This window comes from Mus caroli, unplaced genomic scaffold, assembly GCF_978045245.1.
Source record: "Mus caroli unplaced genomic scaffold, Mus_caroli_1 scaffold_16, whole genome shotgun sequence".
Taxonomy (NCBI): Eukaryota; Metazoa; Chordata; class Mammalia; order Rodentia; family Muridae; genus Mus; species Mus caroli.
In genome coordinates, this window is record NW_028227271.1 from 37,114,442 (window position 1) to 37,591,844 (window position 477,403).

Consider the following 477,403-nt stretch of genomic DNA (forward strand, 5'->3'; position numbering starts at 1 on the left):
ATCCTCCTGTTATAGCCTCCCGAGGGCTGGAAATAGGGGTGGAGTTACAGTGGTCCGACTCGTCCAGCAGTGGAGAATTCAGTGCTTCTGGTTACCTAGAAGGTCTGGCTTCCCGAACATAGACCCAGATCCCATAAGCAACATACTCGGGGCTTCAGCTGCAGATCTGAGCTGTTCTACAGGCCCTGTCCTGAAGAAAGACTTCCTCACACTTCTCCTGGCAAAGAAGCCCCTTCCCCCAAGCCCCCCACTCTCCCCAGTCCATACTGAGGCTACATTTGTTGGGAAAGTTGGCAATTCTGACACACTCTTTGACAAGTAGTAAACCATAGGTACTCAATAAATGTTTGTTGGAAGACAAAACAGGGAAGATTCTGGGAAAATGGTTATTAATGGGGTAACAGACTGCTTAGTCTGTGTTGTTAAGCAAAAACAGGATGACTTGCAAACATGCCAGTACTCACTCTCATGGTCCTAGAGTCCAGCTGTTATTGAACATAGTAGGTGCTCAGGACTACTATAGATCTGGTAAGCTCAGCTTAGCGATCTTGTATAGATGTCTTGGGAAACAGAAATCTTGGGGCTCCATTTTGCTATGTCCCCCAAAGAAAGAGCTTTCCCTTTTTTTACTTCCTTCTTCCCCAGCTCCTTAGCATAGACCAGGCTCTTAAAGTGGCTCCCTAGATATCCATAGAGCAAGAGAATGAGGGTCAGGTTATCTAGAGGCACACTGCAAGGTAAAGGTACTGAGCCTTGAAGTTTAGTAGGAGGGGGGAGGGGAAGGCCACTTGAGTCATAAGGGTTGAGCAGGTGGCGTTGAAACAATGACTGGACTGGGCCTTAGTGTGACTCAATCTCTCTATAACATGATGTTTTCTTGGTGCTGGGTGCTGAGATTCTCAATGTGGTTTCACATCTGAGCCAATCCGGGCAATATTTATTTATTTAGTGGGGATGGGGAGTGAGGGTCTGAGGAAAATGTATGGCACTGTGTTCTTTCTTTCCACTTTGTGGTTTCCGGGCATCGAATTTAGGTCCCCGGGGTTTTGCAGGCCACATGTCTTTACCAGGTGTGCCATCTTGCTGCACCCTTTGAGGAGATTTTTTCAAAGCCCCAGTGTTGGGGCACACTCCCAGATTCTAACTAAGCTGCTCTGGGGTGTAACCAGGGTATCCACTTGCTTAAGAAAAGCTCCCTGGAGAGGCTCAGGTGTAGGTCAAGGCTGAGAGGTAACAGGCAAGCAGGCCAAGGTTTTAGAATATCATGACAGAAGGAAGATCCAAGGTTGGAAAGCAAATTCTATGCACGTTCTGGGGACCACAAACTGCAGTCTGTAGAGTGCTTATAGCTGACACAGCGGGCTGGAGCAGCGGGGAAACAGCAGCTCAGAGTAGGAAGGGAGTTGTGGGGCGCCAAGATCAGCAAGAATAAAGGGAGCTAAGCAATGTGAAAGGAGCCTGGAGAGAAAGTCTGCCGTCTAGGCTGTAAATGGGGCTTGGGAGTGACTGCGTGGAGACCCGGAGGAAGTTGGGGGTGCCGCCCAGAAGGGCGTGGCGCGGGCAGAGGCTTAGGAAACTCAAAGGCTATAGGGGGGCCAAGTGGTCGCGCAGAGAGACACAAGGGAGTCCGTATGCACGCGCGCACGAGCGCGCACGGGCACACCACGCTACCACTCGGTGGGCACACGTTCGCTGCACACGCCGCGATCCCGAGAGGGGATCACAGGGAGGAGCCGCAGGCAGGGCCGGGCAGTCTCTCCGGTCGCGCCCCTGCAAAGGCTTGCGCAACAGGCGGCAGCTCCAGCCCGCCCCGCCCCGCCCAGCCCAGGCAGGGTGCAACGCGAGGCGGGCGGGAGAAAGGGGTGTGTCCCCGTCCCCTGCTGCGCTGGGAGTAGAGGGTCTGGGAGGGGCGAGGCCCTGGGGGCGGGGCCCCGGCGCCTATAAATTCGCCCTACGCACGCACGGACATAAACAAACCTTGCCAGGCGACCCTCTCGCGTTGCAGGCAGATTGCTCACCCATCTTCGTCTCTCTCTACACCTCCCGCGGGGCGCTGCACCTCCAACCTTGTGGTTGGCTCCTTTCCGTGCTTGCTTGCTCATTAGGTAAGCCCTCCGGACGCCTTCTTCCTCTGGAGCAAGACAAGGACCCCCAGGAAAGCTTGCCCTTCGGGGTGCTACTGAACACCCCGCCCGTCTTTTGTGGCCCTTGTGAAGACCACAACTGGTGGTCTTCGGTGGAACCGGCGCTGGAGGGATAGCTGGCATCACTGGAGCGGGTTTCGATTACTATAAGGCACAAAAAGACATGTTGGGTCTCGCTTTCTCTCTAACTGGGGAAGTGGGATTAAGGGGTCGAAGTTGGGGCGGAGAGCCTGGGAATACCTGGGTCGCACTTCCTGGCGTCAAACCCTGAGCCACAGCTGACTCCTCTGTCCACTGGGCTCAAGGGGACACTTTGTGTGTGCTCTCGCGTGTGAAGGGGTGTGAATGGGTGATGGGGTGACTAGGAAAAGAGCGACTGTAGCGCATGTATCCGGGGGATGAGTAAGGGTGGGCAGACTTGGCGGGGAGTGTGGAGACGGGGGCGAGGGTGTGTCTACTCTGGAGCCTGGTCCCGAACCAGTGTGATCTGAACCTAGGTTCCCATCCAGTCGCAGAGCCCGGTGCTCTTTCCAAGCTGTGCGTGTGAGAGAACGTGTGTGTGCTGGGGGAGAGTCCGGGGTGTGTCCCGGCGCGTGCTGCACGCGCCACCGCGAGTGTCAGCGGCGAGAGGAGCCCAGGCAAGGGTGCGGCCCTCTAGGTAGCACCGTGTTGGCTCTGTGGCTGCGCGGGAGAGGTGGTTTGTGCCTCCAGGGTCGCGCGGGCATCTGGCAGCCCCAGAGTTGGCTGGAGCTCTGAGTGTCGTCATTTTCGCCTCCGCCTCCCCCCCCCCTTTCTTTCTCCCAGGCGGTCCTCCCTGCTGTTTCAGCCCGGAGAGCAGCTGGAACCGCTCGTCCTTTCCCGGGAGACCCGTCGCGGTCTCTGATTCAGCCTGAAGGGTAGATTCGGGAGGGGCGTGCCGAATGCTGCAGGCTCCGGGGAAACATGCTGTCACCACCGCCTCTGTCAAATTAGTAGCTGAAGCTAAGATTTGTGGATGGCTTCCTTACTCTGCCACCTTCGGTCTTCCCTTGTCTGTCGCCTTTGCTGGCAGTCATCACGGGCCCCCATGCACTGTCCCTTGGGCTTTAATGTGGGAGGACAGGTGGGGGAGGGAAGTCCAGTGGTCCGTGTCCTAGAACAGCCTTCAGCTCTCCCTTACAGACTTCCTGGGCAGGTCAGCTTATTTGAGTCTTTGAAACTCCTGAAGAAGATGGGAAATTCAGGACAGCCAATGTTCCCTCCCCCCACCCCTTACCCCCTTCAGTGTTCTCCTACACCACCTAAAGTGAACGGCGCTATGGATTTCAAGGCAAATCTTTCAGGTTGCTTCTTACTGTTAGAGATCCTAGCAATTTGTCTATTTCACATGTGTGAAGTGAATGAGAGGAAGCTAGGAGCAGAGGAAACCCCCCCCCCCCCAAAACCATCTTCAAGGGACTTGCCAACTTCTGGACAGTGGCAGGGAGGGGCCACTGTTTTATGGGTGTGGCGCAACCAGCCCCAGGCCAGAAGGGTACCAAGTCGGAGCTGAAAGGTGTGAGGGAGGCTTTACAGGAAGGGCTGGAAAAGCTCCAAGAGGTGAGACTCTACAGTAGATGCTGTCAGGGAGCTAATCCCACCTGGGCCTTCTTAGCTTGGTGGTGCTTGGTCTCCCCTTGACCATTACCAGGAACCTGGGGAAGGAGGACTTTTTCAGCCACACCAAGGACAGTAGCTTGGCCCATAGGAAGAGCTCTGACATTATTAAAAATCATTGGGACAGCTCTGCTTTCTGCCCTGACCCGGGTAGGCATCTGATACCATCCTATGACTGGAGGAGGTATCGCTTAGTTCCTGGGTCCATTGTAGAGTCTCCTCTCCTCGTAAGCTTTCTCTTGGTGAAAGCAAACCAGAAATTGCTAACTACTGGTTGGGCTATTTGAAAAGGAAATCCCAACTCATACACATCCTTTCCTGTCTTTTGCCACTTTAGAGATGAGAACTGAGATCAGAGATGGAGAGGGCTGTGGTTGAGGTCAGCCAGAGTCAGAGCTCTGTTCAGAGTCCCTTCTCAGAAGTCTCTTGGTTAGGACTGAACTTGAGTTTTGCCTGAATGCTACAGAATGTGACTAGGAGCTCACCTTCTTACTAAGTTTCGGGTGAGGCCAGTAGGAGGGAGAGGCAGAGTTTACGTGTTCGTTTGTTTTTTATTGTTTGTTTGTTTTGAAAGTGTTTAAATCATGTGTTGAAGTGGAAGCAAAGTCAGTTCAGTGAGAAAGAGACAAGGGTAACAGTCCCTCTACCTGGTATTTTTTTGAGTTAGTTACCTCCCCCCTGCCCAACAGTGCTGGGGTCCCTGGGTGCATTGACCCCTGGTGGCTTGAACTAACCCCAGCAGGGGACAGAAAGAAGGCAATGTGTTTTTCTGATGTCCCAAAGCTGCAGTACTTCCCTTATGACCTAGATCCAGAGGAGTCATCTAAGGCGTGCCTCAAAGGTCCTGTATCTTCTGAGGCAAGCCAACGTAATGACTAGCACTGGGGGTGTAGCCAGAGCAGAGCGAGTATAGGATAGGAAGAGAATCTGGGACAGGAGTGAGAGAGCATCCAGAGGATCCTTTTGCCACCTTCCATCTCCACAGGAATGCTGCCTGGGCTGTATCATCTCTATTGAGGTGGATGAGAAAACCAAAAGCTTATGTGAAACTATAAGTGGGAGAACCAGACAGACAGAACCTTTTGAGTCAGCCGTCAAAACTTTTGTGTTCTAGCATAACAATATATCCAGGTGTTTGAAGAAAGCAGGGAAGCAGAATGAAACATGCAGCGATAGTCGTGGGCTTTGGACCTTAGTTTCCCTCTTCTATAAAGGTAGAATAACACAAACAATCTCATCTGGGTGTGTAGAGCTTGCTTTGGCTAATCCACATGAAGTGAGGCTAGTGGTCAGCGCATGAGGAGCACTGTGTGGAAGCTTCACATAACAACTAGAGAGGAGGAGGGCATACCTGCTATGCCTCCTTCACCCACTAGGTCTAGAAGTTTATAGCTGCTTAGTACATAGCTCTTGCCTACTCAGATCGCTACGCAGTCTATCATATTGCCTCATACAATGGAGGTAGGAGACGGTCTTAATTCTCAGGCTAGAAAAACAGGCGGGGCACCAGTCTAGAATCAGGTTAATGGATCTGGACCAAATGGCTTCACCCTTAGCCACTTCTAACCCTAACCTTGCCGCTTCCGGACCCAGCTTTGGGATGGGTGGTCAATCTGGTGGACTCACTGCAGGCTGTGGACCTTCTTGGTCACATCTGACCCTAGGCTAGCCCTTCTCACTTGCTTTTTCTCTCCATGGGAGATGGAGCTGCTAAACGTGGCCTCTAGTTGTTTTGTTGGAAGGGGAGTTGTACAAGAGCAGGATGTGACACCGTGGCCAGCAGGAAGCTGACTGCAGAGGTGGAGGGTCACGTTTGGATGTTGGCATGGAGCTGAATTCTCTAAGGTGGGTGTTGTAGAGGAGAGTTCAGGCACTTAAGGAGAATGCGAGGAAGTCCGCCTTGGCACCTCAGAATAAGAACATGCTTACAAAATCAGGCCCACAAACAGGCTCTTTGAACCAAGAGTTTCTTACTGTCCTCTCTATTTAGTAGATCTCCATGCCCGCTGGCTACCTCTGCTTTCTCAAGCTCTGCCTCTCGAACTATAGGTCTAACTAGCTCTTCCCTACCCAAGGAGGTAGAAAGAAAGGCGTATGAACCTGGAGGCTTGCAGTTCATCTAGTATAGCTTCTCCCTTTCCTTCTATCTGAAGAAACCTTTAAATCTTCACTTTGTAGTCTTCTGCCTAGAGAGGCAGGGTGCAGTCCAGCCTCCATCATCACTGGTTTCCATCCTCAACAGACCTCTCCAAATACTGATCTGATAGGGCTTCTCAAGAGACAGATGACTGAACCTTTCTCAGCTAGCCAGCCTCGGCCCTTCTAGACTCTTCCATGGCTTCTCCGTGGCTGGTAGCTGGGCTGAGTGCCTTCCCATTCTCATTTGTCCTGTGAGATCATGCTGTCCTGTCATCTGTCTGCTTTCCCATGCCCCCTCCCGGGGCCTGGCACTTAGTGAGTGCTCTATCCTTGTCTGCCCAAAGGACACTAATGAGGGCGACAAACCAGCCCATCTGTACAGGAATGACTGGAGAGGCTGTTCTGAAGTGTGGAGGAGACAGAGCCATTTTGGGGGAAGGATTTGATTAGGGTGGCCAGCATGCAGTCTGATCTTGGGGACAAAGGACTCTGTATGAAGATCCATTTCCGTCCTAGGCTAAAACTGTTTCTATGATGTCAATAAATTGTCTCAGCCTCGCCAGCGTAGCTCAAACCCATCCCACGGATTCACAGAATAATTCCTCTAGTGCGACCAATGTCCTTCTTTGGATTTCCAGTTACTGGCTTATCCTTCAGACAGTGCCAAACCACTAACTGCCAGACCTCTGGTGCCAAAACACCAACGAGCACTACGGGAAGATCAGTCAGTGTAGGCATATTCCTGGCACTTCCGCTTCCTGCTGTTACATTCTAGGCAGCCCTCTACTCTGCCTACCTCACTGCTCAGAGCTCAGGGGACTCTGATTAAATACACAAATTCCCCTTTCAGCAGGGGCAGGTAGTGCAGCCCTGTAGTCTCAGCTGCTTGAGATGTCGAGGCAGGAGGATGGCAAGTTCAAGGCCAGCCTGAGCAAACTGAGACTGTTTCAGAAGAAAAAATATAGAAAGATGGTGGGGAACATAGTTCAGTGATAGAGTCCTATATGCCCACACACACACACACACACACACATGGCTCAATCTAAAACCCAAAAGCTCAGTCCCCACAGATGCTGGGGGTGACAATGCAGCTTTAGTTACCTGATGTCAGGTGGCTTTCTCCTTGTGACCTTTGTCCCATTTTTCCATTGTGGAGCAAAATCAATGCTGAGTATTCTATGGAGTCCCGAGGCTCCTGGAGGAACCCCTATTTGGAAATCTCTAAGGAGGATGATTGTACTGCCTTTTGGTCTTTTAATATCTCTGAGATTTTACATCCCACTCTACACTCCCCCTAAGTGTAGAGTTTTCTCGGATCCAGCCTGTCCGCAGGGCTCTTTGTGAGATGCATTACATAAGAAAATCAGCCCAGGGCCTTGCCCTTCCCAGAATCTTCACTTTCAAAAGTTCAGAAAACACCAAGGGAGCTGGATAAGTGCTTCACAGAGTGACTTCAGAGTCTTTTTGAACTGACTTAGGAATGTCCCCACAGGCATGTAGGGGAACCTGGGCTTGTCCCAAGGTAGTTTTCCTGGGTTCACACAGAAGTGATACTGCTCTCCAGACCTCCCTGGGGTTGCAATTTTAAAGGGTTGCTATGCTACCACTGGTAGCACACATTGACCCTCAGTGCACTGTAAGGGACAAGCTACTAAAAATGCCCATGCTTCTGTGACTACTACCTGGAGGGCAGAATCTGGGCCAGCTGCTGACATAACAGTCAGTGCTGAGCCAGCTGTGGTCCTCTCTGGTTTTCCTTTCTCTGTTTCTCTAAAGGACTCCTGGAACCTGTTGTTTGCCTCCATCAATGGAGTGAGGTGGCTGGCCATCTTTCTCTAGGCCAGAGGATGGAGACAAGGAACCTTTGGGAAGTCATGTAAGGGATATTTACTGGGCTCCCTATCCCTTCCTATGAAGTTGGCAATGCCTCTGCCTAGGACTTCTTTGAGCACAGAAATCAGTGTGGGGTCATGGAAGTGACTTACGGCATTTACTGTGGTGTCCAGTCCCCATGGATGCTCTTCCTGGGACACCGGGTCCTGGAAGTCCCAGAGCAGTTCATGAATGCATCTTTGCTGGATTTCTCTTTTGTTTCACCGCACGGGAATTCTAGGGGCCCAGGAGAGCTTGGCTAAGAGGGCAAGCAAAGGGGTAGGTTCCACAGAGCAGCTTCAGCTCTGGGGAATGACAGAACTAGGGAGCCCAGGGTAAGCACAGAGGAGTCTGAGACTCAAGAGGAAGGAAGTGAAGCGGGGTCATTGGGCCAGAGCTGAGCACTATGCATAGGGCACTTTGGTCTCAGAGCTGTGCCTTCCTACCTGGGTCCCCATGTCTACCTAGTTTGTCGGGAATCCGAAGGACAAACACACATTCTTTGCAAGTGAACACAGGGAGGCTCATAGGGGTTATGACTTCGAGTCATGAGGCAAGAAAGTGACCTGATTCCCATGCTGCGAACTCCCAAGCCAGGTTCAATCACCTTTCTGAGGCTTCTTGAGATTTCCAGATTCTGTCCTCACTACCCTCACAGACTGGCTAATGATTCTCACATGGCCTTAGGTTGCTGTGGGACACTCAACCTATTGCCCTTTGAGGCCCAGGGCTACATTTCTCCCTGTTCCCAGCACATGTTAACTTGACTTGGCCAGGGGCCCTTGAATTCTTGTTCCTTGATGACCAAGATGTGCTTGCCTAGGCTTCCTGACCCTTGTCACTCACAATCCAGCATCACTGGTGTTAGAGGGACCTCATGGTGCCACACTGTGGGCTGGAGGACTGTTCAGCATTTGCTGAGCAGTTTTTACACATCCTCTTCCCCACTGGGCCACTCTGGGACTCAGGGACGAGCAATGTGTAAAGCACAGGCTGTGTCCTCACAGTGCCCCAGGGACTCCCCAGCACCACAGGAAGGAAGGGACACTGGTTCATTAAATAGCTGTTTGCAGGTCCTTTGAGTTGTTCAGTTTAACCTTCGGCTTGCTGGGAGCCTGGGCACCAAGCACACACAGATGCGCACACGGAGGTGGAGCTGAAGCTGACGGTAATACTAGAATCTGCTCATAGCACCAGGTGGCCTTCACTCCTCTTTGAATTTTCTTTGAATTCCTGGAGCAGGCAGGTGGGACAGGAAGAAGCCATAGCAGCCAGGCTGCCAGCTGGTGGTATGACCTGGGGCTCCACCTTTGTGGGAGACTTTCACTGGGAGGAGATCTGCCCTCCTGTAATCCCTGCAGCTGGCCATGTGAGCGGAAGCCATTAGACTTGGGGCAAGAGTGTGTGGATGTGAATGTGTACTGGATGAAAGAATTGTTATTTAACAGACATTTTCTGGATGCTTTTTTCATACTAGGGACCGCTAAGCTCAAGCAGTCTCAGACAGGTTTCATTTTGCATCCCGGGGACATTTGGCAGTGTCAGCGGGCATTTGTAGTTGTCACAGCTTGAGGGTGTGGTTGTCCAGGGCCGGGGATATTTCCTAGCATCATAGAATGTGTAAGGGCCTGAATGTCAGTACTGAAGCACACTGGTAAGTCAGGTTTTTCTTTCTTTCTTTCTTTCTTTCTTTCTTTCTTTCTTTCTTTCTTTCTTTCTTTCTTTCTTTCTTTCTTTCTTTCTTTCTTTCTCTCTCTCTCTCTCTCTCTCTCTCTCTCTCTCTCTCTCTCTCTCTTTCTTTCTTTCTTTCTCTCTTTCTTTTTTACATGCTCCTGGAGGTCCTGTTAGGGGGAGCCTGAGAGCCACACACAAGCCTTGAGACTGAGGTCCTGGATGCAGTCATGGCTTTACCCCCAGACCCATTACATAGTAAATTCTTCTCAACGCTCCAGTTGCTTTTGTTACTGATCTTGCATGAGATGCTTAATATTGTCCCTTCAGGAAGAAATCAAGATGACATCATGGATCTTGGGCACTGCCCCTGGTACCTTTGCTCCTGGCTTTGGAGGTGCAAAGCAGAATGGGTTTTGTATGGTGGGAGGAAGACAAGGATCCTTAGAGTGGCCATACCTGTAGCTCTGACTGTATCCAAGATATGCCTGGCTTTGCTACTTTATCTGTTTTTCTACACTGAATGTCCCAATACGATTATCTTTGTACAAAAGCACATGGAAAAAAACTAAGCATATGAAAGGTGCCTTTGCTGGGCTGCCAAAGCCAATTAGGGACTGGCCCCCAGTTGATCCTGTCAGGAGAGTATATGTAGAAGGGTGATGCTCTGGGTCCCCCAGCAGCTGGTGAAAACACAGAGCAGAGGTGGCTGGTTATAGCCCAGGTATCTGTAGTCCTGGGTAATACAAAGTGTTTGTTACTGAGAAACAGTGACCTAGATCGAACAGATGCACCCTCAGAATACCCCACAGTCTGCTGGGAGATGTGGTCTCCCCTCACCAGCTTCTGAGTCCTCACCCAGACAAGGGTGTCTCAGCTTCCACACCGTTATCAGAGTGGGTCTGGAGGTCATTGCTGTGGGGCTGTCCTGTGCACTGTAGTGTCCTAGGCCTCTCTACTTATCATGATGTACCCTGGTAGTACTCCATTCATGACAATCAAAATGGTCTAGAAATACCGCAGAATGGCATCTGGGAATCAACCATAGTGGAGATTATAGCCCGTGCCATTTACCTTTGGTCTTCCATCAGGCTGTGAGTTGGCTGGAGGCCTGTCAGAAGAGGACCCCTTTGCCTCCAACGAGCAGATTGGCAGGTGCTTGAAGTGTCAGGAGACCGTATCATCTTTCAGCCTTTCTCATCCTGTGACTGGGGGGAGAGAGACATGGTGGAAGGTGGATAATTCAGTGAGGGAATTGAGGTGGGGGCTGGCATCATGTTCCAATGAAGTGTTGGTTCCTAGAAGCTGAGGAGAACTGACCAAACTTAGCTGGTCTACAATGTGTTATGTGTTTTTGTAAAAGCACGAGAGTTTTGCAGGGCATTTGCTCTGTGAGTTAGTGACCATGCTAGAGGTAGAAATTGTAGAGGCACAAGGCAAGGGGACTACCTGAAGGGGATGGCTCACAGGCAAGGGTTGAAGAGGGCTTGCCCGAACCCACACTGTGGGAAAGTTGAAGACCTCTACTTTACCCGGGGTTCTTGGCTGGGCAGAGTTTGTTCAGCATCCCTGTGAAATGTGAAGTTCTCCACTCTCAGCATGAGAGGTGGTGGTGCCAGAGGCCAGGGCTTCTGGAAGGTCTCTCTAGGCTGCGTAGGCGAGGTGTCCCACGGCTAAGGTCTCGGGACTATCAACATGCTGAATTAGCAAGACTCTTGGAGCATAGCTTTTCATGCCTGCTGCCTCCGAGCTGGCGGCAGCCCAGGAATGTTCACAGATATAAAACTGACTTTGTTTTTCAAATGTTCTGGATCTCAGACCCGAAAGGCTACATAAAGACATTCTTGTGAGATGGTCATCTACTGGGGAGAGTCATGCTGGGGCCCCAGACCAGCACACCCTGTCTACCCACTGCATGCCGTATATTGGCATGAATATGTGTATTTCAGAGACCTGCTCTTGCAGGCTGACCTGCAGATGAGGGTCACAGGGCTCCTGTGAGTTTGGGCAACTGGCTTTCAGGAAGTCTTGAGACTTTAGCTCCCATTGTTGCAGTATCTATAAAGCCTTGAATACCTGGAGTTATAACTCATATTTTCCTTGTAGGTAGTCAGAGGCTATATCCTGGGCCCATCTCTTGGCATTCTCCACCCACTCTGACCTCTGTGTGCCACCTGTGACACTTCTGTTCTCTGGCATTCCTTAGGCCCCACTCTTATCTATGGGCATTTACTTTTTCAGCTGGACTATGGATCCGGAAGAATGTGTGTTTATCTCCCAGATCTATAGGCATTGCCTCCTGCCCTCTCCTTTCCCTGGGAGCCCTTTAGGCCACAATTCCCAGCTCTTCCGAGCTCTGCACCTGTTCATTTCTGTAGCCCTTATCTATTGGCCTTATGGGGTATGTGTCCTAGTGCCAACTAAAGAGATCCCTGTTGCCACCCTTGCTTGCCCTTTTGGGGTTTGGCTCAGAAAGTACCATTTGCTAGAGGGTCATTTTCCCACATCCTGCTGAATGTTCCATGTCTGTCAAACCTTTAGCATTGGTTTGTTCCTGTCCTGTTCTCTCCACTGTGGTCAGGCAGCTCAGAGTCTTGCTCAGAGGTACATATTGCACCTGTACATGGTGGCACCCAGGGGCCTTTTGGTCCCTTTGATTGTTAATCTGGGGACATCTGGCATCAGCAGAGGGATCTCCTTCTAGAGTGCACCAAGAAGCATCCGAGTGGGCTTGGTGGGTCTGGACTAGGTGTGAACCTGCTTTTGGGTCTCCATCCATCTGCTTTGTTGTAGCTGTAACCGTGAACCAGTTTCAGGGGAACGAGGGCTTCCTTGTAGTCCACGAATGGCCGTGGGTGTGGGTGGGAAAAGCTGGGGACAGAGGAGAGGCCTGGCCTTCTTATTTGTTTCATTTCTGTATTAGCTTTTTTTCCAGGAAAGTTATCTCACTGGGAAGTGCTAACCTCCTGGCCTTTTTCCCCTGGTAGGTGTGTGATAGCACGGAAATGTCCCGAGAGCTACATGACGTGGACCTCGCTGAGGTGAAGCCTTTGGTGGAAAAAGGGGAGGTAAGTAGAGCTGCTTTAGGTGACACTATCATATGCTCCTAGTGGGCACACTTGGTCACATATTGGCATGGACACTCTTGAGCATGCCTTCATTTGTATATAGCATGCATGCATGTGAACAAGAGCATAGCATATAAGCTATGTATGAAGTGCACACACACACACACACACAGACACAGACACAGACACACACATACACACACACACACAGACACACACAGAGAGAGAGAGAGAGAGAGAGAGAGAGAGAGAGAGAGAGAGAGAGAGAGCACGTATTGGTCCCCTCTATTTCTATCTGCACTTAGTGACTCTTGCTCTTCTTGTCTATTGCCCGTCACAACCCCTGTAACGGGCCATCTGTTAGGATTGGTTTACAGCGTTCCAGTCCCTGTGTTTCTCTGTACCCTTCTTTGTTTTCCTGGCCTCTTGGGCATTTGGCACTGCTGATCCATCCTCTGTGCTGGAGGCTCTGGCTGGGGCCCAGCTTTCTATTGGATTCAGTCTCTGAGTTGGGCAGAAAACAGATGCTGACTAGAAGAGTGAAGGTCCAGGTCCTCCCTGAATCACACTACCCTGGCTTCCTTGGAGTCAAGGCACCCTTTCCTGCCTTCCTGGACCTTTTGCTTGTCCCAGAAAATTGTTAAAGATGAAAACTGTTTGGGCTGATGTAGCTTGAGGAAAAGGCATTGAGGTTTCCATTGCCCTCTTCTCTCCACAAAAGACTGGATTTTAATCCAGAATGCAAGCATTAGCAGCCACGAGAAAATTACAAGAGCAGAAGAGACACAGTTCCATTAGAGTCAGGAGTAGCACACACGCATGGTATATGGACTACCTAGCCACCTCCAGAACTCTGTCACCCAAGCTTGTGCCCTGCTTCTGTCTTCAGATCTCTTTTGGCCAAGTGTCCTTGGAAAAGAATCTAGCAGATAGACCAATTTTCTACTGGGCTGCTGTTCCCTGAGATAAAACAGACAGTCTCTCTTTGCAAGGACAAAGGGACACCCACTGAGCAGAGTTTAGATTCAGGCAATGGTAAAGACCATGAGTATTGATTGATGTTTGTCTCTAACCAAAGATAGTAACCGTGTAACCATGGCTTTCATCTCTCCACAGAGCATCACTGGTCTCCTGCAAGAGTTCGATGTTCAGGCAAGTAGAAAATGTGATCTCCTTTTTATCCTCCAGTCTACCTTTTCCCTTCCTTTCTTCTTTCCACTGGCATGAAGTAGATGGCTTTTATAAATGTGGAGTCAGCAGAGATCAGGGAGTGGCCTCAGCCTATACTGACACTTTGCAGCTTCTCCTGGAAGAAGCTACTTTGAGTTCTACCCAGGGAGTCAAGAATTGACCAGCCCCCAACAGGGCAGACAGACAGATTGCCATGTGGCCCTGGAGAGCTGGGATGTGTATGGGAAATAACAGATGTCCAGTGGATCTGGGGATCCTGTGATGTGGACACATAGTAATCTTGGCGTGTCAGGAAATCTGAAACTGGGGTTCTAGGCATAAGGTTGGAGTATCCAGCCCCCTCAGAGCCAGATGGAGGACCAGCCAGGATGTGTTTCCCAGCTTTGTCTAAGAGCCAGTTATAAAGAGTGGAGAAACCCTGCACTCTCCAGTGTCCTGTGCCTTCATCCCCAAGCCTGAGTACTCTGGAGGGCTGCAGGCATGCTCACTTAGACCTCCATGAGTTCCCAGTCACACATCTTGATTTCAGCCTGTTCTCTGCAGACAGAGGAATCACCTACCTCTGTTTTTTCCAGGGGCTCCTGCTTTGATGCACACTCATCCTTCCACATAGAGGTGGGGTTCTGCCCTTGACTCTGGAAGGTAAAGGAAAACAATTAGAACAAGGGTTAGAAGTTGGCTTGGTTCCATCACAGGTCTAAAGGCATAAAGTAGGCCTTTGAGGGTCTGACACCAGTATGATTGTTGGCTACTCTGACCTTAGGGCTCCAGAAACTCCCAGCATGGGTCTGAGGCCAGAGCTTCTGTCTGTTCTCCTTTGGGGCCTGCTTATCCTGTTAGCTGGCAACAGAAATGAAGTATTAAGCCATTGCTGTATATCAGCCCTTGGAGTCCACTAAGAGAGGTAGCACCTTCACAGCACAGAGATATCTCTGTGAACCCCAAGAACCCTATAAAGCAGGGGACTTGTCCTTAGGTTCAAAGCAGAGGTAGGTGGTCTAGCCCACACTTGTGCAGGAGACCCTGTGGGGTTTAACAATACAAGCATACACTCATCTTGGCCCTTGACAGGGATCCCTGAGGCAGGGGCCAGTATCAATCTAAAGGCTATTCAGAGATGACCGTTGCTTCCATTGGAGGGTCGAGCCCCATGGCCTCATAAGCCTGCACCCCCCAGCACAGTGAGGATTCCCGGAGGAGGAGGTTGTGGTTTCTACCCCAGGGCTCCTGTTAAGACAGCGGCTCAGCCTAGTCTCCTAGAGGAGTCTCCTTGACACACAGCCCAGTTTTCACTGTCCTCGGATGTCCTCAACTTGTCTCTGTAGTTGATAACTTTCCAGTAGGGATAGCATCCCTGCATTCTGTGGGGATACTGAGGCACCCAAACAGAGACTTACCTGAAGTTATATCATAGTTCAGACCTCTGTATCCTGAAGAAACTGATCCTCTTAAGAGTCTGCAATGCTGTTAGTTCTCACTAACCTGACAAGCTGTGTGCCTTTGGCAAGTTACTTCACCACCTTGCTGAGTAAGCTTCATCCAATGACCATAACTAAGTTCCAGTACTTAACAGTCTACTAGGCACTGTTACAAGGATGCTGAGTCCAGTTAAATTCAATGCTTTAATTTAACTGTGAGATGTACTCCTTCACTCTGCACAAGAGGCCTGCTTACAGACTTCTCATCCCCGCTTCATCTCAAGTCAGAAGACCAAGTAGCGATGGGTTCTGTGGTCATCTCTTAATGGGAGCTTCCAGGTTGTCTAGGTGGTGACTGGTGATGCTAGGACACTGGCCTGGGGTTACTGTGTATATGCTGCGGTGCCTCCCATCTGTAACAGCCTCCTGTGAGTAGAATTTCCAGTAGTGGCTCAAAGCAAAGGCTATGGTCTGCAAGGAAGCATGGCAGAAGCACAAGTGGGCAGAAGTGGCCTTTAAAGTTCAGGGACTTGACTTCTTAGCCACCAGCTTCTTAGTCTACATGCTCCTATCTACATGAGGTCAAGGTAGAGACATGCTTCCAAGGATCATGGGTGAGAATATCAGGAGAAGCCCCCCCCCCCCCGCCCCCAGATTAGTAGGGTAGTCTGCATCCACCCTGGAACCCACCAGATATGGAAGACAAATAAGCAGACAGGCTCCCTAGCCCCATGTGGAAAAGCAGAATAGGGACCATTGATGGGGTGAAGGCAGCTCCTTGGGTGGAGAGTATCTAAGGAGGGGTTTAGAGGATTACCAGTCCACTGAGGACTGCTTGTCACTTCATCCCTTCTCTTGCCTGACTAGGTATGTTCTGTTTGACTCCCTGTGACCTGGTCCACTGTCTATCAGAGGGCTGGGGATGTAGGAGAATCATTTTAGTAGCAAGGAGAGCTGGGTTGGTGGTGCTTCCAGAACCATTCACATCCTTGTTGAAAAAAGGGAGAGACAGCTCTGGAGAGTGGCTTGCCAGAGGCCACCCTGTATTTGGTAGAGGAGGCAATGTCCCAGTCTGTACCTCTCTCAGACCCACAGATGCCTGGGTGGTGGTGATAAAGTCACTGCCTGTTCCCATATACAAGGTACCATACTAAGGGCTTCCCAGACAGTACTGCATTTCACACTTCAATAAGCATCTGTCCACAGGCACACGTGGTTGTGCTGGTGTGTGTGGGGGGGTCACAGCAGGTCTAGTTTTGCCTTCATTAGAGGAAATGCATGGTTTTGGCTCACTGTTTCCAGGTCCTGAGTCTGTGGGTTTGCTCTCCTTGCTTCCTATGCAATGGCCAGAACTCTACACCATCCATCTCACTGTCTAGGACTCAGGGATGCATGTGTGCTGTGGTGAGCTGGAAGCCAATGAAATGTCCTGAGGGCTTTGGTTTATCTTGTTCAGTCCTGATCTGCCCTATTGGAGATGTGGAGGGACAGAGGAAGAGCAGACATTGTACATCAGTGGTGGCTAAGGTTGTGACACCCCATGTTGCTCCTAATCACTGTGCCCTCTTGTCCCACGGTAATGAGAGCCATGCAACTGTCCCCTGAGGCCTTGGTTATTCAGTTGGCTGTGTGGGCTGAGCAGAGAGCTGTAACTGACATCCCTGGGGCCCCCTGTGCAGTGAGGGCTGAGCCCCACAAGTCTCTCGCTGATTAGGGCCTGGTGACTTGCCTTCTTTTCTCCCTATGCCTCCCTGCTCAGTATATGATTGGTAAAGGAATTATCTCTTCTCAGAGTTGAGACTGTCCCAGAGAGAGTGGGAGGCTAATACCACCTGCCCCTTTCTGGTTATCAACTCAGTCCCTCCAGCCTCAGTTTCCTATTTAAGTGACTTTGTATTTTAGAGAGGATAATGTTGGAGCTATAACATCACAGAACATATTCCACCCTCTATTGTGTCTTTCCTCTGATTTTTATTGTGGGAAAACACACAAAATAGTTGACACAGTCACCATTTTTAAGTGTGCAGTTTGGTGGCCATAAATGCATGGATTTTAAAAGTCCACGTTCCCTCTCCCCAAGGCCCTCGCCCCACCATGTCACCGTCTCTGAAGGAGTTTCTTGTTTTCAAGCACCTTGTATAAAGGGGGGCCTACACAGCAGCTGCATTTTGGTGACTGGCTAATTTCATATGGCATTGTAATCTCAAGTTCAATGTGTGGTAAAATGGTGTGATTTGTCGGCTATGAGGTCCATGGGCAAGCCAGGCAGGTGCCCTGGGATTTCTCTGTCCTCTTGGTGAGTCTTTGGGAACCTGTGCTATCAGCTCATTGTCTCTCCTGATGGATGGTGAGACCATAACCGAATCTGTAAGGTGGGCCAATTGGTCCAAGCCTGACTGGGACTCTCCCCTGAAGACCTTTCCAGACTTATAGTTCCTCGCCCCCCCCCCCTCCGCGTCCATAAGACTGAACTGTGGCTCACCTCTGCCATACCTCTTTGGTCTGTCTGGTCAACCACATGGTTTGTACTATTCCACTGATCTTTTGTTTGGTCTTCGGAGGGGAGGAGGTGATGTGAGGCTTGAAATGTCTGTTCCTTCTTGATGGCCACTCAGTATCTTCATCCACTTCCTAGTCTTCGCATCTCATGGGGGATGGCTTGAGGAACCCAGATGCTTTGCCGTGCCCACCTGAAGGCAGTCTGCAATGCTACATGGGGGACAGCTCCTACTTTGGCATTTTCAATGAACCTAGATGACTCTTCCTTTTTCCATAGTCTTAGGGGTGTAAGTTTTTACACATTTCTTTTAAAGCAGTAGAAACGTGTGCCTCAATGTTCAGTGCTAACCAGAAAAGACTCTCCCACCCATAGCTGGGTTGCCCAAGCAAGTATTATGGGCCTTGCCTCTCCCTGCCTGTGTCACCGTGGGGTTTCTTCTTGTCTGAGGTGGGCACTGTTCTAGCTCATAGCAATGCATCTCCCTTTGCTAAAGGGCTTCTGGATCCTTAGGATTTCAGCTTGTGGCTGCTAGCCTGTGGTGCTTCAGGAAGGATAGAAGATCAGTTTGATCTGGTCCTGGTGGGGCAACTATCCTTAAAGGGTAATGTCTCTGTCTCTAAGTTTGATGAGCGGGCGTTGTGGGAGCATTTGAGATTTGAGCTTTTTTTTTTTTTTTTTTTTTTTTCCTTTAACTACAATTCTGGAATTTGTGATTGATAAAACTGCCAGATGCCTTTGAGATGGTCCAGTCCTGCCCTTCTGCTCCAGATGTCTAAAGCACTGGAAGCACATCTATTCCAGGCCCTCCTTACTAGGTCACACACAGTGGAACCTATCTTTGCAGAGAGATCTGTTTGAAGATGCCCAGAGGTGCTATTGAGCATAGAATGTCTTCTGGAAACTGCTCTGTGCTCTCCCCAAATACCCATATATGAGTCTCCTGCCAGCCTGATAAGGGCAATGCCCTGCCCTCCTTGTGGTAACATCTAAGATATAACTCTAGGGAAATCACATGGTGATGAAATGGATGTTGAAGCTGACTCAGCTCCTACATCCAGAGATAGAGTTTCCTCTGAAGGTAGTTTCGGGAGGGCACTTCTGGCTCCAGGCTAGTTGGCTTCCATTTATTGTTAGGTCTTCAGTGTCTAATTTAGTGGTTCTCAACTTTCCTAAGACTGAGACACTTTTATACAGTTTCTCATGTTGTGGTGTCTCCCAACCATAAAATTATTTTTGTTGCTACCTCATATCTGTAATTTTGCTACTGTTATGAGTCGTAATGTAAATATTTGATATGTAATGCCAAAGTGGTTCCAACCGACCCACAGGTTCGGAAACACTTGTCTAATGCCTTCTCCCTAGGCTCTGCTTGTTGAAATGGCTTCATCTGATTTATTTGGTTTCCATGGGAATATGTTAGTGTACAAGGGACACTCTGGAAAATGAACAGATGTTCCCTTTGGGGCCTCCTAGAGGGTAGAGAGCCAGACAGGGTGGCTGACCTCAGTAACTCCTGAGCTTGGTCCCTACTCCTTGTACCTCCCTGGAGCAAGCTAGGCTTGAGGCTGTTTCTTTGCCCTTCTGTTGGCAAGCCCGTCTACTCATGGGAAATGCAAACAAGTGGCCATCTTGGGCTAAGTTCTGTCCCTGCACCTTTGTTTTCTGTTTTCATTCGCCAGTTAATTCCTTCTAGAGTGGGCAGAATTCCCACAGAACGTTATGAGTTCTTAGTTCCCCCATTTCCTGTCCTTTCCCTTCTCTGGTCCCACTTTCCAAGCAAGCTCCTGGGATTCAGAAACTCCACTGGCAGATGGCATGGATGCACATCTGGGGTATGTGACATGCCAGCTGCCTGCTCTGGGGTTTCCTAGCAACATCCCCTGGAACAGTAAAGGAAAGCTATCTAGGCTGAGGCTTGGAGTTGGGGTAGACGTATCTGTCAGGCTCTCCCAGGTAGACCTTCATCTGGCAACAGAAAAATTTGCATGCTTTTCTTTCTCAAGGCTTAGTTCTAATCTGTGAAACATATGCAGGGGGGCCAGGGAGTATCACTACCATGAAGGCCATGGCCAGCCTTCCATCCATTTATCTTGACCTTATGCACAGACCACGGTGTTTCTCCACTGGATTTGGGGTAGATTGGTCACTCCTTTTTTCTTTTCCTCGTCTGAGGAACATTCTTCCCTTGTCTGGCTTCCTTGGAGACTTCTTGGAGAATATGACCCTAGGTGTTTTTTATGACCAGGGCTGACACAAAGCCACAACAACGGGCTGTGACCTGTAGCTTCTCTTCTCTGTTTTGGTGGGATGGTAACACAAAGGGTGGTGGTCTCTTAGGACATTGTAGTCTCATCTCTCAGTATCTCCTGTGGTGTGACTTGCTGGCCTGGGAAAGGGGTGGTCCATGCCACTAGCTGCCCTAGAGTCTTGGAGAGTAACATCCTCTAGCATCTATCTGCCCAGGGCCTCCAGGGAAGGGTGAGATTATGGTGGGTGTAGCAGCTGGTCTCTAGAGCCCTAGATTATCCAGCCAGGGACTTAAGCCATTCTGTCTCCACGGTAATCACCTCTCCAACAGTTGCCATAACAACCAACAGGGAGAGAGGTAGTTGTATAAAAGGCGCTTCTAGGTCTTAGCTGTGGTAGCAGCCTGAGGAGAGGCAAGCTTGCCTTTATTCCTGTTCTGGTTGGCACTGTCAACCTGCCACGACTCAGAATTATCTGGGTAGAGTATGTCATTGCCTGGATCATATTGCCCTATGAGCATGTCTTTGGGGAATTTGTCATAATTATTAATTGATGTAAGAGAGTCCAGAGCACAGTGGGTGGCACTATTCCCTAGGCAGATTGGGGAACTGTCTAAGAAAGCTAGCGAAGTGCAAACCTGCCTGCCAGCAGGCAAGCAGCATCCTCTGGGTTTCCCACCATACTTTGACTGTGAGCTAAGTTCCTTAGCTGAGGATAGCCTTGTGAGGAATAGCAGAAAGGGCCTGCCTTCACGTTTCTGCATTGACTTCCTTCAATGATGGACTGTAATATGGAATCGTAGGCTGAAATAAACCTATCCCTCCCTAAACTCCTTTTGTCAGAGATTTTGTCACAGCAGAAAAGTCAGCTGGTTATGCATCTTCCCTCCCCTCCCCCAAAAGCTGGTCTGAGTGCTAAGTGGGTACTAAGGGTTCCTTCAGTATGATTGTATTTTCACTCTTTTCGCCATCACTGCTAATCAGGCTCCTAGGTTGGAGATATGCTCTCCCTTTTTAGAGGTGACCCCAGATGGCGTATGCAGTAGGACAAGGATTTGAAGGGTAGTATCCACAGGGAGGCTGGCCTGGCCTATTTTTAGATGGAGCCATGTGGGTTAGCCCCAAGACAATGAAGAATGTAGCCCCACAATAGACCATTGTTCCCATGGTGGCTTCAGGGACAGCAGATGACCCGCGTCCCACGGGGCTGGGCTATTGCTCCTGCCTTATGGATTTTTCCAGTGCTTGCTCTGTGTTGGAAAGAGGTGCCAAGCCTGAAGGGAAGGGGTGGGGCAAGGAAGACAGGGCTGGGCTTTGTCCCAGGGGACTTATTTTGAGGACCAATAAGGCATATGGCTCAGGAGACCCCCTGTACTGGGGGTTCAAGAAGCTGGGTATTCGTGCCTGTGCTTGCCAGTGCCTACCTACAATTGACTGTGTCCTCTGGTGTCTGTCTGTGCCTGCCTGCGCCCATGCCAATGGACCTATGAATGCTGTATCATCACTACCTCATGGACACTGCCACAGGTTCAAATCCATATTCCAGAGAGTGAGGAGGGCTCTGGGCTTGCTTGCTTCAGAAGTCTTCAGGGATAGGACCACCTGCACCTCTCTGTCCTGGTGGGAACAGAGCCAGGTCATGAGTTTATGCGCTCACATGTGTTTGAGACAGTATGTATGTAGCCCAGGCTGTCCTCAAACTCTCCATCTTGCTGCTGTCTTACCTTCCTCGGTGCTGGGATTGTAAATGTGCAAAACCACAAACACCTAGGGTGAGGTCTTGGTGAGATGCCACACTGGGGACTAGGCATGTAGCACAGTGGTAGAGCATTTGTCTAGTTAGTAGGTGTGAGGCCCTGGGTTCCAACCCCAGTATATGCACACAGCAGAAAAGAAAATATAGCATTCAGAGACTATACTTTAGAGGTGGGACCTTGGAAGGAGGGTTCATCCCTTGTGTTTTGTACTAGTGAATCCATGTGCATTCTTTTATCCGGGTGTGCTATACTAGTACATCCATGTGCACTTCTGTGCACATACAGACATTTGTGTGTACTGTTGACTAGGACATGAGTGTGTACTGTTCTTTTTAAGACTACTATATCCATGTCCATGTGCATGCAGTGTTGTGGTATTATATTTACGTGTATCATGTTACCAGTATTATCTATGAGCACTGCTATTCCAGGAGATCTGTGTGTACCACATTATTCGTACATCCATGTTTACTGCTGTGCTTGTACATCCATGTGCATTGCTGTAATAATTCCCACCTGCTCTACTGCTACAAACATGTGTTCTGCCATTTTTGTTACACGCATGAGGACTGGTATGCAAGTACACCCATGTGCAATGTTGTATGTGCACAAATGTCTGTCTATGCTGCAGTTGTGCCCCAGTTGGGGAATCCCTGTCCTCATGGGCTTTACAGCCTTATTCTGACCACCCCAAGTCTTGTAGGATGGAGGCTGTTCATGTGACAGGTTAGGGTGACTTTTCCAGAACACAGCTCCTGAGTGGATGGCCCTCCCTATCTATTCTCTCACATTAGACTATGGGTGCTGCCCTTGTCTTTTTGTCTCCTACCTCATGAGACACGTGGGTCCTAGATTCTGGCAGGATGTTTTTGGCACCTGAAATTTTCTGTGCCTCTGTGTCACCTGCATGACTCTGACCACCAGTTGTAGCTTGGAGGTGTCACACAGCCCTTTAGGGCTTTTGCAAGAGATGAAGGATCTGGAGAGAAATGGCCCAGCTACACGGAAGTCCTCAGTGTCCCCAGCAGACCTCGGGAGGGCAGCCAAGAGCCAACCACAGCAGAGGAGGAAGCTGTTGCTTTCCGACGAGGAAATTGCTCCTGGGACATGCCTCCTCAGAAGCCTAGAGTGACAGCAAAGAGGACAGGCACCAAGGGCCAAAGGCAGGGTCACAGAGGGTCATAGATGTTCACAACAGGCTTCATGGGAGGTTCACTTGACATCGGGCAGGGTAAATCAACCTGCTGGGAGCTGAGGACTCAGAACTAAGGTGAAACCTGTCATTTTGAGGGTAGAAGAAAGAGACATATTCCTTGTTCTCTCAAGTGAGCATGGGGGGTGTGGGGGTACTGTGGATTGCTAAGAACTGGCTTCAGAGTAGAGCAGGAGAGAGAAGGAATTTAGGGGGACCGTTGCAGGTTCTCTGCTCAATCCAGAGTGGGAAGCTGTTGGCCCATTACACTGACAGTCCCAGGAAGTAGAGGCCATGCTGAGACTAATGCCTCCTTTCTGCCTTTATCAACCCCGGCATGATGGTTTAATGCAGGCAAATATTTGCCTATTGGTAATATGATGGCTCCTAGTTAAACATTGCTAGGTCAAGCCCAGCCCCACTTCCACAGTGAGTCAGGTTAGCTCCACTTGGTATCACCTAACAGTGCCTGGCATTTGAGAGGTGCAATGTGAGAATTGGCCTCAGTCTGTGAAACAGAGTGTGTCTAGGGAGCTGGTGTTTGTGTATGTATATATGTATGTATGTATGTATGTATGTATGTATGTATGTATGTATGTATATATGTCTTAGTAGCTCTTCTATTGTTGTGAAGAGACACCATTACCAAGGTAACTATTTAGAAAAAAAAACACATGTAATTGCAGCTTGTTAAAAATTTCAGTTATATCCTGGCAAGGAGTATGGCAGCACAAATGGTGGTGGAACAGTAGCTGAGATCTATATCTTGACCCATGGCTGAGGTGGGGGAGGAGAAGGAAAGGTGAACACTGGGCCATGTATGGGCTTCTGAAAACCTCAAAGCCCACCCACAGTGATGTACTTCTTCCAACAATCCTAATTCTAATCCTATCAGAGCTCCCTTCTCTGCTGACTAAGCATTCAAATATATGAGCCTGTGGGGGCCATTTTTATTCAAGCCACCCACCGCATTGTGCTTTGCCACAGGAAACTGAGGCTGTTCTTTGAAATGGGGAGTGAGTTCTAGGAAGCCTCAAAGAGCAAATACCCATTACCCATGGGATAAGTGAGACAGAGGAACAAGAAGTCAAGGAAGCTCAAGTCAGATGCAGACAACAGAGTACTTTTCAGGCAATGTGACTGGGGCCACCTGTCTCTGGACTGTAGCGCATAACCTGCCAGGGTCCTGTCTTCTACCTCCTGATACAGCTTTACTCTCCTTACCTTTTCATTTTCCCTTCCCCTCCTCTCTCCTTCTTCTTCCCTTCTCCCTTCCTGTTCCTCTTTCTCCCCTCTTCTCCTCCCCTCCCACTTCACATTTCCCTTCCCTCCCCTCCCCTTTCCTCCCTTTCCTTCTCTTCTCTCTCTTTCCCTTTCTCTTCTGATCTCAGACATCTGCTGTTGCCAGTGCAGAGCTCTAGAGACCATAGGAGGTGTGTACTTGGGATATCCTCAGAACACAGTTGGGAACATGGCATGTGTCCATAGTCAGTGGGTCAGCCACACTAACACTGTGAATCCCATGTGATGGGCCTCTGTCTGTGGTCTCTCCTCAGGAGCAGGATATTGAGACCCTACATGGCTCCCTGCATGTCACCCTGTGTGGGACCCCCAAGGGCAACCGTCCTGTCATCCTCACGTATCACGACATTGGCATGAACCGTGAGTTTGGGAAACTGGAATGCTTGGGGAGGGCTGGCGGAAGTCAGCTGCTCTTACTGCCTTTGGGACTTCTTGTTTCCAGCCTCAGCCTGGGAAAACCTGAAACATGCTCTGCTGTTAGTACTGGATGCTCTAGGGACAGGAAACGAGCCCCACTGCTGCCTAACAAGTGTTACAATGACTTAAAGATTAATATATGCAATGGCCTTTGATACTGTAGTCATTCTGAAAAGAAGCCTTGTTTCCGTTCTCCACTGCCCTGATCTTCCATACTCCCCAGCCCTGCCGAAAACACCTTGTCTCCTCTATGTCTCTAGAATGTCATACAAGCACAGTCCTACAGTGTGTAATCCCTCATGACTAGCTTAGTCCATGTTTTCAAGACTGATATATATATATATATATATATATATATATATATATATATATATATATATTGTAGCTTTGTCAATACTTTACTTTCTTGATGGTGAATAAGACCCTACTGAATGGAAACCACACTTGGTCTTCCATTTTTTTCCTCTAACACATAGCATTATCAGACCTGTCACAGTAATACCTCACTTCTAGTACCAATTTCTGTCTTAGTCACTGTTCTACTGCTGGGAAGAGACACCATGACCAGGGCAACTCTTACCAAAGAAAGCATTTAATTAGGGGCATGCTTATAGTTTTAGAGGTTTGGTCCATGATCACGACAAAAAGCATAAAGCAGGCAGGTGCTGGAGAAGTACCTGAGAGCTACATCCTGATCTGTAAGCAAAGAGAGAGAGAGAGAGAGAGAGAGAGAGAGAGAGAGAGAGAGAGAGAGAGAGAGAGAGAGAGAGAGAGAGAGAGAGAGAGAGAGACTGGGCCTGGCATGGGCTTTTGAAACCTAAAACTCTGCACCTCAGTGACACAATTCTTCCAACAAAGCCATACTCAATCCTTCTAATCTTTTCAAATAGTGCCACTCCCTGATAACTAAGTCTTCAAATACATGAGCCTATGGGGGTGGGGCATTCTTATTCAAACCACCACACTGGAGGATGGATACTCAGGGTCTCTGCACTAACCTGTATTATAAACAGTGTTGCAGTGAATTTTCACCCAGTGGATTTTTAAGTTGAAAGGAAGTAAGCCAGGCTTGATGGCTTATGCTTATCCTCTTAGCACTTGGGAAGCCAAGTCAAGGGGATTTCTGTGAGTTGGAAACCAACCTAGCCTACATAAGTTACAGGTCAGCCAGACTACAGAAAACAAACAAACAAACAAACGTCAAGTGTGGTAGTAGTGTTACATTCCTCTCCAATCTCAGCAGTCATGGGTAAGGAGATCAGGAGTTCAAGGACAGCATCAACTATATAGCTAGAGGTCTTTGCCTCAGCTCCTTAACAAATGGGAGACTTATCCTAGGAGACACAGGTAGATACCTCTTGCTTTACCTAACATACTTTTTGTTTGAAAATTATGTGTGCCTTGAAAGGTGTCCCAGATCTTAATGCCTGAGAGACCCAGAGAAGTTCAGGAGTGGATACATCTTGTACTATCCCCATGGCAACCTTGCCAGAGAGGAGACAGTGCCAGACCCTCAGCCACTTCTGGCACTGGCTGCAAATTGAGGATTCAAGAAGCTTAGGGGCCAGTTCTACACTGCGCCAGACATTAGTTCTATGACTCTTCCTTCCTCTATCACCAGAGGGAGGTCTGGTCGGAAGGGGTGAAGACTTACACTATTTCTTTTTAAGATAGAGTCTCATTATACAGTGAAACATGTCTAGAACTCCATGGGTATAGATCAGGCTGGCCTCGAACTCACAGAGATGCACACTTTCTTGGGAGCCCCTCTGCTGCTGCTACGTGAAGCAAAAAAAAAAAAAAAAAAAGTGAGTGTATACCTAACATCTTTCTCATTTGCCCCTTGGTGTGTCCTGCAGACAAGACCTGCTACAACCCCCTCTTCAACTCTGAGGACATGCAGGAGATCACACAACATTTTGCTGTCTGCCATGTGGATGCCCCTGGCCAACAGGATGGTGCCCCTTCCTTCCCAGTGGGGTAAGAGCAGAGACCTTCAACCCACAAGCAGATGAGGTGCATGTAGAGGAAGAAATGCCAGCCTGGGTAAAACAAAATTACCTATGGTAAAAGACTAGATTTGCCATCTCTAAGCAGGGCACAGGGATGCATGCCTGGACCCCAGCACTTGAGAAGCTTGAGGTTAGCTTCAAGTCATAGTAAAATCATATTAAATTTTTTTTAAAAGGAAAAGGAAAGAAAGAAAAAAAGAAGCCAAGACAATATATGTGAATGTATCATAACATTTACTTTTAAACTAGTTTCTTTTCTATTTGTGTGTGTGTGTGTGTGTGTGTGTGAGAGAGAGAGAGAGAGAGAGAGAGAGAGAGAGAGAGAGAGAGAGAGAGACAGTGACAGAGAGACAGAGGGAAAGAGAGAGTGTGCATGCATGCATGTGAATATTTATACTGTGCATCTCACATAGTCTGTGCAGCTATGGGGGCTGGGCTCGCTGACTCTCATAATATCTCATGCAGGAGGTCTCCTCCAACACTCGATGATGCCAGATAGAACATGTAGGAATAGCCCTTTCCCTGGGTTTACGGGCTTTCTGTGGTGTCCCCAGGACCATTTACAGACAGATACACTCTTTTATTACTGATCTCAGTTCTTAATTATTAACTTTTATCATCAAAGAAGAGAAGGGACATCTGGCTCCTCAGGGACAGGTCCAGGTGTAAAGAGCTTGTTCACCAGTGGGGTACAGTTAACCGTTAACCAGCTGACAAAACCAAAACCAGGGCTCTCTAAGTCACCCTGAGACTCCACTTAGTCTGAGACATGGGGGGGGGGGGGAGATGCAGAGGCTCTTACTCACATGTTCCTAAACCTTGTGCCCCTCCCCCCCGAGAGATATGTGAAATGTATTTGTAGATTAAGATATGAGGTGTGTGCCCCCAAGTTTACCTGATGACTTCAGGGTGCCTAACGTAGAACACTGTTGGAACAGAATGTGGCTTCTCCCTGCCCTCTCGGGTAGGGTCTGTGTGACACCCCTTGTCTTGGGGCTATCAAAGCAGGATTCGGGATCAATGGCTGTCTTCTCCTCTTTGGAGTCTTCTTCCTGCTTAGGAATCAGCCACTCTCTCTCTTTTTTTTTTTTTTTTTTTTTTTTTTAAATACCCATCTCCAGGAAGCTAACAGGAAACTGAAGCCTTCATAGTTAGGTGACTTTTTCATTATTGTACCTGGGAGGCTCTGACTCCAAGCTGAGGTGTGACCACTCCCAAAGGAGTCCCATGTCTTTGCCCCTCTTTTCTCCTAAAGGTGTCTCCAGTTAAGTAAAGTCACACCATCCAGGCTCTTCCCAGCTCTTTCAGGGTCCTCCACGTATCGTCTCTGTCTAGGGTCCATTTATCTATTGGGCTCTGTCTCAGCGTCACTTCCTCTAGGAAACCCTTCCTGAACAGTTGAACAAAGTGGATCCCCTTCCTTCTATGCCCTTCCAGCCTATCACTGTGCCTTCCCAGTTCAGAGCTACAGTGTTAGGGTGGGGTGTGCTTACCCAGTGGATGCTGAGGGGTGGGGTTGTAATGTCTCTGTGTGCAAGGGCCAGCTGGTACCTGAGCTTTCAGAATATCTTGTATGGGCGATTTGTTTCTCCCAGGGTCTGGGTTCTCAAGATCTGCCTCCCCATATACCCTACAGGTACATGTACCCCTCAATGGATCAGTTGGCTGAAATGCTTCCTGGAGTTCTTCACCAGTTTGGGTAAGAGCAAAGGACCCTTTTCCTCAAGGTTGTCAGGAAAGGGCAGCTGCTGGCCTCCTTCTCTACCTTGACCTGACTACTAAAGTGCAGGTTGGAGTTCTCAGTTGGGTCTGGAAAGGAACTTGCTACAGCTTGTACTCACTGTTTCCTCAACTGGACATTGTGCTCTGTGTCCTGTCACTGTGGCCTTGCTTCTTGAGTGACCCCCAACGCACATTCTGTCCCTGCCTCCTGATCCTATGGAACATTCTGGAAGAGTGTTCCCTGGGATCTTGGCTTCTCTTTCCAGACCCTCATTCTGCCCCTGCAGGCTCCCCTTTCTCTCTCACTTCAGCCTCTCCTCGGGTGGAACCCAATGGTTCTGGCCCAATTTGTTCTCATTCCAAGTTTCAGAATCCAGAAAAAAAAGCTTGGAAGTGGGGTGAGGCAACTTCTTAATGGGCCTTCCTGTAAATGCTAGGCGTCTCAGAGCCTGGGCTGGCCACAGTCAGGGGAAAAGGAGCAAGAGGGTCGAGGCTTTCAAGGTCACAGCTATGGACCTGCAGGGCATTCAGGGCAGCCTGCCTCTCATGGCATGGGCAGGCTTGTCAGCATTCTCAAGAATGACATACAAGGGGTGGAGCTTTCAGGAGTAAGTGAGGAAAGTTTATAGGAGTGGGCAGGGGCTCCATCACATCTCCCTTTGGCGACCTGAATCTTCATTTGGTTTCCAGGCTCAAGAGTGTCATTGGCATGGGGACAGGAGCTGGCGCCTACATCCTGACCCGCTTCGCAGTAAGTTCTTGGCAGTTTGTGAAGTGACATTAAAAATGATTTAGGGGCCGGGGAGCTAGCTGAGTGGGCAAGAGTGTGCCGTGCAAGCATGGAGAGTTGAGGACTGGAGTTGGAATCCCCAGAACACATATAAAAGACAGGCATGGCTGCAGGTGCCTGTGACCTCACTATGGCAGTGGGGTGGAGACAGGGGCATCTGGAGAGGTGCATACATGCATCCATACTAACTGCTTTGGTCTTTTTGGTGCTGAAATGCCACACTAGATAGGACTTTTGATTACTGGTCCTGTTCCCTGAACCAGAAATGTGGATGGCTTCTCACTCATAGAGACCTCTGATTTTGTACTGTTTTATCTCTGTTTTGCACTGTTTTGTGACCCAGGTCATCTGGAATTCAGAATTAAGTCTCAATAAGAGTCAGACATGTGCTAGTGTGACAGTGACCACTGCTAGCACTGTCTTTACCAGTTATCTTAAAGAGGTGCATGCCCTTCAGCCCAAGGTATTTTGATGCTTAGTAAGTGTCGCACCTTGATGGTGTCCAGGGGTACCGTCAAAGTACAAATCAACATGGGCATCAGTCTCACCTAGATGCTAGCATAGTCTTGGAGTCCTAAATACCTAGGAATTCCAGGAATCGAGCCACAGGGTATCTCTGTGCCCTTCTCACTTAGTTGTGGCTTGGCTATTGCACACTGGGCATCTGGGGAAGCCAAGGCTCTGTGAGGTGAGGAGACATGCAAGTGCATTCTTTCTTTTTCTATGGCTTCTTCCTCCTGCTCTCTTGAGGGCCTAGTCCAGTTTTGAATGGTACCTCAGTTCTGCACGGACTCTGCAGGGAGCCATTAACATCTGCTCTCAGGTCCCCACAGTTGCTGGCATCGCCCTCAGTATACGTCATGTTGTGTTTCTGATTACAGCTCAACAACCCTGAGATGGTAGAGGGCCTCGTGCTCATGAATGTGAACCCCTGTGCTGAAGGCTGGATGGACTGGGCTGCCTCTAAGGTAAGGGCGGACAGGGCAGATTGGTGAGGTCCCAGCCTCTACTCAGGGTAGCACCTTCTTGCCCATCACCTTCTTTCCTTACTGTTTAAGAGAGCACCCTTCCTCAGCCCTGTTTAGGTTAGCAACCATTTGCTGCTCTTAAAGGTCTTAGAGGTTTGGCCCTGGCTGCTGTCCCAAGGAGTCCTGTTGATCATGGTGATTTTTTTTTTTCCTAAGTGAAGATTGCTTTCTTTTTTTCTGTAAAGTCCCCATTGTCTGCCAAGGATCGGGAGAAATTTCTGATCAAAGCCACACAGGCTAATATGACGAGTCTCTTACTGGGATAGTAGTTTTCTTAGGCGGCTGTTGGGGAAAAGGGCATGGGCTACACCCATCCCTTACTGTCTGCTAGATGCTGTGTTTCTTCTTAATGTCTTGATAGAATTTGGGAGCCCTGTCCATCCCTGTAGGGCAGCCAGGAATGAAGAATCCTGCCTGGCTTTTATTTTATTTTCCAGCTGAGAAAGGGACATTCCATTTGGGTCCACTTGGCTGCTAGTCCACTGAACTAAGCCAAACAAGGAGGGCTGGGGCACTGGCCTCCAGCTGAGAGATAGGCTGTGGTTTTAATGAATTCCCCATGTGAAGTCAAGGCAGCCTGCATATCTAAGGCCATTGGTACCAAAAATGAGTATCAGAGCCTTTGATGCCTGGTGACTTACAGGATCCTTACTATGGCCGGATGACATGGTTCCTAATACCTTCAGTTATAAACAAAAGACCTGAGATCTAGGGCCTTCAGTCCCCACTCCATCTCCAGTGCTCCACAGCTGCAAGTGGCCATTGGGCCAGTCCAGGACCCCAGGTCAAGTGTTCATCTCCCTTGCCCATCTCTACCCAAGCAGAACTACCTGTGCTATCTGCCTTCTATCTATAGAGCACCTAGGCTGTCTGACTCTTCTCTCTGCTGTTGAGTCCTATTTGCTGATTTTTTTCCTTGGTTCATCCTCTACAGATCTCAGGATGGACCCAAGCCCTGCCTGACATGGTGGTGTCCCACCTCTTTGGCAAGGTGAGTGGTGTAGACCTGTGTCCTCACGGAGCAGTTAACCATGTGGCACTCATCACAGAGCCACATGGGCATGTGGTACAAATGAGATGCAGTCAAGGGGTGACCCAGGCTGAAGTCTGTGAATTATTGTGAAGTATTGACTAATAGCCAGCAAGCCATTTATATGATTTTTCTTGTCTCTCCCACACTGAGAATTTTATACATGTGTACAAATTCTTCTGAACAAATGTACCCTGAGTTCTTTCCCTTCAGCTCTTCCTAGACTTCCCTCCTAACTTCATGTGTGTGTTTGTTTTAAATTACAAAACCCTGCTGGTACTGAGTCTGGTATGAGCGAGTGTATAGGGCTATCCACCAGAGCATGAACAACCTACCTGGGGCACATTCCTTGCTGAAAACTGATCTCCCTCCTCCCCTTGAGACACCTTCAATAGCTCCTCACCAGGGGTGGGGTTTCATGATAAACTGTTTTTTTGTTGAAGCACAGTGTGCTGCATATTTGAACAAATCTACCAGTCATCTCAGCAACTGAGATAATGGAAATGTCCTTCACCCTTCTCCTCCATGTCATTGCACTGGGAGCCATCCTCTTCTCGCTCCTCCCAGGCACCCTCTGCTCTGCTTTTTGTCCACCAAGTGACTCCCTTTGCATGATTATTTTAGAATCTACTCATGTTTTTTTGGACACCATAATAGATTCAGTACTGTGTAATATTCCACTGAATAGACATACAATTGGTTTCCTGTTGACCTGTGTTGGGCCTTCATTTGTAACAGTTTGGGGTCATTAGGAGTGAAGTCTGCAGTGTACATGTCTGTGGGATGAGCTCTGTGTCTGTGTGAGGCACTATCACCAGTTCTTTCCAAGGATTAGCTCAGGGAGCCTGTTCAGGAACTCTGTGACCATGAGGTAAACATGACATTCATTCCAGTTCGAGCTGAAGAAATTCAGACCAGAGGTTGAATGGCTTGGGTAAGGTCTCCAGGAGACCAGGAGAAGTATGACTGGGATTTGAACTTGTAAGTGTAACTATAACACACAGTCTCCTAAGTTGCTTCCTTTGCCTGGGTCTTACGTGAACTGAAGACAGAATAGACACCCATGTAGCTATGTTGATGAAAGGCCAACAGCCATGCGTGAGGCTGTCCTTTTGGCTCACATCCAAGTTCAATGCCTGGAAAACCCTTCGGTTGTCCAGATCCAGCGAAGCACTGCTTACTGGATGTAGCAGTCTCTGCTGCTGAGCTAATGAACGTGACAACACTTGAATGCCCTCCTGAGTCTCAGGGCAGCAGAAAATACCCTGCTTTGGTGTAACTCCTTGGCTTGTAGTTGAAATGGCTTAGAGCAACCTGAGGTTATCATCACACAGTCCAGACTGTCCCCAAGTCCCTTGAGGCTTTGATGATGTCCCCAAGTTATTGCTGTTAATTCCACCAGACTCCTCAGACCACTTTCCTCCAGAATGTCTTTGTTATGGCTAAGGCTCCTTACTTTTGATACCCTAAGGGGCAGGTTGCTCTGAGGTCTACCATGAAGCAGGAGTTCCGAGTTTAGCTGAGGCTCCTGAGGGAAAGCTGGTTCTCTGGTACCAGTAGCTATCACTCAGCGGTCCGCACCAGACTCACTCAGTTAGTTACCTCTGCCTCATCTGTGCCTTCCCTTCTTATCTCTGTGGCTGGAGAATGGTGACAAGCCTTCCCCTCTCTTCCCTCTGTAACCACAGGAGGAGATACACAACAACGTGGAGGTAGTGCACACGTACCGACAGCACATCCTCAACGACATGAACCCAAGCAACCTACACCTATTCATCAGCGCCTACAACAGGTGAGAGCCCTGTGCAGGTGCAGAAACTGCCAGGTCACACTAGGGTCCTCATCAGCTTCCTGCAGCAAATCTGGGATGGAAGCAGAGAGCAGGACCGGCCGAGCAGCTGTAGGTTAATAGGGTGGGGCCCAGGGAAGAACAATGGCTGTGTGGGAGCTGCCTGGCCCTTTGCACTGAGTGAGCTCTGCTGGGATCTGAGCTCCCACCCAGACTGTGGGGCCAGATGAGTGGGATGTAGCTGAGTGGTCAGAGTGGAGAGCTGAGGAGTGTGCCCAAGTCTGACTCACAATAAAAGCCCCTGTGAGTGGAGCTGAGCAAAGGATAGAAACATTGTAAGGATTCAGAACCCTAGAGGCTGCTGGGAGGAGAAGCAGCTGAGTGTAAAGGATGAGGTACCTGAGGTTTTCTGGGGGAGGGGACTACACAAGGATATTAGCATCAGTCAGAAGTTCTAGAACCTTCTAGTGAAAGTGTGTGAAGTACCTCTGCCACACTCCCAATACTGGGGCCAGCAGTGAGCCTTGCATACAGATCTGACCTAAGGCAGTACCTAAGACTTAACCTGCTGGAACTGAGTTTGCATTTGTAATGAGCTTAGGTTCTCTGATGGACTCTGGTACCTTTTCCCCAGTACTGTCAGCATCTCACTGCAGAGGCCCCTGGCATTCTCTCTGCTGTCTGAAGATGCAGTTGGGTACCAAGAAGAGGGAGATGGGCTCCTGACTGGACAGTGGGAATCACAGGAGTCCTTACACAGCGGCTAACGGAAAGGGGCTGTTACCAAGGCTATTTCCCAATGAGGGCGCAAATGCACAGAAAGGTTTAGTCTGCTTCCACAAGTCACACAGCTAGGCAGTGGCATGGTGTGGTGACTTAAATCCTGCCACGCTGGCTTCAGTCTCAGAGCTTCGGAGGGTAGAGAGGCCAGGTGTTCACTTGCAGGGATCAGCTCTACACTAGACATCTGCTAGGCAAGTGGAGCATCAGTGTAGGCTTCAGCACACATAGAAGAGCAGGTCTGAGTTTTAGAGATGACATCAGAGCTGCCGAGGGAAGGCTTCAGTTAGCAGTGGAGGGGTGCTAGGAGCCCATTCCTGAGCTCTTAGCAATGATAGGTAGGGGCTCTAGCTAGGGGCACAGGGAGGCAGGGACCTTTAGTGAGGACATGATTGTTTTACTGTAGAAATAATATTAATACTGATATCAAATTTTGGGCAAAATGAGGAGGGTTTTGCTAGAAACAGATGAAAACCTGCTGCTCTTAACTGCTTCTATGGACACCAAGTAGCCATGGGGTCTTGAAAGCTGCATGACCTCATGAAAATGACCTGTGGATGGTTTTCTAGAATGGTCTATGGAGGGTCCTGCAGGGTTGGTGTAGTGGGAATGGCTGCTGGGGTAGGTTTGTTCATAACCATGTGCGAAATATCTGCAGCCGGAGAGACCTGGAGATTGAGCGGCCAATGCCTGGAACCCACACTGTCACCCTGCAGTAAGTGGCTACTTTCTCCTATGTTGTCTTCCTGGCTTTATTCAGGGATACTGGTGGGGGCTTCTGCTGGGTGGGAGAAACTCCACCTTAGGGTGGAACACTACAGTAGAGATGACTATCTATGTGCTATCCCAGGGACCTGACTTGAACTTTCCCCTTTGAGTAGCTGGAGTCAGCATCAGGAGCGGGAGTGTGTGATCATATCTACAGCCCTTGAATTAGGAGGCCGACTGCCTTCATATCCAACACCAATGGCTTCATAAAGCCTATAGATTTAAAAAAAATGCAGGATCTGACATGAGAGAGTCCTGAATGTCTAGTAGGAAAGGTCACAGCTAACATATTCCACTGGCAGTGATGGTGTCTTTCTATGTGTGTCACACTGTTGGGTAGTTAAGAACCTGGCTTTGTCATTTATGCCAGACATCCCCCCCCCCATCTTAATTCCTGGCAGATTCCTTTTTCTCCTTCCTTGGACAGAGGTGCTTTGGAATGAAGTCATTAAGACACTCAATCATTGGGCTGAAATTTTATACTTATGTATAAGTAACTGCCAGCCCATTTTATTCAGAGTTCAAAGCAGAGGATCATACCTTAGAGACAGAGGCACAGAGGGCTCTAGGAAACCTAAAGAGCCTTTTAGAATCCTGCTGTAGCCTGAAGTCTGGCATCTAAGAACCTGGAGATGGACCCTAGGCTGACTCCTCTTCCCCTTTCCCATGCAGGTGCCCTGCTCTGCTGGTAGTTGGAGACAACTCTCCTGCCGTGGATGCTGTGGTACGTATCAGTTCAGCAGGCCACGGGTGCTCACCTGTATGACCCTCCAAATGCAAAGACATTGTTTAAAATGTGACATCACCTCGGGGCAGAGCTCAGACCAGCTTCTCTCTGTGGCCACCGGTTCTCACTACCTGGCCATCCGCTTCCCCTGCCCTCCTGCTTTTCATGGGCTCCTTGTCTACATGGCGGAATCAATGCTAGGATTCATGGCTAGGGATTCTTTCTCAGTCTCAGCTGCAGGTGGACGTTTCTGCTTAGCAGAAGAGCATGGCAGCTGCGGCAGGCAGAGCTTTCTGCCTCAGTCTATCCTTTAGCTCCCACCTGCACTACTAGGGAGGCACACAGAGGATGCCTACTTTCTGCCATTCTCACATATGTGATGTGACATTGTTGGTCAGAGTTATGACTATCTCGCTCTGCTTCTGCAGTGCTCCGTGGAGCTGGTTGTCCCTGAGTGGGCTCCAGGTCACAGAGCCAGTCAGGCCAGGCTCCAAAGCCACATGCATTTAACAACCTAAAGCCTGCCTTCTTTCTTTATGACTAAAGGAACACTGGTGTTTCAGGTGGTAGGACAGGGTGCAGGGGACTCATGACATTGGCTGTGAGTCAAGTACTTACCTGGCCTTTCTTCTTGTTTAGGTGGAATGCAATTCCAAATTGGACCCAACAAAGACCACCCTGCTCAAGGTAATGAACAGGAGTTGGCCTGCAGTTGTAATGGTTTCAAGGACTCACGTATTTTGGGACCTGAGCTATGTTTATTGAAGCATAGAACTGTTTTTGGAGCCATAAAGGCAGAGGCAGTAGGATGTCAGCTACATAGCATGTTCTAGGCTAGCCCAGATCGTATATTAAAACCCTGTCGCTGAAAGACAGGAAGGGAGGGAAACATGAAGAGAGAGAGGTAGGGAAGGAAGGAAGGAAGCTTGGAATCCATCTGAGGCTGCTAAGTGGTCCATCCCAGGGACTGGACTGCAGGGGTCTATACACTTTGCCTGTGTAGGTAAAGGAAGAGAGACTGGGAGCACAGGGCCAAAGTCTCCTTTTCCTAGGATGAGGCAAAGATATTTTTGCACCAGATCCCTCTGGGTAGTGAGAGGTTGTAAGGCCAAGGAAACAGCCTCCAACAAAGTCTCCTGAGTCACAATTACAGTGTGATTGCTACCTTGTGCTTAGAGGTCTACACCCCCCCCCCCCCTCAACAGCATGCAGTCAGGACTGTTTGCACATCCAAAGCCACCTGTGTATGGCAGCTGTGTCTGGGAAGTGCCCCAGGCTCGGGCTCCTTCCCGAGGGTCTCTCCTCACTGGGTATGCTCTGGAGGTTGGGATCTTGAAAGTTCCATAAGCCACTCTGGCTTCCAAAATGGCACAGTTGAGTCTGTATGTATGCTCTTAGGGGTTGATATGGAGTGACCTGTGGTGGATATTGCTCTGTATAAGCTTTGAGCAGTAGTTGCCAAGGAAGATAAGGGGTTACAGTCAACTGCAGCACCCACTCAGAGCAGTGCTGGGTGGGTGATGCTGGGGCCAGTCCCACTGAGCACAGATCGCTGCAGCTTTGCCTTGGGTGTTTGTTGCTAACCAGCCTCCCTCCTTCCTAGATGGCAGACTGTGGAGGCCTTCCTCAGATCTCTCAGGTGAGTGAAATTGTGGCTTTTTCATTTAAAACCTGTTACCTTCCACTGGTGGGATGTATGTGCCTTTGGGGCCCAGAAGCTCACATTTTTCCACTGTCTCTGTGTGCCAAAATGGTAGTTTATAAAGATATTCTACATGAAATGTGCTTTATAAATGTTGTGGAGTCACTCGATCCCTATCAAGCAGCCTTTGGGGACTGGATGACCTTGAGGGCCACAGGCTTAAGAGATTTTCCAGATGGACCTGGCTTGGCTATGGGTTCAAAATCTTGGTTGCCCTGCCCTAGCCTGGGGCCACTGGGAGCTCGAGCTATGAGCAGAGGGAGGGATAGAGAATATATGACATCAAAATATATGTTCATACACCCCCTCCATACACACACATACATGCATATGCACATGAGGGTTGAGCATGTGTGCCTGTGTGTGCACATATGTACATTCATGCGTATCTATGTGCACATGGATCCAGGTGTGTGGGGACCTGCATCTCTGAATCTACACAGCTTCCTTGCTCATCTTCCTCCAGCCCATGTTCTGCTTCCTGTTCTCTTTATTTGCTTGCAGCCAGGACAGACCTAGCCTCGTCCGGACTATTAAACACTATTTAAACACCAGTGGGAACTGACCTTCAAGCCTGATTACCATGTAACCCCTCCCACATCCCTTCCCAGGCTAGGTGTGTTAGCAAAAGACTTTCTCACCTCTGGCCACTTTGTACCTCACCTTCTTAGAGGCTGGAGGTGCTGGCATCTCAGCTCAGCATCATTAGAGGAAACTGAGGCTGCAGCGAAGGATTGTTGCCTATGGTAACAGTTGCCAATGATACCCAGCTGGCCCACTCTTCTCATTCAGAATCAGTCCAACTCCAACACAAAAGACATCCTTTTTCTCTGCAGCCAACTCATGTCACAAAATCCTAGGGGGCAACTTTTGCATAGCCAAATGTCACTTGGGTTCTTTGCCTCCTTGTAGATGAGTGGCAGGATTGTGCAGGAACCACATGGTCTCTGTGAGGAGACTGAGCCACTGGGTGGTGTCTTCCTGAACTGGGATCAAGGGATAACACATATATACCGTTGGAGGCACCTTGTCCCCCAGTTCAGTTAATTGAGTTGTGTAGAGGAGACAGTGGCTCTAAGAGTGGCCTTGGCACTGCCTGATCACTTATCCAAGTATAGCCTGGTTAACCTAGCTAGTGTTATAGCTACCCACCCATAGCTATTTTTCGTTCATCTTTCCTTCTATCCTTTCTTTCTTCCACTTCTTCTCCCACCCATCTTTTTCCTCTTCTTCAACTTAGCTTTTATCTTCTAGTCAGTGCAAAATCTGACCTTCTATACCTTTTCCTTCTTTGACCCTTGTTCCAGTCCTTCCTTCTCTGTTTCTTTCTTTCCCACTGCCCTCCCTCTGTCCTTCCCTCCACCTCCATCCCTTCTTTCTTCCCACCTTCTTCCCTCCTTCCTGCCATCTCTTCATCTCTCCATCCTTCTCTCCCTCTATTCCTCCGTTTCTCCATCCCCCTCCTTTTATAGTCCTTTCTTTTGTTCTTCCATCTCTCTATCCCTCTGTCCTTCCCACCATTTCTCATCTCTCTATCCCTCTGTCCTTCCCACCATTTCTCTATCCCCCACCCCCCATCCCGGCCTGTCTTTCCACTAATATTTTCCAATGACCATCCTTCCTTCTACTCATTCAATCTTTGTATCATTAACCTGACATGAACCACCTCGGGCACAAAGGTTCCTGGCACAGGGGTCTCTGGTTCATCCATACAACCTGCACTTACTAGTTCTGGTCCTTGGGTCCAGGCAGCTGCCACCAATTTTATTCATCTATGCCACCCACATGCACTTGGGAGTACTGGTCCTGGAAGGCTGGTGTCAGGTTTCCTGGAGCTGGTTGTTCAGAGTCCCTAACAGGCCGTGTGGCTCATGGCCTTGGGCTGTGAGCACAGAGTGTGTCTTCACCCTATATGCAGTTGAGGACACTGTCTGGGGGATTTTTGGGATAGCATTTCAAATGTAAATGAAGAAAATACCTAATTAAAAATTAAAAATTAAAAAAAAGAGAAATCTTGGAAGGTATCCATGCCTTTTCAACACTGAGGCAGGTTTAAGCTGTTTGTTTCTGGTCAAAACTGATTCTGGTCCCTACGAGCATCCTGGGTTTTTCTTCCACTTCTATGCTTTTCCTGTTTACATGTGGAGGCTCCATCTTGGGCCAAAGCTCTAGCTTACAGGTACAGGTGACCCAGGATGATCTATATCTTCAGCCGTTGACTTCACTCTCTCTCTCCTACAGCCTGCCAAGCTTGCTGAGGCCTTCAAGTACTTTGTGCAGGGCATGGGATACAGTGAGTATAACACCTTGGGCACAGAAAGGTGTTGGGGTGGTAATGTCATAGTCAGTGGGGGCTGGAGAGGGCTCTGTCATCTTGGCTGGCTTTAGCTCTTAAGCACTAGGCAAGTCTAAGAAAGGAGTATTAACAATCACACATGCCTGAATGAGGAATGGATCAGTACCCAGTTTGGTTTTTGTGCTGCATATGTCACACAGCAGACTAAGATGGTGCTAGCCTATCTCTGTGCAGCGTGTTCTCAGAGGACCTCATTGTGTGTTCAGTCTGGTTATATATATATATATATATATATATATATATATATATATATAAAAGTTGCTTCACATCTGACATTTATTTAGCTTTACATGAGAACCATTTAAAAACCACTTGATGCAAGAATGAGACAATATCATTATTGGCAAGGCTGGTCTTTGAACTCCTAATAGTCCTCCTGCCTCAGTCGCCCAAGTGCTAGGATTACAGACAGGAAGCACTATTCTAGGCTAGGACTATCTCTTTAAACACCACCATTGCCAACAATAACAACGAAAAACCACAAACCCAACAACAACAAAAACAATGGCCAGCAGCTGAATAAGGAATGCCCCTAATTTTGATCACATGCTCACTCAGGAGACCAGCAGTTGTAGCAACAATAGAGATGATAACAGTGATGAAGGATTAATAAGGATTTTTGTCTCCTTTAACCATCATAATAATCCTAGAAGGGAGAGGCTAAGCAGGCCACAAAGAGGTTTGAAGCTGATTGAGCGAGAGCTCTATGTAAGAGGGAGCCCAGAGTGCCTGAGATCGAAGTTAGGGTGCTTCCTTGATAGATCACTTTTTAAAAAAATCTATTTATTTATTATATGTAAGTACACTGTATTTGTCTTCAGACATTCCAGAAGAAGGAGTCAGATCTCACTATGGGTGGTTGTGAGCCACCATGTGGTTGCTGGAATTTGAACTCTGGGGCTTCAAGAAGAGCAGTCAGTGCTCTTTACCACTGAACCATCTCCCCAGCCCTCTTTGCTAGATCATTATATCAAGGAACTGAAGGACTGAGCACCCTGCTGCAAGGACTGGCTGCATCCTGCTTTAAGCTCAGAGTGAGCTTGTCAGTCAGGCAGTCTCTGTTTTCAGAGCTATTGCTCTGACTAAAAGCAGTCCTACTCAGTTTTTCCTGCCTACTGCTTGGCGTTACAGTCCATGCATTCTTCTTAGCTAGGAAATCAAACTTCATGTTTCTTCCCAACCTCACATACTCATTTAGAAATGATGGGCCTATTTGGTGAAGCTATAATCTCCATATGAGCGTTCCCCATGCCTGCTTCCCAGCAGGACAGACTGAAGCAGCCTGTTATGAGTGCCTTAGATAAGGTCCTGTTGCTAGGTATCTCTCTCCACAAAGCACATCTGCCTGTGGATATTCCTCCCTCCGCAGCCTGCTTTCCCTGGCGGTTATGGGAGAGAACTCCTGTGTAGTTGCGTTTCCCTTGCTGAGTGTGGATCACAGCTCATTGACTGCGTATTCAGGGAGGAAAAGAAGCAAAAGCAAGGTCTTACTTGTTCCCAAAACTTGCCTTCCATCTGTCCCCTCCTTTCAGTTTGACAAAGCTTCCCCATAGATCTAGGAGAAAAATAAAAGGGAGAGACACAGACCCAAAGGGCCGGTTGCTGAAAGAGAAGGTTCCAGCTCACAGTCTGCCTGCCTGTGATCCTGGGCTCCTAAGACGAAGTCCACTGTGTGTCTGGTGTCATGGGAAGCTGTCATTTCCTGGTGAGGTCATCAGGACTCAGAGATTTGGGTGGAGAAATAGAGACTCAGGAACAAACATACGGGCCACAGATGTGCGCTGACCCTACTTCTTTCTGAATTAAAAACAGGCTGTTCTGAGATGGTATATACTTCTGTTGTGTCTCAGCATTTGGAATGAAGAAGTGGAAGGATAGTGAATTCAAGGTCTTCCCAGCTACACAGAGTTTAAGGCCAGCCTGGGATAAATGGAGCTTTGCTCAAAACCAAAAACTAATGGATAACAACAACAACCAGGAAGAAAAGGAAAGGAAGGAAAGGGAAGGAAAGGAAAGGAAAGGAAAGGAAAGGAAAGGAAAGGAAAGGAAAGGAAAGGAAAGGAAAGGAAAGGAAAGGAAAGGAAAGGAAAGGAAAGGAAAGGAAAGGAAAGGAAAGGGGGAAAGAAAGAGAGAGGGGGAGAGAGAAAGAAAGGAAGGAAGGAAGGAAGGAAGGAAGGAAGGAAGGAAGGAAGGAAGGAAGGAAGGAAGGGAAGTCAGACAGACAGACAGACAAACCAGGAACAACACTGATTCTTTCTTTAAGGAGTGAATTCCACTGAACAAGGACTAATCCAATTTTGGGTGTCTGATCTAGGGCTGTGCTTCATTGGGGTATGGCATTAGTCACCCCAATGAGTAACCTAAGAGATCCCCACAAATAAAGCTCTTAAGCGTCAAGAATGCATTTTTCCTACAACTTCAGAGGCTGCAAATCTGAGGTCAAGGTTTGGACAGGGCTGGGCTCACTTTTCAAGGCCCTTTCTTGCCTGCTGGATTCTGCTAACTACATCATAGGTCTTCTGTGGCTTCTGGCTGCATTACACCAATCTCTCCATCCATATGGGGTGGCTCTCTCTCTTGTTTTCTCATTAAGGATATTGGGCTTTGGATTAGGGATCATTCTAATCCAGACGGACCTTGTCTTAACTAAATATCTCTAAACTAAGTATTCCAAACAAGGTCATATTCTGAAGTTTCAGGTGAGCATGAATTTGGGGGGAGCACTGCCACCCTAGATAGGAGGAGGATTGTCTTGTATCCCCTTCTGTCAGTCATCTGCTGTGGTATGCGCAGTTTTGGTCATGCTAAGGTTTGAGAGCTAGCAGGCTTTTGGAAGGCAGACAGATGGCTAACATTTCTTTAGGAACCATGTGGTGAGACCTTGGGGGTTATTCTTGGGACGTGCAGGAACTAACCTTGCTGGCTTCCACATTCGACTGCCTACTGACAGTACATTTAGGAGGAGGTTACACGAAAGTCTTCATTTTGCAAACAGTAACGGGAAGGCTTCAAGTGTGATGATCTGGTGGTCACCTAGCTAATAAGCACATAACAAACTGGGGGTCAGACCCAGGTCACAGCTCAGGACTCTTGCCATGTGATTGTTATGTGCCTTCCCCACATATTGGACTTTACTGTCCTCATTGTGAGTGGCACAGAGGGTAGATGGCTCCCAGGATGAAGACAATAGAGAAGTGGTGTTCAGCTGGGCTCTTACGATAGACTGTCATGGCTGGCAGCCAGGGGTAGGACCCACACCTGTAGAGGCTTCCTGTATCCTAACCATATTTGTCTTCTGTGTTCCCAGTGCCTTCTGCCAGCATGACTCGCCTGATGCGGTCCCGCACAGCCTCTGGCTCCAGTGTCACATCCCTGGAGGGCACCCGTAGCCGTTCCCATACCAGCGAGGGCCCCCGAAGCCGCTCGCACACCAGTGAGGGGTCCCGTAGCCGCTCCCATACCAGTGAGGATGCCCGTCTCAACATCACCCCCAACTCGGGCGCCACCGGAAACAATGCCGGGCCCAAGTCCATGGAGGTGTCCTGCTAAACAGTCTGTGCATCAGTCATCCTGGACTGGTGGCCTCTCCCTTAGCCCCCAACCCTTGCCTGCCACCCTACGCTAATGCGGTATTAATCTAAAGCTGCTTTTGTAAGAATGAACTCTGGCGGTGGCAGACCCAGGCTGTTCTGGCTGCCTCCTGGGACCAGGGTGGGTGGTGGTGGACCAAAGGCAAGAAGCAGTTCAGCGTACTGTTCTGCTAACAAGTGGCCTGGTGGACCCTCTCTCTACCCTCAGACACCGAACTGCCAAAACTAAGAAATAGATAGCTGTAACACTGCCTGGCTCCAAGCCCAGGCTGATCCAGCATTCTGGTTCACAGGCGTTTTGCCAGCCTGCCTACTTCCTGTTTCCTCCCCATTAAACTCATTCCTGGAAACAAACTTCTGTTTTGAAAGGAGAGAGAGAGGCAGGAAAGTTGGGCACCTTATTTTAAGTAGGGAAACCAAGAAAGGGAGAGAAAAAAAGGCAGGGTCTAGGGCAGGTAGAGGAAAAACACAAGTCTACTAACTAGGCTCACTTGAAGGAATTGATTTTAAAGTTCTGGATGCTGAAACCCACAACCTGTTTTTCTGGCAACCTTTTAACGTGCAAGAAAAACTGGTAACAAACCCCAGGCTTTATAGAGAAAGTGATCCAGCAAATGTGGGGCATCAGTGATTTAAGACTCTTGCTATGCAGTCTATGCGCCCTACTGTACCCCGCTCCCATTCCACAGTGAATGATACCTCTGTCCCTGGGGAATATGGTTTTGATTTGTTGTTGCATTCTTTGAGGCAGAGGGAGAACCCAGCAGGTGACAGGGGTCCTTGTCTGGGATGAGTCTCTAGGATGGGAAGGGTGGGGATAGAATGGCCCTGGGATTTTGAGGACTCTTGGTAGGGCCAAGTGCTAGAACCTGGTGGGTGTGATTTCATTGATCTGGAATCTTGTGTGACCGAGTCACACCTTGTCTCCCATAACTGATGCCTGGCATTGATTTGAAACTTGATAACTGAATATCTCTTAACTGGCCCATCGCTGGTTCTTCAGAGAGAACCGTGTGTTCTAGTGGGGGAAGGACTGGTTTTGGATTCTGTACATTCCATGGGGACTTGCTTCCCTCTCCTGCCTCTCCTGCTGACTGGGTTTGTAGCATTGGCCTCGCTAAGCAATGCCAGCCTAATGCCCATGCTCCATACTACTGCCTTTTGATTCTTACTGTGGCTAACCTTGGACCTTTCCTATAGGAAATGTGATCAGATCAGAGACACTTGATCATTGGGAGTCAGCCCTCAAAGCCTGGAGACTTCCAGGATCTTGGAGTTACTAGAGAAAGTAGTTAAGCCCTATAGGTGGCATGAGAGACAAGGGATCAGTTTACCTGCCAACACCTACCGTGGAGGAGTGCCACTGACCTTGTGTAGAAAGATCAGGGATCCAGGCCAGGGTGACTGAATGCTGACAAGAAATCACTGTATATGTCTTTCCAGGGCAGTTTCTTAATAAGATGTTTGTATTTATTTCCAGACCAATAAATTTGTAACTTTGCAGTGGCTTGTGTCTTTTCCTCTCCCTATGAGGGTGGGTGTGGCATTGTGGAGCAGGAAGGGGTGGAACTTTATCCTTGACACCAGAGCCCCTGCTGTGTGACCCTTACTTTTGGAATTCTTTGCCACAGAATGACCCTGACCAGTAGAAATGGCACTGTCTGTCATATAGGTTTCTAAACTTTCTGGTAGTGATATTAAAGGAAGAAGAATCAGGCGAAAATAAGTTAGGCATCCCTGTAGCCTAATTTATCTAAACGAACATCATTTCTATGCAAGCAGTCAGGCACATCTTTTTCTGCAGTAAGGAATTCAGTGTGCAGGCAGCCTTGCCACACACCAGGCACCTAGTAGCAGGTCACCATAGTGATGAGAGAACACTTTTCAAGCTGGAAGAAGAGGGAAGCATATAGGTTAAAAATGACTCCTGTTCTCACATCCCATGGGAGATGTTTGCTTTGTATGTTTGGTATATGTGTGTTGCATGCATTGTTGCACTTGTGTGTACATTTGGTGGCCTGAGGTTGGCATTGGGTGTCTCTCTCTGTATTGCTCTCCATTTTACTGTTTTTGAGACAGTCACAGCTGCATGTTTGCATATTTGGTGCTACCCAGGGTTAGTTTGTCTAAAGGTGCCTCTCCATCTGAAGACTCTATTTCCCACGTGGATGATTGTTTATGGGAGGCCACACAGTAACGGTTGGGAGCCTGTAGAGGGTGAGTGTTGTCTGCTAAGAAACTTGCTTCCAAGAAAGTGAGGAGGATAAGGAGAGGAGCTCCTTGGCACCCCAGCATATATGATGATTCTGGCTGGGGACCAAGGTCATCTCACCTCTGAGAACCCCCATGCTGTGATGCGGCCCTTGACAACATGCAACAAAGACACTTGACTTGGAAGATGGCTCAGTTGGTAAAATATTTCCCTTGCAAGTGTGACAACCTGAATTCAATTCCTCATAGCTCACATTAAAAAAAAAAAAAAAAAAAAGCTAGGGTAGCAGGCTCTGTGTGTTTAAGAACATTGGCTGTTGTTCTAGAGCACCCAGTTCAACTTGAAGCACCCACATGGGGCTTATAAGTGTCTGTAACTCCAGTTTCTGGGATCAGTACCCTCTCTACATAGGCACAGAACACACATGTGGTACAGACTTAAATGCAGGTAAAACATCTACACACATAAAATACTTCTGGTGGTACACGCTTGTCATCCCAGTGCTGGAAAGGTAGAGATAGAAAGATCACTGAGGCTACTCTGGCCAGTTAGGTTAGCCCACTTGATGAATTCCAGGCCAAAGAGAGGCTGTGTCTCCAACATAAGTAAGACAGAGCAACAGGCCAGATTATCCTCCAGCTCAAGAACACAAAAATGTACTTGCACAAGAAGGGGCACTTGACTTCTGTGGCTGTCCTCCAGCTAAGGAAAACCTTATACAGATCTCACGTGAGTCTTGGCAATGGAGTTTTATAACAGCAATTAAAAAAAGTAACTAAGATGGGCTCCAAAGAATCAGTGAAGTTGAGTTGATGAGTTAACAGTGACATCATTGATTGACGGACAAGTCCGTTGGTACAGATACCATTGTCATTCATCGTTGCTCTGAGAAGTGATCCCTGAATGGTCTGTGTTCCTAGGAAGCAAGATTTGCAGATACGAAGAGTGCTGATGCATACTGCATACTACCTTATTTTTCTCACTCATAAACTACTGATTATTTTTTTAAGAATGTGTATTACATTTATTGAGTGTATTTGTGTGTGTGCAGGTGTGCATGTGCTTGGAGGCCTGATGTCAATGTCAGACATCTCCCTTCATTGCTCACTATCTTATCCTTTGAGGCAGAGTCTTTTACTGAATCCTGGACTCATAGGTTTGGCTAGACTGGCTGGCCAGTGAGCTCCAGGGGAGTCTTCACTCTCCAGAAAGAGTAGCTTTCAAACTTCAGAGAGACTGAATGGCTTAACGAGCCACTTTCAGTGGATTATTATCTCCCTGCCTATAAATGGCTCACACCCTCCCCTATCAGTGTCTGGGGATGCTGGAATATCAGTGAGCTCCAGGGATCAGCACTGTGGGCCTGAAAGGTTTTCACTGGCCCAAGGTACCTTTGTTCTTCCATTAAATGGCCCTGCTCGGACTTGCAAGATACAATAGCTTTGATGTGGTTTTGTGTTATCCTCTCTTCCCTCTGCGGGCACTTCTTATATTATCAGTGAGCCTGCTTCTAGCAGCTCTTGCTCCTTTTACTGAAATGGATGAAGAAACCCACATTTTTCTTGTATTGTATAAAAGGCAGAATAATGAGGCTTAGAGTGTAGATCCTGAGATATGCTGTGTAGAGTGTACCAAATAGTGAAAAAACTGTGCCAGCATCTCCTTAGAATCCACATGTGATAGAAAGAGACAAGATTCCAGCAGGGCATGGATTTCTAAGTACAAGTGTCACGAAAGTATGAATAGGTAGGTGAATAATAAGAGAGATAGATAGATAGATAAATAGACAAATAGATACATAGATACAGATACATAGATACATAGATGATAGATAAATAATAGATAATTAATAGAAGATGACAGATAGATAGGTAGATAGATGGATAGATAGATAGATAGACAGACAGACAGACATATAAATAAATGGAAAGAAGATAATTGATAGGTAGGTGAAACCTGGAGATATATGAAAGATTTATGATAGACAGATAGATAGACAGTCAGAAAGATGATACATACATACATACATATATACATACATAGATATACTTACTTTTTTTTTTTTTTTGGTTGTGAGCCTAGCCTTTAATGGCTGAGCCATCTCTCCAGCCCACTTTTTACTTTTTGAGAAAGAGGCCTTCCTGCTCTGTTGGCCAGGCTGGCCTCAATACTGTACACCCAGAAAGTTGTTATGCCTTAGCCTATGGAGCAGGATGACAGGATCTCCAACTCTACCTAGAAATCACTATATATGTTTTCACAATTTCCTTCAGGTCTCATTTTCTCCAATTTCAACCAGATAATACTGAGTAATATTGAGTAAAGACCATTCATTCCCCCTGAGTCTGATGCACTCATACGACTCTGGACAAATTTGTTTTAAATCCTACTTTATATTTTGATTACTTCACAAAGCAGGTTTCCTTGTGGCACTTTCTTACATACTTTCTTAGTTGTTTTTCTCCCACACCCCCCTCCCCACAATCTCTTCACCCCCATCCCCCTCATTCTTGTCCACCTGTAGCATTCTGCTTTCTACTTTCATGTTACACATGTCTATCACCCTTCCAAATTCTCTCCCTAAAAGCTTATTTCCCCTTTCAAGCTGTCTTTCTAGTTTCCTGGAATCTATCTATAAAGATTCAATTCCTACATAAATATGTGTACTGGCTAGTTTTGTGTCAACTTGACACAGGCTGGAGTTGTCACAGAGAAAGGAACTTGAGTTGAGGAAATGCCTCTATGAGAACCAGCTGTAGGGCATTTTCTTAATTAGTGATCAAGGTGAGAGGGCCCGTTATGAGTGGTGCCATCCCTGGGCTGGTAGTCTTGGGTTCTACAAGAAAGTAGGCTGAGAAAGGCAGAGGAAGCAAGCCAGTAAATAACATCCCCCCATTGCCTCTGCATCAGCTCCTGCTTCCTGACCTGCTTGAGTTCTATACACAATACACACATGACAATACACACATGAAAACTTAGAAGCTAGACCCATACATGAGAGAAAATGAATGATATTTTTCTATCTGAGCTGCAGTCATTACAATATTTTCCAATTCCATCCATCATTCAGCAAATTCTAGCCTTTTGTTCTGTCTTATGGGTAAGTAAAATTCTATTGTGAGTATGTAACTTTAAGGTTACTTTCATTCCCTGTTTGTTGTGAATGGATTGGCAGTGAATATGGGCATGCAGATATCTGCATGGTGGTAAGATAGAGATTCTTCCTGAGAAGAAGAAAAACTATGATTGAGTATAGAGGCATTAATGGAAACAAGTCATGTGACTAGGTTTGTATTGTGATATTGCTTGCTTGGGGAGGGATGGACTAGAAGCAGTTGAGAGAATCAGTCACCTCATCTGCCAAAGTCATCAGCTCAGCTGCTCGTATGGCTAAGCAATGCCACATTTTGCAGAAAGGACTACCATACCCTTCCTGCCTTAGAAAGGCTGGTCAGTAAATGCAAAGTTACAATTTAAAATAAAAATACACCTGGGAAGATCATTAGGTGATTAAACAGTTTCCCAGTAAAGTGAAAGAGTGTAACTAAATGTTGAGGGCAATTCATGTTTACTTCCTCAAATAATGCCTGCATGAAGTGTATGCATACATTGATTTTAATTCTTTTTTTTTTATCAGATATTTTCTTTATTTACATTTCAAATGTTATCCCCTTTCCTGGTTTCCCCTTTGAAAACCCCCTATCCTATCTCCCCTCTCCCTGCTTACCAACCCACCCACTCTTGCTTCCCCACCCTAGCATTCCCCTACACTGGGGCATCAAGTCTTCACAGGACCAAGAGCCTCTCTTTCCATTGATGTCCAACAAGTCCATCCTCTGCTACATATGCAGCTGTAGCCATGAGTCCCTCCATGTGTACTCTTTGGTTGGTGGTTTAGTCCCTGGGAGCTCTGGGATTAATTCTTACTATAAGCCAGCTGACTACCCCATTTTCTACAAAACAACTCAGCTAGTGTTCATAGGGGTACACATGGCTGCACAGGAGTGTGAGCGCATGGGAGGCCAGAAGTCAACATCAGTTGTCACCCCTCAGTTGCCATGCACCTTGCCCTTTCCAGGCTGTCTTTCATGAGCCTGGGTTTTGCCAATTCAAGTTGGCTGTCTTCCCAGTGAGTCCCAGAGATCCATCTGTATCTGCTTCCCATGCAGTGGTCTTATAAGCACTTGTTACCATGGTCAGATTTTTGTTCTTGTTTTTTTTTTTTTTTGTTGTTGTTTTTTTTTTTTTTTTGGTTTTTCGAGACAGGGTTTCTCTGTATAGCCCTGGCTGTCCTGGAACTCACTTTGTAGACCAGGCTGGCCTCGAACTCAGAAATCCACCTGCCTCTGCCTCCCGAGTGCTGGGATTAAAGGCGTGCGCCACCACGCCCGGCTCAGATTTTTGTTCTTAACGTTGGCTCTACAGGGATCAAACGTAGGTACCTCAGGCTTGAAGTTAGGCCTCTTACCTTTATGCTAGCCCTCTGTTTAAAACTCAAACATGCAAGGTGCGCTCGGCCAAGGATAGGTGTTATCCTTTTGTGAGTTCTCCAGTTGAGGAGAGTGAGTGGAGACATGCCAGGAAGGAGCTCAGAGTTTTAAGACCCAACTGAGTACTAATGGCAGGTCTGTTTCCATGACACCTTGCAGCCTGCTTTCTGCTTCTCTGTGCTCCCTTTGGCACTGAGGACAGTATGTAATAGATACTCTCTGCCCATCCATTTATCTCTCCACCCTCCACCATTGTCTTGACACTGTGCTATGTAATCATGGCCCTGACCTCAAGGTACCCAACATCTAGTTAAGAATGTAGCAAGCTGTTAAATAAATGAGCCAGCATTCGAATGGAGGACTGGATCCTAAAAATCCCCCTTCTATTTATGCTTATCTTTAAGCTTAGGTATATTGGCAACTCTGGGTGTTATGTAACATTTTCTCCAAAGCTCAAAGCTTGTTAAAATCCAAGAAGTTATAAAAGAGACTTTTTAAGCCTCAAAGACAGGCTTGTTCTTAAGACAAAAGAAAAAAAAAATCTAAGAGTCAAGAAGCAAATGACTCAGGATACTCAAAAAGTCCCTAAAACTAACCAGAAACACAAGTCTGCATGCCTAAGCCTATGGAAATAGTAAGAACGACTCAGGAAACAAAGGCCAATTTATCTGCCTAAAACAGACTGATCAGCAGGGTTGCTGAAAAAGACAGATCCACTGAGCTGCCCAAGAGAGATGTTCTAACCTTCAAGTCATAGGAAAAGTTTTACTTCCCTGAGCTGCCACTCATGCTGGGGTGCATTTTCTGTGGTGCAGCAGCCCTAAGTCATACCCACTTCTGTGAACAGCCTCTAATCTAGGCTCTGTAGGTAACTGGTCCACCAAGTCAGGCTTTGGTGCTATCCCTCCTTTGGTCTATGGCCAAATCCCCATCTGGGATGTGTGGATGTTTGCTCAGGTCTGTCCAGGAATAATGTGTCCCAACACCGGTGTCCTCTGGGCTTCAGAATCTGTGCTTCTAGGTTCATCTTCAAATATTTATGCCATTTTTATTCCCTTCTATCCAATATCTGGGACTTCATTTCTCCAACCCACACATTGGTTGAACACATCCATTATTTGATCTTTGCCTCCTAACAGCAGAATGTAGAAGGAAAAAAAAAAAAAAGACCAAAAAAAAAAAAACCCAAAACCAAATCAAAGAAGTCACTGTTGCTGATGATTTATTACTTTAAGGAGAAAAGCTGTAAACAAAGAATTTGAACAATGAAAACTCATCATGGTTGAACAAACACATTCCCTGCTACACAGATCATGAGAAAAATGAGGAATGTGGCAAAATGTGACAGGCCGTCCAAGGGCTAGCTCTCCTCTATGAGGACATTCAAAGGTGTTTCTTTATGTGTAATCACTTACAAAATGGCAGGAGGAATATTTAAATATACAATCACAGTTTGAAAATAGATAAGGACATACAAATACACACACACACACACACATACATGTGCAGGACTCACAGCTAACCATGGCCTTCTGCTTCTCAACCATTCAGAGCTGTCACTGTGGGTCCTTTGAGTAAAAAAACAAGTCTTTATAAAGAAATGACAGAAGTCAACATTATACTCACAGGCTGTGATGTTCTTCCCAATCTCTATGCATATGTAGTTCAAAAATAATTAAGGTGGTTACAAACAATCATATCATTTGAAATTACTTTCTTTGATCAGTCTCTAATCACCCTCGACATTAGAATTTCTGCACTGTCCTGTGAGTTGATTCTGGTGACTCTGGAGCCTTTGGTTTAGGAACAGGAAAATGGGCTGCGTGTCAGGACAGACGGCATGGGCATGTTACATGACACTGGGCTTTGGAGTTTATCTGCAGTGCCTCGGTTGGTTAAGAACTTGAGCAAATCACTTAACTCCTGGAGACTTTGCTTTCTCAGCCCTAAAATGGGCAGTGGTAACGCCCTGACTCTTGGGCTCACTGAAAAGATTAAGTAAGCCATGTCAGTAAAGCACCGAGAAGCAGTCTTGGCTCTCCAAATGCTAATTGTAAGGTTTAGTAAGCTGCAGGTTCACAAACTCAGGTCTCCCTGTCCAATGACTAAGCACACCTAAGACGTTCACTCTTGGTGCAGTAGTGAACCTCTTCACTGAAGGTTAGCTCATCCTCATTGCTTCTTTAGTTTCTAAGCATTTGGGGATAGGGTAGGAGTGGGACTTCTGAAAACTTTCAAATATGAGTTTCCAATAGTAGTCATTTAGGTCCCGTCAAGATCTCTTCCCCCCGATAGAGTGGACTAAACATGCTTCTGAGCCTCAGCTCCTCAGTGCCTTTGAGCTTCAGCGTTTCTATTTATTGAATGGAGAAAGATTGTGTACTGAGCATGGCTCTGCTAAGTGATAGCCCGACAAAATGCACCGTAGGGCTTAGCACCAAATAAGCTATCAATAATGGACTTTTGTTTTTAACTATAATGGATATTCTTAACTTTCCTTGAGCCAGGCCATACAATTAAAGTCTGTTTCTGACTATTAGGAAGAGCTTCTTTATATTACATCCAAGTCTTTTTCCCTTGGTTCAAAGAAGTTTGGTTCCTCTGGTCGTTCTGTATGCCAGGTCTGTTTCTAAATAACGATGGAGCTACCCTGGCCATCCCTTTCTCCTATTCCCAATGATCACCCTAACTCCTTTGGTTGAAGATGCTCAGCTCAGTTTCCCAAATGAGGATGGATACCTGGGAAGACCCTAGTGTATGGCTCCTATGGAAGTTCTTACAGAGTTAGCTGTTAAGGCAGATTTTTCCAATAGAAGAAAATCAAATATGATACCACATAAAATTTACCTAATTAATAACCCACAGTGGTAACTTATATTTACATACAAGCAGTTGTACACATATGAACATATATTTACTCAAAATACTAGACCTCACTTAAGAGAGGATTTCTCACTGTTAATATGAGATCCTGGAAGAATATATATATATACATATATATATATATATATATATATGAAATGTATTTTCTTCCCAAAATACATCTTAAGCACCACTGTTTGCCTTGCATAAGGCCAGGCCTTTGGGAAGTTGCAGAAAGGACAGGAAATCTCAAGTCCCCTTTCCTACTTACAAATCCATTTATGAGTGTGTATATAGTTCTCCCATATGCCCACCATGTATGGTGTGGAGCAAACTGAATCATCTTATCAAAGCATGCTGTAAGCTGGTTCTGATTCCAGGGCAGGAGGAGCCACAGGGGATAATGCACATGCCCTTTTCTGTCCAGTTTAGGTTGGATCCTTAGTACCTAGACACACTCTCCTCTTACGTGAAAGGGGCTAGAGAGCCAATACTAAGAGGGCAAGCTGCTGACTTCTGTATGCTTTCCTGCCCTGACATGTTTACAAGGTCCAGAAGCAAAGGGGAAATATGAAGGCAATCTATCTGGCTCTGAGTCTTCAGATAGGTGACTTTGGTTGAACTTCTCAGCCTCTTTGAATTGATATTTCACAGTGTCAAGAACAGAAATCACTAAGGGAAGTCCTCTGTGTTATCACCAAGTTTCTTTCAATGAGTAAGTGTGTGGCAAATATTGAGAACAGTGGGTAGTATGTAGAACACAATAAAAGAATGAGGACAGAACAGTCTCCCTCTAAAATAGGTAACAACCTCATTATCACTTAGGAAAAATCTCTTTCTTTAGCTTACAAACACTTTAGCATTTACCACTACTAAATAGATCCCCATTTCTAAATGGCTGGTTGACTTCTGTCTTCAGACGAGAAAACTCAGTTAATTTTCTTCATAGACACCGAGGCTGTAAAGTAGGTCACTGAAACAAAAAAGATTTCTCCTGGGTCCAGGGACTACTCACTGGGTGACTGCTAGAGGTCACCCAGGCCATGGGAGGGTGATCCACTTGTTTGTTTGATGTACATATTCTGTTAGGTCTGGCGTAGACTTCAAAAGAATCTTCTAAGGGCCATGAGGACATCTTCCCATCTTACTTTTTGAAACAACAGACAAGTCACTCTACGGTCCTTACCAACTCCCATGAACCCTAGGGAGAGAGAGGCCCAGATTTTGGCTAATTGTCCTAAGAACTTGGCCAGCAGCAGACTCAGAGACCTGCCCAGCTGTGGCTTGAAAGATCGGCTGGCCTTGTCCCATTCCTATGGGATGAATTGGGGGCTACCATCTACCCGCAAAAATAAGACTTCTCAAATTACATTTCTGATCAACAAGAACCCAAGTTTAGTCCTTCATAGAATATGGGGTGAGGGGAGAGAGTGCCCAAGTTAATGAAAATGACTTTCTTTTTTTCTTCTTCTTTTTAAAATGATTTTCAATTGCAAAACAGAATGACACAACTATGGTTCTCACCTGGAAAATGTTTGGTGACTTGTGATATATAGATCTGTGGAATGAGAATAGTTTTGGTATGTTGTAGGCAGAAATACCCTGGATAGTATCATTTGGCAAGGGTAAAATAATAGCTTATTCCTGTGTCCCCAATCCCATCCATCTGTCTGAAAGGATCCCAACATCCCTAGGCTTGGCATCTGAGGAAGGAGTTCATGATACTGGTTCTTCAGCTGATGCTTTTCCTTGGACAATCCCATCACAACTTCTGACAACTTGCCCAGGCTGGAGCCAGACTAGCTGGGCGAGGCTTTGCTTCCATTGTGAACAGTCAGAGATGTGTTTTCCTTGGAATGATGTAGAATGTCCCCAAGGAGGAACCCATTGTCTGAGCCTGAGCAGCACTCTCCTGGGCCATTACGATTGTCAAAACAGGAACAGAAACTGGGAATTCAGAATCGAGTAGGAAGTAGAAGAAATAAGGCTCAATTGTGAAGTCCTGGACCACAAAGGGCTGGCTGCTTTGCAGCATGGAACTTTACCCTGAGCCACACACCCACCTAATTGGCAATCTCTGCGAAGTCAGGGTAAGATTCCAAATCAGCAAAGATATCGTTAGGATTCCTGCAGCTCAGGTTGCAGAAGCAAGCATTAATCCATAGGACCTGCCGGGAGAAACCTGGCCCCTCTGGACACTGGAAATCAACACTGATGGTCTTGGACTTGTAGGGGATGCAACACCTATTGTCAGTACAGACTCCACAGTACTTGGGTCGGTAGGTGCGTGTGCTGACACAGCCTGCGAGAGTGAAGTTTGTGGCCTCCTCTGGCTGGTACACAGCCAGGCATTTCTTCCCTGCCTTCAGGAAGGAAAAGGAGCCTTGGTTAGTACTGGTAATGTATAGCCACCATGCTCCCTCCAAGCGCCAAATCCTCCCTTCCCATCATCGTGCATGGCAGGCGTCATCTTTGCTCCAGATTCACAGACTCTTGAAGCAAGGAAGGGCATCAGCCAACAAAACAAGGCCTTGCCACATAACACAGGTAAACCAAGGATTGCAGAAGGGCATTATCATGCTGAGCTCAGATATCACAGCTAGCAGTCTCCCTTCTCTCCTGATTTTTTTTTTTCCATTTTGGTACCCATGTGTCAGTGTCACCAGCACAAGAAGCCTCTTTTAGCTAACCAAGCTTCCTAGTTAGCAAGCAGCTGAGCTGACATGGAATCCCATGATTAATCAGAGGCACATTTTGCTCTCATCTGTCCCATCTATCCCACCACCTCTCTTTCTCACAAATTCAGAATTGATGTTATTCGAATACAATTGTAGCCTTCTAGGAGGCTGTGGGCTCCTTGATACTCTGGCCTCTTTCTGTATCTCAACCTTGTATATAACCTTGAAGCTGGTCTATAGTAGGCAATTACTAAATGCCCTGTGCTAGTGTTAGATTCTATTATCAGCATCCTAGCAGAGCTGGGCTCAGAACACATCCAGTGCAGGTAGAGCATGCAGATTATCCAAACCTACCTAAGGTAGATGATGGTGGAGATGGGAGAGGAATCGTGAACTTCTAGCGAAGGGCCCAGACTTGTGATAGATTTTTAGAGCCCAGAATAGGGTCTTTGTTCTTATTGCTTCTTATACTGGGTCTTTCACACCCATACTTCCAATGAGGAAACATTCGTAAAGGACCTGCTGGCACCAAAGGTCTGCACAGCAGAGTGTGAAGAGTAGAAAGGAAAGTGTGCATCCATCAAAGATGACAGGGTGCCGCGTTAAGGATAAGGAGCAAGCCCTATGTCTGATGATGATGGTGGGAAACAGGGTTGTCCTGGTAACTGGCAGCCTTTCCTCAGCATCTGAAGAACCTACCCTGCTTCATCCGCAAATAGAGGCAGGGATGAGCCCTGGCAAGTTTTCTTTGCTTGATATGATCATCAGGTAGGTCAAGCACTAAGGTGTGAGTGAAGGGTCCTGAGTTAGACAAGAACGACTCATTTCTTCTGCAGTTTAGTATACATGTTCTTGATGATGTACTTGTATCATCTTAGACTCTCAAAGCTGGGGGATGATTCGGGGATTAATACCAATGTTATATTCACAGGAAAGGAACTGAAGCTTAATGATAGCCGGAGACTGGCCACACCTGTGAACACTAACAGCAGAGAGGCATCTGACACCATGTGTTTCAAGCTCTAGTTCACAGTCCTCACATTGCCCAGGTAGCTGTACTGTGTCGGTGGATGTGGGAAGAAGCCAAGGGGATGAAAGATGGTGTAGGTCCTTCAGAATCACAACACAAAGAACCCAGATGGCTCCTGATATTCCCTTGGAGTGACCTTGCTTCTGATAGGATGGTCAATTACAAAAGCATACATTCAGTAGAATCCATCCTGGACAAGCCTAGCAGCCCCAAGGCCTGCCAAGCCCCTTTTCTTAAATGACTCCCAAGAAGTTTAGTGGTCAGGCTCAAGTCAGCTATACATGCTCACCATGCCTATACCTTCCTAAGGGGCCTACCCCTGCCCTGAACTTACCTTGATGTGTGGTTGGATGTCCACATCACATGGCCGCAGGTTGCAGAGGCGACTTTCCTGCTCTGGCCAGCACCGGGCATTGACGTTAGAGATCCGAGTGGAGATACCTAGGCCACAGGTGGTAGAGCAGGGGCTCCAGGGACTAGTGTAGGCTATGCAGTTCTCATACCGTTGCTCCACGGCGCCCGACGCTGCTGTAGAGGAAAACCACAGAACCTATGAGTCTGTAGCCTCCACGAGCTCCGGCAGCCCTCACCATTACCATGAAAAAAAAAATTTAGAATTCACAAGACTCAGAAAGAGGCAGAGACCAATAGATAGGTGAAGAATTTAGACAAGGACAGAGACAGACAGAAAGAATTGGGCTCTTCCTCCCCACAGGAGGACTAACTACCTTCTACTTAGCAGCCACACCTAGGTAGGGGGATTACATTCTCCTCCTTAACATGTTCTTCTCTGACCAAGAAATGCAACATAAAGTCACAGAAGAATCATTGTCTAATCATCGTTAGTGCTGAGTGGACCCAGGTTTCTATGATGGTTACAATTCCTGTAAATTGGACAGGGTCTAGATCACCTAGGAGACAGAGCTCTGGGGATGTCTGGCAAGGATTTTCTACATTGGGCTAAGTGAACTGAGAAGACTATGCCACCTTAACTATGGGCATAAATTGGGGTTCCAGACTGAATAGAAAGGAGAAAGTGAGCTGAATACCACTAGTCATCTCTCCAGACTGGATGCCACATGACCAGACACCACCTCCTGCCGCTGATACCTTTCCCACTAGGATGGATGGTATCTCTTTTTGTTTTCATTAACGTGAGATTTTATTTTTACATTTAGTTTTACTTATGTGTCTGTGTCTATGTCTATGTCTGTGTATGAATGCCATGTGTGTGCTTGTCCTGGGGTAGACCAGAAGAGGGCATTTGAACCCGTGGAACTGGTATTACAGGCAACTGTGAACCACCAGGTAGTTATATATAAGTGCTGGGAACCAAAGTGGGTTCTTTGGAAGAGAAGCAAGCACTCTTGAAACATGAGCCACTTCTCTAGCCCCTGCATCCCTTCTTAAAATTCGAAGCAAAATAAACCCTTTCTCTTGTAAATTGCTTTCTTCAGGTATTTAGTTACAGCAACCAGAAAAGTAAGAATACAGTGACAAGCTATGGGATCTTCACACAGTACTTACTGGGCCTCAGTCATTAGAAGGATATCTACCTTGTGAGGCTACTGGAAAGGGTGGAGATTTTGACTGAGTTTATGCCATGCACCTACAAGGCACTGAGCAGGATCTGTTTGTTTGGTTTTTTTTGTTTCTTTTTCTTTTTGTTTTTGTTTTTGTTTTTTGTTTTTTGTTTTTTTTTAAAGACACTGTCCATCCTACAGCCCCTCAGAAATGAAGTATATATCTGAAAGTTCAAGGATGAGTCCAGTATCTGACATCCCATCTCAGTAAATCCAGAACGGAGCAGCTGAAGAGACCATAGGCTTCTGTGTCACAATCCCTGGGTTCATCTCTCTGCACTGCACTAGTTTGCAAGTTGTGGGGTCCAGTGAGCTGGCTCTCACCTATAGGCCTCAGTTCCCCTATGTTAAAGAGATCAAGAACAGAGTTCCCAGGTTTGGGGTCTGAGAGGACAGAATCATGCATGTGACAGTGCATCAGATGTCCCTGAATTAGTGAATTGCTCTACATGCCAGTTGGTCCTGTTACTCAACTATGGACAAGTTGTATTATTTGCTCCTTTCTGGTCCTATGAATATACAGAATGTAGCATCTGATCAGTGCATTCTTAGCCAGAGGTAAGCAGGGGAGAATGGTGAGCTATGGAGGGAGACAGGCAATTAGATGGCAGGTGAGGCAGAACAGCCTGTAGAAATGTGGGACAGACAGACAGACATCCTATCTGTGCACTCATAGTAAATGGAAGAAAGGGGTTGGGGAGAGACAGAGACAGGGAGAGGAAACACACACACACACACACACACACACACACATATACAAGAGAGACAGAGACAGACACAGAGATGGGGAGACAAAGAGATAAAGAAAGACAGAAGAGAATGAGAGCAAGGGCAGACAAGGTAATAAAAAAATTGGGGAAGGAAGAGAGGAAAAACACACAAGGCAAACGAGGAATCTATTTCGGGTAACAGCTCTCCATACAGTCCCTGGAGCTTGCAGGTATGCTGCAAACATTGCTGGTGAGTGAATTTGGGAGTGAATTTGAGATAGGGAGGGCACCCACACACAGAAAGGAGACAGCAATGGAGGCATCCAAGGACAGAAGCGGACAGTCTGGGATGAGCTGGCTGGGAGTCTGTAGCAGGCATGGAGGGAGGGATTTGCCAGGGAGGATGAGAGGATAAAGGGCTTTGGTTTCTGGGTCTCCTCCATAAGGCTCCAGGGCCTCCGCCTGGGATGGCTAAGAACTGGGTCACTGGGTCACACACAATGGGCAGGCAGCTTCTGCCTCCCTCCACCACCCAGGGACTATTGTGCTATACTGAAGGCAAGTTTAGTGGGAAGAGTAGTCACGGTCCCCTGAGCTACCAGGGACCAAACCTTCCCTGCTACTGGTTTTCATTTCTACCACATTGTTTCTCCATGTGGGAGATTTTGTCCCCTAAGTCACATTTGTAAAGTTCTGGAGTTGTTTCAGATGGTCACAACTTGGGGATGTGTTGCTGTCATCGAAAAGGGCTGGCTAGAGATGCTGCCAAGCCTGGAATGCCCCTTTCCTCAAAAAAAAAAAACCCCAAAACAAAAAAACAACCCTTCTAATCCTTAGTGCTGCTGGCACCAAGGCCAAGAACACAGCTCTGCACAGGCTCTGAGCAAACCCACACACTTTAAAACACATTTAAAAATCATTAGCACCCCAAATCCCAGTGGTAAGCAGTCTTCTGTCCTTTGGCGTCACCTGACTCATTTTCCTCTAGCAGTGACTGGATTCTGTGGTCACTGTGTCAGATTCTCTTGGATTCTCCTCATTTCCCCAGGCTCTGTTTCTTCATAGTCCCTGGCCTCCTTTTCTCTTGTCTACTCCTCAAAAGTCATGCTCCCTAGACCTCCACTCCTCTGTCTCACTGTGTGTGCTACTCCCAGGACATATTAAAGACCAGCAGCTGCTCTCAGCAGAGCTCTCTTCCTGTGGGACTCCTTCTGTGAGGTTGCCCTGACTGGACATTTCTCCCTCTGAGCACTCCTCAAACTCAGCCTGCTCATACCTGCTCATATCATCTCCCTAAACGTGTTCCTTTGTTGTATTCTCTCCTGGGCATTGGCCAGCCCCAGGAGCCACCCTGATTCTTCCCACCATGCCATACGCAGCACAGATGCCAGGCCTTGAGGTGTCCTCCAGCACTGCTTCTTGCCCTTATCCTCTCTTCCCTGTTGTCCCCTCTGCCCTAGTTCAAAAGCCTAACTATGCATAAGTATCTACCATCATCCAATCAGACACCATCTGTGCATATTTATCCTTTATCTACCCATATGTCACCCATCCATCCATTGTAATTATCTATCATCTATCTATGTATCTATCTATCTATGTATCTATCTATGTATATTTGTATGTATGTAAGTATGTATCTTATTCCACATATCTGTTTTCATCTAGTCTATAACCATTTCATCTCCATGCATGCCTTCATATACCCATTGATTTAGCTACCATCCATCCATCCATCCATTCACCCACCCACTCATTCATCTTATATCCATTTATCCATCTACTTCACTTCCCTTCTCCCACCACTTCTCCTCTAAGCATCTATCCATATATCTATATATTGCTGATGTAGCACACACCCATCATCTATCTGTGATCTATTCACTCATTCATTCATTCATCTATCCAGCCACCTATAGCCAAAAACCTATATGGCTACCTCTGCAAATACCAGCTGGATATTTTCCAAATATCTTGGAGCAAGTGTACCAAGCTCAAGTAGACAATGGTGAATAAATCACATCCCTGTCCTCCCTCACAGGGCTTCTCCTTCTTAGACTTATCTAGATAAATTTTCATCTGCTCACATGACCACAGCAGTAGAACCCTTGAGTTATCTGGAAAGTCCACCTACTCCTTCCAAGGCACTGCCACCTGCTCCTCTTTCTAGGTCCCTACCCACTCCCTGGGATACTTTGATAAGATAATAGAGGACTGAAAATGTCATGCCAGGCTTTTAAGTTAGGAGAAGCCTCTAAGGTAGGCAGGAAAGATGCTGTCATTTGGATTGCATAGATGGAGAATTTGGGTTCCAGACAACATATCCCTAAGGCCATATAACTGGTGAGTTGTGGAGAGAGTAATGGCCAGGGGACTTGATTTATGAAGAGAACATTTGGAATTTAGGAGCTCTGTTATATTCAGGGATTCCACTTGCCCCTGCCCACACTTACCAAAGGCTCTGGTGTCCAACAGTGCAGTCTGGCGTGGTCTCCTTGCATCATCATCACACACCCACTGCTCACAGCACTGGCCAGGGACTCTCACGTGCCGGGGCTGGCGGCACCAGAGGCGTGGGGGCCTGGGGCTCAGGCACAGCGGCGTGCAGCCCACCGTGCCATCAATGCAGGTACAGTTGTACCTGCAGTTGGGTTGGAAGGACTCGCCATTGGTGTAGCGTACGCCATCCAGGACACAGCCCACACCGACCAACTCTGCAAACACAGGTAGCAGACATGTCAGGCCAGGAGGTATGAGCTGTGTGCCAAGCTACTTCTGTGCAGTTTCCCTCTGCCTAAGATGCCATGCCAAGAAATCACTCATGTGAGAAAAGAGGGCCTGGCTCACATATCATCTGGCTGCACCCCAAGGACAAAGAGAGAGCCATGTGAAGAGGTGGGGTGCAACAGGGAGAAAGGGAGAGAGGGTACTGTGAAGGTGCTTAGTGACATCAGGGGACAGCCATTGATGACCATGCTGAATGTTGGGTAGAAGGGTCTAGCACCTTAGCGCTAGAGCTCAGACATCTTTATTCCTACAGTGTTGCCAACACTGGTACTGGTGCATGTCTGTCTGAATGAGGAAGGCATACACAGAAACGAGAACCCAGGAATGAAGTGGCCTGCCTTCCTCAGTACTGACTGTGGAGCTGGAGACCCAGTGCTGAACAGAATAACAGTGGACTGGTCCTTGAAGTTCTCACGATAAAGTAGGAAGATGGTTCAATGGTTGTAGGAGTGATTGCTGACGGTGACAGCCACTGTGATAAGTGTTGGGAGATAAGGGAACAGGGTATTGGGTGTACACGTGGCTATAGACTGAGAGCAAGTGGGTAAGGAAGATCCTATGGACGTGAGAGGGCTTCCTTCAGCAAAGACCAGAATGAGAGGGAGCCAGCCCAGGTGCTGATGACATTCTTCCTGCTAGGGAGGACATCTATTAGAGGTGTAAGAGCCTGATGATGGAGTAAGCTTGGGAGGTTGGGGTGAAAGAGGGACAGGAAGAGAGAAAGAAATGGGTGTGTGTTGGAGAAGACCAGATATAGCTTTCTTCTGTCTTAGAGGAAGTGGAACTGTCAGTTTCTATAATTCTTCCTGGCACAAGTAGGTGCTCAATAAGTAACTTGAATGGATGAGATGAATTATATACTTCACAAGTAAACTTGTGGTACTAAGTACACAATAGGCAGGAGAAGGCTACAGGATGGCACCACAGTGACCCAAGCAGAGGTTGGTGGCTTCTCAAACCAAAGCAATGAGGAAGCTCAGCTTCCAGACACATTGGCAAAGACTCCTAGGAGTCAAGGAAGACTTTCAACACTCTGTCCTCATTCCGAAATAATGAGATCTCTATCATCTCTGGAGGAGCTGAGACTGGGGCCGGTCTTCATTAGACATAAGCTATAACTGTGTAGTTGGTTATGCAAGCTGGCCTTTTGTGGCTTGGCAAACCACTGCATCAGACTCTAACCTTGGTGCTATGTGTTCCTTGGGAATAGCATCTGGAACTGTAGGCAAGGGGTCCGGGACAAGAATGCCCACAGAGGAGGGACAGTTAAGAGTCTGCTGATTGCAGTAACACTGTCCTGTCTCTGGGATTGGTGGGAGTGGTGGCTGGCAGTAAGCATCAGGGTTCCTGGCAGGAGCAATGACTTCTGTGTTTCCTGGCACATTTTGTTCTGTTAGGAAAGACTTTGTTGCTTCCATTGTTATGTCTAACAAGACAGTCTCAGCAAGGTGACATTGGTGCAATCTGGCCAAGAAGCAGCATGCCCAGGGTGTGTACGTCTATCTCTCCATTGCTACCATTCTCTGAATAGCCAGGAAGCAGGTGCTGGCACACACTGACACAGTTTCTGGTCCATGATCTCACTCAGGTCTCCAGGGATGACTTCATCAGGAGAGTTTTGTTTACTTCACAGGGACAGGAGAGGGCTGGGAAAGGAAGGGATTCATTGGCTCAAAGAGCTGGTGAATGACAGAGTGGAAACAGCAAACCCAAGTCCTTCCTTCTACCTGACACCAGAAGAGGAGGGAGATGAGAGGAGAGGAAGGGGGATGATCAGGAAGAGGAAACAGAAAGCAGGATGTGAGGAGCTTGAGTTTTGCCTCCTCAGTCACCCTGCCACTCTCTCAGATGCCAGGAAGGTGTGTATGTGCATATGAGTACATGTGAATGTGCACACACATGTGCATATGCTAGTTTGTATATATATATTTGTTTACAAGACCATGTATGTATATGTTGTGTAAACAGATATGTGCATGACTATATAAATCTCTCTCTCTCTCTCTCTCTCTCTCTCTCTCTCTCTGTCTCTCTCTCTGTGTGTGTGTGTGTGTGTGTGTGTGTGTATTGGTGGTGAGAAGGCTGAAGTTTATGTTTTGCCCTCATGTGTAAAGACACCAGTCCTTACACTGGTGTCAATGACAAAGCAATCCATCTTTTCTTTCGTCAGCTTACAGGAACTCACAGAACAACCTGTAAAAATGCTAATACCCAGGCTACATAACATGAGGCAGGCCTAGATGCTGGGCCACTGCTTTCCTCAGTGTTGGTCTTCTTTAATGCCTTCTAGATGAGTCTAGTGTGCATCCAAAGTAAAGTACTATTGTGCCTAGAAAATGGCATCTCTGTAGACTGGTTAATGGGGACGCACGGGCACCTGATAAAACTGTCCCACATAGACCAAGGGGAGATCAGGGCTGTGATGACCATGCATTATCCATCAGCAGAAGTAGGGCCCCTCTTTGTGCACATATAGCCTTTCCACTTTCCCAGGGGGACTGGTCATGGATGAGGGGAAGCAGCCAGTGCCTCTCTAATCTCTCTTGAAAGTTCAGATGAGATCTGGCTAGGCTTCTTAGAGCTAAAAGATTTGCAGCCACCATGCCCCTTTACTGAGACCTTCATGCCCCTCACCATCTGTGGCCTTGTTGGAGTAGGAATGTGGCTTGGTCCTATACCCTCATCTTCACATTGTTCTGAGTCAGTAGGCAGATGGGTGGATAGAGGCACACACATGCCAGGACCGCTGGCCTCCACTAAGTTCCTACTGTATCTAAGCATGTGACAACCTGAATTCCCACAGGGGTCCCCACTCTTCATCACCTTGTCCTTACTGAGGACTATGAGGTTTAAAAGGATTAGACTCCAATTTGGGATTTTTAATCCCAAGCACCATGCTATATTATCCTTTCCCCCCTTTAGCAACACGCAGGGTACGGAGGTCCTGGAATGAGACCTCCCCACTATGGAGGAGGATAGCAGTGGACAGAGCGGAGATGATCCATGGTGCAAGCAAAAGCCAGTTACCATCCCCCTGCTTACCTCTCCCTGCTCAAGGCTGATTTAGTGAAGATCCTCAGGTGCGTGACCCAAGGCCAGCTGTAGCAAGAAGCGGAACAATGATTGAAACCCCAAGCCCATCAGCCTGTAAACACTATGTTTCCTTTGCCAGACCTTTTTGCCCTGGTACCTGTTCAAGCTCCATTAGGGCAGTGTTTGGGCAACTGAAATAGTGGAACCTTTTGAAGTAGAGGGCACTGTGCCCATCCCTGTGTTTAGGTTGGCCTGGACACCCTTTTAAAAGGTTTCTCTGAATGTAGCTCTAGTATTTACCAATCATACGCAAGCCTAGTTTCCTCCTGATAGCTGAACAGACGACTAGACTCACTGTTCTGCTTGGCTTTGGTGGCCCAGGATGGTGACCATGGACAGCCAAAGCTGACATTTACTGGCTTGCCAGTGGCTCTTCTGAGCTCCGTGGGCCCTGGGTGGCAGCAGCTGATGGCTTGTTTTTCACTTGCTTTGTCTTGGCCTAATTCTCTGTAGACAGGTTTAGCTCATCCTGGGGTCCATCCACTAGCTAAGCCGATCACGTGCTGACAGGCTGTGTGCATGAGACACTCTGTTTTCTTGGGTCTCACAGCTACTCTATAGTTCCATGACTTGCTTTGTTTTTTGTATTTGGGCCTCATGAATTCTGACATTATGACATATTTCTGGGGGAATGCTTAGGGGACTTGAGTGAATTTTGTATATATGTACATATGTTTACATATGATACATATGATACACATACACAAACCCACCCCCCTCATATGTGAGTGTGTGTGTGTGTGTGTGTGTGTATAACACACCTGATGTGTGTCTGTGTGAGTGCTGTGATGAGTCTCATGGGTAAGACTATACCTGGATGAAAGAGTCGAGTGTTAGAGTTAGAGATGAAAATGGCTCTGTGGAGGAATCTTTTGGAACTTAACAATGGGCTGGAACATTTCAAGCCCCTGTAACTCCCGTTTTACTCTATTTATTTCAAGGTCTGTAAACCCACATAGCCAGGGAACTCATGCCAAATGCCTAAACCTACTGAATTCTTCCTGAGATTATTGATATTTTATTTATTTTTCCTAAATAAATGGAAAGGAAAAATTTCCTGGTGGCCGGGAGCTAAGGGACGAGAGTGGTTTGCTGTGAGATCTGCATTTGGAAACTGTGAGGGTGAAGTGGGTATGGGTGGTGAGCAGGAAAGAAAATCTCTGGATCCATGACACAATGTCTATGGCATGTAAGATCCCATTATGGCTTTGGAGATTAGCGTAATCGCAGTGAACTGAGTTACCTCTCAAATGACCTTAAAGTACCTGCTAGCAGAGAGAGGAATTAGGAGCTGGTCTCCTGTGCCTGGTCTTATAAGGGATTCCAGCACAGGGAAGATGGTGACATCTCCCTGGGTTATGGAAGAACGTAGATGACTGCTTATAATGTCAGTCTTAGCACAGCAAGCAGAGATGACCTGTGACTCAGGGGTTTATTTAAACAGGTCTGGGCTAATGCTCAGGAAATACATTTTAATCAGTGCATATGCACAGGTTATGGTGCAAGTCTTCTTAGAACATGTTTTGTGGCATTAACAACAACAACAAAAAATCCAGCAAGAGGAAAAGATCACAGAGAATGGGGGAAGCAGGGGTATTTATTTGAAAAGCCAAAGATGTAAATCTAAATAGATGAAAAAAATAAAAGAAAATGAACAGGAAGGGCCACAAAAGAGCCAGAAGGCTCAGACATGGTTTACTGACTTGGATTTGTGTACACAAATCTCATCAACATGCCCCCCCCCCCACCATGTTGGTGGTGTTGGGTAGGACTGGGGACTGTACTGTATATGAACGGATATTAGGAGAGACATGGACCAAGAATTATGGAGGAGTCTTGATTGAATACTCATGGGGGAGGAGTTTCTGTATTTACAAGATTTGGGGGAATATTTCAGAAGATAGACTGTCATGTCATATGGCAGACCATTGTTCACCGTCATGTTGGCTCATACTACATGGCCAGGCAATGCTGAGAGGATCCAAACTAAATAAATAGAGAGAAGAAGGAGGTAGTGAACTCCCAGAAACATGGTCTCTATGAACAGCCAGGACAGAAGACACAGGATGGAGCCCGTAAAGAATGAACAACAGTCTTCCTCCAAACACAAGGATACTGTACACACCCAAATCAAAGAGAACAAAGGCAGCTAGAAGCACCAGGAAGAGCAGATGGTACTATGAAAAGTGGCAATTCAAACATGGATATTATTCAGGCTCTAGTGAACGTAGTCAGAACATAAAATATATTCATGATTACGGAGCTAAAAATCAGGACAAGGACATTTGGAAGATAACAAAGGTATCAGGGAGCTAATCCTTCAAGTATCCCATAAGAATGGTAATAGGTGACACAAAATTAATATAGCAAGCTATAGTATAGTATAGTACAGCATAGGTAAAATCTCACAGAAGACATTAGACATTACTATGTAGTGATATCTATAGCAATAAAGGGCCAACAAGTTAAAAGTAGTGGTGGTAACTGGAAAAGCAGGGTTGCTGGGAAATGGTGCAGTCTGCTGGTTTTGCTATTTCATGGTCAATGGCTTTCATATATATATATATATATATATATATATATATATATATATGCATTTGAAGTATGGCAGTGGCTTCACATCATTTGATAGGTCATTGGACATCTACTGAAGAGTCTTTTTTTACCAAGAGAATGGAACTAGGCTTGAGTATTTCTTCACATAATCTCCTTTGGGGGAGGGGGATGTCTCTAATAGGAAGAGAGCAAGACATAATATCTTGGGGACAAGAAGAATGCAGTTATTAGTCTTTTCCCAGTATGATCCATCTTGTGGCCTCTAGTTGTGGATTGGTTGGACTATGTTTCCTGACCAGCTAAGCCTGGGCAGCTGAAGGGCTGTGGATATTCATGGGCCAGAGATAAGGTGTGGGGGGCAGGTGGAAGGTATGGAGTCTCTCACTTACGTGCACACACTCCTATTGCGTACCTCGGGCGATCCCCACTGTAATCGCAGTAGAGGCCCCGGTGTGGGTCACAGATGGCAGCCTCTGTGCAGTTGTCCCCAAGCTGCTGGGCACATATCTTACAGCATTCACAGCCATCTGTGATTAGGCTGACGCCCAGTGGGCAGCGAGGTGGGGATTGTGGGCACTCACATGGCCACTTGCAGAATTCGGGGCGTGTAGTCGTTTCCTCTAGTGGTGCTGGGGTGAAGGTCATTGCTGTGGGGGTTGGAGAGAGGGCCTGTGGAGGAAGGGCAGAGGTGAAAAGGGGTTGTTGAGTCCAGAGTTTCCAAGCCCAAAGAGCTGCAATTGCCTTTCCACCTTCAGTGTGTTTAGAGGATTTCACAATTATTGACTTCCACATGATCAACAGACAAATATCGATTTTCTTTCAATAAAGCTAGAAAGATTAAGAAGTTCAAAGTTCAGAGGAATCAGAACAATTCCCAGCCAGTGAAGTACTGGGGCCTAGTATCCACCTTGGTCCATCTTGGCTTCCTTCTTTCCTTGGTATCTCTATGGTCCCAGTAGTACCTGTGGTGGCACTGAGTTATGGAAGAGAGAGAGAGTCCTGAATTTGGGCTATGCAGACTCCAAACTCTTCCTTCACAGAGTCTTCTGTACCTGGTGGAATCAGATAACTCTGTGTGTGTGTGTCAGATAACTCTGTGTGTGTGTGTCAGATAACTCTGTGTGTGTGTGTGTGTGTGTGTGTGTGTGTGTGTCAGATAACTCTGTGTGTGTGTGTGTGTGTGTGTGCGTGTGTGTCTAGGTCAGAAGACATCCTCAGCTGTTTTTTTTTATCAATGCTACAGATCTTGGTTTTTATTTTTGTTTTGTTTTTGTTTTTGTTTTTGAGACAGGGCCTCTCACCTGGATAGCAGGCAGGTGGAAGGACTCTGGTATCTAAGCACAACTCCTCAAAGATGCCTGTATCTCTGTAATCCATGTACATCCCAACCTGGATGACTGCCTTCCTGGTCCCATCTGAGTACCTCACCCTGCACTAGAGGAAACTGAGGTCTGAAGGGGAGAGGGATTCCCCTGCACCCCTATGTTCCTTCTGGGCTGTTTCTATGAACTAATGTTCATAGAGTTAGCATGTAGCCTTCTCTACATGCTAGAGAAGACAAAAATGAGAGGATCCTGTACACGAAGCCTATGCAACATAATAGGAGAGACAAGCATTAGAAGTTATGAATCATAGCATAAGGCTCTGGGTGCCGTGGAAAGTGCAAAGAAGCTCGCTGTAGTTTGGACCAGGAATAGCTCTGGCTAACAAGGAGCAGAGATGAACTACTGCATTAAGCTGACCTGCAGGTGCTGGTCTTGGAACATCACAAGTGCATAGATACTGATGCAAAGAAAAGAAGGCCTAGAAGCTTAGAGTGACTCTGGTCAGCCTGTATTGCCCATAGCCTCTATTTGAGGCCCAGATACATCACTTCCAGGATTAATTTAGGGCTCAGCCTGGTACATCCTTTCCTTGTCTCAAGGCATCGTTTCTATGTCTGAGATAAATGTCCCTACTCTCTATGACCTGTTATGACACTCTGAGTTCTTAGTTACTAGATGCTTGCAGTGTGCATGGAGCGACAGGCTGCCCTGTTGGTGACAGACACAGTGGCTTTTCTGTTAGGGTTTTGTTTCTCTCTCTACCTGAATATAACACACAGTGCACAGTGCACAGTGTAGGGTTCTCTAGGTTTCAACTTGCAGAGGGATAAAAGTGCTGTGGGATTACTTGACATCATATTCTGAGTCAATCTCTTCTCTCAGGGTTAAGCTTGGGAGTCAAGAAGAATACAGAGTCCAAGAGGGTTAGATGGGGGTGTTTCTAAGTGGGTTTAGAAACACATATCAGCCCCTCTGAAGTCTGTAACTGGGTACAAGATGTCACTTTGAGAGCAGTTATGTAGGAACAGGTCTACTCAGTGTGGAAACACAGGGACTTAGCGTATGAAGAACACTTAGAGCATCCCTCCCCAAACCTGTGCTGTTCATTGAACAGCTATAAGCTGGTGTACCAGACTCTATGAGAACATCAGCAGCCTCATCCCTTTATCCCAGGTAAGCAGTCTCAATAGGCAGCCTTCTTTCTTGGTACCTGCCTAGAGGCCCCCAGGGATCTGGGTAAGGAATGTAGAAGGACTCTCAGGCTATCCAGTGACTGGATGGACAAAACCTTCCTTGGACCAAGTCTTAGCTGTTGGTGCCATCTAGTGGTCTCAAGGCTTCCAGTTCACCTAAGAAAGAGCTCCACAGGCTCCTCCAGGCTTTGATGTGCGGCTGCCTGATTCTTGATGTTTTGCCCAGCTTTAATATCCAAGATGTATGACTATAGGCCAGTGATTAGTTCAGACTCCTAGTGATAACCCTTGGTTACATACACATAGCTTTCTTCAGGGAACTTTTGCCCCCGAAGAAAGGCTGTTTGGGCAGAGAAATGCACACCAGCTCTTTGGATAATGAATCTACAGATACTTTCCAAACACCTACTGTGTGCTAGGCTCTGTGATAGGTTGAAGGAAGCAGCATTGCATAGAGTCGCTCCCCTCACTAACATAACCAACGGTGATGTATACATGATAGCTGTAACCAAGGTGATCAGCACTACAGTGATGTCACTTATTCATTTTGTTTACTCAGCACAGCTCTAGCTTTGTCCTGGGTGCTGAGGACACAGTAGAGGGAAGCAAACAGATGCACTCGACTTCAGGAGTAGAAAGAAAGAATGTGGTGGGGGTACAGAGTGGGGCCAACTTCTTCCAGGAGGTGGTAAAGCTGTGGAAACCACGATGGGAGAGCAAGAATGGACCCACAATAAGGAAGGAGGGTAGGGGACCGAAGTACATGGAGCAGCCGGAATGCAAGGCAAAGTTGGTGCCATGCAGTGCCTGGGGTGCAGGAGCATGTGTGCAAATCAGAGTGGGGCTGACGAGGCAGAGGCTGGCTGGCTGCTGATGCTTATAGAGTGCATCGGCCAAGAGTAGACCCGAATGCCTCACTCACTGAGAGATGTTAGCGGGAGATGCTCGGGGAAGATCTGAGCTTGGAGTAAATCACAGTGAGTCCCCTGTGCCAAGCCTTTGTTTATCATCATTCCTGTGGCATGTGAGTTTTCTGTCTGAGGCTTGTCTTTCTCCTCTGCAAGTGGCATTCTTACTACCCCCAAGGGTAAGTTTAGTCTCTAGTTACTCAGTCTGTCTACTGAGGGCTACCAGCCCAAGGACACTTGAGATGAGCCTAGTAAAGATCTCAGACGACCTTATCTTCTGCATGGAGATGGACATATTATTTCATAGATCAGTGAGATGACTAGAGTGCCTATCTGCCTCTGAACATGGATTAGAACTCAGATCTGTTGGATTTAGCATTTTCCCCTAGATGGTCTTTGGAGGGAGAATTCTTGATGGAAGAAACTAGCTAAAAGGTACTCACTCAAGAACCATCTCGGAAGGCAACCAAGAGGTGCCCAGGAGCTGGTGAAATGGCTTAGCCAGTAAAAATCTGATGACCTGAATTCCACCCCTTAGAATCCATGTGTAAAAGACAGCATGCAGTTCTAATCTTATAACTCTTATAATGAGATGGATGGAAGAGAGAGGATCGCTCTGAAGCCATGGACCAGCCAACCCAAGGTGTGTAGTGCAACAGAAATGGCAAGAGACATCTTCCTCAACCAGGCAGAAGGAGCTGGGCACATAGTAGGTGTCAGTAAGCCCCTATCAGCAGAAATGATGAGTTCAATCTATATCCTCAAGTGAACTTTGAACTCTTAAGGGCAGGGTTACCTTCTTGCCACTCCCCTGTTTTATGGTATGAGTAAACTCACAGGTTTTTGAGATCTCTACAGCTAATATTTATGGAGGGTTCCCTGCAGCACATGAATATACACCAGCTCACATATTGTCTAACAAATTACAAAGTGAGCCTGCTGATTTTCCTCAGAATGGTGAGGAACTGGGGCCCTTAGAGAGTCTTAAGTGATCTGCCAATTGGTCTGTAGAAGGTCACCTAGGGAGTCAGGGGATGGGATCAAGTTCTTCTCTGCCCCAAGCTTTAGGACAAATGTTTTATATAATAATAATAATAATAATAATAATAATAACAATTATTAGTGTGTGTATATGTATATATATGTGTGTCAGTGTATCTGTGTGAATGCCATGTGTGTTCATATGCTCATACATACGGAAAGAAGGTATCAGATCCCCTGCAGCTAGAATCATAGAGGGGTCATGATCTGCTGGACACAGATTCTAGGAACCAAACTCTGGTCCTCTGGAAGAGAAGTGAGTGCCCATTACTACAGAGCCACTTTTCCAGCACCTTCTCTAAAGCTTTTAAGCAATTAACTCATTTGCTTTTGAGAAAAACCCACAGGAAGGACTTCTCCTGGGGCCTCTGGTGGCCAAATAGAACAAGACCTGGTGAACCTTGGACTCAGAATACAAATTGTAAATCTATCCACATCCCTGTGGAAGCAACAGGCATGCAGGCAAGCCCAATAGCGGGCAAAGCTTAGCCTCACAAGATCTGGGAGCAGGGCCCTGGGTGCACTGAGAGGATGGGAAGAATCTCCTGGTGACCCAAAGGGAGGAGCAGCCCCGTGTGCACTTTAAGGTGACATAGAATTTCCCAGAAGAACCTTGCTTGGGAGGAACATTGTCTTAGAGCCTTAGGATCCCTTTTTTGCACCCATGCTTTTCTTGGGATTCTGTCCTTTCTGTCCCTACAGGATCCCTGCCCTCTTCTAAGAGAGCCCTGGCTGTCACAACACAAGTAGTCAATGCACCTACCCCAAAGTAGACAGATGTATCTGTGCAGACACAGTACCCCGGGACCCTGTAGTATCCTTAAGAAGGAAGAAAGGAGAAAAATAAACCATCAAGTAAGGAGAAGGCTGACTAGGAAGGACTGTGAAAGGAAAAGAGAAATAACAATAAAAGCTCCTTGGTCCTTCCAAATTGACATGGTTCACATAAAACTCCTTTTACAATGTGCTTCTGGCACTGAATTCTGCAGATGCCACAGTGTTAACAGGATGACAAGAAGAGAGTGGCGTGCCCAAGATGCCTCCCAAACCGCATGCACAGCACACGCTCAGTCAGAGCTGGCCTACCCAGCTCCATGTCTGCAGGCCTGCCTGTCTGTCTCTGCTCAGTCTGAGACCTTCTCCAGTCCCTGCTCAGGAATCGTTAGCAGAAGTACAGCCCAGAAGAACTCCTTGGATTTTCTTCCCCACCAGAATCACCTTGACAGTCATAGTACACTGATGCCCCAGCGTTGTCTCCAGAGAGCCATTCATAGGCTGCTGGAGGGGATACAGGGCATCAAGGCTCTTCTAGATAGTTCTGAAGGCAGCAACCATCAACACAGAGGCGCTGATCACACTTGGACTCTGGATTCTTCTAGACAGGCATGAGTCGGCCTGTAGTGCTTGTGATTCTTAAGAGGGTAGGAACAATGGATTGAGAACACTGGATGGAGGACAGGGTCAGAACAGAGCCTCAGGTCATCTTTCTGCTTTAACATTCTTTATGCCTAGTATGAAGTACCTCAAAGTGTCCTACACAGAGCTACCAGACATGGCTTTGGGGCATATCTTTCTTTCCTCCCTCAGGGCAAAATGCTGTTAACTGATGATTTGAAATTCATCTTAGCCCTTGAGAGTTTGTTAAAGTACCTGAAAACAGAGAAAAAGAAAGGCATGGCTTGCTAGCAATGTCCCTAAGAGTCCCATACTTCTGGACAAAGGGAACAATATGGGTAAGCAGGGTAAAAGTATTTTTTGATCCCTGCAGTCAAACTTACAGGAATGCGAAAGTTGATTGAAATTGAGAAGAAAAGTCTATCACTGTAGGGAAGCCCACAAATGCTTGTACCAGCACTGTGGGAAAGCCTGCATATGCGTTTGTACCAGTGCCATGGGAAAGCCTGCATGTGCTGTTTACAGGTGAGCAGTGGCTAAGGGTGAGACAGTATGGTCCAGCGCTCTAGATGGACCCAGAAACTAAGTGATCCTTGGGGCTTCACACAATAGAATCACTCCATTTTTAAAAAGGTACTCACTAGGAACATGGGATCAAAAAATAGGACCTTGCCTGGGTAGAGAGGACCCTATAGGGCACTGGGTACAGTGATATAGGAGACATGCTAGTCTCTTTTCTCAGGGCATGAGTGTCGAGAGGACACAGGGAAGTGGGGAGATCTCATATGACACCCTTACCAGTGCCAGGGCTGGGCAATGGGGACTGTCGTTCTATCAGAACTCTCATCCTCATTTTAGAATGGGTGGCAGTGGCCCTTCATCAACCTGATGAGTGGCACTAGTGTTATTTCCATACCCAGTGGAAGAAACCAAGACTCAGAGAGCTGAAGCAACATGTTGGTCTAAGTGCACACCAGTCCTGTCTGACTCTGGTGTCCCTCTACAGTGCTTGTCATTGCTAGCTGCACCATACATACCCTCATCCACCCATGTTCATTTATTTATTCTCCCAACTTGCCACCATACCTACACACTACGTCTCTACCAGGTACCTTGTTCCTTAAGAGGCAAAGCATGAGCCACTGCAGGATTGCATCACAACAGGGATGATCCTTAATTCCAAAGGGCCCCGGAAGAGGAGAGAATGGCTGGATCCAGAAGTCCAGAAAGGGGAAATCACCTGAGTGCCCACAGGTGTGAGAACAGACTTGGGCAATGCTCAGGGAACAGTAGTGAGTGGTGTGGGTGGGGAAAACCTGGCTGAAGCCTTTGGGTGACTGTGCTTAGATGCTCCACCAGAGGTCAGTGTCGAGGCAGAAATGGTAGATCACACCCTAACGTCTGGGGATGCTGAGGAGTCTCTGGGCCTAGAAGCAGCTGCTGAAAAGAGAGGCTCTGTGGGAGACAGGAGATAGGGTAGGTCTGGGCCCAGGCAGTGGCTTGCACCACAGGAAAGTAGGGGTCCCACTGTTTTGCTGCCATATTTCTGGTCCAAAGGACCATGCCAGGAAAGGTGCCACCTTTTCAGTGTCTCCTGGGAACTTCTGGACACCAGGACCCCTAGACTACTGTATGGGAGGATCTTAGCTCTCAGCCTTGCAGACCTGGGCCAGGCATGTGTGGGAGACCCTTTCACTTTACAACACAGCATTGGATTCCCGCCTCCCCCAGGCTTTGTTCAAGAGGATTTTCAGGGAGTGAAATTGCCCCGAGTTTTCAATCTAGCTGGCTAGAGGGTAAGAACAAGGGCCTTGGAAGACTGCAGTTTTCTACCCATCAATTTTACTGCATTTGGGGAGTCACTGGCTGGACAAGGCAATTTTGTGTGGAGAGGATAAAAGGGGCAGGAGTTGAGGATCTTTCCAAGCGATAAGCACTAATTTAATCATTCCTCCAATGTACAAAGAGGCAAGACAGGGTAGATAGGACTGTGATCCTAGCTCCTGAGAGGCAGAGACAGAAGGATCACGAGTTCTGGGCTACCAGTACGCCATCTCAAAGGGAAAGGACAGTGTACTTAGAGCCTCTGCTAACCTCCAGGTACAATGGTACATGATCGGTACCAGCTCTAGGCCCTTCCTCCTAAGGAGACGAGAGTGTGAAAAAGACCAAGGGCTGGGGTTATAGCAGCCACAGCCTGGCTACACCCATCTCAGGGTTTCAATGTAGGGTAAAAATGGTTTCAGTACTTTCAGAGAATTTTAATAAAACCACAATGAGGCAGGGTACATGAGTTTAATCTTAGCCCTTGGGAGGCAGAGGCAGGTGGATGTCTGAGATGGAGGCCAGCCTGGGCTACAGAGTGGTACCAGGTCAGCCAGGGCTACACAGAGAAACTCTACTTTGAAAAATCCAAAATAATAATACTAATATTATAATAATCCACTGTCATTCTTCATATTTCTTTCTATGCCTACCTATAATGTACATTACATAACATATAACATATACTATATTATGTATAATTACATATTTTATAATGAATATATATATAACTCATGATATAATTAAATTATATGTGCTTGCATTAACTTATATTGTGCTTACAAGTTTATATATGTAATTTAACATATATAAACTTGAAATATAATGATTGTGAGACAAATATTCAAATGAGAATTTGAATCTCCTAAGGTTGGAACAATGACACTGTCCCCTCCATGACCAGCCTTCATCATCACCTGTACTTTTTTGACCTTGTTACTTTTTTTGTTGTCTAGACACATGTACACAAACACACACACACACACACACACACACACACACGTACACACATGCACACACAGAAATGTAGGAAGTCGTAGGCACCCAATGTTTTCACAGAGATTCTTAATGTGTCTGTGAAATGGGAGAGAGTTCTAGAAACTGCAACCTACATACAATTAGGATGGCAACACAACGAGTTGCTGTTTTATCATTTCTTCATATGAATCCTCAGAGCATGCTCAAATGGCACGGGACACCTTGAAGAGCATTTTAATGGCTTCTTTGAATACTGCCTATAATTTATTTATTTTATATATTTATTTTTTTTGCTTTTCTAAGACAGGGTCTCAAGGTACCCCAGGCTAGCCTCAAACTCACTATGTAGCCAAGAATGATATTAAATACCTGATTCTCAGGCCTCTACCTCCCATGGGCTATTATTACAAGCATGTGCCACCATGCCCTGTTTACAATCTGGCTTTCAATAGACGGTTCTATCTTGGTGATAACCGCAGAGGAAAGGCAGAATGCCAAGTTCTCTCTTATGTCATGAGTGAAATGAACCATAGGAAGTCAGACCTGCTCGAGGCCTCTAGTATGGAGCTGAATCCCAACTCTCAGGCATTGCTCCTTCAGATCATACTCAGGATTCCTCACTCAGTAGCAGAGGGAGTGTGAGGCAAAGTGAAGGGAGAGAGAGGCGAAAGAGCACAAAATGTTTCCGGGAAGAGGAGGGATTTCCACGGCATCTTAAATGGGGAGAATAACTGACCAATCGGTTATTCAATTCAGGGAGGGTGTCTAAGCTGGAGACAATCCTAGATGAGGTGGGGTGAGATTCAGGCAGCCATTGGTGAGAAAAGATAGACCTGGGGTCTAAGGATGTGGTGATGGCAGGCAGGGGCCATGGTCCATGGAGAAGACAAGGTCCCTTCCCTGTAGCAGTCAAGCTATGGTAACTGTAATGGTAGATGTACCTTGGGAAGTGATCACAAATAGAGAAACTGAGATGTTTGAACTGTTGCTCATCTTCCTCTACTTGTACAAAGGTGTGTACGTGTACGTGTGTGTGTGTGTGTGTGTGTAACACATATATATGGATGTAGATTTCAGTGAGAAAGGCAGGAACTGGAAGACTTGATGACTCCAGCTCGCAAATCATACTGTACCCACAACCAAAAGAACCCTCCTCCAATCTACAAGAAACTTGAGCTCTAGTCTCACTCATACCCAGTACAGCTTATATTAAAACAAGGCTCTGTGAAGAGGGCTTCTCCATCCATTGTGGCTAATAAACCATTGCCTGGTCTGTGGATTGGGCTGACTCTTAGCCCTGGGCTGCTTAGCCTCACCTTTTCCTGACAGCTGTCCAATTCAACCTGGTGTACAGGAACAGTGAACCATCATGTCTACTTCCCAGTTAGGGACATCGAGGCTGAGGCTAGCACAGGGCCTGGAAAAGCTGAGTTCCTGACTCTTGATTTGATACCAAGTCTGGAAGTCACTGCTTGTTGTCTGGGCTACCTAGCAACTGCATCAGGCCCTCTTCTAACATTCTCTGGTCCTCTCCATCAGGCATCTCTACTTTAGATAGGTCATTGGTCACTCCTTCCTGTTAATCCTTCACACATACAATCTAACTAGCCATCATCAGCCCTGATCTAGTCTTAGGAGTCACAATAATGCCTGTTCTGAGCACCTACAGTGTTTTAGCACAGTTGTTGACAGACCAGTAGGGGACAGGTCAGATCAAGGAAGAACCTAGCATAAGCCAGGCCAGTCATGTACAAAGGCCTGGGGTTGAAGAGCCCAGGTAGCTTGAGAGTTGAGAGATGAGAGATGTAATGGTTTTGTAGGAGTAAGAGGCATGGGAAAGTGTGACCCCTTCCATCCGACAAGGGTAAGATTTATGGAGACATCTGTAGCCCAGCTTGCGGGATGTGAGGAAGACTTCTTGGAGGTGACCCTTGTAGGTGCCCTGAAATAGACAAGGCTGGCATGGAAGAAGAGACAGCAATTCAAGGAGGCTACAATTTTGCTTAAATGCAAGGTTGAAGTTTAGCTTTTTCTAAATATTCCTCTATCCTGCCAGCCTGCTTAGACCTCTCTAGTCCTGGGGAGGTTCCCAGCCTATTTTCCTTCTCTTTATTCATAGGTCAGAGTCAGTGTCCCTGGAGGAGTCCTCAGAGTCTGGATTCTGCCCTCCCTACCCCCTGTCCCCCAGCAGATTTGCAATGGTGGTAGAAATTTCGCCTGGACTTGCCTCCAGATCTCAGACTGGTGGGCGGGCCAAGATCAAATCACATCCCTGGAGTGCTCGTTATCCTCTTTCAGAGGCCCAGTTTCTCCTTCTTCTGCCTCTCCTCCCCCTCTAGCCTCCCTTTCCTTTCAGTGGGAAGGAGTAGAAGGAAGAGGAGGAAGTGGAGAAGAACGTAGAGAAGGGGGCAGGGAGGGAAGGGGGAGGGGGCTGAGGAATCAGGATGTCAGCGCTAGAGCAGAGAATACCTTATCTCATGCATTGTTTTAAAAACCACCACCATCATCACTATCATCTCTACTCTTTCTATCGTCACCACCATGTGTGTCACAGTCATCATAAATACCATCATCACCACCATTTCTATCATCACCATTCTTTCATTCCCACTACTGTCAGTAGCAACAGCAGCAGCAACAGCAGCAGCAGTAGTACCACCCTCATCATCCTCTCCCTTAACAGTAGCAGCATCACCTCGCCCATCTTCCTTTCTCTTTCACAGTCTCCTAGGATGCTCACCAACCTCCCTCTCAAGGCTGGAGTCCTGGCTAACAGGCTTTAGAAGATACCCTGCACTGAACATAGGCGAGCAGATGCCTCACCGCCGTGCTCTGCACACACATAGTACTGAGTCCAGTTCCCCTAGTGCCTGCACTCCTGGGTTGGAGGCCTGACTGAATCCTGGCCTCCACTAGCTTGGGATCTAGCATTGCTGCTGGGATGGAGAATGGGCTTGCTTCTGCAGGCCTCGTGTGTTCTCTCTCTACCCTTCCCCTCCAGGGGCTCCCCATCCCCAAAATCTCATGTAAATGGTTAAAGGAACACTTGTCCTTTTAAATGGTGCATCAGGGACACTTTCCCCTCAAGATATTTGCCTTGTAAGCCTGGCTCAGAACCCTCCAAAATGCCCTCGTCTTACTGAATCCAATACCTTTGTGTCCATTTGCCAGCCACAGATGGAATTTTCTAGTAGCTATATCAAAAGGAATCAGAAGCAGGTGAAATGGACGTCAATCATATGTCTTGTTAAACCCAAAACATAGTCTAAGCATATCCCGTCAATGGGAGTTAGGGTAGGAATGAAAGAGTCTACTGCCCTGGACTCTCTCCACTGACACCTGTAGTCCAAGGCACCACTCAGTGTGGCCGAGGGATTGGCTGCAGCGCAGAGGCCCAGTGGCCCATGCTGGAAGAAACTGCAATGGGCAATGAGCATCTGGATCACAGCACACTCTTGTCTTCTCAGCAGACAGTGTTCAAATGTGTTGGTCAACATGGAGTGGTAAAGCTGTGTGTTAGAACGGAGTGGGCCTCTTATTCTCCTGCGGCTGCCGAGTGAGGCATCTATGGTTTGCTGACAATAAGAACTCATATGCCAAAGCCTAACGCTAAGACCTCATAGTCACTCCCCCCCCCCTTCCCAACCCTAAGTGACTTCTATGGCTATGGTAGTCTGGCTGTGGCTTTAACTCCTCTGTTCTCAGTGGAGTCACACTGGGGGCATAGCCTTGAAGTCCCTGAGAGATGGTGGGGAGGGGGGCACTACAGCAGCCTTGAGAGTTGATTCCTGCAGTAGGTGGTAGTTCCCCATTCAGCTGGCATAGACAGAACTGTCACTAAACCCTGTGGCGTGTGGTGTGTGGTATGTGGATTCCCCAAAGGACCAGAGGGCTGCCCACAGGTGGAGCTCACGTCGTTCAGGAATAGTATGGGGCAGCCCTCCTATTTGCCTACCCTAGACAAATGCTATGGCGAGTGGGGCAGACTAACTCTCAGCAGCTTTCCTGTAGCATCCTGGTAGGGCTAAGCCAGACAGGGGCTTAAGTCACTGCAGACTCTGATCTGGGGGTGGGGTGGGTAGAGCTGCTGACTCACAGCTGCGAAATGGCTAGGTACATGGAGACTGTCTGTGGGGTCATGCTTGCTTTTTCAATTAAAGGGAGGATTTCATCATGTGTCCAGGACTGGGATTCTGTAAGGGGTTCTTGGAATAGAAAATGAGTTGGCATTCCCTATCCAAACAATGAGTCGCCCTGCCCCCAGCTTTCTCTCCACCCCCTCACATACATACAGTTGTGTGAACAGCTCCCCCTACTCCCCACACACATGGATAGAGAGAGAAGATCCAGCCAGTGGCAGACCCTGCATCCTAGCCTATTTATCCTGGAAGACATTGGCTGGTCCCTCTCTTGTCTCTCATTTTAACACATGGGTGGATGTCTCCAACCTGCAAGTGTTTTTAGGGTCCAGCCTACATGATTCCTGTTTCTATACAAGGATTTAGAGTAGCAGAAAGCTGCCACTTAAGTTCAAATGTCATTAGCTGTGTGGCCTTGGGTAATTTACCTAACCTCTCTGAGCATCAGTGAATGTTGGTTGTTCTCAGGCAAGGATTCTATCTCTGCATAGACATGACACATGGGTGGGTATTACCATGTCCTTGGGATGGCTCACATACTCTCCCCTTTCACTTAGCAGGTGGGCCCTCACCACTTGTCCAAGAAAAAGAAAAGAGATAAAACAAACTGTTCTTCACACAGAGCGTCAACCACAACACTGTCATAGGTACCAGGCTTTGCATCTGAGCCCAGAATCTGCCTCTCTCCCCCACTTTGAACAGCCCCCTCCCCAGCTGGCCTCCTGCTTTTTGCCAACAGCCCATTTAGCTACATGCACACCAGACAGCGTCTCCCCTCCCAGCCTACTTCCTCAAAGTCTTCTTGGCAGTGCTCACTTCCCACATACTTTTCCTTCCGTATGGCCAATGCACGTCATTCTTTCCATGGGGGCCCCCTGCCCCTTGCTGGATTTGAACTCTCTGTCTTTATTAGTTCTGGAGGATGCCATGTGTGGAATTCGGTTACAAAGCCGGGCTCTGACTTCTGGGCACAGCCCAGCTCTGTACCATCAGAGGTACTGTGTCAGTGGATAGGGGGTTTCGAGGGCATCCTGGAAAACAAGATGCTGGGAGACTCCTAAGAGTACAGGGTGGGCAGTCTGGGAGCTTCTGGGGACACACTCCTTACTGATGCTGCTAGGTCCCTCTGGACTCCAGGTCTCTTTACTGAGATCCCCTAAAAAGCCCTGACTCTGTCCCCCACCACCCCTCAGTCCTGGCTGTTCCAGCAGCAGGCTCAAGTGCAAGACTCTGGCTCCAGTGCAAGACTCGCCGTGAATTTCCCCTCTTGTGCCCTCACTCTGATGCTGGCTCCCCTGTCACCAATTCTCCATTTGTACCCTGACCTCCCAGGCCCAGCCACCTGCAGGCTTGTACCCAGTCACAACCAGTCCCAAGGCAGAGGAGGGCCTGCTTGCTTAACTTTCTGGACTTAGGGAACATTGGGAGGGCTGAGTGCTGAAAGTGTGCCACAAGAGATGCCAGTGTGACCCAGGCCACTTGCTCATTCCGACCCTGGGCCAATCATTTGCTTCTGGTCATCCTTTGAGAATAGAGCTGGTAATCTTTCTTGTTGTAGGGTTAGATGCTATCATGAACAAGCATGGTGCACAGGCTGGAGGACTTAGGTACAAATTGCACACGTTCATTGTCTCCACATAACACCTCAAGGTGCCTGTTACCCAGCCCCAGACATATCTAGTTCTGAGCTTCAGTGGAAATGGACTGAGCTCCTGTGCTCACAGGCAGATTGCTGTACCATGACTCCAAGTCTCCTGGAATACGCATGTTAGCACCCCCAAAGAAGTTCTTGGTATAACTCAGTGTCAGTGTCAGCCTTGTGACTCCCACGGTCTTTGGCCCTCATGTGGCAACCTCAGACTCAGCAGCTGCCCAGCAGCTCACCCTGCTGCCGGAAGCTGCCTCCCTTCTGTTCAGCTGCCCACATCACTCACTGCCCCTAGCAACTTGCCCTCTTGCCCAGCCACCCCCGGCTTTGCTCCAGCAGGCTTCCCTGCTTTGCCACGTGTTTCCTTCCCTGTCTCTGGAAGGTGCAAACTGATGTCCCTCTCTCCAGGACCCAGATGCCTTCTGGAAATGGCAGGACAGGAACAGACCATGGAGGGTCACAAGGTGCTCATGGTGGTAAACCCAAACCTTGCTTGCTTGGTGGAGATTTGCTAAAAGTCGGCATGCTCCTTCACATCTTGTCCTGGGGTTTCTCAGCACCTCTCTTTGGGGGAGCTCAGATGCTCTGAGTCCTGGAGTTTTTAAACTCGTAGGCTCTGGATGTTCTTAGCAACCCCTCATTTTATGCTGCTTTGAATGCGTGAGTGACCCACCCAAGATCACAGGGCCAGTCCAGGGTGCAGATCCCCAGGCCCTTATTTTGTTGTGTATTGTCTGTGAATAGAGGAACAGGGTGTCTCTCTCGAAGGATGCGCCTTCTGCCCCACTCTGCCACCTTCTTCCAACTCAAGAATCTCTCTTCTCCCACTGTTCATTATTCCAACCCACCTTGTCTTGACCCCCCAGTCCCTCGGGCCTCAGAACCACGCAGGAAGGGATCAGGTCCCCTCACTGATCCCTTCTAAGCAGGACTCACCGTGGCCAGGATGTTGCCCACCCTCAGGATTGCCACGGCTGCCAGCGTCCAGGGCAGGAGCCACCTCATGCCTGGAAGTCAGCGTCACAGGAGATACGGCTCAGCCCAGAGGATGCGGATGCCTCTCCAGGGAGCTGGGCCAGGACTGGGCTGGCCCATCAGAGCAGCGGAGAGCCTTCCTCAGTCCCCGGGGGCGTTTGTCAAAGCGACATCTGACGTCAGGCCAACAGACTAGCCCTGCATTTTCCTTTAAAAAAACTTTTTCTGCTACTCTCCCCCCCTCTCTTTTTCTTTCCTCTGTCCCCACCTCCAGCCCAGCTTGGCCAGCCTCCTCGCTCTGACAGCTCTTAAAGGGAAAGTCCCAGGACCGACTCCACAGGGAAGGTGAATGAATTCTCACCCAGCATCCTCCACGTTCTAGGAGGGCTCAGGCTCTCGGGGCAGGAGGGAGGAAACAGAAGAGTGTGGGCTGGAGGTAGGGAAGGTGGAGGCATTGTGAGGAGTTTGAGAAGGCTCTGGGGATGGGGGTGGGGTGGGAGGACTTCCATCTCACTTAGCTCTTCCCTGTGCTAGCCTTTCTTCACTGTCTCCCCACCTCTGAGTCAGAGGCAAGCAAAAAAGGTTCTTATTCCAGCCAGAAATGACAAGAATTTATCACTGACACGCCTGGAGGTGCGACCTATCAGCAGGGTCTGCCCTGCTCCTCAAGGCCCTACACACTGGTTCAGTTCCTCTCTCAGCCCGGCTGCTCTGCCAGGGATCCTCAGTCCATTAGCCTGTCTTCAGTGTCTTTGAATATTTTTTATTCTTGGAAGGACAGAGCTCCTGGCCTTGGTTCTTTCCAGACCCTAGTCAAAGAAATCTCAAGTTTGCATAACAAAGAGATGGCGGGGTGGGGGTGTGTGGGGTGTGGGGTTGGGAGTTGGGGGGGATTGGGGGGTGGGGAGGAATCTTTTGAGCAGTCAGATCTACCTCCTATAGCTTCAGCATCTCCTCAGTCTCCTGTCTCAGATTCCCCTGTTCCCTCGCTCTCCTGTTCCTGCATCTCAGAAAAACCAGTGGTTTTCAGCCTGGCATTATGGACAATGAAGGTCATCTCCTAGGTACTGCCAGCCAGTGCCTGCCCTGTGTTCTTCTCTTCCTCTTGCATACCATTCCCATGTCCAGACTCCATGGCACCTGCTCACTGCTGCCTGTCCCCTACCAAGTATGAAGTCTTCTTTCTGTGCACAAAGCACTCCCCACTCACGTTTCCTGGTAGCTCAGTGTTGCTGCTTGTTTGGGGGATGCTGTGTGTTTGGCACTGCAGTGGCTGTACCCACTGAAATCATTTTATTCCCCTCTCAGTCCACCCTCTGACTACTCCACATTCCATACCTCCTTCCTGCCCCCCCGCCCCCCCTCCCCCCCCTCTCCATGAGGATGTCTCCACCCCCTACCCCCACCCCACCAGACCTCTAAATTCCCTGGGGCCTCCAGTCTCTTGAGGGGTTAGTTGCATCTTTTCTGATTAAACCCAGACCCAGCAGTCCTCTGCTGTATATTTGTTGGGGGCCTCATATCAGCTGGTGCATGCTGCCTGGTTGGTGTTCCAGTATCTGAGAAATCTCGGGGATCCATGTTAATTGAGGCTGCTTGGGGACCTCATTTCTTGAGAGAGAGAGAGAGAGAGAGAGAGAGAGAGAGAGAGAGAGATATTCATCTCTCTGGTGTGTAATGTGATGGCTGGAACTGAAGCAGCCATTTTGGTATAAGAACAAACCCCTGAGACTGATGAAAAGATCTGGGTTCCTGGGAGTTTATCTTCTTATTGAACCAAATATGAAATGAATCAGCAACTCCGGATATTTTGTTCTTTGGAGCCAATCCATATTAACTGATGTTTGAGTACCTAAGGGAATTATATATGCAAAATGCAAAACCAGGCAGGGGTGTGGAAGCACGAGACTAACCACCTCGACAGCTTGTCGTTTTTTCTGCTCATTAACTCTTTCAATTGGTTCTGTAGCTGGAACGTGGCAAAGCCAGCGTGCTAGCAGGTAACATTAAAGGAGTTTCCCCAAATACTGGAACCATTTACGGCCATTTACGGCCACATGGCAGAAAGCAGGCATAGACACGTACCCTTCGGCTGGGGTGACTGGCAGGTGCATGTCTCTGGCAACTTCTCAACAGCTGTTCTTTAAAAACAAACCAACACTGAAATGATCTATCTTTGGGGAAATTGAGGCTCAGAGAACAGAAGTCTAACATGCATCTTAAACAGCATAAATTCTGAGTATAAATTCTCATGGTATAAGCGGGGCTTTGACCCATGCTGAGGGCAGGTGCCATAGCCTTCTTTGATCTCTACTCCAGCCACCTCTTCCTAAAATATGGCTCCTGACAGTTGCCTCATGTCTGTCATGTGTGACTTTCAAGTCTTAACTCCATCTTGCTCCTTTAGTGAGAGGCTCCGGAATACCTTCAATTCCCCAAAGCAGACCCAGATAGACTCTTAGCTTTTAGGAGTTACTCAGGATGTGGGACTCAGGACTCATTCTCTAGCTATCACGGTACCTGACATCATTCCCACGTGACTATTACCATGGACCAGGGCTTTCTGAAGAGAACTGGGTTGAATTCCTGCTTCCTGACACTTTCAGCTGGGTGGCCTTGGAGAACTCACATGAGTTCTCTGTGCTCTGGCTTCCTTCTTGTGGCTCCTGGCCCTGAGAAAGTGGAGTGTGTGTGTGTATGTATGTGTGTGTGTGTTACAGTTGTAGGCAAGAGTAACCCAGAGCACATGCTCAGTTGACCCCTTCTCTAACCCCGGCTACAGAATGTTCTCCATCTTTTTGGCCCCTGTCCTGGTAATAGTCCTATGGTGGGAAGCTGACCTAGGGCATTTCTGTGCCCCATACCTCAGCCCTCCACACATATGCAGGTCCCAGAAGGACTGTGTTTGCCTGTCCCCTTGTTTCTTTCAAAGCTCTGCTTTCTACTTTATCTCAGAAAAGGTATCCGTACTGGCTGCAACGGCAGTCAGGCAAGAGGTGTCCTGGCAGATCTCCCGGAGCAGCTGTAAATAATAAATAAATTCCAAAGAGGAGATGGGGGAAGGGCTCATAGACTAGGGTCAGAGAAGAGCATTCCTCCACCAGGCAGCAAGGCTGGGCTGACCAGGGCCAGATGCACATCAGATTCCAGACTCAGTCTCAGGACCAAGTACCCTAAGGCTCCAAGGCTGACATCTGCATCAGATCTGCTCACAGCTTGTTTGCCATTTATTCGTCCCATGAACATGTTGGGAGCCCACACTGTGTGCAGGTGTCAGAGGCCCAGATCTATGCAGGCCCTGGCTGGGCTTTTAAGCATGCACATTGGTGGCGGCACTGCTGTTCTGGGATGTTACCCTGAGTGGTAGTGGGTGGACTGAGCTATTGGGCCCAGACTACACCTCCATTCTTGGGTCCCAAGGGACAATTCACCCTGGACCATACTACTACCGTGTACTCACAGTGCCTCTGTGAATGATGCCGTCCTTTTTGGGAGGGTCTCCTAATCCCTTTAATGGCAGCAGCCAAGGGATGCTGGGCTTGGGTTTTATGGGACCTTGCCCTCTTATGTGTTTTGGGGTCCAGCAGGGTCTCTGCCCAATATTTTATTCTGTGCTTGTGCCCTTGGTTCTAGTCACAGTGGTCTGAGCTGGGCACAAGATGACTGCCATTGGCCACCAGGGATACATTCGTCCTTTTGAATCTCTATGCCTCTGTGGCCTGGCCTTGTCTTGCATGCAGTAGGCATTCAATAGATGTTTATTATAAGAAAAAAGCGGGACTAGATAGATAGCTCAGTTGGTCAAGTATTTGCTATGCAAGCCTGAGGACCTGAGTTCAATCCCCAAAACCAATGTTAAAAAGCCAGTCATGGTAGCATAAGATTTTATTCTCAACATGGGGGAGGTGGGGGAGGTAAGGACTGGTGAAACCCTGGTACTCACTGATCATCCAGTCTAGGTTAAGCTGTGAGCTCCAGGCTCAGAGACTTGTGTTAATTGCCTTTTTCCCCCCTTTCTGTGAGACGTTATTCTATCTTCGAGAAACAACTTGAGGAAGAAAGGGTTTGTTTTGGCTCACAACTAACTACAGAGTACAGCACATCACCAGGAGGAAGCCATTGGGGCCGGAGCCTTAGGGAGCTGGTCATATCAAATATACAGTCAGGAAGCACAAACAAGTGCATGCTGGTGTTCATCTTGCTTGCTCCCTTTCATTCAGTCTGAGACCCCAGCCAATGGAATGGTGCTATCCACAGATACGTGGGCCTTCACTCCTCAATTAGCCAAACCTGGATAATCCTCCCAAGACATGCCCAGAGGCCTGCTCCTCGGTGTTTCTAGATCCTATTGAACTGACAGCACTGATTATCATAGATCCTGTCCCCAAAACAACTCTTGAGGAATGACACCAGAGGTGACCTTTGGCTTCTATGTCTTAGTCAGGGTTTCTATTCCTGGACAAAACATCATGACCAAGAAGCAAGTTGGGGAGGAAAGGGTTTATTCAGCTTACACTTCCATACTGCTGTTCATCACCAAAGGATTTCAGGACTGGAACTCAAGCAGGTCAGGAAGCAGGAGCTGATGCTGAGGTCATGGAGGGATGTTCTTTACTGGCTTGCCTCCCCTGGCTTGCTCAGCCTGTTCTCTTATAGAACCCAAGACTACCAGCCCAGAGATGGCACCACCCACAAGGGGACCTCCCCCCTTGATCACTAATTGAGAAAATGCCTTACAGATGGATCTCATGGAGGCACTTCCTCAACTGAAGCTCCTTTCTCTGTGATAACTCCAGCTGTGTCAAGTTGATACACAAAGCCAGCCAGTACACTTCTACAATTGCACGTGTACAGACAGACAGACACACAAGCACATACACACATACAGGAATGTATACATGTGGTGGGCAAAGTTCTTTCACCTTTTATAGCAGGAAAAAAAAAGATGCCTGTTCTGTCTTTTTCATCTTTCAGTGACGTTAAGCTGAAGGGAGTCTGTGTCTTTCTGTGTCTCAGTTCTGTGTGATGAGAAACAACTATGCTGCTGCTGACTACTGAGGCTGGGCATGACCTCCTCACGGCAAGGCAAGCGTCAATCCCCTCTGTCTCTCACAGAGGCAAATACCAGAAAGGCACTAGGGTCTGGATCTACAAGTGTGCTGGGGCTCCTGAGCTCTGGGCTCTGAAATACTCACAGGAGGAAGCACTTGTGGCTCAGAGGTCCTGCAGACTTGCTGAAAGAGCTGGGCACATGCCGCATCTTGGCTTCTGGCTGGTTTGACTTGGCAGCAGCTAGCAAGTAGGCATTCCAGTTTGAGGAACAGTGAGCAGCTGCTTCACAGCTGCCACGATGGATGGCATGCTGCCTTCCTCCTATGTGCCAAGGGTTCCAGGGAACTCGGGAAAGATGGACAGAGAGGTAGATGAAAGCCAGTTTGTGGTAGAAATAGCTAACACCTGAGCTATGCCAATGGCTCACCATAGTTCTTTGGGGCCCCCAACTGAGACCTCTGACTGCAGGCTAAGGGCTTAGGCCCCTGAACCAACTGCCTCAGAGGTAGTGCAGTGCTAAAGGGGGCATCTCTAAGAGCCTATTCATGAGACTCACTGGAAAATCATACTGCAAACTTAGGTCTGCACGCTGAGCTTCCGTGTCAGCATGTCTCCAAGTAGCCCCTGTCCCCACTGAGTCCCTAGGACGTCCAAGTAGAAAAGCATGTGCAGGTTAGACCTTGAGTCAGTCTCAGGAGGTCAGGGCTTTGTTAAGGGCCTCAAGGGTCACCTCTGTGAGGTAGGATGATAGCTTACTTGTTTCCCTGGCTAATGTAATCCAAGAAACCTCAAAAAATGGATACACTCTGTATTCATTTAGTAGGAAGTAAGTCGTGCAGTATTGCTTATGCTAATGGGACTGAAACAGCCTGAGGAAGAGAAAAATAAAGCTTGGGTGGTGCCAGCCTGAATCCCATTAGGAACTATGAACACTGGGCAAGAGCTCTACCCAGAAAGGATGGAAGGAGGAACATTGGGGACAAGGCTCCACAACCATCACTGTGTGTGTGTGGGAGTCAGAGGCAGACATTTTACAAAGTAGGTACATGGTGTAGGACATGTATTAGAGATGCTGCCTACAGCAGTGAGAAAAGGAGATGGATACCAAGATGGACCTAGAGAGGAGCTTGGCACTGGTAGTAGTCACTGGTGGGCGATGGGAAAAATCCAGGTGACTTTAGTCCTCTGCTCTTCACAGCAATTACACTCACCTCGAAGGAATTGGAAAAGAGAGAAAGGAAGGATTGTATAGAGGAGGAAGGAGAAGAAGAATAGGGAAGTGGTGTGTGTGAGAGGAAATAGTAGGCTAGGAGAGGGTGATGGGATGGGGAGAGGAAACGGCAAGATGGGAGAAGGAAAGTCAGGTTCATGCCAAACCAAGTTGGGGCTTTCCCCAGCTACTTCAGTTCCAACCACTCAGCCAGACCATAACTGGATTGCCCTTCCACAGGCAAGTGCTCAAGCCCGCTGTGACACCCACAGCTCCTGCTCATGAGTGGACACATGATAAATCAAGGATTGGCCACTAAAAGAAGAGGGAGGAGGTTTTTTTGAGGGGAGGGGGAAATAGGTGGCATATTGTTCCAGGCACTGGATGGGAGAGGGAGACAGAGCACATTGGCTTTTCAGGGCATCTGAGGAAAACACTGGGTTTTGTTGGCCCAAACTCCTGAAGTCTATTTTCCAACAGTTGTGGTCTTTGAGTTAATGATCCAGGTGTGATAGAGCCCATCTCTCTCCTTCGTTTGCAGATAATCATCCTTTTACTGTGTCTTCTTAGATCTTCCCTCTGTGAGCGCCCTGGTCTCAAGAGGAACACAGGAGTCAGGTACAGCCTCTATGATGCCATCACTGAAACTATTTACTGATACCATTTTATTGAAACCTGTAAGTACCTGTCCCAGATCATGCTATATCCTGAACTTGTGAGGTACCAGGACTAGGGTTTTTGTTTGTTTTGTTTTTTATGTCAATTTGACAAAAGCTAGAGTCATCTGCAAACCTCAGTTGAGAAGATGCCTCTATCACATTGGCCAATTGGCAAGTTTGTGAGACTTTTTCTTTTTTGGTTAATGATAGCTATGGAAGGGCCCAGCCTATTGTAGACAGTGCCATTCCTGGACAAATAGACCTGGGTTGTATAAGAAAGCAGGCTGAGCAAGCTACGAGAAACAAGCCAGCAAACAGCACTCCTTCATGGGCTCTGCTTGAGTTCCTGCTCTCATTTTCTTTCAGGAAAGATTGTATGCTATAAGGTGAAATGTACCCTTTCCTCCCTAAGTGGCTTGTGGCTCTGATGTTTTATGACAGTGATAGAAACCTAAGTTATGTGGGTGGGACTTCTATCATCAGTGTCTGATGGGTGATACTGTTTAGCCTATATCAGATAGCTGGTTACCCAAGAGGTGGGTTTGAGGCCCATACCTTTTAGCTCCCTCATATCTTTAGTCACCCCAAACTGCCCACTGACATCACCAAGACATTTTGCTGGGTGCACTGTTGGTGCCCACAGTAAGTGGTGTTTGCTCGGGACCTACAGTTGCCTTGTCCCGTTAGAAAAGCCTCAAACCTCAGCTGCAGCATGCCCAGCTATAAATAGCTCATTCTTACCCTCATACTCTTAAAAAATCAGGGTGACTCAAGGGTGTCTGAGCAGCTGGGCTGTTTCCGTGTGTACCCCAGCCAGATTTCCTTAAATCTATCATCAGCTCACATTTCTCCAAGGACAGGAAGTAGATGTGAGGAAGGCTAGGAGGAGCCAGATATGGCTTGGCTCAGTCTGTAAGAGTGCATAGTGGGGTTGGGGGATGTCAGGCAGCTACTGGGTCTCTCACAGAGCACAGGGAGCATGCAGTGTGGACAAAGAGCAGGTCTGTGACAAGTGATACTTCTCTTTGGCATCGATGTAACCAGTTGGATGCAGATATGATTTTTTTTTTTAATTTGGCAAGAGCACTAGGTTTCACACACTCCAGAGGCTGTGAGAGCCAGACAGCCCTTCCCCCAGTACAGAGTCTTCCTGTCAAGACTGTCTGGGAATCTTGGACAGGACCAGGATGGGATTTCTTCTCGTGCCTCTGTGGAGTGTGACATTCTCTGGAGTTGAATCTGTGGGTGCTACATCATTCGAGAGTGCTACCCAGCCTCACATCCAGATTCCAGAGCTGGGGAGAGACAAGGGTGTCACCATGATGAAACCATTTCCCTTTCTCAGTGTCACCATTTCCCTTTCTCCTCTCTTTACAGAGTGACCCAGGTGCTCACCCTTACCTGCCCCTTACTGGCCCTTGGGTCAAATGAGTCCTTTTTGTTCCATAGGTGCCTGGAGGCTCAGCCAGGAACCAGGTCTGAACTGACAAAGAAGGACTCCAAAGGCAAGTGAGGGGACAAGCCACCACAGAAATCACAGTTTCTCTGTGTCAATGAGAAAAAACAACAGACAGTCAAACAAGCACTAATTAGACCATGCAGGACAAACAGGAGTTTGGTCTCTGGGTAAAAGGAGGTGACAGGATTTTACCTGTCTTAGAAGGAGGAGGAGAAATTCAATTGCCCTGTTACTGTAATAGGACCTACTATTTATTGAGCTTGCATTTCATACTATGTGCCACTTAAGGCACCTTGCATGCATTAATTTATTAATCTTCATGACAGAAAAAATGATTTCTGCACACAAACTCCATTTACATATAGCTAAGTGAGATGCAGAGAAATTAAACCATAAACCTCAGATTCTCTGGCTAGCCAATGGTAGAAAACAGTCTGGAACTTGTTCCTTATCTGTCTTGTAGCTCTGAAGTGTTGTGGAGAGAGAGTCTATCCTTGCTCATTAAGCACCTATTGTATTCCAGACACAGAAAGAAGTTTGGATCTCTGTGGTCCAATAACCATAGTCTTGCCCTTTAAGGACATTAACATATGGACAAAAAGTCAAGGTTAATGATGTCTGCAATGGTTGTGGTTGAGACAAGCCCACAGAATTATGGGCATAGAGGGAGGCCTTTCACTAAGCCTGAGTGGAGAAGGTTAGGGTCAGAGGTAGACAGGAGCTAATGGATAGGATTTACTTAGGTAGAGGGAGAGAGCATGACTTTCTATGTGGAAGGAAGATTAGTGGCTCAGGCAGATGGGGCTCTGTATATTTTTGGGATTTTAAAGACCTCAACCTGATGGGGTTACTCTGAGATGCCAGGGTCCCCTAAACACTCATTACCCTGTGAAAGCCTATACTGACCTGAGATAACACTGAAAAGAGGTTAAAGAAAAAGGCACATAGTCAGGAGTTTTAGAGTATTCCCTATAGATGCTGTGGGAGAAGAGACATGACTGAGAGAGCATTGAGAACAGGGAGTCCAGTTGGTGAAGAGGCTGGGTATGACAAGAGGCTGGGTCTCAGAAACACATGAGGGGCAGCCATGAGGAGGCCCGATGCAGAAAGAGAAGGTGTCAGGATGTGAGTGAGTCCAATCTCCAGGCGATTGGAGGGTATGGAGGAGTACTGATCGGTAACAATGAAAGATAAAGAGGCACACACAAGATAAAATGGACAGGTAGGGGAGGCTGGCAGAACTGGGGAGAATAGACAGAAATGGGGAAGAGGGATTTGCCGTATCCATGTTCCTTGGGTGATGGACTCATGACTGCCTGGGGAGGTAGGAGCACTCTGGGGTGGGGGTGGGGGTTGTTGACGAATCAGAATTCAGTATCGGTGGGGAAAGCTCCACCTCCCATCCAAGCCAAGTGGTGAGGACTGCTCTAACTGCCAAGCAGTGTATTTCTCTGGGCCGCAGCAGCAGTGCATGTCCACATGGACTGTAAGAATGGAAGAGTGATTGAGGTCACAGATTTGACATGGGCATTTAAGGCAGAGCTGTAGCCAGGGACCATGCCCCACACTACTGTCCTCTAAATGCTTGGGACTTGCCAGATCCAGGATTTTCTCACTGTAGACACCGCTTGTGTCCCCGGCCAGAGAGCTCACCTTCCCTGCTGTGGATCCTTCGGCTCTTTCCATGAGAATGTAAAAATCTGTCATACATAAAGCCCACATGTTCTTTGTGGGCTGCAACAGCTGCACACATGATCAATTCTATGCTATCTGGGGACTCTTTTCTTTATGTCTTTGAGCTAAGTGTCTGGCCCACATGCAATTATGTATTGAATACAAAGTTAGAAGGAACTGGGAAGGAGACAAGAGAAAGCAAAGAGAAAGGAAGAGTTAAATGAGATGGCTGGCTCAGTGGGTAAGGGAGCTTGCAGCCAAACCTGGGAACCAGAGTTCATTTCCCAGGACCTACGTGGTAGAAAGAGTGAGATGATTCACACATGAGTCTTCTGGTCTCCATATGAGCACAACAGTGCACACAACTCACTTCAAACACAAGAGAGTACGTGTAATAAACATTTTCAAAGGGGAAGAGGAAAAAAGGGAAAATGATTTCAAAAGATGAATTAATGGATTGGTCAAGTTAAAGCCTTGCTGGCTGTCTGGCTGGATGTGGGACAGGTGGGTGGATGTGCGTATATATGGGTTGATGTGAGGATGGTTTGGATAAATGGATAGATGGATGGGCAGATACTGATTGTGTGGGTAAGAAACCGAATAAGGAGGCAGGGACTGGGGATGGCTGAAGCACAACTTTGGAGAGCTTGTGAACCATCAGAATGGCAGAGCAAGCCTGACATTTGTGCTCCTCTGGCTTCAGAGAACTTAGAGAAAGTGGGCAGAACTGGGCCTAAAGCTCTAGAGATCAGAATCTTGGTATACCTGTAAGTGGTGCTATGTGAACAACAGTGGCCTGGTGAGCAATGGCCTGTGCTCCATGTCCACTGCAGCATCTTGTGTTCTACAGCATCCTTGACCCCTTGTCCACTCTGGCATCCCTATGCACCTTGTGCACTACAGCATCCTTGATCCCTTGTCCACTGCAGCATCCCTGACCACCTTGTGCACTACAGCATCCGTGACTCCTTGTCCACTGTGGCATCCTTGTGCTCCCATAAGGATCTGCGGTTTTTCAGTCTCACAATCCTTTCCTGTGTGTCCCTGTGTGTCCTTTCCCTCTCTAGGCCTCCCTTTCCTGTTCTGTAAAATGAAATGTTGGATTCACGCTCAGAGGGACATTCTCCTTCATAAGCTTCCTGCCACCTTGGCCTTCAGCTCCTTCCTCAGTTGAGGGCACTTGGGGACAGCTTCTGGTTTTGGCTGGCTGGCAGTCTCTAGCTGAGGAGGTATCTGATCCCCTTATTTCTGCAGACTCTCTGGCAGGTCTGGCTCTGTGTGGGCAGCCATCCCACACTGTCCTGAGCCTGTGCTAACCGTTGGTCACAATACTGCCTGTCTTTTCTCCTCCAGATCTGGGTTAGATAAGCCTGCCACTTTTCTGTTGTTCTCTCTTCCCTGGGTTTCATCAGTTCCCCATCTGTAATGAAAATTGCTAAAGTTGGACACCAGGAGCTTTTATGAAAAGCATACTAAAACATTTAAAAGTCTGGCCGCAGGCTCTCACATGGAGACAGCGGTTACTTTTAACTCCAATGTATGTGTGTTTGTGTTTACAGCCCTATGTATTTTTGTTTATCTTGTGTGTATATGAGTGTTCTGAGGGTGGTGGGCAGAAGGAAGTGTTGGATTCCATACAGCTGGGGCTATGGGTGGTTGTAAGCTGCCCAACATGGATGTTGGGAGACCAACTCTGGTTGGTCCTCTGAAAGAGTAAAAAGCCTTTACCAACTAAGCAATCTCTCAAATTCCTGTTTGTCAATTTTATTTTTGTACAGTTACGTAGATTAAAACAAGGACATTATACAAAGTCAATAAATTCTCTATACTGAGCCATAGCCCAATTCCTTACTTAAAAAAAAAGAAATCAAAACATACACACAGACATATTTCTACATATATGTATACAGTACATACATATTTAGAAGCTGAGACAATGCTTTTTTGTTGACACTCTTCCCCATAGCAGGTGTTGTCTTATTGACTAACACACCCTCATTAAATTTAATTTTGCGATTGCAGTACATTGAGCTCCATAGAGACAGTGCCGGGGCAAGTGCGAGCCGGACGGGCACTGGGCGACTCTGTGCCTCGCGGAGGAAAATCAACTAAACATGGGCAAAGGAGATCCTAAGAAGCCGAGAGGCAAAATGTCCTCATATGCATTCTTTGTGCAAACTTGCCAGGAGGAGCACAAGAAGAAGCACCCGGATGCTTCTGTCAACTTCTCAGAGTTCTCCAAGAAGTGCTCAGAGAGGTGGGAGACCATGTCTGCTAAAGAAAAGGGGAAATTTGAAGATATGGCAAAGGCTGACAAGGCTCGTTATGAAAGAGAAATGAAAACCTACATCCCCCACAAAGGGGAGACCAAAAAGAAGTTCAAGGACCCCAATGCACCCAAGAGGCCTCCTTCGGCCGCCTTCTTGTTCTGTTCTGAGTACCGCCCCAAAATCAAAGGCGAGCATCCTGGCTTATCCATTGGTGATGTTGCAAAGAAACTAGGAGAGATGTGGAACAACACTGCAGCAGATGACAAGCAGCCCTATGAGAAGAAAGCTGCCAAACTGAAGGAGAAGTACGAGAAGGATATTGCTGCCTACAGAGCTAAAGGAAAACCTGATGCAGCAAAAAAGGGGGTGGTCAAGGCTGAAAAGAGCAAGAAAAAGAAGGAAGAGGAAGATGATGAAGAGGATGAAGAAGATGAGGAAGAGGAGGAAGATGAAGACGAGGAAGATGATGATGATTAATAAGTTGGTTCTAGCGCAGTTTTTTTTCTTGTCTATAAAGCATTTAACCCCCCTGTACACAACTCACTCCTTTTAAAGAAAAAAAATTGAAATGTAAGGCTGTGTAAGATTTGTTTTTAAACTGTACAGTGTCTTTTTTTGTATAGTTAACACACTACCGAATGTGTCTTTAGATTGCCCTGTCCTGGTGGTATTTTCAATAGCTACTAACCTTGCCTGGTACAGTCTGGGGGTTGTAAATTGGCATGGAAATTTAAAGCAGGTTCTTGTTGGTGCACAGCACAAATTAGTTATATATGGGGACAGTAGTTTGGTTTTTTTTTCCTTTGGTTTTATTTTTGGGTTTTATTTTTTTCATCTTCAGTTGTCTCTGATGCAGCTTATACGAAGATAATTGTTGTTCTGTTAACTGAATACCACTCTGTAATTGCAAAAAAAAATTGCGGCTGTTTTGTTGACATTCTGAATGCTTCTAAGTAAATACAATTTTTTTTATTAAAAAGATTTAATTTTGCATTGACTAGGTGTCAGACATTCTATATGTAACTCAAAAGACAAGGGGAGATTTTCATTAATTCTACCAGCTAACAGAAACATTTATCTGTTACACTTTTTTCTTAGAAAATTAATTGATAAAATAAACAAAAAATTCAGTAGCTCGATTTAAGCAAAGTATTATTGGCCCACACAAAGGCATGCATTAGTACTTTCTGTTCTCATATAAATTTGCAAATTAGACAAGATATAGTTGAATATATATATGTATATATATATATTAATTTCTTTACTGTACTTAATGAACATTATAATAGATAAACCTCTCAGGCAATCAAGAATGATATAAAAATGGGGGTGTGTGAGAATTTTCTTCTGATTCATTTTTTTAAATGGACCATAATTGGCTATATATTTTGGTGCCTTCTGTGGGGGACTTGTTTGAAACAGATGTATGTTGCTCCGTGTAGGACAAGCCAGCCCCTCATTGGAAACAGCTTGTTTCCAGCTTACCAGTTCCAGTAGGCTTAGGATCTGGAACCATTTTCATTAGAGTCCAAAGCATGTGACATTTTTATTATTTGCAATGCCTTCCTGTCGGGTAAGACCCTGTAGCCCTCCTGATCTCTCAAGATTTTTTTTTCTTCTTTTGGATACCATCTTTATTCTCCGTTCATTCCCTACAGCTTTTCTGGAATGAAGTTCAGTAGCCAGGCACTACACACAGCTCATTAAAGAGTTTCAGATCCTTGTAGAGTCTGCATTGCCCTCTCTGCTTGGCCCCTGCCGGGAGTGAAGGGGAGAGGGAAGAGAGACTCAGGAAGGCTGGGGCATAGGGAGCCGCTGCATCAAGGTGGGAAGAAGGATGCTCCTTGAGGTGAATCATTTTTCCTCTAGCCTTGGCCCAGAGCTTCAAAGCACAACTTAGAAGCTTTTCTTGCAAGTGTTCCAGGCTGCTGCTGTTTGTGTGGGAGAAGCCAGCACCATGTGTTTCTGGTTCTGTTTACTCCACAGAAGGAAACTGGGAAGCCATAGGCTCTGCACCATGCTGTGTGCTGGGTAAGACCCTTTGCCTGTTGCTTGTGGATGTAGCACTTTGGTGACACCTGGAGTGCCTCGAAAGTGACCTATGGAGATCAGAGCAGCCAACAATTCCCTCTGTCCTCCCTGAAACGCCCCCCCTTCTCAAATTCTCTCCAGCTGCCTGAGCAATGGCTCAAAATAAATCTTGAATGGTCTTTCAGAAAGCCCACAGGCACATGTCCTCTGTTGACTCCTCTGCTCTCATCCTCACTACACTCGGTGCTCCCCCCCACACCCGATGGTCCTGTCTTCTTGTGGGGTAGCCATTTTCTTAACTTGAAACACTCCCTCCTACAGGAAGGAGCAGCAACTTATGCAATTGACTTAAAAAGCTCAGGAGACCCAGAAAGCCACAAGGCCTCTCCCCAGGGTTCTCTGAGCAAGGACAACTGCAGGGAGGGGAGTGTGTCAGGTCCCCAGAGGCCACCTGCAAGCCTGGGGGTTCCAGGAATGCAGCTTCCATGAGTCATCATCATCGAGCCATCATCATCCATGCCAGGGTGGGCTTTTCGGTGATGCAGCTGCTTTTAAGTTCTGTAACTAACCACAATAAACTCATTGGTTTACCAGGCTAGACTTGGGGAAGAATTGCTTCTTTAGTCTTTTATCCCTGTCCTTTCAGGGACATCCTGCCTCTCAGCCTGAAAATGCATCATGGAGATTGTCTTCTATACTGGGTGCATCATGAACCCCCAAAACCTATGCCTGCTCGGGAGCATCTCAACTTGGAAATCTGGATTTTTTTGTTTGTTTGTTTTTGTTTGTTTGTTTTTCGAGACAGGGTTTCTCTGTATAGCCCTGGCTGTCCTGGAACTCACTTTGTAGACCAGGCTGGCCTCGAACTCCCGAGTGCTGGGATTAAAGGCGTGCGCCACCATGCCCGGCAAATCTGGATTTTTAATTGATGTTATTACTTTAGGATTTTAAAAATTATCTTGGATTGAAGTTGGGCTCTAAATCCCACACTGCTCTCCTTAGAAGTTGGGACGAGGGCACAGAGTCACACAAAGAGGAAGTTCTGTGAAGATGGAGATACAAATGAAATGACACAGCTGTGAGCCCAGAGATGTCAAAGGTGACATCTACAGATGCCAGAGAAAGAAGCAGGCTTGTTCTCTCCCATCAGAGACTGCTAAGGAGCCAGCCCTGACAGCAAGAACTGATCAAGCAAGCCTGGCTACTGTCTGAAGACATGATAAAAGGCTGAGGTGCAGAGAGCCTGGGAGTGGTCAGACATTGCATCCCAAATGGAGAAAAGCATCTATTCCCAAAGTCTAGTGCCCAGTTACAGATGCTGCCCTGACCAGTCAAGGAGACTGCAATTTTGTTCTGTGTTCTCCATGTTGTCTAGATGTGGACTCCAAAATTACCTATTTCTCTATGTCTTTGATTCTGTCTCCTTCTATGTATACACACACACACACACACATGCATGCATACACACACCAGAGAGAGAGAGAGAGAGAGAGAGAGAGAGAGAGAGAGAGAGAGAGAGAGAGAGAGAGAGAGAGGAGGAGATGTAGCTTGATACCACTAGAGCCATCTCTCTCCTCTCTAGTCTCTCAGCCTTTGGAGCCTCTCTCTTATAGTTTCTCCACACATCCACCATGAGTCCATCTTTGTTTCTCATTGTTGCTCAAGATTATAACATCACCCTCAATTGAGCAGCAAAACCACTTCCTACACAGCTTTGTTAAGATGCTATCCATGCAGATGGACTTAGTCTGTGTGGCACCAGAAACAGCGGCCTCTCTCTCTACCTCTTTATTCAAATCCATAAGCCTTACCTACAGTTGTACACACTTTATGTAATTACAATTCTTGTTCTCCCTATCTGAGTGTGTACTTCAATAGGGAGGGGCTTCTCTGTTTCCAGTGTTAAGACTGTGCTGTCTCAGGGCAAAGCACATTACAAGAACTCAGTGGAAATCAGATGCTAGAATGAGTGAGTGAATGAATGAATGAATGAATGAATGAATGGGTTGATGGATGGATGGGTGGGTGAATGGATGGATGAATGAATTCTGGTGCCAACTAGATCTTTAACAATTTCATTGTACTACCCAGTAGATGATCAGGACCCCAACTAATTATAGATTCAGTGCTTATATCTGGGTGAAAGACATGTCAGATTAGCAAGATGGGTCCTGACTGAGGAACTCTGGTTTCTATACAAGGCCTTATTCCTATCTGGCATCACTACACTAGCCTGTCCACTCTGCCTTTACCACTGGTGAAGGCCATTACCCTCCTGTCCTGTTGCTGCCTTCTCCAGCCCACCCAGGGCCATGGCTGAGGTCTGCCTAACCCTTCAGACCCCCTCTACCCAGGCTTTTCATTCTCTTATCAAGCCTGAGGCAGCCCTTGCCCATGGCTCACAACGTGCTGATCTTGTGTCCCTCCCATGCCTTACCACCATGAGTTCACTCACAAGCCATGTGTAATTTCAGAGATAATGGAAGATTTATTCCTGCCTGTGAGGAGAAACTTGTGGCTAGTTGGAGACTCCCTAAGTCTACAGAGGGCCTCAGGCTTCCATTCCTCTAGCCCCGTGTTTCTGGGATCCCAGTGATTTTATTTGCCTGCTGCAAGTGATGAACAGACATCTCAGGAATGTGGTACAAACCAGTGTCAGCCTTGTTCATACACGTGGTCCAGAGGTGGAACTCAGGCTCAGATGCACTGCTTAGCGCACTCATTCATCTCACAGATACAAGCCTGAGCTCAAGGAAAGCTTGGGCCAAATTAATGAGGAGGTTCTCCTTCAAGTTTACTTTCATAGTCAATTGGGAACTGAAGGCAAGAGGATAAGGGAGGCCTGAGTGGTATTATTAATGAGTATCAGACAGACGTGGGATCCTGTCCTACTCTGAACCATCAGTTGTTTGTGACTTTCTGGGTGTTAGTCAACTGTTCTGAGATGCAATGTTCCTATCTACAGAGAGCACTCACATCACAGAAGCTGCTGGAAAGCTTACATGAAAAGATCAACAGCATTCAACACAGTTGGCCTTTCAAATCCAATGATCTTTGATACCCAAAGGGAATGCTGTTGTTCTCATTTTACTGAGAAAGGTTAAGTAGGCTGATCAAATCACATAGCAAATGTATGGTAGAACTAGAATCTGAAGTTCCAATCTTATTAACTTATCAGCATCACTGTAACTGTGAATATCCATTCAATAGTGATTTGTTTCTTGAATGCACAAAATTCCTACAAGGTACCAGGCACTTCTCTTCTCATTAAGGACACAGCAGAGCCCAGCAAAAACTGGATCTGCTCTCAGAGAGGAAAATCACATAATAAATAAGCCCATCTCACCAAGCAAGATGATGATGGGTCCGGTTAATGATGCCACAGGGAAAGTCAAGGTAACATAGCCCCAAGGCAGCAAGTTCAAGTTAAAGGAAGGTGGTCCAGAACTGCTGACATTTGTGTTGTTCCTGAGTCCTGAGATGGAAGAGAGATATCATAAGACAAGAAGTTTGGTCAGAGCAGAAATAGGCACAGGCTTGAGAAATGTTATGTCAATTGTTGAAGAACAAACAGGAAGGGAGTAGAGTCCTGAGTAGTGAGAGTGTGTAGCAAGGAGACAGAGAAATTGACAGCAGCCAGGTCCCAGAGCAACAGGTTGGCTGTGCAGATAAGTTAGGTACAGAGAGAATCCAGCATATGTGTTAGTCAGGATTCTCTAGAGGAAACCAATAGCAAGAATGAATATACACTACACAGGGGATTTATTAGCCTGGTTTACATGGTAATGGCTGGGCCTTCCAGTAGCTGCCTATGTGTTAGAACCAGTAGCTGCTCTGTCTATGAGGATGGATGCCTCAGCAATCTCCATCTGATGCTGATGGCTGAAGAATTTTTGAGGGTTAAAGAGGCTGAGTGATGGCAGTCAAGGATGGCAGCTGTAGCAACAGCAGCATAGCACAGATGCTGTGGTGGATTGAATGAAAATGGCCCCCTCACATGTTTTAACACATGGTCTCCTGTTGGTAGAAATGTTTGGGAAATACTAGGAGCTATGGCTTTGTCAGAGGAGGTATATCACAGGGACAGCTTTGAGGCCACAATCAGCTCCTGTCAGTCTCACCAGGCTCTTTCTGACTCCCATCTGTGAGAAGTGAGCTCTCAATGGTTTCTTTGGCTACCTGACATCATACCTTAGCTCCTGCATCATGGACTGTAACCCTCTGAAACTGTAAGGACAATTAAAAGCTTTCTCTTATAAGTTGCCTTGATCATGGTGTCCTATTGAAGCAATAGAAAAGTAACTAAGGTTGAACTTGGTACCAGGACTGAGCTATTCCTATAAAAAATCTGGCCATGTGGTCCTTTGGAGGAATGTGAACGACCCTGGGACTCTGGAAACTGGTTGGATGCTGAAAGCTGGGCTTATTGGTTTGTCTTAGGTTAGCTTGGGAGATAAAGTTGAGAGCTCTGTGAACTGCGGAGGCCCAGCTCAAGAGACTTCAGGGGGAAGCAAGGACCTTAACAACATCTGGGCCAGAGACTGTTCTTGTGATGTTCTTTGACAAAATAAAACTGTGGCTTCCTTCTGTCTACTTCCTAAGAATTTTCTTGAGCCTAAATTGGGAAAGTAATGGACTAATTTTTTTTTTTTTGGAGGAACTTTCAAGACAGCCTAATATTGATTCTGCCATTTTGTTGTTAGTAATCCCTCTTATTCAGGGCTACAATAAAAACAAAGCCACAGGGGGAAATGAACCACAGAATATACAATTTGGAGAGAGAAAGAGCAGCAACAGATTTAATGTGAGAGCCCAGGCTTGAGCTGAAATAGATGAGGAGATTAAGGTGAGGCCCAATCCATTTTGGAACAAAGGGACTGATGCCCTCAGGCCAAGAACCCACCCAGCTAAGCTTCCAGCATGGGAAAGGAGGCACCTAAGGACATTTCTGCTCCTAAAAATCAACAAGTGACAGTTGCTGCAAATGTGATTCACTGGGACCAGGCTCCATCTCAAAAACAAGACTGAACTTGGAAATGTCATCTATGTGGTTCCCGACTTCAGAGTCATGATAGATCACAAGTAATGGGGTCATGGAATATTCCTCAATCATTAAGGAGAGTCACTGAACCCAGGCAATGGGTGGCTGCGAAGTGCCCCCATGAAGGCCCTGAGAAGGCAAGAGGCCCTGAAAAGCCATTGCATGACACGGAGAAAGTGGAGCCTGGATTGCATTAGAGATCCCAAGATGTTCCAGGTGCCAGAGCCACGAGATGTCTGCCAAGGAGAGGGACAGACATGGAGTGGAACTGGCTAAGATCAAAGGGTGGATCTATCTAAGCCCTTTCATATCAGACATGGAGCTACAGGATTGTGTGAGAACCAAAGTTACATTTTAAGTTTTCATCACTGTGCTTAAGACAGCTATGAAACAAAAATGCTCTAACCTGCAAGCCCCTTGGCCATGGACAGATACTTCCTGAGATGGTGGAAGCTATTGTTTATGTAAGATAACAAGCCACATGGTTTTGCTCCCCTACACATGTACATGGGAGGTACATAGGTAGGAAATACATCAAGATGGATGCTTGTCCCTGATTGGATGGAGGTCGGAGGTATGCAAACCAGAGCTATGTCAGTCTATGTGCTTGCCTCTGATTGGTCCTGATGGAGACTATGAAAGCCTTAGAGGTTTGCCTTTTTAATCCCTGGCTAAATGTGACTCTGGACATCAACCTCTAGCCTCTACATGTGTGCTCACATGTACACACAGCTTCTCCCCACCTGGAATAGATAAACTCCTCGCCATTTTCTGGGAAACCAGCAATGAACCTGGCCAGAGTTCATCATCGTGTCAGCATTTTATTAAATGTTGCTTCAAATTTGGCTCAAAATTGTGGTAGGGGTCTTATTTGCTTCTGGGATAGACTAACATTTTCGAGCTTGCTCTTCTGGGTTTCAGTCTTTGATAGCGCTATTTCCTTCATATGCCCCATTCCTCTCTTTTGGGATGGAAATACACATTTTGTGTCATCATATGTTGGAAGAATATGATGTTTAATTTTATTTTATAGGGAGTTGCAATTAAGAGATTACCTCAAGTCTCAGGAAAACACTTTGTACTTTAAAAGTGTTGGAACTCTAAAAGATGGTAAGGACTTCTGAAGTTGGTTTGAATGCATTTTACTTTATGATCCACCCATGAGCCTATGGGAACTAGGGAATGTGATGTGGTAGTGTGAATGAGAATGCCCCCCCATAGGCTCATGTTTAAATACTTAGTCTCAGTTTCTAGGGCATTTTGGAAAGGATTAGGAGGTGTGGTTTTGTTGGAAGAGGTATGTCACAGGGGCAGCCTTTGAGGTTTTAAAAGCCTTCCATTATTTTTAGTTTTATTTTTTTATTAGGTATTTTCTTTATTCACATTTCCAGTGCTATCCCAAAAGTTCCCCATACCACCCCCCCCCCACCCACCTACTCCCACTTCTTGGCCCTGGCGTTCCACTGTACTGAGTCAGATAAAGTTTGCACGACCAATGGGCCTCTCTTTCCACTGATGGCCGACAAGGCCATCTCCTGATACATATGCAGCTAGAGACACAAGTTCTGGGGGTACTGGTTAGTTCATATTGTGGTTCCACCTATAGGGTTGCAGATCCCTTTACCTCCTTGGTTACTTTCTCTAGCTCCTCCATTGGGGGCCCTGTGACCCATCCAATAGCTAACTGTGAGCATCCACTTCTGTGTTTGCTAGGCCCCGGCATAGTCTCACAAGAGACAGCTATATCAGGGTCCTTTCAGCAAAATCTTGCTAGTGTATGCAATGGTGTCAGCGTTTGGAGGCTGATTATGGGATGGATCACCGGATATGGCAGTCTCTAGATGGTCCATCCTTTCGTCTCAGCTCCAAACTTTGTCTCTGTAACTCCTTCCATGGGTGTTTTGTTCCCAATTCTAAGAAGGGGCAAAGTGTCCACACTTTGGTCTTCATTCTTCTTGAGTTTCATGAGTTTCACAAATTGTATCTTATATCTTGGGTATTCTAAGTAACTGGGCTAATATCCAATTATCAGTGAGTAAATATCATGTGAGTTCTCTTGTGATTGGGTTATCTCACTCAGGATAATGCCCTCCAGGTCCATCCATTTGCCTAGGATTTTCAAAAATTCATCCTTTTTAATAGCTGAGTAGTACTCCATTGTGTATATGTACCACATTTTCTGTATCCATTCCTCTGTTGAGGGGCATCTGGGTTCTTTCCAGCTTCTGGCTATTATAAATAAGGCTGCTATGAACATAGTGGAGCATGTGTCCTTCTTGGAACATCTTCTGGATATATGCCTAGGAGAGGTATTTAGGGATCCTCCGGTAGTACTATGTCCAATTTTCTGAGGAACCGCCAGACTGATTTCCAGAGTGGTTGTACAAGCTTGCAATCCCACCAACAATGGAGGAGTGTTCCTCTTTCTTCACATCCTCACCAGCATCTGCTGTCACCTGAATTTTTGATCTTAGCCATTCTGACTGGTGTGAGGTGGAATGTCAGGATTGTTTTGATTTGCATTTCCCTGATGATTAATGATGCTGAACATTTTTTCAGGTGCTTCTTAGCCATTCGGTATTCCTCAGGTGAGAATTATTTGTTAAGCTCTGCACCCCATTTTTTAATGGGGTTATTTGATTTTTTGAAGTCCACCTTTTTGAGTTCTTTGTATATATTGGAAAAATTCCTGAATAGAACAGCAATAGCTTGTGCTGTAAGATCGAGAATCGACAAATGGGACCTCATAAAATTGCAAAGCTTCTGTAAGGCAAAAGACACCGTCAATAAGACAAAAAGGCCACCAACAGATTGGGAAAGGATCTTTACCTATCCTAAATCAGATAGGGGACTAATATCCATTGCTTTTTATATAGGAGCTGATAACGGAAATCCTCACTGTCACATCAGCAGGCAAGAGTAGAGAACAGCAACAGCTAAAGACTGGGTAAAGGCACTATTAAGGTGGGAGGACCCAGAGGCTTGGATTTAGTTAAAAGGACTGTGGTAGTGAGAGGTGTCTATATCAGTATGAGATGAGGAGAATTCAGGTCTCTGCTCACTTTGTTCAATCCCATAGGGATACAGGCTTACAGCCCCAGCATAGGAAAGAAATGAGTGTGTGGAGGTGTGTGTGTGTTGACGGGTAGAGTGGATCTATATACTGGTGTCTCTTTTGCTCTTCTAGACACAACTGGGCAGCTGCTCATATGAACTCACAGTGGTAGTGACAGAATGTACTGGACATACAAAATCTCAAGCCAGACTAAATCCCAACATGCAGAGAAAAGATGAACAGAGGGCTCTTCCCTTAGCTGAGGAGATACTGTCAATTGTAGCTTCTGGAGAGAAAGAGTTAACCTTTCTCAAGAATGTAGGCCCTGGCAAGTTGGCCAAGCACCAGCAGAAGACCACATGCTTCAAAATACAACACAGATTGGACACAAGTGACCCAAAGAGGCCTCTAAATTGGGTGGATAGGGAAGAGGATGATAAGGGTGATAAGGCATCTTCAAGGGCTTTCTTCTGATTCTCTCTCTCTCTCTCTCATTTCAGTCTTTTCAATTTTCAGAACTCTCTCTCTCTCTCTCCTTTTTTAAATTTTTTTTTTTTTTAAGCACAAGGCACATTTTAGCCATGGTTTATTCTGCTCAAGTGTGCACACAGTTAAAGTATAATGTTACTTGGGTTGGGGGCCAACACACTCTCAGACCTCACATCCTACCTGGAATGGCGGCATAAATCAGTCATTTTGGGGGACAGAGGTCAGCTAAGTGCTTATTGTCTTGGAAAGGTTGCCATTCTGGGGTCAGCAGGCTTAGAAGTCAAAAGGTATCAATTCCTGACAGGTACTCCATGACTGGCCTGAAGGTTAATTTTAGGGATGTAAAACACAACAGAACATGATTCATCAAGAAGTTCACAGTCTGTTTTCAAAGATGTAAAACAACAGGGATAATCTGTTGTCCTTGACTTCTGACATCTGGCCTTGAGGTCCTGCCTTATTGTGGTAGTTTGAATGAAAATGGCCCTATGGTGAGTGACTCTATCAGGAGATGGGTCCTTGCTCTAGTAGGTGTGGCCTTGTTGAGGAAGTGGGTTAACGGAGGTGGGCTTTGATGTCTCAGAAGCTCAAGCCTGCCTAGTAATCCACAGTTCACTTCCTGTGGCCTGCCCATCCAGATGTAGAACTCAGCTCCTTCTTCAGCACCATGTCTGCCTACATACTGCCATGCTTCCTGCCATGATAATAAGGGACTAATCTCTGAGCTGTAAGCCAGCACCAATGAAGTGTTTTCATTTATAAGAATTGCCATGGTCATGGTGTCTCTTCACAGCAATAAAAACCCTAAAACAAAAGTTAGTACCAGAGACTGGAGTATTGCTGTAAGAGGCTTGATCATGCTTTTGTTTGGAAGAATGTGGACTTTGGAACTTTGAATTAGAAATGCAGTTGAATGCTTAAAGTGGGTCTTAATGGGATTTACCTGTAGGAACATGAAAGGCAGTAGTGCTGAGGGTGATTTGAACTGTGGGGACCTGTCTCAAGAGGTTTCAGAGAGAAGAATTTTAGCATGTGTCTTGGAGACTATTCTTGTGATATCTGGCAAGGAATCTGGCCACTTTTGACCTTGTTTGAAAAGTCTGCCTGTGGCTAAAGTGAAGAGCTTTGGATTCATTTCATTAGTAGAGGAAATCTCAAGACATCCTAGTGTGGACTCTGTCATGTGGATATTAGTATTCATTCTTATGAAGATTTATAATGAAAGGAGCAAACTAAGCAAGTAAATGAACTAAGTATAGAGATCATGGAGAAAAGGGGCACCAGGAAGTGGGATGGAGATAACTTCCCTGTTCAAGGAGATACACAGATTAAAGAAAAGATGTGAGGTAGGAGGAACCAGCGATAGCAGATTCTGTTGCCATTCTGCAGTAGGGAACAGAGGAAGGCATGTCATTAGAATGAGTGACCACATTTGATGAATGATATTGTCAATAGAAATAAGGAAGATGAAATAAATGGCTTTACATTGTAGAGAAAAAAAAAGATATCAAGAATCTTGTCTGGAGCAAAATGAGTGTGAGAAGCCATGAGATGATGAGTGGACATAGCAAGCTGACATTTGGTGACACATTTGGAGATGAATGGATGGATGTGAGAGACAAGGTAAAGACAAATTGGCTTTCTGCAGACACCATTCACCTGAGAAAGATGTCCACACTAACATGGATTTTCTGGCTTCGTGTCTCATGGAGAGATTCTGCCTGACATTATGACCGCCACCCCTTATCCTGGGTCTGGATTTTCCTAAATGAAATTCATCAGCAACCCACCCGCCACCCCCCCCCCCTCACCCCCGACACTTCTATTCATACCATGCATCTGTGGCTGATAATAGTTAACATTCTAGCACAAGAGAAAGAAAGCCAAGCTTTGTAAGAGCCCTGAGGCTCCTTTCAGAGCTTTAAGACCTAAATGCTGTGGTATACATGCAGAGCCAGCATGAAAGGAGGGAAAAGGGATAGAGTGGGAACACGGGGCCTGGCATGGGACTGTGGGTGGAGGCAAGGTTTCCAGACTGGCTTAATACAAGTCCTGTTAGCTAGACCACAGCCTGAGGCCAGCAATATCCCTCCTGCAGCCAAAGATGACTGTGAAATCCCACACCACAGAGGAAATTCTTCCAAGTCATTTACTTCAAAATCCTCTAGGATCTGGGTATTTTGTTTGGAGTAGCTGAGTTGTTTTTGAGTGTTGTGAGGGTCTCTCTCTGCTTCAGTGACTTCATACATTCCAGTGGCTTCAGTTCCACTACATGGAAGCCAGTCTACATGTGCTCTTCCCACCCAGACTCCTCCAAGCCCCAGATTCACATGTCCTGTGGCCTCTTGTAGACATCCTAGGGACATCATGTCCAAAACTGAGGTCTTGGTAGGACCGGAGAACTCTGTCTCCCCTTGTCTTTCCATGTTGGTTACTAAAGCCAGAAAAAATGGGACCGTGTCTTATAATCTAGCATCTTGGCTTTGTCTCCTAAATGGGTCTTAGTCTTGTTATCGCTCCCCTTCCTATTGCCATTGCTGTGGCCTGAGCCTCCTCTGCTCTGTCAGGAAATCAGAGGTGATTTGTTAACTAGTCACCATTCAGTGCATCCCTCCTGTGCCCTGGGACCAGCAGCTTGAGTGGTGTTTCACCTATAGTACCATTTTCTCCTCCAAACATTAAACTGTACCTCGTAACTCCATCATTTGAACATACCACTGTCTTCATGATGGCCTGATGATAGCGGTCCTTGCTCTTGATAATAACTTGCCCTCTACTTGCCCTTCCTCCTTCCCATCTCCCCTGCCTTACCTCAGGGACCACAGACATCCCACAGGCCCAACTTACATCTGAGATTGCTCCTGCATCACCCTTCTTTACGCTCTTTCCCTTTTGCTGCACTCTTGCCTTCAGATCTCCCCCAAGAGGCTTCCTAATACTGCTGATTGAGGCTCTCCTCCCTGTTGCCCACTTTTTGCATACTACTGGTCACATTGGGCATTAATTAGTCACAGGACAGAATCCACCCATGTTTTGTTCATTATGTTTCAAAAGTCACCCTTGTCAAATTTAAATATTATCAGTTTAGCTGGAGACCTAGTATTCTGTGAAGTACCTTGTAAGTACTAATATTAAAAAAGAAAGCAATGTGTGGGTCTTCTGCATCCTCCAGAGGGCCTGGTAATTAAGGATAAGGCTAATTACAACTTTTGTAGTCCTAGTAGATAGTTTTGTTTTCAAATTGAACTTGTTAATTATTCCTTATCAATTGTATATGGACACACTAAGAGTACTTGACACGCGAGTGTGTTTCATGTTCTGTGTTAGATCATAGAAACCTGGAGATAAATAGAGTATGGATCATAACCTCACACCCTTTACCTTCTCTCTCTCTCTCTCTCTCTCTCTCTCTCTCTCTCTCTCTCTCTCTCTCAGTTTTTCAAGACAGGATTTCTCTGTGTAACCCTGGCTGTCCTGGAACTCACTTTGTAGACAAGGCTGGCCCTGAACTCAGAAATCCACCTGTCTCTGCCTCCCAAGTGCTGGGATTAAAAGTGTGCACTACCACTGCCTGGCCACTCTTCACCTTAGCACACAGCTATGGGATACCTCTTTGCCATCTCTTCCCTCTGAAGCCTGCACCATACACAACTCTACCCACCAATGAGGTCACTCCAGCAACCCATAGACACCCCAGGCATCTAGGATCAATTCTATTATTCAAATAAGAAACTATTTTAAAAGATTTACTAAAAATCACAGGTTCATGTGTATGATATGAGACAGCATACAACATAGTTTTTCAAGAAGTCCTTAAATCCACTGAGTCCAGTATTCTCACAAACTGGCTTATGGTTGCTGAGTCTCTCACAGCAGACCATATTTCTTCCCCTTGTATAGATTATGCACATATGTCAGGATGGACCCACAGCAGAAGAGTCTAGCCCTTGTTTACAAAGGTATCAGACTACCAACAAATAGTAGTTGTAGCTCCAACTCCAAAATTTGACATACTTCATAACCCAAGGTGAATTCAGACTGTCCAGTCATAGATGGGATCTGTTGCCTTTATGTATATATTTTAAAATGGTATTTTAAATAAAATTTGATTAAGCCTCAACTAAAAAAGAGGGCAAAGACCCCATATCAAATACTCTGAGGAATGAAACAAAAAGCCAGATATGGTATTGCACACCTGTAATTTTGCAATTGGGAAGCAGAGACAAGAGGATGGTCACTTCAAAACCAGCCTAAGACACAGAGTAAGTTTCAGGTCAGCCTAGGTTACATAATGAGACCGTGTCTCCTCTCATGGCACATCTGGGATTCGATGCCCACTGGCATCAGAGAATCTGTGAGAATGTCGACAATTGAATGATTCAGGGTGTAGCCCTAGATGTTTGGGAAATGAAATAATCCAGGCATTTGAAAAAGCTGATTAATTAATATTGTAAGGTTTACCATCTGTTGGCTGCTACTTCACACACAGAAAAGGCCAAGAAACAAAACAAAGCAGTGGAGAAATACTCAAAGCTTGATGGAATTATGGGTGAGTTTTTTCCTTCTGGTTTGTATTTCAATAAGTTTTCTGTAGCAAACCTTTATTTCTATAATCACAAAAATAAAATAAGCTTTGTTTAGTTTCTTCAGATGAGCACTCGTATATCTTAGAACATTCAATATTCCAAGCATTTAACCAGATGACTAAATTCTGAGTCTCATCGCTCTTGGCCATGGGCCATGTGATGAGGGTTAGGAAAGGGCTGCGCCCAGATCATTAAGTCAAACCTGCTATTAGCATCCTTCTGGAAGGCGCCTGACCTCGTTGCTGCTGTGCTGAGGTGAATGTGAGTCCTTTACCTATGCAGTTGCTCCCTTTCCCTTCAGTTCTTTTGGAAGCAGCTGGCTCTGCAGAAGCACACCCTGTAGGTCAACCACCAGGATGTCTGCACACTACCTTTTAGACCAAACGAGGGCAGATGCACAGGATCAAATGGGCTCCTCACTTCCCAAGGATGCAGGAATAGCAGAGACCAGACTTGACCCTGAATGAGTCTGGTAAAGTTTGTTCTTTCAGATGCCTCTTCTGGCTCCTGACATCACCTGCGGTTTACTGAGGTTTCATGGGTGGGAGGCAATGTGCCACACCTCCTTTTACCAAAGCCAGAGTCCCATCCTCAGAGCATTAAATGCCTTAGCCATGGACTGAACCCAGGTGGGTGGCAAGCCCACACTTTCCATTATATTACCCAACTGAGAATTGTTGGTCTGTACTCCCATCCATGATGTCAAGTTTTGAAAAAAGATGACACGAATGGGACAATGAGTGACCCAGCATTTTCCAGTGAATTTCCTGCTGTTCACATGCTGGGGTGGAGATGGGGACTGCTGCTTTTCCTGGAAGTTCCAGAGCCTCCCTCTCAGCACCACAGTGCATCTTCCATTCAGACCTTCTGGGGTTCAGGATGAGAGGGGAGTCAGGAAGAAGAGAGAGATCCTGAAATCCACAGAGCAAAAAGAGATTCCTCTTCCCCCTTCCACTCTCACCAGCAATCCAGTGGGGAAGGGGGCAGGATTTCAGAAACTCCTCAAGTGACTGGAAGCAAAGGACAGCAATCTGCTTGCCCAGTGTTTCCACAAGGAGCTGCTTACTTTTTCCTTTCTGGTTTTAAATTGTTGAGCTGCCTCTCAGACATGAGTTCCCACCAGGATGTGAGCCTGGGACCACATGTGCCACACATACTGACCCAGGCACGTGCTCCCCAAAGACCACAGGCTGTGTGAAGTTCCACTGGGTACATCTATCCTCCACCTCATCCCGAGTGACACATAAGTTGTCCATGTCTGAGTTTTTCCACGTGAAACCGTGGGGTAAGATGCACATTTTGGGGATGTGTGGGGAAACCACGCGGACATCCCACATCGGGGATTAGATTAATCTGGATGGTGAGTGTGATTGTGGACTTGATGAGATTTGTAATCATAGTGGAAAGAAATCTCTGGGCATGTGAGCAGTTATCTAGATTAAGTTAACTGAGCGTGAAAACTCACCCTAAATGTAATCCATACCATGAGCTGAATAGTAGGAGAAAGGAGCTGAGGACAAGCATTCGCTACTCTCTGTTTCCTGACTGTGAGCACAGTGGGACTAAGCTACTTCACTCTCCTGATGCTGTGCCTTCTACACCATGATAGAACGTATCCTCAGAAACCAAAAACCTTGAACCAAATATACCTTCCCTTCCTTAAACTGCTTTTGTCTGATTTTTTTTTTTTTTTTTTTTTTTTTTTTTTGCAGGAGTGAGACAGTAACTTGTATTAGGGGATCTGCTTTTGTCTGATTTTTTTTTTTTCAGGAATGAGACAGTAACTTGTATTGGGGATCTGGGAAAACCCTCCAGGGTTATCCAAGAATGTTGTCAACTCAAGAGGCAACCACAGGTATCTGAGACCTTTCCCCCTGGGAGATCTGGGAGAAGGCACAGACCATGACTCAGAATCATAGCACGTGGGCCAGGGAGAAGATGGGGACTCTGACCAGCAGGCTCAATACTTTGTCCTGGTGGAGGACTGCTTCATCAGTGCCATTGTTAAACCATATGTAGTATCCATGTTGGTTTCTGTAATGATCGGGGCCACGAAATACCAGAACAAGACTTTCATACTAGTATGAACTTTTCTCTCTCTTCAATTGGCCTCATCTATAAAATTGGAAGTCAGAAGATGCTTGTCTCAAATCTCAAGTCTTTCCTTTTCCCATCTCTCCAGCTTACTCTGCCCCAGCCATTTGGTTGTTTCTGAGTTCTCAGACACAACAAGTACCCTCCTGCCCTGGGGACTTTGTTTGTGCTGTGTTCTGCATTGTGTTAGTCAGACTTATATCTCTATGATGAAAGCCTGACATGAAAATGTCAAGGAGCTGATCTGGGCTCATGATTTCAGGGTTGTAGTTTATGGTTGGCTGGATCAACCATTGTGGGCCTGTGATGAGACAAACACCGTGGTGGTGGGGCCTTAACTCATGGCAGCCAGCAAAGAGAGACAGGCAGAAAGAAGGCAGGGATGATATACTCTGTCCTAGGTAGGATTTCTATTGCTGCAATGAAATACCATGACCAAAAGAAACTCAGGGAGGTTTATTTGGCTTACACTTTCAGATCTTAGTCCCTCATTGGGGAAGTCAGGACAGGAACTCAAGCAGCGTTGGAACTGGAATTAGGAGTGGATGCAGAGGCCCTGAAGAGGTGCTGCTTACTGGCTTGCTTCTCATGGCTTGCTTAGCCTGCTTTCTTATAGAACCCAGGATCACCAGCCCAGGATGGCCCCACGTACAGTGGCTGGGCCCTCTCCCATGTATCACTACTTTTTTAAAAATGCCCTTCACCAGGCATGGTGGTGCACGCCTTTAATCCCAGCACTTGGGAGGCAGAGGCAGGTGGATTTCTGAGTTCGAGGCCAGCCTGGTCTACAAAGTGAGTTCCAGGACAGCCAGGGCTACATAAATAAACCCTGTCTCAAAAACCAAAAAAAGCCCTTCAAGCTTGCTTACAGACGATCTTATGAACCCATTTTCTCAATTGAGGTTCCTTCCTTTCAAAGGACTCTAGCTTGTGTCAAGTTGACACACAAAAAAAAAAACCTATCCAGCACATTCCCAGCCATATTATCAGGAAACTACTTCCTCTAACTAAACTACACGTCCACTAGCTCCCCACAATGGGTCTATTCCTGGATTAAGCCGTGGATGAAGTCCGAGCTTTTGTGACCCAATGAATAACAGGACCTACTACAGGAGTCTGAGGGTGGGGTGCTTCCTATCCATACACCATCTATATAAATACATGCATGGCCCACACCCTCAGTACCCTCCAGCCATTAGTCTTTATCACTGGTCCTCCAAGGCACTTCCCTGCTGGTTGATAGCCCATTTCCACTTCCTGTTTTTGTTTTTGTTTTAATTCTTCACAGTACTTGGAACCACTTATAGTAAGCTTTCTGTCCTTCTCTTATAAATTTCTGTATTCACTTATTAACTTTGCCCCATCAACTCCAAGTAGAGAACACTGTGAGAATGTTTCATTTGCCTGTTGGTATACTCTAATGTCTGGCAATAACATTTGTGTGTGTGTGTGTTATCCTTTGTGTGAGTTTATGTATGTACAAGAGTCCACAGCAGCCAGAAGGGGGCATTGGATCTCCTGAACGAGAGCTTGAGGTGGATGTAAGCCATCCTGTAAGTGCAGGGAATGAAACCTACCTCGTTCTCTGCAACAGCGGTAACTGCTGAATGTCTTTCCGACTCAAACAGTTCCAGTTTTATTTCAACAATTTACACTATCTATCCAAACATTTGTTTCCTGATTTGGAAAATAAGAGGAGAAGTAGAGCATCCTTCTTCTGAGAGAGAAGGGATAAAATATATTGATCACTCAGTGCCTTGTGCACAATGTGTCTTTTGAGAAAAAAAATACACTTTTAAAAAAGTTTCAGTTTCAACTTCATTGGTGGCTTCATTGACGTCTTAGTAGAAAATCGAAACAGCCCATGGAAACAGATGTAAGAAAACAAACAAAGAGAGGATGTAAAGGGTATGTAAAGAATTAGCGAAGTTTCATAAACGTACATACACCCACACAAGGAGACAAAAGGCCAGGAGAACATATGTTACAATATTTACAGTGCTTATTTGACAGCAGTCTGGTGGGGCTATATTTTATATTCATACTCCCTTTATACTTAACACTTCCCATACGGAACTATCTGACTTTTACAGTTCAAGAAAAGCAATGAACATGTTTGAAGAAAACATAAGACCCTTCAATAATATATGGTTATGATACTGTTGTCCTCAAGCTGGCCTTGAAGGCTTATGGGTCACATCTCAACTTTCCTGAGTCCAAGAATCTACTGTTTCTAACATGCCCAGACTACCTCCTCCAGGGCTCCCACTCCTACCCAATGGTTAGTAGCCACTACTCACACGGAGGAAAAGCCTTCTTCCTCAGCAACTTCCCACAATCCCCCAGAATCCCACTGGGGAGTGCAGTATATAGAACATAAAAACCTCTTGGGTATACTCCAAATTGAGCAAGCTCTAACTCATTTTCTTTTTTCTTTCTTTTTTTTTTTTTAAGATTTATTTATTTTTTACATGTAATATACTGTAGCTGTCTTCAGACGCACCAGAAGAGGGCATCAGATCTCATTACGGGTGGTTGTGAACCATCATGTGGTTGCTGGGATTTGAACTTCGGACCTTCAGAAGAGCAGTCGGGTGTTCTTACCCACTGAGCCATCTCACCAGCCTTCTAACTCATTTTCTTATAACATCCCAGAGAAGAATGGTGGTTCAGGATAGAGAGCTGGCTTACAGCCCATCTCTTCCTTTGCCCACCCTGAGAGAGTCCAGCACACGTGGTCCTCTCTCGCTATCCCAACACATGAAGGTCAGTTCCTAGAAGACATGATGCCACCAGGTTCTGTCACTGGTGAAGGATGGGGAATAGGGACATAAGGCATTCATGGGCTTTACACCTGTGACCCTGACAGGATCTAGAATCATCTAGAAGACAGACATGTGGCAGGCCTGTACAACAGAGGTTCTCAGCCTGAAGGCCTATATCCCTTTGGGGGTCAAAATCCCTTTTACAAGGGTCACATATCAGATATCCTGCTTATTAGATACTTATATCATGATTCATAATAGTAGTAAAATCACAGTTATCAATTAGCAATGAAGTAATATTTTAGTGGTGGGTCACTACAACATGAGGAGCTGTATTAAAGGGTCGCAGCATTAGGAAAGTTGAGAACCACTGCTAGAGAGGATTATCTTGGCAATGTTAATTAATATAAGACCTGCTTTAATGGTGGGTGGGACCATTCCCTGCTTGGGATTTGGGACAGTGTAAATGGTGAGGAGCAGGTAAGGAGCAGTGTGTGTTCACTTTTGACAACATGACATGATGCTCCAAGCTTCTGCCTCGACTTCCCTAACCTGGTGGACCTTGAGCTGTGAGCCAGAATAAACTCGCTCCCCTTTGAACAGATTCCTTTGCGTATTTTATTCCAGCAAGAGGAAAAGAAACTAAGGTCCTATTTGTATCCTGTGACCTTAGAATTAAGAAGGCGGGGAGATCCTGCTTCAGAGGCTCTATATGTACCTGCGGTGACTCCAGCTGTCACCAAATGTATGCAAGCCATTACCTGGCAAGATGGAAAGGGGGTGTAAGACAGACTTCACATTCAATCTCTGCTCATTGGCTGACTGCATAATTCATGATCCAGTGTGTTAATGATGCATCTGAAATTTCTTCTGGGACTTATGAGCAGCAGCTGAAAAGGAGGTCACCCCTGTCACACAGGGCCCAACTTTATCCTGCAGTGGCATCTTGCAGGGCTGTGTGGGAGGTGAGCATCATCATTTGTCCTAAGTCTTCCACACCGCACTGCTAGAACCCAGCAGGAAACTTGTTTCTTGCTGTCGCAGGGACAAATGTGGGTGGGAGACCAGGGTCCAGGAAGAACAGATAGATGAGAGGGGACACTCACAGTGACAGAAAACAGCAGCAGGTTTATCTTTGCATATGCTTACAGTCTGGTAAATTCTAGAAGAGGGGTGATAGGTAGAAATGGCCATTTACTCTGCTTAGAAGAAACTGTAGTAATGGGAGGAAACCTCTTCCTGTGGGCGTCTCAGGGCAGTGGATTGGGAATTCAATGGTGAGTGTGTATAGTGTCTATGCGGGTGTGCAGGAGGAGATGGGAGGATTCCCCTCACAGAGAGCAGCAACTACAAGTAGAAGCAACATACAGTCGGGAGGTGCTAGCCCATCACCTTTCCTGCCAGCTATAAATATGGCAGCGGCTGGCCCACATTTCAGTAGGATATCAGTGCCCATAATTCTAACTCTCACAGAATCTGTGCCCTGTGAATGCAAGCCCCAGATCCCTGGACACAATTTTGAAGGTAAGATACATACTCAGCATGTCAAGGGTCACCAACACTAGGCCAAACCTATGTGGAGGGAGTCATTTTATAGTCTCCATAAGATGCAGTGAGATGGAAGACAAGGAGACAGATAGGTTGATTATCAGTGAGACAGTCAACCTACCCACCTGCAAATGGAGAATCACACTGATGAATGCTTCCAAGCCTTGGGAATCTTCTTCCATGCCCACCCTCCCCCATGGGTGGAAGATCAGATGTAGAAGCACTTGAGGTGTAGGCATTGAATGGTTCCTTTATAAAATAAAAATATTTTACAACCTTGAAGTACTGACACGGGTTAATAACTCATGTAGACCCTTAGCCTGGAAGCAGAGAAAGTGTGCCCGCTCCTTTCCCCACTCATTCACTGTGCCGTATCACAGGAAATACTCCCACAGCATGGAAACAGTGGGGAAACTCCCCTGGAGGGGGCTCTCCCGCACTGCCGTCAGTTGAGGAAGGGAATGAACAGCTTACATGCTGAGGCCCACGAAGGAAGAACTCTCCTCGTGAAAGTGTACACTGCATCTCCAAATTTTACCTGGAATTGAACATTCTTTCAGTTTCATTGATAGAATCTTGGCATCAGGCCACGGGTTCATTTCCAGTATCAATACCCACTTCCACAAAGATTTTATTTATTTATTTATTTATTCATTCATTCATTCATTCATTTTAGTTTGCCTCCAGAGGTGATATTGCCATTTCTATAGGGCTTTAAAGTGATGTGTCACCCAAGGCTAGGCAAGTAGAATGGGAAGCAGGGGAGATAAAGAAGAAAGAGAGCAGAGAGATCCAAAGGACTTGTGGGATGTTAAAGATACATTCTATGGGCCCCTAGGACTAGTTAAGGAGTTTGTAGTTGTGAGATTTTTGACTACAGAGTAGGTACATAGAAGAGACCAGGCAGGAGAGAGGGAGTCAAGGTGAGATGTGTACTCCGGGGTCTCCATATTCCTTTCCAAGCTTTCCAAGAGGAATATGGATCCTCAAAGGAACAGTCTGGAGGCAGGGCTGATCAGATTTGAGTGTGGGACACACAGTAGTAAGCAGCAGCCTGCAGGCTTTCGGAATGAGTCAGGGACTGGCTGCCTGCAGTGGTATTTTCCACCCCAGGCCATATGGGCTGAGTCTGAGCTTCAGAGGAAACCACTTGGCAAGAGACAGGCTGAGAAATCTTAAACCATACACAAATTTCTCTCTCTCCCACACTCCACAGGACCTCTAGCTCTGGCCTGCATAAACACTCCACATACCACCTTAACCTCAGCACATGTAAGCTCCCACATGCACACATATCCCCACCAGCACAAGGACTATATCCACAAACACGTGCACACACACAGACGCACATGCACACAAGCATGCATACACACAAACACCACAACACATACACTCATCACATGCACATACACATACATAAACACATCACAACACACACATGCAATCATGGACACACATTCACATCAACACACACACATATGCATGCACACACACACACACAAACACACACACACACACACACAGAGAGAGAGAGAGAGAGAGAGAGAGAGAGAGAGAGAGAGAGAGAGAGAGAGAGAGAAAGGGATCGCCATACTTGAATTCTTTAAAAGCAATGTATTGGCTCCCTCACACTCTCCTCTATATTGTTCTATCAGTGTGTAGTCACACTCTATGGAAACTCCCCATGTACGTGGGCCTCCCACATTATCAACATCACAGTGGGAGAGGACCAGGAAACGAGCATAGGAATTTACCGAAGCACACTGAGGAATTGCTATCATCTCAAACCCTCTGAAACTTCCTGGTGGAACTAGGTGGAAATTATATAGTTGTTTCTCGAGAAAAACATCTTAATTGGCCTTTGAGGTTGGAAAAGCAAACTTCCAAACATCTCTGGCTTGCCCTACTCAGGTCACAAGAATACACTAGCTGTGTTATCTGATGAGTTAGAAGAATTTCATATTTTCTTTTTCCTAATGGGCTGAAAAAAAAAAAAAAAGAAAGAAAGGCCAGATTCAGGACCTGGACGGAGAGAGAATACAGATTAGTTCTCTCTAGGTTTCACAAGCCAATGGGACCCTGAGGCCGGAACAGGAGAGGATGGCCAAGAAATCAGAATGATCTAGTTAGTATACATTCAGTGGTTTCCTGATGTTCTGTGGTCTGTGTTCATGACCTCGGCCTTTAGTAATTCTACATAAGCTGCAAGTCTGAGCAGATGGTGAGGGAAGAAACCAGTGAGTGCGAGGCCTTCCAGAAAGAAGGCAGCAGATGCAGGGGCTGATGTTGACTGAGCAGGCTCAGTTCAAAACAGCAAATGCTGGGGGAGAGAGAACATGAGCAACACTTACATGGGGAGCTTCATGGGACACCTTAGGACTACTGCAGGGCACCCCAGGCCCATTGCTTGGCCTTCATGGTGAGGTCTTGGGGTGAATTGCAATACCACAGGCAGGGAGCTGGTTTTCTTGCCAAAGCTGTGTTGGCAATAGTAGAGGTCATCTTCCTGTCACATAGGCATCAGGGTCCTTCCCAGGGGGGTAATCCAGTCTATTCTCCTACGGAATCATGGTGAAAGTGGAATGGCATGGTAGGACTGCATAGGCGATGTGAATTGTGGACAGCTGCCGTGACAGAATCTGGTTGTCCTGCTAGAAAATGAAGTTTCTGATGGTTGCTTGGAGGGTCTAGCCCAATGAGAACACTACTCAGAGCCAGGCCTCTGGCTAGGAAGGGATCTCTGAGCTTCCAGGATGCCAGACATCCTGTCTCATTACTTTCTTCAGAGTTATTGGGAAGGGCGATGAGCTTCTCAAGTCTTGAAAGACAGGAACTGGAGCTGTGAAATGTTAGTAGAAGACAGGGTCACCACAAGAAAGAATGAGAAAGTGGCAGGCAGGGGACTACTTCTATGACTCCAAAGTCATGGGAAGTAACAAAGATGTCTTGCATGCCTCCCAAAGTGCCTGCTTTTGGAGGAGGGAGACTTGGAGCTGATTTCTAGCCAGTACCCAAGTAGGCAATGACAACAAATGACAATTTGACAGTCTTTGGAGAAGTAGAACATTCCTATTTCCCTAGAGGGATCAATGAAGGTGGAAAGGGAGGTTGGAAGAAGGAAGTGCCAGGCAGAAGAGAAGGTGAGTGCTCTCACGTATGTGCATGTGCCTTTCCGCCCACCTCCTACACAAGCCTCAAGGTCATTGTCAGATGTGCTGGCTTTGGGCATTCATCAGTCCAAATACCTTTCCTGCCTTCTCCTGGTTTAATAGTGGATGGTAGTGGGCAAGTTGGAGATATTTCTGTATCTTTGTTTAATTTTGCTTTTGAGACAAGGTCTTTTTGTGTAGTCGTGGCTATCCTGGAATTCACTATGTAGACCAGGATGGCTTTAAGCCTCACAGAGGTCCTCCTGCCTCTGCCTCTCAAGGGTTGGGATGAAAGATATGTACCACCATGCCTAGTTTCAATTTCTGTGTCTTTAATGCTTGAATGATGACTGGCAATGATGTGGGAAATATGCCAGCCAGTGCACAAGAGACTGGCTGTCCTCAGGACAGAGCTCAGCTGAGCAAGTTGTTGATGAAGGTGACTGGGACTAGATAAGTAAGTGACATCAGCCAAGTCCCTGATGCAATCTAGCTGTCGCCTTGCTGTCCATGTTCCAAATGTAAGCGGGCTTCTCAAAGCAAGGCTCCCATTTGAAGTGACACATGTACTCAGTAGTTGAGTATTCTATTTTCATTTCTGTTGCTGTCATAACATGTCCTGTCAAAAGCAACATAAGAGAGGGAAGGGTTGGTTTACCATAGAATTTCAAGCCATAGTCCATCATTTGGGGACATTAAGCTCAGGAACTCAGGCAGGTTTGCGAGAGGAGTTTCCATCACAAGCAGTTTCACATGCCTCAAGCAACTAGTCTCATAACATCCACAATCAAGAGCAGGAAGAAGTAAGTACATTCATGCTGCTTGCTTGCTCGCTTGTCACTTGCTTGCTTTCTTTACTTGTATACTTTTCTTTAGTTTTCTTCACTTTGATACAGCTCAGAGCCCAGCCTAGGGAATGGTGTTGCCCATCATCAGCTGAGGTCTTCTTTTTTTTTTTTTTTGTTAGTGAGCTTTCTTTTTTTTTTTTTTAATATTTTTATTACATATTTTCCTCAATTACATTTCCAATACTATCCCAAAAGTCCCCCATAGTGCCCCCCGCTTCCCTACCCACCCATTCCCATTCTTTTGGCCCTGGCATTCCCCTATATTGGGGCATATAAAGTTTGCAAGTCCAATGGGCCTCTCTTTCCAGTGATGGCCGACTAGGCCATCTTTCGATACATATGCAGCTAGAGACAAGAGCTCCAGGGTTCTGGTTAGTACATCATGTTGTTCCAACAATAGGGTTGCAGATCCCTTTAGCTCCTTGGGTACTTTCTCTAGCTTCTCCATTGGGAGCCCTATGATACATCCAATAGCTGACTGTGAACAGATGTCCCTCAACAGAGGAATGGATACAGAAATTATGGTACATTTACACAATGGAGTACTACTCAGCTATTAAAAAGAATGAATTTATGAAATTCCTAGCCAAATGGATGGACCTGGAGGGCATCATCTTGAGTGAAGTAACACAATCACAAAAGATCTCACACAATATGTATTCATTGATAAGTGGATATTAGCCCAAAACTTAGGATACCCAAGATATAAGATACAATTTGATAAACGCATGAAACTCAAGAAGAATGAAGACCAAAGTGTGGACATTGTGCACCTTCTTAGAATTGGGAACAAAACACCCAGGGAAGGAGTTACAGAGACAAAGTTCGTAGCTGTGATGAAAGGATGGACCATTTAGAGACTGCTGTATCCAGGGATCCGTCCCATAATCAGCTTCTAAACGCTGGCACCATTGCATACACTAGTAAGATCTTGCTGAAAGGACCCAAATACAGCTGTCTCTTGTGAGACGATGCCGGGGCCTAGCTGAGGTCTTCTTATATCAATCAACAATCCAGGCAATCTCCCCAGAAACACCTCCAGACCAACCACATCTACATATTTCCTCACTGAGGCACTTCCTAGGTGATTCTAGATTATGTCAAGTTGACAGTTAAAACTAACCAGCACAATGAACAAAGGTCCCCGAGCCTGTGGTTAGATGTCCTCCTGGCTCATTGGAAAGATCAGCCCCAACTCTGCTTCTGTAGAAGTGATGAGGTTGTTCTAAGCTTACATTAAAAAAAAAAAAACAACAAGATAGAGTCAAATATCCTGGTTGTGGTTTTATGTGCCTCAAAATTAGCACAGGCCATTATTTTTGTGTTCCTTTGGAAGGAGGTCAAAGCTTTAGACCAATGATGGAATAGACAGAGCTGTGTTCAAACTCAATCAGATGGTCCAATAACCGACACAGGGTGGTTAGTTTCCATTACCTCTTCCTTAAAGGGTTTCCTTTGAGGTTGAAGCCCAGGCCATCAGGGAGAAGATAAGACTCAGCTGACCCTAACACAGACCCGTTCTTAATGTCCTCACTTTCTTTTCCACAGAGCAGCTGATGCTGGCGAAGTGGGCAGAGCATTCCAGGATATCCTCAAAGGGAAGATCTCAGAGTCAGGAAAGAACAGGGAGTCAATGGTTAGAGACATCAGTAAACAAAATCCTCTCAGGGCCAAATCATGGCAGATGCTGTTTGACAGACTTCTGCATACAATTGTTCATTGTCTTGTCACATAAATGGCTGAAGGAACATGCATTTCACCTAATTCCAAAAGAGTGAAGACTCCTGCCCAAGGCTACACTGCTGAGAGAAAGATTTGAGCTTGGGCATCTGGTTTTAGAGCTGTAGCCAAACATCTGTGCCAGGCATCTGATGTAGATGTTGTTGTGGTGTAAGGAGGGACAGGGAACAAGCTCTCTTAGGACCGGCTGGCAGGAGCCACACACTTGTATTGGTTGCAGGAGTGGTGCCAAGCTGGGGTTTCTTCCTGGCAATGCAGTAAAGCAAAGGCTAGGCATGAAGGGCTGCTGGGAATCATCAGGGAAGACCTTGAGACACTCCTGTAAATCCCATGGATATAGTAGACCTAGGCTTTATGTCCATTGTGGAGTGTCAGGAGACAAGCAGGAGAGAACACTTGGGAGGGTTGAGGTCCGAGTGCCTGGCCTTGAGTCCTTCCAGCTGCCCAAAAGGCCGCACTGGGGCCTCTCACATGATATTGCTGCCTTCCCAGAGGCTGAGGCTAGATGACACAGTTCTCTGCAGAAGGCACAGGAGGGCTTCTGGAAATTCTGCTCTGCACAGTACTGGCTTGAGCAACCCAACCAGATAGCAGATGAAGTCACAGGTATGAGCCTGCCTACCATGTGACATCATTAGTTTCTATAGCTCTGTCTTCTGTTAGCAATTAGGAGAATGGGAAAGGTCAATGGTGTGGTGTAACCTCTGCGCTTTGCCACCACCACTCTGGAAGAATCCCTCTGAGCACTGGGGACTTAGTACATAGCTTGGGTGGAGATTTCTACAATTAGTCATAGAGACAGAATCTGACAGGACAAAAGGCACAAAAGCCAAAAAGAGAGACACATTGTCACACATGCCTAGTACTCAGAGAGTCCTTTCTGCTATTCCCAAATAAGTCTTGCCAGACTCAAAATTTTGATCTCTTAAGGAAATCTCTTAGGTCTGCCTAAAGTACATGATGCAATGTCAAGAGAGGCATATGGAAGCAAAGTCATTACTAATGAAAACATCTGTTATCTGGCTGCTTTTCTCTTTGGGGAGGGGACAAAAGAAATTCAAATCTCTTTTGGTTCAGCCTTTCCACCTCTAGTCCACACAGATTTGGGATACTCAGAAATTTATTCTCTAGTCACCTAATCATTTCATGTGTGAACAAAAGTGACTGGCATACAACATATTATGCTGTCAATGGCTTTTAAGAATAGAAAATATGGCCATGATCTGTATCACAGTTTTTCTTCTAAATCCTTTTAAATGACAGCGTGTGCCTCTGCATCACTGAGCCAAGTCAGGCTCTGATGTCTTGGATGATAATGCTCTCTTGCCTAAAGTAATCTCAGTAATAGCAGTCATATTCCTCATCCAGGAAAGGTCCATATGGACAGACACATCTTCCAAAGATGTCCTTCACTATTGAGGCCACCTCTAGTCCTTCCCCAGTGTAGGTCATTGCATTTCTTTCTTCAGAATGGGAGGTTGATCACGGCCTTGCGACTCACCCCAGTCTAAGTCTATGATCTTCCTAGGGAAGACACATACAGATTTACTACATGGGACACTGGTGGCTTGCAGTTTTCATTCTGGAGGCTTAGGGTTTTTTAGAAGTCAGGAGACATGAGGGCCCAGTAGACTGTGGTCTCAGAGGTCGATTTAGGTCAAATTTACATGTTCTTGGTGTCCGGGTGCAGTCCTTCCTCTTTTTAATGACTCAGTGTATTTATAGTTTGTTCTTCAAAGGGCAATGAGCTGTAGGCTTCACTTTGCAGACCATAAACTTTCAGAGATCCTGGGATAAATGAAGTCCTTCATGCACATGACTGGAGAAGACAGAGTTAGTGCTGACCTCAACAAACTCCAGTGGGAAATGTTGCATCCTGGGAGAGTCCCCCAATGCAGACCTAAGTTCTCCTCCAGAGCATCTACAGTGTGTTAGCCCCTCCACATACTTCTCTGGGAAAGTTTCTTTCCTTTTCAGATCATTCCTGGTGGGTGGAGATGCATGTCTTTCAAGGACTTCTAGCACGCAGAGTCAGGAGGGTACAATTCTGGATTTAGGGTTAAGGGTACAGTGAGGGAGGTATCCAAAGGATAGGGAGAGAAATTGGCATATTTGGACATTGAGCAGCATTTCAGCATTACTTTATTCTGATATTCTAGGACCTACCTGGTGTAGACATCACATACATGTAGTCATACCTGCTGCCTACTGATGAGCCATATGGCATAGACTTACACAGTCTGCTTGCTCTTGAGACCAGTCTCTTCCTAATTTGATTGATTTTTTTCATTGATATTTGCACACATAGAACAGCATTTCCTCTGGCGGCATCTTGTCAGTCAGAGGTACAGAGGAGTCATATCCTCCAAGAAGAGATACGAGTTCTTTCTTCTCTACTATATCCACATCTGGCCTGGTGACATATGATTATATTCAATGGCTATTAGAATACAAATATGAGAGAACACGGAAGGGAGAACTCTGAGTTCTAGTCAGAGAGATCCAGTGAGATACAAGAAGGCTGCAAAAATCCCAATGGTTATTATGGAAGACCAGCAAAGGGTTTAGAAGAACATCTGACCCCACTCTACTTTGTGAGGGACCCAGCCCAGGCTTAGTGACAATTTTTTAAAAACTAAGAATTGCCACTGCACCCCTGTTTGCTTCTAAGACTCTTCCCATAGTTTCTCTCTACTGACTGTCACTTGCTTTCTTCCCTCTGAAGGCCAGAGCACCAGTTCCCACAGAAACAAGAGAGAGGGGAGTGACTTCCACAGGTGTTCAACCTTGTAACATTTCATCAGGATGTTTTCATCTACGGATGCATTGAGCCACATTCAGAGCTTTCTGGAGATGCATGTCTCCCTTGGACCTCATACTGAACACAACTTTGAGGTTCTACAGTTTTGCCCTGGGTAGGAAGAGATCTGGTTGGGTAGAGCTAGGATCTTAAGGGAAGGAAGAAGAAAAGAGGGAAGTAAGTTATGTTAAATAACATTTACTCTGCCATAACATGGCCGACACAGAAGCTGACTCTAGAATTAAGACATTGGCTATGAGAATGTGATGTGGTACATGATTGCCACATGTTGTTTGGCCTATGGACAATACAAAGTCTTGCTGGAGCCAGTGTGGCTAACTAGTTTTTAGGTGTAGGATCTTATGGGCAGACCCTGGAAGACTTAGCTGGGATTTTTAGGACAAGGTCAAATAGAGTATGGCTAGTCAAAATGAGAGGGTTGCTAGGGACAAGGCAAGGGACGGGAAATAAGTGAGGTGGGGCGGGGCTGTGGTTGAAGGAGTTGAACAACTCATCTTTACACAGGAAACTGTTAGCAAAGCAAGGAGCTAAGAGAATGTACTGTTTAGAGTTATAGAAGCAACCCACAGAAGAATAGGAAATTCTGCTGCTACCCAACTTGTGGAGGCATAAGAGGCAGACTGAACCCTCACCTTTCTTCGAAGGAAACCAGTGAGACAGATGACATGGTTTTTGTGCTATGGAGAGAAATGGGTGACAGGAATCAGGTGTGGTGAAGGAGATCACTGGAAGCTGGATGCATAGCTGTTGAGAGGTCACCTACCCAGAGATGTTATTCATTCAGAACTGGAGATATATGATTCCCATGTAAACTTGTGGTCCTCCTGCCCCAGCTTCCTACAGAGCTGCAACTATAGGTATCACAATGCCCCTTTAGGAATCCTTGTTTCTAATGAGCCATTTAGGCTTAGCCTGGTCTGAGACTGGACTAAGATAGCCTGAGAGGAGCCATCCCTCCCAGATTTGGTGAGGATAAAGGGATCCCCTAGATGCTGGGCATCTACTGCCTCTTTGGGGGCATGGGGAACAGAAGGCACCTACAAGGGATGTCTCTTGATTTCATTAAAAAAGATCACTTGCTTCATGGTACTTCCCTCCGGAAGGAAATGGGCTGTACCTGGCTTCCAGCAAATGTTCACACTTCCCTCCAGCTAAAGTCTGAAGGTCATTGTAGTTCTTCATAGCTGATTCCCCATTCACTTCCTGACCTTTGTGTGAACTTAACCTGGGGTTGTTCTGTGACTTGCCCTCTGACCATTTCAGCTAAAGACCAGGGTTTGAGAGTCCTTCAGCACTCAGCTGACCAGGGGTTGGCTTGGGTATTTCCAGATTCATGGCCTTTTATTTAAGAATGGAATAAATGGACACACAGATTGCAAAGAAGTAAGAAACTGCATAATGGCAAAGCCATGGGACAGGTCCAAAAATACATTATCAAGAGTGACAATGGGTCTCAAATGAAGTTTGAAGTTTCCTTTGAAACTTCAAAGGAAGTTTGAAGAGGAGCAGGGGTTTGGTTGCTGAGAGATGAGATAGTTTGGGTGGCTCTCTGCAGATCAGGTCATGAAGTAATTTCTTTACTGAACATGTCCCTTCCAGAATGCATGCGATTTTAGTAATATATATATCCACTATGCTCCATAATAAGATGGTGAACAGGAGGGTCTCTCTAACCAGTTGAGGACATAGCTTTGCCTTATTGCTTGCGCATACCAGGTCAGTTCCTGGAATATGTTCCAGTATGTGTTCCACTAGTAACAGGGAGGGATTGTGGAGGGGAGTGGATTCTTTCCATGGTTTAGAGCAGGTACCCAGGCAGGTACCTATGCAAATGTGAGACCTGTATTGATGGCAGGTTGCTAGGCACATTGAGAGGGGTGTGCTCATAGCTCAAGTCAAGTGGAGTAACAGTTTGATAAGCCTTTCCCTATATTCACCTGCCTTGCTGAGTATTGTCTTCTTGCTCATAGGGGTGGGTTACACAACTTCTATGGCATCAGTTTCTGAGAAAGTGCAGAATGCAGAGTCTGGAGGTCCTAGCTCTGTAACTGCTCCCACAGGTTGACCAGGTACTGGGTGGTGCGCTGCCTGACTATTGTATACTTGCTGTTCAAGTTTTTCCAGGGCCATCATGGGACAGATATTTGATGGCCTGCCTTTTGAAGTCTCTCTTCTTTACTTTTCACATGGACTGGCACATAGGAGGTACCAAAATCTACTATTAACATCAAGGACCTGGAAACACTGTGTCATGCTTCCCTGGTCCCATGAAATAGTTCCTACAATTAGCAGGACAATCTGCCAAGCAGACATTGTTACTGTAGCAGAATGCTTTCTACCTCAGGTTGTATAGAATGGGAACACAATAGCAGATATCATTCTGCAGTGCCCACTACACACATGCAGGGCTCATTAGCAACGTCAAAGTGGCACCCTTGTGGCCCATCCCTCAGTCCAACCAGGTGGCAGAATTGGAGCCATCCATTTTCCAAGGGCAATGCTATGGAAGGCTTTTTATTAGCAGGAAAACAATGAGCTAACCATGCTTGTGGCTTGGTCAAGGGCAGGAGGAGATATATATTTGAACAGGCCTAATGATGTATAAGCTTTTGATAGCTGCTATAACAATTATTACTAACTTTTGGGTCCATTGGTTTATAATTGTATGGGTGAGAAGCCCAACATGATTATCCAATGGGCTGAAACCCTGTCATCAGGGTGGACTCCATTCTAGAGGCTCTAGTGGAGAATCATCATCCCTTTGCCTTTTCTAGGAGCTGCACACATTTCCTGGTCCACATCTCTCTCCCTACATCTTAAAAACCTAGAGATGCTTAGAGGCAAGTTCTTGCCATGTGCTCTCTCAGATCCTCTCTAGCCTTCTCAGCCTACTTTGAATGACTCTTATGATGACAGTGGATCCACAAAAGTGATTCTGAACTATTTAAAGCTGGCTGATTATCAACTATAACTCTACGTGCTGCCTTAAGTTCCAGGGATCAGGCAGCCACAGCCTCAGAGGGGACACTATAGTCCTTATTGCAAATGGAAAGTAGTGAGGAGATTAAAAGTCCTTCCATTTTATACCTTTGTAAATATTGTTCACCCCATAAGTGTAATTGATGTATCTGCTGGTAGAACTTTCATATTTGCTGTTATAAAGAACACCCATCCTGCACTGGGACCTGTGTTGAGTACTCGAGAAAGTGGAGTCTCATCTCTCTGGGAAAGAAAGCCAGGTAAACAGTTGACAGTGGCACAGAAAAAGTAGGCCTCCATCAAAGGCACAGGCCCCAGAGAGAAAGTTTCCCTTGGGTACTTCATGTTGTAGAAAGGAATTCATATATACATATTATTCATGGCTTAGCAGTTCCCTGTTAAGGGTTTGTTTTAGTTTCCCTCTGAGCCCAGATGCCCCTGAGAGAGAACTAGGCTAATGCCAGCAGAAACCAACTGAACATTTCAAGATGTGTCTGAACCCCCACATGGATATGAATCTCTAATAGGAAGAGAGCATCAAGGGAGACATAGGCATCTGCAGTCTCAGGGATGTGGCTCACCACCTGAAGGAGGGTGACTGAGCTCTAGAGCAATCAGTTACCTTTGTTCCCAGTTCTCCCTTTTCCCTATACAACCTGCTGGATGGAAATGAGAGAAGACCAATTTTTATGACGTTAGTCCACTGTCTCCTCAGTTTGCTGGCTTCTGAATAATACACAGTTCTTAGGATTCAGCTTTTGTTTTTGTTCTTTGACATCTGAAGTGACAAGTATTCTGGTAACTCATTGTGCAGACAAAGAAACCAAAGGCCAGTGAGAGTGAGAGAGTGACACTCCCGGGTACACTGATGTCCCTGAATGTCTGGGCCTACCCCCTAAAAATTATGTAATTCATCCCTGATATGGTCCTGGTATGATGAGGGTACCTGGGATTGCAAAAGTCCTCAGTTAAGTCTAACAAAAGCCAAGGCTAGAAGCCATTTAGCCAAAGGACTTGCCCTAAGCCATTTAAACATGTTGGGCTGTCTGCTTCAGAGTCCCACTTAAGGCAGGGGACTAGTTATACTCCATCTCCCTCCCCTATTCATTTATGAATCCAAACACTCCCCTAGCCTTGCTGAGCCCCATCCAATCTACAAAGCATCACTGAGTTTGATCTCAACTCAAGTGAGATGACGGGTGTAAACACATTTTATGAAGTGCCATGTAAATGACAGAGAGTGCTAACGAATTCCACCTGTTCCAACTTAGCCTGTGGGTGTGTGTGTGTGTGTGTGTGTGTGTGTGTGTGTGTGTGTGTGTGTGTGTGAGAGAGAGAGAGAGAGAGAGAGAGAGAGAGAGAGAGAGAGAGAGAGTGTCTACCATCTTTACTATCACATATAGGCTCAGATCTTGTCTCTTGCTATACTGCTACCCTAGACCTAGTTTTTCTCCTGTTTGCATTGTGGAACTTGCCTTTCCTTAGATGCGACTGTCTGTGGAGTTCGTGCCTTTGATAGAACCTCATTTTCTGTGGCACAGTTTTCTATTCGCCTGACTGTCTCTCTCAGAAACCTAGCTTTCTCGCTGATGACAATCCAGTAACCTGGGATCTAAATGTCAAGAAGATTTACATTGGCACCTGGTGTGGTGTCACCAAGAAATGCTTTGAAGTCACATCACAGAATAATCAGTGCTTTGTTGTATGCACATACTTTATTGAAAGCAAATGGTTGCTGTATATAGTAAAATCACCATGACAGGCAGTTTAGGATGGAATTGGTAGGGAAGGTGGGAGGTCTCAGGGTTGGTCATTTGCTGTAGCTCTTGGGGACAGGCTCCAGTGAGCCTGAGAGGTCTTCTTCTAATCCAGGCCCAACTTCCAAGTCCTCCTCTTCACTCTTGGTTAACTGTGCATTCTTGGCTTCATCTGAAACAGAACGGAGGGCAAGTTGGTCAAGAACTGATCCTTTGGTAAGAGTCAAAGGCCCAAACTCATTCCCTAGCATTTCCCCAGAGATATCAGATTCATTCCCAGGATGCAGGGATATGCTAAGGGTATAGCAATACTTGTGGATGTCAAGGCACTTACTTGGTCTTGATCCTAAAAGTAGAGTTGATAGTCTAAACACTTCAGAGAAAAGTCTCTTCTCTGATATACTGTCTTTCCCTCTCTGCCTGATGAACTGTCATTCTAGACCCTTCCACAAATCATCTCTCCTCTGGGAACCCTTCAGGCCCTTGGGCACAGCCATCCACTCCAGTGACAGGAAGGAGGAAAGACATTCACTGGGTTGCGTCATTTTTTCCCTTATTCTCTTGGAAGTTTCTTTTTTTTTTGATTTTTAATATTTTTATTACATATTTTCCTCAATTACATTTCCAATGCTATCCCAAAAGTCCCCCATAGCGCCCCCCACTTCCCTACCCACCCATTCCCATTCTTTTGGCCCTGGCATTCCCCTATATTGGGGCATATAAAGTTTGCAAGTCCAATGGGCCTCTCTTTCCATTGATGGCCGACTAGGCCATCTTTCGATACATATGCAGCTAGAGACAAGAGCTCCGGGGTTCTGGTTAGTACATCATGTTGTTCCAACAATAGGGTTGCAGATCCCTTTAGCTCCTTGGGTACTTTCTCTAGCTTCTCCATTGGGAGCCCTGTGATACATCCAATAGCTGACTGTGAACATCCACTCCTGTGTTTGCTAGGCCCCGGCATCGTCTCACAAGAGACAGCTATATTTGGGTCCTTTCAGCAAAATCTTGCTAGTGTATGCAATGGTGTCAGCGTTTAGAAGCTGATTATGGGATGGATCCCTGGATACGGCAGTCTCTAAATGGTCCATCCTTTCATCACAGCTACGAACTTTTTCTCTGTAACTCCTTCCCTGGGTGTTTTGTTCCCAATTCTAAGAAGGTGCACAGTGTCCACACTTTGGTCTTCATTCTTCTTGAGTTTCATGCATTTAGCAAATTGTATCTTATATCTTGGGTATCCTAAGTTTTGGGCTAATATCCACTTATCAGTGAATACATATTGTGTGAGTTCTTTTTTGATTGTGTTACTTCACTCAAGATGATGCCCTCCAGGTCCATCCATTTGGCTAGGAATTTCATAAATTCATTCTTTTTAATAGCTGAGTAGTACTCCATTGTGTAAATGTACCATAATTTCTGTATCCATTCCTCTGTTGAGGGACATCTGGGTTCTTTCCAGCTTCTGGCTATTATAAATAGGGCTGCTATGAACATAGTGGAGCATGTGTCCTTTTTACCGGTTGGGACATCTTTTGGATATATGCCCAGGAGAGGTATTGCTGGATCCTCCGGTAGTACTATGTCCAATTTTCTGAGGAACCGCCAGACTGATTTCCAGAGTGGTTGTACAAGCTTGCAATCCCACCAACAATGGAGGAGTGTTCCTCTTTCTCCACATCCTCGCCAGCATCTGCTGTCACCTGAATTTTTGATCTTAGCCATTCTGACTGGTGTGAGGTGGAATCTCAGGGTTGTTTTGATTTGCATTTCCCTGATGATTAAGGATGTTGAACATTTTTTCAGGTGTTTCTCTGCCATTCGGTATTCCTCAGGTGAGAATTCTTTGTTCAGTTCTGAGCCCCATTTTTTAATGGGGTTATTTGACTTTCTGGAGTCCACCTTCTTGAGTTCTTTATATATATTGGATATTAGTCCCTTATCTGATTTAGGATAGGTGAAGATCCTTTCCCAATCTGTTGGTGGTTTTTTTTGTCTCTTGGAAGTTTCTTAAGGATGCCCTATTGTTTTTACATTCTCCATGGCTCACTGTGGCTCATTTTATCCTTTAAGCCCAATATCAGGAGGTGGGAATGCTGGATTGTACCTCACTACTTCCTGTTCTCTGTGATTTTCCATTCAGCCCTGCAAGCGTTTCTCTTTCTGCACCTGTGCTACTGACTAGAAGCTGGCTGACATTCATCACTCAACTTTCACTTGCCCCTCCATCCTGTTCAATGTCCTTTCCTTGAGCCTCACTCTTCCTCCTCATGCATGGCCTCACATCATAACAGTAGGCTTTTGGCAGCAAAAAAGCCTTGGACTATGAAAAGGGGCTATGCCTCCAGTACCCAGTGCCCTGGTGGCCTCCATATACACAGTGTAAGCCAACACAAAGCTAATCAGTAGGTTCTGGATCCAACACCACTCCCAAATTCTTGTCCCCAGGGCACTACTACCTGCATCCTTCAGAGTCTGGATGTACTTGGACCAGAAGGAGCAGTCAGCTTGTTTGAGGCCCTGCCGATTGGGAAGCTGGGCGCTGAGCTCCTTGTAGCTCTCTCCTCCAGCTCCAGGAATAAAGTCTGGCCAAGGTGTGGCAAACTCAGCTGCCTTCCTTGAGAACTCATGTGGGTAGTTAGGATTTCTAGGGAAATGAGAAGAAAAACATCTTTCTTTTAAATACTTATCATGTCATCTGGTCTTCAAGGGCAAATCATCCAACTTTGAGTTCCAGATGGGAACTCATTGGTCCAGCTTCCAGTGGGAAGTTTAGCTGGGTATTATAAAGCACTGGGCCACAAAAACTCTCTGAAATCCCCACTAACAGGTCATATCCAATTCACGACTCACTGGCACTACTCAGAAGCTAATGTGGCCCTATCTTTCTGAATGCTTAGTGCTACCCCCTTTTACTCTGGTATCCTTTGATTTGGGTGACATTCTTAGGTTCTTAAAGGCCCTTGCTTATTCACGCTCTGGATAAGAAGGTGCATCAGAGGCACCTTGCAATTCTTACACTAAGGTCCCATGAAGGAGGTAACATAGCCTCCCAGAGAAATCAGAACAGCAGATTTATCTTCAGGCCATAAGACTCCATGGCAGTTTGTTCTGTCAACAGTCCTTTGGCCTCAGAATCTCAGAGCAGAGTTGAGAATATAAAACATGAATCACTCTCTAATCATGGGGAGAAAACTGCCATTTCCCCTCAAAGCAACCTTCCCATGAAGCTCTCCAGGGAAAAGTGAGTGCCTTCCTTTAGGCTTCATGAACCCAGGTGCAAATATCAGCTAGCAAAGTGGCAGTTTCTCTGCTTCCAATAAGGATGGGAATTCATTATGTCCATTGTTGGCTCACTTTTCCTGAAGTGTCTTAAGGACATTATGCTATCTCTGTATTCCAGATGCCTTCATTATGGTTCATTTTACTCACTAAAGCTGATGCCCCATCCCACTAGCCCTCACCCTCATAGCAAGAGTGCATCCTCACCACCTGCCTTGGCTCAGATTGCCCACTTTCCAGAGTAACTGCTCTTAGCTCATCTGAATGGCCTGACAGTCTGGTATGATTGCTCCTCCCTTAGGAAAACAGTTTTTAAAACACTAACAAGAAGAAATGTCCCTTTCCCTTCAATGTCCACAGCAAACTTCATAAATCTTTATTTGCTCTGCTTTGAAGCACATTTGCTTTTACCGTGGGAGGTTGTTATTAACTTGTAGCTATGTCAGGATGGTTCTCTCTTCCCTGAGGAACTAAAAGAGTTCTAGAAAATACAAAGAGATCAAGGAAGTAGAGAAACTACCACAAGTTGGGGAGAACCTCATATTGGCATATTACGGGACTGGGTCAGAGGCTGTTGGGGAGGAGGTGGGAGCTAGAGGAGTTCCAGAATGCCAAGTTCCAGAACACTACAGCTGACATCCATGAGGCATGGAATGGCTTTACTCCCATTGGTCTCTCCTCCTGGAGACAATGGGCAATACTTGGAGACTTTCTAAAAATATTTTAGTTTTTGAGACTGGGTCTTCCCATATAGATTAGGGTAGCCTGGAAATCCCAGTCCTCCTGCATCAGCCTGTGGGCTGGGATGACAGGTGATACTGTCATGCCTGGCTGCCAGAGACATTTTTGATTTTTATAATTATAACAGGATTAAGTGTTCAGTTTTGAATGATAAAATGTTCCCTACAAGTTCATGTGCTGAATGCTTGGTTCCCAGATGGTGGGAGTGTCATGAAATATTTTGGGTCTTCAGGAGGTGAAGCATCATGGCAGAAGTCGCTCAGTGGGAATGGACTCGGTAAGGATTATGTGGTTTGTACCTCCTGACCCCCCCTTCTCTCTCTTTCCTGTCTCCCGTGAGGTAATGAATCTCTTCTCATACACCTGCTGCCCTGATGTACTACTGTCCATTATGGAAAGCAACCAAGGATAAACCATTTGGAACTAGGACCTCAAATAAGCCTTGCCTTCTATAAGCTGTTTACCAGGTACTTTAGTTTTGTTTGTAAAGTAAACAGCATAGAAACTGTTGGTATTCAGTGGTCAGAGTCCAGCAACACTGTCAGTCGTCCTACAGAATACACACATACACATAACTTAGCTGGCCCCAAGTAACAGTGCAAAGGCTAAAACAAACCTTGGCCTAATGCCACCAGTGTGTCTGAGCAAGGAAAGACCCAAGCGGGAAGCTTTCTTTATGATTTATCTACACATTGTTTGGTTAGAAACAGGGAGGCTAAGACAAGGAAAAGGTAGCAGAGAATGGCAGCTTTTGTGGCCAAGGTGAGGTGACTGGTTAAAAAAAATGTGACCTTTGTATTCAGGGATAGGAATAGGAGGGAACACGTGATAGGGTTCAGGAGAGCAGTGGGCCACATACCCTGATCTGATGAAGTTGGAGAAATACTGCATGACTTTCAGGGACAGGCTCTGCTCCTCCGTTGAGAACTGGCCCTGGTAGGCAGAGTAGAAGGGCAGTCCAAATGCATATTGAACATCTGCCAGCAATTCTAGGCTGAAGAAACAGGGAAAGAGAGGCAAGAGGTATGAGGTGATAACCACAAGCCAAAACCTAACAGTCCTCCAACTAAAGCAGACTCCTCACACTTCATACCATGTGTAGGATTCCTGTTTAGTGTGACATCCCACTTGGCCTATATCTAGGGGACAACCTGGTCTGGGCAGACCTATGGCACATGTGGTGGCTGAGGTCCACCTGTTGATGAGAAATGATGACCTAGAGAAATTTCAGAATGATGCTTTGACCCTATTCCAGCAACAATACCTATATTTCCATTGGATGTTTGTTTGTTATTTAATGAGTAACATCATAAAAAGTGGTGTGCTTCAAGTCTCTCTTGGACACTGGCCCTTTATCTGTAAGTTGTACCATTGTATATCCTCAAGGCTAACTTTTGTCTATGTAGTCCACCCTAGCACCTGACACTTGGTAGATGTTCAATAAATACATGTCACTGAAATGAATCTCTAGTAGGCAATATGCCCATAGGCCTTGGACCCATACTGCAAATGTGCCTTGTTGAGAATCAAAAGGAGCCATTTTCCTATTCTAGAAAAATCCAAAGCATCACAGATGACAGGCTTGCTGGTGTGCATCAGGCTCCTGAGAGTAGATAAGATCTGTGTACAGAATTACAGATCAGGAAAAGCTGGGGAATTTGGGCTGTGTCCAAGCCAAAGAGTCTTTGACCATGGACATGAGCCATGGAAAGAAGCCTGAACTTAGGTAAAGCCACCACACTGCTGTCCAGTAAGGAGAGAAGCCAGCTTTGTTCACTTGAGACCTCTGACTTTACCACTCAGCCCTGTTCAACACAAGCTTTTCCAAGGAGCCAAAGTGTGGTCATACTGAAGGTCTGTCCACTGCTGACTTCAGACATGAGCTCCACTTCCAGGAGCCACAACCCACGCAGCTCAGCAGGAAGCAGTATCAGGGGCTGTCCACAAAGAGCTCCAAACAATGGCTCAGCTGGAAAGTGGCTGAGCTGGGCTCTCATCCAGCCAAGAGGGGAGTGAAGGGGAGATAGTGATGGCATTTCTGACAGTTTGTGTGCTCAAGTCATCATACTTCTGATGACAGGGTAAGGAGGCTAAACAGGGAAGGGCCCACTATACCCTAACCATGTGACAGGCTCAGGGCTGAGTCTATGACCACAGGGATCTTGACGTTCCATCTGTGAGAGAAAGCATGTTGACCTGACACCCATTAAGCATACCCCAGACTATCGACCTTCCTCTGAAGGAAACCAGAGAAAGGAAGGAGTGGAAGTCTTGCTTCCATGGCCTCTTTGCTTCCTTCTGAGACACTTTTCAAGTACTCAGCTCCTGCCAGGGTGTGAGTGCCTCTTTTTGGTCAAGTCTGATCTAAGAAAGCACAGATTCTCCTGCTGAATGGGTCAAGATGTCACCATGGGCCTCACGGACCACATGTGTTCCTGCGCAGCCCAGTAAATCTGAGCTTCCCTTTTACCACACATACTCCAGTCCCATCCATTCCCCAGGGGAAGTCCTTACAGACACGGTGCCCTGTAGGGAACTGTGTCTCAGAAATTACCCACAGTGCAGCAGTGTTTCTGACTTCCCCAGAGCCCAGCAGAACTGATGGTACACTTTTTGGTGGAACAGTCACAGCTTCTAGCTGATTGGCTGGATTAAGCTGGATATCTGGCTCCTTCCATAAAGATTCAATGATACAAAGCAGAACTGTCCAGGCCACACACTTTCTCTGCATTCAGACTAGGTCAGTATCTGCCGAGAGCTACTGTAGAGGGTCATTAAACTTACTGACTATCATGTACACAATCCACTTTCAAGAGACCCAGCTCAGGAATCAAACTGTGGAAGACATGTTACACTTACAGTTTTACAGCAAATTCAGAGGGAGACCTGAAACAGCATTTTCCTACCTAGGTCTCTAACTTTGAGATAGAGCAAGAAGGGATTGTGGTGGTGCATGCCTTTAATCCAGCACTTGGGAAGCAGAGGCAGAGGCAGGCGGATTTCTGAGTTCGAGGCCAGCCTGGGCTACAGAGTGAGTTCCAGGACAGCCAGGACTACACAGAGAAACCCTGTCTCAAAAAAAAAACAAAAAACAAAAAACAAAAAACAAAACAAAAAAAAACAGAGAGAGAGAGAGAGAGAGAGAGAGAGAGAGAGAGAGAGAGAGAGAAGTGAAAACAGGTGCACAGGTTCAAAGTGAAAATATATACCTTAGATCTGAGCTGCTCTGATGGCTTCTCACAAGCTCACCTCATATGGATCTTTTTGATTAACTGACCACAATATGATATTGGACAATGGGAATTTTATTCTATGTTACATTATGTGAGCCATGTTTTCAAGTGTGAACAGAAAGGTCATTCTAGATGACATGTCTTTGAAGAAAAAAACATCAAGTTAGATGATATTTCTGTCACACTGGACAGATGCCTATGAAAATGATAAGACCTGTCTATCTTCCCCATCCATCCATCCATCCATCCATCCATCCATCCATCCATCCATCCATCCATCCAGTATCCTCAACTTCAATACACTGCAGATTCCAGCCTTCTTTATCCATAGACACATAGGTCCTGGCACTTGACAACCATTTTGTGGGGGAGGCAGATTGACTCACTGTTCACTACTATACTAGCATTACTCCCTCTCCATCAGGCCCTCTCCTCTGCTGAGGGCTCTTAGTGCTCTTCCCTCCTGGCACTGCTGAGTTAGTTACCTGAACTCACATACTGCTGGTGGGCATGCTCTGTGTTGTCTGCCCGGTATCAGGCAAGTATCTGTCATGTCAGTGTTGAAAAGGATTGTGGAATGAACAGAACATCATGGGAAGGGATGGGTAATGCCAGGAGTGACTGGCTTTCATCCACCCTCAGAGATAATCTTAATGATCACACAGGATGTGGCTGGGTCTATGGACCAAGTTCAAGAATCCAGCCCTATAATTTTTTCTTTGGTTTGTCAGTTCTTGCAAAGTCACCAACATAGCCAGCTGAAGAGACTGCATTTTGAATCTGGAATGGGCAGGGCCACTGGAATGCACAGAAGTGTCTAGAATGCAGACCAGAAATGTTCAAAACATCTCAAGGATGAGATTTACAGTTCTGTTTCCCACAGCTGGGCAGTGTCTAAAGAGGAATGTGGGTGCCTTCTCAAGTCTTTCTACTTACTTTATTTCCTAGCAGAGTTTTATTTATTCCTTAAAATAAACTAATGCTAATTACCAAACATTAAAGGTCAGCAGGATGCTGGATATTGAACATATATTATCTTTAGTCCTCATACTCCAAAGATAAACTGGAAAAAAAATAACACCTACTTCACAGGTGGGAAGATCAATGCAAGTGAGCTTGCTCAGGTAAAACAGACAAAAAAGAGGAAGAGACAGCATGAAAGCCATGGTGAATATGCCTCAATCTACAGCCTTGGCATTCAAAATCTGCTCTCTCTCTCTCTCTCTCTCTCTCTGTATGCATACCCATTGTCAGAACATATAAAGCCTTAGAACAAATTTTTCATAGGTCCTGTCTCCATTATCCTCTCAGCATCTTTGTGGGACAGGTATTCCCAGGATGCCCAGAAAAGCTAAGTGAGTTGTTCAAGGCTGTACAGCTAGTATAGACTTAGCATAGTATAGACCTATGCATACTAGTTTTGGCTGAAGTGGATGCAGTTGAAAGAGAACAGAAGAGACCTTGAAGATGGGTAAGGGTCCAGGCTGCTGGTTGTGTGACAAGAACTCTTCCAGTCACTTCCCTGGGCTTTTGATTCTGTGCTGGCAAAATAAAGGCCTAAGAGATGTCTTTTGATCTTTGACTCTGGATAGGAGGCATTTTTATCACTCTGAGGGTTTTGAATTCTCTGCCCTTGCCCTAACAGTACAATTCTCCTGCCCTCAGCAGGAAGGACAGCTTATCCATGATGTGGTAGGCATAAGAGTGTCACACTGTCATTTTGTGACATCTGAGCAGTGCTCTATAAGGAAGGGGTGGCATGGTGTCTGCTTAATACACTTGCCAGGAAAGCTTCTGTGTGCTAACTCAACAGAGGCATGAGACAGACGGCAGGGAATGCAACACACACACACACACACACACACACACACACACACACACACACACACACGGGTGTAGATCAAAGCCAGAAATAAAATGAGAAAAGAGACAGCTCCAGGGCAGACAGAGAGGAGGGAAGGAAATGGAGAGAGAGGGGCAAAGATAAAGGGAGGGGTTGAGAGAGAAAGAAGATAGTTCTCTCTCTCTCTCACACACACACACACACACACACACACACACATACACACACACACACACACACACACACAGAGAGAGAGAGAGAGAGAGAGAGAGAGATTTGCAGCAGAAAAAAGAGAAAGAAAGCTTGCCAGTAATATGGTGTCCTTTTGTTGATCTGCTCAGTAACTGTAGTGACTACTCCACTGATGGTTCCACATTGTGACTGTCATGACAGGGGATCATGGAGGTTGTCAAGAATGTGTTCTGATAGCTAAGAACAGTGGGGATCCTGTGGTCTAAAGTTATCCAGGACCTGGTCTATACACACACCTATTACTAAGTGGCCCTGAGAAAGGCTCTGTTCCTGTGTGCCTTGTTCAGATGAAGAAACTGAGTCACCAAGGAGCCCATGTGACTTGTCTCAGGTAGCTGATAAGAGACAAAGGCATGTTTCTAAGTAGAATCTGGAGTCCCTGCCTGTCACTCAGGCACTAAAAGCTTCTGTGGTGTGTAGCCACCTTACCTCAGATGCCTCAGTGTCTTTCCTCTCGAAATGATGGGACAGCATTGAGGATTACAAAGTTCAGACTGTGGGTAGACCAAGAGAGAGCCCACCTAATACTGAACTCACTGGGGTCTGGTACCCAAGTTCCATGGATCCCAGGGTAGGCTGTCCTCCAGACTCACCACTTATTTTCTCCAAACAACAGAACCAGCCTATATACTAGAAATGCAGGCTTGTATCCCTCTTGTCATGAGCAGCAGCTTGGCTTCTGGCTTCAGTCAGTGTTGGGAGCACCTATCAAGTCCTCCCTTGAACACAGAGTCTTAGACTGAGGTATTTAGAGCCATGAGGACCTTTTAGAATCTGGCCAAGCATGGAAGTTCCCATGATCATCACAAGAGACCTGTCTGTAAGTCCTCAGTGAGACAGACAGAGGTCAATCAGCAGAAAGAAGCTATAGCCAACCTGGGATACAGAGGGTGCAGTTGAGTCCTTCCCTGAAGGACTATCCAGTTCAGACCCTTGATACCAGAAGCCTCCAGTACAGAACTCTATGATCTATGGGAAGTCAATGCTCTTGGAGTATCCCTTCCAGCAGAGACATTGCAATTCTCACCTCAGTACTTCAGAATGGGGCCATGTTTCAGGAGAATCTTTCTTTAGACTGAGTTAACCTGAGGTTGTTAGGATGCACTCTGAGCAAACAGGAATGATGTCATTACAAGAAGGGGGATTTGGACACATGGACAAACACACACAGGGTTACTAAGTGATGAGAAACAAAAAGAAGACTGCATTTTGCTGGTAAGCAGTCCCTGAGGCAACCAGGAACTAGAAAGACCAGGCATACCCTTTCCAAACCTGTGGAGGATTTCAGCCCTGCTGACATCTGCACTTGAGCTTTTAGACCTCCCAAACAAGGGACAATACATTTCTGCTGTTCCAAGGCCATGCAGCCTGTGGCCCCTCTGAAACTAACACAGAGTCCACACTCTTGATGCTCTTCTAGAACTGTGTGCACGCTAGTATTTTCCTTTGTTTGCTGCATTGTGTGCCTCATTCTCTCTCTTTGCTGCATTGTGTATCCCCTTCTACCCTCTCTCTGCTACTGTAAATACTAAAGGTACAAGCTTCTTAAGGCTCCTTGGTGTGGGGGCCCACACCCTTCTATTGCCTCTCTACTTCATGAGAAGAAGGCAAATTCTGGTCAGAGAGCCTGAATCCAATGCCTGGCACCGCAAGGCTCAGCCAAAGCTGATTCTAGGGAACATGTTCTGGGACTGGCTTCCAGGGCACAGTGACTACATCTACTATGTCCACGTTCCCAAGTGCCATCAACATTCCTTCCATGTGCCTCCATTAGAGCTACAGTGGGCTACTTAGCCTCCTTCAACCCCAGGCCACTGTTTGTCTCTAAGACTGGGTATGGTGAGACTATAAATAGCTCTAAGAAGACAGACCACGTGGTCTAGTAGAAGCCAATCTCTTGTTTGGGAGGGGCAAACACAGCTACTGCTATGCACTGGCCCAGCTGCTCATCTTGGAAATAGGGGAGAACACATTGAACCCCTTGAAACTCAGAGTCACTGGCAGAGGTGTCTGCAATCTCCCAGGACTCACAAGTTTAAGACTAATCCCAAGTGTGTTGGTCTTAAGAGTTGAGCTTTTAGGGACTAATTTCCATGGTTAGTATGAATAGAATTATCAAGGCCTCAGGAAGCTCATTCACCTTCCTGTGTAAGGTACCTTCTGTGAGGCAGGGGGATCACTTCTCAATAGACAGGGGGGGGTGCTGGTGTCTTAAATCTGGACTTCATCCTCCACAACTGTTGTGCTTTTTTGTAGCAGCCTGATTGGATCGAGATACCCTCTATCTATAAAACAGGGACACTGCTTCAACCTGTTACCCTCACAAGCATTCCATGTGTATCCATGGAGTGCTGTGAAAATCAAGCCACCTGTTTGGGCACACTACTGCTTTGGTCTCACTGGGTGAAGGACCATAAGTCTGTGGGACCCCATTCTCCAAAGACTCTAAGGCTGACACCAGTGTGCCTCACCTTTCAAGGTCATCTTACCCAAGGGATTCTGTGTAAAGTTACTATTCCAATGCCATTTAATGTAGACATCTCATTTCCTGATGGAATGGGCTTTCCACATGTAGAGATGGCAGAAGTAGAGCCTGAGCCACACAGACCTCCATCCAAACCCTTACATCCATGGCCTCATCTTTCCTCCTTGCATCTTTACTGCAGCTGATTGCTTCTTTCCATCAGTTTTTTCCTACTGTGCCTTTCATGTCTTTCTCCTATTTTGATGCTCTTGTTGTGCCTGAGGATTTTATTACCAGGTGCTTAGACCTCTTCTGCAAGTAAGGATGATAGACAAATTGGGCTAAACAGAAACCTTTCAGATGGACTTGACAGCTCATGCCTGCTTCTATCCTAGTACTTGAGAGGCCGAAGCAGGAGTATTGATGAGAATCCAAGGCCAGCCTTGTCTATATAGTGAGTTCTAGGCTAGCCTGAACTACAGAGTTTAAGAAAATATAAAACCAAAATAAACAAACAAATAACAAACATACATTTCCTACTATGGAAAGTAATTTGTTATGTGCTTAGTTCTTAGAGACACAAACATGTAGGATACTAGCAAAGGAAAAGGCTATCTCTATGCCTAGGGTGACAAAGGAGTAACTGAAGTTAGAGCTCCAAATTCTCCATGGTGAACAGACCTTCATATACTTTGTACTTCATTTTCTAGGCAGCGACACCATGGAGTAAAGTACCCATTACTGCTGCCTCATTTGCAGATGATCAAACCAAGGCAAAACATAGTCAAGCCCTAATTCACATCACAGAGAAACAGCTTGTGCCTTGTCCAGCCTTCTTTCTCTTCTTTGTGGATTGCAGTGGTTACAGGGACCCTTGCAAACAGCTTTCTTCGCCTACACTTACCATAGCTACATGATCCCCTTACCTGCCATGGCCATAGCTTTCGGGGACATGGTACATGAAGACATTTCCACGGGTTCTCCTTGCCCAGAGGCTGGCCATGTTGACCATGGGACAGATGATAAAGTAGTCCCTGGGGGAAAGAACAGAGAAGAAAATTTAGTTACATAGCTCTGGGGGGAGGGGTACGCCAGGCAAGGGTTTCCCATAGGCAGTTATCACCCACAAGGCTTTTCACCCCAAAGATCTGCTCATCCCTGCAGGGGAACTCCCTCTCCAGCTCTCCACTGGCCACACTTATAGATGTGTAGCTCTGGTTTATGGCAGTCCACAGTCTGCAACATGACAGTGGTGATATATCTCATATGTCAAGAGTCCCATGTAAGGTTTTAACTTCTTTCCAGAACATCAACATCAAAACAATAAAGGTTTGCCAGCAAAATATGCTAGAAAGCCCAGGGAGATAGAGACAGCAGGATCCCTAGGGCTAGCTAGCTAGCTTGCCTGGCCTAATTGGTGAGCTCTAGACCAGAGAGGATCCTCTTTCAAAGGAGGTGGGTGATATTCCTTAAGATGACACCTAAGGCTGTCATTTGGCCTCCACATGCATATGCATACATGCACATACATGTCCACTCACACATGTACCTGCATACACACATGAACAGTCATTAAAAGGAAACTTGTGTTTGGTTTCAGTGAGTTAATTATCACAGGGAAAGGAGGATGGTGTGTGGCATCCCATTCTTTACAGTGCTATAAGAGGGAGTGCTAGGGACAGAGGAGCCTGAAGGCATAAGTCTTTAACTTTCCTGGGGTGAGATCAAGGAATGCTTCACAAGAAGGAGGAGTGAACAATGAGTGGAGATGAGGGTCGGGCATATCAACAGTTGGCAACAGCACCCCAAGGAAATGGCTCATACAGGCATTGGGAGCCCTGGACTCATCTTGCTCAGGGAAGAAAAACAAAACCTTCTTAGTAGGTCTCCATTCCCACACCCCAGAGTGGACTCTGGTCATATGTGGAGATGAATGCAGAGCTATAGACATGCCTATACTTCTGGGACTTGTCTCACCTCTCTCCCATGTGCTCTGGGAGCTCATCAGGGGATGGCTACTGTGTGATAGATTGAGAAAGGGGTGCTGAGGACACCTGGAACACCAACTCCTGGGGGCCTCCGTGCCTCCTTCAGGATCTGAGCAACCTCTGAAGCCTCACCCACAGCAGGCAGAGGATTTGCATCCTGCATGAACTGGTTTATTGAGTGTCCATGTCTTGCTTGGTGGGCCTGGCTTACCGGGTGGCATTCTCCAGTGCCCGAGAGAAGGAGGCATAGTCATCTGTGGAGTGCTCCAAGGAGTAATACCATACAGCAGCAGCAAGGATGCGGGCATCTGAGTCCTCACCACCAAGTGAATTCTGCAGTGCCTGGTAAAAGGCTGTTTTGCTGTTGGTTCGGCCTTGGCTCTCTTCAAATTGCTTTGAAAGGGGGAGGGAGGGAGGGAGGGAGGGAAGAAGGGAGGGAGGATAAAAAACGACATATAATTTCCCAATTATATCCTGAAAGGTACTCATTGTGCTCGTCAAACATTATTCTAGAATTTTCTTTCTGAGAAGCAGCATAACACAGCATTAAGCACTTATCCTTGTTCCAGCCCCACCTGCATTTTTACTGTGTGACCTTAAGCAAGTGGTTCTACCTACCTGGGCTGTCCCTTTGCCCATTGGGAATGAGAGTGCCTCACATTAGGGTTAGGAGAAGGACATGCAAGAGATCCCACTTAAGTGTGGTCCATCTTAGTCTGAATGGCTGATACTGGGCCACACACCTGTCTTTTTCTGGCTCTATCTGGCTGGGTTTAATTCCTTTAGACATTTCACTTCATCCTATGTACCACCATAGTCTTCAAAGTATGAACAGAAAGTGTTGTCATAAGAACACACTCTTCCTCTGGACCAACTCTGCTTGGCCTGGGAAGCTAGGACCATAAGGTCAAGTTTCCTGTTTGCTGGGCTGTGTTATAGGTGGGTAGAGACAGGGATGTGTAAATGGATGGCCAAAGCCTCTCAGAGCAGGTTTAGAATGGGACTGGAACCAAGTCTTCTTAGAAAAGACAGTCAGAGAAGCTACATTACTGGGCGGAAGGGCTACCTATCTGCCCAATCCCTTCTTCTCCCTCTCAGACTTCCTGCCCTGCCCTTGCCTTAAAGTTGAGTACACTGTGGGATGGGGAGCAACTCAGCTTCAGGTCTTAGTTTCCTCCTTTCTAGCAATAAAGGGCAGAAGATGCAGGTCTGGGAATGTGGCCAAGATGCCTGCTTCCAGGACAGGCTCCGGATGTACATGTTTCCAGGAGCTCCTGTATAGCATGACCCCACTTACTGGCAGACCTTGGTATGTTTACATTGTCCTACAATCTCCTTCAAGTATAGGGATCCAGGGTCAGAGCATGAGGAGCTGGATATTGGGGAGCAAACACGTATGTTCCTTCTTGTGGAACAGCTGACCAGCCCTGCTGATAGGGAAGCCTGGCATGTCCATCTGTGTAAAGACAGATCAAAGACATGTCCCAGTCACAAAACACCAACATCAGGAGACAGTGAGGATGACCAGAGGGGCAGGCATGCAAAAGGGCCACGTTTCTTTAATCTTAACATATGTTTTAGAAAGAAAGAATACCAGCATCAGCTACGCATGGCAAGAGTACATGAGCATCCATGCCATAAACAGCTTCCACATGGTCATGACCAGAGACCAAGGTCACAATAAAAAAGCCTTGTCCATATATCTACATTGTTTCACAGATGCCCAAATAAAACACATGAATAATGTGCACCCACTTTGCTTTTACCTTTGCTATCTGGGGGTTACCATTCATTTAATCTAGCCTAATAATAATGGTTCTCACCTACTCACCTGCTGTCTATCATGATGATTTTCTAAGTTTCCACAGGTCGGGCGCGGAGGGGGGGGGTAACTTAATTGAATGATTCTTATCGCTTCTGGTGCCTGAAATAGCTCATAATAAAATGGCGACTAAACTTGTCACTTACAGCTTGGTGTTAGGTATTTGACAAGTGCCTCACCAAAGTATTCCAGGAGCCCAGGGCTGGGTGTGGCATCATCTTACTTCCTGCTTCAATTCTAGTTTAGGAGAGTCTATGCCTCTAGGGCCATCATAGAGAGGGCCAGCATGGACTGGCATTTATCCCAGGCCTTATCATGCATGGGAGAAGTCGGTTCTTCAGCAGCTCTGACTTTAACTATGACCCAGAGTTACAATGAAAACACAGGACCCCATTGATGCATGGCCCAGAGAAGTGACAACAACACTGAATTGGGAATCAATTGAAGGCTCAAGTGTCTACTGCCAGATAAGAGAGGCCTTGGAAGAATGATTTCACCTCTTCCGATCCTGACATCTTTAAAGTGCAGAGAATGGTGCTGTCCCAGTTCTGCTTTGCTTCTGGGAGGATTAAGGCCCCCGGGTAGTCACCTGGATTATTCATGGCCAAATTGTCTGTCTGTGTGCTGTAGGTTAAGAGCACCTAAGAGGTTCCAGCACAAGGACCTGCTCGGAGCCAGCAACTCAAGCTTGGTTCCCAATCCTTTTCATTTCTTGGTGTCATGACTTTGGCTAGGCCTGTAACCTCATCAATCCGCAGGTTCCTCATGTGCAAACTGGTGTTAACTAGAGTCTAACAAACTATAGACAAACTTGTATTAACTGTCAGTTTTGCTAGCTTCAATGAGAAAACTAAAGGAGAAAACCTAAAGGCCCTAAGCCACAATACTACCAAAGGATACAGAAAAGCCTGGTATGTCTGGCTTCCTGGAGCAAGGCTCCTGTTTTGCATTTATCTTCACTTCTTGTGTGGATACTATTAATCTCTGAAGGGCTGTGAAAGTATTGATGGCTGAACAGGGGCAAATGTCCAATTCCCTAGTCTGTTGGCCCAGATCCCAGCCCTCAGCACAGGTAGTGAGGAGCAGGGATGGAGAAAACCCTGAGAGTCATTCCCTGTGTCTGTGTTTTGCAGTCCCCTGAACTGATGCGGAAATGGTGGTGAGGAAAAGACTTTGTTCTGAGATTCAAGTTGATGTACAACCACAGTGGGACTCCTGGACACTTGGAAGGCTTGGTTTACTTCCACTTCCTAACATGAGGGAGCCCCAGAGAGCTCCAGATACCAGGACCCCTGTGCTCCACCAGCCATGCAGGGAAGTACTGTGCACAATGAAGCAAGTGTCTTTGCCTTGATAATGTACTTGTGAAGACTCTTGCTGAGACACTCAGCCTATCTGTGCTGCAGAGGAGCAGGACCAAATTAGGAAGGTTTAAGTCTACTTCCAGCCCAAGCCTCAGACCTTTTATCCAGATGTCCCCACCTCCTGGAAGCCACCAGCCTTGCAAAACCTATGAGTATCCCATTCATGTCCTTTCTCTGCGTACACTCTTGCTTACTTGGGGGCAGCATCTTCTTGTCATGCTTTCTTCTGAATGTGCTAGACCAGATTCATCCTTTTATGGCTCTATCTGCATCCTCCTGCCTTGAACCCCTCCCAATTGTGTCTAATATGCCAGTTATTCTAGGGCTTATGTGCTTCCTCACTTCTTCAGTTCCTACTCCAATCCAAGGCTGATGCAGCATCCCACACTCTCCTGTTGGGAAGGACTCAGAAAGCACCTAATCTACATCTATTCGTACACTGGCTCCTCACAAGGTTCTGTAGGGCTGTTAGGCCACTGCAGGTCTGAGGAGTAAGAGAGCACAGCAGAGTCCCTACAGGAGAATCTGGAGGGCATCAGAACATGCCTTGGTTCAGGTGCCCACGGTTCTCTAGAGCAGTGGTTCTCAACCTTCCTAATGCAGTGACATTTTAATATAGTTCCTCAGGTTTTGGTGACCCCCAACCATAAAGTTATTTTCATTGCTACTTCATAACTGTAGTTTTGCTACTGCTATAAATCATAATGTGGGATATTTGTGTTTTCTGATGGTCTTAAGCAACTCCTATGAAAGGGTACATCCCTAAGGTGTTGTGACCACTGCTCTAGAGCTTCTAAGGATATTTTGTCTATTGGGAAGACAAAACCTGATGACAGACCTGCCAGAAACTGAAAATTCAAGATAAGCCTGTTGTGAGATCAAGCATGGTTAGGTTGGAGAGACTCACAAATGAGCAAAGTGCTCTAGCAGGTTCCTGCGTCCTGTCCAGGGTGGCTTCAGGAAGCAGAGAGGCATGTCCTCTGTTCAACTTTCCTGTCCTTCATTTAGCTGACTGCCCTCTATCCAGTGGCCCAGGATCCACGCATGGCAAGCACTGTGACTGAGGGCTGACACTATGCAGTTTCACTTCCAGCAGCATTGCCACTTACCCTGCACTTCTTTTGGGGAAGCCCTTTTTCTGGGCCTTTGTGGCATGAAACTTTTCTGGGTTTCTCTTGAACTCACAGCTCAGAGCCCCATATACCAATCAAGCTGTACCAAGATCAGACGATCTCTCAAGGTCTCCCTGAAAGGACAAGGAGCTCCTTGCATGTCCATGGAGGCATAGTCTGGCCTCTTCCTTCCTTATTACCCAACCCCCATTGAGGTCTTGATTGGCTTGTGTTTTTATTTTGTAAGGGGTGTGTTAATACAAGTATTCACTGCATCAATATACACTGGAATCTCCCAGCCAGCACCTCTCTCTCTCTCTCTCTCTCTCTCTCTCTCTCTCTGTCTCTCCTCCTCCCCCTCCTCCTCCTTCTTCCTCTGCTCCCTCTACTACTCTCCAGGTTCCCAGGACATATTCCTCCTCATCTGGCAGACATTCCATTCCTATTCTGGCTTCTATATCTCCTCCTTATTCATAGATGTCCATACTCTATGGTTGTCTCTTTTTCCCATGCAGGTCTCAACCCAAAAGACCCCTCTGTTAGGTTAGGCTGTCATTGTCCACTCCTAAAGTGTGTCTCACTTTCTCCTGCTTCCTTTGCAGCCCTCTGGCTCTGCTTTCCTTAGCGTGCTTCTCAAGACCCGGAGTGCTTAGTGCATCTGCTTATGCATCATTGCTATCTGAGTGAGCTCTATCTGGGTGCTCAGAACTTTCTCCCAAAGCCCAAAAGACTTCAGCAACCTGAGGGTGCATACATAAGTCACACATGAACCACTCTTCATTAATTACTACAGAGATACAAGACCATGGCCAACCTTCTATCACATGAGGCAGAATTAGAGTCAAGTGTGTAACAAAATATTCTCCTATTGTTTCCTTTTAAAAATTGCAAGAGAAAATGTGATTGTGATGCTGTGATGACAATATACTAGTGATTCTAGCTTGACTGGCACTCTGTGTCATCACTCAAAAAATACTTTCTTAATATGTTGAGGGTAGTGAGTTCACCTGTCTTAGCTCTAGGGAGAGCTTCTGAAGCACTAGATGAGGAAACATGGGATGTCAGGCTCTGAGGGTCTGGGTCTCAGTGAGGATGGGGAGGGTCACAGAATGTTAGGTAGGGCATCCTAGAGCTGGAGCCCCACAGAGTCCCTCCCTGGTGGGAGCAGTCACCATTCTTAGATGTGTGGAAGGCAGACAGGGCTCACTGTGCTATCTAGAAGCTATGATATCCTCAGCTCTGACTGGCTAAGCAACTTGTCTTGACCACATGGTCAAAACGAGGAATCAAGACTCATTCTCCCATTCATGTCTTCCTAGGTCAGACCCAGCATGAGAATTTGGAGTAGTAGCACCCCTTTCTAAGAAATCTCTCTCTCTCTCTCTCTCTCTCTCTCTCTCTCTCTCTCTCTCTCTCTCTCTCTCTCTCCCCATCTCTCTGTCTCTTACACACACACACACACACACACACACACACACACCACACACACAGACACACACACACACACACACACACACACACACACACATTAAGGATTCCTGCATCCGCCTCTTACTATGAGCAGCTAGCAAGGATTTGATGCTGCTGCACCAGGGCTCATGCCAGCGACTTAGCTGCCAGGTGCAGCTTTCCAACTCTCAGACATTCCCCCCCCCCAGGCCCCCACTGCACCTGTTCTTGAATGAGGCCAACTCCTAGCCAAGCCCAGGGCACAAGAAAGCTACACTAAGCTTTGGGATTTTCTTGTCTTATTCAGAGATGCTTGGAGTAGAAGCAGAACTGTGAATCTTGGAACAAAACTGCTTTTGATAATGCAAATTTAGTCCTGGTTAATGCAGACAGACTGTCAACTTCAGCAGTCAGGAGAAGGGAGGGGGCTAACTCCTCATCTCAGAGACCAGTGAAGAATTTGAATAGAATGCTTCGACTTCCGAAATAAGATCATTCTAAGCAAGCGGAGGCTTTCTACCTTCCCAGGAATCCATGTAACCCCCATGCTCTGCAGGTATGTCTCTGGGTGTCATGAGGACTCTTTGGGTGGACCATGGTGGCCTGGGTGGCAGGGGTGAGAGTCTCCAGGATTTGATGAAGTCATTCTTACCCACCCTTTTTCATCTAAGGTAATTTGATGGTCTCTGCTGAGGGGGATGGCTGGTCCTGAGGTCTGAACAAGGGTTAGGAGGCACCTATTCCTTCCCTGGATGGTGTGTGTTTGTGGGCTGGCCTCCAGTTGCCATTTCTGCAGCTGCTATGAGGAAGAAACGTGTGTGTCTGTTTCAGTGTCTATGTGCACTTGTGCTGTGATTTGGAAAACTGTCCTGAGGTCAGATGATTCAGTGGCTATAAGTCCTTTGTATTTCTTCTTGGTACCAGAGCCATTAACTATATTACTAATGAGTTAAGTATAAAAATATCTATCATTTATTCAGGTCCACCTCTTTTCTTGACAGTGGAGTATGTTTGTGGTCTCTGGGCATATTTAGCAGGATCTCTGAAAGTTCTCCTGATTTGCAGATAGAGAAACTAAGTCTCAGGTTCTGGGAAATGCAAAGGCTTCGGACTACAGTCAGAAGACACCCAGGGCTTTCCCCTGGTTTTCTAACAGAAGGCCACGGGAGGAGATCTGTTCTATTCCCACTCACTTGTCACCCAGTTGCAGTGCCACTGCGGGTACTGATCCCCACCCTACCTCTTGTCTTCAGGCTGTGATGCTCACCTTTCCACATAACATGCATATATCCATTCCTGCATGCTTGGCTTGTTGATGATCTGTTTTGATCTGGCCATTACCTCTTAGAGGGCAGAAATTCAATTGGTAGACATGTCCACCATAGCCAGCCCTACACCTGGAACACCATAAGTGACTGATCCACTGTCATTAGCAAGTAGGTGCTATTGTATACTCGTGCTGCTGTGTGTCCTGCTCAGCTAGACATGGTGATTCCCTGTGTTTAGGGTCTCAGAAATAACCCCAAATAAAATAAGACCTGTGAAGCTTAAGGAGAGAGAACAGCACATGTTCTAGGAGAGGAAACAGAACATGTTACACCCTTAAGCCTAGCTGAGGAACACCAAATACATGGAATTGGTATGCCCATTCAAGGTGACCAGGGAGGGAATAGAAGGGAGTAAATTCAGATTGCATTAAACAGATCTCTGGGGGCCACTGTCAGGATACAGCTTTGACTCCTGTAGAGAGTACTGGCTAATAGAAGGCTTGTAGATTGAGAGAAAGTGAGGTGAATCCCGATGCCACCATTGCTAAGCCTGAGAATATGCATGCACTGGAAGGATTGTGGTGGTTATGTGAGTTTGAGTGTGGACACGGGTGGCCGCAGCAGTTCCCGATGAACTAAGAATGAGAGCTACAGGCAGCTAAGGGAAGATGCTCAGCAGTCTGTTGGCTCTGGAAGCAGTCTGGGCTGAAGTGTGGGAAAGTCTGAATGGATAGCTAGGCTGGAGGTGTATGCTCCCTCACATCAGGGACTGGTATAGAGAGCAGGGCTCTGGCTTTCTAACAAACACTGCTCCACCATTCCATCTTCTAGGTAAGCAGTGACCAGGTGTGCTCACCAGACACAAGAGTACACAAGAACTCAGCAAGTCAGAAATGGGTGACTAGAAAGACAGAAATGGGTGACCAGTGAGCAATGTACCAAGGCCTAGCTCCCAATGGGTGGGGGCTGGAGAAGCATGAACATGTGTACTGGTTTCTTTGTACTGGTCTTCGGGACATGCAGACCTTCCCAGCAGGGCTGGTTTAGCAGTGAGCCTCCTGCCATATGCCATCATGTTCCTTTATGAGTAAACAAAGGGAATTTTACCTACACCTTGGCTAAGTCAAGGAGAATTGAAATACTGCACTGGGGAAGGATTCTTGTTCCTCTAGTCTGTTGGCTATGACAGAACGTTCCCAAAGCACCACTGGCACGGTGCTAGGGAAGACAAGCCCCCGGCAGCCACACAGTCAAGCAGCCTTCTAATGCTTGGCTAGCATAATTGAGGAATTGGATTTGTGCTGATCTCTGACCCATCATAGCCCATATCAGGAGGCTACCTCTGTCACTGGTGGGGGAACTTTGACTACTCGAGGTGGTATAGGAAGCACCTGCTAGGGCAGCCCTCACCTCCACATGGTCCTTGTCTGAGATGAACCCTAAGCTGAGACTTCCTCCTTTCATGACTGAGAGATAGCATTCAGCACATTTCCAGAGCTAGCATTGTGAGGACAGGGTCTCTTACCTGAAGATCACATGTCCTCTCTCACAGAGAGATATTGCAAGGAAAAGGTTATATTCTGTGTAATTTATCATGTTTGTGGAGAGAGCAGCAACAGAGATTAAGCCGTTCTGTTTTATAACTCCTGAGGCAGTCAGTGTTAACTGCTTGGTGTATCTGTCCACACTATGATCCTTTCATGAAGAAACACAAATATATACATTTGCATACATGCATATACTTGCTTTTTAAACATTAGTGCTAACTCTATTCCATTTTTCTCTACATCTTTGCTTTCTACTTAGCAGCCTATCACAAGCATCCCTCAAGCACACAGAGAGATCAGGCTCATGTTTTTAATAGCTGCATAATATTTAGCAGTTGGAGTGTATCTTAATTTAGTCAGCCAGACATCTGGATTTCTTCCCACTTTTCCCTGCAACAATTAACACTGTGAAAAATATCCTTGCACACATGTTGTGGAAGAGCTGCACTTTTTTGCTTATGGTGAGGTGTCCTTGCGGCTGAAACCTGCTCAGCTTCTACTCCAAGCTTTTCACAGTGATTGATTCACAGCTGCAATTTGTGGGCATATCTATATTAGTCACCTCTTGTAACTGTCCTAGTTCTGACCCCAGCTTCCCCCATGACTATCTTCAGACTCCTATAGCCTTGGTACACAGTCCTCTGTCAGCCACGGAAAGAGTCATTCCTGATCCAGTATTCCAGCAGGAGGCTGCAGAGGCCTTGCCCTGCCTCCCTTTACCTACCTTCACAGCCTTTGCCCTATTGATAAGCCCATCATCCTGGGAACCTCCTATGAGTAGATCCACCTTCACTGGCAGAGGCCTCTTCAACCGTCTGGATGGAAGTTCACGGAGGTACTGGCCATCGACCACAGGGCCCCAGTAGTGGAAAGGGCCACTCACAGCCAGGAGCTGCAGGGTGAGAAAGAAGGCTATTACTTGTATGTGCTTTAGTTTCCTTTAAGAAAACTACAATCTGGGAAGGGGAGGGTAGGGAAGTGGCGGGGAGGGTATGGGGGGACTTTTGGGATAGCATTGGAAATGTAATTGAGGAAAATACATAATAAAAAATTAAAAAAAAAGAAAAAGAAAACTACAATCTTAGCGTTGGCTGTGCAGCTGAAGTTGACAACTGTAGCAAAGCACTAATGGTTCTGACCAGTGACAGGGACTAGGAAGGCCTCTGTGAAAGGAACTCTGCAAGATGAAATCTAGTCCTTCTTTACCTCTGGAGCCCCATAATTCTGCCTCAGAGTGCCTCATAATGTCTTTCTTTTGTAAGACTCTTACATTGGCTTGCTTAGTGGAATCTAAATCATAAATGTTCATGCTCTAACTCCAGCTGGGCCCTAATGGAAAGCAAGGGTCAATGAGCAGGACAGCAGGCAAGCAGGACATCCCGTGACAGTGACAGTGGCTAGGCAACAAATCCTCCTTCAGCAATGCTTAACCCCCAGGAGACCCTCCCAGAGCTCATTGGCTGAAGCAACAAGAGGTTTCCAGGAAGAACGGCAAGAATAGGAAGGGCTTAAAGTTAGTGTCTGTGGCAGGTGACACTAAACAGCATAGCCTATATAGGTGCAGATGAGGACAAGACTTAGTCCATGTCTTAGGGTCCAGATTTGTTATGAGGATCAAGCCTGCTCCTGCATCCTCTACCAATGTCAGAGGCAGCCAACATTGCAAGCTGAGATCAAGGTCTTTTCTGGTAGAAAGGGATGCCCCACTATTGATCTAAGGGTCTATGACCTGACCTTGTGCCTCTATGGTCCTTCTCAAGTTCTATTTCATTTCATCTCTCAACTGTGTCTCCATTATAGGCTCCACTTTGTACATAAGACATCCAAATGACAGAGAAACATATCTTTCAGCAGCAGCCTTGTATGTTCCTTTGTAGCTTGTGGCTCCTGCAAGGACTAGGACTCAGGAGACAAGTTTATCTTTAGTTGGTCATGCACTGGATGTGTAGCTTGGTGGAGACCATCATCACATCTGGTTAGACCTGGGCCTTTCATTTGTAAAGACAAGAGATTGTCCCTCCCCAACCTGTACACCAGCACCTACCTTGGTCTGAGCATCATTCAGAATGTTGGCAGGCTTCTGGCGGAGACATGATACCACTTCCTGGATGGATGAAGTAGGGCATCCAACCTCCTTTGCCAAGGCTGCAGCTTGCTGTTGGGCCCTTTCTCGGCTGATAATTGCAGCCGGGGACAGTGCGGAGCCTCCCTGGAAAAGAAAGAGCAGGGGTTAGGCCGACAGTCTGTACAGCTTTGGCTGCTGCTTAGGACCCTCAGGTCTTAGCAGAGTTCTATAGTTTCTTCCATACGCAGACACATGGGAACCTTTGATATCCTACATGTATGAATGTCAGGGTTGACCTACACAGAACAGCATGCTTGTGTAAACTTGAATAGGTCAGTGAAAACCTTGGTTTCCTTATCTGTGAGGTGAGGGTGCCAGTCTTGCTGTTCAGCTAAAGAAGTGTAATGAGGTCAAGGGTGATATAGCTCTGAATACGGACTGGAAAAGCTTCTGGTAAAGCACTATGCAAAATACAGCCACCTCCTCTGCAGAGAGCTCAAGTAGCAAGGGTTCCTGATTCTAAGTTGTAGTTGAATGTGAACATAGAGGCCCTCTGGAAGACACCATCATTTCAGCTTACAAAGAGGTATATAAGGTACAGAGTAGTTGTTGGTGCCTAGTCAGACATACAGTGAGACATGGAGCGCCTAGAACTCAGCAGTCCTGTCACTGAACCTCTGCAGGTTACTTAGCATGAGTGTGAAGACTGTACACTTGGGAGTATTTCTCTAGTAGAAGCGGCCAACTTCTCTGAGAAGCTGTTGTTAATAAGAGGCACATCAGGGGCCTGAGCACTCAGCCACAGTGAGGCAGACTCTCACACATACCTGGGAGGCTCCTGATGGGAGAGTGTTATACCTATCCCATATTGATGTCTGGTTTTTAGTCTTTAGAGGGACCTGTGACCAGAGCCTGAGGCCAAGCAAGCACTGGGAAGCCCATCGGGGGAACAGGAAAGTACACAGGGGGTGGGCAGGAGGAGGGCTGAAAACTTGGTAGCTATATATAGCCTGATGACCAAAGCCCTTTCCAACATCTCTGAACAGTACAGATAAGGCCAGAGAGCCTGGGCTGCCGACACAAGATAGTGTGAGGTAGCAGACAGTGGTTTTTGTCTTTTACTGTGTTTTATATACTAAATTCAGTATATAATTTAGTGTCTGGTGGTGCCTCCTGCGAGATATACAAAACAGACTTGTGTAAGCATCTGCACTTACAAACAAGAGAGAATCCTCTAGGCTCCTCATGAGAATCAACAGAGGTGCAGGTCAAACTTGCAGCCAGTTGGGGCCTGGAGTGTAGTGACATTGGTAATGAACCATAGTGGGTGACTTGTCGTGAATGTGAGTTTTACACCCTTGATTTATTTCTGTAACACCAAGTGACCACCTGTTTTTTGAAAAAACCACTTGCTATGTTCCTGTAACAGAATGGTACTCACACTCAAGGTCTTCACACTGCAGCACAGCATTCTGTGCTGCTAAGTGCAGGGGGTGGGGTGGTGGTAAGTGGCCCCAGCAGAGATTATCAACTTTCTTAATGCTGCAACTCCTTAATACAGCTCCTCTTGCTGTAGAAACCCCCAGCTATAAAATTATTGTTATTGCTTCTTCATAACTGTAATTCTGCCATTGTTGTGTACTGTAAATACCTGCTATGCAGATATTTTAGGCAACCCCTGTGAGAGGGTCATTTGATTGCTCCCCCACTCCAAAGGTCATGACCCACAGATTGAGAACCAGTAGCCTACAGGAATGCCTGAAAACATGAGGATTTCAGGGTGGGCCTCTGATGTTTTCAATATCTCTGCTAGCTATAAATAGCTGGGCTTCTTGATATGCGGAGGAAGTGGGTAAAGGCGTGGGTTTCACTGACACTGTAAGATAGCTTAGAGAACTTTCCTCTCTCTTTTTGTTGTGATCAGTCTTTCTGAAACCTTGTTCTTTGTGGAAAATCAGCAGTTAAGCAGGCTGTCCTCATTTGGGGGCATTTGTTAGGCCTTACAGCTGCTGGTCCTTGGACAGAGCCTGGGAAAAAAGCCTGAGCTTAGAGGAAAGGGAGCAGACCAGAATTCCAACCCTGTCACTCTGATGGTGTCATTCATAAATTATGACTTCAGTGTGCCCAAGAAGACTCCCTCTCACACCGTTCTTGAAGAAGTTATTATCTGGCAAGGCAACAGAGGTCCATTATGTGTGTGTGCGTGTGCATGTGTGTGTGCATGTGTGTGTGTAACAGTCTTGCTGCCCCAGGTGTGCCCTGATGGCCTTGACTTAAGATCAATGTTCTTATGCAGAAAGAGAGTTCCAAGAGGCCTGCTCTATTTCCTTCCCATGCCTTAGTTCTCCTTTCCTTGCATTCTTGCTGTAATGTATTAACTTCTCAGAGAAGGAAAACCTGGGAAATCCACACCCACCTCCTTACCAGTCAGCACCAGGTTGCATGGGTTGTGGCAGTTTCCGCTCAGAGGGAGACAAAAAGCAGAAGAGTTAGGCAGCACTTCTGTATATCATATCAGAACAGCCCATGAATCCTCAGTCTAGAGGTGTCAGGAAGTTGGAAGCTGTGTACCCCACGTTTCACAGCTGCCAAACATGAGGCACATCTCGGGCAGCCACCTGCAGCACCACACTCTACCCACTATGCACTAGCAGGCTTGTCTGTGGCCTTGGTCCCTGACTGTCTCTGTGAGAAGCAGGGCCAATATCCAGTAGGAAGGCCCTGTCTTAGAAACAGACAGACTGAGGTTTTGGTTCCAGTGCGGTCTGCTATTTTTGTCAGTTCCCATCTTGGCATGGAACCCTGTGATCAACTGCTCCAAAGAAGATACAAGACAACGATGCAAAAAAAAACTTTATACTGTAATCAGCACACAGTGTATGTGAATGCTAATTATCATCAGGAGTGGAATTAGCTATTGGTTTCTTTCCCACAATGCAATGTGCCATCCAGCTTCCTGCTGGGAGGAAGTAGATATATGACTCCACAGCAGTGCAACACCCTGAGGAGCACTGACAGCTCCCACTGAGTTATGGATTCCAGTGAATTCAGCCATCATTTGCTATTCAAGAAGGATCCATCTAAAAGTGTTTTGAGTCTGATTTTATGTAAAGAGTCTTATGTCCTCAAGCTGTGGAAGAGATCCAAGGTTTTTCAAAGTACAGACTGTACACCAGAGTGATAACCCTCTGCTATTGGGACCAGGACAAAGGCTAGAATTCTTATGCACTGAGAACTCCAGGGAGGGGATCCAGGGCTCCTGTATGCCTGGAGAATTCTGCAGAGGGGCAGGAGCTGAGAGGACTTTGAGAAGATGAGCAGAAAGGGGCACTGGCAGGTAAACTACTCCTGGGGAGTGTCAAGGATGGCAGATAGGTTAGGAATGTTGAAGAAAAACCTGGGGTTTAAAGATCCCAGCATCCCTGTAAAAAGCTATATATGTGTTAAAGGAGGGAGCCAACAAACAGAATGGATGGAAACATAAGTAGGCTTTCTAGGAGGAGGAGAGAACTCTGCATAGAAGATGTTGAGAAGTAAGATCAGAAGACAAGTCAATGACAGCCATGTGAGAGGGGGTTGCCATGAGCAAACGAGCCCTAGGGTGCAGGCCAGGCTTCTATAGCTACAGGAAGTCCTCTGGGATTTTGGTCAGACTGAAATGACTTGAGCACACGGCAGACCTTTGAGCAATGACTGAATATGAGTGCCTCAGGGATGTGGGCTACTGAGGGCAGAGCAGTGAAGTGATTTTTCTACCACTGGCTACAGCCGTATGTAAAACAGCCATTGCCTATAGAGAAGTAGGGCAGAAGTGAACTGGGACAAAGAGCAGAATTCTGCTTGATAGCCTTAGTGCTAGAGGAGCTGGAGGAGCTGGAGGAGCTGGAGGAGCTGGAGGAGCTGGAGGAGCTGGAGGAGCTGGAGGAGCTGGAGGAGCTGGAGGAGCTGGAGGAGCTGGAGCAGTTGGAGGAGCTGGAGGAGCTGGAGGAGCTGGAGGGGCTGGAGGGATCATCTGAGGCAGGAACCCAGCCCAGACTCCTGGGTGGTCCAGGGATTCTGAGTAGAGATTAGAGCCAGAGAATGTGTCCACTGCTTCATATCCTTCTTTTCCCGGAAACACACTCAAACCTGAGCCTGCCACTGAATTCCATGGACGTTGGAATTTGAGCATGCTTCTGAGAGGCAAGAAGAACCTGGGACAGACCTAGAAACTGTAGCAAAGAGATTTTCAAAAGTAGTTCCTATCCAATGTTAACATTCTCTTGTATGCCTTTAACCAAGAGGCATCACTTTGCTTGATCCCTGGGACCACGAGTCATACTGAAGTCTGAAGCATTTCAGGCTTGGCAAAAATCTTAACACAAGTACTGACACTAGTTAATGTAACTTCCATCTTGAAACTAGAATCTACAAAGTCATAGACCACTTCTCTTTTCTTCTTCTTTGGAATCAGTGTTCTTGGTTTTACTTAGGCTATGGAACTTGGGTGGGGAGCATCAAGGTGTGGCTTGCTATTGCTCAGTGTCCTTTGCCTGTCAGATGGTATCGATTTACTGTGGTCTTTCTAACAGGAACAGAGTGGAAGCTGATACAAGCCAAAACCAAGGGCACTTTTGTAAGTAGAAACTGAAGGAGACTAAGTGTACATGTACATGTGTGTGTGTACATATGCATATATTCACGTGGAAAGTGAACAACATTCAGCCTTCATAAGGGGCCTCTTAAGCGCTGGGGCATTAATTTATGTACCTTCTTATTCTGTGATCCCTACAACAACCCTCTATATATTAGCAACTCCTACCCACTTTTCAGATTGGGAGAACACAGTCCATAAGGAGGCAAGGTATGTGAGATCTGGAGACTTGTAATAACAGCCCAAATTATAAAGCCTTTAGCTTCCCCCATGATCTACCCACCTCCCACTAACAACAGCCCCATCTTAGCACAGAGCTTCATGAATTCTTATTCTCATTATGAATGGCTGACAGGTGGCAGCCAATAATAAGGAAGAAGCTTACAGGGGTTGTCAGAGAGCAGGGAGATGATATGGGAGCTTCCCCTGTGTCAATCAGGAGTGAATGATGGAGGCCAGACTTACATGGGGCTCTGTAAAGAAGATTCATGTCTGCAGACTGGGAAGGACACAAGGACAGAACACTGTCCTGTGAAGTCTCTTGGCAAACGTTTACAACCTCTCTGTACTCTGCTTAGTTGCATTAGTGACAGAACCTCTTCTAAAGACCCCAGGCCTCCTTAGGACTTTCTGGTCCCAGGAGGAAAAGGAAGATGCAAGGAAGGAGAGGGGTTTTTCTGCCATGCTTTGGAGGAAGAACACAGCAAATATGTGAGGTCTCGAGAGGAGCTGGGACCTGTGGCCACTACTACAGGAGGGCAGCTAGAAATGTTTCACAGGGGCTAGTTGGGACTAGCCACTGAAGTTTAGGGCAGGTGGAGAGATGGAGATAAGAAATTGATAAGGGCAGGCTTTTCCAGGTGAGAGATATCGCACCCAGCAATTGTGCCAAGAAGGTAAATTGTAAAGGAAAAAAAGAAGAACTGTGTGTGTATGTGTGTGTGTGTGTGTGTGTGTGTGTGTATGTGTGTGCATATGTGTGTACAAAATAAAGCAAAAAGCTGAGCTTCAAATATTTTGCAGCAACATCATAGTGCATAGATATTTTATTTCTTCCCCAAGTAATAGTGATTGCTTAATAATTTAATAAAAACTGATCGGTGTTGGTAAATACCACAGAATAAATGTAAAAAGAGGAGAAGAAGAAGAAGAGAAGCAAATACTGCTTATTTTGATGTTCTTCTGTATATGCCACACTTTATCCCTAGAATTTCCATAGATTCAGAAAGAACATTAAAGATGTTTAATAGCTTCTTGGTACCCAGTAGAAGAGACTGAGAGCCAAGTATTCTGATTCCAGTGTGCTTTTCCATGACAACGCAGTGCTCCAATGAATGACAGGATCCAGGTGAGATTCATGGGCAGTCTGTTCCAACTCTTCACCCTATTACCTGCCCACACCCCAAGATTTCATAGATATTTAAACTTTGTCAATTCCTAGAGCTCCCTGCCTCCACCACTTATAAAGGGCCAGTTGTAGAGTTTACCATCTCCTTATAATTTCAACAGTGTCATTGTCTTCATGAACTGTCATTGCAGTTGCAATTAGAGAGGCATTTAGGACATATTTTAAAAGCTGATTCTACCCTATAGTACGACTGATTCTTGCCATAGGACAGCAGTCATTTGCACATGTCACATGAATTAAGCCACAAGTAAGTGGTATGGCTAAGGCCATTGATGGCCACTTCACATGGAAACAAGTAGTGAGATGGAACAAAAGCCCATTGGAGCAGGGTCTGGGTGAGGGGACAGGCTCCAACAAAAATCTCAAGGACCTCAGTGACCCCTCCCTGGACGTTCCTTTTATTTGGAAATAGACATTTTTTTTTTTTTTGCCCCTCTGGAATGGAGATAGGTGGAATTTGCACCTATCTCATTTTCTCCATGTCTCAAAGACTTGACAAAACACCTTTTGGCATCTGTAAATATGTCATGTTTAGTTAAGTCCATTGCTTTCTGACTGTCAGAATCCATTTAAGTGCATGGCAGTTAAAAATTACTAACTTCCCAGACCAAGGTGTCACCCTTGAAAAATGCCACCTTAATGATAGCTGAGGTGGGGTCGGCACCCCATCGTAAAGAGGACTTGCTTGTCCCTATCATTCATTCCTGAGACCAGCCATCCAGTGGTCCCTGAGACTATGTGGAGAAGGGGACAGCTGGGTCCACAGCTGGCAGGGGAGAGGGTAAACTATGGTTCAACACTTCCTGTCACTGTTCAGTTTTTAATACGTTTCTAGGAAGGCCTAGCCTCATGTCACTTATGGGTAGCTTTGTAGAAGACATACATTTTCTTCGTTTTACAGTTGGATCTGAGATCTGCTTGAACACTATGGTTCAAGACGCAAGACCTAGCCTGCCCTAGGAAATATATGTGTAGAGCATGGTCTGATAGGACAATAGGCCTTGGGAATATAGAATAAGCAGCTGTGAACCTGTTAGAACAGTCCACAACTGCAATGGCCTATCCAAGAGACTGGAGGTGATGCTGGACAAAGAGTCAGAAGTTACCTAGAGTGGGTAGAGACAATACATTGCTCTAACTTGGGTCTCTACATGCTACAGGAGACAGAATGAATGATTGAGAGAGACTGTCTTTTCATCTCTGCAGCTGTCTGTTGAGCCACTGAATTGCAGCCTGTGACTCTAGCTTCCAGTTCCTGTTTGAGACATCCTGTTCCCATAGTCTATGTGTTCAGATGGGCTTGGCATTCCCATGGCACAGCTCACTTCCTTATCTCATGGTCTGAGCCCAGCTCCCACCAGGATGAGGGTACCAACAGCTTCTGAGCTCCTCACTCAAGCAGATCCTTACTTCAATTGCTACCCTGGGCAATCCTGCAGTCTCTTGGTAAGGTTATGATGGACTCTACAGGAAGAATATGCATACTTTTGCACCTCTATCTTTGAAGTATATTTCCTATCATGACCTTCAAATCTGTCAGATGAAAGCAAGTATAAATTATTGTTATTTTGAAGAGATATAAGAAGTGTCTTAGTCAGGGTTTCTATTCCTGCACAAACATCATGACCAAGAAGCAAGCTGGGGAGGAAAGGGTTTATTCGGCTTACACTTCTATACTGCTGTTTATCACCAAAGAAGTCAGGACTGGAACTCAAACAGGTCAGGAATCAGGAGCTGATGCAGAGGCCATGGAGGGATGTTCTTTACTGGCTTCCTTGCTCTGGCTTTCTCAGCCTGCTCTCTTATAGAACCCAAGACTACCAGCCCAGAGATGGTTCCACCCACAAGGGGCCTTTCCCCCTTGATCACTAATTGAGAAAATGCCTTACAGTTGTATCTCACGGAGGCATTTCCTCAACTGAAGCTCCTTTCTCTGTGATAACTCCAGGTGTGTCAAGTTGACACAAAACTAGCGAGTACAGGAAGATTATTTGGAAAATGAAATTTCAGGTTGGAAGCTCTTGCAAAATTCTTCTCATAGCACAGCAATTACCTTTTTTCTTTGTTTATTAGTTTCCTCATCTGTTAAATGGGTACATAAGAATGTCACTAGAGAAGCAGTGAAAGCATGGGCTATGAGGCCATCAGCCAAAATCCAAGTCCAATCCTCACTGATAAGCTGCACGACCTTAGAAAAGCTAAACCTAAAGTCCTGAGGCTTCAGGTTTTTGGTTTAAAGTAAGAGTGAGAAAAATACCTTACTTATATATTTGTTAGGAATTTTAAGGCAGCATGAAAGGGCTTCTTATGTGTACCAAGCTTCCTGAAAATAGTACCAGTGTTTTCAGATATCTTAAGGAGTAATTCAGAGAATTCTTGTGAAAATCAAATGAAATCACAGGTATGAAAAGAGGTAATCTATAAAAATTCTTCATATAAATATCTACTATTGATATTCCTATTGATGCTCAAACTATAATTTTTAAATGGTGGACTATTCTCTAGTTAACCTAGGTGATTCTTAACCTATAGGTGATTCTTAACCTATAGGTTGTGATACATTGAGAGTTGAATGATGCTTTCATAGGGCTTACCTAAGACCAAGACTAAGTCTGTGCTAAGACTAAGGACTGATATTTACATTATGATTCATAACAGTAACAAGATTACAGTTATGAGATATCAACAAAAATAATTTTATGGTTGGGGGCCACCACAGCATGAGGAACTGTGTAAAAGGGTCATAAGTGTTAGGTTGAGAACCGCTGCTCTAGACTAACAGATTAGCATTAGAGTTTCATCTCAGCCAGGGCATTTTCCACGGTCTCCCTTTGCTGATGCAATTAGTCATGGATCAGTGCATGCTGAGCTGACCCTGACAGATATTTTTACACCTAACCAGCTGGTTCTGACTGCGTGTCAGTGACTTAAGTAACATCAAAGTCAACTTTAAGCTTGCCTTTCTTCTGACAATAAAATCTTATCATGAGGAAGTGGAGCATCCAGCCATGAGGAGGCATCCTTAGGAAAGCATGAGGTGGGGTTTCAGTGAGTGTGATAACAATCCTGCTATGGATCTCAGCCTCATGTTGTACTGTTTGAAATACCCAGAGGTGGCTCGCCAGTTACTTTGGCATGGGTACTCACAAGATGAGGGTGCTGGGGCAGAATGGTGCCAAGGTCTTCCTGGGACAGTGTCAGGAAGTTGAGCACAGTGGCCTTATCACCAGCCAGCTGTTTCTAGATTCCCAGTATAGGTCTTTGTTGCTGCTGGGAGTTACTCTATTAGAGGGCTAATTCCAGCAACTTCTGCATAAAGATGCCCCAGGGAATCCAAATCAGCAGAACATGATTAAGGCCTTAAGGTGTTTAGAGATCTTGGGGGAAGGGGGCTTCTTTTCTCTCTGTTTGAAACTCATTCCCTCAGTCTTCTCAGCTCCCTCCTCCCTATGAACATCTACTTGTTCTACACAGACACTGCATCACACTGACTGCTTGTTGTCCCCACCTCTTGTAACTGATGGTGTCTGCAAGTTAGGACTGCAGAGCTAAAGACTGGTCTCATTAGACACTCTTAAAAAATGCTGTCTGTGAGCCGGGCATGGTGGCGCATGCCTTTAATCCCAGCACTCGGGAGGCAGAGGCAGGCAGATTTCTGAGTTCGAGGCCAGCCTGGTCTACAAAGTGAGTTCCAGGACAGGCAGAGCTATACAGAGAAACCCTGTCTCAAAAAATTAAAAAAAAAAAAAAAGCTGTCTGTGAGGCACAAAACCCCACAGCATTCCCTTACCATGAACATCATAAGAGATTCTTAAGATTTCAAAACATTTTCAGACTCCTGCTTAGAAACAACCTATTTTCTCTTTGGTATCTGTCAGTAATCATCTCCCAAATGGGATACCCACAGATAGTGCACTGAAGCCCCGCATGAAGGTTCTAGAATATGTGTCTATAGATATTATTTAAGAAATGTCACTCTTTCAGTTTCTGTGAGTTATAGGTACATATTTGCTGTGTTATTTATGGAAACAGTTTATGACTATGAATAATACCCTGAGAATAACTTTTTTTTTCTGTAAGTACATGATCAAGAGTTAGGAAGTGACTAGTCAAACAATAAAGAGACACTGGGTAAAAGATGGAAGCCAGGAAGATACCTTCATCCAGGGGTTCTGCTCTATTGATAGTAGCAGGCATGGCAGCAAACCATTTGACAATAGGTATAGATTACTATGGCAACTGTTGATCTGCAGACAGACACCACCACCATGGAAGCCTACCATCCTTCATCCTTACTGATGCTACATGACATGGCATGATCAACAACACCCTGGTGAGTATCCATGAAGTGCCCAGGACAATAGGGATAGTATCAGAAGGAGGGGACACAGGATTATTTATTAGCCTGTTCGGGTAGATTTGAGAGTGACAGAGAATGAGTCAAAGAGCTAAGATGACTGTCAGTGGCCAGTACTGCCATCACTATCAACTCCAGACAAGACAAAAAATGTAGTCATCCTACAAAAACAGGAATTGAGAAAGAGGTGTGAAGCAAACATTTCATGAGACCCTCAGATGTCTGGCTGTATCAAATTCTGCAACTTTTAAGGATCTCCTAGTCAGTCTTGGTCACCAAAGTCTTGCTAGATGCGTTTTCTGGGGTCCCTGTGCACCAGGGCCCCCACCACATTGTCTTGTCCTGCTTTTCTCTTGTCCCTTCATCCATTCAAGGTTAGCTCAAGAGGGTAGATCAAGTGGCAGCCCTGTCTCCACATATTTCTGCCATGTGCTACCCCACAGAGGCTCCATCACAACTATTTCAACAGGAAAGACGATGGCTTTCAAGCTAGAATATCTGGAAGATAGTAAATTACTCATATGGAGCTGAGACCCACCCAGGCTCTGGAGGCACATTAGTGGGATTAATTAAGCAAGGACTGAATAGGATTCTAGTGAGTCTTGGTACTTCTGCAACCCTCCTGAGCAGAAGGGGTCATGGGGGAAGAGCTTCTACTTTTTTCTTTTGTTGAGGAACTACAGTCCCAGGAGTCTTCCTGCAAAGACAGCGCTTGATGACACACGCCGGTTTGGAAATGGTTTGCAGTGGGTAAACTCAGATCTTCCCACAGGCTACTTCTCTAACTCTAAGCCAATCCCAAAGCAGAACTAGCACTTCTTGAGGAATGGAACTGTCTACTCGTCTCTACATGGGAAAGACAGGCTGAGAGGAAATAAATACAAATGCTCTTATTCCCCAGGCACAGTCTCTTTCTTCATTCATTCAGTGGATCCTTGTGGGTCACCTCTTCAGGTTAGGTTCAGTGGCTATATGTTAGACTCGCTGCTTCCTGTGTCATTTATCAGATTCACTATGGTTTTACCAAGGGTTTACAGAAATGGAGGGTTTGATGGTTTTACAGTACACTAGGAAATGCATGTATATTTCCTCATGAGTCTTCACAAGCAAGAAGTATTATATTATGCTCTGTGAGAGACTTGGAAATCTGTACAAGGCCATATAGCCCTGCCTTTAGCTATCTGGCCTCCATCTTTTGACTTTGACTCCTGTGTTGCAAATACAGCTCCCAAGAGTGTCAAAGAGGGAGTTTTCACTTCTGGTTAGGGGAACTCTGAGATCTACAGAGAATAGGTGAGCTCTGGGTATACATCTGCAGGAGACAGGATGTCCCCACAGGCAGGAAAAGCATCTAAGTGCATTAGAGCTGCCTAACCAAGTACACTAGTACCTGATTCTTCTCACTCAAGGGATGCTACCTGGTTCTTAAGCTTGGATTTCTCATCATCTATTTTTCCCAACATTTATATAGAAAGAAGGAAAATATACCCTGAACTTCCCAGACTTGGGACCTACTGATAGCCTCACATACCTGCCATGAAACACCAAATTGCTTTACAGCATATCTCTCACTGAGCCTAAAGCCTCCAGAACTAAATTCAAAGAAATGAGCTGTGAATTGTTTCAGTTAGGGGGCTGCCAGCTCCAGCTGGGGATTGTGGCAGCTGACCCATGATAGGGGATCTTGTCCCCTTAGCAACGTTAGAAACCACACTGCCCTACTTCATTGAGAGATCCTTGGCTCATTTGTGGCTAACAGCTTGCTGTCTCCCTGTGGCAGTTTATCTGTGTAACTGATAGCTAATTAATTTGCAAAGCCCTCTAGAAATCTGACACAGATGGCTTGAGTGTCTTTGTGGACCTAAATTGTGACCTCTTGAGAGGTAGCTGTCATTTGTTAATACAGTTCAGCCTGGCTGACCACACACTTATCTTGAGACTTCCTGGAAGGCCGACACCTATCTTTAGCTTTTGTACTGACTCCAGGCATTAAGGACCTTGAAGGAATCTACACCGTATGGAAGAAATCCAGCCATATCCTGCTAAACCTCAGTGCACTGTGACGCTGGAGCCCCGGAGTCTTCTGGGTTGTTCTCCAGCTCCCTACCTCCTTACTTCTACTTTTAGTCTACAGATTTGATCAGGTGCCCCTGTCTTCTTTACTAGATTATAACATCTCAAGGACAAAGATGAGTAGAACTATCTATGCCATCTTGCTGTCCACTCTGAATGGACATAAAAGTTTGCAGTCCCACCTAGTGCTTAGCATCAGGGAGTGACCCATTTTGTGCTGGATCTAGGCAATTGGAAAGAACATTTTCCTGGGTGTCCCTTGTGGACAGACAGGGCCTCATGTTGCTGGTACATAGTGCTGAGCACAAACAGTGCCTAGTGCATATCGAGTGCTACAAAAGGCTGGTGAATGAGTGAATGAATCTCAAAACACATGCGTGAATATATGATAGTGTTCTCAATCTCCATGAATTAGGGGAAGATGGTGGATACACTTCTGAAGTACAGGGTGGAAGATGGACCACAGAAAGGTATTCAGAGCACTGCCAGAGCAGAAAAGAGGCCTTTGAGGCAAGTTAACATGATGTTCCTCTGTAGGACCTCTGCCCTTTCACAGGCTTTGACCCTGTAGAGTCTGAGTTCAGGACTGGGATTCTATTCATTGTCTCCCTCTGCCATTGATGTTCCTCAGACTTCCATGGTCACAACAGTAGTTTCTTCTATGTGAACCTCTTACTCCGGCTTGTTGTGAAGCTATCTGACCCCTAAAGTAACAACTCAATGACCCCCACATATACCTTGTCCCCAACCACCACTGCCTGTGGACCTCTGCCCTAGAGCTCACTGTGTCTCCTTTAGAGCAGCACCACAAATGTGGCCTGCCCTCTAGGTCCACCCACTGGCTCTGGTAAGCAAGGCTCAGGCAGGGCAGGACTGTCTCTGGCTTAACATCCTGGCTGATTCCCAGTGACTGGATGGGCAGCCATGTTAAGGGAAGGAATGCCAGTGACAGAAATGAATTCATTCAAGCAGGAGGGGTTCTGCAAAAGGTGCTAAAAAAAGTTGTCCCCCAACTCATGTCTCTCTGAATGTCCCTTCCTCCAGAGCTCTGTCACTCTTCAGTGCATGTGGGGGAAAGCCCCACTTCAGCTGATTCCACTTGCTTGCTCTTCCTCACTGAGGCAACTTCTACAAAGTTCTTACACCATCTGTCTGTAACTTCCCAGCATGCTCTGCACAGAGCTGGCTTTTTACAAGCCAGCTGAATCTGTCTACTACATAGCAAGTACTAAATTTAGCTTCTGCCCCACTGTTTGTATTTCATATTTGCAAAGGACACCCAGCAAGGTTTCTAAATGACTGTTTTGAGTTTTGAGACATAGGCCCCAGACTCTGTCCTGGCTCTGTGAGGACTAACTGTGAACTGTGGGGAAATCACTGAACTCTCTGAGGGGTTTTCAACTTTGGAAATGGGAATGGCAGAGAGCAGTGTGTAGGCACTACTGCCTGCCATTTTTCTCATGAGAAATAGGCTTCTCTCTCACCCAGCAGCATGCTCGTAGCTTTCCCTGCTACAGACAGACACATTATGAAATGATATTTACTGCATATATAACAGTATATTACATGAAGTCACTTGATATTCTAATTTCAAGCCAAGGGAAAATTTGAAAGAGAGCAATGTGTGCACATCCAGTCATCTGAGTCCTCATGGAAGTTGCCTAGCCCCATCCTCTCTCCCCCTTCCTCTTGAGTATATTTGTTTTAGTGAACTGTTGTAGAATGATACACTCCTACATAAATGTCAGCACAAATGTTCCCTGGGAACTAGAGACTTCTTCCACATGGCTGTCATCATCATTGTGTTGTAGGACACTGATAGCCTTGTGACAAACCTCTGTGTCCAGTGTGGGCCTGGGTGTCTTATCCATTTGACAGATTAGAATATGGAGGCCTTCAGTTAAAATGACTTCTTCAGGGCAACCTGGTTGCTTCTAGTTCTTTCTCCTTAAATCAGGGCCCCCTCAAGGATCATGCCTTGCTCTAGCCTGCCATCACTCTTTTTTGTCTGGTAAGCTTTCTTCTAGTAGTACCTCAGTGGAGGCAGGTTTTGTGTTCGGGAACTCTGTTGGGAAGCTCTGTTCTGCATAGGAGTAGCTATCCCCTAGCTTTGGTCCCTGGCAACTGAAACTGGTCTACAGCAGAGCATAGCTCCAGGGACTCCTCTGGGTCCCTTCTGTAGTGACACTAGAGAGCTGCAAAAATGAAGGAACTCTGGCAAAGAAAAGCTGCAGTGAGCTATCCTCAGCCTCCTTGGGATCAGTAAGCTCTGGGGACACAAACGGGCAAATTGTCAGCTTCATCTGCCTTTTAATTAGAAAAAGAGAGGGAAAAAGAGTGTGTTTCTATAAGCTCTGGCCATTTACCATCAAGCTGGCTATATTCTCAAGTGCTTTGTAAAGGAATTAATATGTCCCTTTTCTTCCCCATCGTCCTTGTAGAGAGAAGTCTGTATTACGCCGTTAGAGAAAACAGGAACCTGCCCTCCTACCAGCCCCTTGCCTTTGCCTTCCTTGTTTCAGCAGAGGAAGTGTGAGGCCCTTTAGCAACTACAACTCGGCAGCCTGCTTGATAACATAGGCTTTGCCTGTGCTCCCTCCGGAGCCTGTGTGACCCACTCAGCCTGGAGCAGCAGCAGCTGATGGAGAGCTGGTGACCCTGTACCCATTGACACTCTACTGTCAACTCCCAGGAGAGGCCATGGCCTGCGTCTGAAGGTATTTAGAGAACTATGGCTGGGACAGGGACAAGAGAGACTTTAGGAGCCCTCTGGAGGTACAGCTGTTAGGACTGGGCTTTGGGAAGCTAGAAAAGGACCCCTGAAATTGAGCAGGGTAAAGTCCTGGTGAAGAACTGCCTCAGCACAGTGAATGTTCAGAGGATGCTGAGGAGCTGCATATAAAGGACAGGGTGCTGTGCTAGGTGGGTGGGCAGCCTGTTTTTCTGTCAGGGGAAGTCTGACTCAAGAAACAGCTAGGATGTGATAGCTATGTCACCTTGAGCAAGTCACCTTGAGCAAGTAATTTAAACCACTGTAGACCTCTGTGTTCTCATCTATGGAATAGAAACAGTGCTGCGTAGATGACACAGAGGCTGGTTAGATGAACTGAAGTAGTATATGCACACGCCCAGCGTTGGCCCAGAAACACAGTAGGTGCCCAGTGAGGGCTGTCAGCCAGCCATATGTCTAAAGGTGCAGAGGGCCTTGGGTGACATTAGCAGGGTTATTCGGAGGCTGGTATCTAGAATCTTCCTGGGCAAGGGATACAGTTAACTGACAATTATCTGAGCTTGAAGTAGGCTGCTGGGAGAAGGAGGGCTAAAGAGAAGACCAACATGCAATGCATATAAATCCTGAAATGATGAAATGTTATAAATGAAAGAAATGTTGGAAATTCAAAACTTCATAACTCCATAAATGTGCTATGGTTCCTGTTAAGTGGGCACCTGCTGCATATTGAGAGAAACTGGTATCAGAACAATCTGGGCTGAACCTTCAGAGTGGCCCACCTGGGGACTCTGAATTGGATCTGAACAGATACCTGCTGTGACAGTGTTAAACATACTACTAAGTTACTTTCAGTCAATCTTGAGAACATCCCTGTAAGTCTACAGTTGTTCTTTGCTTTTGACTAGTAAAAAGGGAGGCTGAGAAAGTTTAACTGACTTATTTGAGTCATCTAGCTGGTTGGGAGATATGGGCAGCTTGGAGCGCTAAGGGCCTTCACAGGGGAAGAAAGAGTCTTGGTGAGTACAAAGGACTACAGACAAAGGCCTCCTTGCCTTTTAAGGTTGCTGGAAGATGCTGCGTTGCAAGACTATTTACCTGAGCTGTGTGGCAGTGGGAGGAACGGGACTTCTGGCAACTTCTGTTGGAATATATTTTCCAGCTCCTGGATGATAGTCACGGTACTTAGCATACTGTAGAAGTATAGTGATAATTTGTAGAACAGACACACTGAAATCTACTTGGATAGCCCCTTTTAAAACAGATCTATGATTGGAGTACCTAAGAAGGAATTTCAGGTTTGCCACAAAAGGACTGTGCTACTCTGGGCAAATTCCTTTGCCTCTCTGAAAGTTTGCTTATTTTTCCTTTATCAGAAGGAGCTTAATTTCTGTGATATTTGTAAGAAGTGCACATTATATGCAACATGTAGCTAAGTGGATGTTTTAATCCATTCCTAGCCAGGCAAAGCCTGCCTAGTTACACACACATTTTCAGCAGAAAATTTCTAGTGGTGTTAAATATGGTGAGGTCAAACTACAAAGTCAAGACATGGAACTCCCTCTTTTTTTCTGAAGACAAATTTCTGCTGTTGCTCCAGTGGACAGAAGGAAGCCTCAACAAATGGGTGTCTATCTCAACAAGTGCAACTTGTTCCTAATGGAGAAACCTCCCTGTCTCTCTGGGCTGGAGAAAGGATGACAGAATGTCCTTAAATTCATAGGTTATTCATTTCAGACTACCTTTATCTATCTTCTGCACTCATAGAGATGGTGAGTGGTAATGTTTTGTTTCCTGTTAAGTAGAAAGTTATTTACTGCAGTCCTCCCATGAACTTGGATTGGAAAGTCTAATCAAGAGTCTTCAGAAAACATAGAAGTGGATGCTCAGAGTCAGCTATTGGATGGAACTCAGGGCCCCCAATGGAGGAGCTAGAGAAAGTACCTAAGGAGCTAAAGGGGTCTGAAACCCTATAGGTGGAACAACAATATGAACTAACCAGTACCCCCTGGAGCTCGTGTCTCTAGCTGCATATGTATCAGAAGATGGCCTTGTCAGCCATCAGGAGAAAGAGAGGCCCATTGGTCGTGCAAACTTTGTATGCCTCAGTACAGGGGAATGCCAGGGCCAAGAAGTGGGAGTGGGTGGGTAGGGGAGTCGGGGGAGGGTATGGGGGACTTCTGGGATAGCACTGGAAATGTAAATGAAGAAAATACCTAATTAAAAAAAAAGAGTCTTCAGCAAATCAGACCAAACCATCTGTTAGTCACCTGAGGGGTGGGCATATGAGTACCTCTTGTTATAAGCCTCTGTCTGTTCATCTACCCGTTGTCTACCAACCCACCCACTGACCAACCTATCTTTCCATCCACCCATCCATCTATCCATCCACCCATCCATCCATCTTTCTTTCTTTCTTTTTTCCTTCCTTCCTTCCTTCCTTCCTTCCTTCCTTCCTTCCTTCCTTCCTTCCTTCCTTCCTTCCTTCTTTTTCCTTTTCCTTTTCCTTTTCCTTTTCCTTTTCCTTTTCCTTTCCTTTCCTTTCCTTTCCTTTCCTTTCCTTTCCTTTCCTTTCCTTTCCTTTCCTTTCCTTTCCTTTCCTTTCCTTTCCTTCTTTCTTTTCTTTCTTTCTTTCTTTCTTTCTTTCTTTCTTTCTTTCTTTCTTTCTCTTTCCTTCCTCCCTTTCTTCCTCCCTCCCTCCCTTCTACCCATGCCTCCACCCATCCATTCATTCACCCACTCATATGTCCACCCACCTCCCCTATCATCCAGCCAGCCAGCCACCCATCCTTCCATCTATATATACATCTCTTCCCTCAGTATACACATACTACAGTCATACCATGTGGCTGACTTCCTTCCTCTCTCATCCCAAACTTCTAAAAAGGAATTAAGTACATCATGTCCCAACCACTTCCTCCCATCCCAGAGCCGTTCAGGAAGGAACATTTCTGACTACAGTAACTACAGCTACAGTTATATATGGGGCTTCAAGGGCACAGTATCTTACTTCTGTTGTTAGCCTTGGGGAGTCTCAATTCTCGAAGCAGCAGACAGCCTAGAGCCATGCTAGAGGGTTAGATATATGTGCTGGGCAGATGAAGTGGTGGAATCTCAGAGAATCTCAAAGGAAAGTAGAAATTGTATTCTGGTTGGGGTTCCCTTACCCTAAAAGCAGATATCCTCACACCAGACCAAGAATTCTACATTTCTAGCAGAATTTACATCTTCATTCATCATATCTAATTATTGTGCATGTATTAGGCACCAGACACATGAAGGATCATACTTTTCTTTTTAGTTGAGAACTTGTATCTATTCTCCTTGTATATATTGCCCTGGGGTGGTATTGTTTCATGCCATACTCTGCCATTTCCTAATGCTCAAGGGTATCAGAGGTGGCAGCCAGCTCTGGAGGCAGAGGTCTGGGTTCACCACCTGCTCCAATTTCTGATCAGCCCATTAGTACAGATAAGTTAAGCAATTTCTCTGGTCTCAGTTTTCTTAAAAAATGCCAAAGGTCTGAGTAAAACATCACATGATATCAGAAGTCCTCAGCCTATGTTCATTCTTGCCCATTACCACTCTTGCTGTGAGTTAGGCCTCTGAACCTCAGAAGCATCCGCCTCAGCCTGTGATAAGCACAGGGTGTCCTCCATCTGCTCTGCCTACTTTTATGAAGCAGCAGATGGTCTCTCAAGGAGAGATAGTGGCTTGCCCATCACCCACTCTAGCTGGCCCACTGAGGGTGCTAAAGATGTAATGTGTAGAAAGTAAAATTTAGGGGAAACTAGTCTAACTCGTCTTTATGACAGGATTGCAGTCACCCTTTAAATGACTTCACAATAGAGTCTACAATACTCTTAGTCCAAGAAGCAGATCTCTGGTTAGGCCCTGGGCAGTGCAAATTGGTTTCCAGTAGTTAGAGCCAACAGACCTCTGTACCTTCTGCAGGGTATCTCAAGCCAACCAAGCTTACAAAGCCCCAGCATGCTCCTTTTCTGGGATCAACGTGACTGACAGAGTTAGAGTCAAGAGTGAGAAAAGTATGCCCTAAAAGTTGGCCCCTCCCTGACTTAGGTCCCTCATTTGTCAGGTGAACTCCATGGGCATTGAATAAATCAGGGTATTTTAAGCACAATGGAGGCCTTCCATACTGGCTGCTCATTGAGCTCAGTGTCCCCTTTCCTTTGAAAACTAAGGAGTGCATCTGCAGACAGGAGGGCTTCCATATAGACTGATTGGAGGTAGATTTGTTGATTCATTGTGGGAATGTAAAACTGTTCAGCTGATATGCAAATCAATATGGAACATCCTTAAAAAAAATGTAGAACTACAAAATACCTGAGTGTGGGCCCAAGGACTCCAAGTCAGCAAATAGCATGGATATCTGCATATACATGTTTACTGCAGGACTATACACAATAGTCAAGACAAGGAATGAGCCTAGATATTCATCAAGAGAACAGTGAAGAACATGTCATGTACATCCATCCATTCACGCAGCCTATAGTTTTATTCAGCTATGAATAAATGATGAATGAAATTATGCTATTTTTGGAAAATTGAACTTGAGATCAGTATATTATCAAAATAAGACAGACTCAAAAAGACAAGTATTATGATTTTCCCTTATGTGGAACCTAGATCTCTCTTCTCTCTCTCTCTCTCTCTCTCTCTCTCTCTCTCTCTCTCTCTCCTCTCTTCCCCCCCTCTGTATATGTATGTGTCACACATATATACATGTATACCACACATGGATGTATATATGTACACCCATACATATTTGCATGCCATGAATGTTGAGATGTAGAGGGCATAGTAATTGGAAAAAGGAAAGGAAAGGGTCTAAAGACATTGGAAAGGAACATGAGAAGGTAACAGAAGTAAATATGGTCAAAGTACATGATATACTTCAATGGATGCAGTATGAACCAATCACACTGTATAAGAAATAAATGCTAATGAATTTTTGTCATTTTTTTAGGCTGTTGGTTTCAGCTGCCCAGAGCTAGCTGGTACTACTGGGAGGTTCACTGAGTTTACACATCCAAGGATATCATGGCATGGCCTTTTATATCACAGAAGTTGTCAAACATTTCAAACTAGAGATTTTTTCAGCATGAATTGCTAAAGATGGCCAGGCCACTGCAAGGGGCTCTGGCTGGCTGGCACCCATAGATTTTGCTTTATCAGCTTATGATCTCCTTGTGGAATATGTTCTGGGGCTGAGAGAGGAAGAAACAATGCAGAAATCACTCAGAAACAGGACAGTCATCACCCAACACTCAGCCAACAGCTTAGAGTCAGTGTCCAGTGTGAGGCAGCGCCCAGAGCAGACCCTTAACTGTGATGGTTACCCTGGACTCTTATGGGAGAGCATCTAAGTCCTACTTGACATGAGATCCTAACCAGGATGAGTCACAAGGAAGGGCCCATCATCTGTGCATATTACATTGAGCAGAACTCAGATTTCTATCTTGATGGTAAGTTTGTGAGTAATGTTGGTGAGTCACATGTATGAATGAAAATCAAAAGGAACTTTTGCTGGGAAATGTGATGTAGTGAAGAAATCACAGCCTTACTAGTGTTGGGGTTCAGATTTCTGTGCACATGTTAGCATCTCCCTGAATGTCTCTCTCAGGCTCCTTCTCCTGTAATTGGACCTATATTTCACAGAGCCCCCATGTGAGTTGGGAAGTAAAAAGCAACTTGCCTTGATCTTCTTTGTATACTAAACTCTTGGGAAAACTTCCTTTAAAATAACATGTTCAAAACAATAGGTTTGAACCATATTGGACTAGGCATGTTCAATACTTCACACACTGTAAAGCACTGTGTAAAGCAATGCCCATAATTATGCTCAAAAACCATACTACAATCAAGAAAAAAAGGTTATACTTTAAGTAAGTTTTAACTACTTTCATAGCTGTCTGTGGCCTCCTGCAGCCCATGATATATGGGTTGACATGTCCGGAAGGAGCCCAAGTCATTCTCCCAGCAGTTATTTTATACTCTGGCTGTGAGTTAGGCACACAATGGCTGGATCCCAAGATACCACCATAGCTGTATAGGTTTTAACCTTACTTGGTTTCCTAGGAGACAAATGCATTGGCCCAGCCCTCTCTCTGTGTGCAGGAAACAGAAATGGATAGTGTGACTGAGAAGTGGACAAGGAATGAGAGGTCACAAGGCAGGCTGCCCTGGTAGTCTTGCTACACTCATTTGGGGATAGATACCTGACAATTGAGGCCAGGATATGGTGGGGTGCCCCAGATAATGCTGCCAGGTTCTCAGAGGAGCCTGGCACTAAGCCCCAGTGACAGCTCTTATTTTCCCTGAGGCAAATTGTCAAACCACTAGGCATCACTGAACAAGTGTCAGACAGAGCAGTCATGCCTTGGGGGTGGAGGTGGGGTAGATGAGGCAATGTGACCCAGAAAGGGCAAGTGATTTGCCCAGCTAGCACAGTGAGTTAATGACTTTGTCACACCAAAAGGTCTGCCATTGGCGTATTTTTGGCTACCAATTATCCAACAATTCCTCCTTTATTTATGCATAGCAATTTATTTCCCAAACAACTTTGTGGAACATACTTTTGTATTTTAAATCTGGAGAAAAGAATAGAATGTGGAGGCCCAGAAGAGGAGAAAGAAGTGGCCTGAGGACAAATAGCCAGCAAGTGGGGACCTGAACAAGTGGTACCCTGCTCTGCAGACCCTCCTGTGGGGCTCTCTGAGTCTGGATCAGCTTTGAAGCACAAAACAAATTCATGCACTTAAGGCAAGTGTGGAGACTCCAGAGATGTGTATAACAGAAACTTAGGCATCTGCCTATGATATCACTCATACCCAGAGAGAGCTCTTGGAAACTCCTGAGAAAGTTTCACATGCCATGTTGATATACTCAGTGTATACATAGGCTGGTTTCTTTTTAATGAAGTTGATCACTGTGATAAATGCCCATAATCTCAGGACTCCACAGGCTCAGACAAAGGATCAAATGTTCTAAGCCAGCTTGGGCTATGTTGCAAGACCACATCTACTATTAGGATGGCCACCATTTTCTGTTCTGTTCTGACCTATGGTGCTGCAGTTCTGAGTGCTGGCAAGTCTGGAATTATTTTCATATCTCCCCCCCTAACCTGAGGTAGCATTAAGCCTTCACTGATCTGTCTTCTGTCCTTTCTCCTTCACACAGTGGGTTTCCAGGCCTAGGTTTCTTGTCATGGTCGTGCTGTATCCAACAGGCCCCTTGGACTTCATGCCTCTTGTATGAATAAATGGTTCCCGCAGTATTTATGATTTGGCTGTATGACTGAGGAATTCCTTTGCTGTTGTTTTCTCAGGCTGAGAAGAATAGGAGGCTAGGGCAAGTCTCCAGAGGTAGAAAGAGTGTAGGCTTTGGAGCCAGTAGACCTGCTTTGGCCTCTGCATTACCTCTGCCTAGTCTTGAAGCCTCAGAGCATGTGGCTAGCTTAGACGATGTGATCAGTCAGGCATAGTCATTACAGTACTTATCCCTGTGCAGAACAGAGCAAAACTAATCTGCTTGGTGGCTGCTTCATGTGTCATTGTTGTGGTTAGAGGTGACAGATTGAGTGGACACTGAGGCTCCTGACTAGTGGCCTCTGGCTCCCAAACCTTAGAAGATGGCCACAGGAGTGAATTTATAGCTGTCATGTTATAGAATAGAGAGCGTACTCCACAGGGAACGTTGGGTTCTTAGTTTTACATTTATGCCTGCATATCCAAGGCTCCTCCTTGTGTGACTTCCAGGGTGTACCCCCACTTTGCTCCTGGTTAGAGTTCTTGATGTTCTTTCTCTTGATGTCCTGAAAAGGATACAGATGACTTCTCTATCCACAGACAGACATGGGTGGTAAGTGTACCATGTAGGAAACACACATAATTCTATTGTGGTATACCATCGGAGTAGAAGGCTTGGGAGCTGTCAGATCCCTTGCGCTGATGGAGAACCACAGTAGAAGGGGCTGAAGCTGAGCAGGAAAAAGACCTGCAGAGAAGGACTGCTAGATACATAGATACTTTCCCTATGGCAGCTACACCAAAGACCTGGGATATTTCCCCCTCTAAATCACTCAAACAGTGGGTAGGCATGCACTGTCCGATGCCATTGAGAGGACAGCATGGACACAGCAGAGGGCATGCTGTCTGAAGTCAAGAAAGATAGAGTTTCTACACCGGAACGCAAGGAAGTTGGGCCAGCCCCTGACCACCCCTCTTAGGAGAAAAAAAAGGAAGTGTCTTCTCTCAGAGATGCTGCCGAGAAGGTAGCCTGGCATATGCCACCTACCTTCTCTCCTTTCCAAAGAATATAAGGACAGATTTTGTACTCATTCCAGTGGGATTTTGTAAAAATGATGATGGCTCTTTTCTCTTATTAATAATCTTCCAAAAAGCCACAGAGTCTTGATTGTTAGAATGAAGTGGGTGACAAGGCTCTCTCTTTGGAGATAGTTACTCTCCTATTCATTTCAGTTTTCAGAAGTGGAAACAGAGGCTAAAGGGCACACAGAAAATAGCTTTCATGTAAAAACTAGAGGGAGGTGACTAGCCACTGCAGTCCTTCCACCTGGACCTAGAGGACGAAGCATTCCACAGAGAAAGTAGGGAGGAGAGGCAGAGATGGGCAGAGCCAGTGTTAATTAACTCAGCTCTGTTCTGCCCTTTTCTTATTGTTCCTAGAAGCAATTAGTCTCTTGCACCTCTCTCCACCTCTAGCCACTATAGAAAACTGTCATGGATTAAATCAAATTGTTCGGTTATTTCCTCGGGGAGGCCCCAGCTCTCCTCCTTCTGGGTCTTGTCACTCTTCTCAAATAAAAGCTTGTAATTGGTGACTTAACTCCTTCCTGGAGGCTCTGTGATGTGGTGCAATGCTATGGAGCTGTGGAGGTGACACGAAGCTGGTGGTGGTTCAAGGGGGATCTTCAGCCCTTTTGTCAGGAGAAGGCAGGAGAGGATAACACATCAGAAACGGGGAAGTGAGGTAAGAGCTAGGCCCTAGGCCTGGGGTCAGGCCTCTTACCTTGTGCTCCTCAGCTCATGATTTTGGGTTTGTCTCTGTGTGCACTGTAGTTTTCCTATGTGAAAAAAAATGCACGTTTCCAACTTTCCTTCCTTCCTTCCTTCCTCCTTTTCTTCATCCCTTTCTCCTCTTCTCCTTTCTCCCTCCATCTCTCTCTCCCTCCCTTCTTTACTGTTTCCCTCTCTCTCTGAATTTTAGGAAAACAGTTCCTAAAACTCCTCGCAAACACTTGAGCAGAACTGAGAGGGAATGGGGAAAAGTATGCATGCCAGGCACATGCACTGACTCTCTGCTCGGTATGTCCTGCCTTTCTCAAGCCCTTGGCTCAGGGTCAGCTGTGGGTTAGGGGTGTCCTGCGCTGGCAGGGGAGAGGATACATACATCATTATCCATTCTGTGTTTAAAAACTTTTTTTGTTTTTTGTTTTTTGTTTTTTTAGAGTAAAGCCATACACTCACTATCCATGTAAATATTGAGAACTCTTTTTTTTTCCCCAAAGAGAAAAAAAAAACGTTATGACATTGTAAAATCTTGGAAATTTCACTGTTTTCACTTTGTTATGTGGCATATACATTCTTTTCCAAGTGGGGGAAATATAGGTGCAACAAAATCACATATATCCCTTATTTCAATTAGCAAGTAAAATAGAAGTAAATAATCATTTATGTAAATGTACAAATATATATATATACATACACACACACACACACACACATATATATATATATATATATATATATATATATATATATATATATACAAACTGTTAGGTCCATTTTTGTTTTGGGGATATATGGTCTCAAGGCTGATTCCTTGCCATTGGATGCCATCATTCTCTTTTCTTCCTAATAGATGAGGAATTCCAACTCCTGTTTCCCCTTCTTGAAAATTAGGATGTAGAGCAGACCCCCTCTACCTCCTTTTAGAGGCCTTGCTCTCAGAGCATGGTTCTTTTCAGAATGTGTGCACGTAGGACTTGAAATATGACAGTGGCACAAAAGCCATATGTACTCAGTAGAGGTTGTCCTCTGAATTTTGAATTCTGATTTTTCCCAGTCTCATATCTGTGGTTCAGCCTTTTCTCTTAACGATGCACACCAGCATAGAGCTAAGGTTCCCATAATCTGCCTGGTCACAAGGAGAAATACCTCATATTGTACTGGGTGCTGTGTTGCTGAACTTTTATGGTCTAGGTTTGGTATAAAATACAATTTTGACTTATGATATTCTCAGCATAGGAGGGGCATTTGAGGAGCTAGCCCCATGGCTACAGACTAGCTTCACACACAGAGTATAGAAATGTGATCTGAAGCCAGAGTCTCAAACTCATATGATCTTGTACACTCAGCACAGGTAGACTGTTTCTGTTTGGAGTATGTGCTTCCGTTTAGCCTAGAGATTGGCCAGTTTCTTCAACTTGTTCCTGGAAACATGAAAACCTCTATCCATATTTATGGCCATTTTCTCTGTGCTTCCATTATCCTGGAAGACATAGCGTCTGTAAGACTTTCTTTTCTTTTCAAAGCACTTGTCCAAAGTCCCTGGATTTGAATGTTTGTCAACATGATAATGTCCAGCCAGGCTATGCACTGTGTTTTACCTGCTTTAACTCAGCTTTGTGGCAACTACCCAAAAGCTGTCCAATTAGCTTCCCTTAGCAGGCAAGAAGACATCGAGAGCTTGTCAGGGGATATCAGTTCATGAGGGAGAGCTAGCATAGTAGTCTGTGTGTGGCTCTTGGAGAGGCAGCCCACCATGAAGCAAATGAGATAGCCTCTCCTTTACCTATATGTGTCATGGGACCAGTCGTTTCCTATTTTGGCTTTGTTTTCTTAAGGATGCAGGGGTTTGCAATCATCAGGGCTAGAGTAGAGGTGAATGTGTTTGTCAGCCTGGAAAGCATTGTTCAACCAAGCCAAGGGTTCGGCCATGAAGCTGGCTTTGCAAGCCTTTAACATGGGTGTGAAAATTCGAACAGACAAGAAAGAATCAAGCCAAATGTCCCATCATGGCCTGTTCCCTGTCCCTACCCCTTCAGACCACTATGCGTTTCACCTTCTAAATGTGGTGTGTCCTGAATTCCTGGGCCATGAGAGCTGTTGACTAGAGTCTGTGAGCACAGCTTCTTTGGTGCTACCTAAGATATACTCAATTTCTCCAGCACCCCCTTCTCTGCTCAGCAATAGTGTTGGAGGAATGGAAACTTTTGCCACCAACAGCATTTGCTAGCAACTTCCTTCTCTGTGGTTTTTGTCTGTCATCCCCTTGATAAAAGAATTTGAGCTGTGCCTCTGTCACCAACACTCATGAACTGCATCTTAACATAAAAAACAGCCCCCTTTCAAGAAGCAGGCTGCCTGAGAAATGATGCACCATGTGCTCTGAACTAGGTCACTCTCCACTCAGGGAACTCTGGGTGCGCTTCACTCTGCATGTGTGTCTCTCGTACTGCAGGCTTCGAGTACCTTCCACAGCTGGAGGAGAGAAAGAAATGGGGAATAGCATGAAATCCACATCTCCACCTTCGGAGAGGCCGTTATCCAGCAGTGAGGGTAAGTGTGACTTCTCTAGAGAGATATTTAACTCAGTCCTGCAATAGCCCACTGTGGGTGGTGGCTCGTGTTAAAACTGGGCAGTGGGTACCTGTGTGACATTGTATCAATCCTTCACTTTGTGCTTCAAATAGTTAAGAATGAAGATTTGGAAGGGTTAGATACTTGGCGCTGTAAAAGTGTTGTCATCTTTAGAGGGAACTCTGAGACTGGTAGGCTCCTTTGACAGAGTACATGGTTTTGAGCCACTGTAAAGCTTAAAATCTCAAGTCCTGTGTGCATATGTTCTTGAAAGAGCCATGAACTGAGAGCAAGGCCTCTGAGAGGAGGCAGAGGGAGTTCAGCGCTACTCAGCTCATGACTTCGGGTTTGTCTATCTGTGTACACTGTAGTTTTCCTAAATGAAAAACATAGGCTTCCAACTTTCCTCCCTTCGGCCCTTTCTCTCTCCTCCTTTCTCCCTCCACCTCTCCCTCCCTCCCTTCCTTCCTCTCTCTCTGAATTTTAGGAATACAGTCTGGGGAAGAAGGGCCTTTATGCTTGAACAAGTCTAATGAAAACAAACCCCCAAAACTTGCCCATTTGCTTTTACTTTTAAAATGCTAATTGACAAAGTAAAATTTCTTCTTTTTCCATTATGTGGGCAAGGGACTGCATCTGAAAAGGAGGTTCAGGGGTCTCCCCTCTGACTGCTGGTTTAGAAAAAATTTCTCAGGCCTGTACCAGGGTATACTCCAAATAGTCGCACAATTGCCCCACCCTGAAAAGCTTCCTCTGTTGTCAGGCCTGATTCTACTTCATCTTCACATACATACCTATTTGAATGAGGGAGAAGCTGCCAGGTCACTGCTACTCTAACTGACTCCCATCAGGCATTGCCTGAACTGCTGACGCTTCCTCTGATGGCCTGGGTGACAAAAAGCTCAGGGTAGGAGGTTCTGCCCTATAAATCTCAGGACACAAGAATCCTCTTGGCCTTTAGGAGTGCCTCCTCCAGCCAGGACAGCGAATGCCTGGGCATGGATGTTCTTCATCAGGGTGATTCCCAGGAACTAAGGTCATAAAGAAGTAGTCAATTTGTTGGGAATAGTGTACATTTCAGAGGAAAAAGACCCCTAAGTAGTGTCCTTTAGAAGCTGTGTGATCTTGGGGAAGTACCCCCAGTCTTCTATGGCTTTCCTAAGGGACTTAAGCTTGTGCCACCACAGTAGAGCAAAGAGCAGTGACCTGGTTGTAGAGTGGGGACTCTTTGAGATCCACTTAGGTCTGCTAACCTCAGTAGATTGTATCTACATAACCATCCTTCAAGTGTGAGCTTCCCTCAAGTGTGCACATCCCTCAAGTATGAATGCAGTGGAACTGGCAACCCCAGGAACTTTCTCGCAGAATTGCAAATAGTGAATTTCCCAGTCCACACAAACTTTCAGACACCTCCTCAGGGAGGGCCACATGCATACAGCACAGAATTAATTAAAACCGGGGGCTTCCCAGGATGTTGGGGAAACACATTTCCACCCAACAAAGACAACCTAGTTACTCTGCTGTAATAGTCCCCTCCCCCACTCCTGCCGATTGGTTTCTTCCTTCTGCATTACTGTGACCTACAGTGACACCTCATGTCAGAATTGACCATGCAAACCAGCTGTGCTCAGAACCCATCCCACTGTGCCCGGGTACAAATCACACCCAGTCAACATGCACTTACAGAGTTGATACCCGTGAAAAACAGGGCTGAGCAAGGTAAGGAGAGGAAGGAAGCAAGTAAATCTGAAGGCCCAGCAGAACTGTGATGGCGGGTGGAAAGTGGAGATCAGCGAGCTGTGTTTCTAACCAGGCCCTGGAAGGCCTTAAGCCCCTAAAGCTAGCAGATCCCAGGCCAGTGCTAGTTCTGCTTTCATATTTAACACAATCACGAGCTGACTGGCCAGGTCATCATGGTGTCTCCTCAGTTCTCATTTTTATAACAGTGATAATTGTAGTGTGGCTTGGTGCCCGAGGTGTGCCACACATGGCTCTAAGAGCTTTATGCATGTGATGTGAGCCATTGGATATACATATGCATATCACATAAGAATAGCATCTCACGTGAAAATTCCTTCAAAGCAGCTCCTAATTTTTATAATAGTCCAACCACATTATCACTATCACACTCTTCGATTTGCAGTGGAGGAAACTGAGGCCATGTCATAGGCCATGCCTAATGTCCTCCAGCTCATCAGGGATGTGAGAGGAGAAACAAGCAGATTAACTGAGTGTAGTGGTCAGAGTCCTCCCCTGCTTTAAAGAACAAAAACAAAAACAAAAACACTCCATCATAATCCCAGGGTATACTGTGCTCAGAGAGAGGATATGCCAGAAGTAAGGAATTATGCTCAGTTAACAGATTCAATGACACAAAAACTCTTGGGCCATTGCAAGAACTCATAAATGAAGTACCAGTCAGATCTTAGCTTAGGTCCTCATTTCTATATCACTAACCCATTCCTGGAGCATGGGGTGGCTTTAAGTGGAAGGATATTTGACTTCTGAGTCACTTTACCCTTAAAGAATATAAAATACAAGTAGGTAACCTATCAAATCCATACCTGAAGATGGTAGAACTCACAGACCTGGCTTCCATGCATCAGCAGAACTTGGTAGGCCTTCCTCCAAGCCAGCCTGCAGCTCCATCTGGTTGGCTATGTTCATATGTGTTGCTTTGCTTACTGACAAACTTACTGAAAGTCAGGCCTAATGGTGACCTTTCAGAGGCAATGTGTTTGGATATGAGTCAAAACAGGATGAAAGCAGAAGTTGAAATAATGCAGCCATTTAGCCCTGCACCCACTAGCCACAGGTGTTGCCTGCATGAGCTCTGAATGCTCACTTGGATCTATCTGGTCTTTATCTGTGGGGGATGGAGTGTTGATTGAGGAGAGCCTAGACACAAGGTGCAAAAAGAGATAAATGAAGTGACCATAGGCCTGAAGTCTCATGCTGTTCTGTGGACATGCCATCAACTCTCCAGCTTTGCTCATTCTATCCCCCAAATAAGAATGGGTGACCTAAGGGGCTGGGGAGAATATGAGAAAGAAGGAATGGGTAGTTTCTATTACAGCCACAAATGGGGCTACTGAGCAGGTGCTAACATTAGAAATGAAGCGGTTGTGGCATGCTAAAGAATAAACAGGCCACAAAGGCCTAGCTCTTCTAGCTAGGTAACATGTGGCCAGGAAGCTCTGTCTGGGTTCCTGTCCTAACATGATACATTTGTATATTCACTTCTCCACCCCTACTCATTCCCCAGGTATCAGCAAATATTTGGATTTTCTTTTTCTCCTCTTACCAAGTGGAGTTTGTATTTAGATGGGCCAAAGGTAGTAAGAAAGCCTCACATTGCCTCTCCTTTGTGTCAGTAACACTGAGATGGTCCAGCCAGAGCTGGTCTTGATTGGGAAAGAGTGTGCTTATCCTCTGTGGGAATGTTCCTTTGAGTCATGAAGTCCACATAATCCACCACAAGGCAGATTTTGATATATTCTGTTTTCATATGGGAATGAGCCAAGCTCTAGTTAGCTAAAAAAAAGCCTTGCTTCAATCACAGATCTCTAAAGTGGTGGTATGTGGGTCAGCCCAGCTGATTTCAAATGCTCTGAGTTCCTCGTGGCCAGCACAGATGGACTTTGTGACTCTCATTACTGACCATGCCCCTCCTTCCTTAGCCTCTTTCCTGCCTCGTTCATTATACGGCAGTATCTAAATGTTTAGATTTCTGAAAAAGGAATGAAATTCTACTCTGTATACAAGGTAAAGTCCTAATGGGTTTGTACCATCCTCTTATTTTGCTTCCACATTTCATGCTACATGTATAAGTCTGCCTAAACAGGTAGCTTAAACGTTTGTCAAAATGTCTGCCATACAGTTTGTTAAAAAGTTTAGTCTCTTTTTAAATAAATAAAAAACCACACATGCAATTTTTTTATAAACCCATGGCTCTGAGAGGGCTTGAAGATGTCTCTGAGAAGAAAACCTGAAATCCCACCTCAGACATTTATTTCCCTGTAGAGATCAGAGTTCAGGGAAGACAGTGGGGCCCTAAAGCCAAATTTGCTCACTATGGCCACACTGATGCTCCCTGGAGGTTTAAGCCAGGCTCTGTGTCTTCTATTGGTTTGTCCTTTGCTGTTCTGTCTCTGAGGAGAAGGAGAAGGAACACATTTAATGTTCCTGAAACCCTTAGGCAGAAAACCAAGTACAAGGCTGTCCTGGCGAGAGTTCACTGTCATAACTGTGAAAACATGGCTGTTAAAAAAACTCCATGAGAATCTGCCTCTGCAACTGTGAATCTGTAACCCCCAGAATCCCTCTGTTTTTCCCCTGGAATGCCTGCATGCACAATGGGCTTTTGTGTTTTCTTTATTTCTGTTTCCTTTTGTTTTTACACTATAAACGGTGGCTTTGTAATGTTTCACAGTTTTAACCTTGAGTGTACAATGTGACCACATCAAGCCACGAACACCATGGTGAGCACGGGCTCTAATTAAAGGGTCGATTCTTGTCATAGATATTGTATTTTAGGAGTCATTTTAACAGTTTTTCATATGGGGATACACCAATCAGTTTTTTTCTGCCTGGAATTCTCTGGGGAAAGCACAGAGAACCCTAACATAGAGTCAGCTCCATTTTGTTTCCCACACATATGCCTAGAGTGTCTGGCAAGCTCCAGGCTGTGCCCAGGGCTGCCTGACACTGAATACCCCCGTGATCAGTTTTCTAGGGGCTCACAGCCAGGTAAGGGCATCCTCTGACGGTCATATGGATGTGCCAGGGCAACTTTCAGACACGGCTTCAAAGGAAAACTTCAAGTAAAGGCTAGCAAAGCACAGAGTCTCTTCCAGAGGCTGGAGTTGCTGAGGGTGCAGAGGTGAGGAGAGATCCAGTGTGACCAGGCAGAGGGACAGCTCCTGCTGAGGCTCCTAGGCCTGGGGAAGACCTGTAGCTCTCAGCTGAGGGAGTAAGCGGCTGTTTCATAGTTGGGTACATCAGGCCAGGAACCATGTATTTCTATATCAGGAGCATCCCCTGCCCATCATGGTTACAGAATAGGAAGTTCTTGGTGGGGGTGGGCATGAAAGGCGGCACACCCTCAGGCACCCAGACTCTTGAATGGCAGCCCCAGCAGCTGGGTAGACTTTCAGGGAAGATTTATCTTGGGCTCCTTGATGGCCCGGCCTTTCCTGTTGACCTGTACCTCACTCTGCATTGGTACTTTGACTTATAGGTAACCTCCAAGATTGCTTAAGGTTCCTGCCCCAGAGGCTGGCTCTACCCTTATCAGAACTCACAACTTCTTTCTTCAAACCTAATCCACCTTGAGTGCTGCTTCTCATTTGTGGGGTTGCATCTGGGCCACAAAGAGAAGAGCCTCTTTTTGAAAACTTTTGTTAGGGCAGTGTTAGAATCATTCAGTCACAGGCTCAGGCCAGCAGTCTTACAGAGCTAACCTCTCTGTTCTGACCCAGCTGTTTCTTGGGAACCTGTATTCCTTTCCAATGACTCATTAGGACACTTATTTTTGGTTTCCTCTTGTAAACATTTACATCATTTATTGCCCATGACTCAGTTTCCCAAAATGAACAACACATTTGCGTGTGCTATTCCACTGTGATAACTGATTTCTGCTTCATTCACCAATCGGTACTTAGCTGACTCCTGAAAGCTCTGCTCAGATTACTCAGTCTCACATTTACTCTCTCTCTCTCTCTCTCTCTCTCTCTCTCTCTCTCTCTCTCTCTCCCTCCCTCCCTCTCTCTCTCTCAGCTCAGACTGCACAAAAGATTTAAAAGTTGACCTGTAGGACTTTTAAACTGTGAGAGGTCAGAGCTGGCTTGCTAGGGAGCCAGCCTGCACAGCTAAGTATCAGGGTTCTACTGAACTTTCTGAAGCCAGGGCATAAGCAATGGCTCTTATGATCACAGGACCTAGAATGCTTTAATCCCAGCACTCGGAAGGCAGAGGCAGGCGGATTTCTGAGTTCAAGGCCAGCCTGGTCTACAAAGTGAGTTCCAGGACAGCCAGGACTACACAGAGAAACCCTGTCTCGAAAAACCAAAAAAAAAAAAAAAAAAAAGGAGGAAGAGGTGGGCTTACTCATTGCTGCTGGGCTCAGGGTTGGGCCTCAATGAGGAGTCACTAAATGAGTAAGTATAAGATGTAACCCAGAAGAAGGGGTTCTGATGCCCAGCCAACCGGTACAGTAGTAACTATCTTTGCTGCTTTGTAAGTGTGTTGTTTCCCTCAAATGTACCCTAATACTAATCTGCATCAACACATATGGGTTATGGAAAATCACTAAGGATGGGAGAAAATGTTGCTAGGCATCAGAAAGGAGATTTGTATCTTATCATTGCATCTCTTTAGCCAACTGGACTCACATGAACCGACGAGCACACTTCCCAGTGCAAATGTCGTTAAAATCTCATACATACGTACATAATACATACATACATACATGAGCTCATATTAAGGGGAGGCAGAATGTAGGTCATGTAGAGTGTCAGATGTCAACCTAAAGGATTTAAATTTTAACATACCTACAACAGAAAGTACTCACATTTTATGCACAGTCTCAACCCTGCTAAAACCCCTACTGATTAGAGGTATGATGCAGTGCTCATCCACTCCAAGGAAGAAGGGTGTATGTGTGTGTGTGTGGTTGTTGTTGTTGTTGTTGTTGTTATTGTTTTGTATTTTTAAACACAGAGCCTGAGGAGCCCTGGAGGATCCTCACAATTGATTAGCCTGACACTTTCCTCCAAGTACCACAGATGTGGGACACACAGGGCCTAAAGAGGGCACCTGAAGAAATAGTACTAAGAATTTTTAAAATTATAATTATATATGTGTATGGTGTGTTTTGATCAGATTCACTTTTTTACTCTTCATGTTGGATACCTTCTTTACAACTAGTCTCTCTCCTTATCTTCTGTTTCTCTCTCTCTCTCTCTCTCTCTCTCTCTCTCTCTCTCTCTTTCTCTCTCTCTCTCCTTCTCCCTCTCCCTCTCCCTCTTCCTCTCTCTCTCTCCATCCATCCATCTATCTATCTGACGATTGTTGCTCTCCTAGTTTAACTAAAATTGCTTGTCTGTGCATGGATGGGGAGCAATATTCACACAACTCCTCACTGCCCACACCATTACCTCATTAACTGTCAGTAGCACTCCAAGGAGTAGTAGTGCCCTGGAAATCCCTCTAAGAAGGAGTCTTTTCATAGCCTTCTGGGGTAAGGTCCTTTTATCTGTCATCCCATTTTTAAGATGCTGAGGCTTATAGACACAGGGCAGACCCTGAAATAAAGCTAGATAGTGTGACCCTAGTTTTTAGATCTCGGGACCCCCCTCCTTTTTTTCAGATGGGAACCCTGGGACCAAGGCAGGGTTGTGGTAGAAGCAAGTTCTGTGGCTGAAGATAGCCTGTCTGAAGGCTATCTTCATGGGGAAGAGGCCTGGGACACTGGGCGACTGGGAGTAGAGTTTCACAGACACAAGCTAGGAGGCTCCAGAGCAGTGGTTCTCAACCTTCCTAAAGCTGCAACCCTTTAATACAGTTCCTCATGCGGTGGGGACTAGCATCCACAAAACTACTTTGTTGTTTCTTCTTAACTGTAATTTTGATACTGTAATGAATCATAATGTAAATATCTGACATGCAAGATATCTGATATGTGACTCCCCAAGGGGTCAAGACCCACAGCTGAGAACCACTGTTTCAGAGGCACCCCCTCCCCCCACAGCTTTGTCTCTCTTTATTCCCAATTGCCTCCTGTACCTTGTCAGTGAAAACCCTCCTCTTTGCTTCCTAGGACTTGAAAGTGACTTCCTGGCTGTGCTGACTGACTACCCATCTCCTGACATTAGCCCCCCAATATTCCGGAGAGGAGAGAAACTGCGTGTGATTTCTGAGTGAGTGAGCCTCTCAAAACAAGTGTGATCCTCTAAACATGACTAACCCATCAGAGTTCCAGATCTAGTCAGTTGTCCAGTTCTACACAGGTGCTGGTCCTACTGTGAGGTGAGAAATTTAGTCCCTGCTGTGGCCTGCCCTCCCAGGACCTTACAGCCTCCAGTGGCACCCTTAGAATACACAGGGTGATGTTATGCACTAGGGCATGCTGGGAGGAGAAGCAGAATCCAAAAGCATTGTATATGATAACAGCAGTGCCTGTGTTCCTGCCATTGTCTTTAAGTATAGGTTTGAACTGCCTATAACACATGCTAAGGGCTCTGTGTACTTCAATTAAGAGTCTAATTGATCTAGACAAGCAAATGGATGTTTGGTTATACTTGAGGGAATAAACCAGTACAGGAAGTTTTTGTTTTTGAAACTCTTCAATCATGCATATCAGCTGAGGAAATGAACTGTTGGTCCCCCAGGGGTGGCACTGTCAGCATGTGAACAGGTTCCCCTGTGAGCACGTAACTTGTGACGAGAGATGTCTGCTGGGTATATATATAGGCTTTAAAAGCTAAATTTTGTGGTTGGGAAAATAGTTCTATTGGTAAAATGCTTGCTGAGTAAGCATAAGGACCTGAGGTTAACCCTTGGAGCACCCCCTCCAAAAGTTGGACATGATAGCATATACACCTATAATCTCAGTGTTGAGAAGAAAAAATAAGCCTTACTGCTGGCCAGCCAGTCTAGCCTGCTTAACAACTTCCAAGCTAGTGAGAGGTGCTATCACTAAAACAAATATGGGGCCAGCTACATGGCTCAGCATGTAAAGGTGCTAGGTGCACAAGCATGGTGACCTAAGTTTGATCCTCCAGACCCATGTAAAGATGAAAGGAGAGGAATAACTATATAGAATTGTCCTTTATGCATATTATGGTAAGCATTTGCCCCATCCCGAACATCATTCACATGCAGAAATGTACACACACACACAGATGAATATTTTCAGTGATTTGAAAAATAAAACAAGGTGGACAGTATCCCTAGAAATGACAACCAAGATTCACGTTTGGCATTCACATGCACACATGTGACAATCACAACATACCATCTCTCTCTCTCTCTCTCTCTCTCTCCCTCTCCCTCTCCCTCTCCCTCTCTCTCTCCCTCCCTCTCTCTCTCTCTCTCTCTCACACACACACACACACACACACACACACATACATACATACACACATACACACACACATACACACACACACACACATACACACACACACACACACATACACACACACACACACACAGAGACAGAGGAAATCTAAATTTTTAACTGGAGAAATGCAGGTCTAAGAGGTGATGACAGATCATGAAAGAGGAGTGTCCCAAGGGGCAATGAGTTAGTTTGATGACTACATCTTTGGCTTTACCATTTACACATGCATGTTTCCCTTTCTGCTTTGTCCTGACAGTGAAGGGGGCTGGTGGAAAGCCATTTCTCTCAGCACTGGCCGGGAAAGTTATATTCCAGGGATATGTGTGGCCAGAGTGTACCATGGGTAAGTATACATCTTAAAAGTACCATTCAGTGCCGGGCGTGGTGGCGCACGCCTTTAATCCCAGCACTCGGGAGGCAGAGGCAGGCGGATTTCTGAGTTCGAGGCCAGCCTGGTCTACAAAGTGAGTTCCAGGACAGCCAGAGCTATTCAGAGAAACCCTGTCTCAAAAAACCAAAAAAAAAAAAAAAAAAAAAAAAAGTACCATTCAGCCATGATGTGTATGGGTGACTCGAGTGATAAAAAAAAGCTCTAGCACTGTACAGTGGAAAGAAAGCATTGCTTAAAGGAATGGTTTTACCCCATCCCTGGAGTAATATTTCCCACTTTCTAGGACTTGATTCCCCAGCAGTAAAATGAAGCAAGTTGGAACTTCTTACTCAGACATAGTGCTCCTGCCATACCTGAGCACTCTAGGACCATGTCTAGGAAGCAGCCTAATTCAGGGGCTAAAAGTCAGTCTTTGTGAGTTCAAGTCTAGCTTCTGTCACTTCCAGACCATGAGATAATGGGCAAGCTTCTCAGCCCTGTGTATCCTCAGTTGTTCAGCAGAGATCACAGCGTGGGATGATGGGGGAATGGTACAGACTTACACTGCTGAAGTGGAGGTGGTGCTGGGCAGCACAGGGATCACACTTCTGTAAGCATTGGCTGTGTTCCCTCCATAAAGGCAGCCACTGGCAGAGGAGCAGCCAGCACACTAGGTTCTTTGCTCCTGCAGCCAGGCAGGGGACTCATGGTCTCCTGTGAAGCTTTGACACTACCAAACTAACACCCAGGCTTCCCTTCTGCCATGGAGGGGCCTTGGGAATATGACTTAGCCTTGCCAAGCTGCAGGCTCCTCTTCTGTCAAGATACCAAGGCAAAACCTCAGCTAGGTCATGCACAGCAGAGAGGAAACATGAAGCTAGCAACTGCCACTGTTCAAGTGATAAAGAACCTGACAGACTCCATTAGCTTCCACTGGGAAGAAAACATTCGAGCTCTTGAATTCACTATGGGTAATCTTAATCACTTGTGCTACAATGGGGAAGGTGAACAGAGGTGGTTGCTATGGGAGTCATGTCCAATGAGATTGGAGTTAGAAACTGAAGTTTAAAACCAGAGACTTGCTCGTTCCTCAGCTTCCCATACCAACGTATCCCTTCATACTGAAGGCATAGGGCAATTGTAGGAGCTGAGGTGGTGAGATGCCCAGATGACTAACATAATCCTGGCCCTATCAGTCAGCCCATCAAATAGATGGAAAAAAGAAAGCTAGACACTAGACACCAGAATGTTTAAGGAATCGCATATCCCCTCAGAATGCACAATTTTACCCTCTCAACTGATGATAACTTGGAAAAATTACTTAATCAGTCTGATCCTCGGGCTTCTCTTCTGAGCCTGAGGGGAAGTTTTACCTGTTTAGGATATCTAGGTAAGCATTTGTCTTTACATGCTTAACACACTAGCAATATACTAAGACAATTCACATCCCTACATGGGTCTTGATACTGTTTTATTTTCACAGTTATGAATAGGACTTTTATGAAGGGCTTGGGTGTACAAATATTTTCTATATACATTAAAACTAATACATGTGTATTTTGTTGTACTTGGGAATAATTGGATAATTTGTAAGTAGGGCATATCTTGGTTCTAACAAGGAAAGTGATCATGATGTGGAGGTAAATGGAACCACTTTTATACCTGTGGTGTCCTGGATCCTGGTGCTCAGGAGGGCTCAGCCTGTGTGCTTCAACCTCAGCGTGCATGTGCCTTTATAAATAATGCAGGGAGTGAGATGGAAGTTTTACTGTTCTCCACAGCCTGAGTTAGACCTAGGGATTAACAGCCAATGTCCTTTCTCTAGAATACAGCATCTGTTAACAACACACCTACCCCTTGGCAGGAGGCAGGCAGAGCTCAGTATGCAAAGGAAGCAGAGGCCATAGAGTTTGGACTCAGGTTGCTTTGGTGCTGAGTGTCCTACTATGAGTACCTTGTATGTCACTGTTCTGTGACAGTAGTCCTCCCAGCTGTGTTGGGCCACTGTGTAGCACAGCAGTTATCTTTTCCCATTGCTAGGTGAAAACAGTGAGAAACATACAAACATACAATAACGATTATGCTTAAACACAAAGAGCATCCTCATGAAAGAGTGCCACTTCCCCAGGAGCAGGACCACACTGCACCTCTGTCCTTCCCCATGTCCACTCTGTCATTCCCAAACCTCCACCAAGGACACCCGAGATGCCTTAGATACCATAAGAGAACACAATAGTGCATTGTTTGGAGTGTTGTTGCCTTGGCAGAGTGTACAGGAAAGATCCACATAGTGTACCAACCTGAAGAAATAAGATCAGGTCCTGCTCTAGTCAGTGCCAAGAAACAGGGCAAGAAATACCATATATAGTACATATTCTCAGTCATTCCTTATGCAACACTGGGCACAAATGGGTACTCAGAGCACTTTGAAAGAATGAGTGAATGAGTAAATGAATGAATAAAACAACAGTTGACTTCCCTCATCTGTGTAATTTTGGCAGCCTTCTAGTAACTGGCTTTTGACATTGTGTTTATTTTAGAGTTAGCAAGTCTTGATTTCTTGTGGACACTTAAGGCTGTCCTCTTTACTCTTAGCTGGCTGTTTGAAGGACTGGGCAGGGACAAGGCTGAGGAACTGCTGCAGCTGCCAGATACAAAGATTGGTAGCTTCATGATTCGAGAGAGTGAAACAAAGAAAGGTGAGCCTTGTTTCTTGTTTTTTGGTTTTTGCTTTATTAACATATGGCCACATAGCCCATGTTGCTCTCAACTACCTTGCTATAGATCTATTCCTCTTCTCCCACATGCATGTAGAGACCCTGGCCTGTGGTCAGCTCCCTGGTCATGCCTTCCCTGAGACAGGAAGATAAGGATAGGGCAAGACATAGTTCCCTCAACTGAGAGCATACATGAATAACAGGCCTGGGCAGCATCTTGATATACAGATTGTGGCATTAGGACTGGTATGGCCTGTACTCTGTTTCTGGGCTGATTCTTTTCTTCTCTGAACTCAGTTTGCTTATTTGTGAAGTCATAGTGAGACTCAAGTGGTGTGCACATGGTAGGTATTCTTGTAGTTTTCCTGTGCACAGGCCCTCAACAGCAGTTACTTCTGAGCTGGGGTAAAATGGGGCATCTCAGAGAATAAGGACAAGCAGGTGTGAGCTTGTAAACTCACAGTGATCTTTATCACCATGATTTCCTGTGTCACTAAAAAGAGAAACAACAAAGTCCTTGTCACCCTTCAAGCCTGGGGGTAGTGGCAGGCCTAAATTGCTAGGAGACTGCCTCTCTACGAGCCTGGATCCTTTACCATGTTAGGTAGGGTATTAGTCTGAGAAAGTACTTATCACTTTGCCTGTATGCTCCCAGGTTTTTAAGATACAGGATCCAAACACTTCACAGTACCCTCTCATGCGCAGTACACTCCTTTTTTTCCAACTCAGGGTACTCACTGTAAAGAACTACTTCATAGAAAAAATTATGGGATATAAATGGATAAGAATGACTCATAAAAAGTAACCAGAAGAAAGTCTGTTGTAGAGTTTAGGGATATAATATATATGTATCTTATATATTTTGTATATATACTTATACATAAAACATATATATTATATATAATATATTATAGACTAGATATGGATAACTGAACTGCTTGTTTCTCATTATTATTTTGATATTTTAAAAATTTTTAGGTTTCTTTTTTAGATTATCATGTAATTACATTATTTCTCCTTCCTTTTTTTCCCTCCAAACCCTCACATGCATCATCAACTGGGTCTTTTTCAAATTTATGGTCTCCTTTTCAATAATTGTTGCTATATTTACATATATGTGTGTACACATATATTCCTAAATACCTAAGTACAACCTGCTCACACTGTATCACATTACTTGTATATATGCTTTTAGGGATGACCACTTAGTATTGGATAATTTCGCTGGGGAAGATTCTTTCTCCCATACCTAGCACTCTTTAGTTGCCTGCATTTCTTTGTCTGGGGTTGAAGCCTTTTTAGGGGAAGCATATTCAACTTCTCAGCTTCTTTCTCACTCACAAGACAGAAATCACAGTATTTCTGAGTTTTCCCAGGACCTATTAAGGAACAGAGCCACATGATACTAGGGATTTCACTCTACTCTGGGGAAGCAGGGGCTGTAATATGTAACCATAGAGGTCCCAGAGCAACTTTTCTCACCAAAGCCTGCATAGCTAAGAGCAATACAGAGAAAGAAGCCTTACTTAGGTTCCAAGGTTCTCCATACACAGAGTATTCAAAGGATCCAGGGTTGATATGACCAAGGAGATAGAGGGCCCAGGGTGTCACAGTTCATGCCCAAATCACCTCATATTCAGTCCTGCAGAGGGTAGAACCAGGTAGAAGGCCCCTCCCATTGGCTATGCACAGTTCTGATGAGTTTCTGCTTGCCAATTCAGACCTGTTTGCCACATTTCTAGTTCCTGTCAATGTGACAAGAAGTCACATAATGAGTGATTCCAAAACTAGGACTGAAGAGCAACTAGATACACATGCCTCTCATGGTAGTCAGGAATCTGAAACTGAGGCCTGTACCCAGGGATGCCATCTTCAGTGAGATGACTCTGGACCATCTGAGTGTAGGCATCTGAGCCTCCATGTCTGCCTCTATACAATATTCAAGGACAGTCTCTTCCAGGTCTTAACTGACAGCACAGACTGAGTTCGAGCAGGTCTTACTTTCTACTTGGGGACACCAAGGCTCCAAGAGGTGATGGTACCTGCCAGTGCATTCTAATTTAATGATGATGCTGAAGGAGAAATCATTCTTTCACAAATTTCTCAGTGACTTAGAACACAACCCACCTGCTCCATGTTTCTAAGAAAATCTGGCTTAAACTGAGGAACAGGGAGCATGAAGGGTGAAGAACAATGGGCTCCCTTTCCTAGCACATGGTGTGGTGATACTGGGGATACACAGGCTGGAAGGACAGTAGTTAAAACATCTCAGTGTGCATTTGGAAAGGACTCCAGGGCTACCAACACTGTATCTTTCCTAACCAAATGCACAGAATCTCAGAGTTTACCTCAAAAAGGGCAAGATCCCCTCTGGGCAGGCCAAGTCACATGTAGAAGCTCCATAGTGAACTAACCTAAAAGATGGGTCTGAAGCAGCCTGTTACCCTTATGTGGAACTCTATGGATACCCCTGATCCCTGCTATCTCCTTTGCAGGTTTCTATTCACTGTCTGTAAGACACAGGCAGGTGAAGCATTATCGCATCTTCCGTCTTCCCAACAACTGGTACTACATCTCACCAAGGCTCACCTTCCAATGCCTGGAGGACCTAGTGACTCATTATTCTGGTAAGAGATAGGGAAGGTCAGTGGGGTGAGGCCTGTGTTCTACTGCATGACAGTATTTGGTAAGTGGCACAGGTCCCTGAGAAAAGCCATTGACTTTATCCTACCTGTGTTGTCATCTTCATATGCAAGCTCATTTCCTCAGCTAAACAAGATCACCTGAGCATGCTGCTTGGATAGCAGAATGTCCTCTTTGCATAAAGAAAGCATACCAAGATGTTTTGTGTTCACAACCACAGCCATATACTGTAGACACTTTGCTTCTCTTTAAGGTGTTTGTCTGTACAGGAACACTCTAGAGTGTTGTTCTGATAATACCACTCATTTCCCCTTTGCTGCATTTAAAACCTTTTCAACCTCCAATGTCAATCTCTCCCCACTTCTCTGAGGTAACCATAGCAGTAGAATCAGCAGCCATTTTCCTATTCCCAAAGTACACTGCTGCCTTTCTCTCCTTATCACTTCAGTTAATTGTGGTCTTGTCTGTGTTTGAGAACAAGCTCCCAGAAGAGAATATGTCTCCTAGGCTGACCAAGATGGGGAGAATCACCAAGAAGAATCATATGACTTGTGAGAATAAAGTGCTGTTAGTGGGAGAGGCATTAGACTGAGGAGCCCCAAATACCAGCCTTCTTGTTAGAATTATGGTCCATGGACAAGAGGGATTAGCAGTTAACTAGGCTTTCAAAGATGGACTCTTTGGATGGGATATAGAAACCCTGTTCTATATCTCATGTCTACCGGGTGGCAGATGTGGACCTGGGCCTCTGTGATTCTTTTTGTCTCACTTTCTTCCTGTGCAAAGAAGATGCTAATTGTTCCAACCTTTCAGAGGCGCAGTGAGAATTTGTGGGGCTGGAATGTGGAAAGTGTTGAACCCTCTTGCCTGCCACTTGGCCATGAGCACCTACAGAATGGCAACTGCTTTCCTTCAACCCCTTCCTTCTCAGCTTCACTGCCCAGTTGGAGGGAGGCAAAAATGGCATTATTTTGCTAACATCTCCCTGCCCCTTCAAGGTGCTTGACCGTGTACTGGGAACCTCATTTACAAACTTTAGGATTTGGGGTCTTTAGCTGAAGAAGCAAAGGGCATTTCAAGGAGGGAGGAACCCATAGATGACACCTCTGACCTACAAGAAACAGCACGTATTGAGCAATGGCTGCTGGCATAGGCAGATGTGTGCTCAAACTAGGTGGTGAAGGATATTGGGTAAGGCCTTGACCTCTTGCTCCATAAAGGTGGTAGGTACAGCCTTTTGTGGGGCATTGTATGACTGCTAAACACAATGGTCCTTGTGCCATGTCTAGCATTCTGATGGGTGCAAAATAATTTCAAGTATCACTTCTTAAAGCTAGTAGCTTGTTAAAAATGAAAGAGGAAGGGAGTCCTGGACTTCAACTGCCTATGTTTAAAGTTTGTTTGTGGTACTTGACTCTTAATAACAATCATATGAGGAGTGCACTGACCATAAATTTTGCATAGACAATAGCAAACATAAGGCTGATGTCACTTACTAGAGCTCTCATCATCAGGAAACCACATAATGCTGAGCTAGGCACACCCACTTCCACCTGAGCTTCTGGACTGCAGCTAAGACAGTAAGCTGGTGCAGTGTCTCAAGTGGCATTAAGCTAGTACCTTCCTGAAAGACACTTCTGATGATCTTGTGGATTGAAGGACTATAGTCAGAGGCTCACTGCTGCCAAACTGGAGAGGGCCTAGGAACCCAAATGCTTCCTGTATCTTGTCTCAGATCTCACTGGAAAAATGGGATCAAAACAGAGTTGCTGGGACCAGGGTGAATGAGATGGTGGACAACAGCCAACAGGCAGGACAGGGTTATGCATTTTCTATTCAAAGCCATACACTGCTTTTGGCATGTGTTATTGGTTCCAAGTCAGTGATTCAGGACTCTTGCTACCATTTACTTGGTGTTTTTTGTTCCATGTCCCAAGTATAAAGCTACTAACTACATAAAGTTTAGACAAACACTCGATGAGATAAACTGGGAGAGAGTGCTCAGCCTTTGGGTCATGTTGACTTGGTGGCTTTGTTTACTCTGTGTCATGCAATGTGTGTGTATAGATCTAAAGCCCAGCATTCTCAGGATCCATCTTGCCGTGTAATAGAGCTGAGGTGTCTCCCTGTTTTATGTCAGTGATGTGTCCTCCCTCCCTCTCTGAGAATCCATTGAACATCTAGTCCAACAAGGTACTGTTCCAGATGCTTCCTCAGACAGTTTATTTTTATTATTGGACAATGGCAACTCAGAGATGCACAGAACAAATGAAAGTAGGCAACCAGGAATGATCTCTAAAGTCTGAGGATAGGTGAACCAAGGCAAAGATACCCGTGTCCTGCTGGAGATGCCTCTGTGTCTTCCCAGGACTGAAGACAGGGCTAAGACCTTTGACCTGAGTAAAGTGGCACCACTCCTTAGTCCTGAGGTACCTGGGACAATAGTATCTGTGTTTCTCATGATGCATGGGCCAGAAAAGCTTGAAACTTATGGGAGTCATATCCTGCTGCTCCAAGAGAGATGAAGCCCTATGAGGCCAGTGGTGGAGGTGGTGGTGGTGAAACGCTGGGCTTATCTCATTTTTATTTTGCTCCTACAGAGTATGCAGGGTCAGAGGTTTTTCCTAGTCTTACATTGCCCCCTTTCTCTCTCTTGCCCTTTGGCTTTTGCTTCCTCCTCCCCTTCCTATTTCTTTTATATTGATCCTGCTTTTCACCTGTCTCCTCCTTTATTCCACTCTCTCAACCTTTTCCTCCTTCTCCCTCTCCTTCTTTTGCTCTTGCTTCATTTTTTCCTGCTGTGAACAGTACACATGCTGTGGAGGTGCCTGTGCTATAATCCATGGCTTCATTCTCTGACCCATCCAGGTACAGTTACATGAACGTATTCCTAATATGATATCTCTGCTCTCAAATGGCTCTCTGTCTACTACACTCTTCAGTCTTCACCTTCCCTCCTTTTTGCAACTTGGGAGAACAAGGCTCAGAGATGCTTGATGTAACTCACCATCAGATCAAAGCCATAACACATACCCAAGTTTGGTTAACTCTGATCCCATATCTGTTTTCTGTCCACAAATAAGACTAAAGTTCATATCCTTCAGTAAATAGCAACATTGGTGAACCCCTGTGGCCCTTTAGCATCTTGGCCTCATTTTTCCCATACCAACAACCAGAGGCCTATACTGTTCTGGATCTCTGTTTTGTTCCCCATACTGCCTATAGCATGCCTGGATCCCTGACTATTGTGTACTTCCATTCACAGAAGTGGCTGATGGTCTATGCTGTGTGCTCACCACACCCTGCCTGGCACAGAACATACCTGCTCCAACATCCCACCCATCACCTTGCACCAGCCCTGGTTCACCTGTCACCTTGCGCCAGAAGACCTTTGACTGGAAGAGGGTATCCAGGTATGTGTTTGTGTGTGCATATGTGTATGTGTGTGTGTGCACATGTACCCCTCATAAACATATATGAGCACCAGATTGTGGGTGATCCTGGAACAAGAAAATTTATGAGAAAGTACCAGGCACTACTGTTGCCTCTGTTGGCACCATGAGCAAGGGCAACTTCTGAATTCAGTGAACACAGCTTTGGTGTCACTTAGCATATAGTGTCTATAGTTTTCAGGAGCCTCCAACGTTGCCAAAGTTCGTTTTCAATGGAAACACCCATTTTATTTTTTAACAAGACACATCACCCTGCTCTTTCTGATTATTAGAATCTCAAACAGAAACACATAAATAAATCTAGAATAAATTTAATATTTAGAATCTATTTACAAAGCTTAAACATTCTACTCAAATCTTAAGGTAATTCATTCTCCCTGAGAAAGGGAAAAATACTTCCATTAATTTTTCTATTTACTTCATCAGGAGCTATTGAGTTTCCAGATGTGTATATGTGGGCTGTAATCAGTGGGTATCTCATTAATTGGTCATGGGTCTACATACCTCATCAGTTAATTTAAAGCAAACCAGAGATAAGAATTTCCTGAGACATGAAATAAACAGCCAGTTCTTTAAAATACCATAAAAATATACATTAAGAATATTCCTGGAAAGTTTAAACCACACGAAGAAACAGTGTCTTCAAAAAATCATACAGCCCACCAATGCAAGAAATGAAATTTAAAACAGCTAGCGAAAATCTAACCTCCTCTCCTTCTTCCTCCCCTTCCTCTTCTGTCTTTCCCATCCTTTCATTCCTTGTCTCCACAACCTACTATGTCCAACATCCCTCTCTTCTCCACTTTCTCTGTCTGAATCTTTTGACACACAGATTGCAAGAAGGTTCAGAAGGAGCAGAGAACCCACTCAGAGTGGATGAATCCCTTTTCAGCTATGGTCTTCGGGAAAGCATCGCCTCTTACCTGTCCCTGACAGGGGATGACAGCAGCTCCTTTGACCGGAAGAAGAAGAGTCTCTCCCTAATGTACACTGGCAGCAAACGCAAGAGTTCCTTTTTTTCAGCACCCCAGTACTTTGAAGATTAATGACCTGGCTTGTACACAAAAAAACAAAGGCTTTGACTTGTCACCTGGGGTCTTATGGAGGCCAGCATTCCTCCTTGGTTACCTCAGGTCTTCCAGGAATCAAAGGAAATCACACAGAGACTGCCTTTACACACTGATCAGAGGAACTCCTCCCTGATGTCTGATCAGTATTGTGGCGTCACATCATGTTTAAATCATGATGAAATGGGGCAGCACGTCAAAGAACTGTGTGTGTATGAGTGTGTGTATGTAGAACAGAACACTCTTGCAAGAGTACTTGGAGACTGACTCCAACTCACAATCCAAATGGCCCTTCTCTGAGACCATGTGGAGAGCATCCATCTGAGAAAGAACATGGGGACGATGGCCTTCCTAGATCTTCAGAATGACCTCTACCTGGAGCCAAACTACCTTTATGGTCCAGTGAGACCTTTGGGTTATGTCTCTTCTCTTTCTAAAGGACCAGTGACACTAAACAAATATTCAGAAGAGATTACATCTCTGAGCCGAATGGAATCTTTAGCACTCAGGGGTATTGAAGTCACGTGGGCATTAGATGGCCATGCTAAGCCATAGGAGAGTATAGGGTAGTGAGGGAGAAAACAGGAGAGGGAGGAGGCAGCTCTACTGGAAAACCTCAGATAGACAGTCTTGACTCATCCAGTTGTTGGGGTTCTATGTTTTAGAACCCCCATTCCTCATGCCTATTGGAAGATGCCTGGGTGAAATACTGTGCTGAGGTCAAATGGGAATAAATGAGGTATGAATGGAATTCCTTAATGCTGGGATTCCAGCTGGAGCAGAGAGATAAGGAGAACAACATGATGTAACCCTGAATGTGAAACAGGAGGAACCCTCACAGGTACAATGAACTGAGGAGGAGTGAGGGTTACCCAGGTGTTCTTATTCCCATGGATCTACAAGGGAATACAAGGCTTGTTGGACCAAGTAGATTAGAATGCTTAATGTTTGTTTGTTTGTTGCTGTTTTGTTTTATTCTATAAGGAAGCTGGTTAGCTTTAGAGAATTAATTTATCCTGTATATTTTCCTGTAAGAAGGGCTGGCATCTGCATGAATAAGAATGCCCCTTTCTAGGAAAGGGGAACTGGAGAAGCTGAATGCTGCCATAGATTATTGTGAGAGGTGAGAGAAAACCCACAGGGCACTAAGGAAAGAGAAGCCTTCATTCTCTCTCACACCTATATCCTGCTGGAATGGGAGACAGGATAGTCATGGCTAACTCATCCCCGTCTATCACAAGGATTCTTGGTAAGAGAAATACAGGAAAGATTTGTCATCCATTATGTGCATTCAATATACCTGGGCTCAGCCTGCAGATAGTGCAAGCATATGCCTTGACATGACGTGACATATGGTTGGATCTGGTATTTTTACACCTAGAGGCATGGGTGCTCTCTGAGGTCTTTCAAAAAGGCTATTTCAAAGATACTGGTCAGTGTGTGAGAAACAAATGTCACACAAGGTCAGTGACTTCTGTTATGAGACCATGATCTCTGGCTCCTGATGTGTCTCTGTTCACTATCTTCTGTGCTGTTTTCTGTTGTGGTCAATGTGATTGGAACTTTGAGTAGTATGTGGGGGCACTTCTAAGTGGGAAGCATTACACTTTGCCAAATCATGTATTTATTCCTGATTAAAGTAAAACTAATACTTATTTAACCTTGGATAAGTGACCTATGGGTTGACAATCATGAATATGCCTTTCAGGAGTTTAAAGCTGTTGGTTTTCAATGAAGAGGTCAACTGGAAGGACACACACAAAGGTCAGCAAGAGATACTGCTCTGACTCGGGGTCCCCACCTCACTTCCTGTGAGTAGAGAGAGGAGGGATCAAGAGGGAGCATGGATTTCTTGAGATCATCATGATAACTATCTTCCTATTATTTCTATTATTTGAGCTACTCAGTCTCCTGAGAATCTCTTTCCACAAATGTTATCTGGACACCTGTTCATCTTAACTGCTGAGGCTTGTGGTTGTGGAGGTCTCCAATGTCACAGATGGAGCAGGATGCCATTAACAAAGATCCACTTTCTGAGGAAGAGAGGGGTGCAGAAAATAGGAGCTTTTGTGCAGCTGTGACTCTTTACATGGATGCTGAGGCAGGAACAACAGATAGCTACACAAAGATTTAGGAAGCACAGTCCAGGCCACAGGTCAGCGGGCAGGTCCTCTAGGCCTGAGCAAGTTAGCCTCCAAGAGATCAAAGGGCTGAATGGCTGAGCCTGAGGGTCTACAGCAATAGAAGCATCATCCAGAGGGTGGAGTCTGTAAGCCCTGAAGAGGTGGAGCTAAGCTTGGATATGGGAAAAATGCAGCTTGGGAAGGATGAATGTAGAAGAGTGATAACTGTTTACTAGGTTGTGGATGCTAGGTGGAAGTTGAATGTTGGAAATTCCAGCATCAAATTGAGACATAGTTCTAAGGTTGTATAGCCTAAAACTAAAGGAGGTACCCAAGAAAGGGTACACTCTGTCCAGGCCCAAACCCTCACTCTACTTTGAAGGGAGGCTGTGGAAGGTGTATCCCCGTGTAGAAGAAATTCTGTGGAGGGAGACACAGGTGCATTTATGAGACATTCTCTATCATGGGATTCAGGTGATCTTGATGAATGTGCGGAAATATTTGCACGCAGAGAATTGAATACAAGGGAAATTTTTGCTACATGTTGAAGCAAAAGGAAATGTAAGATGAGAATCAGTTACACAATACTACAGGAAATGCAGTCTAGGGAGAAGGCAGACAGCTTATATCCTGAAAATGATACCTTTTTTTTTTGCACTATTTTAAACAACCATTAAAGGTGCATTGTTGCCACCTTGAAAGAGGTTGAGAAAGAATTCCATGAATCTAAATTCTTAAAGGATTCTTGAGTAAACAGAAACACTGTTCAGAAAATGGAGAGCTTGGAGAGAACAGCACTGTCTACATTCCAAAATGTATGAGGCACTGCCGATAAGACAGCAAGAGGGGATCTTATTGCCTCAGTACAGCATGATGTCTCAGAAACAAAGACAGAGACACAATGAACTCAGCTTGGTGCTGGAGAGCTAAGAGAAGATGAGAGTTCATATCAGGCACAGTAAAGCACAGGGCCAGTGTCAGAAAAGTACTTTTAAATATAGGCATAATGTAGATTTTACAGAGAAATTTAATAGGTAACATGTAATAAAGAAGATGAATATGCAGAGCCTTACCAACTCAATCAAAAAAAATGGAGAAAAAAGGTGAGTCCAGTGAGTCTTGAGGGTGAAAAGAGATCTACTAAGGACCTTTAGCACAAGTTGTGGATCAACAGGGTCCTTCCTTCCTCTCCATCCCTCTGATACCTTCACCCTCCACTACTCAAACTCAGCCCTACTGAAGCGGATTAGTCCATGTTGGGGTGGTAGAGAAGCTTCTATAAGAAACCAGTGCCCTGAGTATAATACAGAAACTGTCCTGTTAAGGTTTCTATTGCTGTGAAAAGATACCATGACCATGGCAACTCTTAAAAATGGAAACATTTAAATGGGGCTGGCTTACAGTTCAGAAATTTGTTGTTTATCATCATAGTGGGACATGGTATTGGAGAGGAACTGAGAATTCTATATCTAGAACCACAGGCAGAAGGAAGAATGAGTGTTGGCTCACTTCTGAAACCTCAAAACCCACCCTCAGTGACACACTTTCTCCAAAAATGCCATATCTTCTCCAGCAAAGCTACACCTCCTAATCCTTTCAAATAATGCTACTTCCAGTGAACTTATAGGAGGAATTTTCATTCAAACTATCACAGACACTCAGCTTCTCATCTTATGAAATGCTCTGTAAATAGAAGGTATTGGCTCTATCCTCTGAGCTGCTTTGGTGCTGGGTCTCTAAGTCACTCCATCTGAGACTGCTCCAGCAGTATAGAACTAAGCTAGTTCATGTACCCAGCAGACAAGACATTCAAATTAATGCTAGAGGTAGGAACCTTTTAGAATCAGCTTGTTTCTGAACACAAGTATCAACCAACTGGAAAACACCATAAAAACTAATATGCCATTCACACAGCAACCAAATTATGGCATGCTAAGGGTCTCAACTCATGATTACAAAGACTTCCATGGAAAAACTATCTAAAACTCTATGAAATGATCCAAAGACATTTGAATATCGTATTCACCATTCTGTTATCAGCTTAATTCATGGGCCAAGACTAGACATTATAATGACGTAGATCTACCCATAAAATCAATAGATTAAAATTCTGTGAAGTTGTACTCAAATTCCAGGAGAGTTATTAGAAAAACATCAATAAAGTCATTATAAAACCTGTACAGAAATATTTGTGCTCAAGACTGGCCAGAGCAGTTTAGAAGGAGACAAGCTAGAGGAAAACACTCCCTCTGTGTTACAGGCATCAATCATAGGCAACAGTCTGTGAGACCGTGTCAGAATTCTCTCACCCTCCACAGTGTTGGCTGTGGACTACAAACCAGAGGCAATGCTGAGTGCTAAGAACCTGATAAGATCATTAAAATCCTGAAAGAATGGATATATTTGGATATGGTAGAATGAGAATCACTCTTGTTAGCAGAATAAGAATGTAAAGTCAGGCAGGAGGCTGGAGAGATGTCTCAGTGGTTAGGAACACTGGGTGCTCTTTCAAAGAACCTGGGATCCATTTTCAACCCTTATGCCCTGGCTCACAGTTATCTGTAACTCTAATTCTAGGTGTTCCAATAGCCTCTCTGACCTCTGCAGGCACCATGCACATAGGCAAAATACCCATATACATAAAATAGTAATTTAAAAAAATCAGGCAGAAATCCTCAAAGCCGATAACTATGTTATCTCGTTGCTAGTGGAAACTACACTGATACCATGACCATGGCAACTACCTACACTGGGAGTGTTGTAAAAGCTGCTTCCAAATGTGTAAAGCAGACGGAGGGGTTACCTACACTGGGAGATGGGCAAGGCTTGGGGCCTTGGGAAAGAGATTTCCAGGGACCTAACATACACTGTCCACTGAGGATAAATATGCCCAGAGGGGTGTCTGATCTTTTGATTAGTCCATGATGTCATCTACAAAGATTCTGGGCCATTTCCATACCTATCCTTGGACATATATAGCCTATAGGCTTGAGATTTGGCACAGCAGGGCACTTTCCAGGATTTGTGATGGCCATGGTCACATGGGAATGGAGCAGGGAAGGAAGGGTACAGATTCAGCTGAATTCCAGAGGCTGCAGCTGACCGGGAGAACAACAGACAGTTCTGGGTTAACAGCCTTGTCTCTCCCTGGAAACCTGGCCTAACTCAGCTCTGTCAGATCTGTTGCTATACCAAGCTAATTTCTTTTTGAACCTGGCCCAGAGCAGGTAAGTTATCCTGGGACTTTTTCAATTGAAGACGTGGATTCCTTTGGAATTGGAGGTAGTAAGAGGCTCAAATTTCTAGAGTAGATAGCACCTCCGAAGCCTTAGCCACATCAGTTTCTTAATGTGTTGGGCAGTAGAATTAAATATACTAATTTTATGCTAAAAAATTCTAGGTGAAGGGTTTTGCCAAAGGATCATTATCCAGGCTTACCTAGTCATAGTTTGACCACTTTTTAAGTACATCTTGTTTGTTTATTTGCTTTTGAGACGTCTTTTTACTGTGTAGCCTGGCTAATCCTGGAACTCACTCTGTAGACCAGGCTGGCCTCAAACTCACAGAGATCCACCTGCCTCTGCCTCCCAAGTGCTGGGGTTAAAGATGTGTACGACCTCATTAAGATGCTGAGAGAACTCTGTCACCAGAAGAGCACCTATATAATGAGGAACAACAGATGACTTGGATTTAGGTCCTGATCCCTCATGAGGTCTCTTCTCTGCTACGTGTACTTTGTTAAGTTGGTGAAATTCTCGAAGCCTCACATTTCTTATCTCAAGCTAGAAAGCAAAATAAAGACCCTGTGCCAGTCAGTGGGAGGCATCTGAGATAAGATAACGAAAATTTTGTCAAGTACAGGACACTAAATATTACCAGCACAGCAGCTTCTCTGGATGATTGTGTCAACAGTCCCCAAACCAGGGTTCACAGAGAGCACTAGATCTTAGGAATAAGCCAGCAGCTTCCACCCTCTCCCCAAACATCAGTTGGTAAAGCACACTGCAAGAGCCATGAATGTATTGAAGCATTTCTATTTGCTCAGTTCCAAATAAGCTCACCCGATCCCAAGGACTTCTGGGAGTGGTTGTAAAAGCTGCTTCCAAATGTGTAAAGCAGACGGAGGGGTTATTTTTAAATGCACTGCCATTTGTTTCTGACATTCCTCAAACACTTAAAACTCCACAAAGAAAAGTCTGCCTTCTGGACCCAGTGAAGGCATTCAAGCATCTCTAGGTCCTAAAAAGGGTCTGGTTGCTGACAGAGGCTGAGAGGAATACCTCCAGGATCAGCCTAGAGCACAAAAGACCGAGTTTAACACTAAGAACTGGAAGACCCTCGTGCTCCAAGCTCTCATCACTTGGATATACATCAGAATGGAACCAAGCTGCAAGAAGCATAAGAAAGCATATGCCAGGAAGAATCTGGCTCACAGGCATCCCTGGGTCCCTGAGAACACCACATTACCTGTTTATTCACTTGCACACTGGCTGCCTGTGTCCATTGCATAGCACTTGCTTACTGCTAGGTGTGCTGAGCCAGGCAGCCGGGGCCTGTGGAGGGCAAGGTACACTAGCCATTCTTCTTCAGATATGGGACATGTAGCAGAGGCTGACTTGGCCCTGAAAATAATCAGTTTCTTGTGGAAATCAGTACAGGTGCTGCACAGGAAATATTTGGGCAACACACACCATAGAAAGAGCTTAGTTCTGAGACAAAAGTCTGGAAGGAATTTTTAAATGATGAATGGGCAGGGGAAAAGGATGGGGGTATTCTTTGTGAATGAAACCATATGCACAGGTATAGAAAAGTCCAAGGAATGGAAAACCCCCTGCAGCTCAAAGAGGGAAACAGAGAAGCAAGTGGCTCTTCTCTCTGTCAGGGACAGTGACAATACCATCAAGCATCAGTTTTGGTCAAGCAGTGACATTCTCCTCCCACATAATCAAAGGTATGGGTCTCAGAAGGGTTAAATGAGGCTAGAGTATATAGATATCTGGTTTAGAATTACTGGCAAAAGCAGTCTAAGCAGGATTAGGCTCAAGGTTTTGGTTTAAATGGTCCTTCATCTTCCCTTGTTTCTGTGTGTGCATGTGCATGTGGATTTACATGTGCATATATGTGTGTAACTGTATGTGTAGGCACAATTGTGTTCGTGCACACGAGGAAGCCAGAGGAGAACATGGCTTTCAGTCCTTAAGCACAAATCATTAGCTGTTGTTGTGTATTGTAATTGTTTGACATAGGGTATTACTCTAGCTTGGTTCTGCCTAATAAGCTAGGCTGGCCAGCGAGCCTCAGGAATGGAATTGTCTTCTCCCCAGTGCTGGGAATACAAGCATATACTACCATATCCAACTTAATTACATGATCCAGATTTTATGGATTTCTAAACACATGTTCTGAAGTTTATTGACTGAGTCCTTTCCCCATATACCTCGTCTTTCCTTAGCTTGGATTACTGGAGGCCTCCTCACTATTTCTATGCCTGTAATACTCATGTCTCAAACTCTCTTCTTATTCAGGTCTAAGGGAATCTTTCCATGATGGGATCTCAAGCCAGTTTCCTGGCTTCTTTAAAAGCCTCAGATGTACCCATTGCTCCTAGAAGTACTGTAGCCAGAAAGAAAATAATGGGTGTCTATCGCAGATGAGTAGATGTATACACACACTGGTCAATCCTTACTATGGAATATTTTTCATATCTAGAGTACATTTATAAAATTAGTATATTCTTGGTGAATCTTAGAGATGATATGCTATGTAAAATACAGAAATAATGAACACCCCATGTTTTTAGCAACATGAAGTCCTAGAGTAGAGAAAATCAGAAGGAAGGAGAAGAGAGACTTGCTGTGGCTTTGTGGATAAGAAAGTACAGGGCTTCCATTCAGTGAATTTTGAGTATCTACATGAGAAGATAAAAATAGTTTTGGCACCAGATAGCAATAATGGTCACCCACACTTCAGAACATGTATTTTAAAAATCTGTAAAATCTGAATCATGTAAAAAAGTTGGATATGCCAGTATATGGTTATACTCCCAGCACTGGGGAGGAGGAGACAGCTCCATCCCCAAGTCTCACTGGTCAGCCTAGCTTACTTGGCAAGACCAAGTTCTGGAATGTCCTTAGTGCCACTGATCAGACTTTTACAAATGGCTAGGTTCATAAGAAGAGACAAGCAAATATCTGGACAAATGCACAAGCAACCCCCCTGCGTAGTTTCCATGCATGCACCAGTCAGGCACTACTGCAAACACTGTCTACACACTGTCATTGTCACCAAGGTTTTACCTATGGTCAATGCTTCCACAGCCTTTAGCAATTCACTCAGATATTCCCTGCAGGGCTGTGACTCTTCACACTGTTACCATCCCTTATCCTTGTCAGGGGCTTCTTTTTAAGTGTCTTATGATCCTTTAAAAATATCTGCCTTATGTATGTTGTGTCTCCTGCCTTGGAACCCACAAGCCTCCTGTGAAGTAAGGTGTGTCTGATTTATCATGGAACTCCAACATCTAACACAGTGCTGCTGACCAGCCAGATGCTCTATACAAGCAGAAGCTAGTCTGTGACAGATTTCTTCCTTCTTGTCACCATCAACATCAGTGAACCATGAGCAATAGCAGCAGCATTCTCACTTCACTGGCATCTCAGCCCACTAGATAAACTCTTGAGTAGTGAGTTTTCTTCACTGACAAGAACATTAACCCAAATAAGAATCCAGGGGATAGAGGAGCCCAGGCATGTAGAATTTTCCACCTGAGAGGAAAGCAGTCAGGAAGCCTTTTAGCCTCCTGCACCACTCATGCCTGGAGTGATAGTTAGAGCAGGAACAATGATAGCATGGGGAATGAGAGAAGACCAACAACAACCACAGCCAGCCAGTCTCCAAAGTCAGGGAGATTGTCGAGTAGTACTGAAAGCAAGTCCTGCCACTTACCATAAGCAGCGCCTTCCTGAAGAGCTGGAGCCTTGTAGGCCTGCTGATGAGAAGGTGTATGCTGGCCACATCAGCCCCACTACGGTCTGCTGCCAGTGTCACACGCTGAGGGTCCCCACCAAATGCTCCAATGTGGGACTGCACCCACGTTAGAGCTGCCACTTGGTCCAGCAGCCCCCAGTTGCCAGCTACTTCATCAGAGCCTGCAAAAAGAGGGACGTCATTAGCTTGAGTGTCCTAACAGCTTTAGATGTTCCAATCACAGTGCTATGTGAGATACAAGGCTCCTTGTGGGGGCTTGGGCTCATGTCCACCCAGGCCAGTACCATAAGCAACAAACACAGGTGGGAACATTGTGAAGAACCTGGGCTTTGGAATCAAACTTAATTTGACTTGTCTTTCAGCTTTGGACTGACTAGTCAGGAGACTGGAAATGTCTCTGCTCTCTGAGCCATGGCAGAGCAGAGGCTATGCATGTTTAGTTCTAGCCCAGGGAAGGTCATGATTCCCACTTGATGGCTTAGATTCCATTACAGGTGGATCCATCAAACAGAGGCTAGACCAGGCCAGGCAAGGAAGAACAATCTTTCTTATGCCTAATCTTCTGTGGCTTTAAAAGTGTGCCACTGAACCCATGTCTCTTTCCTATATCATAGAATTTAATAACCATTTGTTGAAGATGCAGCACCATATTAAATGAAATTACTCACATACATACACACAAAATAACAAAAAGTGTATACATCTCCTTAGCTCTTTTCAAACACTACAGTGTTCTTTGGTTGTTTCATGTTGTAATAACAAAGCCTCCCTGTTGGTTTACTGCACTATTTGGTCTTCCAGTATCAGACTGTGAATACTAGGCTTCACTCTGGTATCATCCTGAGTTCATACACATGTCAGCTTCTCAGAATCTGCCCTTAGAAGCCATCAGATTGGCATGTTCTGGGATCATCTAGTACAGTAGTCTCTGGGTACAACTGTGAGCAAGTGTCTAGGCTGGCTTACTTGAGGGAGGAGGACCAACACTGAATGAGGGAGATATTATCCCATGAGCTGGGCTCCTGAGCTGAGTGAAAAGGAGAAAATGATCAGAGCACCAGTGCTCATGCCTCTCTGCATCCTGAGGGCAGGGACATTGTTATCAGCTACCGTAAGTTCTTGCCATCATGATGGGATATACTCTCAAAATGTGAGAGTGAGCCAGAGGAAACTCCAACTTCCTTAAAGTACTCTTGTTAGATATATTGTTGCAACAAAGAGAAAAGGAAAGAGCATGCACTCTGCAGCTCCCATCACCATCTGCATGCAAATATATACATAGCCCACATCTCCCTCAAGCTTCATTTGTAACTCTTCACGAGATTTCACAGGTATAGCTATGATTGGGGGGATTCCATATAGAACAAGAAAGTATCAGAAAGACCCCATATTCCTAAATAGAAAAGGTAGGAAAATCTTACATTCGGGTTGCCTGACCCAGTATTTGCAAAGCTGAAGAGAACAGCAGCCTGGAGTACATAAATAACACAAACTACTCTTACAGCTGTGGACTTTTCTCTTCTCTTAAAATGCTTTTCATGTTCTGGGTCTGGTGAAGCTATTGGCAAAAGCTGCCCTCGATGTGGCCTTTTCTGGATTGCTCCTGAGTTCCATTTGTCAAGATCAATGTGTTTCTTTCCTCTGGACCTCTGGGAGTCCAGGAGAACAGGGTGTTGAGTGAGTAAGAGCAAAGCTTGTGAGTCTAGGAAGTGACATCCATAGCCTGCATCATCAGGAATAGTGTGAGAGGACTCTTCCTGACGCTTGCTGCCCGTGTAGTCAGCTTCCCTCCTTGTGATGAGGATTAGCATAGTCATTAGGAAGTCTTTAGATTCTTGGGAATAAGAACTGGGGTTCTTCAGTAAGACCTGCATCCATCAAGGATAAATCTGGCTTCCTTCTGTGCCAGGAGCTGTGCCAGGAATTGCTGAAAGCAGAAAGTAGTCCTGGGGCACAGTTCCCAAATTTTCAGTGTTTACCCTTCCCAATGTACAAATTCTTTGGTGTCTATATCTCCCAGGGCATATTCTCCCCAGGCACACTAAGGCAGGGGATAGGCCACTGTGCTGTGAAGGGTCTGGTTCAACCTTGACTTTCACTTGTTTGAAGTATAAAAACTTGTCTAGATGCAAGAAGCAAATGTGAGATTGAGTTGGAACTCAAATCCTAACTCACAATTAGAACTCTTTGTCTTAAAAGTCAATCCAACTCTATAAACACCTCCGAGAATTTTATGACAAGCATTACAGAGTGCAAGTGCTGGTTTCCAGAACCCTCACCCACTCATTGCCACCACATCAAATCTCCTGACTGTAGGCCCTCAAGGCCTGCCTCTTACTCAGTCAGCTCCAGCAGTGCCAAATACTGCTCAGCACATCTGTGATGCTTCCTTGTAGTCCTGTAGGGCCAAGCCCTTGCCCTGAGGATCCTGATCCTTCCTTACGTGTACACGTATACACACACACACACACACACACACACACACACTCCCCAGAATTGGTTCACAGAGGGAGACCAATGTAAGTGGAGATATTCTGGATATCATGCTGTTATTATGTTTGTGCTTCTTTCCCTGTTCCCATACTTCCAGGTGCCCAGCCTTCTGGATAGGACCACCCAATATATATATCTACCTGTCCCTTTATTACATAAATGGCTCTCTTCTGTTTCTTCAACAACTATAGAGTGCCCCAATGGGACCTAGTAGTGTCCATAGACTCCAGTGGAAGTGGAAAGGCATGGGCCTTGACGAAATCCTGGCTCCAATACTTGCCTCACACAGGGGCCCTGGGAAGGCTACTTATTCTCCATGCGTTTTGATTCTCTCCATGTGTAAAGTAAGGGTGGTTGTAGAACAAGCTTCATTCAGTGCTGCTGATGACCAACTTAATGTCTATAAAGGCAATAGGACTACCCTGTAGTAGGTATCAAAGTTATGCTTTTATTCTGAAATACAATTGAACATGTTGACACCTAGAAAGTATCTCACCAGTGCTCTTAGCAGGGCCAGCTTTATCTTCAGAGCAGAAATAGCTGCAGTGAGGGGGTACATATTGTAGGCTATGAGACTATTTTACTGGCAAGAGAAGATACAAGAGCTTCTAACAGGCCCCGTGTACCTGATGACTGAGGCCATGCCAGTGTGTGGTTACTATGGCCGATGGTCTTCCGTCTGGCTCCTGACTCAGAGCATAACCACTCTGTTCCTACACCATGGGCCTGGAGGCCCATTGTCTACCCTGCCTCCCTCTTCCCTGTACTCAGTACTCAAGAGCTCTGGCTGGGTTCTTTACCAGAAGAGAAGGCAATAGGATTCAGAGTGGAGGAAATGGGTTTCCCTTATGGACTTCCAATTCTTCTCTCCCTGAGCAGATCTGCAGGGAAGCAAAGTATAACAGACCCAGAAGCTCTGGAATGAGGGAGGTACCCTGCAACCAGGGGTGAAGTGAACAAAGCACAAGGGTCTGTCTCCCTGGCTAAATGAAAGCACACTAGGAAGCCTGATGGACACGGTGTCCAGAGTATTTTCTAAACATCTGAGAAGCCACATAAGAAGTCAAGGTTTCTCTTTGCTGCCATCTGAGCAGCAGAGAGCCAAGTTAAAGCTCAGTCTGCCACTGTCTGTAGATGAACTGCAACCACCCGACCTCTCTGAGCCTTGATTTTCCTCCTGAAAAAAATGGCATGGCAGACAGACGTTAGTGCTGCCTCAGGACTGAGGGAATCAGTCAGAATGTCTAATAAACACAAGTCCTCTCAAGTGTATGTAACGCTTGCCCTCCAACTGATAGCTTTTTAGTTTTTTTTTTCCTCCAAATGATATAAGTCAGAAAAGACTGGGTGTTCTGGAAGCTTCAGTGACCTTCCCTCAGAGGTCAAAGTGTTTGCTTGTCAAGAAGGATATGAATTCTAAAGAAGATTTCACTCCCTGAAATCCTAATTCCCCCTCATGATAGAGGACATATGGAAAGTCATTCTGCTGTCTAAAGAAGCCTTAAGCCAAAGTTAGCTGTGTCTGGAAAGAGCTCTCTGGGGCCAGCTTCGGTCAGCTCAGCCCTGAATATCACTTAAAGTTCCTAAGAAACAGCTTGTGTTTGCCTAGAGGACAGAAAAGTGAACAGGATTTTTTCCTTTTTAAAAGAGAAAGTTAATAACTACACTGCAGAGAAACTTGCACAACATTCCAGTACCATATACAACCTTCACACCGCACACTACCCAGCATCTGTCCAGATGGAGAATAAAGATTCCATTTATACACATGGCTTCAGCTGAACTCATTGCTCCAAACCTAAGCCTACAGCTTCCTTTCATTAATATCTCCATCAGATATAAGATGCTCTGCACTAACTACTGCCTGCTGTGTAGGCCAGCCTCGCCCTTTTTTAAAACATCACACCAAATGTTCCCCCTAGCTCACCCCTCCGGAGCACCCACATTCTTTCTGATCCTTCTGCCTTTCCCCTGTCTTCCCAGGACTCAAAGGAGATCCTTGGAAATCAGTGATGATGCTCAACCCTCATACTCAAGGACTTTAAAAGCCTTTTGAATGCACTGTATTCCTTAGCTCTGAAAGTAGAGGAAAACCATCCCTACTTAAAGAAGAGGGATCTCACACACTGAGAAAGGGAGGGTGATCTAAGGTCATACTGGCCATGACAGCCAGTACTTCCTCTTTTAAGCAAATGGTCTTAGTTATCTCTATGGTGATGGAATACTGATTTCCCTGGCACCAACACCAACAGTTCACCTGAACTCAGGAAGCCGAAGACCCCCAGTCTGTAGTTAGCAGTGACTACAATGAAGTTGCCAACTGCAGCCAGGATGGAGCCATCAATGGTCAGCTGACCACCACTGCCTTCCATCTCCATGGTATTGTGGAAGAACACCAGAACGGATGCATTGGAGACCTGAAGGGATTATAGAGATAGAAAAGGTTGAAGTTGAGCTTGTGGGAGGGACAACTACCATTCTTGAAAACAGACTCTGAGCCCCCACTAGTCCTCTTGCTGGCTCTGCCTTGATACACATTTAACACTATCCAAGGGGATGATTGTTTTCCTCAATATTCACACACTGATGTCTAATCCCATAGCTCAGAAAGTCATCATACTTTCTTTGGAGACCTGATTGTGGATCTCTGTATAAACTCTGATCTCATAAAAACAGCATCCTTTTAAGGAAAAGGAATTTGTACACAGACATACACAAGGGAGAAGTGTGCCAAGTGCACACTAAGAAGATAAGTAACAGGGGGTGGGTGTATCCCCATGGCCTTTGATCTTGAACTTCAAGAGAGGAAAGCAAGTATGTATGGTGAAGCTGTGAAAGTCTATGATGTCACCTCTAAGTAGTTACTGTTGCCCATTCCATGGGTAGAAGAATGGAGGCTTATTGAAGTAAGGATGCTCTGCAAATGTTTCACAGTGAGCAGGGGTAGGAACCACACTCAATACAGACCTGGGAATCTATTTCCTCCCTGCTTTGATCCTAGTCTATTTCAGAAGACTTCCTGGTCCTTGTGACAAATCCTAAATCTCAGGTCTCATCTTGCCTCCATCATACTCAGAGGCATTTACCTTGGTGAAAATCTATCCCAAGATCCCTACTATGTGAGAGTATGGATTCTCTAGGCAGGCATTTTTTAGACCTCATAGAAGCCTAGCTTTGACACTCAGCCTCATTGTCTCAGGGTCTGTGGAATAGGGCAGAGTAACCCCAGTCCTCCACACCCCAAAGCTACTGATAGCTGTACTGGTAACAGGCCAGGAAGGGATGAGAAAGTTGGCTGTAGTTATCCACTATTGATAACACAAGGGGTCCATTCAGCCACTGTGGCCATTGCAGTTCAAAGTATCCATGGACTAGGGCCTCTTCTCCAGAACATGTCAATTGTGTGCGCAGGTCCCACATTGCTGAGTACAACTTCCCTTCCTGAAGGCCATGATGGGTCTATAACAATGGCTTAAGATAATAAGTCAAATACCCACAGGGTAGGTGGGAGAGGAAGCACTAGATTCAGAGTCAAGAAATAAGTCTTATTCTCCACTCTGTCCAGTAGCCCTCATGTCCTTACATCAGCTAGCTCTCATTTTCTTAAAGAGGGAGAATCCACCTGTGTTTTATCTTCTCATGGTTGAGGTCATAAGTACAAAATGTCCTTATAAGCCACAAACAACTATACTCTAGCCCCAAGCAGCCTACTGTAATTATTCTGCTGAGTGACCTGGGAATGTTCCAGACTGAGCCACCAGTCCTCTCATCTGTGAGACTGATTAAGCTTTCTGAGAGGGGCTAGGAGGCCTGCAGTCACACTGCAGACAGGTCACCACTTCCCCTGATTATCCCTTTTCTACCCCATCTATGCCCACTGGCTATCATTCCTCTTCACTTCCAGTCTGAGTATCTGGTTTCTTCAACTGTGGTCTTACCATGCCAGCTCACCATGCCATTCTACCACCCCAGCTCTACTGCTATTCCCAAGGCCCACTCAGGAGTCACTGTCCCATAAGGTCTCAGACCAACGCTAACCTTTGAAGCTGTAATTCTCACAGGAGCTTGGAGAGCTGATGCCATGCTACTTCTCTTCCTTCCCTCAAAGCTGCTACTTTAGGCTCATAGAACCTGAGTTGCCTTCTCTAAGACACTGAAGGAATGGAAGCTGAAAGGAATGCTATTTCCCAGATTTAATTCAGCATGGTAGGTGTGTAGTATAACTAGCTCTGTACAGAAAAGAACCTTAACACATTCAAGGCTCCAAAATACTGTACTGTGGCCAATGAGAGCATTCATGCCAGTGCCCACTGAGATCAGCAGGCTATGTCTGATCCAAGGTACAGTTTACTCTCACAACCAGTAAGCCAGAGGAAACAGGGCTGGCAGTCACAACAAGTTCCCTGGATGTTGTTACTAGTGTTCCTGCTTCCCTTTCCTCTCATGAGTTATGACCCTCCAATCACTCAGCTCTAAGACAGCAATGGCTCTTTAAGCTGATACAGGAAGTTAGATCATAATCTAACAGTTCATCTTCATACATCTTACATGGGAGTCTTCCTGGAAAGCTCTGAGGGCTGCCCCCACTCACTTTTGGCCCTCACAAAGGGAGCTCAGTGTCCCTAAGGATAATACTGTGGGAGCACAGGTCCCATAGAGCCCAGGGAAGGTGGGAAAAGGATTTTCAAAGAGAGTTATTCACCAGACAACACAGCCTGCTTCTTAACTTACCAGGTTCTCAGGGACAAACACATTGAGATATAAGCAGTCTTCATTGATTTGTGGAGGTGTAGGGGTACGGGTACCTGGCTGCCAGCAGCTGGCCCTGCAGAAATAAGGCACAGGATTTTCAGAGAAATAGTAATGGGGGGGGGGGGTTGCTGCCTTTCCATCTCCTCCAAAACCACTTCTTGTGGCCAGAGTGAAAGGCCTGGTTTTTCTGTAGCTCTGGAGCACTGAGGAAGCTCCAGGTCATAGATACGGTCAGAAAGTAGGAATAGCAGCATGTCTATGGCCTTCTTTGGCCATAGGCCTGTGGAGAAACTTGCCATCCAGAGGTAAACATGCCTGCCAGAGACCAAGGCCAGAGAAGGAGATGGAGAGCTACCAGGACCTTGGTCCTTCCTTGTTGCATTGCACAAACTCTGCCCTCAAAAGAGATGTCAGACCCACCTTCCACATCAGGGAAGAGGATTGTCCCCTTGTCTAAGGGCTCATCTTGGACTTCTCCTAATGATCACATAAGTATCAACTACCCAAGGCCACTGGACTCATCATCTCCCAAGAGTTGCCAATGCTGGACTCTCTAACTACTGTCTCCCCAGCATCTTAGTGACCACCTACCTCTTCTGCCTCTCTATACATCCTAGAATAGAGAGGCTCTCTAATTAGTGCCTCTGGGTTTGAGGTTTCCTAATGGGGACCAACTCAACTCTACCACACTCCCCTTTGCCATTCCACTCAGGTTATCCTCATCATCTTTACCACAAGGCTTCAGGAGTCTTCATCTTATACTTCTAGGAATAGGTGCCTGCTCAGCAGCCAGAGCCATACAGTGGACAGAAAACACTTCTCTTGAGGACAGAGCTATGGGGCCCAAGGAGGAACATAGGTGGCAGAGGCACCTAGTGCCTAAACCCTATAGAACTAAGCCACTTCTCTCACAAAATACTTCAGAATTATTCATCACATGTCAATGTTTAACATGAAAGGATTGATTAAGAGAAATGATAAGTGATGAGTGATGAGCTCAGAAAATGGGAAGGGGAAAGAGAGCTCCTTATACTGTTCTAGTTGGGAGGCCTAATCTTAAATTTATTTTCATTAACTCATTCATCTTCTCCCCCCATGCTGAATTTTCAATTCTATTAAGTTACATGTCTGGCCAGGTAATACATACATAGTCTCAAATACTCAGGAGGCTGAGGTAGGAAGAACTCAAGTTCATGGCCAGCCTGGAACTACATAGTAAGGCCCTATCTTAGAAAGGAAGAAAAAAAAAAAAGAATAGGGGAAGGAAAGAAGGTGAAGAAAAGAAAAGAAAAAAGAGAAAGCACCTTTAGTCCATCAGATGTTGTTAGCTTTGACAACTACAAGACTGGTGTGATGCATGTGGACACTTCAGGCCTGCCCCATATGAACCTAGTCTCCCACAGTCTCGTGTGTCTGCAAAAAAAAAAAATCCCCAAGGAGACTTAAGAGGAGCCATGATGGTAAATGCAGCACCTCCTTGGCCAGAATCACTGCCTGGAACAGAACACCCAAGCTCTTCTTCAAATGGCCTGCCTCTAAGTACAGTAACACTGATCCATTGAAACTGGGCACACGTATTACCCTAATATTATTTAATGGAATGCATTCCCATATTTTGTTTTAACTAGAATATAGGCTATACCATGATAGATTAGGCCAAGATAGGAATTCTTCGAGTATTCACAAAAATGGTGCCACTTGTTACATACCTTGGCTTGGTAGCATCCCAGGAACCTGTCCAATTCAAGACCTCTGGTGCCCGGAAGCGGTTGTCTGCCAAGGGTGGGGCAGCATATGGAACTCCAAGGAACCGGTATACTTGCTTCCAGGCAGTGCCCACCTTGATGACCTGGGACCCACCCTGAAGCTGGCCAAAGGAATCAATGCGTACAGAAGGTGTGGATGTTACATCAGATTGGACCAAAGGGATTCCTGGTGAGAAGGCAAGGGCAGAGGGGTGGACAGACAGTAAGAACTTGCATTCCAGATGACGTTTAGCAAGAAGACAAATATTCCTGTAGCTTGAGAGAGATTTAAAATGTCAGTGGTTCATTCTCATCCAGAGTTAAGAATTGGCAAAGGTTAGCATTCAATGTTAACAGCACCAAGTATGACTAGTAATAGCAGAAGCTGTTCCACGAGGCACAAAGTCCAAGAGTTTTGGGAATAGCCCCTGCTTCAGTTGTTAAGAAACCATGTGAAGACCAAGCTGCACAGCTACCTCATAATCACTTCACTGGGATCTACCCTATTTATTTCCCCTCCTAACTCTCTTTCCTTTCATTAGTTGATTCAGTAAACATTAGTGGGTCCCAGGCTCAATGCCATAGCTTCTTGGGATGGTTCCTCACAAGACTTAGGCCTTGTACAAAGAAAACTATAAATACAAAAATTTGCATGTATGTTTCTAAGAAGTTTTATTATCCTAAGATAGGCTTGCTCTGAGCTTTTTTTTTTTTTTTGACAGAAAACAAAGCCATTCTATTTTTTACACTGCTCACTTTATAAAACTGTGTCTGTGATAGCAATGACAAACAGAAGTGCAAGAGGGAAGGCTGGTAAACAGAAGTGTATTCATGCCTGAAGAACCTTGCTGTAAAGTTTGTTCATAACCAGAGGAAATACTGATCATATCTAGGGACATTTTGAGTTATCACTAGGTTATGGAGAGCTGTGACTAATATCTAGCTGGAGAGTACATATATCCTATAGTAGACAAAACAAAATATTCTACTCAATAAAAAAAAAAGTCCATAGCAGATACATGAGAGGGCTATGAATTTGAGGGAAAAAACTGTTGTGATATCTGTTGGTGACCTGGCCATAAGGCTCAACAGAGTGTGAAGGCAGAACGTGTAATGTTCTGGGAGCACACCTTACCCTCATATGACAGAACAGATGAATATCCCCCAAAGTTTGTGTTGGGTCTGACCCTCAAACTTCCTCGTGTGAAACAAGAATGGTGGCCTTTCTGCCACACAATAGTATCAAAAATGAATGGCAACAGAGGGTGTGTTTTAAACCTAGTGCATGGTCAATGGAAGAAATCCCACATGTGGATAGAGAGACAGAGGAGAGAAAGACAGATAGATGACTGGAAGGATATTTGGGAGGATGGAGGAAGGATGGAGGATGGATTCATGACTAAGCAAGGTGAAGGGATAGGAATGGACAAAGGTGGGGGGGGAGAGAGAGAGAGAGAGAGAGAGAGAGAGAGAGAGAGAGAAGAGGGGAGGGGAGGGGAGGGGAGGGGAGGGGAGGGGAGGGGAGGGAGGGGAGGGGAGGGGAGGGGAGGGGAGGGGAGGGGAGGGGAGGGGAGGGGAGGGGAGGGGAGGGGAGGGGAGGGGAGGGGAGGGGAGGGGAGGGGAGGGGAGGGGAGGAGAAAACAGAAGGATTGAGGACAGGGAAATAAGTGAGCAGGTAAATGAATGGAATAAGCAAGTGATATAGGAAAAGATAAAGAGAAAGAGGAGAATTAAAGAGGAGAATTAAAGAGGAGAATTAAAGGAGGGATAGAGAGAGAAAGGAAAGTTCTTCATTAATAAACCTACTGTAGTATGAGGTAGAGCTCCAGACAGAAACAGGGTAGACAGAGACAGTTGTGTTCTAGTAAGGCCTAGAGCACAATCATGACTGGAGTTATTCCCAGCAACTGTAATCAAGGCTCTTAAGAATTTGCCTAGGACTGTGGCTGCTAATGTGGCCAAGATTTCTTCTGCTTCATGGGAAGCAGCTGTATGTCATGGGCTGGACATATGCTAGGGAAGGAGCAAGAGTGTAAACATCACCTCAGCTGGGCAGCAACCATGCTTCCCGCTGCTGGCTGCCTAGTGCTGCCTGCTCAGGCTGTCTGCATGCATAAACTCAGGAAGCATGCCAGATGGGTAGTGCTCCCTTGCAGACATAGTGAACCCTTACAGACATAGTGGATTTGTCCCAAATGCCACATGTTTACTCATGTGACTACCTTGACCAGTGAGAATACTCTGGGTTTTGCAGGAGCAGATGAATATCCACTTCCTGAAGTAACAGAGAGTAATCTAATTTGTTTCTTAAAACACAACCTTAATTTCTGATTGGAACTCCCACTTAGATTAGCTACACTGTTGACTGAATATCTTGTTAAAACTTTAGCCAGCTCAACTCTATAATATCAATGTCCAGATAGAAGATAAGACCAAGGGCCTACAAAGGCAGTTGAATATATTTAATAACAGCACATAGTTATGAAGCCCATTATATTTTTCATATGACCCTTTCTAGAGAAAATGTGCAATTTTGCTCCAGAATGACAGGTATAGCCAACACCTCAGTAGCCATTCACTTCCCCAGTGTGTTTAGAAGGGCAGGGCTTCTGCATGTTTCTGGCTCATGTTTCCTGGATCTTAGCTCTTTATGGGTTTCCTTGGTGATAGATTTATATGCATCTCTCACTTTGGCTGTGTCATAAATGCTTGTCATACACTGTGAGCGATCTGTGAATAATTTGCTTATATGCAGTGTTTGGGATAGATCCCAGGGCCTTGTGCATGCTAGATAAGCATCCTACTACTAAGCTACAGCTCTAATCCTGGATTATTTTAAACTCAAGTGAGCTGAAGCTAGTTCCCTCTAGCATTTATGATCTACTTCTTAGACAGGATGAGTCTGAGACAGAGGCTGGAAGTGGGAGACAAATCTAACCCTAGATTCCCCCCTTCTGCCATCACTAGCTGTGTGAAGTCAGAGAAGTCACCAACTTCTCTGTACCACAGAGTGTTGATCTCCAGAGGAGAAGATACCAGTTCTGTAGGCAAAATAAGGTATGAAGCAAGAGCTTTCGTAACCACACAGCATTAATAAAATACAACGCATTTAATTATCTTATGAAATTCAAAGAATGTATGTGATCAAAGAATAAAAGTGATACAGAAATGGAAATTTATCCAACTGCCCTTAATTCACCCAGGAGAATGCTACCTAGCTAGCAACCTTTGGCCATGTACCCCCTAAGAGTTTCAAAGCCACTGTCCTCCAAACCACCAAGAAAATATCCTTCCCTGGCATCTCCAGCCCCAAGATATGGCTGCAGAGGTTCAGTCTGACACTCACCAGACTTCCGGTAGATGTAGGTAGTCTCTTCATGGAGCAGAAGCCAGCATGTGTGGCTCCGTAGACTGTGTATGCAGTTCTGTATATCAGGGTAGAACACACACCTCACAACCCCAGGCTTGATCTGCAGGGTAGTGACAAGGCAGTCCTGGTGACGGGAACATTCTAGAGAAGACACAGAGAAAGAGAGTCTTAGACTCAGAGCCATCAACTCTCTCATGCAACCATGTATTGCTACTTTCAAGCATGCACCCATCTATCCATGTACCCAAACATCCATCCTATTAATTCATCCACAAAGTCATCCACCATCCACCCATGCTATCCCACTATCCATCCATCAACTTGTATGTCTATCCTTCCACTATCTACCTACTCTTCCATCCATTATAGAAGATATCATTCATAAATTCTGTACCCTGGGCCAGGGCTGAGAATAAAACAGTGGTTGTAGAAACCAAACCCTCCATCAAGATATTTTACACAAAATCACCAGTTTTTGTTTGTTCACACATCTCATAAATGAGTTCTTCTCATCCACTTTTTAAAAGAAAGTTCCACAGCTTCCCATGGGCTTCATATTTAACATAACTCTCTATGTTCCATTTCCTGGCACCTTCTGCAGATCTGTCACCTATGGCCTCCTCTCATGCTTCCTTAGCCTGTGATGCGCTCATCAGGGTCTGTCTTGAACTATGTCTTTTCTTATACAGCCATATGCTTTTCAACACAGTTTAACCTACTTTGTAACATTCAGTACTGAGAATGGCTCTGGAAATGGGGCAGCTTCACTGAACTGACTGAGTTGTATAAGTTGTGCCCTTTATACAAAGCCTAGTTTATGAATGACACTGTTCAGAGCTGTGTAGCATACAACTTGCACATGGCAGTATAGTCTTCATGATAAATATCCAGTCGTATGGAGAAAGTGATACCTTCTCCATTTTTATATGTCAATAGTATTCAGAACTTGATGTTCAGAAGTCAACTGAACTTAGCCACTCTTAGGGAAAATCTTAGTGGAATATTAGAATTGTATGGTCACCTAGTTATTATTTAGATATTGCCAATGACTAGAAACTCTAAAGAAAGTTGCATCTGGGAATAATTGTGCCAATAGATCACTCTTTAAATTGCTTTAAAAGCATTTCTTATAAGTTATTGTTTAACCATAGATCTTGACTGAGTTCCAGGAGCCTGTCCACTTTCTCACAATGAGAGCCCACCTGCTTTCTAAGGGCATCTACCTGAACCCATGTACCTCTCGATTTCTTTCCCTCACAACAACCCCACTTCTTTTCTGCTGATCTTCTGTACTGGATCAAGGCTGGCTGGCTGTTGCAAACTGACTGTAGAGTGCCCAGTGAGGAGTGGAGAGATTCTTATGTCTTCCCTTCTCTGTTAGTAGTTTCCTGTCAGGTATTCCAAGGCCATATTGAATTTCCTGTCTGTCTTTGGTTGCTGCACAGGGCAGTACTTGGCTAATACTCTCTCTCTCTCTCTCTGAGGGATTCCCTTACCCTGTAAGCAGAAGTCTTGAGCCATGGAGAAGTTACTGGTGGCTGCAGTGCTGATGTGGGCAACATCAAAGTGCTTGATGGATGGATCTACAATCACTGAAGACAGAGCCAGGGTTTGCCAAGAGTCCAAAGCAACTGAGAGACAAAACAGGGGACAACCACATATAGTTAGCACCAGGAATATAATGAAGACTGTGGAAGACTACTGCAAGAGGTACCTCAGTGGTCTCTGTGAGATTTCCATTGTGTGACCCTATGTCTTTGTCTTTTCTATTGTGTGACACTATGCCTTTATACCTCTATTCTGTAAGCACTTAAGTTTTACTATTGGGCAAACTCTGGAATTAAGATCATAGGTTGAAAATTAGGCAAGTAACTGATGGCATGTCCTTGTCTATAAATTAAGACAAAAGTAGAGGAGGAAGTGGAGACAAGGCAACAGTGACATAGTGACACAGTGCAGGTCAGAACACCACAAGACAGCCATAGGGATGCAGTGCCAGGCACTCCCAAAGACATTACACCTATCTGTCTTCATGAGCCTATTGCTTATGATATCACCATGATAGGCTACCTAAGTCCCTACAGAAGTGAAGTTCTCATGTCCACTTAGGATTTGGTGTCCAAACTAAGTCATTCTTCACCATTGATCCTCTGTTTAAAGCTTGTATCTGGAAGCTAATGCATGAGGAGAGACTTGGAGTCTTCCCTGTCCTCAAGAAAAGCTGATCTGACTGTTGCTGCTAGAAAGATAGGTTGGGCCATTGTTTGGCTCTCTGCCATGAGCATCTTCTTCTCAGGCCTGAGCTGTCCTGGCCATTCTCCCTGTGGTGCTAACCCATACAGTACTCCATGAATAAACATAGCCAACAGCACTCTATGTTTAAGGATCAGCTCATGCAAGTGTCTATCTCACAGTCTGTTTCTTGGAAGACGGTCATTACATCTGTTTTTAAACATAAAGAACACGAGACTCAGGGATACTGACACACTTGCCAGTGTGTGGAGACTTTTCACAGCTATGAAGCCCATGTCTGACAATGACTGTCTTCTGATACCTCCAAGTTCTGTACATGGCCTATAATACAAGGAACAGGAACAAAAAGCTAGTGGCCAGATAGAAGGCTTGTGTATGGACAGACAGGCCTGTTAGAGCCTGTCTCATTGGCACCAAAACTGTGGGTAAAGATAGGCCATGGGAGAATAATGACATGCCTGAGCAGTGGGGTGAGGCTGTCTCTCTGATGAAAGGCTGTACCTATAAGTCAGTTTCCAGAAATAACATTAAAGAGGTCAGCACTGCCCAATCCTGGTATGGGCTTCGTGTTCATTCAAGGTTGCCGACTCTAGAAAAGCCCAGCCCAGCAGAGATAGCACTGGAGAGTTAATAAAGAGAGTTGCTCCCTCCTTCCCTGTATCTCTCTTTGCTTTCAAGGATCACAGCAGTTTATTGTTCTTATACTCATGAGTATGGACCTTTGGCTAGCAGAGCTCCCTGACAGTCTTGGGTGTTGTTCTGTATGTATATCTACATTATCAGTTTTTAGCTTCCAGTACCACAAGTGTGGCAAGGTCTAGTGGTCTAATGCTTCCTCATAAACATGGTGTAAAGGTGAATGAGTTCATCAAGAAAAACAAGCCAGAAAATGGACAAGTCATATGAGAATAAGGCTTCTGAGGTCACGGTTCCAAGGTCACTTTACTGAGCTCTGTTCCAAGGTATGCGAGTGTCTTTGCTTTGTTAGCACAGGCTGCAAGCTATAAGGAGAGCCTGTAATTTCTATCTCTAACCTGTCTTTAACACCAGTCCTGGTGGGTGAGATGCCACTAAAGTTAGCATGGTAAATAAAGCCATGAGACAGCCTTACCCCCAAGTGCTCTCTGCTACCCCTCTGTAATACAATTCAGCAGACTGAGCACTTTAAATAGCAACAGTGGTTTCTCTCAACAGTGGTTTTTCTCAGTTCTGTGCACTTAAAGCTTGTAATCTAAGTACCAATGAGGCTGGGTTTTTGATCCCTTTTCCTGGTTCATGAATGGCTGATTTCTTGTCATATACTCAAATGGCAGAGCATAGAACAAGCACGTTCTCCCAATCTCTCTGGGAAAAACACTAATGCCATGAGGAGGGATCCATTGCTCAATCCACCCATCCCCCATGCCCTGCCTTTTAACACCATTCTTGAGACAGAGGAGTCAGGACCTGGGCCCTTCTTTGCTCAGCTGTTACCAGTCAGCCTCTTCTGGGCTTTCATTTTCTTAAGCCTGTTCTTCATACTGTTATTTTCACAGACAACTCAAATAGCATCTTTGTGATGTGGTAAGTCTTCAATGTTCTTAGATGGTGGGAAGCTGAAATTTCAGAGACAAGTGATCATGGGTTTCAGAGCCACAGTGGCCAATTATGGCCCGAAGATGGAAACCTTGTCCATATTCCATGTTTAGGCTCTGTCTCTGTAATTAAAGAGTAAATTCCATCCCCAAGTGAGAGCAAACTCCTGTGTTATGCCCCAGGGTCTGAGACCAAGTTCCTGCCAATACTCCTACCTACACTCTTCTAGGCCTATAGGATGTCTCCTGAGTGAGCCTTTGTGGTCAAGAGAGGCCAGCATCTGGGGGCCATAGACTTCCTGTAGTCATTCTAACAACACGGCTTTTGAGGACACAGAGACATGCTGAAGCAGCAAAGCCGAAGATCCTGGTGGCTTTTCAATTTACTATCAGTCGGGAACTCACAACACCATTGTACTATCACGTATTCAAGAACATAAGAGCTCAATAATACATCATTTTCTGAACCTATTATGCTAACCAATCACATGGTGTTTCGAGCTTGGGTGGAGCCTAATCTCCAAACTCAGGAGTCGAGGTCTAGCCTAGGTGACCTCCTTTCCAGGTAATGAGGATGTAGCAGCCATGTGGGGATTGACAGGTGGGGAGGGGTCCTTCTGCATAGTACATGATGCCTGTTGATTCCCCTATATTTATTTATAATTATGATGCCAGAGCCATTTGAGACAAAATACACTCTCCCACAATGTGGTGTGTGTGTGTGTGTGTTGTGTGTTGTGTGTTGTGTGTTGTAAAGTTAAATACTGTGCATCAGTTACTGCCGTGGCAGGTACCTCTTCTTTGTCAAGTATCTTTTGTTGAATTTTGGGTTTATTTCCACACAACTTAAACCAAGGCCATCTTATTTCACATTTTACCATCTGTTTTAGCAGTCTTTGTACATAATTTTGATTCCTAAAAAACGTTCTTAGTTATTTACTCTGGAATAAATTTGAAGACCCCCTGTCACGTTTCAGGAGTACTCCTTCAGTGATCATGGGTAATGATCTTAAAATTCTGTATTTATTTCCTAGTTTGAATGTTATGAAGATTAATGCATGATGCTGTTAAAAGTAAAATGTGGTTTTCCTTCTATTTTTAAAGTGGCCACTGTTGGCATAAAGCAAAGATGTCCTAACGTTCCTTTCTATCTCACCACAGGCCAGAATTTAGTGAAGCCAAGTGATAACAGGTTGAAATGGTGAGCTGAAATCAATCCTTCCTCTTAAAGGATGGTTTTCCCAGCTACCTTAGTCCCAGTGATGGACAGCTTACCAGCCCAAGCCTCCTTCCATTCCAAACAGACAGTACACTATAGCAAAGTTGTAGCCAGGGCAAATAGATCCAGTAATTCCCAGATGAGGCCTCCCTCTTACCTTTATTTATCAACTCCTATGTCCAATCTACCTTCTAGCCTGCCTGGAGAATGTCCCTCATAGACTTAAGGTGAACCCTCTTGCTGCCAGTCTTGACTATCTGTGGTCATTCTTACACTGTAACCTTTGACTTATAGTTATAAATATAACTATAGCACTCCATGCCAGATATCCTCCATAAAGAAGCCTGTAGCTGGCAAGGAGGGTCCCCTGAGGTTTGCAGATGCATGACTCTCTCCCAAGTCTATGATCTGGGTCTAGGTTTGCAAATTCATGAGTCTCTCCTAAGCCTATGATCTCGGTCTAGGCATCCATACTTGCCTGTTCTACATAAGTCTCAAACAGGAACAAAGGGAAGCTAACAGAATTTCTTTAATTTAAACCAATCCTTCTTATAATATGAGGGACTGAGGACTGGAAAGAACATGGGATATGTAAATGTTATAAAGGTTCCAATCCAAGAGGTAGAGCTTGGCAGAGCTGGCATAGGATTGTGCTCTTTTGGCTCTGCCTCATTATAATCTGGAGCCTCCTCCATGAGCTGGTGACAAACAGAGCAGGTCCCACCTCAACCTAGCAGCATCAGCTTGACAGCAACACTATCCAAACTCAGGATTCAAGCATGCCACTGCCACATGAAGACAGATTTTCCCAAGGCCAAACAGCATTTAGGTGGAAAATATTTGCATCTAGGATATTTCATAGCAGTTTGTCCCTCTAAAGACCATAGAACCTTTCAAGCAATGGACAGAGCAGAAAGCAGGGACTAGTAGAGAGGACAGAGCAAGCTGGGTCTCCCTGGGCTTCCCCAGGCACAGGTAGGTGAGGCACTTGCATGCCTCCCTCAAGTCTCCTTTGACTGTACCTTGGCAATTACAGCCATATATGTTGATGAATCATGTGACATTAGGACATGTGTATAATGTCGAAGAAAGAGGTTCTGCAGAGCTACTGTACAATGTGGTGAGCTTCAAATTGCTAAGAATAAGAATTTCTTCTTGAGCCGGGCATGGTGGCGCATGCCTTTAATCCCAGCACTTGGGAGGCAGAGGCAGGCGGAATTTTGAGTTCAAGGCCAGCCTGGTCTACAAAGTGAGTTCCAGGACAGCCAGGACTATAAAGAGAAACTCTGTCTCAAAAAAAAAAAAAAAAAAAAAAAAAAGAATTTCTTCTTATCATCCTCATCATTCTCTGTACTATGATTTATTGAGAATGGTTCTTACTCTATAGTCTAGACTGACCTAGAAATCCTTGCTCTTTCTTCCTCTGTCTCTCAGGTGCTTGCATTACATGCATGTGCACCATGCCTGGCATAACAGAATAAATTTCAAACATTCTCCTCAAAATCTATTATAAGAGAATGAAGTCATGAATATGCTAATTGTGTTGATTTACTCATTCCTCTTGTCTTTTCTTCCTAATGTTGACTATGCTTTTAAAAAGCTAGACTAGAATACATTTGAAGATGTTCCTTATGTACAGACAGAAGACCATTTTAAACTACCCTAGTTTCCTCATTTCAGGTCAACTCCAAGAAAAAATGGGAGATCACAGAGCTTAGAGCATTTTCAAGCATTAAAATTCTTCCAAATAAAGGTCCTAGTACTGCAGTGCTGTGTCAACACAGCAAAGGCCCTGGCCAGTCTGACTTTTGTCCTAACCCTTACCTTTCTCATGTGAAAGAGCAGCATTGAGTATGCTGGGTGCTCTTCCCAGAAATCACAGGACATTTTTTTTCAATTAAGAGGTCACAAATGCAGAATAGTAGGGTAGCATGTGTGCACCTGAGGTGCTCAGGGTGTGCAGGGGGCCTCATTATTACTCTTGCAATAAGAGCTAGGAGTCCTTTGGCTCCTCAACCTTTCTGAGTTCTCATTCCAACTGTAGAGGAGCTGTAAGGGAGGCTGGGGTGTGTGCCCTATACCCCTCCTGCTGTGTGAGGCAAATGGCAAAGTCATTTGTAATATGGGACTTTAGTACTGCCATTTCACTTCTGTGACACAGGTGGTCTCACATCCACCTCACCCTCCCTCCCTGAAGTCAGATCCACAGGTAAGTACCACTACACCAGCTTAGCAGTCAACCCAAGGCTTCCTGGCAGCCAAAGCCAAGGCCCCATTCTCTATTCTTCATGGAGCAGAACAGATAATGCTGCCTTTGAAGCACTGATGAACCCCAGTGGCCTCTTCAGGGAAGGAAGAATTCAGTGTCAAACATTTTTGTCCTGTCACACAGTGACAGAAGCCACTGCTCAGTGTCTTATTGGTTCTTATATGTGACCTTATGCTATTGAGAATCATGTCACAGGTTTATTATGTGGTTTTCCCACTTAATATCATTTGTGAAAAACCAGATGTTCCTCTAAAAAGCAAGAGGGGAAGAAGGCACCTTCTTATTGTGTGGTCACTGAGAGGTACACCTGAAACCATTGAGATCGTCTTTAGTGTGTCTCCACAGAAACATGCCTTCCATTTGCTGCAGGTGCTCCTGGTGTGAGGATGATTCTTTACCATTGATAACAGAAGAAACTTCCCAGCCATTAGCACTTCCATTAACTCCCCAGATACGTAGTTTTGAATGTTAAGTGCCCAACTGTCAGTCTTCCTACAGGTACACTCCACTCCTCTCCATTTCTATGGTCACTGCCCCATTAAACTGACACTATACACTTTTTGTAAGATATATTTTTTCCACTGGAAAAATCACCATCTTAATTCATGATGGCTTTACTTGGGGTCTGGGTTTCAGGTTTCACTTCCATTTTAATCCGAGGTGGTCCATAATTGAAATGTCAACATTGAACAGAAATAAACACAACTGAGACAGGAAGATAAGAGATAAGAACTCTACAGGGAGCTAGACTTAAGAGTTAACCTCTGTTAACCTGCTCCAGAAATGCAATCAAAGGAAATCCCGTCTACCTCCGGGATAAGCCAGATGGTATGTGCTCATAGTTCAGTCATTAACCCATTAGACCCCCAGTTTCCTCATTTGAAAATGAACCATGTTACCATCTATCTTCCTAGTGGTGATCAAGTGATTTGTAAATACTTGGTATTTCTTTTTCTTCCAGAACAGAAAATACATAAGGATGAGACTCTTAAATGTGCAAGGTACACCACACACACACACACACACACACACACACACACACACACACATCTGAATCAGACAAAAACAATGGCAAGCTAAAACACTGAAGGCAGAATCAGCCCCTGTCTGTGATCCATATTGAAGTACTAATCCCAAACTCTGCATGCTGATGGGGGACTCTTGGCCCACATGGCTTTTGAATCTGTCTCATTGAAGGCACATTTAAAACTACTGTGACATCAACTCTGCCTTGGAAACATCTCAGATCTGTGGACTACGTAGAGCAAGACACTCAGTACTGTATTACTTTCATTGTTTTCTCTTGTGCGTGTGTTAAGTCTCAATAACACAAACAGAACAAGCATTATACACCTCACTATGGTTTGATTTGTACATCCGTAGCTAGATTTGACATCTATTCATCCAACCACTGTTTTTCTACAAATTTTCTATTTTTGATATGATAATATTTAAGAATGATGAGTATGTAATATGAAGAAAAATACTTTAATTCACAGCCAAAAGCTAGGAGCAAGTATTTAAGAACAATTAGGCAATGTGAGCCAAATCTTAAAATATCACTTCTTTTTTCTGGTGTAAATTCCTCTTTGGAGAATCAGCTCTGTAAACAGTTTGGCCTTCAGAAGGAGCTCTGAGTGCTCATTCATCCCAGTGTTTTTATGAGGATGAAGATTCATAAAAACCAAATATGCCAAACCAGAGAGACATTAGCAAACTTGGGGATAATAGGACAACCACCACTGTCAACACAATACTTTCTTCAACTATTTGTCCACCACTAACTGTGACTGTCACAAAAGCTGGCACATGAGAGCAAAGAGTAAGCAGATGACCACACAGAGACTTGCATGACGATGTGTGCTTTAAAGAGCTAAGCAGCAGTGTGGAAATATGCACACACCACAATGTTTATGCAACGAGGATTTGCAACATTATGGTAGAGAAAATAGCAGTATGTCAAGACACACAGAGCAGCATAAAACTAGAATATGCCAGGCAATGTGTCGGCTAGCTCTTGCTTTGCAGGGGGTGGGGTGGGGCTGGGGACGAGAGTGATTCTAAAATGGACAAACTGAGTAGCAAGGGGATCTGTATGTAACTTAAAAATGCAGAGACAAGAGTAACAAGAATTCAAAGTGGTGACCTCCAGCATGAAAAAGGCAAGTAGAACAGAGGTGACATAGGGGTGTGTGTGTGTGTGTGTGTGACCACAAATCTTTGGGACACTTTGACTATCCCAACAATGTTTATATACTACCCTGACACAATTCAGAATAAATTTTGGTTTAGTCATGAATCTTCAGTGAGGATTTGGGTGTCATCAGTTCGAGGTTACACCCTTATAACCTATGACATACCAATAATGACACCTGCCTCATAGTACTTCAGGGAACTGACACATGGTCAAGTGTTTATCAGACACCCAAAAGAGGATGCTGAGAAAAAAAATTCTTTGTGATTTTCAGCAAGATGTTTTGATCATGGGAAGCAGACTGGTGACACAGGTTAACATTTTTAGAATTCAGCCATAGCCTTAGTGTCAAATAACCCCTTCCTAGCACCTCAGATAGGAACATAATGATAGGTATCTCAAACTTCACAGGCATTGTGCCATAGGGCAGGGATTAATGGAATGTGTCCTCTTAGCTGAGTGGCACCTGGGACCTACTATATGCTTCTCCTTTCCTGACAGGGAGAACTAGAAGAAAGAGCAGTGCAGAGGCTTACCCCATATTGGCAAGACTATTTCACCTCACCCTAGAGCACGGAGCATCCCCAGCCCTCACACTCTTGCTTTCCCTGCTACCTTGCAACCAGCTGAAACATGTTGCAGCAGAACATAAGAAGGGTCTGCCTCAGTCTTGGTTGAATTCCTGGGTGTGGGACCATAGCTTCAGTATCTAGTGTACTCTCTGAACAGTAGCTCTAAGCTACAGCTGGCTTGTCCCAATAGACAAACAATTGCCTTTTGACTTTGAGACCACAACACCACCCTCCTGGCCTTGCCTGTGATTGTAGAGTCTAGAGAATATTTGGAAGAGTTATGCAAACTTAAGACAGGACAAGGAGAACATCAGGCTTAAAAGCCACCTGATCTTGTGAGCTGTTATGTGTGCACTCCTGTCATTTATATCTATGGAAAGGGCACGTTGCTGATGTCTAGCATACCTGCAAGTGTGTTTCATCCACAGCATCTGGAATTTATAAATGTAACAGTCTCATGCCTTAAAAGCTAAGTCATTGCACAAAGGAAAAGGAAAAAATAGGAAGTGGAGAGAGATGGTATTTCTCCCAAGAATGATCAGGTAGACAATGAACTTACCCTTCTCTTCAGCGAGGGATTGCAGGGCAGCAGAAGGGCAGAAGCTGGGAGTGTCACTCCATACAGCTGGAAAGAAGAAAAGGCAGTATTTTAGCTACAGAGACAACAGCAGAGGTGCAGAGCAGTGGTGGAGACTAGAGGTCTGTGCAAGTCAGTATGAGCCGGGGTGGAGCTCCATGACGACTTCTTCTCTTATGACCCTGGACTGGGAAGCCTCTGTCCAAAACCATGCTTGAGTTAGCACCACACAGGGTAAAGAGGTTTCAGTATACTTCAATACTGCCTGACAGCTTCCATCCAGGAGTAGCTTGCATTGTTCATTCATATGTCATTAGTCATACCACAAAAGCCTGCTGCTGTAACCACAGAATCTGACTCAGTTTCCACATCTGTATTATGGAGATGACACTACCTATCACCAAGTCACTGAGGAACTATAAGAGGTGACCTAATATATAATGTGTGTCACAGAAACAGAACACAAAAGATCAATAAACGGCAATGATAAATAGCAAGTTACACGAGTGGGGATATCTGGACCTTGGGAAAAGACAGACTTGGCTTTGAACATGATATATCACGAGGAAGAAGTGCACAAGGACAGGTCATCTGGTTTTGGTGCCTGGCCTTGGTATTTGTATAGTGAAGATGATATAAGAACTCAGTGAGGAACTGCATATCCTGTAGATGCCACAGAAATGCTCTAGCCTCTTCCCTTCCTCTCCCTTCACTGAACACATCCAAATCTTCAAAGCCTCCTTATTATTCCTCCTTCCAATGACTTAAAGAAGACCAAGCCCAGAACTCCTTTCCCTCATAGGGGCTGGCATTTGCAGCTTAGGAAATACAGTGAGCAATCAACAAATTCAGGCATTATCCACTCAGAGGATTCCCCCCTCATAATGGCACATTCATGTCATTGTCTCTTGTTCCTCAGATCAGAGTGTGTTTCTATGCTGGTTGCAAAAGTTCTGCATGGCTCCCCCATATTTCCATCTCCTATCTTACTCCCTTTTGACTGGTGTGCAAAACACCATGCTATGACTTGAATGCTTCCTTCAAAACTCTTGTGGAAGTTCATTTGCCTCTATGGCCGTCCATAGGTGGAAGTTTTAAATGGTGGTCAGGGCTGTGGGCTCCCACCTTCATGACTAGATAAATAGCGTGCTGAGGATGAGGGTTTGTGGAGGTCTGTGTAGCCTCTAGATCTGATCCTGGGAAGAGTCCTGTTTGAAAAGCTGCCATCTCCACTGTGTTGCTTTTCCTCTCACCTTGTTCCTTACCATGCATTGCCTCTACCCTGTTACAATTGGAGAAGGCCCTCTCCAGATGCCAGCATGTTGGCATTAATTGGCTTGTCTACTGCCAAAACTGTGAGAGATATTTCCTTATAAGTCACCCTACAACAATATGAACTAACCAGTACCCCCCGGAACTCGTGTCTCTAGCTGCATATGTATCAGAAGATGGCCTAGTCAGCCAACATTGAAAGAGAGGCCCCTTGGTCTTGCAAACTTTATATGCCTCAGTACAGGGGAATGCCAGGGCCAAGAAGTGAGTGTGGGTGGGTAGAGGAGTGGGGGGGGGGAACGGGGGACTTTTGGGATAGCATTTGAAATGTAAACAAAGAAAATACCTAATTAAAAAAAATAAATTAACTCATCCATAAAAATTAAAATAAATTATAACAAAAGTAAAAAAATAAATAAATAAGTCACCCTGCTGTGTGGTAACCACATAAACTGAACTAAGAGCCCGGCCTCTCAAGGCTCCAGAGCTTCAGCCACAGTCTCTTCCCTCCCTTTATTTCACTTTCATGGAGGCACCTCTAGCTATCATTTACAGACATCAACTGCCAAATTTCAGTTGACATTAAATCTGCTTCAGGGGTTGGTAACAACAAGTAATACTGTGCTGAGACCCATCTTCCAAGGGTCCAACTTCAGGGGCCTGAGAGTTGATATTCCCAATAGGTTTCCTGATACCGACATCTGAGCTGAGGTTACACACCCCCATACTGAAAACATCACACAGAATGTCCATAATTGCTAACAACTTCCCCCCCTACACTCCTTTGTAGCAGGCCTGTATCTGAACTCCAGTCACACCCTGTTTTGTTATCCCTTCCCAGAATAGGGAACCCAAGAGTAGAGTCATTAGGGAACAGTCTGGCCATCTGCTGAGGGTGTTTATCTAAATGTGTACTTCCTGTTATCTGGGTACACTGTTCAAGAAATCTATGTTGAAATCCACAGAGAGCTCTGTTTGTATTGTGTGTGGTTCTATTGAAAATCTAGGGACAACTGAAACATGAACTGAGGACAGGTGACTCAGACAAAGCTCCCAGCACCCATTTGTATACACTGCTTCGTAGATCTTCCTGCGGCTGTAATCTAGTGGCATGAAACACACCATGGTCAGTCTGAGGATTGACCTCAGGTGATATAGCAAGCATTTATGACACTGGCATGTAGTAAGATCAGGACCTCATTCTATTTTCTGGGACAGAGCTCCTCAGCTGCTGGGTTTGCAAAGGTCCACAGTTAGTGAGCACATAGCCAAGATAGGCATAGGAACCCTCTACTCCACTTTCCACATTGTCTTCCAAATGGCTATTGAATTGTAAGGATTTGGTTTTTGTTTGCTTGCCTTGGTAGAGATGGAACCCAAGGCTTACATATGCCAGAAAAGCACTCTACTTCTGAGCTACACCCTAGCCCAGCCCCAGTTGAATCTATCCTAGTAAACTATGAATAGTAGCTAATGGTTTCTCTGTATTCCTTGAGTTATTCTGGCAAGCTATTGGACAACCCAAGGAGAAATGGAAATTCTTAACTTACAGTCAGTTGCCTGGAAGGACAGAAGGCCATGAGCTCACAGTTAGCAGGTAGTGGCGAAGCTTGTAAGATTCTACCCTTTGCACAGGTTCTTAGTTCTGACTTAAACTTCAGGTTTTTCGCATCAGAACTGAAAGAATCAGTAAACACCCAACTTATGTCTAGAGAACTGGGATCTTGGTTACAGATGGGACTACACATTTTGTGTCAGAAGTGCTGGAGAAAAAAAGCTCCAATCTCATCTTGTCTGGGCATAAGAAATAGAATAAGCCTTACCTCACTGGCTTGTGAGTAGAAAGAAGGCACCATGGTGAGGGAATGCTGGCTGCTAGCCAATGATAGGAACACGTAGTGCTTGGTAAGTGTAAGAGTGTTGGTATGAGGGGAAGGAGGAGGGAGGATATACTAACTACTCTCTGAATGTGGTACCTTCTGTGTGGATCTCAAGCAAACTAGAAGAAATTGACAATCCCTTACTAATGTCTCTTTTGTGTCTGTAACTTCAACAGGTTTTGAGGGACCTTGCCTAGAAGATAAAAGGACCCAGAGCTGTGATTTTCATTTCAAGAAGACACATTTGACTTAGTGAACAAAGCCAAGTGAGGCCTCATGGAAGCCCATGTGGTGCACATACGAATGTGGTGGGGGAGGCAATCTTCTTTAAGATGCAGGGGCTATCAGGGCCTGTTCCTACCTATGCAGGAAGGCCTGAGTTTATGATATATGGACCTAAGTAACCCCTGTGTCCTGTACACATACACCTGGTCTTCTAGACACCAAGATTTCTTTTCTAGGTACTGCTGATGGGGAGGACTACAAACAACTCATTTCCATTCATAAAGTTGGCCAGGGCTTCTGTATTTCTGTGCTAAGAAACACCAGACATTGCATGAAATTGAGGACAGCAGCATCAGCAAGCCCATTACCACAGGATCTGTGGGAATCTGCTTTGATGCTTCTGTGTTTCCAGTATTTTTTTTTCATGGATATGGGAGAACTCAGCTTTGTTTCATCCTCTGTGAGAACAGTGAGGATAAAGAAGTGAGGATGTAATGGCTGGTGTGCAGCCCTCTTTGCTGAAGCTGTGAGGTATGGAGAAGACTCTCAACTCTCTGATCTTCTGCCTTCTACCTTTTTATCTATCTCAGGCTCACTTTTTGCTGAAGTCTCTTTGGCATGATCCCTGTGAAAGAGCAATTCTTCCTTCCCTTTTATAGTCTGCTACCTCTCCACCCAGAGGACTGGACTTGGCAACACCAGTGACATTGCTGTGATTTAATTCTCTGGTCAGGGAATGTATGTCTTCCATGGGGGACAGGAAAGGAGTTTTTTCCACAGAGACTGTCCTGATACCATATGCACACCCAGAATCGTGTCTGCAGACAGCCAGTGTTTAGGAAGAGCTATTTTTCTTTGTGATTATAGCAGGTCCAGTCCCCTACAGCTTTTACCTATCAGAGTTCCTCAGTGAACGTATGTCTCTTGTTCAAGAACTGACTAAGGGAAGGCAGTTAGGAGAGACCCACCCTTCAAGGTCAAGGCTCAGAGTTGCCCATGTGTGTGGCACCTTCCCTAGCCTTGTACAGATTAGTTAATATAATGACAAAGACTAGAAAAGCGTGGCATTTCTTTCTTTTTTGTCAATACTTCTGGCAATCAGACTTCCTGTAGGCTGTTCCTGCTATGTTGTAGTTATTCACACATGCTCACTCTGGCCTCTCTAGGATATGCCTATGAAAAACAGCAACATTCTGTTCTTCTCCCGTTCCTCAATGACCAGCATTGCAAACACCCAGTGAACTTCAGAAGGGTGCAGCCCAAAGGTGAGAATCCCAGCAACAAGTGTTTATCTCCTCAGCACCTGTTGCTTGCTTTAAGACTGAGAGTTCCTGGAGGTCAGGAAAGCAGGATCATTCTCACTCTGCCATGTGACATAGCAACTTAAGAGGTAAAATTAACTAGGTCCCAGGTCTATCACCCATTTTCTATGCACCCTTGAGCCTCCTGCCTCTCTTGCTTCTACTGACAGGGGAATGAGGATTTAATGAGATGGTGCTTCCTAAGTGCTGGCCTCCAGCATGAAAGCCTCATGAACAGGCTGTCACACCACAGGGTTCTTTACATGGCAGTACTTACTGTTGAGTGACAGTACTGATAAGACTTTTCATTGTCTGCCATGTGGCTTCTGGTCAGGACTCCTGAGTCCCTACCCTGAGGCACAGAATATGTGTTGGAAGACACTAGCACTCCAGGCTGTCAGATGAAAAGGACCCGAGCAGCTGGAACCTGTTGGAACCAGGAGTACCTTGGGTTCTTATCCTTGCCAGCCTGTCAGAATGTTGAAATAGCTTGGCGTGACTTCCATCACATTCTGAACAAATGAATTACTGCTTAAGCTTTTTTCTGTCCAGCTCTTCCATAGTCAAATGAAAATGGAAAGTGGCATTTTCCAGATGCTGGCAGGGTGAAAAGGTGAGAGGATAGATGAGAAGGACCTGAGGTGAGCCTAGCTCTGAAGCAGCTTAAGTCTTGAAGCTGTCCATAGAGTCATATAGAACTAATGTATTAGGCAAGCATGCTCCTCTCCTCCCTTGCCCTCAAGATATCTCTGTATGTCTCTAGCCCTAGAGATTTCTCTGTATGGAAATATAAGTCCAGAGTGGCAGTTTCATTATACAACTCTCTTTTTTTTTCTTCTTAAAACAATTCAAGCTGTTGAAAGAAAATAAAAACCCAACAGAGCAACCTCCAATCATGAAAAATCAAGGGATTAGTCTGGAAATAATCATGTTCATACTAACTGCCACAAAGCTAAAGAACATTTAGGTACATGAGCAAGGCTAAGGGAGCTCTGCCCTAGAAATCCAAACTGGACCCTTGAGTTACAACATGGCTTGGACAAAAAGACCACACCAGGAACAGCTGCTCTGCTATCATGTTAACCTTTTCTAGCTGATAAATCAGTTGCTTGTAAGTTACTCCACTGAGCTCCCATAATGCTAAATGTCAAGGCTCATGTAGACCTAGCATGTTTCTGATACACAACAGGCACAGAAAGAATGTCTGCTTTCTCTCATTGCCCAAACTAGGTAGGGAAATGGTGGTTTGACAGTATGAAGAATATGGAGACCAAAGTTCTACTTCTCTAAGACTTCAGTTACAGCAATAATTACATAACCCTAGTTTCTAGGGAAGTGTCAAGAACGTCCAGTACTCTCCAGATTTGCTCAGAAAATGAATTGAGAAGGAAGTGACCTATGTGTCAGGTTGGAGACACTGATCGATCCTCTGTTCTGCTTCTCGATTACTTCCCGAGACAATACTTTTATCTCTGAGACATCTTCATTAGTTTGCTCCTGAGACACAATCTGATGGCTAGTCTCTTCTAGTTTCCATGCAATCGTCTATACCATAGACACCCAGTATCTAAGTGGATGGGACCAGTGAGCCTCAGTCACTTGTCCTACTGACAGAAGCTAAGGGGTACTATGAGTCTTACAAAGACCAGCCTGTCCTATAGAGGAAAGATTCTGAGTATAGTTTTATCTAAGCACATACAGAAATATCCACTCCTTTCTTCATTGATTTCAGATTGTTCTCCTAAAACAGACCTGGAAATGAGTCTTAGATAATGCAGCCATTTGCCTTCATGACCCATGCAGGCTGTCCTTTCCTGAAATCCTAACTTAAACGCTTAAAAACCTATGCAGGCTGTTCCCTTCCTTCCCTGACAATGCCATATAGAACATCATTCCGGCTGACGGTAAAAATTGGCACAGCGGGGAGACCAAGGGATCAGAGTGGACAACGTTGACTTTGCCGTTTGTCCAGCAACAGGACCTAAGGAGGTTAAGCTTTCTTTCTCCTAATCCTTCTGTATTTTCTGAGGCCTCCACTAATGTTATTGCTTTCTCCCTCCAGCAGTGGGGTATTTCTAGACTATGCTGGGCGATCTGATCCTGAATGAAAGGCTTCTAAAGTATACCATGAGCAGCCCCTCTATAGCAAGTACAAGTAGCAAACTGAAGAAACTGCTATGTACCCTAGCTAACTATACCTGTGAACCTGATATTGTTCCATCTTTCCTGAGATCTAATTGATAATCTTTCCTTTAAGTTAACGAGCAGTCTCCAAGGCAGGTCTTTTCTTCTTAAATGAGATAGAATCCATTTCTACCATTGGTCTCCAGGGAATCCTGAGTAATCTTCTTCCTGATCCTAAGACATCATCCTAATGCAGGCTTGGGATATGGTCAACAGCAGACACCTGTGCCAGCGGCAGGTTACTCACCAGGCTTCTGGTACCACCCAAAGGGATAGGTGTGGACTTCTGTGTCCTCAGAGCCACAATCCAAAATTCGCCAGGTTGCTCCACTCTCCTCACTGCATGTTTGAATCCCCATGCTGTTCAGAGTCAGACAGGTCACCTCTCCTCCTGGAGGGAGAACACAGGAGTCCAGAAAGGTGGGGCAGTGAGAAATATGAACTAAGTGGGAAGAATTCTGTAAGCCATTGCTCAACAGATGCTGGGACTTCTGTACTATATTCCAGGTGGGGACTTGGCCACCCCAACAGCCCCAGATCCACTATTTATAAGCCTATGGGTCCAGAAAAGGAAGTAGCTGCTCCTAACAGAATACCTGTTGATCATGCATAGAAGAGGTGATCTGTATTTGTAAGTATCATTTTACTGGACCTGGTTTACAGGTGAACATGCTAACTAAGGCCTGGTTAGATTATAATTGAATTGTCCAGAATCACACCATTAGTAAGTGACTGAGTGAATGTTCAATATGGATCCTGTGATGTATCTAAAGTTCATCCAACCATGCTGCCTGGACAGCTCTGAAAATACAGTAGAAGACATATAAATAAAGTATCAAAACAAGGAGGAACAGTCCTTGGGATCAGATATACCTGCTGTATATGAAGTGGGCAGATAGACCAGGTCAGCCACAATGTTAATTTCATAATAATGAACCACTTGCTTCCCCAGTCAGTTTCCTTTCTGCATATGAGGCTAACATTCTCCTTGTCATGAGGAGATGCTAAGGTCCATATAGGATCATAAACATGAGTGTTTCTAGACTGAGGTGCATGCCTGGGATTGGGGACTGCCTCCTTCATTAGTCTTACCTTGCAGCTGGGAGACATTTAGAAAACCAAAGCCAGTGCAGCAAGGGTCCCTGTCACAGAGCCGCTCACACTCAAAGAACCTGCAGTGAGAAGGCATAAGTGAAGCTTCCTGTGGGCATCCAGATTCTGCTGTGCAGAAGGAATGGAATCACTCGAACTTAAGGAATCAGATTTCTTCATAAGCACATAAGATGTGGCTAACATTCTAAATTTTCACTCTTTTCTCAGGAACATTATCTTCAGATCCTGTATTAATTTACTCTCTCAGTCAGTCCCTCTCCAGGACCATCCTTGTTCATCCAACTAGTATAGCTGCAAGATCTGGCCTGCAGCTTCATGGCAGAAGGGCTCTAGCACCTCTAGCTATTGTTCTGGTTCCCAGTTCTGAATATTCCCCTACCTTACTCCTATGCCTTGATTTATCAATCACCCCTAACTCCTGAGATCTTGCTTAACCTCTCAGTCCTTTCTGGTATAAAGATCCTACCTCATTAGTGCTCTTCTTTCCTAAATCCAAGTCATATCCCAGTGTTGAACCTTGTGTCTGTTTGGTAATTTTTCCAGTGATTCTCTGCCCAGAAAATGTTAAGTCATCTCCCTGGCTTTCTCTTCCCTAGATCCCTACCCAGTTACCTACCTGCCCACCTATTGCTTCCCCCTTCTTTTAAAAGCCCACTGTTAATCTCCAGCCTGGACTATAGGTTTTTGTAGCTTATCATAAGTTCTGTCCCACCAGTTCCCATCCCAGTACCAAGATCAGCATGGTGATATCCAACAAAACTTATCTGGTTTCTATTCCATCATCTCAGCATGATGACATCTAGCTTCTATACCCTCCCTTAATAAGGTGGAATCCAGCTGGATCTCAAGACAAAGAATCTTGTGCCATCTTTTGAGCTCCATTCTCAGAAATAGCACTTAGTGGCCAGCAACATGATGCAATTCCATAACTCAACAGCACTTCACAGATTAGCAGTTCATGGATCAGTGACTACTAAAATACAAAAGACTCCCTAGGGATTTTCCTTAAAATCTTGATTCATGAGTCTCCTCCCAGAACCTCAAATTTGGGAGGACCAGGGAAAGTCCAGGAATGCAGATAGGCAAGAGCATGCTTGGGGATTCTGAAAAGTGAGGTGGGCAAAGTGTGCTGAGGGGACCTCATTCATCCTCAGTTGTAACAACTAGCAAAAAGCCAATCAAGAAATGCCAGCTTCCAGTAAACAGAGGCTGTAGACGTAATAAGTAAGCAGTCCTATAAGCCACGACTCTGTTAAAAATTGTGCTTGCTTTATAGACGCTGAACACAACACTGAATGGCTCTGAGGACGAAGTTTATGACAATCTTCATCATGTTTATTAACTGACAAGACTGCTCAGGACATCTGCTCCCTCAGCAGACTCCAGGCTCAAAATGTAGTATTTAATGTCATGTGCCTTCATCAAGGCTTTCTGATCTGGTTATCTCCTATTCCCTTAGCTTTGGATTGCGTTGTTGTTATTATTGCTCCACCTTTTTGTGGAACCTAAGGAGTCTTACTAATAAGCTTAGAGGTAGCACTTGGCCACTTACCCATTAGAAATGAGTTTTCCAGACATGGGGATTTTGTCTCTGATGGAAATCCCTGTGAGCTTTCGGAATGGCAGGCGAGTATAAAAGTTCATCACTCTATCATTCAGCACAACTGCACAGAGGGAAAACAAATAAAAATTATTATACTTTTGAAAGTACAGGTATAATTAGTAGACCCCAAACTGAACTTCTAGGAAGATGGCAAATTAAACTCACACATTTGCTCTCCAAATCTTACTAGACGAAGACTCAGGAGATTCCATTTGGTTGGTTAATTTTTGAGATAGGTTGTTGTGTAAGCTAAGCTAGCCTTGAATTTGATATTTAGCCAAGGATATCTTTGATCTTCTGATCTCCCCGCCTCTACCTACTGAGTTCTAGAATTACAGATATGAACCACTACTAGTGCTTGGAATAGGACCCAGGCCTTCATGCTGGGAACTCTTGAAAATGATCTAGCCTATAGGGAATGAGAATCAGAGAGAGATGGAACAGATTATCTCAAAATCTAGGAAGCCTGTGGAGGAATGAACCTTGCTCTCGAGACAAGAAAGCAGCTTCTGCTCCTCTGTATGAAGCAACAAGGATTGTATTTGCCTTTGCACTCCTGCATCTCCAGGGGAAAGGGTAGACTAAGTGTCCTTCCCACAGGGCAAAGATGGAAGATTTATTCTGAGTTTTTCCCTAGACCCAGAAGAGACAGTCTCTTAGAAGCCCTGGATAGTAGATACATAAACCCCACAATGAATTTGAGAGCATGATCTAGGCTTCCCAGAGACCCAATACTCTCCTACCTTGCTAGTGTGTGTACTCAGACCAAGCACTATGAGACTCCTCTGTCAAAGAGCCTAGGAGTATTGATATGGGTAATCCCACCAAAAGTGACTGCACCGGAGTATACTTAAGAGAAACCCATAGTCAAGAAGTTCTCCATCCCATAATCAGCTTCTAAACGCTGACACCATTGCATACACTAGCAAGATTTTGCTGAAAGGACCCAGATATAGCTGTCTCTTGTGAGACGATGCCGGGGCCTAGCAAACACAGGAGTGGATGCTCACAGTCAGCTATTGGATGTATCACAGGGCTCCCAATGGAGAAGCTAGAGAAAGTACCCAAGGAGCTAAAGGGATCTGCAACCCTATTGTTGGAACAACATGATGTACTAACGAGTACCCCGGAGCTCTTGTCTCTAGCTGCATATGTATCGAAAGATGGCCTAGTCGGCCATCACTGGAAAGAGAGGCCCATTGGACTTGCAAACTTTATATGCCCCAATATAGGGGAATGCCAGGGCCAACAGAATGGGAATGGGTGGGTAGGGAAGTGGGGGGCGCTATAGGGGACTTTTGGGATAGCATTGGAAATGTAATTGAGGAAAATATGTAATAAAAATATTAAAAATTTAAAAAAAAGAAGTTCTCATAAAATAATTAGAGCTGCTCCACAGCTTTGTGGCCTCTTGACATTTGAGGAGAAACTGGGGGCCTCCAAACATGAGAAGGGCTCTGGCAAAAAAGATAGAAGAACAAACTGCTGGGACAACAGGGTGAAAGGAATGGCATCACCATCATGATGACAAAATGACATAATCGCTGCCCTTGAAGAGAGGAAAGCAACTGTGATGGTGTAAAAGTCACTGTTTCTGTAATTTCTGTACACACAGTAGCATGAAATTCTGGTGCAAGTAAGATGAGACCCCAGAGCAGAGTAGACCACTCTAAAGTGTCAGCCTGATGCCCTTTTTAATGGCGTCACATCTCTGAAGGACCATGGATAATCTTACTATTATCTATCTATCTATCTATCTATCTATCTATCTATCTATCTATCTATCTATCCCTATATATTTATGAATATATAAATAGTACACACACACATATATATATACATATATATATATTAGTTTTTCAAGATTATAATATCATTATATCATATTCCCCTTCCCTTTCCTCCTTCCAATCAGTCCCATGTATCCCTCTTTGCTGTCTTTAAGACATTCATAGTCACATTTTATTTGTGTGTGTGTATAGAGTATTAATTTAAAGGGAAAAGAAGTGAATCGTACCATTTCTGACCACACAGAGTGATGGCCCATTAACCGCCCAGATTATAAAGACCAGAGTTCCTACCTTTCCTCCGGAAGAGGGCCGTTGGTTGGTGGGGCAGAATCTGACTGCAGTTCTTGGCATTAGATTCCATGACATTGTCACAGACCTGAGCTTCTGGGTATAGGAAGCAGGTGAAATACAAAGATGAGCTTTTTGTTATGTCTGCAAGTTGACAGAAAATGGGCTCCTGGGCACACCCTAAAGGCAAGAGGACAGTTGGTGTTTAGTTCATGAAAAGCCTAGGGTAGATAAAATCATCCAGAGACTCTTTCAAGGGAGAGACATACTGCATTAGTTTACTTTTCTACTGCAGAGATAAACACCATAACTACATGTGACCTGAGAATGAAAGGTTCTATTCCACCTTACAGCTAACTGTCTAACCTGAAGGGACTCAAGGTAGCAACCTATAGGTAAGAGCTGATGCAGAGGCTATGTATGAATGCTGCTTACTGGCTTACTCTCCATACCTTATTCTGCCTGTCTTCATATACAACCCAGAATCATCAACTCAGGGATGGCATTGCTCACAGTGGAATAGGTTCTTTCACATCAATCATTATATGGAAAATGTCTCATAAAACCAATCTGATGGAGGAATTTTCTTAAGCTAGCTGACCCTAGCTTTTTTCAAGTTGGCAAAAATACCAGTACACCCATGATAGCCATGAAAGCCTAAACAAAACACTTGGAATCTTTGAAGTGGGGAAATATGATATGGTTGCTTAAGTGTAGGCATAGCCAAAGTAAGATGAGAAGTCAGACACAAACCTAACAACACAGGAGACAACACAGTGGAAACTTAGTGTCTCTATTTATGGCTTCTCAGATGCACTAACAGTCAGAAGAGCAGCGACCAGGGATTTGTACATGAGCACTCTATTCCCTATCTATGTCAGTCTCACCAAAGATACCTATGAGCTCCTTTATGGAAAAGGCCTGGCTGATTCTGGTTGGGTTCTTATCCACACCGTCAAAGGTAAGTCCTAGGACATAATGCATATTTAACATTGGTTGGATGGATGGATGGATGGATGGATGGATGGATGGATGGATGGATAGATGGATGGATGAAAGGTAGGTTCTGGTTGCTGAGCAGAAATGACCTTCAATGTGAGCTTTCTAAAATCTGGGAGTAAGCCCCACTTTTAGGCTAAGAATGAAGTGATCATTTAGTTATAACAATGCATTTAAAATTCTCTACTTGTTGGTGAAACATGACCTGAAGAAAACCTGTAGGCTAAGGATACTCACGAGAAAGGCACCACAGGGTTGCCTGCTCTGCTGAAAACAGGTGTGTGAAGAGCCAGTACTGCTGGCTGGGTAATGAGTGGCTTGTGTTGACAATGACCTGGGTAATGTCCACAGGGAAAAAAAGTTCTGTTGCTATATCTGCAAAAGAAGGAAAGGGTGAGCTCTATACCTTCCTAGCAAGCATGGAACAGAGAGAAGATACTTGGGGACAGAGCAGAAATAGAGACAAGCATTCTTACATGACCTGAGGCCAGAGCAGGGCTAGAAATGACAGGGTATCAATCTGGTCAGGCAAAGGGGTTCAGAAGGTACTAGAACTTCTTAGAAACCATTCAGTTGTAAGCCCAGATTTTTTGTTTGGATGAAAGCTGAGCCCTCTGGTTCTCCTTTCTACCTCAGACAGGGGATCCCTCTAAGATTTCAGCCCGTTTCTGGGTGGCCTCAGATAACATAGCTCTGCCAACCAAAACGCCATATCAGCAGAGTCCTCTGTTTGAAAGTTTCAGCAAGCCATATTCCTGTTAGCTAAGTCATGTTGGAATCCAGGTTCAGAGGTTAATGCATGGTGGGTAGGTTGCTGCTGTACAGCAGGGTGGGTGATAAACGCAAACCGGCTTCCCTCTTACTCTCTTGAACCCTTTTGATGGCTTCTACTATGTTATTGCATAGCAGAAGGCCCCCACTACATGCAGGCTTTCAATCCCAGATTTGCCAGCCTTCACAGTTAAGAGCCAAACACTTTTCTAGGCCCTATAGGGTTGGCATGAGGGGAGTCCTGGACATGCTCAGTTAAGTTCTGCTCTTTAAGCACCCAATTTCTCCTGCTATATTTATTGTGTTTGTTTCTGTTTCAGCAACAGTCGGAATTGGCAATGAAGCCTCTTTACATTCTGTTCTGACTTCCCACTGCAGAAATCTCTGTGTTTATGAGTGGATAATTAGACTCAAGAGAATTTGATCCTTTGTGAGGTTCCAAGGTTTCAGAATGGATTAATAATAAAAGGCTCATCCATTGATTAGACCTTGGGTACCACCATATTGTCTCTGCAGCCTGGACTCAGCTATATAAACTCTTCCAAGTCAATACCCATACCTCCTGGAAAGTCTGACCTTGGCACCATTCCCCTTTCACATCCCATAGACTCCGGCTGAGACCCCATGTCAGAATCTAGGAAGAAGAAGTAAGATCACTGGTACTATTGAGGCAGCCAAATAAAAACATTCATGTCCTACAACCAGCACTAAATCCAAGGGAAGGATAGATCCAGCCACCCAGATGAGCAGGCTTGGTCCTGTACCAAACATTGGAAAGTCTTTCAGGGCTAGAATTAAGACCAAGGGGCCTCTCTTCCCAATGATGGCCGACTAGGATATCTTCTGCAACATATGCAGCTAGAGACATGAGCTCTGGGGGTACTGCATATTGTTGTTACACCTATGGGGTTGCAGTTCCCTTCAGCTCCTTGGGTACTTTCCCTAGCTCCTCCATTGGGGACCCTGTGTTCCATCCAATAGCTGACTATGAGCACCCACTTCTGTGTTTGCCAGGCACTGGCATAGCCTCACAAGAGACAGCTATATCAGGACTATGTGCGTCCTCTGATGAGCAATAAGAGCCTTTTTCTCCATAAAAAACATGCCCACAGAACATAAGTCTACATCCCACCCCTCCCTCCATGGGGAGCAGAATACCTTGTAGATGGAAACTGATGCTAAACTCAGGAAGTCACTCTACTGTCACCCCTGCTTTCCCACCTTGGAGCTCACCTTTCCAGAGGTAGACCTGCTGGAAGCTGGTAAAGCTGTCTTGAGTTCCCTCCAAGAGTGCCAGACCTGCAGAAGATTGCCATTTGGTGAGCCTGTTTGTGCTTGTTCTCACTGGTCACCAACCTTTACAATTGCCCTATAATCCCCTTAAGATCCTCTTGGCTTGAGAACTCTGCTTTCTATACAGGATCTCTCAAAGTCTCGTGAAGTACCACTCCAACACTTGGGTGCAAAACCAGAGCTGGCTAGACTTCAGGGATCTAACTCAAAGCAAAACAGACTAATATGGGAAGGGTCACAAGCCTATGTCACTGGAAGATAACCAAAACAGTTAACAACAGCAACAAAGACGACGACAACGACAAAAACAAGGTTTTTAAGCGGTCTCATTGTGGGGATTTCCTGGTATCAAACACTGCTGAGATTCTGATATCCTGAATGAAGCTGGGACCAAGAGGATGTAAGTAAGATCACATGCCATCAAAGTTGATGTCCTAAATTTGATCACCAGATCCCACATGTTAGAAAGAGAGAATTGACTTAGTCAAGTTGTCCTCTGACTTCACATGCTCATGGTGGCATGTATGCTCAGGCTACACGCACACACAGACACACACATACACACACATGCACACACACACACACGAGCATGCACATACACATGTACATGCACACACATACACACACACACACACCAAATACATAAATCACTAAATGTAAAAACTAATTGGAGCTGGAAATTAAATGATCGCAATACTTCACAATGTTACCTTCCAGATCCTTCACAGTTGATACATATCCAGTCGTTTGCAGATTTTCTTATTTGACTTATTGCTGATGTTATTAACTGTTCTTTAAAATTTGTATTGACATATAGTCACTATATGTAACGATGGGCTTTATAAAGAAATTTTCATTGACATTTATCATGTACTTTGACCATGATAATGCCTCATATCCTCTCCTTTCCCCCACTACTCTCCCCTCCCACTAAAGCTAGAGGCTTCTCTCTTTTCTGGCAAGTTCTCATCCTCTGGTGCCACACTGGCTAAAATTAGATTTCTTACACCCTCTCCTCTTGGTAGTAAACATTCCTCATTTTTTCTCTGTTCAGTCTCAGACTCAAAGTCTAAACAGAAACCCAGCACTCTCAATGAACACTCTCACGCAGCACACACCCCGGGTAATTTGAGGGGAAAAATATCTGCCATGGGCTCAGATTGTACAAAACCATTTCTTGGTGTTCTGTAGGGTTAGTGGTAGGTGTATTCATTTGATGTGGGCACCAGAAATCAGCCCTGGATGGGGTAAGTGATCGTAGATAAAACTTAGCTAGTTTCTAGAAACTGAGCATAGGAGCCCTACAATCCCTTGACTCTATGAAGGTGACGAAATGCAGGCTTGTTTTGCTTTGGTGATGCCCACATTTATCAGCTAGCTGGGGAACACCTTGGCCTTGGGGATGGAAAGCTTTGCAACTTTTGCACTCAGCACCTGGACTGATGCCTCCCATCTGCCTGGTAGGTTGTGCTTTGTGGTAGAGGACATATCCCAAGGTTGTGGTTATATCACGTGAGGACCAGTACTAAGTCATGGCTGGCCACACCACCCCTCCCTCAACCCTCTGTTCTCTCTCCAGTAGCCTTTTAACATCTCTTCTTTACCATCTCCGAAGTGGAATTTGCTATGAGCTGGCATTCAGATCAAGTCCAGAAGTGAGGAATGCAGTGACATCTGAGGAATGGAATTCCAAAGTGTCAGAGATGCCAAGCAATTTGCTGCAATAACCACAGATGACTTGAAAGCATTTTCTGCTTTCAGGAGTTTGACCTGCATTCCCTGGGTTGTTTGCCTCAGCAGGTGGTCCAAAGGATCATGAAAATAACACTGCAAAGCAGACTTTGGTGTGCTTACTGTTTAAAGGAAGTGGAGTCTACTGAGTTGTAGATTCCTACAACAAGGACCCTACCCACATTAGCTTTCTATATCAGATCTAAGCCTGGATAACCTTGGTCCAGGTCTCTGCTTTATTCAACTGTGACATTAGTAGCTAGCTGATAAACAAAAGAAATCCACCCTACTGAGTATTGCCATGAGACATACATGTGAATGACCAGATAGTTGGAACTTGGGAAAAGAAAATCCCCAGTCTAGAACATACACTCACACACACACACACACACACACACACACACACACACACCAGATATATACATATACACATACTCATATACACCACATATATACATATACAGATACCACACATACTACACATACCACATCACACACACATATACACATGCACACACACACACACACACACACACGTGTGTGTGTGTATGTGTGTGTATGTATATCACAGACTCCACACACATACCCCCAACACCACACATACATACACACACACATCACACACACACACACACAAACATATATTCATGCCTACATACATACATAACACACAAACACTATATATATATGATACCACACACATACCATATACATACACATAGCACACACACAGCAACATACATGTAGCATATATGCATAGCACACACACACACACACACACACACACACACACACACACACACTACTGAATTGAAAACCCAAAGCTTGGGCTGGAGAGATTGTTCAGTTGGTAAACTCTTGCCTCACAAATGTGAGGACCTGAGTTTGTTCCATTAAGCCCATTCAATAAGCTAGGCAAATGCTTGTAATTCCAGCGATGGTGAAATGTAAGGTAGAGATAAGCAGATCCTTGGGAACTTTATTGTCTGGCTATGCTAGCCTCAGTGAAACCCCTGGCCAATGAGAGACCCTGTCACAAACAAAAACTGAAAGGCACTAGGGAATGATACCCAAAAAAGTTGTCTTCTGATAAACACACACACACACAGAGGAACAGATGAGCCAGATGAGCAGATGAAAGGCCTAAATCCTTCAAAGGCCTTTCGCTGTGACTCGGTTGCAGGGAGGCCAAGCCAGGGCACATTCCTTGAACACACACAGCAAGCACATGCTCAGGCGTAAGTAGTTCAGTGACTTACTGCTGCCAACTTATCACATGTCTTTCCTGAAATGCCTGTTTTCACCATGGGTGCCTCTCAGAGTAATGAAGACCATCTGTGAGGCAGTCATCCCATAAATAAGCTGTTTGATTCTGTTTACCACCAAAAGAAGCTACTTCAGCTCCCTGGAATTCTGCCAGATTCTGCAGTGTATTTCCAGGCTTTGGTTGGGTGTGCCACGCAGATTGCCTATGTGTTTTCTACACTGGATTTTAAACTCTCTGTCACTAATCCAAAATTTAGTAAGGCATATATAATTCTTCAAAGAGTAACATGCATACTACATATTGCTCTGAGTATCAGCAAGAGTTTAAAAATAATGATACAATATCATCCAAAATTCTCTCTGCAGATCTGAGAGTACGCGAGTGGCTAAGACTTCCAGAGCCTGGTTTTAGGTCCAGGTGCCTCCTTAGGAGTGACCTAACTCCTGTGTGCCTGTTTCCCATCAGCTGTAAGATGAGAATGATTACAATGACAGTGCATCCCTTGAATCACTGTGTAGGTGCAGGTCTCAGCCTCGGTGCTATCTGACCTAACAGTCCTTAGGAGGTATTTTGTTTCTATGACAACCGATATTGCTATCCTCTCTTCCAACCTAGCAGGCAACTGCTTTAAGAATTATTGGAACTGCTCCTCAGAACACGGATTCCTGGTCCTGTTGGGCATGGTGGCCTGAGACTTAGCATGTCTAACCAGTTGTGGGCGATACTGGCCCCAGTGTGGCTAACCTTGTGAACAGCACTGGCCTGGCCAATGGTACCTTAGGACAGAAAGGAAAGCCTGTCCTCTTTACTGAGCCTGCTAAGAGGGGTAGGCTGGAAAGAGGGCAAAAAGGAGGCCTGACTGTTACAGGGAGGTCAGAGGCCTTGGAAACTCAGTACCCTTCTCTGTGAGCTAAGGGGCAGGCCTGCTATCTCTAACATTATATCTTTCTGAAAAGTCTGAAGAGCTTCAGCAAAATAGGAGATGGGGCACTCTCAGGTTCTGCAGCTCTCTCTGCCTGCTGCACATCACCATCATCTCTAACAGGCCTATCCCTGTCCCCTGTGGCTAGAAGAGGGGGTGCATTAACCCCCCAGGGGGGACAGCCAGGGTCTTTTGCAGTAGTCTCCCCCCCCCTTACTTCTCTGCAGGCATTTTACATGACACTTTGTAATGCCTCCTACTAATGGAACAGTATTTCCCGTCTTTTGGCTTCTGGTTTCCCCATGCGGTTTATCTATGCACCAAAAATGAGGCAGAGATGAGTTGTCTATAGACTTTCAGAAGCCTTGCACTTCTTCCTTATTCTGTCCTGCCTCTGCCACCTGCTGGAAAAGAGTACACTCATTCCCAGTGAGGAGGAAACCAGCCGGAGCAGGACCAGCCCCAGTTAGCCCAAGAATAATGGACCAAGAACTGGACATGTTAGAGTCCTAAGGGACCTTGGACCCAGCTAGCTGAAGCTTTGAAAGCTAAATCAAATAAATCAACTTAATGTTTTGATGATAGACATATTATATATATATATATATATATATATATGCATGCCATTAGCTTCCTGTGCAGCTTCATGGGTGCCGTTTCCTTCTATACTATAAATGGAGCCTGCATAGCCTGGAGGGTGAGGTCAGTGTGAGGAGGATGTATCTGTACCTGGTAATTTTGAAGCTGAATAGGGGTACAAGCTCTCAGGATGTAGACCTGTGTCTAAGAAGTTAACAGAGCCCTCACTGGTGGGAAGAGGAACTTAGAAGCACTGTGAAATGTAGAGGCTTACTTACCCTGCAGGAACTCTTGGCCTCCCAGACTCAAGGCCATCTGGCGACTCCCCTGGTCATATGTCACCCCAGCACATGTAGCATTGGCCTGAGTAGCAGAGGTATCCCTCCAGTCATTGATGTGGCAAAGCAGAATGTCAGGAGAACTGAGCAGTCCACAGATGGTGGGCCCTGCCAAAGGGAATAGGCCAGTGTGAGGGAAACCATGAGGGCCCTGCACAGCCATCCTTTGATCTGAGAGCCTGGGCTGCCTGAGGATGGGACAGGAACACTGGAGCACCGAAGCCTGCTTTCAACCCACTTTCCAAAGATAGCCTTAGCGGTCCTCTTATGTGGCACTAATGTACTACACAGGGAGGATTGTGGACATGTTCAGTTGCTGGCACCAGCTGTGGACTTTGTCATGTTGTCACATGAGGGTTGAGATGCTATTGGGGAGTTAATGTCCACAATGAGCACACAGAAGACTCTGCAGTACAGCCTGGTTCAAGAGTCCAGGCCTCATTAGATATCCTCATATCACAGACTGTGAGACTGAGACACTACAAAAGGAGAAGTGGGTTTTCTAGTGTCTGAGAAATAGTGAAAGGGTGGAGGCAGCAGCCGCTGCATTGAGGAGCAGATTGAGCTGGCTATAGAACCGCAGAGCAGTCTGGGTACAATAAAAATGTGGGAGCTCAAAAGAAGTCTGAGCACCATGGTTTATGTGAGAGAAAAAGTGATCAAGAGAGTAAGGGGGGAAGGAAGAACCAGGGAGGAGGGGAGGGAGAGAAGGAGGGAAGTAGGGAGAGAGGGGGGAATTGTAACATATTTAATTTGGAACTTGGTGCCCTTGACCCTGACTCCCAGGTAAGAAGTCACACATTTTCCTCCACATGTTTCTATGATAGGGACCAGTCACTTGCTAATCACATCCTTTAGCTTCAGTGACACTTATGTAAACCTTAGGGCATGGGAGTTCCCTAGAGTTCCTCTTTCCAGTAGCCTCCAGTATAATGCAGGCTTGGACCCTCAGGAGTTATCACTAACTACTCCTCATTGAAAATATAAGCCATCCATTGGGATTTAGAGGAAGGTAGTCAGAGGAGGCTAGAGGCAGCTGCAGGTTTTGTGAGGGGTGGCTAGGAGGTGTAAGGGAAAGGAGGAATTTTAAAGAAACTAAAGGTTTTAAATGCTGTGGTAAAGGGTGTAACAGGATTTTGTCCCCAGATCTCAGCAAGTCCAGCCAAAGCCCCCTGAATTAAAACTACCCACTGTACCAGATGAGTCGGGAAGGAGAGCCAGATGTTTCTAGCCATGTCACAAGGGCCCAAATTCTGGCACTGCATGTGAGGGTAGGGGTGGGTAAGTGCTGGGCAATTCACTGATGACGAGTTAGACTTGGAAGGAATAGCAAGCAGGCTGCCAACCACAGTGTTGTGGAAAGAAGGGCTTGGAAGGCTCACTGCCCCCATGGAACAAAATGATCCTTCATATATGATCCCAGGGAAAATGAAGTCAGTGTTTCCATGGAAGCATCACATGGTCTGCTGAGGAACACAGCATCTAGAGAAACAGTCGCGCCCGCAGAATATATGTTTAGTTCAAGGAGGCATCCTGTCTCTGAAGACAGACTTTCTAAACTTGGGTATGGAGAAAGACATGTGTTGATGCACAAGCCAGGGACAGTTAATGATTTGCCCATCTAAATACTAACAGGAACCCACACTGTATAATCATACGGCTGAAACCAAAAGGATGATTAAGAATCAAGTTGTTCTAACTATCGTTTAACTAAACAGTCTCATTCTGGGGTTGAGGATGTAGCTTCATTGGTACAGTGCTTGCTTTGCATACATAACGCCCAGGTTCAACCCCTAATACCACATAAACCTGGCATGATGGGACATGTCTATAATAATAGCACTGAAGAGGCAGAAAGAGGAAGGTTACAAGTTTAAAGTCATCCTTGGGTACATAGTAAATTCTAGCAGGATAAGAAAGATAGTGTTTCAATAAAAACAACAACAAAACCCAACCCATTTCCTTTTTACCACTACTGATGCAGTGAGCTCAGCTGGGCATCTTCCAACATTAGTTCCCTTGATCTGTCAGCAGCATGAGGGACTCTCAAGCCCCCTGCACATACTACCCTCCCTCACTTGGTTACTTTAAGCTGCCCTGGGTTTCTTTCTCCTTGCTTAGTGGTTCTACCTTTCTTTCAGGTAGTCACTGGGCTATGACCCACTTATTCCTCACCCTCTAACCCACCACCGATGACCACCCCTCCCCCCGGAATCCTCACTTGCACTCAAACATTCTTTTATTTTAAAACAAATTAAGACAGGGTCTAATGTATGCTAGGCAGCCCTCTGATGTGATGACTTTGAACTTTTTATTCTCTTTTCCTGACCTCCTTAGTTGTAGTTATATAGGTGTGCACCTCCAAACCTGGCTTTCTGTGGTGCTGGAGATGGATCCAAGAGCCATAGGCATAGACAGCAAGCATTCTACCAACTGAGCTGCTTCCTTGGCCCTATCCTACCACTTCTGATGCGACCAAGCACTGAGGCTGCCCCGCTAGTTGCTGTCTTCTCTCCACTTGTCCTCTCTGATGACTCCGGATGCTACTTCCCATCCAGTGCTTTCTGTCTTTCATCCACTCTGTCCCTCCAGACCCTGGAGCTTTTCATCCAAAGTTTCATCCAAACATTTCATCCAAATGTTTTATAAATGTCTCAAAAGTGTTTCAAACTTAGTGTACCCAGATAAGAATCCCCAACTCTCCCTCTGGTGTCATGCAATAGATAACCTGGTGTCTCTGCTATGCATGACTTACCATAGAGCAGACTCCCACCATGTGAGCCAGCCACATGTCTCCTTCTTTCTTAACTACACACATCCAGAGTCCTTTTGAATTTGTCTCTTTTTCCTCATGCCACTGTCACCACACTAGCCCAGGTCACCTGGTCTCCTGCATAACTTCTCACCGTCTTGACCACTCCATACCCAAGTCAGCCTCATCTGCTCCTTTCTACACTCCAGCCAGAGTGCTGACTTCAAATGCAAATGTGACTGTGATCCTGGCCCATACCATTCCAGCACCACAGAAAGCCAGGTTTGGAGGTCCACACCTGTAATCCAACAACTAAGGAGGTGGAGGAAGAAGGATATGAAGTTCAAGCTTATTGAATTAGAGGGTATGCCTAGGATACATTAGATCCTGTCTAAGCCCCCCCCCTTTTTTTTCTTAAACAAAAGAAGGCTCAGGTCATGCTCAAAACTTTCATGGCTTCCAGGTGTTCTCAAGATGAAAATGCTGGTTAATGCTGCTGAAAAAAACCTGATGAAACCTCTCCCTCCTGCTCCTTCCTAAGCTAAGGCCACCCTCTGCTAGTTCTCCTTACCCTGGGGAATCCAGCTAACTCAGTGTTCCTTCTCTTTATCTTGCACTGACTTCCTGTAGTCTTCCTCCTCTGCCCAGGACTACCGTCTCTCTTCATGGCACCACATTAAAGTCTACACTCTGTCTGAGACCCAAGAAAACTTCATTTCTCTCTCTGAATAGGACAAAACACTTACTATAGGTTTCCAAAGTTGTATTTAATGTTCTTTTAGGACATAGTAATTACCAATTATCCTTCTCTCTCTCTCTCAATAATTTCATCAGGGGGTGGGGAAGGACAGTAGGCAGGAAAAAAAAGTGTGAACTATTTTTCAGGAATCCACTCACCATGCTGACAAGCTTGCTTAGACCCAGAGTCTGCTAGTAATCCTCACAACAGATGGGAGTCTCCCAGCCTCTAGCCAAGCAACGCCCACTCTTGCATTGCCCTGGGTTTCTCATCTCATCTAAGTGCTTCTTTACCCCAACAGAGCCTGGATCAGCCTCTGCCTTCCCAGAAAGCCACTGAATCCCAACATCCCCTCCTAACCTAACCTACTAAGTGCCTGGGTCTGCTTCTATAAAATGCAGAGCTATATGCTGCTGAGCAGCCACTGAGAACGACTGAGGGGCAGAGATAGAATAGGCCAGTTATCTTTATAGTTATCAGGAGCAGAGGAGTCAACTAAGGTGATTTGACTGAATGTGACCTTGCCAGGATTCTCAGCTAACAGTAAGATATTGGGAAAAAAAACACCTTGGGTCAAATACCACCATGTCCCATCAGAGGCTGCATAACACTGATAAATGATTTCAATTCTCAGAGCTCCGGTTTTGGTTTGTAATATTGAAGACAGCTCTAATAAGCTAGTTTTATGACATAAAATATGGTACAATCTTAACATGGGAAAGAGACCAGGATTTGCCCCTGCCTTTTTGTGTAAAGTTTATCTTCAATTTGAGCATAGTAATATTATGCTAGCAAATTTCAGTGGCAGGCTCTGTGCTTTCTGAGTCTCCAAATGCCTCATATCCCTAGTTAGGCCCAGCCGTCCTGTTGGCCATACCTCCTTTAACCTGTGTGATGATGAAGCCATCACAGCAGGAGTCATTGTCACAGGCAAGCAGACAGTAGATGTGTGTATCTGTCAGATTGGCTCCTGAGGCTGAGAACACCACAGGGCTATATAACCCAGAGAGCACATTTTGAAAACCCGTTGGTTCGAAGCTCTTCTGACCAGCTGCAGTAGATTCATAGCCTAAGGAAAGAAAGAAGAAAGGCTGAAAAGACCTCAAAACGCTCTGGGATAGGAGCTCCCTGATCTTAATCATGTCTTCTGATTTTGCTCCATGAGTGCTGGGGTAGTAAGGGGGGCCAAGACAAGATTACCTCTGGGCATGAAACCTCTAAACTTGACTGTGCCTGGAGACGATGTGACTACCAGAGATCTGAAACCCATAATACCTTTGGGTATCTAAGCTGAACACCTAGAAAATTGCATGTGCTGTTCTTTTGATTATTCCTATGGGACAACAATGCCCCATCTTCATGGGCATGCACCACACAGCATTGCACTTCATCTTTATTGCTTCATGTATGTAGCATAGATAAGTCTGAACATGCAGCAGACAAGGAAACTAGGATGCCATCATTCAGAAGTCACAATGGATGCTATTTCCCCCATCTTGTTACACCAGATAACAGAAAAGAACTTAGAGTAGACAAGGGAGCTACACAGCTGAGTGGTCCAATCTCTCACTTTCAGCCTGGTTGAGGATCCACCTTTCAAATCATTGCCATATAAACCTTCACTATGTGACCTGTCTTCATCACTCAGCTCCTGCTGACACCTGCTTTCCATGCCATATTCTACACTGTCTACAGCAGCCATTTCTTAGGAACTCAAACCAGCAGGTTTGGCAGGGTAATATTTTCTTTGCTATCCCTCTGGTTAAAAGTGGCTTGCTTTGGGGTTCACCTGTTCTTAATTCTGGTTCCACTTAGAGCATCAATCTACAAACAATATGCTCACATGTAGCCTTATTCTTTTGTTTGTGTTATTCTGAGGAAAGAGCCTTGGTCTGTGATATGACCTGGTCTCCAGTAGGTAGGTAGTAGGGGAGACTCAGAGCCCATGGCTTCCCTGCCCTGACTTACATTAGTTCAGTGGTGATTCAGGCCTGCATGGACTCTCATTCCTATAGACACTGCAAAGCCTCATGGTACAACCTCAGATTCTGAAAACCCCAAGGGCATACCCTGAAGGTTCCCTCCTACACAAGTGCCTGGATCCTCTGGCCCTATGCCTCCTTAACTACTTTCATGCCTGAGAACTATTCTCTTCATGAATGTTGAAAAGAGACAAACTACATGCAAAACAGCTATACAATGATCCCAGCACTAGCTTATGCCCAACTGGTGCTTCAAAACACTACAAAATGACAGCATCTCTTCATTTCAAGCAGGGATGCCTTCAGCCCCACCTGCCCGGATGGGCTTGGAAAGCTGCCACCAACCCTGCAGTAGTGCCCAGTTCCCCTTTGAGGAACTGTCCTAAGTTGTCATAAAATTTGTCACTCTTTCCCTAAATCTCAATCACTTCCTGCTTGGGCCTTTAGAGACGGTCCCATTCCCCCTCCCTCTGTATTTAAGCTCTGTGAGAGAATATCTACACAGCAGCTCCTAAATATGTGCATCAGCAGTCATCAGCCAAATGTCACTATCTGAACAATGATTGCATTGAGTAGAGCTTGACTGCCACAGCCATTTGAGTACATAGTAATACTGTGTGACTGTTGACTGTCATTTATTTTCATTGCATAGGTTCTCAGACTGTAGTTCTATGGGACAGTGCTGCCTGATGCCAAGGCCAGAGTCAAAGCTGACTGGGGTGTCCTTCACATAGCACAAGTGCCACAGAGGACCCTGAAATTGCCATGTGGGAGGATCCTTCCCATCCTTCAAGTATCACTTGTAATACCATCTCTTCTAGGGTTCCTCCTATAATTGCTAAAACAGCTCGGTTTTACTTTTGTTCCATCTCCCCTCTTCATTTTAAATCTGAGCACTTCACACCCTGCAAAACATTTTCAACATCCAACTCATTCTTTTGCCACTCAGTGATTTGTTCTGTTCACAACATTAGCCTCTAGGCCACTAGAGTCCTTATAGTCCTGTGATGCCTAGTGAGGAGTTAAGGACATTCTAAGGCTGTGTGCCCTACATGGCTGTCATGTTCTCAACACTGGCAAAGGTCACAGTGATCATATTTAGAGGAAGTTTCACATGGATGTAGTGGGTAACAGAATGCTTCCCCTTTCCATATCTCATCTTTCAGCTGGGAGCTGAGATCACCCATCCTCACAGAGGAGCTTCCCAACATTGTTTTCTTATGATGCTAAGGAGCACATGCTCCTCTCACAGGTTCTAGGACCATAGACCTCAGCTGGGCAAAGAGAGCAGGTGGTACCAGACATCATAGCAAGCTGGAGGTCTATGTTGCCCCTCCCAATTTCATGGTCCTATCACAAAAGTCGCTTAGGGTGAGGGGTGAAACTGGACATGACTGCCCTTAGTGGGTGAGGGATGTTTAGAAACTATGTTCTTTCCATTTGTAATGTATTATTACCATGTGAGAGAAAGGACTGAAGTTAAAGCAGAGGTGAGAAAAAGTCTGACCATCAATAGAAAAAGAACACAGAAGGCTGAGTACAGCCACCTTTTCCTTCCACTACAGTGGGAACACATCTTGGCTTTAAACATCCAGAAAGCAAAATAAAGCCGCAAGCCAATTTCTGCCCTTGGTTTAGTTTGGCAGCAAGGAGGTTCTCACTTTCCCTTGTAATCCAAATATAAACTTCCAGGAGACAGGAGGAGACACAAGACAACAAACATTTTGATACAATTGTATTCTTAAGTGTGATAAAAGGCTAAATTATAGTTTTTAAGGGACATTTTTGTCTGGTGTCACTTTATTTGTTTTGGCTTTTATTTTAAGAAAACAATCCCTAAGCTTTGCTATGCTTAAAAGTGGATGGTAGAAACAATTGGGCATTGAGGCGGAAGTCATAGCAGCCTTGGCTATAGATCAGAGAAACTTAACACTGGTACCCTACATACACTCTGGCCCATTGGGACGGGGATGTGAGGGAACAAGCTCTGTACTTGTCCCTGCAGAGGTTGAAGGATGTGGCAGGGTCAGCTGAGTCTGTGGCTTGCCCATTAACACTGTTTCTAGCTCAAGGCCGAGGCTGCAGAATCTCAGAATTTGGCTGCATGTGCCTAGAGATGCAGGCCTCAGAAAACACCATTTCACTCCTCTTTACTCCAACCCTAACATCCCAAGTCTTGCCTTCATTAGCTGTCTTCTGTTCCTTGACCAACAGAAAACTTCATAAGAAGATAGCTGTAGAAAGTCTCACTTTCCCAGTACTTACCAAAAGGGGTTTGAGGGGTAACAGGAGCTACCTAATACCACATTCCTGACTCCAAGATTCACACAGGACCACTACTTCACTGGTATGAACATTAAAGTCCACAGTATCTGGGAAGATTCCAGAACTCAAAGAGCTAGCATTGTGGTAGTTCTGGCCACATGGCTGTCTTCAAGGCAGAAATAAGACACAGAAGTCAGAAATCCTGCCTCTCAGAACCACTAAAAAGCCACAGCTCAGGACAGTGGAAGGAGCCACAGGACACAGAACACAGCTTCACATTGTTGTCACCTCACTGCCCCTGCAGGTGATGTGCAAGCAGGAGGCAGGCAAGGCAGGGCACAGGGATATAGGCCACATGACATAAAGACATTTGCTGTTCACGTGCACATACTGCCAGGAAGCCAGATTCTCTCCCTATTATTCCTGTATTATTTTGAGAATGCTGAGGTCCCAGCCCAGTTTTTCAGGAACCAACGGAACCACTATGAAAGGACTGGCAAGATGGCTCAATATGTAAAGTCTCTTGCTGCCAAGGCTGACAACCTGAATTTGATCTCTAGAACTTGCATTGTAGAAGGAGTGGAATTACTTCAAGTTGTTCATTGACTTCCACATGCATGCTCTGGTATATGTGTGCCAACTCATGAATACACATAGATAGATGATAGAAAGTAGATAAATAGATAGATAAATAAATAGGTGATAGATAAGTGGATGGATGATAGGTAGGTAGGTAGATAAATAGATAGATAAATAGATAGATGATAGGTAAGTGGATTGATGATAGGTAGACAGAAAAAATTTTTAAAAAGACACGTGGAGTATTACAAAGAGCCTGTATTTTTAAGGCAAAAGAAAGCAGACATTAAATACTGAGATGAGACAACTCATGTTGTCTCAAACCTTGGAGAGTTATTAAGAACTTTATATCCCCCCTCCTCTCCCATCCAGATCCACTCCCTTTCTGTCTCTCATTAGAAAACAAACAGGCAGCATACAAGGGCTAGACCTAGGCCCTTTGTGCATATGCAGCAGATGTGCAGCTTGTCTTCATGTGGGCCCTCCAACAACTGGAGCAGGGACTTACCCTGACTCTGTTGCCTGCCCATGGATCTTGTACTCCCAACTGAGCTGTCTTGTCTGGCCTCAGTGGGAGAAGATGTACCTAATCCTGCAGTAACCTGAGGTGTCTGGGTGGGTTGGTTTCCTGGGAGGGACCTCCCTCTTCTCAGAGATGAAGGGAAGGGGTGACAGGGGAGGGGTTGTGTGAGGAGGGGACTGGGAGGAAGGAGGGCTGCAAATGGAATGTAAAGTGAGTATAAATAAATTAATGGAAAAAAGGAAAAAGAGAAAAAAAAAGGAGTCTAAGGGATAATAAAATATGTTACATCACATGAGAAGAAAATCTACTTTCAATAAAAGGAAAAACAAAACAACAAAAGAAATACCAGGTCAATTAGCAAACATTAAAAAAAAAGACCTTGATATCTTATCTAACTCATCAACAGCCTCAAAATGTACCATCTCCCAGGTGACAAATATGCATAGTGCCACCAGAGAGGGTCCCATGTGCATAGAGATGGAATAGAAAGCCCTTTAGTCAAGATGGGAGGGGGGGTTGGCAGTGACGTTCAGCAAAAACAGAGAAGATGAAGGAGCTAGAAGGTCTGGGAGGCATGGCTGCAGGAAGCTAAGCCAGGACCTGCTGGAATGCCAGATGTAAGCAGGGTGAAGGCCTTGGTACGCATGCACCTAGGCCAAGCTGGCTGAGTGCATGTCTGCACTCTGTTGCATGCATATAAGCCAAGCTGGCTGGGTGCATGTCTGCATTCTGTCACATGCACATAGGCCAAGCTGGCTGGGTGCCTGTCTGCACTGTGTCTGTGTTACCATTGACTCCTTGGTTCCTGCTGTATGAGACTCACAGCCTCAGCAGACCAGGATAAAAACCAGAACTGATGGCTCAGATGAATGTTACAGAAATCCTTTTGTAGCTGCTGGGAGGCCACTGTCTGTCTGCAGAGGACAGGCGGGTTGAGCCTGCTTCAGGTGGGATCAGGGAGAAGAGGGTCTCATGCATGCAGTGAGGGGAGGGGTCAGTCTCTTCCTCACAGACACATCATTCTGAAACCACTCTAAACAAAATCAAGGGATGCTCCAGCATCGCCAACCTACCTTTCTTTACATACACAGCCAGAGAATCCTTGCCACTATTCCTCACTTTCACCTGGCACCTAAGGCTTCCGAAGCTGGTTGCCTTCAGGCTGCCCAGAGCATCTTGTTCCTGGAAATGGAAAGGGCCCCATTATCATCCAATATTTCCAATAGTTCAAGGCAATTCAACACATACTTACCAAACTCTGACCACAGTTATCGAGTAGATAGATACAAGGAAAATTAGTGAGGACATCTGATTCTAGCTTTCCTAGCCTATTAGAAGGGCACGCATGTGAGCAGTAGACCCCCATCAACAGTGATGGCAGCTGCACATAGTTGTGCAACTGGAGTCTGTTACAGGGGTGACAGTGATTAATTCTATGGAGAAGAACTGAGGAGAGCTTCCCAATAAGACTGAATGTGGATGGGGCTCTAATTGAAGACCAGAATTCTGTCCAGTGAAATAGGAAATGGCCAGAGAGGGGAGGAGGGGGGAGTCAGCTCAGGGAGGCCTTGCAGGTGTTCTGCCCACAGGCGGATTTGAAGCTTAGAAAGCTCAGCTCGACCTGCAGAGCACCTTGCCGTTCTTGGTCACCTTGGCACTCTTCTGATTTGCTCTCAGCAGTTCCATGGGTGAGTAGGTAGGACAAAGCTAGCATACTCATCCCTGCTTATCATACAGTATTTGCCCTTCCTCAGGGTTGCCAGCCATGACATTTCCCATGAGGGCTTTACAGGGGGCAAAGACTAAAATACAGGCTACTTGAAGGCACTGACTCTTCATGCTTTCTTTACTCAAGAGATGGAGGATGGAATGAAGGGCCACAAAAACCATTAAAAGAAGGAGGTGTGAATGCCTGAAAAGGATTGAAATACAAACCCAGAGCAGTGAAAGTTCCTCTCATATCCCTTCTGGTTGCATCCCGATTGGGCTGGAACCATAAGATGCAGGGAGAATTACTAAACTTAGGAGACTGAATTCCTGCACTGCAGCTCCAGAACCTCAAAGGAGTTGGAGCCAAAGAGCCAGGGAGGCTATGAGAACTGTTGGGAATGGGGTCCTAGACTGGAACAAGGTGGACCAATTATAAGTAACCAACATCCAAGCCCCACCCCTGCATTACTGCACTGAGAGCCCAGGGCCTTGGAAGGAACCTTAACAAAGTTCCATGCAAGACTTCCTGTGAAACTTCCTGCTGACCTAGTTAGAGATTGGGGAGGGGACTAGCATTGACACAGGTGATATCTATTATAGTAATATTCATAGCAGAAATTGTCCTGTAATTTTTTTCTGAAGGGGTTCTTCAATCCCCACAATCTCCCCGTGATGTGTTGCTATGTGGGTTATCTGAAGGACCTGGGAGCTAAAGAGCAGGAAGTGAGTGGTAGGCACTGATATTTGTTTGCATCTGTGTCCTGCCAGCATTTCATTTACATCTAATAAGCTGCTAAAACTCTGGGGACGTCCTCTCCATTACATCTTGCAAGGCATGAACACTGTGACACATGTGTTCAGAGAACAGGCATGTGCAGTACCCAGTGTAGGTGATGTCTGAAAACTAGCATGCATCTTAGTGTGGACTGGCTACCACACTAACATGGTACAGATACGCAAAACTCCTGAGGAAGAAAAGATGTATTATGTTAACACACACAAACCTAAAAGAGGCTTCAATACATAGACATTTTTCTAAGAGGACACAGACGAATTTAAATGGACACAGAAGAAAGAAACTTTCAAGATCAGCCATTAGGGACCCCTGGGAACCAGAAACTGATTTTGGCTGGATGGCCTTCTATTCTAATGGAATGGTGGTGGGTTTTTTTTGTTTGTTTTTGGTTTTGGCTTTTTAATGTTCTACAAAGATTTCCTTTTCTTTTAGGGGGGGGGTATTTTATTTATTTACATTTCAAATGTTATCCCCCTTCCTGGTTTCCCCACAACCCCTCTGTCCCATCCCCCCTTTCCCTGATTCTATGAGGGTGCTTTCCCACCAACCCACCCACTCCCTCCTCCACCCTGGCATTCCCCTACACTGGGGCATCAAGCCTGCGCAGGACCAAGGACCTCTCCTCCCATTGGTGCCAGATAAGACCATCCCCTGCTACATATGCTATGTGGCTGCAGCCATGGGCCCCCCATGTGTACTCTTTGGTTGGTGGATTAGTCCCTGGGAGCTCTGGGGGTTCTGGTTTGTTGATATTGTTGTTCTTCCTATGGGGTTGCAAACCCCTACTACACTTGACTTTTACAATGAAAGCAATGCAGGTGCTCAGAACTTAGGAGTCAGATGGTTCTCTGGGCTCTGGAAAATACCCCCTTAGTATGAGGAACCAAGCTGCCTTATGAGGTAAGTAATGACAGAGGACAACGAGGCTACTCCACACTAAGGCACCATCCTGATTATCAGATGCTACACTGACCCTTTGTGGCTCTGGCCCACCACAACTGCCATTCCCAAATTCAAAATCTGCAGGCACAGAGGCCACCAGAATGATTCCACAGGAACAGGAAGATGTTTTGGCTTACCTGATCAGAAGTCACGCAGGCAAAGTTGTCCCTTGTCCAAGAATAAAAGTCACATGAAACCTCTGACTCTGTTGTGGACACTGTAAGGAAGCTGCAGGCCTCGTCATTTGCACAATCTGCAAGTATCAGAGTAGAGCCACCTCTGAGCTCTCAGGTGATGCCGAGGGTAGGGCAAACCCACAGCCTGTCCTTACCCTCATCATGTACATATTCCCGCCATTCACACACACACACACACACACACACACACACACACACACACACACACACTAGTCTCATTAGAACTAAAAACAAAAGATTGCTATTAGTCCAACATGTCCCTAGTCCTAAGAGACTCCTGCTCTTCTACCAAATTAACTTGATTTTCACTGCAAGCAAGACCCTACTTCAGGCTCAGGGACGAGGGCAGTCAAAGCAACAACCATTCTGGATCACTCTCAGAACTATCAGGTTAATTTGTGCTGACCTAGTCCCAGCTCTGCTGCTATGTTCCAAGAACACACTGTCTCAGTGCCCCTTTAACCCACTTCTTCCTTTTCTTCTCCACCCTTCTCTTCTGTTCTCTGTGGCACGTGGCTTTCTTTTCTCTAATCAGTGGTACCCATACTTCTCCCTGGCACAGCCATTTCATGTTCCCTCCTCCTAAATGGCAATGAGACCTTCTACAGCAGCCTCTTGATACTTATTATGGGAATATTTATGCCTCCCATTCCTATGTTCACTCATAACCACCACTACATGAGAATATGAATATAATTTATTTAGAGTTAGCGTCTGTAAAGAGGAAATTAAATAATGTGAAATGAGGCTATAGTCTATGTCCTAATAGAGAGAGGAAACCAGGACAATACACGGGGGATTCTGTGTGAAGACAAAGCAATCAGATGGCCATTGAGACACTGAGGACAGACCAGTGCTATGAACCCCTTGTTTTCAGGACTCCAGTGTCTAAAGTCATGGGAAATAAGTTTCCTGGTTGAAGATATCCAAACTCCACTGATTTATACATCCTGCCTGCCTATGAGTGAGATAGACTGCTCTTATTTCTCTATAAGACTCTATCTTGCTAGACACTTCTGACATGGTATTCTCACTCTAACTTCTGTCTGTTGTTGTCCCCTTGCCTTAGGCACTGAATTTCACCTACTTGAATAAAGTATCTCCTGGTCCCAGCAAAAGGCCTTGTCCTTTCTGCTAGCCTCACTCCGCAATTCTACACCTCCTTTCCATCTCTATCTGCTGCTTGCTTCCCAAAGCAGGCTGTGTTAGGGAGGGTGATGGTGTAAGTGTAATACCCTGGGCACAAAGAAGTCATCCTCATAGGTACACAAGAGTCAGCTGTCCTGGGGCTGTTTCCTCATGTCTGCCCAACTTTCCCCTTGGCACCGTCTACCCAAATACCACACATACCATTTGTTATACAGATAATTTAGTTAAGTCCCTACTTCCTGCCTTGTGTTATGTTTGCAATATAAACAAGAGCATAAGCTTAGCCTAGACAGAGACATTATCCAAAGCAGATCCTTATTCAGTGTGCCATTAAAAGAGGCACATGATCATTCTTGCAGGCTTTGACATCTGCTAGCCTGGGTTTGAATTTAAGACCTGTCACTTGTTAACTCCATGTCAAACATTTCACACTCCCACCACCTTCTTCTCGTGTGTCCCTCGAGATCACAATGGGGTGGTTATGGAATTCCTAGATGATCCCCGTAGAGAGGAGGGCTCAATGAGCATAATTTGCTACTCCCACCTCTCGTTACACAGATTACCCAGATGCATGATAATACATATACAAGTGGCTTGATTTCAATTTCCTAACATTCAGTCCAACACTTGGCAGTTAGTAGATATGAGATAAACTGCAAAGAAGTTAGGAATTGCACAAATATTTCATAAATCAAGTTGCTTATCATGCTCTTGACTAATTAAAATTTTCATCATATTGAAGAGTGGAGCTTGTCCTGTCTCTCCATGTATGCATATCCTCAACTCACTTACCTGCCAAGCACTGCACCAGTGGGGAGTCGGCACTGGGGACACTGGACTTGACTATCACAGGAGAATTAGCATCAAAGATAACCTTCGATTCTGGAGCTTTGTCAAATTTCCGTATCACTGGAATTAAGCAGACCTGTGAGATCAAAGCCTGAAGTGTGTTTAGGACATTTGCATGTGATTATCAGGTCAGGATAGAGAGTTCTGTTATTATCACTGGACCCATCCTCACACTTGGTCACATAAGTATCTCTCAAGGAGCGATTGCCATTGGTGGGAGCTCCAGTCTCCTGCCTCACCTCCAGACTCAGCAGTGTAACTCTCTGCATCTCCTATCCTGTTCTCAGGAAGTAAAGGGGAGATCTAACATTAGATTGGACCTTTCTTCTCAGATCTTCTCATAGTTAGCAATTTTTTTCTATCTAAGCATCTCTTTCCCTATCTTTAAATGCTAATTATGCTGCATAATGATTACATCAAAAATATATTCCCCTAAAACAATCTGAATTCTTTCTGAAGTGAGACAAGCTATTTTCATAAGACAAATCAAACATGTGCATGTGAGTATTTGCAAATTTCGAGATGTGTCACATGGCTCCTGAATTTTTTAGGCTGTATTTAAGTGATAGGTTATCATCTGTTTCTCTAGCTACCGTCAACACACTTGAGGTCCATTTGGTGAGATTCACAGAGCCACCTGCTCATGGAACTAGTTGAGTGAGGAGGGAAAAAATCATGAATTTCCTCAGCTTTATAGCTTGGAACACATTCCTCACAAAGGGTAGAAAAATGAGGGTGACAGTCAGGGAAAGAGACTGTCTTCCAAACCACAAAAGCACCTGTGTGCATATACTGCATGTCTCTACCAAAACACAAAAGTTATTTATAGCCCTTAAGCACAATCAGTCATCATTACAAACCTGAATGTAGGTGTTCGTTATCTTATAGACCCAAGCCATTATAAATGTGTCTTGTATCTACATAGCTCTCTGCACAGGTCAATACATCCATGTTTTAAATTCAGAAGCAGAAAAAATAGAGGATACACTGAGTAGTCTTCTCTCAGCTTTCATGTGTAAAACATAAAACTGTTGAAGTGATACTATAGAAACAACCCGCCTTAAATGTCCTCACGCTTTGCTGGAGAAAGCAGTCTGTGGAACTGTCCTCAAGACAAACAAAAGGAATTAACTGGAAGCGTCAAGGAAGAGAAAAGGGAAAGCAGGAGACAAGGGGTGTCTGCTAGTGAGTAATATACAGTTGCATGAAAACTCTTAAAACTGAAGAGATAAAACATCTTCTGAGTTTATAAAGTGACCCTTCGGGTTGCTGAGGTTGCCAGGTCCCTGGGCTCAGCCCACACTCAGCCTTGCTCCTTATAATCCTGCCTCTCTTTACATTTTCCACTCCTTCTTACTTAGTTTATACTCCAAAAGTGCCAGTCTAGCAAATACCACAGCAGAATCCTTCCAGTGTGACCGAGGTTGGGCTGATATGGACTACATGTTCATGTTCTAGATTAAACTAAGCGTTACACGTCCTTCCATTTCTAGTAAAGTCTACTAAAAGTGTGGTACATTTATCTCTGTTTAGAGACTTTATTCGAAGAATTCCTGATGATGGGGATCTTAACAGTGCTGGGGTCGCTATGAGCAAGTTCACTGCCAGCAGAGCAGAGGGGCAAGTAAAAATTAATTTGGGGATTCAGATGTTCTGCTGGTATACTTTCTATGTATCAATTCAGAGTTTTAGAATGTTGTAGAGGAAGCCTGAGGTTAATGTTAAAACAGCATGTATCTGACAATGGCTCCTGCACAGCAAATCATGGCTCTGCATGTGCCTACTGCCCTCCAGGGTAAGGGAAATGCACCCATCATATCTAAACCCTTGCAATCTGGCACAGTGACAGAGATTCAGAGGTGGGTAGATGAATAGCTGGATGTCTAGCCCTGGGGAATTAGGACAGTGTCAAGATTGTAAAATCTATTTAGATATGTGGTATGGTTCACAGAAGCACAGCATGGGTCAGCAAGGACAGAATTAGGACTGGATCTAAAGCTCAGAGAAGATAAACTTGACTAACTGGCCCCTGATCAGGGTCAGGTGAGTTCTCTGAATAAACCAAGGCAATGTAGGCAGAAGACTGGCCAAGTCTTCACAGAAAAATTAAATCCTCAAGTTTGGCATCTGTAGGCACTAAAGACATAGAGACACTAGGCCACGGGACAAAGCATACTAGCTCTGGAGCCAGACCTCATCTCACATCCTGATGTTACATTTTCTCACTAGGTCTATGACCTCAAGCACACTTATAGTCTCGTAGAACCCCAGTGTCTTGGTTATAAGAATTCAATAAATGTCATGGAAGAACTGACCTATGCATAAAAAGTTTGTCTTCTATGAGGACTCCTAAGTAACAGGGCTTATGAAATTGGCCACAGGAACTCAAGCCATAGGGACCCTCCTTCCTGGCAGACCTGTAGGGCACAGTTTTGTAGAAGTCCAGCTAAGAGGACTTTATCTGTTTTGTCATCACATACATATTGCTCTGGAATGCATCAAGTCAGAGTGATGTCAAAAGGACACACACATTTATGAGGCTGGAACCCAGAGTTTTGGTGCCATTTTGTGCTCCCCTTTTTCCTGAGGGATGTATAGCCACAAAGACTTATGAGACAGTGTGAGGAGAATTCATTCTAAAATAACCATAGTAGAAGCATCAGAGAGAAATCACGGGACTGAACAGGAGGATGAGAGAGAAAGGCATGGCCGACCTGGTGTGTGTGAAGGTAGCATGCAGACCTGAGCAGAGGAAGCGAGGTGAATAGAGAATAAAAGCACCCAAGGAGACACTGAGAAAATGGGGAGGCTGGACTCTAAAGCCTGTGTGTTTTCTGATAGAAAAAAAAATACAACGAGAGACTGCACTTTCCCTCCCAGAAGGAAGCTCTCTGAGCTAAGAAGGGACATACTGCCCAAGGATAACTGTTTGTTAACACAGAAATACCTTGCACCCCCAGAAAATAATCTCACAGCTTTGCCAAAAAAGCTGAAGATGCCCTGAAAACTGTACAGAAGTCAGTGCCTTGGGTACATCCTCTCTAGCTATCACCTGAGCTGTGACACCTGAACACTTCTTATACTGCTGATGAAAGCATCATTTTCCTTCTGAACCTGGGGTAGAACAAGCTGCAAATGCCTCACAAATTGTGTGGTTATTTTCACATTGAACAATGGCAGGGACAAAGAGGTCTCAAAGCAGCTCGGCAATAACCCCCGAGTAGCCAATGAGCAGCAGGGCTGCAGTGCGTGTGGCACCACCTCTGTGGACACTGCAGGGTCCTGGGAAGAAGCCACTTCCTAGTCTCTTAAGGAATCTGCAAGTTCCATTTAACTCCTGTGGTGTTAGCACTGCCCACAAGAAAAGGAACTGAGAAAAAAATGTTTCTGGACTGTGAGATGGTTTATCTGTGTTACCCAATTACCTCATTCAATTCCTGAGCTTACTGGATGGAAGGATGCGAACTGATTTGATTCTCTGACCTATACACAGATGCAGTGGTATGTATGCATGTACACACATTAAATGAAAAATATTAGAGAAAGAAGAGTTCTGTTGGATTTTACAGGGTGTACACATTTCCCCCCCCCAAAAAATGTTTGAAATTTGTTATTATTTTGCTGGAGAAGAGGAATAATGGCTTTGAGTCTTAGGAAGCAATCACTTCTCACTCAGATTGTCTCTGCTTATCTATCTTCACCAGAGAACAGAAAAGGCATGAGAGAGAGAGGGAGGGAGGGAGAGAGAGAGAGAGAGAGAGAGAGAGAGAGAGAGAGAGAGAGAGTAAATAAGTGAGAGTATGTATATGCACTTTCACCCCCACACACATGCACACATGTGTACTGAGGAAATGCATGAATCTAAATAGAAGCACAGATCAGAACAACTAGGAGCACGGGGTTTAGAGAGTGAGGCACATCTTAGATTAAATCTAGTTAGCTTGTATCTCAGCTTTAGGTTAGAGAGAAGCACTTTAACATTCCATGTTTCTCTGTCTTCAGCTAAAATATTGGAGAAAATAATCTCTACCCTTAGTATACCACAAGTACAATGTAGTGAATATGTAAAATCCTGGCACATAGTGAGCTCACATATGCCAACCCTCTTCTTGCACAGTTTGTAAGTCTGACCAGCAGGACTACCCCAACCCCAGCTGGTCCACTGGGAGAGGAAAGCAAGGAGCAGGGCCTCAAGTAATGGGAGAACATAGGTAAAGACAGAGTTGAATCCTAAGGACCAAAGGAGAGGCCAACACAAAGAGACCTTGCCCATTCAGCTCCCTGTCCTCCAAACCTCTTCAGGAAGAGAGGAGGAGCTGGTGGCAACAGCCTCTGAGCCCCAGCTCACTGAAGTATCTGTCAGATGCACTGGACATGGTGAGCTACTGTACTTGGTACCCCACTTAGTTCCTCATATTGAAAATGAGGAAATTGCTCAGAGTGAGTGAGTATCCAAGACTACACCAACAGCAAGGGGACTTTGGGAACTAATCCATTCTGACAGCACACCTTTCTCTGCTCTGCAGACTCTTATCACACCATGTGTGGGAGAACTTGATGGCATTCCTGGAACCTTCTCATTCACACCTCCATGAGGACCTAAAGTACTGCTTTGTAAGTATTTGTTGACATTACAAGATGATGCTGATTCTCGTACTATCTGAGAAAACAGACTAGAGACATTGATGATAAGACAGGATGAGCAATCCATCCTAAGTCACTCCATAAGGACATGATGGAGTAAGGAGAGATACCCAGTAGCTCCCGAGCATCCAGCTGAGAGAGCAATGCTACCCAGACCCACAGAGGCAAGCTTCCTACAAGAGAAGAGGCCTCACCAGGTCAGCTTTCATGAAAATTCATCTTTTTCTTGCTAAATTACTCAGGGGGTAATGTTCATAGGATTCCTGAAACTTACTGAAAAATGATTCAACAAAAATAGAAAGCACAAAATATTAACAGGTGTAAGTGGAGGAGATCTTTCCATTTCACTGTCTTTCCAACTTCCTTGTAGGTTAAAAACTTTTCAAATAAAGGAGGAGAGTAATGGCATCTGTATGTAATCCCTTTCTGTAGGTCCCAAAGACCCTGGCCCCAGCAATCACAGTGGATATAATAACCAGTACATACTCAGACACTGAGATTCTGAGAGTCCAGCCTCTGTCTGTAACCACTGTAGTTTCTGCCCCTCGCTGTCCACGCAGAAAACTTCCCCACTGTCCCCGTTCTTCTGGCTGGCTTGGTACTGACCATTCTGGTCACACTGTAGGCCAAGCTCATTCTTCTGACAGTCAGTGACACCTAGAACAACAGATGGACACAGCAATGACTTACAGGACTCTGTGACTCCCTCCTTCTCTTCCAAATCTCAGGATCCCTATGGTGATGTCTAAGTTACATGGGTAGCCCACACATTCTGGCTGAAAGCTTGTAGTGTACCCACCCTCAGCAAAGAACACCACTGAGACCCCATGTTGCCCATAGAGCACCTTTCATAATGACTCAGAAGCCCATATTTTGGAGTCATCAGTGATCATAGTAGGAAGTGAGGCCTTCTAAGATATAAGGACACTTAGAAAGTCACCATCTGTGGTATTATCCGTTGATGGTAATTTGATCTTGAGCTTCCAGACTCCAGAATAGTGAGAAACAGAAATCTGTTGCCTGTAAAATCCACTCAGCTTATGATAGTTTGAAATAGCTGCCTGAACAGACTATAACATCTCCAGACCCCCAACTTGGTCTTGTCCAATGCTACAGTTTTTCCTGGAATTGAAACCTCTCCTTCACAAGAGTAAGCTGGGTCCGTGTTTCTATTTCCCTGTGAATAGGTGCTTAGTGCCTCCTATTTGATGGAAGCTCTATGAAGGCAGGACCTGTATCTCATTGCATTGCCCAGTATCCAAATGGACACCCCCTCTCAACATCCAGGACTGTGAGTATGAGGTGGATCTAGAGATGAACACTTCTCTATCCCTGTGTTCAAGTTACTGCCTCACCCTGGAAGTCCTTTCTTCCCCTGACCCATAGTCTACAGATCAGTCCACCAATACTGCTTTTGATTCTGGAGGAATAATGAGGAATTTTGATGATGGTGCCCCAGCCTCTACAGCTACAAAGAAATATCATCACAGTACCTCAAGTAGTGTGTGTGTGTGTGTGTGTGTGTGTGTGTGTGTGTGTGTAGGAGGGTGCTATTACACTTTAAATATTTCTCCTGTGCTTGCTATGGACTTGACATTGTGTCTATTCTGAGTCATATGCTGAAGCCCCAGTCTTCCATGTGATAGAATTTGACAGTAGGACCTTTGGATGCAATTATGGGAAGATGAGGTCAGGAGTGTGGAACATGATGGAATGAATTTGTCTTTAAGCAAAAAGGGGACCTGAGGGTCTCAGTCTCTGTGCATGCAATACTCAAAGGCCTATGAAATAAGCAGCTAGAGAGAACTGACCTTGATAGATCTATTCCTCCTACCCCATATCCCCACCTCTACCATGTTGACACACTGATTTTGAATCATGAGAACCAGGATAAATCAATGCTTGTCACTCTATTGCTATACCACCCTGCATCAGATGGTATACTAGGAGTATGGCACCATCGACCTGTTTCATAGAGGACAGACTGACACAGAAGAAAAGCTGCTTGATTTCAGTCACCATGCTAGCAAGGGGAGAGAGGAAACAAGTTGGCTCTGGTTGCTACAAGCTTCAACTATGGTCTGTTGCTCCCTCCATTTCTATCTTGGTCCCTCCACAATGAGTGGCAGGCTATGACACAAATGCCCTTTTAAGGAAGTGCTGCTTTGTCATAGGGAGAGCATGCTAGGTCACCTCTACCATGGATGGAGTGTTTCAGGGGAAATAGTACTCTGGTGTCAAGGACATTGCATGCTGAAGAGATTCTGTTTTAGGGAATGGTAAACTCCTACAAAGGAAAGCCCTCTGATTCTGAATCTGGAATAATTACCATCCTATTGGCATGACCCTCATTTCCCAGGAAACCTCCCGTATCAAAGAGTGTGACTTTCTTTCCTTTGATCACTTATTTACAAATTTTGGAACTATTCACATTATAAACAATAAAATTTTCTTTGTGTTGACATAATTACAGACTCATATAAAAAGATTTATCACAAAGCATGAATCCTTTCTAGGGCAAACCCAAGAATACTTAGGTGGCTATTCAGTAGTCCAGTCAGATGAAATCTCACGACACATGGGAAGTCCAAGTCCGTGGGGCCCTGGCCAGCACAGGATCAGAAAAGACTGACCATGAGTTACACAGTGGTTATGAGTATGGTTGGGGAACATCTTCTACTTCTGGCTCTGATAAGGTTAATTTACAAAAGTCAGAAGTTTCAAAATCAGGCAAAACTAAGGTCAAAGGTCAGCTGAGTTAGCTAAGTCATCTCACTTATCTGAGCCTTCATCTTATCTGTAAAAAAACTGGGTCTTGCTATCTACCTGAAAAAGGAATTGGGATCAGTGAATGAGATTTTGCAGGTAACATGCCTGGCCTGGAGCCTGGCAGGAGCTTGGCCTTCACAGAAAATGGCCTTTGATCACCCAGTGGTTCCCAACACTGGAAAGTCTTGCTCCCCACCAGCACCACCCAAGAAACAGTAATTCTTGAAGTCAAGTTTGGTTGTCACAACTGTTTGGTTGTCACAACTTGGAGTAGAGGCTGCTGTTGTTTTCTGGAAGATGTGGGGTATGTGTAGATGCTATTCAGCATCCAGCTGCTGTGAGATAGTTTCTAGAGTGAAGAGAGATATGCCTTCAAACATCTCTAGTGCTGATGCTGAGCAGCTGTGCTACAGCCCTCTGTGTGAGGAAGGCTTCTCCTTCAGAGTGGTCCAAGAAGAACTTACAATGGGCCTTGCTGAAAGCTCCAGTGGTGATGGTTGTTCTGCCCCTTGGGCATGGGATGCAGGCTGAGCTGCCTGCCTGTTCTTGGTAGGTGCCAGCAGGACAAGGAGTGCATCGCCCATCCTGAGAGAAGCTTCCTTCAGGGCATTTCACTAGGGCACAAACAAAGATGACATCAGAGTGAGAACTTGTGTTATGGCCACAGACAGGGTTAAGAGTATGTATAGAACTCCAGAATCAGCCTAGGATTTTTATATGAGAAAAATCAGCCTAGAAATTAATGGAAAGTGGGCAGCCTTGGGCTCAAAAGTTAGGGAGCCAGTTAAGAAGAAAGCAGGTAGGGCCTTCTCTTCAGAAGCTAAGGACTTGTGTAGGAATCGTCACAAAATCTTCAGATGTGGATGGATCCAATAAAATAAGAGACAAGCTAGGAGCACATTAAAAAGAAACAGCCTCTGAGAAGTTAACACTAGAGACTCGAGTGACAAAGGGAGCCAAGCACCAAACAGTGTAGACAGCAAGTTCAAAGGTGTAATGGCAAGAGAAAGGCCAAATCAAGCCAGAGCTGAGATTGCAAAGGAGATGAGCATGACAGATGGATCTGGAGACAGTGGGATTTTTCTGGAGACAAATAAGGCCCAAACATAGCATCCCAAATCTAAGGATGTGATGAAGAGTTGAAAGTGTAGGTAGATTGGGTGAAGCCCCACTTTCTGTATAGTTCTTAGGGTCCCTTAAAGTCGCTTTTATTTTTATCCTGTGTGAAATGGAGTCCACAGTACTTAGTGGGGGATAGCAGTCATACACATACAGAATCTAACCTACTGCCAGACTCATGCGTGCCCTCAGCAAGTAACAATTACTTTTACTTTTAAGGTCATCCTTCTTTGTAGCCAACTCTGTGCAAATGCTACTTTCTCTATGAGTCAACCCCAGTAATTCTAGAAACTTAGTGCCATCTCATTTGACTGCTATGGCCAATGTCCCTGTGGGTCAGTCACTAACAGTGCTGCTTATACTGGACAAGGATGGGCAAATTAAGCACCCAGCAGACTACATTAAAAGTGGTTCTTGCTATTGGGCCTTTTGGTTTCTAATTGACTCTGAAAGCCCAAATTCTGAGGATAAGATCTCTCATTAATTTGTCATGCTAGATGTCAGCATAGTTTATTTTATTTTATTTTTTCCAAGACATGGTTTCTCTGTGTAGTCCTGGATGTCCTGGAACTCACTCTGTAGACCAGGCTGACCTCGAACTCAGAAATTCACCTGCCTCTGCCTCCCAAGTGCTGGGATTAAAGGCCTGCACCACCACTGCCCTGCTGGATGTCAGCATCTTACTGTTACACTGCTGATCTGCTGGTACCAAGTGCTTTCTGTTGCTCTAACATCTTCAGTCCCTTCTAATTTCTCTTGTTGATTGTGGCTACAAGGAAGGACTTCACTAAAAGTAAAAGTAATAGTTATTTACTGAATGCACACGTTAATTGGACAGTGGGATTCTAGGAAACCAGAATTCCAACTACAAAGATGTATATCTTACAAGGTATTAAAATTAGAGTCCTCAGGAGATCCATTGTAGAGCAATGCATGAATTGGCCACCCTGACTCTGTTGGCTCTGAAAAACATGGAGGATCTTTTCCCTTTCCCTTCTTAGTCACGGTTGTATTCATAATAATTTGTCAAATAACTTCAACAACTGAGTTTTACCCTATAAAATGGGAGCTCCTTATACAAACTAACTTTACCTTCATTGTTTGGGATTGAAGGTATGCAGTAAAGACATGTCGGCATTCAAGCCAGATCACACAGCCTAGATCTTTGGATGTGGTCCCTTGCCAGAGTAGCCACATTGGTGGACTTAAATTCCTCTATGATTACCACTAAGAATGAGTATCTATTCCCATTGTGAGAAGGTTGGGCCTGGAGTGCTCAGCCATCACTTGCTACAGCACTCTCCTGGAAGGGGAGAGGGTGAAATTATGACACGTGGCAGGCACAGCACCAGCTGTTTTCATGTGTTGTCTCACAGCCCTATGAGAAAGGCATATTTTCTGACTTAGCAGCAAGATAATTAAATGACAAAAAGTAAGCACAGCAAGGTGGAGCACAGTGAGATGGAGCCAATGCTCTGAGAGTTACTATCCTTGGTCTGCATGCATTCTTGCTACCTCAGAGTAAATCAGAAACTCAGCCACATCTTGGAAACTGTGTAGTACTTTCCAGTCTACACTAACAGTGAGTATACTTCCCTGAGCACCAGTTCCACTACTTCTTTGAGTCAGATTGATAATGATTGGTTGGGACATTTTTTTTTTCAAGAAAGTACCTGTAAATTTGGGGCCAAAGGAAACTAATGCTTCCTGGCCAATGTAATTGGCTCTGCTATCTTTATTCGAAGTCCTGATGAAGACAGGAAAGTGAGACCTGGAGAGATGCTATCAAACCACAGGCTCCTGTCAGTTTGAGAAGTATGCATGCTCCTTCACCACTGTGACTGCCCCTGATATAAAGAGTTTTTCCATGTAAAGGGCACTTTTGTAGATTATAATGAGGTAGCGCCTTGATGACCATCATCCTTTCCTGAGCACGTGGCTCCTCTCAAGACCAGGAAATGTACGTGTTCCATGGCCCCTGCATGCTCACTTTCACCTTCCAATCCATCAGCCAGAATTACTAATAGCTGTGACAAGTGCCTCCTCTATTTAATACAAGAGTTGATCATTTGAGTTTAGAGCTTTCAAGGCGTTGAGTTATGTTGTTCTTCCTGCCCGTCTTTCTTTCAACCCCAGCAGTGACAGGTCATACTTTTGCAAAGAGGAAAAGTATCTTTGGGAGACATCAGAATACTTCACCTTTTAAGAAGTTCATATAAGTCCTGTCAAGTCTTTCTGGTTGTGTCACTCTCCAGCTCAAAATTCTTCTGTGGTGTTCTGTTGGTTGTTCAAACTTGTTGTCTATACTTCTCAGAATCCTATCTTTCTTGATGGGTCACCTCTTGCCATGTTCCCCTACAGACTCTATTCAGCAATAGAAATCATGGCATTGTCTCATAAAGCCAGTGGGCTTTTAGACTCATTGCTTTTTTACTATTCCATCCAGTTTCTGCAATAGCCTTCATTTTTGTGCTCCTAACACATAAACGCACACACAGAGAGAGAGAGAGAGAGACAGAGACAGAGACAGACAGAGACAGACAGAGAGAGAAAGAGAGAGAAAGACAAAGACAGAGAGCCTGATCCCATCTGCCTATCTTAGCACCAATTCCTGCTCACTTTTTCAGACCCCACACAGCACCTGCTGCACTAACATACCTCTCTGCCTGCCTTAAACAGCACTTTATACCACAGTCCTATGGTCCAATCATGTGTGGTACCATGTAAATTTTTGCTGCTTTGCACTTGTGGTATGGGGGTTGTACATAGCTAGATTTTTAAAGCTTAGGTGGGTGGATGACAGATGGATGAAAAGGGGTAAGGGAGGAAAGGATGAAGGGAAAGACATAACATCTGTCAGATAAGAAAGTCCACAGGGAACGAGTTCTATTATGAGAATTTGTAGAGACGGAAAAAAATGAACTTATTGTAGGTAAGTGGAAATTAATGTCAGACCAAGGAAAAATGAAAAATCTTGACAATCTTTCTGTGATCCCTTCTAAATGAAGCTTCCAGCAGGGAATTCCACAGGAGCCACAAAATATAGAGAGCCAAGAGAGTGAACAGACATGTCCTGAGAAAACCACCAGCAAAGCTTCTTCTCCCTATTATCCCTAGCAGCACCAGTTCCCAGGGTCGGAATGACCATGTCCATACAATTACAAGAAAGGGAAGCTCCTCTCACCCAAGCCACTGCACAATCAAGAATCACTTACATCAGACCTCAGAGATGACAGAGAAAAAAAAACCCTGCTTCATCTCCCCAGGACAATGTTCTGCCTTGTAGCTCCACAGCTTCACAGCTGTGTTCCAGATGTGTTTTAGAAGGAGAAAAGCCAAGAAGGAGAAGCCTGAATCTTAGATGGTATGATTTCACTTAGCACTCCCCTTTTGAGAAGGGAGAGGTGTGATGCACAGGGTGGGACCAAAGCTCTGGAAGCAGATAGAGCCAAGATCGCATGTCTACACTGCCAACTAAAATCAGGGCTACTCATTGAGGGTTGGTCACAGGCAGAGCGGTGTACTCTACATCGTGGAGTTCAGGATTTTTAGGGGAGGACAAATGACCTCCGTGGTTCAGGGACAAAAAGCTGCTGGTACCAGGACTCAAGTCCAGGCATGTCTGATTCTAAAGACAATGTCCTAAGTGTATATAGAGCTGTATGCCTCAGCTTCCAAACCTTGCTCATAGGAGAGGATGGAGGAAACACCCAGCTCTACAGAAATGCCAGCAAGTTCCCATACATACAAGAAATTCACTGGGGGTTCTCAGACATAGTCACAGATGCAGATACTGCAGAAAACACAAGTCTTTTTGTGCAGCCTTTGTAAATTCATTCTGGGTCTTTCAGTCTGAAGAAAGTTGGAAGCTTAGATGGTGGGGTGGGAAATCCTTTGTGAAAAGGTAGGGAGACACAGCCATTGAGAGATAGAATATAGACAGAGCTGAAGTGAAGCTGCTCAACTGCAGTACATAGAGCAAATGAGGCTGGCCTTCTGCTTCAGTACATCCATGGTTATTAGAATTGAAGCACATTGTACTCTCCACAGTGACTAAATTCAACTATTAAGACCTGGCTGAATGTCCCAGAAAGCTACAAGTTCTAGACCTTTACAGAAAAGGGCTGTAAGAAAGCTTAGGGCAAAGCCTGATCTTAGACCTCTTCCCCAGGCACCATTCTGTATTTTTCAAGAGGGCTTGCTGAAGCCCTTCTTACTCTGATACCAGGTCCACACATGATCCACACAAAGTTTTTCCTTTAGGCAAAGCCATCCCATCTAACCCCCAATCTCCTGGTGATAGGAGCTTAGAGTCACTATTGACTAAGCACTCCAGAAGAAACTTGCAATTGGATTCTCAGTTTCCCTCTTACTCCTGTGTGTCATAAAATGAACACAGTGAATATATATATATATATATATATATATATATATATATATCCACACACCAACTCGATGGTGTTCATCCAGGTAGCTAAGGACACTGCAAAGTCAAATCTGAGAACCCAGTGGCTGGCATGTATGAGATGCCCTCTCTGGGACCCCACTTAGTAGATGCCACCATCCACTCTTTCTCTCACTTCTCATCTTCCTGTCTGGGTAGCTCTAAGTAGATGGAAAGACAAAATATGTGTTCTGTCCCAAGACAAGCTACAATGCCTCACCCATTGATACTGGATTTGGTAACTTCAAGCCCCTTTTGGGAAGCAGCTTGTTCAAGCTGTACAAGTCCATTTAACAGATCCTCTATCTCTGACTGTCTGGTGGGGAAAGGCCCTGCCATCAGGGCTTCCTGTGAAATAGATACTTGCAAACTCACAATGCAGAGTGTAATATCTGCAGTAAATACCAATTGGGAGTGGCAATGCTTCTGTACTCTGTGCTGGGATTAGGATGTGGCTCATATTCACTTGGCAAGAATTTTAGAAAGTCTATGTAGCTTTGTCTTGCAACTAATATAACTAGGAGGGAAATAACAAAAAGCATTCTCTTCTCAGCTCAATAAAAACACTCTCCAATTCACTCCATGTAGGAGGAAGGCTTCCATCCCATCATAAAACCTTTGAATCTTTTCATGATGGAAAAATGATCCTGCCACCTTACCCACACACCACCACATCCCTATCCTTGGAAGCTGTTATATTAGCTATGTGGCCAATGGAAATTAAAATTATAGGTGGAATTTAAATAAAAATAGATGGACCACACAGCTGTGGAAGTTTCCTGGAGTATCCAGCTGTAGGTCATTAAAATTGCTCTTAAATGGCACATTGTCCTTGACAATGAAAGAGGGATTCTACGGCCAAAGAATGTGTCTGACTTTGAGAAATTGATGGAATCAGATCCCTTCAGGGCCTTTAGGAAGAACAAATCCTGAAGATATCTTGATACCTTTTAGCCAAGGAGACCCATGTTACAATTCAACTTCCTGAACTACTAAAAAAAAAAAAAAAAAAAAAAAACTGAGTCAGGAGTGATAATAAAGAGAGTGACAGGAAGCTGACACATCTTCCATTTTTTTTTGCAGCTGCAGTCTCATGAAAATGGTCTTCAAAGATGGTCATGGGCAAGAGCAAGACCTGTCAAGTCAACCTGTAGCAGGTCTCATCTCCATGAGAGTAGAGTGGGATGTCAAATGGCTATGTAAAGGTTGAGAGAGATGACATCTTGCCAAAATAAAACCAAGAAATGTCAAGCCAGGGTATAGGGGAGACATGGGCTTTCTTCTCACAAGGATCCCAGCACTATATTCAAGCTGAGGAAGAACTAACAGAAAGGACAATGTTACACACTGGCTCCTTCCTTCCTTCCTTCCTTCCTTCCTTCCTTCCTTCCTTCCTTGGTACAGTGATGGCTAATGAGTTGATTCCCTTGAAAACTGCACAGAAAAATACTTATTTTCTGTCCATTTTTCAAGGGACTGAATACATTGATGATTACCCCAGAGTACAGTGGCCTTTCCTGAAGCCTCCTGAGGTTCTATACCTTAGTCTAGAGGGAAGTTAGTACCTACCACAGCCCAGAGCATCCTGTCTGGTGGTTGGGACTCTGTAGAATCCTTCCAAACATCCAAGCTGAGTCCTGGGAGAGGTGACAAAGCTGTCACCACTGAGAAAATACAAGGTGGTGTCCGCTGAGAATGTCTTGGAGTCCAGGTGAAGCTGGAACTTGCCACTTTGGATCAGATCTGCAAAGCGCCCAAGGAGATCCTGGCCCATTACCGCCCTTTCTGTAAGACAGAGACCAGCCAGAGATCATCACCTCATCGTTTCCTGAGCGGCACAGGGGATAGCTGGTGTGTGGCTGCCTAGAATAGCCTGACACAAAGGACACATGGACATCACAAATTCTTTCATTAGGACAGACTGGGCTTAGAGAATGTGAATGGCTGACTCAAAGCCACATGCACAAGTAAAACTCTAACATAAGTCTCAGGTTTTGTGGCACCAAACTGACCCCTCTTGGTTCAGAATACAAATTACCATGATCTGGCGTGCACTATTCAGGTAATCCACACCCCACCTGTGAGTCTCAGTGCTCAAAAGGTCTAGGAATGCTTTGTTTGCAGGTGGGAAGGATCCCAAAGGATAGTGTATGTGGAAGGACCATGCACAAGAAAGGTATGCCCTTCTGTTGGGAATGTGGCTTTTACTATTCTGCTAAATATGTGGAAGGCTATGGAGTCCTAAGGGGGAAAGCATAAGAATGCCTTGTAAGGACCTGGGGCAGACCTTTGTGTGCAGAAATCATCCATGCTGCAACCTCCCACTGGCAAACTGGGCTTGGCCTGATGCCAAAGACATCACTGCTCTCACATTGAAGCTGGGACAGACATCTCATGCTTTTACAAGGGCAAACACTCCCAAATTATCCAGGCCTTTTCAGAAGAAGGCTGACCCAAATGGAAACCGCTGATCCAAAATGCTAAGTGTATTATTGTCAAGGTGACATCAGAAAGTCAATAGAATGACAGACTTGTAGCCTGCTCCCAGATTCTTCTCCAGACATGTTTTTTCTGGTTTTTTGTTTTGTTTTGTTTTTTTAAGAACTCATAGAACAGAGGTCATGTACCAGGTAGTCTGGGTTACTACTGGGTGTCTGGCCACTGAATGACAGAGGAGAGGCAGGAGCTAACTTCCAGACCCTACTTAGAGATGTGTGGGTTACTCCCCACCCTACCAGAAAGCTCAGAGAAAACAGGCACACACTCATGGTAGCTCTCACACAGTTCACTTTGCCCTTTCTTCTTAGGCATTTGTGGTCACTCAATTTGTCTCTATCACAGACAGCTGTCAAAGTTAAAGGGGCAATATGCTGAGGCATTTTCTCAGTAGAAGTGGGTGGTATATAAATTGTAAGCCAATAATTGTAAGCCTTTCTCCACCAATCTCCCTTCATACTGTATCTATCCATCTCACCTCTACATAAAAGTCTTTAGGCTTTCTGTTGTTTATGGTGCTATCTAGCCCTATTGACCAGAACTCTACTGGCATATATATATATATATATATATATATATATATATATATATAGTTACTAACTCTATAAGATGTTCATACAATATAATCATATCATCCACAACTTTTCCTCCTAACTCTTCACAGATTAACCTCACACCATCCACCCACTTCCCCAGTTTCATGTCTTCTGTTTTTTCTAGTAACCTATTGATTATCTAGTAATTATCTATTAAACTAGTTTGTTTGTGCTGCCCATGTGAGATGGATCAGTGGATTCAGGGTACAGATTGCTCTTGCAGGGGACCAGAGTTCAAATTCCAGCACCCATAATGAATGGCTCACAACCACCTGTGATTCCAGTACCAGGCAATGTAACTTTTACATACTTTTTAATATGCAACTAGCTCTTTACAAGGGCTAAACAGAATTCTCCTTGTGTTATTATGAGAATAGACTAGGCCTTCCTCAGTTTCATTGTAGGAGGAGCCTGAGGCTTGATGAGGCTGCCCAGCATCTTCAAGGCAGCAGTTCAGGTAAACTTACCAATGCTGTGCAAATCTGGAAGTGAGCCCACTGAGATATCTTCAAGCTGTAACTTCCATGTGACATTTACTCCTAAACGCTCTGCAGTCAGACACCCCACCTGTATCGAGGAGTTGTCACAGACAGTGCTGGAAACCAGGGTCCCAAATGTCTTTACCTGCATGGAGAGAGACATCTTGGTTTAGGAACATAGAACAAGAAGCTGCTGATATCAAGTATGTGTCAGGAGTGCCAGGCTTATGTTACTTCCTGCAATCTTCCACCATCCTGCTCCTGAAGATTGGGTACTAAAAAGCCTCTTCCCAATCTGAGGCTCCCTGACAATGATGCTGAGTTTAGACCAAGCCCTCAGTGATTGAAAGGCTGGCCCATACCTGGATCTGGCAGAAGCCACGGGCTATCAGCTCATCCAGTATGAAGACCTGGAAGGCCTGCAGCAAGCCAGAGTAGTCAACACTGCACATCTTTCCTGGTGGGAGCAGGAGCTGGAAGTGTGCTTGAGTTTGCATGGTCTGCCACAGCTGAGGCCCTGCAGCCAAGCACAAGATGTCAGTGGGCTGGGGCAATAGGTCTGTAGGATTTCTTCCTGGAGATTTATTTTCCCTTTTACATAGTCCCTCCTAATTTAGCATAAGCACATAAACCTTGGCTTTCTGGTTCACTGCTTTAACTCTGAATCACTGAGCCTCCTCACAGCAAGCTGAGAGCTGCTCCTCTCTCTCAATCAGGTTGCCTCTTCATAGGGATTCTGACATTCTCCCTGGAAAGTTTCCCATACTGCTTTGCATATAAATACCATCATCTCACATAATTCAGCAGGATAGGAGTGGATGTTCTCTAATGCTGCTCAGTGTTGAATGAAGGTTGACTTGATCTTAATTTCAGCTGGGATCACTCTGTCATAATCAAGGGGCAGGCCACATATTTGTTCAAACCACATCTTAAACGTTTTCTGTATGAGAACCCTCTATAACCCTAATTCTATCCTGGACACTCTGGCAGTCAGTTACAGTCTTGTGATGTAGGTCACTCCCAGAATGTGGGTCTCCACGTCAGATACCTTGCCTACCACTGCCCCCAGGAAGGTCAAGTATAAAGTCCCTGCTGTCTAGTTTGTCTGGGGCTACTCACAGTCTGACTTGGCAAAAAACCCATGCTACCGCAACAGTACTGCATGTGTAGGTGGGCTTGTCTTTACTTGAGTTGACTGGGTTCTCTATGACAACAGAAGAAACTGCACATAGGAAGAGTCCTGCATTTACTCCAGATACTGATGCTCACCTGGCAGAGGTCTTGGACCTCTCCCCTGCCAGGCATTCTCCATGGAGAGCAAGGTGAATGTGGAGAGAGGTTAGGGCTCACTGTAGTTACACAGGAAGCTCAGAGCACATTATATATGGTCCCTAACTCAGCAGCAAGGGCAGCCACCAGCTAAATATGTTCCCAATCCAAGTAACCACAAGGAACCTAAAATAATGTCAACTTTCCCATATGTCATTTGACTCTATGGAGCCACCAATAAAATCTAGTCTGCTCCGTCTAGAAGCAGTGCTCCCTCCATGTGACCAGCTCTCCAACCCTGATCACCTGACGTGAAAAGGCTGGACTTGAGTGGCAGGAAGCCTCTTTAACAATAGCCCTGCGAGTGAAGGACGAGTCTCCCCACTGCTACTCACTTTGACAGGCTCGGGGTGGTGGCAGAGTCACCCAGTGCTGACTCTCCAGGCTACAAATCAGTGGCCCTGGTGAAAACGCACTCCGGAGGCCCTGGCGGCAGAGCAGCTGGCACTGCTGAACAGTCGTCACTCCTGAGCTAGAGGCTGTCTCACAGAAGATCACTCCATCAGTCACATCTGACCCAGAGAATGGCAGTGGACACTGTGGGCCTAGGAGCAGAGATGGAGAAGAGGCATGGGTACCTCCCAGACTTAAACCCAGCTCTGCCTACCTTTCTGCTTCCCTTGATTGTTCCCCAGGCCTTTTCTCATTGTGTCCTGCTCTGTCAGGGCCTAGTTCTTCCCCCTCCTTCTATGACTTCTCACTGTATAAGTCCACTGTCTCTTGGTTTCACCAGACAGGCAGAAAAGGTGAGTCTTACAGCAGCACCTCCAGCTATATTACAAATACAGGGACCACCATCCTCTGTACCTCAGGGCTCACAGTCCAGCTGTTGTCCACTACAACTCCCACTTTAACACTCAGAACTGAGTCTGGCCAACTTCAGGCCTCATGACATGAAGGTTCCAAGTTTGCTCCCCTCCGCTGGGTTTGAATGAGCAGTGTTTCCTAGCTCCTAATCAAGAGCTAGATTCCCAGAGCACTTCGGGATTCTCTGATAACTTGGGCAGTTTCTAGTCCCCATCTATACTCAGTCACTAAGAGTTCCCCAAAGTCCTCCTATTCCTGCAGGGGTATGAAGATGTCACCTCCTTTCAGGATATTTTCCAAGCAGTCTGCCCCTGTATGAGATACAGATGGGCTTGTGGGTCTGGCGAGAACTTTGACTCTCCAAAGATTCCTAGTATAGACCCACAGCCCAGAGCCGAAGGACACCTTAGTCATCAAGGTGACTGTTAAGCTCTTAGCTTTGTGTCCTTAGCTAGAACATTGATTTGGGGGTTTTTTTGGGGTAGGGGTGAGAGGTTGGGGTTTTTTTGTTGTTGTTTGTTTTGTTTTGTTTTGTTTTTGTTTTTGTTTTTTTGTATTTTGGTTTCGTTTGGTTGGGTTTTATTTTGTTTTAGGTACAGCACTGCTTTTTTTTTTTTTTGTCACCCAAATGGGACTCAAACTGGTGATCCACCTGCCAGGGTGTGCTGGGCTCACAGGCATTGCCTCCAAGGCAGGATTTTATTGAGTTTATTATAAAATATAATAATACATTTTCTTATTTTTACATGTGCTCATGTGATGGATAAGTCAGTACTTGATATTCAAGTAACATCCTGAATTATAAATAAAGATTATGCTTCACATGATGGGGGACAATAGAGAAAACCAGGCCAGACTCTACTGAGCTACCACAATAGATTCCTGGGGCTCTTCTCACTTTCCAGGCCAGGCTATGATTTTTGGAAGTGCACACACTAGTTTCCCCACCACATCAATCAATTGTCTTAGTATCCTGCCCACTCTCGTTCCATCAGCACAGGGTCTCAGAGACCCCCTAGGACAGCTTGAGGCTTTCGGCCTACAGTACCTCCAGCAGTTCAAGACTTACTTTCACAGGCAGGCTGGGTGCCTACCACACGGGTCCCTGGCACTTCCTCTCCATTGCCCAGGACACACCAACAACTGCCCTGGGCCAAGTCACATTGCACTGGGGAGAAGGCTCCATCCAGTGCCTCACAGACTGGAGAGTAGCCAAGGCCCACTTTCCTGGACAGGGCTCTGCTCTTGAGGACATCACAGAGGCCAGGACCTGTCCAGAGGCAAGTAAAGGAGATCATGCCCTGCTCTTGGTCCCAGCCCAGGAGCAGCTGTCACACACCTTCCTGCTACCCCTGCCCTATGAGGCAGCTGCTTGTAAAGTACCTGTGCTCTGTTTCTCCCATTGCCTACCCTGGAAGGCCTCAGACCCTCTCAGGAGATTTCAGAGATGAGCCACTGGAGAGAAGGGTGAGAAGGGTGCAATATGGAGCCGTGGGGCAGTCCTGAATCAGCAACCAGAACCCTGTGAAGCCTTCCAGCACACTGCTGGAGGTCTGCGAGAATCAGTTAAAGAAGCGTGGGGAAAGGTAGATAACTTCTAGGCATTTGGGTCACACTGAACAAAAGTCTGGGAACATGCCCTCTCTTTAAGTGCTAACTACAGTTAGCTACAAGATCTCAGGTGCAAGCAATAACAGTGTGAGAGGACTCCAAAAGGCCACATGCACAGGGGTCTAATGTGGGAACCCTGAGCCATGGTAAAGAGCCCAGGGTTGGTCTTGGGAACATGAGCACATGACACTGAGCTATAGAGCCAGGCAGAGCATGTAGTGCCTCAGAGCTGCACAGCCAGTGTCCCTCAAAGTGCCAGTGCCTCTGTAGACAGGGACAGATGCTGGATAATGATAGCCGCTAGTGATTCTTGGCTATAGAGCATAGCAGACTCCTGGCCACGCTGATTTTTCTGAGACGCTTCATGGTAGGAAGAGTGCCTGTGCTCTAGATGGGAAAAACCGGGTCACATTTGGATCAGGAGCTGTGTCCTAGCTGTGGGGGTGGCAGAGCTGAGACTGTGACCAGTACTCACCTGGGAGGCTTTAGGGCAACAAGGAGGAGAAATGGTTACTCACACTGAGCACTGCCATTTGTGTTCGCTGGCATCCCTTCTCCTGAGGCTGGATCCACACACCATGTTCCTGTCCCTGATGTCTGCTGCCTGACATACTCTCCCGTCTGCAATACAACCATGGTCCTTCCTTTCAGTATAAGCCAGGTTTTGCCTCTCACTTATTGCTAGAAGAAGGTCTTTCAAGAATATTCCTTCATAAACAAGTGGTGACAATTTCTCCAGACAAAGAAAGTTGACCATGAAGAGGTCACTGTCTCACTCTCTGGAATGTTGGCCACCAAGCAAGGAAAAGTTGTGCCATTTGAGATCAGATGAAACTGAGTCTTATGAGATGGGAGGGGTGGAGCAATGTCCCAGAGCTAGACAGTAGCAGAGCTGCAGCATGCCCACACTATCTAACTCCACACTGACCAGAACCAGCTCCACAAATTCTGAGAAGGACTTCTAATATGGAACACATAAAAAGCCCTAAGTACCTGTAATTAGTAATGCAGGTATGCCCTATGATGGTTAGCCAACCCCCACCTATTGTTGGGGACCCATAAGCAGGAGCTATCCATGTTGGTTCATCCTCTCCTGACCTGTCCTGTGTCAGCAGGGCTTATAGCCTGATAATTCAACAATCTAGGCCTTAGTTTCCCCACCTAAAGGCCAGGAAACTGGAGCTAGATTGCTTCTCTTTCTCTCTCTCTCTCTCTCTCTCTCTCTCTCTCTCTCTCTTTCTCTCTCTCTCTCTCTCTGTGTGTGTGTGTGTGTGTGTGTGTGTGTGCATGTGTGTACATGAGTGTAGATATGCATAAGATGTATTTGTGTGTGCATGGAGGTCAAAAAACAGCCTCAGTTGTTGTTCCTCAAGAACCGTTCACCTACTATTTTAGATTATACATTGACCTAGAACTCACCAAGTAGGTTAGGCTAGCTGACCAGAGACCCTGGGTATCTGCTTATCTGCTTATAACTAGTGTTATAAGTATAGTACTATATGTTCAGCTTTGGCTAGATGGGTTCTGGGGATGAAGAAAAGGTCTTTGTGTATGTAAGGCAAGCACTTTATACAATAACTCACTCTAGGAACTCCTTTGGCAATTAAGTCCCCTGTCCTACTTCTGCAACACAAAGCCCTGAGCTCAATCTGAGTGTGTTGAGTGCTGCCCTTATTACCTGATACTTGTTAGCTTTGTGCTATGCTACAGCTCGTCTGAAAACAATGAGATTTACCCAACATTTCTAGGATGCTCACAAACACCTTCACCCCCATTGAGTCACAGAATCCACAAGCACTCAGAAAGGGAGTGGGCGGAATCTGCTGCCCTCATCATTCTACATAGAGAAAGAGGGATCAGATGTCAGTCCCTGGCCACACAACTGGTCAGTTGCAGAGGTAATATTCAAACTCAAGTGAAGTTCTGAGGGAACTTTATGAGAGAAAGTCAAAATTGAGAATATCACTCTTCATTGATTGAGACCCAAATTGAGTCTAGCTGTCAGCTACCAATCTTTGGAGGTAAAGGGAGGCCAGAGATACAGATAGCAGTTTGAGTAGTGAGGGTCTTGGCTGTTGTTTATCAGTATCATAGCTGGCAGGAAGCTATACAAGCTGTGAACCCCTGGGTCACATGCCAGACTCATCCTCCCTGTCCTCAGAAGGTACAGCCCTGCATCTCCTTTCTCCAGAGAACAGCCATACCAAGGACATTGGGCAGGCTTGTCTCTAGGGAAAGGTGATTTGTCAACCAATATAAAAGACTGAACTGTGTTGGCAAATTTCTCTACCAGTTACTACGAGGAGCACATGCCTCCGTGAGTTTCTACACTGCCAGTTTCATCTGCTATTCACAAAGTTCCTGGGAGCTAACTAGGGCAAGTGGCAGGATCACCAACCCATTTGTAGGGAGAAAGTACAGACATGAGGATGTTATTCACTTGATAAGTAACACAAATTCATTCCCTGGAGGTTTTATGTTAGCAAGTCAGTGAACTGCCAGCAGAGGAGCTCGGAGCCACAAGGGTGATACCTTCTTTTAAGTTGTGAACCAATGGACCCAGCGTGGTGGCATAGGGAAACATGTACTAATCAGACTTTAAAGGCTTTTGGTGATGGATTTGTCCTCGGAGTCTCAAGATAATCCAAGAACTAGATAAAAGAAGAATGCTTCCCAGGCCTTTGTTTAAAACCAAACATAACTGGGACTAGGAAGTTAAGCAAACTATCCAGTGGCCCACAGCCATGTCTCGAAGAATCAGGACAGCCATGACTCCCTGTAAGTTTTATGCTAAGGAGAATAAACCAGAACTCTTCAAAGTCTACCCTCAGCCAGAGGAGGCCACTGTCAGTGCCACCTTTCCCTCTTGGATCCTTCCTGAATACACAGAGGCTTACCTGGAGGCAGACTGGTGTGAACAGATCTCCCGGGCCTGGATTTCTTTGGGGTCCAGCCTGTTTCCATGCAGAAATCAACCCACTGGCTCTGGATAGCTCACAGTTTGTGGGGCCTGTGGATGAGAGGGCCTCTGAACAAGTGGCTGTAAAGCTAAGAGGAGGTGGACAGCCTTAGCTAATGACAGACTTCAGACCAGTAGGTTTGTGTTCCACAAAGCTCCAACCTCAGGGAAAGCAGGCTGAAGTTCAGGGACAGATGTGGGGTATATTGTTGGCTTTGAGGTGTCAAGTGGGCCATTGATGATCCAGGGTTGACCCTCAGTGAGAGGCTAGGCTGCCAGAATACACATGAAATAGTCATATAATTATAGTTGGAGCTGCCAGGAGCCAGGACACAGGGGTTAGAGCCAATCTCTGTCACCAGTTTTGGCTCATACTGATATACCCTCAGAGAGAGTACCACAATGGAAGGCCTAAAGTCATCCTGAGCTCCAGACCTGGGGACTTAAAACAATGTGTCCAAGGTATTCTCAGAAACTGGTCTGAAGGGCTAGACCCTAGAGTCCCTCTCAGTTGCATGACCAAGCTGGGTCCAGGATCAATGACTCCATTCTAGAGGTTAGATTGTTGGTGGGATTGCAAGCTTGTACAACCACTCTGGAAATCAGTCTGGCGGTTCCTCAGAAAATTGGACATAGTACTACCGGAGGATCCAGCAATACCTCTCCTGGGCATATATCCAGAAGATGTCCCAACCGGTAAAAAGGACACATGCTCCACTATGTTCATAGCAGCCCTATTTATAATAGCCAGAAGCTGGAAAGAACCCAGATGTCCCTCAACAGAGGAATGGATACAGAAATTATGGTACATTTACACAATGGAGTACTACTCAGCTATTAAAAAGAATGAATTTATGAAATTCCTAGCCAAATGGATGGACCTGGAGGGCATCATCTTGAGTGAAGTAACACAATCACAAAAGAACTCACACAATATGTATTCATTGATAAGTGGATATTAGCCCAAAACTTAGGATACCCAAGATATAAGATACAATTTGCTAAACGCATGAAACTCAAGAAGAATGAAGACCAAAGTGTGGACACTGTGCACCTTCTTAGAATTGGGAACAAAACACCCAGGGAAGGAGTTACAGAGACAAAGTTCGTAGCTGTGATGAAAGGATGGACCATTTAGAGACTGCTGTATCCAGGGATCCGTCCCATAATCAGCTTCTAAACGCTGACACCATTGCATACACTAGCAAGATTTTGCTGAAAGGACCCAAATATAGCTGTCTCTTGTGAGACGATGCCGGGGCCTAGCAAACACAGGAGTGGATGTTCACAGTCAGCTATTGGATGTATCACAGGGCTCCCAATGGAGAAGCTAGAGAAAGTACCCAAGGAGCTAAAGCGATCTGCAACCCTATTGTTGGAACAACATGATGTACTAACCAGAACCCTGGAGCTCTTGTCTCTAGCTGCATATGTATCGAAAGATGGCCTAGTCGGCCATCAATGGAAAGAGAGGCCCATTGGACTTGCAAACTTTATATGCCCCAATATAGGGGAATGCCAGGGCCAAAAGAATGGGAATGGGTGGGTAGGGAAGTGGGGGGCGTTATGGGGGACTTTTGGGATAGTATTGGAAATGTAATTGAGGAAAATATGTAAAAAAAAAAAAAGTAATTGACCTTTTTGCTATAGCTTTCAGATTTATTTTCCGAAGTAAAGCATTAAAAACAAGAAAAAAAAAAAAAGAAAGAAAACTCCCATGGGCTTTACTTACACTGGGGCATCTGTGAGAAGCGTGGCATCAGCGAGCCTGGAATGAACTCTCCCCATCCATCCACACACCAACACTCGCCTGGAAAAGAGCCATAAACTATAAGTGCAGGAAGATGCTGGGGACTTTCCCAAAACTTGTTTTGCGTTCATAGCAATGCCGCCAAGGTAGCCTGTCTGGCCTAGCCCCCTGCCTTACGCTGTCCACTATCATAGGACTTAGCATCTAGTATTTCCAGCAAATGAGAATTTCACTTTCAAGGTGAAGGCCCCTGCTTCCCTAACACAGGGGAAATAGCTAGTAGTTGAGAAGGCAAGGGTTTGTCCAAGTTGCTAAAGAAGGTCAATAATCTGGACCACTTGCCTCCCACTGATGGGATCTTTCCTCTAAATATTCATTTGCCCTCCCAAAGTCTCCTTACCTGTCCCAGCATGGCACTGCACAGGTTCCCAGCCTCCTATCATATTGCATTGTGGCATGTAGGGCCCTGACCACAGAAGACTGGCTGCTCCATCGGACTTTCCCAAGGAAGCACGGAGACTCTGATAGAAAGTCAAGGCTAGAGCCACAGAGAGAAAAAAGCACAGTATGATAGCTGCCTTGTGGGCTCTGTCCTGAGATGCACTGAGAATGCCTCTGAACATACCCTCGTACCCATATAAAACAGCCTTCTTATAACCTGACAAGTGTTCCTCTTGGGTAGCCAGTAGACACTCAGAAGATCATCCTGTGAAAATGAACTCTAGGCTGCAATGAATTCGCTACTACTCTGCGTGGTAATTTCATAGAGAGTTGATTAGGCTGGTAAATGACTTCACGTCCTTGGGATTCACTTTACTCTAGAAAAGAATCATCAGCATCTAAAAGTATGCTGTTTACCAAGTGTGTCAACCTTTTGACACTGGGACACTAGATTGTCATCTACAAAGTTCAGTCTCAAGAACTACACACTTGAGTTACAAATATTAAAGTCACATGTGTCTCATAATGCTTTGAGTAGCCTTATGGTTTTGTGTTGGGTTCCATCCTTAGTTATCTGGGGATACATGTGGCCTTTCAGAGCTGCTGACTGGACATGATCCGGAAAGGACTAACTAATCCCTTCCCATGGCCCTATGAGGTATCAGCATCCCATCTGACCAGTGGCAAAACTGAGGCCAACAGATGACTACTCGGCCAAGATCTCACAAGAAGACATGGAGGGCAGGCTTTGACCACAGAAACTGACACACTGCATCTCTCCTATCCTCGCATGGCTCCTCTGCTCAGCATTTACCACCATTCAGTACATCACACCTGTACTGATCTAGTTAGTATGTGTGTTCCTCTTCTGAGATCACATTTAGGATCCTTGGTACAGATATTCATGCTTATTTTACATGCAAAAAAAAAAACAGAACCTGGCTCATAATGTATGCTGAAGAAAGAATTGATCAAGCATGATGGTACACACTTGTAATCCTAGCTGCTAGGATAACAAAGGCAAGAGGATCATGAGTTGGAGGCCAGCCAGAGCTATGCTAGAGTGAACTCAAGGGCAGTATGGGAAAGTTAATAAAATACAATCTCAAATTTTGTTTGTTTGTTTTTAATTGTAAAAAGAACTGGGTGTGTGGCTCAGTGGAATAGGGTTTACCTAATATATATAAGGCCCTAATATATATACAAGTAGGAAAAAAGGAGCAATTGAAGGAAAGAAAGGGAGAAGAAAGAGACGAGTTTGAAGTAAATGTTGCCATGTATACATGCATAAGAGGAGGGGCAAAGAAAAGTAAGTAGTGGCCAGAGCCTAAAGCCACTGAGTCTGGGTCTCCCAGTTTCTCACCCTAGGTTCCTGCCACCCTCCAACAGTGCTGTGATTTCTCTCCCAACCACTTTCCCTGTCTGGCTTCTAACCTTTCTAGTGCAAATAACCAGGTTGTGGCCTTTCCTGGGTACCCAGAGAATTACCCCCTCTTGTGTGTAGCCTTTGTAGTTTTTTGCATGCTTGGGAAGTTCCTCCCAACCTGTTGCATATCTCAAATAGTCTTCATGGTTCCGGGAAGAGACAGACGTGCAGCAGACAGACAGGATGTACATTTGAAGCAGCCTGGTGTTGTGCATGGAGCTATCAATGCTGGTAAGTTTCTATGTGAATCCTGGTACCATTCCTCTTGGCTGTATGATCAGGAGAAGCTTACTCTACCTCCCTGATGCAGTGCTTGCTCATTAGTAAAATGTAGTCAGTGCTGACCAGGGTACGTTTTATACTATAATAAAATCGGTGGCAGATGACATGCATTGTGTTGCCGCCTATATCCCTTCCTGGCTCATCATTTTATAGTCACCCTGTTCTACCAGCCAAATGTGCTTTGTGGCCCCCTAATCTTGCCTTGTTCTGGGACCAAAATCCCCAAACTTCCAGGCAAAGAACAGTTTGACTACCTGTTTCTAGAGTCTTCCTCTTTTTAGCGTAAGGCCTGCAGAGCCAGAGTATGAAACTAACGGGGGTGGGGGGAACGACTTTCTGAGCTTCCTGAGACTGGTCTCTGCTAAAGAAAAATGTCACCATGTCACATAGAGATAATTTATGGCAGCAGCAGCAGCTCCTCTGCATTTTGTGCTGATCAAAGTGATCCAAACTACAGGAGTGGCAGAACCATTTCTCCTCCTGAGTATATCAGACTCAACCCAGGCCCAGGATTTAAATAACTGCTTTCCTTTGAAAAGGAGAAGCTCCCAGGCTCCTGAAGGAGAGAGAAAGAGCAGCAGTGTGAGAGATGAGCAGGGCACAGTGTAAAGGAAGGTGAGGAAGGCATGAGATGTTGGCATGAGGGAGAGTGGCAGCAACAGACTGACTTGTGAGATCCTCTGAGAGAAGAAAGATACCATTCCCAAGCCAGCAGCAGGTACCACTAGGGAAGCCAGCAGCAGGTACCACTAGGGAAGCCAGCAGCAGGTACCACTAGGGAAGACAGGGAGGTTCCAGCTTGTTGAAGGGAATTCACTCTGATGCCACATAAAAGTTTTCAGGCAAGGGAGGTGCAGCCCAGAACCCCAGAGACAACTGAGAAGGATGGGGGCTCAGACAAGGCTCAGAGAGATGAATCTCAGATTCTGTTGAGGTGGGGTCAGTGAAAACTCATCAGGTCAGAGCCTCTTGCAAGAGTAGGCTGTAGGCAGAGGAAGGACACCACTCAGTTGAGCTAGGTCTCCGCACTGACTCCATATTCGGTGGACAGGGCACTGGACACTAACTGTATGAGCTAGACTACTAGACTTCCTGACCCAGTTTCCACAGCAAATAGAGGAGTAAACCTGGGCAAGTGACTAAGGCAGGGCTCAACTTCTCTGTGTAAGGAATCATGGGTAGTATTATATCTTTGTTCTTCTGAACTGTTAACAGAATTAACACAATGGCCCAATTATGTATTTGGCATGCAAGTTACCTGGTCATGGGCTAGGTTAAAACACTGTGTGGTTGTTGCTAAACCAGAGGACTGTGATACAAACCTTTGGGACCTGCTCTCAGAATTCCCTGAGCTCAAAGGAGCAATGGGTTCTCAGTAAAGAGGGCCATGTTCCTTCTCCTTCCCTGTAGACGTGGGAGTGAGAGGTAACTTTAAAACAGGTCAAGGGTTAAGAGCACATGGGACCTTTTACCAAGACTAAGGTTTTGCGTGGACTGCACGTGCCATCTGGGGTACACAATGTAAAGCCCCACATGGGCTTTGCTGAAGATCATGAATCCTTTATGTAAAGCTTTGGCTAGAGTCACAGAACGACTCTGCCATTCCAGGAACCTGGCAGCTCATGGAAGCCAAATGAAGTCCTGGAAAGCCAGATGCAAGCTATTGCTTCCCCCAAAGAGATGCTGAGAGAATCTTCAGTGCAACACTCACTGGACTGAGCAGCCAAACGAATGGCATATTCACCCCCACGTAGAAACTTCTCAGAGAGAGCATCCCGGGATGGGAAGAGGGGAGGAAGGTCAAGGTCCTCACTGGTCAGCTGGATTCCCTTGGCCACTAAGAAACTCTCTCCCAGTGGAAATGAAGAAGCATTGGAGGCTGAGACAATCTCTTCTGTTTCCTTAATAAATTTCAGGACACGAAGTTTCACTTCCTCACATGGGCCAGGACCTAGGATAATACAAAAAAGCATAGGTAGAATCAGTACCAAGTCCAGGTCTCTTTGCTTTGTCTTCTTGGACCTCATTCATTCAGCAATGCACAGGGAAACCTGCAGAAGACTGGTTATATGCAATGTCCACACCATGCCAGACTCATTTTGAGTATATTCATAGGATCTAACTTAATCTGGGTAACATCTAAGAAGACCCTTAGTCCCACAAGTCCAAGTTTCATTTCTGCTACCACACTCTCTTCACCAAAGAACAACATAAGGAAGAAAGGGTTAAACTGGTTACCATTTTAGGCCGCAGCCCATCATTGGAGGAAGTTAAAAAGAGGAACATGAAGGAAGCCCAGATATTTCACATGGCATTGCCTCAGACCAAAGAACTTCCTTCAGAGCCAAAGAGATGCAACAGAAGCCGTGGAGGATTTTGTTTGCTAGATACCAAGCACCTTATGCTTAGCTAGCTTTCTAATAGTTTAGTGTTACTTGCCAAGGGAATGGTACTGTCTACAGTGGGCTGGGCCATACTATACCGATTAGTAATCAAGTAAATACTTGCAAAGACAGATCGATGGGCCAATATGGTCTACAGATTTTCTCAAGTGAGATTGTCTTCCCAGATAACTCCCCAAATGGACAATTAAAACTAACGTTGACACGGAAATATAGAGGAGAAACTGAGGCCTGCAGAAGTCATAATAGTTGAGCAAGTTCTTCACTAGACAGTTTTTTTCAGAATTGCTAGACAGTCTCATTTTACAAATACTGATCTGGATCACCTATCTCTTGGATGGACAGATATAGAAAGGTAGGTGGGTGGGTAGGTGGATGGATGGATGGACAAATTGATAGTTAGATGGGTGCTTGGGTAGATAGGTGTGAATGGACTGAAGGATGAATGGACAGATACATGTTGAGATGACTCCCAGAAATGCCCTGGTTTTACCAAGGTTTTCCCACTAGAAAGCAAACATGAAATTGGGACTCTACATGAGTTAACTCACATGCTGGGATCTCTCCTGGCTTGGTCTGAGTACCATCCAGTTTCTGACCAGCCTCATCCACACACCAACAGCTCCTGAGGTTGAAGTGTTCCAAAGGCATGTTAAAGTCTGAGTAGGGACCTGGGTATTGGCTGAGCTGACCATTTAGGATCTGCCAAAAGATGTATGGATCCAGAAAAATGTTCTCCCCAGGCGGAGTTGTGGCTCCCTCCAACACTACCTGTGGAACATCTTGAAGAGATGGGTACTGTGCTAGCACTGGAAAGATTCTTTGCTGGCCAGCATCATAGAGACTTTGAAGAAAGAGGCTGAAGTTTCTGGAAGCTACTTCTCTGTAGCTCATGATCTTCATTAGCAGTGTGGCTGGGGTCAGTTCCTGGCCATCACTGTTCTGAGTCTTCCATCGTTCATACCACTCAAAGACTTGCTCATGGGGCCCATCACACTGCACATGCCTCCACTGGCCACTGGCACTGCACTGAGGGATGTAGACACTGGAGATGGAGGGCACCATGCTGGAGTTCGAGAGCAGAACCCCTACTACCCCAAGGAAAGCTTGTTCAGCCTGTAATTGGCAGACACTGGGACCTGGTGGAGAACAAGGGTCAGATATTTAATAAATTGTTTAAGACAGAAAGATCAAAGTGACTGCTTGACTGCCAGTCTGAGCAACCTTAAAGGTCTAAATGAATGAATGGCAGGCATCCAATCTGGTGACTACCCCAGTTACCATCATGGCCAGTACCACAGAACTGTTTATGTGGCACATTCCGATACATGTATGTTATATATTTGTGTATGTGTGTGTTTCAGCAGGTATGTGAATATGTGGAGGGCAGAGGCTGATGTCTTCCTCAGTCACTCTATATCTTACTGTTTTAGACAGGATCTTTCACTAAGCCTGGAGCTTTCCAATTAAGACAGCCTGGCTGGCCAGTAAGCTCCAGCTCTACCTGTTTCTGCCATTCCCCTGAGCACAGCACTGGCGTTACAAATGCACATGGTTAGATGAGATTTAAGGTGGATGCAACCTCAGATCCATATGCTTGTGCAGTAGGCACTTTATCAGCTGAGTCATCTTCCCAGCCCAGGTATGTATGTGCACTTTCTTAATAACAAGCAAATATCTTTATTTGCTCATTATAATGGCTAATACTGTCCAGTTTTCTGTGGATAATTTTTAGCTAAAGTACCTTTCCTGTTAACTAAAGTTTGCTCTTTAGTCATGAGCAAACTCAGTTTCTTACAATGTATCAAGTTCTAGTCTAAACAAAAACACAAGAATCTTTAAGTTAAATACCCAGCAGACTTACACTGCTTGGCTTCTCCAACTGTACTTTGAGTTCCAGGAATAACCTGGCCTTCAGCATCAACACAGTAACATTCTGAGTGGAAGCACTGGGCAGGCAGAAAATATCCCTCTCTAGTACAAGTAGGAACAAAAAAGCTGGAGCCGGCGGGCTGAGCGCTTGCGAGGCTTTGCATCTGAGCTCTCTGCTTTTCACACTTGGTGGGACATCTTGGGCGACCACCTCTGACTCTCGAGCCATCAAGTTCTTTGCCTCGGGAATCTACACACCAGCATTCTCCAGCATAGCACTGTATATCCTCATAGCTTCCTCCAGCAGTGCATGATGGGACAAAGAACTTCCCAGGCGTCTGTTTACAGGCTTGCGCACTGAACACCATTTCCATCACATCTCCTAAATCCCTCGCTATATCTTCCGGCACAGAAACAGCACGCTGCAAGAAGACAAGAAATTCTGGAAGTTCCAGGAGAGAAACAAGAAATTTTAAGGCGTCTTGGTTCTCTTGTAGGTTGACTTTGAAGCCAAAGTTACCCACAACTGGTTTATTCATAGCAACTGTCTTCTCAGACACACGGAGAGTTTCTGGGGTAGAACTGGAGTCCAATCTCACAGGGAGTAGTTTGGCAAGAGTAGTAACTCTGTCTCCATTCAGGAAGCCCGGGAGACCAAACTGCTGGAAAAACTGACTGAAGTTAAATGTGCTTCTTGTACCAAGGGCTCCTGACAAGTTAAACTGGGCAGCATTCGCCAAAAATGTCCCTCCAAACAGGTTCTGCTGGAGTCGCTTGGGGTTGGTGGTGAACTGAAGGGCAAGCCCTGCCAGCTCCCGGGAGGGGAAAACTGCTCTGATGGCTTCTCTTAGTAGACTTCTGGATTCAGAAAGCCGTTGGTAGTGCTCCACAGCTATTGAACGCAGGAGTCCAGAGTCAACAAAGAGTTCCTTGATTCTGGGTGGGCAGGATGTGTCCGATCTGACACCACTCACAGGGGCGAGCCTGTCCTCTGAAGACAAAAGGTCCTGCGGACTGAAGTAGTCTGGGGTTTCAAAGTAGAGCCTAGACAAGGCCTGCTGCCTTTCCAAGGCACATGACTGATCTGCAGCTGCATGAAACAGTTAAAAACATAGTTAGTGGAACAAGTAGTCCTCCGGACCCTTCCTCCACCATGTCCACATGCCTCTGGTAAGAAGATTTCAAAGTTTCACCCTACATTGTGGACCATTTGCCTTTCTGTTAGTTAGTTTGTTTGTTTGTTCTGTTTTGTTTTGTTTTGTTTTTCTGGGTAGCCTTGGCTGTCCTAGAACTCTGTAGACAAGGCTGACCTGGAACTCAGAGATCCACGTACTTCTGCCTCCCAGATGCTGGGAATAAAAACGTGGGCCATTGCCACCTGGACCATGCTTTTTCTGTATTCACATATGCCTTCCCTTCTCCCTTGTGCTACCCCTTGAGGCTAGTTCTGAGAGTGAGTATTTCTGTCCCCATGACCACTTGGCTACCTCAAACCAGACTGATGCTTTTCTACAGCAAGTCTATGAGATACCATCCCACTTTTTGAAAAGCTAGTCACACTTGTGTTGATCTGAATAGTGTCCCCTAAGGACATTTTCTACTGGGGGGGGGGGTGTCCCTAAATGTGAATTGAAAGCAAGGTCTTGGTAGACATAATCAAATTAAGATGATGTCTAGACTAGGGTGGGCTAGAAATCCAATGTTTGGTGACTCTGTAAGAAAAGCCACAGCAAAGAGGCCACATGAGGGTTAAGACACACGGACTAGAATGATAGATGCAGCCATGAAGCCAAGGGATCCCAGAAACTGCCAACCACAATATCCAAATGGAGTGTGGATGGCCCTGTCCCCACCTTGACTTCTGAATTCCAGCATGAGAATTCTGGTATGTGAGAGAACAAATTTCTGCTGTTGCAGACATCCACTGTATAGTGATTGGTTCTGGCAGCCTTAGGAGCCCAGTTTGCTAACAAAGTCCTATTTGTGTTGCTAGGCTTCTGCTTCCCAGCTTTCTCTTGCTGGAACTCTCAATGGACTTCAATGCTTCACCATATGCTCTTCCTGCAACTCTCTAGTTCCTCTGGTGTCCAGTTTATAGTCTCTTTCAGAATGAGACATGTACCAGCAATGCTGGCTGTGCTTTACATAAGTGATATTTTTCTCTATGGTGATGTGTAACCTGAAAACCACAGCATATTCCAGTATTGTCTTCTTTTCTATATTATAATACTAAAGTGCTGACCCGGCAGGCACTCTTGTTGTTACACCCCTTGTGTTTCTTTGTTCTTTCTGTGAATTTGCTAGTGAAAAGGTAACCTAACGGACTCAGTCAACTCTGCATGGCCAAGACATTCTGTGCAAGTGTCCTTGGGAGAAAGAATAACTCAAACATCATCTGGCTTTTTCATATAGGTGGACGTAAGCAAGCTCCATCCTCTTCCACAAATCCACAAATCTTAGGAGACCTTCTAAACCACCACCCCACTCTCAACTTGTAAAAATAATTCTTTCCTTTGGATTCACACAGATGCCAGAAAGGAAGCCAGCCAATTTCCCTCTGTAACCAAGCAACAGGGAAAGAACTGGAACATGTAGAGGTGTGTGTGTGTGTGTGTGTGTGTGTGTGTGTGTGTGTGTGTGCGCACACACACACACACACGCACGCGCGCTCGAGCACTGACAACATATAAAGCTGAGCAGACCCTCAGCGAGACCACTGTGTTGATATCACAGGAGCACTGAGGAAATGAGTGTTTGGCTTCACTTCCCTTTCCATGCTGAGAACTGAGCCCCTCGACGTATTTGTTAAGTGCTGCTACTAAATCAGACAGCGAGAAAGAGTGAAAGCCCCAAACCCACCCAAGCATTCATCAGTTCCTGCTTTGACTCGGAAAGGGAAAGCCATGGCTCTTCATTTTCACCCAAGGTCTGCAGGGTTCAATATTCGCTAGTTTTTGATGTAACTGGGTGGTGGTTTCGAATACTTCCAATGCAAGGCCTTACACTTTTCTTTATCTCACATCCAAAGCTTCCTCCAGCTCCTTCCCTCACACTGCTGGGAGGCATATATCCCACAAGCAGTCCAACAGGCTTCTCCAGAATGAGCCTCATATCAGCCTCACCACCCTTCAGCATGAAGCCCAAGCCTGGGTAATGAGAAGGGCTACATTCTGGCTCCATCCTGCCTTTCCCTCATGTCACGACATGTGCTCTGTTCTCCAACATTGTCTCTACCATCCTTGCAGATTCAGAGCCTATAGGAAGAGCCTTTGTTACAGGCACTCTGTGCAACTGTCCCTCACCCATGAAGCCTCCCTCAGTGTTTTCAAATAGACCTAACAAGCTTCCCCTTGGTGCTGTGTCGGCTGCCTGTGCACACTCCATCCACAGGACATGAAAACTCAGCTCTCTTCTTTTCTGTTATCTATGAGTGCCCTGGTATTCCTTAGGATTTCTGAGAAAGTATCTATATCTGACACAAGACCAAAAGCTCACTGCAAGTTAATAGCAGCAGACTGCCTTCACTCATACAGTTTGAAGGACCTCTGGGGGATCTTCAGTCAGTAGTTGATTAGTGAGCTCCTGAGAGAATGATGTGAAGAAACAGAGAGAGTAACAGGCTCTCAGGAGAGCAGAATGTTTATCCCTGAGAGGAAACTTACCGCAAGATGGAGGCTGCCCTTGCTGCCGAGTGCCAGGGACCTCTCTCCCCTGGGCATCCACACACCAGCACATCCCTTCTGTCTGGCACTGTACTGTTTGGTAGTGACCATCTCTGTGGCAGCTCGGGATGTAAGAATGACCAAATCTGGTGGCAGAAAACTGTTCTACTTCACACTTAGTGGGGCCTAGAAGAGACCACACAGCAAAGGAGGCATTCATAGTGATTAAGGTGTGTGTGTTCACAGCCTGCATGAATGTTTGCTGCCTTGGAGCTAATTCCCTAAACTTACTTTGATGTAACAGCCATGCAGATGAAAATAACCCCAAAACCTCAGTTGATTTCACAGTAGAAGCACATGCCTCTTGCTAGCTAGTTACTTACACCGAAATCTGCCAGAGATGACTAATTGAATGGCCAGGAATCGTCTCTGCAATATCCGGTACATGGTGCTTTGAGTGAAGGTTGAGGCCTGGTCCAAGCCAGCAAAAATGGTGTCATAAATTTCATCCAGTAACAATTCCACTCCTGAGCAAATGTAGATAGATAGCATTTCAGGGACTGGCTCCTCAGGAAATAAAGCTCTAACCTAGCTGAGCTGACAGATGTCAAAGGTCAGAATCTACATAAGCAGCATTATGCAATGGGTTCAGCCATATCCATCCTTTAGACATTACAAATTGTCATCACCTACAAAGTTCATGCTCAAAAACCATGCAACACATTTATATAATAACAATGCAAACAGCAACAACATTTTACCTATGTTTGTGATTTTTATAGGATCATATCGTTTGCTAAGCTAGATGCAGCCCCTGGACCATAGGTTGGATATGCCTGGAATAATACTCTAATAGTTCCTAAAGTCAGGGCTGCCATTGTAGCTGTGCTGGTCTGACAGCACAGAGGAAAGCTACCTAGAGAATGAGTCTGATGGCATGACCTGTCTTCCACTTGCCACATAGCAAGGTGGGCACCTCTTTCAGCCGGCAACGGCACCATACAAGCAAGCAGAAGCTTCAGCAGTGTGCAGCAGATGAAAGCTGGCTAAGCTGTATCTTCTTTCACACCCATAGCAACCTAGCAAGGATGTAGAACTCCAGTGCAATTTCTGCCTTAGGCACCAGAGTCAAAGAATAACACTGATGCCTTCACATTGCCAGAAGTGTGGCTGATTACCTGTCTCAGCCAGCTCCCGCCCCTGGCTGTCAGCACAGTAACAGTACCCAGACACTTCAGGGAACCTGCCCCGGAAGGAACTGAAGGTCACAAATGCATCTGGAAACCTGTCAGAGAGGAAGATGCGTGGTCACTGTTTCATAAAATACAAGTCATCTTCAACTGAAGCCAGTGTAGCAGAGTCCTCAGCTGCATGTTCAGCTCTTTCCTACTCTGGTTTTACTTAGCCAAAGCAAGGGTAGACCATGCTTAGCTGTCATCTACCAACTAGCCATACTGCTTGTCCATTATTGTGGGCTGTGGATTGTGTGGAAATTAGTGCTATCATTAGCAAATGTAGAAACGAAAACATCTGTCTTGTCCCCACATATAGGGGCTATATAATTTTTAAAAGTTCTCTAGGCAGTGGTGGCACATGCCTTTAGTTCCAATACTTGGGAGGCAGAGGCAGACTGAATTCTGTGAGTTTGAGGCCAGCCTGGTATATAAAGCCAGTTCACAGATAGCACAAATCATGGCACTGCATATTAAGACCTCACAGGGGATTGGGAAGGACTGACTGCTCCTGGGTCCCAGGATCTCTAAGACCCCTGGAAGTAAGTCTGCAAAGCTTTCCCTCCCAAGTATATTTTCAACCATCTACTCAGAAAGGAGTCATCCCTGACTCTACTCTTCCACTCTTCTAGACTTTTCTTCTCCAGATTCCAAAGTTCTGTGTGATAGACATGCCTCCAATACAGCTCCATCTCCTAAGTGCTATCCCCTCCTCTATGTGGAGCCACATCATCTCCCTCAGAACTAGGAACTCAGGGTGCAACCTACCCACTCTGCCCTTTCCTAGACCAGGTAACACTTTCTAAAGTGCAGGCATCTGGTGGTGTGTATGCAATGCCCTACCAACGCAAATCCTCACTCTACATCCAGGCCTTCAAATATTTGAGGCAATGTCAAGGACATACAGAACAAAATTGCGCAGCTGAAGCCCAGCTGCAACTGGCTGTCCTGTACTATATCTGTCAACCTAGGTGATCTGGACCTATTCCATGTGGATTTCACAGCTCCTTCCACTGGCCCAAAGGAGTCACTGGGCCTGCGGCAGCCAGATCTACATAGTAACAGAAAATTCCTGATTACCCCTGGGCTTTCGATAATCAACCACCCAATCGTTCCCACGACCTTTCTAGGGCAGAATTTGTTCAAAGATATGAGAGAGTGAGAGAGAGAGAGAGAGAGAGAGAGAGAGAGAGAGAGAGAGAGAGAGAGAGAGAGAGAGAGAGAGAGAGAGAGAGAGAGAGAGATTGGGATCCTATTTCAGAAGTGAGTGCTTTTGTTTGCATTAGCAATGAATACTTGATCTCAACATTTATTTAACTAGACTGCCCTCTTGTGGCAGTAACTGTGAACTGAGCCTCAATCTCAATTTGCCCCCCTGTAAAGGTCTTTGATGCATCCACCAAATCTCTAAACTGGGGTTGTAAACTTAGGGTGTGGAAGACTCTGTGCCTTATGCTGTGTGAAAAGAGAAACGAATCAAATAAAACAAACAAGTAACAATTTTTTATACACCTCTAAAGCCTACCATGCTTCCTAGGGTGAGCTCTTTAAAGTCTTCCAAACTACACTTTCTAATTATGTCTGTATTAAAGCTGAAATCTCTAAAACTCCTTGGATACAGTTAGCATTCAATTGGATGTGAACTGAAGATGCCTGGATTACACAGAGTAGAGGAGCATTTGGTGAGCTGGGCTGCCTGATGGTCCGTGCTCCCAGTTAAGTTAATCTGTAGTCGCCAGGTGGTGGGGGGAATCTAACCTACATTTTCTAAAACTGGGTGAAGCACGAGAATTCCTTGCAGATGATCACGTTGGGATGATACATATTCTCAGTGGTTTCCTAAGTGAAGTCTCAGGAGAGCTTCATCTTGGCCTAGTAAATAGAGCACACACTTCCATTTCCCAGCAGAGAACACTGAAGAGGCTCTGGGAAGGTAAATGACCAGGTCACCTTGCAAAGTAGTGGCAGATGAAGACTGCAGGTGGCAGAGGCAAAGGCTATGGGGCAGGATTGTACTGGGAACAGACAAAGTTGGCAGGAGTGGGATAGCCAAACACTGAGGGACCTAGGACACGGGAGGGTTTGGTACAAAGCAGGTAGCTAAAGGCTAGCTTCTTGACCACATAAACAAATTCATACACCTCCAGCCTCAGTATTTATAGCCATACTCTGCATTTTGTGTTTAGGTGGAATGTATGAAACCTCTGATACTGAGCTTTGTGAAAACCTTTCAGGATATGATCTAATGAAAATGCCAGGCTTCTAAGGTATTGTGCAACTCAGATCAAGTTTTTCTGTGGGACCAGCACTTGGGGCATGGTCTGAGACCCTTCTGGCACAACACATGGGAACATTCTTTCTCACTCAGAAACTGGCTGTTCTGGAAGGCAGCCACATGGAGGCTCAGGTTCTCCCAAAGAATCCACAGCAGTGTTCACACAAGCTAGTGCTTTCTCTCTCTCTCTCTCTCTCTCTCTCTCTCTCTCTCTCTCTCTCTCTCTCTCTCTCTCTCTCTCTCTCTCTCTCCAAAATGATCTAATGTCATTTAAAGGCTACATGGCCCTTCACAATCATTGGGTACTCTAGGGTAGCCAAATACCATTTTGGGTCAAAGTATATAGATATTCATTTTATATTTGTTATTTAAACAGTAAAGTCCTTTAAAAGTGCACACAATATTGAACTTACAGAAGTGCATGGATAGCATCATAGCATGCTTTTTAATAGGTTCTTTCCCTGTTGATAGGATTCTCTTTCTGTCCACTCTTCCACTGCAGCCCCTATCTCCAAGTGGCCCTCAACACCTGTGTTGTCCTTCACACTAATCTCTGCTTTCGGTTTTACCCAGACCCAGCATACTCGTCTGATCATAGGATCACATGTGTGTACATATAAAGAACCTTTTTGCTACCTTTTTTTTAATAATAAATTCTGCCCTTGCACTGCCCATTTGGATTGGATTAGTATGACAGACTTTGGAACCCTGTTCAAGGCAATTTATCCAGCTTTGGTGCTTTATTTGAGCAGCTATACAAATGTTTATGGTATATTACTTTTAATCAGCTGTTCTCCCTGTTTGATGAGTGGTCACTTTTCTCCTCAGCTCTCTGCTAAAATGGAGAACAACACAGCCAATACCCAGATATGTAGTTCTCTGCACTCTGGTGTTTTCATTTGCTTGATGGGCTGGCAACGCACAGAGTACACTTATGTGGTGGTTTGAGAGAGAATGGCCCCCATAGGCTCATAGATTTGATCACCAGGGAATGGCACTATTAAAGGATTAGGAGATGTGGCCTTGTTGGAGGAAGTGGATCACTGGAAGTGGGCTTTGGGGATTTAAAAGCCTCTGCCAAGCCCAGACTCTCAGTCTCTCTCTCTGTCTCTCTCTCTCTCTCTGCCTATGCATCAGTATATATCTCTCAGTTACTGCTCCAGCACCTGCCTACATGCCACCATTCTTCCCACCATGATTAAAATGAACTAAACCTCTGAAACCATAAGCAAGGCCCCCAATTAAATGCCTTCCTTTATAAGAGTTGCCATGGTCATGATGTCTCTTCACAGCAATAGAACACTGACTGAGAGCATGTAATTTTCAGTAGCTATTCCCAGATGGCTTTGTTAACAGTGCTGCCAACAGGCTGAACGTTCCCGTCAATGACAAATGAGGGCAAGGTTGCATGTGACACATGACACTCCCAGATCCTGATGCAAACATAATCTTGAAGACCCAATGCCCCCCCACAAGTGACCCCCCCCCCAGTGAGCAGTCCCCTTTTACCTGTTGTAGTTGTGGATCAGATCAAAAATCATCATGTCTGTGGTATTGACAAACTTGCACTGGACAGGCATAAACTCCCCATCTGCAGTACACTGGGGTGGTGACCTGTCCCCTACTCCATGGAGGAGACGCCGGTTTCTTATCTCACAGCTCCTTGGACCTAAACATTTTCATGCAAAGCTGTTCAGTTCTTACACATGGATAGGTACATATGTAGGTACTTATGCCACCCATGTGACCCATGAAAGCCCACCAGTGCCCCAAATAGGCTACTGGAGGGTCACAAGCATTTGTTGACATTGTGTTTGGGCTTACAGTTGTCAGCCAGCAAAAAAGGATCTGTGGGATGACCAAAAGTCATGCAACTGCCTCTGTGACATTTTTCCTGTCCATCAAAAGCCAGGCACTCTGTGTCTGTGAGGCGTGTGATCTGTGGGGTGTCAAACTGTAGCCCACCCAGAGATTCTAGAGCCCATGACAGTGACACTTACACCGCGTTGGCCTGCCCTGCTGGCGGGTGCCATACACTTCCATCCCCTCTGTGTCTACACACCAGCATTGCACTCTCTGCAGGTCACACTGCACTGGTGCATAGTTCCCTGAATCCTGGCACTGAGGAAGGTAGAGAGCATCGGTGCTGTTAATGTAGCTGCCCAGCAGGATCCGTTGCTTGTGGAGCTGGCAGAAGGACAGACCTGGGGCACAAAGAGAAGCATCTGAGGAGGACTGTTGGGGAGCACGAAGGATTGCAGGATCAGGATTGAGCCCAGGAGGATCCTTTCTCCCTGAGGAACACTTGGCCAGACATTCAGAAGGCTCTGCCATCTTGAGAACTGGGTCAGAGTGGAATGGCTCTCACCAGTGCCCTGGCACTGAAGGGTAAACCGAGTATCTGAATCAGGATTTCTGGGTGGGCTGCCTATGTTGCCTGAAAAGTTGCTTCGCTATTCTACACTCCTCTCCCTTTCTACCAGTGAGAAGGCAGCTGCCTCCCTCTAGATGTGGGAGGAAAAGCTACTCTGTGTTCACTCATATGCAATAGTTACCATGTACCAAGCTTATCATATAGCAAATCCTAACATGGGTGAGGCAGGGTCTCTGTTCAGTTTGCAGATTGGGGTTGGGTGTGTGTGAATCAGAGAGAACAGGTGACTTTAGTTAAGATCATGATGTTAGAGTGTGAAGGGCCATTTGGGTCCCCAAATCAACTCTGTTGGCCAAATAAAACCAAAGACTCAGATAGAGCTATCACCTACCCACTGAAAAAGAGCATCCCCTTAAGCCTTGCTTTCACCATCGGATAAAACTTTGCTGAGAGCTGATCTTGCTTAGAGCCCTTCAACAACTACAGGGCATAATTGACTCAGTGCTGGATACAGTGGCTGGCTCACGGGAAGCACTTGCTAACTACTGGCTAGGCTCAAGTGTCTCATATGGTTTTTATAGTGGTCTTTAGGAAACTGGACCTTCTACATATTCAATGATGAGAAGCTAGCAGCCCTTAGGGCTTTAAGTGAGTTGGCTTTGTGCCCAACTCACTTAAGTCTAGTTTTTGTCCCTAGATGTGAAGTGTCCCAGTATAATGAGCCCTTTTCCATTAGGTGCCCCTTTGTTACGTACAAGCTGTTGGCCTCCCCAGCTGCCTGCTGCCAGGTACTTCTCTGCCATCAGAATCCACACACCAGCAAGATTGGCCATCATTTTGGCATTGGACTGTCCTGAAGAGAGAAATATCATGTGATACCATATAGCCTTTCTGAAGTCACATTTTGGCTCCAGCTCAGTGAGGCCAAAGTCTAGCAAGTCATACAGGAAAGTCAGAGTTGTGACCACACAAGGCAGGAGAGGCAACAATGCGAGTTGCAGGGTGGCTTGGGGTAGAAGGTGGTTAGGGAGACAAAAGATCCTCCGGGGGACAAGGCAGGCCTGAAACTTCAGAGAGAAACATACACAACGCTGGCAAAAAGGGGAGGCATACATACTTCTTAACTCCTCCCTCACAATCTTGAATCCTCAGTGGCTCTGACTAGCATTAGCCAGCAGATTGTGCCTATGAGAAGCTTGAATAAGATACAGAAGCAGCAAGAGTATTCCATAGCTAGAGATGAGGACTCTGCATGTCACTCCGCGGCAGAGGGGAATAAGGACTCTTGCACCATAGAGAAGAGGAATTTACACTATAGTCTCATCTACAGGGAGGAATACAGTCCCAGGACCTATGATTTGTCAGAGTACCTGCAAAAACTCCTTTCAAAGAAGAGTTCCCTGGAGGGAAATGGCCTAGCAGCCCAGGCAAGCTATGAAAACTGGGTTGCCTAAGTAAGGGACAGTTGCTGTTTTGCCCTACCAGAGAACTGGGGGTTGGGGGCTTTGAGCACCCTTACCTCTATCTGGGCTTTCTCATGAAAAGCCATACACACTATGTTGTAAAGCAATTACGATAAAGTTTCAGCAAGAATTGGGGGAGAGCCCCTGAATGGAGAGTCTCTCCAACAAGATACCTAGATGGGAGGATAGAAAAGGAGCTCCCCCCCATCCCCCATCCCCCCCCAGAAAATGACAGCATAGGTCAGGAGTCTGAGGATCTTATCCATACAATTGGGGATAACAGGGATAAGATGTGAGAGGTTCTTCAGGGTATTTTAGGACCCTGGAGCTCCTAATATAGCCACTCTTACTGGAAACTTCCATCTTCAGAGCACTGGGGAACATATTCAGCCTGCTTCAGAAAGGCATTCTCTCTTTGTAGCTCACAGGGGCGGAGTGGCTGTGCATCTACCTGGTACTCTGTGTGAAGGGAAGTGATATGTGAGAAGGGTACAGGTCTGTCCTTTCCCTCCCAGTCCCCCACCCGTACCCCCACTCCCACCCCTGACACAGACACACAGTCTTTACCTTCCCAGTCTTACTGGCAACCATTATTTCCATCCCCAGGATACTTTTAGCTCATTTAATCATTTGTGCTTTCCTGGGAGGTGATGGGGATGTCTTCATTCTCCTAGCTTTTTATCACTACTCTCAATATCCAGCTCTGGGACCTCAGGCAATTCAGCTCATCTCTCTGAACCTCTTTCATCTGAACAGCAAAGAGCAAATATCTAGCCTCTGGGCATTTGTGAGGTTAGATGAGATAGGGCATGCTTAAGGGCCCTGGCCAGAGCCTGGCTGAACCATATGACTGAAAACTTCCTCCTCAAACTCATAGCCTCAGCATTAGAACTTACCAAAGATGTTGGCTGCTACCAGGCAGACTGAGCTCAACAAAGTAGAGACCCACAAGACCAGGGCTGTCATCCTGTCCCCTACTGGGATGAAGGGGTAGGAGCAATGTCCCATCTGAGTCTACTCATCAGGGAGCCTTTATAGCACAGTGGCAAGCAGTGCTCTCCTGTTCAAGGACACTTGACAGGGCAGTGGCTCACTTTGTTTTCTCTGCCAGTCACAGGAACTCCTTCTTCTTGAGTATGGTCCCACTAAGAATACTCGAGTGGTCAGTAGGGTGACCACTCCAGTCTATGGGGACAAGAAATGTGAGGTTGGCATTAAAACTTTTCCTTACAGGCAAATGCCAGGGTTCTGTACCCTTAGGGGTGACAGAGTTTGATCATTAAACTTGAAAGATAAAATATCTCCTCTTCCTCCTGATTCCCTCACTGTCTCCTCCTTCTCTCCCCTTCCTTCCTTCCTTCCTTCCTTCCTTCCTTCCTTCCTTCCTTCCTTCCTTCCTTCCTTCCTCCCTCCCTCCCTCCCTCCCTACCTCCTTCCTTCTCTCCTTCCCTCCCTCCTTCTTTCTCTCCCTCTTTCCCTCTCACCCTCTCTCCCTCCCTCTCTCCCTCCCTCCCTTCCTTCCTTCCTTCCTTCCTTCCTTCCTTCCTTCCTTCCTTCCTTCCTCCCTCCCTCCCTCCCTCCCTCCCTCCTTCTCCCCTTCCCTCCCTCCTTCCTTCTCTTCCTCCTTCCCTCTCACCCTCCCTCTCTCCTTCCTTCCTTCCTTCCTTCCTTCCTTCCTTCCTTCCTTCCTTCCTTCCTTCCTTCCTTCTGTATTACTTTAAAGCCTAATATCTGTAGGTAATATTGTAGAAAATGAAGCCATGGCAGAAAACAAAACAGGACAATTCTGTTGCCATTAATATTGAACTCAGAATCGTACTGAAGGAGTCCAAGTATACCTCTTGCATGCATGAGCACACATGTATATGTGCACACCTTTCTCTAGTCCCCCTTTTCTGAGGACTTAACCCTGCCAAGCCAAGCTAGCAGAGGCAGGCAGTGGGATTCTTCCACACATAAGGCCCATATGTCCATGCACTGTCAGGATCAGCTTCTCTCCTTCTCAGCTGCAACTGTGTAATGTATGGAAATGACCGTTATTCCTGAGAAGAAGGAGGTCTCCTTCTTCTAAATGAAGCTGAGAAGATAATGGCCATATATGCCTACTTGTCTACAGGCTCTCTTCAAGGGAGCAAACAAAGAATTGAGGAAGGCGGCTCGTCCATACTATCACCATGGCTGTTATTATTTTCTCAATGTGCAAAGGGCATCATTATGCAGGGCAACAACAAACACACAGAACACAGGGCAGGACAAAGGGCAGAGTCTGAATGATGTCTCAAGGGTGGAGTGGAGGAGGAGCACAGAATCTGAATAACGGTATCCTTAAGAAAAGGAAGCAGAGTTGTGGGACGAGAGCCTGTCTCCCACTGGGAAGACACCAAGGGCTCACATTGCACTGGATAGAGACCAAGAGGGGATGTTGGAGGGACCAGGCAGGTTAACTATGGCTTTCACAGTGCTTGACATAAATGCCCCAAATTGTCAACTATTCAAGCTGGTTTGGGCTGCCATCACAGAGTATTGTGGATTTAGTGGCTTACACAATGGCCAAGGTTCTCCTCAGAGCTCTGGGGACTGGAAGACTGAAACAAAGATGTCAGGGTTTGTTTCTGAGCCTCCTCTTTGTGGCTTATGGGTGCCAGGCAATCTCTGTCTTCGTTGTGGAATTTCCCTTTTGTATGTCTGCATCCCAGTCTCTACTCGTGAAAACACCAGAAACATTAGATTGTGTACTACCTTAAAGATCCTTACTTTAGTTTAATTGTTGTGTCAAGACCCTGTCTCCAAATAGTGGCAGAAGGAAGGCTTAACATAGGAATTTGAAGTTGGGGCTCACAAATCACTCCAAAATACCTAAACATGCTCTGGTCATGAGACAAACTGAGTATACAGTTGAGTCAGATAAGCAACCCTGCTCCTTGCCACCTTCCTAGGCAACGGCACTTTGGGATTTCCCCCATCATTCCCTAGCCTCCATACAGGTCTCCTCCAGAGGTCAGGTCCCCTTTCCCTGGACCATTCTTGTTTAACTTTCCACACTGATGGTTTAGCTGTGCTTGCCAGCCTGAGATCCTTCCTAGTTTTCTTCTTCATGGTGATTCCTTGAAATCCTAACAGGCAGCCCCACCCTACTTTGTTCCCTGCTTACTCCCCTTTCTTCATCTCTGGATCCTCACAGCTGTAGTCTCGCAAAGCAGAAGAGCAGCTGCCAGAAGCTCATGGAATCTCCTTTACCAGCTTAGGAGACAGCCCTAGAAAATGTCAGAAAATTCAAACCTCACTACCAAGCATAGAGACTCACTCTCAGGTGCTCAGGAAACCCCAGTGCAGGAAGGTCTGTCACCCTGGAAAGTTGGAGGGAGAACAACTACCCCAGACGTTTTAAGGAGATGTGTTGTACATCCTGAAACTCAGGAGGAAGAACTCCCCACACCCAGAGTCTGCTGCCCATGCTGTAAGAACCCTGATGACCCCTTGTTCAGATGGCCACCAGCGCCTTTTCTGTTAGAGCAGCACAACTCTGGGAAGTCCAGCATGACTCCATTTGTGGATTTTTCAAACCAGATATCTTTGAAAGTTGAACATTAGTGGTGAAGAGGTTTGTCACAGACCCACTGCTCCCCCTGCTTCTCACCATGCCCCAGGTTAGCTAAGGCAGGCTGAATGCTTAGTCACTGTGCCTGGCTCTAATCCTGGGAAGCAGTGGAGTGTAGGTGATAGGGCCTGTTCCTTGCTGAGGTGTCTTTGCCCCACTGGATCTGGGGCTTTAGGACCTTTGGGCACAGCCCATGAATAAAGAGGCTCTGGGGGAGAGAGACAGGTGTTCTCCACCCAGACTCACTTGGCAGACCACTGAAGTGGGTAGTGTGAGCTCAGTATTGGGCGGAACAGTGTGGGCTTCAGTCTGCCCCACTAGAAGAGGGCTTCTCTCTACCTAAGCAGTAGAGTGGAACAGGAGCTTCAGTATCCCCCATGTGAAGCTGTCTCCTCACAATGACTCAGCTCCTCACCTCTGCTGTACCTTTCTCCACTGAGACTCAGGACATGGCTTCCACAGTAACTCCATCAGCTTCCATGTACTACTAAGACCTCCATCACTCTAGTAGAGGGCTCCTCCTCACTGGCACAGGAACTCCTGGGTGCTGAATGCCACAGATTAGTTTACATTTTTTGTTTCATTCCTTCCATAATACAGAGCCTCTGTGCATAATCAGATATGCTGAAGATATAAGGAAAATGCAGTCATGGTACATGGGGAGATATTACAAATGGCACATCACACACCTTTACTTTTGAGTCCACTGATGACTGTAACCCTCATAGGGAACTGCTTACTAGCCCTCTATGTCCTACTCCAGTCTGCAACAATATTGATATTGCTGGGCCTATGCTTCCTCTAGGGCAGCTTTTACTTCTTTCTCATGCACCCACACTGTTCTCCAAGCCACATCTTTCCTTCTCTTGGGTCACCTGGGAAATAAAACTTTTTTTGCACTCAATTTCTATATCCAGAAAGATGGGGTAGAAATGGTTTTTTCTATCCTTCCTAAGAGTGTCTTAAGCTGTGGACATCACCTGTGAACAAACATAAGAGGACACAGAAAAGAGGAGGGATCGAGGAAGAAGACTAGCCACCTACCTTACGACCAGAGGAGCATGTGGGAGCAAACCCCTTGGTTTTAATCTCAATCTCACATGAAAATCTTGCAAATTACAAATGTCATTGGACACAGATAAAATCTGAACAATCAATCAGAAAAATCTCCAAAAGCCAAGATCTCAAGAATAGGAGCCAGCCTGGCAAGACAGTGACTTGTAGAAATTAAGCTCTTGGCAACAATATCCATCACAGAAAAACTACACTCAGCTACCCCAGCCCTGAGCCATCAAAGGCCAAGTGTGGGGTCAGGAGTCCTTCCTGGTTCCACCCTTGCTACTCTGTGAGAAGTTCCCTGAAACTCTTTATAGTTGGGTTTGAGTACACAGGAGGAGTCAGAATGTTCACCCAGCCAGCAGTCAGAACTCCCCTCTCTCCAGTATCAGTGGAGCCCTCAGGGGACTGATGTCACTCTCACATTCCACCAGGGTGGTATCAGAAGAGGTCTAGAGGAATATCAAGACCTTTCCACACCCTGAAATATCCAGGACATCTCCTTATGGTGCCAGCCAGGACCATGTGGGGAACACTCTTGAGTGTCCTACCAGGGGGCCATTAACAGAGGGCAGAGGAAGACTGAATTCCCATGCTCAACTCTGCCAGATCACTGAATACTGGAACAAGAAATTTCAATCTCACCAGACAGTAGAGAGGCTGTGCCCTTCCCCACTACAAGGATGGAGGAGTCCTACTCACAAAGAGTTAAGTGGTTCATTTTCTGCAAGACCACATAGACTAGGAATAAAAAAAAAAGTTCATTGTACCAAGAACCAGGAATATCTTAATTTGCATTTAAAAATTAAACATACAGTGACCATATGCTGGCACTATTTCAATAATTTCTTATGATGATATGGTTATAAATGAATTAATACATTTCTTGCAAATATAGAGGTTTTAGTGGTAACAACCTTCCAAATCAGTCTGATTAAAGGTTAATTTCCTTGCCTCCAGCATTTTGATTTCTGTTTCCTCTCAGAGCACCATGAGCTACAGTGAAAATGAGCGTATTTAGCAATTTTTCTCTCACTAGCTCCATGGGCAACCATCTGAATCCATGCTCCATGTTAGCTGTTGCCTTGGACTATATGGCTCTGATGTTCTTACAACTCTTATAGACCTTAACCTCAGGAATCCTGCTATGTGTTCCTGAGTGTTTTAAGTAGGACTGTCACTCTCAGATCAAAGAGACACTGAAGACAAATGTTTGATGCTCTTGAAGATGGAGTTCTTCAACCTTGGTCAGTCATTTTAGGTCTAGAATATTTGTTTTGCTCCATTACTCTCTGCAGGAGATGGATGTGGCTCTGACATGTTATTTTTCATTACGGTTCCTTTGACTTTTGAGAAGACTTGGCCTGTGCTCTAGTAATTTAAGTAGCCTCCTAATTCTGTTGTGGATACCTTGGTTGTCAGCTTGATGAGATTAAAAATCATCATGGAAGCGGAGCTTTGGAGGTATCTGTAAAGGGGATTGGGTTAACTGGGTTGAGAAAACCTCCCTTCCTAAATGTGGTCAGCACCATTCCATGGGCTGAAGATCCAGGCTGAATAAAAAGGAGAAAGCAAACTGAGCACAAGCATCCATTTATTTTCTGACAGGGGATCCAATCTGATGGCTGAGTCATGGTCCACCACAGTGGTCTGCCAACAGTGCAGATGTGCATGCAACGTGACCAGCTGAGTCATGGTCCACCACAGTTGTCTGCTAACAGTGTAGATGTGGGTGCTGCCTCCTTTGCTTCTATGGGTCTCTCTGTGGGTCTCACATTAGTGTTCCTCACTTTAAACTCACCATAGTGTAAGTTTCCATTCCTATTCCGGAAGGATGGAAGAAGTGTCTGTGTCAGTCTCTATCTGACATGACGATGTGATTTATAAAAATTGTGGTATGTAATCAAGTCAGTCAGAGCTTAAAAGGAAATTCATAGCTTTAAGTGCCTAAAATAGAAGGAATTAAGAGCTAAAGTTGGTTACCACAGCTTCTACCTCAAAGGGTTAAAAAAACAAGAGGAGATAAATGAACACCATGAAAAAGAAAAATAAATAAATAGAGAAAAAATAAATGGAAAACAATAGAAAAAATAAAATAAATAACCAGCTTCTTTAAAAAGCTGTACTGGCTAGTTTTGTGTCAACTTGGCACAGCTGGAGTTATCACAGAAAGGAGCTTCAGTTGGGGAAATGCCTCCATGAGATCCAGCTGTAAGGCATTTTCTCAACTAGTGATCAAGGCGGGAGGTCCCCTTGTGGGTGGTGCCATCTCTGGACTGGTAGTCTTGGTTCTATAAGAGAGCAGCCTGAGGAAGCCAGGGGAAGCAAGCCAGTAAGTAACATCCTTCCATGGCTTCTGCATCAGCTCCTGTTTTCTGACCTGCTTCAGTTCCATTCCTGACTTCCTTGGTGATGAACAGCAGTATGGAAGTGTAAGCTGAATAAACCCTTTCCTCCCCAATTTGCTTCTTGGTCATGATGTTTTGTCCAGGAACAGAAACCCTGACTAAGACAAAAGCTAAACAAACAAACAAACAAAAAACAAAAACAAAAACAAAACAACCTTGAGAAGCCTCTAGGTCCAGTGGTTCTCAGTCTGTGGGTCTCATCTCAACTCCTTCTGGGGTGGAATAATCCTTTTACATGGGTCATCTAAGACTATCGAAAGAGGAAGACACAGCTTGATACAAAATCAAACAGAAAAAAAGGACATCACTACATAAGACGTATAGGTTTAAACTAAAGTAGTTATAAAGTACACTCATAAAAACTATTAAGGTAGCTATGCAGACAACCAGATAGAATGTATAAATTTATAGAATGATACAAACTTCAAATTCAAACTCAAAGAAGAGATTATAGGGCTGGAGAGATGCCTCAGCACCGGAATTCTGGCAGCTCATAACTTCCAGTAATTCCAGTTTTAGATGCCCTCTCCTGGCCTCAGCTGGCACTAGCACTTATGCATACATAACTCACACACAAATATGTTTGGAAAGAAGAAATTGGAACTTTGAATAGATGCATACCAATAAAACTGAACTAACAGTTTAAAACTCTTCATAAAATGAAAAAAGAAATCCTAACAGCTTCACTATGACTTCTACTAAACATTTAAGAAAGAAATAAGATGGGCCTTAACGTCTTCCAGAAAATAGAAAAGGGAATATTTCTGTTTTTATCTTCTTTTTTATTAGATATTTTCTTTATTTACATTTCAAATGCTATCCCCTTTTCTAGATTCCCCTCCGAAGACCCCCTGTCCTCTCCCCGTGCTCCCCAATCCACCCACTCCAACTTCCTGGCCCTGGCATTCCCCTATACTGGGGCATATAACATTCACAGGACCAAGGGCCTCTCCTCACATTGATGACTGACTAGCCCATTCTCTGCTACATATACAGCTAGAGCCATAAGTCCCACCATGTGTTTTCTTTGGTTGGTGGTTTAGTCCCAGGGAGATCTGGAGGTACTGGTTAGTTCATATTGTTGTTCCTCCTATGGGGCTGCAAACACCTTTAGCTCCTTGGGTACTTTCTCTAGCTCCTTCATTGGAGATGCCGTGCTCTGTACAATGGATGGCTGTGAGCATCCACTTCTCTGTCCTTCACTGGAGACCTGTGCTCTGTCCAATGGATGGCTGTGAGCCATCTCTATTTGTCAGGCACTGGCAGAGGAGAAGGGGATATTTCATCTGATGTTAATTCCTGTTACTAAGGCTAAACACATAAAGAAAACAACATTTCTCATTATTATAGAATCATTATTCTTAGTAGTATAATAAAAAAAGTACTCTATAAACTAGATTATATATAATAACCAAGTTGAATTGATTCTGAGAGTGCAAAGTTGGTTTAACCTCTAAAAGTATTACAACATAAAATACATCATGATGAAAGACAAATAGATATGACCATTTACATGAGAATAAAGACAAACATGTACAGTTTTTTTTAAATTCAACTACAAAATAGTCCAACTACATAAATCCAACTTTCATAATAAAAAACTCTCACCAAAGTAAGAATTGAAAGAAATGTCTCAAATCTAAGTTTTAAAAAGGCACATACCAAAACTTGCAGATAATATCTCACTCAGTGGTGCAAGACTAACGTTTTGCCAGCAAGAAAGAAACCAAGGATGTCCACTCTTCCCATCTTTATCCATAACTGGATATTTTCGCCTATACTAAGTCACTAATTGCATATACATTACTAAGAGAAAATGTACTGCGTAAATTTTAGGGTAAACATAACTAACCTGTGGTTTATGGGCAATTTCAGCAATGTTACAGGGTTCATCTCAATTTTATTTCTTACTCCTAGTAGTGAAATCTCTAAAATTGGAAATAAGAGAATAATTTCAATAACTACATAATCAGGAATGAACAATAGCATTGGTTATTCTCCCCATTGCTATGATAAAATAACCTAATAAAAATAAACCTGATAAAAGGATAGAGGGTGTTTATTTTCATTTACAGTTTGAGAGGAAGTCCATTGGGATAGGGAAGGCTTGGTAGGAGAAATATTTGGCAGTTGTTAAAACTGTGTCATAATCAGGAAGTGGACAAATCAATGCACACTGTTGATCAATTCCCTTTCCCTCCTTTAACTAGTCTAGGGCCCAACCTGCTGAAAGTGACCTAATCAAAGGAATCCCTCAAACATATACTCAGAGGATTCTTTCCAGTCATTCTTGGTCTTGTCATGGTGACAGTATAAATTATTACAAGCCACCTCACTGTCAAGTTGACACTCAAACATTCCACATTTAAGTCATACCTTCTATCTTTTGTTCACTTTGGTTCATGGCCATCTCATAATGGAAAATGCATTGCGTCAAATTTCAAAAGTCCCAACAATCTGTAATGGTTCCAACACAATTTAAATGTCTAAAGTTTCTTCTGAGACCAAAAGCACTGTTTTAACTGTGAACCCCAGTACAATGAAAAACCAAATTACATACTTCTAATATATAATTGTAAAAAGGAAACATTACTATTCCAAAAGGGGATGTTGAAGACAAACAAGGAATGGTCAGACCAATAGCAATATTCAAATTTACCAGGCAAAAAACTAATATGAAGATCCATAACCAGCACCTGAGGCTCATGATGTAGTTATGTAGGTTCCAAAGGGGCCTCTAGCTTTACTGCTTCTAGCACACATAACATCTCTCTTGGGCAAGTTTACTCCATACCTGAATCTTTCTTCAGTACAAGATCCCACAGATCCTGGAATCTTCACAATCCTGGGGTCTCCATTATCTTTCCTTCACAGCCTCATGCAGTGGTCCATCAGAGAGACTCCTTGAACCACAGGTCTATCAGCATCTATGTGCTGACTCTAGGAAACACCTCCCTGGGATTTTGCTCAGAGGGATCAAGGGACCCATTCAGTTATTTTCTCAGTTTGGGTTCTTTCCTTTTAAATAAGTTTCTGTGCTTATAAGCTGGAGCCTTTTCTGAGAAGGTCTTGCACATTTCCTACTGTGGAAATGTGGAGAGCAAGATTTTTTTTTCTTTAACTATATGGCTTCTTATCTTCACACACTCTGGCAGCAACTTTTAACTTGCTCAAGCTCTTATCTTCTGCAAAGGGTACTGTTTCTTTTAAATATCTCTGCCCCAACTCTTGGCTCTTTCCCATTGTAAACTGGAATAGATGCAGCAGTCCTTAGTAATGCCATATAAATATTCGGCTTTCTTGAAAAAATTCCACTACAGAAATTAATATTTTTTTTAAAAATGTTCTCATTAAAGTTCTCAGATGACGAAAGGATGGACCATCTAGAGACTGCCATACCCGGGAATCTATCCCACAATCAGCCTCCAAACGCTGACACCATTGCATACACTAGCAAGGTTTTGCTGAAAGAACCCTGATATAACTGTCTCTTGTGAGGCTATGTCGGGGCCTAGCAAACAAAGAAGTGGATGCTCACAGTCAACTATTGGATGGATCACAGGGCCCCCAATGGAGGAGCTAGTACCCAAGGAGCTAAAGGGGTCTGCAACCCTATAGGTGGAACCACAATATGAACTAACCAGTAACCCCACCACCCCCACCAGAGCTCGTGTCTCTAACTGCATATGTATCAGAAGATGGCCTAGTTGGCCATCAGTGGAAAGAGAGGCCCATTGATCTTGCAAACTTTATCTGCCTCAGTACAGGGGAACGCCAGGGCCAAGAAGTGGGAATGGGTGGGTAGGGGAGTTGGGGGGGAGGGTATGGGGGACTTTTGGGATAGCATTGGAAATGTAAATGAAGAAAATACCTAATTAAAAAAATAAAATAAATAAAAAATAAAAAATAAAGTTCTCAGACATGTACAGGATGTGGTCATACTTTTTGAGTGCCCTCATTTTTATTTTATTGAATTCTAGAAAGTCTTTAATTTCTTTCTTTCTTCCCTGACCTAGTCATCATTGAATAAAGAATTGTTGTTTCCATGAGTATAGAGTAGGCTTTCTGTTGTTTGTTATTGGTGAAGTCCAGCTTTAAACCATGGTGTACAGGGTTATTTCAATTTTCTTGTATCTGTTGAGGTTTGCTTTGTGACCAATTATATGGTCAGTTTTAGAGAAGGTTCTGTGATGTGCTGAGAAGAAGGTATATTCTTTTGTGTTTGGGCGAAATGTTCCATAAATAACTGTTAAGTCCATTTGAATCATAACGTCTGTTAATTTTGTTATTTCTCTGTTTAGTTTTTGTCTCCATGATCTGTTCATTAGTGAAATTGGGGTGTTGAGATCTCCCACTATTAATGTGTGGGGTTCCGTGTGTGATTTAAGTAATGCTTCTTTTACAAATGTGGGTGCCCTTGCATTTGGGACACAGATGTTTAGAATAGAGATGTTTTCTTGGTGGATTTTTCCTTTGATGAGCATGAAGTGTCCTTCCCTGTTTCTTTTGGTTACTTTCAGTTGAAAGACTATTTTATTAGATATTAGAATGGCTACTACAGTTTGTTTCTTAGGTCAATTTGCTTGGAAAACCCTTTTCCAGCCCTTTTTACTGAAATAATGACTATTTTTTGTTGGTAAGATGTATTTGTTGTATAGAGCAGAATTATGGATTCTGTTTATTCATCCATTCTGTTAGCCTGTGTCTTTTTACTGGGGAATTGGGTCTGTTGATGTTGAGAGATATTAATGACCAATGATTGATACTCCCCATTATTGAGAGAGAGAGAGAGAGAGACAGAGAGAGAGACAGAGAGAGACAGAGAGACAGAGACAGAGAGTTTCACTTCTATTGATTTTAATGGTGTGAAAGTATTTAAACTTGAGTATATTTAACTTCATTGGGTTGTAGTTTCCCTTCTAGTATCCTCTGTAGGTCTGGGCTAGTGAAAACATGGTTTGGATTTGGTTTTGTCATGGGATATCTTGGTTTCTCCATCGATGATTGAAAGTTTTGCTGGATATAGTAGTCTGGGCTGATATCTGCGGTCTCTTAGGGATTGCAAGATCTCTGACAAGGACCTTCTAGCTTTTAGAGTCTCATGAGAAATAGGGTTTAATCCTAATAGGTCTGCCTTTGTATGTTACTTGGCCTTTCCTCCTTGCTGCTTCTAATTTGGATTTTCTTTTCTAATTCAATCTGTTTGGTGTTCTGTAAGGTTCTTATACTTCTATTGGCATCTCTATTTAGGTTGGGGAAATTTTCTTCTATGATTTTGTTGAAGATGATTTCTGGGCCTTTGAACTGGGAGTCCTTCTTCTTCTGGGAGTTTTCTTCTTCTTCTTCTTCTTCTTCTTCTTCTTCTTCTTCTTCTTCTTCTTCTTCTTCTTCTTCTTCTTCTTCTTCTTCTTCTTCTTCTTCTTCCTCTTCCTTCTTCTTCCTCCTCCTCCTCCTACTCTTCTCCTCCTCCTCCTCTTCCTCTTCCTCCTCCTCCTCCTATTATTCTTAGGTTAGGTCTTTCCAGACTGTCACAGATTTTCTGAATGTTTTATGTCACGTACTTTTTAGTTTTTGAATTTTCCTTGACTGATATATTAATTTCATCTATCGTGTTTTCTATCTCCTGTATTCTGTTGGTGATGCTTATGTCAGTAGTTGCTGTTCTTTTTCCTGGGTTTTCCATCTCCAGCATTACCTTAGTTTGTAAGGTATTTTATTGCTCTTATTTTCCCTTTCATGTCTTGAACCACTTTATTCATACCCTTCACCTGTTTGTATTTTCCTGTTTTTTTTTTTATATTTATTTGCTTCCTTTTTTAAATGCTTATGCCTGTTTGAATGTATTTCGATATATATTTTTTTAATTAGGAAATTTCCTCAATTACATTTCCAGTGCTATCCAAAAAGTCCCCAATACACTCCCCCCCACCAGTCCCCCACCCACCCACCCCCACCCCTTGGCCCTGAACCTTAAGTGTAGGGTTGTATTGTAGATGTACCAACTATGGCTGGACACTACATTCTGTTATTCTCTGCACTCTGACCTGTTGCTTTCTGTAGTAACTCTTTGCTTGAAAACAGTTTATTTGATGAGAGGGAAGAGCTATATTTATCTTTCAGTATAAGGATAAGAATTAAGAATGCATTTAGGCTTAGGAAAGTGACTGTGGTTCATTCTCCTCTAACATGGTTCAACCATGGTTCACTTGGTTGGCTAAAGTAGCAGGCTTGATTTCTTTTCTGATGAGTGGCTTCAAATCCAATTATGCAGTTGTCAGTTAATGTGAAGATGTAAATGCCACTATTGTATATTTAGGGATATCTTACTGTGCTGGTCATTGTTGTGACTCATGGGCATTACAACTGGTTAGGACTACTGAGTATTTTCTTCTCTTGTTACCTTGCACTGCAACTTCAACTACTAAGAGAAGTAATCTTCAAGGAGGCTTTAAATATTATGTTGTACTTTTATCATCTTGATTCTAATGTTTTAGAGAGGTTTTCCTTTGGACATGCCAGAGTCTTTAAATGTTTCTCATATTTGGATGCCCATTTGTTAACTCTACATATGTAAATTTTCAACTGTAATTTCATCACATACATGCTTTTAAAATCTCAATTCCTTTATCTTATACAGATTCTGGAGTTTGGTCCATTATTTCCTAGAGTTCTTAGATCTTGTGGCAAAGCTTGTTTTTCTTATTGATGCGTGAGGGTACTCTCTCCTTTAATCTTCATTCCTGATATTCTTTCTCAGGTTAAGTATATTGATGTTTGATACTGTATGTATATGTCAAAATTCTCATCCGGTTTGCTCCTTCATTCAATGTTGGTGACTTTTAGATCAAATAATCTTATTTGTATAATTTTTGAAGCCATTAATCATTTAATAGCAAGCTTTTTAAACATCTACCTCACATTTTACCTAATTCAGTATTTGAGTTCAGTAGTTGAAGAATCATGACCTTTTGGAGTTGGGTTGCTCTATTTGTTCATATTTGCATGTTATGTTTTGTGCATTTGCTGCTATGGATACTTGTTCAGTTTTATTTGAAGGGCTTCTTTTGGGCAGCTCCTCTTGAGGGCTCAAGCTATAGCAATGCTCAGAAATGCATAATACTATTGAAATAACAGTATCAAACCATATACTCAGTATTGAATGAAGCCTATTCATATATCACAAAAAATCATCAAATATCAAAACTTAGGGTGTGCTATGAAGGTGAAAAAAATAGATAAGTGTGGAAATAGTAAAGGAACAGCATTAAAAATAAGCACATAAGAGGAAAGGGAAGAATGTCAAGTAAAAGAAGGAAAAAAAATGAGACTGTTATGGAGGAAAACTAAAAATGAGCAAAGGAGGAGAAAAATGAACAAAATATGAATACAATTAAAAAAGAAAAATGAATAAAATAAAAATCTCCAATATTAACAAAGCCTCAAAGAAGATAAATGTAAGAAGAGGCATATAGAAAATACAGAAAACCTTCTTTTAAAAAGAGAAAGTCAAAATAACAAATGTATAATATAAAAGGTGATAGTGGCAGAGCAAAGATGAAAAAAAGGGGTGGAGGGAGGGATGGGCCAACAATGAAAAAGTCCATCAACAAAATTAGGAAATTTATTAAAGGAGATAAAAATAGAAACAAGATTTTCTTTTTAATACAGTAAAGGCTGATAAAAGTAAGTAAGGGGTGGGGCAAAAGAAAAAATGATGAATTATTACAGTTGTTTCTAAGGTCTCTAGTACTTAAGACTGTGTTTGATGCACAGGTCAAGGAAAGGCCAGTTGAAGTTGTTCAGTCAGCACTTGACAACCATCTGAAGTCTACCAGAGCAATGCCCACTTAAGTAGCTTCCTTTATTTGTGCATGAGGGAAGCTACCACAGTAGAGATTCCTATAGGTCCAGGTCTCTATTTGTATTTTACAAATCTCTACATTCTGTTCAACCCATTGCAAAGTGTATGTGGATGACAAGCATTGTGCAAGATCTTTACAGGAGGCAGAGGCTTGAGTTGGAAATCCTTCAGTTGGTCATCCAGACATGACCCTCTGGATCTTCAAAATTCTCAAGTCTTCAACAGTGAAGGGAAATAGCTGGTTCCAAAGGTTGATTTCCAATAATCTCAGACTCAGGATTTATTAACCTCTGGGGCTATTTGCTCCCCACCATCAAAAGTGGGGCTATCTTTCCCTGTATAGTTCATTGTCTGGTCAGACCTTCCTGCCAAACTATGCTTTTCAGCTTTCTAGCACTCTCCACAGGCCTCCTAAGGTTGTTCTTTACCTATGGGATGTTATAAGTCAAATTCAAGCTGACCAGCTATTATCCCAATTTACAGATACCGAAGATAGCTTAGTTTTAAACAAGTTCTCAAGATGGCACTCAGGATGATAGAATGTGATTCCTTTTGGCTGCTGATCTGACTATAAGAGAATTTGCCATCTTCTCAAAATCTGCAGCTGGATATAAAGGTTTGTAAGAGCTGTAAACTGTCCGTAGGATAGGTCATCTCTTCATTGGTGCCACCTGGCTTACCTTTTTTTTTTTTTAAGGTTTTTTTGTGAGCTTTTTTAATCACCTCCAATTCCAGTGACTGATAATTTAGCAGACCAAAGGCAAGTATAAAATCAACAATAACAAAAATCCAATTTAATTAAAAATGATTATTAATTTTTTTTAACATGGTAAACTTAAAATTGTAAGATTTGAGATCTTTAAATCTTAGGGCAATATTCATTTTGGCCTTAAATTTTTTTCTTTTAATTAAGACACAGGATATATAAAAGTACCTAAGAAAATGAAACTTCTGCTTCCCCTCTCTATATCAGGAAGCTGTGCTGCTGCTAAATACTTTTCAGCATGCTCCACCTTTTCCTACAGGCTTTTAACTCAACTATCATTACATGGATTTCCATGGTTCTCTATTGGATAGCATCCATTTCTCTTTATTCTGACTTATTTATAAGGAGACATGTAGGAAGCTTCTAATTTGTCATGTTACCTCAAAATTCTGCCTATGTCCTTTAAAAAAAAAGTTGGTAAACAACAAAACAACCATGATGCATCAGATTCAACCACATGCATTTAAAAATGTTCTATGTGATTAGGTATAATGTTAATATTTACAACTTGGAAATTACATACTGTATGTGGGATTTAAAAAGGCAGAATCAAAGTCCCATTGCTCACAGCAATCATTCTGCTTATTTGCTTTCTCCTCCCCTCTTCCATTCTCTCACTTCCCTCCTGCTACTGAGTTGTTAGATTTTGTTTCTAATAAACTAAGTACACTCAGAAGTCTTTCCTTGGGCTCTAGTTTAGAGAGAACTGAGACTAGGAATTTCAATGTCTTAAATTTTTCTGGATGTTCTAGTCAAATTTAAGAGAACACTGTTTCAATGAATATATATCTATTCTCCCTGCTCCACCACATTCAAGTATAATTATCTTCCTTTAAAGAAAGGTCTCTTTGGTTGGGCTCTCACTAGAAAATGTTACTGTCTCCATTAGCCTGTGGAACATGATCTTATCCTCTATCCAACTCTAACCATATTAATTTCATGGCCTGCACATAGATGACACTCAGTGATAGGTGATATCAAGTTCATGTCATATGCTTCTTGATAATTTAACTCTCAAAGCAAAGTTCCAAGTTGGTATGTCATCATTTATAGACAAGTAAACCAAAGCTCAGGGTATCATACTGCTAGTAAATTAATTACCAGGAAATCTGAGATTACCAAATCTGTGCCTGTTTCCGTATAGCAAGTTATTACTTGGTAACAGAATTCCTCTCCAGTTTGATTCAATACAGGAGCCTTTGGTAATGAATTTTTTTAGGAAGAGATAGTCAAGACAAGAGATAGTCAAGTTATATATCTGGATTTATAGATCTATAAACAAGTGAGGATCTTTCACACAGAGAAGTGATATGAAGGTAAGAGATGGAAATAAGCACAGTCCTAACAGTCAGGCTACATTGCCATGAATGTGAGAACAAACTAGGCCAGCTTGGACACATTCCATACCACACAGATACAACAAACTATGAATTATTCCCTTAGGGTTTTACAGTAGAAAATTAAAATGACAAGAAGAGCCAAGGAACACTTGCGGTACAGACAACAAAAACTCACTTCATATCCAGGATGTATGTCTGAGTGTATGCATAAACCTTTCCATGCATTTTTAGAAAGTGATTATTACTCTTACCTGTCCTCTGAAAGAATTAATTCATATACCATAGGAGGCATTATGATGCCTAGCACAGAGCTGATACTTATAAAATGTAATTCTCTTCTGGCAGTGACAATCTGAAGAATCAGAATGAAAACAAAGCTGGAATGAAAGAGGTAAGTAAAACTGACTCATTACCTCCATGACTTACAATGGGCTCCCAACAGGCCTGAAGAAGACATCATCACTGTTTTGAGAAAACACTTATGTGGTGCTGAAATGACTATTAAGTGCTGACTCTGTGTGTTAATCATATACTGATAGGATGCTATTAACCAAGACAGTGACAATGGCAGCAGATTCAGTTTATTGGGGAGGAAGTAGTATGCTTCAGTTTTAACATGAAAAGTATACATATTTGAGTATGACATTGACTTGAAACAACTAGGGAACAGGTGATTTACCTGAAATTCTAAGAATAACAAGTTCCTTTAAGGAGAAAATACATTACTTCTACAGTCAGCTGAACCATAGACAACCACAAAGAAGTACAAATTATATTTGCCAGAAATTATGAGGAGGAATCCCTCCACTGAGGCTCATTCTCTTTTGTCCATCTGACAAACAAAACATTATCATTGAAGAAAATACCCTCTCCAGTTCCTTGCTTAGAATTCAAAACAATGATTTTAGGTAAGACTAAAAGGCAAAACAAATTTTACCTGATACTTCTCACAATGTATTTGCTTCTCCAAAGTTAATTCATTCTCTCAAAGAAATGTGCTGCCCTCTACCTGATAATAGGCCTTAACCAATTATTGGTTGGTTCTATAGTAACTGGGTATGTGCGTATAATCTGATATATTCTTTAAAGATCTAAATTTAAGAATTAGCTTTTTCATTCATTGACAAATAAGCAGAGTGGAACATTTAACATAAAATCAATGAAGTACTCAATTTCCTAGTTGCTATCCAAGTGATTATATTTTAAGACAGAAGCTTAGTGTTCATTATTGGAAATGCTTGGGAAGAAAAATATTTTGGATTTTGTATTTTCTTGGATGTTGGAGTCTTTGTATTTTATCATGACACATTCTTGGCATGAGACTTAAGACTAAACGTGAACTTCACTCCTTTTTGTATACAACTTAAACTCATATCTTGAATTTGTTGTATACTGCATTTTTAGTGAGCCTGTATTTTGACAGTGATCCTGCTTACATGAAATAAGGTATGAACTTTCCACTTGGGGAGTCCGTACTCCACACATGGAACATTTCAGACTTTGTGTGGGAACACTGAGTCTGTACTATAATACTGTGCATTATTTTAATCAAGGTGACCAGAACTGAATTCTTCTGAGCTCTGAACACAGAGTTCTTCTGCACATATGACAAGAACCAAGGTAACAACACTATTTACAGACTAAGGACATTACTGGCTACATTTCTGAAAAGAAGACGCAAATTCAACATCTAGGGTTCAGTCATGATGGGAAATTTTAAAGCCATCATTTTAAAACATAAATGAACAATATAGTATCAATCTTGAAACACAAACATTAGTAAATTTACTCCACACATGGGTTATAGGCACTAATTTTTACTTTAATATGCAAATTTAATAACTACCCCACAATGACTTCTGCTAAAGCATTCATCAGTAGGATCTTTGACAAAGTTTAGGTATCACAAGTAAATACAGAAGACTACATTTTATGTATAGTGATCTTTGGCACATTTGTCAGTTGAAAAATCTCAAAAGGCAATAAAAATTCCCCAATGTGTTACACATTCTTTTAATCCTCACATCAAAACATAAGGCCACAAAAAGGCAAGCTGAAATTTTAGGGTATGTGGAACAGTTTTTAATAGAGTTTTACATACAGTACCTTACATAAAGAACAGTGTGTTTTGCAACTTTAAATAATATCTGAATGTACAGTGGCATGTATTCTTATCAAAGATAAATTCAAGTTCACTGTCTATCAGTTCTAAGTGCCTTTATACAGATTTCCAGAACTGATAAACAGAATGAGGCAAAAAAAATATTCAAGTGTAATGTCATCAAATAGCCTCCACTTAACAGTCTTTTCTTCCCCTTTTTAAAAAAATTTCAAAACCTGTACATACACTTTTAGTTTTTAAAAACAGTCTGTTAAAAGGCAACATTTTATGTTAACCATCAATTTGTATAATCTATAGTAATAAAACTAGATATGTGTGATATAAATATGTTGATTATGTACATATGTATGTCGACTACTTTATCAAGCATACTCACTTATGCATACCTGCACATGTAGCACTGCGGCGTGCACACAACTCACACCAGGACTGGCAGACAGTAGGACCTAGGCTCAAAAATCCAGCAAGAGCTGAGTAAGCAACTTAGTTGCCTTTGGTTTCATAAATCTGTCCATTTGTGAACAAAGCTAAAATTTGTGAGTGTATATTTATATTTTAAAATAAAATTTGTCTTCAGAAATGAAGCTTTTCCAGTATTCCACTACTAGCAGTTAAAAAAAAATCCACAGCAACAGATTATTTTGATATTTTTGTCACTCCTCATCCCAGCTGAGGTTTATAGTTTTTTTCAAAAGGCAAGCAAACACCAAGTGTATCCAGGATCAAATGTAGGCTGAAGTCTGGATACCATGACTCCCCTACACAGAGCACACCCAGCATGTGGCGCACAGGTTTGTATGGGTTAAGGGCATTGCTTATGGCGGGTGGAAGGATTCCTGCAATATTCAAATCCTCTTTCCAGCAGTATCAACATTTGGCACATTGGGCCCTTCTGCAAGCCACTTTACTTTTAAAGAGCACAATGCCTGCAATAAATTCCAATTATTTGGTGGGTTTCTTAAAATACATTCATAATGAAGTTAGAATTCCACAATTATTTTCCCCAAAGTGAGACATCCATTGTCAGTTTTCTGATTAAAATACATTCATCACCCAAGAAATAATTCATGATCCTACAGAAGTTTAAATAATTTAAGTTTCTTTGCAGCTGGATCCAACTGCTAGAAGGCAATTCTTAGAGCAATCTTGTAGAACTCTCCACAACTTCAATTTCCTTACAGTGTGGTTTTGGCCAAATGCTGGTTTATAAACATGGGTATCTCTTCTAAAGCTATATAAATACATCATAATTCTTTCTATGGGTATCTTGAGCTTCATGAAAGCAACTACAAGTATCTTGCCAATTCCATTCCTTTAGTGCAGCTTGGATTATCCTCATTGATTCTTGGCATAGATGACATTATCATTTGTAGCTTGTTCACTCATCTTTAATGTTAGCTTCCTTGATAAAATTATTCTTCATTTTCTTTCCAAGATGCCATATTATTGATGTCACAAATCAGTAAATGACCAAACATTAAGCTTTCTGACTATCCACTTAGGAATAAAAGTGATTCAACTGAAGAAAGACATATTCTTGTCACCAAGTTTTTTCTGTTGTTATACAGAGCAAAGAGTTGCAATTTGTTGTACTTTGCCCACGTCAAGTAAAAGCTGTTTTAAGTGACGTTTAAGTTGGGGCAGTCTTGCAAGGGGATCTGGTGGCTCCAACTCCCCTGTGAAATCAAGCCAGCTTTCCAGAACTAGAAGAAAGGGGGAGGAAAGTTTAAATGGCACTGAGAACAGCCAGAAGATAATCAATTAGGAGAGAATGAATAGTGACTGAAATAAAGAGTTCACTTCCCTCTTTATAGAAGGTCAATGCACTTAGTCACGCCACCCACAATAGTTTCAATCCTGGGAAACCTTCATCTGCTATCTCAGATACCTTTTCCCCTAAAATACTGGGGATTGAACCCAGAACTGTTCAAACACTGAACTACATGCCCAGCCTAATTCTGAACTACCTTACATGTACACACACACACACACACACACACACACACACACACACACTTCATTCAGAAAATCTTTCCCACAGAGTATATAGTATGCATATACATGGACCCACACATTTCATTCGTATGTCTCCTTCACTTTCTTTTCTGAAACAAAAGATAACAGTTCATTAGGCCTGCTCAAACTTTCTATTAATTTAGATATAAATAGTTTTCATTTCATCGTCTCCTTGTGTTCCTGGGCACATGTTTGTATGCAGGAACATGACTGTGTGTGCATGTGATGGTCAGAAGACAAACTGGGTGCTGTTTCTTGGACACTATCTGTCATTTGTTGGAGATCATGTCTCTCATTGGCCAGGAATGTTGCCAAGTAGCTAGGCTAGCTGGCTACAAAGTACCAGGAATTAGTATACCTCCACGTCCCACCTCATCACTGCTGGGATTCCAAATGCATACCATCACCTCTGGCTTTTATTTGTATAGCTTCTAGGGACCTGGACTTAGGTGCCCATATTTGCAAAGTAAGTGCTTAACCATTGAGCCATCTCCCCAGGTTACATCTTCATTAACAAAGGAAAGGGGAAAGGTTTCTTAGAGTCCTTTCCAGGATTACTACTTTATTGAAATACCCCCTTCCTTCTGTAATATGTGCAAGTATACCCAAATTCTATATAGAATTCAATTAATCAATTACATGCTCAATTTTCATTCTTTCCTTTAAAAATCCATTAAAATATGTAATTGTCAAGATACATTTTAATATCTTCAAAAATCTACACAAGACAAACTGACTCTATTTAATCAAATTAAAAACAAATGCAAGATGCTTCTGAAATAGGTATTCACTTCCTCTCTTAAGGGAGAAAAAAAGGCAGAAATACAGTTTATATCAACCTTAGTACAGTATAAAATTTACAGAGAAAGGACTAAAGGCTGGAGACAGGTTATGATCTTTGAGATCAGGACAAAATAGTCAAAGCAAAAGAAGCATATGAGAATGAGAATCCAGGAATTTCAATTTATTCAAATATAATAAGGGGGTATTTCTTCTGCCTACTTTTTAATTTCTATGTGATCTTTGGAAACTTTAAGGTTTGATTGCTTAACTTGTAGAAATTAATTCTACTCAAATATTAGTCAAAGTGGAAATGAATATATGACTTCATAGAAAATATTTTTCAATGAAACTAGCAAACACTTCACAAATATTCTATATCAAACCAGGCATATAGGCATTACTTAATAATCATCCATGTTAAGAATAAAGCAAAACAGACAAGAAATCACTACTAAGGATAATATCCAGTTACCCTGTATTGAGCCTACAACACCCTGCATATGCTAAATACAGTGTAAAGAAAGAGACAGACCTCAGCAGGCAGGTAGTATATCTGTAGTTTGCATTCTACAACTTAAGTTAAAGAGCTTCTTCATAACAACACTACACACATGACATTAGCTACACATGAGCTCTTGGCTACATTACCGTCCACTTCTTTTTCTATGAGGTCCATCCTGCTGGTGACTTCATTCTGCACATTTTCTATGTGTGTGAGGAGATTTAGCTGCCACTGAAGATGCGAGTCTCCTGGGCCCTCCGTGCCCTTTTTATCATTATAAACAAACACTTTATTCCCTGATGTTGGATTCTTCTCCAAAGGACCAGTGGGAAAAGTAGAATGAAACAGAATAAAACAAAACACAGAGAACTGGATGAAATTCTACTTCAAAATGAGAAAGATACAGAAAAATCTATTATCCTACTTAGGTAGGCAAGAGCCAATCTGACTCTGAGAAAGTCTTTGGAGAAAGTTCTTACACACCATCAAATTCCATCTAGTGTTCTTCTAGAATAAAGGTGTCCCTATATCCCTCCTCCATGCCTTCTAGAGTGTGATCCAGAAAAGAAGGTTTTAGTAAAATGTGCTAAGTAAATGAAAATTCCATCCCATAATTGGAATGACTAAATGATTTTCTCAATTAATTTTAACTGGTGACACAAATGGAGTGAGGGCAAAGCAATTATTGGAAAAAAAAATCAAGTTAACTGTCAAAGACTGGTTTAGAAGTTCAGCTAATGGCAAACTGGCCTTTACTGTTGTGGTTATACTGATAACAGAAGGTAAGAATCCTTCAAAAAATTTCAGAATTCAAAAGTTTAAAAACATACACATACAAAATATGGATTTAGATTTGCCAAAGTTAACTAATTTTATAGAAGGATATTAATTTGTCAAAATAATTTACTATAAGTTTCATAAAATATAAGCTTTCCAATTCAGTTATGAACTTCTGGCAATGATTACTTGACATTTAAAAAAGCCAGAATAGCAAAGAACTAATTTAAAAGTGGACTTGGGGGGATCTGCAACCCTATAGGTGGAACAACAATATGAACTAAGTGGGTGTGGGAGGGTGTGAGGGACTTTTGGGATAAAGGCCAGTTTGCCATTAGCTGAACTTCTAAACCAGTCTTTGACAGTTAACTTGATTTTTTTCCAATAATTGCTTTGCCCTCACTCCATTGGAAATGTAAATGAAATAAATACCTAATAATAATAATAATAATTTTTTAAAAAGTGGACTTTCTAGTGAGAAAGCAATAAAGCTTGAGGGCCGCTTTCAGTCTCAATGCTCAGCCCAACAAACAGGAGACACGTCTATACAGTTACTGCACAATGGAGTTGATACACTGACACATATGCTTTAGTGTGATGCTCTGTCCAAAACACATTAAAGGAAAGCAAATTATGACTCCATAAATACCTGAATGATCACAAATTCATTTTCCTTTTGATATACAATTTGGCTCATTGATTTCTAGAGATATTTAAGTATGTTTAGGGTAGCAGTTGAATGTATTATAAAAACTCAATGTTTACATGGATAATGTTTTGTGGTGGAGAAAGGAAAACAAATCTTTAAGCAGGTATTTATGGATTAGCAAAGCCCAAGGGCTAGGTGTGTTTAATTCCATCAACTTCTTCTCTTGCTTCATGGGAACCATTACCTTCTCTGACACTCCCCGATTTTTGTACAGAAGATGGCTTTTATCTGGCACACGGAGTTCCCCATCTTCTTCAAAACTGCTAGTATCATCATCATCTGAGCTTCCAGGGTCTGTGAGAGACTGGCAGTCCTGACTAAAGCTTTGTGGCTTTTGATAGCTGTGTTCGCTTGTTATATAGGTTTCTTCCATTTTCAGGGATGGTTCTTTGTGGTTCTGTACATACTTCTTTCCCTCTGAGTTAGCTGTGTCCTGAAGTGTTACTTTTCTCTCTGCTTCAGCTACTACCTGATCTTGGTCTTTCCTCTTCCCAGAATAAGCCCAGAGATGAAGGTCAGGATGATGTTTATTCCTTAAAAAAATAATGAAGAAATAGCACTTCATGAAAAGAATGGCAACACGCTAAAAATTGTGGTAAATTTGGTAACCATATGAAGAAGGGGTCAGGATCAAAGACAAAGTTGTCCTTTAAGTTGACTCCACTAGCATTTGTCCAAAATATAAGTCCTCTCAGTTTTAATTATACAATAATCAGAAAATCAACAATGAACTGAATTCTGTTGATTATTAGTGACGCTGTTTGATATATACATTTCTTTATAGAATTTTTGTTGTTACTGTATGATACATAGTTTATGTAAACATACTTTATAACCTCTAATTAAAAAGCCATCCCTATTCATGAGATAAAAATTACAACTGAACACATAAAAAGCAAGTTTATTCCACTGTAGCAATTGTAAATGCCACATGATCTTACAGACTTTTTCTGTACATACAAAATTATTAAAAATAAGAAAATATGGGGCTGGAGAGATGGCTCAGCAGCTAAGAGCATTTCCTGTTCTTACAGAAGACCCAGCTGGTTTGGTTTTCAGCACCACATCAGGTGGTTCACAACTGCCTATAACTACAGTTTCAGGGAACTGACTCTGTGCCCTCTCTGGCACACACTTGGTGTAGATACATACAAGTGGGTGCTCACACATACACATAAAATAAGAACAATTAAATCTTTTTGCTGTTGTTCTTTAAACAGGGGTATATATATTTTTCTTTTTTACAAGTAGGCTTCACCATACTTTTTCTTTTTTCCTAAACAGTACACAGTGGGCATCTTGCCACACCAGAACACACAGATTTTCTTTATTTAGACTTTAATGGTTAAATGATATTAATTGCCAGTCCAGTACATCCCATTAGCTCTCCAATATATGTGTATCACTGTACATGTTAAAATACTACAGCCAGATCAATTTCCAGATAAAGAACTGCAGAATAGAATATACTTTTATTTTAGTTACTGTACAATTGGCCTCCAAAGAAGTTCCATTGTTTATACCACAACTATGGTCTATGCTCACTTAGGGTGCTCCATTTTAAATAAGAATTAGATCATGTGAAGTGGAGTTTGTAGCACAATACATTCTGCAGTAAGCAAAGCAGTGCTCCACTCTGAATGAAGTGCAAGGTTACTCACAAGGTATGACTCCTCCTACCTTCTGGTAGGAGGGTCTCAACCTTGCTAATGTTGTGAACCTTCAATACAGTTCTTCATGTTGTGGTGACCCAAACCATAAAATTAGTTTTATTACTACTTCATAACTGTAACTTTGCTATTGTTATGAATTATATCTGTGCTTTCTGGGGGTCTTATATGAACCCTGTGAATGGGTAGTTAGACCCCCAAAGATTGAGAACCATTGTCCTACAGGCTCAATGATGGCTGCAAATTAATAATTTCTAAATGAGATTCAAATTAGCTTTCTTCTAGCAATATCCATTTATAATTTCTTAGCTTAAAACCTTTTGTCTTTTAAACTTCTAGCAATTTAATATCTAGAAAACAGTCACTTAAAATTCTCAATAGTAGAAGGCATACTAGAAAGAAACCTGGTTCTTTGGCTCCACAGTCTAGGGAAATGAACCCTGCCATGCCGTTTGGAGACAGGTGGCATAACCCTCTGAAAACCTATGCCTATAGCTGGGCCTGGTGACACACACCTGAATCCCAATTCAGGAAGACTTTAAGACCCAAGGTCTACCATATAATAACAATAGTCTCAGTACACATGCAATGTACCAAAAAGAGCAGGCTCAATTCTAGCTATCAGGCAATGATAGAAAGGCATCTTCTAGGGAAACTAAAATAGCTGGATGTTTAAGAAATCATAATTCATTTACAAATTATGCTTTGGTATAGCTGGAATGGTTGGTCAACATACTAAGGAAGAGGGTATGTCAATAAAATTCCTATTATTCAAGGCCTTTGGTCAGGGGCAAAACAGCATGAAAGAGGCTTTTATTCTGCTTCATTAATATGAATGCTGCTATTAGGTGTAAAGAATGAAGCAAAGGAAGAGTGGAGTCACAGAAATGAAAAGGTACAGAAACTTTTCCCATGAAATAAAGCTGTCTGGCTAGGACAAGAGAGTAAGCAGAGTAAGCAACTCAAAGGCACACCAAACTTAGGACTCACAGGAAAGATGAGGCCTCAGAATGCAGATGGGGCAAATCCTGGGAAGAACGAGCAGAACATTTACATTACATAAAAGAAAAGGCTCTCCCTTTATTCTTTAAACAACTATGGTCTGGCATTAGAAGAAAATGAGCAAAAGGCCTCAAAACTATCCAGATATGTTACTTAGAAGGACCTAGACTTTCCTTAAGGAAAAACTGTCTGAAGTTATAAAATGTTATGAGGCACAGCAGCAAAGGTGATCCTGCATCTGCTGCCTCCTCACTCTTTCTGAGTCCATCTTATGGTAGTTAAGAACACACCCACATAGAATGAATTCCTCTCACACTATTATCAGACATTGAAAACAGACTCACCTATCAGCTACAGTTAGCTATGTCCACAAAACATTAGCTCTAATTTTTTTTTTTAAATAGTAGGATGTGAACCAGGTATACAGAGCTTGTCATTATCCAAAGGGTTATTCTTTCCTTACTCCCCTCACCCCCAAGACAGGATTTCTCTGTGTAGTCCTATCTGGCTGTCCTGGAATTCACTGTGTAGATTAGGCTGATGTCAAACTCAGAGATTCACCTGCCTCTGCCTCTGTCTCTCGAGTGCCAGGATTAAAGCTGTGTGCTACCACTGTTCAACGTTTTTCTTACTGTAGATTTCTTTTAAATATTCTGTCTTCTGAAGTGCTACTGTGACCTCCAAAAGACTACCTGATAAACTATCATATAATCTGTGAAGAAAGACAGCTTTATTTTTAAACTTCCCTCCAAATAAAATATTTTAAAAAGCTTACCTGCATTTGTTTTATTTTTAGTTAGTTTTTGCATTTGTGGTTAACTGATGTTATGCTTTTATTTCTTAGATTTGTATTTGAATTTGTAAGAATGAGTCTGTACAAAGTTTAGAGCTAAGATGAAAGGATGGACCATCCAGAGACTGCCCCACCTGGGGGTCCATCCCATAATCAGCCACCAAACGCAGACACTATTGCATATGCCAGCAAGATTTTGCTGAAGGAGGCCTGATATAGCTGTCTCCTGTGAGGCTTTGCCACAGAAGTGGATGCTCACAGTCATCTATAGGATGGAACACAGGGCCTCCAATGTAGGAGCTAGAGAAAGTACCCAAGGAGCTGAAGGGGTCTGCAACCCTATAGGTGGAACAACAATATGAACTAACCAGTACCCCCAGAACTTGTGTCTCTAGCTGCATATGTAGCAGAAGATGGCCTAGTTGGCCATCATTGGGAAGAGAGGACCCTTGGTCTAGCAAACTTTATATGCCCCAGTACAGGGGAAAGCCAGGGCCAATAAGTGGGAGAGGGTGGGTAGGAGAGCAGGGCGAGGGGGAGGGTATAGGGGACTTTTGGGATAGCATTTGAAATGTAAATGAAGAAAATATCCAATAAAAAAAAGAAAAAGCCGGGCGTGGTGGCGCACGCCTTTAATCCCAGCACTCGGGAGGCAGAGGCAGGCGGATTTCTGAGTTCGAGGCCAGCCTGGTCTACAAAGTGAGTTCCAGGACAGCCAGGGCTACACAGAGAAACCCTGTCTCGAAAAACCAAAAAAAAAAAAAAAAAAAAAGAAAAAAAATAAAGGGGGGGGGGGAGAATGGGTCTGTAGAGGGCTCACTGGTTAAAAGCACTTGCTGCTCTTGTAGAAGACCTGGGTTCAGTTCTCAACACCCACATGGTGGCTTATAACTGTGATTAACTCCAGTTCCTAAGAAGTAACCCTTTTCTTGCTTCTGCAGGTACCATGCCCATGTGATGCACACATATAAACACAGTCAAAATATGATATGCATAAAATAAAAATAATTTTTAAAAAATGTTCCAGGCAGTCCACTTACTTTAGTATTCCAATCTTAAGCTGTAATCCATGCAGTACTTCAGTTACACCATAGACATCAGCAAGAAGATGATGTGTGGAAACTATTTTTTTGGCGTTGAGATGAGAATAATTTTCTTTTAAAAAAGATAACCCATACATTCTTCCATTATTCAACCACTCCTTATCATAACGGTATTTTGCACTCCATCTCTGACCTGCAGACGAAGTTGACAATGGAAGTCATAAAGGATTCTACTTATCTAGATCCTCGCTCCCATTAATGCTCCTCAGTGAATAAGACAAGCCCTACCACTAAAAGTAGACTCCAAACTCAGATACCATGCTGAGGGAGTGGTGAGATGACAGGAGCCCCTCAGCACTTCTGCTTTGCCTGCACATGAGGAGAAGGAATGCCACTGAGGGTAAGTGGCAGGTGACATCTGCCAAGGGAACTCTGATACACGATTTTCAATCGTTACCTACCAGCCACCTTTCCTCTAAGATGGCTGGCAGAAAACATAGGTCTTTCTTTCAATTTCTGCTCATAAAAACAAAGCTATAGATGAGCATGTAGGGATCCTGCCTTCATGACAATGATTTCACAAAATTCTACAATATTTTAGAGCTTGATGCTAATACATAGTGGATCCTCTTACAATTAGATGCTCCTGTTTTAACTATGAGGAGGATAAATAATTTGAATCAGTCATCTTTCCAGTGTTAACAGATAGAATGTACCCAATATATGCAACTGAATGAAAAGTGAAAGTCTATATTTGTTATTGAAACATACAATAAATAGCAAATGTCTATAATATAAGCAGAAACAATAAAAAATTATATTCACATAGCTCTGAATAATTCTCTTGGTTCTTTGCATATATGATGCCAGAGGTTATGGTTCTTTACCACTTATTACTTCAGCTTTAGAGACAGGACCTTTCATGGAATCTGAAAGTCACTGATTTGACTAAATTGGTGGGCCAGCAAAGCCCAGGGAGACCTTATGTCTCTACTTCCACACTACTGGGATTATAGGCATGCCCAGCTCTTTACATGGATATAGAGATCAAATCACGGGTCCATTTCATCATCCCTCTCTTGCTTTAATTAACTGATTAATTAATTAATTTTTATTTATTTATCTTTAAATGTCTGAGTGCTTTGTTTGCATGCACACCTAGATGCCAGAAGATGGCATCAGGTCTCTTTACAGAGCCACCACGTGGTTGCTGGGAATTGAACTCAGGACCTCTGGAAGAGTAGCCAGTGTTCTTAACTGCTAATTGATCTTACCAGCCCCCTTTCTTGCTTCTTAAAATTTTTTCCTTTATTCTTTCAGTGAGCATGAGACCAGTTCATCTGCCTAGTTATTCTCTGCGTTGATAGCTGAAAATATATTCTACATGCAGAATGTGTTACTTAGCATAGAAGTAGGCATGACAAAGCAAGTACAATGACTTGGGAGTCAAAAAAGCTCAGTTTTTCATCTCAGTATACACTCAGTGGTACCTCTTCAGGCACAAATATATGACTTCCCACATCTAAGTGCTTCATCAGGGAAATAAAAGATATAGGAAAATCTGTGGAATCCTCTTTACTCTGTAATAAATTGGGTAAACTTTTCAAAACTAATCAGATGGTTAGCAGGCAATGAATATTGGTCCAGCATAAATAATCCCAGCTAGAAATCAATACCCAGAGTAGGCAAAGGCTAGCTTCAGGAGAAAGTCATGAACTCCCTTTCGGTAAGGAAGTCAGTAAGTAAATATATCTACATCAATGTGCTTGTGCAGGTGATTACTATGAAAGTCATGCTGTAACAGGCAAAAAGTCTCTTCAACCCACGTTATGGCAGAGGAGTCTAGCTAACCAAGAAGTGCAGGTGCTCTACACAGTGGCCATACTCTGGAGTCCGCGTCACACAACCCACACGGGGCGGAGGGCCTCACCCGGAGGGTCCCGACAGATGTAGCAGATGTACTGCTCCGGAATGCTGTCCTCCAGGAGCCCCATGCACACACTGTGCTGCCAGCATAGGCACTCTTCACACTGCAGAAAACATAAGAGACCCATAGTGCTGGCAGAATCGGCACCCACAGACCAGACCAGGACAGGCAAGGCAAGGACTCACATTGTCACTTTTTAACTAGCTGGCCTGCCATCCTGTCCTGCTAAATCAAGTCCTATGTGCCACAAGAAAAAGTCATGTTTAAGATGAATTTCATCACTGAAATGTTCAACTATTTCAAGAACTTCTTTATATCAGATCTATTAAAATATGCTTTAATAAGTTATAAAAACACTGAAACAAATCTGTAAAATGTCAATGCAAGGACACTTAAATAGTCATGTGGTAAAGCTCTAAATTCATAGCACTGACAAAGAGAAAAAGGTGGTTACTTTTTAAATCTTGTAACCAATATCTCCTAATTTTTCTCCTATATTGACACAACTGTGGGCTATGCTTCCTTGATTTCTTAGAGACACCCTTATAAGCAGAGGTTGCTAACCCTTGTAAAAAAGTTCTCTTTCTTCTTTGGGAATGCTGGGCATTTGGGTTTGAATTCCACACCCCAAAGGGTAAATATATATTGCTGATTATTACATGTCAGTAAAAAAACATGCTGTAGCCAACTCTACACTGTGGAGGAAGATCCACCTTCAGGGCCTTTGAACATTTCAACACGAAGGCCTCAATCTGTTAACAGATAACCTAAACTGAACAGTGATATTCACAAGCCAAGTGTCTACTTGATTCAATGCAGAGATTTCCTAACCAGTACTGCTAGAATGGAAAGCACGGCAATGTGTTAGACACTACCTTTTGAGGGATGGCTAATGAAAAAGAAAAGCTCTCTGGTCCATCTGCTAACACCCACAGTGATCCAGAACTGCAGGGCAGAGGTTGGTTGAGTACCTGGATCATGAAGCCATTCTCCTCATCCAGTTCACAGATACAGCGTACAATCTCATTAACAGCATCATCTTCATCCTGAGACTCCTCAAAATTAGTTGAATCAAAGTCTTGGTTGTACTCATCCCCACTCAGAAGCAGGCTCTCTGTGGAAGAGTCATCCAGGAATTCCACATCTGACAAATCTGGAACACATAAAAGTGCACACAATTTCAAATATGTCCTGTATCAGAAAGCAGCTATAAGCATTTCAGCAGAGCAAACCCATGCAAACTGAGTACCTGCCTCTAGAACAAAAACAGAACAAAAAACAAACAAACAAAAACATTTAAATGTTTTGTAGTTTACATATACTGATGAAAGTAATACTGAGTAGCCACTGTTTTTCCTACTAACAGGTCATGGCTAAGGCTAATACCAACAATGAAACATTACTTTTTACACAGTTTGCAAATGTTTGATTGAATATTCTCAAATATTAGTCCTTTTTGGTCATGAAAGAATGAGTTTCATTATTTGTACTATATACTAATACCCTTTTAGCCAACTACCATTGCACTATACTATATGCCAAGCATTATACTAGGCATTTACACACATCATATGGCATGATTATTTGTGTGACCAGGTAGTGATGAAGGCAGTTAAGCATCAACTGCTTAGCTGGTCATGGCAGCTCACATCTCTAAACCCAGCATCTGGGGGCTGACGCCAGATGATCAATTGTTTGAGGTCATCCTGAGCTACACAGCAAGACAATAAATGAATGGCAATAATAATGTAAGAAGAGATTTTAAACTAAAAGGAAGTAGCATGCAATTAACATAAACAGACATGGCAGAAAGTCTGATACTGAGGAATCTCAGGTCTTATTTTAACTACAACACAGTCACACATACTTTCACCACTAAGATCAACAGACAGAATTGCCCTCGGGTACTGATAAGTTGTCGTTTTCTCCGTAAATGTGCTTCGTGGAGCCAGAGAACTCCCAGAAGATCTAGTTAGTGGAGAAGAACACCTTTCCAAAAAGCCTAGGGAACTGTCTTCATAGTCCGAATAGTCTGAAACATAAGAAACAGAAAGACACATTACTAAAGTCTCAAGAAACAAAGAGTTATCACAACTCATGAAGACACACAAAGCCATAATACAACCACTTCATCTGTCATCTGTGACCAGGTAGCTGATAAGTGTATTGACAAGAACAAGCAAAATCAGTAACTCCATATGGTGTAGACACATGGGATTGCCAGGAGCTAACTGATACCAGTACACTCTTATGAAGAAATGGTAAAGGGTCATTTCTACATTTTCCTCCATCATTTTCACAGCCATGTCTGCAGCAAGATAGGGAAGAGAAATTAGCCTATTTCTTTCCATTAAAGTAAGAGGTTCTCCTACTCTTACCTACTTCTCTCTAGTATAACTATAGTGAAAGTTTAATCAATTAATCTTACACATGCACACATAAGACAAACTTCTGAAGGAAATAAACTGGTGTGTCAAAGGCCTACTGTTCCAACCAGCTATAAATCATACAGGCACAAGCAAGGAAGGCCCATACAGCTTACTGAGAGAGAGAGCTGGGAATAGAGGGAGAGGAGCATAGGTAGGATGGAGGCTCTGGAGCCAAAAGCACATAGGCACACTTGACAAGTTCATGACTGATGGGGCATAGTATGAGAAATAAGTAGGACAGGCTGCCCTGTGAGCAGTGGCAACAGGGTACAAGGGAATTTTTGCATTAATTTTTAGGCTTAACCAACAGCCATTTACAAGTTTTAAAGGAAAACATGATTAGACATAGGTCCACTTCATTTTTCCAAGTTCATTCCAGTGGTAGGACAGAACAGGAAGTAGAAGATAGATGAGAAGAAGAGAGGATGAGTTGCAGGCCTTAGCTGTGGTATACACACTTATGCCAGCTACTTTAACTAGGAAGGTGACAGCTGAGAGGAAGCTGAGGACAGACATGCAATAACACAGAGTGGAAGCTGAGAGAAAGGGTGGAAGGCATCAGGACAGTTTTTCTATTTGATGGACCAAGTGCTGAAAGTGAGTCTGTGATAGGGCTAGCAGAAGACAAAAGAGAAGAAACAGATATTAGAAAAGGCATTTTACTTTAGATGGAGAAAACTACCTAGACACCATCTATCTGCTTCTAGTGCTGGAATTTCAGGATTTCAATAGGGAAGGACATTCCCTTCATTTTAGCACGGACAGAGGAGGAGATGGACATGTTCAGGAAAGTGCATACATGTGGACAGAAAGCACGTTTTCACCTCCTTTGTCTATTGTCTCATCTGAGCATGAGTTAAAAGGCATCCACCAAGAGAGGTCAGAGAGTATGTAACAGGTGGAAAAGGATGTTTATAGGAGCACAATCATGTCAGTATGATTGGTTCAGTCCTTCATGTATGTTCATGACCTATTCCCTGGTTCCGGTAAATGCTTAAGTATCATGGTGAAGGGGAATTCACATTGCAGGTTAAATTAAACTAGTAGGCTGGCTGTAAAGCAGGGAATGTGCTACAGGCTATCTGTGGGCCCAGTGGAATCCTAGGGGGGCTACTTCAAATGAAAAGGGCAAAGGAATCAATCAAGGAAAGAATTGGCTAGCTAATGCTCCCCTGAAAATGAGAAAACTGGAGACAAGACTCTGGCAGCCTCTGAAGCCAGAAAAGGAAGGAGTATAGACTATGCACTATTTGCTGAAGCCTCCAGAAAGAAATCACAGCTTTAGCTTAGAGAACTATTCTGGACTCCTGACCACCAGAATTTGAAGTTGTTTTGCAAACAACTGGTATTTAGTAGGTGTCTATGAGAATGGTTACCATACAAACTAGAGTACAACTAACCTGAAACCAATTAAAGACTGCCGAGAAGACAGTTTAATGAAGTTCTGTGTGCTAACTCTTAATACTCTCAGAACTAGAGTGAACAGGGTTTGGTGGCTAATGCTATTTTATGAACCAAGGAATCACAGCAGAACACATTAAGTACACAGTTCAAAAACAGCCCAATGTTATGGGCAAAAATAATATTCATACCCATCCTGGTAGGCTGGTTCCTTTTGCTTTTTTCAGTACTAAAATAAGCACTAGCTCTATAAATCTACTTATCATTAACTTACATCTCTTTGATATTTAAAGATCCAAACCATGAACATACATTCTCTCCACTTATTTATTTAATATTTCTAAACAAGCTTACAATCAGCTATTCACAGTTTAACAGAATCAGCATGTGGGCCACCAAAAGGTTTCTGTTGACTTACGGAGGTAGCGATGTTTCTCCTTTACCTTTACTGGGTTGAATTTTATGAACTGATTTTTCTGATATTCAACCACATTTGCATTCCACCTATGTTCATATCCTTCCCATGAATTGCTAGAATAATTATGCAGTATTTATGACATTTTGCAACTATATGAGAAATGAGACCCTGTGATCATCCCTCTTCTTTTTATTGACAACAGTTATGTAAATCACATAAGACACAGATAGAATTATATTAGTTTCCTATGGGTGCCACAAAAAAGTACCATAAACCTGATGGCTTGAAACAAAGTAAGTTTATTCCATCAAAGTTCTTTAAGTCAAAAGTCCCAAGCCAGGTACTGACTGGTAGGCTCCCTCTGAGGTTGGAGCAAAGCCTCCTGGCCTCATAAGCATCTGACCTCATTCCTTACATCCATCTTCACATGGCCTCTCATCTCTGAGTCTCAAAATCCTACATTTAGGGGTCTACCCTAAATCCTGATGTCTCTTTCTGGGATTATTTTTAAATCATATCAGGGTATATCTTATTGCCAAATATATTAGTGTTCATGAGTCTAAGAAGTTAGTACTGAATATATATTTGGGGAATATATATATTCACATCTTCTGTGAGACATTCCTTATCTTTTCTCCAATTTTGAAATTATTTATTTATTTTTCGAGGATAGTTTCAGTATGTTGTGGAGGCTGCTTTCGATCTTCTGCACTAAGGTCATGTTCCTGCATCAGCTTCCTAATACACTGGAACTATAGGAAAGGAAGATGAAATAACTGAAACAAAAACAAAAACAAAACCAACCAAATAAACAAACAAACAAAAACTCCTTCCTTCAATGTTTAGAAGAAATGAACAGAAAAACTTCTTTTAGAGAGGTTTTAACATATTAGTTATATTTCTTTTAAGCTTTGGAGACTATTTACTTTGAACTTAATTTCTAGCAACCATCTCTTTCCATCTAACTTTTTGGGTTAAAATAAGATTCTAGCAGAGTTTAACTTATTAATCTTTCATCTTTATTATTTCTTATTCATTCATGCTTATTCAACATTTCTCGTATCTGTGCATGTACATGCTTGAGTGCGGGTAGCACATATATGTTCAAACACGTGTGGAAGACAGACTGCACGTTGTTCTTCAAGCAGTGTCCAGAATTTCATTTTTACTTTTTGTAATGGGGTTGCTCACTGGCCTGGAACTTGTTAAGGAGGCTAAGCTATTTGTCTAGTGAGCCCCAAAGATCTACCTGTCTCTACCTTGCTAGCACTTAGATTCTAACCTTGTACCATCAATCTGGATTTTTACTTAGGTTCACGGGATTGAACTTAAGTCCTCTACCAAGGGAGCCACCACCCCAGCTCCTTTTCTAATTTCTTAACCTGTAAGCCTATGCTAATAAAAATATATTTTGCTCTTGTAAGTATCATTTTAAAAGTCTGGGTGCAATAGTATATACTTGTTACCTTATGCATTCATGAGGCTGAAGCACAGGAGAATTTAAAACAGCCTAGGCTACAGAGTAAGACCCTATGACCCCAAAATAAAGAAAAGCAACAAAACTACACTAGTAAGCTTAGACATTTAATATTTCCATCACCTTTCACATCCTAAACATCTTTCTATTTTTGCTTTATGTTATGGAGTAATGCAAGTTACAGTTTCTAAACAATGGAATAATTCTATTTATCTTCATGGAATTGCTTAGAGTAGACAACTGTGATCATATATCCATGATTAATTTTTTCATTGATTTGTTTAAAGTTGTATCACATAGTTTCAGAACTGCTTGTGACAAAACTTTCCTTCAGTAACTGTTGAGCCTGGTGTTCTGTTCAGGTCTATTATATCAGCTGTAATATAGTCAAAGGCTGCTTCTTATTCTTATAGGATATGGTTTTGTTCTGTCTTGCTTTGTTTCAGTGGGGCAGGGGCAGTGGTGTTAGTGACAAGGTCTTGCTATATAGCTGTGGTTGGCCTGGAACTTTCCATGGTCTGTAACTTGCAGTGAATAACCCCACTGTTACTGTCTCCCAAATGCTACACATGTGTGACACAACATCTGACAGAATGCTTGCTTTATTATCAAAAAATATAGTAACATTATTCAGTAACAACATTCTGAAACTTATGTCTGAAGTTTATAACTATAAATGGACCATACTTTTATCAAAACATGGTAATAGATCTCTAGCCTTATGAATATTTTGTTATTCATTTATCTACACTAACTTTTCTAGTGGTTACTTGTCAGGTTTTCTATGGTTTTATTTTCAACATTTCTTTGTCCTACCTATTCTTCTTTTTTTTTAAATTTTTAATATTTTTATTACATATTTTCCTCAATTACATTTCCAATGCTATCCCAAATGTCCCCCATAGCGCCCCCCACTTCCCTACCCACCCATTCCCATTCTGTTGGCCCTGGCATTCCCCTATATTGGGGCATATAAAGTTTGCAAGTCGAATGGGCCTCTCTTTCCATTGATGGCCGACTAGGTCATCTTTCGATACATATGCAGCTAGAGACAAGAGCTCCGGGGTTCTGGTTAGTACATCATGTTGTTCCAACAATAGGGTTGCAGATCCCTTTAGCTCCTTGGGTACTTTCTCTAGCTTCTCCATTGGGAGCCCTGTGATACATCCAATCGCTGAGTGTGAACATCCACTCCTGTGTTTGCTAGGCCCCGGCATCGTCTCACAAGAGACAGCTATATTTGGGTCCTTTCAGCAAAATCTTGCTAGTGTATGCAATGGTGTCAGCGTTTAGAAGCTGATTATGGGATGGATCCCTGGATACGGCAGTCTCTAAATGGTCCATCCTTTCATCACAGCTACGAACTTTGTCTCTGTAAATCCTTCCCTGGGTGTTTTGTTCCCAATTCTAAGAAGGTGCACAGTGTCCACACTTTGGTCTTCATTCTTCTTGAGTTTCATGCGTTTAGCAAATTGTATCTTATATCTTGGGTATCCTAAGTTTTGGGCTAATATCCACTTATCAGTGAATACATATTGTGTGAGTTCTTTTGTGATTGTGTTACTTCACTCAAGATGATGCCCTCCAGGTCCATCCATTTGGCTAGGAATTTCATAAATTCATTCTTTTCTTATGTTTGCATATATAATTTATACATACTAGATAATTCAATTTAGAAAATAAAGCAGTTATAGTTGCATCTTAGATGTCCTTTACAAATGCACATATTAAAGGCTTGCTTTGCCATGTACCAGAACTCAGAATCTCAAAGGCAGGCCTTTGAGAGGTAACTGGATCATGAAGGTACTAACTGTACCAACAGATGAAGCCACTGACAACTTCATCACTTAAAACGCACTACCAGTGGCCTACTGGAAGAGGCAGGTCTTTGAAGTATATTCTTTAAGGATATATATATATGTGTGTGTGTGTGTGTGTGTGTGTGTGTGTGTGTGTGTGTATAAAATCAGCAACATCTTCTCTTCTCCTTTCTTCTTGGCTGCCTGACACAAGCTGAGCAATTAGCACTATAAACTCTTTGCAATAGGGTTCTATCTCACCACAGGTTACAAAGCATTGTAGCTGTGCACAAAACCTGTGAAACTGTGAGCTAAAACAAACCTTCTCTCCTTTAAGATGAAAGTGCTTTCAGGTATTTATCATTATAAAGGAAAGTTGACCAACACACAGATGCTACCCACTCATTCATAAATTAATGTGTGCAGCTGTGTATGTGGATGCAGGCATGTACACATGCATGGGGAGGCCAGTGGACTACCCTGGGTGGCATTTCCAGGAATACTACTTACTTCCTTTGAGAAAGGTCTTTCCTGGAGCTCACCAGTTTAGCTAGAATGGCTGACTGGTTAGCAAGCCCCAGAGATCCTCTTGTGTGTTCCTCAGTGCTGGGATTACAAGCATGCACTCCCATACCTGGACATTGTATGTGTGCTCTGGAGAAAACCTTAGGTCTTTGCACTTGCGAGTAGACAGACCTGTCACCTCAGTCCTATCATTCATTCTTTGAGGTATAAGGTAGAAGTAATGTTGTGTTTATTTCTAACACCTTATTTATACTTTATTGTCTTCTAATTTTCAGTTCAATTGGATATAGATGGTTCATTTACATTTATATTCTTTCCACTCCTACTTAGGAAATTATACTCTATTCTATTCTTTATTCTTTGGTGCTTATATGACAAATGTTTTTATTTCATTTTTTCACAGACAGGGCCTTACACCATAGCCCTCATTGTTCTAGAACTTATTATTAGCCCAGACTGACTTCAAATTTGTGTAAATCCTTCTGCCTCAACCTGCCAAGTTCTGGCACTACAGGTGTGAGCCACCATTCCTGGATTAGAAGTCTGAAAATGCAAACTAAACTTCTTAGGACCTACAAGCAATCATACAAGGAAGTCAAAGTAATGAACTGTAAGTAATTACCTGCCAATATAAAAGCTAGTACTATATATTATAGTTTCTATTACTTTGCTTTCTTATCTCTACAGGCTGTTTTCTAAGATCAGTGTTTAGATTGATCACACATTTACAGTGTGTTTATGTTGTCTTCTGCATCTCATGCTTCCTTCTGTCACCATTTTTCTTATGCTTTTAAGCGCATGTAGGGTTTCCTTTATTCATCGTTGCCAAATTCTGCTGCTGGTTTTTCTAAAAACCATCTTTTTCTTTTATCCTCAAAGGGAATTTAAAGGACATTACAATTATGTGTTTATAATCCCTCCTTTATTTTGGCTTTGTAGAATTCTCAGTTGCTATAGTGCTTGCACATCAAGCATACAAAATCTAGACATCATAGAGTATATATATCTGCAAATCCAGCACTGGGGAGGAGTGACAAGATGATCCCAGAGGATATTTGAACCACTACTTTAGGTAAAATGATAAGCTTTCGTTTCAGTTTCAGTAAAGTTCACTGTCTCAAAAAAGAATAACAGAACTGTAGATGAAGACACCAAGTTGACCTCTGTCCTTCACACATGCATGGACATATGTATACACACATACCAGAGAAAGAAAAGAAAAAAAGACCATGTATCTATATCTATATCTATATCTATAGCTATATCTAGCTAACTAGCTAGCTACAATACATACATACACATACACAGTAGGGGGAAAAATCTTCATCATGTTAAAGGGTTTGTGTCATAGTACTTACTTCACCATATGTTGGAAATAAAGTCATTGTAATTTATTTTACAGAGCAGATTTTTATGTTTTTGAAATAATAAGAGAAAGAAAAGTTACAAGAATATCTAAATTCTAAATGGCATGTTAATCTTATCATTTTGTGGGGAAAAAAAAGAGTTGAACAATCTCAAAATACTAAAAAACATATCTTAGCAAACTTACCGTGCTGTTTAGATTTCTTTTTCTTCTTCTTCTTTTTCTTCTGTTTTGGTTTGTAGTGATCTTTGTCTCGCTTCTCTTTTTTCTCCCTATCCTTTTCTTTCCTTTTACCTAAAATAAATAAAGTAAAGCCTTCAGTAACTGTGAGTGACTCTTGGTTGCTCCTTTGTGGTTACCCTCAAAGCAGCATTTATGTTTTCATCAGTGATTCCAGTCACCTGCCCAGAGTGGACGGATTCAATTAAACTGTTCGTGTCATGAGTCTGGAACTCTTGCTTAGCTTATTGGACTATAAGAGGGGATCTTCATTAGCAGTGTTGAAAAATCCCAATTCCTGACACCTTAAAGTTAACACAGACAGTAGTTAAAATCTTTAAATGCGTAATAGACTAAAATTCCTACTATGTGCCAAGAAGTTAAATTCCATTATTTAAAAAGACCTCACTATGGAGAATCAGCATTACTATATATAATTTATTAATGTTTTAGAAAATTTAAATAAGATGGTTGGCATTTTGTCTTCAGAAAAGAGAAACAAAATTAATCAAATTAATTTATACATAACTCCTTCCATATTTAAATACCTCCCCTGTGCATACATAAAAGAAAACAAGAAAAATATTCCATTCTATTCTTTCCAGAAAGCATTCTTTTCTTTAATCATATGTACTTTAAAGAAGATAAATGTATGTTTGAACAGTATATTAGAACATTGTACCACAAATTAAAACTGAACAGATATTCTACAAGCTACTTTTCCAGCTCAGAATGAGTTAGCCTTCCAATTATATGTAGCCAATTTTCAGTGACTCCATTTAGCGAACCTAAATAATACTTATTATTACCCATTATTTCATTACTTTTAGTCTTTACTCAACATTAGGTAGAAAAGACAGTGAAAAAGTCTGTATCCTTTTAATAAGGCATACTGAAGAATGTTATGAATAGAATTACTATTTTAATATATCGTCTATTACTCTTAAGTCTCAAAAATATTAGGTGGAGGCTTATTTCTTAAAGCGTTATCCATAGTTTTAACCAGAAACGTTCAGAAGCAAAGAACTCAGAGAAAGCCAGAGAATCCCCATAGAATACACATAAGTATAAGCTATGCACTGGAGAGCAGGTGCATATGAAGCTGGCTAACTGCTAAGCACAGAAGCAGATGACCTCAGGCACCTTAAGGAGCCCTAGCAGGGAAGGGAAAACACAGATGCTGTCCTCTCTGTCAAGCTTTTTAGTCTTTTGCTTAAAGATTACTTTCTGTCCATACCAAATGCAGTGGAGGTTTTTTCTTCCAATTTCACCTTTTTTTCTGTTTTCAATATTCCTGTGGGTTAGGGGGATAAGATGTAAGTTTAGTCAGAACAATAAAAATATGGTACAGTTTTTAAAATTACAATTGTTTCCAAAACTCTAAATAGGAATCTTCCTCTTGCACAATTTTATTACACAAACTACAAAGAAAAACTTATTCCAGGAATATTGGTGATTCTTCATACCATCTGGGTGGAATTCTTGGCCTCCATGCTTTGTTACTTGTATGACTTGACTATGTGGTTTAATGCCTCCATACTTTTGCTTCGTTATTGTCAATAGAGCAAGAATACCTACTACTGCTCTTTTAAGATTGAATGAGACAGAGTATGTAAATACTTTGGTCAGTAATTGATAAGTGTGTTGTTTTACTTTGTAGTTGGGGGTATTTTGAAGCTACACTATTTCAGAAATAGCAAATGGGGCTCTAAGCAGAAAAAGAAGTTATCTAAAGCTTCCTGGCCGTCTATGAAGGCTGATGCAGCACCACACCCTTAAGCAACTCAGAAGGTACTGGCAGTCTTTTGAATGGCTGGCATAGATAAACAGCTGCTTCTGTGACAATCTGGTCACAACTCTTCTTCAGAGCATCCAAATGAAAGATTCAATTTCATGGTAAAGTATATTAGTTTTCAATAACATATAACTGTTATTTTAATAACATAAATAAGCTGATATTTGACCTCTTATTTCCTAAAAGTTATGCATGTGAATTCTGGGACATGTATATCATTGCATAAATCCCTCATTGTTAGGTAACAAAAAGAACCCAAACCATGATTTTGCTAATCATTTTTGGACTAAATAAAAGTGAAATTCAAAGGTATACATACACATAAAATATACCATATTAATGGCATGTATTACCTAGTAGTCTAAATTACATCGGTAAATATCATACTTCACCAACTATAACTAAAACAACAGATTCCCTTAACAAAGCTTCCCAATTCTGCTTAACATTTCTCAATGTCTTGTTTATAGCTCAGGTTAATCTAGTAAAAGAATCAATGTATACAATCATGTCAAATATTTTATATTTTATTCAAATACTTTATATAGTTTAAACATAAACTACAAAGAATATTCCTTAATTTAAGGAGCAACAAGGCTCTAGGAAGTTTCAGATTAATAAGAATGTTGATAGTCACACTAATTGTGACAGGAAGAATGAAGAGATCTCACAGCAAAGATAAGCACAGTAATATTCCCCACTTATCAAGACAACTGAATACATTTATTCCTTCTTTCTGCTGACTACTGGACCATGGAAATTGCAAATGTAATGTGGTTCTCTTACAACTAAGAAACCAAACAAAGGAAAGTGCTGCTTAGTCTTTACTGTCGTACAGCACGCAAGAGAGAAGTTAACAATGTCTCTGTCTCTGTCCTAATCTGGAGGGCTGGATCTCCAGATGAACCATATCTAGGACTAGGGACTGCTTATGGTAAAGGAGGAGTGTCACAAAACCCCATCATATTGCCTATGTTGAGGGGGTTCTGGTAGGTTGCATACAGATGATAATGGCCACAGGCCAGCACTGCAGACCAGGTATGGCAGGGCAGAACAAACATCCATTCTAAGTGGCTCTAGGGAAGCAAGCTCCAGAGTGCACTGGCTTCCTGCCCAAGACTTCACGTATGGTCAACTTTCAAGGCAAAACTGGGAACCTGACAAGGGGTTGCCAACATTTTATACAAGAAAGCACATTAAAATGAACTATAGATCTCTAACACTGGAGAACTCTTTAGAAGTACACACAAATAAAAAAAAAAAAAAAAAAACAGACCTTTTATTAAAGTTCAACAAAAAATATAATTGGGTTTAAAAAAAGATATGATTATTAATATTTCACCATGTGTTTCAATTTCCTAAATATTAGGATATTAGTATAAAGAACAGTGATCTTGAAATTTTCTCAAGAGGACATTTTCTTCAGATAAACTCTTAGAGCCACTGTGATAAAGAACAAAAGCAACAGGCTACCCAGACTTCAATAAGCGAAGCAGAATCCTGACTACTCTCCTACCCCCAACTGTAGTAAAGAGCATTAAGTTCTCTACAAGACGCAATCCCTAAGTCTATGCAAAGTCCAGTTCATATGTGTATATGTGTGTATGTTAGTGGGGGGTGGGGTGAAGTAGATTACAGAAAACATAGTTACAACTTTGTTTTGAATAGCTATGTAAACTAAATTCAGTAATAACTTTAAAAGGCTTTAAACAGTGAATGTAAAGTCAACATCAAATATTGGGATAGAAAGTAATGACATCTAAAAGGTGGCCACAGTCAGAGCAGATAGACCTACAACCGTCCTCATTTAGAGTAGCCTAAAACTTATCTCTGGCTTCCTTGGTGATAATGTCATATTAAGCAGACAAAGTAACCCCTGGACTCATTACAGAGGATCCACTGGAGTCCTAAGTCCTATCTTCTTAACGGTGACAAATGCATTTGCATGTTTACTATTTCTACATTCCATTAAAAATTGTCTTGGAAATTCAAGAAATCACATCTAGTTTCATCAAAAACTAAGCTAAATTTACTAAAAATTGAATGCCCTGCTAATGTACATTTTGGTATTATAAAGATATAGTGCCCATATGCTTATCAATCTGACACTTCTATTCACATTAACTAAAATATTCTACAGTAAAACAAGTATTATTTGATATTTTCATACTGATTTGCTTAAAAGTACAAAAATAGAAATATAATGAGCCTTACAACACAGAACTAACTAAAAATGAGAATTATATTCATATAATATACTAATCCCAACTTATTCCAATTTTGTCTTAATGGAGCTACTAAGAAGAATATTTACCACTTTAAAACTATTTGAAAATTGTGAAAGCTAATGGGACCATATCACAATTTTGACTTTATAAAATACAAGATGAATGATATAATAAACAAATCAATAATTAACACTTTAGAGCTGGTAATGGCCACAGATATTGCCTACTATAAAATTCTCATTATAAATGTGTGAAGGAAGTAGTTCATTTAAACTTTAATGGAAAAAAAATGAGAACAGAGGGCAAGCGAAGGTTCCTCTTATCTTAGCTAAGAACACACATCCTCCTCTGCTTGAGGGCTCAATCCATCCATCCATCCATCCATCCATCTATCTAGTGTGCGGGGCTGTTTGTGTGCCATAGTGCACTTGTGGAAGTCTGAGGACAACTTACTGGATGGAATCAGTTCTCTCCTTCCATCATGTAGAACAGGGGCCTAGAACTCAGGTTCCCAGGTGTAGGAAGCATGAGGTGATGGCTCTACACACTGAGCCATCTCTCCTTGTCCTACTTTATACCTTTTAAGGATTTTACAGCTTATAGTAATTAACTTTCATTTAATGTCTAGTTCTGCTACTAGCCTGATTTCCTTCTAGATGCTAGGCTTCCTGAGTGTAGATTAAGCATCTCAGCACTCTAAGCACTTCACCTTAATGGCAAAACTTAAGACAGGACACAGACACTCTCAGGCCTGGGTCAGGAAAGGTTTCTTTTGAAAAAGATTCTTTTTAAGAAACCCCATGTACTCTGCCTCCCAGAGAGTAAGAGAAGTAAAGATTTCTTAAGCTGTATCTTTTCTTTGATTCACTGGCTGTTAGTAAAAGCATTCTGACAATAACTCAAAAAACAAAGGTATCCTTTTTTTAACTTTTGGAAATATATCATTTCTTTTCTTTTCCTATTATTTTTACTTTTTGCTAAACTGGGCATCTACAGTACACCAAACCTTAGAGTCAATCATGTTGGCATCCATCCTAGTGGAAGAATGTAGGCCAATTAATGCAAGCTCATAATCTCTGTTGGAAACAATTAAAAGCAAAGTTTAAGATAGTAAGAGTCCGAAAGTTTGCTAAACTATTTCTCAGTTAACATTCTCAACAGTCTAAACTGTCTAGGAGTTCCACGTTTAAAATACTGCTAATACAGTCCTTGTAAATAATGCTTTGTAAAGAAATATTAAAATAGAAATGGGATTTATTTTGATAATTAGGATAAACACCAGCCAAATGTATGTCCCCTCATACTCATTTACATAGGTATAAGAAGAACACAAACAAAAGGTACACATCAGCCTAGGAAACAGGGAAACACAGACGGTTAGGTAAAAATAGTAAGAAATCCAGATATAATGGCACATGCCTACAATCTCAACACTCTACAGCAAGAAAACCAAGACTTCCAAATCAGCCTGGGGTACATCACTTTGTTCCATACTCTCTGGGCTATGGACAGTGTGAGATTCCATTTCAAAGAAAGAAAACAGAACTAGCACCACAAAAGAAATATACTAAGAGAAAAGAGCATGCGGACCACATAGACTTTCAATGACAGTAGAACAAATGGATATAGTTTTAAATAAAAGAATAGAACATGACTTCCACCACTTTCTTCAAAAAGAAAAATTCAAAATAGTCATAGAAATTAATTAAAATCTTACTTCATCCCATTCAAATACTCTGGGTGCACTCCACATGATCACGTATATACCAGCTTTCAGTAGCTAACTTAAAAGCATGTCTTTTTTTTTTTTTTTTTTTTTTTTTTGGTTTTTCGAGACAGGGTTTCTCTGTAGACCTGGCTGTCCTGGAACTCACTTTGTAGACCAGGCTGGCCTTGAACTCAGAAATCCATCTGCCTCTGCCTCCCAAGTGCTGGGATTAATGGTGTGCGCCACCATGCCCGGCGCATTTTCTTACTTTAAGCAATTATCTAGACTGCAGTAACTTAGGTAGGAAGTCCTAGCCTAATTGTGGGTAGCACCATTTCATGGGCTAGGTCCTGGATTGAAGAAAAAGGAAAAGTGAGGAGATCAGAACATTAGCACTCATCCATCTCTGTTTTCTGACTTGTTCCTGCCATTTTGACTTTCCTGTGATGGTAGACTGCATCCCCAGAACTCTAAGCCAAAATATATTTTTTTTCTCCTTAAAAGCAAAACAAAAAATATACAAAAATTGCTGAGCACTGTGCTCTTAATGCAAGCTGACAATGGTTGTGCCTTCTCTTTACCATTGTATAATTCAACATCATGAACAAAACCAAGTACTACCTCTCCAAAGTATCTAGCCATATAGCTCTAAATCTGCCAGAATTTAGAGGAAAAACAAACAGCCAAAATAAAACAAAACAAAACAGAACCATGTTAAGCCCCTGGTGAGAAGAAAAATCAAAGGTGTTTAGTGTACAGATACTGCTTTGATGTTTAGAATATACAATATGGCTGACATGACATTTTTTAAAAAGTTGTGTGTGTGTGTGTGTGTGTGTGTGTGTGTGTGTGTGTGTGTGTGTGTGCTGCCTGCATATATGTATTACACCCATAAGAAACTAGAAGGGGCACTGCATCCCCTGGGAGCAGGGTCACAGATGGTTGTGAGTTGCCATGTGGTTGCTGGGGATCAAATAAGTCATCTCTCCAACCCTACATAACAAAACTATTTATGACATGGACCTATACTGATCTGTATTTCAGTCTTATTACAAGCAATCCAAACATGGATTTTTAAAGAAACATAAATATCTTCACAGACACACTGAAAAATTATTTTCCCAATTGGTATATGTTAATATGACATTAAGATCAGTCTCATACATTCAGTGCAGTAAGGATTTCCAGACTGATAAAAAGTAAGACCTTTACCCAGAAAACTTTCTCAAAAGGTCAATGATAATTCAGGAATCTTGTGCACAAAAAGATAAAGCAAACTGAATTATTCTAAGATCAGGTTTAGATGAATATCAAAACATAGTGGATCAGATCTGAGAAATCAATCTCTCAAAACCCACAAGTTTTCAGCTGTGGGCATTTTTAAATTTCTAAATAAGAAAGCACTATTATATATCAACCAATTTAAATCTTTACAGGTAAAATGGAATTGTAGATAATTATATGTACAAGTACTGACACTGCTACTTTGAAAGAAAGAACAAGTTAAAGACACAAATTAAGTTAAGCTACTGCTGTCATTGTTTAATTGAGTAGCATGGGCAGAACGCAGTAAGCTATATTTTGGCTTCATCCAAGAAGCCAATGCCACATCCTTTGGGGAAGATGTTGTTAATCATGATTATTAACGATACATTTGGCTACTTTATATTTATCTCCTAATCTAACTAGACTTAAATCTCTCACTAGCCAATTCCAAATTAGTAATTTACTAAAAAGAAGATGATTGAAACATACTATTTGACTTCTGAAAAACATCATGTATTTTTTATGAAATTGTAATATTATAAAGTATCTTCCTTGCTTCAAGAATAGGAATTTCTAGAATTGTATTTAACTCTAGTAATTTCTAGAAGCAAAAATATGCATATATTTCATAAAATCTATTTCTTGTTTTGAGACAGGGTCTTGCTGTGTAGCCTTAGTTGGCCTAAAACTTGCTAGGTTGACCCAACTGGGTAGCTAAGATTTGCTAGCTCCAGGCACAGCAATACCACATTTTACACACACTAAAAAAGCAAAAGAAGTCAGGCATGATAGTTATGTGTTTAATCACAAGACTTGATGAGCCTGTGTGTGTGTGTGTGTGTTTTCCCCGAGAAGGGGACTGGCCCTTCTCAGGGAAGGGGCTAGAGGAATGGGGGAAGGACTTGTGTTATGGGGTACCGGGAGTAAGGGGGACTAATACGGCATATAAGTGAACAAATAAATATTTTTTTTAGAAAGCAAAAGAAAGAAGGAGAAAGAGAAAATGAAAGAAGAAAAAAATGACAAGAACTATGTTCAGGGAATACTGACAATGGTCACACAAAAGAATTTTAAAAGAGAAATTCCATACAAACACAGTAACTACCTAAAAGTTCTTAGAAGAGGGGTTTCATATGAATTTAAGTGAAGTTGAATATGTTAATGCTAAACTTAACCCAGAGCTCCCTTACCTGTAGCTGCTGCAGCTCCTTTTACATCACTCACTACTTTGGAGGTGGGATTTGCAAACAATGGTGTCTCCTCCTTTTCTTCCCTGGGACATACACCACCATGATAGGAGGAATCTGGGGCTCTACTTCCTGTGACTTCTGAACCACAACTTAAATCAAGAGGGAGGCAGGGTCCCAGCTTCTGGAGTGGCACATATGCAATAGCAGGCACTATACAAAATTAAAAAGAAAAGAAAACCATAATATTAACACAAAGAAACTAGATCAGTTCATATCAGTGCAGATCGCTGATATTTATACAGTGTCTGGCAAAAGGAAGGCACCAGATAAGTTATCTGTAGCATATACAAAGTGGTTGTAAGTCAAGAGATATAAAAGAAAACATTGTTCAAATAACTGTTGTTAGTTATTTGGTTCTATAGGAAATAGATATACATTACCCTCTGGTACTGAAGACTGTTGCTGATTCTGAGAACTGAGGGAGAATACTTTGCCATCAGTTGCTGAAGAGGAAGAAGAAAGCTTTTCTAGAGAGTCATCAGGCATGGGTAAGGTGGCTAAGCGTTGAGATCTTCTTCTTCTCTCACTATGCTTGCAAGGTCTAGGGGGATTCACAGGCTGTGGAGAACCTAGAAAAAGATCTTCAATGTTCACGAAGCAGATACATACCAGGATCATCTTATAATTTTTAAGGAGATAATCAAGAAAAAAAAGAGCCATTTTCTGCCCTCTGATGCAGCTATTAGATAACCACAAGAAATGGCATATTCCAGAGGCATTCAAAGGCAAAAAAAAAAAAAAAAAAAAAGTTTCCTTGTCACAAAAAGAGTTAATCAAAACTTCTAAATCTAAAACCACTAGAACTCAAAGACAGTAACATGGAACGTTAATATTTCCAGTAGCTCTCTCCAAGTGTGAGACTGGAATTAACTCTAATTGTGGATTCTTGTGTTAACTGCCATTTTGCCTCCAAGAAAGTCTCTATATAAGCAAAAAGTAGGGGAGGAAGGTGGAGGGAGAAGGGAAAGAAGGAAGCCAGGAGAGAAACTTGCTATACAGCAAACACTGGCAGTCTAAATGGAAAGGAAGGCAGGGTCACAGGGCTCTTACACACATTATACAGTTGGTGCTTTGTTTCCATTCCCCAGGGGAGCTACTGTAAATAACCTATCCCATTCTCACACTCCCATAGGGATTTTTACAAATATAAATCTGGGGCCTGATTCATTCAAAAAATTTAACACAAACAAACCAATATGCTTAGTCTGGCCAAATTAGTTATTATTTAGTATGATACTATTTTTCCCCTTAAATATTTTCAATTGTTTATACAACTAATTGTAACATTTATTTGTCTTTTAGTGATGTTAACACAAATGTTTTGATAATTCTTTAATGCTTGAGAGTTCCTTTTGGACTATGAACCTGTTGAATTTTATATTAGGTAGGAATGTACAAAATAATATATTACTAATTTAGAAATAAGCAGTTTAAAGAAGTGGATGTTTTAAGTATTTAAGGATAATTGACAATGAAAAATAATCAAAAACAAAAAGACATGAAATAATGGGGGAAAACCAAAAGATAATTGTAACTTTTATGATACCGTGATTATATCAATCAAAAGAACTTCAAAATATGTTTATTGGTATCATGTGATACTATGACTACTACTGACATTCATTATAATGAAGTTTCAGAGAAAAGAATTTTTGATTCCCTTTGTTTCTGCTTAGTTATTAAAAAAATATTGATCAAAATTTGAGGTATGTTCTTTAGTGTTAAATGTGAGAACTGAATGAAAAACAGGTATGTTTGATGAAGGCTTCCAAAGGCCAGTATCATTATTCTGAAAGACGCACTACAGAATGCTTCACAAGGAAATGTGTCACCCTTATTTCCTGATTACAACACTGATTTACTCGAGGAAAGGAGCAAAATGCAAGAGTCATCTAACTAGTGACTCTTCTGGAAACGGCTTCAGTTATGTGAAACTTGGCTATGTAAACACAAACCTATCTTTTAGTTAGCCAAATGCGGGTAGAAAAAAAAGAGAGTTAAAAGATTAGTACTGTATCAGTCAAGTGATATAACAAGGAGGCATTTTCCTTTGAATAAGGGTGAGACTGGATTCAAGGCTGCCTTGTTAGCAAGATTAAATAAAGTGCACTCAGGGGGCTACTAATATAAGGAGACAGCTCCTCCTACGTAGTCACAGGAGGAGCGAGTAGTCACATGAAAACACGGGCTAAAGGTCTTTTTTATCGTTCTTTTTGTTTCCAGGGCTATGTTTGTTTGTTTTTTTGTAATGAATCAGGCCTTGTCTTATTAGTTGAGGAGATGGAAACTACAGTGGGATTTGGGTCGCTCGATGGCAGGACTTCTTAAGGAGCAGTACAGACTTGGAGCAGTAAAGCAGTAAGAACTGTCCATGATCTACTCTTGAAATAGTTTTAAGCTTTCTCTGTCATATCCACTTAACTTTTGAGTTTTTAAAAAGCAACTTCATAAAAAACAAGATAACTAAAACAAAACTGTTTTGACTGTCTTACAGGATAAGTAACTATTTGTAAAGTCTGTGCTCACTAGTTTTATTTATCACGGAAGAAAGCTGAGATACAAGCGTCAAATCCTTGGCTTGTATTAGCTCTGGGGCAAGTGGTGACTTAGGGGGTTTTATACACCCAGAAGAGTCTCCAGATTCATGTTTGCATTTCTTGCTGCGAGCCTTCCCTGAAGACAAAGTTGAGGATAACAGTGCAGGTTTCTGAGGGTTGGCAGAACTGCTAAGGACAGCTTCATTTTTTTTCTGACTTTGAGGTTTAGGTGAAATCGCCTGAATAAATAATAAAAAATTGATATTTTTATTTTGGTTTCTTCATTTTTCTTCTTGTATTCTATTTTGATTGTTAAGCAACTTTAGTACCAAAAACATTGTTAAGCAACACATAACATTTCTATTACAAATGAAAAACCAAAAAGAACCCCACAAATTATTAACTAAAAGTTGAATAGGCTGTCTTTAAAGGGATACTGTCAACTACAAGTACGTGTTTTTTAATGCCCGTGAAATTCTTACAATATTAAGTATCCTACTGGATGAACATTTCAGTATTACTTTGAAACATCTCTCTTCTGAAACTGTAATTGTCAATGGTATTAAAACAGCAAGATAAGTGAACAAAAGTATTTCATGTTTTAGAGGGCTAAAGAACACATTTAAACTCCTGCCGTTTAGATGGGATTTTATAATCTGTCATCAAATGTGTGGCTGTCTCAGCAGACAGTTTCCCTTTAAAGAACAATCTCAACAGGAAAACAATGACCAAATTAACAAAACATTATCTTTAACTCATTTTAGTGCTGAAAGCTAGAGTTTCATAAGCAAAATGCATCATGAAATCAGAGCCACCAGCAATAGAGAGTTAAAAGACTAAAAACAATACAGAACAAGCAACAACTACAACAACAGAAAAAAGATAAAATGTAAGTTAAAACATTGGATTTAAAAACAAAATACGTCGCAGTCTTAGATAAGAGTTTTTACCTTATTCCTGCCAACTGATACTTTTGAAAAAAAATTAGATCTTTGTCAGTTCTTTAATAAAGAACATTTAATCATGTGGCAGTAAAATTCCCTGCACATGTAAAAATATGTATGAATGTATCTATTGTTAAAGACAACAGAAAGCAGCCACATTGGATCCATGTTGTGTCATACTGGCATGCCTATTCTGGTTTTCTTGCTAGTATCTAACAGCAAAACATGAATGAAATACAGACTTTGAAAAACTGGTATTATGGCAAGCCACTGTAAAGTTGCTAGTCCTGTGAATACCATGCCTATCCCCAAGAATCATTTAGCTTCCACATATTTGGGGAAGGGATATTCATCAAATTTATAATCTTCCGTTTTCTAGAATATGATAGATCATTGTCTGGGGACCAAATAGGTAATTCTATTCCTATTAAAATAAAAGGTACTCAGGCTTTCGTGGTACGACTTATATATTGAATATTAAATATGGCTTCACTGAATGTTCTATAGATGGCATGCTAGACATCGACTATAAAAGGCTGTGTAACACGTATCCTCTTCATTCAACTTTCATTTTCTACCCTTGAATTTTTTCACTATACATGTGTGCAAGTAGAACTATCATTTGAAAAAGAACTCCAGGACTAGAAAGTATTCCTAAGCTTATCATAAAAGGTATTGCCAGGAAAGTAATTAGAGCCATTACTTGTAAATAAACAATTTTATTGTTCATCTTCACAGATGTGAGAGACATCACTACAGCATCCATTACTCTTGAGTTACAAAGTTATAAAACAAGATTTTAAAACTTAAATTAATAACTTGGTAAGGTGCTTAACTTCTAAACAAGGACAAATTAACATATTTTAACCTTAGTGAATTATTATGCATCAAATGCAAGTTTTATCCAAAAGTAAATATAACATGACATTTCCCTAATACAATTAAGTAATCTATAACTAATAATCTGATAATGGGGTTCAAAACCACAGTTTGAATCTTTCAGAAATATAAATTCATTAGTACATCAAATTGTGGCTGTAGGCCTGTTATCAATCTCTCATAACTGGCATTGTAACTCCTTAGGACAACAGAAGTTAGCAACAGTCAACATTCCTCATTTAGGTCTCTTGCTAATACCAACTGAGATAGTTAAGAGCTTCTAACTCGGCTTTTTAGCTTAGAAGCAAGGCTAACAAATACCATAAAAATTAAGAGTCTGGTTACAAAACATTTTCACATTGAAGTCAACCTGAATGACAAAATAAAAGAGGGAACAGCGTGATGTTCCTTAAACTCTAGAACATTTACAAAAGTTCAATTAATGATTATTGGTCTCTGTTACAAAACTGGCAAGGACTTTGAAAAGTTTTGAATTATGCAAGTACAAATAGCCGAGTTGCTCTACTTTCCTTTCTTTTTAAAACTGTTTCTCTGACCTGGTTACTCAATTCTAAACTATCTTTCCACATATAGTAAGTACTTTTCACAATCACATGTACCTCACAGATTATGTGTAATGAAAGATTGACATTGTAATGAATTTTCCAGAAATATTTTATTACCCAAGTCCCTGATATATCGCATTCTGAGTATATTGTAACAATTGTAGGAGTACAAAATATTGTTATATCTGGGACATTAAATATAGTCATACACAGTAAAAAAGTATTTAAAATTTGGTTGATATACTGACAATAACGGCAAAGACTTAACCGTTTGATGCTCACAGAAAACTGGAAGGTATGAGTCACTGACATATTGATCTCAATTTAAAAAGACCATTCATTTAATACAACATTAATGGAGGTATCAAAACAATACACTGCTTTCAAATCAGGCCTGAATCAACACTGAAAAACTCAATACAATATCAATTAAATTTGGGCTATCCTTTAAAACACATATAGAGAAGAGCAAAAGGTATTCATTTTAAAGTCTTATTAGTCTACTAATAAAGAAAATTAAGATAATACAAAATGGATTTATTGAAACTACATTAAGGCTCAGATTTTAAAACAGGAGAACCAAAGAAATTCAGTTATGGCTATTACTGTATTCATACAGTGCCTAAGGAGTTAAGCCCTTAGAGGATGGAAAAGCATGCACAGCTCAGTATGTACAGGTACTGTGGGAACGTGAACATAGCCACGGCCAGTTCTAGCAACTGCAACCTGCAGTTCTAAATGTCTCTATTAGGTGGTTTAAGACAGACCCTTCAAAGGTTTTTAAATTCTCTTTTTTATTGTAGTTATTAAAATATACATCCTAGCAAAAATGTATGGCTCATTGATCAATTCATAAAACACAGTCTAAGAACACCAACTGTTACAATATAAAAGAAACTTCTTATAAAAGAAGTTTAATTGGATGTCAAAAAACCCTGATTAAATCCACAAATGAAAAGTATTTGTGTAAGGGTCTTTTTGAAAGCTAAAGGTGTCCAGCTGGAAGCTCATACCCTGGGATGCCTGTCTCCAGGCCTTCTAATTGTGGAGACAATGGCTTTCATTTCAGTCTATGGAGAACATAAGCTAATACAGTCCATAGCCTATGTGCATATTCGGGAGAAGGCAGAGTTAAAAGTGTCTCATCAATGAGTCAGTGCTCTATCCCCATATCTGATCAGAGGGCAACTGCAATCACGTAGTACTACAGCTCCGTGAGTGACCTTCCAGTGGGACTTGAAACAAGCAAATGCTACCATTTCATACCTGCTCCAGGACTGGAGCTGTTGCATTGCAGTCTTCTTTTTTTTCAGCACCATCCACCCCAACAGCTTTGGATGCCAACAAACCTTGAAAAAAATTGTACAAGAATGGCTTGTTAGGAAAGAAATAATGATTTCATCACAATAAACTTCTACAGGGAATACTTTCAAATGCTAACTTTTAATAAATACAAACACCCTTAAATTTGAGAGTTGTTCACATAATTGACTTATTTTCTTTTTAATGTTATTTTTTGAGATGCTTAAATACATAAAACTTAATTCTGGCTTCAAAGTCTAGATTAAGATGTTTTATATTGCTAATACTTATAAAGTAGAGTGGCATATCATTCTGCCACACTAGTTTTCAAAAAGCATTTCTAAATTTTAATTTCACTTATACTCGTTAACCTTAGCTTAGTGCATCTATGCTCACTTATGCAGTATCTTCTTCCAAAAGTTTCAATACCATTTCTTAGGCTTATTTTATATGAAAGGGAAAGAGTGTGTGGGTCTTTAGAACATCTGGTCTGACTTCATTCTACACATGATGAAAAAATGGAAAGTTCTAGTTGTTTTGTAATGTATTTCCCTAACACTGGATTTTTAAAAGACAGAATTCCTTATTTATGACACACTTTTTTCACAAGACATCAAAATTTTGCCTTAATTAATAAAAGCATTTACTTGGATACAATTCTTAGCTCATTCTGTCAGTACTTTTTATGAGACTAGGTTTATCAGACCTTCAAACAACTATTAGATTTTATGGCTACTGTGTTCATAAAAGGAAACATGTATAACAAGTGATAATTATAAACTTGCTATAGGAATTTTTATCACATTTATTACTAAAATTGTTAACATTAGCTTATAGGAGAGAAAAGGTTCCCTGAAACACTAAAGGATAAAGAGTTATTCACAAGGCAACATGAGCCAATTTTCTCATATAACTACCCCAAAGGTGTTAAGTAACCAAGATGGAAACACACATATTCATATGACCTCCTCAAAGTAATAAGAGAGACAAATGTAATGTGCTCATTAGGCAGTAGGCACGCTGTCTTTACTGAAAAGTTGAATGTGTACACCTAGCATGAAACAAAGAGGTGCAGCGGAAAGCAATGAATCTGATCTATCAGTGACTGGTACTTTACTTAGTTTGAGACCACCATCTGTATAGTTCCTTCACGTCCCACATCACGTAAGGTGTATATTTAAAAGAGAAATAAAGGCATGTAGATTATTTTATAAAATTTTAACCCACAAATTCAATCCTATTTACATTGTAAACATATTTTACATAAACACAAAAGATGTAGCATAGAGTATTTCTTTAACATTTAAAACAACATATCACTGTTTTTGTTTCTTTTCCAGCTATCATTCTTGAGAATCAATAGGCTACCTAAGTTTTTGTTAATGACACAGAATCAAAGTCTTTTTATATCAGGAAATGAGCAGAAGTTCTATTTCTTAAAGCTATTCAAACACAACAAATATTTGCCATGCAATATATTAATAACTATGCCTTACTCTGTTATCTTTCCTAGAAGTGATAGAATATTTTTTACATTCATCAACAGACGACATGAATTATTTAGCATATAGTACAAGTTTTAAAAGAAAAAAAAAACAATCCATCCATAACCTATTACGATAGTATAGATCAATTTGATTAAAAGCCATTTCTATATTATTGTTATAAAGAAAAAGGAAACCCTTTAATTTGGCCAGACAGTAATGACGAACTTAAGATAAACTAATTTCAAAATACACTTGGTATCTATAGCATTCAAAAGCGCCAAATATACACATTAAAATATACACAGTAAGCTTGATCAGAATATCAACTTTAAAAAAATTAGTAGGCATAAACAAAAGAGGACACATGATAAAACAAGCACTTGGAGAGCAGGTTCTCCCTCTGCTTGGAGGAACAGACAGTCCAAATGCAATTATCTTTCCCTGACAACATCATAAGAAAAATTTCATATCCAGAGTAAATGAGAATTCAGAAAAAACTGATACAAATTAAGTTAACTTTAATCATTTCAAATGCTTATTCTCAGTACATTAGAAACAGGTTCTGTTCTAGGAGACTGTCTCACAGAATGCAAGCTATGGCACCAGGACATTAAACAGTGAGTAGAAGGGGAACATCAAGTTACCATGAATCATACCACCAAACAAAATCATTCCATAATGATAGACTTCACTGAGAAACAGGAGGCCAATGCTCCCAGGAATACAAAAGTGGGTGCCCAAAGAACAAAGAAGTTGAAATCTTGATCAAATGTATGTGTCATGAGTAAATTTAAATCTCAGGATTTTTTTCAAATTTTGCAAAAATCCCTGACATCACACAAACATTTCTAACTTCCAGCAATGTCCATAACAATGAGAGCACATCTTGTATTAAGTACTATTCTTTATTCCTTTATGATGTATACAGTTACTATTTTCATGTTCACTAACACTCAGTTTGTTTGCAACTTGTTACTAAAAGTTATAGATTCTGTGCAAAACTGTCTACCTTAAAATGAATGTTATGTATACCATATGATAGAACTATCATGAAAGCATATTACATATTCAAAACCAAGGAGAATACAACTTCATTTCTTTCTAGTTGCAAACTTTGAAAACATCATCCCTCTATCATTCTTTCTACAACAATCAGCAGAGGATACATATGAAGGGAAGGAAAAAGTATATCATCACAGAGCTAAACTTACCCAATAATTGGATCACTAATCTTTGGATAGACTCAAAGTAAATAAGAACAAACTGCTACAATTCTTGCCCACTCCTCTCTAGTAAAGGACAAAAAGACACAGGTAGAACTTGGTAAGTTTAAAATATAGCAAGATTCCAACATGAATCTGCATTTTACACAAGTTCTCATTTTTCTTCACAGACCACAAATGAAATACACTGTACACAAGCACACCAGGACTAGGATTGAAGAAAATCCTTTATCTACTGTCCTTATGCATGGCATACTTGTGACATGAAATCAAACATAAAAGCAGAGATGAACTGCTAGAAGGATTGTGATAAATGTAAATCTTCTGAGTAAATAAAGTGGGGGAAGACCTTAATGGCTTCCTATGGGTAAGACTCTGTGTTACTCTGGTACTAACCATTACATTTGACATTCCTAAGGAAAACTGAAAGGAAAGTCCCTTTACTAAGGAACCTGGATTCTAATCCGAGGAACAAGGAAAATGGTTCTTTTAACCTTACTACTGCCTCTTCAAGGTCATGCAGAGTTAATGTATCATGTGGACTCGGCTGGCTTCTCTTTTAGTTTTGTTATTTCTTTAAATGTTGAGTTTAGCCCTCCCATCCTCCCGTTAAGGAATTTAGAAGCAGGCATATGTGAAAATATACTGGCTGAAATTAAAAGCAGGTTATGTGGCTGAAGGAAGAAACCCCTCATGCTGGGAAGCTGCCAATCAGCTGTATCCTGTCAGTGGCATTTCCATCTTCCTTGGTCTTGAATCCTCCAACAGTGTGGTTTCACTCTTTTATCACAGGAGTGAGAAGTAGCTTACCATTCTGCCCTGCAAGCAGTACACTGAGTTCTGTATTTAAGCCACAACCGTAGACTCAAGTTAACAGCAGAACAATCAATTTAGAGAAGAGAATGGATTTCTCCAAGACTAACAATTTCTAAAGAGAAGTTACTACAAACAAATGGAACAAGCCTGATCCCCTCAGTGCAGAAAGAAATCATAACCCTGTCACAGAGAAGCTCACAAGAGCTCTCTGCTCCAGTCATCCTTCAGAAAAAAAAAAAAACAACAACAACAAAAAAACCCCACAACACGTAATTAATATTTTTCCCTGGACCTAATAGAGAAGCTAATCTTCTTCAAAGTACTTAAATGAATGGCACAAATGTTTTATTCAGTTTTATTAGATTAAAGACCCTTGAAATATTTTGTTCTGAAAAATCAGGTGTCCAAATCATTCAGATAGTTCACCTTCCCTTTAAAGTATACTTTGAAATGAATTACAATCATCATTTCATTTAAATACTAGAAACATATTAGGCTGACAGCCTACACATGTCAGGTATAGCATGACCGGCACTAGATATAATATTTCAATTCCCTCTTCTTTGAGCACTAGCCTGGCTAGGATGGCCTGTAATTTCACCATCCCTATCCCACTACATAGTACCTGATAAGAAGGTACTCTAGAGGCCAACCTCAAGAAAAAAGCAGGAACTAACAAGTGAATCAGAGAACTAATTTAGTCAGATATTCATATTTTTGCCACAAAAGATTACATTCTTAAGTAAGGTTCGGCATCTGTGAAATTGTTTATATATAAAAATATGTAAAGCCATGGAAATGAAGCCACCACAAGTTGGTAACTGCAGATAACCTATTTCTGACATAAATTATTTCCACCATGGAAGTGATATTAAGGCTATATTCTTGCAACATTTGACCTTATTGATCCTCACAACATCCCTGTGAGGTAGGTAGAAAATATATGCTATTTGACAGTGTTAAGAGATGTTTACTTTGAAAACCAGAAAGTAATCAACTTATTACACTGAGGCAAAAGATCCATTTTCCTTTATTAAGAAGAAACTAACATGAAGTCTCTAGCACCCCCTACTCCCCTCCACCAAGAGAATCATTGTAGTTTACCAGTAATCTTGTTAAGTCGGGCTCTCTTTGCCTGAAATGAGTTGCCTTGATTATTTTTCCTCTTGTTTGTTAATGTGCTCTCTGGCTGTGGAAAGACGATCTTTGGAACGGTGTCTATGTGAAGTCCTACTTTTAACAGAACACATATATGAGAGTTTGTCTGGAATCCAAAATTAAGACATATAATTAATAGACAGCAAGTTAGTAAAAGCATTTGTATTTTGGTTAAAAACTTAGTGCTTGATTATGACAAACACAAATCCCTCGTGACTGATACAACAGAAATAAAAGCATACTAAGTAACTATTCTTGAATTGAAGCTTGAAAATAATATCTTACTGCTTCCTCTATATAGTTCACTGAAACAGCACAATTCCTTAAAAACTAAAATAAAAAATTTCAAACAAAAACCTACTAATATCATATAATTTATACTCAAGAATACTGAAAGGAGGTAATGTCAAGTACTGACGTTAGACCTTTAATCTTCAGAGTTACATATATTCTGATAATAAAGATAATAAAATCAGTCACCTATTATGCTAGGAGCAAATAATTTAATTCTAAGTTCAAAATTATAGGCAACCTAAGGATTTTGGCTAATTTGCTACCTCAGGTAGGTAAACACCTGTGTCAGGAGAAAGGAAAAGAAGAATGTATTTTGTACCAAATGTCTCACTGGATGTGGGTAGTTCTTCCTTCTTCTCAATCTCTGCTGTGACTATGCACGTTGAAGTCTCTGCCTTCTTTGAAGGTAATTTGAACCATTTTCCCCCATCTCTCTCTTTCTCTTTATTGCTGTTAGCACTGGTTCGAGGTTTAGTCCCTGTTTTATTTTTCGCTGCAGCTGCAGCAGCTGCTTTGACTAAAGCAATCCAGTCCTCCAAAGGAAAAACAAAATGTGAAGTATTAAAAATCCAACTTTAGTTTCACTAAGACATAAAAAAGTTGCATCTTGACAGCTACTCAAACATACATACATGTAAAAATTAGGCTAACTATATTTACGTGGCTGACTATCAGCAGGGGTGAGATTTTAGATTGATAAACTAATTAACTGAATTGAAAATGAAAAAAAAATCGAATGGCAAATAGGCCTTGCATAGGTTTTCATAAAATTAATCAAAAACAGCTTTAAAAGCCTATAGAAAATTTAGAATGCTACGTGATATGCTTCAACATTTCAGAGTTAAAAGTGATATTACTTTTCATTTTCATAATACAGTGGATCACACAGAAGAGAATTACACCTTACTTTATAAGTATTAAGAAAAATGTTTTACTACTGAACAAGCTACTATTCCTTTTTAAGATGCACATACATTTGATTCATGGTTAACTTCTTAGAAACCAAACTGTGATTTTACTTTTTAAACATTTAAACTTAAGAATCAATTTATCACACCCTTTATAATACTAGTAAAGGAATTTCGTTAGGTATTAAAATACTCTTTTTAAACATTTATTTGCTGTGGGGTAAGGGGATGGGAGTGTACATGCAATGGCATGCTTGTGGGAAAATTTATATAAGTCCTTCCACCATGTGGGTTCCTGGGATCAAACTCAGCTCACACTAGGTCATTAAACTTGGCAGCAACTGCCTTTATTTGCTGAGGTATCTTCCCCACCCTAAATAAATCGTGTTACTTTTAATTCAAAATTATTTTGAAAGTATAAAACACTGTAAAGAAGTATCAAATGGTTCTATATAGAATTTTAGTTAAAAATGTGTTTTAAATAAACATTTGTAATGTTTCTACAGAGTTAATCTTTCACTCCTGCCCCTAAAGCACTGTCTAAATGGACAATAAAATCCATCCAGCTTACACAGTTCTTATTCTACTGAATATCATTTTATAACATAAGATGAATTTAATTATTAGAATGCACAAATTAACATAAGCACTACTGTTAACAAATTAAAACAAAAATATGGGTGCTAACTATTTACCCTTGAAAATACACAGTGAGGATAAACAGGCCACTGCAAATAACAAATGTATCTACAGTTATCTCTCCCTCTATCATTGAAATGATCTGCAAATGTCATGTAATTTATATAACATGGTTTTTTTGTCCATTTTATATTGAATGTCTCACAAGACTATCCAGGTTATCAGTCTAACATTAAAACACAAAAGCTGATAAAGGAAAAGAGGCTACTTAAGGAATTTACAGAGATATACAATTAACCATAAGATAGTGTGATGGGAAGGTATAAGCAAGAAAGATTAGAAGTTCAAGGTTATCCTCAGCTACATAGGAAGTTCAAGAACAGCCTGGACTATATGAAAGCATCTTTAAAAGAAATGAAGATAAGTTGATGTGATAGGATATACAAATATATCATAAGATAACAGAAGACACTTAATCTGACTGAAAAGAAAAACTAATGGGAGACTTCAGAGATAAGGGTATAGGAGTTGGTTTCTAAATGTAAAAATTAAGAGAAGCGGCTTAAAAACTGGACAGATAAAAGGGGGAAACAAGACTTCCAAATGAGATAAAGATATTAAACGAAGGCAAAGAAGCCAGTGTATACAACTGGAGGTATGGTGAGGATTTAGGTGAAGAAGAATTAGCTGGAGACTGCCACAGGTTGAGCTTAAAGGCTCACAAAGAAGTAGTGAGGAGAGAAACTTCAACAAAGAAAAAGCAAGGAAAGGTCAACAAAGGAGATGAAGAGAAGTAAGCATAACCACACCAGAAGTGCCTCATGCAGGGTGTATATAGGTTACACACTGCAGCTGTTTTGTTTGTTTGCTTCAGTAGACAGAGCAATGTTAGACATGGCTAGGGGCAATTTCCATCTCAAGTTTCTTTCTACCTTGAAAAAAGACACAGCAGAAGAATCATTGTGCCTTTCAAACTTAATTACTTAAAAATGCTTCTTAATCATAAATTGGTTAATCATGGCAAACATTATAGCTATGTGATTAAATAATTACCTCAACTGTAAGGTTAAAAGTATCAACCATGTATATATGAAAAGATTTGTGAACAGCAATAAACCAACAGATGCAAAATATCAGGAAGATCAATTGCAAGGGATTTATAACCATTTATAAACCCATCTTCAGTGCATTTCAATACACACTTTTCATTAGTACACTTTCAGAAAGAATGAAGGTGTGAAGTTTCAAATTTAAATATGCCTCAGTCTCTCACCCTGCAGTTATTGCTGCTATGCTTAAGGGTAGGGTATCAGGAAGAACAACAAGTAGTAAGATACCTTACTAAGTGTGAGAATGGTCTCTATCCTAGGAAATGTCAGCTTTATGACTACAGATCAACACTACCATTCCATTCAAAATTATATACAAGACAGGGATAAGGACAGAATAGTCACTATGTCTACCATACTATACACCCAACTGAAGAGCAATGTCTGCAAACACAGTTCAAGAAGGCCTACAGCTTACACTTCCAACAGAAGCATTTCTAAAATTTCTTGAAAAGGTCAAGCTATCGTCAAAATGCAATCAGAGGTGAGGTAGCATCAACCAACTCTCCCAAAGTCAGGAACAATAGCATTGAGACTCTTATTTGAGCTTAAGAAAATAAATCTGGGAGTTCATGTACATAAAACTACTATTAATGTCTCATCTTACATGGGTGCTAAACACAGCTTAGAGAAGAACATTTCCACTGTAAATTTATTCAGTGTATTACTCTTTGCTAAGTTGGTGTAAGATGGCTTTATTTATATTTTCATAAAAAGATTCTCAAAGTATTCCAACTCTAAAAAAAAATATTAACCTTGCCTAACACATAGTTGTGGGAAAAAAACTCATAAAATAACTTATAAAATACTTAGTAAATATTTTAAATCTTTATATAATTAAGAATTATAAAAAAGAATTATAAAGAAAAATTAAAAATTAAAAGGAAATATGTTGCCAATCGAGTACTCTTTAAGGAGTTTTGTATTTTGGCATCAATCTTAATGTTAATGCACACTGTGATTGGACTAAATACTTCCAAATATGACATCTAACAAATCTAATTTATATAGCCCATTATTCAACCACAAAGCACATTGTCTCAATTTGAAAGTTCAATGACAAACAAGAGTGCCATTTCAGGACCTCTGAATAACTACAGTTACAGAGTCACAGTATTAAAGTAAAAGAAGAAACAGATTTAAAGTTATGTAGCAAACTATGCTAAAAAGAACACCACTGGTTGCTTAAAACTATTTCATTAATATAAATAGATGCACAGGAGGATACAAAGTCATTTACTGATAGAAAGCATTTTTACTTTAAACTGAATTTACATTTATAGAACTCTTCTCAGAAGCAATCACACTTTCCAGAATACTCAAAAATAATTATTTAAAATATGGAATTAGACATTTGCAGACCATAAAATGCTCATGCCTACCAGAAAGTTACCATGTGATTTTTAACATACTTTAGGATATAAATTTTAACTACATGTTATAAAACAAGTAGGGAATATATTTTCACATTAGACATTTTCATTGATTACTTTCAAGTTCATAAATTAATTGTAGGTCCAGGTGCTGAAAATCCCAAATAACAGCAGAACATAAAAGAAAATACTTTTCGTTTCTAATGGCACCTTTCTTTCCAATGTTTGAGGAACTATATTCAGCAAATGGAACATGGCTCCAACCCAGACTCTCCTTAAAATGCTCACCGTTTATTCCTGCTTTGACAGTAGCAAAGCATAGAAGGTCCTGCTTTTATTATGCTACTCAGAGAGCCCTATCTGAAACAGCCTTCAGAGTGTCAGGTAAGCGCCTTTTAAGGAAGGTGAATAACTATGATTTGTAGAAGGAAAGAAGAAGATAAGAAACTTACGTAAAATTTCATATTAAAAATTAGCTTTCTAAATAAGACTTTATACCAGATAAAACAAACAAAAAAATTTAAAAGCAAAAAGGCACTTACCTCACTTCCCATAGACTGGTTACACGATCCAGCTGGGTCGATAGGACAACACCAGCTTAGTGGATGCTGGGATTTCACCTGGAACAGAAACTAGTGACCTATAACTTTAGCAGGTCTAAAACCAAAGAAGCAAAAATCAAGTGTATAATTTATTTTACATAATATGCTTCTCTTTCTTGCTGCTATTTGGGGCTCTCAGCACATAACCCTACAATTAGTTCATTTAAAAATGCATAAATATGTATGTTGATCAAATACCATTCAGGAAGACATCCCTTCAGTAGCCAGGAATACTGAACACTCTTACCTGCCCCTTAGCATCCTCAGGCATGGCTTTAATGTGCATTCTTTTTAAACAACGGATTACGCCATCATAAAACTGAACTGTGAATGTTCCTGAAATAGGAGCAATCAGATTAGAAAGTATCATGCAACATTATAGCAGCATTTGGAATCTAACAATAGTGGTATAATGTAAAAAGATGCCTTGTGATTGCACTAACACAGCCACAGTCTCCTGAATGTACTCCACTGAGTTATTAAAGATACTTTCTCTTTCCATGTTTAAACACTTTTAAACTAGTTTTTTTTCCTTAGGGTATGGACAAATTAAGTCCTGATAAGTTAGCTGTATGTAACTTTGATTTTTACTGAAGAATTTTGAAATTTATTGTGAAAAGACATATATATTAGAATTATCTCACAAAAATAAAACCATTATTTACAGAAACAGTATTTCTACAGGAACAATCATTGGCTCTCTTGAAAAGTTACTTTTATTTTTAATTAGGTATTTATTTCATTTACATTTCCAATGCTATCCCAAAAGTCCCCCACCTGATTCCCCACCCACTCCCCCACCCACCCACTACCACTTCTTGGCCCTGTCGTTCCCCTGTACTGAGGCAGATAAAGTTTGCAAGACCAATGGGCCTCTCTTTCCACTGATGGCCGACTAGGCCATCTTCTGATACATATGCAGCTAGAGACACGAGCTCCTGGTGGGTACTGGGTAGTTCATATTATTGTTCCACCTATAGGGTTGCAGATCCCTTTAGCTCCTTGGTTACGTTCTCTAGCTCCTCCACTGGGAGCCCTGTGATCCATCCAATAGCTGACCGTGGGCATCCACTTCTGTGTTTGCTAGGCCCCGGCATAGTCTCACAAGAGACAGCTATATCTGGATCCTAGATATGATATGTGATAAAGATCATATTCTCAGTGAGATTTACATTTGTACTAAAGTGGCAAAATACTCTTGCATGTCAAATATAAGCTAGAATGTAACTTAGAAAGCATCAAGATAGGAGTTGTTCGCATATCAACAGGAAAAACTGGAGGAACTGAGGATGGCAACTGTGTGACACTCAGCTCAGTAGCAGCACACTCAGTAGCAGCATCTCTACCATGCTGTGCACCCAGCTGTGCCTTTCCCTTCCTGCATCTGTCCACTTATAGATACGAAGCACATTCACTTTCTGTGCCAGATCTCATGCTAGCAAGTCAATATTAACCACTGTTACTAGAAACAAGCCTTGGCGATCTTATAGAAAAATTAAACACTTTAAGTAGACACCAGGCTTTTACAAAAGAAGTATAAACAAGAAACATATTATTATCACATGCATGACTCCAAAGACAATGTCGTGTGTGTGTGTGTGTGTGTGTATGGATGGATGACTGGATAGATAGCTAGATAGATTTTTCTTTTTGTAACCTGAAAACATTTTTTTATATTTTCATATGATTAGCATAGTTCAATAAATACTGCAAAGTTCTAAACCTAAACTAGAACTTAAGAAACAAATGATCAAGTGAATAAGCAGGGATTTAAGGACAATGGAAGAAATTTAAGAATCCCAAATCACATACACACCTCACACTATCATCATTCCTGCAACTGTTTCTTCAATTCCTTCCTCCACATGGCACTTCTGGGCAGCCCATGTTGCTTCTAAGCCACTGGAAGGACCTTTGTTCCTCCCGCCCTTGCTCATACTATTTCCTCTATTTGGATGCTTCCCTGTGTCTCTTGACTGTATCTAACTCTAACCATTTTTTCAATGACCATCCTGAAGCCAAAAACTTCTCTGGCTACTCTAGTCCACATTTCCTGCCCTTGTTTCATTTTATTCTTTGAAAAATTTATACATGCATACAAGTATCTTAATCACATCCATTTCCCCACAAATTTTTCCTTCAAACTCTACCCATAACCTTTCTTCTAACTTCTGTTTTTTAATAACCCACAGTCGAATTACTGCTGTTTGTGGGGGGGGGGGGGGAGGGAGGGGGGTTCAGGATGCTGGGCGAGAAAAGTAGTCAATCGACTTACCATACAAGCTACAATACTAACCTACCGAATAAAATGTGTTCATTAGTGCAATAGTGGCAAGACAACATGCTCCCATGTTGATCTCTTGATTAGACTTGAGGCCCTTCCACAGGCTCAGGCCTGATACAGTTATCATGGTCAAGATTTATGCCTAGGGAAATCATAGCTTCAAGAGGGAACCTATTATTTTGGTAAAAGGTCATCCTGTTAAACTGCTTTCTAAATATTTATTTTTAGAAAGATTTGTATGTAGATTTGTACTGCTTTATCTTCACCAGAATAAGCTGTATCACAAATATCTAAATGTCCACATTAGTTAGTTCCATTTTGCTTTTACAATAAACTGAGGATTTACCCAATTCCCATTTTTCCCCTTGAAGAAAGAGGCAGGCTTACCTACCATGTGGGACATATAGAAACCAAAATTAATATTTCTCAAGGAGAGTTAAAAAAAAATCTATCAATATTTCCTAAAGACTCCCTAGAACTACTCTAGAAATGGCAGTAACCACACTTTAGTAGCATCCCATTTCTACTAATATAAACTTAATTTTGTTTTAAAAACTGTGGATAAATAGAATAGGATAAACAGTGACAGTGGTTTGAGTACAGTGCATATGTGTGTATGTACACAACTACATAAGCACATGCTTAGGAATTATTGCAAGTCCTAAACTGTTCCATACTCAACTCAGCTGATTTTAGCTATAGCATTGAGTACTTTTACTTTGTTAGGTTTGGGATGGATCTTAACACCCAAGAGTACATAATCATTACTTCTTTCTGCCCATATCACTCTTGACTAACTTACTCTGTGCTAGGCTCTATACTGGACATTGAGGATGCTTAGGTATAAGACTTAAGCAAATAAGGCATGAAATACACTTCAAAGAAGTGTAAGCACCCAAAGGAAAAGGGGGAAACAACCTGCAGGCCCAATATAGTGTGGTCTCCCACCTCTTCCTGCAGTGAGTGGCTAAACACTAGAAATGGCACTACAGTCTCATCTGCAGCTCCAAATCACTGAAACCATATATGGGACTGAAATCCTTATATAATGGTTCTCAGTTAGAGTATTGTAATTTATTAAATTTAAATTGTATTTAAATTTATTGTAATTTATTCAATATTTTCATATTGAATTCCTTACACCCTTTTTAAATGTTTGTTCCTTCTATCTTACCTTCTATTTCTTTCAAGCTTATTTTTAATTTGAACCTAAAGTTTAAACTTTCTCCATTGCTTTTATCACCTCCAAACAAAATTCAAATCCTTAAGCAAGGTTCTAAAATTTTTCAGGTACTGATGTCCAACCATGTCCCTACTAATTCATTGCAAACAAAGCCCTTCTGGCTCTTCTTCCACTAGCTTATGTGTCTTTCACAACTTTATTGAAGTGTCTCCTGAGTAGATCATATGTCCTTGCAAAGAACCTGTCACTAATTGTGTGCAGCCTTTAAAAAAGTTAAGTTGTAGTCAAGTTTATTACATAAATAAATTTGAAGATTAATATTCTGTCCAAAAGATTTCTTAGGTTCATGGGAAATCTTACTAACACACCTCGTATTTTGATTCAGGCTGGGAAGTCGTGAGCCATGTCACTCTGAAATATTTAACAAATATTCCCATAGAGAGTCCTAACAGAAAATCCATACAGAACAGTATAAAACAAGAAAAAAGTTATATGAGACAATTATATACCTTAACTGAAATTTAAATCTCAGTCCTATTTAAGTCTCAGGTCATTTCAAATGCATACCTTCTTTGTTAATTGCTTCAATCTTGGCAGGGTAATAGCGACAGTCTGTCCAACGAGCCAGTACTTCTTCTCCAGCTTTAAAATCCTATTCAAACAACTTTTAAGATCAATTTCAAATATAATAAATATAACATTAACAAAAAAGCTGTTAAATTTGACAGGATCCTTTTAAAATGTCATTATTTATGAAAGGAACAACTGGGAAAGGATTCCTACTTACAAAGAGCTCTTCCTCATCCTTTAGCCCTTCTTTCCTTAGTGCAGGTCTCTCAAGGGGTCGTAACCTGTTGCTGTCCCAGTAAATCCACTCATCATATCGATGACTCCAGCGCTCAAAATGGACTAGCATCTTCCCTTCTTCATAATCAATTTTTTCAATTCGGGATGGATACCTCAAAAAATTAAAAAGCTTCATATCAAGAAAAATCCTTCTGTTGTCAAATATAAATTATTAAGCAGAAAGATTTTAATGGGTACAACTTACCATTAAAACTGAGAAAAGTTAGTATACTCATAAACTACTGAACACACAAAATACACATTACTATTGTCATTTTAAGTGATTTTTCTCAGAACTGAGAAAATAAATTCTCTAATATATTCTGAATACAAAATGTAAAGTGCTATACTGTTTAAGAAGCTAATGCACAGCATGTGTCAAATGGTAAAGATATCCCTACTTTCTTATTAATTCTCCCAATTCTGAAAATAAATACACAATGAATAATTTGCAGTAAAATAGATACTCTGTAAAAATATGATTGGAAAAGCTGAAGACTTTCTATAGTTATATGAATAATGGTATATCTAACAGAATAGAAGATTAATCTTCAAATACCATGTTTATACTATACAAAGTAAAAAGTTAAATGAAGATTTAGAAATATATATGTATATATAATTATGCTTTAAAATGTTTCAACATATTCCCTTTTGTGTATATGTTCATTTCTGTATGTGCATGCCTGTGTGTATCCATTAACACTGAGGCCAGAAGACAATCTCAGCTACCATTCCTCAAATACCATTCATGTAGAGCTTGCCAGATAAGGTAGGCTGGCTGGACAGTCAGTACTGAACATGTGCCTATAGCCACCTCTACAGTACTGGATACCACATCCAGTTTTTGGTTCACAGGTTTTAGGAGTAGAACTCAAGACTTTATCATTTCAACCAATCGATTTCCCCAGACTATAAATCCCTTTCTATATGGTGTTAAGAACATTTTATTTTTCCATAGTAAGCATATACTAGGAAAGAAAAACCCCAAATTGTGAATTTTAAAGTATTTGATTGCTTTTTCTTCACAAGTAGATTAGTTATCCTTTGAATAATTTCAAAGTAAAAATTAATTCACTTAAACTTTTAATAAGGAGTGTACTATTCCATTATTCCTGCATTAACATGTTTGCAGATGACAGAACTGTTTATGAGTAACAAATGAACTCAATAGCCACACATGGGAGATAATTCAGCTGTAATTGCTTATCTCACATTTTTCTATTTTAAAAATAAATCCAAAACTTTGTGTTGTATTTTTAAAAGTTTTAAACATAAAGCTATTATGCAACTTTGATGTTACCATCTCTTTTATAGGTCAATCATGTTGTTCAAAGTTGTTTACACACCTAAATACACTGAATTTTCCTGAGATGATTTCTTAATTTTGTAGTATGATATTGAGTTACTGCATAGTTCTTCACGTACATCGTGTTTTTCAATCCATCCGTGCTTCTGTCCTTCCTGGCTTGCCTAACCTGCCTTTCTTGTCCTGTTCATTCTCATTGTTCAGGCTTTGTCCAACATGTAATGATCTAAGCTGACTTCCTGGACTCCCTTTTCCATTGACCTTATGGAACTCTGATTGTTTAAATTCTCTCTAGATAGACTCCAAAACTAAGTGCTGATGAGTGATCGCCAGAGGCATTTATATGTCTCAAAAGGTTTCCAACATCAAATAAGCTGGGGAAATACTAGATCAAAATTAGGCTACTTACTTAAAGACTTCTTGCTGTTCTCAGCAAATGGAGATAAAGCACTTGACTTTATCAAACAGGAAATATATAGCCTGTTTTATCTCAAAATGTTTAACGTGTCTAGAGACAACTTATAGCTAAAGATCATGATGCTAGAATACTGCTCAGGCCTATGAGTGCTGGGTGTGCCTAAGTTGTGTTCCTTATCATAGCCCTGAGCACCTGGCAAAGCCCTAACACACAGAAACTACTGGAGCAGTATTCAGCAAGAAAGTAAATGCTAAAGGCAGCCGGACTTCATGTTTCTTAAGAACTATGAAGGCTGTTGGCTCATTCTAATCTAACTTCCTAGTCTTAGGGGAGAAGTGGGTTAAGAAACATTTTGTTACTGAAAAGCATCAAGCCAATAAAACATAGATTAATACACTTCTGTGCAGACATGCCTATTCAGCCACATAAAATCAAAACTACACTGTTCATAGTTTGTAGTCTTCCCCTTGATACATTTTGTTGCTCTAATTTTTAAAATAGAAAATTATCATATCATACAGAGAAACTTTCAACAAGGCTGCTCTATATTTTCAACATTACTAGCCACTGAAGCACTATGAAGAAATATATCTATTAAGTTCAAAAACTGATAAACCTCTTTCAAAAGGTAAGAGCTTTTAATTTTACCTATCACATCACCCAGATGTTAAGAAAAATCCAAAGCTCTTGGCTTTGCTCTCTAGGTTCTTTCAAATTCTAAATGTATGGAACTCTGTATGTTTAAAACATTCTTCAAAGTAAAAAGAGTCCACAGTAACAGATTCAAATATATATCTATTTTCATAACATGATTCAATTCAGTAAAAAAAAAAAATCAGAATCTGAATGAATTTAAATAATGTAAATCTAGATTGTTATTTTTAAGCAACTTATGGTTTTCCTAAAATATTTTAAATTCTGTTGGCTGAAAGGATGCTTGAAGCAACAGCCAGAACAAATTACATCTTGAGGAACCTCTTCAGGGTAAGTTACAGCATGTTAGAGTCTCTACATAACTGCCTAGAGAATGATATGCATACCTAGGTTACTGCCAAGAATAAATGCAAATGCACAAGATGATAATCTTTAATTTTTAACAAGTTTCACTAGTCAAATTTGATGGTTAAAGGTGTCAGAAACATTACCAAGAATGTCCAACATATATGCACTTGAACAACTAATAAGTCAAAGGTAGGACTGAAGGTGTAGCTTAGTGGCAGAGGGTTTGCCTAGCAAGAATGAGGGCTCAGTTTTGGTCCATGGCACTTGGAAATGAAGGGGGAGAAAGGAAGAGGGAAGGAGAGGGAAAGAGAGGTGAGAACAAAGAAAAGCACTGCTGGTAGATTTAAACAATTCTAAATTCTATCATTTCATCATTGAGCTCAGTTAGGAGATGTAGATGAGAAATACTGTTATGTATCAGACTTTGTTTTTGCTAACTAAACATTGATTGTTCCTTATATTCACTGCATCTTGTTCTCTGTCCATGCTATGGATAACAGAATTTGCTTTAACAGATGAGGACTAAACATTTCACACAAAAGCAGAAGCAGAGACCAATACAAGTTTCCACTGCATATCATAAAAGTGGGGCAAAGTATGTGTGTGTGTGTGTGTGTGTGTGTGTGTGTGTGTGTGTGTGTATGAATGAATGATTAAAACACACATAGAAAAATTTCTAAGTGAATAGAAAATCTCATTTCACATGTTTAAGTAATTCTGGGAACACTGGGAAGTTCATTGAAGGTTCCTGGAGACACTGTCCACATGGAACTTGGTGGGATATTTCAAGGATTAAGAGTCTGAGTACAGCTACAATGAATACACAAGATACACTATTGAAAAATATGAATCTGGATGAAACCAGAGTGAGTGAGGTCATTAAGGAAAGCAAGATGTGCAATCTGTCCTCAAAATTGACCTGCCAGGACTTGAGGGCACTTGAAGGTAAAAGTAATACTCCATTTGACCTGACAACATGATAAACTACACAGCGATAAAGAACAGAAAGACATTAAACTGGGCATGTTAGCTTGTTTCAAACTTAGAGCTTTGAAATAGCAAGCTAATGAAGTGATCCTTTGTTCTATAGAGCACAGGACTTCTATTTAATTGGGCCATTGGTTACACCTTGGGAAGGAAAAAGCATGCTAAGATCTTCATAATGCATGTATGATGCACATTACAATATGGCAATTCACATATAGCTCTATACAGCAAAACAATACCTCTGTTCCAGCAGATGGCCCAAACTAATGGTATATGTTTTGATATACAGTGTAAAAAAATTTGTTGAGCAAATACATTCACAAATGACTATCTTAAAGAATGTATTATTTACATATGCTACGTATGCTTTACTATAATTGACTGTGCATTGAGCATAAGTTTTTTTTTTTCTCCCTGAATTTGGAAGATGTGGTGTTAATGTTTTTGTTTTAGAGGCTGAATCACAGAAAGCTGTTAAAATAAAGAATAGTGATTAGGCTCAGCCTCAGACATTTATGAATGATTCAGGAAAATATTTAAGTGGGAGATTAGGATTTCAGAGTCCATAGTGTCAGGTAAGATGCCAGAAAGATGAGAATCTCCATAGCTGCTCTATTTCAAGATTTAACTGGGGACCCCGGAAGGTGAATTAGGAAAAGGCTGGAAGAAGTTGAGGAGGAGGTTAACCCCACTGGAAGACCAACAAAACTAACCTGGACCCCCCAAACTTTCTCAGAGACTGAGTCACCAACTAGGCAGCATGCAGGAGTGAGTCCGAGGCCCCCAACATATATACAGCAGAGGACTGCCTGGTCCTACCTCAGTGAGAAGACACACCTAACCCTTGAGAGACTTGAGGCACACAATGGATGCAGTACAGAGATTCTGGTCTGCTGGGATTTACTGACTTAGAAATGGAATGAACTGCTTGTATTGCTGAGAGTTAACTTGTTTTTCCTAAGTCCTTTATTTTTAAGCCTGGAAACAGAGTCTACTTCCATAAATGGAGAAAAAACTGTTCACTCTAAAATAAATTATAGGCATTTAGACTAATATAAATGAAAATATAAAAGTATACCAATGATCTACCTGGAAAATATTTTTTGCTAATCTAATTTTTTGCTAATACTAATTGGCTTTAGGGTTAGTACTTGAGCCTTTCCATGTGTAAGTCCTCTAAAAGTCAAGTTAAATTGAAGCTATAGTTACAACCACAGGAACACCATTGGCAAAAGTAAAAATTATTTTATCTTCCCAAAACTCTTGAAATTTCACTGCCTAGAATAAATACTGTAATTTTATAACTGAGGTTTCCAACTGGTATAAAATTGTTCAGAGAGTAACAGTGCCCATAGATTCTAGACTAAATCTGTAATTCAGTAAGTACCAGATACTGGCTAAAGACATTGGTCAAAGAAGTTAGCTTCACCTGAACAGTATCAGCTCCCAAGTGCTGGAAAAACACAGGAACACAAGCAGTCTAAAAAGAAATCACTGCTGGTCAATTCCTATCCTAGCTCACATGGATCTTATTTTTGTCTTATACTTGCTATATAAGATATATATTCACTATGTGTGTGTATATACATATATGCATGTATACACACATACAAATATATATCACTGTATTTGCTCACTTTATTGTCTTAACTTATCAAATAAGTCAAGAGGGTGGGGAATTTCTTTGTTGAAAACTAATGTCTCTGGTGTAGAGGAAGATGTCTTTTCTTCAGACAGACACACCTAAGTTGACTTAGATTTTAAAGAGAGGCCCATGGACAAATACCTTCTGGAAGATAATGTACTACTCCGATCAGTGCTCTACTAACTGTCCCTGGAAAATTCTACTTGCTTTTGCTTACTTACTAAGAGAGAAGCAGCTGTCTTGGATAAGAAGGCAAAAGAACTGTTAAGAACCAGGTCTCAGAGTATGAGATAGGAGAAGCCAGGCCCCTTGCTCAGGTATGGGAAGCACTGCAGGGCGTGGCAGGGGAAAAGGAGGCAGAGACACAGGAAGGTGTTTACAGAAGTTGCTCAAGGGTGTGCCCTGAGCCCAGGTGCTGTGGCTGCAGAGCTTGTCATCACTCGCACTGCTCAATAGTTTGAGTATTCTAGGAAACAGACCCTGGACACTGGATATGGAAGGGAGAGGAGAGCAGGGCAGATCTGTGCCAGAGAAACAAATTTTTCTAATAGTAGAGCCAGTCAGAATTGAATTTTTAGATTTTATTATGTTTCTACCTATTTTAGACTAAATATACCTTTCCCATATGTATTCATATTATATATATGTAAGTATGACTTATGTATTTAAATAAAAGGTAAGTTTATGTGTATAAACATATAACTAAATATATAGAATATATACTATAACACAAATCTTATATAACATTATACATTTATAAGTATCACTCTATATTATATATATTTCCATAAATTTATTGAATAGTATATGATTATAGTATTATTCATATTTATCATAGGAGAGGCCCATGGACAAATATCTTCTGGAAGATAAGATAATCTACTACCAGTGCTCTACTAACTGTCCCTGGAGAGCAGTGGCATGAGAAAACAGGCATGCAGCTATGCCAGAAATATTGTCTGATGAATTAATTTTTAAAACATCATTTTAGAACATCAGTAAAAGAAGCATTATGTGTATTTAAGGAATTCATTCTGATTTGTCATCTAGTTTATTACATGACTTGTGAATCTTTTGCACATTATCCAAAGGACATACTTCACAACTACAACTCACTAAATACAACCAGAATATGCTATCAAATTTTTTGAAATGTCATGTAAACAAAATGTCAAAGGTACTTTCAAAATATATACTAACAAGTTTTCAAGTTATATATTTTAATGATATTATTTATGTTTGTAATAAAATTTATAATTTTGGTAATTTAGGAATGGACAGGTTTGTATTTGAGAAAATGAGAAAGAGAGAAAGAGAGAGAGAGAGAGAGATCAAAACCATGGCAAGAAGGGTGATGACGGTATTATACTAATACACACAAAGAGCATTTAAAGAGCTATCACCTTGGACAAGGTAGAGAAGTTTTAAAGGATAGCAGTAAAGAAACTTGAAACAAAATTAAGAATATTCTAAGTGTTTGGAAATTGTAGAAGGTAAAGACTGGCAATCTAAAACAGTTCTGTGAACAGAAATTTTCATTTGCAACATATGTCCACTAAAAATATCTAAAACCTACTAGGACTGCCAGGAACCAAGCTAAGAACTGCCTTACCTATGACAGTTGGGTTACATGACTACTTGCCAAATAACTAAGGGAAATATAGCTAATGCTTGTAACTTAGAACATTTTTTTATATTGTTAGCTTCCTGGAAGCACTTTTAAGTTTATATTATGCTTTGTAATTTTCAAAATTCCCTCACCTATTCACCCTAACTACACTGGCATGCTAATTTTTCACTTTAAATATAATAATGATAAAAAATCTCAATTCAAAGTTCATATTTTAAAATGGGTTAAAAAATAGTCTTGATTCTCAAGGAGACTGAAGAAAGAGATTGCAGGTCAAAACTACATCCTAACACTGAACCCTAAATTCTCATCAGTGATTTTTTTTCAGATTTTTGCATATCTACTTACTCTTATGACATTTGCTGGTAGAAATTTTTCTTCCAACCTGCTTCGTATTTTTATCCCCATTTCCTTCCCACATTACAAGCATTAAAGGAACTCCTTCCCACCTTCACCAAATCAAGCTCTTTGGTACTGGATTCAAAGTTCATTTCCCTTGGACAATTTGTTCAGATTTCTAGAACCATACTTTTTAAATTTGTGCCAGTAAAGTCAGAAATTCTAGGCTGCAGCTCTCTAATTCTCTTTAATATTAAGCATTTAAAATACCTTCTAATAGTGAGGTTTGTTTATGCCCCTACTGATTAATTCCAGTCTTCCATTGACTTATTTCACGTGGCTCTACCTTACTTTGTCCCAGACCTATGTGGGACATGTTGGAGTAGCCATGCTAAGTTCCTTACCTCTTTTAGCATACTGTGTGCTTTAATCCTACTTTCCCATGACTTGCTTTTGAGATTGGGTCTTACTATACAACTAAACTGGTCATATCTCAGCCTCCTGGGTGTTGGGATTACAGAGACCATAACAAACTCTCCCTACTGTCTTTAAAAAAAGTGAAGTCACCAGTGCTTCCAAAGGTTCAATAACTTGCTCAAGTTAAAGATGTTATAAATGATGGATCCTTGAACTTGGGTGTTTTAGTTTATAAAAATGATTTATCCAATCATTATAGATTCTGCATTATGCACTAGACGGGTAACTCATCACAATGGTGGTTCAAACCCAGCAGGTTCTTACCAGTGAAGACAATATAGAAATTAAAATAATTTATCTGTTTATTTGTTCTTGCAAATAGTCTGCTTCTTATTCAAACATGTCTGAAATTGCTGTTATCTCACACAAAGTAAACAGCCACTATGCAGAAAATGATATGTCAACAATGACCAAATTAATAAGAATGCTGAGAAGAATATGTAGGATAATGACCACCTTTAAACACACAGAGACACAGACACACAAAATAAAGCACAGGAAGCCTGAGGATATTCCCCTTCATACTTGTATAAATTTATGATGGAAGCCAGGAAACTAAATTGCCCATTTGAAGATTGGCTTCTAGGCCAAAATCAGGAGGGAGGTCATTGGAGTAGAAGACCTGAAATTAACTTTCCTTGCCTAAAATTATAATTCTAAGAACAAAGGCACATGAAAGCTCTTAAATACCACATATATACACTACTAGGTAAGTTAGGAACAGTGCTGGCCGAGGCACATTTAGCAAACAGGCTAAAATCTTGGAGATCTTTGTGAGGTAATGGACTATACTGGTGATCAAACTACACCTGGAATGAAAACTATCACTGAAATGTTTCATTCCTTTACATTTTGGTTCTAAATTATATTGTATTTCTGAACATTTTTTTCTTCTGAGTGTCTAGCAGTTTTGAAAAACTACCTATAAATTCTTCATACCTATTTTGCCATAGTATGTGGCAGATACATCTATAAGTAAGGTAAAATTATTTGTCAACTCAGAAAAGGTAAAAATAGATAAAAAAGAAATTGGGCTTTTAATTGGAAAAAAAGACTCCCACTAGAACATCAAAGCAGAGACACAAAGCTCATAACAAAAAAGCATTTACAACACCTATTTTCTTGCTTCGAATTAAACTTACTTTTCCCAATAACTTCTCTTTTCAAAGAAAAAAGCTTTGTGTATCAGAAAAAAATGAATTAAAAAATTCATCAATATACTGAGCACATGTGGTTAAGAACAAGAACAGAAGGACCAGGTGTACTCTGAACTACTGAGCCCTCTTTTTCATACTTTTTTAAAGAAAGGGAATAAACTTCATCATTAGCATCTAAACACAGTAGGCACAGCTCTGGTTTGTGGAAAGTTTAAAGTGTTTATATGCCCACTTAATGATTAAAGTAGATCAGAATTTAAAAGAAAGTTCTTATCATTTCAATCTAGGGCTTAAACTGTACTTCCCAGATATTTTTTGTAGACTTAAGAACCTAATATATAATTCAATTATGTTTATATTACACATGCAATACTTTTTTTTTTCTGAGTCTACAGCAGAAATAAGGCTGTCAATCACAGTGAATGATTCAAAGTAATTATATTTCAAGTATTAAAAAAGAAAATCTTTGGAAACTCCAAATGGAAAAGGAAAAAAGCTCTGTTAGTATCAGCTAAAGAATCTGGATCTTGAAAGTATTCACCTAATGCTCCTAAAAACTTGAAACTCATTACAATGACTAATTTTCAGGGGCATTCTTTTATTTAAAAAAATGCATGCATTTTCAATTAGAATGTATCTGTCACTACTATAATCTCAACTTCTTGAATTTTTTCACACTTTTAAAATTCTGTTGGTGAACAACTAAAACACATTTGCAAATGTTCCAGAGTTCAAACCCTCCAAATGTGTGGGAATAGCATTTGCCAACTCAAATTTAAACTGTTCTAGCAAACTCTCATAATTAGAGACATTGCCACACTTTTTAATCTCTCACTTTCCTTTTCTTTAGATCTAGAACAGAATTAATAGGAATATTCCAAAAGAAGTCAGAAGAGCAGAACTCTTCTGAATACTTTGGGTGTATTTCAAATATTGTAAGACTAACAGCATATCACTCCATCTGGTGTGTTCTCATAAATAAACTACTGACTGCAGAGTAACAACTTAATCAAAAGGCAGCAGTTAAATTGTTAAAACAAGTTTTATCAATTATCAGCTATACTACACATGGTTAAATGACAATTTGTGTACCAGTGTTCTGCAATCTAGAAAAGTCTACAGGAATAGGAGGATGTAGTGAGTATCTCAGAGACTATACTCTCACAGCTGGCTACAATGACGTATCTATCCTGTGCGTCTAGCTTACTCTCATGCCAACACTAAAGTCTATTAAAAACCTGCATATGTATCAAAAGATGGCCTAGTCGGCCATCACTGGAAAGAGAGGCCCATTGGACTTGCAAACTTTATATGCCCCAGTACAGGGGAACGCCAGGGCCAAAAAGTGGGAGTGGGTGGGTAGGGGAGTGGGGGGGAAGGTATGGGGGACTTTTGGGATAGCATTGGAAATGTAAATGAGGAAAATACCTAATAAAAAATATTAAAAAAAAAAAAAAAACCCCGCCCGGACACTGAAGTCTTCTGATTCACAGAGGTTCATTTTCAGATGCCCCCTTGTATTTATGTCAATGTTTTAAATTTGAAACTGTAGAATTCAAAGTAAGTTCAGATATATTTATTTGATCCTAAAATATTGTATATATAATAGCCAATGTTACTTCGAAACAAACGAGAATTTGCCCATACTTATCAGATCAATAAATAAATGCATAAATTGAAAACCATCCACTTAAGTGTCTCCAATATAACTTTATTATGAACATTTTTTTCTCCAAATATATTCCTATACGAAAATACCTGTTTTGGTATTCCTATGTACTCCAAAGATAAAACTCAATGTCAAGGTATGAGTAGACATAGCTAACAGTGGAAAATATAATAGAAAAGTATAATTTAAAAACAGCTGATTACATTAGCTAATCTAGCACAATAGTTATGCAGATTGTTTAGAAAATAAAGTAAAAGAATGTTTACTTTTAGTAAAAGAATGACAAAATATTTAAAAATTTGATATCCATTTTCAGCAAAGGTTTAGTCTGTATAGAATGTAGGTAACAAAAGCAGATACAAAGTAAAAATGTCAGACAGCAGAATGACTTCTCAGGGCCTGCATTCAGTAGTGCAGATAGATCAATCAAGCCATCAGTGACTTTTATAGGTAGCTGCATGCTTACTTTGAAAACAGGAAACAACAGTCTCTACGTTGTATATATGAATTCCCCAAGAGAAGCTATCTAATATGCAGTACTGGCTGCTCTGTACTGATTGTACTCTTCCTAAGAAACAGATTTAAGTCTCCTAGTAAACTATATCTTCCTAAACCTAAAAAGAGGAACTTACCCTTAGTTTATTTCATCCCACTAAATTTAGCATGTCTTTTTATTACTAGAACAGTAATATATTTTCCTTTCTTATACATAAAAGTCTTGTATATACAGATGAAATTAACTGGCATTTTGAGTGTTCCACTATTATCTACTTTGTGCTTTTGATGCTGTTTTCTGCTTGAGTGGCTGGTATAGGAGACTGAACTCAAGGCTCTGTACATGCTAGGCAAGTGTTCCACCACAAAGCTAAATTCCCCAAACCTGGATACATTATTTTGAATTAGTCACACTAAGTTGCCATGTTGACCTTGAACTTGCTGTATGCCTACTTCAGCCCTCTAAGTTGCTGGGAGTGTGCTACTATGCTTGGCTTGTTCTGCCCCGCAACTCCCCTCTTTAATTCATGTGTATGAAGTGGGGGAATGGGCTAGAGAAATGGCTCACTGATTAAGAGCACTGGCTGCTCTAAGGACCTGGTCATTTCCCAGCACCTATAATATGAGTGGTTCACAGCCATCTCTAAGGCCCTCTTATGAGTTCCTCAGGTACCAAGCAGGTAAGAGACTTATACATAAAACAAGAAAAATAAACATATCTTAAAAATATTTTTAAAATTGTATATGTATATATGTATGTGCATGTGAGTTAGAGTACTCTCAAAAGCCAGAAGAAAGCATCATATATCCTGGAGCTGGAATCATAGGCAGTTGTGAGCCTTTCTACATGGGCACTGGAAAGTAAACTTAGATCCTATGGGAAAGCAGCAAGCTCCCTTAACTGCTTGAACTTAAGTTTAACTGGTTAACTCAAGCCCACTTAAGTGGTTAAACTGATCCATCTCTGAAGCCTCTCTAATACTTCTTTTTAAAAGGAAAGGTACCTACCCATATGTGATACCATAATTCCACAGTACATGGTTCAGTGTACATGTCTTGAGAACAAATAAGTAAACATGGTCTACTGGCCAATATATCTCAATAGGGCCATCATCACTGGACTTACTAGAAATACATGTAGACCTTAAAACCTAGTTAGCATGACTCTCTTGTTGAAAAGCTACAACTCTAACATGCTTTCAGAAATTATACTCTGAAGTATAAGACACTAAAGTATACTCAAATAAGGTCTGAACAAGTATTTCTATAAAAATATTTTTTGAATTTAGTTACTGAATCAAAATATAACAGCCACAGAATTAGAGGACACTTCATCACCAAAATTAAACCCCTTATACATCGAGGTCAAAATTACATTAGTATGAAGTGCAAACTTAAGGGTTCTTTGGAAAGTCAGTTAGAACAGGAGTTGTATGATGTACTAACCAGAACCCCGGAGCTCTTGTCTCTAGCTGCATATGTATCGAAAGATGGCCTAGTCGGCCATCAATGGAAAGAGAGGCCCATTGGACTTGCAAACTTTATATGCCCCAATATAGGGGAATGCCAGGGCCAAAAGAATGGGAATGGGTGGGTAGGGAAGTGGGGGGCGCTATGGGGGACTTTTGGGATAGCATTGGAAATGTAATTGAGGAAAATATGTAATAAAAATATTAAAAATCAAAAAAAAAAAAAAAAAAAAAAAGAACAGGAGTTGTTCCAAAGAATCTTTCTACACAGGTACACTTTCCCCTTATCTTTTTTTTTTTTTTTTTTACCTAGTAGGTGATAGGCTCTAAGGGAGGTTAAAGCATTTAAAAATAGGTTTTGAAAAAACTTAAAGCTACATTAGTGTCCCCAAAAACTATAGCATGAACTAATAAACTATGTGCTTCTTTAAAGCTTTACACTAGCTCATTGGCACTTTGTTGGCTGAGAAGCCTATGAGAATATATGAATATGAAATAACTTGTTATTCACAAAAGCAGTAACTTTAAGAAAACAGTAAAGATTCACACACAAAAAAAGGTTCTTTATATTCATATCTCACAAAAATTTAATTGTATATTTTCACAGTAAACCAATCTTGGCTAACCACAACCAAGAAAGCTAAGTCCTGAACAAAGTGGCATCTCTTGCTGCACAGTGTAAATCCATTATTTTGTAGTTGGGAGTATATCACCACTGTCACCAAAACATCCTTGCTGACATTTGGTAAAATCGAGACACTGTTTTTTAAATCTCTCTTGCTATGATGAAGCCTATCTTTCAGGTGCATCCCAAGTTCAAGAAAACACTATATATATAACCTGGTAAGAAATGGGCTCCTTAAAAGAACTATCCCAAGTTCAAGAAAACACTATATATATATATTAACCTGGTAAGAAACGGGCTCCTTAAAAGAACTACCCACTGAGTAGCTAGGGGAAAGAGGCAAAATAACTGTGGTACTCAACCTCTGTGAGTACAGAAGAACCCAAAAGTGAGGCCATTAAGCTAGTGATATAGACTTACTAAGGTCTAAGGCTAGATGTTAATAAAAGCCCAAGGCTATTATCAAGTCAATAATATGAATAAACAAGGTTTCTGCCTGCCATTGCCTATTCAGTAAGTAGACCGAATGCAAAGTATTAGAAGCAAATCTACTGGCTCTCATTATGGCTTTAATAAAGCTATGGTGAGAGAAAAAGTCACAGTGTGTAGTGAATAAAGTCCTGGAGTAGTTATGCTAGGCCCTTCTCCAAAACAAACGAGTGTCAGAAGGGAGCAAAGGCAACACTGGTCCCAGGCAGAACCTATCAAATGCTCCTCTCAGTGGCCCAAGAATGGCAACAAGAAGACAACAAGAGCCTAGAAGGCAGAGTGATGAGCCACTAATCAAAACGAGCAACTCATCCCCTTATCCTAAGTGCTCTGTGAGCCAGTGACCCCTGAATGCTGTTTCCCCCCTCTAGCCACGTGGACAGAACACTAGCATCTCACCCTTTCCTACACCACTATGTCAGTGATATATATGCATGGGGTGTTTATACTGACAACCTGCCACAGATGACCAGAAGAAGAGGAGAAAGTGCCATTCTGAGAGGACTGCCTTTCTGGGACAACAGTCAGCTACAACATGACTTGAGGTTCTGCTCTTTAAGGGAGGAGGAGGTTAGGTCGTGATTTGGTTTTCAGTAGGATAGCAAAGGATGGACATGTACCCTGTGAAAGTACAAGTCCTCATCATTAATATTTATCTTGTAAACATCAAGAAAACAAACACATCATGGTTTTTATACAAATTTTTAGGAAGCTAAATGTGTGAATTAGCCTTCCCTGACTTCTGCCAATGCAACTCTGTTAGTTATTCAATGGTAACATCCTCTCTATCTGCCCTTTACTCTAGACAAACAATTTCAAATCTCAAACAGCTAAAGCACTGTACAATGTCTGAAGTATTTAAATGCTAACCCTAAACCCAATGTGTATGTGTATTCAGGGTTGAATACACTAATGCGACTGACATGTGGTTAGAATAGCAAGTGACTTATTAAAGCTACAAATTTTGTGCTTTGGGTCGATATTCTGTTATTTTCCATACCATTTCTGTAAGTAGTCCAGTGCCTCCAAACGAGCACCAATCTCAAAAGTGATTCCAGGACGATTTGGGGGCTTTTTACTCATCTTGAGATCCTATTCTTCAGTATTTTCTTTCCACTACCTCAAGAGGAAAAAAGAAAGTTAGATCCTAATGCATGAGATGCACATGGAACATGGTTTAAAGGGACAGAATTTAACTAATTTTCAAAATAATACATTGGACGTTACAATATTTGCCAGACTTTTAATTGAACAATCACCAAAACTTATAGGTAGGATGCAACATGAAGGCAATTTTGGTAGGGCATTTATAAAAGATAAATACAGAAAGGAAAAACAGCTAAAGAGAATCGACAGCTATTAAGACTAATAGCTAAAATGCCTCAAACCTTAGCTGAAAAAAAAAAAAAATGCTCAGGAAAGAGCCACCCAGGGAAGGCTGAAAACGCTGTGAGTTTTAAAGTGAAGACACTTGTGTTTACTGAAAGTGTTGAAGGGAGCAGCTTAATTGTCTTCCACTTAATTTCCAGAAATCATTTAGTATGTCAAAACATACAACCCGTGGAGACAGCAGTAGACAAGCACTGTGTCAGGGAGGAGTTTCACCAACCTTTCTGGAAGATCAGGGTAGTTAGTGCATACTATCTCAGCAGCACACCATAGCATCATTTTAACATAAAGACTTGCAAATGATTTTTCTTTTTCTTTCTTTCTTTTTTTTTTTTTGGTTTTTCGAGGCAGGGTTTCTCTGTGTAGCCCTGGCTGTCCTGGAACTCACTTTGTAGGCCAGGCTGGCCTCAAACTCAGAAATCTGCCTGCCTCTGCCTCCCGAGTGCTGGGATTTCGAGTGCTGGGATTAAAGGTGTGCCCCACCATGCCCGGCTTCAAATGATTGTTCTTAAATTTCACATTTAATAATCAAATTATGCCAGACTCTGGGTAAGGTTTCTATTATTAACTCAACATTGTGCCCATAATGACAATTTTAAAAAAGTTTCTCATTAAAAAAAATAATAATTAAAAAAAAAAAAACCCTGCAGAGGAGTCATTACTTCACTCTAGCCCATTTACATTAAGTATTTAATGATCTTTTGGCCACACTGGCTTGCCTAGCACACGTGCAGCCTTTTTGACTACCGAGTATTTGAAGAGAATGCATATATTCTCAAGGTATCAATAGTGGGATGAAAATAATAACTGGTAATCGCGGTCTCATCAAAATACAACGGGTTGGTAACCAGGAATCTAACGCTGCTCTTGTTGGAGGGAGATGCTTAAAATATGTTCTTACATTACTACTCACTAGGATCTTTCTAGCTTAAAAAAAAAAAAAAAACCCACACAAACGAAAAATCTTATAATGTTTTAGCCACTGTTTAAAACAGGTAAAACCTAACAGCAAACAGAATTCCAAATGTCCCTTCCTGTTTGTTTGGTTTTTTTTTTTTTTTTTTTATCTGAAAAGGGAAGAAAAGAAATAGCATCAACGCTTGTTACAAAAATATGGGGGATCAAGTTTACAAGGTCGTGCCTAAGGGGATATAGAATATCCTGACATGGCATCAGTGAGGTTAAGATTCATAGCCAGGACACACTAGGTGTAATGGCAACAAACATAAATATTTTAAATAGAAATTTTGTAAGTGTGCAACATACAAGGCTGCTACTTCAATGTACAGAAATAGAATCCGAAGAGGCAGTTTGCCAGTTATGCTAACATTTCCTAAGATCAAACTTCCAGCCTGTAAATCTAATCCCCCTGTGACTCTCAGGAATGAGGCACCTCAAAAGGCAGGGACGATTTCCATTCTCTTGTGAGGAGACGGGAGAATGAGGGAGGCGGCAGAATTAGGAACTTTTACGAAAGACAATCTATTGGACAGACCCTTAAAGTGAAACTATGGAACAGGGAGCGAGAAAGGGGAGAATGAAACAAAAAGAGGAATGAAGAGACCAGAAAGCGGTAAAAAGAGTGCGATGTTAAGTAAGGGTGGTGGAAGTTTGCAGAGAAGACAGTGAGAGGAAAGAGACAGACACACAGAGCTAGAGAGCGGTGAAGGAAAGACCGCGAAGCTAAGCAGAGGGGGACGAGGCGGGCTCGCAGGGGTGTCAAGGGGAACCAGGAAAGGCCGCGGCGCGGCTGGCCCGGAGCCCGGGAGCTGCAGGTTGACAGCCGCTGGCCCGGCAAGGGAAGGAAAGCGGGGGTAGCGCGGCGGCGCGCAGACAATAGGGTCAGCGGATGGCAGGGAGCGGGACGCCGGCCGAGAGCAACGCGGGCGCGAGCGCGACCCGGGGACCCGGCAGCCTCCAGGCCCCTCCGCCGCCTCTTACCGACTCGGCCTCGTCTCCGCACAGCAGCCGGGCCGTCCGGGGCCGAGCCGGGGCGCGTCAGGGCGGCCAGCGCGGGCCTCGTTCGAGTCTGCCCGGGCAGCAGCAAGGGAGGGAGCGGGAGCCGAGTGAGCCGGGCCCACGGCGCCGCGTCGGCCCGAGGAAACGCGGGAGGAAGCCCTCAAGCCCACTCCGGCTCCGCTACCATCGCAGCCACCTTCGCTGCCGCCGCTGCCGCCGCCGCCGCCGCCGCCGCCGCCGCCGCCGCCGCCGCCGCCACCGCCGCCGGCCAGCCCTGACGCGACGCCGGCCGGGGACGTCAGCCGCCCGCGACGCGCCGGAAGCGGGCTGGATTGCGTCACGTGGTACTCGAGGGCCGGGCTAGCGCGGCGCAGCCGATTGGAGGACTATTCTGGGGGTGTGGCTTCGGCCGGGCTGGGCTACTTGTGCATAGAAAAGACCTGGGCTCTAGATTCCCCTTGGTGGGGTCAAGAGGATGGTGGCCTTTTGTGATTGTTGCTGGTTTCTAACAAATCCCACTACTTGACACATTGGGCAAACTTGTCAATGCACCACACACTTTTCACCGTGTCTGTTCTAGCCCACGTTAAGGACAGACACAATGATCTGTATTACAAAATCAGAATTGTCTCTTTTGAATGGATATTTTCTCACCGACACTGCTATATATTATTTATATAATATCACATGACAATCAAAACTGCGCACTTATACTACTTTCCAAATTCAGAAATCTTTATAAAACAAATAAAAGATTCTTAAGAATATTTAAAATTTCCTCAGAAGTTTAGGGTACTAATAGAACAAGTCTTCACAATTAATAGTATAGAACTACCTCTGTTGAACACCTACCATGTACCAAAGTCTATATTAAGCAGGAGAATCCCTATTCCAGGTTTGAGAAGATCTACAAGTTATCATTCAAAGTGCTACTGAGAGAAAACATCTATTTTTTTTCCACTCCATCACTCTGCCTCCCACGTTTTAAAAGTGCATCATTGCATACAAATGACACTTATATTTATCTTGCTTCATCGTGTACAGTGAAAATAGAAATGTTTTCTCTGACTTTCAAGAGATTTGGTAAATTGAGAAAATCTTCATAATCATCCTTTTATTCAAAAGACATTCATTCAAGAAATATATATCTAATAGTTGCAGAGTTATACTGAGCTTAGTGATGCAACAAACAATGGGAATAAGAATTATGTTCTTCTTTTTAATCCTCTGTGGTTCTCATTAGTCCAATACAATTAATATTTCTAGAATCTTTCTTCTGTCACAGGCAGAATTATACTTTCCACTTTTAAAATATTATGTACGGTTATTTAATTTGCTGTAAAATTAAAATACAAGTAAGATCACACACACAAAAGAAAATGCCAATGCAAGAAGCCAGTTCTACAAAATTTTTGTCCCTCAGTACTGTGCTTTGCAATGTTTGCAGTAATTACTGTTTTAGCAGTAGAAGTCCTTGATACATTAGGATGACTGTAGGAATTATGTATCACCTAAAACAAACATGCAATTTAAAACAACACTTGATTTAAAAAATAAAATGTATAATGTTGTCAAATAAAAAGGTATATTTATAAATCAGGATCACTTGTTTCAGAGTCTAATCTAAATTTAAGGAATCTTAAAAGAAGTGTCAACCCTTCACTAGATGGGATGAAAATATTAGAATCTAATGAATTTAGTCCCCCTTGAGGCTATAGGTCTCGCTTTAAATGCTATTTAAACCATATTGTTTTCAAAATTTGTATTTAAAGATGCTAACAATGTGCAGAATAAGGAACAAAGTTTACAAATCACATCAGTGACAGTACCACTAAGTCAGGTTTCTGACGATAGATTAGATAGATAGATAGATAGATAGATAGATAGATAGATAGATAGAGATATATATGTGTATTACATATATAATATGTGTGAATTCATTTAAATATGTGTGCTTGAATATATATATATATATGTATATATACATATGTACTTTTTCTGAATTTATGTATATACTCTTTACTCAACCAACATGATCATTCTCTGTTTCAAGTAGAAATAAACAGAGTCTCTCAAAGGTACACCATAGAATAAAAGTGAGAGGGACCACCATGTACACTCAGGCAAGCGATCCTTAGCAATCTCATTGAGCAACACTCAAAATGGAGACATGAAAGTAAAGCTGAGACTTTTTTAGAAGAGGAGTTCCAGTGAAGGAGGGGGTGAGAAGGGGAAGCAGGTGTGAAAATGACTAAAATTTATGCAACAAGTGTGTAAAATAGTCAAATCAAAAATGAATGTTTTATAAATGGGAATGAGGTCTTAGGTGCATTAGTGGCCTGAGTGGCTTGAGTGACTTGTGGTCCTGTGGAATTAATACCCTCCCTTGGAACACATGTTAAAAATGGGAGTGCCACATTTGGTTGTCACTAAATTGCAATGGGAAGTTTCTACTATTTAATGAGGAGGTACCGGGTCTGCTAAACAGCTTGGAATACATAATGCAGCTCTTTATCTTCCAGAATTACACCAACCCATGCATGAGGTTTGAATGTCCATCTAGGTACTCATAAGAATGAAAAAGTTTAAAATTGTTTGTGATGAAAACTGAGTCTCTGAGGGACTGTATTCCACCCTGCTGCTTGGGTGCAGAGGACCTGCTGGAGAAGCAAAATTTGACTGTGTTTACCATGCACTGCTGCCACTGGGTGCTGGGCTTTAGGGAAGGCCCAAGTCTGCTCAGGGTCTGGGTAATCACAGTCTAAGATGTAGGATGCTGAAGCTGAGGTTCCCAAGCTTCTGGATACCCAGTCACCACTGAGTTACCTCACCAAGGAGTCAGGAACTATGAGGTCAGGTCAGGGGCTCCCAAACCCTTGGATATCTAGGCAACCCTGGGTCTTGAAGAGTTGGAAGTGGAGCTGAAAGGCCCAAGGGCTGAGGATGGCAAAAAGCCCAGGGTCAGAGAAGATGGGAACTCTGCCTCAGCTCATCAGCAAAAGTCCTTAGCTTGACTGCGGTTGTCTGGGAATGAAGGGAGGCTTTCTGCAGGAAACTTAGGCTATGGCTTGGTATTGAAGTCTTTCTCCATGCTCCCCAGGGTGGTTCTTGATGAAAGAGACAGTCCTTAGTTCTAAACTGTTTATTGATTGCTCATCATGGGAAATGGGTGCAAACTACCTTCTCAAGGTAGACCGACAAGATATTAAATAACTTTTGCAGGAAAGAATTTCCAGGAAGGGAAGCTCATTTCCTAAACCCTCAGGGCCTCTAGGTTAGCATGGAGAACTCTGTTCTGGGTTAGGTGACCACAGGTCATGTTTCCTTTGTGGGAAGTGTGGCACATGTTCCAGGCCAGGAATCTAGTAAGGAGCAGGAAGCTGCCTGCCATCTCAGGTGGGTACCTGGGTGCCAAGGACTCTGGACCCACTCAACTATATCAAGTTTCCTTGCATGGTCCATTGTCCCACAGTCTCATGAGTAAAACATTTAATTGAAGTTGCCATACAGTTCAGAGGTTTAGTCCACTATCATCATGGGGGAAGCATGACTGCATACAGGCAGACATGGTACTGGAGAGGTAACTGAGAGTTCTACATCTGAATCTTCAGGCAGCAGGAAGAAAGAGTAAGTCACTGGACTGAGCTTGGGCTTCTGAAATCCCAATGCCTACACCCAGTGACATACTTCCTCCAACAAGGTCACACCTACTCCGATAGGGTCACAACCTTCCAATAGTGACACTCCCTCCCTCCTTAGCCTATGATGACCATTTTCACTCAAACCACCACAGTCCTATTGATATTTTGGAGGTGTTTTAGGAATTACTTTATTTCAAGAGAGGGTAATACATAATCTACTCTAAAATGGGAGCATTTGATGTGATAAAACTAACAAAAATTTCATGTAGCTCTAGAAACACAGCTCAGTGGTAAAGCACTTTCTATGTAAGTAAGTAGAAGGACTAGGGTTTGGATACCTTGAACCCATGAAATTCTGAATGGGCATGCAGACATGGTGGCACTCAGAATGCAGAGAGGGCGTATCTCTGAAGCAAGCTAGATTAGCTATATTCTAGAAAGCTGAGTCTACTTAAGAGAACATGCCTCACTGAATAAGGTAGAAACTTACTAAGGAAGACTCTTAGAATCAACCTTGAGCCTCTACAAGCACACACGTACACATGCACCCACACATTTGCAAACATTACACCCACTCACACACTACATACATACAAACATTTTTCATTCCCTCAGTGGCATATACAGTCAGCGTAGAGAAGACTCTAAGACCCTGGCCATGTATCCCTATCTCTTCTCTCCCACTCAGTACTTTTCTCTTCCAGATGGTGGATATAAGCCATCAGTCACTCTGACTCCAAATATAGACAGAAAGACCTTACAGCTGTGTTTGGACAGATCCAAACAAGCAGTAGGAAAATTATCTTGAAACGACACTTGTTAGGCAGAAATCATTGATCTAAATTCCTCCGACACTAGAAATGTGAGTGTGGAACCACACTACTTGCTGGGATATTTAATAACTGTGCATGTAACTTGCAGCAAGGAAATACAAGACATCCTCAGACACACAAGACAGGTATTTTTCCTGTTTACTTAACTGTAATTTAGCTTCAGCAAAGTCAAAATAATCAAAACAATTCAAGAATCTGTGTTAATAGACTAATTTAATGGAGAACCATGGCTGCAATAGTCAGTACTGGCAAATCTCCCTATTCTAAGACATTTGTAAATGGCATTAATGGAACATACTTGAGCTCAATGGTTATCAAGTTGATCATAATCTATCAATTACAGCAGACCTCCAAGGTAGCAGCAAACTGACAGGCTTTATCTTTTCACATGTTACTATAGATTTCTATTGACATAGCTAATAATAATGGATTCCTTCTTACCAATAACAGTATAAAAGTGGCATGTTAGATGATATAATTTTATATGTATATATATGTCCGTATGTAAAATCACATATTTGTGTGTGTTGTTATAAGTATGTATTTACTGAATGTTCTTGTGACATTAAGAAACAACCTGTGTTTCTGCAATTCTAAAGACTTTCTGAGTTGGCAGCAATAACTTCCTGCTACTAAAAATACATATATGTATATGTGTGCATGAGCACATAAATGCGCGTGTGCATGTATGCCACAAAAGAGACAAAGTGTCTTTGTATTCAAATTACTCTAAAGCAAGGAATGGCCATAACATTTAGCACCCAATCCTGGATAGTTTTTAGCATGGAAAGAAGTGCTATTTATTAATGAACAACAGATGGACCCCCTGGACAGTTTCAAATAAAGATACAGGATCGTGTCATATACAACAGGGGAAGGTGCTATACGAATGTACAGGTTCCGCATTCGCAATAGCATTTGGCATGGGAATCTCTCCTGAGGCTTCAAAATCCCTTTGCTATGCCAAGGAAGAAGATGAGGTCTTCTCTTTGGGCTCCTATGGTGTCTCCTCGGATTTTTCTTAATTGTTGGTATCACTTTTACTCACTAGATCAGGATCTCTCAAGTTTTACTGCCCGACTCATCTGTATTAGGCTTTCCTGGGTTGTTTACTGAAATGCAAATTCTTAGGTACTAAAATTTTTCTTTTGGGTTTGGAGGAAACATCTTAATAAGCCACACTAAATGGGCCTGATGTACACAAAAAGCATTAGAGTTGAGGGGTGTGATTTTTTTTTTTTTTTTTTTTTGCTTGCTTGTGATTATTGGAGGCACTAGAGAGAGCTGTTTCATGAGGAAATGCTGAGCAAACGTTAGGACTGAGTGCAAATCTCAATCACCTTTGTACAAAACAACAACAAAATACCCTAATCTTAGCCCTGTGTGGGCCTATATAACTTCAGTGTGGTGTGGCAGAGCCTGGAGGGTAGATGGTAGATGGAAACCTGATTAGTGAGAGATTCTACACCAATGAAATAAGATGGAAACTGATAAAGCAGAACATCCAACATCTTCTTTTTTTTTTTTTTTTCTCTATGTACTGTTTACATTTTCATTCTGTCTAGGAGAGAGATAATTTCTCTTCAGATTTATTTATTGGATGATTTTTCACACACTAGTGTTTATAGCATTTCACTTCCAAATTTTCAATTATATTTTAGCTGTAATCCTTTTTTTAAATTTTTTTATTTTAATTAGGTATTTTCCTCATTTACATTTCCAATGCTATCCCAAAAGTCCCCATACCCTCCCCCCCCCACTCCCCTACCCACCCACTCCCACTTCTTGGCCCTGGCTTTCCCCTGTACTGGGGCATATAAAGTTTGCAAGTCCAATGGGTCTCTCTTCCCAATGATGGCCGACTAGGTCATCTTCTGATACATATGCAGCTAGAGTCAAGAGCTCTGGGGTACTGGTTAGTTCATAATGTTGTTCCACCTATAGGGTTGCAGATCCCTTTAGCTCCTTGGTTACTTTCTCTAGCTCCTCCATTGGGGGACCTGTGATCCATCCAATAGCTGACTGTGAGCATCCACTTCTGTGTTTGCTAGGCCCTGGCATAGCCTCACAAGAGACAGCTATATCAGGGTCCTTTCAGCAAAATCTTGCTAGTGTGTGCAATGGTGTCAGCATTTGGAGGCTGATTATGGGATGGATCCCCAGGTATGGCAGTCTCTAAATGGTCAATCCTTTCATCTCAGCTCCAAACTTTGTTTCTGTAACTCCTTCCATGGGTGTTTTGTTCCCAAATCTAAGTAGGAGCAAAGTGTCCACACTTTGGTCTTCATTCTTCTTGAGTTTCATGTGTTCTCTCTCTCTCTCTCTCTCTCTCTCTCTCTCTCTCACACACACACACACACACACACACGGGAGGGTTTCATGGAGAGACACTTAAGCATAAAGAGAAAGTATGAAACTCAATAACTTACGTGAGATAAGAATATTTCTTCCCTTTTTGTCAGTATTATTTAAGGATCAAATCACATCTTTCATCCAGCTTCTTGAGGCTGACTTGAGTCTTAGCATCTATATTTTTTGGTCCCTAGCAGCTTCAACCTTATCATTAAAATATTCTGGTACAAAAAAGTCTTTTGAGTCTTTATTTCACTGACCTAAATTAAGTTCAACCCTGAATGAGGAGTGGTAGCCATGAGCCTGCTCTGAAAGAGACTAAAATCTGTATCATGCAGATAAAGTAGAAACTACAAAACCCTATGAATTGAGGGTGGAAGTCAGTGTGGTCATTAAAGCAAAATTGAGATGTTTCCTCTGAAAGCAAAATGAAATTTGGTAACAAAAATAACTAATATACAGCTCAAATGGTGCAGACTGAGTGTTTCTCCAAATTACAGTTTACCACCATCCTCCACAGCTGAACATATGCTTTTCTGGTCAGCAAAATTAGAAAAGCAAGCCCAAGGAAGTACAAGTCCAGTAAGAGACTGGTCTGAGCTGTTTTCAAAGTCCTGAACTGCCTGTTTCTCCAGCCAGTCTCTGCAACTTGGAGATACATTGTTGAGTATTGTTACAATTTCAAGGAGACCTGAGTAGCAGAATACAGCAGCCATACAAATTAACAGCCATCAACACAGACCTTTTCAACAAATGTAGTCCTTGATTCAAAGTTACTGAATTTTTAACATGGGATTTAAAAAAATCTACCAGACTATTGTTTGGATCAGAAGTAGGTATAAGAGTTCCTCAATCATCTGAGGCATTAATGATTGGTTTTAGCCATTTGATTAAGTTAATTTTTAATAACCAAAAAGAATTCAAAATTATCAGGCTGCAGAAGTATCTAAATAGTTGAAATTGAAGAGCCTTTGCCTAGTTGGAGTTCCATACCTCAATACTTCAAAAATAAATAAGTAAATAATTTGAGGCAGGGAAGTGATGAGGCAAGGTCTGTTTGGTGATAGCTGCTGTCCTTGAAACAAAAAGGAGCTTAATCTGGTGGTATCTTCAAATGCAATAGGCAGCCCGGATATTTGCATTTCTTCCTTTGTTGTTCATTTATTAATTATTGAAAAGTTCCAGTTCATTTAGGTTGCTGTTGCAAAAGTACCATAAAGGAGGAGCATTAAAAACCCAAAGCTTATGTCTATGCTAGAGATTCAGAAGTTCAAGATAAAGATGCTGACCAATTTGGTTCTCAGAACTCTCTTCTGGGGTCAGTTGACTATCTTCTCCTTGTTTCCCCACAGGCTGAAAAGAAATCATCTCTGCTGCCTCTTCTAAAAGCACCAGTCTTATTTGTGGAGGCCCCAATTTCAGGACCCAAGAAATTACCAATGGTTCCACCTCTAGACGCCATCACATTGAGGATTGACACTTCAATGTGGGAATGTAAGGGGTATACATTTAGCCCATAGTTGTCTGCAGTTTTTCTGGTTTGGTTGTGTTGTTGTTGTTGTTGTTGCTGCTGCTGCTGCTGCTGCTGCTGCTGCTGCTGCTGCTGCTGTTTTTATGAAACTTCCCCTACCTACTGCTAAACTGTGAGTGACATAAAGTAAAGTTGAAGGAGGTTCCTTTACTAAAGTGACTTTATATGATATAAACAAACACAGTGTGAAACTATGTACAAAATATAAGGGGACCTGAGAGATGGCTCAGGGGTTAAGATCATTGACTACTCTTCTGAGGTCCTGAGTTCGATTCCCAGCAACCATGCTGTGATTCACAATAATAGTGGGATCTGATGCCTTCTTCTGTCCCTCAAACAAACATGTAAATAGAGCACTCATATACATAACTAAATCAATCTTAAAAAACAGCATGAAAATAGGGTGTTATGGGAACCCATGCATTCCTCCTGTGTAGACCAGGAAAAGTCTTTCCTGGACTTACTGCATGGAGAGAAGGAACCAGATTTCTAGTATTTCAAGGATAAGTAAATTTCACATAATGACACTATGCAAACTGTAACTATGATTAAAACTATTTTAAATTATTTTTTGTGTTATGAGTGTTTTGCCTATATGTATGTTTGTTTACCTTCATAAGAAAGCAAAGGACGGGGCTGGTGAGATGGCTCAGTGGGTAAGAGCACCCGACTGCTCTTCCGAAGGTCCGAGGTTCAAATCCCAGCAACCACATGGTGGCTCACAACCATCCGTAACGAGATCTGGCGCCCTCTTCTGGAGTGTCTGAAGACAGCTGCAGTGTACTTACATATAATAAAAATAAATAAATCTTTAAAAAAAAAAAAGAAAGAAAGCAAAGGACACCTTGGAACTGTTGTTACAGATGTTTGTGAGTTGCGGTGTGGGTGCTGGAACTAAAAGCCAGGTCCTCTGAAAGAGCAGCAAGTGCTCTTAACTGCTGGACCATCTCTCAAGTCCCATAAACTGTAATTACTAGTACTTAATAGCTCCTTATAGGTTTGAGCCAGTACCAACAGAAATTGACTATGTTGCCATTTTCTTTCTCACATGCATTCATTGAATATCTGAAATGTTCCAAGAACAGTGCTAGACTCAAGTGTGTGTCAAGGTGAGTTCACACAAGTTTGCCAGTACATAGACCTAAGCACCTTAGTGTAGAGGCCAGAAACACTACTCACGACCTTCCTGCCTTGAGACAGGGTGTTACACTGACCTAGAGACTCACGGCTTTGGCTAGGCAGGCTAGCCAGTGAGCTTTGGGGATTCACTTGTACCCATCCTCCAACTAAAGCACCCATGCAAATAGCCAGGCTTTTGATCTAGGTCTTGGACTGAAACTCAGTGAGCCATATTTCCATCCTCCAGTTCCTGGTCTTCAGGCTCTTAAGAGTATAGTCAAGTGGACCAGTGAACGGGTCATTTGCATTGAATACAAGTGTTAGCATGGAGGAATGTATGGGGTCATATACACCTGGCCACTTGCAGTTTGCATCACTGTTTTTTCCTCTTGTCCAGTATAAGATAACAGTATCTACACTGGGGGTGACTGATGGACTTTGAGATAGATGAGGTTCCTCTCTGTGGGAAGGGGTTGGGGGAGGTTAGTGCATTGGGTCTGTCAGTATCAGCATTGCTGTCCTCCTGGCCTGCTAGCTTCCCCTTGTAAGACCCTGAGGGATTCTGAGGCAACATCCCTTGTGGTCAGCTATTGGAGCTTCCTCTCCTGTGACTTGGCAAAAACAATCTACAGAGACAACTTTAATAAAGGCAAGCCTCTTCTGTTTTTCTTTTCTTTCTGTTGTTGTTTTAAGACTAGCCATATCTTAAAGATCACAGAAAACTGTAAAGTTAAAGGAAACAAGCCTACTCACTTGCTTCTTGATATTGTTTGATTCAGTAGTAACTTCAACTGATACACTGTTAAGATGCAGGGATTTGGAATAAAATAAGAAATTGTGTTAGACTTGACATGTTGCCAATAGTTTTGGGAATGGATACTTCTCTGGTTGACTTTTCTTCTTGGAAATGGGGATTGAAAACCTACTTCATGGAGCTATAATGAGAATTTAATTAGGGAGAACAAGACTCACATGTTTCATAAACTATAAGCAATATCTGTGTGCCAGATGCTTCTCATTGGTCCTCTCACCTTTTGAATTGGCCCATTTATCTGAGGTGGCCTTACCTGCACTAATTATGTGTCTATGAAACCAAACACACATTTTCTGAGAAATATTTAGATATTTTACCTACACTTTAGTGCTTTCTGCTGGGGATTATGGAGAAAAAATAAAAAAAAAATATTCCAGACGCCTGGATCCAATTGTTTTCAAGGATTTACATTAGGGTTTTACAGATAGCTGTTCAGCTTGTTTTAGATATTCCTCATCTATTCTTGTCTATCTATCTATCTACCTATCATCAATCCATTAATCATCTATTATCTATCTATCCATCTTTCTCTTTTCAAAACAAGACACTATTCAAATATATATAGACACTATTCAAATACATATATATGTATATATGTGTGTGTATATATATATATGTATACATATATACATATATATTTGGAAAAGTGCAAGTTACAGGAAATAGATTAATCCTGAGACTCATTAGAGACAAAGGAAGTTTGAGAATATCAAATACAGACAAAATCTAATTCAAAAGCAAACCCTAAAGGTACTGAAATGAGTTTAACCACATAGAAATAGATGGCCAAACTCCGAAGACTCCATTAGAAATACATATTTTGTCACTATTTGCACAAGAGAGTCTATTGCTTTTATACAGGGGTTAAAGTTTAAGTACAGTTTATGCCTACAACCTAGCAATCTATCCAGGCTCACTATTTCTCTGATCATTTTTTACTTACCGTATAACTCACAACTGTACTGTAATCACATCTTCCCTATACTTATGCAGATAGTTCCCATCCCCACAAGACTAAATGACCCTAGGTGGTATTCAGGTCCTACAATATGGTCACAGTTTAGATGGTTATTATAATCTTGTTCTCATAAAACTGCAAACTTTGAAAGAAACAGTGTGGTGGTTTAAATAAAAATACCCCCCTACCCTGGCTCATATATTTGAATGCTTAGTCACCCAGAAGTAGCATTATTTGAAAGGATTTAAATGATTGGGAGTTGTGGTTTTGTTGGAAGAAGTGTGTCACTAGAGGTGGGCCTTAAGATTTCAAAGCCCAAGCCAGGGCCAGTATAATTCTCTCAGCCTGAGGACCAGGCTGTAACTCTCAGCTACTGCTCTAGTACCATGTATACTACCATGCTTCCTGCCATGATAATAATGGACTAAGCCTCTGAAACTGTAACCCAGCTCCCAATTAAATGTTCCTTTCATAAAAGTTGTCTTGGTCCTAGTGTCACTTCATAGTAAAATAAAATAAAAATAAAATAAAATAAAATAAAATGTGAAGACAGGAAGTGTCCATGAATAAGTCCTGTGACACTTGGAAGTCCAAGGTACAGTGATCCAGTAAGCTCAATGTGCCAGCAATTAAAAACAAGGACAGAGCATGTCTAAAATGATGTATAGGTAGTGACACATGTGTAGGGAACTTGATGGAGTACAACAGAAGAAATATGCCAACTGTGATTTTGATGTAATGCATAACCAAAGCAGTAATAAGATACAGGAAGGTGTATGAGAAGCCAAGGACTCAGAACCCCTTTTCATTTTCCAGCTTCTGCAAGTTGCAAGTTTGTTGGGGGAATTTTCCAGACCCCATGGAAAGCTCATTCTCTTATCTTTTGGATGTGTGTAATGAGTGAAATGAAAAATGAAAGCTTTTAATTTTCAGAGCCTAAAGCCAAAACCAGCTCCCTGAGTTACTGATTGCAAGGTGAGAGCCAGCGGTGTATTGAGCACATTGTGCAGGCGCAAATTTCAGACTCTTGCAGCATCTGTGCATTGGTCCTTCCAACCTCACTGTTCCCATGGTCTCACCCTATAACTCACTTATCTAGAGTTTTGGTGGAAGTTACTCTGCCTATTTCTTCTTGGGCAGAGAAGACAAGATGGTTCTAAGGCCTCTGAATCAAAAGAATTCACATTGTGACTATGAGATCCTGGACTTGAATTCTTCTCCCAAGACTGGCAAGAGTCTTGAGTATCTTCTGGGGTGAAGTGAATATACAATATTTGAAAGTCAAAGGTGGGTGTATCTCTGACAGAGTGAGTTCCAGGACAGCCAAGGCTATACAGAGAAACCCTGTCTCAAAAAACAAAACAAAACAAACAAACAAACAAAAAAAGAAATTAGATGTTATTTCATTAATTTCCTCCTCCTCCAGCTGCCTGTTATTTGTCTTGTTCATTTCTTTGATCTGCGGTGCTTTTCAGTAGTAAAAGGAATTTTTATCCCGTGGAGATATGGGCCTCTCCTCCCATTGATGACCAACTAGGCCATTCTCTGCTACATATGGAGCTGGAGCCATGAGTTCCACCCTGTGTTTTCTTTGGTTGGTGGTTTAGTGCCAGGGAGGTCTGGGGGGTACTGGTTAGTTTATATTGTTGTTCCTCCTATGGGACTGCAAACCCCTTCAGCTCCTTGGGTAGTTTCTCTAGCTCTTTCATTGGGGACTCTGTGCTCCATCCAATGGATGGCTGTGAGCATCCACTTCTGTTTTTGTCAGGCACCGGCAGAGCCCTCAGGAGACAGCTATATCAGGATCCTGTCAGCAAGCTCTTGTTGGCATCCACAAGAGTGTCTGGTTTTCATGGTTGTATATGGGATGGACCCCCAGGTGGAGCAGTCTCCGGATGGTCATTCATTCTGTCTCTGCTTCACACTGTCTCTCCAACTCCTTACATGGGTATTTTGTTCCCCCTTGTAAGAAGGACTGAAAGTATCCACTCTTTGGCCTTCCTTCTTCTTGAGTTTCATGTGTTTTGCAAATTGTATCTTGGGTATTCTGAGCTTCTGGGCTAATATCCACTTATCAGTGAGTGCATAACATGTGTGTTCTTTTGTGATTGGGTCACCTCACTCAGGATGATATCCTCTAGATCCATCCATTTGTCTAAGAATGTCACTGCATGCACTTAATATGCATAAAATAAAAAATTTTAAATCCCTTTTTTTAAAATCAAGAAGGTATTCCATCATGAGGCTAAATCTTGAGCCTTGATACTAAAGAGATGACAGCCTAGTGCTTGGGCTTTAGCTATACATAGAGTACTTGTCTTGTGTGTGTAAATTCTTAAGTTTAATACCTAGTAACATAAAAGTAAAATACAATAATGGTCCAAAGCACATTGGACTATAGCCAGTGTACAGCCAACACAGGACAGGACATTTTAGTCCAGTTGAAGCAGAAAAGAAGAACGACTAGGAATGATGTGGGGTATACAGTTGTAAAGCAGGGATTAAACCTCACGCAAATACACATGCTGGTTAGAATCAGGTTTGGTGTTCTAATCAATGGCACAGAATGGGAGCTCAAAGGAGAGTCAGTCATGTTCCAAAGACAGCTGTGGAAGAGAGCAGAGCAAGGAGAGCTGAGAGCATAAGAACAACTAGAATCGGATTGGTCAGTTACAGCCATGTTGACCTGTTTCCACCTGAGAGTCTCAACCCTTATTACCTAAGATGCTTTGAAAAGAATCTAATGGTTTTCTTTGCAGCCATACTTACTTCTAGACTAGGCTTTGTGAAGCTAGTGAAGAGGACTCAGTAGGGACTGGAGTCTTGAGTTTAGTCCACAGGGAGATCCAAATATCCTATGCAGGTTGCATGAATGAGATAAAAACAGAGTCTGACCTGCCTGGATTGTCATAGTTGTTGTGACACATACCCTGACCAAAAAAAAAAAAAAAAAAAAAAAGCAACATAGGGGAGGAAAGAGTTAGCATGGATTGCAATTCCAGGCTGCAGTGTATCATGATGGGGAAGTCAAGGCAGAAACAGAAGCAGCTATGTAAGGCTGTCACATCACATTGACAGTTAAAAGCAAAGACAAAATATACACAACCTTGCTTGCTTGCTCTCAGTTAGCTCTTTCTACTCTTATATGGCCCAGGAAATGATGCTGCTAACAATAGGTTGGATCTTCCTACATGAACTAACCATCATGATCCACCCTGACCCCCAGATATGTCTACAGACCAACCAGGTCTAGGAAATTTCTCAGTTAAGACTTCTGTCTCAGTTGATTCTTGGTTGTGCCAAGCTGAGAGTCCAACTAGGCAAGCGCATGGACCTGGACCTTCACATAACCAGACCAGGCTCCTGCTCCATTTAACACATTTCACATTCTGCACAGGTTGCTGGGTAGAAAATGAAGTGGAAAGAGTTCTGGGGAAAAGCTCAGCTTAGCCATGGTGACCAATTACAAAGTCACCACCTGAGAAAATAAAAGCATATCACTATAAACAACTAAGTTTTGGATACGTATTCTACTGTGGAGTAATTTCTGTGTTAGAATGACATCCCTGCCACTCTTTCCTGATTATTAGCTTTCCCAGACTCTGACCAGAAGAACAATGTCAGGCCCTGATATAATTCTGTAGTCTGTGTGGCAAAAAGCCCAGACTGAGGTAGCTGGTAGTCATGCAACTCATACATTTTTCCTAGTATGTACTAAACCTCATACTACACCATGATATATAACAAGAAAAGAATAGATAGACCTTAAGCTCTCAACTAAAGCAGGAGATGGAACATAGAAAGACTCTTGGTTCCTTAACTGTAGCTATGATGCATACTCCAAATGAAAAGTGTAGAGAGCTGTGGACTTCATAACTTGATCTAGGAGAGGTCATATAGAAGGAGTTGCTTAGGAACAAGATGTAGAAACAATGGTAGTATGTTTAAAGACTCCAAGGTGAAAGCAAACCTGAACAAGATGAAAGATCAACATGGTCAAATTTTAGAAGATAGAATGTGTGCAGTATGAGGCTAAAACTCAGGTCGCCTCATAGGCTGCAGGGATGATTTTGAACTTATTATGAGAGAGAAGCAAAGATGCCTCATTGAAGGTTTTAGTTTTAGGAATGACATAATCAAGTTTACATAGTGAGATATGTGTGTGCATAATGTGTTGGATAGAGGCCAAGTAGACAGTTGGAATGTTAGCATAAAATACAGTCAGAATGAGGTAGTAAGTGGAGTCCCAGGGAGAGACGATGGAGGTGGAAAGAATGTGGGATTCTGTGTAGGAAATAATACTGATATCTCCTAACATCAAAAATAATCTCGGTAGCAATCCCCAAGAATTGATAACACAAACTCTGCACCATCCTGATCAAGCTCTCCAAAGAGAAGTCAATTCACAAAATCCAATAAGGAATACATCTTGCACATTCCCTCAGGTACCCAGATATTTCTTTCTTCTTTCTTCTCATTTGATTCTGCAGTGCAACCTTGGGGCTATAGATTATTACATTTAAATTTGTGAAAATTGCAGCTCAAAGATGCTAAGCCACAAGTCTGAGGTCCCAAAGCTAGCGTGAAAGACCATTTTAATCTTAGCCTGTCTATGCCAGCGCCTGGCAAATTCAGAAGTGGATGCTCACAGTCATCTATTGGATGGAACAGAGGGCCCCTAAAGAAGGAGCTAGAGAAAATACCCAAGGAGCTAAAGGGGTCAGCAACCCTACTGGAGGATCAACAATATGAACTAACCACTAACCCCACCCTTCCCCCAGAACTGTGTCTATAGTTGCATATGTATCAGAGGATGGCCTCATAAAATCACATTATTATACATAATATATAGCTTTTATAGCATCCTGAACTTGATAGCGTTGATGCTATCTTTGATATATTTAGGTTAATTGGACCAAGAGCATAATAACTGTGTGCTACTCATAACTGAATATAGCCAGAAAATGTCAAACAGGAAACATAGCTTAAATTTTCTCATGTTCATATAGTTTGAGGTGACACAGAAGCTTTGAGAAGCATCCCTCAATGATCACAGTGTATGGAGTTGACCTGACTCTGGGTTGCCTGTTCCCTTCTGATGGTCAAGGAGATCTGCTGTATTCACTCTGTGAACACCACTGATGCGATCGTGACAGGAAGTATGACCTCATTCTGCTGCCCTGCCTCTAGTTCAGAAAGGCTGATATTGAAAGTAAACAAGGCCCGTGAGACTAACTCCCAAGAATGACAAGCTATTCTATTCTTGGAAGCAGCTGAAAGATCCAGAGGCCCCTGACCACCAAATTGCCCTGTGAAAGTGGCAGAGACATGGTCATCTCCAACCAGAAGGGAAGACAGGATGCCCTTTGGGAAGTCACTTCTGCACCTGTTGACATTCTGATGGGATTTTTCAGTTGAAGAACGGCTTGGTCCAGCTTTCTGCACTACCAACCACAGGGAAGCTTCATATTTCAGTAATCCTCGTGTCATTTATCAGTTGGAAGAAGAGCCTGGGGACTCCCTGTGGAGGAATATGTATGAGCAAGTTATATTTCAGAACAGATGCATTGCTTTGATGAGCTGGTAGACAGAGTCTGTTTCTTGAAAAGTTCTCGAGCTGTTAATGCAAGTTGTTTTCACAGTTACTAATTCTTGACTAACTGGCATTATGCTCACTGTACATGGCTCCTCGCTTTTGTAAGATCAAACAGTGAGACCTTGCTTTCTGCTGCACAATGTCTTGCCTTAAAACTAAGCTTACTGCCTGAGGAAAACTAACACACAGTCATTTGGACTGGACAAAGTCTTCTTTCTTGTATTAGTCAATGCTGAAATCACAAGGAACATGCTAGTATGTTCACTTGTATGTATATTATCTTTTTCAAACCAGTGATTTTCTTTTTGAAAAATGTGTGTCTTTATTTAGAAATCTTCCAAAGAATGCTAGAAACTTCTGTATTCTTTAAGACAATCTTATAAGCTGGAGTATATGATTCCTTGAAAGGTTCACTATACATTATTAAATAATCTAGTTTGAGCCTTAGAGTTGATGTGATTGATTTAATGTATTATGCTATAGCAATCAATTATTAGTTGACATGTTTATCAAAAACCGGGACAGAACTACTGGATCATAAAAGGCTCTCATGTCATCTTATAAAACTACTAGCGTAGTATTATACATATATACTTATATACATACAAACATATGTATATGTATACACATATATAATTTATGTAATTCAGTAGCTACTTGGAGATAGAACTATGTGATAAGAGGTAACTGATCAATATTTGCACAAATCGCACACTTTGAAGCATGCTTACTTTGAAATTGAAAAGTAAATTCTAAGCTTTCAGGAATGTGACTTTGTAATCTGGGTTGTGGTGGTCTATTTGTAGCTCAGTATAGCTTATGCTCTTTAGGAATGTTCAGGCTGATAGCCGCCACAAAAGCCTTGACCTTCTCCATGGCCACTTGTCAATGGCAACAATCTCTAAGCACTTACTGCAACTCAATAATGAAACTAGTTCTGCTGGCTGCTTTAAATACACATTTGTTTTAAGGACTCTAGAACCAGTCTCTTTTTCAGATTTCTTAATTAAGTAACAAAAACCTATTTAATCTGGATGACAAATAAACCTTTGTAAGTATTGCTTTTCTCTCACAATGGTGTTGTTATTTACAGAATATTCAGACTTAAGGAAAGAGACAATGAAAAATAGAATTTAAAGTAGGCAGCACCTCACTGAAGTCCCACAATCTGGTCTGCTTCTCCAATCCTACATCTCTGTACTATTTCAGCAAACAAATCTGACTAGTGCAATTAGTAGACGCCATCTGTTTTGGCATCATTTGTCTATTTTTAATATATAGTCCATCTTTTTTTTTAACGTCTTTTACAGAAAAAAAATCTGTGAAGTTTGAACAAGCAGCCTTCTCAAGATGTACCGAGACTCTCCACTGATGTCGACACCAGTAGCAAGTAAATGTGAAACTGCTCTGTGCAATTATCTTTGAACGATTAGAGTCCTCTTAGCAATTTCCTTGCTTTGATTTTGCTGATACTCAGACCATTAGCCATCTGTCAGTAGCTTGTGTTTTTTAAATGCCAGTGTGCGCTTTGGCAATGATTTCGACTTCATTTCTTTCCTTGAAAGAAATGTGGCATTTTTTTTTTCCTTTTAGGATAAAAAAAAAATCACTATTTTTTTTTAGATGCCTATGCATAAATGTGAAAGGAGGCCATTTATTGGCTACTATTAAGATGCAAAACTGTCTACAAAAAATGCTGAAAGATTGATCACAACTTTCAGAAAATAAGGGCGTTGTTCAAACGGTAGTGGTTTTGAGTTTCTTCCTTCCTCTTATTTTTCTCTCCCAACCCTCTTTGTAACCCTCTCTCACACACCCAGTTGTTCTTTTTTTTTTTTTTTAAACTAATAAAATAACAGCCTGAGCTGAAAGTCTAAATTACCTTATTTGTTTTCAGTAGTAATTGTCAGCAAGGAAATCAAGTTTCTCTGAGCCAGGCTGTTATAAGTCCTGATACTGCCGTTGCCTTTTATAAGATTCTGTGATAGAGTTTAGGCTACTGTCCTCTTCAACCTTCCTCCAAGTGAAGCCCATTGTCATGCCTATGGATTGTATCTTCTTTAATGAAGTCTTTACAGGCTTCATAGTTTGAAAAGCCATCTATTTAAAATCAATAAAAATCAACTCTCGGGCTGGGGAGAGGCACTGTCATGTAAAATGTTCACCATGCAAGCTTGAGAGTCTGAATTCACATTTACACATCCCATATAAAGGACTGGGTATGATGTCATGGGCCTGTAATCCTGATACTGGACAGACATCCTAGGAGAATTGATGAGATCCAGGTTCAGTGAGAGACCTTGTCTCAAACGACCTGGAGAACCATAGAGGAAGACACACGAATGCGCACACACACACTTGCACACACACAATCTAAACTTCATATTCACCCCCCACAATGCCTTCTGCTTGCTATAATAGAGACATCTTAGAAAGCACTAACCAATCACAAAACTCCTTGGCAGTGACTGGATTCTCTCACGTTATGGAGTTAGCTACAATACCCACCACACTGAGCGACTGGTCTTGATTTTTCTTTTTTAACTTCGCATAAGATGCTTTCTCTCTTCCACTCATAAGCTCCGTGTGGTGGCCATGATTTATCACCCTGCACTAAAGAAAGCTGTCAAGGACTGTGGAGTGTGAGAGTGACAGAAGATAGATGCTCCAAGATTACTTTATGCTTCCCATAGAGGATGGGTGACATGTTGACGGAGTCTCTGAAACTAGCTGTTCACACCATTCTACCACATTGCTGCCCTCTTGCTGAGGGTGGAACATAAGCTGCCCACGTGTCAACCTTGCAGCTAATCATGGTCATACATGTTGGTGAAATATGGAAAATTCTCTCATTTCCTTATGCAGATGACTCCAGGTTAGACAAAGGACCTTCTGGAAAGATGTCTCCGACATGCCTTTTCCCAAGGTATGTTGGGCACTTTTCTCTGTCAAACTCCCTTCCTGCCCATCTTACTTTGTCTTCCTTTAGAAGCACTATTGTACATAGCATATATAGGCTCGCCATGGCTATTTATTTTCACTCCCCTGCATTAACTACTGAAAACTTGTCTGCTCTAAGAATTGGATATTCTTTTTTTCTTTTTAGTGTGAGTACATAGCAGATGTCTATTGAATGGCAAACTCCATCAGATACATAGTTTTGATTGGCTTGGTTGATTTACTTATTTGATATCTTTGTTGCTGGTTGATTTTCTTATTTGATATCTTTGTTGCTTTCTATTGCTGTGGCAAAACACCATTACCAAGGCAGCTTACAGAAGAAATCATTTATGGAAGCTTACAATTCTAGAGTACTGCTATAGTAGAGGCATCTTACACATGACCATCATGGAGGGAAGCATGACAACAAGCAGGCAGGCATACTACTTGAGAGCTTATATATAATCCAGAGCACAAGGCAGATAAAAAAAAGAACTTACTGGGACAGATGTGATCTTATTAAATCTTGAAACCTTTATTGGCAGGGTTGACATGCTTCTGCCAATAAGGCCATACCTCCCAATTCTTCCCAGTTTCACCAACTGGGGACCAAGCATTCAAATGTATGAGTCTATGGGGGTCATTCTCACTCAAGACACCACATCATGGCTTCCTATCTCATTTCACAACAGTGACAGTACTCACCAGTACACAAGCTGGTCAAGTTTCATGTTCTGCTCACAGTAGTCAATCCCAATATTTTGTTCAATCCTTCAATGGGATCCCCTTTTTTCCCCTTCCTGTGATTTTTCTAATTGAGCTTCTGTCTACCCTTAATTCCTTCTATAGTCATTAGCTGAGGCTTCCCCCACCATTTTCTGAAATGAACTTACAAGATAAAGGGATCTAGTACTGATATTAGAATCTTTCCTTCCTGTAGGTGTCAGGCCTTCTGATACTACCACTTAAGTCAGTCAAGAATATGTAAGCAGAAACATGAATTTGTGTTGGATCAGTTTAACTAGAGTTGCATCCTAGCTCCCCGGAATACTAGCTATGTAACATACATAGCTAAGTAACTTGTCCTTCTGAAACTTCACCTGTTTTTGTTGTTGTTGTTGTTGTTGTTGTTGTTGTTGTTTTTAGTGCATAAGGAGAATCATATCATAAATCTACTTACCTTTTAGAGAGATTTTCTGCAAAGGACAGAAAAAACATCCTTGGGGCTTGATCCATGGTACAAATTTAATAAGTGGTATCTATTAGTTAGTATCTTATTAATAACAAGCACATATTCCAATTGTTCATACGTTTTTAAATTATAAAAAGCCATAAGGCCTGCAGGAAATATAGAAAGAGAGAATGAAACATGGTTTATATACTATCAGCATATGAGTAACTACACAAACATTTTTAAAGGATGTAAGGATGTTCTAGGGTTTGACTCTTTACCAATACCAGGAAGCAATACTCTTCCAGGACTTGGATAATCATCACTCAAGACAAGAAAGGACTGGTATTTGGACAGTTGAGTAAGTTGCTGGTTGTTTGTGTGGTTAGGTTTCTGAAATCCATTGAAAAGGGCCTATTGAAAGATAAGCAGCTGCTGGAATTTCTCCAGTATAACTAAAGTGAGAGTCAAGAGCTAGAAGTAGTTTTGTTAATGACTAAAAATATTTGATAGCACTGTAAACTCCCTCTCCCTCTCCCCCTCCCCCTCCCCCTCCCCCTCCCCCTCCCCCTCCCCCTCCCCCTCCCTCTCCCTCTCCCTCTCCCTCTCCCTCTCCCTCTCCCTCTCCCTCTCCCTCTCCCTCCCCCTCCCCCTCCCCCTCCCCCTCCCCCTCCCCCTCCCCCTCCCCCTCCCTCTCCCTCTCCCTCTCCCTCTCCCTCTCCCTCTCCCTCTCCCTCTCCCTCTCCCTCTCCCTCTCCCTCTCTCTTTCTCTCACAAACCTATGGATGTTACAAGAATATTTTCAATTTATGTCTAGACAAGAAATGAGAGAGAATATATAAAGGACATTTGAACGGAGACATGCCCTGAGTTAGGGAAACTGAGGTTGATAATAATTGTTAAAGACTGAAACTCAGAGAATAATTAGGAATACAGCTCCAGTACTCTATCATTTCCTGGTTCTTGAGGAGGCAAATAGCATGAAGAGAAAAGAATAGGGTAGGATCTCCCCCCCCCCAAAAAAATAGAAATGTGTAACTCACTTAGGGCATCAAGATTGTGGCAATTATTATGTTACTCGTGTTTTCCTTTCCTTATCTACCAAAAGAGGAAATAATGAGCAATATGATGCTGAAATGAAGCACTCCAAGCCTCTCTAGACAGAATTCATTCCTGGCATTTCCAAATTCTCTGGTTTCTGTACCTGTACCATTCAGTATTTCATCAACGACTTAAAGTAAGGACTAGATAACATCAGTAAGAGCAGTCAATAAATATTTTAAATTAGCATAAAAGTATTAGAAAGTACTGTTGCATTTTTTTGAACAAAGTATATTTTAGTGACTCTGGTCCCTTTCCTCTCCCCCACCCTCTTATTTCTTTAGACATCCCTCACCTCCTTAACATCTGTTACCAGTCCATATCCTTCTGTCCTTCTACCCTTTTCATCCTTCTATCTTTCTTCATCACTCATTCTATTTTTTTCTCAGTCTCCTTACTAGTTTATTAGCCTTTACCTACATTTACACTTTAATTAGATTATATAAAGGCATCTAAAGCATCGTATTGATATAATTAGTGTCATAGTTAGTGTTAGCTGTTAACTTGTCATAACATAGAGTCACCTGCAAAGCAAATCCTCAACTGAAGAATTGCTTCAATTCAATTAGCCTAGGGGCATACCTGTGTGGTATTTCCCTTATTGTTACTTGATGCAGGAGGGTCTCGACATCTGTGAATTATGCCATCTTTAGATAGGTGGACCTAGGTTGTGAAAGACAATCATCTTAGCAAACTAAAGAAAGTGAGTCAGTAAACAATATTCCTTCAAATATCTGCTTCAAGCTCCTGCCTGGAGTCTGTCTTATCTGTATCTTAAATAACCTTCAGTATACAGAATTTTGATCACAAGGACACTAATTTGTGGGAAGAATAAATAACATTTTTCAGAATTATGATTAAAACCCAAAGTAAAAACCTAGCTCTTGTTAGATTCAAACCCTCCTCTCCTTGGTCTACATCATACCGATATTCTCATGGGAAGCTGACACAGACATTTGCACAGATGACATGACTAACTGTATGGGGAAAATACTAGAAATTGACAATTGGTTTAGTGCTAAGACAATATGTTGGTGATGGAGGTAGATGACCAAAAAGGCTTAGTAACTTAAGAAAGGAACTCTGTATAATGAGGGAGGTGATCATCACGGTCTTCTCTGGATGGATACACCTAAGTGCCCGTTTCCTGTCACAAGAAAGCAAAAGTTGCATTCACTAGGAAGCAGAGAAAAGGAGTTAGAGTAAAAGAGCTAATGGCTCAATGTCACCTTCTGCCATAGAGATGAGTTCCCTGAATGGGGAAAGAACAGGAAAGAGAAGATTTGGGTAAGATATGGAAGCTGCCATCAGGCAGCTGAATGCTTCCCAAATGCAAGACTGAAAAGAAAGGAAATGATAATTTCTCTATTACAGTGGCAAGGGCAGTGATGTGACACACTGTGTTGAATGAAGGGAACAATGAATTTCAACATCCCAGAAAGGAAGTTTAGTGATATTTCCATTTTTTTTAAATGAACTAATATCAAGAGTATAGGTCTATCCTCAGGGGAAGAGGCTCATTTTCCAGAATGTTGTCACCAAAGTTCTAAGTAGAAAACAACTGAATGCTGTGTGGTTCAGTGCCTAAGCCCTGGCAGTTAAGAGCACCACTGATAGGGGCTGTGGAAGTAGTTGGCACCATGAATGTGAAGAATGGAATTTCTTTCACAGTGACTACATGGTTATATGGGTCTTGTATGATTGTCCGTACATGATGGAGACTTAAAGGACTTTCCTTTTTTCTCTTTAGCTTTACTTGTGACTTCCTGGATGGAGACAGTTCTTTTGAATGCTGCTCCATAGACCCCCTGACAGGCTCCCATTATATCTGCCGCAGAAGCCCCCGACTCCTCACCAATGGCTACTACATTTGGACTGAGGACAGTTTCTTCTGTGACCCAGATGGCCACATCACACTGAACCCCTCCCAAACCAGTGTGATGTACAAGGAGAACTTAGTTAGGTAAGTAGAGGACGTTGTGTAAGGCATCTCAAGACCATTCTGCCCACTGTTCATTCATCTGCACATTCACAAGCAGCTCACTGCTGCTCAAGAGTATGGTAATAAAAGAGGAATGGAAATCAGATAAAAATCAACGTAAAAGCAAATCAAAGTAAAATGAAGTGATACAGATGCTGGGGTGGAAATTGGTGTCAAGAACAGTAGAGGGAAAGAGAAAGATGCCAGTTTCGAGTGGGGAGCAGATAATGGAAACTTCTTAGAAATGATGATAGTAAATTGTAAAAGACATAGCATGTCTGCTAAAATGAAGTAGGAATGGAATTTCATGGAGAAAGGTACAGGCAAAGGACTTTGAGAAACTCTGATACAATTGGGAGAATGCAAGTAGCTGGTGGAAAGGGACTTTCTGCAAGGAAGAGGGTTAAAATTATGCTCATTGGTAGTAATGGATACCTAGAGCTTAGGATCTGTGAAAAGGCTCAGGAGGTCAAATGCCTTGTGTTCAAGCATGAGGACATGAACTCAGATCCCAAGCCTCCACACAAAAGTCAGTCACAGCACTGTGTCCCAGTACTGGAAAGGCAGAGGGGGCAGAGGCATGTGTAGTTCTGGAACTCATTGGCCAACCAGTTTAGTTAAACCAGAAAGGCCCAGGTTCAGTAGGGGACTTGTCTTTTTTTTTTTTTTAATTTTATTTATTTATTTATTTTTATTACGTATTTTCCTCAATTACATTTCCAATGCTATCCCAAAAGTCCCCCATACCCCCCCCACACTTCCCTACCCACCCATTCCCATTCTTTTGGCCCTGGCATTCCCCTGTATTGGGGCATATAAAGTTTGCAAGTCCAATGGGCCTCTCTTTCCACTGATGGCCGACTAGGCCATCTTTCGATACATATGCAACTAGAGACAAGAGCTCCGGGGTACTGGTTAGTTCATCATGTTGTTCCAACTATAGGGTTGCAGATCCCATTAGCTCCATGGGTACTTTCTCTAGCTTCTCCATTGGGAGCCCTGTGATCCATCCAATAGCTGACTGTGAGCATCCACTTCTGTGTTTGCTAGGCCCTGGAAAAGTCTCACAAGAGACAGCTATATTTGGGTCCTTTCAGCAAAATCTTGCTAGTGTATGCAATGGTGTCCAGCGTCAGTGGAAAGAGAGGCCCATTGGACTTGCAAACTTTATATGCCCCAATACAGGGGAATGCCAGGGCCAAAAGAATGGGAATGGGTGGGTAGGGAAGTGTGGGGGTGTCAGCTGATTATGGGATGGATCCCTGGATATGGCAGTCTCTAGATGGTCCATCCTTTCATCACAGCTCCAAACTTTGTCTCTGTAACTCCTTCCATGGGTGTTTTGTTCCCAATTCTAAGAAGGGGCACAGTGTCCACACTTTGGTCTTCATTCTTCTTGAGTTTCATGCGTTTAGCAAATTGTATCTTATATCTTGGGTATCCTAAGTTTTAGGCTAATATCTACTTATCAGTGAATACATATTGTGTGAGTTCCTTTGTGATTGTGTTACCTCACTCAAGATGATGCCCTCCAGGTCCATCCATTTGGCTAGGAATTTCATAAATTCATTCTTTTTAATAGCTGAGTAGTACTCCATTGTGTAAATGTACCATATTTTCTGTATCCATTCCTCTGTTGAGGGGCATCTGGGTTCTTTCCAGCTTCTGGCTATTATAAATAAGGCTGCTATGAACATAGTAGAGCATGTGTCCTTCTTACTGGTTGGGACATCTTCTGGATATATGCCCAGGAGAGGTATTGCTGGATCCTCTGGTAGTACTATGTCCAATTTTCTGAGGAACCGCCAGACTGATTTCCAGAGTGGTTGTACAAGCTTGCAATCCCACCAACAATGGAGGAGTGTTCCTATTTCTCCATATCCTCGCCAGCATCTGCTGTCACCTGAATTTTTGATCTTAGCCATTCTGACTGGTGTGAGGTGGAATCTCAGGGTTGTTTTGATTTGCATTTCCCTGATGATTAAGGATGTTGAACATTTTTTCAGGTGCTTCTCTGCCATTTGGTATTCCTCAGGTGAGAATTCTTTGGAATTCTTTGTTCAGTTCTGAGCCCCATTTTTTAATGGGGCTAGGGGACTTGTCTTGAATAATAAGATGAAAATGATAAAGATATTCAAGGTTGACCTTTGGCTTACACACACACACACACACACACACACACACACACAAAGCAAATTAAATAAATGAAACCAAAGGCTTTCTCTAACATACCTTTACACCGGGGAAATGCCAGTTCAAAATATACTTTCTAAGGGCGATTCCAGATGCCCCTTAGCATTTCTCACCAACACAATGTGTTCGTAACAGGACTTGGCACATTCCAGACAGGTGCCCAAGAAATGACCTTATCATGAACTTTCAATATTTACCTGCCCTTGTTCCCACCTCTCCAAGCCTTCTTCTGTGGCTAAGAGTCTTTGATAATAAAAGCCATTACCCCTCCCTTCTCTAAGACATACTACCATGGTGTGTTTTACACTAACACTAAGCTCCATGTCGCCCAAGGAAATATGCAAGGTTCTTTATTATCTGCCCCTTTGTATCCCTCCAGCTTTATTTTCTACCATGACCCAATATGAAACATACTTACTTTGCAACAGTCATTGCATACAGTTTATGGTTCACTCCAGAGCTTCACCAATTTTCAATCAGCTTGCCCTTCCATTTCTCTGAGGCCCTTTCTAAACAATTCTTCTGAACTCACATCTCAAACAAAAATAATGGCCAGGATCAGTGCCTGTGGGTTCAGATTGGTTAGATTTGCTTCCAGTCTATGTTGTTTTCCAGTTTCATGGCCTTAGGACATAATATAACCTCTCTGGGTCTCCTTTCCCAATCACAAAAATGGGATAATAATACCTCATAGGGCTGTTCTGGGAATCCCATAGGTTTATCTATGCAGAAAGGACTACCTGTCACAGAGTGAGCTGCATGTGGGAGTCTTCAGTATTTTCAGGGCCTTGTCAATTTCCAAGAACATAGACCATGGCCACCATCTACACGTAGTTTAGTCTTTATCTCACTATCATTGACATAGATTCAAAGATCTTTTCATGTAATAAACATTTGAAAGGGATTAAAGATTATTTACTATGGAGCCAAACATGAAGGACCATGTCACAGAAACACAGACTTAAGTACCCGAATTTCATATTCCTGAGTCATGGTCACCCTTATTTGGCTTCAGAATATACTATTTCTTCTTTCCCTTGCGGAGAAAGCTGTGGTTTTATATCAACAATTATTCTTCCCAAATTTTGGACCCCTAGATGGATTCACTTTTCTCCAGAGCTGTCACCTGAATCAGAGCTAGTATTGAGTATGGGTCATTTGTGCCCAATGGTCCAGAGCTGCCTGCTTGGGTGGATGTTTGGGAGTCATTTCTAGTGTTCAGATCTCCCTTGGTTTGGATAATGGTTCATTTGCTTATCCTGAGTTTTCCAAGATTCCTTCAGTTGTATCCCTTTAGCTGTCAAAAAAACAAAACAAAACAACAAACCAAACCAAACCAACCAAACCAAACCAAAAAAAAAAAAAAAAAAAAAAAAAACCAACAACATAACTCTCATCTCAAAAGGGATAAGAAATCATTTATTCTAGAAAAAGATGAGGTAACCATGGACTAGGAACACAAATTTAGGTTTCCTCAAATTACATCTTGCAACGTGCTAAAAGTTTCATGAAGTTTGTAAAGTAATAGAAAGAAAAGAAAAGAAAAGAAAAGAAAAGAATAAATGGCCTAGTTTCTGTTGCTGTGATGAAACACTATGACCAAAAGCAACTAGGAGAGGAAAGAGTTTATTTCACTCACATTTCCATATAACAATTCATCATTACATATAGTAAGTGCAGGAATGTGGAAGCAGGAGCTAATGGAGAAGTCATGAATGGGTTCTCCTAACTGGCTTAGCCCTCCTGGTTTTCTCAGCTTGCTTTCTTATACAACTCAGGACCACAAGCCCAGTTATGGAATCACCCACAATGGCTTGGCCCTCCCATATCTATCACTAACCAAAAAAAAAAAAACAAAAAACAAAAAACAAAACAAAACAAAACAAAAAAAAACCTACAGGTTTGTTTATAGCCCAGTATTATGACCATTTTCTCAATTGACTTTCCTTCCTCTTTGATGACTCTAGTTTATGTCAACTTGACACTATTCAGATCAATAAATAAACATAGTTTTCAAATACATTGGTGGGGGAAAAATCACAATTATTTGAATATACAAATTTGGGTTGTTCCTACTGTGTGTGTCAAGTCATTACCACTGGATTGTTTCCAACCCAAAGTGACTGCTACTTGCTGTTTATCATGCTGTTTTCATTTCTACCCAGAATATTTAGAAAGAAAAAGAGAACTCACCGTTCTCTTTCTTCTCTCTTGGACCCCCGAGCCTCTAAGTCTTGGATGCATGGAAGTATCTTCGGAGAAGTTGACTCACTCCCAAGTGAGGATCTCTGGCTGGATGGAGTCAGGAGCCTTGGTAGGTACCACTTTGATGAGAATGATGATCTTTGTTTCTTCATTCCATGATGAGATTTCTGAATATGATGCTATGCCTGAATGGCAGTCATATAGTCCTGACCCAAGACACAGATTGGAGATGGCTAATATTTTAATGGAGAGGGTGAAGCCAGAGATTAAAATTTCATTCACATTTCTGTACTTGCTGTGACTAGAATACAAAAGTCTTTATGTCACAATACATATACAATAGCTACAGTATAATGCAAAAAGTGAGAGTTTAAATATTTGCATAAGACTCTTGATAATACTCAGAAAATATTGGTCCATTTTTCAATATGGCTTTTGATGTATGAAATAGAAGTGGGGAAGTAATAATGGAGGCAAACTTAGAAGACATGTTTTGGAGACTGTGTTCTGGAATCAGGATTCAAGTCTCAGTTTGAGCATACTGGGATAGTAACTTCATTAAGTCTCAACTGCCTTAGTTTAAAAACAAGGTATATGCACACATACATATAGAAATGACATAGCTAAGATAGATATGTGCTTATGCATTCCTCTATTCAAATATATGTATATAAATGCAGTGATAGAAACTCCAAGCCAAGTCTCTTGCTATTCATTCATCAAATCCTTAACTACATGCTGTATGGAAACAAATGGACTAAGCATTTGTCCTAAGCTGCATAAGACACAGCCCTAATAGGAAATTCCTTTCTCTGAAAGGGAGGGAAATATGTTTACAATAGCTACAGTATAATGCCTTAAGTGCTATAGCATGGTTAGGAATATGGAGGAAATGGAGGAGAGGAAGCTAATATATAAGCCAGAAAGGTAGTATGAGCTTATCCTAGATAAGGTTTGAAGGGTTTCAGGTGTAATAGCATCCAAGAGGGTCTTAAGAAATGAGAGACTTATTAGGCAGGTGGGAACGTAAATGACATTTCTACCTTTTCTATGCTGCTTTCCAATTACTCGGATCCTAGACTTTCCAAGATTGTATATAGCTAGTCATTCGTTCTTATCACATATACATTTGTTTGGCTTTCTTATTGCTTCTTAGTCAGAACTGGCTTAAATTTTTACCAACCAGTACAAAATGAGGATGGAGAGTCCAGAACAACAACAATAAAAAAATGTTAAATGTGACAACAGAGAGCTAAACTCAAAATGAGCCCCATCTGAGCATGGTTCCCTGCGCAATTGTTCTTGTCTCAATCCCATGTCTCTGGTCCTGCCTTTAATTTCACCTTCTTTCCTGTCCCTTGCATGCATTTGACTCTGACAACTCTGATACATCGTTTTTTGTGAGAGTGGGCCATTCCAATGAGTGGTCTCAGGTTAGAACTCTACAAGAACTCACTCCTTTAATTTAAAAAAAAATATATATGCATATATATGTGTGTGTGTACATATATAATGTGATATATAAGTATATATATTTAATAAGGTTAAAACTGTCTATATTTTGAGTATAGTGTTGAACAAGGCCAATAAAGCATCTTATTCCTATGAAAATTGCATTTCGTTGGTGGAAATAGGCAAAATATATTATTGATCATGTTAAAAACTGTGGCTTGCATAGATAAAATTAAGGAGAAAGTGATGAGATAAAAAATTTGTACCATTCATTCAGTTTTTCCCATTGGTACCAATTTATAGTGCTTCAAAATATTAACAAAACCAGGAATTAACATTGATATGATGTGAAGATTCATGTGTGTGTGTGTGTGTGTGTGTAAAGGTGGATATAACACTAGATTCATTTAAAAAAAATAACATGTCAAATTAAGCATCCTTCTCATAATATGAACAAATGATTAATGAAACCAAGTGCATTCTAGTTTCTGCCAAAAACAAGGAAATCTAAGCAGGACACAGACACGAGGCTGATATAGGGGTTGGACCAGAAACGACAGATGGTAGAGGGCTAAAGAACCTTCTGTGCCTTATTGAGGAGACAGAGTTTATCTAATGACTCACAGGCATTTTGAAGCATCTTAAGCAGGATAAGGACACATGAGATTTGGGTTTTCAGTGTTAGTTTTCTAGTAGTACACAAGGGAAGATTACACAGAGAGTAGCTGGTGTGAGCTCAGAAGCAAAGAAAAGCATCAAACCTTCCAAGAAAGTACAGAGCAAAGAGAAGGAGGATAATTTTGTTTTTGATGTAGAATCGACAGGTTTGTGAGAGATTGAATGAGGTTGTGAGGAAGTGGGAGAAATTTAACAAATGGTTGTGTTTTGTTTGGTAAAATGTGTGAAAAATTTTGCCCATGCCAGCTCTGGTAGATAGGAAAGCAGCGTGCTGGAGCTGCCTCTTCCTACTTGAGTGTTCTTGGGCACATCAATGAACTTTTCTAATCTTCCACTTCTTTGTTGATACAGGACAAAGGAAGTAGGACATAGGGTTGCTGTGAAGATGAAATGCAGTAGTTCATTAAAGTATCAATGTCGAAGCAATGGGTTGATGTTCTACTCAACACATTTACTCTACAAAGATTTATTTTTATTATTTCTATTATGTGTAGATGTACTTTCCAAGGCCAGAGGGCTATGGTCCCCTGGAGCTGGTATTAAAACACAACATGGTTGTGAGCTGCCATGTGGGTGCTGGAAACCAAAGTGGAGTCAAATGCTTTCAACTGCTGAGCCATCTCTCCAGCCCCTAGTTTACCAATGAACATGTTCAGTATTAAGCAGTCTTACATTTTTTCCTTTATGCATTTACTTTCTCATTGTGACTATAAATAATTGAGACTAAGTGTCTTTTTCTTTTTTTTTTTTTTTTTGATTAGGAATATTTTATTGGACTCAAAAACAGGTTGTTACATGTTAATGTTTGGGTGTCTTTGAGAGCACATTACCCAAAATAGGCAACCCATTCAACAAACAAAACAATGTAGCACCTCCATGCATTAACTTGTTTCTTTCCTGTCGCATCTTTGAAGTTTACCCCATTTCCTTTCTACCCATTCCATGCATCACTTCATTTCTTTTTTTATTAGATTTTTTAAATTTACATTTCAAATGTTATCCCCTTTCCTAGTTTCCCCTCTGAAAATCCCCTATCCCCTCCCTCCTCCCCCTCCCCCTTATCACCAACCCACCCACTCACATTACCAGTTCTAGCATTTCCCTATACTGGGGCATAGAACCTTCACAGGACCTAGGGCCTCTTCTCCCATTGATGATCAACTAGGCCATCCTCAGCTACATATGCAGCTAGAGACATGAGTCCCACCATGTGTTTTCTTGATTGGTGATTTAGTTCCAAGGAGCTCTGGGGGGTACTGATTAGTTCATATTGATGCTCCTCCTACGGGGGCTTCAGACCCCTTCCGCTCTTTGGGTACTTTCTCTAGCTCCTTCATTGGGGACCTTGTGCTCTGTCCAATGGATGACTGTGTTTTCTTTTTGCAATAAAGGTCTTAAAAGAGGCAATTTGAAAAAAAAATATAAGAGACGAAGAGAAGCCAATTTCCATAAGATGGAAAGAAAATGAAAATGGTGTCTGGTGACTACAACTGGTGTCTTAGTTCCTTTTCTTGTTCTGTGGCAAAATTCCAGACCAAAAACACACGTAGAGGAGGGAGGGCTTATTTGGGTCACAGTTTTACGGTATACAGTCCAGCACTGCAGGGAAAATCTGATGGCAGGAGAATGACACACCTGGTCACATTGTGCCTGAGTCTGGAAGCAGAGACCAAATATGAGGTTGAGCTGCGATATGAATCCCCAACGCCCACTTGAATGAATGCTACTTCCTCCAGCAACGATCCACCTCCTAAGGACTCCAATGGTTTTTCCAAATCAATTGGAGACCAACCCACGGGCTCAAGGAAAACATTTCACACTTAAGCTACATCACTAGGGAACAGCTTTTACAAAGACCATTTTCACATAGTTGGAAATTGGTATCTGCCTTCCCTAGTTGGTTCTTCCAAATCTGCCCAAACAACTTGAAAGCAGTTGGACCACAGCCATGCTGCACACTTGTGAGGTGTCTTATTAAAATTCTCATGGTTGTCAAATATCTTCTAAATATAACAAATTAAACCACCCCTTCCAAAAAATCAGTAATTAGTCAACCTGCTGTCAGCTGTAATCACGTCTCCTCCGACGTCTTGGTTTCTGGTTTTACCCAAGGCCTCTTGATTTATCAGCAATTTGTTTTTCTCTGGAAATATGGCCTAGTTAGAACACTCCAGAAGAATTCAAAATTAAATTGTTTTGCTATTTTTCTCTCTGTGCCGTGGCTGTAATCAAACACTATTTCCCCTGATTTTCTCATGCTTCAGTTTTCAGACTAAAGGATATTTTGCCGACTGGGTTTGTCCTCATCTAACCCCTTCTCCAGCTGCAGGAGACACCTTTCCTCATTAGTTGCAATTCACTCTTTAGTTGTTGGCATTTTTTGCCTTTCCTGAGGGCCACCCCCTCCCCCGCTGCCAAACTGCAATTTGGAATGTGTTCCTGGAGCTGTGAGTCACCCTGAAAGAGAATAGAGAATTCTCACAAGGATAATTGAGTGGAACAGGATCTTCCCTTAGCCCTTAATGCTTTCAAGTATAATACAACTGAAAATATTTGCTGAAATGTTTGGTGTGGTAAGAGCCATTCATTTATTGTTAAACTTATCAAAAGATGAAAATCAGTCATAGAAAAGCATGAGTCGGGAGAAAATTTGATGTTTTAGAGACATATGTCTCCTTGGTCATTTTGAGTACAAAGGATTTTTACGGTTTCTCTGTGGTTTAACGCCATCATTTAAAAGTTCTGTGTAAGATTTCCAGGATGCCAGACAAGAACCCTTTGTTGTATTTCATTCAATTTTCAGGACTAATTCTCTAAGTTAGACCAGGTAGTCCTGGGAAACAGTACGGGGACATTTTTCCTTTTGTCACAGAATCTGCCTCATGTCCTGGGATCATGGAATATTCTTTTTGGAGTGTGTGATTAGCCAGAAATATTCTGGATCCTTTCTCATGTCCATATTAATATGGTCATTTGGCTTTCTCTGTGTTCTTAACAACTTTACCAAGGTATAATTGATACACATAAAAATGTACACATTTAATATGCATAACTTAATGAGTTAGATATATGCTGTTATTTGTCACCATAATTAGCATAAAGGACATACCAAGCAGCTCCCCAAGGCACCTTATATCCTTCTGTGTGTTTCTGTGTAGGTGTAGGTGTGTTTTAAGAACATGCAACATAATCTAGCTTTAAAAAAATCAAATATCATATTGTAAACTACATGCACCAGACTGTGCCACACATACCCTTAAAACATACCCATTTATTGTAACGGAAATGCTATACTCTATTTTCTCCACCTCCTAACCATTGAAGCACTGGAAGCCACTACTGCATTTTCTGATTCTGTAAGTTTATCTATTTAGATCCTTATCGAAGTGGACTGACTTATTTACCTTAGCAAACAGTCATGCAGGTCCTTCCATGTTGTTGCAAGCAGCAGGATCATCCTCCTTACTTAACGCTGAGTACATCCCATTGCATACACTTGCCAAATTTTATTTATGCATTCACCTGTGGACTCAACTTGAGTCTGTATTTTGACTAGTGTGAGCAGTGCTACAGTGAGCATGCTCCAGGATAAGCTCTACTGTGCGGCCCTTACAGGTTACCTGTCACTTTCCTTTTCTATGGCAACCAGCAATGATGCATCTTTAGACTTGTTTGGCAGGTGTCCAGAAGCTTGAGAGAATGGGAGAAAGGAATATGTACGTATGGCAGGGACCTCCCTATCCAAAAGCCTCAGTCCATTGGCTCAGTATCTAAGCTATGCCACAGACAGAGTGATACTACCAATTTAAATACCACATAATAAAACACTTGTGATAAAAGGACCCCAAGAGTCTACTGGTATTCCTTAATCACTCCTCCTCCTTCAGTAAGGACTCACGAGCTTCCAGGGCTCATTGCTTAGAGTGCTTTCACCACAAGGATCGAGTTACATTCATTCTGGATATTTATTAATGACTTCAAACTCCTCATAGACTAATCTTAGATCTTGAGTGTGATAGGAAGCTTTGAACGTGGACTCAGTCCAGTCAGAATCATCGTGTGGTACTTCCCCAGGCTCATTCTTCCACCCAACCATGTAGAACTTGCTCACTGGGATATGGTCTCTCAGCCTTTGTCCCCCACCTCCACCCCGCCTTTGTTTCCTCTGGTCTTCACTCTCTGCTCCTGCTCCATTATCTTCCTACTGTCACCTGGTAGAGTTTGTACTCATCCTCCAGGTTTCTTGTCCAGCCCTGCCTCGTCTGTGAAGTCTTCCTGTGTTCTACAAGGCATACTCAGAAGTCTTTTTTCTAGACTTTCACTGTAATATGACTTGGCTCCTCTAGTTCCTTGAACAGAACAATCCATGCAAGGTATATAGTAAGTGTACTGATCAGATAAACGGGCCTTCTTCCTCTATGTCCATGAAGCACCTGTCTTTTCTACTTTTGCTGCAGTTCCTGAAATTCTATGGCTTGGGGGCTTCCCTGGGGTGTCACTGAAGCCTACCTTGCTTCAGTTCTTCCACCTACCTGGCATCTTTCCTCAGTCATCTTATGTGCTGGGCATCCCCTGACACCAGTGGAAACAGAGAAAGAAGCCTTTCTGGTTGTTAATTAGCATGAACCAACTTCACATTGTTCCACTTGAGGTACCCAATGCATGAAAACAATAACATTCCTGACTGCTTTTTCTTCTCCTCTGCTTTTTTAGTTCTTTTCTCTCTAAAACAACTTTAGGCTCATAGCTATTTCTCACCACACTTCAGTTGTGCCCTTTCCGGAGACCCTGTCACTATGTATGGTCAGCTTTATAAGAAGCAGGTGGCAAAAGATATATATTTCCCCACAGTGAATTCAGGGGATTTAGAGTATGTGATTAGTATTGAGCCTAGAAGAATCTAGGGAAAGATCAAAAAATTCTTTCATAGAGGGCAAATTCCCTAGATGTCCAATTCAAAGGGGAAATGGTCCTAACTTACTTTGTGTGAAATGATGGAGTGGAGATAAATAATCTTTTTTTCTCATTTGCAATATCACTTTTAAAAACATTTCTAATTAAATAATAATTTCCCCAAATGTCAGGTCAGCTTGTTGAGGCTAAAGTCCAAGCAGTGACCACATGAATCTTCGGAGCATCTTTTACCTGGGATTCTCCATCTTTCATAGCCATATTTACTTTCCTTTCCTGTCTTAGTCAGGGTTTCTATTCCTTCACAAACATCATGACCAAGAAGCAAGTTGGGGAGGAAAGGGTTTATTCGGCTTACACTTCCATACTGCTGTTCATCACCAAGGAAGTCAGGACTGGAACTCAAACAGGTCAGGAATCAGGAGCTGATGCAGAGGCCATGGAGGGATGTTCTTTACTGGCTTGCTTCTCCTGGCTTGCTCAGCCTGCTCTCTTATAGAACCCAAGACTACCAGGCCAGAGATGGTCCCACCCACAAGGGGTCTTTCCCCCTTGATCGCTAATTGAGAAAATGCCTTACAGTTAGATCTCATGGAGGCATTTCCTCAACTGAAGCTTTCTCTGTGATAACTCCAGCTGTGTTAAGTTGACACAAAACTAGTTCCCATGTGAGATGATTTCTCTGTGAACTTTGTGATGCAGGATTGTGAACATCTCTCTTGGGCATTCTCTGAAGGAAACCATGTAGTTTGCACTGAGTGATGTTGCACATAGCCTTTATACTGGCTCCTGGCAGCATCAAGGGTCAGTACTAATGTAATAAATATTGACTCTTTAGATTAGTACAAATTACAACTTGAAATCCACTTTTAAAACATCAAGGAGATAGTTTCCTCTCATTCACTGAATGTTTCTCTCTCTCTCTCTCTCTCTCTCTCTCTCTCTCTCTCTCTCTCTCTCTCTCTCTCTCTCTCCCCTCTCTCTCCCCTTATCCTTAGCTTTTCATGAGGGAAGAGACTATTTCATCCCTGCAGGGACTTGCTTCTAATTTTCTGTTCTCTTTAAGAATAAAGGGGCATTCTCCACGCCCTATAGAACCCTCTAAATTGAAGCCCTTTAATTATGACTTTTAAGTCCCACCTTTCCATCAGTCAACCACAGTTATTGTTTAGGGTTGTGAGTGGCCTCAGCTTGCCTGCTAGGAATGACCTTTTCTTTTGAGCTTAAGCATGCAGCTTTAAAAGAATGTGTGTTGGATATATGCCATCTTTTAAGTCAGCCCAGGAAATAACTTGCATTCCATGCAGGACTTCTGCCTGATCTGTGTGAATGTCTTTGTCTCCAAGCCAGTGTTTTCTGCATTGTTTCAAAGTCTCACCTAAGGACAAGGTAGGGAAACTAAGCTGTGTGTAGATATTATGCAGACATCCAAGGCAGAGACTTGAGAATTCCTCAGACACTCAAGCCAGATGAATCAAATCAGTTGGTCTATTTAGTCAAGGTGTAGCACTACTTATGTAATTGAAAGTCATTCTTACTTATTGCATTCACCCTCTCCAGCAAAGTTGTAGTCTGGGAAATTTAGGGTCCTTTAACTTTAGATTCAGCTCAAAAGTCAACAAGCCAGAATTATCCCATGGTGACTTTATGTTGAAGACACCTGATGATTCTAGAAGTTGCCTTAGCATGTTTCAAACTTTGTGTTGCATGGCTTTGAGATTTAACTTGGATGTTATTTAGAGGCATTGGTAGGCTAATTCCAGGGTAAGTAAAATGTATTTGCGAATGAACCATTATAAGGGAATGCATTAGAAACTATTTGCACCATGCATTCTGTTTGAATGATAAAACGAAGCATGTACTTGCTATTCAAGATTTCATTCAGTGTTTCAAGGTGGTTTAGAGAGTTTCTATAGTAACACCTATCATAACATATTCTGCTACTCTGCTCTTACCTGAATAAAATCCTCACAAAACAAATGGTGACACCTGTCTACTCTGTTATTGCTTCTCAACAGCAACATCTAATAGATGCCAAATGAGTGAATGGGCAAATTAGAAGTAGGAGTTAGCGCTACTATAAAGTCTAATGTTGTAAAGATGTAAGGCTCATATGCTTACACAGATCCTTCAAATAAATCTATTCATAACCTAACATCACTTGGAGGTTGAAGATGAGATAATCCATGTCCTTGCCTACATGATGTTAAAGTATCATTTCATGACTTCTACAAGGGCCACCTGGATTTTACTATATATCGAACTGTACATAGATTTATCCAGAAGAAATACCACATGAATATCTACATGGTGACATTCTTACTAAGAAACAATATATTGTCTGTAAATGAAGCCCCTACTCTTTTGATGGAAAGTCAATGCTTTCTGTGGTCTGTTCTCCATTTGTTGTAAAACTATATTTTCCCTGAATTCTGCTGAGCCACTTGGTCGTAACTATATTGGGTTCCTTTACCAAACTCTCATTCTTCTCATCTTTGCTTATTTGTGTTCTGAAGATATGTTGTTTATACCTCAAAGGATGGGGACAGATGAAAACAACACAAGGCAAGCTCCTCTTACCCCCCTCCACTAGTGCAGTAGGCAATGTTGCTTTTGTTCTGATTACTGGGAACCTTATACAGGGCAACTCTGTTGGTTAGTTTCTATTGTCAACTTGACACAACCTAGAGTGACTCAGGAGAGAGGATCTCAGTGAGGCATTATCTAGAGCAAGTGGGGCATGTCTATGTGCAATTATCTTGCTTGCTAATAGATATAGCCCACTATGCAATGCATCAGTGCTTTGGCTGGGGCCCCTGAACAGCATCAGCAGGAAAGAAGCTGACTGAGCAGAAGCAAGCCATCATGACTGGTGCACTTTTTCCTCTCTAATCTTGACTGGGAGTGTAATGTGTGACTAGCTGCTTGACTTATTGCCTTGGATTACCCAAAATGATGGACTGTAACCTGGAATTTTAATCCAAATAAACACTTCTTTTCTTCTGACAAATTGCTTTTGGTCAGGGTGTTTCATCATAGAAACAGAAATAAAAAGTACAACAGCATCATTGGATATATGTATATACACACAGAGGTATAGATAGATAGATAGATAGATAGATAGATAGATAGATAGATAGTTAGATAGATAGATAAAGAGTGGCTGTCCCCCCAAGACACGCCTACAGATACACACACACACACACACACACAGAGAGAGAGAGAGAGAATGATTAAATTCTTTTGCTTTTCCAGGAAGTGATCAAGACTGTTCTCTGAGTGATGGCTGGGAGTCTCAGAAGCCAGTCACAGACACTTCAGAATCCTCCTCTTCTGGCTACTTCCTGCCTCAGTCTCTCAGAGAAAGCTCCCAAAGTTCCTCTCTTCAACTTCAAATGGAAGCATCAGGGCACTTCGAAAAGACCAGTTTGGTTCATTCAAGTGAGTCCTTTTAAATCTTTGCCACACCCAAACTATTCTTCCTTCTTGCCACGTAAGAATGATGTAGCAATGACTAATGTACACTTAAGAACTGGTATCAACCTGCTTGAGGAAGGGAGGACCTGGGCTCCTGGTTGTGTCCAGAAGATACAGAGGTAAATGCCTTTAAGTATAGTCATGAAGTCCTCAGCAACCCTGGGTATACAGTGTTCTATTTTTTAAGAACCTTGGTGCCTGATAAGTGTTAGGTTTTGATAAAGCTGAGGGGAAGGATGACAGGTCTCTATTATTTACTGTTTGATCATTAGCATGTGTTTGATATGCTCTAAAAGGAGAAAAAAATGAAGAAAAACAAAACAAAACAAAGCAAACAAAAGAACAAAACCAAAATCAAACAAACACCAAACAAACCCAAAACAAAACAAAGCAACGCAACAACAACAAAAGCCCACGTCTTTTAGTGCTATGACTCAGGAAGGCAGCTCTTGGTATTTCCTAGCATGAGGACTGAAAGAAGCTCACCAGTGTGCTGATGACTCTAGCTTGTCAGCAGCAGATTAATGACATTTTCATGATGTCTCACATCCAGCAGAGGAGAGCTGAGCTCACTCTGCTAAGCTTGCAGAGATTTCATGTTTCAGAGCCTCACCTATAATCTACAGCACAAGGAGCCACCATAGGAAAAAATGTATTAGGCTCTACACATAGGTGACAAACTCTAAAATTTAACCTTAAACCTGGGCAGAGAGATTTTCCTAGTTTTTGCTTTACAATGAAAACAGCCTAGAAGATTGTACACTGTGCCCTGTCTACATGAATACTCAATACAACTGACGTTATCACTGTAGGAGGCAGAGAGTGAGTGAAATGATCCTGTTTTTACTTGCCTCTATAAACCATGACTGAATAGTGTCCCACTGAGCATTCCTCCAAAGACTTAGTCATGTGTCCTGCACGATATATTCCTTCTGCAGCTGTTCAGCAAGTGCTAAAGGGTATTTAAGTTCCCTGTACAGGTGTTTCAATAGCAGAAAAATCTATCTTTGACTGTGAGGATAACCAGCAGGCTATCAGTACCTTCTGAGTCCTCAGCAGCCACCTCTTCTAGGGAGCCTAGCCTTCACTGTTCTGGTTCCCAGAACTCCTCTCTCTTACGCCCATGAGCTGCACCACTGTTGCTTGCTTGCCTGCATGTCTCAGCATTCTCTGAACCTAAGGTCATAGTTATCCTTGAATCCCAAATTGAACATACAGTGACTGGACAGAACAAATTCTCCCTGACTGTGGTGAATGAACTCATAACTGTGTGTTTATTTTACATATAAGAATATCAATGCCGGGTGTGGTGGCACATGCCTTTAATCCCAGCACTTGGGAGGCAGAGGCAGGCGAATTTCTGAGTCGGAGGCCAGCCTGGTCTACAGAATGAGTTCCAGGACAGCCAGGGCTACACAGAGAAACCCTGTCTTGAAAAAAAAAAAAAAACAACAACAACAACCCCCCCCGCAACAAACAAAACAAAACAAAAAAAGAATACCAACATTCTACAGATGAAGAAAGCCTTGAACACTCATTATAGATAATGTGACCATGACAAGTGTGTGCGACTGGGCTGTCTGTTCTGTCTGCTGTACCTGAATGGGTTCTACTTTTCTTCAAGGCCCACTTGAAATGAGATTACTCCTGATAGACCTTCTTTGTCCCCTCCTGCTTGGTGGCTGAAGTAAATTGTTCTTCCATTATTCCAGTGTATTCTCTGCATGTACAAATTCACTGAGAGCATTTATTTTTCTTATCGCTAAGATTTGGCATGCTTGGTCATATCCATCATTTGTTTTTCATCCCTGAGTTTCTACTCCCTGAGTGAGCAATCTGTTCCTGGTGACACAGTAGGTTCAAACAACACTGGCCTGTATGCCATTATTTGTATCAATTAGGGCCTTTGAGTTCTAGGCCTTTGTTACAGTGTTAGAATTCACTGACTTGTGTAAATGATAATTCCAAACAGAGAGCTTAGCATTTTTTCCAGTCTTTGACTCCTTGCCATCTCTTCTGTGTTGGTGCTCTTCCTCAGAGCCCATCTTCCCATGGTGGCTCTTGGAGACTCTTTCAACACACACCCTTCAGATCTCCAGTCCATTAGAGGAGATTTTGCTCATTTAGAGTTACGATATGAGACCTAGAATTATTTCATCTGTTCTGGAAGGATTCCATGTTCATGGCAGGAGCAATTATTTCATTGATAGGTAAGTTGACAAAAGGTTTTGAATAGGCTAAATGCTGGGATGAAATACAGAAGAAACCAGCTGCTTCACCCTCTAGCAGGAAAAGGGATTCCTCATCAAGAATATAACATTGCCTTCAAAATGAGCAAACAAATGCCCACTGTACTCAGCAATGTGTAGGCAGATGTTTTTGGAAGTGGGATGGATGGGGAAGAGATAAAGAAAAAGAAACCGTAAATGTGAAAAATATTAAATAAAATGGGAGGGGGGAGAGAGAGAGAGAGAGAGAATTTAAATGAGGGAAGAGTTGGAGGAATCAAGGCCTAATTGAAATTAATTTCCCGATGAGCTATGTCAAAATAAGTGCCAAGTCAATGGCCACTGAAGAAGCAATGAACAACAGGTTCAAAGTCACAGAACTCATCTCTTTGTTGTACTTTGTTGTAATCAAAAGTACAAACACTCACCCTTCAGTGGTCATAGCCAGAGAACTTTGTTGTGTCTCAAGCTGGGGTTATTTTCCTTAACTGCACATGAAATCAGAAGAGATGGAGAATGCAAACACGCTTTAGATGAATGGTTAACATGCCACTGAACCCACAATAATTTATTTAATTCACAGTATACATAAATCTTCCACACTCTGAGTGACATAATTTACTATTGCTCCGGTTTGACTCGCCAGACTTCAGAATTCCGCCCACACCAGGGGCTCCGTGAGATTTATAGCTAACTCTGTGTTCATTTCCAGGATAAATCACAAAAATAAAAACATTCTCAGTATAAAGTCTTTCTGAGTTTTAAACAACTGTTGCAAAATTGAGCTTCTGTAGTGTTTGGGGGAGGGGATTCAGTTGAGATCTATTCATAAATATATTTTTAAGCCCTCACGTGTTCATCTCTAAGTCAGCTCTGATTTCTTAGGGGTGATTAGTCTGAGACTCGGGGTATGATTCTTGTGAGTCTCCTAATTACAAGTGCTGAGAGTTTTGTGCTTCTTTCTTCCATGATTTGACACCATTGAAATAGTTCACTGATTACAGAAGTTTGAAAGGATAAGTACTTCATAATACATGTATTTTTTCTTCTTGGTCTTTAGAGATTTCCAGAAAGCAAAGTTGCAACTGTCTTTCTATGCCTCATTTCAGACAAAACATTATGCCCTGTCTAGATGTGGTTTTAAAACCTTGTCTCTGGCACTTCATAGCTGTTTGATATTGAACTATTGCACCATGTCTCTTAGTCTTGGTCTACTCATATGCAAAACTGAGATTATGTCCCCTACCTTGCATGGTTTCCGGCTAATTAAATAAGCTAACGTATTAAAAGTATTTGTGAATTATAAAACACTCTGCAAATGATAGGCATTCTTATTATTGTGATTGACATAATCATATTCATCATTATATTTTTAGTGCTCTGACTGTAGCATAAGTTCTACAAGGGCTTCTTCCAATATCAAAGCAAATAGCAAGTCTGAAACATTTTGAGTTGCATAATCTCTTGTTTTGTAATGAGAGGGGACATTTAATTTATTGACTGTAGGGTTTTCTAATCATTGGACCCATATGTGACATGATTTTAAAAAATATGTTCAAAATGTATGCATAGGTGTATATGTCTGCATGAATTTATAGGTAGCATGTGTGTGCAGGTGCCCATGGAAGCCAGAAGGGGGCATCAGATCCCCTGAAACTAAAGTTGTGAACTACCATGAAGGTAGTGGGCATGCGCTTAATCATTGAGCCATTGCTTCAGCCACACTTGACATGATTTTTATCTTGTTATTGATGATTGATTGTTTAAAATGTCCTACATCTGAAAACTATGAAACAGACTTAGAAGAAGTTTGTTTTCCAGGGTTATTAAATTAGCAATGATCTATGATTCATTTCTTCTTCCTTCAGGAGCCGGTTTGATGTATAAGGTCTCCTTTCAGGCAATCCTCCTAGCAGTGTGTTTAGTCATTTCTGCATATGCAAGGTAATCTTAGTTTTGCTTGCTTACAATAACATTTCATAATAAATGGGGAGCAGCAATTGATGGATAATTTTCTTGCCTCTTACCATAAAACATTTTAGGTAGCTCTATAGCTAAAATTTGTTCATTTATCTGGTATGATACTGCTTTTTTTTTCTTCATGTACCTTCTCTCTCTTCTCCAGTACATATAGAAGCTAGCATACATTGTTTAGAGATTAGACCATGTGAAATATTCTGTTTAAGATGTGATGACAAGGAGAGCCACAATCCACATTTCCATTTCAGTTCATTCCAAAGCACTTGAAGTCCCCATTGAGTCTCTACTTTTCCTATTGTAGCTTGTACCCTAAAATACAGAAAAATAAAAAATATATTCTCTAAAATTTAGAGTCTAAAGAATAGCAATAAGTATCTGGAACAAACAGAGTGATCTATGGGAATGTATGAATTACTTCAGTCATGAGTGGATTAACAGGTTGAGAAAAGGTAAGATTATAAAGTGAAAAATGGGTTATAGTGAGTACTTTGAAACAACAATCTTTGGCTACAGTAACTGACACTAAGAATGATGTTATATTGAGGTTGAAAGGCAGTTGTTGGGCAGATGTTCATGTAGAAGTACTTTGTGTACAACTTTGTAGGAACTTTGTGTTCCTGCGCAAGGTCTTTCTGAATAGTAACTCTCATGCAATCATATGTAAAGATCCTTTGTTCATACCATCCTGATTTCATTTATTGCCTTGCCATATCAACTTTCACATAATAACTGTCAGTTCCAGAGGAGCCAGCTTAGCGTGGATACTCAGCACTCAGTTCTGACTATATGTGTGTTAACGTCTACCTCCTATCCTACATGTTCTTGGCATGCCTTCTCCACCCATCTTTTCTCAAAATTATGGAAAAATGTCCAAGTCCCATCAGTACTAACCCTGTTAATGTCTCAGAGTCTTTGTTCCCTCTTCCTGGCACAAGAATATTTCCCTAAACTAATAACTGGTGACCTTACTTCTTTCTGGAATCTTTTCAAATTCTGTTAGAGAAAGCTTTCCTGGCAAGGATGCACAGACCCTACAGCACAGTTCATCACACATATGTCCTGCTTTATGTTATTCCACAACACTTTCTACTACAGACCCTTCATAACTATATGTTCAGTTATCCAAATGTTAGTCATCTAGCTCTCATTATAAGAATGTAAGCAATCGGCTAATGGCATGCCTTAGCAAGTAAAGGTGTTTTCAGTACAAGCTTGATGTTGTGAGTTCAATACCTGGGATCCACACTGGGAAGACAGAATCTACTCTTGAAAGGTGTCCTGTCACATTCATGAGCACATACACAGATCTGTATACACACACACACACACACACACACACACACACACACACACACACACACATACACACACACACAGAGAGAGAGAGAGAGAGAGAGAGAGAGAGAGAGAGAGAGAGAGAGTTTGTGTTTAAAGTATTTCTTAGAGAACATGAGCAATCCAGAATTGACATCAGTGTATTACCCTTACTTCTGTATCCTCAATAACAAGAGTTCATTGATATTTCTGAATGAATGGATGAAATGAAAATGAATAGTGAAGCCCTATAAGCTTCACCGTCTATGGACTCTGGTAGCAAAATGCTATTTACCCTCAATTCCTGCATCCTGGGGGTCGAACGCCTCCACATTGCTTGGGAAAGTTGATTTTTTTCTAGATTCTTCTAGAATTCTCACTTAAGTATGAATTGAGGTTTAGTGAGAGTTGGTATTTTAAAACAAGCCTCCCACTTAATTAGGAGGTTTGAAGAACATTTTAGATCACAATAGGACAAAAAGAACAAAAGGAGGAGGCTCTATGGCTAGAAATAGAGTGTAACATTCTTCATTAATACACCAAATTGGAAACTGATAATGTGCATTAGTACAATAATGACTGGAAGAAATTATGTAGAGCAATCACAGTCAGTACTCTTTTTACTTAGTGTGTTCCAAACTTCCAAATAGGTCAGGAAACCCTGTGTCATATATGACAGGGCTTTCAGTGAAACATTCTTCTTGGGCTAACATATGTAGATGTATCCAGCCTTGAGAAACAGAACTAAACTCCATATTACTTTGGGGTGACTGTTTCCAAACTGGTTTCCAAAGAGCAGATTGAAGAAGTGGGTAGAAATGGGGTCTGTACAATATAGTGCCAAGAGCTGGTTGGCGCCCCCTCTGGTGAGCATGGTCACTGGTAAAGATATGAGAGATTATTGCCTGTGCCCTTGTCAAGAAGCAGTAAGAATGGCATGCTGTATAGTCTTGCCAACCCTAGTCTAGTCATGAGAAAAATAAAGAGAAAAGCCAAATGAAGGGCATTCAATAAATTAGAATCTAGCCACAAAGGTGGTAAGGCCATTGAGGACCTTGTTTTCCTATTCCAGAGGATCCTAAGAGAACATGATGAATAACTAAACAGAATATATTTTCAGATAGGATCCTGAAACAGAAAAGGACATTAGGAGTAAACTGAAAAATCCAAATTTAAGCATTTACTCATATCCATGTACACTCAAGGCCTTTAAAGTATTGGTTCTCTGTCAATTTCACACTGCTTATCACACAATTTGATCACATCCATTCCTTTACTCTCTCTTAGTTCTCTTAATTTCTCCCTACCTCACAGAGTTTACTTTAGACTCTGGGACTATAATTCAACGCTATTGTTTACTTTTTAAAAATTGCTTGCTCAATACTTCCCATATTACTACCAGAAACTCTTGCAAGTTTCACGATTGGTTACTATGGCCCTTGTATATATCTTTATACTTTAGATTTACTTTGCTTTGTAATAGTGTTTTCTATCTCGCAGGCTGCTCTCTAATTCTCCATGTAGTTGAGGCTGAACATGTATTCCTACCCCTCTTAATTCTATCCCCCAATTGCTAGAACTACAAACATTTACTACCACACCTGGCTTTTGTTTTTCTTAGAAAAAGCTACTTAATAGTGGTTAAAATCAAACAAAATGCATGTCAACGATGTATACTATTCACTTGAAATCTTGACAGCATAGCAACTAGGAATGAGGAAGCATATGAAGACATGGTCAAGCAAGAATGATCACCTTATAACTGACAGTGACAATAAGTCACCATCATTTGTAAATTGTCTCCTGATTTTGAAAAAAAAAATGCACATGTCCCATGAATAGAAGAAATAAGGTCTGTTTGCAGGGTTGACATTTTCTTGGCCAGCTCAACCATAAACCTTTAGTCACTTTAGGTTTCTGTTCCTCTCATGCTACTATACTATTTCCCTGATCAGTAAATCTTATTTCTTTAAAATATATTCTAAATCATCATTTCTTAGTATTTCAGTTGTCCTTTATAAAACAGTTAAAGAGCAAATAACTCAGACTCATCTTGCTTTTCCTGCCCTAGGTTTAGTCATTACTATGAAGTTGCAACAGTTCTTTTATTATAGAACATTATGAGATCTGGGTGCCAAGTGTGCTCGTTAGTATTGGAATGTCATTCCTTCTAGTCTGTCTGTAGAGAGAAATGAGGAATGTTTGTGCATATGTAAGAACATTGACACAACCATGTGGAAATTATGTATCTATATACACATAAGGTAACCCAAATGTGTTAACATTGGTATATCTAACTAGCCCAACGCAACATGACTCAATCCCAGTTTTCCTGTCACCTCGATTATTCACAGGCTTCCTCTCTGACAGCTATGAACTTGATTTTCAGTAATTTCCATCGAATTTTTGTCCTGATATGAATGTGCAGAAGTTGTAGGATTCAATTCAATACTTTCTCCTGATTCTATTGTTGATAACTTAGCATTCATCTTTGGTGACCAGATAGAATACTGAATTCTATTTCCATTTTAAAAGTATATTTTAAGTTTTTAAAAATATCATTTTAATTTTTTTAAATTTTCACACATATCTTTTTTTAAAAAATTAATTCTTAAAAATATCTTTTGAGACTTGTTTTGTGTACTAATATGTTGTTACTTTTGGAGAAAGCTCAGGGAGCTGCTGAGAAGACATTTTCTGTAGGGTGGGTGGAATGTTCTGTAAATGTTAGTTCAGAAGGAGCTCTGTCTGAGGAAGAGAATGCTACAGAAGCTTCCTCTGTGTCATCCCATGAATGAGAAGAGCAAGCACGACCAAGTCAAAATTTATATGTCAGGGTAAGAGAGACAGAGGCAGAGACAGAGAGACAGAGACAAAGAGACAGAGGTAAAATGTATTAGAATTCATGAAAGAGGCAATAGGAGGTCTGAGCAGCTCTTTGTTAAATAACACAAGTCACATGGACCTAACATCCACAGAATATCTCTCATCCACATCCTAAAGAACATATCTTCTTTACAGCAGCTCATTGGACTTTCTCTAAAACTGACAATCTATTATTACACAAGGCAAGTCTCAAAAGATATTTTAGAAAACTGAAATAACACTGATGAAAGCTAGTTACCAACAACCACAGAATCTGAACAGCTCACTACATTTGAGTTTTTGAGTGAAAACTGACAGATATCTGGAGTGAACTTAAAACATTCACTGATCAGACAACATCTTGTTTGCTTTAATTTTTGACAATCTTTAATAAAATTTATACAAAGACAAAAGGCTCATACTGAGTTGTCCACCAGTGAATGAAATTGGAGAATGACACAATAAGTCTGCCTTTAGTTGGGAAGAAAGTGCCAAACTGTGTTCCAAAATATTTTCACCATTTTCCTTCCCATGAACAATGATGGCCCTGTAGCTTCTCTGTTGTTTGTTATGACCATTAACAGGCTCAACATTTCTGATAAATATATGACCATATATAGAGAACTTGGAGCAATTCTGATACATGGACAGCCATTGCTCAGCATGTTGGCTTGCACTGTCTAATGACAAATGATGTTCTACATTGCTTTAAATACTTATCCTCACATGCTTTTTTTTAATTGGCTGAGATGTGTCATGTGTTCACATTTTCCACCCATTTTGAAGGTTATTTGTCTTATGGTTGCTGTTTTATATTTTTAAATTGTTATATGAAATAATGGGTTTCATTGTGGCATTTGCATATATCTATGCCATTATACATTGTTATTTTCAGCACCCTTATTGCTGAAGTTTGGTTGTTCATAATCTAGATAGGATTCCTTTAGTAGATTTGAGATTTGCAGATATTTTCTTCTGACTTCGCATTGTCTTTTTATCCTCCTAACAGTATCCTCCCCAGAGAAAACTTTTTCTTTAATCTTCAGAATGTTCAATTATTAATCTTTTTCTTGCAGAGACTCTACCCTTCATACTGTACTTAGCAATTCATGGCCAAACACAAGGTCATACAGGTTTCATCCATGATGTCTTCTGGAAGTTTTATACTTTATGGTTTATAATGTAGCCACTGACTCATGTTAACTTCAATGCTAGGTGAGATAAATGTATATGATGTAAGATAAAATGTATATGAGAATTCACTCTTCCGCTTTCAAATAGTCAATTGTTTCAAGACCATTTGTCAAAAGGCATTTTTCCATTGAGTGGCTTTTATATTCCTTTTAGAAATCAAGTTACAGAGCTAGAGAGAAGGCATTTAAGAATGAATGCTCTTACAAAGGTCCGTCCCAAGTTCAAATCCCAGAATCCACCTCAGGTGGATTCATAACAGCCTTTAAGTTCAGCTACAGAGTGATCGGGTCTCGACCTCTGTGAGCACTGCACTCACCTGAATAAACTGTCTTTCCTACACAACAGGCATATACATAAAATTTAAAGTAAAAATAAATCATTAAAAAAAATCTGTTTGGCATATATACGTGTTTCTGGTTTAAGGTTCTCCAGTATCTTTTGTTGCCCTATCTACCTAGCCTTTTGCTGAATCACACTATTTTTTATTTTGGAGCTATATAGTAAAGCTTGACATTCAGAGTCTACTCTTAGTCTAAAAGAACACTGCATGTGCTGGAAATTCAGGGTTAATATGCTAAAATGACATGATCTTCTTATTTCAGATGGTTTGTGGGAGGAGAATTAGCCAGCATCTTTACATGTGCATTGCTGATCACAATAGCTTGTGAGTAACTTTCCCCAGATCGCTGCTCTAATTCTTGGAATTAACTCAAATTACAGTATTTAAAATAAAATATATGTATATTTTTCTCTTTTCTACTCAAGATGTTGTGAAATCACTGTTTCTCAACCTTGCCAGCTATTTCAAAGCCACCTCCTGTGCTAGGTAAGTACTACCTCTGGTGTTATCACTGTCTGATCAAAGATGACAGAATCTAGCATTTTGTAGGTTTCTGCTAAGTAAGAAATGGTGCTTCTGCTAAGTAAGAGCGACATGGAGGAACAATTCCCATGAGCATATGAAGAATATTTTTCCTTTAATGCTAAAACCTAGTAGCAGTCATAGAATTAGACTTTATTCTCAAAATATGTAGAATTATATTTTAGGACCCCAAGACATTGGAAACAATAGGAAAATTAGTGTCCTCAATTATTTTTAGAAGTGCCACTATAGATTCATAGTATTGCACTTTCAAAATATATTATATTATGATGTCTTTGTAGTACAGCTTCTCAAATGCCTGGCAAATGATCTGTTGCAAACCACAATTTCCTCTCCCCTCCCTAATGAGGATTCCAGAGGACTCTCAGGGTCTGAGAGACACCCACAGAATTTAAAGCAGGCTTTTCAGTGTCATCTTATTGCAGACAGTCTGTGTTGATGACCTTAACTTCACTGTGGTTGTTAAAACCAGCTCCAGTGGGCTTGGAGATAGAGCATGTTCTGCAAGTCAAATCAGTTTGCTGGCCTTTACACTTGACTTTCTGCATCCTTGTTTGTGAAACCTTGGACCTGATTCTGAAATCACAGTAGAGTGAGTGAAGATTTGTTTTGTTTACAACTCTAAGACATATGAATTTACTGGCATTTTGAGTGACATTTCCAATAATTTCTAGCTGTTCAGGTTTCTGGGAACAGACATTGATGCAACTGAGATTTGTAGAATTTAATAGATAATTTGGTGTTGGGATCACCACCCAAATCCTTGTTCTTAAGCCCTTATTAAATACATTTGCTTACAACTCATCTAAAATAACTAATTATGTCCTAGCCATATTCTAAATCATTTTATATCTAAGTGGAGGCTCACAGGCTTGCCTTTTCCAGACCTACCTACAGTTTTTCAAAACTGATTTAAGTATTTTGAATTAATCTTTATTTTGAGTTTCATATATATGAATTTTGGTCACTTTTCCCCATTTTTATCCCATGTCACCTCCTTTTCTTCTGCTGCTAAGCCTTCCTTCTTACCAAATTGTTTTTGTTTGTTGCTTTATTTTAGAGATCAAATGCAGGCTTTGTGCATTTTTAAGCAAGCTCTACACACCTGGGATATACTCCAAGCTACCTTCTCGCTCCCTTTTATTTTGGTGGCCCTGATATTCAAACCTAGGGCTTTTAGCATTTTAGGAAATGCTGGGGTCATTTCTGTTAGTCTAGAACTGCCTGATGTTCCATATATATATATATATATATATATATATATATATATATATATATATATATATATATATAAACATACATACACACATACATATGTGTATATACACACATGTACATGTATGTATGTCTATATGTATGTTTATATATGTTTATATGTATACATACATATGATTGTATTTGAGACCAACTAAGTCTAAATGAGCACAAGTGGGAGGTTATTTACTGAAACATGAGTGACTTATCAGTGACTATACCAATGAAGAAAGTGACACCTTTCTCATAATCAACATTCATTGTCAACAGTCCCCTCAGGGAAGAATGTGGCCTCAGGAGCCCTTCTCCCTCCCCTGAAGGAATGTTGACGAACCCAGTCTCATACAGATCTTGTGCAGGCAACCATATCTGCAGTGAGTTTACAAATTAATCAGCTGGTTTACTTCATGTCTATAAGGACCTGATTCTCAGTTCTGTTCCTTATCTCTACTTTTTACATTCTATCCACACTGTCATCTTGTCATGTTCCATGATGGCTCAGCTTTGTATGGCTCGATGAAACCAAAATAAAGAAACAAACAACAATAATTTTTACCCAAAACTTCATTTTAAAACCCAAATTTTAGAAGTAATAATATTGTTAAGGCTTGTCAGAGGCATATATAAACTGCCCCTGTTTAAAAATCAAATGTATAGTGAATTGGAAAAATAGGTTGTCATTATGTGTAAAACTTCTGTGGTGAAGGCATACTCTTTTTTCTTTTTTTAAATTAGATTATTTTCTTCATTTACAGTTCAAATGCTATCCCCAAAGCCCCCTATACCTGCCCCTGCCCTGCTCCCCAACCCACCTACTCCTGCTTCCTAGCCCTGTCAGTCCCCTGTACTGGGGCATATGATCTTCACAAGACCAAGGGCCTCTCCTCCCATTGATGGCCAACTAGGCCATCCTCTGCTACATATGCAGCTAGAGACACATACTTTTTAAAAGTGGCATTAAGGGTAGGGCCTCTAGGCATCAAAGTCAAGGAGGAGCTCTATCTTCTATCTCAAGCTTTAGGCCTTCTGAATCCTAGTTCCTGCTGGTCTTGAGTCGTGTAACCTCTTTGGGTAATACTTTGCCCGTGACTGTTACCTCTTGATTTGTAGCATCAGTTAACCTACCAAAACTTGACTGCTAACTATGCTCTGTACCAGTACAGTTTATCTGAACAGTCATTAAAATAAGGTTCTTCCATAGGTCCCAAGGTCACAAAACCAAGGCATGTGGACAGTCTTAATATTTCAGAGTGTAATAATAGTCGCAAGTAATAGGCAGGTTAAAATGTTTTCTATGTGGTAAATACAAGTATAGTTCTAGTAATTAGACCAAGTGAACATCGGAAAGGAAGTTTTTCCAGACTGAGAGAGATATGGGGTGTGGTCAGGCAGGCCTTCCTGGAAGAGGCTCTATGTGATTTGATCTGTTGTGGTTACTTTCCCAAGTTAGTTTTCAGGCATCTCCCCACTGCTCTGTGCTCTTCCTTTGTTCTTTCATAAAAGCAAATAGACCAAGACTGCATGTATATCCTCCACTGACATCCTCATTTATGGGAAAAGAGCTCTTGTCTGATGGTGTATGTACATACTTTGACCTCTCCCTTTCCTTCCCCTCTTCTCCTATTGTCTCTCCATTTTTCCTTGTTTCCTGCTTACCAATTTTTATGTACACACTCTCATATATGAAGATCTGGAAAGCAAGAACCACACCCACCCCAATGCCTTCAAAAGAGCAGATGCTGCCTACATATTCGCCAGCCCAGTGATGTTTTCTTCATCATTGCTTGAAAGAATTTTTATAGCAGAGAATTCTGTACCTGTGTGTTAGAGACATTGCAACTCTGTCCTTTTCACATAAATGTATCTAAGACACAATGAGACATATATATGTAGTTATTAAGATCAAGAGTCAAGAATCACTCATGTTCATTTACTTTCCCTTGACATACTATCTTTGTGGACGTCAAGAATATCAATAATAAATATAGCTTTATTTGACAAAAAAGAATGACTCATTAGTCTCTTCTTGCAATCAGTGATGAAGGTCTAAGGAACTGGGGGGAAGTCACTGAGTTCAGTTCAACAGACATCTGCACTGAACCCTCCCACATGCATTTTGTCCTATGCAAGGATAGATTCCATTAGGCGCTCTCCTTGGCACATTTCATTCTTCTCAAGTTGTACTGCGTTTTACATCATAAATCAATTTCTTTTCACCTGCTCCTCCTTGAATTTAAAGTGTTCAGTTGCGGGGGCTGTTCATCTACTAGACATTGCTAGAATAGCCCTTGTTCATGAAGGTCAACACAGGCATTCTGTATCTCTAGTGATTTTTTTTTTTAGCCCCAGTGTGAATATTCATACCTATGACAGACATCCTAGCACCAAGGCAGGTAGCAAACTGTTGTAGTTTGATTTATGTTGCTATAGTAAAATCTCCTGTGAAAACCAGAGCTGAAAGCAATACAGGAGAGAAAGGGTTTATTTAGCCTAAAATTCTAGGTTACAGTCTATCACAGAGAGGAAATCAAGACAGGAACTCAAGCAACTAGTCACACGGCATCCACAGTATAGTGCAGAAAGAACAAACGCAGCCTTTCTTCCTTTAGCTAGCTTCTTCCTGCTCTTTACATAGCCAGGGCTCCCCTGCCTAGGAAATGTTGATGTCCACAGTGGACTGGGTCTTCTCACTTCAATTAACATTATGACAATGTTCTATCATCATACTCAGTTGAACACTGAGGCTCTTTTCTTAAATCAAGTAGGTTGTGTTAAGTTAATAGTTAGAAGTAACCAGAATACATGTGTTCTCTCTACTGCTGGATGGAAACTTTTCATTCATGCTAATGATACATGAATTTATTAACTTTAGAGAGTTAAGGCATGGAAACTACAACCAGGTTTCCCTCTAGGCCAGCAGTTTTCAACCTGAGGGTTGTGACCCTTTTAGGGGACCAAAAGACCATTTCACAAGGGTTGCATATCAGATATTTACATTACCATTCATAATGGTAGCAAAATTATAGTTATAAAGTAGCCAATGGAAATAATTTTATGGCTGGGGTCACCACAACATAAAGAGTTGTATTAAAGGGTTGCAGCATTAGGAAGTTTGAGAACCACTACTCAAGGCTGTACTCCTGGCATGATGCTGATTAAAAAAGAAAGTTATAAAATGGTAATTTGCCGATTTGCATGGTGAGCTTTCAAGGCTAAAACCTTCCTAGCTTTAGAGAAAAGAGCACTGAGATCTGCCAGGGGTTGGGGGGAGTGGTAGGGAAGAATTGAAGTAGAGAAAACCTAAGTTGAGGCTCCACTCTTGCTAGCTGAGATTGCTCAGTCTAGTTTGTATATGATTACATAATTCAATTGTGTGTGTGTGTGTGTGTGTGTGTGAATTATTCATTTATTTTCTCCTTTCTCTAATCTAGATTTGAAACCACTTGAGGAATACATGCGATGAATGTCTTCGCTCTGAATACCTGGAAACAGTAATTTGTAGCCTTCTTGGAATCAACCACTTTATTGGAAGAGAACGAGCAATATATAATAGAAAAATTAATTTGACAATGTTATTTTTTTTCTAAAAATCTTAATTTCTACATGTAATAGTAATTGGTTCAGGACAATAATATTAATTTTCCTTTGTTTCCAAAAACACTGTCAGTTGAAAGAGAAGGGACAGGAGAAAGTAAGAGAGGACAGACCACCTGGAGTAATATTTCCTTGTCCCAAATGTAGTGAACTTCAAACATTTATTTTAATTAGAGAATTTTGTGAGAGGCCTGGACCATGAATATAGCATGTCTGCCATCATGCAGCTATGCCTTGCTAACCTACTTTAACTAAACAATGCAAACAAGCTTATTAATATTCATAAAAGCTGCATAGGAAATAGACACTGTTTGTACATACAATACAATAAATGGATGCATTTGAAAATGTGTACAGATTTTAGATGGTGAAAAAGGTGCTATTGTTTGTCTCCAGATGTTCATGTGTTGAAACTTTCATTGTCAATGTGGCAATGTTAAGAAGTGGTAGGACTTTTAAGAAATAGGGCCAGTGGGATATCCTTACATCTGAGAGAACTTCATTCAGAATGTGTAAATGGTCAGTCCCTCAGTCTGTCTCTGGCTTTCTGTCCAGCTATATGATCACTTCCTCCCATGTACATCATGTGATGTGATGCTATCTGCCTTGAAACTATCACTAAAATGAAGAATATGTTGTCACTATGCATAGGAACCTGCAGAATTGTGCGCCAAGGGAATTCCTTTTCATCACTCAGTATTCTGCCTTGGGTATTTTATTATAGTTATGGAAAATAGACTAAGAAAGCGACAGATCGTTGAGCAGGGGAGAGCCATTCCTTAGATTATGAATTTTTCTCTTGAACAATTTTTCTTACTAGGTTTTATTTTTTTAAATTTCTGGGGAGTAATGATCATCTTTCATTCACATTGTGATGAAAATATGATATATAAAAATTCTTTAAGTACAAAATAAAGAAATATTAGTGTTTTAAAGCACATTAAATAATAAAGCTGTATAATGGGCTGTAAGGTTATAAAAGATAATCAGTATTCTTATCTCTTACCAAGAACTTTCAGATATAACCTGCTGAGGATGCTCCATGCTGAGTAACATCTGTGTATAGAAACTACATGCTTTAAAATTAATATCAAATTAATCCCTTTTGTGTCTATGATTGTTAATATTCATTATCATCTTGACTGGATTTAGCATCACCCACGAGACTCACCTTTAGTTATGTCTACATAGTTGTTTCTAGAGAGGTTGAAGGAAGAAGACCTACTCTGAACTTGGGTACCAATATCCCATGGGCAGAACAAAAAGAATAAAAATTTCCTGGACAGAATAAAAAAGACGGAGGGAACAAGAGAGAGCACCAGCATTCATCTTTCTCTCTCTTTCTTGACTGTGGACACAATGTCACTGTTCACCCAGGTTCCAGATCCTTGTCTGCCTGTCATGAGCTGTATCCCCTTAAACTTTGAGTCAAATAAACCTTTCTTTTCTTAAGTTACTTCTGTCTGGTGTTTTGTCAAAGCAGTAAGAAAGATGACCAATATAATGCCATTTTGTTTCTGTACTTTTTTGGTTGAATAAACTTCTACTAATGAATAAGTAAACTCACCAGATTAGTATGTGTATAGTATCATATAATTTATATTTACCTATATCCATATACCTTTTCACACATCTATTGACCTTGATTACTTATATTTCTTATTCATTTCTGTTTTACTAGTTTATGTGGGTTTTGCCTTTTTATTTGTTTACTTGTTTATTATTTATTTATTATTTTGTTTCAGAGACAGTATCTCTCATTCTACAGCCCAAAGATAGCCTAGAATTCATTGTGTAACTCCGGATGACTTTGAACTCATGACAACCCTCTTGGTCCCGTCTTCTGAGTTTTGTGAGGATAATCACAAATCTTCAAGGCTGGCTGTGTATTCTCACTTTGAATTATATGACTGTCCTATGTATTTTATGATACATGGCATATAAATATTTCTCTAAACCCATTGTTTGCAATTTTCACTTTGTTCATTATTATTTTTTGCTGTGCATATGTTTTTAATTTAAAATGCCCCCACATGTTTACTTTTACTCTTGTTGCCTGAGATTTGGTGTGGTAGTAAAATAAACAACAACAACAAAACGTAAACAACCTCCCTCAAATCATTGCCAATGTGAATATTTACAAACACTCTTATTTTGCTTCTCATGCTTTCAGAGCTTACATCTAGGACAGGTCTTGATTACTGTATGTGGTATGTTGTAGTGCGATCTGGAATGCTCCCACAGTCTCACATGTTGAGGGCTTGGTCCACAAGTGGTGACACAGTTGAGAAATGGTAGGAACTTTAGAAAGTGGCCCTAGGTATGTGACTGAAAACATACCCTTAAAAACCCTGGCGGGACTTGGCCCCTTCCTGTCCAAGGTGCCATGAGGAAAGCCCCTTTGTTTCACAATTTTCTATCAGCTTTGACTTCAAGTAGCCACAGGCTAAAACACTTAAAACCATGTGCTCAACTAATCCTTTCAATCTGTAGTTACTTATGAAAGGTATTTTATCACATAGTATTAGATAAAGATTTGATTTCATTCTTTTGCATGTGTACATCCAACTTTCTCAATAGTGTTTCTTGACAGGACTACTCTATCCCCAAAGGGCTTCAAAAGCAGTTATGCATAAGGTATCATCGTCATCATCATCATCATTGACTTGTTTATTTGTTCTACAGCTCAATTAGAGCTTCTCCTCCTTTCTCTCCTCTCAATCCCTTCTTCTCACCTACCCTCCCTCCAATATCCTCTCTGTTTCTCCTCAAAAAAAAAAAAAAAAAAAAAAAAAGAAGGCCTCCCATGGATCTCAACCTTCCGTGACATATCAGGTTGTGGTAGAACTAGTACATCTTCTCCAATTGAGGCTAGACAAGGCAGCACAGTTAGGGGAAAGGGATCCTAAGGCAGGCAACAGAGTCAGAGACAGCCCCTGCTTCTGCTGTTAGGAGTCTCAAATGAAGACCAAGATGCACAACTGCTACATATGCGCAGAAGGCCTAGGTCCGTCTCATGTGTGCTTTCTTGTTGGGTGTTCAGTCTCTGTTGGGCTTCTATAGGCCCAGGTTATTTGATTCTGTGGGATTTTTTTTTTTTTTTGGTTTCTTTGACCTCTCTTGCTCCTTGAATCCTTTCTCTCCATCTTCCACAAGAGTCCCCAAGTTCCATTTATTGTTTGAATGTAAGTCACTTCATTTGTTTCAATCAGTTGCTGGGTAAAGCCTCTCTGATGACATTTATGCTAGGCTCCTGTTTGTAAGTATATCAGAATGCCATAAATAGTGTTAGGGTAGGCTCTGTCTCATGATATGAGTCTCAAGGTGGGCCATTCTCTTAATTTCTGCTCCATCTTTACTCCTGCACATCTTGTAGGAAGGACAAATTGTGGGTTGATGGTTTTGTGGCTGGGTTGGTGTTCCAATTCCTCCATGGAAAGTCTTTTCTGAGTACAGGAGATGGCCATATTAATGAAGTTTTAATATAATGTAATCATTGATGCTTTAGGCAGTTATGTCTACATGGTTTATTGTCTTCCAGTATTATCAAGGACCTAGAAACTCTAAGTGCATGTTCTCCAGAGAACAAGCATTGACTGGACTTTGGGGTAAGGTTTCACATCACTTACAAATGACCTCTGCTTCACAATTCAATTCTTTTGCCCCCTTGAATGTACTAGAATGTAGTTCTGCATTGATTTTCCCAACTTTCTTGATGAAGTCATTGTCTCAAATTTTACTGGAGAAGAGCTACAAGATAACTTACAATTTGGAGTTGCCACGAGACCTTCATAATTGCTAAATAAACTAAGAAAATATCTGTTTCTTATCAAGATTTCCTGGACTACCTAAAATTAATATGTTTGTCCCCAAAGCAACATTTAAACGTTATCATGGAAAAATGTGGGCACATGCAACCAGAGAAGCTACCCTGGAGCAAGAATGAGACATGCTCAAACCTCTGAAAAACTTCATCCTGAAACCACCAGAGGTAAGACAGCTCTCTCCCTGCTCTTATCCATGACCTCTACCCTCACCACACACACACACACACACACACACACACACACACACACACACACACACACACACAAACACACCTCATGTAGTTTTTGGACAAGTTACAGGTTCAACCCTACCCATAAGAACCGGCCCAGCATGTTCTTGGAATTCCTCTTCATGGAAATGAATCATCCCTGGCACCTAAGCCCCAGCCAATAATGCACACCAACGCTGAAAACCCCCACTCACTTCCCAAGGTCTATATGACCCTTTGTTCACCCCAGTAAAGTTGAGCTGTTTTTACTGGAGCTGTACCTGCAATTCATTCTGTAATACCCATGGTCCTCTGAACCCGGTCCTCTGCTCCTCTCCCCTTCGTGTGTTGGTGACCAATAACTTCCAGGGAAGGGGAGACAGAGCAAGATAGGGGCATATGTTGTGTTTTACAGCCAGCTGGGTACTAACTCATGACCTCCAACCCCAGCAGCACTGATCTGCTGTACAAAGTATGGGGTTAATAAAAGAAGATAAACTGATCAACCATTTCCAACCCTGTTATTTCAAGTTTTTATAGAATTTGAAACTGTAACAAAACATTTATCATTTTTAACAGAATAGGAAATAATGCACCTGGTCCTGATCCTGCCCCTTAACACAGAGTCACTAAGACTCTGGTAATATGCTGGGTAATGGTAATGAAGGGAGAATCCTACCCAGAACTGTTGAACCCATTGGGATTTTCTGGAAGGCAAGTATATCTTCTAGTCTACTCGAGCCATTCATGGACAGCTACAGGAAGGAAACCGACCACTAGGAAGAGCAGAACATGGTTAGAAGCCTGGAATTCTATGTTCCTTCATGTACTGGGGAAGAAAATGGAGACAGAAACTGAGCTAACTGGTGATCACAACCACACTATGGAGTCTCCACAAAATCTGTCCAATGTGGCATTTGGAGACCCTCTTGGTTATTATCTACATGAAGGGAGTGTGGAAGATGTACCCAAACTCCACAGCAAGAGAGCCCATCCAGCTCTTCATTTGTCTCTGAGTGTTGATTCATCTGTCCATGCATTATATTCTTATGATCTGTTTTATTGTAAACTGCCAAGTGCAAAGTGATTCTCTGAGTGCTGCCTTCAGTTACTAAAAACTGTAACGTGACCAGGTAGCAGTAGTGAATCCCTATGTATAAGCAAGTCATGAAAATCTATAAAAAAATAAACAACTTACGGACTGTGATTGACATCTTAAGTGAAGGAGTAGAAAAATGATTTTTCTTTAATAGTTGATTCACATATGACTCCTTTTAAATGGGAATAATCTTGAGGCAAAAATGACATAGGTTTTGGAGAGACTTGGAAGTAGCATCGAGCCATCCTCCCTGCTCTTTATTTGGTAACATTAATCTTAGTAACACCAATGTGGTGCTAAGGTCCTAGAGGGTTCTTAGTCATCTACTGGTCTCTAAACCTATGCAGGAACTAGACGATGCTGGAGTCTGGTAGCAACAGCCACCACAATTGGATAGATATAATCACTAGGAAGAAATAAAAACTGGCAGGTAAGTATCATTGCTTTTTCCTCCACCCTGACCTCTATATCTGGGCTACCACAAGCGTCAATATTCCCTCTGGAGGACGTTTTATACTATCAATTAGTTCTCCCTGGAATTTCTCTCTAAGATCTACCTAGAAACTAGCCTCTTAGTTGATTATCAATCAGAACAATTTGATAATCAAGATTATCCATTATACATAGCAGATGCCCAAAGATATGAAGTCTGTTTCCTGATTATTTGCAACTTTTGATGAGTATTTACATGTTTGCATCAAAAGATGACCTTCCGCATAACCCAACCATAGGTCGAGAGCCAAGATCCAGGCAATGTACACCAAAGTACACAGTTTTGTCTCAATAACTGAAACAGTAGTCAGAGAGCCATTGTTTAAAATATTTTGTTTTTAAAATACTAGAAATATGGAAAATGATCTATAATACAAAAATTTGTACTTTTTCATTATTATAAATAGATCACATGCTTTATTGATAAAAATTATTTTTGTAAGCAACTTGGTACAGTCTTCTCCTGCTGGGACATATGTAAAATTCAGGGTCCTGTGGGTCTGAACTTTCATCATGAGGCAGGACAGAGCAGTATAGGGAGAGGGGCAAAATATGGTAATCATTTAGTGACACAGAGAGAATGAAGGCCAACAAGGAAATCAAGGGTCTTGATCACAGGGGCCTTTCTACACATCCATACATTGTCAGATTTTATCCTGGGACAGCAGGGAGCCACTAAGAGTTTTTAAGAAATGGAGGCTCATGTCACTTTGGAGGCTATTGTGAGAAAATAGACTACTGGTCAACCTATAAGTACTAGCCATCTCTGTTCCTGAGGATTGAGCCATCACTCTTCTTCTTTTTTTTTTTTAATTAGGTATTTTCCTCATTTACATTTCCAATGCTATCCCAAAAGTCCCTCATACCCACCCCCCACTTCCCTACCCATCCACTCCCCCTTTTTGGCCCTGGCGTTCCCCTGTACTGGGGCATATAAAGTTTCCAAGTCCAATGGACCTCTCTTTCCAGTGATGGCCAACTAGGCCATCTTTTGATACATATGCAACTAGAGACAAGAGCTCCGGGGTACTGGTTAGTTCATATTGTTGTTCCACCTATAAGGTTGCAGTTCCCTTTAGTTCCTTGGGTGCTTTCTCTAGCTCCTCCATTGGGGGCCCTGTGATCCATTCAATAGCTGACTGTGAGCATCCACTTCTGTGTTTGCTAGGCCCCGGCATAGTCTCACAAGAAACAGCTATATCTGGGTCCTTTCAGCAAAATCTTGCTAGTGAATGCAATGGTGTCAGCATTTGGAAGCTGATTATGGGATGGATCCCTGGATATGGCAATCACTAGATGGTCCATCCTTTCATCACAATTCCATATTTTGTCTCTGTAACTCCTTCCATGGGTGTTTTGTTCCCAATTCTAAGAAGGGGCAAAGTGTCCACACTTTGGTCTTCGTTCTTCTTGAGTTTCATGCGTTTAGTAAATTGTATCTTATATCTTGGGTATCCTAAGTTTCTGGGCTAATATCCACTTATCAGTGAGTACATATTGTGTGAGTTCCTTTGTGATTGGGTTACCTCACTCAGGATGATGCCCTCCAGGTCCATCCATTTGCCCAAGAATTTCATAAATTCATTCCTTTTAATAGCTGAGTAGTACTCCATTGTGTAAATGTACCACATTTTCTGCATCCATTCCTCTGTTGAGGGGAATCTGGATTCTTTCCAGCTTCTGGCTATTATAAATAAGGCTGCTATGAGCATAGTGGAGCATGTGTCCTTCTTACCGGTTGGGGCATCTTCTGGATATATGCCCAGGAGGGGTGTTGCTGAATCCTCCGGTAGTACTATGTCCAATTTTCTGAGGAACCGCCAGACTGATTTCCAGAGTGGTTGTACAAGTGGGCTTGCAATCCCACCAACAATGTAGGAGTGTTCCTCTTTCTCCACATCCTTGCCAGCATCTGCTATCACCTGAATTTTTGATCTTAGCCATTCTGACTGGTGTGAGATGGAATCTCAGGGTTGTTTTGATTTGCATTTCCCTGATGATTAAGGATGTTGAACATTTTTTCAGGTGCTTCCCTGCCATTCGGTATTCCACAGGTGAGAATTCTTTGTTCAGTTCTGAATCCCATTTCTTAATGGGGTTATTTGATTTTCTGAAGTCAACCTTCTTGAGTTCCTTATATATATTGGATATTAGTCCCCTGATTTAAGATAGGTAAAGATCCTTTCCGAATCTGTTGGTGGTCTTTTTGTCTTATTGACGTGTCTTTTGCCTTGCAGAAGCTTTGCAATTTTATGAGGTCCCATTTATCGATTCTGGATCTTACAGCACAAGCCATTGCTGTTCGATTCAGGAATTTTTTCCCTGTACCCATATCTTCGAGGCTTTTCCCTACTTTCTCCTCTATAAGTTTCAGTGTCTCTGGTTTTATATGGAGTTCCTTAATCCACTTAGATTTGATCTTAGTACAAGGAGATAGAAATGGATCAATTCGCAATCTTCTACATGATAACAACCAGTTGTGCCAGCACCATTTGTTGAAAATGCTGTTTTTTTTTTCCACTGGATGGTTTTAGCTCCCTTGTCGCAAATCAAGTGACCATAGGTGTGTGGGTTCATCTCTGGGTCTTCAATTCTGTTCCATTGGTCTACTTGTCTGTCACTATACCAGTACCATGCAGTTTTTATCACAATTGCTCTGTAGTACAGCTTTAGGTCAGGCATGGTGATTCCACCAGAGGTTCTTGCCATGGCTCTTCTTAAAACTGTCAGTCATAGGGGAACAGGGAGTGTCTGTCTAAAGATGGGACTCACAGAGAAAAGTGGTCCCTGCTTCCTATTGTTGACACTTCACCAGTCCCAGGCTGAATGCAATTGTCTTCAATGAAGCTGTCATCGTCCCCACCTTCATCCACCGGGGCTGAATCCCATCCCCTGTTGGGTGGGATGCCACTCTATGAGATTCCACAGTGAATGAAGTCAATAACTGGCATGGTATTGGTGGTAGAGATGACACTTTGCAGTAAGCATGATGAGTATGGAGAAAACCACTGCCTCCAACATAACTTGGACCATATTTGACCATGTCTGGCTCTGGTCCTCAGTCCAGGAGCAATGGCTGATATAGTGGAGAGCTCTAAATATTCAACCTTGTTTGGATTGAATATTTACTCATGGAGAGGCAGAGCCTTGGCTTCTGCCAGAAAAAAAAAATGGCTCCAGGGACCAGGTTTGAGGCAGCTCTAGGGAGAGAAAAAGGGGTGGGTAGCATAGAAATAAAACATTTGTAAATTCTTTAAGCCAAGCTGTATTAGCAGACCTCTAGTTACCCTCAACCACACCCTTGCCAGGGTCCTGACTTTTTGAGCCCTCCAGAGCCTTGCTTTGTACTTTTACAACCACTGTACAGTCTAAATGTTGTCCTAGAGAATGGCTTGGCTTTCTTTGCTTATTTAATACCTCTCTGAGGTCTCTACTACACACAGACTTCCTCCAGCTTCCACCCCTTACAACCAGAGAAGGGTTTTATTGGAGAAAGTACATAATCTGTCTTGCAAAGAACCCCCTCTTGTGTGGCCTTTGCATTCCTGTTAGTAGAGAGTTGATCATTGAAGCTTAACTCTTTTAAAACTTGATATTTGGAGGCACAACTACTTCAAGGTTTTCTAGTTTCTTCACTAAGAGGAGCACACTATATATCAACATCCATTGCTCCTCACTGCTAAAGCCTTAAGTTCTTTTTTTTTCTTTTTTTTTATTACATCTTTTCCTCAATTACATTTCCAATGCTATCCCAAAAGTCCCCCATACCCTTCCCCCTACTTCCCTACCTACCCATTCCCATATATATATATTGGCCCTGGCGTTCCCCTGTACTGGGGCATATAAAGTTTGCATGTCCAATAGGCCTTTCTTTCAAGTGATGGCCGAATAGGCCATCTTTTGATACATATGCAGCTAGAGTCAAGAGCTCTGGGGTACTGGTTAGTTCATAATGCTGTTCCACCCATAGGGTTGCAGATCCCTTAAGCTCCTTCGGAACTTTCTCCAGCTCCTCCATTGGGGGTCCTGTGATCCATTCACTAGCTGACTGTGAGCATCCACTTCTGTGTTTGCCAGGCCCCGGCATAGTCTCACAAGAGACAACTATATCTGGGTCCTTTCAGCAAAATCTTGCTAGTGAATGCAATGGTGTCAGCGTTTGGAAGCTGATCATGGGATGGATCTCTGGATATGGCAGTCTCTAGATGGTCCATTCTTTCATCACAGCTCCCAACTTTGTCCCTGTAACTCCTTCCATGGGTGTTCTGTTCCCAATTCTAAGGAGGGGCATAGTGTTCACACTTCAGTCTTCATTCTTCTTGAGTTTCATGTGTTTAGCAAACTGTATCTTATATCTTGGGTATCCTAAGTTTTGGGCTAATATCCACTTATCAGTGAGTACATATTGTGTGAGTTCCTTTGTGATTGGGTTACCTCACTCAGGATGATGCCCTCCAGGTCCATCCATTTGCCCAAGAATTTCATAAATTCATTCCTTTTAATAGCTGAGTAGTACTCCATTGTGTAAATGTACTACATTTTCTGCATCCATTCCTCTGTTGAGGGGCATCTGGGTTCTTTCCAGCTTCTGGCTATTATAAATAAGGCTGCTATGAGCATAGTGGAGCATGTGTCCTTCTTACCGGTTGGGGCATCTTCTGGATATATGCCCAGGAGAGGTGTTGCTGAATCCTCCGGTAGTACTATGTCCAATTTTCTGAGGAACCGCCAGACTGATTTCCAGAGTGGTTGTACAAGTGGGCTTGCAATCCCACCAACAATGTAGGAGTGTTCCTCTTTCTCCACATCCTTGCCAGCATCTGCTGTCACCTGAATTTTTGATCTTAGCCATTCTGACTGGTGTGAGGTGGAATCTCAGAGTTGTTTTGATTTGCATTTCCCTGATGATTAAGGATGTTGAACATTTTTTCAGGTGCTTCCCTGCCATTTGGTATTCCTCAGGTGAGAATTTTTTGTTCAGTTCTGAGCCCCATTTTTTAATGGGGTTATTTGATTTTCTGTTAGATATTAGTCCCCTATCTAATTTAGGATAGGTAAAGATCCTTTCCCAATCTGTTGGTGGTCTTTTTGTCTTATTGACGGTGTGTTTTGCCTTGCAGAAGCTTTGCAATTTTATGAGGTCCCATTCATCGATTCTGGATCTTACAGCACAAGCCATTGCTGTTCTATTCAGGAATTTTTTCCCTGTACCCATATCTTCGAGGCTTTTCCCTACTTTCTCCTCTATAAGTTTCAGTGTCTCTGGTTTTATATGGAGTTCCTTAATCCACTTAGATTTGATCTTAGTACAAGGAGATAGAAATGGATCAATTCGCAATCTTCTACATGATAACAACCAGTTGTGCCAGCACCATTTGTTGAAAATGCTGTTTTTTTTTCCACTGGATGGTTTTAGCTCCCTTGTCGCAAATCAAGTGACCATAGGTGTGTGGGTTCATCTCTGGGTCTTCAATTCTGTTCCATTGGTCTACTTGTCTGTCACTATACCAGTACCATGCAGTTTTTATCACAATTGCTCTGTAGTAAAGCTTTAGGTCAGGCATGGTGATTCCACCAGAGATTCTTTTATCCTTGAGAAGAGTTTTTGCTATCCTAGGTTGTTTGTTATTCCAGATGAAGTTGCAGATTGCTCTTTCTAATTCGTTGAAGAGTTGAATTGGAATTTTGATGGGGATTGCATTGAATCTGTAGATTGCTTTTGGCAAGATAGCAATTTTTACAATGTTGATCCTGCCAATCCATGAGCATGGGAGATCTTTCCATCTTCTGAGATCTTCTTTAATTTCTTTCTTCAGAGACTTGAAGTTCTTATCATAGAGATCTTTCACTTCCTTAGTTAGAGTCACGCCAAGATATTTTATATTATTTGTGACTATTGAGAAGGGTGTTGTTTCCCTAATTTCTTTCTCAGCCTGTTTATTCTTTGTGTAGAGAAAGGCCATTGACTTGTTTGAGTTAATTTTATATCCAGCTACTTCACTGAAGCTGTTTATCAGGTTTAGGAGTTCTCTGGTGGAATTTTTAGGGTCACTTATATATACTATCATATCATCTGCAAAAAGTGATATTTTGACTTCATTTTTTCCAATTTGTATCCCCTTGATCTCCTTTTGTTGTCGAATTGCTCTGGCTAGGACTTCAAGTATAATGTTGAATAGGTATGGGGAGAGTGGACAGCCTTGTCTACTCCCTGATTTTAGTGGGATTGCTTCAAGCTTCTCACCATTTATTTTGACGTTAAGCCTTAAGTTCTTTAGAGGATAAAAGTGACATTCCAGTCCAGTGGTGTTCTATTGGTAACCTGGTATGCATTGTGGAAGAATGAATGCTTCATTTTTCTTGCTGATTTTTCAAAACAAATAGTTCTCCCTATCTTTCAAACATGATGCTATGTAGAAATTTGTTTCATATACATATTTTTCTCAGAAATCGTGACTCTAGCCTCCAATCTTTGTGCAGTGTATATCACATCAAGGTATCGAAGGTGAGAGGAAAGTAAACTAGAAAAATATGTGTAGAGGAAGTAACTCAAGTTCTAAAATTCAGCCAACACTTATTTTTAAGAACATAGTTCTGCAAGAACTAAACTAGGCAAAAACATAAGTTAACACTTGGCATCTGCCTTCAAGAACTTTGTCTAATAGGGAAAGAAAGTATTGTGCAAAACAAGAAGAATGTTTTTGGTGATGGGATGTACCAAAGACTTTGCTCACTGGAGGTCTTAGATTTAGAAGCTAGATAAAATTATATATGTTATGATTTAAATGTAAACATTCATTTCTTATAAATCAGTAGAGTGAGAAGTCTGAATCCTAGTCATAGTGTCTGGTGAGGACACTCTTATTAGTTAGAAATTGGCCATCTTCTCATTGTATTCTCACATAGAGGAGAAAGACACCATGCCTTCCTCTTTCTGTAAAGCCCATTTATAGGAGGCCACCTTCATGATCTTGCCCCCTGACGCCCAAATCTCTACTTGTTAATACCATCACAATGGGCACAAGGGCTTCAGAATATGAGTTTGTATATGAATAGAACCAAAAAAAGGATATAACACTCACTGTGATTAGCTTTAATTGTCAACACAACCTAAAACTACCAGAGAAAAGAGTCTCAGGGAGGAGTTTTCTTCATCGTGTTGGCCTATGGGCATATCTATATGGAATTATCATACTTAAATTAATGGATGTAGAATGACCCAGACCACTATGGGTGATACCATCCCCTCAGAAGGGGATCCTGAACTGTTTTAGAGAAATCAGAGAGGGCATAAGCAAGTAAGCATGTGAACATGCTAGCATTCATTCCTTTTTGCTCTTGACTAGATATGCCGTGACCAGTTTGACTCAAGTTCCTGCCTTGATTCCCTAACACTGATGAAGTATAACCTAGGATTTTAAGTTGAAATACATTCACTTCTCTCCTAAGTTTCATTTAGTCAGGTCATTTCATCATAGTAATATAAATGAAATTAAAACGCCCTCTTACAGAAAATGTACACCAGCCCTCACCGAGATTCAAATTCTACTAAAAAAGAATACATTTGGCTTATATGAGTCTTCTAAAGAACTTTATTATAGACATTATTTTGTTGCTCTAGAAGCTACATATAATTTATATGCACGTATTAACCTGTAAACAAATTTTATTAATCATTGCAATTCTTGGTCACCAGATAATCACCCTTTGTTTTCTGGAAACCCTGAAGTTACTTAATGAAGGAAAAAATCATCTCTCAAGGAACATGTATCTGAAAAACTAATCAAATATGCAATCTCAAGTGTCATAAAAAGCTTCAGAGACAAGATAATGCATACATAAATAAAAGCATTTTTTAATAAAAGTATTTATAAGTTCAGAAATTTCAGTATTTTATGTTAATTCCTCCTTGAGGATAGTGAGGACAGGAAGAACCATTGGGGAACATACCTCTAGCCTGAATCTGCCCTTGGTAAGGTATGCATTACACAATCTATCAAATACCCTGACAGCCCCTCTGGCAGGTTAATGCTGTGTGTCAACTTGATTAATCTATGACGCTCCACTGTTGGATCAATACTGGTCTCAACATTGTTGAGAAAATATTTTTAAAAATGTAAATAATGTTTATAATGGTGGGCATTAAGCAAAACATATTGCCTTCCACGGTGTGAAGGTGCCATATCCACTTTTTAAATGTCTTTGTGAACCAAGAGTGAGGCTTTTAAAAAAAGAAGGAATTCAGTCTGCAACCTGTAATGTCAGTATCCTGCCTGATTCTTTAGCTCATAGACCAAAGACAGCTACATAGTGTCTCACTTGAATAACTAAGCTGTGCTACTCCAAATGGTTTTGTACTAGCCAACACTAGCAATACTATAAATATTATAATCATTGTTCTTGGTAGAGCTGCAGATATGGCTTGTCAGTTAAGAGAGCTTGCTGCTCTGCCAGAGGACATGAATATGTATGTATGTATGTACGTATGTATAAATACACACATTGACTACACTGTCAAAGTCCTCCAGAGAATGGAACCAACAAGATTTATTAATGAATACTAATAATATAGCTATATATGGCATAGAGACTACAATTTTATAGTCTAGTATATTAGTAGAGTATATAGTATAGTATATGTAAGCATAGTTAATATACATCACATAGCTTGTTGATTATATTTCTATGGGGCAATTTGTCAATGCAGCAGGTATGACAATTTTCATTCTATATATCACATAGCTAACATAAAAGCATCTTGACTTTCCCAAGAAAGTAAGGTAGGAGCTCTAAATTTCAAGTGGGTCAGGCTTGTCTGACCTATTGTAGTGTTTTCCCCACTACAGATTGCTACTGAGAAAGGGGTAATAAGAAGAATTGTTGCTCAAAGATCAAATAGTTCAAGAGCCATCCCCATCAAAAATGCTAACTCAGGGAAATTTCTCCATGAGCTGAAAGACTAAACAAAAGCACCCCAAAGAACGATGACCCATTTCCACTTCTATCTCACTGATCTCAAAAAGTAGTATCACAGAGTTTCCATGAATGAGCTGCAAAGCAGAGAGAAATCCACTGTCCCGTCCACTTCAGGACATCTGCTACAGGCAGACGCCTATGTGAATTTAATGACTCATAAGCCAGCTGCCTCCTTAATGGAGCATCTGCAGGAGCCAAAATGCTTCCTCCGATACACCTGCAGATCTTTCCTACAGTTTTGTATCATGTTGCTGCCATGAAAATCAAATCCAGGAACCATTCATGACAGTTCCCCTTCATCCTACAAGAATGCTACCCACATGGAACCTGCAGCCTTGTCTGGTGTGTCCTCTCTTATTCCCTCAGGCTGAGAAGTGCTTGTATGGTAGTGGGGGCAAGATTAGTCAGCTATTGGATGGATCACAGGGCTCCCAATGGAGAAGCTAGAGAAAGTACCCAAGGAGTTAAAGGGATCTGCAACCCTATAGGGGGAACAACATGATGAACTAACCAGTACCCCGGAGCTCTTGACTCTAGCTGCATATGTATCAAAAGATGGCCTAGTCGGCCATCACTGGAAAGAGAGGCCCATTGGACTTGCAAACTTTATATGCCCCAATACAGGGGAATGCCAGGGCCAAAAGAATGGGAATGGGTGGGTAGGGAAGTGGGGGGGGTATGGGGGACTTTTGGGATAGCATTGGAAATGTAATTGAGGAAAATACGTAATAAAAAATATTAAAAATTTTTAAAAAAAGAATGCTGAAAGCAAAATTGTCAAACCATTAAGTTTATATCCGGTGAAAATGTCCTTTAAGAACAAACATTTTCAAACAAAGAAAAGCAAAATAAGGTATTCATGAATAAACCTGAATTATAAGAAACGTTAAAAGAAGCATTTTAAACTCAACAGCAATAATAGCAGAGAAAAAAAAAAAAGATCTTTAAGAATGGATAAAGAGAAAGGACCCAGATATAGCTGTCTCTTGTGAGACTATGCCGGGGCCTAGCAAACACAGAAGTGGATGATCACAGTCAGCTATTGATGGATCACACAGCCCCCAATGTAGGAGCTAGAGAAATTACCCAAGGAGCTAAAGGGAACTGCAACCCTATAGGTGGAACAACAATATGAACTAACCAGTACCCCGGAGCTCTTGTCTCCAGCTGCATATGTATCAAAAGATGGCCTAATCGGCCATTACTGCAAAGAAAGGCCCATTGGACTTGCAAACTTTATATGCCCCAGTACAGGGGAACCCCAGGGCCAAAAAGGGGGAGTGGGTGGGTAGGGGATTAGGGGGGTGGGTATGGGGGACTTTTGGGATAGCATTGAAAATGTAAACGAGGAAAATACCTAATTAAAAAATTAAAAAAAAAGAATGGATAAAGAGTATCAAAACCAGCAAAAAATAAAGTCTGTATCTTGTTCTTAATCAATAATAAAAAAAAAAAGATTAGGGAAACACTTGGGTCTGCTATAGCTCTACTGCACTAAAGGAGAAGAGGTCACTTGTCAGAGTGGATGCCTTGCTTGCCCCAAGCCACATGGCCCAACGGAGGCAGAAGCTGGCTCCACTGCCCCAAGTCTCTAAGCCTCATTGGCCATCATCCCCATCCTATCCCCAGAGCAAATCTGCTCCAAGACCTACCCACTATGGTTACAGCAAGCAACTGAAATGCAGAATGATCAGCTTGCGCTGCTGAGGATGCCAGCCTCCACCCCAACAGGAATCCCACTACTACTCACACACGATAGCAGACACAGGCACCTGCCAACTTGGCACATGTTGCCTCTCTGCCACATTTCCCTAGCAGGCCTTGAGGAAGGTCTGATTATCTTTTTCCCCTCAAAAACTATCCCTCAGTGTGAGCTGCACCCCATCCATCTGCCCATGCTGGGTAAAGTCTGCTACAGCTGCTAGCTACACCTGTTGGAGGACCAGACAGGGTACCTTGGGATGGAGGAAAATTAGCAGGTAGATGCTAAATACTGGCAACTGCTTTGCAAAAACCCTCTCATGCTTTTGTAGCTTTACAGGAAATAAAAACAAAGAAAGTGAGATGCCAGTGTGGGGGTAGAAACAAAGACAGTGTGCTAAGACTCCAATCGAATGCAAAAATCATTTTACATTTGAATTTGCATTTAGCAAAAATGTAGGGCAGCTGATTCTCTAGCCCATCCCAACCAAAGCAGCTACCTTTGTGTAAATGCAGTTCAAGTTCAGATTGTATATGATGGGCTTATGGGAGTCCACTGAAACCCAGTGGTGGCTGGTCTGTTGATCTTTTTTTTTTCTCTCTCTCTCTCTCTTGTCTGTAAAAAGAAAAATAAAATCAAACATTGCATTCCAGAGTCTTCCCTGTTGTTGTTTTTTCTCCTCTCTCTTCTCTTCTTTTTCTATTTTCTCATCATCATCCTTCCCTTCTGTATGATACACTGATGTATATATGATGTGAGTGTACATGTGTGAATATATGTGCAGGTACATGCAGGCCAAGATGGACATCTTAATGTTTATCAAAGGAAGCTGGTTTGCAAGACTGGTGGCCTGTTAGAGCGACTTTGGATTGTAAAGAAGCTGTCATCTGTGGTTAGTCATATGCCATTGCCCTGTTGGAAGCAGAGGGATCTACCAGATGACAAGCCCAGACCCTGCTGTGAGGATTCTGGAGGCAGTGTCATCAGTTGCTACATGGCACTACTGTCAACCCAGTCCCATCTTCAACATGGGGCAAGGTGGACACATGGGGAATTAGCTTTAGACACTTCATCGGAAGGATAAAGAGTCATAATAAAACCTACTTCACTCAGTGATATTGGTGTGTGCCCTTCCTTTCTCTCTTCCTATGATCCTCTGTTTTGCAGGCATGTGATCAGGGCCTGTCTGGTTCCAGTTGAGGAGGTGCACAGGGAATGTTGGCAAGTGATGTTTGACTGGGTAGTGTTTGAAGCAGATCAATTTTGTCTTGTGCTGATCCTGGTGCTGTTGTTGGAATATTTGTCTCCTACAAAACCCAGATTGAAATGTGTCATTGGTATAGCATCAAGGAGGAGGATTACTTAGGAGGAGATGAAGGCGTGTGGGTGGCATTGGTGCTGTTATAAAAGGGCACGCTCTACCCACTCTCACTTTCTCTTGCCTTGCCTTTCCACTTTCTTCCCTGGGATTATGCAGTAAGAAACTTCTGGCCCGAAGTCAACACCTACATCTTAAACTTTTCAGCCTCTGGAACCAGAACTAACAATCTGCTTCTTACCCAATGTGAAGCAAGCTGTTAAAGTACACCACAGAATAAGACACCCAGTGTCTCCTCCTCCTCAACTCTAGTTACTTATACATACATACATACATACATACATGCACACATGTGCATACATGCATATTTAAACAATTTTACTTGTCATTTGAGAGCTTCTTTCATGTTTTTTTTTCATATACATTCCAATGTTGACTCTGTCAGATTCCCTAATATTCCATCTTGGTGTCTACCTCATTGTAATATGACTTTGGAAATCATCTTATATGTCCTTTCATAGTACTAAAGAAACTCAAATATGAATATTGACTTGAGTCTAGTTTGTTGCCACAGTGTCAGCATGGAAAACCCACAATAGAGTTGTCCCTGAGAGGAAGCTTTGCAAGAAAGAGGCAACACAGGAAGTGGTAGACGTCAGGTCTGTGTTTTCTCTAAGAGCTTTGCAACTTCAGGGAAATTACTCAAGCTCTCTGAAGTTCAAATGTCTCATTAACAAAAATAGGGAGGTTAGAGAGATGGCTCCGTCAATAAACAACTTCCAGAGCAACCATGAACATTCAAGTTCAGATATCCTAGCTCCCATGTGAAACAAACAAAAAACAAACAAACAAACAAACAAACAAACAGCCTAGTATATCGGTACATGCTGCCAATCCCAGCACTATGGTTACAGAGACAAGAGTCTCACTAATCAGCCAGTCTGTAGGGATCGATGAATTCCATGTCAGTGCCAGAACCTGTCTCAAAAAATAAGATAGAGAACAAGCAAGAAAGGCTTCTGAGGTTGATTTCTGGTCTGTACATATGTGCACATGTGCACTCAAAACTGGGATGCCTAGAGATGGCTCAGTGGATAGGATCACGTGATGCTTTCTCAAAGGACTGGGGTTTGGTTCCCAGCACCTGTATTGGGCATCTAACAACTATGTTCAACACAATAGAGCACAGGGAGATTCTGAAGGCAAAGGTACAGTGTGTGTACCTAAGAATCCATCCACATTTTACTGTAGACCATGGGAAACTTTCATCTTCTTGATGAATTTACATTCTGTAGAGCAGGGTCTGCTCTTGTCATTAAGCTGCCAATGTATATCTTCTATATCTAGCTTCAAATGCTTAGGGTAGAGGAGATAACCCTGGAGGACCACTTCCCAGTTAGTTTTTATGGATTTGATGGTAACTTAGCATACAGTTAATGGTGGTGTGCATTGAAAGCAAAAGTAGTATGACTTGGTGATAGAAAACCTTATAAATTTGGAGTCAGGCGCACTTAAGCTGAGGTCATAAACTCTCCACCTATGGAAAAGCTCTTATTGCCCATGGTGGTTTGAATAAGAATGGCCCCATAAGCCCATAGATTTGAATGCTTCTTCATCAGGGATTGGCACTATTCAGGAATAGAAGGTGTAGGCTTGTTGGGGTAGCTGTGGCCTTTTAGGAGGAATTATGTCACTTGAGGGAGGGCTTTGAGGTTTTCAGAAACCCAAGGCAGAGCTAGTGACTCTGTTTCTTCCTGCTTCTGGGAGATCCAGATGTAGAATTTTCAGCTCCTCCAGCACCATGCCTGCCTGCCTTCTGCCACACTTCCTGCCATGCTGATAAAACTCTGCTATTGTAAGCAAGCTCCAGTTAAATGCTTTCTTTTATAAGAGTTGTCATGGTTATGGTGTCTCTTCCCAGCACTAGAACAGTAACTAAGACACCCTGCTGTGTTCCTAGTTCATCATCATCTGTAAGTCAGCAAAGTCAACTTCTTTATATAGGTGAAGCTTCCAGATTATAAGTCAATGCAGGTGGGACCTACCTACTGATGACAAGACTGGTGATGACTGCTTTATTTCAACAGTGCAATAAATTTACTTTGGGAAATCACAGTTACCCTGGACCTAATTCTTACTCATTGAGATAATCACACTCTGGCTGAGCAGGGTGACAGTGGCACCACCATTGTGTTGAATGTAAGCTTCTGTAGGGAGTTCTTGTCAGCATTGCTTTTGAGAACATCAAAGTGCTCAGAATGATGGCTTGTATGTAGGAGCTGCTCCCAAAATGCTCATTGGGTAATTGAAGAAATCATTTTTATTGTGCTATCTGGTCACCAGTGTAGCACAAGAAGTCACCTAGTGGTCCGAATATAAAGCCAATGTCTAGGAAATATTCCCTATTTGATTTCTGCTTTGCATTAGTATTGAGCATGGACTCTCAAACACTGTGTTATTGCATCATTCATTCAGCAAACATTTCTTGGCTACCGAATGTCTTTGATGAATAGCAATTTATGGTAGGTCCTATGGAAACAAAAATAGAAAGTAAATGCTTTCTGTCCGCATGAATTTCACAGCTCGGGAGAAATACAGGCTAGAAACATTTTAAATCAAATTTGACAAGTACTAAGCCCAGAAATAGCAGTGTGTGTGTGTGGGGGGGGGGCGTTGATAGGAGGGCAGAAACAGATATCGCAATCTTAAAGGATCCAAGACCTTGAATCCACACTTAAGTTCATTCTTTCTGTTTTTCTCCATTCATTGTTCTTTATCTCAGCCAATGAGGCACCCAGGAAAGTTTAAAGCTCACAGATTCCCCTCCTTTTCTCCTCAGTAGGTCCCAGGGTCTCTCCTTCCAAACCATCCTGGCCACAATTGCTTCTTTCCACAACTACTGTTCTCCCTGAAGACCAGCTGATACATCACCCACCTTGTTATCATGTCCCTTTTATCTGTCTCATGTCTGTTGTTCCTGCCTCCCTCTTTAGACCTCCTATTCATTGCTACACTGCAGCCACAACTGTCCTCAAAACTGGGATAAAGCACACTCCATTCACCGAACTTGGGAGACATACCCTGTCCCCTCCCCTCTGATTGTCTGATTGTCTGCCTCCCCATAGATATCTCATACTCACCAGTCAGTCCACATCAGCCTCCCACTCCCGTCCTTCTAGAAGGCTAAGTCCTCTCTATACCAAGAGCTTTATGTCTTGCTGTTTTCCGAGGAAGTTCTCCATACAGCTGGTTCCTTTTTACTTCCTTGTCTCACCCATGGATTATTGGTGGCCTACTCTGACTACTCAAAGAATCCCTCCTCTATTCTCCTTCCTTGGTTTTCTTTCTTACCCTATTCAGAGTCCTCAATGTTATGTAGCAACCATTTGTTTGTGATTTTGAAATCCTACCCAGAAGAATAGAAGTTCCAAGGTGGATAAAACGTTTTCAGTCTTGGTGTCTATGTTTGGTCCCAGGGCCTTAATACTGATGTCTGAAGTTAGTTATGGGTTCCTCCTACCCATCCAAATTAGAGAAATTTACATCAAGGATATGATACTCTAAGGCTGATTTTTTAAATAAACTGTGTGTATGCATGTGTGTGTGTGTGTATATGCATGTGTGCATGGGTGTATATGGCTGCAGGCTAGCATGTGCTATGGTGTGCATGAGATGATTAGAGGATAATTTTCATGACTCAAATGTTCTCTTCTACTCTGTTTAAGCAGGGTCTCTTTTGTTTCTGCTATGCCTCATATTCCAGGCTAGCGTGGTTGTGAGGCTCTCAGTGATTCTCAGGTCTCTCCAACTCCCATTCACCATAGAGGAGTAGTAGGATTATGAATATATGCCATCTTTTATATGGGTTTAGAAGTGCAACTCTGGTAGCCAGGATTTTACCATGAGCACATCTACCTGATGAATTACTCCATAGCCCAAAATATGATATTTTTCAAACAACTATTTATATATATTCATGTATACATGATATAAGAAGGATTTATATATGTATAGCCTGTGCACATAGGAAGTAGGTAAATACAGAATATGTTTAAAATTAGAGTACAAGCCCACACCATCATTGGATATCATTGGATATTATGCAATATCATGTGTTGAACAATTCTTTTCTGTTGCCTAAATAAGTGCAAATATTATATGATAGTTTGGAAAATGCACGTGCTGGCTCAGTGTTTTAGAAACACAGAAATATCAAACAGTTTTCAGTGTGGACAATATCAGTCCTCTTGCTGTAACCGGAGTGTTGAAAATGCTTTTCTCTCCAAGCTGGAATGGACGGTTGTGAATTCTGGAAGTATCCACAGCCCATACCTCCCTCTCCTTTACGTAATTGGTGCCCAGCAGGACTGTGTGACAGAGAAGGTGAGATCAGGTTCAGCTGCTGCCACCAAACTTGAAAAGGGTTGATTGATACCACGACTGAGGCTTTTCACAAAGAATATAAATCAACAGCGATGACTGACAGCAAAATAAACATTCTAGAACCAGAGTAATTAGGAATATATTAGCAAGTAAAATAAACTTATTATCATTAGCAAAATTGGCAGCTACTTGCAATTTCCCCAGGGGCTATGTTTCTATGTTTCACTTTTTATTTTTTTCTTGTAGATTAAATTAGGAAAGAATTAATAGTTTTGGAGACAGTGTTTTAATTTAGACTGTATTTACTTTTGTTCCTATCTGTAGTTAGCTAAGTTCAGTGGTCCACTGATAGTAATCCATAGCTATCAGGTTTTTTGGTGGTGGTGGTGGTGGTGGTGGGTTTTTTTTTTTGTTTGTTTGTTTGGGTTTTTTTTGTGAGCTGACCAACACACTGAGTCTGAATAAAACTATTATTTACTCAGTTCTCAGAGGAAATTAAATTAGTAGATAAGGATTTTTTTAAAAAAAAGAATGTTTTTATAATTTTCTCCTTCTGTATATTTTTTTAGGTCTTTAGCACCTGGTGCCACTTGTCTCTAGGAAATGCCAAGAAGTGACAAAACCAGTTAATTTGAAGCACTGCCTTGCTCAGATCAGTGATGTGTGCATTCTGGGCGACTTTGTTGGCACCCAGAGAAGAGTTAAACATGTTGTCTCTCATATCTTCTGATACTGGTATTCCTCTCCAAAGGGAAGAACATCTTTGAGTTTCATAAGGCATGAATTTGGAATCAGTGAGGGAGTTCTTTATTACCACCAGTGAAAGTTACCCTGGCAACAGAATTGAGAGAGCTGGACAGAGCTGGACAACTGTTGGAGAGTTCCTGTATCGAGGGAGAGATGCACTAAAGTATTTGGTTTTGATCAAAGAGAGGTCTGACATTTGTCCTTAATGTTAGACTTAATTTCTTCTTGTCCTCATTTGGGGACCTTGAGTCAAGTGATTAGTCTGACAAAATGATTTATGGAGGGAGCTGATTGCACCCACGTAGTTTGGGGTGAAGAATTTCCACATCAGATATGCCAACTTTATACTTGGGGTTAGAGCTAAAACCTCTGAGTCATATGATATCAGTTGATCTGAAGGCCAAGATTAACCACATGGCCAGTGAATCACCCCCATGTGGTGGAATACAGATAAAAATGTCCTGACACCAAAGCTCAGATCAACCTTCCACCATGGAATGTATTACTCTAAACACAGCTACTGGGAGAGTGGCATATCCCGTACCACAAGGGAGAACAACAGGAAGTCCTGCCCTCTGTCCCAAGGACTCCTTCAGTAGATCTCTATCTACACTCTTCCTATGTGAAACTGTGTCCGAGAGTCTAACAGCTTGTGGTTTAAAAAAAAAAAAATCTGTGAGTCCTCCCAGAAAAGTTCTGAATTTGAGGGTGGTTTTGGAATCCCCCAGCCCAAACTTGCTTAAAGTGTCATAATTAAAGAAAGTTATAGGAAATTTTGTACTTGCTCTTGTATAGTGTACAACAGAGGCAAGCGAGTTTGCAATGTCAGAAACTATATATGGATGCTGAAACCACTGAATATGCAACCATGCAGTGGTTGACAGTCTGACATGACAGCAGCCATTTTCTATGATGAAACAGTCTGCCGAAGACACCAAGTGGACAGATTTCCCCAGTGTCTCCATCTGTGAGTGCTCCATCCAGGAAAGGCTCACGTGGGTCTCATACATTGGCTGGTTTTCCTGGATTGAAAGAAAAACAGATTGTTTTAGCTTTTACAGCAAAAAACTATGGCATGAGATTGCCTTATCACAGGACTTGGGGGAAAGGTATCAGATAACAAAACATGACAAATGTGTACTACAACTATAAGGCGTGATTAACATGAACAAATGATTATCTACATGGTATAAATGATTATCTGCTCAGAAGAATATGAAGAATCTACTCACTGAGGCTAGGAGGAGCCAGACACACCAAGTACCTATCTTTACCCAGAGGCACTGGAAGAATGGAGCTGAGAGGAGTGAAGCCTATGTAGGAGTACCATCAGAGACAGGAGACCTGGAAGGGAGCATGACATTCTAGGTGCCTGTACAAGGGATGATGATGGGATGATGTAGGTCTAGGGGTGAAACTGGTCTTGCAGAGTGCTTGCCTAGTATGCTTGAAAACAGGGTTTAATCCTCTAGTGCTATACCCATTAGGGCATGGTGGAACAGCATGTATTCCCATCACTCAGCTGGTAGAGACAGGGAAATCAGAAGTTTAAGTTCATCCTCAGCTATATAGAGAATTTAAGGCCAGTTTGGATTACAATGATACTCTTTCAAAAGGAAAAAGAAGAGGAGGAAAGGAAGGGGAGGAGAAGCAGGAGGAGAGGAAGAAGTAATTTGAGTGTATTAGGTCTTTTCTATCAGATTAGGACAAAGTAGACCAAATTTCCTTATCTGAAAAGTAGGCATAATATTAGTATTCATGTTATAGGGCTACCATCTATTGTTTCAATTATTTTGCTAACACTGGACAGAATAGCTACATAATACATTTCAAGAATTCAGTCGCTCAGCAAATATTTATTGGACATGCTACTCTCTATTCTTATACAGAGAGCTAGGAACCAGAGCTGGAAACTCACTGGGAAAGAATAATTAAACAAAACAAAACCCTCTCTTCTTGTCCTCCAGTGACTTTCAATCTAGAGTATGTTGCAGCATAGATTTCAGGTTAGCTCCTATAAGAGTTTTACATGGATATATGCCCAGGAGAGGTATTGCCGGATTCTCTGGTAGTGCCCTAACCCTAACCCTGAAGATGTTCCAACTGGTAATAAGAACACCTGCTCCAATATGTTCATAGCAGCCTTATTTATAATAGCCAGAAGCTGGAAAGATCCCAGATGTCCCTCAACAGAGGAATGGATATAGAAAATGTGGTACATTTACACAATGGAGTACCTATTAAAAAGAATGAATTTATTAAATTCCTAGGCAAATGCATGGACCTGGAGGGTATCATCCTGAGTGAGGTAACCCAATCACAAAAGAACTCACATGATATGTACTCACTGATAAATGGATATCAGCCCAGAAACTTAGAATACCTAAGTTACAATTTGCAAAACACATGAAACTCAAGAAGAACAAAGACCAAAGTGTGGTCACTTTGCCCCTTCTTAGAATTGGGAACAAAACACCGATGAAAGGAGTTACAGAGACAAAGTTTGGAGCTGAGACGAAAGGATGGACCATCTAGAGACTGCTGCACCCAGGGATCCATCCCATAATCAGCCTCCAAACACAGACACCATCGCATACGCCAGCAAGATTTTGCTGAAAGGACCCTGATATAGCTGTCTCTTTTGAGGCTATGCCGGTGCCTGGCAAACACAGAATTGGATGCTCACAGTCAGCAATTGGATGAAACACAGGACCCCCAATGGAGGAGCTAGAGAAAGTACCCATGGAGCTAAAGGGGTCTGCAACCCTATAGGTGGAACAACAATATGAACCAACCAATATCCCCAGAGCTCATGTCTCTTGCTGCATATGTAGCAGAAGATGGCCTAGTCGGTCATCATTGGGAAGAGAGGCCCCTTGGTCTTGCAAACTTTATATGCCTCAGTACTGGGCAACACCAGGGCCAAGAAGTGGGAGTGGATGGGTAGGGGAGTGGGAGGGGGAGGGTATGGGGGACTTTTGGGATAGCATTTGAAACGTAAATGAAGATAATACCTAATTAAAAAATATTAAAAAAAGAGTTTTACATGAATTATGTCAATTACTTCCCATAAAGACTCATCTGTGGAAAGAAGAAAAGAATAAAGAAGGGAATTAGAGAAGAAGGAAATAAAAAGGGAAGAGATGAAAGAAGGGAGGGAGTCAAAAAGGAAGGAATGTGTGTAACCTCAGGAACTTAGAGTGAAGAAATTGATGTTGAAATAAAGAAGTCCCCTTGAAGGACAATTCATACCAAATACAATGGCCACCGCATTGACTACACATTATGAAAACACTATATTATATGGAACAATGGAAAATAAGAGCCACATATCTTTTTAGGCCAGGGTCCTTGAAACTGATCCAGCCCCCAAAGGAAAAGCAAAGAAGTAGGAGGTCTATTTTGCTGTTGCTGGAATCTTAAAACAAAACTGCTCCTCACGATTTATTTCATCTGCTTTATAGACACAAAATGTTGCAGTGATCTGCATGGAAAGCACTGCTCATCCTGCTAGGCTTGCAGGAGTCAACAAAGTGAGTCTATATAAATCAGGATTTGCGTAAGCAGACGCTCATCCTGACTGCCTAAACTAATTTACTTTGAAGAAAATAGCTTCACGCAGAGTTGCCACGCCATTTCCCAATTCCCCCACTGTCAGTGAACTTTCTAACAACCACAGTCCATTGTACAATGTCCTCATACGTCCTGGGTCCTCTGTTTCTGAAAAATTCAGTGCTGGGATGTCAGCTAAGGGGAGGCAAAGCAAATGCAGCCGAGCCTAACCTATAACAAAGAACAAAAGCAGTCCTGGTTTCAAAGCTGTCAAGCCCCTGCCCGTGGAAGAGCTCTCCTGCTAGATTTTGTTGCACATGTCCCAAGATGAGAAACTGGCTGATGATCCTCCCGGTTCATGTTCTAGATCCCTCCTGACAAGGACACCTGAGTGGGTTTGGATTCTACCAAACCCACACACACATGATCATAACAGAGGATACAACAGAACTTTTGGATAGACTGCCCCATGAGTTTATTTATTCACTCACTCAGAAAATATTTATTAGGCACCCAAGTACCAGTGCCTGTGCAGAGAGCTAGGACTCAAAGGTAGAAACAAAGCATCAGGAAAAGAAGTCTCTCAAGTAGGCTTTAGTTGAGAATGTGATGGGACATGGAATTCAGGTTTGCATGCAAAATTCTGATCCACTTTGCTCTAGTAGTATAATTTCACTAGGTCTTTGCTTCCTTGCCTGTTCTGTGCTATTACTAGCATGGCCTGCATCTGGAGCCCTCTATGAGAATGAATAAGTTAACAATCTCAAAGCATACAGGCAAGGTTGAGCACACTTAAACATCTTAAGTGTGCTGAAAACATCTAAAGGATTTTTAACCAGGGTAGACACTCAAGCTTTCGATTGCTTGTGAATGAAGGAATGAAATAATTCAGCCCCACAGACATCAGAGTTCACAAGGACAACTCTAAGGCACTATCGACACTCTTGCAAGGCACATCATGAGTTCTTGGGCAGTAGAATGGATGGAAGGAATGGGAGGGGGTAACTGCCTCTGTCAAATTGTAACACTGCACCTTGTCTACCTTCATTGTGCAGCCATCTTCTAAAGGACACACCTCTTAATAATGTTTATATTGGAGATTAAGCTCAGACATAAGGTCCCAAGAGAATCAAAATATATCAGCCCCTGTGACAAGTCGAGGGTTTCAGAGTAAGGTGGAAAGATCATTGCCAGTGGGTGTAAGTAAGGCTGAGAAAAGAAGCTCAGAGCTAACATATCACACACCTAAATTACAGAAGCTCTGGAGAAACTTCTAGAGTAGCGGTTCACAAACTGTGGGTCTCGATCCCTACAGGGGTGGCATAGGGGATACCCCGCATATAGGAGATTTACATTTTGATTCATAACAGCAGCAAAATGGCAGTTATTAAGTAGCAGCAAAATAAGTTTATAGTTGGGGGTTACCACCACATAAGGAACAGTATTAGTGTTGCAGCATTAGGAAGGTCGAGAACTGTTGCTCTTGAGTCCTGAAATCCTTTATCCTGAGCCTTATCTCATGCTTTCATTATCTTAGAAACTTACCATTCTACCTGGAATACGTGGGTACCAGCTTCTTCCGAGAATCTGGATCTTTTTAGCTTCTATAAGCCCCTGCTGTCAAAACTCCTAAGTTCAAGCAGAGGTAAAATTTCAAGCTCTCTTGGCACTTGATATCCAAGAGTAATCTGACTTCAGTACTCACAGGCACAGCCAGAGATATTGCCATCATCTGCCCTTCTCCATGCCATGCCTGTTGAGTTTCTTGTCTCTGTCACATCCACACCCTCATCTACACCTGACCCAGCCTATGATGGCCAACAGCCAACGCTGAACAGACACCTCTTGAAATCATAAATTTCTTTGCACTTAGCAATGCTCAATAAATCTTTTTTTTTAAATAAATCTTTTCAAATGCATACAGACTGCACAAATTAAGAGCAATGCACTGTATTGGCTTACTGTGACTAGAGGATTTAAAAATAAAAACCTTTTACAAATTGCATTTTTAAAAGCAAATGGAGAGTTATATTTACATTTGCAACTATGGCATACCTACATTCATTTACTAAGTTGTGCCACATTAAATGTTATCTGAACATTTGAGGAGGAATGATTAATCTTACCCAACTTTTCTTAGAGCCTTCGGACACTTGAGAAATGGGACTAGGGAAAATACCAGACATGCATTGTGAGCTTAGAAGGACACTTCTGTGCCTTAGAATTAAAGGGGTGGTGTATAGGCAAAGTGGGACAGGTCATAAAAATATAATTGTATAATATGTATGAATGTGCATATATATATATAATTGTAGGAAGTGAGTGAACATAGAGCTATGATTTAAAAGGTTGTAATTGAATGGTAACAACTAATCTATAATGAACCTATTTTTTTTTAAGTCCCAAGTTCTTAAACAATAGTTTAAAAAGAAAAACAAAATTAAAACAGTCTTTCAGTTCAGACATATTATTTAAGCTCCACAAAGTTTTTTTGTTTGTTTGTTTGTTTGTTTGAGTTCAGCTTATTATTTGTCTTAGACTCAGGGACAAATGCTAAAGATGTTTAAGGTCACAACTCTAATAAATAGAGTGGGAGCCAAATCAAATCTTTGTGACTTTTCACAAGTCAAATAGAATTGAGAGTA

At 43.0% G+C, this 477,403-nt stretch overlaps 6 protein-coding genes and 1 pseudogene across 20 annotated transcripts; 4 read left to right on the forward strand and 3 right to left on the reverse strand.

Moving 5' to 3' along the window:
* Window positions 1–1,950: 1,950 nt before the first annotated feature.
* Window positions 1,951–44,349, forward strand: Ndrg1 (N-myc downstream regulated 1). Of its 2 annotated transcripts, XM_021183153.3 has the most exons (16): window positions 1,951–2,105; window positions 12,449–12,529; window positions 13,646–13,681; window positions 24,390–24,495; window positions 26,412–26,532; window positions 28,201–28,263; window positions 28,977–29,037; window positions 29,958–30,044; window positions 31,039–31,095; window positions 32,823–32,926; window positions 34,362–34,418; window positions 35,144–35,195; window positions 35,838–35,885; window positions 36,802–36,837; window positions 39,142–39,193; window positions 42,564–44,349. In XM_021183153.3, the coding sequence occupies exons 2-16, from the start codon at window positions 12,467–12,469 to the stop codon at window positions 42,803–42,805; spliced, it is 1,185 nt and encodes a 394-aa protein (XP_021038812.1). In that variant the 5' UTR covers window positions 1,951–2,105; window positions 12,449–12,466; the 3' UTR covers window positions 42,806–44,349. The 2 variants fall into 2 exon arrangements, with proteins under 2 accessions (XP_021038812.1, XP_021038813.1); XM_021183154.3 differs by lacking the exons at window positions 1,951–2,105; window positions 12,449–12,529; window positions 13,646–13,681 and adding an exon at window positions 14,288–14,362.
* Window positions 44,350–50,774: 6,425 nt separating this feature from the next.
* On the reverse strand, window positions 50,775–82,398 carry Ccn4 (cellular communication network factor 4). Its single transcript, XM_021183151.2, has 5 exons — window positions 82,235–82,398; window positions 67,237–67,516; window positions 60,865–61,125; window positions 56,453–56,646; window positions 50,775–54,773 (listed from the first exon to the last, which is right to left on the reverse strand). The coding sequence occupies exons 1-5, from the start codon at window positions 82,301–82,303 to the stop codon at window positions 54,474–54,476; spliced, it is 1,104 nt and encodes a 367-aa protein (XP_021038810.1). The 5' UTR covers window positions 82,304–82,398; the 3' UTR covers window positions 50,775–54,473.
* Window positions 82,399–94,379: 11,981 nt separating this feature from the next.
* Window positions 94,380–95,082, forward strand: LOC147000762 (high mobility group protein B1 pseudogene; annotated as a pseudogene).
* A 34,441-nt stretch (window positions 95,083–129,523) lies between these two features.
* Tg (thyroglobulin) lies at window positions 129,524–309,691 on the reverse strand. The gene is given in 50 exon segments (XM_021183215.2): window positions 129,524–129,672; window positions 131,960–132,147; window positions 134,383–134,517; window positions 142,242–142,349; window positions 143,515–143,696; window positions 152,590–152,757; window positions 153,910–153,954; window positions 153,956–153,984; window positions 153,987–154,074; window positions 209,195–209,397; window positions 213,987–214,146; window positions 216,461–216,554; window positions 218,191–218,413; window positions 221,573–221,737; window positions 223,093–223,227; window positions 232,237–232,302; window positions 239,364–239,507; window positions 240,209–240,288; window positions 241,782–241,893; window positions 243,914–244,090; window positions 245,147–245,284; window positions 246,240–246,314; window positions 246,914–246,979; window positions 251,751–251,918; window positions 256,179–256,370; window positions 261,724–261,832; window positions 264,236–264,351; window positions 266,237–266,353; window positions 271,424–271,594; window positions 274,171–274,320; window positions 280,839–281,054; window positions 282,829–282,985; window positions 283,203–283,357; window positions 284,505–284,714; window positions 286,046–286,246; window positions 287,106–287,208; window positions 289,485–289,597; window positions 291,279–291,356; window positions 291,697–291,834; window positions 295,157–295,396; window positions 296,399–296,986; window positions 297,712–298,809; window positions 301,382–301,567; window positions 301,765–301,908; window positions 302,560–302,666; window positions 306,398–306,557; window positions 306,889–307,092; window positions 308,018–308,115; window positions 309,076–309,184; window positions 309,622–309,691. Coding segments are annotated over 50 exon segments (8,298 nt in total). The 3' UTR covers window positions 129,524–129,553.
* Window positions 168,853–201,781, forward strand: Sla (Src like adaptor). Of its 2 annotated transcripts, XM_085831623.1 has the most exons (8): window positions 168,853–169,118; window positions 180,635–180,732; window positions 188,573–188,672; window positions 190,134–190,220; window positions 192,843–192,946; window positions 195,460–195,591; window positions 198,873–199,020; window positions 199,892–201,781. In XM_085831623.1, the coding sequence occupies exons 2-8, from the start codon at window positions 180,672–180,674 to the stop codon at window positions 200,103–200,105; spliced, it is 846 nt and encodes a 281-aa protein (XP_085687749.1). In that variant the 5' UTR covers window positions 168,853–169,118; window positions 180,635–180,671; the 3' UTR covers window positions 200,106–201,781. The 2 variants fall into 2 exon arrangements, with proteins under 2 accessions (XP_085687749.1, XP_085687748.1); XM_085831622.1 differs by lacking the exon at window positions 168,853–169,118 and having other exon boundaries at window positions 180,499–180,732.
* A 16,626-nt stretch (window positions 309,692–326,317) lies between the features above and the next one.
* Phf20l1 (PHD finger protein 20 like 1) lies at window positions 326,318–394,428 on the reverse strand. Of its 13 annotated transcripts, none has more exons than XR_003834993.2 (21): window positions 394,171–394,428; window positions 391,841–391,960; window positions 377,071–377,242; window positions 376,851–376,935; window positions 373,064–373,152; window positions 372,757–372,846; window positions 368,505–368,718; window positions 367,838–367,966; window positions 363,172–363,254; window positions 359,506–359,755; window positions 357,360–357,548; window positions 356,920–357,129; window positions 349,970–350,026; window positions 348,700–348,807; window positions 340,966–341,130; window positions 340,070–340,251; window positions 339,102–339,201; window positions 337,169–337,364; window positions 332,848–333,196; window positions 331,324–331,473; window positions 326,318–329,579 (listed from the first exon to the last, which is right to left on the reverse strand). XR_003834993.2 is itself a non-coding variant. In XM_029470077.2 (21 exons), the coding sequence occupies exons 2-21, from the start codon at window positions 391,921–391,923 to the stop codon at window positions 329,437–329,439; spliced, it is 3,060 nt and encodes a 1,019-aa protein (XP_029325937.1). In that variant the 5' UTR covers window positions 391,924–391,956; window positions 394,171–394,428; the 3' UTR covers window positions 326,318–329,436. The 13 variants fall into 13 exon arrangements, 12 of the variants coding, with proteins under 12 accessions (XP_029325937.1, XP_021039054.1, XP_085688063.1 ...); XM_029470077.2 differs by having other exon boundaries at window positions 331,324–331,489; window positions 391,841–391,956; XM_021183395.3 differs by having other exon boundaries at window positions 331,324–331,486; window positions 367,838–367,963; window positions 372,757–372,834.
* Window positions 394,429–410,673: 16,245 nt separating this feature from the next.
* Window positions 410,674–449,909, forward strand: Tmem71 (transmembrane protein 71). Its single transcript, XM_029469952.2, has 10 exons — window positions 410,674–410,971; window positions 412,343–412,422; window positions 413,898–413,958; window positions 417,995–418,207; window positions 422,584–422,732; window positions 432,920–433,105; window positions 437,238–437,313; window positions 443,325–443,386; window positions 443,488–443,548; window positions 448,291–449,909. The coding sequence occupies exons 2-10, from the start codon at window positions 412,383–412,385 to the stop codon at window positions 448,304–448,306; spliced, it is 864 nt and encodes a 287-aa protein (XP_029325812.1). The 5' UTR covers window positions 410,674–410,971; window positions 412,343–412,382; the 3' UTR covers window positions 448,307–449,909.
* The last annotated feature ends 27,494 nt before the right edge of the window (window positions 449,910–477,403 follow it).

Bases quoted from the DNA above. Each gene is read 5' to 3' on its own strand.
- Sla (XM_085831622.1), top strand. From the start codon at position 180,555: ATGTGCTCTGAACTAGGTCACTCTCCACTCAGGGAACTCTGGGTGCGC. The intron at 180,733-188,572 runs GTAAGTGTGACT...TTTGCTTCCTAG, and splicing joins GCCGTTATCCAGCAGTGAGG to GACTTGAAAGTGACTTCCTG. The intron at 190,221-192,842 runs GTAAGTATACAT...CTTTACTCTTAG, and splicing joins GTGGCCAGAGTGTACCATGG to CTGGCTGTTTGAAGGACTGG.
- Ccn4 (XM_021183151.2), bottom strand. From the start codon at position 82,303: ATGAGGTGGCTCCTGCCCTGGACGCTGGCAGCCGTGGCAATCCTGAGG. The intron at 61,126-67,236 runs GTAAGTGAGAGA...CTGTGTTTGCAG, and splicing joins CGCAATAGGAGTGTGTGCAC to AGTTGGTCGGTGTGGGCTGT. The intron at 54,774-56,452 runs GTAAGTTCAGGG...TCCTTCCTGAAG, and splicing joins ACATCCAACCACACATCAAG to GCAGGGAAGAAATGCCTGGC.
- Tmem71 (XM_029469952.2), top strand. From the start codon at position 412,383: ATGTACCGAGACTCTCCACTGATGTCGACACCAGTAGCAA. The intron at 413,959-417,994 runs GTATGTTGGGCA...TTTTCTCTTTAG, and splicing joins CCGACATGCCTTTTCCCAAG to CTTTACTTGTGACTTCCTGG. The intron at 422,733-432,919 runs GTAGGTACCACT...TTGCTTTTCCAG, and splicing joins GGATGGAGTCAGGAGCCTTG to GAAGTGATCAAGACTGTTCT.
- Phf20l1 (XM_029470077.2), bottom strand. From the start codon at position 391,923: ATGAGTAAAAAGCCCCCAAATCGTCCTGGAATCACTTTTGAGATTGGT. The intron at 367,967-368,504 runs GTACAAAATACA...TTCTGTTAAAAG, and splicing joins CACATCCAGTGAGACATTTG to TAGGACTTCACATAGACACC. The intron at 357,549-359,505 runs GTGAGCACAGAC...ATCTTTTTCTAG, and splicing joins TTCCGTGATAAATAAAACTA to GTTCTCCACAGCCTGTGAAT.
- Ndrg1 (XM_021183153.3), top strand. From the start codon at position 12,467: ATGTCCCGAGAGCTACATGACGTGGACCTCGCTGAGGTGAAGCCTTTG. The intron at 30,045-31,038 runs GTAAGGGCGGAC...CATCCTCTACAG, and splicing joins TGGACTGGGCTGCCTCTAAG to ATCTCAGGATGGACCCAAGC. The intron at 34,419-35,143 runs GTAAGTGGCTAC...TTTCCCATGCAG, and splicing joins ACCCACACTGTCACCCTGCA to GTGCCCTGCTCTGCTGGTAG.